The sequence below is a fragment of the Gordionus sp. m RMFG-2023 genome, chromosome 1 (genome assembly GCF_954871325.1).
Source record: "Gordionus sp. m RMFG-2023 chromosome 1, tfGorSpeb1-WG-v2, whole genome shotgun sequence".
NCBI classification, from domain to species: domain Eukaryota; kingdom Metazoa; phylum Nematomorpha; class Gordioida; order Chordodea; family Parachordodidae; genus Gordionus; species Gordionus sp. m RMFG-2023.
In genome coordinates, this window is record NC_088775.1 from 21,612,108 (window position 1) to 22,188,823 (window position 576,716).

At 27.4% G+C, this 576,716-nt stretch overlaps 12 protein-coding genes and 4 long non-coding RNA genes across 23 annotated transcripts in view; 11 read left to right on the top strand and 5 right to left on the bottom strand.

The window, feature by feature from the left end:
* Nucleotides 1–3,497: 3,497 nt before the first annotated feature.
* LOC135922988 (putative uncharacterized protein DDB_G0277255) lies at nucleotides 3,498–67,759 on the bottom strand. Of its 2 annotated transcripts, none has more exons than XM_065457562.1 (13): nucleotides 67,558–67,759; nucleotides 29,576–29,816; nucleotides 25,604–25,926; nucleotides 15,185–15,502; nucleotides 14,528–14,664; nucleotides 13,785–13,905; nucleotides 13,142–13,347; nucleotides 11,233–11,464; nucleotides 8,755–8,865; nucleotides 7,626–8,312; nucleotides 5,399–5,812; nucleotides 5,192–5,263; nucleotides 3,498–4,980 (listed from the first exon to the last, which is right to left on the bottom strand). In XM_065457562.1, the coding sequence occupies exons 1-13, from the start codon at nucleotides 67,655–67,657 to the stop codon at nucleotides 4,613–4,615; spliced, it is 3,330 nt and encodes a 1,109-aa protein (XP_065313634.1). In that variant the 5' UTR covers nucleotides 67,658–67,759; the 3' UTR covers nucleotides 3,498–4,612. The 2 variants fall into 2 exon arrangements, with proteins under 2 accessions (XP_065313634.1, XP_065313633.1); XM_065457561.1 differs by having other exon boundaries at nucleotides 14,528–14,667.
* A 42,061-nt stretch (nucleotides 67,760–109,820) lies between these two features.
* LOC135923045 (uncharacterized) lies at nucleotides 109,821–435,017 on the top strand. The gene is made up of 4 exons (XR_010571115.1): nucleotides 109,821–109,883; nucleotides 434,726–434,782; nucleotides 434,851–434,913; nucleotides 434,961–435,017. It is a non-coding gene; the product is annotated as an uncharacterized LOC135923045 (long non-coding RNA).
* Nucleotides 113,514–115,395, top strand: LOC135922312 (ATP-dependent DNA helicase pif1-like). The gene is given in 4 exon segments (XM_065456703.1): nucleotides 113,514–113,633; nucleotides 113,774–114,543; nucleotides 114,745–115,010; nucleotides 115,013–115,395. Coding segments are annotated over 4 exon segments (1,539 nt in total).
* On the top strand, nucleotides 115,629–116,554 carry LOC135924160 (uncharacterized). The gene is made up of 3 exons (XR_010571322.1): nucleotides 115,629–115,689; nucleotides 115,810–115,971; nucleotides 116,500–116,554. It is a non-coding gene; the product is annotated as an uncharacterized LOC135924160 (long non-coding RNA).
* LOC135922909 (GTP-binding protein Rheb-like) lies at nucleotides 121,275–162,848 on the top strand. 5 transcript variants are annotated; one of them, XM_065457431.1, is made up of 10 exons: nucleotides 121,275–121,412; nucleotides 121,557–121,628; nucleotides 121,679–121,746; nucleotides 152,618–152,700; nucleotides 153,332–153,388; nucleotides 157,676–157,759; nucleotides 157,917–157,964; nucleotides 160,427–160,508; nucleotides 160,802–160,883; nucleotides 161,172–161,267. In XM_065457431.1, exons 1-9 carry the CDS (start codon nucleotides 121,364–121,366, stop codon nucleotides 160,838–160,840), a joined length of 582 nt encoding a protein of 193 aa, XP_065313503.1. In that variant the 5' UTR covers nucleotides 121,275–121,363; the 3' UTR covers nucleotides 160,841–160,883; nucleotides 161,172–161,267. The 5 variants fall into 5 exon arrangements, with proteins under 5 accessions (XP_065313503.1, XP_065313500.1, XP_065313502.1 ...); XM_065457428.1 differs by lacking the exons at nucleotides 160,802–160,883; nucleotides 161,172–161,267 and adding an exon at nucleotides 162,516–162,834; XM_065457430.1 differs by having other exon boundaries at nucleotides 160,802–161,298.
* LOC135930987 (F-actin-capping protein subunit alpha-2-like) lies at nucleotides 178,160–189,974 on the top strand. The gene is made up of 9 exons (XM_065467821.1): nucleotides 178,160–178,283; nucleotides 178,327–178,390; nucleotides 178,436–178,487; nucleotides 178,529–178,589; nucleotides 178,631–178,941; nucleotides 180,543–180,627; nucleotides 180,749–180,820; nucleotides 188,281–188,343; nucleotides 189,480–189,974. Exons 1-9 carry the CDS (start codon nucleotides 178,254–178,256, stop codon nucleotides 189,624–189,626), a joined length of 885 nt encoding a protein of 294 aa, XP_065323893.1. The 5' UTR covers nucleotides 178,160–178,253; the 3' UTR covers nucleotides 189,627–189,974.
* On the top strand, nucleotides 258,244–277,063 carry LOC135931829 (DNA/RNA-binding protein KIN17-like). The gene is made up of 8 exons (XM_065469135.1): nucleotides 258,244–258,354; nucleotides 258,405–258,559; nucleotides 258,608–258,815; nucleotides 258,898–259,043; nucleotides 260,503–260,622; nucleotides 269,013–269,133; nucleotides 276,090–276,503; nucleotides 276,749–277,063. Exons 1-8 carry the CDS (start codon nucleotides 258,336–258,338, stop codon nucleotides 277,048–277,050), a joined length of 1,485 nt encoding a protein of 494 aa, XP_065325207.1. The 5' UTR covers nucleotides 258,244–258,335; the 3' UTR covers nucleotides 277,051–277,063.
* LOC135922149 (uncharacterized) lies at nucleotides 295,590–296,092 on the top strand. 2 transcript variants are annotated; one of them, XR_010570757.1, is made up of 5 exons: nucleotides 295,590–295,734; nucleotides 295,781–295,820; nucleotides 295,863–295,930; nucleotides 295,977–296,016; nucleotides 296,059–296,092. It is a non-coding gene; the product is annotated as an uncharacterized LOC135922149 (long non-coding RNA). The 2 variants fall into 2 exon arrangements; XR_010570756.1 differs by having other exon boundaries at nucleotides 295,863–296,016; nucleotides 296,059–296,081.
* LOC135922317 (uncharacterized) lies at nucleotides 330,858–332,653 on the bottom strand. Its single transcript, XM_065456706.1, has 2 exons — nucleotides 331,640–332,653; nucleotides 330,858–331,427 (listed from the first exon to the last, which is right to left on the bottom strand). The coding sequence occupies exons 1-2, from the start codon at nucleotides 332,651–332,653 to the stop codon at nucleotides 330,858–330,860; spliced, it is 1,584 nt and encodes a 527-aa protein (XP_065312778.1).
* A 9,215-nt stretch (nucleotides 435,018–444,232) lies between the features above and the next one.
* On the top strand, nucleotides 444,233–444,889 carry LOC135922895 (uncharacterized). Its single transcript, XM_065457411.1, has one exon. The coding sequence runs from the start codon at nucleotides 444,233–444,235 to the stop codon at nucleotides 444,887–444,889; it is 657 nt and encodes a 218-aa protein (XP_065313483.1).
* A 132-nt stretch (nucleotides 444,890–445,021) lies between these two features.
* LOC135931057 (uncharacterized) lies at nucleotides 445,022–445,364 on the top strand. Its single transcript, XR_010572922.1, has 3 exons — nucleotides 445,022–445,103; nucleotides 445,148–445,222; nucleotides 445,267–445,364. It is a non-coding gene; the product is annotated as an uncharacterized LOC135931057 (long non-coding RNA).
* Nucleotides 445,365–460,032: 14,668 nt separating this feature from the next.
* On the bottom strand, nucleotides 460,033–461,442 carry LOC135931385 (uncharacterized). Its single transcript, XM_065468449.1, has one exon. The coding sequence runs from the start codon at nucleotides 461,395–461,397 to the stop codon at nucleotides 460,060–460,062; it is 1,338 nt and encodes a 445-aa protein (XP_065324521.1). The 5' UTR covers nucleotides 461,398–461,442; the 3' UTR covers nucleotides 460,033–460,059.
* A 16,689-nt stretch (nucleotides 461,443–478,131) lies between these two features.
* On the top strand, nucleotides 478,132–493,074 carry LOC135922910 (putative uncharacterized protein DDB_G0282133). The gene is made up of 11 exons (XM_065457435.1): nucleotides 478,132–478,754; nucleotides 479,588–479,653; nucleotides 480,078–480,209; nucleotides 480,441–480,881; nucleotides 481,049–482,077; nucleotides 486,411–486,500; nucleotides 486,570–487,189; nucleotides 488,942–490,034; nucleotides 490,516–490,754; nucleotides 491,838–491,907; nucleotides 491,962–493,074. The coding sequence occupies exons 1-11, from the start codon at nucleotides 478,307–478,309 to the stop codon at nucleotides 492,450–492,452; spliced, it is 4,719 nt and encodes a 1,572-aa protein (XP_065313507.1). The 5' UTR covers nucleotides 478,132–478,306; the 3' UTR covers nucleotides 492,453–493,074.
* LOC135922536 (uncharacterized) lies at nucleotides 493,048–500,254 on the bottom strand. 2 transcript variants are annotated; one of them, XM_065456915.1, is made up of 7 exons: nucleotides 500,159–500,254; nucleotides 499,357–500,113; nucleotides 499,190–499,281; nucleotides 498,029–498,197; nucleotides 497,479–497,550; nucleotides 496,312–496,399; nucleotides 494,491–494,634 (listed from the first exon to the last, which is right to left on the bottom strand). In XM_065456915.1, exons 1-7 carry the CDS (start codon nucleotides 500,186–500,188, stop codon nucleotides 494,496–494,498), a joined length of 1,347 nt encoding a protein of 448 aa, XP_065312987.1. In that variant the 5' UTR covers nucleotides 500,189–500,254; the 3' UTR covers nucleotides 494,491–494,495. The 2 variants fall into 2 exon arrangements, with proteins under 2 accessions (XP_065312986.1, XP_065312987.1); XM_065456914.1 differs by lacking the exons at nucleotides 494,491–494,634; nucleotides 496,312–496,399 and adding an exon at nucleotides 493,048–493,961.
* Nucleotides 500,255–503,855: 3,601 nt separating this feature from the next.
* LOC135922917 (putative uncharacterized protein DDB_G0285557) lies at nucleotides 503,856–504,437 on the top strand. The gene has a single exon (XM_065457447.1). It carries the CDS (start codon nucleotides 503,856–503,858, stop codon nucleotides 504,435–504,437), a length of 582 nt encoding a protein of 193 aa, XP_065313519.1.
* Nucleotides 504,438–568,987: 64,550 nt separating this feature from the next.
* Nucleotides 568,988–576,716, bottom strand: part of LOC135931220 (epsin-2-like) — a 17,020-nt gene continuing 9,291 nt past the window's right edge. Inside the window, exons 5-6 of the mRNA XM_065468176.1 lie at nucleotides 572,166–572,270; nucleotides 568,988–569,263 (exon numbers count right to left, since the gene is read on the bottom strand). Coding sequence (XP_065324248.1) covers nucleotides 569,022–569,263; nucleotides 572,166–572,270 — 347 coding nt within the window. The 3' untranslated portion in view covers nucleotides 568,988–569,021. The remainder of the gene's footprint in view (nucleotides 569,264–572,165; nucleotides 572,271–576,716) is intronic.

Here is a 576,716-nt window from a genome sequence, read left to right on the forward strand (position 1 = left end):
TTATATATTTTCTTCAGCTTCTTAAGTGAATTGTAAATATTATGTTTATTATTTATGTATCACATATAATTAGCACTATATCATATTGTAACATTAATTAAAAATAATATTCTTTTTTATTTTAATTTATATCTTAAAAATATTTATTCTATTTATTAACCATGTATGAAATATTTTCAATGACAATTTTATCTCCATTATATGCGTTGATTTATTAAAATAAATTATTTTACTGGTTATTTTGGTAAGCAAAATTTTAGCTAATGTTTAAGACGATTTTAGACTTGTCCCATAATTTAATTCTGATTAAATATATATGGAATTTTAATAATTTAAAATATCGAATTTCAAATTAATTTTATATTAGCAAAAGGTAAAAAAAGAGGTTCCACGTAAATTCGGCCCGGCGTCAATTCGGTGTGGGGTCAATTCAGCGCGGCGACAATTGGGCGCAGCATCAATTCAGCGCAACGACAATTCAGCGCGTATCTAATACAGCAGCGATTTATTATAAATTTATTAGTATAAAAAAAGGATGATTAAATAGAACATTTTGAATGTTAGTCCGATTAATTACTTCTTTGTATTTTTTTTACAAAAATCACAATTTTATTTACCATATGTGTAATATGAATAAAAAATTTAATAGTATAAAAAGAAATTAACAACCAATATTTATGCCAATTTCTTTGGTGGATCTATTTACCATATTATAAGGTATGTAGATTAGTAGCCAATATTATGTAACCCTGGAGAATTCGCGCATAAAAGAATAAAAGAAATAAAGAAAAAGAAAGGTTTGGACCTCTATTTCTAATACATATTATTTTGGCTAAAATACATATCGACCGTTTTTAAAAATAAGCCCAAATCGGCCCGATGAATTAATGCGCAATTTTTTTTATTTATTTATATTATAGGTATTGAAATTATAAATACACTAATTGAAAATAAAATTATAAATTTCTAGTGTCAATAAATATGAGAAATTGACATTCCAATTATCATGGATAAAAACATATAAGTGGCTTATCATGACATTGACTTAAAAAATCAAAAAAAGAAACTAAAAAGATTTTGACCGACTAGATTCATTGAAAACAAGAGTCGGTGAAACTCTTTATTGAACTATATGATGTTGAATTTGCAGCACTGGAATTTTATATATCAAGCAAGGAAAAAGATTCAGCAGATGCTGAGAATCTTTTGCAGGCTATTATTAAGCCGCAATTTTTAATATCTATTCATTGTGTTTATTTTTTATTTAATTATAAATATGATTTTAGCAAAATGCTACAAATGATTTGGATTTAAGGGAGGTTATGAATAGAGCAAAGGATATTGTTGAAATATTAACAAATATTAGAGAGAATGTGGATAAAAATTTCATGAAATATATGAGAAAGTAAAGGAGATTGCTAATATGTTTGGGATTGAAATTTTTAAACCTAGAGTTGTTTCTAGACAATTCAATTGCTCAAATATTGATGCATCTACGATTGAGGATTTTTATAAAATAAACATTTTTATTCATCTTGATACATTTTATTTAAATTAAAGGAAAGATTTATTAGTCATATTTTTATTTTAAAAAGCCTTTTTTTCTTTTTCCGGTTGAGTCTAAACTGTTGATTACGCTTGAAACACGAGAGGATATTAGGAAAATCTCAATATCCTAGGCTCATATAAGTTACTTTGTGATGTCTGATTTTCGTAATCATGACAGAATAGAGTATTCTTTGAGACCAAAAAATGCTCTGCAGACCCTTTCCATGTGTAATTGCACTTTAGGTTCCCAATATCAAAACATTATTTTAGCTACATTACCAATTAGTACCTGCACTAATAAAGGGTCTTTTTCAATTTAAGGTTAAAAACCTATTTAAGAAATACTACCGGTGAAAAATCTTTGGATTTGCCCTATTAAATATTTATAAGATTATTCTAGATTAAAATTTGATTCTAAATGAATTAGCAAAATCTCAGAGAAAAGTAGACCTCTCTTTACAAATTCAAATGTTAAACGACCGATTTGGGTCATTTTTAAAAACTTAGCCAAAATAATATGTATACCTTATAATGTGATAAATTATCCACCAAAGAAATCGGTATAAATATTGGTTAATTTTTTTTGATATTATTAAATTTTTTATTAATAAAATGGAGATTTTTGTAAAAAAAAATACAAAGAAATAATTAATAGGAGTAACATTTTAAATGACTTCTATTTAATCATCCTTTTTTATACTAATAAATTTATAATAAATCACAGCTGTATTAGATACTCGTCGAATTTTCTGCACCAAATTGAAGAGATACCACAAAAAGGATTTAATTATTTTAATTTATAAATATAATTAAACTAAAAAAGTAACTCTCTAATCTCAATTTTTTCTGGCCCAAAATTTTAATGAGTGATTTAAATACATTTTAAGGCCCAAGCTCAACCCCACCTAAATTTTTAATTAAAAATTAACAGCATTTTTATGAAGATAAATGTAACAAAAAATATTAAATTGCTTTATCATTATTAGAGCCCGCAATGGCTGTCCGAAGCTCACCCAAGCTAGGCTCGGACATTGATGATATTTTTTCTCAGGGTGTAAGAGGCAGACCAACCCGAGGCTTGAAAATTAAATATCCTTATAAAGATCATTTTTTTTAATATTCCTTATTTTCTTTAATTTAATCTAAAAATAAAAGAAACTTAGAATCGTTGTAATCAATATATTTCTAAAAAACGAAATACATTATTGAATTGACGTATAAATAAAAAAATATATATAAATGACAAATGCAACAACCCACAAAATTCATTTAGTTTCATTAAAATGTCAATCAGTATCATGTCAATTTGATCTAACACATTTTACTTTTACATAATTTACATTTACCAAATTAACAATTTCCTGTGAGTCATTTGTATTGAATGACTAGTTAAATTACTTACATCATATTCTATGAGGTTAAATAAAATGTTACACTCGGGTTTGCCACTTTTTATGCAATTGATAATAGTCCATTTATGGGTTGTTAAATATATTTTTATGATGGCAATTTGCAAATATTTTTTATATATAAATTCAAATTTCAAAATTTTTAATCGAGCTCGGGTCAGGCTGGAACAAAAAATATGTGCTCGGGTCAGGCTCGGACACAAGATTATTTAAGCTCAGGCTCAGGTCAAGCCGCGAAATTTACAGATAAATTATAATTATTTTATTTTGATAAAACATTTACAATGTTATATTTTCAAAACTTTGTAGAGGCCTGCTAGGACCCTATTGCAATGTTCTAATGTAGGATCTCAGGTAAGTCATGATTTATTTAAGCTTACAAAAGTTACGCTCAACAGAGATTCCACGCATGGATAAAGTTTAAACTTAAATGTCTTTGAGTACTAAAGAAAGAAAACCAGCGCAAGATAAAAAATTATTTTATTTAATTTAGAAAAAGAATTAGTGTACATAGAAAGGGCTAACATGAAAAAGAGAAAACATATAAAAGGTACAATTTATAATAAATTAAAATGATTATGTTTAAGTATACTATAAATATATAATCAATTAATAAAATAAATATTATCAGCCTGTTTAAAAATTCTTATATTCGTAATATTATTTTGAAGAAGCTTATGTCAAAAAAAATATATGGTAGAAATGCGATATAAAAATTAATTTTTTAAGACATTTCTTATAGTATTTTAAATTAATTAATTAAATACAAATTATAATATATAAAAAGTCTTAGTTGTTAAAAATAATATATAGAAAAATCAGACCTATTTCAATTAAAGGTTCACAAATATATAGCAATAGTACATAATAGTATAAAAATCTTTTAATTAACTTTTACTTTTCGTTAGCTCTAAATGACCTTTATGTAACAATCCTAAGGTACAATAAATTAATCTTAGGACTGCTAAAAATCGAATATAACCAAAAGTAAGAGTAAAATTAATTTTAAAAATAGGAATATATTTTTTACACAAGGAAAGATAGATGCATATAAGAAAACTATATTAATTTTAAATTTGGCTTACAGATCAATAATTTTATTTTATATGAAATTTGTTTTTAAAATATCTATTATTATCATAAAATATGAGATAAAAAATATTTAAACAAAAAATTATTACAATGCTAAAACAATTGGCCTCTTATATTAAATAATCAAAAATGATGGATGACAATAATGTAAGATCTTTCAAAAATATTTTAAAAAAATTTTAGTACTAGGAATCATTGAGAATAGTGTAGTAGGAATCTTTCCATTCATTAAATAATTATATCAATCTATGAAATGAATAAATTTAAAAAAAATATTAATAATTCAAGTTGATAAACTTTGTTTCCAAAAGAAAAATGAAATTGTATTATGTTGTGATCTATGAAAATATAAGTAGAATTTTTTATAGGGGGAGAAAAAAAATACTAATTTAATAAAGCAAAGAAAAAATAAGCCACCCTTAACAGTTAAGGTTTTGTTTTTCAATTAAAAAATATTAATTACTCATATTATATAATATATGATATTGTAAATTCGCGATTTCTATGTTCATTTAAAAAATTATATATTTATCTTTCATTTGAAAGGGCAATAGGTGACGGGATTAAGCGTTAACAATCAATGATGAGCCACTAGTATTAATTTCTTTGCCTTTTTTCGAGTTTTCCTCAATATTAGGTTCTCCGGCAACATCGCAATCCTCGTGGTGTCCGTTGATATTAAATTCATTCTCGTGATGATAGCCGTTCAATATCACGCCCTGGTTATTATTATTAGTTATAGATATGGTTTCGTTAGACGTATTATTGGTGTTGCTCAAACTGACTCCTTGAATGGAAGAAACAAAATTTTTGCTCAGCGACTCCTTTCTGCAATGTTGATAAGTGGTGGAAGCTGTAAACGTATTAGAACCGTTTTGTGAATTATTATAATTATTTATATTCGGATTTTGGTGATAGAGGTTAGAGTCGGCTTTAATAAAGTATTTTTTTTATATGAAAAATATATCTAGATATTTAAAAAATAATTATCACTCATAGGCGTTATTTATTAGTATCTACACTATTATGATATAAGAAAAGCTAGGAGTTCCCTGCAAGCGATGACCATCAAGTTTGCCATATCGGTAAAAATAGAGTAATTAATTTTATTTGGCTTATTATATTATATATTATCTTTAAACTTTGATTGTATGGATTCATTCCGTAAAGTACCGCTCCTCTAACTATATCGGTAGCCATAGCATTGGAGTTTCCTATTTAAGATAATTAAATTTTTTATAATTTTACAGAAATTTAATGCATTCCAATGGAAAAGAGAATTGTTTTAAAAAATATTTTGGCAATTGAGAAATATAAATTATCTCAAATTTAAAATAATAATTCGTCACCTTCAAACAATAGCATCTTTACATCGCTCAGCCCGTAATTTTGATTTATGGGAGATTGGTATTGATTGGCTGAAAGTACCTTCTCACTCTCGGGTGTTATAGGTCTAGAAGATATCAAAACGACTGGAGGCGGACTTGTATGGCCTCCTGAACCCAGTCCTTTCTTGCTTATATTCCCTAAATTGGGAAGGTTAGGATGATTGGAATTGTTATTATTTTGAGAATTCAAGCTATGGGAATCGATGTAAGTTATGAAGTTCGCGTTATTGTTAATATTATTCGTCCTTTGGAAGATGTTAGTTTCGGAAGGTTGTTCTAATGTGTTAGATTTAGAGCTGGTGGCGGAATTGTCTTGGTTATCGCCTTTGGATTGCTGATTACTTTTGCCGGAATTGCCGCATTTGTCGTCCATGACTTTTGAAATCCCAAATAGTGTGTTTTAAAAAAAATGTAATTTTAACATCACATTAGGAATAATTAATTTATATATCATATGGTATCTAATTTTTCTTTACAGGGTAAGATGTTATTTTTGTATATTACTTACAAAAGAAATGATAATCCTTATTATTATATGACAAAACAATAGTATTCAATTATTATTTCTAGGGGTGTACCGATACCACTTTTTGGAGGCCGATCCGATATTAAATTGATATCGGCCGATTACCGATCCGATATCATCTAATTTTGTATCATGTAAAGATACCAATGGTTTTAATTTTAATATACTATTTATTAGAATAACATTTATAATTTATACAATATCTTATGTCATTTAAATATATTATAATGATGAGTTATAGTTTATATTCAATTCAATTGCAATTCTAAAAGTATATAAAATATTTTTATTGTTAAATCACTTTTATATAATAAGTAATAACATTAATCTATATACATAATAAGTAATAAACAAATGAAAGATCAAAATATATCAAAATGAACATTTAAATAATATACTATATTTTTGTAAAATTTTTAAAATAATTATGAAGTTTTTACATGTTTATGCATACATATAGAAATCAAATATAATTGACTACTATTGTTTTGTCATATAATATACAGACCTGCAGACCCAATTCTAAGCCGTAAAAAATTTTAAATACCCTGGGCTTGCCGAATATTTTAAATCGCCATTATTATTTATAAAAATTAAATTAAAAATTGTGTATCATAGAATTATATATCACATTAATTCACTTATCATATCTTCCAATTTTCATTTTTTAGATTCTTAAAAATTTTTTTTAATAAAATACCATTCAAATAATCATTATTTTAGGAGATATTCAATTAAATAATAAACTTTTTAAGGGAAAAATTTATTTAGATGAGCATTATTATGCCTCTGTTCGCTGTCCCAAATTCAAGCAATTGCATATGTTCACAGGGAGATAGTACAAAATGACTGATACTTATATAAATTACACGAGGAACAGGAAATAAGCGAATTACCATCGACCAGTCGAATAGAAATTGTGGTAATTTAAACTTACTCATTTTACGAAATGCCGTATAGGTATAATTTTATTATACACCGTAAATATAAAACCCGGCTGGGCCGTGCAAAGGTACCTCCGCAGGTCTCTGATAATATAAAAGATTCAATTTATTTTGTAAGTAATATACAAAAATATATTTTTCAAATTTTTTATTAAAAAAATAATATCTTACCCTGTAAACTTAATTAAATAATATTGGTCATATATCTGAAAAAGAACACTATGCAATTTTAAAAGTATAAAAGAGAACTAATTAGATGTGGTTTAAACATAATTCCCCTCCAGAGATCATAGTAACTGATTCAAAGAATAATCTCACAAAATGATAAGCTTATAATTTTATAACTTGTCAGAAGTACATTATTGGAAATTCCAAAATAAACTACCTATAATAATATAAATGAACATCGAAACTTGAATTAAAATAACATTTTCCATTCTATTTATAGATAAATGATGTTTTAAATAAATTTTTTGTAAAGTTTAACTCAGTCATAATGTTTGTCGTAGAGGGAATTGAATAGAAAGAATTCATAACATTAAAAAAAGGTAAAAAATTGTAAATGATAAGATATCTAAAACTAGAAAGGGATATATTTTACTGATATAAAAATTGAGCAATATTTTAGATTAAATCAAAATTTTAATTAACACTAAATAATATTCTGCATAAAATAACCCCTGTCTACCACAATTCATAATAAGTTTATATTTTTTACCCAAAGATTTGAAGTAATGAGGAAAGCATTTAGCCATACCACTCAATCCCAATATACCACCTCCTCCAGTGGGATTAACGGTATTTGCTTCATTGCTAGAAACTTTGCCGGGATTATCGGTGTTAGAGGGTTCCTTAGAAACTTCCTTTCCATCGTCCATATTTTTTTCGTTAGAATTAGTAGCCATATTATTTTGATTGTTCCTTTTGGTAGATAGATAATTATGATGATAATGCAAACTCCACTTTTTTTTGGCAACTTTGTTACCTCCAGCCCCCTTTTTATTGGAAGAAATTTCTCTCGAATCCTTGTTACTTCCGGCACCTTCCAAACTATTACTCTTAACTGTGGTGATATTTGGAGTCTGTTGATGATCATCTTTGACGAGTTCTGAAGAATCCTTATTTCCATCTAATTGTAAGGTATTGCTGTTAGAACCAGGGTTAGAATTGGAACTTTTCATTTCTTCCTTGTTGGTGGTCAACTTGGACGAAGTGTTACTATTATGCAAGAGCGATTGCCACCCTTTTCCGAAGAGCTTTACACGGCTCATGCTCATGCTGTGATGTAATTTATTTAAAGGTTTACTAATGGATTTATCGATCGTGTTAGATTTATCTGCTTCCATCGCGTCTCTATTAATTTGAGAAGTTTGTGAGAGATCAAAATTAGTGTCGAAAAGTTGATCTAATTGATTGTGTTTTTTTAATATAGATTTTAAATAATTTTTCAACTTGAATAAAAACTAACGTACCCATATATTTATAATAATGATACAATATACATTATCCTATTACATATTTAATTATGCCTTTTCTGATTGTAGAATATTTTGCTTAAATGTTATGTAATGACAATAACATAAACTTTAATAATAAAATTAATTAATTGTTACCACTTATTAAAATATTTAGATATGTAAATCTACGTCTAAATATATCTTTACAATAATATTTTGCAACACCTCTGATAGTTACAGTAGAGCTAAATATTATATGTATCCATATCTTTCTCTTTATACTATTTTTCTTCAAATATTATAATGATTCTTAGTCCAATAATTTCTAACTAAAACTTTCTTTCCTTTTTTTTTTAATTCTCTTATGCTCCCGGGAAAAAAATTAAAAACCATTTTCGTCCGTTTTCAGAGCTTGATTGGTGGAACCACTAGTATCTTTCAATAATTTAAGAGAACTTTCGACATCCCCATTAGTATTTTTTGCAAAATTTTTGAGTGACTCTATTTATTTAAAAAAAATTTATAAATGTTTCAAAAATGCTGAGGGAAAAATCGTGATTGATTGATAGTAATGAAATCAATAAGTTTAACTTTCTTTCGAGAGTGTATAAAAAGGATATTAAATAAATAGAAAAATGATATGCAAATGTGGAAGGGCCTTGCTGTGGATTTGGTAAAGTTGAAATTAGAAAAGATTTTAAAAAAAGATGAAGATAATTAAAGGTGACAGAAATGTTTGAGGCATCTGAAGATCTAGGGAACGATTGACTCATGTAACTTGATTATCCTTGCAGATATTGTACCTGATAACTGCCGAAAAGTGTGAAATACCGATATACAAAGTGCAGCATATTAGAAATTATACTGAAAAATATGTCTGAATATAATGTATTACATTATGAATTACTATATTCATTAATTTAATGATTATATATATATTAATAATATATATAGCTAATAAATGCTAGCTAGTAGCTACCTATCACTGTGATATATATAATCATTATCAATTGTTATTATTGCTTTCCGTAGTTGTGTCTGTGCGTATTATGTTATAAAAATGTATTATGGAATAAACAATAAATGTGTGAATTATAATGAATCAATTTATATTTATTTCAAAGAAAATAATAATTAATCCTCGAGATTATGGGTCATAGAGGGTAATTAAACTTTTGTATCAGGTAATGAATGTCTTCAAATATGATAGAGGAGAATTAAAGATCAAATGAAAAATATGCATGTCGGCTTTAAACCTGGGAAAGGTAGTATGGACATTATTTTTATAGTGAAGCAAATGCAAGAAATATATCAATGGGAAAGTTGCTATACTGTAAATTTATTGAGCTGGAGAAGACATTTTACCCAAGTACCGAGAGGTCACAAAGCGAGCCCTGAGAAAGTAGGGTGTGTATGAATGGCTTGTAACTGTCTTGGAGAATAGTTCGAATATATGATAATAAAGGTAGGGCTACATCAGTAATCTGTATAGTAATGAAGAGATGACAAAGATCTTTAATGGGATATGCCGAAAAACTGGTACTGATAGCGAAAAGTAAAACGGAATAATAAAATACATAGATAAGATTGCTAGAAAAACCATTAATTGTAACTTGCTCTTCTAAATGGGTTCACACAGTAGGAATATTGGTATATTAGGAAATCTGCAAAAGGCAGGTAATTGTAAAAAGTATAGAAAAAGGGTGCAAGATGATGTTAATAAGACTCGTTTTGATATCAGAAATGCAACAAAGTGCAGTAGCGGTGGTAACAAGAATAAAATATGCATATTAGAAATTTAGTATCTTCAATTTTAAAGGATAAAAATGTCCATCTAGCTTTGAAGGGAAAAATTTATACAAGCTGCCTGATAAAATTATATGAACTGGCGGAGATAGGAGTAATTAAGACAACACAAGCAATCAAATTAGAAAGAAAGGAGATGAAAATGGGTAGATGTATAAATGGGGTATATCTGAGAGAGTAAAACAAGAAAATAAATTAGAGAATAGATGAAGCTAGGTGATGCCGTGTGAATAAATAGGCTGGGATAACTTGGACATGTTGAATGGAATACGAAGAACGATTGAATAGAGCTGTTGGTTAAAAGTGAAGGTAACAAGACCCAGAGGGCGAGAATAAGCCGGGTAAAGGTGATAGATAATGACATGAAAATGCTAAGTTTGACCGACCTCGGAAAATGGAGAAAGAGAATCGGAAAAAATGCTTACCCGGGTAAACTTGGAAAAGGCAATAAAAGAAGAATAATAGGTGTTACTGTTATTTTTTTGTAAGAAAAATATATTAAAGTATAGTTTTACCATTATATAGGTGCTGATTTTTATACTTTTCAATAGTGGAGATATGCTAGGTCAAAGATTTGGTACAGGTCCAGATCTTTACCCTTTAGATCTGACCAATAACGTATTTATTTTATAAAAAAGAATAAACCAAAAAAAAATTTTACAATTTTTTAATCTGTGAAATTAATAAATAAAAAGTTTCAGCACAAAAAAATAAACTCTAGGTGAATAAAATTTGATTATACTGTCCAGTCGCTATCAATATTCTACCATTGAAGATATAATACTAATTTAATATATTTTTATTAAATCTTACTTTTAAAATACTAAAAATTAGAATTTAAGCATTTAGCTGAAATTAAGGCAAGTTAGGAAAAACCAAATATTTATTTAATAAAGGAATAAAATTAAGCACATATATATCCTTTCCGACCTATATTGACCATTCTTGTAATAAATTGACAAAAAATAAATATTTTTGGTTAATTTTTTAGAAATATTTACAGAGACTAGAAATTGTAACTTACCAATTAAAGCTTAAAACAATCTTTGTTTTTTTTTAAACTTTTAGTATCTGTTCTTTTGGTTAGTGCTCCGAAAAGAGAATAACTGGTGGTTGTATTAACATTAGCCGTATTATTCCCATTCATAATGATGGAATCCGCTTCGTTAAGATGAGCCCCGTTAACACTAGCAATCTGTGTCAAACTGACTTGTCCATTGTCTATCAAGTCTTGTGCCATATCCACTATAGTCTGGTGTAGTTCCCTAGGTATGATTTGCAAGATTTCTCTCATCTATATATTTTTTTTGTGTATGCGAATCGAAAAATATAAAACTTGATTAGCACCCTCCCTTTAAGCTCAAATTCTAACAATTTTTTAAACTATTTAAATATAATTTCTAAATATGATCAAATGATGTTGGGTGATTGAAAAGAAATGACTAAAAATGAACGAAAAAGAAGAGAGTAAAACAAATAATATAACAAAACAAAAATTTAAAAAGAAAGAAATTACCACATATTTCATTTAAGAAATTCTATATAATAAAAAAAATATGAGGCAGGTGTTTATCGCCTCAAATTTATTAAATATTTCATAAGTCTTATGAAATAGGGTAAATATTTGCGTTATAGAGATTAAAGAGGTATTTAATGAGTTCACTTCACATCGATAGATTTTGGAGAGAATTTTTACAATTCGCTTTGGGATATTTAGAGGGAGAAAAAATAAATATGTTTTAAATTTTTTATGTTTGTAAATTGATAAATGGAAATTTTTTGATCGATATTTGGGAACTTATTTTCTATTTCATAAATAGCAGTGTTTCCCATTTTAAAAACGAAAATTCTCATTCAAAAAAAGGTAAATCGTGTTATAATTTAAGTCTATTATTATCTTAATGGTCCTGAAATGTCATTTTAAAATTTTTATCTTTCTAATTCATTTTTTTCTTATTCTTTTTTGTTTTTTAAAAATAAATTCTTACTTTCAAGAAAATAATATGATAAACAATAAATAGAAATTTTCAAGATAAAAAAGTATGTTTAAAATTTAAAAAAATGGAAAATTGAAGGAAATTATTTTTTTTTAAAAAAAAAAATTAGGAAAAGGTGGCAGAAATAGATTAAAGATAATGACATAAAATTAGAGATATTAAAAAACCAAAAATGGCAAAAAAGGACATTTCGGGTTTATTATAATGGGCAACAAAAAAAGTAAATTTTTAAAAACGATAAAACGTTCCTTTTTTGAATATGAATATTTCTTTTATGATCGAAACTTTTCCTTTTTTCGCGATTATTCCTTCTTTGAATGGGAAAACCCTGTAATTAAACTAGGACTATGCCTATTAAATATCGGATCGGCACTGATATTTAGCCTTTTCCAAAAAATCGGATCTAGCCGATACCTGTAAAAACGATCCGATCTTTTTTTTGTTATTTTATGTTATGCATATTTATTTTACCTTATAATATTTTCTAAATATTTTTTTTAAACAATGCAAATGCACAAAACTCCCTAAATTTTTTTATTTTTAAAATAGATTTATGGTATTTTAATTTTTTTTTTTATAAAAATAGAAAGAAAAACCCAATGTTTTATTTATTTTTAATCTTCTTAAAGGATAACGCCAATTTTATTACTTATACCTTAATAAAAGAATTTTTTTAAATATGGTATCTCTTAATTATGAAAATATTTTACAAAAGACAAAGATAATTTTGCAAAATGCGTTATCTGCGTAATTCTAATTTCACGAGGAGGAATAATGAAAGATTCATTAATTCGATTTTTTGCATAAAAAATATTGATTTCTTAATTACATTTAGTTCAAAAGGGGGTGGTGAAAAATCAGTATAGATATCGGATCGGGTTTGAACCAATATCGGATCGGTGAAAAATATGTGGATCGACACAGCCCTAATTTAAACCCATAAAATATTTTATTTGTTTATATTAAAAACTTACATTATGATTAGAACAATGTATTTCTTTGCCCACAAAAGGTAAATAATGCTTGAGTGTCTTATCGAAGAATCCTTTCAACAGGCTAGCCATAAAAGAAGGGCATTGCAAAGTGGGCACTGTGTACCCTTTACTCTTGAATTCTTTATTGATAACATTGGCTATCTCCTTGAGCCATATGCCTCGGTTGCAGAGTAAAAATCGTTGGCCTAATATACACAATGAACATTAAAAAATCTAAAATATTTTTATTAAGATTAATACTTCTATTCTAATAATAATTGTCTATTTTTAAATTTTAATAAAAGATTTTCCTTATAATATTATCAAAAAGAAATTGAAATTTGAGCAGTAAATAAATATTAAACGCTCTATTATATAATTTTCGATAATTATTTGATACAATTTATTATTTTAAAATCCCTGCAGGCCTCTGATAGTTAAAAAATCTGAGAAATATTTAGAGTTGTAGATTTATGTTGTGAAGATTAATTATAAAATATAATAAACGTAGACTGCATTTAATAAGTGTGAGAATAATAAGTAGAATACATTTTTTAAGTTTGTTCAAAAAATATTACAATTGTTTAGAATATATATTTAGTAAATTTGAAAAAATATAATGGTATTATATAAAATGCATTACCAGAAGCTTGTGGAGTTATCATGCCTTTGTAATGAGCCAATGCAACGTCCCTGACATCAATAATCAGAAAATTTATCTTCGGTATGGCCGAAATATCTCTTCTCATTAGCTTTTTCATTAACTACGATGAGGAATATTTTTAAAAAATTTATTTTCTAAATTATAATCATTTTCTTTAAAATACTTTTTAAAACTTTACTTATTATTTGTATTTTAAAAAATTTTAAAATGGCAATCAAAAGAAAAAATATTTAAACAAACATAAGTGCTTACAAATTTAAACGTTTCCGTTTTAATACAGATAAAATATAAATGGTAATTGGTAAGCGTTTTTTTTTGCATTAAAAACCCAAAATGATATGTTTGTATTTTTTAATATTTTATATAAAACACAACCCTTGGCTCAATAACTCAATTTTCTAGCACTGTAATTATAGATTAATTTGTTAAAGTTAGATTTGTAGAAGGCATGGCTAAACTGAGTTAACTTGGCCCATGTCATTCATCTAGAATTGTAAAAACTCTACTGAGTAAATAATATGTAAAGAGATGGACAAAACAATCGTATTATGTAAAGTAATCTAAAATAATTCATAACGAAGGCATACCTTTTAAAAAATAGAGATTTCCATGACTGAAGAACCAGTTCAATGGCATTCAAATCCCATAGAGACTTTTAAATATAGGATTAGTTAACCAGGTAACGAAATTAATATAGTAGATGAGAGAAAATTTATATTAACCTCAAAACCGGCTCCGGTGTATGAATCTGTGACAGAGGGACCCAACACTACGACTGGGTTCATTACGACTAATTCGAATTTATAATCGTCCTCTTTTTTAGAATATATTGGTTTACCGTAAATTACATCCGTATTTTCTTCTTTTTTACAATTTATAAAAAAATATCAAATAAATTATTATTTCTATCTCTCTAATAATCTAACTGACGCCGAACGTAATATATTAATATCTGTGTAGTTTTTTTATTCATTTGGATCTAAAATGAGCATTTTCAAAAATACCTTGAATTTTATTATTTCAAAATCATATGCGAAAAGTAGTGTTATCAAACGGTTTGATTTTAGCAGATTTTTAAAGATGGCTAACTCAATATTTTAGCCAAAAAAAATATTGCCTAACTAGACCATTGTTCATTCTATGAACTAAATCTTCAGGCTTGCGTATTATTTTTCTGGATAAAAATATTGAGATAGCCGTTTTTAAAAATCGGCTCATAGCGAGCCGTTTAACAAACTAGTGAAAAGGATATTATTGACCTGACCTCTTTAAATTAAGAAAAATAAACAGTGTCCAACCCACTTCTTAATTTCTTTATTTTTAAAAATTAAGTAAATAATAAACTCTTGGAACACTAAATTAAAATAGCAATTTTATACCCGATAATCCTTCAACAATTTCCTCATCTTTTCCTTCTCTCCTTGGACTTTTTTTGCCTTCTAGCTCTTCATCTTTACGACAAACTTTAGCCGATTCGTTAAAAACAGCCTCTTGCCCATTACTCTCCCCGTTCGTTAACGCATCAACGTCGACTAATATCGCTTCCGAACTAGCGTTATTTAGGAAATTCCAAGCAACTCGCTCGCTCAGGGTCTTGATCTTGGGATAAATTTCCAAAGTATTATCGTCAGCACCCGAGCATTGGGTCCAATCACTTTCGGAGTACTCCTTTGAGCTATCAATGAGGGAGGGATTGCCTTTATATTTATATTAGAACTTTTCATACCTATATATTTCCTATAAATATCTCTAGATACACTCTTAAAATGTATCTAGATAAAGATATATCTTATATAAATGTATTTAGATAAGATACAATAGATATTTAGCATTAAATACATTTCTGTATATCTGTGTATATACTTTAACAATTCTGGATTATATATTTTTTAATTTTAAAATCCGTATTTACAATAAAATGGATAGTGTGGGGAGTGAGGAGCTTGTACAAAGAATATTTTCTATTATTGAGTCGTAATATCCATCAAAAAGGCTAGAAATAGTATGATTACGAATAAATCAAAGTTGTTTATCCTTCGATAAAAATATATTGAAATTTTGGTATATAACGAGTGGTAAGGGTGGGTAGAAAGAAAGAAGTGGCGTAAGCATGGGGGAGGGAATTGGAAGTCATGAAAAAAATTTTCTTAATTAAATTTACTAAATTGATAATAAATACTTGAAATTTAAAAAAAAATTATTTTTATATTTTTAATTTATTATAAATAATGATTGATCTACAGTATTTGATCATTTTTATATTTTTTAAAATAAATTATATGACGTTGTATTTGCAGCACTTGAATTTTATATATCAAGCAAAGAAAAAGCTCCAGCAGATGCTGAGAATCTTTTGCAGACTATTATTAAGTCACCATTTTTAATATAATTTAATGTGTTTCCTTTTTATTTAATAATACATATGATTTTAGCAAAATGCTACAAAAAATTGATTTGGATTTAAGGGAGGTTATGAATAGAGCAAATAATATTTTATTAATAAATATTAGAGAGAAATGTGAATGAAAGATTTCATGAAATATATGAGAAAGAAAGTAGTTTCTAGTAGAGGTGGGCGTGGGCCTAATGGTGGCAATAAAAAAAATTCACGCTTACCACTAAAAAATTTTCGACCCGACCCGCCCGCTCACGACAAGCAATATTTTGATTCACGCCCGAAAATTCACGGTGTTTTTAAATTTTTCAAAACTATTGCTATAATTTTACACTTTTTTGAATTCATTCTATTTATTTCTCTAATTTCATAATCCATATTAATAACAAAAAATAAATAATCTATAAATCGAAATTTATTTAGAAAAAGAAGAATGTCCATCTTTTTTTATTTCAATTGTGTACGCTTTTCCTATAATAAGAGATTGGATACAAAAAATAGCCTTTCACTAGAAGCCGAACTTGCAGCTGACATAATTTTACTCTATAATTTTCTCAAAAAAGGAAATGAATATTCCTGCTTCCAAAACTTCAAAATATTGTCTTGTTATTTATCTTATATGAATTTTTTAAGTTCATCCTCACAGCTTTCATCGCGGATGTTGCTGCTTCATCAGAATCATCTAGAAATTCTCTAAATTTTTTATTTAGAATATACTGTCTTTGAGTGTAGGATGAATTAGGAAAGTGATAGTTGGTATTGACAATTTAGATTACACGGTTTTTTATGAGTTTAGGATAAGTTAGAGTTATAAATGATAGTTGGCATTGACATATGCATAAAATTTAATTTTATATCATTTAACATTTTTAAGATTGTTTTATATATATCATTTTCTTATTTTATTAAAAATAAGTCTTTTGAAATTCGGATCTAGAATTAAGCCTACCTATGTAGTGGCTGCATAATAATCTTTTAAAAGAAATCTTGTTCTATATTTTAAGGTTTTGATTATTATTGTATCACTTTCAGAAGGTTAACAAAATTTTATTAATTTTTGTTTCCATAGACAAACTTCATTTATTGTGGGACGAGAATCTGCTCTCAGATTATCCGAGGATTCTTTAAATATTGATAAATATTTATCTAACTCGCGTATGATGCTGATATCATTTGTGGCTAATCTATTTAATTCTTGCTTGCTAAACAAGTACACCTGTATTTCAGAATATGATTTTAAGAAACTCTGTATCATGAGTTCCATCGTTTTCTCGCTATTACATCTTGCTTAAGGGTGTGGCTTAGTTTGTTATTAGCTGTAGATTGTTTGAAATATTGTACTATTTTTTTTACACCATTTATATTTAAGGCTATTTCAATTAAACAATTGTAATATAATACATAATATTATTTAGTCATTGGCGTACGCAGCGGAGTGGGGGGGGGGGCAATTCTTCCCCCCCCCCCAAAGGCAAAAAATGCAGATGCCGGCAGTGGCGTAGCCAGGATTTTATCATGGGGGGAGGGGTTTTAAAAAATTTTTGGGGGCTTCGCCCCCAAACCTTTTATTTTTTTGAACACTTAATTGCTTATATTTTGGGATTTGTTAAAATTGTTTTATATTTTCATATAACAAAATTTTAGGCTATTTTATTATATATTTTACATTCCTTTATTTAATCATATATATATTTTTATTAATTAAAATATTTTCAAAATGTTGATATTTTATATAATACAGATTTTAATATTAAAAATTATAATGTATAAAGACTCTATTTTAAAAAAAGTAATTTTTATAATTATATAAAATATGTGTAATTCTTATGCAAATAATGGTATTTAAAAAAATATGGTGATATTATCTTATAAATAATACTTTTTTTACAAAAAAAAGTTGATTATATATTAAAACTAATAAAATCTTATTGCTATTTTTTGATTTGAATTTAAAAAGAGAGATCTACTTTTCTCAGAGATTTTTCTAATTCATCTAGAATCAATTTTTTATCTAAAATAATCTCCTTGTTAATATTCAATAGGGCTAATCCATTTAAACGTTTTTCACCGGTTGTGTTTCTTAAATAGGTTTTTAACCTTTTTAAAGTTGAAAAAGACCTTTCATTAATGCAGGTACTAATTGGCAAGGTAGTTAAAATTAATAATGTTTTGATATTAGGCAAGGAATCTAAAATGCAAATGCACATGGAAAGGGCCTACAGAGCATTTTTGGTCTCAAAGAATACCCTATTCTGTCAAGATTTTTATACCAAAATTCGACACAAAGTAACTTATCATATGAACCTACTAAATCATCAGCATAAAACTCTGAGATTTTTTTAATATCCTCTCGTGTTTCAAGTGTAATCAACAATTTAGACTCAACCGGCAAAAGAAAATAAAATTATGACTAATAAATCTTTCTTTTAATTAAAATAAAAATGTATCAATAAGGGGAATAAAAATGTTTATTTTATAAAAATCCTCAATCGTAGATGCATCAATATTTGATCGATTGGATTGTCTAGAGACTACTCTAGGTTTAAAAATTTCAATTCCAAACATATTAGCAATCTCCTTTACTTTTTCATATATTTCATGAAATTTTTCATCCACATTCTCTATGATATTTGTTGATATTTCAACAATATCTTTGCTCTATTCATAATCTCCCTTAAATCCAAATCAATTTTTTGTAGCATTTTGCTAAAATCATATGTATAATTAAATAAAAAATAAACATATTGAATTGAAATTAAAAACTGTGGCTTAATAATAGCCTGCAAAAGATTTTTGGCATCTGCTAAATCTTTTTCCTTGCTTGATATATAAAATTCTAGTGCTGCAAAGACAACATCATATATTTCAATAAAGAGTTTCACCAACTCTTGTCTTTCGATGAATCTGGTCGGACAAAATCTTTAGTTTTTCTTTTATGTCAATATCATGATACGTTTTAATAAATAACTTCCTTTTTTTGGGTGGTGTGAAATAGCTGCAAACTAATAAATATAAAAATAATCAAATGTGTATATCTATTATTATTTATAATAAATTTAAAACATAAAAATCAAGCGTTTATTAAGAATTTATTAAATTAAAATTAAAAAAATAAAATGGGGGGGGGGGGTTGAACCCCCTCCCCCCCCCCCCCCTTCATGCCTACGCCACTGGATGCCGGATATATTTTTCAAAAATATTATTGTTTATATTAATTTATATTTGTTACACATTAAATATATATTTAATTACATTTATTATCACATTTACCTACTAAGTTATTTTATCAATTTTCGATTTCAAGTTTTCCGGCGTAATATTTACTTATTATTTTCAAATTTTTAGTGGCGTAATATTTATCTACCATTTTCAAATTTCTAGTCAAATAATTATTATTTCTGAAACTTCTTGTCCAACAGGGAAAAAAAAATTGCAACCTTGTCCAACGAGATAGAGTCTCTGCCATCAAGCATTAACAGCTTTTAAGGAGTTAGAAGAGTCAATTATTTGCTTACTGAAATATCACAATAGCCTGAAAGAAAGATTTCCTCAGAAGCAATAAAATTATTGGATTCAATGCTTATTCCAAATTTTATTTCTCATTAGAATGTATTATTTAATTATACAACTATTTTAAGTATTACTTTTCAAAAACATGACATTGACTTGATTAAGAAGATGAGAATAGTAAAGAGCATTTTCTCAGAACTCAAGGAATAGGGAGAGTTTCATATTTTATTGTTGAGTCAAAATCAGAGCTATACGTGTTTAATATTTGTCTCCTTCGACTTGTAGCAAGGCAAGCTCATAACATTAATATAAGATAAGTAGAAGAGTATATCTTAAATACAGATACATTTATAACCCAAATATATGAATTTTTAATTCATCATGCAGCACTTACTAATATGCAAATATTACTTCCACAAAAGCCTTCCCAACCTTTTTCAGATGGTGATAGAAAAAAAAATTTGTTAGATTTTTATTATGAAGATGTTAAAGTATCTTATGGTCTTACTAGCTGAATAACTATGTTTATAAGATTAACAATGGTTCATATAGTCCCAAAAAATGCTATGGATGCTCTGCATTATTTCAAACACATTTTAGATTAAATTCCCAATGTATTAAAAGGGTTTATAAACTCTTCCCATTAGTAAACTAATGCTTTTTTAAAAAAAATTTTTGGCCCGACTCGGCTTTTTTTTAAATAAAATTTTCAGGCCCGGCTTGGGTGTTTTTTTTTAAAATTTCGGGCCCAGCCCGGGTATATTTAAAAAAACTAAGATACTGTCTAGCCCGGGGGCGTGGCCTGCAGGTCTCTGAAAAACATACCAAGAAGTACAACATCTGAAAGTAGATTGAAAGGTTTGGATCTTTTGAATATTCATAGGCATTTGACGACAAGCAAGGATGAGATAATTGAAAAATTAGCTCAATCACAACGAAGTTTGGATTTTACATTGTAAATATATAACATATAAAATGCAATTATTCCTAAGAAACTTTTTGTGTAAAGGCTCAAAAAATTCAAATTTCTATTATGGGTCATTTAAGTGATTCTTTACATATAATTTTTTTATAATTCACATAAATTTAAAATTGTGTATTAGAAATAGTTATTAGTCCTTATAAATTTATGCTTGATATTTTTAAAAAACAATAATATTTCTTAAAAAATTTTATTATCCCCCCCCAGACAAAATTCCTGCTTACGGGCCTGTATTTAATATATGGCATATACATGCCAGCGTTTCGTCATCTTTGAATGCACTTATAAGATTTGTCCCGTTATCACTCACAACTAAACATTTATTTAAGCAATTTTCTACTTCTGTATATTCTCCTAAAATTGAATTGACTACACTTTTAATTTTGACGTTTTTTTCATCCATTGCCCTTAGGGCCAAAACAAATGTTTTTAATTTAAAATCCTTAATGATAATATGTCCTATAATGGTTAAAAAACTTAGATTTTTATAGTCACCCGTCCAAATATCAGTGATTATGGACAATGATCATGCTTTTAATCTTAAATTTTATTTCATGGTATATTTTTGGACCTATAGTATTCATGAAAGTTTTCCGGTTCACAACTTTTATATTTTGTTATCCATATGTAACACCAATATTTATCTCTTGGCCTAGCTTGTAAAACCCTTCACTTTCTGTTGCATTTAAAGATTGATATCTTTACAAATAAAATATAACTGACTTTTCTGTAAAATGTTTAAGCAAAATTTAGCATAAAGTCTCACGATAAAAAACACATAAACATAAAAAGAAAAGAAAACTAACGAAATGATACCGGATGTTGTTTATAAAATGAGGAAGATTTTTAGTTTTCATAAATTATTCTTTTTTAAAAAAGAACTAAATTAAATAAGAAAATATATAATATAATTATAAAATTGCAAATTTATATTTATAAAAAAACAATTTTAAAAATTAAAATTTCCGTGATTCACGGGAAATTTAAGTTCACGCCCGGGGAAAATTTTGGGAAGGCCCGTCACGTCCAGTCACGCCTTAGAATTTAAAATTAATTCACACTCACGCCGTGACCCACCGTGACACGATGGGTCACACGTAATTACACGGCCCGCGCCCACTTCTAGTTTCTAGACAATCCAACTGCTCAAATATTGACGCATCTACGATTGAGGATTTTTTTAAAATAAACATTTTTATTCCCATTGTATTGATTGATACATTTTTATTTCAATTAAAGGAAAGATTTATTCATATTTTATTTTAAAAAGATTTTATTTCTTTAAGATTTCTTCATATTTTATTTTAATTTTATTTTCTTTTGCCGGTTGAGTCTAAACTATTGATTACACTAGAAACACGAGAGGATATTAAGAAAATCTCAGAGTTTTACGCTGATGATTTAGTAGGCTCATATGATAAATTACTTTGTGATCAAAATTTGGTATAAATATCGAACAGAATAGAATATTCTTTGAGACCAAAAAATGCTGCAGACTCTTTTCATGTGTAATTGCACTTTAGATTCCCTTCCTAATATCAAAACATTATTAATTATTTTAGCTACCATAGCAATTAGTATCGGCACTAATGAAAGATCCTTTTCCACTTAAAAAGGTTAAAAACCTATTTAAGAAATACCACCGGTGAAAAACGTTTAAATGGATTAGCCCTATTAAATATTTATTAGGAGATTATTCTAGATAAAAATTTGATTATAGCTGAATTAGCAAAATCTCAGAGAAAAGTATCTTTATAAATTTAAATCAAAAAATTGAATATGATTATATTAGTTTAATATATAAAATTTATAATCAAAATTTTTAAATAATAAAAACAAATACATGATTAAATAAAGGAATGTTATTTATGCTAAAATATTTTTATATAATAAATAAAATCTATAATGAAATACTCTCTAAAATTTTGTTATATGCAAATAAAAAAAATTTTTAACATAGCCTAAGATATAATCAAGTGAGTGTTCATAAAAATGGGATGTTTGGCGGGAGGGGGCGGGTTTAATATTTTAAAAAAAAATTCGGGCCAGGTTGGGCCTTATAAATTTTTTTAAATATAAATTTATCAATTTTATGTTGAATTTTTTATGTAAGATAAAAATATTCGATTTTATTTATAGAAACTAGACATATAACATATATCTTTTATTTTGAGTAATTACAAAAATTAATTTATATATTTAAATAAATTTGGGCCGGGCTGCTAAAATTTTTTTAAAAAAAAATTGGGTTCGGGTTGGGCTGGCAAAGCTGTTTAAAAAAAATCAGGCCATGCTGGGCTTAAATAATTAGGTGTGATGCAGATCACTAATTTTTATCTGCTCATTCCGATTTTTATAAGTTTCGGATTTTTTTAAATAAATCATAATTTATACGTTTTAATTGACCAGGGTTGGGCAATATCGCAAATACTTGTATCTTGTATCTTTTTGTACATATTAAAAAAAGAACTTTGTATCTATATCTTAAATATTTTTTTAAAATGAGTATCTGTATCTTTAAATGTTTAATATGGAAAAGACACAGATACTTTATTTTTTCATTATTTTTTGATATATTTAAATGTTTACTTAATTTAAATATTAAACATTTTTTTAAAAAATTCCTACAATTATTAACATCCTAATGATATCTTCCTCAAATTTTTTTATGACAATATATTATTAATATAAATAAAATCAGACACCTGCAGAGGTACCATTTGCATGGCCAGGCCTGGATTTTTTTTTCAAAAATTTTTTTCGGCCCAGCCCAGATTTTTTCAATAAATTTTATTTATTTTTGAGCAGGTCTCTATAAATATATAATAGAAATGGATCTCAAAATGTTTATATTTCTTCTGCTCCAATTAACACCAATAATAGTTTAAAATATAATTCTGAGGAATATACCAAAGCAATAATTTCCTTAGCAATAACTATTGATAAACTACAAGACTAAAATAATTGTAATTATGGGGATTTGGTCCTAATTTTACTTGTTATATAAAAAGGTTTTTAATTAAATTTTTGAGGTATCTGTATCTTAATACTTTTCCCTAACTTTTTACAGAAATTTAATATCGAGTTTCCTCATTAACTAAACTTTTAGCAAAAATAAATTAAAAACTTACTTTCTTAAATCTTAGGAAAATCTAATAAAATTTCCTTACAACTGTTTACTACATCATCATACTAGCGAAATCTCTTTGCATGAAAATATCATAAAGCTATAAAAATTCTAATTCTTAATGACATCTAATACCAGTAGTAAACAAATAAAAGATTTACCTCACAAGGTGTTTAGTTTTATTATGTGATCTAAGAATTAAGATTGTTAAAAAAATATTTATAATCATGCTTGAAGAAATTTAAACTTTTTATTATAAAATCCTTAAATGGATAATATTGGTAACAAATTGAGGAGTGTTTTCGACACTCAAATTTATATGATATTATTTTAGATATTATTTTAATTAATTAATACTGTATGTGAAAAAATTGTTATAATAGTTAATAAAATAGCAATAAAAGATTTTAGAACGTGTTCTGGAACATTAAATAAACATATTTCTATAATGGCTTTATTATATTTTTTGAAAATATAATGGTTATTTTGGTTCAACATCCTGATCTACCAAAAAAGAGCTAGGCCCAAGTCCAAAAAATTGGCATTTTAACAATTGTTTAAATGATAAGAGAGCCATTTTATGGGAAGTCAACTAGGGTTATGATTAATGTCCCTCTTAAAAATAAATGAAGCCTGGCCTGATACTATTTATGGTCAAAAAGAATACACATAAAAGTCCAAAATCGCGTAAAGTGTGATTTCAATAGATCTCATTTTTCAAAAATATATATATGTAAACTTGTCTGATTTGGGCCTTTGATAATTGGGGTAACTCCCTAATTTGATTAATATTTTAAGTCATTGCAATTAACTATCATAAATGCCTTGATATATTGGACAACTGTCTAAGTTGGGTAAAAATCTTGGTCCCAACGGTAACCAAGTTAGACATGCACATGATATTTCCTATGAGTCCATTGTAATTATGATTATTGGTGGCGTTAGATTGGCCATAATACTCAAAGAAAATGAATTTTCTGTGGATATTTTTCTTTTAAATTCCCTTAACCAATTTCTGATCATCCTTATTTTAACCCCAAATTGAGGAGAATGTATGGCATAAAATAATAAATAACGATAAAAAATCCCGTAATAACAATAGGACTTATACTTACAATTTATAGCCTCAAGCAATTTTAACACTGTGTAAAATGAAATGCGATAAAGACATTTTTTAAAAAATAATAGTTAATATATCAATAATTAATTTTTTAAATAGTGTCCAAATAATAATCATGGTTAATTCTACAAGCTGTTTGCTTACATAGCCTTTCAACTTCGTATCGATTATGTGCTCAATATATTTTTTAAAAATATTTATTATAATATTGCAGGCTAATTTTTGAATATAACTTTAGATATTTTAATTTTAAAAAAATAATATATTAAAATAAAATTCACTTCGATTTTTCTGTTATACAGTTAAAGATAACGGTAATAATCATTCCTGATGAGTTACGGCAACTACAATAATTATCTTCTTAATTTTTTAAAAAATTCTATCATATAAATAAGAAAATGCTTTTTAAATATTCTCTAAACTAGAATTTTAGGGGATACAAAATGATATATAATTTGTGAAACTATCATTTTTACTATTTAAAAAAATGAAATAACGTTTTGCCCATTTTTCAACTCTTTATCTGATAACATTGAATGACATCAAGATTTAGGTGATAAATAACAATAATGCCAAGTTTAAAGAGGGCCATTCTAAAGTTTTTATGGAATGACCCATGAACCTAGATACAACCATGTAACGTTCTAATATATAAAAGACAAACCTATGATGGCGGAAAACGACGAAGTTAAAACTACTCTCTTAACCGTTTTTGAGTGTTTGCAAGCTTTTAATAAGTTTAGAATTCCGTTCACGGCTAAATCTATGATCCTTTGATCAGCGGAAATGGGACTAGGGACGGGTAATAATTCTTTATCCTTGTCATTCACCGTTAATTCTTTATTGATATCTTTCGCTACATTAATGTTATCGTCATCGATGTCGGGTTGTTTCGTACTCGCAAGCAATATATTGGAGTCCTTATCCATACTTTCTGCGAATATCGGACCAGCTAAATGAACGACGTATGTGCAGCCTTTCACTATACTAGTATATTTTAAGAGGTGAAATATGAAAATATAAATTTATGTGGAAGTTTATTCCAACTATATCGTATCTTTTATCCATCATAGCATTACTGATAGCAAAAAATAAAAAGTATTTTAAATAATTTCGAGTGTCGAGTTAAAATTTAGAGGATGATTGGTTCATAAATTTTAAAACAAAATTGTTTGCCTTTACAATTTTACTTTGATTGGTTATACTAGATAACCATAACAACTCCTTACCTTCCTTAAAATGGGTAATACTAGGATACTATATGTGGCATTTATTATTTTAGCCAAACTTTTTATAGCTCCTCCCATGGTAATCAGTTTCATTTATTTAATTCTATCTATGCTGAAATAATGAAAAAGATATTCCAATTTTGTCCTAAAATTTAATAACAGCTAAAAATTGAGCGAAAAAAAAATTTGGGTAAATTTATTCAAACAAAAAACATATGTTCATGAAATGGAAAACAAATAATTGTTATATTTTTTCTGTAGGTCTGTTATGAGATGAATACTTCCATATCCTTTTCTAAAATAATCATTTGTATTTTTAGGAAAAAATTCTTGGGTTCTTATGTAATGGCTCTGATTACGGCCCATATTTTATAAAAAACTTTAAAGTTTCACCTGAAACGATTGGTATAAAAAATTAGTTAACCTAGGTCTTTACAATATCAACCGACTTCGAATTAACATAAGATTAAGGAATTACCTAAAGACAAACCTACAGAAGTTTAACCCTTTGGCCTCAGGCTGAAATCATAAGTGGTATTCAAGCCCTCGTAAGACTACGGCTATTGAATTAATTACTACAAATTATGAAATTTTCATTTCAAATAAAAATTTTATTTAACCACATCAAAAAATGTCGACCATTTTGTAAATTAGTCATTATAAAATGAGCACCTTAAAATCTTTAGAATAAATAAGGTTAAATCATAAATTAATCGCAAGTATTCTCAAAATCTCAATCTAATAATTGTGATTGCCCTTTCTACCAACCATTAATTATTGGATAACTACAGTATCCTCTATCGTTAGTTTTTATAATAAAATAATGAAATATCTTATTGAAATTTTATTTGGTCATCCTTTTAGAATACACCCATACCCATAAGATGATTTTGTTTTGTTTTGATTTGATAAAATTATAATTTTTCAAAGTTACAATAATTTGATAATGTTATATTGATAAAATTTGGCACTCTATAAATATTGATATAAATGCTTATTATTTTTATAAAATGCCTTCTTGAGAATATGTTGACAAAAGAAGGTAAATTCACAAATGCAAAATACATATATTTATGAGTCATTATTTATGATATTCGCCTCATATTGTTATACAGTCTTGAATTTTAAAAATTTCCATTTTCAAACCCGATCCAGATTTTAAACCCATCCCATTTTATATTTCAAACCGGTCTGGGGGCCGGTTGTTCCCGATTAATATCAATTCCGCATTGATTCATTCCTTTAGATAATGACTTTATGGTAAATTCCCAATTATAATTACTTCCCATTTCTTAAGTGAAAAACATAAAAAATATTTTATATAAAACACAATAAATCAAATTGAAAGGAATTTCTATTTTGAAACAAGCTTCTTGTCTTAAACAATAAGAGGAATTGTTTGTTTCTCACGTTATAAAAAAAATTGTTTTAATACAGATATAAAATACAATTATAATGTAATAATGGAGTAAATTGTTAATAACTTTTGTTAAAAAGTATTGCAAAACCTTTACACAGTAATATTTTTGTAGTATTATAATCAAGCATTTGGTATTGCATTAGGAGTCCTGCAAGGGGTTGATTTTGGCCCATCCGCCAGCTTATTGTTTTAAACACCTATGGTTTTTTAAATTAAAAAAAAGGAACGCCTGTTTAAATATGTTGAAACCACCAGGCAACCTTATGTTTAAAAATTCTGGGGAATAGAGCCTGGCAAGTGCGTCCAAACCCGGGCTTAAATATTTGGTGTCATGATTAGACCAACTATAATTCGGGAGTAACTGAAAAGAAGTGGAACGGTGTAGCCTTAATTATAAAAAATGATTTACTGCATTTGGTTTAGGACTTCGAGGCTTTTAATAGCAGGATTTTTAGTATTAAACTTAAGTCATTGTAAACCACTGAATAACATTAACGTCTATGCACCGGCGAATTAACTGGAAAAGACAGAGCTTCACTCAGTCCTGCAAAATGATGTAAAGAAGTTTCCGAAGCGCAAAAATTTTATAATGGCTGCGCAAAATTCTAAAGTTGGTTTCCCCGATATTTGAAAACATGATTGTCTAGATACGGCGGAATCTAGTTCCTTACACTCGAGGAAAACTTCTCTTAAAATTATGTAATGATCTCGGGTATATAATAGTTTACTCCTTTGAATTTTCCAAATTTGGAGAGATCTTTACTCTCTGTCCTCAAAATAACTCTTGGTCCATTTTTTCCTTATCCTAAAAACACTTACGAACTGATGGACAATTTTAAAGTACTTCCTTAAATAAATTTTAGCTCGGATCATAAAATGGTCATGTGTATTTTAAATATTGATCTAAAGTTCTAGTACAAAAGGAAAAAGATGATAAAATATAATTTTGAGAAGATGGCCGCATTTCACTCGCTACCACATGATGGATTAACTAAAAACGGCTTAACGGTTGAGGAAGTCGCGAGCATCAAATATAGGTGTTACCCTGGATAGAAAAGGAAATACGATGGAGGATATGTTAAAAAAGATGACGGCATCTGGCTTTCAATATCGCTCATTTAGAAAGATATGGTCATCAAATCAAATATCGGCTTCGCTCTTACAGACTCAACTAGTCTGAAACCTTTTATGCTAAAGAAAACCTATTTTGAGAAAACTTCTTATCACGATATATAACTACCTAACGAATATAAGTTGATATTTACCAAGTTATAAATTTGCTTGAATTTGGTTATATTAATTTTATAATTCTATGGTAAAAACAACGTTACTAAATAATTGCTTTTTTCATTTATGCTTATTTTTTATCTGGCCTTTTATTTTTTTATTTACTGAGTGAGGACTTACTTTCTTTCTATTATAATATCCTTGTCTTATTTTATTGTTGATCATACCCTCATTATAGCAATATTTACATTCATTTATCCTAGATGAAATAACATTAAAATTGTCCCACGAGGAGGATCTTCTCTTCTCCTTTTCCTTATCTTCATTTTCTCTCCTTCCGAGGTTTTATGCATAATCACTAGATATAACATGGTTGGGCTAGTTCTACACTTTTTTATAGATTTCTGAGTACAAGATTTATTGATATCCTTGGTAAAAAAAACCAGCATAATTATGCCATGGATGGGACATGTGAAACTTATATTCACTCATTTTGGGCAGATTCTAGACTAACGTGATTAGATTAAGGTAAAGTAATTAGTCATTCATATTTCATAAAAAAATGAGTTCAATTTATATAAAAATTTAAAAAACACTTTGATAAATAAAATAAAATGAAGGGACAAATGATTGATGACTTTTCATTATTTGTAATTAATTTTTTATTTAAGAAATTTTTCGAGAGTGGCGCATTTGCGCTAACTGTGATATCCAATATTTTTAGATTCTAAATTTCAAAACTATTATTTAAAACACTCACTCTTTCCACAATTCGAAAGAATCGTTCGAATCAGCCTCCATGAAGTCCAAAGATATTTTTTTCCGAAACACTGGTGTTACATCGTCACCGTCAGAAAGTCCCAAATTTTTTTTCAATGCTTGGATTTTGGCTTCGTTTTCGGCATTTTTTCGGTATGTTGCTTTGATTCGGTAGCCTTTCTCGAGCAAAAGTTTAATGACGTGTCCCGCCGTATATCCCGTCGCTCCGGTCACTAGAACAACTTTAAGAAAAATGGATATTATTTTATTTAGTGTTATTTATAAAAAAAATTATTGCTAATTGAAAATATTCAGGGTTTTGCTTGCTTCCTTGCTATTAAAAATTAGGGACTTTGTGCATTCTTATCAAGAAAGGTCGTAAACCAATGTGCTTAAAGATGGTAGTAAATTTTTAAAAGTAATTTTTCAGAGTATAGATACAAAATCTCTTTTATAGAGTAATTAAAATAAATTTCTAAATTTGAAACTAATTGTCAAAATGAAATAGAAATGGCTTAAATATTTTCTTAATAATAATGACCAACCGTTCCTTATTATATCGATTCTTGACTTCTTTAGGTCGTTTAAAATACCTCTGAAATATAATATTATATTGATTAAAATGTAACCTCTAACTCCATAAAGTGACCACTTAATAGTGGTAAGGCTGATGAAAAAATGTTTACAAAAATAAGACAAAGATGCATTTTTTTAAATAAGCGAAAGCAAAATTTTTTTAGAAAAGTACATTTTAGAAAAAACAATAAAACAAAACAATATGAAAAAAATTCGATCTGATCTTTTTATTTCGGTCCGGACTGGCTTTTGACTTTCTATATTTGTAATTAGGCACAACTCAAACTAAGCGAAATGAACTTGATTTCGCATGTCAACGAAAACATAAGTTAAGCCGCCTAAAATTACTTTAAATTCATATATATATTGCCAATGGTCATTTCAAGTTTGAGCCAATTTTTATTTAATTTTATAAATATGTGTTCATTTTATATTGGAGCTAGTAGGATCATAACAAAAAAAATTTTTTATAATCTAATAGTAAAAATGCCGTTGTAAAAAAAATCATCCATAAATTAATCTATATTCTAATCGTTCATTTCCTTTTATCAAAGTGAGATTAAGGCTTATCAATATCGACTCTTTGAAAAATATTGAGTTTTAAAAAAAATTAAATTTGTGCAGCGAGGGTCAATCTTTTTTTAATAATCTAGTGTTTTTTAGGCACAAGAACTATATATTCATTTCTAAAACACAACATAACATAACTTATTTATATCCATTTCGTATGCTTTTTTCTTTCTTTTGGATATTGGGGCTCTTATATTTGACTTATATAGATCTTTCCTTCAATTATTTCAAATCCGAACCAAAAATTTATTTTAAATATGTTTTTTTTCTAATATAATAAAATAATTCCCATTTACAATTTCCGAAAATCAATCTTTGTATATTTATTGGGTAGAGAATCATAAACTCAATTAGAATGTTTTACTCATATTATTTTGCTAGAATTTTTTTAAATCCAAAATGGTGTAATGGATTTTTAAATTTTAAAGTATCTGTTTTTACTGTTTTATAAAATTATTAACAATTTAAACTGAAAATTAAATCTTAAAGGTATAGTATAGTTTCTTTATTACCTTAATTTTCTTTCTTTCCATTTCAGTTATTACATGAAGATGATGAAGAATGGAGAAAGCACATAATCACAAAAAAATATATAAAAATGAAGATACGAAAAAATTAAATGTATTTTTCTTTTTCCCAAAAAAAACTTAATGTAACAAAAATTAAAATGTGAAACGAATATTTCTAAGCAAAGTTGCTAAATTTAATTTAACTTTTATACTGTTTCAAAAAACAATCATAAATTATTTTTTTCAAAAATAAATAAAAATCTATGATTTCATAAGTGGTGTTATATCAGATTAACTATTTATTTAATAATCCTCTCAAAAAAATATCACTTATTTTGCCCGCCAACACTAACTGAATTTAAAAAATTTTCTAAATAAATTATCTAATAAAATAATTCTAAATTTTAAATAAACCTTAGAGAAAAATGCAGTTTCAAAAAATGTTTTATTTTAAAAAAAATATGAGTTCATCTTCAAAGATTTTTTGTGCATGAAAATTAGAAAATATTTACGTATAAAAAATATTTGGACATTTTTAGATATTATTTGATCATTTCTTTAAAATAAATAGAAGATTTTTTTCACTCTGGAAAAATTAAATGTTTTTGTTTTATCTTTGTTCTTTCCTTTAAATCATATAATACAAAACAAATATAATGTAGATTTTGAGTAAAAATGATAAAAAAATGGATCAACATTTTTTTTTAAATTTCCAGCTGATGTTGACAACCTCATCACATTATTTAAAAATTTTAATCGTTTAATGATGTTGCTTAATAGGTCAACTCATGGGATGTTCAACTGAGGGAGATTCCTTAATTGGAAGAAATATATTTAAAATTAAACAGTGTGAAGTAAAATGTAGGATTAAAGGAAAGAAAAATATGCCTTAGGGTTAATTGAAGGTTTGAGAGATGATTAGGGTTAAAATATATTAAAAATAGTTTGATTATAAAAATGAATAGAAATTTTAAATAAATCCGCTGCTTAACGGCAATTTCCTTGAATTGGACCCTAATCTGATTAGATGGCTGAAGGGCACTAAGATTTTGAAACTGTGTTTAAAAATTTGAAAAATGACACTGACTTAAAAAGGCCAAATATAAATGAAAATATTTTTTAAAAAAATAAATGGTGTTAAATGATATTAAGGAAAAAGAATAAGGATTATCTGATTCTTACATTTATATTACTTAATAATTTTATTTTGTTTTGCTAATAAATCCATTGGCATAATTGTTTTAAAATAACAATTTACATGGAAATGTCGTCGGCCATCGCACAGGGGTGAAACACCCTGATCAAATAACAAGTTTGCTATTTTATATGTTTCTATACCTCAAGAAGTGGCAATTTGGGGCTCAGGCCCCACCTATGAACCCCTGGAGAATTGTTTTTTTCTCTTTTTATCACACCGCAAAATATTTCGGGGGTAATTTTATTGCCATTATTTCATTTTTTTGATACCTTTTTTTAAATAATGTGACTTTACAAAGCAAGATTTCTTATTAAATATTTTTTTACCAATGTCAGGTGTGTTTTGATTCTGATGAGAGGAAAAAGATTAATTTTATATTTCCTCAATATGTTTTGACAATCCAGGATTTTGCCATGATGGGGGGGGGAGAACTATTAGGTGAATTTTTCCCCATAAATTTTGTTGAAGATCTTAAGTCCATTTATTGTAGGCCTTTGGCTATATTAGATTTTTATAAAAATAAGTTTAGGTTTTCACTTTTTCTTTGTTAAAATGCTTTTTTCTAAAAATTTTGAATTATAGTCTTTATTTTAAATGGTTAATAATTTTTACTAATTTTACTTTAAAATCCTTCCTTATAATGATATATTGTATACATTGTTTGGGGAGAGGGCGGTGGGGGTGTGAAAGGGGAAAAATTTTATTGGCTTAAAATGATATTTAAGAAAACAGGGCGATCCCCCCTCCTCCCATTGGCTACGCGTCTGAATAGGTCTATAAAACGAAATATTAAAATTATGAATAATTTATTTTATATCATAAGGAAAACGAAAAGATATCCTAAATGAAAGAATCAACATGGGCATTTTACAATATAGATATTTTTTATAATATAATGCATAGGTAGGTAGACATGTGCGCAGATGGAATCGGCGGCGTTTCGCCTTATATAGGCGATCAGCGCGCCCCGATTTTTAAGCTGCTGTTTAATTTGAAATAATTTCTTTGAAATAAAGTTTATTTTTCTAAAATATGATACATTTAAATAAAATAACATTTCCATAAAAATTAATTTTCATTTATAATATAATTTATAAACATTAATGATTTTAAATTATAAATATTAATAATATAATAGCAATAACATAATTATACGCCGGACCGCCGCTGATTAAAAAGTCGGTGGCGGCGCGCCAATATCTTTTTCACCGGAGGCGTGGCATGACTAAAATAACCCGGCGGTGGCGGTGGCTTTATAGGTAAAGAATTATTAATTAGAACTAGAAGTGGTAGAAGAAGTTTTATTTTTTAATGATAATGCCCATGCATAAAGTATAGCAAGTGCTCTTGTTCGAGGTCCAATAATTGTATTTGTTTAGTCGATTAGGTTGGTCGTTGAATGCCTTCCAACCTGAATTTCGGTCATGTCGATTAAGTTACGTAAATAAAAGAAAAGCAAAAAAAATATCATTTCATCAAAACAAGCTTTTCTAATATTATAAGTGGTGGTCATGTCAGGATCATACAATTCTAATCAAATATATAATATAGGGAGGGGGCGTGGTAGAGCAGAATTAGGCTATGTGGAGGTCGCCAAATTCTGGTTCATTAATTTTATCAGTTATATTTCCCTTCTAGCTAATTTTGAATTGGGTTTCCTTTGCAGCTTGTAAATTAAATCTTTTAAATGGTTGCCACCATTTTTGCACTGGGCCGCCAAATGTTTTAGCATATGCCCTATTTAAGGGTGCATCCAGGGCCCTCTAATATGGTATTGCTTCAATCTATTTTATAATTGAATCTTGTACGTAGTCATCAGTTGACTTCATTGGCCTGGAGTGGATCTAGAGGGATATGGGTTTATCTTTTAACATAGGATCGAATAGGCTCGATCACTCGTTTTTCTAAAAACAACTGTTCAATTTGATTATAAAAAATTAATGAAGTATTATTTAAATGTTAACAATATTATTCTTTTTAAATTTGGAATAGCCTATTCGCTTTACGTATATTATATTATTTTATTCTTTATAGACAATTTTTTACTAGGAATAACATAAAAGATTATGGTTTGTGAGCCATAATTACCATTGGTTATCTTTTATTTAATATCTATCATATGATTGGTTGAATTTTATTAATTATAAATAATTTTTTGTTGAATGACATTTTTATTATAGAAAATTATTTAGCCATTTTTCGTAAAAAAAATAAATAAAAAGAAAATGGACAGGATAAAATTTAAATAAAAGGAAGGAAAATTGGGTAAAAATCTTTATGAATTATAAGGATCTCGTGCAGATTTGTAATTTAGATATTTTTCCCATTTGTTTTTCTATCTTTTCCATTCGTTTTTCTTACTTAGATTGCATATTTTATGAATTGTAATTTTTTTTAACAGATGCTTCTTTCTAGAGGTGGGCGCAGGCCGTGAACTTAGGCGTGACCCAGCGTGTCACGGCGTGAGTGTGAATAAATTTTAAATTCCAAGGAGTGACTGGGCGTGACGGGCCTTCCCAAAATTTCCGCGGGCGTGATCGGGTGTGAACATAAATTTCCGTGAATCACGGAAATTTAATTTTTAAAATTGTTTTTTATAAATATATTTGCAATTTTATAATATTATATATTTTCTTATTTAATTTAGTTCTTTTTTAAAAAAGAATAATTTATGAAAACTAAAAATCTTCCTCATTTTATAAACAACATCCGGTATCATTTTGTTAGTTCTATTTTCTTTTTATGTTTAGGTGTTTTTTATCGCGAGACTTTATGCTAAATTTTGCTAAAACATTTTACAGAAAAGTCAGTTATATTTTATTTGTAAAGATCTTTAAATGCAACAGAAAGTGAAGGATTTTACAAGCTAGGCCAAAAGATAAATGTTGGTGTTACATATAAATAACAAAATATAAAAGTTGTGAACCGGAAAACTCTCATGAATACTATAGGTCCAAAAATATACCATGAAATAAAATTTAAGATTAAAAGCATGATCATTGTCCATAATCAGGTGACTATAAAAATCTAAGTTTTTTAACCATTATAAAACATATTATCATTATTAATTAAAAACATTTGTTTTGGCCACAAGGGCAATGGATGGAAAAAACGTCAAAATTAATAGTGTAGTCAATTTATTTTAGGAGAATATACAGAAGTAGAAAATTACTTAAATAAATGTTTAGTTGTGAGTGATAGAGCAAATCTTATAAGTGCATTCAAAGATGACGAAACGCTAGCATGTATATGCCATATACTAAATAATATTATGCATTATATTTTTAACAATTGTTTAACTGAAATAGCCTTAAATATAAATGGTGTAAAAAAATAGTACAATATTTCAAACACAGCTAATAGCAAACTAAGCCACACCCTTAAACAATATGTAATAGCGAGAATAACGAGATGGAACTCTGTATATATCATGATACAGAGTTTCTTAATATCATATTCTGAAATACAGGTGTACTTGTTTAGCAAGCAAGAATTAAATAGATTAGCCACAATTGATATCAGCATCATACGCGAGTTAGATAAATTTTTATCAATATTTAAAGAATGCTCGGATAATCTGAGAGCAGATTCTCGTTCCACAATATATAAAGTTTGTCTATGAAAACAAAAATTAATAAAATTTTGTTAACCTTCTCAACGTGATACAATAATAATAATAACCTTAAAATACAGAACAAGATTTCATTTAAAAGATTATTATGCAGCCACTATAGTAGGCTTAATTCTAGATCCGAATTTCAAAAGACTTAAGTTTTTAATAAAAAAAGAAAATGATATATATAAAACAATCTTAAAAAAATGATATAAAATTAGATGATATGCATAAGTCGATGCCAACTACCATTTATAACTTTTCTAACTTATCCTAAACTCATAAAAACCCGTATATTCTAAATGATCAATACCAACTATCACTTTCCTAATTCATCTTACACACATAAAAGACCGTATATTTCTAGATGATTCTGATGAAGAATCAACATTACCGATGAAAGCTGTGAGGATGAACTTAAAAGATTCATATAAGATAAATAACAAGACAATATTTTGAAGTTTTGGAAGCAGGAATATTCATTTCCTTTTTTGAGAAAATTATAGAGTAAAATTATGTCAGCTGCAAGTTCGGCTTCTAGTGAAAGGCTATTTTTTGTATCCAATCTCTTATTATAGGAAAAGCGTACACAATTGAAATAAAAAAAGATGGACATTCTTCTTTTTCCAAATAAATTTCGATTTATAGATTTTATTTATTTTTTGTTATTAATATGGATTATGAAATTAGAGAAATAAATAGAATGAATTCAAAAAAGTGTAAAATTATAGCAATAGTTTTGAAAAATTTAAAAACACCGTGAATTTTCGGGCGTGAATCAAAATATTGCTTGTCGTGAGCGAGCGGGTCGGGTCGAAAATTTTTTAGTGTTAAGCGTGAATGGGCGTGATATTTTTTATTACTACCGTGAGAGGGCGGGCCGTGAATGAAAAATTAGGCCCGCGCCCACCTCTATTTCTTTCTCAATGGTAACTTATATCATTACTTATAAACTTTATTTCTAATCACATATTATCTGAACATACAATTAAATACTTGACTTGATCTTTATTTAAATATTTATTTTTTAAATTTAAAATATAAAAATGTATAACAAAATATATATTCTATATATTTATAATAGGATATGCATGAATAATATCTTCTAAAACATTTTTAAAGGTATTCAATGGAATTATATTTTCTCTCTTCTTTAAATAAATATATGTTGCTATGTAATCTTCCATAAACTGGGATCTCCCAGATGTAACATATTTTGTTTTGAGGTCACGCCAAAGACGCTCTATGGACTGGGTATTTATGCTTCTATTAATCGGGTCCATAAAAATATAATATTTTCGAATAAATATTTTAAACATTTATTCTTACTATTAAAAAGATTATTAAAATTTAAAAACTATTTTAAAAAAATATGCGAAAAATTAACAACCAATGGTTTTCGATAATAAAAATATCAGTTAACAAAAAAAAATATTAAAAAATAAATAAAATTCAACTAATCATATGACAGATAAATAATTAAAAGATAGCCAATGGTAATTATGGCTCACATACCATAATCTTACCGGAATAACTATTAGGTGAGAATTCCCACCATCATTTTTATTTGAGGCAGTTAATCAGTCCACATTGTAAGCCCTTTGACGATATCATATTTTTTCCACATTGTAGGCCTTTGACTATGTCATATTTTTATAAAAATAATTTTGGGGTTTCCCTTTATTTTTCTAAAATTTTCAAAAAGTATTTTTAAAAATTATTAACTTTTACTTATTTTTCTTTACAATTCTTGTTTATAGTGTATTGTATGAATTGGGGGAGGAGGGGGGGGGGGGTGTATTGAGGGGGGGTTTTTATTAGCTTAATAATATTTAATAGACAGATCCGAAGGAGAGATTTCCAATTAACGCCCTCCTTGGCTTCGCCTATATCGGCCAACTTGATCGAATTGGTCTCTAAGGGCTGTATCGTTGAATCACTAATAATATATTTTTATAATATATAATTGTTTTAAATTGATAGAAGTATAAAATTTAGCTATATTAGTCATTTTTTCAAAAATATGGGGGGGGGGGATATTTGGTGATCAATATACTCATTTAAATATCAAGATAACAGGTTGTAGACTGATAACGGGCAGGGGCAATCTGGTCAGGGTAAGATTATCATTTATATTACAAATGATAGGTTAAAAATAAAAACAAGTGATGACAATAAACTTTTATCTTCAGTCAGTGTCAATTTTTTAAATTATAAAAATAATACAAGATAAGCATGTCGCGTTTCTTTAAAAATTTTCCGAAACAGCGTAAAGTAATTAGTTTTTATTTTAAGGTTATGCCAGATAACTTCTCCCCGTTTCAAACATTTATTTTTATGTTGTTTAAAATATGGCATAATTGTATAATGTATTATATATATTGTGATTGGTTGTAAATAGATTAAGATTTTTTTCAGTTTATATTATTTTAATGCTATTTCTATCGATAATATCCACTCCCATATTCCCTCTTTTTCAGCTAAGGTAATAGCTCTCGTGTAAGTAAGTATTCTGGCATCTTGAGAATTATTATTAATGATGGTCATGGAATTAGGAATTAAAAATCACTATCCAAATGCTTTTGAGCAATTTGGTGAAATTCATTATATACATTTCATACGAATATTATAGATCTAACTTTATTATTGACTTTAAAATCATTGTTATGATTATAAGATGAACCCTAAGGAATATTATCTTTGTCCATTTAAATCATAGGATAGGGAAAACGAAGTAAATGGATCAATACGTTTATAAGAGGACAATTGATTGGTTTTTAGTGTGAAAAAGAGGACTTGAGAGGATGTGTCAATGGGACATGATTTAAAAAAAGATTTGATAGATCGCGCTAAGTTATCTATTCGTGTTTACTTTTTAAAAATTATTTTTGTGTCAAAAATCTGTGAAACACAAGGGAAATTCCCGTGAAACTTGAAATTTTTCCCATAGTTTACCCAATTATCATAATGTGTTTTTTGATTTAATAATGACAATTTTTTCATTTTTCGCTAAAAAAAATACTTTTTGCTCGTGGTTTATAAATTACAATTGTGTTTTGTTTTTGTATGTATATGTTGATTCTCGATAATATAATAAGAGCTTAACTCAATTAATGCTAATCTGAAGGAAATTTTTTAATTAGCAGAAATATATTTAAAGTTAAAACTTGTACTGAGGTAAGGATAAGAAGTAGGATTAAAGGTTAGAGACATAAGGGATGGCACAGGATTGGTGGTTAATTAAAGGTTTGAGAGATATGAATTAGGTATAATTAATTCATTTTACAACAGACCTGACAAGTCATGTGATTATTGAAATTTTAATGAGGTAATGGCAAGATTTCCTTGATTTGAACCTTAATGTCGTAATTTTTGCTAGAAAATTTTACAATATAATACTGGCCTAAATTAATTATTATTCTATTATCTCATTTGCAATTTTGATATTTAAATTTTATAAAATACTTGTTTAAATTAACTACCTAGCCTAGAAAGTATATTTATTATTAATACAGATAAAATTTCTATATTAATATAAGAAATTTTAAGGAAAATTTTTAGTATAGAATATACTAAGCTGAATCAATTAATTATTTCCAAGTAAACAGTACATTGCAAGCAAAATATTTAATGTATATTGATAGTGTATCATCTGAAGAGCAAGGTAAACTAGATATTTAATTTGCAACAGCAGTCTTTATGTAAAATTGTCTACTTTCCTTAACTCTGTATATATGTAAATAGTTTTTTTAACAGCTATATTAACTTAGAAAGAGCCATTTTTATTATTGTTACACTGAAAAAGAAATTGTAAAAAGATGATTTTTTATTTATTCGTAAATTTGATGTTTAATTTATGTGTAAGAAATAAAATAAGAGAAAAAGAATATAGTTGAAATTATAGTATCGTCATCAGAGGCGATACTCTTAAATAGAAATAAAATATTTGATATTTTTAAATATTGAATTTAAGTAAAATTTTCATAATTATATCTGGTGAAGTCATATTACAATGTACCGTTGTTTATTTGACTTATGAAAAACTCAATATCAAAAAATTCGATTAACAACTTTTTAAACTTGATCGAAAAAGAAGAAATAAGCCTTTTTTATAAAAATAAAAACAAGTACAATATATTTCTAGAAAATTTTAAAAATTTATTTCATTCAAAAATTTTAAAACTTTCGAATTTTTTTTAAAAAAAATTGGACATTGCCTTTTAAATATTTTCTTGTAATTAAATTTAATTCATCAAAGAAATCTTTTTAAAGTAATACGAAAATTATTTTGTATTTTAAAAGAAACAAATAAATTCTTTAAGTTATAATATTTCGTGATGCAAAAAAAATCGAAACCCGAACCTAAGGTTGAATTTGGGGCGCCTAAAATCGTTGTTAGAAAGGTTAGCACACATCCCCAGGAAAAATAGATTGTTAGGGCAATTGTAAAAGAAAAATATAAATTTTGAAAATATTTTAATAACGGATTCTTAAAAAAACAAATATGATAAAGAAATGTCAAGGTAGGAAAATAATTTGATAACGAATTTTTTGTACAAAATAGCTTCAATCAATATCTGGCAATATTTAATATTTTTAATTAAAATTCATTATTCTAATATTTTTCTTTCAAATAATGTTATTTTCATAATTCTTTGTAAGACAATTCGGGAACGTGTTACCTTTTTGCTGGGTTACGATATGATAATGAATTACTTTTTCAAGTAATTATTGCAAAAACTAATTAAAATTAAATTTGAAAATTCCAATTTATAATTAAGCCAGGACTTATTGCATTTAAGAATCATAATTCAGCTGATTATAAGATATATATTTTAAGCTGAGGTCGAAGATATCACTTGCAAGCTAAACTAACTAGGCAACATTGACAATAAAAGTAAAAAATATGGATATTTTAGAACAATCTGGAGGCTTGGAAATGAAAAAGACCTCACAAATTATTTCTAAATTCAGAATTTAAGGTGCTATCTTTCTAATTTCACCTTTAAGACATAAATATTTGAATCTTTCAAACTCTCTGCACAATTTATTTGCAATGAGATTTCTTCCCTTTAGGCCAATGACGAAATTTAAAATCTAGTGAATATTTAGTGGTGGGGATGAGAAAGGGGTTGATAAATGTAAAATTAAATTTATAAAACTGAAAAAAAAAACAAATTAAAAATTATATAAGTTAAAAAATAAAATTAAAAAAATTGTGAAAGAGTTAAATAACCTCATATTGCTTGGTTACGTCTATGTGACCAAAAAATAATTTTGGGAGTTTTATAAATATTTTCTGAGACACTAAAAATATTAAATAAAGATCGATAAAATATCTTTAAAAAAAATAAATTGTGTTTTCAAATTCTAGACTATTTTTCTAGCTAATTTATATAGTGAAAGGAAAGATAAAATTAAATTAAGGAATCAATTTCTATAAAATAAAATATATAAAAAAAGAAAATCATGATTAAAAGGATTGATTGAATTGATAAAAAAATTTTACGGATCCGTGTTTATTTCTTAAAATTTTATTTGCATCAAGAGACGAGACGTGTGGGCTGGACCCGGACCCCATCCATATATCCGACCCGCCTAGAACCAGGCTGTAAAAGTATGATTTTATAAATACAGAGCCGAATATTAAAATAAATTTAAATTCTATCAATGGATAATTTAACATTCATTCACTGTTTATGTTTATTTTGATTTACCCCGGTGCCGAGAAGAGAATTCTAATTAAGGGTTGAGTCAAAAAAATCTTTCTCAATTAATACGCCAGGTAGGATCAAGGCGTGCTTATCTCACAAAAAAATGATCCTAAAGTGGAATCAAATGCATGAATTTAAGTTACAACAACTTTACTTTCCCACGAAATTTTATGAAAATTGGAGGTCGGCATAAAAATTTATTTTTGCCTCTGATAATTTTGGCATTCATTTCGATTTTAAACAACCAATAACATTTTGCAAAATTTATTTTTTTTTCAATCCATTTTTAGTTTTCCGAAGAAAACAGTCCATGCCTTACCTTATATTAATTTGATAATTGATTTCAATCACCTCTGCTCCCTTTCCCTCGATAATCTATAACCCATTAACTTATTCGTATAAAATAGAGCTATATAGTATTAATTGTTTTTTTAAACCTTTTCCTAATTATTAATTATTAGTTACAAGACTGACCTATTTTCTTACTAAAAAGCTTTTATATTGTTTATTTTTTGATTATAAATTTATTAAAATCAGGTAAGGGAAAGTGGGTAAATTGTGGGCTAATAATCTATCCACTTACCAAAAATATTGATGCAAACATAACAATAAATTTTTATCAAAAAAAGGGAAAATAGGAGAAATGTCATTAATAAATTAATTAACTGTGGAATGATTTACTAAATTTATCCGAACCCAAGCGGGAATGAGAATTTAGAAGATAAATCATCGTATAAATAAATATCTAAATTTAAATATTTTCTTATTGAAAGAAAATTATACGATTTTTCAAGAAAGACGTAAATTATTTTAAAAAAATCATTAGGAAAATAGAATATACAAATCTTGGTTGCATGCCATTTTGGTTTCCCATGCAAATAAAAAATGAATAAAACTGATTAAAGTTTCCATTAAAAAATGAGGTGCCACCATGATTAGTGTTGAGAATCATCAGTCCATGTTGTCATTGAATGAAAGTAACAAGTAACGGTAACGCGTTACATTTATACTATAATATATAATTAATTACGCAATTCTTTTCTTTCTTTTTTGATAATCTGTTCCCAATTTTTCTATCTATATTTATCTTATAACTTTTTATTGTGTTTATTGCCATGTCCTCATTTTATTTTAGGGTACCATGACAATTTAACTCCTTCCAACAAACAAGATTCATAGTATGTTCTAAATATCGTAATTAACAACATACACCTAAATAATGAATTTTAAGATATTACTGAATGAACCGCTCAAATTTGTTCATTTTTAAAAAATAGAATAAATAATTATTTCTAGTAAAAAGACATCTTTAGCTTATTTTGGAAAATTAAAGCTTTTTTAATAAAAAAAACTTGATAGTCTTCTATTGTTTAGACGGCGTTTAATTTGTTTTAAATTAAGATTTACTGTTTATAATATGGTTTTTGTTTTCCAGTGCATATTCAATGTTAATTTTTGATTAGTTCCTTTTTACTTAAAATTTCTGAAACATAGCATGCTTCAATCAAGGCTTGATAAGGATATTTTTATCGTTTTGTTTTTGATGTAAAATATTTTTTCTTTTTTTATGATTTATTTCTTTTCTTTACTTGTTTTCATTCTTAATTATTTATCTTGACATAAAATATCTGTAAAGTGAGTGATGATATTTATTATAAATTACCAAAAAATATCATTAAATTTAAAACCATTTACGTATACTAGTTCGATTCAATTTACTTTTACGCTAAACTCTAATTATGACTAGACATGTAGGCCGCCGGTAATTTTTGACCACGCCCCGCCACCAAAAAAGTGTCGGCGCTCAACGCGCCGCCGCCGATGTAAAAATTCAGCAGCTGAATTGTAATTAGAAGAAAAATAATATTAAATATTTTTTGAATTATTATAAAATGCGATTTTATTTTTTAAATTAATAAATATTATTTGCTATAAAAACATTTGATTTGTAACAATCCACATAATACATGTTCGCTCACTTTGGCAGGTCTGTGACCAACGTGCTAGATAAGATTAGGCTAGTAATTTTCAAAAAAGATATTGAAATATTATTATATATTTCTTTTAATTTTTGATGTTTCAAATATTTTGAATAAGACCATCAAATCAATTATTATATAAGGAGTAATACAATATTTTTTTAATGCAATCTACAACTCATATAAAATTTATTTTTTATCATAAATGATTTTTATTTTATTGCCATTATAACATATATAATAAATAAAGCAGAACTGAAACAATTATGGATGCAGCATTGCAATATCCTGTAACAAAAATAGAAAATCTCATTAAAAAAGTGAGAGAAATTATGGTTGCAGATTCAAAACAGCGGATTTTGAAAATATAAACGATATCGAAAATAGGAAATGTTTTGAATGGATATCATTTACATCGGAATTTAGATTTGGATGATAATGATCCTTTTTATGAAGATCGTTTAAGTTTCATGATGATAGTGCAAATCAATAATCATATGAGAAAAAACACAAAACCTTAAAATAAAATGTGTCTACACGTTGGCATAGTATTTTAATAATGCTGGAAAGTGTGAGTGGCAATAACAAAAATCCTCAAATTATTTAACTCCGATTGGGACTTGGTGCATGAACTTTTAAATTTTCTTAAACCCTTCAAAAAACTGTTGAATTTTTATCCGCCCAAGATTTACTATTAATTTATCCTTATTATTTCGTAGTGAATTAAAAATCATTTGATCGTAAAAGAATATGATAGTCCTCCCATAGTATCCCTTAAACAAAATATGCTTAGTAAATTTGATCATAGATTTCCAATAACCGATCTTTTTGTTTTATTTCTTTACTTAGGTGTAAGGAGCACTTTTGGATCCTCGTTTATAATCTATAAACATGGTAAATGAATATTTAAAGAAAAAAAATATTACTCCGGTGCAATTTTTATGTCAACATGCTACCACTCTGTTGCCTGAATTAACCTAATGTGAAATGAAAGTTGCTTCAGCTACCAATTCATCTATTCATAACAATAATCTGGAACAACACGGCTATTTAAATAGTCTAGAAAAAGATTGTTATCCATTATTTTCTCCTTATAATTTAGAAATAAAAGATTTCTTAGATTTTTGGAAGATAAGAGCATTGGATCTTCCTAAGCTTTCAATATTAGCTAGAAAAGTCCTGTGGGTTCCAGGTATGAGCACACTCGGCGAGCGTGTATTTTTCATAGCTGGACTCCCTCTAAACTCTAAAAGATCATTATTATGTCCTATAAATCTAAATAAAATAATATTTATACATGATATAATAACTTAATAAAATCATTAAATTATAGTTATAAACATAATAAAGCAAAAATTTTATTTAAAAAGTGTTTCCAATGAATTTATAATTTTAATTAAAAAATTTAAGTTAGAAAAATATTTGACGCGGCTGCATCGCCGCCAATTTTTCTGGCGGCGTCTAAATCGATTCGCCGCCCCCAGTCGTCGTTTTAAAAAAGAAACACCCCGCCGATAATGCCCGGCGCAGGTGTCTAATTATGACTATAAAATTCTTTTTATTAAATTAAATGTTAAGTTGTTATATGCCAAGATAATCTAGGGGTATCGTTGGGTAATGGCTAAATGTCGGCTAATTCGGCTCAATCTACAGGCGCGTGCCAGACATAATCTGTTAACATTAAGGTGTTTTAATTTATATTAGTTTCTTTCAAATTTGAGCTGCTATTTTTTTAAGAAAAACCCCGAGGCCAGTTCACGGAAAAATTGTTTGAAATTCAGTGTAGGTCCTACATTTTTATATATATACTGGAATACATTGCCGGTCAAAACATTGGCATATTTAAATAATATAAAAATCGGCAAGAAATGGGTGAGTTAGAATTGGCATATTTAAAGAATCATTGGCTTTTATAACCCGTCGAGAATTGGCATCTAACTAATTTCAAGCTTTTAATCGATTGCTTTCTATTCTTTCTAACTAATTATTTCTTATAATTTTTTTCTAAATATTGCAAATCATTGTTGCTGGAAAAAAGTATAATATATAAAAAAACAGCCCTCATCACAACAGAAATAAACAATATAATGGATTAATTAACATTACATATAATTTTATGTTAAATTTATGTATGTGTACTTTTCTATTATAGTGATATATTAAAATAAAATGTTCGAATAAGACACATAACAAGAATATAAAATGAATTTATTATTATTTTATCCCTATAAACAGAATTTTGGGACGCTGAGATTATTGATTTTTCGGGGGTGGCGGAGAAGGATGAAAAGTTATCAAGAATTTAAAGAAACAACATAAAGTATAAAAAGAAAATTTTTAAATGAAAATAAATTAATAAAAAACAAACTTGTTAAAAAGAAGATAAATTTATTTAATTTATAATAAGAATTTTTTGAAGTTTAATTAATTTTCATCGAATTTATATAATTATTATATCAGAGAACTGAAGGTCCAGGGCAAAATGGATCATTTTAAAATATCGGGATGGGATATACAGGTGGAGTTTAAAAAAGGAAACAATCGAATCTGGCCCGGGTTAAAAAATTCATCCTTTTACACTGTTTTTTGCAATATAGTATTATTTATGATAAACCCATATAATATTTAATTTTTGGATTATTTCATTTCATAACGTAACAAATTTTACTATAATATTTCATTTTTAATTTGAGAGTTAACCAAGGGCTAGAATTTATGAGCCATAAATTACCATTACCAAATGAGACCTCTAACATGGGTGGCGAGTTTAAATAAATATAAACAATCCTTAAATAGTTGCCAATCATAAAATACCTTAATCTAATACAATCCCATTTTAAGGAATTAGAAAGACATTTTAGATTTACAATATTAGAGCAGGCAGGAGAATATTTTTTCAATTAAAATATGCTCCAACCAAAGATATTAATAGAGGGATAGAAACCTTAAAAATGCTTCTGGCAGAAGATAAATTTTTATACGGGGTTCCCAGGGCAACATGCTATTTGAGGGGGAAGAAGTTATTAAGGTGCGCTTCTGGTGCTAAAAAATGAATATCTCAATTACTTGAAAAATTTGTCATTCATTAAATATAGTTATTATACTAATTTAATTGCAAGGCGGCCATGTCATTATGGTGATAAACAAAAAAATTTAAGAATATTTTAAAACTTTAAAAAAATAGGTTTAATCAACCTAAATTATTATTGTTAGGTAAGAATATTATTTAAAAATTTATAATATTACCTCTAAATTTAGTCACGTTTTCTGAAAAACTAAATTTTGTTTCTAAAATATAGTTTTTAATTAGTTTAAAAAAACTGGAAAAATAATAATGTATAGAAGGCATAGTGGATGAAGGAAAGGAATTATAATATACTGTAAAAAAAATATGAAATCTAATTTTTTTATTTTGTTAATACCTGTAATTTCGAAACATTAAAAATGATAATTATTTTGAAAGATAATTATCTTGTAAGGAATTATATTTTTTTAAATTTTATTTACAAACTGTTTTTCAACGTAAATTTAGTATTTCATAATTGTTATCAAAAAATGTATATTTTTATTTTTACCCTCAGGTGGAGAGGAGTCTAAGATATACTTGAATTAAATTTTGAAAGTCAAAATGTGAATTCATCTTTTAGTATCTTTAGATGTGAGTCGTCAATCATTTACTTTCTAAAGAAAGAAAATTCTCTTAATAAAAAGGTTAAAGATACAAAAAGTCTAATTTTGATTTAATGATTATTTCAAAGCTTATACTTTTAGTAGGCAATGTATTTTAACATAAAAATTTTCAGCAAATAACTTAGGACAGCTCTAATTCATATTGCTTATGAAAAGTAAATCAGTGTTGATAGTAATACTATAAAAAAAATTGAACGATCCTTTTTGCTAGGAGTTTTAATTAGAATTCTATAAGTGAGCAAAATAAATAGTCATATGACCTATTATCCGCGATTTTTTTTATCTTTAAAATATCTTTAACCCCCCCCCCCCCTCCATAAATAGCAAAAAAGATTTATTAAATAAATCCAATGTGGAATGGAAAAATGTTGAAGTTATTATTTAACTTATTGTTTCAAAAAAAACGGTTTGTAAATTATAATGTAATTGTAATAAGTGGTTTGGATACATCTTTTATAAGAGATAGGGGTTAATAATTCTTTAATTAACCCCCTATGCGAAAATTTAATTAATATTGCTTGTTATATTTTATAAAGAATGTACTATATTAATATTTAAAAATATATAAGTTATGCAGTCAAGCAAGCTACTATAATTTATCGAAATTTGTTTTATTTAATTACGAACATTGGATTGGCTCTAGCATTCGATAAATATCCATAATTTTTTTTAAAATAAAAAAACCCCATTTGCTTTATAATCAGAGACCTGCCCGGATCCTGGGATGTGAACCCGAATTAGAGTTCAGACAAATTGCTTGGTTTAACATTTTGAGAACACAGACCAAACAGGGACCAATATAAGAACAACCCATCGAACCCGGAGTATTATCAAACAATGGTAAATTCGAATCCCTTCCCAAATCGGTCCCGGTTAAGTTTCTTATCAACTGAATCCTAATTTGGGTCCACAGCCTTACCCGGATCAAAGCAGTAAAAAAACAAACCTGGGCCCACCCGATTTTAAAAGAATAATTTAAATTATATATCAATTAAAAAATGATATCAATAATGGAGCTTTTAATATTTATGAAAAAAATTTATAAAAGTTTAATACCGAGTTTGAAAATATTCTTTCATAAATAAATACGAGCCTATCATTTCACAACCTCATCAGGACTTTAATCTTTATTGGTCAAATGATTCCCAAAATTAATGCGTTAAAAAAACAAAAATATGCCTTCTTTAAAATAAAGCTAAGGCTATTATTATGATAAAACGAGGGGGTGAAATATAAAAATGTTCTACATTATAATATAATAATTAATATCGATCTTTTTCTTCATATATTATAAAAATATTTTATTTTAAATAGTTGTACTCTCCGTAGATTATAGCATCAATGTTTTATTGCCCTCGCCATTTTTTAAAAAAATGGGATAGGGATAGCGTTATAAAATCAATATTTTTTTATAAAAAAAATGTCTATTTATATATGGAACGAGGAAAGAGGGTTTCATTCTAATAAGAAAAAGGTGAAAAGTTATGATATTACTGGCTAGAGCTCGGACCAAAATAAAATTTTAAAATGGCCAGTTTAATCAACTAGGCAATACCTACTGTAAACAAAATATTTTTGGGCCCATGTAAACACTCGTTTTAAATAATAAAAAAATTGAATTAAATTTTTTAATGTTTTCGGCACAGGCAGAATTCAAACAAATAAAATATTTTTAAATTTCAAAATAGTAAGATTTTTTAAATATTTTATTTAAATTCAAAAGTCGTTTATTATTGTTTATAAATATATTTTGCTTTATATTTTCAATGGGTAAAATTGGATTTTCATTTTTTTTAAAAAAAATAGTCCTTAAAACCCAGACGGGCTGAAAATCTTAAAATTTTGTCAGCCATATTTTTAAAATATTTATTAAAATTATATTCATTAATCAGCTGGAAAATTATAAAATGAAGCGTTTAGCATTTATTCACTGCTAATATTTTCAAATATCCTTTTAAACAATTTGTAAAATTATTTAATAAAATTTTAATTTCGAGCAAGTAGGGCCAAAAAATAATAAAAATTAAGATTGGGCCTAAAAATTTCACAAAAAAAATTTAAGCTGGGCTTGAAAGTTTTAAATCGGGCTCTGACTAAAAAATTTATCTCTGTCTCTGATATATAATAGAAATGAATTTAGTATTATAATATCACTAACAAGTGGAAATAAGGATGTTATGATCAACTGATTGGTTTAATCAAATTAGAAGCTATCTTTCTAGAATATAAAAAGTTAATAGTTTTTAACACCCCCTCCCCCTTCTTGCTATGGGATGGTCTGGCTGATATTGTTAAGGTTCATCATGGAATGATGGATTTGAGAAAAAAAATAGCATTTCAACTTTTAATTTATTTGAATCATATGTGGAAGATTTTTATAATAAAAAGGGAATAGAGATAGATCGATAATTAAGTTTCTAGCGTAGGTAGACAATGGCGAGAGGAGGAAAGGAAACATTATATAATTAGGTAAAATTTTATATTTTCATAATTTTTTTAAGCGCACTTTTTATACAATCTAAGCGCTTGAAAGCAAAAAATAATCATTGATTATAATCGTTTACAATTTTACCGTAAATCAATCTTAGTTTCATATCAATTTTCTAATGATACTGCTAAATTATAAAAGTATCAAAGCTACTGCTAGAGACATCGAGTCTCGCATTTTAAAATACGAAAAAATTTCTTGAATCTTGATACTAATTTTAGAAATTTTCTTATTTTGCTTTATGTAGGTTGAATTAAACTTGTATACTATAAAACTTTGACAAGCTTATTGTTTAGGACTGCGTCTACGTGTCGGAATCATATCAAATTTTTGAAAATATAACCACTCATAGACACTAATAACGCACGAAACATTGACTTAGTTAGCTTTTAGAAACTACTTCAAATTGTTATCGCAACGTGGAAATTGATCGAAAAGGGTGTAATGTTAATAATTGGCTTAATTTTGCGCAGCACCCATGTGCAAATGAATACCCAGAATACGGTATATTCAATGTTCTTCCAACCGAACCTAAAAAAACTTCTCCAAGTGCCAAAAAAATCTTCTCAGGGTCGCAGCACGAGTCTGAAATCGATTAGAAAAAGGAGAATGGAAAAGCAAGAATAGAAGAAAATAATAATGTTTGAAAATAAATAAATATGATATATTGCTTCTCCTTTATGAATCTATTATAATATTTATATGTAATATAAAGTGAAGATTATACATAAACACAATAAGGAAGGAATTATGATGTATTGAAGCCATTTGTATGTTTTTTTTAATATTAGATTTGATAATGATAATGGTAAATTTTTCATAAATCATAAAAATAAGAATTATTATAGGATAAAAATAAAACTATCTTTGTTGTGTTTTGTGTAATGTAAAAGTAAAGAAAAAAATTGCAGAAAAATATAAATATTATTAATATCAAATATAGATAAATCATCATAATAACTTTTTTCTGATAATTTTGAAAAGGGAGGTGAGAGGGGGGGGGGGGGGGGGGGTAAGGAAGAAGAATTTTTTAGTTGTTTTCTTTAATTATAAAAATATATTTTCAAGTTTAAAAAGATATGAGACTTAAAGATTTTAAAAAAAGTGGGTTGATTTACTCATTCAAAAACTAGTGTACACATTTTATTTATTTTGTTTTCTACCCATAAATATAATCTTCATATAATTTTCATTTAATTTTTATTGCTTGTGGTTTTTTGCTTTTGGTAATGTAAATATTATATTATTTTTTTATAAAGCAGATAGATGATGAGAATGAGAAAGAAAATATGAATTTTTTTATTAAGATATTCGAAGAATGGAAATTATTAAAATTACAAAAATTTAACGTATGAAAGGATACTAGGAAATCCTACTAATAAAAATAAAATCCAACAAAAATAAAAGCAATTTTAAATTTTGATAATGTTAATATGAAAGACTTTTATCCATATAACAGATAATATATTTTAAAGTAAAAATTGATTTTGGAACCATATCATTAAAAGACGGCTAAATAATTTTTTAGGATAAAAAGTAAGAGAGAAAAATGAATAAAAGTCATAACAAAGAAAAAAGTAACATTATACCGACGTTACTTTGCCATTATTCAATCATTATTTTTATAAATATATATTCTTAAAGGGCTACTTTTTGAAACAATGTATATGTCTATTTATTTGTTATTTGATTCGAAGTATATGAATACCAATTAAGGAGGAGAGTGATAAATTCAGAAAGATTGGAAAGAAAGAGCTGACTCAAATAAGAGCAAACATGAAATAGCTCACAAAGAAAAGAAGCAGAAACTTTGATTTGAACGAATCGTCTTGAGGCGCAAAAATGGAAATAATTTTAACTATAAAAAATAAAGGAATATCTACTTAAGGAAGAGAAGCACTTTTAAACTAAGCCATAGCTATCAAATATTACTAAATATCTTAAAACGACTGATAATAAACTTAATGGGGATCAAAGTGAAACAATAGCACTAGAGTCAAAAATTTTGGAAAACCCATTAGGAAGACATCGCCATGTTTGCGAAATGATTGATAACGCATATTTGCAAAATTTATAATTCCTTTTTTTCGAGCCTAAAAAATTTTTAATTCAAAAAAGATATTCTAATAAACCATGTGCTAAACTATAATTCTTTGAATTAATTGCTTCAGAGGTATTCATTTCCTGAAGATAAAAGGTAAAATATTTTTATGCTCCCTTTTTGAAAAATTAGTAAATAACGATATCTAAATTTAATTAATTTTTTTATTTTTAGATTTTTTTATAGCCAGTATGAAATTCACTCATCTAAAAACAGCTTGCATTATTAGCCAAGATAAAGTTGCAGGTTTATATTTTATCTTCAAAAAAATGTCTAAAAATCGTTTTCAAGAATTTTAATGAAATTTATATCTGGTCAACAATTTCGATATTGATAAATTGGCAAATTATTATTAGATATTATTGGTCGAAATCTGCAACAATTTGAGATACTCAAAGATAATTTAAGTCTGAATGAACAAATAATCCTCTTAAGGAAACCAAGCCATAAACATCTATATGAGAAATTTGGTGTAAAATTTTGGGGTTTATCTTCATCTTGTGTACATCATTACTATTTATACCGAGAAGGATAACAAAAACTAGTCCTTTTTTGAAAATGTACTGAGAAAAATAATAGGTATTATTTCGTGTTCAAGAACATGGATAATATATTTTTTTTTACTTCTACAAATTTAGGCAGACTGCTAGGAGAAAAGGTATAGGTTGTACAGGAACATAAATGGAACCGAAAAATATATGTTGGATCAAAAACGTATAAAAAAATCCCAGACGATTTTATGAAGCATTCAATGATATTGAATGATAGTCGTCCAGTAGCAGTGATGAAGAAGCAGCAAGGAATACATTCGCTAAATAAAGTCAAGCAATGAAGCTCTAAACATAAGGTATATATTAGTATCGATCAACCAAATATGATTACATCATAACATTTGGGTGGGGGTGAGGGGGGGGGGGGGGTATATATTTAATTGCGCTGTAATAAATAGTGGTGGTGCATCATTTCTATCAGTTTATGTGTTGTAGTCACTTGGAAAATACATATTTCTTTGGAAGGAATTTCTCTAACCTTATATTCTGAATATTTTGTGTCTATGATTGGAAATGCACCTGAAAAACAATACCATTCTGGCCAATCAAGATGTATAATTAATTCAATTTGAGAAGTAGAGAAAAATCATGTTAATTACCCTATCCTCAAAGTGGTTGCAAATGGTGCAAAATAAATACGACATATAAATATGATGTTGATTCATACTTATAAAATGCTTAAAATTATTTCCTAAAAAAATGAACTCGTATGTTACGGAACATTTATAATTAATTTTTTTTTGAAGATGTCTCAAAGTTTTGTAGCATAGAACATCTCAAAAATACCCTTTGCTAGACTAAATAATCTCCCAACAGGAGAACTTGATGGGATATTTTATGAAGAGTAATTTTAATAGGGGGAACTATTTAAATTGTGAAATCTTAAATGAAAATGAATGATCTCAAAAAATTTGTTATATAACAACAATTTATGTCATTATTTATCATTCTTTCATTCTTACTAATATTCTCGTTTGGTTAGGTAATTTTTATTTTAAATTTAAAGATTATTAAATATGTAGTTCCTGATCTAGATTAGTCTCCATTAATCTAGTTCAACCACGTCCAATTTTCTTTAAAACGTAAATACAAGTTACGAAACTTCTTCTACAATCTATAAGCTTCCTTTCTTTTTCCTATAAAATATATAATCTATATATATTTATGATAAAGAATAAGATATCACCTTCCAAACTTTAAATAAATGAAAGTAAGAAGTCAAAGGATTTGCATAAATTTAATTTTTTTAAATATATCCTAATTTATTTATTCAAATTATAAATGAAATAAAATTAGTTATATTCATCATTTTAAAATAGTAAATAAAATTTTTAAAGATTAGCTAAATAAGTAACTATTTTTTTTACCCATAGCTACTCGGAAAAAATAGCGGCCTTATTTAACTACCTTTTTTATAAAAGAAGCGTCGCTGTTACCGATGATAAAAAATATTTGGTGATGTGGGCTTAGCGTTTATAGTAAATGCGTCATCTTCAAGCGTTGCGTTATTTAACACATCGTTATTACAGCTGATTAAGTTTTAAAAACTAATTTAAGATAAAGCTAAAATAGAGATAATTATTTTATATAAAATTTAAAAAAAAAATTATATCCTTTTTATAGAATTCGCTATTATTTTTATAATCGTATCGCGTATTTTTATCAACCCATCGCAACATGTTTTTCAAATTTTATTATATCGTTATCATAACGCTCCATTGTTTGAGTTATTTCAAAAAATATTAACGCTAGTGTCACTGTTAACGCTATAAAGAATCCGCTGTGATTTTGATATCGTTAAGTAACCAACGTTTGAACATAACGCGTTTACTAAAAATTAGATCTTATTATTATATTTAGACCTATCGATAATTATAATTCCATTTGTTAATTGATTAGAAATTTACTATAAGAATAAAAAATTGACGAGTAATAAATTTAAATTTCATACGAATCACGGCGTATAGAATTTTCCTATGGGGGGGGGCACTATTAGGCGAATTTTTCTTCATAAATTGTATTGGGCAGGGTTGCCATCTTCACTTGAAAACGTGAGTCTTTCTTTTATAATAATTAATGGGGGACTTGGCCCCCATACCCCCCAATTTGGGGGCCTTCGGCCCTCTTTTACCAGGGTTTCGACCGGAGTAATTGATGTAGCATACTCATCTAAGTTAATATGTTATATTTAATATAACAAGATTTTAAAGACAATGAAAATTTTTTATTGATTTACTAATAACAATTATGATATATAATTTTTTCATTTTTATAAATATAGCATATTAATTATTATATTTTATGTATGATTTTAAGGCAATAAAGATTTCTCATCGGCACTGTGGAGATAGGCTGAAAACTCTTTGCATGAATAGTTATATTTTGTTTAACCATAAGTACAGCTTCCAGACGTTCTTTTCGCCAAGCAGTAGTCATTAGACTGAATATTCTCTCTGATGAAGCATTTGAATGCGGAATAGAAAATAGAAAATTGCATATTTTCTCTATCAATGGTGAGTTTTTATTAGAATGAAAATCCATCCATTTTTCTTGGGTATTCATGTGATAGTTTTTTGATAATTTTTCTTCATAATAGGAATAAAATTGTGAATATTCCTCTAAGAGAATTTCTGTATCTATGTTTGGTATTTTATAATTAATAATAATTTTTTGTAATTGTTCAAATTATGGACATTATTTTAATGTCAAAGGGTTAAGATATTTCCATATATTATCTATAATATCATAACGTTTTTCTACATATTCTATAATATTTTTTATAAATATCTTTGATTCATTTTTGAAATTTATTACCTTTTCTACATCATTATTATGTTGTAAAATATTTTTAGAAATGCTCCCATAAAAATTTTGTTGAATTTTTAAATTTAATGAATTTTTTAGTTTTAGGATAAGATCATGTATATATATTGCTAATACATCTTCAGATTGCAATTGTAAATTTATGTTATTGATATTGACTAAAGTGCCAACGTTAAGGACAACACCTAAATATGCCTCTGCAAAATCGTCTCCAAAAATTATTTTCAAAATTGGTGGGGTTGCTGATAATGATAAAAAATATTCTTTAAGGGGTTGAAAACACTTAAGCATCCGCTTAATCGCTGGGATTAATGTAAGCCAGCGTGTTGGAACATGGCGAAGTAATTCTGACCATTCTAAATTGCACCATTCTACCAATTCTTTTAAAATTTTAACTCTTTTTGTCGAGTTGCTAAATTAATTATAGAATTTAATTACTATACTCTCAATATCATATTTAAGAAAAATTATGGCCTTTTTTAACAAATTGTGAAGAATGTGGCATATACAACCCATTGGTATAATATTATTACTATGGCTTTTCAATTCTGTCCAAATACTTTACAGATGCGTTATCTGCACAATAGGCCGTTACATTAGCAATATCAAGTTCAGCGAATTTTAAATTCTCTAGCAAGCATTTAGATATGTCTTTAGGGGTTTCAATGTCAGACGAAAAAATTTTAAGTAATTTAACATTTATTCCATTATTTTTGTTGAAGTATCTAAGTAATAAGGGAAATGTTTTTATATTATATTCTATGCATCCGTTAGTATTGAAAATGGACGATTGTTTTTTAGATTTTTTATAATATTTGCCCTTAATTTATTTCATTTAAAATTTTACGAGTTTTAATATAAGATATATAAAATCCATAAAAGAAATGTATAGTTATTTAAATTCATATTATAATTATACTTGATAAACTTTCTAAAAATTGAATCTCTGTTGTGGATAATTGATCAATGAATATAATTAGTTGGTTGGACTATTAACAAATACTACAATTTTTTTAAATATTTTAAAATAAAATTAATTTAAAATTTTATATTTGTTTTTAAAAATATTTTGAAAAAATTTAAAAATGTAAGAAAAAGTGTGAGACTAAGTGTGATTATTTTAATTTACTCATAAACGTGAGAAAAGCGTGAAGTGTGAGAAAACGTGGGTAATTAAAAAATTAGGTATAAAATCGTGAGAATCACGGCTAAATCGTGACATCTGGCAACCCTGATTGGAGGTCTCTTATGCTTTTTATTATATTTTTATAAAAATAATTTAGGCTTTTCACTTCTAAAATTCTTTTTATAAAAATTTTGAATTATGGTTGTTTTTATAAAGTTATTAACTTATACTAATTTTTTCTTTCAAATTCTTCTTTATAGTGATACACATTGTATACATTTTTTGAGGATAGGGGGGAGGTGAGGGAGGGGGGAAGACATTTTTATTAGCTTAAAATGATATTTATGAGAACAAGCAAATTTGTCACGAGGTCCAACTCCCATTGGTTACGCGTCTGCTACGAATAATTAGCAAATTTCCAAAAAAATATACATTTTTTTCAAATTATTCGTAATTTTAAAAATATATGGAGAGTAATTAATTTTTTTTTAATCAAGAACTGTTATGAAATATTTTATCTGAACTGGGATCTTAATTCTCGCTAGCAGAACTGGAAGTTCTCCCTTAAAATTTATTGGAATTTAAAAACAATTATAAAATTTCGCGGAAACAAATATTAAAACGAAAGATTTATTTAATACTGCTTATTTTTGTGGTTAGTTATGCCATTATTTTCAATAAATTATATATATTTTCAATAATTTAATAAATGTGGTGTGGTTGGTGTGGCTAATATCCCTCACTCACAAATCACAATAATAAATAAAACATTCTTCAAATAACTTTATAAATAATATCGCTATATTCTTATTTTTATAAATAATTATTAAAAAATTAATAAAAACCACATAATTTTTCCATTTATTTTTGCATAAACTCATCATTTTTATAAAAACGGTTCCTTTTATAATATTAAACTTCTTAAAAACTTTTGTTTATATTTGTTCTTAGTCAAATCTCATACACAATATTTGTTTCAATTAGCAAATTATTTTTTATGTACATTCTTTTTTTTCATTTTTATTCTCTTTAATTAATCTTTTGGTATATTTTATATTAAAATAATAATTGTAATTATTTTTAAAATCATAAATAAATTAAATTATAATTTTTGCTGAGTTCTTTATTCCAAGTTCTAACTTATTAATGCATAATATATTACATGAAAAAATTTAAAAAAAAAATTTTTTTAATGAATTCATTATAGAAGAAAATGATTTTTTTTATCAAATACTCAATAAATATAAACCTTATTCAAGTGGAGCTGGGAGAGGAGGGGAATAAAATGGAAGGAAGAAGAAATTAAAATTGCCACAAGGCAAATTTAATATATTGGCTTCTTCTCTTATAAGTTACAAGCAAATATGTAGAAAGAACTCTTACTTCATTCATTTTTTATTATGTATTAAGAAATATGGGTAATTCAATACCTTTTAAAAAACTATAAAAAATACTATATTAAATAAAAACTACATTTAATTTATAATAATTTATTAATTATTTTAAATGTGTTTGTTGTGTGTTTTCGTTTACTCAAATAAATTACCATTCAAAAATCACAAATAAAAAATAATGAATTTTTTATTAATTAAAATAAAAGTTTCGGTAACTCATTGAAACTCGGGGAAATTTTTAATAATATTTTTATTAAAAAATATGTGATCGCACAAATTTTAAATTTAATATTTTTCATGTTATAAAAAAAATGAAAATGGATATGATCATTACTCGGTCAATCACAACAGAAACTTTATAGACCCAAATGATATATCGACCCATAATCAACGTATTAAGGGTTCATGGAGGGATCTTAAGGCGAGCATCCCCATAATTGGAAAAAAATCTTCCTCTCATTTATATATATGTGAATATTTTATTTTCGTAATATTAAAAATATGTAAAATTTAAGTAAATTAATTAAATTTTTAAATGATATAAATTTATTTAGAAATATTTATGTTTTTCCTCAAAATTATATACATATTATGTTTATTCATATAAATTGCTTAATTATCTAGTATTTGATTTATTAGTCCTAACTTAGCATTTTTAAATAATATACTCTATTTTGGAAATTTTCACAATAAAAAAATGTGAAATTTTTGATTTTGAGTAATTAAACTATAAATTATTATTACATCAAAAAATTTCCACCAGAGGGGGGGGTCCTAATTGGCTGGAAATGTCGGTCTTAAAAATAAACTCTCGCCTAACTATTTTGAGACGTAATGCTAAAAGAGAAGTTTAAGAATGAAGTAAATTTATTTTATTATTAAAATTTATGGTATTTTTTATAAAAAATATAATATATTTAATGTAAAAAATTGTGAGAAGAAATCTCAATAGGCCAAAAAAGAAAGCGTGGAAGAATGTCTTATACATTCTTAAAATAAATTTACCAAAATATTTTTAAATGCTATCAATTAATTGGTAGGGGAAGAATATTGCAATGCTTAAATATATTGTATGATTGTAATTTTTTTAAGCAAATTTAATATTATTCCCTCCCCCCAAATGAGTCATATAGAGTGAGTTAAAAGTTAGAAGAACTGTAGCAAATGAAGGGACTATAAATATTTCCATCTCAAAAAAAAATATCAACTTTAAAAAATACAGTAAAACATGTTTAATTTGGGCACCGTTGGGACCAAGATTTATGCCCAACTTAAACAGTAAATTTATCAAGAAGGAATTTGATTAGGACTCAAATATTTGGTCTAATTGCCAAAATTAGACAAGTTTTACTCTGTTTTAAATAGAATACCGAATTTTTTTTTCGTATAATTTAGATAATCCCAGTATTATTTGTATAAAAATATAAGTATCATTAAATTATTTCTTTTGATCTGATAATGGTCATGATTTTTTTTTAAGGAAGATACCATGTAAAATTAAGGAATCTTTATATGCATACCTAAGAATATTTATGTCTCTATCTACTAAGTAATTTTTAAAAAAATTCGAAAAAATAATAGAAATTTTTAAATTAATTTTAAAAATAAGATAAACACAAGGGAAAAGGGTATCCTTAAAAATAAATACAGTTTAAACCCGGTTAGTGAATACAAAATAGTAGCAAATATTTAAAATTTGTTTGGCTCAAAATCTAAGCTAAAAGCAGGTTTTATGCTAAATTTTCTTCCTTCCTTTACCCCCTTTTCCCCAAAAATTGAATAAAATGGCATTATAAAGAAGTAGTTTTTTTAATATTTAAAGGTTAATAATTTTTTAAGATAAAATAATAACATTTTCAGAAAAAAAAGCATTCAAAAAAGATAAAAGCTTAAAATTAATTTTAAAAAATCGGTCTTAAAGCCCTCCAATAAAATTTAGGCAGGATAAAGTAACCCATATAATCTTCTCCCTCTTAGGCCATAATAAACATAGTACATATACCATATTGAAATTAAAGAGTGTTATAAAGATTGATACATCATAAGATATTATAAATCGTAATATGTAGACATAATAAAATAGATGATATAGAAGTCATAGAATACTTGGAAATTAGTTTATGTATATTATAATTTAACATGTGCATGAGAAATACAATTGGAAAAAGGTGTCACATGTTATCGATAAAAAATTACGATTATGTGAGAAGAATATTATGTATGTATTGCTAATTATTAGATTAGATTACACATCATTAACTATTATCGTTTATAAAGCAACATGGTTTCAAAAATATTATGTAAACTTTTTTTATGATTAAAAGATAATTTTTCATGTTGGAGCTTTTTTTAGAAGAAATTTGTTAATAAAATAACCCAAAAATAATATATTTCTTGTTCATTTACATATTTAATTTAGTTTTACATTTAGAAACATAGTTAGCGACGTGCTTAATTATTCTTAGTCGAAATAGATTATTCAAAATGGTTGAGCAATCCTAAGTTTCCCTTTTATGATTTTGGAATGGGTGATTCTGATTAGCTTAGATTTAATATTCTTACTTAATTAATAATATTTTTTTAATTTATTATTTTCTGGAATATGGTTAAAGTAAAAGTTATCTATTTTCGATAATCTGATGAATAATGTTCGTCAAATTTTGAGAAATTTTGCCATACCTGCGTTTTTAAAATACTTTATTAGATTAAAACCAATTTTATTGTCATATTTATAATTCACTGTGATGGCATTAATTATGGAGGATAAATAAAATCTGACTTTAAAAGATTTTACTGTTCAAGCTAAAGGTGGGCGCGGGCCTAATTTTTCATTCACGGCCCGCCCGCTCACGGTAGTAATAAAAAATATCACGCCAATTCACGCTTAACACTAAAAAATTTTCGACACGACCCGGCCTCTCATGACAAGCAATATTTTGATTCACGCCCGTCACGCCCGAAAATTCACGTTGTTTTTAAATTTTTCAAAACTATTGCTATAATTTTACACTTTTTTGAATTCATTCTATTTATTTCTCTAATTTCATAATCCATATTAATAACAAAAAATAAATACAATCTATAAATCGAAATTTATTTGGAAAAAGAAGAATGTCCATCTTTTTTTATTTAAATTGTGTACGCCTTTCCTCTAGTAAGAGATTGGCTACAGAAAATAACCTTTCACTAGAAACCGAACTTGCAGCTGATAATTTTACTCGATAATTTTCTCAAAAAAGGAAATGAATATTCCTGCTTCCAAAACTTCAAAATTTTGTCTTGTTATTTATCTTATATGAATCTTTTAAGTTCATCCTCACAGCTTTCATCGGTGATGTTGATTCTTCATCAGAATCATCTAGAAATATACGGTCTTTTATGAGTGTAGGATGAATTAGGAAATATACAGGTTTTTATGAGTTTAGGATAAGTTAGAAAAGTTATAAATGGTAGTTGGCATCGACTTATGCATATCATCTAATTTTACATTTTTTTAAGATTGTTTTATATATATCATTTTCTTTTTTTATTAAAAACTTAAGTCTTTTGAAATTCGGATCTAGAATTAAGCCTACTATAGTGGCTGCATAATAATCTTTTAAATGAAATCTTGTTCTGTATTTTAAGGTTATTATTATTATTGTATCACGTTCAGAAGGTTAACAAAATTTTATTAATTTTTGTTTCCATAGACAAACTTTATATATTGTGGGACGAGAATCTGCTCTCAGATTATCCGAGCATTCTTTAAATATTGATAAAAATTTATCTAACTCGCGTATGATGCTGATATCAATTGTGGCTAATCTATTTAATTCTTGCTTGCTAAACAAGTACACCTGTATTTCAGAATATGATTTTAAGAAACTCTGTATCATGATATATACAGAGTTCCATCTCGTTATTCTCGCTATTACATATTGTTTAAGGGTGTGGCTTAGTTTGCTATTAGCTGTGTTTGAAATATTGTACTATTTTTTTACACCATTTATATTTAAGGCTATTTCAGTTAAACAATTGTCAAAAATATAATGGATAATATTATTTAGTATATGGCATATACATGCTAGCGTTTCGTCATCTTTGAATGCACTTATAAGATTTGCTCCGTTATCACTCACAACTATACATTTATTTAAGTAATTTTCTACTTCTGTATATTCTCCTAAAATTAAATTGACTACACTATTAATTTTGAGTTTTTTCCATCCATTGCCCTTGTGGCCAAAACAAATGTTTTTAATTAATAATGATCATGTTTTATAATGGTTAAAAAACTTAGATTTTTATAGTCATCCGTCCAAATATCAGTGATTATGGATAATGATCATGCTTTTAATCTTAAATTTTATTTCATGGTATATTTTTGGACCTATAGTATTCATGAGAGTTTTCCGGTTCACAACTTTTATATTTCGTTATCCATATGTAACATCAACATTTATCTCTTGGCCTAGCTTGTAAAATCCTTCACTTTCTGTTGCATTTAAAGATTGAAGATCTTTACAAATAAAATATAACTGACTTTTCTGTAAAAAATTTAAGCAAAATTTAGCATAAAGTCTCGCGATAAAAAACACCTAAACATAAAAAGAAAATAGAACTAACAAAATGATACCGGATGTTGTTTATAAAATGCGGAAGATTTTTAGTTTTCATAAATTATTCTTTTTTAAAAAAGAACTAAATTAAATAAGAAAATATACAATATTTTTATAAAATTGCAAACTTATAATTATAAAATTGCAAATTTATATTTATAAAAAACAATTTTAAAAATTAAATTTCCGTGATTCACGGGAAATTTATGCCCGATCAGGCCCGCGGAAAATTTTGGGAAGGCCCGTCACGCCCAATCACGCCTTGGAATTTAAAATTTATTCTCACTCACGCTGGGTCACGCCTAAGTTCAGGGCCCGCGCCTTCAAGCTATTCATTATTAGTTGAACGTAAAAAAATGTTAAAATTAAACATTGTAATAATTATAATAACTTAAAATCTAAGAAAAAACCATGAAACTAATAAAATTAGATTTAGATCTGGAAGAATAAACCATAATTTAACTTTTTTATCTCTGAATTACAATGGAATTTGAAAATATTAAAATATAATAATAAAAATTTAACATGGAATTCGCATTCCCATATGGAAAAAAATTTTTCCACCCTAAAAAAAATCCCAAAAATAAAGTTTTTAGGAAAATAAGAAGCAATAAAATTTAAAAATTATAACAATAAATAAATTTTATGAATATTTTTCTACTAGAATTTTCAAGGATAGATTATATAAGATTTAAAAGGTGAACATGGCAGTTAATGTAGGTATAAATTCCAGATCCTTAGCTTCAAATTAAAAACAGGGTCTAATACCAAAATATACTTTGTTGAACATAGATCGCATTTTAAATGTTATGAAAAATCTCCATACATCTTAAAATATATTCCAAATTCATTAATTATAAAAAAAAAATCTCAACGATATATTTTTTATGACAAATATCGTTAATCCCAATTTAATTAAATTTATAAAGAATGAAAAAGTTGTCCTATTTTAAAAAAAGAGATATGGATGGTTCATTTTGGAATTTTAATTTAATTTCAAAAGTTTGAATTAAAAAAGTTTTAATAATATTGCGTTTATTGACATCGCGCTAAATCAAAAAATTGACTATTAGCGTGTCATCGTCCCGCTTAATGAATTTATCTTCCGCGGAAAAAACTGTCCCGAAAGATGTTTAACCTAAAATCACCAAAAATCATAAATTTTTATACGATGTCAATTTTAAAATTTTTTAATTTATTTTTATAACTAGTGTAATAATATTAGCTGGAAATTTTCATATTTTATCAAATTTCTGATATTTTATTTTCCGCTATTTTTTTTCAAAGTAAAAAATTAACACTGATTGAGAACTAAATATATTCAAAATATTCTATTAAATCAAAGTAAAAATCGAAGTAATTAATATTTTTGGCTAATGCGATAATTCCAATGTTAATTTCTGTAGAATTTAACGCATAATCAATGACAGAATCTAAATAAATTAACGAATTATTTCTGCCAGCAGCCTATAACTGCCGCTAAAAAAAGTGGATAAATAAATAACTATGAAGTGCTATATTCAAATAAAAGCTAAAAATTTTATTACAGATATGTATGTCTAAGAGATTGTTCCTACAAATTTCCTAGTTCTTTAAGACTTTTTCTCTTATATTAACCACCAATTTTAATATAAGATGAATTAGCCGAAGCATATCATGTATGGCATCTACTGTATGTCATTTAGATAAAATGATAATTAAAAAAAAACTTGAATTAAAGTAATGATAATCAACTTATTAACAGTAATGGAAGAAATTATGAGCAAATTCTTCGTTAAGTTTTCTCCTCTGACAGATAAATTCGAAGCGTATAAAAAAATATCCTGGGAATATTTTTCAGAAATGATAATTTATTTTATCAAAATAATTAGTGTTGACTTGTTTTTTAAAACGAATCGATTAAGATTTTATCTAAAGTAATATTATGTAAGATTGGGAATTTTGATCATAAATAGCAGAAAGGTTTGGACCGCTATTTTCCAAATCTCGAGTACATAATATTATTTTGGCTAAAATTTTAATCGGACCGTTTTAAAAAATAGACCCAAATTTAACAACTAATAAAATAAATGGACAAATTTTTCCAATTCTCTAAGCCTTAAACAATGATTTATAATACTATTTTATTGGCGATTTCTTCATTAAATGCATTTAAAAGTGTCTATAAATAGGAATCAGCTGTAGCTATTTTGTGGTTTCAAGTCGATTAAATGAAATTAATGTGCATTCATTTAATGACAAATAAAGATATTAGTTCAAGTGCAAACTACAAAATAAAGCTAGGGCTGATTCGCAGTGGCCCCTACACTTTCTTAGCGAATGAAGCAGAATACCCCCCTGAAAAGTACCCCCCTCGAAAAAATAATTATTATTTTATGACACCCATAAATTTCAAAAATAATTTTTATTCCATCAATTTTTAATATATAATATAAATAAAATGCAAAAAATATATACTTTATAAATATTATTTTTTAAATTAATATTAGATAAATTAGGGGAAGAGAAAGCGAAATATTTTATAATTTCATCAATATTTAATTGTTTAAATAAATTTTTTTCTATTGATAATATGGTTAAATTACTGAGAAATGAATCTTTCATGGCACTACGAAGTCTTGTTTTAATTAATTTAATTTTACTCATGACTCTTTCGGCAATACATGAGGTTGTAGGAATGGTTAATAAATATTTATATAAAATTGGTAAATTAGGGAAAGCATAAAAATTTAAAAGTAGACGATAAGGTAAAATAAATGAATAGTTTATCCAATCTGAATCGTAAGTCCCTGAATTATCATCATCATCAGAAGCTAAATAATGTATTGGTAAAAATATTTTAATAAAATAAATTTACAATTCTCAGAATCTGACAAATCTTTTGATTCTTGAACCTCTAGGTCATGAGTAATAATTACATTCCCCATTTTGGCCATTTTATAAATATTTCTAAACTTCAAAATTTCTTCGAAAATTTGATTTGAATTTAAATTGTAAAATTCACAGATATATTCGATATCTTCCTAAATAATTGATTTTTTTGCCACATTATTTGGCGTAAAAAATGATGTTTGATGTAAAAATTTCATCGAATCATCATTAAATCTTTCGTTAAACTGCAATAATTAAATCGAGTGCAGCATAAAACGCACCTATTTTAAAGCAAAAAAATTTCTATATTTAATGATGAAAGTATATATACCTCTCCTTTTTGGATTGTAATGTTTGAAGTCTAGAACTTTCAAAATCAAAAGGTAGATATCTCTCCTTCATAAAATCTTTTGCCTTTGAAAAAACATCCAAAAATTCAGTGTTATTATCTATTAGATTAAAAAATAATTAAGACAATAATTTATATTATACTTCTCAAATTAATCAAGCAATCTTTTGCCAATTGAATTTGATTTATTGTAAACACTATATCCTTCGAAATGGTTTGCAATTTTGTACAAGCCAAACTTGTTATCAACAATATTTTATTCAGTGTTAAGATAAAATCAAATTTTTTTATTCTAAAGACTATAGCACTAGCCATAGTGGAAGTGACAGGATCTTCAGAATCCTTTAAATTTGTTAAAGCTGCCCTCAAGGAATCATAAAGTAGAAAAAAATTTACAATAGCTTTATATGACGATAGCCAGCTTCTAAATAAAAAAAAATCAATGGTGTGCAGGCCTTGATTAGAGCAGAGGCGCCAAAGGCAGCTTGTGTTATTGTCATCGATTAAATTTAATCATAGTTCAATTATGCCAATCAATTAAAGAATTTCGAAATGTTCTAGGAATACTAGATGAGATTTATATCTATTTTAATGGTGTAAAAAGATATGAGGTACTCAAAAAATGTCAGTGTAATGATCTGAAAAAAAACGATTTCTACGCATCAAGAATACCACTCGGTAATAGTACCTTATTTATTTAGATTTAACTCATGTTTGAGGCGCCATCATAACTTTGCCCAACTAGAAATTCTAGGGGTAAATTCATCGAGTCAAGTTTGGATATTATATTATGCTTAATAGCGAGACCTGTGGTATTTCCCGTACAATATAGGTCAATCAGTATTTCAACAGGCTTTGGCGTCTCATTATTTTCAACATATATCAAAGCTATTGCTTCTGATTTCGAAACATCATATGTGCCTCAACTATGATTGAAAAGCACCTGTTAAATGTAATCTGGGGGGGGGGGGTCTTATTATTACATTTATAAACCAGAAATCACTTGAACGATGGATGTAGCAAAACAGTAAAAGAATTAAATAATAAAGAAAATTTTAAAAAAAATATATAAAAAATTTTTTTTAAAAAAAAAGAGTACCCCCAAACAAATTGAAGCAGTTGCTTCGGACCCCCCCCCCTCCGTTGTAGGGGCCACTGCTGATTCGAATGTAAATAGCACATATTCATTATTAGCCATAAATTAGAAAAACATTTTATAGCCATATTTTTAGCAAAAATTTAATCGTTTCTATTCAATTTATTTGAAATCGAATATTGTCAAATAAAAGCATGAATTACGTGAAGTCATAAAATTGAGTTCCAAAGAAATATTTACTTTCATTCATGAAATAAATCATCGAATAAATATATAAAAAATTGTATATCAATTTCTTTTTAAATTTTGACTTGTAAAAATATGACTAACTATTAATATGAAGATTGATAAATATGAATTTATTGTTCAAAATTTAATTAAAGTTTTTTAACAATTCAAGCTAACTGACTTGTATATTATATGTAAGGCATGAGTCCAAGAAGGGAATTGGGAACCCCTCCCGGAGAATATGCACATTATCCCAGAAATTGTTAAATAATAAGGACAAATAAAGTGCCTATCAGAATTAAACACTAAAAAGGGTACATAAAAATTTTTATTAAAAAATCATACTTATTCGATATTAAATCTATTTGATAATCGCTTGTTATTAAATTTTAAATAAAATAGTCTAGTTTAGTTAATTATTTCATATTTTGTTTGAATTTCTTTCCATATTTAAAATATTAATAAAAAATAAAATTGTTCGAAAATCAATATAATATTTTAATTACCTTGACTTTCTTCTGAATTCGCAGTGGTACGCGAAGATATTATATACGAATCATCCTTTCCTTCTTGTAATGCAACTTCTTTATCTTTTATAATCACCATTTACACAAAATAAAATTTTATCTTTTTTAAATAAAATCTTCTGCTATAAAACTAATTTTATATTTTATCTATATTTTTCAAATTTTTAGCTTTTTTTACAAACAAAACACAATAGACAAAATTTTTTATAATTAATTAAATTTTTTAATTAATTTTTTTTAATCAAAATATATAGAATCACAAAAAAACTAAAAAAAAATAACCGTTAATTATTTAAAAGTTTTTCACGAATAAAAGCAAAAAAATAATTTTAGTTTTATTGGTTTTATTATATTATATATTATTAATGTAAAATTATTTATTTATTTATGTTTTAATTATTTGTATTCGCATTCGAAATTAATAAACCATTACCAACAAAAATAAAATAACCAATACAATACTGATAAAGATTATGATGATTTCGCAAAATTATGTTTTTGTTATTTATTAACTTTTATATATTTCTTTGATATTATTAATAGTATTTATTATTCTAATTCACAAATAAGATCATTCCTTCTTTTATTTTTTTCATTCCTTATAAATTTTTTTGTCCCTTTTATATATTTTTGATTATGTATAAATATTAAAAATATACATATCATATCTTGAAATAAATCTTGTATTAATTAAAACAATTTCAATTTAGCACTCTCCCTTTTTTTAAATTTATTACTAAACAATAGATGAGTCAAAAAATAAAAATTATTAAGTTATTTATTTACAAATATTTATTTTAAAATATAAATAAAAGGGGAGACGGACATGTGATTAGTATTAAATTTTTTAAAAATTCTTTAAATTTATTGATAATTTTATAGTTAAATAAATTAATATAAAATAGTACCTCAATATAGTTGAGTATTGGTTCATTCGGTTCAATCTTCAGGCGCCTGCTGGAGAAAATCCATTAATATTATGGCGTTTTAATTTATATTAGTTTCTTCCAAATTTGAGCTGCTATCTTTTTAAGAAAATTTCCGAGATCAAAGTGATATTTTTCGACTAAAAACTTTGTTTAGCCGGCTATAAAATGGCTAAAAATATATTACTAATTACCCAACTATAACAGTCAAATCAATTTTTTGCTTAAGGCTTACAAGAGTATTCTTAATTAGCAGATACCAAGCTCCCTCCGAATCGTGAAAATCCTATTCGAATATTAAATCACAGTCTGGTTTAATTTTTGCTACTAAATTCTCCATATTTTGAACCCTTCTCTTGGTTGGATATGACGGGCTCTAAAGATTTATGGGCGTGCGTAAGCTGCTCACTAAATCTTCTGTTCTTTTGTTTAATCACAATATTACCTTTGTTTTGAACATGTTAAAATATAATAATATTTTGACAACTCACATCCTTTAATTTTATATGTAAAAAATAATTTCAAATAAAGTTGAAGAAAAAAAAAAATTAATTTGCCTACAATCTGTTTAATAATAAACATGCGATGAATCAAAAAAAAATATAATACTTATTAATTTTTAATTGATTATACAAACAGAATCACTGGCGTCAGCCTATACATTTAGATTAGAATAAGAAAAATAAATTTAAAGTTGAAACTTTCTATTCTCTAAAATATAAGTCTGAAAGCTAATTAGCTTGAGCATTCAAAATGAGAGCTATTTTATTAATTACAATTTTTTCTCCACTGATTAGTATATATATATATTACAAAGGTAAAAACTACAATTTTATATTCCCTTATCCGATTTCCATTTAAAAAAATCCCTAACTTTGTTAATACAATCCCTCTTCTCGTAATATTATTAAATCATCATACCTCGAATTCAGTCAAATAACTTAGTCAATCCCATACTTTTGTTCCGATATAATTTTATTTATAAGATTTATCAATAAATTGAAAGTCATTTATAGTAATTTTATATGTGTGATCTTCGTGAATTCAAAATTTAAATTGATCTTTATTTTTTTTAAATTTAAGAGAAAATTTATATTTATATCTAAAACCTGCTGATACATACCCATTTTAAGGCCAGCCCGAATTTTAAAATTTAATTTTTCTAAATAATTTTGGCTCTATTATATAAAAAGTTTCAAAGATAAATCTATAGTATATATTTCTAGAAATTTAATATAGACATTAATTGAAAATTAATCCTTGTCTATTCCTGTTATTTATAAATAGCATTTATGCCAAACGGTGACCTTTCAATGGTGTCGTTTTGTAAAATTCTATATAATATATATATATATGACAACAAGGGGGATTCTTAAATTACCAATTCGCCCCGTTTTTCCTAAAATATCCTCTGCCCATATTTTAATCAAATAAAGTTCATTCAGGAGTTCAAGAAAATGATTTTTTATTGAGGAACGTCTCATCCTATTCATTTCCATCTTCAAATATTAAAATATAAAATATACTATCTTTAGTTATTGTTATTTTTTTCTCATTTTATCAAAAGAGATACACGTCTAGCATATTTTATCGATAAAAATATATATCGGCTTTTATGTTATATTTACCATTTTTTAATTTATATATTTTTTAAATTTTAAATTTAGGAAAAAAATCTTATGTCTAGTTTTTTTTTAAAAAAAAAAAAGTTCATAAAGAAAAATAATGTAGGCCCGGCTCTGAACCAACAGTTGGAAAATTACTAGCTCATATCATATTATCAATTTATTCAATTTTCAAGTGTTGTTAAAAGTTACTTTTGAAACTTAATTAGTTATAGTTACTAGTTACATATTTTAGATGTAACTAGTTACAAGTTACCGTTATATTTGAAAAGTAAATCGTTACCTTATTAGTTAATAGTTACTTTATAAATCATTTATATAACACATCATTTTTTTATTTTATAATAAAAAATTACGATTTATAATTAATCAATGGTATTTAAAAGAAAATATAAATTTATTTATATAAAAATATAATTATGCTGTATCCGGAGAATAAAATATACTTACACCGAAATAAAATATCAGAATATCATACGGACTTAGAAAGTTTTTATTTGCCTTTTTAAAATTATACTATTTTAAAAATTTCTGTCTTAAGGACCCGCTTGTGTCTCTTCAAAAATATGCCTCCTTAGAGTGAGAAAACGTTCTACGGGAGCACGAGGCGTGAGGACAACATTGTATTTGATAAGAAATAATAATTTAATTTCTTTTTAATTATTTCAGATGATATTTTGTTCCATATAGGTAGGCATTTTTATGGCAATGTTATAAGCTTTCTTATACTTATATAAAAAGATCTTGTTGGCATCGTTGCTACTAAGTATAATGTAAGACAAGAACATCATCATTCCCTGGGAAAGGTAATCAAAGTAATTTTTATTAAGTTTAATTTTGATAATTCTATAAAATATTTAGCTAAAAAAAATCTTGTTACATGTACATCTAAATAAAATTTAGTACAATTATTTAAGATATAATATGTGAAAATAATTATGCAGAGATAAGTTCCCATAGATGGCTGTGGATGACAGATGCTGAAATATACCTTGGAAGGCATAGGGATAGTTTTGTTAAACGGCACGATTTAGGTCGACTTTTAAAAACGTCCCGATTATAAGATTTAAGCTAAAATAATATGATGTAAGACTCGAGATTTGACAAATAGAGATCCAAAACTTTTATACCATCGATGAGCAAAATCTTCAGGCTACTATTTTGTCTTAAATCTTAATCCGGCTTTTTTTAAAATTGACTTAAATTGAGCCGTTTAACAATACTACATAGGAAGCACTTAACGCTATTATTGCCAATACTACCAATCTTCTCTTTGTAAAATCCAAAATACTTTTTAAAGCTTGGATGTATATTAATATCTAAGTCTGTTGCTTTAATAATACTTTTAGAAAGAGATAAGACAATTTCTATTTCATTATTCAGAATCATTTGAATGTCATCCTCATTAAATAACGAGTCAGAGTCAGAATTGAAAATTTGTCTGATCTCGTAAATATTATTTTAAGCTAATAAAATTTCCCTCCTACATATTACACTCCAAATAAGTAAAAAAAAAATTAAATTACGTCTATAATTCAAAAATTTTTTAAAAGTGAAAAACCAAAATTATTTTATAAAAGTTTATTCTAGACCTACCAATAAAATTTATGTAAAAACCCACATAATAGTGTTTTCCCCCTAGCAAAATCTAGGCTACGGCTATGATTCCGTATCTGTCTGCTTCATTTATCAATGTTTACCGAATCAGATATTTAATAAATGTTTTAAATTAAAAGGTTCAATTTAAAATTTTTATTATAACATTTTAAAATAATAATTTATTATTTGAATATATTTATAATAATATATATGAATATTTTAAAAAGTAACTAGTATACACTTAGCAGTTACACTCCAAAATATATAAATAGTTACAGTTATTTTTTTTTTGCAAAATGCAACCAAAATTATTATAACAAAATTTTAATAATCCCGGTGATGACGTAAAATAATCAAAATTTAAATAATCCGGGAAAAACTCCTAGCTAAAAAAATTTTTTTAATACGATATGGCCTTAAAGTGGAAATCTTTTTTAAACCCCAGCCTTATATTTCTACATTCTCTGAAATAAAAAACTAAACCCTGGGAACAGTATCCTGGAGAGATGATATAAGCAAGACTCGTCATCTCCTTGGATATTTCCCTCTATTCTTAATACACATCCCCATGTAAGGAGCACTGTTTATTTTAAAAAAAGAGCTAAGATTAATTTCATAGGATTCCCAGATGCATTTTCTTTTTCCAATATTTTTTTCCATTGAATTATTTATTTATTGTAAATTTAAGCGAATATTGTCCTCTTGGGATCATTGACCTTAACCACGATACTGTGTTCAATCATACACCATTGAACGCTTTAACACATCTCGGATCTCCAGTAGGTAAAGACGAGTCCTTTATCAAGTTCTTTGCCGATATTCTACGAGAGATATCCCATGCGCGATACACTATCTCGTCTCCCAGGTCACCAAGCTTTCTTTTTATTAAAGAACTACCTTTTAATTCCAAGAATTTTATATACACTCCGAGCGTCATGGATCTTTCATAATGACGTCAACCTCGCTTCACACGAACTGGAGATTAAACGCCTAACAGATATACTCAATCTTAAATTTGGGGAATTATCATGGTTACAGGCTACCTTACCAACCAAATCCGGCGGCATTGGTATAAGGTTACCTTCCTACTTTCTGTTAGTGCATTCATATCCTCTCGCCTGTCCTGCGAGCCTATCATTCAAACACTAATAAAACATTCTGATTCCTTACTCCTACAGGCAATTGATCTATGGAAGTCCCTATCATTAGTCGATCCCCCATCGTCGGCATTACAGAAGGATTGGGATAAACCTCGTTGCCTATACAATTCCGATGGTAAGCGGCCCGATGGTTCGACTATGATCCCTTGGAAGAGGAGGGAATTCCTAACTTGGGATTTCTCATGCATCGATCCTCTTGCCCCTTCCAAGAGATGCCATACTAGATGCCGAGGCGAATAAACTACCTAAATATTCGCCATCTCTTCCCGTCAATTATACATTCCTACCATTAATCGCCACTACTCTAACGCCGTTCGGCTCTCATGCAGGGTTGCCATATCTCCCCCTATTAGTGGGAGACTCCCACAATTTTTTAGTTTACACGCAGACATCTCTCTCCCGCAAAACTACCGCAATTGGAAATCTCCCGCAAAAATCTACCGCAATTTTTTAATTTCTCCCGCAATGTTTTTAAAAAGTATTTTAACGTTTTTAATATATAAATAATAATTTTGAGAGACAGTAATTGATTATTTTTATATTTTTAAAATAAATTTTAAATATTTCGAAAAATATGTCTAATTTGTAAATTTCTTTTTATCCTGTTTTATTTTTATCCAATAATGAATCAACATCATTTCATTCATATAAGTCAGTATAGGGGAGTATATCGTATATCAACATCGATTGCAATACAAAAATATTCTCCAAAAATAATAAATAATACAGATGCAACTACAGCTGCGGAAATCGTATAAACCTATTTTATAGTTCAACATTCAAAGAGCTATATCATCACAATCTTTTCCCCATGATATTTAATGACTCCAATATAAGTGCAAACCTTACTTGGTTTTAGTACCTGAATCCTAGGGGTCAATTCTAGACGATTTGAAAGATGAGCATCCATATGCAATTCTAACAGATGTATCTAATAAAGGAAATATTAAAACATTTCCCTTGTTCCTTCGCTATTTCAACTAGAATAAAAACATTTCAATAAAACTGTTAAAATATTTTCCTCGGATAGTGAAAAATCCAACGATGTCTAACCACATAATGTAAATATAGCTGATTCAGGATTATCAATGAATTGTATGTCAGCTATCTGCGCTGATAATGCCTCTGTAAATTTTGGCAAAAACCAAAGTGTATTTACTTAATTGAGGTAGTAGATAATAAATTAATAACAATTGGCTGTATATGCCATATACAACATGATTCTTGCAAGAAGGCAATAAATGTATTATCTATGGATGTCGAAATAATTGTGATGAAATGTTTTAACGATTTAGTTCATCAACTAAAAGAGTTAATGAATTAAAAGAGTTGGTGGAGTGATCTGACTTGGAATGGTGTGAGATTTTGCGATATGTACCTATCAGATGGTTATCATTAATACTTGACATCAATAGTAAAATTTTACAAACCCTTAAAAAAATACTTTATAAATAAAGATTTTAAAAGCTGTCCTAAAATTTTGAAATATTTTTTGGATTATGAAATGGCAGAAGCATATTTGGGATTAGTTCCACATGTAGGAAATCTATTTCATGCAGTTAATATTCAATTGTAATCAGAATATTCTTTATTAATAAATATTCACAAAATCATGCTACAGCTCTGTTCATCTCTACAGTTAAAAATTGATAATAAATTTTGTAGCGCTATTGCTAAAAATATTATATTAAAATGTTCAAATAATACTCTAATTAATACATTTTGGAATGAAGCAGATATTTTTATTAAGACAATTTTAGATATTAACAATCAAAAATTTTAATAACTCTATTTACAAATGTATAAATATGACCTTGGAACAGAAACCATCAATTGATGGTTTTTGTAATTTAATAATTATTTTAAAAATACTGAAAAACATTGATGTCTTGTTTGAGGAGATTGTTTTTCTCTCTTTTTTTTTATGATTAGCCAGAATACTTAAAGTTAGATGGTCTAAAAGTATAGGAGAAATGGGTTGAATTTTTTCATAATAACAAAAAATCGTCATGCTTGGAAAAAATATGCGAGTGACTTCTCCTTACCTCATTCTAATGCCTCATCCGAGCGCATTTTTACCTGATGAGGACTGCCTGGAAAAAGGAGAGTTATCGGATTGCTTTAACAACATTAGAGGCCGAGCTAATGGTTAAACATATTTATAATATATCATGCCAGGAATTTTATAAATATCTCACTAACGATGGTAAACGTTTAGTTCCTTTATTCAAAACTCAAATAAAATATAATTAACATTATAACTATTTAATTTTCCATATTTATTTTATATTTTTAAAATCTTATTTATACATTCGCATAAAATAAATAAATTTTTTACAATGTAAATCAAAAATAGAGAGCATCAATCTCCTCAAACAAGATATCAATGTCTATTGATATTTTTAAAATATTTGAACATTTTAATATAGTTTTATCAATGGCGCCATAAAATTTATTATCAATTTTTAACTGTAAAGATGAACACATCTGCAGCATAATTTTGTGAATCTTTGTTAAGATTCTTCTGATTGCAACTGCACATTAACAGCATGTAGTAGATTTACTACATGTGAAATCAATCCAATATACACCTCTGCCATTCATTATTGAAAAAAATTTTCGAAATGTTAGGACAGCTATTATAATCTTTATTTAAGGAATATATTTTTAAAGGTTTATAAAATTTTAAGAATATATCGATGGCGGGTATTAGGAACGTCTCGCAACCAACATTGTGCTGACTCAATTCTGTAAATACACTCTGGTATTTCCCAAATTCACTAAAGCATTATCAGATCAGAAAGCTGACATGCAATTTATTGATAATCCCGAATCTGATATATTTACCATTATATGGTTAACTATGCCTTTATATTTTTCACTATTTAAGGGGAAAAAATTTAATCGTTTCCTTGAAACGTCCTTAATTTTGTTAAAATAGCAAAGGATCAAGGGAAATGTTTTATATTTCCCTTATTAGATGCATCTGTTAGAATTGCATATGTATACCCATCTTTCAAATCGTCAAGAATTGATCTCCTGAATTCAGGTTCTAAAACATTGATGATATATTTGCTCATTTTTGTTCTACAAGTAAAGTTTTCATTTAGCTTGGAGTCGTTAAATATTATGTGGAAAGATTCTACGCACATTGTAATGATAAGTAACTCTATGAATGTTGTACCACAAGATAAGTGATTACAATTGCCGCAACTGTAGTTGCATCTGTATTATTTCTTATTTTTTGAGAATATTTTTGTTTTGCAATGGATGTAGATACACTCTCCTGCACTGATTATAATAATGTGATTGAACAATAATAAATAAAATAATTATCATTGAAATGAGTACAATATTACCTTATTATGTATTTAAACGTGATACGTGATAATTAAGCGCCTATCCCTATAATGTATACACACACAAAGGAGATTTCCAATTACGGATGTTTTGCGGAACATTCGCATAAAATATATTTTTTACATGTAAAATTAAAATCGTTTGTTTTTTTATAAAATCTTATCTTGTTTACATTCTTTTATATTTAAAAAGGATCGTTGGTTATTTTATAAATTAATATATTTTAATAAATCAACATGTTATTTTATTTTGTAAAATAGTTACCGACTGTATTTATATAAACTAATTATAAAAAATAATAGGCGAATAATTAAGTCAATTCAAAATACCGACCGAAGGCCCGCAAAAAATTTTTTTTTAACAACTCTTATATTTCTACTACAATTTTCATATTTCTCTCGCAAAATATCAAATTTCTCCCGCTATTTGAAAATTTTTACCTGACAACCCTGCTCTCATGCCCTAAACTTCTTTAAAGAGCTGGGAAAACGGATCTCTGCTAGGACTGAGGATCCCAACGAGGGATTCTACCTACGCCAACGATTAGCCATAAACATAGTAAAATATAATTATCTCAGCTTTATATTTTCAATATCCGAAACCCTATAATTGAACATCTTATGCATAGTATAGACTTTGGCCATTTTGTTGACTATTATAATGTTAGCGCTAAAAGGGAACTTGAATCTCAATCAATAAAAAAATAGCAAGAATTAATGACTTTACATAATTGTGATTTACTAATATTATATTTTTTTACTATTATTATAACATACCTTGATATAAATTGTCGATATAACGAATTTATAATACTTTAATCATCTTGTAATTAATTAAAATATTCAGTAATTAATAAAATATATTATAAAAAAAGAAAGGCATATAACTATTTTTTTCTAATACAAAATTAATAAAGGTGATAAATATAAAATTATAATTAAAGAGATGAAAAGAAAAGGATTAAGATTAAAAAAAGATGCTTAAAGAAAAAAAACAATAGAGAGAAACTGGACAGGAAATAAAGTATAATGAGGCATGAAATATTCGATGGAAGAAATAAAATCCATGTAGTTAGAAAGAATAATCGTAATAACAAGTCTTTGTCGTATAAAAGGAGATTCCTTAGACCGATCAGTCTTTTCGCTAATCCGTCTGCCACCCTAATTCTTTAAAGGCCATTTCGCTTTGATGTTGAAAGTGGTAAGAGTGGAAAGAAGGATCGATGGAGCTGTATTTGGTTTCGAGTTTATGCAAGGAGCAAAGGAATCGACGTTGAGGTTGGATAGTGCATTTGGATGAATTCAGGTGAAGTTTCAACCCGTAATTTTACACCTTGACCAAGGAATTAAAATCATTCCATCCAGACGTTTCCTCTCAGTTTTGAATATGCCAGTTAGTTCAAATATATAGAGGTATTGGCTGCGGATTTAAGTGCACGTAACATTTGTATCCCTTGAGAAGCGACCTCGAGAAAAGTAGCAATCGAGGCTATGCATACCCTTGCAATCCTCTGGTTTCATATTGTTTACATTGGTAAGGTAGAATAATTTCGCAGTTTAACCATAATCCATAGCTCATCTGCGGAAAGCATAAATCGAGGTTGTTGGAAGGTATGGTTTCCAGAAACTTGTAACCAGATCCTTTATTCAAGTAGTGAAAAATTGAGAGATCTTCATTATGAAATTTTAGATAGGCGACATTGTTGTTAAAATAGTAAAATAAAATACTCAGATTTCCTTACAGCATAAAATATTTTGGACCTCATTCATACATATAAAATCTTAATATGCTAAACTGATGAATTTACAAATTTTATAGAAACACGTTGCTGCTGATTTGTTGATTCCTTAATGATCGGTCTGTTAACATATTATGTCGTATTATTTTATATTAAAAATAATAATATTTGAATTTCATATAATATCTCCTAAAACAAACCAGATAAAATTTATTTTACGCATTGTATGCAGGGTTGCCAGTTCTCACGATTTAGCCGTGATTCTCACGATTTCTTACCTAATTTTTTACTTACTCACGTTTTTCACACTTCACGCTTTTTTCACGTTTTTTGAGTAAATTAAAATAATCACGCTTAGTCTCACACTTTTTCTCACGTTTTTAAATTATTTAAAAATATTTAAATTTTTTAAAATATTTTTAAAAACAAACCATGGAGTAATGGAACTCCATTAGCATGGGATTATACTTGCATCGACCGATTTGCTCCCTCCTTTAATAACAACTCATTCGTGCGAGCTGAAAACTCTAACATTAATAAATTCCCTAACTTTTATGCAATCTCATACCAATCGTATCCTACACAACCGATTTTTTTGGCAAACATACCCTAACCTTCTTCAAATCTCTTGGTAAAAAAATCCGCGCCATCACTGGTGACCCACAGGAAGGCTTCTATCTCAGACAGCGCATATCTATTGATATATGCAGATCTAACTGCAATGCCATCCACGGCTCTCTTTCTTGACCTCCTCCCACCCAACATACAATTTACTATACTAATTATTTTTTTTTATTATTCAGTTTTTTATATATAGATTTCAATTTACCAATAGTTTACATGATATTTTTAATATATATTTTAAAATTACGTATATATGTTTTACTTTTAACGTTCAATGTATTATTTTAAAATTGTGATATAGTTTTATATAAATCTATGATATTCCTAAAATTTTAAATTAAATATTGTAGTATTTGTTAATGGTTCAACTAACCAATCATATATTTTTAAATTTATATTCATTTTTATTTCATTTTTCTAAAAGAATTTGATTCTCATCTTGTGCAAAAATTTTTGGAAGAAAGTGATAGTACTGTATTTGTATTTGTACTGGTATTTATTTTATTATATAATGTTTATTTTTAGGTTTGCTCACATTCTAATTAATGGTAAAATTAATATTATATCCCTCCGATAATCAAATTTTTTATTTAATCGGGCATGGGCTTTTTACCTCTCTTTTTATTTTCCCATGGGCGTTTAAGTAAGGGGCTTTGCCTCTTGCGCGCACAGGTAACTGAGGCCTCCCCAAAAAACGTGGATGGTCCTCTTATTTATTTAATTATTTCCCATTCTTTTATCCCAGTTAGATGGGCTCTTATGAGAGAACCAAGCGTTGCTCTGTTATATATATATCTTTGATATATATATGACATTTTAGGGCTAGTGCGCTTAATATCACTTATCACTTAAATTTTTTTTAAACATAGTTTATAATATTAAAATTAACATATCAAATTCATATTCATTTAATAATTACCTACCTATAAATTTTGGATAGTTTATCAAGTATAATATTAATTTAAATAATAACTATTATGGATTTTATATATCATATATTAAAACTAGTAAAATTTTAAATGAAATAAATTAATTATACATACACTCACAAATTATTAGTTTAATTTAATATAGATATTGCTAAATTATTTTATGAAAATGATCCTGAATCTAATTAATCAACTCTAACAAAATGTTTTAGATATTTCATAATTTGATTGTTAATTTAGCATCTAAGTTAAATTAAACTAATTATAATTTGTGAGAGCTTCCTGTATTTTGGATTTGCTATCCATTGTGTAACAAGTTCAAGAAATAGAAAATGAGGGTTTAAAAGAAAATAACAAATTATAAATTAATTTTACTTAATTATTTCATAAAAATGATCCTGAATTAATCAACTCTAGCAATTAATGTTTTTATATAATTCTTAATTTGAAGTAAAATTAATTTATAATATAGGTAATTTATATTCAGTAGGTCAGATTATTATTTTTAAAAAATGCTAACTTATAATTTGATTTATTCTCTATCTAAACCTCATTATCTAAAAATTTAATATAATATATATTTCTTGAACTTGTTACAGAATGGATTTGCAAATTCAAAATATTTAAGGAAACTCTCACATATTATAATTAGTTTAATTTAACTTAGATATTGCTAAATAAACAATCTGTAATAGAAACAATTAGCCTCAAAGGCAATTAAATATATGATGAATTTTAAATATATATATATTATTAATTGTGTATGACGATTAAGTGTTTGTTTTGTAAAAGATATATCGATTAATTGTTTGTTGTGTAAAAGAATATATACTGCGGTACAAAATATAAAAAATAGTTAAAATTACAATAAAATTTATCACTATAATGGCGCAGTCGTTTCAAATGGAGAAATATAATATAAAGGAGTGCAATATGGAAGTTTATTTATCAAAGATAGAATTCATATTTAAAATCGCAAAAATAGAAGATAAAAAATCATTTTTATTAGCGAATATTGGATTAGAGGTTTATTCTAAATTATTTAATTTGTGTTTGCCAAAGACATTAGAGGAAATATCATATGATGACATATTTAAACTTTTAAAAAATTATTATATGAAGAAGACAAATTTCATGTTAGAAAGATAATACTTTTTTAAAATGGAACAAGAAAAAGATGAAACCATCGTAGAGTATATTAATAAATTAAAGATAAAGGCAAAGACGTGTGAATTTAAAGATATGTATAATACAGTATTGCGGGACAAATTAGTGTCAGGAATTAATAATGGAAAAATATTAATGAAATTAATACACGCAGGACTTGACATGGGAAAGTGCAATACAAATCGCGACCGCAATGGAGACTATCTGCAGGGATGGAGATAAATAAAATCTCAAAAACTGTAACAAGGGAGCAGTATGACAAGTACAAACCAGTATCAAAAATTATTTGCTATTGTTGTGGATTAGGAGATCACATAAAACCTAAGTGCCCTAATTTGAATGCCATCTGCACCGCAATGGAGACTATCTGCAGGGATGGAGATAAATAAAATCTCAAAAACAGTAACAAGGGAGCAGTATGACAAGTACAAACCAGTATCAAAAATTATTTGCTATTGTTGTGGATTAGGAGATCACATAAAACCTAAGTGCCCTAATTTGAATGCCATCTGCCATAATTGTGGGATAAAAGGACATTTACAAAAAGTATGCAGAAGGAATCGTGGGAAGAAAGAATATATTCGAACGATAGATGTTCCAGAAGATGAGCGAGAAAGTTTTGAGGATTGGGAATTTCCAGAGGAGTCTCGAGAAAAATTTGAGGTGAAATTATTGATAGATAAAATTTATATTAAATTTTTAATTAACACAGGATCGGCAGTCTCCATTTTGAATATAGAAGACGTTTACCGTTTAAAAATACCAGTAACAAAAACGGATATTATTTTAAAATCTTATAATAATGTAATGATCAATATTAAAGGTAAATGTATATTACCCGTTAATTATATGAATAAAGTTATATATCATGAATTTATTATTGTAAACAATGGGATTAATTTGATAGGTAGAAACCTAATAAACAAATTAAAATTAATAAAAATAAATCAATGTAATATAGTTAATGAGGTTTGGGAGGATAATATTGTACATAAATTTTCCTTATTATTTACTAAAAAATTAGGTTTACTAAGAGGGTTTAAGGCCAGTTTAGCGGTAAAATCCAACCCTCAGTTTCAATATATGAAAAGTAGACCGATACCATTTGCGTGGAAGACAAAACTCGAAACGGAATTACAACGACTGGAATCCATGGGAGTTTTAGAAAGACTAAAATACTCGTATATCGCTTCTCCGATTGTGCCCGTATTGAAGAAAGATGGATCTTTACGAATTTGCGGTGATTTCAGACAAACAGTTAATGCAAATATTTTGATAGATAAATATCCTTTACCCAGAATTAATGAATTATTAGCCACACTAAGTAATGGGTGTAAATATACAGTATTAGATTTATCCGAAGCGTATTTTCAAATAGAGCTAGATGAGGAGGCAAAAAAGCTGTTAGTAATCAACACGCCTAGTGGATTGTATGGTTTCACACGACTTCCGTTTGGGGTAACCTCAGTGCCAGCGATTTTTCAACAAGCAATGGATTCATTATTAAAGGGATTACCTGGAGTAGCGGTATATTTGGACGATATAATAATTACGGGGGAATCAATTGAGAGTCATAAGAAAAATTTGATAAATGTATTAAAGACGTTAAAAATAAACGGTATGAAATTAAATCTAAAAAAATGTGATTTTTTAAAAGAAAAGATTGAATTCTTAGGTCATACCGTTAGCGAAGAGGGAATTACGACAACAAATAAGAATGTCAATGCAATTTTAGACGCACCATTACCAAAAAACGTCAAAGAATTACAAGCTTTTATCGGTATAATAAATTATTATCAAAAATTTATAAACAATTTCTCGACTATTGCCGCTCCATTATATAGGCTTTTAAGGAAAGATGTGCCATGGAAATGGACAAATAATGAAACAATTGTAATTAATAAATTTAAAAAATTAATATCAGAAGCACCAATTTTAACACATTATAATCCGGAAAAACCGATAATTCTAGCTGCTAATGCGTCTCAACATGGAATAGGATCAGTTATATCTCATATCATTAACAACGAGTAAAAACCGATTGGATACGCGTCTCGAACATTAAATGCTGCCGAACGAAATTACAGTCAGATAGAGCGTGAGGCTTTAGCAATTATATTTGGATTAATTAAATTTAAACAATATTTAATTGGCAGACATTTCATTATCATTACTGACCATAAACCCCTAATATCGTTACATCCACATAAAAGAATAACAGATATGCCATCAAGATTAGTAAGATGGTCATTACTACTAGCAAATTATGATTATGAATTGCAACTTCGAGGGACAAAAAAAAATAGTAATGCGGATATGCTTTCCCGGTTTCCAATTGACGGTAAACCATCTGCTTGGGAAGAGTTAGATATTAATTTAATAGTATCGGATGCTCCACAATTTATTTCAGCGTTAGATATAAAAGCACACACAAGAAATGACCCGGTATCAAAGGTTTCACGTTACCTTACAACTGGATGGCCAAAGATAATAGAGGAAAATCTAAAACCGTTTTTTCAGCGCCGAAATGAACTCACGATGGAGGCCGGGTGTATATTATGGGGATTAAGAACCATAATTCCAAAAAAATTACAAGTAAATATTTTGTCTTTTTTACATATGGGGCATCAGGGTTATACTAAAACAAAATTATTGGCATAAGAGAACGTTTGGTGGCCGAATATTAACGAAGATATCGAATTACACGGTAAGAATTGTGAATTATGTCAAACAAATAATCCTGGCAATAAAACGATCATAGGGAAATGGCCCTCCGCAAATAAACCATGGGGAAGAATTCATTTAAATTTTGCCGGACCAATTAACGGAGATATATATCTAGTAATAATAGATAGTTTTAGTAAATGGTCTGAAATACAAAAAATGACGACGAATAATTTTACTGAAGTAAGAAAATTGTTGTTAAGACTTTTTTCTATTTTCGGTTACCCCAATACGATTTTTACGGATAATGGCCCTCCATTTCAAAGTAGAGAATTTAGTTTATTTTGCAAAAAATTATCAATTAAAATGTATATAGTGCCCCATACCACCCTAGAACCAACGGAGAAGCGGAGCGATTAGTACAAACTTTTAAAAAAATTTAAAAAAAACATAATGATTATAATAAAATACAAGGTTTTTTGTTTAATTATCGAAATACGGCACAAATAACCACAAAACAATCACCAAGTTCAATTATGCTTAAATTTCAACCCATAGGACCTTTACAATTAATAAAACCAATTTATCCTCATTCATATATACCTCAGTTACCAGGTTTTTTTAATATAAATGGAAAAATATATGCAAAAGATTTTAAAAAAGATAATTGGATACCAGGTATCATCGTTAAAAGAACAGGACCAATGACGTTTTTAGTTGAAACTAAATTAGGGGTATGGAGAAGACATATTAATCAGTTAAAACATAGGTTCGACAACTCCGATTTAAAAAATCATTAATTTCTAGAGTTGATTAATTAGATTCAGGACAGGAACATTTTTATAAAATAATTAAATAAAATTTATATAATTTATATTCAGTAGGTCAGATTTAAATATTTAAAAAAATGCTAATTTATGATTTGATGTATTCTGTATCTTCTTAAAAACCTCATTATTTACAGAATGGTTTTTCAAATTCAAAATATTTCAGGAAGGTCATCCTCAACCTCAAGTTATAATTCTCAAGATGAAAAATTGAAATATAAACAAACCAAAAAGAGGAAAATATATAGGGTAGGTTATAATAAAAGTTGGGAACAAAAATATGAATGGATAAAGCAGCATTCAGGGTCGACTGTAAAATGTAGTATATGTGCATCATGCTTTTCAATAAGCCATAGTAGAGAGTATGATATAATCAAACATGAATTCTAACAAACATAAGCTGGCAAATGAAGAATCTAGAACCAATACTACTATATCATCATATGTAACCAAATATTCTAAGAATGAGACCTTGTGCGTTATTGCTGAAACAACATTCATATATCATTCCATAAAACATTCTCATAGCTATATGTCAGCTGATTGTTCAAGCAAGCTAATTTCCACACTTTTTCCTGACTCTAAAATTGCATCAATATTTTCATGTGGCAGAACAAAAGGCTCAAAAATAATAAAAAATATTTTGGCACCTGAAACAAAGGCAAATATTATAAAAGATTTAAAAAACAATCATCCATTTTCAATACTAACGGATGCATAGAATAAAGGTTATATAAAAACATTTCTCTTATTACTTAGATACTTCAACAAAAATAATGAAATAAATGTTAAATTATTTAAATTTTTTTCTTCTGACAGTAAAATCTCTAAGGACATATCTAGATGTTTGCTAGAAAATTTAAAAATCGCTGGACTTGATATTTCGAATGTAACGGCCTATTGTGCAGATAACGCATCTGTAAACTTTGGGAAAAATCAAAGTATTTGGACAGAATTGAAAAGTCATAATAATAATATTATACCAATAGGCTATATATGCCATATTCTTCACAATTCGTTCAAAAAGGCCGTAATTTTTCTCAAATATGATATTTATAGTAATAAAATGCTATAATGAATTTAGCAACACGACAAAAAGAGTTACAATTTTAAAAGAATTGGTAGAATGATTAGATTTAAAATGGTCAAATTACTTCGCCATGTTCCAACACGCTGGCTTACATTAATCCCAGCGATTGAGAGGATGCTTAAGTATTTTCAACCCCTTAAAGAATATTTTTTATCATTATCAGTAACCCCACCAATTTTGAAAATATTTTTTGAAGATGATTTTGCAGAGGCCTATTTAGGTGTTGTCCTTAACGTTGGCACTTTAGTTAATAACATAAATTTACAATTGCAATCTGAAGATGTATTAGCAATATATATACATGATCTTATCCTAAAATTAAAGAATTCATTAAATTTAAAAATTCGACAAAATTTTTATGGGAGCATTTCTAAAAATATTTTACAACATAATAATGATGTAAAGAAGGCAATAAATTTCAATAATGAATCAAAGATATTTATAAAAAATATTATAGATTATGTAGAAAAATGTTATGATATAATAGATAATATAGGGAAATATCTTAGCCCTATGACATTGGATAATGTCAGCATTTGAGCAATTACAAAAAATTATTATTAATTATAAAATACCAGATATAGATATAGATAGTCTCTTTGAGGAATATTCGCAATTTTATTCATATTATGAAGAAAAATTATCAAAAAACAATCATATGAATGCCCAAGAAGAATGGATGGAATTCCTCTCTAATAAAAATTCACCCTTGATAGAGAAAATATGCGATTTCCTATTTTCTATTCCGCATTCAAATGCTTCACCCGAGAGAATATTCAGTTTAATGAATACTGCTTGGAGAAAAGAACGCAATCGATTACATTTATCAACATTGGAAGAGGAAATTATGATGAAACAAGATTTTAATTATTCATGTAAAGAGTTCTCAGCCTATCTCCACAGTGCTGATGGGAAATCTTTATTACCACTTTTAAAATCATGCGATATTTATAACATGGAAAATTATATATTATAATAAGATTAGTAAATCAATAAAGAATTTGAATTTTCATTGTCTTAAAAATTTTTTAAATATAACATATTAACATAGATTAGTTTGTTATATCAACATTCCCGGCCGAAGGCCGGGCAAAAGTGGGCCGAAGGCCCGCAAATTGGGGGTATGGGGGGCGAAGCCCCCTATTTAAAGAAAAACTCACGTTTTCAAGTGAATAATAATCTGGCAACCCTGATTGTATGACAACATTGTAAATTTTACAATACAAATGTTTTTTTTAAATTAATTTTATTTATTTTATATTAATCTAAAAAATATATATCATAATTTTTAAACGACAAGCTCTGAATAGAAATATAATAATTTAATATTAGATTTCTTTGGGTCTCTTAGATAATATAAATAATATTGATATAAGTTTTGGCACTCATCAAATTTTGATTAATTTTTTTTAAAAATGAATGTTAGAAACCCGGGCCGGGTTTTAAAAAAAATACCCGAGTCAGGGCCCAATATTAAGCTGAATATTTATAAAAATTAAAAATAATTAAAATAAAATATATATCCAAATTGTGTGTCATAGAACAATATATCACATTTATTCACTTATCATATTTCTAGAAAATATTATTTAATTAAATTAAAAGCAACAAAGATACATTTAATATTCATAATATAATACAATTTAGGGAAAAAGTTTATTTTAGATAAGTATCCATTTATCTTTTTTTCTCTGTCCCAAATTCAGGCAATTACTTATGTTGCTAGGGAGAAAGTGCAAAATTACTAATACTTATATTAATAACTATTTTAAATAACAAGAAATATGGGAATTACTTATGACCAGTTGAATAGAAAGTGTTTTTGGCGATTTAAACTTACTCCTTTTACGTCAAATGGGGAGATAAGTTGAAGTTATTATATATGGTATATTCGCTAAAACGATCTGTAAAATACCGTAAAGATTTTTATTTTTGAAAAACCAAGACCGTAAAAAAAAATTTATTTACCTTGACAGAACTTTTTTTAAAGAAGCGAAAATTTTTTTCGTATCCGGGCCGTGCAAATTGTGTTTCTGCAGGTCCTTGCTATTTAATGATCGTACGAATATAAAAGTTATTATTCATTAAGAGATCTACAAATCACAGCCCGATCCGTACCCGGCCCAAGTCGGATGGGTCTATTTTTAAATAATTTTAGTTCAGGCTGGGTGTGGCCTAATATTTTTAAAAAAAAATTTAGGCCAGGTTTGGTTTAAATTTTAGAATATGATAACTTTACACTTTTGTCAAATAAATTGATAGTATTAATGATAAAATTTTTAAGATTGTTTTATTTTTTAAATCTAGAAATTATTTATAATCATTTATTTATATATATGAAATATTAAAATCCACAATCAATATTTTAATTATATATTTGTGTGTAGATGTGTTATTAGCTCAATAAATTATTTTCCAGATTTTTAGACGATGTATCTGTATCTAGATACATTTAAAAAGTATCTTAAAACTAAAATTTTTGATGTATTTTTATGAATTTCAAACTAATATTTTGATTTAGATTCACTATTTAAATTAATTGCAATATGTTAATTTCTTTATATTAAGAGAATCTAACTAAAACTAAGTCTTTCAAGAAAAAAACTTAAACAGGTTATTTATATGTTTCAATAACAAATACACAATACAGATTACAAATATCAAACACAATCATTTATAACCGGTTGTTAATAGATAGCAATAGAGGAGAAATATGAGAACCAGACATTGGAAAAAAAATTAGATTTAGATAGTAGAAATGTCATAAACAAAAAATTTAAACAAAATAGTTGGGGTCATGGTGGACTTTAGTAAAATTCTATCCGAACCGGGCTTGACCTTTTATAAATTTCTGGCTAGGTCAATTTTCCAAATTTTTTAGAAGTTTAACGGGTCTGGTGCAACTTGTGCCAAAGTTTCTAATGGGCTAAGGGCAAGGTTGGCTTTGCAGACCTCTAATGTCAATCTCAATTTATTTGCTGAAAGCATGTCATACAATATATTTTTATTAATTTATTAAACCGGAGATAGCAGAGGTCAAAATATTAGGCTCTGACCGGATTTGAAAAAATTTCCTTTTCCAAGCTATTGGCTTAGATTTTATAAAAATAATTATTTTATGGAGTCGCTGAAATTTTTAACATTTCTTTATTTTAATTGCTTTAGGTCGATTTTATGAATATTAAGGGAGATGACCAATTAAATAAATATTAAGCGTCCCATTATAAGGTTTTTCATTTTTTAAATGATTAATTAATATAATTTTTTTTTTAATCAGAATTTGTATTTTTTTTAGTTTTTGGGTCAGGCTTTGGCTCTGGTCGGCACGTTTCTCATGTTAACTATACCAATACATTAAAAGACGATCATATGCTAATTAAAACAAGTTTCGAAGAAAAACACTAGAATTATACTATCTAATTTGTCAATTTTCTAAAAGAAATTCAAATTTTGTACCGTTCAATGAGCTATTAAACGATTAGAAAATTCTGATTCAATTATCCGAAAGTCTGATAATAAAAGAGCCAGAACAGCTAGGTTTAGAGAAAATATCGCCCAAGTTGAAGAGCATTTTATATATCTCAAGATAGTCAATTTAATATACCAAATTGCAAGTAATATTTGCAAGACATGCACACATTCCTTATAGAAAGTTATTATGAAGTATAAAAGTATAAAATATTTCGAATGTTTGAAATATCCAACACTCATGAAAGGTTTTATAAAGAATTGAACGGTGTCAAGCCTTATACAGATAATGCACGCATAAAAATGTAAAACACAAGATCATTCATGATATAGGGCTGCAAGGTTTCACCCCATACCCGGGAGACTTGCACAATATCTTAAAATTTTTGAATTTCTCGCACATTAAAAATCTTAGAATTACATTGTTAAATGATAAATAATAATGTTAGAAAAAGTATTCTGTTTAATTTTTTTTATTTTTTAATTTAATTTTTTTTATATTGGAATATAATTTTTATTATGAATGTAACATGCGAATTATATTTTAAAATAAAATTAAAACAATGAGATAAAACTAAAAAAAAATCTATAAAAATAGCTGAGGACCGTAAAGCATTATCAAGAAACATGTCTAATTTGTTTTAGTAAGATAACAAATCTATGCATTATAAATGAATAAATTTTAAAGTTTATCCTCTTTGTCAGGAGGTGAATTGGTCAGTAAGTCAAAGGGGAAAAGTCCCTTGGGGCCTCGAGATTTTATAAATTTAGGGGCTTTAGGAAAGAATTTGGACACAGATTTCAATATCGTTTCCTTCAAATGATAATAGCATTCCAATTCCATCCCTAACTTTAAAAGAGAATCTTCATCTTTGTCAACATTTTTAATATCTACATCCATGAATTGAAATTTATTATCTAGCTTATCATACACAGAAGCAACGTTTCCAAAGACAAAGAACTAGTCAGATTTATTTTATTTAAATTTAAATGCAACAATTTCACAAAACTTGCTTTTTTAAAGAAAAACCAAATCCACCATGAAACTAAATACATCGCATTTGAATTACAGAGGGTTATTCAGATAAGGTAACACGAAACTGACTTTCAGCTGCCTTAATTAATAATGAAACTAAACTTATTTACTGCTCAATTTGTATAACTTTTCTTTATTATGAGAATGCATTTTTAAAAGGGTGGACCAATTGACAATAGCATACAAGATTATATTAATCATAAACTTATAGCGGCGAAAGCAAAACAAATTTCAAACAATACTCATGTATAAAAAAATATATTTGGAATTGGTAAGTTGTTAAGGGGTCAAATATTTATACAGAGGTTCTGATTGCAATGAAACCTTATCAAATTTTGTAGATAAATTTAAATCATGGAAATTTTTTAGAACGATACGTCGCTTATCTAATTTTGATACAATCCTGAATGATCATTTAAATAAGGTCATTCAAAGAAGCAAATTTTGGAAGAAAAAACTTAAACTCTTAGGGAAGCTACATCCTAGGGAAAAGGTCCTTTAATTACCATATTATCAAAGACCGTTGGCAAAGTATTTGATGCAATAATATACACGCTTAGAAAGCGAATTAATAAACAATTAGGAACTAAAGGATTTAGCTTATTTATAATGAATAAATAATAGAACTTTTTGCAGTAGTTTATTTGACTAATTCTTCCGGTTAAGGACTTTTAGAATTAGATTATTGTCTTTAGGCCTACAATTAAAAATATCATTGGAGAATCTTTTGGATGCAAAAACTACTTCAAAATCCAAAGTTTTATTAGAAAAGTTTTGCAAATTTAAAACCGAATTATAGATTACAAATATTTTTTTACAAATATTTTTGAAAATTGAGCCTCTATCAAATTTACAAGCAAGAAAATTAAACATCTTAACTGCCTGGAAAATGGTTAAATGTTTTTTAAACTTTATAAATTTTCTCTCCATACATATTAAACCTACAAATATAGCATTATCTATCTATAAATATTTGGCCGATTATGATACCCGATGGCATATGCATGGAAACTGAAATTACACAGTAGAAAATTAGTAAAAAGAAGATGTGTTTTGAAGGATGTTCAGATGAACATCCAAATGACTCATCAAATTTATAGAATTGAAGTGTCTCTATCATCTATCAGACAGGAACCAGTTTTACAGAATTATTTCGCAAAAATCAACATCTATTCTATAAGTTTTGATAAAATTAATAGGATAGGCAAAACTAAAGAGACTTTGAAAAGAATCTCTTCTTTAGCATAGGTAGATAGCAGAGTTGTTAAAAGATACTTTTTAAATGGATCTAGATACAGATACATCGTCTAAAATAATATCTAGATACCGATATTTTATTCAAAAATCTATCTAGACAACTCTGGTAGATAGTGATAAGCTGCGAGAAGAGCTAATTTAATTTTCTAGAATTTATAACAATCTACTTATTGGCATAAGGAATAGTACTGACGATTTGGTTTATAAGAGTGTTACTGAAGGTGCAAAGAAAGAATTTTTAAAAAAGAAAGTTGCAATGGAGGACCTAATACCAAATGCCATAATGCAAGCAATATTTCATATGTCTATATGAGGCGTAATGCCGAGTTAAAAATTTTACCCGTCCATCTATTATTTATAAAAAAAGTTTATATTATAAAATTTAATTTAGCCATTCTTTCAATTTTTAATCATCTAATAAAAAAAATAATTTAGATTATACCTCTACAAAATTTTTTATAATTTAGGAAATTACTATGTTAAGCATAAAAAAATATTCAATTTAATTTATGATTTATTTGATCAAATAAAATATTATGGAAAAAATAGAAATATAAAATTTTTATTATATGTAATTATAATGCAACAATAATAATGAATCGACATTTTCTGAATTTAAACACGTTCTTCTTTGTTTAAAAATCTTCCAGCAATGCTAAATCCTCGTTCTTAAGAAATACTAACTACAGGAATTGCCAATATTTTTTTGCAAATCTTGATACCTTTGGCAAATCATTTTCTTGTCGTTTTTACCAAAATAGGATATCCGTTTGAAGTATATCCTCTTCCTCAATTAAGATCTTTAAATAAAAGTGAAATCAATAATAATAAATTTTAAGAATTTTAATTAATTTTAATAAGCAACTTAAAATTTTGCCAAATTATAAATATCAAAACTGCTTACTTTAAGATTTAAATATTTTGTTATGTCATTGGGTAGGGTATTCTCCTCTGTAACAACCTCATCCTCCCAACTGTTGTGATTTAATTTTGGCGCGGTTGCCATTTATTTCAAACATTGCATTTAATAAGTTGGTAAGCGAATTTTATCATTTATTAATACCCTTTAATTGTATTCTCTTTGCTTTTAGGGATATGTGTAAAATCAGATTTTCATCTACGCCGATATATTCTTCTATGCAAATTAAATCCAATATGTTTTTTACTTCATTAATTTCTCTCGACGAAAACATCCACATTTGTCCGAAATTTGATTTTAAAAATCTTGAAACTTTATGGAGCCTAGATTTCAAATTTTTCAATTATAAAATTTATAGCTCTTTTCTTTATTAAGTCTATTTCTTTTTTTTTTCTCTCCATTATATCCATATTTATTTGATTATGCTCATGTAAAAGAAGATTATATCTAATTTTTCTTATAAATAAAGAAAAAATGTGCATAAAGCCCAAAATATAAATTTCATACAATATAAGAACGTTCTGTAGTGTAGGCCTGCAATCGCCCTCGAGAGCATTAGTTGTATCTTTATATGACCAGTACTTTTAAAACCTCCTTTCCCATAGATCCCATTTTTTAGTCATATCACGAGATGTAAAAACAATTCATACTAGGCCTATTCAAAAATAATTCGAATATTCGATTCGATTCAAATAATTCGAATCTAATCGAATAATTACGAATACGAATAATAAATTATTTGTTTTATCTGAATACGAATAATCTTTTATACGATTCGAATAAAACGAATTATACGTAATATTTAATAAATTGTTTATAAATCTAACATTTGTCATTTCTATTTGTTGACCTGCCAATCTGACAGGTGATGTGTTTGTGTTTATAAAAATTCTAGCACAAATTCAAAAATTTGAAAATTTAAATTTTTATTTGCCACATTTTTTAAATCTCACGAAAAGTTTATTTTTTGAATCTCATAATAAATTATATTAAAAATTACATAAACCAGAGGTATATAAAAATATATTACATCTCTACAATAATTATTGTTAGCTAGCCTAATTATTTTAGAGGAGAATGCTTCTGATGAAATTATACTTGATGTTGAAGATAAGAAAATTTCCTCACAAAAGAGAGCAATCATATGCGATCAATATCAAATCCTTAAAGACGGTGAAAAGGCTGCTTGCAATCATTGCAAGAGTATTATAAAATGTAAAGGCAAAACAACATCTCTCTTATTAATCATTATAATAGGTTTCATTCACACCTTAGTAAAAATAATAATAAAATTGACATTTTTTTAAAGTCTACACCAAATTCTTCAAAAAAAAAATTAATTTTAAGGATAATTTATTAAAATTATTGATAAATAATAATATACCTTTTAAAATTATTAATTCAAATGATTTTAAAAATTTTATAAGTGATCTTGATTGTTCTGTAAAATCAATATGCTCCAATACTCTTAAATTGCACATGTATAATATATTTGCAGAAAAAGAACAGTTGGTAAAGGAAAAATATATAAAAATAAAAGTCAGATTAATTTTTCATCTGACATTTGGACTAGCAACACAGGTTCCTTTTTTAGGGCTAACAGCCCATTTTATTGATGATAATTTTAAAATAAATAACATAATTTTGAATGTCAGTCCAATAAATGAAACACATTCAGGTGAAAATATATTTAAAGCCTTTGTTAAAATAATAAAATTTATAATTTAGAGAATAAAATTTTTTTATATAACTTTAGATAATGCAACTAATAATAAAACATTTATTGATACATTTTCTTTAAAATATCCATTAATAAAAATAGGGCACATCAGATGCTTTGCCCATGTAATTAATTTAATATCCAAAGAAATTTTAAAAATTTTAGATCCTTCAATTCTAAAACTAAGAAACATTATTAGAATGATTCGTATGTGGTGGAAGGCAAATGCATATCGGATCCCCATGCTCTCGAAAATGGCAAGGGATTATCTATCTATACAAGGAACATCAACTGCTTGTGAAAGGCTTTTCTCAGTTGGAACTAATTTATTGTCAAAAAACCGCATGTTATATAAGGAAGAAAATAAAAGAAAAACTCTTTGCCTTAAAAATTGGCTTAAATTATAAATTAAATTAATAATATACATTTTATTTTGTTTATAACTTGATTATATATTATTTATTATCAGATTATTGATTACATTTTATTATAATTTTTTCTGTTTAAAATCAAATTTGTAATAAAAAAATTTGTCAATATATTTGAGTATGATTTATTTTATTAAAAAAATTAATTCGAATTATTCGAAATATTCGAATCGAATACAAATAGTAGATTTTATTATTCGTACGAATTCAAATAGTAAATTATTCGATTCGTTTAACGAATCGAATATGAATAATGCACTATTCGATTCGAATTCGTTTTTGAATAGGTACTTCATACATTATAAAAATTTTGCAGCTGCCAAAATAATATTAATCTCGAGAGCATTTTTCAAAATAAAAGTTGGTTTGAATGCATTGCTAAGTATTGTGCTCAATATATGTGCTGAACAGTTTAGTCTATTAAATCAATATTTGAAAAAAATAAACGGATATAGTTTTCTAAATATGGGTGTTTTTTAATTAGATGTAAACAGAATCTCTCAAAAATTATTATAATATCTATCTAATAGATATTTTATAAAATTACTAAAAAATTTACCCTTCTAACGCCTTTTAATATTTGCTCCTTGATCAGTTACAAAGATGAGCTTGGAAATATTCTAGAGGAACACCAAGTTTTAAAAATTTTTTGAATAATTCTTTAAATATATTTTCTCCCGTCTTTTTTTCCTCTTGAAATTGTGAAATAAAAAGAATTTTTTTTTTCTAATATCCAATTATGTATAAAATGGATTGATAGCGGTTTTAATAAAATTTTCACACCATATATCAGTAATACATGAGCAAATGGAATTTTTTATCATTTCTCCAATTTTAGGAAATAATATTTCCTTATGATCCTTAGTAACTTTGGCTACGTGCCTGCTAACTGTTGTGGAGATGGAATAATTTTTTCTACATTCAATTTTCCATAGGTGGCCCCTAAGTCGGCAAATCTTTGTAAAGGATTTACAAATCCAGGTCTTTGAATGGCTTGAAATGGCCTAAAAAAATTGAGAATAATTTAATAAAAATTAATGCATCTAGCACAACATTCTAAAATTGGCAATTTGACCCGATTTTATCATTTTGTTTAATTGAGAATTGTTTTTTTTTTTAAATATCCGATTATTTTTTTTATTATATATCAAATTTTCATAATTTACTAATGACATTGATGCTGAAGGAAGAAGAATATACCACTTTTGTTATTATATTTATAGATGGATTCGCATTTATTGCAGCGAATCCAATCTAGCTTTTTGTCATTTTCATCGAAAATGCTAAATTGTTTTCATATTGAAGATTTGAATTTATTATTATCTGAATCGTTTTCTTTTAACTTGTAAAAATTATTTTTTTTTTAGATATATATTTTTTATTCATAATATAATTTAAAAATTAAATTAAATTAAAAAATATTTTTTGTTATAAATTATGTTATAAAAAATAAAATTTATGGACATTTTAATTTTTAATATCCAAAAAAATTCATATGACTTTTTTTTATTAATATTTACTTAAATGATTTTAAATAACAAAAATTTTAAATATTTTTAACCCGCCCGTTTTTTAAATTTTTTAACCTGCCCACCCATCACGCCCATAGTTTAAAATATTTTAACCAGCCCGCCTGCCCGTTCTTAAAAGTTTTTTAGAGGCCACTTGGATGGGCGGACGTGGGCTGGAGGGCCGACCCACTCAATGCAGACTAGTGCATATATCTGCATATAATCGCCTGAGAATTAGATTATTCTATATCCACTTTTTGTCTAAAATTACTTTTTTAAATAAATAATTTTTTTATAATTATGCTATTCTATTTACATAAAAAAAATTAAAATTAATATAAAATAAGTTAAATCATAGCAAATATAAGGTTAAATATCCTAATGAAAACAATAGAAACTTAATTTAGACCAGAGGTGGACTGGTTTTTAGAAATATCTCGCATTATATATGAGAATTGTGAGGTTATTGGTAGTATTTATATTTTCTAATAGAACTTTTAACTCAGAGGTATCCCCGCATGATTCAGTCGAAGCCTCTCTTTAATAATTATATTGGCCATTATAATTTATAAAGTAATAACAATAGATTCACTAAATAATTATCTACAGTCAGTAAGTACTAATAGAATGGATGCACAAAAATTGTATTAATTCCACAATTAATATATTAAAAAACAAATAAGTTATTATTTTAATTTGAAAGGAATTATGACTGATAAACTTATACCAATATTTAATCTCATCCTTCAAAAGTCATCAAGGGTACTTAAAACGCTTATAAATCTTTAGGATTTTTTGGCGATACCAATGTGCAATTTGATTGTAAAAAGGACTCCAATTGGAGTTTTTTGAAAAAGAATTATTATGAAAATATTGTATATCGTTTTTTAGAAGATTTACACAAGACGATTATAATCTTTTATGATGTTTTAAACATTATCCTCCCCCTTAACCCTGATTATTTTATTAGATAAAATGGCATAATTAGAATCATTATTAAACTTAAATATGAAAACTTTAGATCATGAATAGAAATAGCAAAAGGATTATTAATTATTAGTGATGTAACTAGTTACATTTTGGCTAAAAAATAACTGTAACTAGTTATATTTTTAAAATTGTAACTAGTTATAATTTTTGAAATGTAACTGCCAAAAGTAACTAGTTACTTTTAAAGATATATTCAAATAATAAATTTTATTATCATGTTGTGATAAATTAATTTTAAATTAAATTTATTTTTTAAATTAAATTTATTAATTTAAAATTTTGTGAAAACTGATTGTTATAAATTCCCGTTCAAATTTACCTTAATACCTCAAAGTGAATCCCAGACGAATGAATCATGCTTAAAACCAACATCACTTGATGTAGTTGGATTTTTTGACCTAAAGCGCCAAAATATTCTGGATAATGAACTTATAGAAAACTTTATCAAATCTAATAACAACACTTTTTCTTTATATAACGATTTTCCAAAGTTAAAATTACTCTTTATTAAATATAATGTTGTTCTAACATCAAGTGCTCCCGTAGAGCGCTTGTTCAGTCTAGGTAAGCTCATTTTTGGAGATAAACGAGCACGTCTCCTAGATAATAACTTTGAAATTAATTTGTTGTTAAAAGCAAATAAACATTTATTAGATTCTAATTTTTATGAAAAATAAATGTAATTTTTTTCAATGCAAATATATATTTTTATATTCGATGTAAATATTCAATTTTGCGATATTTTTTTATATAAATAAATTGTATATTATTTTAAATAACTGATTATACTTTGTTTATCCTAATTTTTTTTTATATTAAATAAATGCATTCAATAAATTAATAATGCGCATATGAATGATGTATAAAGTAAGTAACTAATTACTTTTGAAAATAACTGTAACTAATAACTAGTTACTTTTGTAAAAATGTAATTAGTAACTGTAACTAGTTATGTTTTTGCCAATGTAACTGGTAACTGTAACTAGTAACTGTAACTAGTTATGTTTCAAAAGTAACTTTTAACATCACTATCTGAGGGAGCAAAAGAACGGAGTTCATGTCCTCATATTAATTTAAAATTTGGTGGGCAAATGGTTGAAATGTTATTTGATACTGGGGCAAGTATTTCAATAATGTCTAGGGAAAATTTTTATAAATATTGGCCTAATGGTATTGTCGAGAGACAAAATATGTGTATAAAACAATTTGATGGATCTGAAATCAAAGTTTTGGGTAGAACTCAGTGGGATGTTATTTTCCATGATATTCCTGTAATTTTGGATTTATAGATAGTGAATAAAAATGTTGAAACAATTATGGGTTGGGATTGGATTAGCAAACTTGGACCTAGAAATAATTATTGGGATTTTTTATCATTGATAGTGAATTGGCTAGAGATAATGCCGAAAGAAAAATAATGGCTAATGAAGTCAGGGAAAAGCTTAAAGAAAGTAAAATGAATAAATTAATGAGTGAAGTAAAAGAATATATAGTTAATAATAATATTTGTGAATATCCTACAAAATCCATGATAGATTCAAATCAATATGAGATCAATAATGAAATTGATAATGATAAAAAAATTAATAATGAAATTAATGAATTAAATAGAGTTAAAAATGCTATACCTATTTTAGTGGAAAAATATTATATAATTTTTGAAGACACTTTGGGATGTCTAAATGATTATCAAGTGGATTTGAAATTAAAAGAGGGATTTTCACCTATTTTCTTAGCGTGTCGTAGAGTTCCTTTTGAGTGGAAAAGGGAAATCAACGAAGAATTAGATAAATGGGTTAATGATGGTATTATTATTCCTGTGGAATATAGTGAATGGGCTACACCATTAGTACCTGCCCAGTCCAACCCATAATAATTTTGAAAAAATTGTCCCAAGCCTAGAGATATTAAATTTATAATTAATGAATGAGAAATCTTTGATTTACCAATTAATCTATATATGCAAAAAAAACATGTGAATTAGTAATAAGGGAAACTGAGAAAGCCTGTGCAAACCACCTATTAGAGAATCATGACAAAATAAGGTCTGCCCTAATATTATTATAAGAAATAAAAAATATTACCTCGTATTATTGGAGATAACTCCTATTTAGTAAATAATGTATTACTTTGACAATTGTTTTTAATATGGTCTCCTACAGTTGCATAGAAAACTTAAGTTATAGGAACATCTGTTAAATTGAATTTCTATATAAAATATTAATAATTTGTAATATTTTGTAAATAGATATATTTAATGTATATTAACATAAGACTTAACATTAAAAATCCCAATCAATATTAATAATTTGTAATATTTTGTAAATAATGTATTACTTTTTCCAAGCATGCAAGATCTTAATAATTTAAAAAGATTTTCTTGAGCCCATCTCACAAGTAAATTGAATTTCTATAAAAAATATTAATAATTTGTAATATTTAGTAAATAATGTATTACTTTAACAATTGATTTTAATATGGTCCTACAGTTGCATAAAAAATTAAGTTATAGGATCATCTGTTTGTATAAAATAAATAAATAAAATCAACAAATAAAAAAAAATAAAAATAAGTACCGATGGCATGACGTAGCGATGACATGACGTCACGATGACGTAGTGAGGACATCGGAAAATTATAATATAGATTAGTAAAATTTAATATAATATTAACTGTATCAAATACGTCTATAAAAGTGGCATTTTATCTAATATTTTATAACCAACTGTGTATAATAGAGTATTATAAACTCTATGTCAATTTACTTACTTTTTATAAAATATTATTTGGACCTTAAAAATATTTTTAGGAATAGGTACGATAATTAAATTTAAAAATAATATACAGTTAATTAGTCATTTTAAACTTGACTAATTACTATAGGAATAATCGAGCGAAACCCACTAAACCTAGGTGAGGAACGCGTTTGAAGGAGAAAATAGCCTTTCTAACATCGCTTGTGGTATAAGTGGCAGTAATTAAAGGAGCTCCAGGGTAAGACAATGTTTCGTCCTTAAGATTATGTGAATGGTGTTTTAGGAGAGCTTGATATGCTTGATCGTAGGGAGCTAGCTTATTGTCAGAGGTTGCCAAGCGTATGGAGGAATTAACATTCAGGTTATCCAGTTTTTTAGATATTAGCCTAACCTGCAGGTCATTTTTGTTGTCATCACCCTTAAAGGATGTGGAAATTGATTAATGGAGGGGTAGATATTTTCATCCTTGCTCGGTCAGGAATTTTTTGCTGTCAGGATCAGGAACATGTAAGGTAGTAAAGGCAAATAACAGGGTGTCTAGCCAGTCTTTTACAGAAGAATAATTATTTATCAAGGAAGTCAAGTTTTTCGACAGGTGTCTTGCAACTTGAAGCCTTGCTCCCTTAGTTATGCATGAAATGACAAATGGTTTTGGTGTCACAAAAAATATTTCTACATCTGTGGAGTCGGCTGAATCAAATAGAAACATTTGCGCCATTGGAGGTAGCTGTTGAACTAGTAAGCACATCAGCCAATAATGATGACTATGGGTTGTTTAGTTGTGAGGGCAAGGGCAGGCCATTAAGAGTTTGAGGAATGGCTTGTGTTAAGATAAGTAGCGCAGATGAGATAGTAATAGCCCAATTTGGTTACTTTAAGTTTATAACACATTGGGCAGTTATTACATTAAAAGAAAGAATTACACTATAAAATTAATCCTAATATTTAAAAACTATGTGAAGATTATTTAAAATCATTTATTTATTAAAAGGATTGGCTTGACTACTATTTTTTACATAAAAAATTTAGGTTCATGTAATACTTTATTGCAATTAATTAAACCATTTATACAAATATTATTAATCATATATAATATTATAATATATCAATCATAAATATCCTCATACCAAAATACCCAGCAATCATTCTCGAACTTTCCTCCATCTCCAAAACCATATGATCCCGATAAATGATTCTCGAATATCTCTGTGTTAGGTAGCTAATCATTACATCTCTCACCCACCTCCTTTATCCAATCCAAAACATCCTCGTGCAGTCGCAAACCTTGGATGGTCCCAATGGCTTTAAATTTTGAACGGTCCTTGAGGATCCCGGTATCGCTTGGATGGTATAGGTCGCCATAACAAATTCCGCACACACAATTGGGAACATGAGTAACATGTGTAGAGGTCACATGGCGTTATACGTTGGACGGTCTTTGCATGAGGTTACTGTAACCACATCCATCCATTTACTCAATATCTTATTCCTTATTATTATTAACGAATCTAGGAAAATAATTCCCCGAAAAAAATCCCCATTTTTTAAGATATTAAAAATTACAAAATTAATAATATAGGAGAAATAATTCCTTATAAATATATCCACTAAAAATTTTGAGAAAATCAATTCAGGGGATTTTTTTTCTAAAAATTATTATTGGGGATTTTTTTTCGGGGAATTATTTTTCGCTTACCATTATTAACTGAGTAGTCATCATTACCTGTTATGTCGACGAGCCTCCGTTTGACTATTCACTTATAACTTGAATCTGCTCGGCAACTACCCCCAAGTATCTTCGATGGAGGACATTGAATCTAATTTTTATTCGAAAAGAGGGTAATGACTATGGTCGTTAATTCATAGCTCCCCTCATCCTCATATTCAACCTCTATAGTTTATAATTGATTAACCATAGTCCCATCATTATTTTTTAATTACGTCTAATTAGTCGGGGTCTTTTATCAGGAATCATTTCCATATGTTCAAATTAGCCAGGTTCTTTTATCAATATTTTTTTTCCCAATGTCCAAATTAGCCAGGTTTTTTTATCAGTAACCTTTTTCTAAATATCCAAATTTGCCAGGTTCTTTTATTAGTAACCTTTCCCCCGACGTTTAGATTATAAACCAATGTAAATGTCACTATATCATTAGTATCCATGTTTTAACAATGCTAGTAGATAGCCCGTCAAAAATGACGGAGAATGAGAATTTTATTCGTTTTTTTAAGAAAGATGTTACCTTTTATTTAAAAATCATATCCAATTTATATTATTTTTAAACCCCCCCTCCCCATTTTGGTCAAGTCCAACCAATGTCATTGAGTCCAACCCATTAGGACTAAGAGTGGAAACTATTTTTTGAGTCAAAATATATTTAAATGAGCTTACCCAATACCAAAATTCTTTGTAAATATATTACTGATTACATAAGACTAACATTTAACATTAAAAAATTTCAAGCCAGGTCCAAGCTCATAATATCCAAGCGTCCAAGACCTTATAATTTTTAAAAAAAATTATCAAGCCTAGCTAAACCCATAATAATTTTGAAAATTTTTTCCTAGCTCGGCCCATAATAATTTATAAAAGAAATTCCCAAGTCAGGGGCAAGCAAATATTAATCTTGAGGAATATTTTTCAAGCCCAGTCCAACCCATATTAATTTTCAAAATTTTTTCCCAAACCCGGAGATAGTTAAATTTCTAAATAATTTATCAACACATGAAGGGGAAATCTCGGATTTACAAATTAGTGGGTTAACTCCTTTTATCAAAAAATTTGATAAGGGCTATCTATATCTTTATGTTAAGTACAAAAAACTGCTATCTATTTAAATTGCAAAAATGCCATTCAATACTAACGAAACTTATATGCAATTTATTTATATATTTTTTAAGAAATTTGTTTTCCATATAAATTTAGGTGATTTTTTAAAAAAATGATGAGGATTAATTATTATTCTGTGTGTCTGGTAAAATTAAGAGTAAATCCTTTATGACATTTTAATTTTTGATGGAAAAAGCGACAAAATAAATCTAGCCAGTCGTCTGCAGAGGAAATAATTAATGTATAATATCATCCCATTTAGGGTTGTAGTTGAAAGTAATGAATAATGACGGATTACCAAAGCAGTGTACAACACCCATTGCGTATTGAGGCCTTGGGCTACTGGTAAAAGAAGAACGCAAAATGATATTTCTGCCAAAATGTCAGTTTTGGTATCCCCCCCTAAAATAGAATCATGAACGACATTGTCAACTCAACCATAAAACGGTCGTAAGTATTGTTATAAAGGCCATGACAAAACTACCGCATATTTTCCCATTAATAATGTTAATGAAATTGGTCATACTACACATTCACGTTTGAACATCCCTCTAAATATTCATGAAAGTTCCTCAGGGAATCGGATAAAGTATTATTTATATTAACTCCTAGTGAGGTGAATGATAGTGAAATTAAATGCTTATATTTGTTAAAATTAGGCAGAGGTGGCATAGGGATTGTGGTAATGGTGATAGAAATATCATTTGGAGGCAACTGAGTGTATAAAATAAACATATAGATATAAAACATAAGATAAAAAAAACAAAATAAACCTCCAGATGAGTTCATTTCAAGCGTAGTTCTTTATTATTTTATCTACCAGTAACTCTAAAATGGGTATGGCGTTTGTTTATTCGTCATTACTCTCTTTGCTTATCCTTAATAATCATCATGTTTTGTAGCAATGTGAGGGATTAAGGTTGGGTTACCCTAGAATAAAGAAATCAGGCAAAAATATATATAAACATTATTATTGAAATAAAATAAAGATTTTTCGGAATAGATATAAAATCATATAAAATATTATTTATAATAAAAATAATGTACTACGTATATTTTTTGAGCGTTATACAAAATAATCAGCAGGGATAATAGAGCAATGGTGGATCCGACAAAATAGTAAGCTTTTAAAAAATTAGGATCCTTAAAAATTGTTATATTAATTTAGTTAAATTTTAAAAATGTACTTTGTATAATTTTCAATTAGACAAAATATTCATCAGAGATAAAAGGGCATATTGTGCGGCCCGACAAAAGGATGCTTAAATAATATAAAATTGTTTAAATTATAAAATAATATCATACTAAGTAATGTTCATTCTTATTCGTATAAACCGGGATTAATCGAATATAACCTCATGATATACCACATTGGTTGTAGTTCTTGTTTTATCATTGGTTATAATCTTTAATTTATGAGGAGAACAAACTCGAGACATAGCCACATATAACTGTCCATGTAAAAAAACAGGGTTAATAGGGATAATAGAGCAATGGTGGATCAGACAAAATGGTAAGCTTTTAAAAAAGTAGGATCCTTAAAAATTATTATATTGATTTAGTTAATATTTAAAAATGTACTTTGTATAATTTACAATTAGACAAAATATTAATCAGAGATAAAAGGACATAATGAGCGGCCCGACAAAAGGATGCTTAAATAATATAAAATTGTTTAAATTATAAATAAATATCATACTAAGTAATGTTTATTCTTATTCGTATAAACCGGGATTAATCGGATATAACCTCATGATATACCACATTGGTTGTAGTTTTTGTTTTAATTGGTTATAATCTTTAATTTATGAGGAGAACAAACTCGAGACATAGCCACATATAGCTGTCCATGTGAAAAAAACAGGATGAGGTAAATAGATGCCAACTTTGTTCAACGTTTGTCCCTGAGCTTTATTAATTGTAATGACAAAAGCAGGTCTCACGGGAAATTGGCGGCGCTTAAAGGAAAATGGCAAGCCAGAATCTGTAGGAATTAAACTTATTCTAGGAATGAGAACTTTAGTACTGAGAAAACTTCCAGAAACTAATTCAGCCTCAATTATATTTGGTAGCAAAGTAGTTATAATCAATTTAGTCATATTATTCAAACCACAGAATTTAAGTTACGCATTAATATTATAGGTACCCCGACTTTGAGTAAAGGTTTGTGAGGTGGTAATCCTGATATACTTAATGAGTTTAAAAATCTAGTGGGATAAAACGTCGCTTCATCCTCGGTTATCGTTTTATCAGCACTTATGTATATAATTAAATCCCCCGGAATATTGTTAATCAATTTAATATTTATAGAATCGACATCTACGTTTTTAGGGGTCAGGATTGCATTTTGAGCAAATGATGTTTTAAAGGGCGTATTGTATTGTCTATATCGTAAACAAAATCAATAAGATCCTCGATATCATTAGAAGCTATACAACAATCTTCAGGAATTTTTATTTATATCCCTGGAGCCATCAAATGTTTCATAGCCTTCACCAACTCTTAAAAGAAATTTTGAGTATTTATTATTAATAAGATAATCATTTGCTTCCTGAAATTATAGAAGTCTCATATTAATACCTAGCCTTAATGGCACTATATGCGACCATAAATAGGATCGTTTTAAGGTTGAGTTAACAATGTCGCATCTTCCACCACGTTTAATAACAAGTAAAATCTGTCTAAAATCTCCGCCAAAAATAATAATTTTACCACCAAACGGTTTGTCTAATTTCATTATATTCTGAAATGACCTATCCACGGCCTCGAATATATGTTTATGAGTCATTGATATTTCGTCCCATAATATAATTACCGATTGTCTTATCAATTCAGCTATTTTGCTTTGGTAAGGAATATTACATGAGGAACTTTCATAAATACTTAAGGGGATGTTGAAACGTGAATGTGCAGTACGGTCATTATGAAGAAGAGTTGAAGCAATGCCAGAAGATGCAACAGCTATTGCAATTTTACCTTGAGATCTCAAGTTAAATAATATTGTATTTAATAGAAATGATTTTCCAGTACCACCAGGACCATCTATAAAAAATAAATTATGGGGTGGAGTGGAGGGCAAGGACATAATTTTGGTATAGATAATATTTTGATCCCGATTAAATAAATTGTAGTTAGCCAAATATTTTTTATACATATCATCAGTATGGTAGGAAATTTCCTCCCGAATAAGGTGACACCTGATATTAGCTGTTGCAGATGGAGATTAAGTGGATAATAAAGGGATAGGCATTCCCAAAAAATCCTTAAGAGATTTACCATTTTGAATCAAAATTTGATTGATGTGGCATAGCGCGAGATTTTTGTTGATAAGGTTATCCGGCTCTGATGATATTTTCTTGGCAAAATCTTCACAAAGATAAAATATAAAAGAAATCCAGAGGATCTCTCGACTCACAATGTAATAAAATAACAGAAAATAACTGGCGCAATTGATATGGCATCTTAAATGAAAGACCTTCCTCTAAACAATGGTTCCATTCCGCATCATCTGATAACAGACCACGTCGAATACATGCATCTTGTATTACTGACAATTCCATTAAAAAAGCATAGATCTTCAAAGCATGTTGGCCCAGCTACATAAATAAGTAATAGTCTTAAATAAAAAACCTCACCCTCTTTAGGAGAAACTGTGCGTATACGGCCAATAACCTTATCACCACCCCTTTGTCGTTTTATCTACTGTTTAGATAGAGGTTTCCACACATAATATCTTACAAAATCTGCATAAATATAATGTCTGGCATCTGTGTCAAGTTGATTAATTTTAAACCATTCGGTTAATTTTGTATCAGGATTTTTAGTTAAGATAATATTTATATCAGTATTTGATTGAAAAAGGATTATATGTTGATTGGATAGATGAAGGTCTAAACGATAGACTGCAGGAGAATGATCCTGCATTTCAAAATCCAAAGTACGCCATAGCGATTCTATGGCGGATATATATCGAGCATCAATGAACTGGGAAGTTTCATCAACATTATTAATGGAAACGGAAGCAGTAGTTCTGTCATGGCCTTTGTAACAATACTTATAAAGGTATTTTATGGACTGGATAGAAGAACAAATTTCTACATTTATATGTGCATTATATTTTTTTGATAAATGTTTATTATAAGGAATAATCCAACGGTTGTTAAATATAAATCCGTTTAATTTTTTTGGAAGGTAACGCCATAATTTCGTCGCTGATATAAAGGATAACCATACTTATCAATAGAAGAGGTATCCACAAATGATTTAGGATATTTTTTTGAGCATTTTCCATCAATCATGCAGGGACTATTAGGAAATGTTATACCACATGGCCCATGTGTATTAAAATTGCTAATAATTTGAAACAACTTAGGCTCAGTTATTTTGTTAGGAATCTCAGCACTAACTACCTCATCATAAGATCAGCCGTTGGTAGCCTATGAGATATATCTAGTATAAGGCACATATGACAATGAGGCAAACCTCTTTTCTGGAATTCTATGACATCTATATAAGCGATTACTCTGCCAAGAACATGATAATAGAGCAAATCCTTTTTTAGACATTTTAATTTTTGACGAAAAACGCGACAAACTCAATCTGGGCGGTCGTTTGGGTTCAGATGAGTAAATAATTCAAGCATTATTTCAATCCATTTAGGGTTGCAGGTGAAAGTAATGAATAATGATGGCTTACCAAAGCAGCGTACAATAGCCATTGCGTCCTGATAAAGCTGATGCATATGCCTTGGGCCACCGGTAAAAGAAGAAGGCAAAATTATTCTTCTGCCAAGATTGTCAGCATTAGTATCTCCCTCTAAAATAGCATCATGTATGCCTTGATAGAGTTCGGCGCGTAATTTGGATTGATTATTACGTATAAAATTTAATCGAAGCGTCTCCTGTTTGGCATAACTGTCGACGATAAATTGGTGAAAAAGACGTTTGGATCTTAAAATAACATTCTCTTCATCCTGCCTGACCATAAAGCGATAGGCATAGTACTCTCTGCAGGTAACATATTTATTAGTTGAGTTTCTATAATGAATGGGTTGGTGGTATCCAATATCGGCTCTGGGAAATAGAAGAACATATTGCAAGGGATCGTATGAGGAATGGAGCTCGTTAATACGTCTTAAAGGACCAGATAGGGCTATATGATCACTGCCATCACCAGGTAATAATACTGCTATTTCAGATGAGGTAGGTTTATTGCGATAACGTATGTCAAAACTTGGAGTAGTATTTAAGTTTAAGGATATGTTAGGAAGGCCTTAGCGATCATAGAAGATACTCTCAAAAATTGAGAAGCAAAGGGGTTGTAGGTGTGAACAATATCCTGCAATTCCATTAAAAGACAACGATCTAAAAACGGAACCTGGTTATGTCTGTTTTCTATCTCATTTATACTATCATGTATATATAATTGGGCAAATTTAGGTGTTTCCCCTAATGTTGGTAGGAGTGAACCAATGCGATGTTGAACCTGTCCATTAATTTGAAAGGTATAATTACCTGATCTCGAATCGGATAAATTATTATTTATATTAACTCCTAGTGAAGTGAATGGTGCGGAATTATATGCTCTTATGTTTGTTAAAAAGTGGGATGATAAACAATGATCCCCGGTAAATAAACGTAATAAATTTGGTGGTAATTGGGAAATTTTAAATAAAATTACCTTCCCATTTAAGCAACATGTAGAAAACTGAATATTTCTACATGAGCTTTTTGATAATTTTTCTCCATTCCACATTTAAGCATTGAAGAAGGCGCATATTTCTGTCATGTTTCCGATATCTAATATAGGTGAGTGGTGGTCATCAAATATATGTAGAAATATGCATGGTAGAGGTGCCATAAGGAATGCGGTACTGATCATAGAAATATCAGTTGAAGGTATCTGGGTGAATATAAAATAAACTTATATATATAAAACATTAAAAACCTGCAGGGGAGTTAATATCAGGCGTAGGTCCTAATTCTAAAACGGGTAAGGCGTTTGTTGAGTCGCCATTTTTTTCTTTGCTTATCTTTAATAGAAATATCATGTTTTGTAGCAATGTGAGGATCAAGGTTGGGTTAGCCTAAAAAAATAAGGAAATCAGGCAAAAATATAAAACATTATTATTGAAATAAAACGAACATTAAAATACTGTACTGAACCTGTAAAGGGGTCAATATATGCATATCTCTAGTAGTTGGGAGGCTATCATCAAAAAATAAAATTTGTCTAGTTGGGGACTTATCAAGACTATCATGTTTTTCTGAATATTTATTTTGTATTTGTTGATTATTAATGGTAGATATATCAATATTTAAACAATTATATTAAGGAAATAAAGCAGGATTTGTTATCTAAAATAAAAACAAATAAAAAATTTTAAAAAAATGAATGCGTTAAACTTGCAGAGGAGTCAAGATTAGGATCAACTCCCTAGAAATAGTGGGAATATCATCAGAAGCTAAAATGGATGTATTCTAAAAAATAAAAAAATATAAGAATATTTATGCTTTTTAGTATATCTATATTATAATTTTCCGATGTCCTCACTACGTCATCGTGACGTCATGTCATCGCTACGTCATGTCATCGCTACGTCATGTCATCGTTACGTCATGTCATCGGTACGTATTTATTTATTATTTGTTATATTTTATTAAACAGATGTTCATACCAAATTCTGAAATCAGAAGAAGTAATTTATTTGTTGATTTTTTATGAGACTATCATTTTCCTTGACTGAAATCGGAGTGCCAGATACCAATTTTTAGAGATTATCATTTTATTTGAATTCCTGAAATCAGAAGAAATAATTTATTTGTTCATTTTTTATGATCATATCTATTTTTAGCTTATGATGGATGATATTCCCACTAGAGGTTAACCTAATATTGACTTATTTTTTATTTATTCTTTTGTTTTTATTTTAGATCATGTTCATTGCATTTATATTCTTTATATTATTCTTTGTTTTTACTTACCCATATTTAATGTTTGTACAGGTGGTATATTGACTCCTCATCAAGTTCGATGCTTTTATTTTTTTTATTTATTCTTTTGTTTCTATTTTAGATAACAAGCCATGTCTTACCCATATTTAATGATTGTACAGGTGGTATATTGACTCCTCATCAAGTTCAATGCATTTAGTTTATTTATTTATTCTTTTGTTTCTATTTTAGATAACAAGCCATGTCCTAACCTCAGTTAATGATTGTATTCCCACTATTTCTAGAGAGGTTAACCTAATATTGACTCTATTTTTTATTTATTCTTTTGTTTTTATTTTAGATCATGTTCATTGCATTTATATTCTTTATATTATTCTTTGTTTTTATTTTAGATAACAAGCCATGTCTTACCCATATTTAATGATTGTACAGGTGGTATATTGATTCCTCATCAAGTTCAATGCATTTATTTTTTTTATTTATTCTTTTGTTTCTATTTTAGATAACAAGCCATGTCTTACCCTCATTTAAGGATTGTACAGGTGGTATATTGACTCCTCATCAAGTTCAATGCATTTATTTTTTTTATTTATTCTTTTGTTTTTGACTCCTCTTCAGGTTCATTGCAATTATATTCTTTATATTATTCTTTGTTTTTATTTTAGATAACAAGCCCTGTCTTACCCTCACTTAATGATTGTACAGGTGGTATATTGACTCCTCGTCAAGTTCAATGCATTTATTTTTTAAAATTATTCTTTTGTTTTTATTTTAGATAACAAGCCCTGTCTTACCCTCATTTAAGGATTGTACAGGTGGTATATTGACTCCTCATCAAATTCAATGCATTTATTTTTTTTATTTATTCTTTTGTTTCTATATATATATTTTTTTTACTCTTTTATATTATAGTATACATCTATTTTAGCTTCTGATAATGTCCCAACTATTTCTAGAGAGTTGAACCTAATATTGACTCCTCTTCAGGTTCATTGCATTTATATTCTTTATATTATTCTTTGTTTTTATTTTAGATAACAAGCCCTGTCTTACCCTCATTTAATGATTGTACAGGTGGTATATTCTCCTCATCAAGTTCAATGCATTTATTTTTTTTATTTATTCTTATATTCTTTATATTATTCTTTGTTTTTATTTTAGATAACAAGCCCTGTCTTACCCTCATTTAATGATTGTACAGGTGGTATATTGACTCCTCATCAAGTTTAATGCATTTATTTTTTTATTTATTTTTTTGTTTTTATTTTAGATAACAAGCCATGTCCTAACCTCAGTTATTGATTGTTCAGGTGGTGATTTATCCATCATTAATAAAAGAAAAAGATGGCAGATCAATCAAAAAAAGAAACGCACTAGGGATAGCGAGGTCCTACAAAATCTACTAACAACTCAAAATAAGGTTAGCCTTATATATATATTTTTTTATACTCTTTTATATTATAGAATACATCTATTTTAGCTTCTGATAATGTCCCCACTATTTCTAGGGAGTAGAACCTTATATTGACTCCTTTTCAGGTTCAATGCATTTATATTTTTTAATTATTCTTCTGTTTTTATTTTAGATAACAAACTCTTCTTTATTTCCTCCTTATAATTGTTTAAATAATGATATATCTACCATTAATAATCAACAAATACAAAATAAATGTTCAGAAAAACACGATAGTCTTGACAAGTCCCCAACTAGACAAATTTTATTTTTTGATGATAGCCTCCCATCTACTAGAGATATGCATATATTGACCCCTTTACAGGTTCAGTACAGTATTTTAATGTTCGTTTTATTTCAATAATAATGTTTTATATTTATGCCTGATTTCCTTATTTATTTTAGGTTAACCCAAACTTAATCCCTCACATAGCTACAAAACATGATATTTCTATTAAAGATAATCAAAGAAAAAAATGGCGACTCAACAAACGCCTTACCCGTTCTAGAATTACAGGTATGCAGGATAATAAGGACCTACGCCTGATATTAACTCCCTTGAAGGTTTTTAATGTTATATATGTATAGGTTTATTTTATAATCACCCAGATACCGTCAACTGATATTTCTATAACCACTAGCACATTCCCTATGGCACCTCTACCATGTATATTTCGACATATATTTGATGACCACCACTCACCTATATTAGATATCGGAAATATGACAGAAATATGCGCCTTCTGCAATGCTAAAATGTAGAATGGAGAAAAATTATCAAAAAGCTCATGTAGAAATATTCAGTTTTCTACATGTTGTTTGAATGGGTAGGTATTTTTATCTAAAATTTCCCAATTACCACCAAATTTATTACGTTTATTTACCGGGAATCATTGTTCATCATCCCACCTTTTAACAAACATAAGAGCTTATAATTCCGCACTGTCATTCACTTCACTAGGAGTTAATATAAATAATAATTTATCCAATTCGCGATCAGGTAATTATACCTTTCAAATTAATGAACAGGTTCATCATCGCATTGATTCACTCCTACCAACATTAGGGGAAACTCCTAAATTTGCCCATTTATATATACATGATAGTATAAATGAGATAGAAAACAGACATAACCAGGTTCCGTTTTTAGATCGTTGTCTTTTAATGGAATTGCAGGATATTGTTCACACCTACAACCCCTTTGCTTCTCAATTTTTGAGAGTATCTTCTATGATCGCTACTGGCGTTCCTAACATATCCTTAAACTTAAAATCTACTTCAAGTTTTGACGTACGTTCTCGCAATAAACCTACCTCATCTGAAATAGCAGTATTATTACCTGGTGATGGCAGTGATCATATAGCCCATAGAGATATTATCTTAAAAACTAAATCTGGTCTTTTAAGACATATTAATGAGCTCCATTCCTCATACGATCCCTTGCAATATGTTTTTCTATTTCCCAGAGGCGATATTGGATACCATCCATCCATTCATTATAGAAACTCAACTAATAAATATGTTACCTGCAGAGAGTACTATGCCTATCGCTTTATGGTCAGGCAGGATGATGAGAATGTTATTTTAAGATCCAAACGTATTTTTCACCAATTTATTGTCGACAGTTATGCCAAACAGGAAACGCTTCGATTAAATTTTATACGTAATAATCAATCCAAATTACGCGCGGAACTCTATCAAAGCATACATGATGCTATTTTAGAGGGAAATACTAATGCTGACAATCTTGGTAGAAGAATAATTTTGCCTTCTTCTTTTACCGGTGGCCCAAGGCATATGCATTAGCTTTATCAGGACGCAATGGCTATTGTACGCTGCTTTGGTAAACCATCATTATTCATTACTTTCACCTGCAACACTAAATGGGATGAAATAATGCGTGAATTATTTCCTCATCAGACCCCAAACGACCGCCCAGATTTAGTTTGTCGCGTTTTTCGTCAAAAATTAAAATGTCTAAAAGGATTTGCTCTATTATCATGTTCTTGGCAAAGTAATCGCTTATATAGATGTCATAGAATTCCAGAAAAGAGGTTTGCCTCATTGTCATATGTGCCTTATACTAGATAAATCTCATAGGCTACCAACGGCTGATACTTATGATGATGTAGTTTGTTCTGAAATTCCTAACAAAATAACTGAGCCTAAGCTGTTTCAAATTATTAGCAATTTTAATACACATGGGCCATGTGGTATAACATTTATGCTCAAAAAAATATCCTAAATCATTTGTGGATACCTCTTCTATCGATAAGTATGGTTATGCTTTATATAGGCGACGAAATGATGGCGTTACATCCAAAAAAAATTAAACGGATTTATATTTAACAACCGTTGGATTATTCCTTATAATAAACATTTATCAAAAAAATATAATGCACATATAAATGTAGAAATTTGTTCATCTGTCCAGTCCATAAAATACCTTTATAAGTATTGTTACAAAGGCCATGACAGAACTACTGCTTCCGTTTCCATTAATAATGTTGATGAAACTTCCCAGTTCATTGATGCTCGATATATATCCGCCATAGAATCGCTATGGCGTACTTTGGATTTGGAAATGCAGGATCATTCTCCTGCAGTCTATCGTTTAGACCTTCATCTACCCAATCAACATATAATCCTTTTTCAATCAAATACTGATATAAATAATATCTTAACTAAAAATCCTGGTACAAAATTAACCGAATGGTTTAAAATTAATCAACTTGACACAGATGCCAGACATTATATTTATGCAGATTTTGTAAGATATTATGTGTGGAAACCTCTATCTAAACAGTGGTTAAAACGAAAAGGGGTGGTAATAAAGTTATAGGCCGTATACGCACAGTTTCTCCTAAAGAGGGTGAGGTTTTTTATTTAAGACTATTACTTAATTATGTTACTGGGCCTAAATGCTTTGAAGATCTACGCTCTTTTAATGGAATTATCAGTAACACTTTTAAAGATGCATGTATTCGACGTGGTCTGTTATCAGATGATGCGGAATGGAACCATTGTTTAGAGGAAGGTCTTTCATTTAAGATGCCATATCAATTGCGCCAGTTATTTTCTGTTATTTTATTACATTGTGAGCCGAGAGATCCTCTAGGTCTTTGGAATTCTTTTAAATTTTATCTTTGTGAAGATTTTTAAAAGAAAATATCACCAGAGCTGGATAACCTTATCACCGAAAATCTCGCGCTATGCCACATCAATCAAATTTTGATTCAAAATGGTAAATCTCTTAAGGATTTTTTGGGAATGCCTATCCCTTTATTATCCACCCAATCTCCATCTGCTACAGCTAATATTAGGTGTCACCTTATTCGGGAGGAAATTTCCTACGATACTGATGATATGTATAAAAAATATTTGGCTAACTACAATTTATTTAATCGGGATCAAAATATTATCTATGCCAAAATTATGTCCTTGCCCTCCACTCCATCCCATAATTTATTTTTTATAGATGGTCCTGGTGGTACTGGAAAATCATTTCTATTAAATACAATATTATTTAACTTGAGAGCTCAAGGTAAAATTGCTATAGCTGTTGCATCATCTGGCATAGCTTCAACTCTTCTTCATAATGGCCGTACTGCACATTCACGTTTCAACATCCCCTTAAGTATTCATGAAAGTTCCTCATGTAATATTCCTTACCAAAGCCAAATAGCTGAATTGATAAGACAATCGGTAATTATAATATGGGACGAAATATCAATGACTCATAAACATATATTCGAAGCCGTGGATAGGTCATTTCAGAATATAATGAAATTAGACAAACCGTTTGGTGGTAAAATTATTATTTTTGGCGGAGATTTTAGACAGATTTTACTTGTTATTAAACGTGGTGGAAGATGCGACATTGTTAACTCAACCTTAAAACGATCCTATTTATGGTCGCATATAGTGCCATTAAGGCTAGGTATTAATATGAGACTTCTATAATTTCAGGAAGCAAATGATTATCTTATTAATAATAAATACTCAAAATTTCTTTTAAGAGTTGGTGAAGGCTATGAAACATTTGATGGCTCCAGGGATATAAATAAAAATTCCTGAAGATTGTTGTATAGCTTCTAATGATATCGAGGATCTTATTGATTTTGTTTACGATATAGACAATACAATACGCCCTTTAAAACATCATTTGCTCAAAATGCAATCCTGACCCCTAAAAACGTAGATGTCGATTCTATAAATATTAAATTGATTAACAAAATTCCGGGAGATTTAATTACATACATAAGTTCTGATAAAACGATAACCGAGGATGAAGCGACGTTTTATCCCACTGAATTTTTAAACTCTTTAACTATATCAGGATTACCACCTCACAAACATTTACTCAAAGTCGGGGTACCTATAATATTAATGCGTAACTTAAATTCTGTGGTTTGAATAATATGACTAAATTGATTATAACTTCTTTGCTACCAAATATAATTGAGGCGGAATTTGTTTCTGGTAGTTTTCTCAGTACTAAAGTTCTCATTCCTAGAATAAGTTTAATTCCTACAGATTCTGGCTTGCCATTTTCCTTTAAGCGCCGCCAATTTCCCGTGAGACCTGCTTTTGTCATGACAATTAATAAAGCTCAGGGACAAACGTTGAACAAAGTTGGCATCTATTTACCTCATCCTGTTTTTTCACATGGACAGCTATATGTGGCTATGTCTCGAGTTTGTTATCCTCATAAATTAAAGATTATAACCAATGATAAAACAAAGACTACTACCAATGTGGTATATCATGAGGTTATATCCGATTAATCCCGGTTTATACAAATAAGAATGAACATTACTTAGTATGATATTATTTTATAATTTAAACAATTTTATATTATTTAAGCATCCTTTTGTCAGGCCGCTCAATATGCCCTTTTATCTCTGATGAATATTTTGTCTAATTGAAAATTATATCAAAGTACATTTTTAAAATTTAACTAAATGAATATAACAATTTTTAAGGATCCTACTTTTTTAAAAGCTTACCATTTTGTCGGATCCACCATTGCTCTATTATCCCTGCTGATTATTTTGTATAACGCACAGAAAATATACATAGTACATTATTTTTATTATAAATAATATTATATATTATTTTATATCTATTCAAAAAAATCTTCATTTTATTTCAATAATAATGTTTATTTATATTTTTGCCTGATTTTTTTATTTGTCTAGGCTAACCCAACCTTATTCCCTCACATTGCTACAAAACATGATGATTCTATTATTAAAGATAAGCAAAGAAAATAATGACGAATAAACAAACGCCTTACCCGTTCTAGAGTTACTGGTAGACAAAATAATAAAGAACTACGCTTGAAATGAACTCATCTGGAGGTTTTTTTTTATCTTATGTTTTATATCTATGTTTATTTTATTTTCACCCAGTTCTCCAAATGATATTTCTATCACCACTATGACAATACCTATGCCACCTCCACCTATTTTTTAACAAAAATAAACATTTTTATTTATCACTAAATTTTATTATCTCATTCTTTTCTTTCTATCTCTATTATCTATTAACCACTATATCTCAAAACCTTATCACCTTTAATTTATATAATATAATATAATAATTTATACCTTCTTTTTCCCCCCTTTTTTAATCTAATTTTTTAATTACCTTACAATTAATTAACCTTTATCTTAATAACATTACATTTATCATGTTATTTTTTAACTTTTATAATATCATAATAGACTTGATAAGTCCCCCAAAAATTTTATTTGATGATAACCCTCCAACTTATTAGAAATATGCATCTAATATTGACCCTTCTACCGGTTTTACATTATTTTAATGTTTGTTTAATTTCAACAATAGTATATTTATATTTTTGCCTGATTTCTTTATTTGTCTAGGCTAACCCTAATCCCTCACATTGCTACCAAACATGAAGAATCTATTATTAAAGATAAGCAAAGGAAAAAATGGCGATTCAACAAACGCCTTACCCGTTCTAGAGTTACTGGTGGCCAAGATAATAAGGCACTGTGAACTCCTCTGGAGGTTTATTTTGTTTTTTATCTAATGTTTTATATCTATCTGTTTATTTTATATACCCAGTTGCCTCCAAATGATATTTCTATCACCACTAACACAATCCCTATGCCACCTCTGCCTAATTTTTAACAATATAAGCATTTAATTCCACTATCATTCACCTCATTAGGAGTTATTATAAATAATACTTTATCCGATTCCCTGAGGAACTTTCATGAATATTTAGAGAGATGTTCAAACGTGAATGTGTAGTGCAGCCAATTTCATTAACATTATTAATGGGAAAATATGCGATAGTTTTGTCATGGCCTTTATAAAAATACTTACGACCGTTTTATGGTTGAGTTGACAATGTCGTTCATGATTCTATTTTAGAGGGGTATACCAAAATTGACACTTTGGCAGAAATATCATTTCGCGTTCTTCTCCTCAGATTATATAAATTAAATATGATTTTTAAATAAAAGGTAACATCTTTCTTAAAAAACGAATAAAATTCTCATTCTCCGTCATTTTTGACGGGCTATCTACTAGTATATATATATATACACTAACTTTATTATGTGTTGTTAGTATATTTTGCTGGGATCAACAATCCCTATAGCTATTCTTTTGTTGATTGACCTGCCATCTTTTTCTTTCATTAATGACGGATAAATCACCATCTGTACAATCATTAAATGAGGTTAAGACGGTTTGTTTCTAAAATAAAAACAAAAGAATAATTTAAAAAATATAAATGCATTGAACCTGAAGAGGAGTCAATATAAGGTTCAACTCCCTAAAAATAGTGGGAATATCATCAGAAGCTAAAATAGATGTATTCTAAAATATAAAAAAATATAAGAACATTTATGCATTTATATATATATATATAAGGCTAACTTTATTTTGCGTTCTTAGTAGATTTTGTAGGGTCTCACGATCCCTAGTGCGTTTCCTTTTTTGATTGACCTGCCATCTTTTTCTTTTACTAATGACAGATAAATAACCACCTGTACAATCATTAAGTGAGGTTAAGACAGGGCTTGTTATCTAAAATAAAAACAAAAGAATAATTTTAAAAAATAAATGCATTGAACTTGACGAGGAGTCAATATACCACCTGTACAATCATTAAGTGAGGGTAAGACAGGGCTTGTTATCTAAAATAAAAACAAAGAATAATATAAAAAATATAAATGCAATGAACCTGAAGAGGAATCAATATTAGGTTCAACTCCCTAGAAATAGTGGGGACATTATCAGAAGCTAAAATAGATGTATTCTATAATATAAAAGAGTATAAAAAAATATATATAAGGCTAACTTTATTTTGCGTTCTTAGTAGATTTTGTAGGGCCTCGCTATCCCTAGTGCGTTTCTTTTTTTGATTGACCTGCCATCTTTTTCTTTTATTAATGATGGATAAATCACCACCTGTACAATCATTAAGTGAGGTTAGGACATGGCTTGTTATCTAAAATAAAAACTAAAGAATAAATAAAAAAAAATGCATTGAACCTGATGAGGAGTCAATATACCACCTGTACATTCATTAAATGAGGGTAAGACAGGGCTTATTATCTAAAATAAAAACAAAGAATAATATAAAAAATATAAATGCAATGAACCTGAAGAGGAGTCAATATTAGGTTCAACTCCCTAAAAATAGTGGGGACATTATCAGAAGCTAAAATAGATGTATTCTATAATATAAAAGAGTATAAAAAAATATATATAAGGCTAACTTTATTTTGCGTTCTTAGTAGATTTTGTAGGGCCTCGCTATCCCTAGTGCGTTTCTTTTTTTGATTGACTTGCCATCTTTTTCTTTTATTAATGATGGATAAATCACCTCCTGTACAATCATTAACTGAGGTTAGGACATGGCTTGTTGTCTAAAATAAAAACAAAAGAATAAATAAATAAAAATCCATTGAACCTGATGAGGAGTCAATATACCACCTGTACAATCATTAAGTGAGGGTAAGACAGGGCTTGTTATCTAAAATAAAAACAAAAGAATAAATAAAAAACATTAATGTATTAAACCTGAAGAAGAGTCAATATTAGGTTAACCTCTCTAGAAATAGTGGGAATATCATCCATCAGAAGCTAAAATAGAGGATTAGGGTTAGCCTAGACAAATAAAGAAATCAGGCAAAAATATAAATAAACTATTGTTGAAATTAAACAAAAATTAAAATAATGTAAAACCAGTAGATGGGTCAAAATTAGATGCATATTTCTAGTAGTTGGAGGGCTATCATCAAAAAAAATTTTTCGGGGACTTATCAAGCCTATTATGATATTCTAAAAGTTAAAAAATAACATGAATGTAATGTTATTAAGATAAAGGTTAATTAATTGTTAGGTAATTAAAAAAAAAGATTAAAAGGGGGAAAAAATAAGGTATAATTTATGATATTATAAAAATTAAAGTAAAGGAATTGATAAGGTATGGCTATCATCAGAAAATTTTTTTTGGGGACTTATCAAGCCTATTAGAAATCAGGCAAAAATATAAATAAACTATTGTTGAAATTAAACAAACATTAAAATAATGTAAAACCGGTAGATGGGTCAAAATTAGCATATTTCTAGTAGATGGAAGGCTATCATCATAAAAAAATTTTGGGATTAAGTTTAATTAATTGTCAGGTAATTAAAAAATAAGATTAAAAAAGGGGGGGGGGAAGAAGATATAAAAATAATAAAAATTAAATTATAATTGATAATGTTTGGCTATCATCAGGAAAAAATTTTTGGGGGACTTATCAAGCCTATTATGATATTCTAAAAGTTAAAAAATAATATGATGAATGTAATGTTATTAAGTATAAATAGGTTAGGATAAGAATATTTAAATATTTGAATATACTTGGTTATCTTCTTAATTATTGGTTATGAAAGAAAAATATGAGTATAAAAAGATTTCATTAATGTGTATTTTTGGAGGGCTTATCAAGCCTATTGATATTCTAAAAGTTAAAAATAATATGATGAATGTAATGTTATTAAGTATAAATAGGTTAGGATAAGAATATTTAAAATATACTTGGTTATCTTCTTAATTATTGGTTATGAAAGAAAAATATGAGTATAAAAAGATTTCTTTAATGTGTAATTGATAATATGAGATGAAAATTAATAAGGTAATCTAAAAAATAAAGAAAGGATTAAGTGAAATAAAAACATTCATATTTACAAATTTGAGGGAATATTGTTTTTCATCCATGTTAGGTATGTGTACACCATCAAATCCAATCATCTGTTTTAATTAAATAAATAAACAAATAAAAAAAATAAAAATAAATACGTACCGATGACATGACGTAACGATGACGTAGTGAGGATATCGGAAAATTATAATATAGATTATTTACCCAATTTTAGTAAAATTCTGATTTCCAAAATTTGTTTCATCATATTTATTGTTAATATCAGATTCCCAAATCTTCATCACATAGAATTATCATCCAAATTTCAAACAGTCTTAATACCCAAAATATTATACAATATATTCATTTAAAATTTTATCATATTTTCATGTTTAAAAATTGCATTGTGAATATACTTCATTCTTCAGAAATTTCATTATATTATTTAGATTTAATCATCGAACATTTTCATTTGTACCACATTAACTATTTCTGATTTTATTTATTTTCTTTTGCAAATTCATTTATCATTTTTTTGTCAGCAATTATAATAATTCATTCAATATCAGAACCATTACATAATCATAAATCTATCCTTACACAATATTCCATAATTTATTTATTGAATTCTAATTCACAATTTTATCCTTAAAAAATAGCTAATACATTCATATTGCTCAGCATAATAACACATATAAAAATAGTTCATACTTCATTAGTCGATTCATTAATATATTTCATTTGATCAGGTTAATTCCATATCGCCGCCAATATATAGCATATATATAACTTGGATTCATATAATTCTTACTTCAATCAAATAAACCATGTATACAAATAATATTAATCATATTTAAAATATATTATAATATCACAATCATAAGCATCTTCATTCCATAATGCCCAGCAATTATTTTCGAACTTTCTTCCATCTCCAAAACCATATGATCCCGATTGATGATTCTCGTATATCTTCTTGTTGGGTAACTAATCGTAAAAACTACCATCAAATAATGAAATAATATGTATAATAACTATGAACACAATGATATATAAATGAGAAGAATAATGCATTCAAACTCAAAGGCGAGGAATTCTTTAAAATGGATCAAGGATAAATTTTAAATAAAATCATATAATTCATGTAGAGTAAAGTTCTTAGACCCGCAAAGGGCCCCTTAACTATGAAGCCTCTTTTAGAAATGTTTCATTGGGGTTTTAACCACAAATTGTTTTTGGATAAATAAAACTCTTAATTTTTAGCGATTTTTGTTTTAGCAATATTTATTTTAGTGATTAAAGTCCCTCATAATTAAAATAAAATCTTTCTTTTTTGTATTAAATTTAAAAATAACGTACATTTGACTATACTAATAAAAATCTATTTTTTCCTAGTGATAATTTTGAATCTTCTTCACTATACATCTAGACGTTTCTCGTATAGTGGTAGGTCAACAGTTAGTAGCATCATTATCTTTGCCTTTTACACCCCTGAATCTTCTATCCTTGTAGAATCTATATAACATGCAAGCTATAAACAATACTCGATTTCACATTATGAATACGAGGATTAGAGATTATGCCTATTAAATGTAGAAAAATATGCATCCTAGGATTCAGATCTGTAGGTTAGTTATAAATAATTTAGCTTCTTATAATAAAAAATATGCACATTATACTGATAAATAGAGATTAAGCTTAGCCATTTAGATTCAACTCATATGTTTAAAATTATTAGATAATTTATATTTATTTTACAATATGAAATTAAGGCAAAACTTCACTTATACAACAATATCTTAATGGAAATTTTGCATTCAATTATGATCCAACAATTGAAAATAGTATAATATTTACAATTTTAAAGTTATAAAAAGATAATATATATCTTAAGCGTATACAAAAATTCTCAATATCAGAGGTCAGGAATATGAAGTGAATTTTATTGACACTGCAGGACAGGTAATTTTAATTATATATTTGGTAAAATAATATTTTTAAACTTATTTAATATGCTAAAAAAATCTTTTATTGAGATATGCGTTATATATTATTACACATTAGATAGGAAGTTTATTATGTTATATAAATATTGAGATCACACATGAAAAAAATATCTATATACATGCTCACCTATTAATAGATTCTGTTGATATAATTTCCCAGTTTATCAAGATATATAAATATTTAAACTTATCCATGTTATTTTTATAAAAAGTATTCATTTTCTATATCTTTTTCAGGGATATATGCAGTGGGGAGAGACAACCCCCTCTTTCCAAAGCTATGAATATTAATTTATCTTTCCCCCCCCCCCCTCAAAAAAATGATAATTATTTTATGACACCCATAAATTTCAAAGATAATTTTTATTGCATCAATTTTTAATATATAATATAAATAAAATGCAAAAAAAATATACTTTATAAATATTATTTTTAAATTAATAATTTAGATAAATTAGGGGAAGAGAAAGCAACTTTATAATTTCATCAATATTTAATTGTTTAAATAAATTTTTTTCCATTGATAATATGGTTAAATTATTGAGAAATGAATCTTTCATGGTACTAGTCCTGTTTTAATTTAATTTTACTCATGTCTCTTTCAGCAGTACATGAGGTTGTAGGAAGTGCAGCATAAAACACACCTATTTTAAAACTAAAAAAAATTTCTATATTTAATGATGAAAGTATATATACCTCTCCTTTTTGGATTGTAATGTTTGAAGTCTGGAACTTTCAAAATCAATAGGTAGATTTCTCTCTTTCATAAAATCTTGTGCCTTTGAAAAAACATCCAAAAATTCAGTGTTATTATCTATTAGATTAAAAAATAATTATGACAATAATTTATATTATACTTCTCAAATTAATCAAGCAATCTTTTGTTAATTAAATTTGATTTACTGCAAACCCTATATCCTTCGAAATGGTTTGCAATTTTGTACAAGCCAAACTTTTTATTAGCAATATTTTATCCAAAACACAAAGTGATAAGATAAAATCAAATTTTTCTATTCTAAAGACTATAGCACTAGCCATAATGAAAGTGGCAGGATCTTCAGAACCCTTTAAATTAGTTAAAGCTGCCCTCAAGGCATCATTAAGTAGAAAAAAATTACAATAGCTTTATATGACGTTAGCTAGCTTCTAAATGGAAAAACATTTTAAATCTAAATATATAAGGTACTATTACCAAGTGGTATTCTTGATGCGTAGAAATCGTTGCGATTTTTTCATATCATTACACTGACATTTTTTGAGTACCTCATATCTTTTTACACCATTAAAATAGATATAAATCTCATCTAGTATTCCTAGAACATTTCGAAGTTCTTTAATTAATTGGCTTAATTGAACAATGATTAAATTTAATTGATGACAATAACACCAAATAAAAGATGCCTTTGGCGCCTCTGCTCTAATCAAGGCCTGCACACTATTGATTCTTCCACTCAATTTTGAGGCACCAACATAACTTTGCCCAACTAGAAATTCAAGGGGTAAATTTATCGAGCCGAGTTTGGATATTATATTGTGCTTAATATCGAGACTTGTGGATTTCCCATACAATATATGCCGATCAGTCTTTCAACAGGCTTCGGCGTCTCACTATTTTCAACATATATTACTATCAAAGCTATTGCTTCTGATTTCGAAACATCATATGTGCCATCAACTATGATTGAAAAGCGCCTGTTAAATGTAATCTCATTTTGAATTTTTTTTATAACCATATTTTTCATGGTTTCAATGAGAATATTTATCTTATTATATGATAATAGATTTGAATATAATTTCGTTTTTAATCCCTTATTTTTTTTATCCCTTTTTCTTTCTTCATTTTGTTGTATATACATTTTTAGTACAGGTTCAGAATCTGCAATAAGCTTAATAAGGGCCATCATATTGTCTTCTTGTTGCCTGTTCCCCCAGAAGGCTTGGTTACGAGATATTAAATAATCTAAACATCTTATTATAATTCTTATGATAGAACGGTTATTAGCTACACATTCTTTCTGGGGTGTTATAAATTTTAATATCGAATTTTTATTGTGAGAAAGCCTTCCATAATCGGCCATCATATGTGCCTGTGAAGATTCATACAGAATAATATCACGATTAATATTCTGCCATTTATCTACACCTTTACATGTCCATTTTGAATTTGAGTGTGGACCTCAAGCAAAAAACTTTATTCATTTTAATACTATAATTAATCCAATTTCTAGCAATTTTGCTATTGTCAATATTAGTTTTTTCATAAAAGCTTTCATTAAAGGATCTGTTTCTATTATTATTATTATCTTGGGGAATAAATAATGTGTAGGTTGAAGATAATTCTAGATATTTATCAATTATAAATTTGTCAATCCTTCTTCCAACAATATTGATGGGATCATTTGATTCCTAAAAAAAGGGAGGGAGGGACGATAAGATATTTAAATTAAAATATGAATACTACCATCTATTCATATTATGCTTAAAAAATAAGTAGAAAAATTTCCGTCAATATACATTAAATTAAATATTAAGTGGGGGGGGGGGTCATAAACCAGAAATCACTTGATCATGATGGATGTAACAAAACAGTAAAAGAATTAAATAATAAAGAAAATTTAAAAAAAAGATTAAAAAAAAAATTTTTTTTTAAAAAAAAAGTACCCCCACTCAAATTTACTGAAGCGATTGCTTCGGACCCCCCCTTCCCCCCCCCCCCCACTGATTGCATATATTCCATTTTACACTTATTTATCACATTTACTACAGAAATGATTACATTATTAATTTATTCTTAAATGGCAGATTTTTGGCAGACCTCTTTTAATTTAAAAATTTCTGGAATTATTTAGATGAGAAATCCTTTTGTTTTAGCTAAATAGTTCTACTGGTTCCTGAGATAAAGTGGCTCATAGGTGCAAAAAAGAGTCACTTTGGAATCTGTAAAATTTTTGATTCTTATATCTCAAAAACTATTTATTAAAATAAATTATATTATATCATATTGTAGGTAAAAAATCTCTAAGGGTCTATCAAAAAATAAAATAATTTGTCGCCAATTTAAGTCCTTAATTTTGGTTTACCTATATTGTTTTACCTGTGTTTTTAAGTAATAAAGGGAGTTCAGGAAAAAATTTATGCCTTTTATTTAGACACCCTTTATAAATAATATACCATGTCAAAACCTTGGCGACGCTAACAACTTTTCAGAAATATACATTTTTACCAAAATTTGAAAGAAAATAGATGGCGTAATATGAAACTAAGGATTATGGTTGAAAAAATATTGTTTTTAAGGAAAATGAAAATATTGTTAGCAATCTCACTCTGCATAATATTCTTAATTTGCCCGTTCAGATTAATTTTAAAATTAAGCCCATCTGCATGCTTATTATTTTAGATCGTCTGTCTAACAATAATATTAAGGGTTTGGAAAGTGGAAAAACATTTATTCTAGGTGCAAATCAATTAGAATTTTATTCAATATCACTGATGGAAAATTAATGCTGATGAGTTTGTCTAAAATTACTATGAGATATTGGTGATTGTGCTCAATGCCCTGCATCTTCTAAATATTATATTCAAGTTATATCGAATTTATTTTCTACACGAATGAAGAGTATATTACATCACCCCTCTTACTACAGAACATACAAATTTTGTAACTATCACTTCATTAACCTCTAATTTTATAGAAACTCTTTCTGAAAAGCTAAATATTTTACTATTACACTCATTTTTAAATTTAATTTAAATTAAGGAGAATATGCTCATGCTGAAAATTATGCCCTTGTGGTCAAGATTAAGCACAGAGGTTTCACTGGAAGCGCTAGTTACCTTTCCTCCTTTTGTGATTTATTACAAGTCACTTAATAATATCTGAATTTCTCATTCATAATACAATTGCCGGTCATTCATTCCAAAAATATTTAGTTCGTTACTTAACAGATAAATTTCAATGCTGACCAAAAAAATTCATCTACTTTTCAGATAGAGTAGCAATACAATATATGAATCCTATTTGATCAATGTTGGCCACGATGAAGATGATCTAGGAATAAAAGTTGAGTGGTATTACATCAAATCGGTGTAGTAAAGTAAAACGTTTAGTGCCCAGGGCCAGTTTACATACACCTCTTTCAGAACAAATAACTTATCCTTTTGCCTATTCTAAGGAAAATATTATAGGTATAAGATTCCTAATTTATTAATATATTATAATTTTTTCTATTAAGGAATAGTTTTTTTTCCTATATTATATGGAAGACAAATATGAGAAAGAACAAATAATTTTAGGGGAGAGATCTAATAAAGCACGTACAATACCAGGAACGCAAAAAATTTATTCTTTTCATCCAATTTCTCAGGATAAAATTGAAGTTAAATTTTAGATTTGGGTCCACTCTATCGAATATTAAAAAATATCATAAAGACAAATAAGCTAAAATGGCGACTAATATGGCCCCTAAAGTTTGAAGTGAGAGAATTTAAAATATTAATATAATTTCTTTCAATCTTATTTTTAAACAATGCCAGTGCCACTTAGTTACAAATTTTTACCCATTAATTGTAAATAAATATATATATGCCAATAAAATATAAACAGGTTTGTAATAAATTTTGAATTTTGAATTTCATAATATCATGTTAATAAAAAATAATTTAACCAATCAGCCTAATTTTTTTAAGATCAACCATAGCTCATTTTTTTAAATTCTACTTGTTTTGTCCCAAACTTAAAATTTTATTAATTTTAGTAAAAAGGAAGCAAATCATATTTTTTGCCGGTTTTCTTAATTTGCAATTTTTAAATAAAAATTTTAAGTCATACAACTAATAATGATATTTACAATTTTTATCAGACCAATACCCAAAAATAAATCTTTAAGCTAAGTATTTTAAAAATTTATTAACTGACAAGATGGTGCTGATAATGTTTCTATTATTTTATAGACTGAATGGAGTATTGAGGGTCTATATTTATGGGCAAGTTGATCCACAAAAATTTAATTTTATAATAGAAAATAAAATATCATAATCATTCATATCAGATTTGGTCTGGGTAGGATATGACCCTTTTGATTGATAATAGAATGTGCACCTTTATTTACTATATAAATATAATAGTGTAATTAGAATAGCATAAAATATCTGCATGTCATATTTAATTATTAGATTTTAAAAAAATTGTGTACCTTTATACTTATATAAACAAAGTATTATCCTGGGTTGATTATTGAAAAATGGTATTTAGCTTGTAAATTCAATTAAAATAGGCCGTAAATGATAATCACCTTTTTTCACCTTTTCAGGCGACAAAAGGCATAAACAGAATCCTAATTCGGGACTACGGGGCGATAGGAAATTTTATTCAAGCTCAACATACTCGCAAATATTAAGTATAACATTTTACTTGAATATTAATGCGAATTTAATATATGAAAATTAAATGGCTATATAACATGTATCTAAGACAATCAATAGTGGATGGCCTATGCATGAATTCGAACCAAACCCGAACCCAGAGAAGTTTTTTGGGAAAAATCTGAACCCAAACCGAACCTGAACCCCGTTTATAAAATTTTCAAAACCCCGAACCGAACCCGGGAATTTTATTTGAACCCGGGTTCAGTGTATTGTTAAAATCATATATTAAAATATTTATATAATTGTAAATGCAATTATTAATAATTTAATTGAGATTTTATAATATTTTAAAATTTGCAATTAAGTGAAATGTTAATAAATTTTAAACAACTTAATTCATTTACGCCATTTTTAATTTTTTAAAAATTTATTCTCAAAGATTTCTATTGCAGTGTTAATAATTTTTAAACAATTAAATTCATTTACGCCTATTTCTAATTTTTAACTTATTCTCAAAGATTATTAATTAGAGGAAAATAAAAGTGTAAGTTATTATATTGGATATTATTAATTTAAGAATTACGTCTAAATAAAAATTTTTAAATTGTACATGACTGCTTTATAATTATATTTTGCCCATAAATAAAAGAAAAATTTTATTTTTATACCAAATTTATGTCTACTTTTTTAATTATGATAAAATAAATTTTTTTTCTTATCAATTCAAAAATTCTTAAACCCAAGCTGAACCGGAACCAAACCCAGGTTTAAAAATATTTCCCTGAACCGAACTCACCTATACCTTAAATCGAACCCGAAACGAACCCGGGCAAAAATTTTAGTGGGTTCGCATCCCTGGGCCTATGTTTAGAGAAAAAAATCGAAAAAGAGGTGTTAGTTTTTATTGACAAATTGTGAATACATAAATGACAAATTTTAGATGTGATCAGTCCTTTAACTATTACCGGACGAACATTCTTTTTAATTTATTTGCGTAAAATATATAATTATTTATATTAAACTAAATTTTGTTTTAAATATAATTTAAATCCTGGAATGAATTTGCTTATCTTTCTATATTTCTATAAAAAACGAATAATAAAAAAATTATACGAAAGATATAAATTAAAGAAATTTGATACTTTATCAAGTGTATAAAGGGCATTTACCGCCACTGCCCCTCGGTTTAATTGGTATATTTAATAGAAATTCGAAATATTTCGATATAAAAAGTGAAAATATCCTGTTATTGGTAAGTTAGCAACAAAATTTTAACCATAATACATAGTTTCTTAAAGCGCCATCTATTTTCCTTCTTAGTAAAACATATTTGTAAGAGCCGATAGCGTTGCCAATGTTTAGACATTTTATGTATATGTATAAAAGGTGTCTGAATAAAAGGCAAAAAATTTTTTCGAAAACAAAATAAAAACACAGGTAAAGCAATATAGGAGTTAAAGACTCAAATCCACACCAAATTTTTTTATTTTTTGATAGACCTTTAAAGATTTATTTTGCATACAATATGATATATTATATGAGATATATGCATTTTAAAAATTTTACAGATTCTAAAGGATGCTGAGCCCCTATATTTCGAGAACCAGGTGTGCCAGCGAGCCAAAATAAAAGACTTTCTCATTTTTTCATCTAATAATTTCAGAAACTTTAACAATTTTAAAAGGGGTTGGCCGAGTCGTGATCGATTTAACATGGAATGACCATTTAAATTTATATCGTTATCAAGTTTTCATTGACATTATATTTATCTACCATTTTAAAATTTGTCAACAAATCATTTAAAACTTTTCACTGCTATAGTAAAATATTTCAAAAAATATCTATATTACTAACTTATGAGAATATCTAAAATCATTATATAGGAACTTAAGAAAATTAGGAAATCATAGATAACAAATTTCATAAATTTTATGCCATTGTTAGAAGCAGAGCTCTATGAATTTAATATTTGCCTACCTCAACTTGCGGCAACGTAAACCCATTGTTATAAATCTCCTTACCCCCTCTTGGTTACTTTTATATCTCAAAATGAAAGGTTCTTGATTTCAGACAGCACTTACAAATCTACAAATACTATTATCACAGTTCAGATCTATTTCAAATCTTGATGTGAAAGAATTAAATATTTGGCAGATTTTATTTTAAGGATGCTAAAATTTCCTGTAATTCATTACTACTAGCTGAATGCAAAGTGGTAAAAAGGTTAAATATGATTGATAATGTTCCAAAAAAATTTATAGATACTATCTTACTCCTAAACTTTATTTATCTTACTCAGTTCCTAGTTACACTTATTCAACGACACAATAATTGATAATAATTTTTATTTTAATTTTTCGCCAGAATATCAAAATATTACAATTTTAAATTCGATAAAAATATCAAAATTTTTTTAATAATTATTTTCCTAAAAGTTCTCATAATTATTTTTTTTACATCATCTAAAAATCTATTTCCAAAATAATAATCATATCATTTTATTATAATTTTATTTAATACTATAGAAGAAAATTGCTATAAGAAAAAAATATTACACTCACAATAACATGAAGTTTTCCCATAAGGTTTCCGTTGTAACCACCAATGGAGCCGGTACCATTTCAGCCATTCTTTTGGTAGCGGAATTCGTCACGGGCTTTACCTGACATACCATCTCAGGACTATTATGTGAATCACCTGCGCGATATTTAGTAGGCGACTCCCATTCATTCCTTGCGAAATGTAGACTGTCTGTTCATACTTGGCCATAGACGGTCTAATGCTACTCTCCTACAAATTCATGGGTTAGCCGTTTTGTCATCGCACTTTGACTTTCGATTCCATTATCGTTGTTGTTTCCTAAGAGTAATTTACATTTCTTGGACGGCATCTTGCACTGATCCACCATATGATCCTCCGCATAACAGTTGAAACAACGTCTTCTCTTGGGAACGTGGGCTCCTTTTTCTGGTCTGTTCCTGGAATACCCACATCCATCTGCAAACCCATATATATCGGAATGAAGGTTACTTATTGATAGTGACAAAAGTTAATAAATTTTGATTTGGTATCCATAACCAGTTTTTTTCCGAATTTCACAAATCAGAATTTTACCTTTTTAAAGAAATATAATAATAACAAGCGATTTCTTTTTTTAGAAAAAAATCAACATCAATAAACTATTTATTTATTTACAAAAAAAAATGTGCTGTGTGAAAAATAAAAAAAACTTTTACCTTCCAACGGCAATATATATTTATTTTATAAAAATATGAGGTGGGATATACAATAACCCTGATTTACTTAATCGAAAATTATTTATTATTTTCCCTAAATAAAATTAGTTCACTTTATCTTTCATTCATTGGCATTGGTGCGTGTGTAAAGGAAAAATAAATGAATGGAACAACATCAATCCCCTTTTTTATTATCCCATTTCATTTTCCCAAAAGTTCGATTTCACATAGTGATATAATAGCAATACCTTTTGGTTTTAAAAAATTCCAAGACATTCTGGTCTTTCGATCCAAAAATAATTCAACAGGCGTAACTCCTTTACGATTCCTGGAATTATTATAATATAATTGGGCTATCCAAACATCATTTCTTTCTTGTTTGACCTTTTTAATCCAATTTTTCACTATGCCTACCATCCTCTCAGCTTGTCCATTAGATCTAGGATGATATAGTGGAACCAGCACATGCTTTATTTGTAAAGAACTATAGAAATGCCTAAAAATTTTCTTATGAAAGTCGGCCCCCCATCAGACACACTGATTTTTGGAATCCCAAATTTAGCCCACAATTTTTTTAATATTTCGATACCAGTCATGGTCGTTAACCCATGAACTTCTTCATATTCAATCCACTTTGAATATGAATCCAAAATTAAAAAATACATTTTTTTATCTAAATCCAAAAAATCAATGTGGACACGTTCCCACGGTTAACTTGACCTTGGCTACACATTCTTTATGGGACATGGATTCACAGGTATTACATGGAACACATTTATTTGTAATTTTTTCAATTTCTATATTAATACTCGGCCACCAAATATATTCACGGGTTCACAATTTCATCTCTGCCTAGATGACCGGCATGTAATAAATCTAAAATCTTATGCGCAACTTAAATGGTAATACAGCACGATTTCCACGCATTATACAATCGTCCACAATTGACAATTGTTTTTGTATATTTTTATACCAATCATGTCTGATTTTCCAATTTTTACACCCGTTAAACACATTTTTAACTGACTTATCCTTGTCTTTCAAGATATTATATCTTCCCAAGTGGTATCCTCCCTTTAACATAGATTATAAAGTATGAATCAAAGCATCTTCACTCTCTATAATTTTATTATTTATTACTTCATGAAATTGAATCGCATAGTGTTTGAGGATTGAACCTGTGGGATTCGTCACGTCACAACAATGACCATATTAGGAAACGAGATTAATAATAAATTTATAAATATTATTAAATATATAAACCAATATGTATATATAGATATATATATATATTCGTTAAATGAATTGGTTTGTGACTGCTAAATTTATATAAAAATTCATGCACAAATCAGGGTATAAACCTATGTGAGCATAGGGGGTCTTCAAATGAGGTTTATGTGACTATGAGGGTAACTTTATGTGACTAGTGGGTTTAAATTATTACTCCCAGTTATTGAATGACATTGGTTCTTATTTTTCGATAACATGATAGTTTATGATTGTCTTGTATCGTAGGTAAATGAATATACTTGGTAGTAAAAAAAAGAGGATAAAATTAATTTATTACATAGCAACTAGGGGTTGAATTGCGAAAAAGAATTTTTTTAACTTGATTCTAATGGTATTACAGTCAAGTAAAAACATTAATTATATCAATAATTTGGTTTGTGGAAAGTAATTAATAAAATTGTTAAATTCCGATAATTAACAGTTTGAACTTTTGGGAAAATGAAATGGGGTAATAAAAAGGGGATTGATGTTGTTCCATTCATTTTTTTTCCTTTACACACGTACCAATGCCATTGAATGCAAGATAAAGGGAACTAATTTTATTTAGGGAAAATAATAAATAATTTAGTTGATTAAGTAAATCAGGTTTATTGTATATCCACCTCATATTTTTATAAAATAAATGGTAACAGATTAAATCATGGGGAAATTTTCATATATTATTTTTTTTTTATTTATTTTTTTTTAATATTTTTTTTTTTATTTATTTTTTTTAAAATATATTTTTTTATTTATTATTTTTTTTAAATTTAAAAAAATCTTAAGTATATTCAAGAATTTAGAAAAAAAGAGTATATTTAAGAATTTAGAAAAAAAGAGTATATTTAAGAATTTAAAAAAAAGAGTATATTTAAGAATTTAGAAAAAAAAGTATATTTAAGAATTTAGAAAAACAGAGTATATTTAAGAATTTAATAAAAATAGGTATACCAAATAATTAATCAATTTATTTGAATAAACATAACATATATACAATGATAATATAGATATATATATTTTTAAGGAAAAACAAAAATAGTTCTATATAAATTTAACATGTGTGATTGATAAGAAACTCATGATCTTTTAAAAAAGCCATGGTCCTTGTATAAGAAATACACATATTGGTGTTGTTATCCATAAAGAGGTAAAATGTTAAATTTAAAAAACTTTGATATTATATCAAAAAATTTCCTTCAAAATCCACACGATATTTATTTATCAAAAAAAAAATCTAAAAATACGCCAATTGAAAGAAAAAGGTAACATTCAAAAATTTCTACCAAAATCCAGACAATCTAAAAAAAATAAATAAAAAATTTAAAAAAAAATAAATAAAAAAAAATAATAAAAAAAAAATAATATATGAAAATTTCCCCATGATTTAATCTGTTACCGCGAAAAAGAATTTTTTTAACTTTAATGGTATTACAGTCAAGTAAAAACATTAATTATATCAATAATTTGGTTTGTGGAAAGTAATTAATAAAATTGTTAATTCCGATAATTAACAGTTTGAACTTTTGGGAAAATGAAATGGGGTAATAAAAAGGATATTGATGTTGTTCCATTCATTTTTTTTCCTTTACACACGTACCAATGCCATTGAATGCAAGATAAAGGGAACTAATTTTATTTAGGGAAAATAATAAATAATTTAGTTGATTAAGTAAATCAGGTTTATTGTATATCCACCTCATATTTTTATAAAATAAATATATATTGCCGTCGGAAGGAAAAAGTTTTTTTTATTTTTCACACATCACATTTTTTTTTTGTAAATAAATAGATTATAGTGATGTTGATTTTTTTTTAAAAAAAGAAATCGCTTTTTATTATTATATTTCTTAAAAAGGTAAAATTTTGTTTTGTAAAATTCCTGAATTATAAAAAAAACTGGTTATGGATACCATATCAAAATTTATTGACTTTTGTCACTATTAATAAGTAACCTTCATTCCGATAAATATGGGTTTGCAGATGGATGTGGGTATTAGGAACAGACCAGAAAAAGGAGCTTACGTTTTCAAGAGAAGACGTTGTTTCAACTGTTATGCAGAGGATCATTTGGTGGGTCAGTGCATCCAAGAAATGCAAATTACCCTTAGGAAACAACAACGATAATGGAATCAAAAGTCAAAGTGCGATGACAAAACGGCTAACCCATGAATTTGTGGAGAGTAGCATTAGACCGTCTATGGCCAAGGATGAACAGACAACCTCCATTTTGCATGGAATGAATGGAAGTCGCCCACTTAATATCGCACAGGTGATGGCTCAGCATAATAGCCCTGAGATGGTATGTCAGGTAAAGCCCGTGACGAATTCCGCTACCAAAAGAACGGCTGAAATGGTACCGGCTCCAGTGGTGGTTATCACGGAGACCTTATAGGAAAACTTCATGTTATTGTGAATGTAATGTTTTTTATAGCAATTTTCTCCTATTTTAGTATGTAGTAAATTTATAACGTTTTTATATACCTTTTAATATTTTTTTTTTGTTTCTGGTGAATGCCTCTTGCTTATAATGGGGTGGCATGAAATATATGTAGACTACATATATCTTAAAAATTGCATAAAACTGGGACAATATCTTAAAAATGGCATAAAAATAGGCCAGATACTTTGTGCCATATATGAGCAAAATCGCTTGCTTAATATTTTTCTGGATAAAATATTTAATAAGCCACTTTGAAAAATTGGCCGCAATCGAGCCTTTTAACAACATCACTATTGAGAAGTACTACCTCTGAAAATAGATTGAATGGGTGGGCCCTTCTTAAAGTACATAGAGTTGGTTGACACATAATAGAATATTTTATTAAAATATAATTTAAATTTTTATATCAAATATTAAACGCTTTAAAAATTTAATTTTTTACAGTTATTTTTTTGAGATATTTATTTTATAGTGATTCATAAGCCAATTATATACATTTAATATTTTATCATTAATTTATATATTACAAACGTCAATAATTTATAGTCGCTAGTCCTATTTCTGAAACCTGCGATATTCTTAAATAACTTCTAGATTAATTCAAAATTAATTATCCCCCTCCCTCATAGTAAATTCCTCAGTGTGTTCCTGTTTTAGCTATATTATCTATCTATTATTAGATATTGATATTATTAAATTAAATAATATTTAATCATTATTTGTTTAAAAAGTCATTAAAACCACAGGTTTATTTCTTTACAATCAAAATACAAGGCCAATTTCATTTTAAGAACCAATATGGAAAAACACCCAAGAATTTAATATTTGATTTTCTTAAACACACTTTAATATGCATAAGTCAGACGCGTAGCCAGCTGGGTGCCTCCCGCCCATAGCAAAAATTTTTGTAAAAAAAATAAAAGGTTTTTGTGAATTGCAAAGTATTCTCAAAAGTAGGGCTGTGCCGACACATATTTTTCACCGATCCGATCCGATATTGGTTCAAACTTGATCCGATATTTATATTGATCCCCCCCCCCTGAACCAAATGTAATTTAGTAATCAATATTTTTTATGCAAAAATCGAAAATCGAATTATGCATTTAATTTAATTTTTTTATTTCTACAATAATTTAAAAAAAATTATATTATAATAGATAAAATAAATATATTTAATAATATATCCAGTTGGTATGAATTATAAAATTGTAATATTTAATATGTAAAATTATAATATATTAGATTTTTTAAAATAAAATATCCATAATTCAGATACTGTATTTAAAAAAATTCTTTATAAATAATAAAATTGGCGTTATTATTTTAAATTATTTGAAATAAATAAAACTTTGGGTGTTCCTTTCTATTTTTATAAAAAACTTTTAAAATACTATAAATCTATAATTATTTAGAAAATATTATAAATGTAAAATAAATAGGTTCCATTATACCTAAAACGAATTATTTGTTATTCGATATTCGATTCGTATTTTACGAATACGAATTCGAATCGAATAAGGAAAATATATTATTCGTCGAATAATTTTTTATCTATTATTCGATCGAATTATTCGAGATTATTCGACTAAAATAATTTATAGTATTAATATATATTGGAAAATAATCATATATAAATCATATATTATTACTAAGAATTATTTGAAATTATTTCAATTTAATAAAATCTCCTAGTGGAATAATGAAAATTGCGCCAAATTTTGAAACTCCATTTTAATTTATCTCATAATAGACCATTATTTAGAAATTTCTTTTATGATTGAGATGGACGAAGAAGGTAATTTATATAACACATAACATATACAATTATAATAAACTGTTAATCCCATCAAGAATGACGGGCAAACCTGATATTTCTCTTTCATTTGATGATGGAGAAATCATAAATTTGACTTTTTGCTTAAAGTTTTTACCACTTTATTTGTAAAATATTGCTAATGTGAGTTTTTCGTACTTATTTAAGTTACATAGCTTTTTGACAATTTATTATTTCCCCACATTAAAAAGAATATTACTTTGACTTATATATTATTTTAGTTTATGTTAATAACCACAAACTAGTGTTTGGGATTAAAGATCATCATTGAATCTCAGTAGGAATTTCTTATTGCCCAAATCAAATAATCTAAAACTTTCATTATTCTACTATGAATCAAAATTCACAAAAATTTATATTATCTTTATAAAATTATATTCTTGATTCTTTTCCCAATATAATTAAATTTTATAAACAGTGTTTGGAATTAAAACCTATAAATCCAAATCATTTTTGTAAAAAATATTTTATAAGTAAATGAAAAATTGGCTGTTGTCAGATTTATCTTCTACATTATAGATATGAATATTATATTGATTTTTCCACATTGTATATAAATATATTATATATGTATGCTTCTATTTTGTCTCACTAATAAAATTGTTTGTCTTTATCCTTAGTTAAATTTTACAAAATAAATTTTATAATAGATCTTTTTTAATTCATGGTAAATAAAATTTTCGAGTCGAATCGAATATTCGACGAATAGAATCGAATAATCATTTTATTATTCATACGAATACGAATAATAAATTATTCGATTCGTATTTTTGTAGGTATAGGTTCCATGTCAATTCAGCGAAACTTTTATCGCGAAACACTTTTTCGCGAATGAATTTTATAGCGAAACTTTTATCGTGAATCCACATTAGTGAATACTTTTCCGCGAAAACAATATCGCGAAACCTTTAAAGCGAATACATTAGAGAGAAATTTTTATCGCGAATCAATAATCGCGAAAATTTTAATTGTCAATATCGCGAAACATAAATCGCGAAGACAATATAGCTAAAACTATTTCGCGAAACATAACGCGCCCGATTATTATTTTCTTATTATTAAAATAATTTATTTTATTTATATTTAACGTTGATATTTTATTTATCAACAAATAAACATCATATTATATGATATATATTTTTTATTTATATTATTATATTATGAAATGCAAAATCGATTTCTTTTATAAAAAAATGATATGCTATTATTGTAATATTATTTTTGTTACAATTTATTAGTGATTTTACACGCTCAAAATTTTAAGCAAAAAATATTTTTTGAAGTTCAAAAAGTTTTAAACATATTTTGATAAAAATTTTAAATCTTTTTTGAGGAATTCTTTTTGTGAATTTTATTATAAATAAACAATCTTTTATAGATTTTGTTATTATTTTTGTAAAATTATCTATTTTTAAGTATAAGAGGTGGGTTTTCTAAATAATATTTTTTAAAAATATTTTTATTTAACTTATTTATGTATATGATCTTTTTAAGGAAAATAATTTAATCTGACAATTTTTATATTCGTTATTGAAGATGTTCCTTGGAAAAATGACAATTATCATAATCGGTATTTTAAATATATTAGATTATTTTACGGTAAAATATGTATTTTTAACATGTTAAATTAAAATTTTAATTAAGATGCACCATATAAAAGGGACAATTATCATAATCGTTGTTTTTAATTTTTTTTGACATAAATCAGTTAAAATAAGTATTGTTAACATGTATTAATAAAACTGTGAAGATGTACCCAAGATAAGTGACAATTTTCATAATCATTTTTAAAGTTTTTTGAATTTTTTTGACGCAAATGGGCAAAAAATAAATTGCTAACATGTTTAAATAAAACTTCAGTGAAGATGTACCCTAGATAATTGACAATTGCGTTAGGTTTAATTATAGGAAGAAATACGACTTACGTTAAGATAGAGAGTAAAGAGTTAGAAAATATTAAGAATATATTAAGAGAGGAAGATAAGAAGTAATATAAACAACTTCATACGAACGGATAATTACAGACAGATAATTTGCTATAGTTGTGGTCAGCCGGGCCACATGTCGCGCCAATGTGAGATAACGAAGAATCTAAGATGCGCGAGGTGTGGCAAGAATGGCCATGTGGCTATAAGTTGCAGAGTAAACAATTCAATTGTAAGGTTCAATAGTTGTACCCAAGAGGGACACACACAAGAAAATTGCAATAAATGACTAAGAGAGAGATATTTTAATGATAAATTTTGTAATGATAATAATTTTTCTAATGTTGATAATTTAATTCAGATAAGAATAAATATTTTAATTTTAATGATAAATTTTGTAATGATAATAATTTTTCTAATGTTGATAATTTTAATTCAGGTAAGAATAAATATTTTAATTTTAATCATAAATTTTGTAATGATAATAATTTTTCTAATGTTGATAATTTTAATTCAGGTAAGAATAAATATTTTAATTTTAAGGATAAATTTTGTAATAATAATTTTGCTAATGGTGATAATTTTAGTTCAACTAAGAATAAGTATTTTAATGTTAATGATAAATCCGGTGATGATAATGAGTGTTTTAATGTTGATAATTATAATTTGAATATTAATAATAGAAGTATAGGTAAAGAGAGAAATATAAAGATAGAAAGTAGGAATTTTGAAATATATAAAATAAAAGGTTCAACTGGTGTAGATGTACGAAAAATTAAATTAGAGGATTTTTTAATGAAAAATAAATGTCCGAGAGTCAAGATAAAGGCTGAAGAAGCAGAGATATGTTTTTTATTGGATACAGGAGCGGAGATTAGCCTAATGAGTGTAAAAGATTTTAATAAATATTTTCCAAAAGAAAGATTCATTGCAAAGAGAATAAAAGTTAGACAATTAGACGGTAGCATGGTTAAAATTCTAGGTTTTTATGTGATAAAATTGTTAGATATAAATAAGGAAGTAAAGTTATGGATTACGACACTAAAGATGGAGCCTATTTAAGGTTGGAATGACATTGAGAAGATAGGTCCTGAGTATAATTGGTGGTCTTTGTTTGAAAATGTCCGTGAGAAAAATAAAAAAAATAACGAATAAGATAATAAGAAGTGAGGATAAAGAGAAGACTGATTTACCTTGTGTAAGAGTTAAACAGGATATAGTTCTTGATGAACTCAAAAATCGAACACCAGAATTTTTAATTAGATATAGAAGTAACTTAGAAGAAAATAAAGAAATATGAGATATAAAGACAATAGAGGTAAATACAGTCGAAGATAAACAACAAGGAATTAATAAAATGGTAGAACTGAATGTTGTTGAGGACAATTTTAACAAAGAAATAAAGATTATTTTGAATAGATATAAGGAAGTCTTTAAAGAAGAATTAGGAACTCTTAAAGATTTTGAAGTAGATATACGATTAGAACAAGATTATCGACCTAAATATTGCAGCACAAGAAGATTGCCGTTTTTGTGGATAGAAGATATAAATAAGGAATTAGACAAATGGTTAAAAGAAGGAATTATAAAACCAATAGTGCATAGTGTATGGGCAACACCGTTAGTTCCCATAAGAAAACCAGATAACAGTTTAAGACTGTGTATAGACTATAGAGTATCAGTTAACCCGTGGGTAATAAATGAAAGATATCCATTACCTAGAATAGAACAATTGCTGGCTAATTTAAGAGGAGCAACAATTTTTTCAAAAATAGATTTTTCGAATGCTTACTTGCAAATAAAGGTAAGTGAGAGAACAAGTAAGATATTAACGATTACAACGCATAGAGGATTATTTGCTTTTTGTCGTTTACCATTTGGTTTGAAAGTATCAGCTCCAATATTTCAAAGAACTATGGCGGCATTATTTCAAGGAATAAAGGGAATAATGTATTATTTAGACGATGTTTTGATATCTGGTAGAACAGAAGAAGAACACAATGCTAGGTTAGTTAAAGTGTTAGATATTATATTAGAAAATGGTTTAAAAGCTAATATTAATTAAAGTGTTTTTGGAGTAAGAAAAATAAAGTATTTAGGACATATTATAAAGGGAGATGAAATTACTCCAATTGCAAAGAATATAGATAAGATAATGAATATGAGAGCCCCAAATAATAAAATTAAAGTACAGGCGTTTTTGGGAGCAACGAATTATTATCATCGGTTTGTTCAAAATTTTGCAGAAATCGCCTCACCGTTGTATGATTTATTAAAGAAAAATAAAAAGCTTGAATGGGGAGAAACACAGGAGAAAAGTTTTGAAACATTGAAGATAAAGATGGTAGAGAAACCGATTTTAAATTGTTTTAATGAGAAATTAGATATTATATTAGCGGTTGATGCATCTAATGAAGGTATAGGAGGAGTTTTATTACAGATGACCGATAAGGTTGAGAAACCGATTTTATTTTTATCGAGACGGTTTAGTAGCACTGAGAAAAATTACTCCACTATCGAGAGAGAGGCTCTGGCTGTGAAATTCGGGCTTAGAAGTGCAAAGAATATCTGATTGGAAGAAGGTTTATTTTATAAACGGATCATAAGCCGTTGGTAAATTTATTCAAGAAAGAAAATAAAGAACTTATGATGTCACCAAGACTACAGAGATGGTTAATTTTAGTTGGTAATTTCGATTTTGAGATAAGATTCAGAGCAGGTAAACAAAATTGTTTACCAGATATATTATCGAGATTGTTTAAAAAAGACAGTGCAAACAAGGATACAGTAATCAATAGTTTAGAATATATGGAAGATGAGGAAAAATTAAATAGTAAAGTTATAAGAGCTTTGAAGATAGATACAAGAGAAGAACCGATAACGTTTGAAAGAATAGAGGAAATATCCAAAAAAGATGAAGAATTAATAAGAATTAGAACTTGTTTGAAAGGAGAGGCAGAATGGAAAGGTGAAGACAAATCTTTTAAAAATATAAGGAATGAATTAAATATAGAAGACAATTGTTTATTGAGAGGATATCGATAGTGATACCGATTAAGTTAAGAAAAGATACATTAGCCGTATTACATTCAGGACATCAAGGCATAGAAAGGAAGAATAAAGCAAGAGAATATATTTGGTGGCCCAAGATGTATAGTGAAATTGAAGAATTAGCTAGAAGCTGCGAGACATGTAACATGTGGGATAATGTACCACCAAAGAATAAAGCAGAAAAATGGCTAGAAACGGACATTCCATGTAAAAGAATACATGTAGATTTTTTAGAATATGAAAAAAGAAGATATTTTATTATGGTAGATGCTGGATCGAAATGGATAGACTGTCAACAGGTTTCAGGTTTAACGACGAAGATAGCGTTGACTAAAATAAAATATTTTGCAGGTAAATACTATTAATGGAAACTTTACTTTCGGATGGAGGCCCAGTATTTAAAGGTAGAGTTTTTAATCTGTGATAGGTGGAATATTAAACATTTAGTATCGCCAACACATTACCCGAGAAGTAATGGGCAAGCCGAGAGAATGGTAGCTATTGTTAAAAGCTGGCTAAAAAAAGAAAAATATGGAGAGGGGAAATGGTGGCTGTTATTATTAGCATATAACAATACTAAAACGAGCAAAGGAAATTCACCATCAGAGATGTTTTTAGGTAGAAAAACAAGAACGGAATTAGATTTTTTGAAAGAAAGAATAAATCAAAAGGAGGATACATATGATGATAAATTTAAAGTTGGAAGTCTAGTATGGATTCTACTGTTTGAGGGTCCAGTTAAATGGGGGAAGGGTAAAGTAAGAATATAGGGGGAAAAAAGTAGAAGTAGAGATTGAAGGGCAAGAAGGCACTTTTACTAGACACCTAAAACAAGTAAGACTGAGAAGCTTAAGTAAAAGATATGGGAGACAATTAAAAGAAATAAATTGATGATAGACATTATTATGAGAATCATATTGATGATATACTTAATTATGAGAATCAATTGTTACAGAGATAAATTGAGGATAGACATAATTATGAGAATCATATTGATGATAGACAAAATGATGAGAATCATAATTTACCAGGGGATACAATTAAAAGAAATAAATTGATGATAGACATTATTATGAGAATCATTGATGATAGACATTATTATGAGAATCATATTGATGATATACTTAATTATGAGAATCAATTGTTAAAGAGATAAATTGAGGATAGACATATGAAAATCATATTGATGATAGACATAATGATGAGAATCATAATTTATCAGGGGATACAATTAAAAGAAGATAAATTGATGATAGACCTAATTTGAGAATTATATTGTTAGATGAAAGAAAATTGATGATAGACATAATTAGGAGAATCATAATTTCAAGAGATCAATGAGGAGAATAATCATTCTCGAGGAAATAAATTTAATGATAGACCTAATTATGAGGGTTTTAACGGTGAAGAAATTAATTATTAGAAGATTATGAAAGATATATATTTTTATAGTAATTTTATAGATGGCATCATATGTCAGAGTAGGAAATAAGATTATCAAGATGGAAATCAGAGAAGCAGAGGGAGCGGCCGAATCAAACAGATGGATCGAAGCGGCAAGGGCAGAAGCCCAACAAAGATACGGAGAGTTACTGCAGGAAATACCCAGAAAACAAAGGATAGAACGACGAATGGAGCCATATTGGGTTCGGAAGAATCGATTAGCATGTTGGGCGTGCGGAGGAATGCATAAATTAAGGTTTTGTCCGACGACAACAGCGTCCTCAATGAACGGTTCAGAGTTGGAGGTGCGAGAAGGTGGGGGACTAACGAAGGAAGCCTTGGAAAGCTAATCTTAAAGGGTGGAGGTGTTGTATTCAAATATATATGAGCTATTATTAATTTTGTTGTATTCAAATATATATAGATGAACTATTATTAATTTTGTTGTATTCAAATATATAGATATAACTATGATTAATTTGAATATGTAAAAAAAAGAAAAAGAAAACGATGTCTATTAATATTTATAATTTTTGATTATTGTTGAAAAAGATACTTGTAATTTTTCATTACTTATTTTTTTGATGAATTTTTATGATTTTATAATTTTGGAATATTAAAAAGATGAATAAAAATGAAAAGATTTTAAAATAAGAAAATCATTTTTAAAGTTAAAAAAAAAGGAAATTAGAATTAAACTGGTTACGGTCTCCGACAAGTGATTATAATTGAGTGTAACATTCGTAATATTACCGAATTTAGTAAATTTTATATATTAATTTATTTATCAATAGATTCCTTCATTGTATTCAGTCTCTCCCACTAGCCTCAGCAAAGAAATATCAATCCCATATTAAGGACTGGTACAGTTGATAAATAAAATAATATATAAAATTTACTAAATTCGGTAATCTTACGCATGTTACACTCAATTATAATCACTTGTCGGAGACCGTAACCAGCTTAATTCTAATTTCCTTTTTTTTAACATTAACGATTTTCTTATTTTAAAATCTTTTCATTTTTATTCATCTTTTTAATATTCCAAAATTATAAAATCATTAAAATTCATCAAAAAAATAAGTAATGAAAAATTACAAGTATCTTTTTCAACAATAATCAAAAATTATAAATATTCATAGACATCGTTTTCTTTTTTTTTTACATATTCAAATTAATCATAGTCATTGGTGTACGCAGCGGGGAGGGGCAGGGGAACAAATCTCTCCCCCCCCCCCTCCCAAAACCAAAATGCAGATGCCGGACATATTTTTCAAAAATATTATTTTTTATATTTTATTATAATTATTCATATCTATTTCTTTTTAAATTTTTATATTATTACCTTTTTCATTTACTAATTTACTTTATCAATTAATTTCATTTTCAAGTTTTCTTTGTGGCATAATATTTATCTATTATTTTTAAATTTCCCGGTATTATAATTTTCAAATTTCTAGTCATGGATATTAGACCTTTTTTTTAAAAACGCTGAAGGTGAAAATCATGCCAAAAAGCAAAAAAGTATAGTATGATAATTTAATAAACAAAAGCTGTGAACTGATGATTTCCTCAAAAGAATCAATTCAAAAGGGGGATATGATTCCCATTTCATCAATAATTGATAAAAATAGGGTTAAAATTGCAAAAGAAAATAGAGGCAAGATAAAACTAACTATTGAGGCTGTTTTATATTGTGGCTTGCAAGGCCTAGCACTTCGTGGCCACAAGGATTCAGGAAGCTTAAATTTTAATAATAATGATAACGAAGGTAATTTCCGTGGACTTTTAAAATTTAAAGCATTAGGAGATCCTGTATTAATACAGAGCCTCATTAGTACCAATAAAAATGCTACTTATCTCAGCCCTAGGATATAAAATGAGATAATTGATATTTGCAACAATATCATTTTAGAAAAATTGATTGTTGAAATCAATTCTGCCCCATGCTTCTCAATTTTGGCAGATGAGACCACGGACATTGCTGGCATTGAGCAGATGTCGTTGTGTGCGCGATATGTAGATAGATACTCATAAAAACATTATCAAGGAAAGTTTCTCCAATTTATTCCTGTTTCAAGCAAGACTGGGTCTGCTTTAGCTGATGTAATATTTGTGAATCTTAAAAAATTAAAAGTAATAATTTATCTTATTATATAATTATTTTAAAAAATATAGCTAAATATAAATATAATACGTGGGCAAGGGTATGATGGAGCACGTGCAATGAGTGGACAATTCAATGGGCTTCAGGCATTTATTTAAAAAAAAATGCCCAACGCTATATATGTCCACTGTGCTGCCCATTCACTCAACTTAGCAATATCGGATTCATGTTCTTTACCATTGATATCAAATTGCTTAGGTTTTTAATTATTAAATTAATTTTTTTTATTTATATCAGGTAAAATATCTAGCATCTATGAGATGTTTAGATACCCCAAGCGTCAAAATATTTTGAACAGAATTATATCTGAAACTCCTTGCCCAACAAGGAGAAAAAAATTGCAAAAAGCTTGTCCAACAAGATGGAGTCCAAGCAGTAACAGCTTTTATCGAGTTAGAAGAGCCGATTATTAATGCTCTTATAAAAATATCACAATGTCTGAAAAAGATATTTCTTCAGAAGCACACGCAAGTTACTGGATTCAATACTTATACCAAATTTTTTTTTCGCATAAGAATGTATTAATAAATTATTTAATTATACAACTATTTTATGTAATACTTTTCAAAAACCTGAAATTGATTTGATTGAGATGATGAGAATAGCAGAGACAATTTTATTAGAAATCAAAGAAATTAGAGCTAATGCTGATGAGGAATTTCATATTTTATATGTTAATGTTGAATCAAAAGCAGAGCTATACGAGTTCAATATTTGTCTCCCTCGAATTACAGTAAGGCAAACTTATCGTCCAAATATTAATATAGGGTCAATAGAAGAATATTATATAATAAATGTCCTTATACCTCTTTTGGATACATTTATAACCTAAGTAAATGAAAGGTTTTTAATTTATCAAGAAACACATATCAATCTGCAGATATTACTTCCGCAAAAGCCCTTTGAACCTTTTTCAGATGGTGATAGAAAAAAAAAATATTTGGAAGATTTTTATCGTGAAGACATTAATGTATCTCATGATGCTTTATTAGCTGAACGCCAACTATGGTATAAAAGATTATATGGTTGATATAGTCCCAAAAAATGCTATGATGCTTTGCATCATTTCAAACATCTTTTAGATTATTTTACCAATATATTGAAATTATTATATATATTAGCAACTCTTCCCATTAGTACTGCAACTAATGAGAGAACATTCTCTTCTTTAAGAAGATTAAAAACGTACCTAAGAAGTACAACTTCTGAAAGTAGGTTGAATGGTCTGGCCCTTTTGAATATTCATAGGCATTTGACGCCAAACATGGATAAGATAATTGGAAAATTAGCTCCCTCCCAACGAAGATTGGATTTTACATAATAAAAATATAATGTTTCTATAATATTTTTTGTGCTATCATTTTTTAATGTCTTATATATTTTTCTTTTACATAAAAAATATAATTATTCATATTTCCAACATTTAGATTTTTTATACTTTATAAATATATAAATTTTAAAAGCTCAAAAAAATTTAAATTTCTATTATATTTTATTTATTTTATAGTCATCATATCCTGGTTATATCCACTTAATATTTTATAATTCAGATTTATTTAAAGTATTTATATGCCGCCGGTTATATTCATTCGTTTAATATTTTTTAAAATCAAATTTATTTTTATATATCGGTTTATATATTTAATTTTTTATAATTCATATTAATTTAAATTTGTATATTAGAAATAGTTATTAGTCCTAATAAATGTATGCTTGATATTTTAAAATAATAATTTTATTTAAAAAAATTTTAATTATCCCCCCCCCCCCCCACATCAAATTCCTGCGTACGCTACTGATCATAGTTATATCTATATATTTGAATACAACAAAATTAATAATAGTTCATCTATATATATTTGAATACACAAAATTAATAATAGCTCATATATATATATTTGAGTACAACAGTCATAATCGTTATTTTTAAAGTTTTTTGAATTTTTTTGAAGCATATGGGCAAAAATAGAAATTGCTAACATGTTAAAATAAAATATCAATGAAGATGTACCATAGATAAGTGACAATTGTTATAATCATTGTTTTTAAAGTTTTTTTAAATTTTTTGATACAAAAGGGTAAAAATATAGATTGAAAAAATGTCAAATTAAAATTTCATGAAGATGTACCATATAAAAGTGACAATTGTCATAATCTTTATTTTTAAAAGTTTTCAATTTTTTTGAAGCAAATGGGTTAAAATATAAATTGCTAACATGTTAAAATAATATTTCAGTAAAGATGTACCCTAGATAAGTGACAATAGTCATCATCGTTATTTTTAAAGTTTTTGAATTGTTTGACGCAATTGGACAAAAATATATATTGTTAACATATAATAAAATTTCAGTCGAAACAAAAAAACAAATTATTTTCATTCTCATAAACGTTGCTCCTTTTATCCTGCTTAAAATTTGATTAAAATATGCAAAATGATTATTAAAGATAGTTGTAACCTATGTTAAATTCTAAACTTTTAAGACATAGATTCGCAATCTTATTCCTTTAATTAAATTTTAATTCTACATCATAAAAATGTATAACCTTGCATTCACAGTTAGCAAATATTTTTGTATACTCGTGGCAAAATAGTGCTGATTATGAATTCAGGGTAGGATTTTTATAGAAAGAACTTAAAAACCATGTGAATATTATTTATATGACATAATCAACATCCTATAAATTTAATGTTAAGATTTTATTATGGTTAAAATGGATTACATTCTATATTTTAACCGTTTACATCAAAGAACTTTAAAAATAACGTTTATAAAAATTGTCACTTTTCAATAGTATATTTTCATGAAATTTTAATTTAACATGTTTTGCGTCAAAAAAATTCAAAAAACTTTAAAAATAACGCTTATGACAATTGTCACTTATCTAGGGTACATTTTCACTGAAAATTTATTTTAACATGTTTGCAATATTTATTTTTGCCCATTTGCGTCTAAAAAATTCAAATAATTTTAAAAATAACGATCATGACAATTGTCACCTTTCTATGGTACATCTTCATGAAATTTTAATTTAACATGTTTATAATCTATATTTTTATCCATTTGCGTTAAAAAAATACAAAAAACTTTAAAAACACCATTCTCAACCCTACCCCCTCAGATTTTTCTAAATATTTTAAAATCTTCACGTTTTATTTAAATATGTTATCAATACTTATTTTGGCCCATTTACGTCAAAAAAAGTTTAAAAATAATGATTATAATAATTGTCACTTATCTAGGGTACATCTTCACTGAAGTTTTATTTAAACATGCTAGCAATATTTATTCTAACCCATTTTGGTCAAAAAAAATTCAAAAACTTTAAAAATAACGATTATGACAATTGTCACTTTTCAATGGTACATCTTCATGAAATTTTAATTTAGCATGTTTACAATTAATATTTTTACCCATTTACAACAAAAGAATTCAAAATAAACAACGATTATAACAATTGTAACTTATCTATGGTACATCTTCACTGAAATTTTAAGACATGTTAGCAACTTATTTTAGCCCATTTACGTCAAAAAAATTCAAAATATAAAATTGACAATTGTCACTTTTCTAAGGTATACCTTGATGAAATTTTAATTTAACATGTTTACAATCGATATTTTTACCCATTTACGTTAAAAAAATTTAAAAAAGCTTAAAAATAATGATTATGATAATATTCACTATCTAGGATACATCTTCACTGAAATTTTATTTAAACATACTAGCAAAACGCATTTTGATCAAAAAAATTCAATAAACTTTAAAAATAACGATTATGACAATTGTCAATTTTCAATGGTAAATCTTTATGAAATTTTAATTTACCATGTTTACAATCTATATTTTTACCCATTTGCAACAAAAAAATTCAAAAACTTTATAAACAACGATTATGACAATTGTAACTTATATCTATGGTACATCATTACTGAAATTTTATTTTAACATGTAACAACTTATATTTTTGCCCATTTACGTCAAGAAATTGTAAAAAAAACTCTAAAAATAATGATTATGACAATTGTCGCTTTTATATGGTACATCCTAATTGAAATTATAATTTAACATGTTAAAAATACATATTTTTGCCCATTAGCGTTAAAAAAATCTAATATGTTTAAAAATACCGATTATGATAATTGCCATATTTCCAAGGAACATCTTCATTGAATTTATAATTTAACATCTTTACAATATAAATGATATTTTTACCCTTTTGAGTCAATAAATTTCAAAAATCTTAATAAATAACGAACTGACAATTGTCACATTAAATTATTTTCCTTAAAAGGATCATATAAAATAATTAAATAAGTTGAATATAAATATTTAAAAAAAAAATTATTTAGAAAACCCACCTCTTTTAATATATTTAAGAAATAGATAATTTTACAAAAATGATAAAAAAAACTATAAAAGATTTCACTTAAAAATTGTACATTTATAATAAATTTCACAAAAGAATTCCTCAAAAAAAATATATTTACAAAGAAATTTAAAATTTTTATCAAAATATGTTCAAAAATCTTTTTAAACTTCAAGAAATATTTTTTACTTAAAATCTTGGGCGTTAAAATCACTAATAATTGTAACAAAAATAATATTACAATAGTAGCATATCATTTTTTTTATTAAAAAACATCAAATAATAAATATTATGTTTTCTTTTAAATAAATGCATTCGCAATATATTTATTGTTTCGCGGTAATGCGCTCGCGATAAAAACTTCGCGCAAACATATTCGCGATAAAATATTCGCTATAAAGTGTTCGCGTAAAATGTTTCGCTAAAATGTATTCGCTCTAATAAATTCGCGGTTAAGGTTTCGCGGAAATAAATTCGCGATAATGGCTTCGCGATAATGGCTTCGCGAAATTGTCTTCGTTATAAATGTTTCGCGGAGATAAATTCGCAGAATTGGTTTCGCGATTTTACCTTCGCTATAAAAACTTTTCGCGATAAACGACATTAAGTTTATCGAAAAAGTGTTTCGCGATAAAAGTTTCGCTGAATTGACCTGATACGAAATAAATATACATAACATAAAATAAAATAACAAAAATAGAAAAATAAAAATATCGGATCCTGCAGGCTCGGTCTATATAGGGAACTTACCTAAAATGTCGTTAAAAGGTTATAATAATATTTTAAATTTTAGCAAAAATTAAAATTAATTTAAATATTTCTTCCATGTGTATTAATATTTTATCACACAAAAATTTAAATAGATTTTCATACATTTTTTTAAAAATCTTAATTATTAATAGATAAAAATTTTATCCTAAAAAAATTCTATTTAATTTATCTACTAATAACTCTAATTAGGCAAAATTTCTAGAGTGTATAAAATGCTCAGAAATCCAAAGAGACAGAAGTTGCTGAATATAATTATTTCTTAGACTTCTTAAGCTACAAGAAAAGGTATTCGGCAAGATGGAGCCTTTGACATTAAGCGTTACCGCCTTTTTGGATCTAGAAGAATCTATTTTGATTGCCTTTTAAGAAATATCGGAATGACCTGAACCAGAAATTTATGAAGGTTACACAACAATTTTTGCAATATTTTTCAAAAAAATGATTTGGATTTGGTTGAGGTTATGATAAGCGAATATTATTATATTACAACTTATAAGAGCTGATATCCACCAATACTTTTACAATATTTGTGTGATTGTTGAGGCTAAGCGAAATTATATGATCTTGATCAAAAGCTTCTACTTGCATGTAGACAAACAATCGTTGCAGTATTAGCATGGACTCAATTGAGGATTACTATAGAATAACTGTTATTCCACTTATGGATACATTTTTAAATCAATTAGCCATTTGCGATTTATCAAATGGCTCTATCCAATTTACATATATTATTACCTATAAATCTGTCTGAGGATTAAATCTTGATATTGAAAATTAAATATTTCGCACAATTATATTCAACCTAATCTTCATTACGAAGAATTAAAACTTATCTTAGAATTGTGACATTAAAAAATTGATTTATACTAGCTCTGCTTAATATACATAGATATGTAATCCCCAATACAGAACAACCTATTGAAAAATTGGAGCAATCGCATAGAAGATGAAATCTCCATTCATGAATGATATTTTGATTAACTTTTTAAATTATCATATAATGTTTAATTCATAATTTATTGTGATTTATATTCCTATTTAGATCGCTGTAATATTTTTTACAATATTATATTCGCTCTTAAATATTTTGTATTTTCCTATATTTTATTATTTGTGTTCAAAATTGTCATTTTTTAAAATGATTTGCTATGATAAATTTAATATGATTATTAGTTCTGATAAATTTTTTATGTTCCAAGAAAATCTTTTTAATATTTAAAAAATTATCCCCCCCCCCACCCCTATAGAAAAACCCTGGCTACATGCCTGGCATAAGGGGGTTTCCATTGTATAAAAAGACTTTCATATAGGAGTATCTAAAATTCATCTTTTGAGAGAAGGCAACTCTGATATTTGGCAATATTTTTCTGGCTAATATATTGATGGAATAAATGATAACACAATATTTATTGCATCATAAATTGATGAAATATGGAACTCTTTCGTGTTGTTAAACTGCCCAGTTTGAGCCGATTTTTAAAAACGACTAACTTAGCCAGAAAAATATTGCCTAAGTCTCGAGATTTTGCTAAGAGATGTCCAAACCTTTGTGCCATCTATGAGTAAAATTCATTGCGTAATATTTTTCTGGATAAAATATCGAGTTAGCCATTTTTAAAAATCGGCTCAAAACAAGCCGTTAGCACTTTAAACTCTTTGTTATTGAATGAATGATACACATTGCATCATAAAAGAAATACATGCCAATTTTTAATATATAACTTTAATATAATTTAAAAAATAATGATATTGGCATTAGAGGTCTACAATAAGCGGGTTTATGGCCCATAAGCCCGCCCGCATATAAGTTTAAAATTACCCTCCCCATTAGGCTATAAATTTTTACCCATCCGCCTATTATATAATTTTTTACCCCATGCCGCTCATAAATTAAATAAGCTCATTCTTTCAATTTTTTAAAAATCTAATTAAATTTTCAGCGCTACACCCCTACAAAAAACTTTTATAATTTAGGAAATTGCTATATTAAGCTAGAAAAAATATTCAATTTAAATTACGGAGAAGGAATTTATTTGATTTAATAAAATATTTATCTAAAAAATTAAAATATAGAATTAATATTTATTGATATTATTTCTAATTATAATGCAAATAATAATGAATCCACATTTTCTGAATTCACGCACATTCCTTTTTGTTCTATAAGCCTTCCAGCATTGTTAATTCCTCGTTCAGAAGAAGCACTGGTTAATCTTGATAGCTTCGATCAATTTTTTTCTTGTCGTTTCCACCAAAGTAGGATATCCCTTTGAAGTATATTCTCTACTTAAGTGAGATATTTAAATATAAAGTGAAACCATTAATAATAAATAAAACAATTTAAATTAATTGTTTATAAAGGCTAAACTTAAATTAGTAGCTTAAAATTTTGTTAAATTATACAAAAACTCGCTACTTTAAGATTTAAATATTTTGTTATGTCATTAGGTAAGGAGCTCTCCTCTCTAACAGTCACACCTAGTGTTGTTAAACTACCTAACTTTAGTCAACTATAAAACAGTGTAGCCAATTTTTAACCAAAAATATTAGAATCAATCTTCAAGTTGAGACTCAACTTAGAAGCTTAATTCAATTTTTTTAGGCTACAAGCTTGACTAAGCCACAGTAGAGATGGTCAAAGTTAGGTAATTTAACAACACTAGTCACACATTCCCATCTGTTGTTTAATTTTGACGTGGATATTTTCATCCACGTTGATATTATATTCTTCCATGCAAATACATGTTTTCGATATCAACACATCCTCAGATATCGAATTGAAAATGTTGAAATTTCATGGAATTTTTCTTAACTCGCCCGACCGCAAGCTCGTTCTATAAAAAATTTAACCCGCCCGCACGCCCACTGAGATGAGCGGGTGTGGGCGGGCTTAAACCCCGCCCAATGCTGGCTTCTAATTAGCATTATATATAATTCTTGTTTTGATATTATATTTTAGGATGATACATCACTCTATGCACAATCATATTTCTTAGGTTCACATGGCTATATCATAGTTTATTCAATATCCAATTTGAAAAGGTATGTTATAGTTATTAATTTTTAATCATTAAAATTACTTACGTTTTTCATTATATAATAATTAAAGTTTTAAGTTCTAAAATGATTATTATACAAACTGAAATTTTATAATTATCAATTTTCTATTTGATAAAAAGTGGATTTAGAACCTGGACTAAAAAAGATTCTAGTTATTATTATTTTAAAAAAGTTGATCCGGGTTCATATTTTAAAAAAGGTTCCGGTTTTTAGTTAATTTTATTCCGAGAGTTTTGATTCAAGATGTAAACTTTATTAATCATCAATAAAAAATATTTAAAAAAAATACGAATTGAATATTTTTGAAAAATTATTCCATTGGCAAAATAAATATTTATGAAATATTTTTAAAAATAATAAAGTATTCTATTACTAGTTTAATTTAAAAAAAGAATAGATGGAGAAATAAAGTTTCCAAAGGATTGGCTACTTCTTAAAATAATTTTGTATTTACAAATAATTTTATTAGAATTTTAAATCGAATAATTCGAGTTCGCCATTGTTTTATGCCATGCTCACTTTAATTTATTTTGCATTTAGATGATAAAAAATATTTTATTTAGTATATTAATTATTTTTTACTCTTGATTTTATAAAAATAAATCCAAATTAGCTTTGAAGTTGCTTCTCATATATATGAGAGAATTCTACGCATGACAGGAAAGATACAGTATGAAATAATTAATTTATTTTTTTTTAATTTATCATAATCATAATAATAATACATATTGCCTAGTGTTGTTAAACGGCTCGATTTTTAAAATGGCTAACCCAATATTTTAGACATAAATATTACGCAAGCCTGCAGATTTTGCTCATAGATAAAAGAAAAGTTTGGACATCCATTAAAGAAATCCCGAGATTTGCATAAAAATATTGGGTTAGCCATTTAACAACACTTAATATTGGGTGACTAAACTTTTATGAATTATAAAATTGGCAAGATTTTGTAGTTTCATTTTTATTTATCCCTGCAACATCGTATCGGATCACCATTTTTAAATCCTTCCGGTTCTTTTGAAATAACTCATGTTCGGATTTTTTAAATATATATATAACGCATTTATTTTTTTAAAAATTAAAATTTATAAATCAAAAATTATCTTTGTCATTCTTAAAATATTTGAATTTAATTTTAAAAAAAAAGTAGTTATAAAACAAAACAAAATATCATTTTCAGAGGAATGAAATATTTTACTGGATAAAGATATACTAATAAATTTTAATATATTTTATATTGAATTAATTTTATATTCTATACATAATATAGTTAATAAATACCTTATAAGATCCATATGGCCCTGGCAAGGTCATTTAATTTTTTAGTACCAGGTAATAGTAAAAAAATTGGAACCGGTACATCTCAAATAATATTCAATTTTTTTAAAAAAAAGTTATATCTTTAAACAATCCGTACATTGGAAAATTACTTCTTATCATGGCGAAGAACTGGAATGAAAAGGAACATTAATATCTATCAGTTTGACACATCCATTGATGTTCATTAATTAAGAAAAATATATAAGATTAAAGAAGTGACTAAACTACACCAAGTCAATAGCTATACCACACCATGCTTTTTTGATTGGTCCAATTAAAATAAAATCAATACCATTTTTATTATTTAATGTTATTAATTTTTAAAATTAACTTACTTGATTACAAAAGTAGGTTTTATTCAATAAGGAAATTAGAGAAATGTTGATGATGCAAAAAAAATAATTTCTTCAATCTAGATAAAGCTAAGGCCTTAGTACTCAGAGTCCTTCATGGGCCTGATATGGACCTAATATTATATTTTCTAGTGGACTTGAAATTTTTTTTGATTATTTAAAACAATTGCATGCTTAAAAAAATATTGTAAACAAAATGGTTGTCTAAATACAATGAAATATTGATTTCATTGAATACAATAAATTGAATTTTTTGATATAAAATATTTAGAACTTATTACGGGCTTGAGAATTTTTTTAATATTAGATACGGGCCAGGCAAAATTTTTTTAAAGCAGGTCTGGGCCTGGCCTGATTAAAAAAATCATGCCTATGAAGGTTTCTTCTAGAACGGCCATGACATTACAATCGTTTGATTTTAATGTTAAAAAGTTAATACTCAAATATGTAAAAAATTTATTGGTTTTGTAACGCTAATAACAAAAATTTTTTGATATGTAATATTTTTTACCATTTCAGTTTCCATATTATGCATTTATAATTTTTCAAAAAGATAAAAAAAATTTTTTTTCAAATTTTAGTATATTGTTTCAATTAGATTTTCATAAGTTGCATAATGAGTGATCAATGACAAATGTAGGATTTTGCGTGGCTGATTTTTTAAATAATAATTCTAGTTATTGCTAATACTATACCCAGTATTCATAATTTTGAGATTTCATTGCCATAAATTTAAATAAGGAAATGTTTTCTTTTGATTTTCTTCTTAAAGTATATTTTATTTTAATTGTAGTTATTATATAGATATTCATTAATTTATTATTCAATCCTCCGTGCTATTAATACTATCCCATTTGTACATGTAAAAATATTTGTGAGATTCATATGCTACTATGGTTCTCCCCTAAATACCCTAGGAAGAAAACAAGTATTTTTTTTTATATGTAAACAATTGCGATTATAAAACATAGCTGCAAACTCATATTAACAATTTAAAAGTAATATAAATTGAGTAATAATAAAAGTTAATAATTACGGTTCTGAAACATAGCTGCAAACTTATATTAACAATTTAAAAGTAATATAAATTGAGTAATAATAAAAATAAAAGTTAATATAGAACACAATTGTTAAAAGTATGTAACACGCATCACTTCCAAAAAAAATTTAATATCGGGGGAAAATGGTAATGGGAATTAATTTTGAGAGACAATCATAAAAACTGGGGAAAGTAGGTGATAAAATATAATAACAAGAATTAATCATTTGTATTACGGGGTATATATGACACAAATGTTATAAAAAATTGAGAAGAAGATATTTGGGAGAAATAGTTAATAACAATAATTAGTATACAAACAAATCAAATAAATTGGGAGAGGAGTGAGGAGGGGTCAAATTAGCAATACAATATAGTTTTTTTTTCGTAATTATACCCTTAACTTACACATATATATGAAGAGTATAATTTACACTATAATTGTGCTAGTAGTTATCCATAATAGTTCTTTTTCGTAATTATATATAAATTACACTATATATGGTTAATGGGGAGAGGCCAACCTAAAAATAGAATATAGTTTTTTCTCGTAGTTATACCCTTGTCTTAGACATATATAAGAAAGGTATAACTTACACCATATTAGTTGGAATAATATAATAATAATAACCAATACTGGGTTTAATTTAATTATATAATACCACAGTCTAGTAATGTATTACTTTAAATACTAATCATTGTTATTTAAAATTAAATTAAATTTAAATGTTAAACAAAAAAAATAAATTTAAGAGCCTTAAAAAACTGTTTAGTTTGTAAAACAACAATGTGCTTACAAAATTTTTCGCAATTATGAGAAAACAAAAATGTGCTTACAAAATTTTTCGCAATTATGTGACTATAAAATTTTTAATATCGAGAAAAATGAATATTATTTTCACAACCGTTTCTTCATCTTCAGACCCATACCGAACGCGTAAAGGTTGTATCCAGTCTCTTGAAAACGTCTCTACAGGCACACATAGGTTGTATCCAGTCTCCGCACCAGCTTCCAATAAGCTGGTGCCCCCTCCACCATAAAGACAATCGGGAAAAATCTTGTCCTGAGAATGTACTCGCTAGTAGTCTGTCTTATGAGGAATTGCTTTGTAGAATAGATATTAGTACTAGGAATATCTCAATTTAAATATAAGAATTTAATTAATCAATTGAAATTTATATATAAAGCTCATGAGAAAATTACATTTGTATCAGTTAATTTTACATTTTTCGAATTTAGTTATTTTTATATAATAAAGAAACTTTTTTTAATTGATTAATTAAACTCTTATATTTAAATTGAGCTAAATTCCTACTACTAATATCCATTCTACAAAGCAATTCCTCATAAGACAGACTACTAGCGAGTACATTCTCAGGACAAGATTTTCCCCGATTGTCTTTATGGTGGAGGATAAGATCACCAGCTTATTGAAAGCTGGTGCGAAGACTGAATACAACCTATGAGCGTCTGAAGTTGAAAAGACGTTTTCAAGAGACTGGATACAACCTTTGCGTGTTTGGTATGGGTCTGAAGATGAAGAGACGGTTGTGAAAAGAATGATTCATTTTTCACGATATTAAAAAAATTTATAAGCACATTTTTGTTTTCTCCATAAGGACAAGCGGAGAAAAGTCTTGTCTAAAATAGAATATTAGACGTCGGTCTTGAGAGGAATTAGTAGGGTATTTGACTTCGGTATTGAGGGGAATTAGTAGGGATTTAGCTCAATTTAAATATAAGGATTTAATTTATCAAGCGAAGATTTCATTATTTTATTAATTAAGTATAAAAATAAAATCTATTACTATTGAAAAGTAATTTTCTCATGAGCTTTTTATATAATAAAAAATTTATCTTTTTTTATAAAATGTAAATCAATTACGGTTATAAAACATAGCTGCAAAATCATATTAACAATTTATAAGTAATATAAATTGAGTAATAATAAAAATAAAAGTTAATATAAAACACAATTCGTTACAAATATGTAACAACAATGAAATCTAAATTCCTTTATAAGGCAGGTTTAATTATAAAAAATAACTGTATTATACCAAAAATAAAATTAAACTATTTATTCTATATTCAAATTATTTCTTATTATCTCCGAAGTTGTGGTATAGCCTAGCGACTACACATCTAACTTGGTGTGGTATAGCCACGACCAAGATTAAATAAGACAAATATGCAAAATTAAATTTTATAAATATTTGTTACCCAAAATTTACAAATATAATGTAGAAACTTAAATCCAGACCTCGGAAGCAAAACCGCCAGTTTACCCCTTTCAAATAAACGTGATAAATTTACTTCTAATTTTGCTCAGTAACTTATTTATATAAATATCTAATTTTACACTTCCTTTTGATTTCTTTCCTTCATTTTTTAATCTTTGACAAAACATAACTAATATTTGTTTTATATTTAAATTACTAGCCTTTGAGAAAGGAATTAATTTTTTTTAATCACAATCAAAATTTAGCACGCCACTAGTATTAGTTGGAAATAAAATGGACCTCAACTCTCAAAGGTTAGGTATAATATAATATACATATGTTAAGGGTGAAAAAAATTTTTTATTTGCCAATATTTTTATTTAAACATGATTTATCTGACCTTCAATTTTATCAAGCTAGAATATAAGTCAGTGGAAATTCTTTATTGAATTTTTTAACCACCTAGCCTGTACTTACCTGACCCGTATATTTTGTACAAGGTGCCTAACCTGTAATATTTTTTATGATGGAAAACGACATCAATGTCTATTTGTCAACCTTAAAAACAAAAATATTTTACACAATATATCCGGATATTTTCTAATAAAGATCAGTATGCGCCGGAAAAAAACTTGGGCCGGAACGAACAAACTGTGCAGATTATTTTTATGGCCTGGTTTAAGTTTTGAAAATGTTTTTAAATTTGATAACTAGACATTAATATGTCGTTTTCCTTCGTAAAAAGATACTTATGGGCCAGTCAGATAACTGGTCTAATATTATCTTATTGGCTGGGTTAAGTAAAAATCATTATGACTGGGCTAGCCAAAACTCTTCAAAGTTCCATGGGCTGGTTCAAGCCAGGGTCACGCCAACCTCTGATTTCCATTATAATCTCATGTAGTCTTAGTTTTCCTCAAATAATCTGTTATAAAAAATTCATTTATTTCTAATCTCATATAATTGCAGAAAATATTTGTGACATGGCGAAATTTTCATTCTTATACTTATATCACAACTTTCAATCATTTTAAAACTCATCACTGGCGCATAATTATGTTTTAAGTAAGAAGGCCATCTAATGATAGAAATCTGATTGAGCTATAAGGGCCACGATTTACCCGATTACCTTTAATATAAATTTTTATAAAAATATAATTATATTATATCCATCGGTAACTAGGCCACTCAAATTTGAATGGTTGTGATTGGATAAGTTTTTTCCATGTTATGTGACTTTACACATTGATCTTAACAGGTTTTGTCAAAGTATCTATGTGATGTTTTATGAGTTAATATTTACTGTATGGTTGTGAATAGTGAAAATAAATAAATAATTTCTTTTGAAAAAAATGTGAATATCTTAATTTCATGAAAAAGTTTCTTGAAAAATATATTTATATTCATTTAAAAATAAATATTATTTTATGTTTTTATTATATATTTTCGGTGTAAATAAATATTCTCATTTTTTTAAAGGAAGTAAAATAAAGATTACTTTTGTATATTATATAAGTGCAATTATTTAAATTCCTTTTATCAAAATTTGTAAATCGCAAAATTTCTATCTATAAAAATATTATTAAAAATGATGAGTTATATAAATAATAATGTAACTTGCAATGTAATTAATTTCTTTTTTAGGATGTAATTATTACTGTAACGAGTTAACTTTTTAAGAATTTTGTAATGTTTTTAACACAATTGTGAGTGACTTACATGTTCTTGATTTTGAAAAGTTAGTGATCTCTACATTTAAATGGCAAAATTTTAAGCAACAGAATTATACCTTTTGCAAAAATTTCATGTTTGGTATATGAACTTCAAAGGAAACCTCATTAAATATTACACTGAGGAAGTTTCCAAATTTGACCCATAAAATTATATATTTTATCAGAAGAATTATTAAAAGTAATCACAAATCCTAAAAAAGCGCAACGACAACAATATAAAGCGACTGGAAAAAATATTTGGTAAATATAGTATTAGGTTCGATCCTTGTTATATAAGTATCATCACTCATCACATTTAATATTCGATTCAAACCTATTATATATTATTTTATATTGCTAATGTTTTTATTTGAAACCTTATAAATATTCTAAAATTTTGTCAAGTTTAATATTGAAATCGATATTGGGATAAATCGTGTTTTTAACTAAATAAAATTTCTTAGAATTATGAAATTTGATCAAGCTGGGCTCGGGCCTAATAATCAAAAAATGTGGGCTCAGACTATTCTAAAAATAGTATATAAATTCATATGATCTCGTCTTTTATTAAAATAAATCCCTTTTAGAATTAGAAGGAAGCTTTTAACTTTTAAAAATTTCGGGCTGACACGGATCAAAGAAATCGGGCTTGTATAAGCCAGGAAAAATTAAATTTGGAGCGGCTAAAAGCAGTTGCGTTAAAAATTAAACATTGGACCGGGTTGGTTAAAAATTTTTTAAAGCAACAAGTGGGCTGGTAAATTTGAAATATTGGTGTCCATATGCATATTTTATAAGCTGAAAAATTACCAATCAAAAGAAATTTAAACCTCTGGAAATTTTTAAAATTAAAATAGGGTGGATTTGCAGACTGCCGTCTATTTCATCATTATCCATGATGGGATTTTATTTATAATCAATATAAATGAAATTTATTCAAGTCCTAGGGTTTATTATTTTTTTAAATAAAATTAATAAATCTCAATCATTGATCATCCATAATTTTATATCTTTTCTTAGATTATACTCCAATATTTTTTTTGAAATTGTAATTTATATTAAAGAGTAATCAGTAGAGATATGGGGAAAACACTTGCAGATTCATGGGGTGCCGTATTTTTCGAATCATCCGCTCAACTTAACAAAGTAAATAATATAAATTTAGGGGAAAGTAAGAATGTATAAAAATGATAAAAACTCATCTAATATATTTAATTTTAGAAAGAGATATTCATTAATCATTCATCAGTGAGATTCTCCAGGCATGACCATCTTTAATTACAAAGTTGTTCTATATAATGTCCAGTTCAAGTTCACCTATTAATGACATATAATAATATATCCTGCTTTGAGTGCTTGAGCCATGTTATAGGTGGTTTCATTCCTTTTTTTATAATTCTCTTTAGTCGTTTTTACAGTTAATAAAAACTTATTTATAGGGATACCAATTTTTAGAGGCCGATCCGATATTAAATTGATATCGGCCGTTTACCGATCCGGTAGCATATCTAATTTTGCATTGTAAAGATACTAATGATTTTAATTTTTAATATACTTCTTATTAGTATAACATCTATAATTTAACTCTACCATAACTTATGTCATTTGAGTATATTATAATGATCAGTTATATTTTATATTCAATTTAATTGCAACTAAAAGTATATAAAATATTTTTATTGTTAAATCACTTTTATATAACATTAATTTATATACATAATAAGTAATAAACAAATAAATATATGATGAAATTTGAAATAAATAATTAAAATAATATTTAACATTAATATATCGAAGATTTATTTTTAGAAATACAAAATTTCAAATTTCTGCGACGATGGTAACTGTCAATATCACCAGCTTCACTAAAAAGAGATTATCGCCCACTTTTATAAACAGAATGCGCAAAAAAAATAATAATATGGCAGAATGTTTATTAATTAATTATTTTTATTAAAAAAATATACATAAAAATGGATTTCGATTTTATTTATAAAAATAAATGATTTTTACATATAACTTTTTTTAAAAATTTATAACATTTTATTTTGGTTAAAAACGCCATTTATCGGTTAAGAAAGTTTTATAATTTTGGCCGATAACCGATATTTTAAAATGGGTGAAATATCGGCCCGATCTGATCCATATTTATTTATAAATTTTAAAAGGTATCTTTGATGATCGTTTTATAGTTTATAAGTTTAAGAAAATATTTCTAAGATTATTCTACATTTCTTATTTTAAACCTTCATAGCACAGGTGAAAAAATGACACGAAGTCTAGGTGAGGTTCCCTCGAACCCCAGTTAGTATCCTCTATATTAGAATTAAATTTGCCGATAGCTTTCATATTTTAAACATATACTAAATAAACTCTAATTCACTGTTATATTAAGTTTTTATTCTTATTTTAAGATTTTGTCAAAAAATTGACAAATTATTTTAAAATATATATAAAAAAATTAAAAAAATTGATGATGTAGAATGTTTATCTAAGGTTTAAATATTAATATATTCTTCTCCGTTTAATCGCGATTTCCAGATTTACTCAGGTTAGCCAGTTTACCCTCTGATTTCTTCTCCATTTTATGATATAAATTGGTTATTTATGCTTAATATGATACACGGATGACAACATGAGGTCTATGTGTACCCCAAGCTCCAAAAAACTGTTATAGTTAATGAACTATCAAATCAAAATTAATTTTGCATATATATATATTTTTTACCTAAAAAATATTAAGCTACTAAAAGGTTCAGACAAAAATATCTTAAGAATTTTAGGTAACGTTTTTTAAATGACTGGTATTATAGCTTCAAGTTTCCATTTTAAAATGACTTATATAATATTCAAATTAAATAGTCCCACCTATTCTATGAAGGGTTAAATTAAACTCCTGATAAGGGTTAAATTAAACTTCTGATTTCCTTTACTTATCTTTTTCCAAAAGTAAAAACAGCTGACATAGTATAATATTAACTAAATGATTTTAAAATGGGAAATTTGAAATTTGTTTCTCTCACCCTCTTTCCTATTAATATTCTTTGCGGAGCCTCGTTTAACCTACAAAAAATTTGAGCAGTAATCATTTTAGATATTATAATTTAGTTGATATTTAGCAGTAATGATTAAAATGTAAAAAATAATATTTAGAATGTTTATCAAATCTTTGAAGCTATTATTTTGGAAATCGAGAAAGCAGACGGTAATTTCAAAGAAAAATCATCATGTATTATCACATGAAATTCAATGATATTTTATAAAAAATGTTTATTTGATTAGTATAATTTTTTTTACACATTTTATAATAAAAATGAGAGAGATTTTAATATCTTATGATTAGTAATAGTTTACGTTAATAATTTCGATACTATCTATATTGTAGAAGAATATCATATTTGCAATATATTATTGTATTATTAATGCACCCCTTTATTATATAAATTTGAATTTATGCTGTTTATTATTGGTTTTCTTTAATATACTTTATTTATGATTTTTTTTAAATATTGTAAATAAATTTTATATCTATATATCTTGGTACCTCCTTTCATGTTGTGGTGCAAATGTTAATAAATTTGGACTGATTATTCAACCACTTTCTTTTATTTAGATCATTTTACACTCAAACATTTTGGTTAATAATTTATTAAATATTTATCTATCAATTAAGTAGGGATTGATAGCTAATTATTAGCGCCGTCACTTTTTTCTATTAGCTATAGCAAAGATTTAATCTTTTTTTATTCCAATCAAACTATAATATAATATTATAAAACCTTATTCTTTAAAAACGGAGGTGATCCTAATAAACATGAAAAATTATATTTTAAAATGGTAATTTGTATATTTTTTTTTTTAAATTTTGACGTTGTCCAAGGGAAGAAAAAAATATAATTTATTAATTTCGAGTATATAATATTTCCTCGGCTATATCAATTCGGTTAGAATTTACATTTTTTAATATTTTTATATTAAAAGACAGGCATATAAAATTTTTTTTTAAAAAATAGCGCATGTATTGTATTTAAAACAAACAAATGTGTAAAAATTAAATCTAATTTAAAAAAATAATAACTATGAGATCGGTTTACTTGCATTGCAATATGGAACCATGAATAGCAATACATTAATTTGATGAATAGCCATCGTAATGGCTTGCTTGAAATACAGTAATAATATGATTTGTAAACATTTCCATATATGTTAAAAAACATTACAATATTAAAACAAAATCCATAATTAACGACGATCCATATTTATTCATAATTATATTTATCTATCCATTAAAAAAAATATAAAGATTATAAATAATAATTATCCAGCTTCATATATTCTTCATCCCCACTTGTTCTTCCCAGCTGACATCTTCTCCAATTAATCCAATATCTTCACTCCAAATCTCCAACAAAGGACTTTTTATTGACAATCAACCATATGATCATCTCAATTAATTCCCCTGTCAGAAAATAACTGACATTTGATGTATTATATTAAATTTATTCCTTCTTTTCTTCAACAGCTACAACACGCCCACCCTTCACCAGCCTAGCGTCCCTTTCTCTGTGGTGGTGTTGTATCGAATCACCCTTTGAATTTTATCGACCTTGAATTGTATCAAATCGCCCCTTTGAATTGCATCGAATCGCCCCTTTGAATTGTATCGGGACTAGTGTTGCGTAATCGGCTAATTTTAGCCGACTAAAAACGGCTTAGCCGAGATTTTAGGTGGAAAAATCGGCTAAGCCTAATTAGGTATAGCCTAAAAATCGGCTAAGCCTAATTAGGCTAAGCCTAAAAATCGGCTAAACCTAATTAGGCTAAGCCTAAAAATCGGCTAAACCAATTAGGCTAAGCCTAAAAATCGGCTAAGCTTAAAAATTGGCTAAAATAAATTATTCAAAATTCTGCATCAATGCTTAGCATTAATTATTATTTATTTATTTTAGTAAAATAATTTATTTTATTTATATTTAATGTAAATATTTTATTATTATTAACAAATAAACATGATATGATTTAATATTTTTTATTTATATTATTATATTTTGAAATGAAAATAAATTTATTTATTTGATGTTTTTTAATAAAAAAAAATAATATGCTGCTATATTGTAAAAATGTAATATTCTTTAAATATAATTTATTAGTGATTTTCACAATCTTCTTTGTAAATACATCTTTTATTGAGGAATTATATTGTAAATTTTATTAGATAAATAAACAATCTTTTAGGTGAAATCTTATATCATTTTTTTTAATTATCTATTTATTATTAAATGAGGTGGATTTTATGAAACTTTTTTGATGTTATTTTATATGATCTTTTTAAGGATAATATTTTAATGTGATAATTGTCATAATCGTTCTTTTATAAGTTTTTTGAATTTTTTTGAAGAAAGTATGTTAAAATAAGTATTAATAACATGTGTAAATACAAATTTAATGAAGATGTACCAATGAAAAGTGACAATTGTCATAATCGTTATTTTTCGGGTTTTTGAATTTTTTTGACGAAAATATGTTAAAATAAGAATTAATAACATGTGTATATATAAATTTAGTGAAGATGTACCAATGAAAAGTGACAATTGTCATAATAATGGTTAATTTTAAAGTTTTTTGAATTTTTTTGACGAAAATTTGTTAAAATAAGTATTAATAACATGTGTAAATATAAATTTAGTGAAGATGTACCATAAAAGTGACAATTGTCATAATCGTTATTTTTAAAGTTTTTCGAATTTTTTTGACGAAAATATGTTAAAATAAGAATTAATAACATGTGTAAATATAAATTTAGTGAAGATGTACCAATGAAAAGTGACAATTGTCATAATGGTTAATTTTAAAGTTTTTTGATTTTTTTTGACGAAAATTTGTTAAAATAAGTATTAATAACATGTGTAAATATAAATTTAGTGAAGATGTACCATAGAAAAGTGACAATTGTCATAATCGTTATTTTTAAAGTTTTTCGAATTTTTTTGACGAAAATATGTTAAAATAAGAATTAATAACATGTGTAAATATAAATTTAGTGAAGATGTACCAATGAAAAGTGACAATTGTCATAATGGTTAATTTTAAAGTTTTTTGAATTTTTTTGACGAAAATATGTCAAAATAAGTATTAATAACATGTGTAAATATAAATTTAGTGAAGATAGTGACATTTGTCATAATCGTTAATTTTAAAGTTTTTTGATTTTTTTTAAGAAAATATGTTAAAATAAGTATTAATAACATGTGTAAATATAAATTTAGTGAAGATGTACCAATGAAAAGTGACATTTGTCATAATTGTTATTTTTAAAGTTTTTTGAATTTTTTTGAAGAAAATATGTTAAAATAAATATTAAAAACATGTTTAAATAAAAATTTAGTGAAGATGTACCATAGAAAAGTGACAATTGTCATAATCGTTATCTTTAAAGTTTTTTGAATTTTTTTGACGAAAATATGTTAAAATAAGAATTAATAACATGTGTATATATAAATTTAGTGAAGATGTACCAATGAAAAGTGACAATTGTCATAATGGTTAATTTTAAAATTTTTTGAATTTTATTGACAAAGATATTTTAAAATAAGTATTGATAACATGTTTAAATAAAAATTTAGTGAAAATGTACTCCAGATAAGCGACAATTGTCATAATCGTTATTTTTAAAGTTTTTTGATTTTTTTTGACGAAAATAGTTAACTTGCATCGATATTGATTTTAAAATAGAAAAAAAAGTTTACCCAAATTTTAAACAAGATTGTCTGATGAAAATTGGTAAAAAAAATAATAATTTCTAACTTAGGATTAGATATTATGATATAAATTTTGCATATTAATTTCTGACCCGATGAACAAATGTAATAAAATGCCAATTTGCTCCTGTTTTTGGGGAAGAATCTATTATTACCATATGTGTTTCTATGGCATATACTCAGGCAATTTTAATTTTACAATCTATATTTTTACCCATTTACATCAAAGAAATTTTAAAAATAACGATTATGACAATTGTCACTTTTCTATAGTACATCTTCACTAAATTTTTATTTAAACATGTTATTATTTCGTCAACAAAAATCAAAAAATTTAAAAAATAATGATTATGACAATTGTCGCTTATCTAGAGTACATCTTCTCTAAATTTATATTTACACATGTTATTAATACATATTTTAACATATTTTCGTCAAAAAAACTTTAAAAATAACGATTATGACAATTGTCACTTTTCATTGTCTTCACTAAATTTATATTTACACATGTTATTAATACTTATTTTAACATATTTTCGTCAAAAAATTCAAAAAACTTTAAAAATAACCATTATGACAATGTCAATTTTCTATGGTACATCTTCACTAAATTTTATTTAAACATGTTATCAATACTTATTTTAACATATTTTCTTCAAAAAAATTCAAAAAACTTATAAAATTACGATTATGACAATTGTCACTTTTCTATGGTACATCTTCACTAAATTTATATTTACACATGTTATTAATACTTATTTTAACAAATTTTCTTCAAAAAAATTCCAAAAACTTATAAAATAACGATTATGATAATTGTCACTTTTCTATGGTACATCTTCACTAAATTTTTATTTAAACATGTTTTTACTACTTATTTTAACATATTTTTTTCAAAAAAATTCAAAAAACTTATAAAATAACGATTATGACAAATGTCACTTTTCATTGGTACATCTTCACTAAATTTATATTTACACATGTTATTAATACTTATTTTAACCTATTTTCTTCAAAAAAATTCAAAAAACGTATAAAATAACGATTATGACAATTGTCACTTTTCTATGGTACATCTTCACTAAATTTTTATTTAAACATGTTTTTAATACTTATTTTAACAAATTTTCTTCAAAAAAATTCAAAAAACGTATAAAATAACGATTATGACAATTGTCACTTTTCTATGGTACATCTTCACTAAATTTTTATTTAAACATGTTTTTAATACTTATTTTAACATATTTTCTTCAAAAAAATACAAAAAACTTTAAAAATAACTATTATGACAATTGTCAATTTTCTATGGTACATCTTCACTAAATTTTTATTTAAACATGTTATTAATACTTATTTTAACATATTGTCGTCAAAAAAAATCAAAAAACTTTAAAAATAGCGATTATGACAATTGTCACTTTTTTTTGGTACATCTTCACTAAATTTATATTTACACATGTTATTAATACTTATTTTAACCTATTTTCTTCAAAAAAATTCAAAAAACTTATAAAATAACGATTATGACAATTGTCACATTAAAATATTATCCTTAAAAAGATCATATAAAATCATCAAAAAAGTTTCATAAAATCCACCTCATTTAATAAAAAATAGATAAATTTTAAAAAAATGATAAAAAAATTATAAAAGATTTCACCTAAAAGATTGTTTATTTATCTAATAAAATTTACAATATAATTCCTCAATAAAAGATGTATTTATAAAGAAGATTGTGAAAATGACTAATAAATTATATTAAAAAGAATATTACAATTTTACAATATAGCAGCATATTATTTTTTTTATTAAAATAACATCAAATAAATAAATTTATTTTCATTTCAAAATATAATAATATAAATAAAAAATATTAAATCATATCATGTTTATTTGTTGATATTAATAAAATATTTACATTAAATATAAATAAAATAAATTATTTTACTAAAATAAATAAATAATAATTAATACTAAGCATCGATGCAGAATTTTGACTAATTTAATTTTAGCAGATTTATATAGGCTTAGCCGATTTTTAGGCTTAACCTAATTAGGCTTAGCCGATTTTTAGTTTTAGCCGATTTTTAGGCTTACCTAATTAGGCTTAGCCGATTTTTAGGCTTAGCCTAATTAGGCTTAGCCGATTTTTAGGCTTAGCCTTATTAGGCTTAGGCTAGTTTTTAGCCGATTACGCAACACGGGACGCCTTGAAGACGTTCAGGGAATTTGTCGAATCGTCTTCCCTTATGATGATTTATAATATAATATCGCCGATACCTTTCAGTATATTATCGCGAAAACACATATTATCAAAAATGACATGTACATTGGGGTATCTGCATTTATAATCTATGGAACATTAATATTGACAATGTAATATCAGCCAAACATAATAATTCATTCATTTTAAGACATTTGGGAAATATGAGCTATAATATACATTATTTGGGTATGATTCATGGTAATTAAGAAATAATGATTTTACATATAATAATGTAATGTGAACACATGGTCTATGTGTGAAATGCAATTTCAACACATGTAATTTTCCTTCTGTCATGTGAAAAAACAAAGCTACCTTTTTATAAATATCTCCTAAAATGAATAGAAAAATCCATCTTTAGGTATTAAAAATAATTGCGAAACTTTGCCAAACAAAGATTTTAAATAAAATTACAAAACATATATATAGAAATAAATTTAATATTTTATAGGGAGGAAAAATATATAATACGTAGAAAATACAATATTTCCCATCTAGAAATTACTCAGTATCCTAAGAAAAATATACCATTTCTACCTACCTCTGCCATCACAATGAGCACAAATTCACAAAAATGTAGAATGCAACGTAACAAAAATGAGAATATAATGGGCTATATTAATACACCTTCACAATATAAAATAATTTGAGTCTTTTCTTTAAAAAAAATGTTCATAAAATAAATAGTAAAATGTGATGTGCTATAAAATTATTACAAAGATAAAAAAATGTAATATGCATCAAAAATTTACAAAAAAAAAATTTACACAAAAAAAAACTTTCTCCAGTATGCAAACTAAACAATATTCTCACCTCAAGGCATACCCATCAACATGGCTGACCTTATCTGTAAAAATATTTTCCCTTCACATCATTGCATACCATAAAAATAATATAATAATTGCAAATAAAACTTTTTATAAAATTTTATAATTAAAAAAAAATATATATATATTAAATATAGAGATTTCATAATTTAAAAAAAAATATTACACATCATCTAATATATCATATAAATTCCTAACCAATTTATATATATATCAAATGCAGACACTAAATCAAAATAACTATCCACCTCTAACATTGGATATTATTCTGTCTTCATCATACTTCAATTCCTTTAAATTATCATTCATAATTAAATATATCATATGTGTAATCCACATTACACCCTATTTCATAAAAATGGTTAATTACTTCAAAATTAACAACAATAACTCACCCTCAATAGATCACTTAATAATATATCAACCTTAATTGAAACTGAATTACATATACAATATATTAACATTAATTAATAATAAATGATCCCACACATGTCCATCCCTTTAAAAACCCAAAATGCATAATTATATAATACACACTTTATTACAAAAGTCCATTTCTATATATATTTTCATAAATTTCAAATATTTAAATATTTAGCAATCCTTTCTGTCCTGCTGATTTTGAGGTCTTAGCTCCCTATGACGGAATACCTATAACACTATTCAATAAGTCTTAAGGCGTATAAAATAATAATTAAAATTGGATGTACAATATACATCTAGACATATAATATACCAAATATTACTGTCTTAAATTCCTGATCTTATTTTCATATTCCTGCCTAATACTCATTACATACTTTTTATCTTATGCCTTTTAAGTTAAATATTTAATATGAAATTACAGAAACCCTTAAACTCACCTTTTCCTGACCCCCTGTATCGTGGTTAGTACTACTGCGCTGCCAAAAATTTATCAGATAAAATATATATCAACAAAAATTTTGTTTTACCTTTAAAACCGCATTAACCCAGGTTCGAATCATGGTCACGGCACCAATAAAACAAATCCATAATTAACGACGATCCATATTTATTCATAATTATATTTATCTGCCCATTAAAAAAAATATAAAGATTATAAATAATAATTATCCAGCTTCATATATTCTTCATCCCCACAGGTCCATTCTTTGTTCTTCCCAGCTGACATCTTATCCAATTAATCCAATATCTTCACTCCAAATCTCCAACAAAGGACTTTTTATTGACAATCAACCATGTGATCATCTCGTTTTCTTCCCCTCCACCAGGAAAAACTAATTCCCTTGTCAGAAAATAACTGACATTTGATGTATTATATTAAATTTATTCCTTCTTTTCTTCAACAGCTACAACAATAATTATTTTACTCTTCGTGATTATTCTAAAAACTTGTTGAGAAAAACACTTCCTTTTTTAAAAATTTCAAAGATGTAAAAACATTATTATTTTTAAAATTTCTGATATTTTTTTTGCAACTTAAATTAAAACTTCTAATTTAATAATTCTTTTTTAAATTTGTACTATTTTAATTTTAAACATCTAATAATTTTTTTTATTTATAATTTTTTTCCGATTAGAAAAATATTCCTATTTTATTTAAAAGTTAAATTTTACTATCGCTAATATTTTGAATCTATCTCCAATTTCAGGCTTGTTAATTTAAAAATCGATTATTTACTAACTTTATATACATAAATGAAACTTCATATTCCCTCGAGGGGGGGGGGGGTTATCTGAAATAACAAATTGATACCAAAATTTACCTATCCTATCAAATTCCCTTAAATGTCTAACTGATATTACAAACTGATGTCAATATTCGAATATTCACGAGCAACTAAATTTTGATCCTATTTATTTGCGGAAAAAAATGGTTATTGAAGCGATGAAAAAAATGGAATTGGCTAAATCAGAGCAAACTAATTGTTGATCAGCTCATTGTAAACACAATTGCTCATGACTGAATTTATCCATTGGTTCAGTTTATTGTTTCAAACAGGAAGCTTTCCCTGAATATTACAACTACCATTTATCTGATTATATAATAAAACAACGAGGTCGGAAGAAAAAGACAACACAGGACTTCAATTGAATATAACTGAATTGTCTGGTAATAATAACGGCGATACCATCAAACATAATAGAACACCTATCGCCTCATCCATGGGTGAGCCAGTCGGCTATATCAAAATGATCAATGGGTTGGAGCCGGAAGGGTTGGAAAAGAACCCGATGAGAAACGCTCCAGATTTAATTTAAATTCGAAATTAACATTTTGACAAGATGAAAAATATTTCTTTTAAAAATTTATTCTTTCTGGAAGAGACGGTTTAAATATTATTTCGCACTATAGGTGTCACCCTTGGGAAAGGCCATCTGTTAAGTTACCTCCGTCTTATAAAATTTCTTAAGTTTCTTTGTAGTTATAAATTATAGATCGTTGTGAATTCGGGGGTGTAATTAAAACGAGATTCTATGGGGATTAAATTATTTTTTTTTACATTTGAGGCTAATTTATTTTATGTTTAATTTCCTATAAAAGGGACATCAATCATAATCTTATATTTTTAACTTTTTATAATTAATAATAATAATCATATATTTTTAAAATTGAATAAAATTCTAAAAATTTGTGGTAATATTTAGGTTGAAATAAAATAATTCTTTTTAGTATTATGCCAAATTAAAATTTGAAAGTCTTGATTATTTTTACACAGTGTAGTAGTAACTTAATTTAAATCATGATAACACAAACTCGTTCACAAGCAATTTTCGATTCCCATCTTACTCTATGTGTATCTGAAGCTCTCAATTTCATAAACATTATTAATTTTTATTGTTATTTTGTATAACAACCATTTTGTAATAATTTTATTCATTCTTATTTCGTTTAAGTTATGTAGGCATACATAATTTTAATAAATTGTGTAGAATTGTGTAGTTTGACCATTGTAGAAGATAAAAACATAGTTGAATGTAAATAAAAAAGGTAATAGATTGAAAATGAGTATGAAAATTGAAACATAATAACAAAATTTATGTTTCCTTTATTCATCTTCAATAAATATAAAATAATAAATTATAGAAAAATATACTAAATTAACATTATAAAAGATTATGAAAAAATTACAAAAAAATTAAAGTTATACAAATAAAAAGAATTTTAAAAAATTCTTCCCCCCCCCCCCCACCAAAAAATTTAGTATGTAATATTTATCTCTATATATGTCATATTGGGATATAGAATCATGTGGGATTCGGAATCCCAACATGGGGATTCGAGATCTTGAATCCCCACGTTTTATTAGGAATCTTTTTTTTAAAATAAATATTTAAAAAATATTCCGAATCCCCATGTAATGCAAATTTATAATTAATAGTTGCTTATTTGAAAAAATAATATAATTACTTTTTCTTCCCTTTTTTGCCGTCTGGCTGAAGGCCAAAATAAGAGATTTAAAAAGAGAATGTTTAAGAAAGTAAACAGTATAAAATTAAGGCATATAATGAATGAAAAGGGATAAGGTTAGACATTTTTGTTTTAGTAAATTTATATAAAATATCAAATATTTTCACATTGAATATATATTTTAAAAAAAATACTTTTTGCAACTATTCTTCATGCTATATGACATTTCTTTGAACATTTAAGGTTGTTATTGAAACACTCGCGCCTTTTATTCATGCAACCCATTTTGCAATTGCATAACAATGTTTTCCCATAGTTTTTAACATTCCGACAAGCTCCTAAATATTTTTAGCAGTTTAAATAAAAAAAAATAAATACATTTTATGTACATGAATTAATTTAAAGAGTATACATAGACCTGTGCGCCGACGAAACTATCGGCGGCCGGCGCAATTTCCAAAAATCTAATCGACGGCTGGCGGCGCGCCGATTTTTAGCCGCCGTCAATAAGATCGGCGCATTTATAAATTTTTATATCATAAATTTTTTTAAAAAAAACAAATAAATATACACTATTCTACGGATATCTCCGTATATTTTTTAATAGAAAACTTATATCCAAAATCGATTTCGTAATTTTATAATATCATTTATAAAAATTAATTTATTTAAATTTTCGGGACATAATGATGATCTCCTTTAATTTAACGTCAAACCAGCGGTAGAGAAAACTTTTTCACTAGGTGTGCTAGTCGCCGGAATGCAAAGAATAATTTTGTCGAGCCTGGAAAGATTGGGAAGTTCACTCTTCTTCTCTCTCCAAAAGTTTAGAACGTCCATATCTTGTGAATATCGTTTTCCAAGAAAACTGTGACATTCTTGTTCTAAGTCACTTAACTTGGATTCATAATTTATATTTGTTGAATGTTTATTTGCCAATTTTGCCAAATAACTGAATTTAATAATTTATCCTCATTAGCTATATTTACTACCTGATTATCACCATTCTCTATAAGCTTAAGATGTTTTATTATAAATTCTGAAGCTGAGCAATTTTACTCTATTTAATACTTTGATACAATTGTCAATTTTTAAAATCTTGGATCTAAAAGAGAAGCCAATACCTAGATAATTTTAAATAAAAAATAAAAGAATATACTTATATAATATTACTTGCCGATTACCAACCGGAAATCGTAACCCAAGATTTTTTAGTATATTTTCCTTAAGTGAAATAATTTCAGAACTATCACTAAATTTCACTTCTAAAAAGTAACGCCAAGTTTAAAGTAGGCCCTTGTATGTACTGAAAGAAATTCGACAGTTTCTTTAAATTTTGAAAGAAATGCTAATAGTTCTTCTACCAGATCAGATTCATAATTTGAGAAAGTGCTTCCCAATTCTTTTCAAAACATTAATTAAATGCTTTTTTAATCCTGATATGCTTTCTAGCATAATTATTAGGCTTGGGGCATTTAATTTTAAGGCTTTCATATATGTGGAATTATTGTTATTATTATCATTGTAATTGCCAATTTGAAAACGGGTACCCGGGTATGGATCAATGCTGTCAAGATCTAACATGTCTGATGTTAATTCTATTGTACTTAGACATTTTCTTTAATATTCCTCGAATTCAAATTCAACCTCTGCAGTTTTATATCTTAGAGCAGTAATAATTTCTCTAATTCTTTTGCAAAAAATTTCCAGACTATGGATTTTTTATTATCCAGAGTTAGGATACTAAAATTATTTATAGAATTATTAAATGTAGATACATCCATTTTAAAAATATGAAATTATGGTAACTTTTAGATTTTTGATTGATTGAATTCTATAATGAGTCAATATAATTATGATTTTAAAATAGTAGAAAATAAAAATTCATCAAAATCCTGATTGACATTAAAAAATTACAAGAGGGATGTTGACCAATTATCAGAATAAAAAGATATAAAACGTGAAAGAAATTTTTTTTTCTTAAACGGCGGCGTTTTTGACGTAACCAAAAAAGGTCGGCAGCCGGCCCAGGTCTAAGTATACATGGTTACTATAAAAATAGCTTAAATTACCTATTATTGATATATCTTTGTTGGGAACTTCAAAATCATTTAATTTTATAGTTTATATAGACTAGAGACAATAAATGGTGCCGAAATTCTTCTAGCTCACGTTCCTACCACTATTTCAATTTTTAATACTTTCCCTTCTAAATTTTTAGGAATAAAATAACTGTTATAAATCATCAATAAACTTAATTTTAATATGAATTAGTAATCGTAATGGGCGGAATTTCTTTTCATAGAATTTCTAAATTATTACTACATTTTGAAACGAAAATTTATTTTTATAAGAATCGTATGGGCGGAATTTTTTTTCATTGAATTTATAAATTATTACATTTTAAAATTTTTGCAAATTTATATAAATACAATTATTTTAATTTTAGTTTAAAATTTTTTTAATGCCTCAAATTTTTTTATCCAAAACAGATACAGAATATTAAAATCATATTAAAAGCACCCAAATACAAATCTATTCAATACAGAAGGAAATGTAGATTATATTTTTAACGATTAGGGAAAGAGCGTATATTAAATAAAAATATTTATATATTCACAAATAATCCGTCACTTTTTTTATTTTTTACCAATGAGGAAAATTATGTGAACGCTATATACATTAGAGGTCTGCATTAGGCGAGGTTTCGGCCCGCCCACGCCAAAAACAAACTAAAGAAAAATCATGATTAATTAAATGATCAATAACAATATTTTTTTTTTATTTTACCAATCGTTTTTTTTAAGTGAAGAACATCCTAGTTTTTCGACATCTTTATCTAATTGTTTCCACCATATATAATGATGTCCCGTATGCAATATATGTAAAACTCTTTTTTGAAGTGAGTACGGAATGATTAATCTGCCATTCCAAAATATACCGTCATCATTTTCTATTTCATCTATTCTTGTTCTAAAAGCTTGTAATTCTGGTTTGTACCATTTATTAATATTTTTGATTTTCTTAAAATTGGATCTTTTGCGGTTTCCTCTCTAAGTTCTTTTCTTGATAGAGTTAATGTGTCATAAGTAAGATTTCTTATATATTTCACTGTTTTATTTTCGCTTTTCTATCATCATTTTTCTCTATTGGGTTCGCGATAAAGCATCTGCAATTATATTATTAGCGCCATTCTTGTACAATATATCATAATCATATGCAAATAATTTATTAGCCGAACGTAATAATCTTTGGTTTGTTAATGAGCTTAAATCTCTGCTATTACCGGTTTGTGATTGTTCGTATTTTAAATTTTCGTCTATACAATCTAAGCCGTTTATTATTGCTTTTGCTTCTTTGTCTATTGTAGAATATCTTGTAAATTTCTTGAGGTGTAAGCTATTGGAAATTCGTTACCATTATCATATTTTTGTATGACTACAGCTCCAAATCGGGTACATCTTTTCTGAAGTTTTATTTAAATATATTATCAATACTTATTTTGGCCCATTTACGTCAAAAAAAGTTTATAAATAATGAATGATAATTGTCACTTATCTAGGGTACATCTTACTGAAATTTTATTTAAACAAGCTAGCAATATTTATTCTAACACATTTTGGTCAAAAAACTTTAAAAATAACGATTATGACAATTGTCACTTTTCAATGGTACATCTTCATGAAATTTTAATTTAGCATGTTTACAATATATTCTTTTACCCATTTACAACAATTCAAAATAAACAACGATTATGACAATTGTAACTTATCTATGGTACATTTTCACTGAAATTTTATTTAAACATGTTAGCAATACTTATTTTAGCCCATTTAGGTCAAAAAATTTAAATAAGTTATAAAATAACGATTATGACAATTGTCACTTTTCTATGGTACATCTTCATGAAATTTTAATTTAACATGTTTACAATCTATATTTTTACCCATTTAGGTTAAAAAAGTTTAAAAATAATGATTATGATAATTGCCACTTATCTAGGGTACATCTTCACTGAAGTTTTATTTAAACATACTAGCAATACTTATTTTAACGCATTTTGGTCAAAAAACTTTAAAAATATGTTAAAAATAAATGAAATTTTAAGTTAATAAAAATAAAAAGGATACAAGGTTATAAAATTTTGAATATAACTTATATTAAAAGTTTATAAATTACATTTACGTTCGTCTACAATTGTTATAAAATTATTCCTAAACTAGATATACTTTATATACAGGGTAAGTTAATATAATAAAAGCAAAAAATTAAAAAAATGTAACCATATGTTTTTTATTTTTGCTTAATACTCAAAAAAATAATGAGATCAAATATATAATATATAACAAAACAGATTTAAAAAATACATTAAAATATTTAAAAATTAGATATTTTAATTTTCGTTATTTCTTTATGTATTCCGATTTTCTATATTTCTTTAAAATATATTTCAATATAAATTATATTTTTATAAATTTACCTTAATTCAATGGTTTTTCTCGTTAACCAATCTCCAAATATTGATACATCTTATTATAATAACTTAAAAAGTCATAAGGAATAGTAAATTTATTAAGAATTTATGTTATATTATGAAAGATTTCGTTTGTTGTATTTGGTGGTGTATTGATTGACATATATTTGTTTTTTAATATCCAAAAGAAATTTTCTATTGGATTTAGTTGCGGCTTTTTTAACTATATTCAATATTTTTATACAATATATTTGGCTTATATTGACTGTGACCGGTGTGTTCCTCCTATCAGGTTCATTTCCTGCACGTTTTTTGAACCATCCTATTTTTAAAATATATTTTCCTATAGTTCCTTCATTTTTAGGAAATCCCGGTGGTAAATTTTCTATGATATCTTTAATAGTGAATGTATTGTTACCCAATAAAAGATCCATTATTTTTCTTTCTATATAGGTGTCTTTTTTTCTACCTCTCTTTCCAATTACATAATCTCTCAAAAGGTCTCCGATGATTTCGGGAAATGTTTAGCATCTTAGTTTATTAATAGACGATATAGACATATCTATATTAGCGATATCTTTTATTTCATTCGCTCTCTCTCTCAAATGCAGATAATAATTTTTTTGTTATATCTATTTTTTCCTTATCCCAGTTTTTATATTTCCTTCTTGGAATTACCGAGACACTGGATCGATAATAGAATCACCACTTAAAGAGAGAAAATTGCTAATATGTTAATTATTTGTAGGTGATATATTAGATATTGAATTAGATAAAACAGGATCAGGATTATATATAATGAATTTGTGTTACTGTTACTAGATAAAATTTGTCGTATATTAAATGAAAAAAATATTATACTGTATTTTATAAAAAAAAAAATAAGTAGTATAAAAATTGTAAATGCAAAAAAATTACATTAAATAAAATTTATAATATGTATTTTTGTAGTGTTTGTTTTGTAATATATTAATGGATCGTTTAAAAAATAAAGATACATATTTTTTTCATTCTTTTATTTTTATTGTTTTCGTTATAATAACTTACACTGTAATTAAATAAATTAATATTTCTAATATTGTAACAATATATTACATTCACTATTTATACATTTCGATATTATTAATTTCATTTAAGAGAATTCATTGGTAAGAATTCGAAATTTAATCCATATGGAACCAGCATTATCTGACACAGAAAAGGTACATTTATTTCCTCAATCTATTGATATCTATCTTAATATAGCTAAAAATAGCAACTGATTTTCTTTTACAATCTCCACCTGGCGAATTTAATGAAGTCTTTAACGGTTTTTTTATATAAAATACATTCAATTGTATAACTATTTTATTAGATGTTAGACTACTTTTAGATAATGACAATATATTAAAAGAAGGTGTTATGAAGTAAGATGAATAATTTATTTTGATATATAATATTAAAATAGGGTCATAGCAAAATATAACATGGAGCATTTTGTTCCATGTAAAATAGATGAAAAGAATACTGTAATATAAATTTATGTGCTTTATATTTAAAAAATTTTTAGTGTTTAATAACTCCATACTCAGATCAGGGCAATGGAAAATATATTGATCCAAAATCAAAAAAAATATTTTCATTTGATCATCTTAAGAGGCAAGCTAGTAGTTTTTCAGAATCAAAAGTTTGTCCCGATCAAGGAGATGAAAAGTGGAGAATTGCATTTGAAAAGGATTATGAAGTCTACACCAAAGATTTTTATCCTAATGCCTCAACCTCAGTTTATAGCTTACAACACAATAGTCCAGGAATGGATGGAAATGTTAGAGTTCTAGTATGTTGTCTGGAAGATCATAACTTCAATCCCAAAAATTACTGGTAATATTTGTTGCTTGCTTTTATAGTTGTAAGAAATAAACAATTTTTTATTTTGTAATAAATATTTTAAATCAATCTTCTTTTTTTATGGTAGTGAATAATTATATATTCAAAATTTTTTTCTTTCTTTCGTGATTTATAAAAGCTTTTTCTTATAGAAGGTTGAACATACAGTTTTTTGGTTTGTTGAACTGATCAATATATTTTAAGTATTACAATTAAACCATAAATATTTTTAAAATAAAATTAAAGCTTGTTATATTTAATCAATTATTATAAGTGAACTGTTGACAAATACTGATTTAAAAACTAAAAATATATTAAATTGCCCTGTATCATACCTTTTCTTTGGTCTGATTTAATCCAAGAATTAATTTAAAAAATTTTGTTTGACTGATCTGATCCAATATAAATAGGTAATCTGATTTTTTATTATTAGACTCTTGATTGGAAAAGTATGATGACTGATTTTATGATTATTTTAGAAAAAATTTCCACATGGATCTGAATCATAATAAATATCGATCTAGGTTTGGATAAAAATAATAATATTATTTCAGTTTGAACCTTTAAAAATGGCTCAGATGCTTACAAGTTTATTAGAATTTTGTAAAGAGAAACATACTTTTTTAAAAAAAATAAAAATAATATTGAGCCATATACAATTAAAAGCATTTCAAAATCTTGATTATCAAATTATCTCTATTAGAAGAAAAAATAAATTCTATAAACTTCTACATGCTGCATTGCAGCTGACTACCATATAGTATAAAAATGTTGCCAATACTTATCTACCAAAACTGATTACTAATCATCATTAAAAATTAGTAAATCAAGGTTTGAATCAGTTCACAGACATTTGAGGTTCAATCCATGTGTCATATTTTTTTAACAGTATAGGTTCAGTTTGAATTCCTAAATTTCCATAATAGGAAAATAAAATAATTGAAAAATTTTTTTTTTATGTATAATCCTTTCCAAAATAAATTTTAAATCTGGCTAAGTTCAAGAAAATGCCTTATAGAACCTACGAGAGTTTGGTCAAACATAGTCATTTGTGCAAGGCTCTGCTGAATATATTTCCAAAAAAATTTATTTTGCTATTAACCATTTTCATTGTTCCAAGATAAATAAGGGCTTTATTAGATTAAAAAAACATTTCTTTCCCAATTATCAAATCTCAAGTTCGTGCTATTTCTCTCAGTGCTGAAAATCTGGACCCTAAGCCCTTCAAGCCTGCGAGATTTTGCCAAACCCTCATCCAAGTCTTGAACTTCAGTGTCAAGTGTTGTATTTATTTCATCACTAAAATCATATTTTAGAGAATTTTTTACTGGAATCATTTTTATTGTATTGTGCTGCACATACATTAAAGTCAATCATATGATTATTTATAAACAAATTATGAAAGAACGATTTTGACACAGCAAGGCAAGTTAATTATAATAAAATTACATTTGAATAAATACATTTTATAAGAAATCTCATTTTGTTAAGGCCAGTCAATTCAAAAGATGTTTAGAATGGTGATGATCAAGGCTAATTATACTTAAAAAAATATATAAATGTTAACTTACTTTTTTTTCTCTTTTATGAATTAGGAATGGAAGATGGAGATCATGCTGGGTAGCTAATTTTCACAAAGATGGGAAGAGTGGGGAATTGAAAGGAGTTTTTAAAATTATAGTGAGTAAATTTTCCACATTTTTTAAATTTATATTATATATTCCTTCTTTTTACACAAAATCATTCCAGCAAAATTACAAAATGTTTTTAAATTTTATTTCATATTATATCTTTGTAAAAGGTACATTATTATGAAGATGGCAATGTTCAGTTATTAGCTAAGAAAGAAGTCAAAAAACCATTCAATATTACAGTATAAAATAAAAGCTATATACATTTTATCTATACCAAATATATTTTGCCTCTAATTCTATTCTATGATAAACTCAATTAACTGCCCCCCCCCCCATTATAAATTTTACTCCCACATTATTGCAGGGAATTTTTTTCTTTTTAAATTTCTTTTAAGGCATTTCATTTTTTAAATCATATCCAACCTTCTTAAGCTTGACCGATGTTATCCTTAAAATAATTTTTGATTGATTTTCAATTCAAATGATCAAACTTCTCGACTACAAATCACAAATAATAGCTTATATTATACCTATTAAAAATCAATCCTTGCCCACATTCCTTTTATCAATAAAAATGGTCACCGAAGCCGAGTTATGACTTCAGAAAAGTTTTCCTAAAAGAAAAATTATTAATGATTTTCTTTGGACAGTTTTATTATCTTTCCTAGTTTTTTTTTAAAAAAAAGTAGTTTTATTTTCCGGAACCATTTGACGATATCAAACTGATCATGATTGGGCCTATCCCATTTTAAATGTTAAAAATTTCTGGAATATAGATAGGTAAAAAAAATAAGAAAGCGTTTATTTTTAGCTCGCTAGCACATCTGGTTACCGAGAAAAGGTTTTCTCAAAGATGTGAAAATTAGCAACTTTCGAATCTGTAATATTTTGAAAATGCTTATATCTCAAAAATTATTTATAGTAAAGATAAATATAATATATCATATTGTAGGCAAAAAAAAATCTCTAAATATCTGTTGAAAGAGAAAAAAATTTGGCCCCAATTTGAGTCTTTTTACCTATATTACTTTACGCGTTTTTTTAAACAATGAGATTAGTTGGGTTTCGAAATTTTTTTTACCTTTTATTTGGGCACCGTCATGACAAGTCTATCACCAAAATATGCATTTTTACTAGAAATTGAAAATTTATCATAAAATAGGAGCTATACGAAAGTACGAATTATGGTAAAAATTTCCTTGCTAACTTACCAATAACAGGGCATTTTTATATTAAAATATTTCGAATTTCTATTACATGTATCAATTACTGAGGGGCTATGGGGACAAATGCCACATTTTATTGTATCTAATTTCCAATAGTAATTCTTTCTTATAATTATTTTATTATTCATTTTTATTAATGGTATAGAAAAATTTAGTTAGAGATATAAATAATTATATATTTAAGCTAATAAATTAAAAGGTTGAGTAGTTTTATCTCATCTTTATGTAAAATATATGTTCGTCTGGCAGCAGTTGAAAGACTGGCCACTTCTAAAATTTATGATTTATATATCCCCAATTTGTCTTATGAGGACAGATATATATAAGAATTTGAGGGTACCTGAGGACACAAAAAACTGACCAATGCCATTTCCAAACACGACGTTTTTTTCAAAGCAAGGAAACAGTTTAATAGATGTGTCCTTTACAAACACAACGTTTTTTTAATGCATACGTTTTGCGTTTTTTAAATATTAAACTAGTTTGATATTTTTTAACGATTATATGGCTTCTGATACGATCAAGTGAACAAGTTGTTTTTTTTTAGCTCATCCAGAATCCACTGTCGGCTAGGTTCATCTGCAAGGTTACTTTCCGAGGCAATCCAGGTTAGGTTTCGTGCTAGATGGACGTAATTTGCGAATCCTATTAATAGCATGATCTTGGTTAGGAGTGATTCACATACGGGTGATCTAGACCCACCTTTTTTGACGATTGTATAGGCTACCTGGCTATCGGTAACAATTGATGGTATATTTCCATATTTATTCATTCCGTATTTACAGCCAACCCAGATTGCTAGTAGTTCCTTTTGGTTGATGTGCATGGCTGAGTACTCTGGGATGCCTAAGGAGAGTTTTGCTTCATCAAATGTGAATGAGGCTTTGTCCTCCAGCCCTTCCGCTATGCCTAAATATGTATTCGAGGCGTCAACGTGGATGATGGTATTAATCGATTGGGAAGGTGAATGGGAAGGGTTTCATAAGTGCCGTGATGGCCACAACAGCTTTGGGGTACGCTCTGATGTAGTCGATGGGCGGCATACCCTCCGTGTCTAACATAGTATGGTAGTATGGTGTGAAAACCCTTGATAGGCCGGTTATCGAGTAGGTATAGTGGTTGAGGATGCCTAGCACCTCCAGCGCTCTATCTTTTTCGAAAGCCATGGCTTGTAAAGTATGTTTGTAGAGTATCAATTGGCAGAAACGGAGTCTCTTCCTGTTTTCTGGGTCTAATGTGGCCGTCTTGTTTTCGAAATCCATATCTATGCCTAAATATTTAATTTTTCTCGATGAGATCGTAATTGACTTTGTGACGTTTACGATTAGTCCCCATGCTGATGCCATATCTAGGAGGGCCATCGTATCTTCAAAGACTATTCATTCGCGTGAAATACGATTATGTCGTCAAGATAGACTGAGTAGTTGGCTCTCCTGACTGTTTTGCTGCATAGATCCAGAACGATATTTTGTATATGACGTATGGTGAGAAACCGGCACCCATCGGCAGTGTCTTCTAGTGGTATTTGTTGCTAGCGGTTGCAAAGCCGAAAAATCTACGTTTTTATAGCGCGAGTGGGATAGAATAAAACGCGGATTTCAAGTCGATCTTCGTCGCTTTCCTTTCACTAGCCAACATGGGTGCTATCATTGGAATGGTTTTGAGTCTGAACGGATATTTTATGAAATTTTTCGACAAGTTAGAAAAGTCGGATTACCCTGTTCCGTTCTGTTTGGGAATTAGGAACAGGGGTGAGCAGAATGTTGTATCCGTTTGCTCGATAACTCCAGCGTTGACTAATTGGTCGATAATTGGCTGATATCTGCCCGCCAGTCTTATGAATCTGTTACGAAAATATCATCCATGGTCCGTGATGTCTTGATTATCAAACTTTGGGCAAAAACCCCTTGAGGCGATTTTCTTCGTGAACGGCGATTGGAGAGGATGATGTTTGAGGATAAATGACGCTAGATCAAGCTAAGCTCCCAGATTCAGAGTTGTCCCGTCTGTAGTGTCTATTCCCATCAACCTGAGCAGTCTATAAAAGCGTCCCATGGTTGCACTGTCGACCGTCGGCGCTGATGGAGGCAAGTCTGTGCTAGAGTAAGGGGAGATCTATCCATAAATACGTTCGCTAAAATGATAAATTCTTCTTCGTGCTCGAACTGCTCGGTGATGGGTAGGTCAAACGAGATCTCTGCGTCGTCTTCATCAATGTCATCTCCCTCGGATGGCTCTTTCTCTGGCACCCCTCCTGGCGAATACTTCTGTCACCTAACATCTCGGATCCACTGTCGGATATGTTTTTTGTCCAGTGCCGAAATCCAGGTATTCGCCCAAGGTGCTAGAGCCTCTGAAATGCCGAGTTGTTGTGCTGATGACGGGAGGGTTAGGACGAAATCATTTACGGTTTGGCTTGGCGCCCCGTTTGATTCCGCTCCTGTTATTGACAGCAATGATTGTTGGCTCATCGTCGTCGGTGGTTCCGGGTTTTCCTTTTGTAGCTGTTCCCTGTTTGCGGCCACCTTCGTAAGCAGGGTTAACGCGAAAGGGCTGCGGTTCTGGGGGGGGGGGTCCTACAAATCTGCAGATGGAATTTTGGGATTCATATTTGATCTTGTCCCAACCCCAAGCTACCGAATTTGCATATATCTGGGCCTTGGATGCAATTGCTCTAAGGTAATCCAGAGAAGAGTTCATATTCATCTCTTTGACATAGCATTTGAGTGCTGGGAACTCGTAGACATCCCTTCCTTTGAGCTGGAAGTTGGGCATGGATTCCGCCAGACAAATAGCGTTCAGGAAGTGCTTAGCTGTTTTAATGAGCTTTGGCTTATCGGTTTCCGCTTGAATGTTTAGCGTTCGAATCTCCTCTTCCGTTAGGATGAATTCTGTCGAGTCTTTGGAAAGGTCTACAGGTAGTTCTTGGGGAATAAAGAATGATTTTATATCCTGGCTGGTAGATTGAATATTGCTTCCGAATGTGAAGGGGTTCTCTTGTGGGTTGTTTTTTGCTTCAGGCAGCGACGGAGATATTGATAATCCTAATATTTTGTTGTCATCTTTTTCTATTTGCGCCGTAAATATTGCTATTAACTCCGAGATTTGGTTGGTGGTGGCATCTAATTTAGAATTAATATTGGTAAACTCAAATAAAGTATTAAATTAAATAAGAATTTTTTTTTAAAAATTTTATACAAAATTATAGATTATAATTTAGAAGATAAAATAGTTTAATATTGCGTCATATCTTGTTGAGTTTTCTAAACACCTTTTTAAATTTTTGAATTAATTTAAGATTTATATAAATATATTAATTTATATTTCTGTTATTAAATTAGAAAAGGTATTCAATGAATTTAAAAGAAATTATGATATTATTATTAGATATTAATATTTAGCAAATCAGATATTACATTTATTTCAGAATATCTTAAAACAAAGAGTATGACGGGAGGGGATGCCAGAAAAATATTTTAATGACAAACCTTAGCCAATATGACAGATATGTTGTTATTGAATTTTTTTTTACAATTTGTATAAATTTATTGAAATTTTATAAAATTTACATATATTTATTGAATATTATAAACATTTATATATATATATATATACAAATAAAACCCTTGCAAATTATTTATTATACACAATTATTGTCATTTAATACAATTTTAATTCTTTATAAGTTATAGCAACATAAATAGATTTTCTATCTTTATCCTTTATTTTTTTTTAAATACCCTTTCGCGCCCAGCTAGATCATTTGTCATCAAACACTTAATTTTTATATTTAAAGAAACTAATGGTTGGTACTTAGAGCTATTTATTTATAAAACAATATTTATTATTTCGTATTTTATCATTAACCTGTCAAAATTATTACTTTATTATATCAAAATGTCAAAATCATTATTTTATTATATCAAAGTACACATGGGAAATATTCCGGGCGCGAAATTCAATATTGTAAAAAACTAATATTATATAAGATATTCATTGCCTACATTTTTTTTGTATCAATACATTTATTAATGTAAATTTTATAATAAAAATATATAAATTTATCTTAATAATCTTTATAAGAATTAAGTTTTACCTTTCTCTCAGATAACTCCCTCTAAATATTCAGTTTGTTTATTTGTATTGGCTATTTGAAATAATTTGGTCCTTTAAGTACTTTATATACCTTTTATATTTTAATAAGTAAATACTAGCTTTAAAGTAACATTGGTCCCTTATCTGGGGAAATTTTTTTGCACAAATTAATAAAATGTTTTATAATAAAAATCATTTGCTGTTTGGGAGTAAAAAAATTTGTAAAACGTGCCTCTGAAAACGCTTTGTTTGAAAATGGCCTAACACCACTTTTTAGAATTTTTATTCTAAAACCTAGGCCACCCACCATTGAATGTCATAGATACATGTTGTATATTCATTTTTCATATATTAAATTCGCATTAATATTCGAGTGAAATGTTATATTTAATATTTGCGATTCTGTTGAATTTGAATAAAATTTATGAACTCACCTTTTCTTATAATATCATCATCCTTCTTATAATTAAAGGATGATAGCATTTTAAAATTAGGAGAGAGGTGGCAATTTTATCTGGAAAATTGGATAAAAGTATGAAATTTTTGCGTTCCACATATTGTACACACTTTATTGAATTTGTCTTCTAAAATTATTTGGTCTTATATTTGTCCTAAAAGAAATCTATTCCATAATAATAAAAAAAATTCATATGCCTTATACCTTTAATATATTCCTTAGAATAAGCAAAAAACTTTATGAGACAAGTTTTTTGTTTTGAAATAGATCTTTGTAGACTAGCCCTGATCACTAAACGTTTGACTGTACCTCCGACTCCGGTCATTTGCCATGAGATGTGGCCCAGAAATGACATTCTGCTCCAATAATATCTTCGTGGTGACAAAGATTGATTAAATTTTTGCGATTCTTATATAATGATGCTACTCTATCTGAAGAGTAGAAGAATTTTTTGGGGTGGCTTTAAGATTTTTCTGTTAAGTAGAGGACTAAATATTCTGGTAATAAATGAATGAGAGATTCCAATATTATTACGTAATTTAAGTGATTTTTAAGTCTCGTAATAAATCACAAAAGAATGAATTGTAACTTGCATTTTATTCCAATGAAATCCTTGTACTTCATCTTGATCCATAAATGTATAATTTTCACCAAAATCTGCCTGAACGATATATTCTTCATTTAGATTGATTTTAATAGAATTCATGCCTTAAAAAGTTTTTGAGATGTAAGCAATTTAAAAATTTTATAGATGTGAAATCTTCATCACCTTCGGGAACCAGGTGTGCTAGCTAGCAATAATAAACGGATTTTCTGGTTTTTTTACCGACCTAAATGATTCAAGCAAAATGATAACAATTTTAAAAGGGGTCGGCCGGAGCCTTTTTGATCGATTTGACATTGAATGGTCCAGAAATCTAAATATCTAGTTTAAAATATCTTGTTATTGGTAAGTTAGCAACAAAAATTTAACCATAATTTATAATTTCATATAGCGCTCTATATTTTATGAAAACAAAAAATTCCTTTTGGTAAATGCATATTTCGAAAGATGGCATCTCCAAGGTTTTCACATAGTATATATATTTATAAAATGTGTCTAAATAAAATGCAAAAATTTTTTCCCTAAAACCAACTCCTATTTAAAAATAGAGGTAAAACAATATCGGTAAGCCGGAAACTAAAGACTCAAATTGGCGCAAATTTTTTTTCTTTCGATAGACCTTTGGAGATGATTTTTTTCTCACCTACAATATGTTAATTGTATTTATTTTTACTATAAATAGTTTTTGAGATATAAGCATTTTAAAAATTTTACAGATTCATTATTTTTGGCACCTTTGAAGCCTATATTTCGAATAACAGGTGTGATAACGAGCTAAAATAAACAGCTCCACTTTTATATCTACCTAAATAATTCCAGAAATTTTTAAAAAATTTTAAGAGGGTCGGCCTATTTTTTTTTATCGATTTAACATGGAACCCAGATAAGGCAATTGTCCCATTATATTCTCAGAAATCCTGAACTACACCTAAACCTTTCGTAACTTTTTTGAGTCTCTACATTTATGCTATTTTTTCAAATATACTTATATGTGATTTTAGAATTTTATTTTTAGCCATTAATAAGAAATATATGAAGATAATCACCTAAAAATTTTGATGCTTGATCTTATTGCCCATCATCAAGCATTGAAAGTTGTATATAATATATTATATTTAAAGTTTAGGTCTGAACGACTTAATTTCGTTATTTCATAGAAGCCTCTATTTTTGTTGATTTTTTAAAAAAAATTAATTGATTTGGGGCATCGACTTGAATGGTCGATTTAACGAGGAGATATGTTTCTTGAAATTTATATTAAAAGATATTGGAAATTCGATCGATTACTTAATTTTTTATATCCAATTTTTTTTAAAGGATCCAGAAGGAACCGCCAAGGATATCTTCAAAATCATATCACAAGAAGAACATTTTTATCAAGTTATATATGATTATTTTTTAAAAAATTAATTAAATTATCATTTGTTAGTTTGTTATTTTTTTTTTTAATAATGGAATATTTGCAAAATAAATTGCGAATTATATTATACATTCGCGAAGAAAGTAATCATTTAGATGTCTTTGATCTTATTCGAAGAATAGAATCAAAAAAAATAAATTGAATATAAATGCTATTCAAAGATTTTTAAGAATGCTCAAGCAAAATTTTTTATCAAATTTTACCTAAAATTCTTGTGCGTGAAATAACTTCGATGAAAGGACGTCCTTGCTGATAGCATTACTTATTTTTGGAGAAAAGCAATGTTATTCGTTATTTTTTTAAAAGTATAGAGTAACGCGTTTCTCTTTTGAATAATGATAATGCAAAACATTACTTGTTACTTTTAAAAAAAATTTAAATTATGGGATTTTTATTATATATTATATAACATATTTTTAGATTTTATAAATAATTTAGCCGAGTTTTTAATTCAGATCAACTACCTAACATTCGAACTACCTAACATTCGGTTATGTTAAGGTGCAAAGTTAAAGTTAACATAACAATTTGCTATTGCTAAGCAACAAACAATTTTATTTTAAATGCAATAAGATAAAAATAAAATTTTGATGAGGATCTTAAAGATTCTTCTGATAATTGAGCTAATAAGTTTTTCTTTAATATTTTTAATAAATTCTACCAATTAAAATTTATTAAATTTAGTACAATTCCCCATCCTCTGTGCCAGTTGAGCGGTTTTCAGCTCAACGAAAACTGTGTAGCACTAAACGAGCCCTCTTCTTTATTTACCAAAATTTTAAAAATCAATTGTTAAAAATAAAAAAATTATTACAAAACGAACTTATCTCATGTAAATATAATATGGTATTTTTGTTCAACTTAATTATTTAAGGGGAAAAAATTTATTTTACGTAATAGGTAATACTTTATTTCTTAGTAACGTGTAATCCGTTATCTTTACCAACGAATAACTGTAACGCATTACTTCTTTTGCAAAGTTATCCCAAAAGTAACCCGTTTGAAGTAATGCTTATAGCACTACCAAATATTTTTTGTAAGTCTTTTGAGATTTTTATGCAAAAAAAATTACATTTTTTCAATAATAATAATGCAGACATCTCTCAGCGACTGTTACCAAAATATGTCCGAGACGACTTTTAAGGCTCTGAGAAGGCAATTACCCATCACTCGTACCAAGATAGATTGGGAAAAAATAACGGCCTACAAATTGGCGTCCGAAATGAAAGGAGGAATTCGTTGATGCACACATTTAATACGTTCCTTTTTTCTATTATCATATTTTTTATTTATTATGCATAACTTCTAAGAAAATAATGATTTATAATCGATCCGCATAATTTTTGCACGATCATTGGCTATTTCGAATTTTTTTTATAGCAGATTTTGTATTCCAATAAAACACGACTCATTTTCTTACTGTACGAATAGGTAAGTTATTGTGCCATACCAATGATTACATATTTCATTATGCATACACTTAACTTTCTAGAATATTATAAAAAATCCATTCAATTCATCTTTGCAGAATTAAAATAGGTTGTTATTTATTGATTATCTTCCTTTTTCTAAAATTTGTTGTGATATTAGTATTAAAAGTACAAATCAATATATTTATTTAATTTAACTATTGTTCCTTTTTAGGAACTCAATTATGTTTTCCTTAAAACTAATTTTTTTTAAAGTTTAAATTATTATTTTGTTATTTTACATTCTTATAGATATTATATATAATAGTTTTAATAAATAAATTAAACAATAAAAAATATATTAAAAAAATAAATTAAAAGGTTATTTTTTCAATTTTACATACACATAATCATTTTTATAAAATTATACCAATATCAATATTACTTGATAAATAAAAAATGATTATAATATTTATAAAATTATAAATTTCATTTTGTAAATACCGGTTACAAAATACTCGTCTTCATAAATCTATAGACTGTCCCATGGTTATATTATTATTGTTACTACTACATCAGCAAAAATCCATGGTATTTAAGAATAATTATATTTTAGCTAAAAGAATAGAAAACTTAAAGGTTATTATATTCTGTATCTTAAAATTGTTTTAATTAAAATGATAGAAATTTAAAGATAAATCATGTTTTTAAAACTTAATTCATAATTTTTACTTTAAATTATATAAATTGATGCTATAATATAGAATTAAAAGGTTGAGTGCATATGTATGAAATAACTTTTTTCTAAAAAAAAGAATGCCGTTTTAATTTGAATTAAATAAATATTTTTTTATTACCATTAAATAAAGAATAAATTTTTTTTAAACATTTATTGGTATTTAATTTTTGATAATATAGCACTTTCGCTTGAGCTGCAAATAGATTACTCTAAAGGAGCCTTTTATATTAATTCCCTTATAAAATTACCATTAAATATATATTAGCTCTACCATAATCTTCCTTCCTGTTCTAATAGGTTAATTTAAGAAAAAAAATGTTTAAAATTATTGTTCAATTTCCATTTTGGAATAATATTTTTATCTTAATATTAGGATTATATATATAGCTTCAAATTTTTTTTAGAAAACGATATAGTTATTCACTACTAGAAAATTGAGATTAATAATGATAGTTGACAAAAAAAAATGCAGACCCTTTTTAAAAAAAACGGGATAGATGGTTCCCATTATCTTCGATTTTAGCTGGACCATCATTTTATATCGTAAATTAAAAGTATAACAAAATATCTAGAGATTATCAAACATATCTGAGTATAAATTGCCTTTTTTTTAACACGATATAATCGAATAATTTTGAAGATAATAGAAATGAAGATTTTATATTGATAAAGTTATGTTAATTCGCAAAGAATGAAGATAAGTTCTGATGTTTATATTAATCACCTATATTTTACCATAGTATACCAAAGTCATGGTCAATCAAATATGATTTTTATGCATGACAACTCCCTCTCATAGCGCCTTATCAAAACAAGAATTATTGTCTGCTAATTACCCAAGACATGTAAAATCTACTCAATAACTCCCTAAATCTCCTTATCCTATTATTATATCATGTGTTTAACGAATTATAGATATTTTGACTTGAAAGAAAAATATGACCCTTAATTTCACAAGAAAAAAAATGAAAATATTGTCAGTTATTATGTTAGCATCAAATCAAGATATATGTTGTATTCCATATTAAATCAACCAAAAAAAGTTGATTCTCAACCCGACCCCCTTCGATTTTTTTAAAAATTTGTATGTTGGTAGTATATAACACTAACTAATAAAAATGTAAAATTTTACTTTTCAAATCGCCTTACTTCATGAGATATGGCCATCTTTAGAAAGGTGGAAATTCCAAAAGTAATTAAGCTAAAGACATGATTTTAATTTTATTAAATAGCTCTTTATTATGATATAAAATTTATTTTGTTGAAAAAATGTTTATTACCAAAAACCGGAAATGGCTATCTTTTTTTTCTTTTAAATTTTTTTTACAGATAGACATTATACTTAATATTTGTACAAAATTCTAGATTGGGACGAGTACTGTGCCAAAAGTTATTACACTTTAAATATAAGTAGTATGGCTTAAATCCTATATTATACTAAATGTATAGTAATTTACGAAACAAAAGAAAATTTGTTTAGGATCGGGCCAGATATATTTTTTTATAAATCTTTTTGGCCGTGTTAGAAAAATTAGGCCTATGCAGATCACTAGCAGACTTTGTGTCATATTTAGCACATAAGTTTAGCTATTTTATTTTAGAAGGAAAATAATTGTAAAAATATTTATAACTTTATTTAGCTAATTAATGGAAAATTAATATTCTAATAAACATATTAATTAAATAATATCATACATTAAATAATCTAATGAATTAGAATAAAATTTGACTTTCATTTTTCCTTCCATTGGAATAGATATTTTTGTGTCCCGGGAATTCGTTTGGCCATTAAAAATCTATTTTCAAGATTGATTTCCATTCTTAAATGTTCTACGTTGCTAACTAATATATAATTAATTCCCGGGATATTGATTATCGCATAATTATATAACTCAATAGGAGTTATTATATGATTTTCATGAGGACGTTGCAGGCTTGCTCTAGCCGCCAACCTCTTAGTAATTCCCCATAAACTATCGCAAGGGGTTTTGCCATGTGCATTATAAAAAATCCATTCTGCCTAATGTTTATAAAGGTTTACAAAGTTTTTTTTGTTTTTATAATGAGTAACAGTTCCATCAGAAAAATAAAATATTATTGAAATCTTATCAAATCTTTCTTTCAAGAATAGAATTAATTTTATTTGAAATAAATGAAAGGAAAGTATTGTGTTTTAGACAATCTGATATAACCACGTATACCTGTTTGATGATATAGCTTTCGTGGTAATAAATCATAAATGGATGAAGTGTTGCCTGATTATTAGTCTAATGAAAACCTTGAGCGTGATCTTGAACTACAAAAGCGTAGTTCTCTGCAAAATCAGATATTATTAGATATTCCCCATCCTTTAAATTCGATTTTAATGACTTGTTCCGAAGAAATAAATGCATGAGGAATTAAAATGTTTAATATTTCAATCAAATACTCCACAAATTCGTTGGCGCACTTTGTTAAAGTTGTAGTACGGTCAGCTGCCAACCATTGTTTAAATGTTATATAATCTATGGCATTATTATCAAACAATAAGTGTATATTTTTTTAAGTTCCAAAGTGCCGGGACACATTTGTCATTTCCATAAGTAACAGCAATGCTGCCTGGATTGCATAGACTTTGTGCAATGTAATATTTATAATCTTTTAAGGGAGGAAATGGAAAGTTATGCTGGTTTGCAGTTAACTTATCTAATTTACCACCAATTATAATTAACTTAAAATTAATAGAAGGTAATGTGATAGGGATCGTAGAAGTAAAAGGTAAGATGGGATTTGTTGAATATTTTTTTTTCCTGCAAGAACTACAAATTTTTTGATTAATTGATAAGCTAGAATTCACTTGTATCATTCACTGTAAAACACCTCTAAGATCGTAACGTACTGAGAGATTTTATTTGAAATGTGTTGCAGCACTTTACAGGAATTATAGACATTTAAAATATAATTTTTTTAAATTAATAAATAAATTTAATTTCTTAGAAAAATGGCTATGTAAAATTAATCAATAAAAATGACGGCTGTTGCTGTTGGAATTAATTTTGAATATTTACTTTATGTCAAATATAATTGTTTTAATTAATTATAAGTAGATTAAAATAATCTTTAAAATGAAAATATACTTCTGACGATCACAATAATAATTAATTATCTGGCAATGAAAAATAAACTTCATCATTCACTCACAGAGTTGCCAGGTCTAAAAATCTCAAATTTAAGAAGAAATTTGGGACGAATATGATCTTTAGGTTGGGGTGAAGATATTATTGAGCTCACTTTTTATTATCATAGTTGTTACTTTATTACTTTTTACAAAATCTTATTATTTATTCCTTATAATGCCTCCAAATTAAGGCGTTTTGTGTTATATTTAAAATAATATAATACAATTGGTAAATGTTGTTTTGAGTTTTTTAACATTTAAAAAATGCAAAATAATAAGATTTTTAGGATTTTAGTTTTAATGCTATTATTCACATATATTGTCCACTTTTTTAAAAAATAATTACTCCATATTTGGTATAATATAGGATTTAAGCCATACTACTTATATTTAAAGTGTAATAACTATTGACCTAGTATTCTTCCCAATCTAGGAATTTGTACAAATATTAAGAAGTATAATGTCTATCTGTAAAAAAAATTTAAAAGAAAAAAAAGAGCAATTTTTATTTTATAGCCATTTCCGGTTTTTGGTGATAGACTTTTTTTTCAATAAAATAAATTTTATGTCATATTAAAGAGCTATTTAATAAAATTTAAATCGTGTCTTTAGCTTATTTACTTTTTGAGATATTTAAAATTAAATATAGTGTGTTTTGGAATTTCCGCGTTTCTAAAGATGGCCATATCTCATGAAGTAAGCTGAGTTGAAAATTAAAATTTTATATTTTTACTAGTTAGTTTATATACTACCATCATACAAATTTTAAAAAAAATCGAAGGGGGTCGGGTTGAATCTTCAGTTGATTTGATATGGAATACAACATATTTTTTTTCAGTTTAATAATTTATTCTTTATAGCATGTTTAGTTGTAATGTTATACAAATGTATTTTGATTTCTATAATTATAAAAAATATTTTGAGGTATGATTCTGTTTTACGTTATAATTTATGATTAAAGAATAATATTGAAAGTGACGAGAGCGTATGGCTTGTTTATAAGCTATATTATTGGCGATTTAATTATTAAATGACTTTAAAGTGTATATAGGAGTCAGCTGCAGAGTTGTTAAAGTATCTAGATACAAGATACAAAAATGTAGTATCTATATCTAGGCACACTCTTATAAAAATATCGGTATATAGATATTTTACAGTGTTGTGATGATTTAATGTAACATATTGACGATTTAATTTAAACACATACATATATAATTTTAATCTTTACAAATGTACAACAAAAGAAATAATAGATTATATATGCATGTGTTTATATTAAATCGTCAATATGTTACATTAAATCATTACAACACTGTATTAGATTATGTATCTATATTTAGATGCATTTTGATATAATTTTATTTTATGTTTTTTATCTTAAAAATAACAATACTTGAATTAAACTCATTTAATAGTATGACCTAGTTTATTTCATTATAAAAATAAACAAGAATTTTATTTTATTCAATGTACGACAACATAGTAAATTTTATATTGTAATTATTTATATTAATTTAAAACTATTTTTAGATCAATATTTCTACAAAATCTTTGAAAAGAAATTCAATGATTTAATATTAAATTTTGGGCACCCCTTAGATGATATACAGATTGTCGTTGTTTTTGCACAGTAACTCTTATTAGAGCACAAAATATGTAAACAACATTTTATATATTTTATTATTCAATTCGAACATCATATAAAAAATGCCAATATCCCTATTTTTATGCTTCTTTCGTACAAATTCTCATTCAAAACGTATAAATTTTTCATTAAAAATCAGCGGAATATCTCTAAAATATTAAATTTCTATTAGCTTAAAATAATTTTTTTCATCAATGGTATTGAAAAATATATCATAAAATAATCGAAATAATGAAATTTTCCATATATAACGCCAGCAATTCAGTATTTCGGTTTCAAATCGGTTATCGGTCAAATCACATATTTTTAAATATTTTATGGGATAATGATTTGCACGTATTTATAGATAAATTAACCAAAAATGAACATATTCCAAATAATATTACTCCAAATTTGGTTGATCGAATATTTAGTAAGTGGTCGGTTTTGAGCTCGCCATTCGGTCAAATCTTAATATTTTCAAAAAATTATTTAGGATAATGCTTAACATCTTATATTGTTCACTTATAAACCAAAAATGAAGAATTTCCCATGGAGAGCGCCAGCAACGCAGTGTTTCTGTTTCGAATCGGTTATCGGTCAAATCACGATATTTTTAAAATATTTTTTGGGATAATGATTTGCAATTTATAGATAAATTAACCAAAAATGAACATTTTCCAAATAAAATTATTATCAAATTTGGTCGATCGAATATTTAGTAAGTGGTCGGTTTTGAGCTCGCCATTCGGTCAAATCATAATATTTTCAAAAAATTAATTAAGATAATGCTTAACACGTTATTGTTCACGTATAAACCAAAAATGAAGAATTTTCCATGGATAACGCCAGAAATGCAGTATTTAGTCATTGGGCTGGTTTCGAAACGGTTATCTGTCAAATCACGATATTTTTAAAATATTTTTTGGGATAATGATTTACACGTATATATAGATAAATAAACCAAAAATGATCATTTTCCAAATAATATTAATACCAAATTTGGTCGATCGAATATTTAGTAAGTGGTAGGTTTTGAGCTCGACATTCGGTCAAATCATAATATTTTCAAAATATTTAACAATTGAGTCTTTAAATCTTCCATCAAGTTTATTCAGAAATCTGGGTATATATTTGCATATCATAATAATATTTTCAGTTTTCCATATCGTTTATAAATAGAACTGGTAGCTAATTTGAATGAATGTTGAGTTGGGTAAGGTGATTACAATTGGACCGTATACGCTATAATCATTTTTATTGGACAAATATGTTTTAAAAGAACACTATTGGCTAAATTTGATTGATGTTTTTTGAGGATTATTATAATAAATTAATTAAAATTTTTAAAACTATATAATTAGTTTTACAATATAAATTTTATTATTAAATGTATAAATATGTAATTTAACTATGCCAGAAAAAATTAACAATATATTTTTATTGTTTTTTAATATTTTACATAAAATTTTTAACGGGTTAGTTATTTTATGAAAATGATTAATGGTAAGATTAGAGAAATAAGAAAATATATAATTAATAAACAGTCTGCTTATCTTTTTAGAGTATTTGTTTCAATAGATTATAGAATTTTTGAATGATTATAAATCCATAATTGTAACAAAATATTTGATGGTGAATCTAGAAATAAAATTAATCAATGATTATGATAATTTAATTAGTTATTCTGTGAAAATTAATGTGATGTATCATTGCATCTAATCATTAATAGCTTATCATTAAAAACACAATTAAGTGGCTTCCACAACCCAAACGAGGGAATATCCAGTGCACTGAATTTACACCACTGGCAGTAAAATTTACCCTATTGTCAGGGTTCATTTAATTAAAATATGAATGGCATGCTATTTTGACTTCTCCCTTAACACTCAATCCTAATTGCTATGTATACTTAATAAATTAAGACTCTGGATTTTGACCCATAGCAATATTTTTGCTAATAATCTTCCGGTATGACTAAATACTGTCTTGCTAAAAAGCAATTAATCATAATTTGATGATAGAATATCTTTTAAAAAAAATTTTTAAAAAACATTTTTTTTATTTTACATATATCAATTTTTAATTAATAAAAAAATTGATATTAAATATCATATAATTTAAAATTCTATTTTTACTTAATATTATTGGAAAAAAAATATATTTACTAGCTTATTACAACTTAAATTTTATTTTTCAATTACAAAATTAAACAAATTAATATATATAAGAGGGCGTTAAATACATAAATATGAAAATATATTCTTAGGAAACCAGAATAAATATTGGATAGCGCTTTTTTTGTATTTGGGTGTAAATACATGTGAAAAACCTAAAATAAATTTAAAAAATAGAGGTTTGTTTGAGATTTAATTAATGAGTAGGTTTAGAATCGAAAAATAGTAGAAAGTTTGTAAGGAACATATTGCTAGCGTTATTGATCAAAATCTCTTCATTTTTGGTTTATACGTGTATATTTAGGTGTTAAACATTATCCTAAAAAATATTTTGAAAATATTATGATTTGACCGAATGCCGAAATTAAAACCGACCAATTACTAAATATTCGATCGACCAAATTTGGTGTTAATATTATTTGAAAAATAATCATTTTTGGTTGATTTATCTATAAATACGTGCAAATCATTATCCCAAAAAATATTTTAAAAATATCGTGATTTGACAGAAAACCGATTATAAACCGGCCTAATGACTAAATACTGTCTTGCTGGCGTTATACATGGAAAATTCTTTATTTTTGGTTTATATGTGAACGATAACGTGGTATGCATTATTCTAATTAATTTTTTGAAAATGTTAAGATTTGACCGAATTACGAGCTCAAAACCGACGGCTTACTAAATATTCGATCTAACAGATTGGGTAGTAATATTATTTGGGAAATGTTCATTTTTGGTTTATTTATCTATCTTGCAAATCATTATCCCAAAAAATATTTTAAAAATATCATGATTTGACCGATAACCGATTTCAAACCGAAATACTGACTAGCTGGCGTTATACATAGAAAATTCTTCATTTTTGGTTTATACGTGAACAATAACGTGTTAAGCATTATCCTAATTAATATTTTGAAAATATTATGATTTGACCGAATGGCGAGCGCAAAACCGACCACTTACTAAATATTCGATCTACCAAATTTGGTAGTAATATTATTTGGAAAATGTTCATTTTTGGTTTATTTATCTATAAATACGTGCAAATCATTATCCCAAAAAATATTTTAAAAATATCATAATTTGACCGATAACCGATTTCAAACCGAAATACTGCCTAGCTAGCGTTATACATAGAAAATTCTTCATTTTTGGTTTATACGTGAACAATAACGTGTTAAGCATTATCCTAATTAATATTTTGAAAATATTATGATTTGACCGAATGGCGAGCGCAAAACCGACCACTTACTAAATATTCGATCTACCAAATTTGGTAGTAATATTATTTGGAAAATGTTCATTTTTGGTTAATACGTGCAAATCATTATCCCAAAAAATATTTTAAAAATATCTTGATTTGACCGATAACCGATTTGAAACCAAAATACTGCCTTGCTTGCGTTATACATAGAAAATTCTTCATTTTTGATTTATACGTGAACAATAACGTGTTAAGCATTATCCTAATTAATTTTTTGAAAATATTATGATTTGACGGAATAGCTCAAAACCGACGACTTACTAAATATTCGATCTACCAAATTTGGTAGTAATATTATTTGGAAAATGTTCATTTCTAGTTTATTTATCTATAAATACGTGCAAATCATTATCCCAAAAAATATTTTAAAAATATCGTGATTTGACCGATAACCGATTTGAAACCGAAATACTCTCTTGCTAGCGTTATACATAGAAAATTCTTCATTTTTGGTTTATACGTGAACAATAACGTGTTAAGCATTCCTAAATAATATTTTGAAAATATTATTATTTGACCGAATGGCGAGCTCAAAACCAACCACTTTATAAATATTCGATCTACCAAATTTGGTAGTAATATTATTTGGTAGTAATATTATTTGGTAGTAATATTATTTGGAAAATGTTCATTTTTGGTTTAAATATCTATATATACGTTTAAATCATCATCCCAAAAAATATTTTAACAATATCGTGATTTGACCGATAACTGATTTGAAACCGAAATACTGTCTTGCTGACTTTATACATGGAAAATTCTTCATTTTTGGTTTATACATGAACAATAACGTGTTAAACATTATACTAACTAATTTTTTGAAAATATTAAGATTTGACCGAATAGCGAGCTCAAAACCGACCACTTACTAAATATTCGATCTACCAAATTTGGTAGTAATATTATTTGGAAAATGTTCATTTTTGGTTAATTTATCTATAAATACGTGCAAATCATTATCCAAAAAAATATTTTAAAAATATCGTGATTTGACCGATAACCGATTTGAAACCGAAATACTGCCTTGCTGGCGTTATACGTAGAAAATTCTTCATTTTTGGTTTATACATGAACAATAACGTGTTAAGCATTATCCTAATTAATTTTTTGAAAATATTAAGATTTGACCGAATGGCGAGCTCAAAACCGACCACTTACTAAATATTCGATCTACCAAATTTGGTAGTAATATTATATGGTAGTAATATTATTTGGAAAATGTTCATTTTTGGTTTATTTATCTATAAATACGTGCAAATCATTATCCCAAAAAATATTTTAAAAATATCGTGATTTGAGCGATAATCGATTTGAAACCGAAATACTGCTTTGCTGGCGTTAGAAATTGTTTATATGTGAACAATAACGTGTTAAGCATTATCATAATTAATTTTTTGAAAATATTATGATTTGACCGAATGGCGAGCTCAAAACCGACCACTTACTAAATATTCGATCTACCAAATTTAGTAGTAATATTATTTGGAAAATGTTCATTTTTGGGTTATTTATCTATAAATAGTTGCAAATCATTATCCCAAAAAATATTTTAAAAATATCATGATTTGACCGATAACCGATTTCAAACCGAAATACTGTGCTGGCGTTATACATAGAAAATTCTTCATTTTTGGTTTATACGTGAACAATAACGTGTTAAGCATTATAATTAATATTTTGAAAATATTATGATTTGACCGAATGGCGAGCTCAAAACTGACCACTTACTTAATATTCGATCTACCAAATTTGGTAGTAATATTATTTGTAAAATGTTCATTTTTGGTTAATACGTGCAAATCATTATCCCAAAAAATATTTTAAAAATATCGTGATTTGACCGATAACCGATTTGAAACCAAAATACTGCCTTGCTGGCGTTATACATAGAAAATTCTTCATTTTTGATTTATACGTGAACAATAACGTGTTAAGCATTATCCTAATTAATTTTTTGAAAATATTAAGATTTGACCGAATGACGAGCTCAAAACCGACCACTTACTAAATATTCGATCTACCAAATTTGGTAGTAATATTATTTGGAAAATGTTCATTTTGGGTGAATACGTGCAAATCATTATCCTAAAAAATATTTTAAAAATATCGTGATTTGACCGATAACCGATTTGAAACCGAAATACTGCCTTGCTGGCGTTATACGTAGAAAATTCTTCATTTTTGGTTTATACATGAACAATAACGTGTTATGCATTTTCCTATTTGAAAATATTATGATTTGACCAAATGGCGAGCTCAAAACCGACCACTTACTAAATTATCGATCTACCAAATTTAGTAGTAATATTATTTGAAAAATGTTCATTTTTGAGTTATTTATCTATAAATAGTTGCAAATCATTATCCCAAAAAATATTTTAAAAATATCATGATTTGACCGATAACCGATTTCAAACCGAAATACTGTGCTGGCGTTATACATAGAAAATTCTTCATTTTTGGTTTATACGTGAACAATAACGTGTTAAGCATTATAATTAATATTTTGAAAATATTATGATTTGACCGAATGGCGAGCTCAAAACCCACCACTTACTTAATATTCGATCTACCAAATTTGTTAGTAATATTATTTGTAAAATGTTCATTTTTGGTTAATACGTGCAAATCATTATCCCAGAAAATATTTTAAAAATATCGTGATTTGACCGATAACCGATTTGAAACCAAAATACTGCCTTGCTGGCGTTATACATAGAAAATTCTTCATTTTTGATTTATACGTGAACAATAACGTGTTAAGCATTATCCTAATTAATTTTTTGAAAATATTAAGATTTGACCGAATGACGAGCTCAAAACCGACCACTTACTAAATATTCGATCTACCAAATTTGTTAGTAATATTATTTGGAAAATGTTCATTTTTGGTGAATACGTGCAAATCATTATCCTAAAAAATATTTTAAAAATATCGTGATTTGATCGATAACCGATTTGAAACCGAAATACTGCCTTGCTGGCGTTATACATAGAAAATTCTTCATTTTTGGTTTATTCATGAACAATAACGTGTTAAGCATTATCCTAATTAATTTTATGAAAATATTATGATTTGACTGAATGCCGAGCTTAAAACCGACCACTTACTAAATATTCGATCTACCAAATTTGGTAGTAATATTATTTGGAAAATGTTCATTTTTGGTGAATACGTGCAAATCATTATCCTAAAAAATATTTTAAAAATATCGTGATTTGACCGATAACCAATTTGAAACCGAAATACTGCCTTGCTGGCGTTATACATAGAAAATTCTTCATTTTTGGTTTATACATGAACAATAACGTGTTAAGCATTATCCTAATTAATTTTTTGAAAATATTATGATTTGACTGAATGCCGAGCTTAAAACCGACCACTTACTAAATATTCGATCTACCAAATTTGGTAGTAATATTATTTGGAAAATGTTCATTTTTGGTGAATACGTGCAAATCATTATCCTAAAAAATATTTTAAAAATATCGTGATTTGACCGATAACCGATTTGAAACCGAAATACTGCCTTGCTGGCGTTATACATAGAAAATTCTTCATTTTTGGTTTATACATGAACAATAACGTGTTAAGCATTATCCTAATTAATTTTTTGAAAATATTATGATTTGACTGAATGCCGAGCTTGAAACCGACCACTTACTAAATATTCGATCTACCAAATTTGGTAGTAATATTATTTGGAAAATGTTCATTTTTGGTGAATACGTGCAAATCATTATCCTAAAAAATATTTTAAAAATATCGTGATTTGACCGATAACCGATTTGAAACCGAAATACTGCCTTGCTGGCGTTATACATAGAAAATTCTTCATTTTTGGTTTATTCATGAACAATAACGTGTTATGCATTATCCTAATTAATTTTTTGAAAATATTATGATTTGACTGAATGTCGAGCTTAAAACCGACCACTTACTAAATATTCGATCTACCAAATTTGGTATTAATATTATTTGGAAAATGTTCATTTCTGGTTTATTTATCTATAAATACGTGCAAATCATTATCCCAAAAAATATTTTAAAAATATCGTGATTTGACCGATAACCGATTTGAAAACGAAATACTCTCTTGCTGGCGTTATACATAGAAAATTCTTCATTTTTGGTTTATACGTGAACAATAACGTGTTAAGCATTATCCTAAATAATATTTTGAAAATATTATGATTTGACCGAATGCCGAGCTTAAAACCGACCACTTACTAAATATTCGATCTACCAAATTTAGTAGTAATATTATTTGGAAAATGTTCATTTTTGGGTTATTTATCTATTAATACGTGCAAATCATTATCCCAAAAAATGTTTTAAAAATATCGTGATTTGACCGATAACCGATTTGAAACCGAAATACTGCCTTGCTGGCGTTATACATAGAAAATTCTTCATTTTTGGTTTATTCATGAACAATAACGTGTTATGCATTATCCTAATTAATTTTTTGAAAATATTAAGATTTGACCGAATGGCGAGCTCAAAACCGACCACTTACTAAATATTCGATCTACCAAATTTAGTAGTAATATTATTTAGAAAATGTTCATTTTTGGGTTATTTATCTATAAATACGTGCAAATCATTATCCCAAAAAATATTTTAAAAATATCGTGATTTGACCGATATTTGATTTGAAACCGAAATACTCTCTTGCTAGCGCTATACATAGAAAATTCTTCATTTTTGGTTTATACGTGAACAATAACGTGTTAAGCATTATCCTAAATAATATTTTGAAAATATTATTATTTGACCGAATGGCGAGCTCAAAACCGACCACTTAGTAAATATTCGATCTACCAAATTTGGTAGTAATATTATTTGGAAAATGTTCATTTTTGGGTTATTTATCTATAAATACGTGCAAATCATTATCCCAAAAAATGTTTTAAAAATATCGTGATTTGACCGATAACCGATTTGAAACCGAAATACTGTCTTGCTGGCTTTATACATGGAAAATTCTTCATTTTTGGTTTATACATGAACAATACCGTGTTATGCATTATCCTAATTAATTTTTTGAAAATATTATGATTTGACCGAATGCCGAGCTTAAAACCGACCACTTACTAAATATTCGATCTACCAAATTTGGTAGTAATATTATATGGTAGTAATATTATTTGGAAAATGTTCATTTTTGGTTTATTTATCTATAAATACGTGCAAATCATTATCCCAAAAAATATTTTAAAAATATCGTAATTTGACCGATAATCGATTTGAAACCGAAATACTGTCTTGCTGGCTTTATACATGGAAAATTCTTCATTTTTGGTTTATACATGAACAATACCGTGTTATGCATTATCCTAATTAATTTTTTGAAAATATTATGATTTGACCGAATGCCGAGCTTAAAACCGACCACTTACTAAATATTCGATCTACCAAATTTGGTAGTAATATTATTTGGAAAATGTTCATTTCTGGTTTATTTATCTATAAATACGTGCAAATCATTATCCCAAAAAATATTTTAAAAATATCGTGATTTGACCGATATTTGATTTGAAACCGAAATACTCTCTTGCTAGCGTTATACATAGAAAATTCTTCATTTTTGGTTTATACGTGAACAATAACGTGTTAAGCATTATCCTAAATAATATTTTGAAAATATTATTATTTGACCGAATGGCGAGCTCAAAACCGACCACTTAGTAAAAATTCGATCTACTAAATTTGGTAGTAATATTATTTGGTAGTAATATTATTTGGTAGTAATATTATTTGGAAAATGTTCATTTTTGGTTTAAATATCTATATATACGTTTAAATCATCATCCCAAAAAATATTTTAACAATATCGTGATTTGACCGATAACCGATTTGAAACCGAAATACTGTCTTGCTGACTTTATACATGGAAAATTCTTCATTTTTTACATGAACAATAACGTGTTAAACATTATACTAACTAATTTTTTGAAAATATTAAGATTTGACCGAATAGCGAGCTCAAAACCGACCACTTACTAAATATTCGATCTACCAAATTTGGTAGTAATATTATTTGGAAAATGTTCATTTTTGGTTAATTTATCTATAAATACGTGCAAATCATTATCCAAAAAAATATTTTAAAAATATCGTGATTTGACCGATAACCGATTTGAAACCGAAATACTGCCTTGCTGGCGTTATACGTAGAAAATTCTTCATTTTTGGTTTATACATGAACAATAACGTGTTAAGCATTATCCTAATTAATTTTTTGAAAATATTAAGATTTGACCGAATGGCGAGCTCAAAACCGACCACTTACTAAATATTCGATCTACCAAATTTGGTAGTAATATTATATGGTAGTAATATTATTTGGAAAATGTTCATTTTTGGTTTATTTATCTATAAATACGTGCAAATCATTATCCCAAAAAATATTTTAAAAATATCGTGATTTGACCGATAATCGATTTGAAACCGAAATACTGCTTTGCTGGCGTTAGAAAATGTTTATATGTGAACAATAACGTGTTAAGCATTATCATAATTAATTTTTTGAAAATATTATGATTTGACCGAATGGCGAGCTCAAAACCGACCACTTACTAAATATTCGATCTACCAAATTTAGTAGTAATATTATTTGGAAAATGTTCATTTTTGGGTTATTTATCTATAAATACGTGCAAATCATTACCCCAAAAAATGTTTTAAAAATATCGTGATTTGACCGATAACCGATTTGAAACCGAAATACTGCTTTGCTGTCGTTATACATAGAAAATTCTTCATTTTTGGTTTATACATGAACAATAACGTGTTAAGCATTATCCTAATTAATTTTTTGAAAATATTATGATTTGACCGAATGGCGAGCTCAAAACCGACCACTTACTAAATATTCGATCTACCAAATTTGGTAGTAAAATTATTTGGTAGTAATATTATTTGGAAAATGTTCATTTTTGGTTAATTTATCTATAAATACGTGCAAATCATTATCCCAAAAAATATTTTAAAAATATCGTGATTTGACCGATAACCGATTTGAAACCGAAATACTGCCTTGCTGGCGTTATACGTAGAAAATTCTTCATTTTTGGTTTATACATGAACAATAACGTGTTAAGCATTATCCTAATTAATTTTTTGAAAATATTAAGATTTGACCGAATGGCGAGCTCAAAACCGATCACTTACTAAATATTCGATCTACCAAATTTGGTAGTAATATTATTTGGAAAATGTTCATTTTTGGTGAATACGTGCAAATCATTATCCTAAAAAATATTTAAAAAATATCGTGATTTGACCGATAACCGATTTGAAACCGAAATACTGCCTTGCTGGCGTTATACATAGAAAATTCTTCATTTTTGGTTTATACATGAACAATAACGTGTTAAGCATTATCCTAATTAATTTTTTGAAAATATTATGATTTGACTGAATGCCGAGTTTAAAACCGACCACTTACTAAATATTCGATCTACCAAATTTGGTAGTAATATTATTTGGAAAATGTTCATTTTTGGTGAATACGTGCAAATCATTATCCTAAAAAATATTTTAAAAATATCGTGATTTGACCGATAACCGATTTGAAACCGAAATACTGCCTTGCTGGCGTTATACATAGAAAATTAGTCATTTTTGGTTTATTCATGAACAATAACGTGTTATGCATTATCCTAATTAATTTTTTGAAAATATTATGATTTGACTGAATGTCGAGCTTAAAACCGACCACTTACTAAATATTCGATCTACCAAATTTGGTATTAATATTATTTGGAAAATGTTCATTTCTGGTTTATTTATCTATAAATACGTGCAAATCATTATCCCAAAAAATATTTTAAAAATATCGTGATTTGACCGATAACCGATTTGAAAACGAAATACTCTCTTGCTGGCGTTATACATAGAAAATTCTTCATTTTTGGTTTATACGTGAACAATAACGTGTTAAGCATTATCCTAAATAATATTTTGAAAATATTATGATTTGACCGAATGCCGAGCTTAAAACCGACCACTTACTAAATATTCGATCTACCAAATTTAGTAGTAATATTATTTGGAAAATGTTCATTTTTGGGTTATTTATCTATAAATACGTGCATATCATTATCCCAAAAAATGTTTTAAAAATATCGTGATTTGACCGATAACCGATTTGAAACCGAAATACTGCCTTGCTGGCGTTATACATAGAAAATTCTTCATTTTTGGTTTATTCATGAACAATAACGTGTTATGCATTATCCTAATTAATTTTTTAAAAATATTAAGATTTGACCGAATGGCGAGCTCAAAACCGACCACTTACTAAATATTCGATCTACCAAATTTAGTAGTAATATTATTTGGAAAATGTTCATTTTTGGTGAATACGTGCAAATCATTATCCAAAAAAATATTTTAAAAATATCGTGATTTGACCGATAACCGATTTGAAACCGAAATACTGCCTTGCTGGCGTTATACGTAGAAAATTCTTCATTTTTGGTTTATACATAAACAATAACGTGTTAAGCATTATCCTAATTAATTTTTTGAAAATATTAAGATTTGACCGAATGGCGAGCTCAAAACCGACCACTTAGTAAATATTCGATCTACCCAATTTGGTAGTAATATTATTTGGAAAATGTTCATTTTTGGGTTATTTATCTATAAATACGTGCAAATCATTATCCCAAAAAATGTTTTAAAAATATCGTGATTTGACCGATAACCGATTTGAAACCGAAATACTGTCTTGCTGGCTTTATACATGGAAAATTCTTCATTTTTGGTTTATACTTGAACAATACCGTGTTATGCATTATCCTAATTATTTTTTTGAAAATATTATGATTTGACCGAATGCCGAGCTTAAAACCGACCACTTACTAAATATTCGATCTACCAAATTTGGTAGTAATATTATATGGTAGTAATATTATTTGGAAAATGTTCATTTTTGGTTTATTTATCTATAAATACGTGCAAATCATTATCCCAAAAAATATTTTAAAAATATCGTGATTTGACCGATAATCGATTTGAAACCGAAATACTGTCTTGCTGGCTTTATACATGGAAAATTCTTCATTTTTGGTTTATACATGAACAATACCGTGTTATGCATTATTCTAATTAATTTTTTGAAAATATTATGATTTGACCGAATGCCGAGCTTAAAACCGACCACTTACTAAATATTCGATCTACCAAATTTGGTAGTAATATTATTTGGAAAATGTTCATTTCTGGTTTATTTATCTATAAATACGTGCAAATCATTATCCCAAAAAATATTTTAAAAATATCGTGATTTGACCGATATTTGATTTGAAACCGAAATACTCTCTTGCTAGCGTTATACATAGAAAATTCTTCATTTTTGGTTTATACGTGAACAATAACGTGTTAAGCATTATCCTAAATAATATTTTGAAAATATTATTATTTGACCGAATGGCGAGCTCAAAACCGACCACTTAGTAAATATTCGATCTACCAAATTTGGTAGTAATATTATTTGGTAGTAATATTATTTGGAAAATGTTCATTTTTGGTTTAAATATCTATATATACGTTTAAATCATCATCCCAAAAAATATTTTAACAATATCGTGATTTGACCGATAACCGATTTGAAACCGAAATACTGTCTTGCTGACTTTATACATGGAAAATTCTTCATTTTTTACATGAACAATAACGTGTTAAACATTATACTAACTAATTTTTTGAAAATATTAAGATTTGACCGAATAGCGAGCTCAAAACCGACCACTTACTAAATATTCGATCTACCAAATTTGGTAGTAATATTATTTGGAAAATGTTCATTTTTGGTTAATTTATCTATAAATACGTGCAAATCATTATCCAAAAAAATATTTTAAAAATATCGTGATTTGACCGATAACCGATTTGAAACCGAAATACTGCCTTGCTGGCGTTATACGTAGAAAATTCTTCATTTTTGGTTTATACATGAACAATAACGTGTTAAGCATTATCCTAATTAATTTTTTGAAAATATTAAGATTTGACCGAATGGCGAGCTCAAAACCGACCACTTACTAAATATTCGATCTACCAAATTTGGTAGTAATATTATATGGTAGTAATATTATTTGGAAAATGTTCATTTTTGTTTATTTATCTATAAATACGTGCAAATCATTATCCCAAAAAATATTTTAAAAATATCGTGATTTGACCGATAATCGATTTGAAACCGAAATACTGCTTTGCTGGCGTTAGAAAATGTTTATATGTGAACAATAACGTGTTAAGCATTATCATAATTAATTTTTTGAAAATATTATGATTTGACCGAATGGCGAGCTCAAAACCGACCACTTACTAAATATTCGATCTACCAAATTTAGTAGTAATATTATTTGGAAAATGTTCATTTTTGGGTTATTTATCTATAAATACGTGCAAATCATTACCCCAAAAAATGTTTTAAAAATATCGTGATTTGACCGATAACCGATTTGAAACCGAAATACTGCTTTGCTGTCGTTATACATAGAAAATTCTTCATTTTTGGTTTATACATGAACAATAACGTGTTAAGCATTATCCTAATTAATTTTTTGAAAATATTAAGATTTGACCGAATGGCGAGCTCAAAACCGACCACTTACTAAATATTCGGTCTACCAAATTTGGTAGTAATATTATTTGGAAAATGTTCATTTTTGGTGAATACGTGCAAATCATTATCCTAAAAAATATTTTAAAAATATCGTGATTTGACCGATAACCGATTTGAAACCGAAATACTCTCTTGCTAGCGTTATACATAGAAAATTCTTCATTTTTGGTTTATACGTGAACAATAACGTGTTAAGCATTATCCTAAATAATATTTTGAAAATATTATGATTTGACCGAATGGCGAGCTCAAAACCGACCACTTACTAAATATTCGATCTACCAAATTTGGTAGTAAAATTATTTGGTAGTAATATTATTTGGAAAATGTTCATTTTTGGTTAATTTATCTATAAATACGTGCAAATCATTATCCCAAAAAATATTTTAAAAATATCGTGATTTGACCGATAACCGATTTGAAACCGAAATACTGCCTTGCTGGCGTTATACGTAGAAAATTCTTCATTTTTGGTTTATACATGAACAATAACGTGTTAAGCATTATCCTAATTAATTTTTTGAAAATATTAAGATTTGACCGAATGGCGAGCTCAAAACCGATCACTTACTAAATATTCGATCTACCAAATTTGGTATTAATATTATTTGGAAAATGTTCATTTTTGGTGAATACGTGCAAATCATTATCCTAAAAAATATTTTAAAAATATCGTGATTTGACCGATAACCGATTTGAAACCAAAATACTGCCTTGCTGGCGTTATACATAGAAAATTCTTCATTTTTGGTTTATACATGAACAATAACGTGTTAAGCATTATCCTAATTAATTTTTTGAAAATATTAAGATTTGACCGAATGGCGAGCTCAAAACCGATCACTTACTAAATATTCGATCTACCAAATTTGGTAGTAATATTATTTGGAAAATGTTCATTTTTGGTGAATACGTGCAAATCATTATCCTAAAAAATATTTAAAAAATATCGTGATTTGACCGATAACCGATTTGAAACCGAAATACTGCCTTGCTGGCGTTATACATAGAAAATTCTTCATTTTTGGTTTATACATGAACAATAACGTGTTAAGCATTATCCTAATTAATTTTTTGAAAATATTATGATTTGACTGAATGCCGAGCTTAAAACCGACCACTTACTAAATATTCGATCTACCAAATTTGGTAGTAATATTATTTGGAAAATGTTCATTTTTGGTGAATACGTGCAAATCATTATCCTAAAAAATATTTTAAAAATATCGTGATTTGACCGATAACCGATTTGAAACCGAAATACTGCCTTGCTGGCGTTATACATAGAAAATTAGTCATTTTTGGTTTATTCATGAACAATAACGTGTTATGCATTATCCTAATTAATTTTTTGAAAATATTATGATTTGACTGAATGTCGAGCTTAAAACCGACCACTTACTAAATATTCGATCTACCAAATTTGGTATTAATATTATTTGGAAAATGTTCATTTCTGGTTTATTTATCTATAAATACGTGCAAATCATTATCCCAAAAAATATTTTAAAAATATCGTGATTTGACCGATAACCGATTTGAAAACGAAATACTCTCTTGCTGGCGTTATACATAGAAAATTCTTCATTTTTGGTTTATACGTGAACAATAACGTGTTAAGCATTATCCTAAATAATATTTTGAAAATATTATGATTTGACCGAATGCCGAGCTTAAAACCGACCACTTACTAAATATTCGATCTACCAAATTTAGTAGTAATATTATTTGGAAAATGTTCATTTTTGGGTTATTTATCTATAAATACGTGCATATCATTATCCCAAAAAATGTTTTAAAAATATCGTGATTTGACCGATAACCGATTTGAAACCGAAATACTGCCTTGCTGGCGTTATACATAGAAAATTCTTCATTTTTGGTTTATTCATGAACAATAACGTGTTATGCATTATCCTAATTAATTTTTTGAAAATATTAAGATTTGACCGAATGGCGAGCTCAAAACCGACCACTTACTAAATATTCGATCTACCAAATTTAGTAGTAATATTATTTGGAAAATGTTCATTTTTGGGTTATTTATCTATAAATACGTGCAAATCATTATCCCAAAAAATATTTTAAAAATATCGTGATTTGACCGATATTTGATTTGAAACCGAAATACTCTCTTGCTAGCGTTATACATAGAAAATTCTTCATTTTTGGTTTATACGTGAACAATAACGTGTTAAGCATTATCCTAAATAATTTTGAAAATATTATTATTTGACCGAATGGCGAGCTCAAAACCGACCACTTAGTAAATATTCGATCTACCAAATTTGGTAGTAATATTATTTGGAAAATGTTCATTTTTGGGTTATTTATCTATAAATACGTGCAAATCATTATCCCAAAAAATGTTTTAAAAATATCGTGATTTGACCGATAACCGATTTGAAACCGAAATACTGTCTTGCTGGCTTTATACATGGAAAATTCTTCATTTTTGGTTTATACATGAACAATACCGTGTTATGCATTATCCTAATTAATTTTTTGAAAATATTATGATTTGACCGAATGCCGAGCTTAAAACCGACCACTTACTAAATATTCGATCTACCAAATTTGGTAGTAATATTATTTGGAAAATGTTCATTTCTGGTTTATTTATCTATAAATACGTGCAAATCATTATCCTAAAAAATATTTTAAAAATATCGTGATTTGACCGATAACCGATTTGAAACCGAAATACTCTCTTGCTAGCGTTATACATAGAAAATTCTTCATTTTTGGTTTATACGTGAACAATAACGTGTTAAGCATTATCCTAAATAATATTTTGAAAATATTATGATTTGACCGAATGGCGAGCTCAAAACCGACCACTTACTAAATATTCGATCTACCAAATTTGGTAGTAATATTATATGGTAGTAATATTATTTGGAAAATGTTCATTTTTGGTTTATTTATCTATAAATACGTGCAAATCATTATCCCAAAAAATATTTTAAAAATATCGTGATTTGACCGATAATCGATTTGAAACCGAAATACTGTCTTGCTGGCTTTATACATGGAAAATTCTTCATTTTTGGTTTATACATGAACAATACCGTGTTATGCATTATTCTAATTAATTTTTTGAAAATATTATGATTTGACCGAATGCCGAGCTTAAAACCGACCACTTACTAAATATTCGATCTACCAAATTTGGTAGTAATATTATTTGGAAAATGTTCATTTCTGGTTTATTTATCTATAAATACGTGCAAATCATTATCCCAAAAAATATTTTAAAAATATCGTGATTTGACCGATATTTGATTTGAAACCGAAATACTCTCTTGCTAGCGTTATACATAGAAAATTCTTCATTTTTGGTTTATACGTGAACAATAACGTGTTAAGCATTATCCTAAATAATATTTTGAAAATATTATTATTTGACCGAATGGCGAGCTCAAAACCGACCACTTAGTAAATATTCGATCTACCAAATTTGGTAGTAATATTATTTGGTAGTAATATTATTTGGAAAATGTTCATTTTTGGTTTAAATATCTATATATACGTTTAAATCATCATCCCAAAAAATATTTTAACAATATCGTGATTTGACCGATAACCGATTTGAAACCGAAATACTGTCTTGCTGACTTTATACATGGAAAATTCTTCATTTTTTACATGAACAATAACGTGTTAAACATTATACTAACTAATTTTTTGAAAATATTAAGATTTGACCGAATAGCGAGCTCAAAACCGACCACTTACTAAATATTCGATCTACCAAATTTGGTAGTAATATTATTTGGAAAATGTTCATTTTTGGTTAATTTATCTATAAATACGTGCAAATCATTATCCAAAAAAATATTTTAAAAATATCGTGATTTGACCGATAACCGATTTGAAACCGAAATACTGCCTTGCTGGCGTTATACGTAGAAAATTCTTCATTTTTGGTTTATACATGAACAATAACGTGTTAAGCATTATCCTAATTAATTTTTTGAAAATATTAAGATTTGACCGAATGGCGAGCTCAAAACCGACCACTTACTAAATATTCGATCTACCAAATTTGGTAGTAATATTATATGGTAGTAATATTATTTGGAAAATGTTCATTTTTGTTTATTTATCTATAAATACGTGCAAATCATTATCCCAAAAAATATTTTAAAAATATCGTGATTTGACCGATAATCGATTTGAAACCGAAATACTGCTTTGCTGGCGTTAGAAAATGTTTATATGTGAACAATAACGTGTTAAGCATTATCATAATTAATTTTTTGAAAATATTATGATTTGACCGAATGGCGAGCTCAAAACCGACCACTTACTAAATATTCGATCTACCAAATTTAGTAGTAATATTATTTGGAAAATGTTCATTTTTGGGTTATTTATCTATAAATACGTGCAAATCATTACCCCAAAAAATGTTTTAAAAATATCGTGATTTGACCGATAACCGATTTGAAACCGAAATACTGCTTTGCTGTCGTTATACATAGAAAATTCTTCATTTTTGGTTTATACATGAACAATAACGTGTTAAGCATTATCCTAATTAATTTTTTGAAAATATTAAGATTTGACCGAATGGCGAGCTCAAAACCGACCACTTACTAAATATTCGGTCTACCAAATTTGGTAGTAATATTATTTGGAAAATGTTCATTTTTGGTGAATACGTGCAAATCATTATCCTAAAAAATATTTTAAAAATATCGTGATTTGACCGATAACCGATTTGAAACCGAAATACTCTCTTGCTAGCGTTATACATAGAAAATTCTTCATTTTTGGTTTATACGTGAACAATAACGTGTTAAGCATTATCCTAAATAATATTTTGAAAATATTATGATTTGACCGAATGGCGAGCTCAAAACCGACCACTTACTAAATATTCGATCTACCAAATTTGGTAGTAAAATTATTTGGTAGTAATATTATTTGGAAAATGTTCATTTTTGGTTAATTTATCTATAAATACGTGCAAATCATTATCCCAAAAAATATTTTAAAAATATCGTGATTTGACCGATAACCGATTTGAAACCGAAATACTGCCTTGCTGGCGTTATACGTAGAAAATTCTTCATTTTTGGTTTATACATGAACAATAACGTGTTAAGCATTATCCTAATTAATTTTTTGAAAATATTAAGATTTGACCGAATGGCGAGCTCAAAACCGATCACTTACTAAATATTCGATCTACCAAATTTGGTATTAATATTATTTGGAAAATGTTCATTTTTGGTGAATACGTGCAAATCATTATCCTAAAAAATATTTTAAAAATATCGTGATTTGACCGATAACCGATTTGAAACCAAAATACTGCCTTGCTGGCGTTATACATAGAAAATTCTTCATTTTTGGTTTATACATGAACAATAACGTGTTAAGCATTATCCTAATTAATTTTTTGAAAATATTAAGATTTGACCGAATGGCGAGCTCAAAACCGATCACTTACTAAATATTCGATCTACCAAATTTGGTAGTAATATTATTTGGAAAATGTTCATTTTTGGTGAATACGTGCAAATCATTATCCTAAAAAATATTTAAAAAATATCGTGATTTGACCGATAACCGATTTGAAACCGAAATACTGCCTTGCTGGCGTTATACATAGAAAATTCTTCATTTTTGGTTTATACATGAACAATAACGTGTTAAGCATTATCCTAATTAATTTTTTGAAAATATTATGATTTGACTGAATGCCGAGCTTAAAACCGACCACTTACTAAATATTCGATCTACCAAATTTGGTAGTAATATTATTTGGAAAATGTTCATTTTTGGTGAATACGTGCAAATCATTATCCTAAAAAATATTTTAAAAATATCGTGATTTGACCGATAACCGATTTGAAACCGAAATACTGCCTTGCTGGCGTTATACATAGAAAATTAGTCATTTTTGGTTTATTCATGAACAATAACGTGTTATGCATTATCCTAATTAATTTTTTGAAAATATTATGATTTGACTGAATGTCGAGCTTAAAACCGACCACTTACTAAATATTCGATCTACCAAATTTGGTATTAATATTATTTGGAAAATGTTCATTTCTGGTTTATTTATCTATAAATACGTGCAAATCATTATCCCAAAAAATATTTTAAAAATATCGTGATTTGACCGATAACCGATTTGAAAACGAAATACTCTCTTGCTGGCGTTATACATAGAAAATTCTTCATTTTTGGTTTATACGTGAACAATAACGTGTTAAGCATTATCCTAAATAATATTTTGAAAATATTATGATTTGACCGAATGCCGAGCTTAAAACCGACCACTTACTAAATATTCGATCTACCAAATTTAGTAGTAATATTATTTGGAAAATGTTCATTTTTGGGTTATTTATCTATAAATACGTGCATATCATTATCCCAAAAAATGTTTTAAAAATATCGTGATTTGACCGATAACCGATTTGAAACCGAAATACTGCCTTGCTGGCGTTATACATAGAAAATTCTTCATTTTTGGTTTATTCATGAACAATAACGTGTTATGCATTATCCTAATTAATTTTTTGAAAATATTAAGATTTGACCGAATGGCGAGCTCAAAACCGACCACTTACTAAATATTCGATCTACCAAATTTGGTAGTAATATTATTTGGAAAATGTTCATTTTTGGTGAATACGTGCAAATCATTATCCTAAAAAATATTTTAAAAATATCGTGATTTGACCGATAACCGATTTGAAACCGAAATACTGCCTTGCTGGCGTTATACATAGAAAATTAGTCATTTTTGGTTTATTCATGAACAATAACGTGTTATGCATTATCCTAATTAATTTTTTGAAAATATTATGATTTGACTGAATGTCGAGCTTAAAACCGACCACTTACTAAATATTCGATCTACCAAATTTGGTATTAATATTATTTGGAAAATGTTCATTTCTGGTTTATTTATCTATAAATACGTGCAAATCATTATCCCAAAAAATATTTTAAAAATATCGTGATTTGACCGATAACCGATTTGAAAACGAAATACTCTCTTGCTGGCGTTATACATAGAAAATTCTTCATTTTTGGTTTATACGTGAACAATAACGTGTTAAGCATTATCCTAAATAATATTTTGAAAATATTATGATTTGACCGAATGCCGAGCTTAAAACCTACCACTTACTAAATATTCGATCTACCAAATTTAGTAGTAATATTATTTGGAAAATGTTCATTTTTGGGTTATTTATCTATAAATACGTGCATATCATTATCCCAAAAAATGTTTTAAAAATATCGTGATTTGACCGATAACCGATTTGAAACCGAAATACTGCCTTGCTGGCGTTATACATAGAAAATTCTTCATTTTTGGTTTATTCATGAACAATAACGTGTTATGCATTATCCTAATTAATTTTTTGAAAATATTAAGATTTGACCGAATGGCGAGCTCAAAACCGACCACTTACTAAATATTCGATCTACCAAATTTAGTAGTAATATTATTTGGAAAATGTTCATTTTTGGGTTATTTATCTATAAATACGTGCAAATCATTATCCCAAAAAATATTTTAAAAATATCGTGATTTGACCGATATTTGATTTGAAACCGAAATACTCTCTTGCTCATTATACATAGAAAATTCTTCATTTTTGGTTTATACATGAACAATAACGTGTTAAGCATTATCCTAATTAATTTTTTGAAAATATTAAGATTTGACCGAATGGCGAGCTCAAAACCGACCACTTACTAAATATTCGATCTACCAAATTTGGTAGTAATATTATTTGGAAAATGTTCATTTTTGGTGAATACGTGCAAATCATTATCCTAAAAAATATTTTAAAAATATCGTGATTTGACCGATAACCGATTTGAAACCGAAATACTCTCTTGCTAGCGTTATACATAGAAAATTCTTCATTTTTGGTTTATACGTGAACAATAACGTGTTAAGCATTATCCTAAATAATATTTTGAAAATATTATGATTTGACCGAATGGCGAGCTCAAAACCGACCACTTACTAAATATTCGATCTACCAAATTTGGTAGTAATATTATTTGGTAGTAATATTATTTGGAAAATGTTCATTTTTGGTTAATTTATCTATAAATACGTGCAAATCATTATCCCAAAAAATATTTTAAAAATATCGTGATTTGACCGATAACCGATTTGAAACCGAAATACTGCCTTGCTGGCGTTATACGTAGAAAATTCTTCATTTTTGGTTTATACATGAACAATAACGTGTTAAGCATTATCCTAATTAATTTTTTGAAAATATTAAGATTTGACCGAATGGCGAGCTCAAAACCGATCACTTACTAAATATTCGATCTACCAAATTTGGTATTAATATTATTTGGAAAATGTTCATTTTTGGTGAATACGTGCAAATCATTATCCTAAAAAATATTTTAAAAATATCGTGATTTGACCGATAACCGATTTGAAACCAAAATACTGCCTTGCTGGCGTTATACATAGAAAATTCTTCATTTTTGGTTTATACATGAACAATAACGTGTTAAGCATTATCCTAATTAATTTTTTGAAAATATTAAGATTTGACCGAATGGCGAGCTCAAAACCGATCACTTACTAAATATTCGATCTACCAAATTTGGTAGTAATATTATATGGTAGTAATATTATTTGGAAAATGTTCATTTTTGGTTTATTTATCTATAAATACGTGCAAATCATTATCCCAAAAAATATTTTAAAAATATCGTGATTTGACCGATAATCGATTTGAAACCGAAATACTGCTTTGCTGGCGTTAGAAAATGTTTATATGTGAACAATAACGTGTTAAGCATTATCATAATTAATTTTTTGAAAATATTATGATTTGACCGAATGGCGAGCTCAAAACCGACCACTTACTAAATATTCGATCTACCAAATTTAGTAGTAATATTATTTGGAAAATGTTCATTTTTGGGTTATTTATCTATAAATACGTGCAAATCATTATAACAAAAAATGTTTTAAAAATATCGTGATTTGACCGATAACCGATTTGAAACCGAAATACTGCCTTGCTGGCGTTATACGTAGAAAATTCTTCATTTTTGGTTTATACATGAACAATAACGTGTTAAGCATTATCCTAATTAATTTTTTGAAAATATTAAGATTTGACCGAATGGCGAGCTCAAAACCGATCACTTACTAAATATTCGATCTACCAAATTTGGTATTAATATTATTTGGAAAATGTTCATTGAATACGTGCAAATCATTATCCTAAAAAATATTTTAAAAATATCGTGATTTGACCGATAACCGATTTGAAACCAAAATACTGCCTTGCTGGCGTTATTCATAGAAAATTCTTCATTTTTGGTTTATACATGAACAATAACGTGTTAAGCATTATCCTAATTAATTTTTTGAAAATATTAAGATTTGACCGAATGGCGAGCTCAAAACCGATCACTTACTAAATATTCGATCTACCAAATTTGGTATTAATATTATTTGGAAAATGTTCATTTTTGGTGAATACGTGCAAATCATTATCCAAAAAAATATTTTAAAAATATCGTGATTTGACCGATAACCGATTTGAAACCGAATAACTGCCTTGCTGGCGTTATACGTAGAAAATTCTTCATTTTTGGTTTATACATGAACAATAACGTGTTAAGCATTATCCTAATTAATTTTTTGAAAATATTAAGATTTGACCGAATGGCGAGCTCAAAACAGACCACTTACTAAATATTCGATCTACCAAATTTGGTAGTAATATTATATGGTAGTAATATTATTTGGAAAATGTTCATTTTTGGTTTATTTATCTATAAATACGTGCAAATCATTATCCCAAAAAATATTTTAAAAATATCGTGATTTGACCGATAATCGATTTGAAACCGAAATACTGCTTTGCTGGCGTTAGAAAATGTTTATATGTGAACAATAACGTGTTAAGCATTATCATAATTAATTTTTTGAAAATATTATGATTTGACCGAATGGCGAGCTCAAAACCGACCACTTACTAAATATTCGATCTACCAAATTTAGTAGTAATATTATTTGGAAAATGTTCATTTTTGGGTTATTTATCTATAAATACGTGCAAATCATTATCCCAAAAAATGTTTTAAAAATATCGTGATTTGACCGATAACCGATTTGAAACCGAAATACTGCTTTGCTGTCGTTATACATAGAAAATTCTTCATTTTTGGTTTATACATGAACAATAACGTGTTAAGCATTATCCTAATTAATTTTTTGAAAATATTAAGATTTGACCGAATGGCGAGCTCAAAACCGACCACTTACTAAATATTCGATCTACCAAATTTGGTAGTAATATTATTTGGAAAATGTTCATTTTTGGTGAATACGTGCAAATCATTATCCTAAAAAATATTTTAAAAATATCGTGATTTGACCGATAACCGATTTGAAACCGAAATACTCTCTTGCTAGCGTTATACATAGAAAATTCTTCATTTTTGGTTTATACGTGAACAATAACGTGTTAAGCATTATCCTAAATAATATTTTGAAAATATTATGATTTGACCGAATGGCGAGCTCAAAACCGACCACTTACTAAATATTCGATCTACCAAATTTGGTAGTAATATTATTTGGTAGTAATATTATTTGGTAGTAATATTATTTGGTAGTAATATTATTTGGAAAATGTTCATTTTTGGTTAATTTATCTATAAATACGTGCAAATCATTATCCCAAAAAATATTAAAAAATATCGTGATTTGACCGATAACCGATTTGAAACCGAAATACTGCCTTGCTGGCGTTATACGTAGAAAATTCTTCATTTTTGGTTTATACATGAACAATAACGTGTTAAGCATTATCCTAATTAATTTTTTGAAAATATTAAGATTTGACCGAATGGCGAGCTCAAAACCGATCACTTACTAAATATTCGATCTACCAAATTTGGTATTAATATTATTTGGAAAATGTTCATTTTTGGTGAATACGTGCAAATCATTATCCTAAAAAATATTTTAAAAATATCGTGATTTGACCGATAACCGATTTGAAACCAAAATACTGCCTTGCTGGCGTTATACATAGAAAATTCTTCATTTTTGGTTTATACATGAACAATAACGTGTTAAGCATTATCCTAATTAATTTTTTGAAAATATTAAGATTTGACCGAATGGCGAGCTCAAAACCGATCACTTACTAAATATTCGATCTACCAAATTTGGTAGTAATATTATATGGTAGTAATATTATTTGGAAAATGTTCATTTTTGGTTTATTTATCTATAAATACGTGCAAATCATTATCCCAAAAAATATTTTAAAAATATCGTGATTTGACCGATAATCGATTTGAAACCGAAATACTGCTTTGCTGGCGTTAGAAAATGTTTATATGTGAACAATAACGTGTTAAGCATTATCATAATTAATTTTTTGAAAATATTATGATTTGACCGAATGGCGAGCTCAAAACCGACCACTTACTAAATATTCGATCTACCAAATTTAGTAGTAATATTATTTGGAAAATGTTCATTTTTGGGTTATTTATCTATAAATACGTGCAAATCATTATCCCAAAAAATGTTTTAAAAATATCGTGATTTGACCGATAACCGATTTGAAACCGAAATACTGCCTTGCTGGCGTTATACGTAGAAAATTCTTCATTTTTGGTTTATACATGAACAATAACGTGTTAAGCATTATCCTAATTAATTTTTTGAAAATATTAAGATTTGACCGAATGGCGAGCTCAAAACCGATCACTTACTAAATATTCGATCTACCAAATTTGGTATTAATATTATTTGGAAAATGTTCATTGAATACGTGCAAATCATTATCCTAAAAAATATTTTAAAAATATCGTGATTTGACCGATAACCGATTTGAAACCAAAATACTGCCTTGCTGGCGTTATACATAGAAAATTCTTCATTTTTGGTTTACACATGAACAATAACGTGTTAAGCATTATCCTAATTAATTTTTTGAAAATATTAAGATTTGACCGAATGGCGAGCTCAAAACCGATCACTTACTAAATATTTGATCTACCAAATTTGGTATTAATATTATTTGGAAAATGTTCATTTTTGGTGAATACGTGCAAATCATTATCCTAAAAAATATTTTAAAAATATCGTGATTTGACCGAAAACCGATTTGAAACCAAAATACTGCCTTGCTGGCGTTATACATAGAAAATTCTTCATTTTTGGTTTATACATGAACAATAACGTGTTAAGCATTATCCTAATTAATTTTTTGAAAATATTAATATTTGACCGAATGGCGAGCTAAAAACCGATCACTTACTAAATATTCGATCTATCAAATTTGGTATTAATATTATTTGGAAAATGTTCATTTTTGGTGAATACGTGCAAATCATTATCCTAAAAAATATTTTAAAAATATCGTGATTTGACCGATAACCGATTTGAAACCAAAAAACTGCCTTGCTGGCGTTATACATAGAAAATTCTTCATTTTTGGTTTATACATGAACAATAACGTGTTAAGCATTATCCTAATTATTTTTTTGAAAATATTAAGATTTGACCGAATGGCGAGCTCAAAACCGATCACTTACTAAATATTCGATCTACCAAATTTGGTATTAATATTATTTGGAAAATGTTCATTGAATACGTGCAAATCATTATCCTAAAAAATATTTTAAAAATATCGTGATTTGACCGATAACCGATTTGAAACCAAAATACTGCCTTGCTGGCGTTATACATAGAAAATTCTTCATTTTTGGTTTACACATGAACAATAACGTGTTAAGCATTATCCTAATTAATTTTTTGAAAATATTAAGATTTGACCGAATGGCGAGCTCAAAACCGATCACTTACTAAATATTCGATCTACCAAATTTGGTATTAATATTATTTGGAAAATGTTCATTTTTGGTGAATACGTGCAAATCATTATCCTAAAAAATATTTTAATATCGTGATTTGACCGAAAACCGATTTGAAACCAAAATACTGCCTTGCTGGCGTTATACATAGAAAATTCTTCATTTTTGGTTTATACATGAACAATAACGTGTTAAGCATTATCCTAATTAATTTTTTGAAAATATTAAGATTTGACCGAATGGCGAGCTCAAAACCGATCACTTACTAAATATTCGATCTATCAAATTTGGTATTAATATTATTTGGAAAATGTTCATTTTTGGTGAATACGTGCAAATCATTATCCTAAAAAATATTTTAAAAATATCGTGATTTGACCGATAACCGATTTGAAACCAAAAAACTGCCTTGCTGGCGTTATACATAGAAAATTCTTCATTTTTGGTTTATACATGAACAATAACGTGTTAAGCATTATCCTAATTATTTTTTTGAAAATATTAAGATTTGACCGAATGGCGAGCTCAAAACCGATCACTTACTAAATATTCGATCTACCAAATTTGGTATTAATATTATTTGGAAAATGTTCATTTTTGGTGAATACGTGCAAATCATTATCCTAAAAAATATTTTAAAAATATCGTAATTTGACCGAAAACCGATTTGAAACCGAAATACTGCCTTGTTGGCGTTATACATAGAAAATTCTTCATTTTTGGTTTATACATGAACAATAACGTGTTAAGCATTATCCTAATTAATTTTTTGAAAATGTTAAGATTTGACCGAATGGCGAGCTCAAAACCGACCACTTACTAAATATTCGATCTACCAAATTTGGTAGTAATATTATTTGGTAGTAATATTATTTGGAAAATGTTCATTTTTGGTTAATTTATCTATAAATACGTGCAAATCATTATCCCAAAAAATATTAAAAAATATCGTGATTTGACCGATAACCGATTTGAAACCGAAATACTGCCTTGCTGGCGTTATACGTAGAAAATTCTTCATTTTTGGTTTATACATGAACAATAACGTGTTAAGCATTATCCTAATTAATTTTTTGAAAATATTAAGATTTGACCGAATGGCGAGCTCAAAACCGATCACTTACTAAATATTCGATCTACCAAATTTGGTATTAATATTATTTGGAAAATGTTCATTTTTGGTGAATACGTGCAAATCATTATCCTAAAAAATATTTTAAAAATATCGTGATTTGACCGATAACCGATTTGAAACCGAAATACTGCCTTGCTGGCGTTATACGTAGAAAATTCTTCATTTTTGGTTTATACATGAACAATAACGTGTTAAGCATTATCCTAATTAATTTTTTGAAAATATTAAGATTTGACCGAATGGCGAGCTCAAAACCGATCACTTACTAAATATTCGATCTACCAAATTTGGTATTAATATTATTTGGAAAATGTTCATTTTTGGTGAATACGTGCAAATCATTATCCTAAAAAATATTTTAAAAATATCGTGATTTGACCGATAACCGATTTGAAACCAAAATACTGCCTTGCTGGCGTTATACATAGAAAATTCTTCATTTTTGGTTTATACATGAACAATAACGTGTTAAGCATTATCCTAATTAATTTTTTGAAAATATTAAGATTTGACCGAATGGCGAGCTCAAAACCGATCACTTACTAAATATTCGATCTACCAAATTTGGTAGTAATATTATATGGTAGTAATATTATATGGTAGTAATATTATTTGGAAAATGTTCATTTTTGGTTTATTTATCTATAAATACATGCAAATCATTATCCCAAAAAATATTTTAAAAATATCGTGATTTGACCGATAATCGATTTGAAACCGAAATACTGCTTTGCTGGCGTTAGAAAATGTTTATATGTGAACAATAACGTGTTAAGCATTATCATAATTAATTTTTTGAAAATATTATGATTTGACCGAATGGCGAGCTCAAAACCGACCACTTACTAAATATTCGATCTACCAAATTTAGTAGTAATATTATTTGGAAAATGTTCATTTTTGGGTTATTTATCTATAAATACGTGCAAATCATTATCCCAAAAAATGTTTTAAAAATATCGTGATTTGACCGATAACCGATTTGAAACCGAAATACTGCCTTGCTGGCGTTATACATAGAAAATTCTTCATTTTTGGTTTATACATGAACAATAACGTGTTAAGCATTATCCTAATTAATTTTTTGAAAATATTAAGATTTGACCGAATGGCGAGCTCAAAACCGATCACTTACTAAATATTCGATCTACCAAATTTGGTATTAATATTATTTGGAAAATGTTCATTGAATACGTGCAAATCATTATCCTAAAAAATATTTTAAAAATATCGTGATTTGACCGATAACCGATTTGAAACCAAAATACTGCCTTGCTGGCGTTATACATAGAAAATTCTTCATTTTTGGTTTACACATGAACAATAACGTGTTAAGCATTATCCTAATTAATTTTTTGAAAATATTAAGATTTGACCGAATGGCGAGCTCAAAACCGATCACTTACTAAATATTCGATCTACCAAATTTGGTATTAATATTATTTGGAAAATGTTCATTTTTGGTGAATACGTGCAAATCATTATCCTAAAAAATATTTTAAAAATATCGTGATTTGACCGAAAACCGATTTGAAACCAAAATACTGCCTTGCTGGCGTTATACATAGAAAATTCTTCATTTTTGGTTTATACATGAACAATAACGTGTTAAGCATTATCCTAATTAATTTTTTGAAAATATTAAGATTTGACCGAATGGCGAGCTCAAAACCGATCACTTACTAAATATTCGATCTATCAAATTTGGTATTAATATTATTTGGAAAATGTTCATTTTTGGTGAATACGTGTAAATCATTATCCTAAAAAATATTTTAAAAATATCGTGATTTGACCGATAACCGATTTGAAACCAAAATACTGCCTTGCTGGCGTTATACATAGAAAATTCTTCATTTTTGGTTTATACATGAACAATAACGTGTTAAGCATTATCCTAATTAATTTTTTGAAAATGTTAAGATTTGACCGAATGGCGAGCTCAAAACCGACCACTTACTAAATATTCGATCTACCAAATTTGGTATTAATATTATTTGGAAAATGTTCATTTTTGGTGAATACGTGCAAATCATTATCCTAAAAAATATTTTAAAAATATCGTGATTTGACCGATAACCGATTTGAAACCAAAAAACTGCCTTGCTGGCGTTATACATAGAAAATTCTTCATTTTTGGTTTATACATGAACAATAACGTGTTAAGCATTATCCTAATTATTTTTTTGAAAATATTAAGATTTGACCGAATGGCGAGCTCAAAACCGATCACTTACTAAATATTCGATCTACCAAATTTGGTATTAATATTATTTGGAAAATGTTCATTTTTGGTGAATACGTGCAAATCATTATCCTAAAAAATATTTTAAAAATATCGTAATTTGACCGAAAACCGATTTGAAACCGAAATACTGCCTTGTTGGCGTTATACATAGAAAATTCTTCATTTTTGGTTTATACATGAACAATAACGTGTTAAGCATTATCCTAATTAATTTTTTGAAAATGTTAAGATTTGACCGAATGGCGAGCTCAAAACCGACCACTTACTAAATATTCGATCTACCAAATTTGGTATTAATATTATTTGGAAAATGTTCATTTCTGGTTTATTTATCTATAAATACGTGCAAATCATTATCCCAAAAAATATTTTAAAAATATCGTGATTTGACCGATAACCGATTTGAAACCGAAATACTGCCTTGCTGGCGTTATACATAGAAAATTCTTCATTTTTGGTTTATACATGAACAATAACGTGTTATGCATTATCCTAATTAATTTTTTGAAAATATTATGATTTGACTGAATGCCGAGCTTAAAACCGACCACTTACTAAATATTCGATCTACCAAATTTGGTATTAATATTATTTGGAAAATGTTCATTTCTGGTTTATTTATCTATAAATACGTGCAAATCATTATCCCAAAAAATATTTTAAAAATATCGTGATTTGACCGATAACCGATTTGAAAACGAAATACTCTCTTGCTGGCGTTATACATAGAAAATTCTTCATTTTTGGTTTATACGTGAACAATAACGTGTTAAGCATTATCCTAATTATTTTTTTCAAAATATTATGATTTGACCGAATGCGAGCTCAAAACCGACCACTTACTAAATATTCGATCTACCAAATTTGGTAGTAATATTATTTGGAAATTGTTCATTTTTGGTTAATTTATCTATAAATACGTGCAAATCATTATCCCAAAAAATATTTTAAAAATATCTTATTTGACCGATAATCGATTTGAAACCGAAATACTGCTTTGCTGGCGTTAGAAAAATCTTCATTTATTGTTTATATGTGAACAATAACGTGTTAAGCATTATCCTAATTATTTTTTTCAAAATATTATGATTTGACCGAATGACGAGCTCAAAACCGACCACTTACTAAATATTCGATCTACCAAATTTGGTAGTAATATTATTTGGAAAATGTTCATTTTTGGTTAATTTATCTATAAATTAGTGCAAATCATTATCCCAAAAAATATTTTAAAAATATCGTGATTTGACCGATAACCGATTTGAAACCGTACTGCTTTGCTAGCGTTATCCATAGAAAATTCTTTATCTTAATAAATATTTTATTTTTTATATATTATATAATATCATATTAATCCAAAAAATTAAATATAATTTTATTAAATTAATGTCGATAAAAGACATTTGTTACAATAATTATACCAAAAACAAAAGCGAAAAATAAATATAATTAAACGAGGATCAGATATCCCTAGTATTTTCATCTATATATATCATCATTTCCTCATATATTTTAAAAAATATTTAACAAAATAGAAATTATGAATAATCAATTAAATTATGCGATGTAAAAAAAAATATTTTAAAAAAATTTGGTATTTGTGATGATATGAATAAAAATTAAAAAAAATTAATATTTGTATGCGATGTCAATAAAAAAAAATTGGTATTTGTGACGATTTGAATGAATAAAAGTTACAAAAATATATTTAAAAAATTTGGTATTTGTGATGATATGAATAAAAATTAAAAATAATTAATATTTGTATGCGATATCAATAAAAAAATTTTTAAAAAATTTGGTATTTGTGACGATATGAATGAATAAAAGTTACAAAAAATTAATATTTAAAAAATTTGGTATTTGTGACGATATGAATAAAAATTTAAAATAAAATTAATATTTGCATGCGATGTGAATAAATTTTTTTTAAAAAACTATGATTAGGATGAAGCATTGTTTCGATACAAAAATCTATTGTAAAATTAAAAAATTGATTTGATATATATGAAAAAGAGTACGACGTTTAGGGCCTTATTATTTTTCAATTTTAATTTTTTTTATTGATACTGTTCTATTTTTTTTTATTCTAATTTTTTGACATAATTTTTTAGAATTTTTAGGCTTTAAAAGTATTAATTCCCCGCATGATGACATGACATTTTCTCTTTCCTGTTTTTTACTTCCTTTTATTAAATTTTCTACCTCTTTTTTTTTATCTTCCTCACTAAATTTCTCCAAAATTGATAAATCTATCTGAAATGACTTATACCCCTCAGCCAAATAATATTCTCCTTTTCCTATCAAAGCTCTTTCGAGATCTTTTTCTTGTATTTGTACTTTATTATATATTATATCAATTAAATTAATTAAATTTCTTGATTGCCAATTTGTATAACTTTTAAATACATGATTCATGGACTCACAATTGTTGTTAGTCCATAAATCACTTATAATTTTATTTTTTATTGGGATAAACACATGATTGTACAAATTCTTTTCTAAATAAATGTTAATATATTCTATAAAAAAATAGTAGTGATTATTTTCGCAAAATTTTCGTAAATTAAAGTTTATCAAAAAAAATCTCATCAGAATTGGAAAATATCAAGCCATTGTTACCAAAAATTAAAAATATTTTTTTATTTCTTATTACTTCGGGAACCCCCTCTTTATCTCTCAAAAATATTTTCTTATATATGTCTTGTGCATAAAAATTGCACATAATTCAGAAAATTTTGTTTTATGGAGGTATGTAGAGCTTTTTCATCATCTGTCCCAAAAATTATATTGTTTTTATTAATTAGATTTTTTTAAAATTCCCTCTAAATCTGAAAAGAAATTATTATAATAAGTTTGATAATCTGCATTCCCATGCAAATAAACTGGGCCGAGAAAAATTGGATAGTCATTAGTAGACCCAAGTTTGTATGCTTAAAAACTGAAGCCGTAACATATAAATCACTGAGATTCAGTCTTGTTAACGCTCCTTTTTAAAAGTAGTACTCCCGCTCCCGCTCCTACCTTCTCAAAAGGAGCGAACTCCCGCTCCCGCTACTACATATTAAAAGGAGCGCTCCCTCTCCAACTAATGGAGTGCCGCTCCATAACCGCTCCTTTGATTTTCATTTTTTTAGAAGGTACACGAAACAAAATCATATTTTTTTATCAAAACGTTTTATTTATATTATATGATATATCAAAATATTTATAATCTTTTATTAGCTTTTAAAAGTAATAAATTTTCTAAATTAGAATCTAACAAACACCCACGCTTCTCCCCTAAGACCTGTTTTGCAATACTAAATAGGCGTTCCACAGGAGCACTAGAGGGAAGCGGGGTATTGTATTTTATATAAATATTTTTTAATTCATGGAAATGTTCAAAAATAGTAATTTTGCTATCATTATTTAAAAAATATCTATCCAATATATTATTTTCATGGTAATCGATTTCATGGAATCCAAAGAAATCTTCAAAATCATTACAAGGTTCCCGTGAACTAGTTGTAGCTATTTTTCCGTCGGGTATTTGTTTCCTTAAAAAATTAATTAATCTGGCTTTTAGTTCCATATTTTTTGGATCTTTTATCCATTCCCAATTTATATATCTATAAAATGAATATTAATATGACTTACAAGAATTTTCAAAAAATTTTCAATATAAAAAGGAAAAACTGATGTTTAATGTTTCAAATGATTAGATGAAAAATCAATATAAAACTCGGCTCAACATTTAATAATGAATAAATTTAAATAAAATAAAATTTTATTTTCATTAAATTTTAATTAACAAATATTATTAATATTTAAAAAATAATATAATTTATACATTAAATTTAAAGGAGCGGAGGAGCGGCTCCTTCGCTCCAGCCCTAAAAGGAGCTGCTCCCGCTCCCGCTCCTCATTTTTAAAAAGGAGGGGCCCTCCAGCTTTTTTTGAAAAAATGTAGCGCCGCTCCTTAACAAGACTGCTGAGATTAAATGTACGATCGAAACCAAGGATTGATGGATTATTTTCTGCACACATATATTTTATATTTTTTATCATTAAGGGTGTATAAAGAATAATAGAAGTAATTTTATTTTTTTTATGTATTACACTTTGTACAAAAGGGTGCTTTTCAATATTATAAATTATATTTAATATATTATCAGAAAAATTATATGAACAAACTATTTTATTTTTTCGATTGATATTATATTTTACATTTCGGAGCTGCTTAATATTATGAGGACTCGTTTTAAAATCATTATTTATAATTAAATTTTTATATAATTTAGGAATTTTTTCAGTGTTAATACTTTTCTCAATTTCCCTTAAAATAGTTGGATGGGTACGTATATACTCTTTTTCATATTTATCTTCATTTATAACATTTACTGGATAAAAACCTAGATATTCAACTAAATACACGTTTTTTAAATTAAGTTTAGAGGTAAATTTATTTAAAATACTAATTTTTCTTTTATAGTTTTATAACTTTTATCTGGTGATTTAATTATTATGTCATATATAGGTTTATTATTCCTCCTAGTATACTTGCAAAGGCAATTATTTTTAAAAACATATGGGCCTAATATATTATTTTTATCTAAGAAATAAATATATTTTTTTAAACTGGATTTGACACTACTCCAAGCACCACAATCATCAACATATGCATTGCGATATCCAATATTTTTTATATTATTAGTATTATTAATTATATAATATTTATTATTTTTGATACCTATTGGTATAGAATTTAAAATATTTTTAGGATCTAGTAAAAGCTGTATTACCTGTGTAGTCTCGATAAATGAATTTTTTAAGATGATATCACTACTATCGCATGGTAAAAATTTTTTATTTTGTGAAGAGTTTGATGATAAAATGTTTTTTATTGAAAAATTAGTGAATTTTTGATTATTAGGGGAAAATTTTATATTATTCAAATTTGATTTTATAGGTGTAAATTCATGCGATTCCTTAAAAGATTTATTATCATAATTACTGCTTATATCATTTATTGGGGAAGAGAATATATAATTTAAATTTGATTTTATAGTTATAAATTTAGGCGATTCATTAATAGATTTTTTATCATAATTACCATTGATATCATTAATTGGGGAAGAGTTTATATAATTTAAATTCGATCTTTTAACATTATCCGTAATAGTTATAAAATCATGGGATTCATTAATAGATATAGTATCAAATGAACTATCAATATTAATTATTTTATCATGTGGGTTGAAATTAGGCTTTTGTAAATAAATAAAAAGATTTATAGAAATATTTAAAATATCATCGGGTATACTACAAGATGTCCACATTATGTAAATTTTATCAGACCATCTGCTAACATCCCGACCATAAATATCAAGGGTATAAGAACTTGGGCTTAATAAATTAAATGATAAAGGGGGACAAAAAGATTTAATAGGCGTATTTAAAGCACCACTTAAAACAAAAATAATAATCATACCTTACCAATCCCCTATTTTAAGTATGTTATTTAAAGTATGATTATAAGAATAAAATAAAATACGTTCTCTCATGGAAACTGGTACAATATAATTAACATTTTGTAAATCATAAAAGTCTCTATTGAGTATGACCTCGATTGCGGCTATAATACGTAAATAAATGTGGTACGTTTCTTTACAGAAAATTGCTAATGACACAGCACGATATAGGCAATTTCTATCACCAATCGTTTTCCTTGGTGAAAATCTTAATAATATAGTTTGTTTATAAAAAAATATTCATTATTTTTTAAACAATTATAAATGATTCAAATAAAAGTTTAATATAGTTCATATTATCTAATCAATATTCATATAAAAGCAGATTTTCCTTTTAAACGGCCTGGCCGAATTTTTTAAAAAAAATACCAACCCGGGTAGAATTTTTATTTTACAAAATTTTTTGGTACGGCCATTGTCTTTTTTATATTTTTAAAAATCAAAATATGGCCTTCTAAATATACCCGGGGCCAAGGTTAAAAGTCTCTGATTGTTTTTGTAATATATATATATATTTATATTTAATTCAATAATATTGTTGGTTAAATTCTCTCTAATATATGCTTAGTAATTACATCATACCCGACTAATCCATTTGAAGAATGATACATCATAGGCACAATATCTTCACTTTTTATCTCTTTAAGAATTTCGAGAGCAACCTCAGGAGATGGCTTCTCTATTAATCTAATATAAAAAAAATTTAATATTTATAATTTTACAAAACTTACCGATTCATATAGGGCAGGAAATAGGGCATTTTATCACAAAAAGAATATTTATAATTATATAATAATAATAAATTTTAACGGAAAATATTTAATATTATTTATTTATTTGTTTATTATTTTTTATGCACATTAATTTTTATTTTTTTAGGAATATGCCAAATTATTTTTTAAAAAATTATTTTTTTAAAAAATTATTTTTTTTAAAAATTATAATTTTGTATAAATTTTTAATTTTTATGAAAAAAAAAATTACAGGAACCCGAGAATTTTCAATGGTGGTGAGGGGAGGGATGATTTTTATAGAAATTATTATTTTTGGAGATTAAAAATTTATTATAATTAAGATTATCTGAGCTCGGTATTCGGTCATATCTTAATATTTTCAAAAAATAATTTAGGATAATGCTTAACACCTTATTGTTAACTTATAAACCAAAAATGAAGAATTCTACATGGAGAGCGCCAGCAACGCAGTATTTCGGTTTCAAATTAACCAAAAATGAACATTTTTCAAATAATTTTACTACCAAATTTGGTATATCGAATATTTAGTAAGTGGTCGGTTTTGAGCTCGCCATTCGGTCAAATCATAATATTTTCAAAAAATTAATTAGGATAATGTCACGTTATTTTTCACGTATAAACCAAAAATGAAGAATTTTCCATGTATAACGCCAGCAAGACAGTATTTAGTCATTGGGCCGGTTTCAAATCGGTTTTCTGTAAAATCACGATATTTTTAAAATATTTTTTGGGATAATGATTTGCACGTATTTATAGATAAATTAACCAAAAATTAACATTTTCCAAATAATATAATTTGGTAGATCGAATATTTAGTAAGTGGTCGGTTTTGAGCTCGCCATTCGGTCAAATCATAATATTTTCAAAACATAATTAGGATAATGCTTAACACGTTATTGTTCACGTATAAACCAAAAATGAAGAATTTTCCATGTATAACGCCAGCAAGGCAGTATTTCGGTTTCAAATCGGTTATCGGTCAAATCACGATATTTTTGAAATATTTTTTGGGATAATGATTTGCACGTATATACAGATATTTAAACCAAAAATGAACATTTTCCAAATAAAATTACTACCAAATTTGGTAGATCGAATATTTAGTAAGTCGTCGGTTTTGAGCTCGCCATTCGGTCAAATCTTAATATTTTCAAAAAATTAATTAGGATAATGCTTAACACGTTATTGTTCACTTATAAATGAAAATGAAGAATTTTCTATGTATAACGCCAGCAAGGCAGTATTTTGGTTTCAAATCGGTTATCGGTCAAATCACGATATTTTTAAAATATTTTTTGGGATAATGATTTGCACGTATTTACAGATAAATTAACCAAAAATGAACATTTTAAATAATATTACTAACAAATTTGGTAGATCGAATATTTAGTAAGTTGTCGGTTTTGAGCTCGCCATTCGGTCAAATCATAATATTTTCAAAATATTAATTAGGATAATGCTTAACACGTTATCGTTCACAAATAACCAAAAATAAAGAATTTTCCATGTATAACGCCAGCAAGACAGTATTTAGTCATTAGGCCGGTTTCAAATAGGTTTTCTGTCAAATCACGATGTTTTTAAAATATTTTTTGGGATAATGATTTGCACGTATTTATAGATAAATAAACCAAAAATGATTATTTTCCAAATAATATTAACACCAAATTTTGTCGATCGAATATTTAGTAATTGGTCAGTTTTAAGCTCGGCATTCGGTCAAATCATAATATTTTCAAAATATTTTTTAGGAGAATGTTTAACACCTAAATATACACGTATAAACCAAAAATGAAGAGATTTTGATCAATAACGCCAGCAATATGTTCCTTACAAACTTTCTACTATTTTTCGATTCTAAACCTACTCATTAATTAAATCTCAAAGAAACCTCTATTTTTTAAATTTATTTTAGGTTTTTCACATGTACTTACACCCAAATACAAAAAAAGCGCTATCCAATATTTATTCTGGTTTCCTAAGAATATATTTTCATATTTATGTATTTAACGCCCTCTTATGGATATAAATTTGTTAAATTTTGTAATTGAAAAATAAAATTTAAGTTGTAATAAGCTAGTAAATATATTTTTTTTCCAATAATATTAAGTAAAAATAGAATTTTAAATTATTTGATATTTAATATCAATTTTTTAATTAATTAAAAATTGATTTATGTAAAATAAAAAAAATGTTTTTAAAAATTTTTTTAAAAGATAATATATCATCTAATTATGATTGATTATGATTAATTGCTTTTTAGCAAGACAGTTTAGCAAGACAGTATTTAGTCAAATCTTCTAAATAACCAATTCCAATTGGATGAATATCACCACATAGTTTTTGCGACACTATCAAGTTTACCCCATATTTGATTCAAATCTATGGTAGGAGGTCATTGTTAAAAAGAGTATTTATAAGGTCTTAAAGGCATTTAAATGTTCTTTTGAGATAAGTGTAGGTTTTTTATACCATGATATATTTTTAAAAAATCATTTTTATTTTTATTCTAAAACTGGAGATAGAATAAATACCAAATTTTATTTTTTTATTTTAAGAAATATTATTCTATCCTCCAAACAACTTCTCTTTATGTCCAAAAATTTTATAGAATAACAATTACTATTTATTTTAAAAATTTTAATATATTTTAATGATATGAATAAAATTATGGTAATATTATTTTTCTTTAAATAATAATAAAAAATATTCTTTTTGTTTTTTGAACCAGTAATATCAGGATCTTTATATAAAACCATACAATCAGTTAAAAACTCTTAATTCCATTACATAATACTTGAAACATTTTAAAGAATCATGCTTGGGTGAATTGATTATTTTTTGTTAATGAATAATATATTTTTATCAATAAGAAAAAATAGGGAGATAAAATAATCTAATACTAGCTATAATTTATTTATAAGTTAAAATTCTAATATTCTTTCATGTAAATAGATTAATATATTCTTAAATAATCAATCATTCAAAAAAAATTATTTTTGACAAAAATGGAGATAGAATAACCTCTAACTCACGTGACAAAATATTTTAATGATTGAAAATGGTTTAACATTTCAATCAGAGATATTCATGTGGAGGCTTGCAGCCCATGGGGTGCCAGGTATAATATATTTACTAACGTGCCTGGGCCAGGAAAGGGTTTTTGATAAAAAGCCTAAATATTTTTCATTAAAATTTAGCCTATTAAACTGCTACTAACTTAAAAATATATAGCATTTTTTTTCTTCTTATAATAATAAATTTCATAATTGCAAACAAAGTGATTGCCTAAATACACTTAAATATTATTTATTTTATTTAAAATAATAAATTAAATTTTTGAATATGGGTTTGGGCAAAATTTTTGAAAATTATGATGGGCTTGGGTTTGAATGTTTTATTAAATATGGACTGGGCCTGCAAATTATTTTTACTACTGACCTGGGCTGGAGTGATGAATAAATTAAGGTCCGTGAACGTCTCTAATTACAATAACTGAATTATTTTATTTTCCATCTGACTTTATTTGAACTTAAAGGAATAATCAAACCACAGATATGCCTTATTTAAATCATTTGCAAAAAAATTCTGATAATTGCTGGATTCAAGAAATTGTTGTACACAAGGAAATAAAGAAAGCCATTGTGAAGTGTATATATGGAGGAAATATTAATCCATTTTTATTTTAGCATAAATAACAAAAAAAAAATAATGCCTGTTGTGACCTTTACTTGTACATATATTTTAGGAATTTTTAAGAACCCGTTATCAAAAATATAAGTTACTAGCTGATAGCCTGTCAAGAATGACGAGGAATCAGATTTTCTTCTTTATTCAATGATCAATGAATAATAAATTTTTCCTTTATTTGATGATGAATAAATCAGAAGTTTTCCTATCTTATGAGATGTGATTCAGAAATTTCTATTTATTTAGATGAGGAGTTATTCTAAAATTTTTCATTATTTTTTATAAATTATGTTTATGAAGTATTTGGTTAGTATTTTAATTTATGTGCACAATTAAAAAATCTTTTTAATTTATTTGTATTTGTAATTTATAATAATATATTCTTGCTAGATGAGTTTTATGTAAAAATAGGGAAATTTATTATTCATCCATCATTAAATAAATAAGAAAAATCTGATTCCACGTCATTCTTGACGGGCTATCAGCTAGTTTTTTATAATTTTTAAATAAAATAAAAATCATTCTAATTTGGTAAATATAACGAGAAAGTAAAGGTGATCGCTAATGTGTTTGGGATTAAAAATTTTAAACCTATAATAGTTTCTAGATAGTCCAATCGCTTAAATATTGATGCATCTACGATTGAGGATTTTTTAAAAAAAATATTTTTATTCCCCTTATTGATATTTTTATTTCAATTAAAGGAAAGATTTATTAGTCACAATTTTATTTTAAACAGCTTTTATTTTCTTTTGCCGGTTGAGTCTGAATACACTTGAAACGCGAGAGGATATTAAGAAAATCTCAGAGTTTTATTCTGATGAATTATCAGGATCGTATGATAAATTACTTTGTGATGTCGAATTTTGGTATAAAAATTTTGACAGAATAGAGTACTCTTGAGACTAAAATATGCTTTGCAGGCCCTTTCCATGTATAATTGCACTTTAGATTCCCTGCCTAATATCAAAACATTGCTTTTTATCTTAGCTACCTTACCGATTAGCCCCTGCACTAATGAAAGGTCTTTTTCAACTTTAAAAAGGTTAAAAACCTATTTAAGAAATAGCACCGGTGAAAGCTGTTTAAATGGATTCGCAATATTAAATATTTATAAGGAGATTATTCTAGATAAAAATTTGATTCAAGATGAATTAGCCAAATCTCAGAGATCTCTGTATAAATTCAAATCAATAATTTCTATATGATTATAATATGTTCTTATCTTAGTCTTAAAATTTTTATATTCAAAACGTAATTATAATGAATTTTTAGTAGTGTTGTTAAACGGCTCGTTTTAAGCCGATGTTTAAAAACGGCTAACTCAATATTTCATCCAGAAAAATATATGCAAGCCTGAAGATTTTGCTCATAGAAGGAACGAAGATCTAGACATATATAAACGAAATCTCGAGGCTTAGGCAAAATTTTTCTGGCTAAAATATTATCGGCTCAAAATAAGCCGTTTAACAACACTAATTAGTCCTAATATATATATTATACTATTTTTAATAAAAATATTAAAATTGCAATAAGAATTAGTGATCTGCATCGGGCCTAATTTTTCAAGCCTGGCCCATCCCAAATTTTTTTTAAAAAGTTTTGTCGGCCCTGCCCGAATTTATTTAAATACAAATTCATTTTTATAGTTACTCAAAATAAAAGATATATGTTACATGGCGTCTAGTTTTTATAAATAAAATCAAATATTTTTATTTTACATGAAAAATTTAACATAAAATTGATATATTTAAATATTTTTAAAAAAATTTCCAAGGCCCGACCCAACCCGAACCCGATTTTCCTACATTTGCAGATCTCTAATAAGAATTATTTATGTTTTGTTAATATACTCAGTATTGATTATAATTGTTAAATTAGATTTTTTTAAATACCGTACAAGAATTACTCATATTTTATTGTAATTTTATTTATTTAAATATAGTTATTAACAATAAATTTTTAATATAATCTCTATAAAATTTCTACATTTTGAAATTTATTTTATTGTATATTATCATTAAAATAAATACATATTTAAATAAAGGGGTGTTATTTATACTAAAGTAATATAATAAATATCTATAATGAAATTCTCTGCAAAATTTTGTTATATACAAAATTTTTTTTAACATGGAATAAGATATATTGAATGATCATAAAAAAATGAGAGGTTTTTGGGGGGGGGGCGATTTTTTTCTTCTTTCTATACCGAATGGATTGAATTAATTTACAATTGACTTAAAATTGATAAAATTTTCAGAATAATGCTTTCAGTCGATTATTTATCATAAATTTGGCCAAAATTTGTTATTAATACTTTTTAAAATGCTTAGACACTATTAAAGAACAAAATATTTGGAAATTTTTAAAATGAGGTTTGGGGGCGAACCCCCCCCCCCCAAAAAAAAAAAATTTTTTTTAACCCCCCCCCCTTCTTCCATGGTCAATCCTGGCTATGCCACTGTATTAAAATAACATAACAATATATAAATTTTTCTCATGATTAAATATTAATTGTTAAGTTATAAATTAATTTTTTAAGATTATTTTAATTAATATACTTTTATGCAATACCATTGCTGCACAAAATTATTTCAACCAAATAAATTTATTTCGAATTTTATGAATAAACTAGTTGATAACCCATCAAGAATGACGGGAATAAAAAAATCATGAACTATTACAGGAAATTTTTTTTTATTAAATAAAGGAGAACATTCAGTGAATTTTCTAAAATTTGGAGGTAAATTCCATTAAATAAGGAGATCGTAAGTATTTTTTTTTTCCATTATCTATATATAAATAGCTGGTAGTAATTGAGGTATCGTTAATAGCCTGGATAACCTGATCAAAAGCATGTCGCTGTAAAACATTTAGATTGGCTAACATTTCAATTGCGACATCTGCTTCTATTATTGGGTCATATAAATTAGATTGAGTGATAGGGTCAGGAGATGGAAGATTAAAACCCAGGACAATCTACACAGGTTAGAAGTATGGAGGATATTCCTATGGTAGCAAAGGGTTAGACATTTTTTTGTTGTCCTCTAAGATAGTGTAGTAGAGTATTATAAAGATATGTCGTCTTATCTGATCCACCAGGAGCATCTATATAGAAAAATCTGGTAGTAATTGAGGTATCGGCAATAGCCTGGATAACCTGATCAAACGCATGTCGCTGTAAAACATTAACAGGATTCCTTACATAAATATTTTATGAAAAATATACGTTCACCACCTCAAATTATGGTAGTAAAAATTTTTTTTATCTCAACCACAATATGGGAAATTTGCAAATAGTTTAAAATACCTATTTATCAATATCTTCACATGCCAGAAAATTAACCTTCCTCACTAATCTTAAGTACTTATTATAAATTAGATTTAACAAAAAAATTAAAAAAATTTTTTTTTTAAAGGTGCTAATGTTATTTATTTTTAAATTAAAAATATATATAGAAATAAAATTAATATTAAAATTAACATATCAATAATAAAAATCCTTTTATACTCAGCCTTGACAGCCTGGGTATCTTTAGCTCCACCTGAAGCTGTCTTACCCGCAACCTTAACACACCAATTTATTTTCGAACCTTTAATTAAAAAAAATTTTTTAATAATCTCATCAAACCCCCCTTTGGAGTATATTCAACTATTACAGAATGCTGACTGTACTAGTGGTTATGAATGGTTGGAAGTATTACCAAGTCGTAACCTAGGTAACCTCTTATCAGATGAACAATTAAGAGTTGCCATAGGCCATCGACTTGGATGTAACATTGTTCAACCACATACATGCATCAAATGTAAAATATTAGTTGACTCCAAAGGGAGACATGATCTAAATTGTATATATAGTCAAGGCAGGCATGCAAGGCATGCAGCAATTAATTTAGCTATTAGCCGTTCTCTTACCAGGGCCCAAATACCAAACATCCTGTAGCCTATAAACTTATTATTAGATGATGGCTTAAGACCAGATGGCTTAACTTCCGTGATTTGGTCTTTAGGCAAATCCTTAATTTGGGACTTCACATGCGTATCTTCTTTCCCAAAAGATTTAAATTCTAATCCGGTTGATATAGCCGAGAAAAAAAAACAATGAAATATTCCAAATTCACAAATTATATTTTTACACCGATCGTTATCTCTTCCCTTGGACATATGCCAAGCGGAACTTTAAAGTTCTTAAAAAATATAGGGGATAAGACAAGGGCCCTTACATCAGAACCAAAAGAATTCTATTTTTTAAAACAAAACCTACAAATCACTATTTTAAAATATAATTACTCATGTTTTTTGGGAACTTGTAGTCCCACCTCCGTTTTTATATAATATTGTTTTATTTTTATTATTAATAATAAATTTAAATTATATTTAGCCAATTGAAAAATAAACATTTATCTCATATTACCACCCCAAAATATGCCAGTATAAAAATTTTATCTCAATAACAATATTTAAACTCTGGAAATGACATACAATACCAATTTATCAATATCTACCCTACATTTTTAAATATTCTATAATTTGATTTATTCTGTATCTTCCACCATCGCAAAATATGGCAGAAATTTTTTTTAAGTACTTATTATAATTTAGATTTAACAAATAAATTTAAATTATATTTAGCCAATTGAAAAATAAACAATTATCTCATATTACCACCCAAAATATGCCAGTATAAAAATTTTATCTCAACTACAATATTTGAACTCTAGAAATGACATACAATACCAATTTATCAATATCTACCTACATTTTTAAATATTCTGTATCTTAAGAATTTCAAATAAATAAATAAAGTTTGCTTAGTTGATAAAGTAAATAATTAAACATCTGTTTAATTACTGTCTCCTATATTTTGGGGCCTTTGGCAGATATACTATTATGTCCTATTGTAATCATTTCGTTATTAATATCAACATGTGAAATGCAAATTGAGTATGGGTCAGTTGAGACTTTAAAATTATTTTCTGATAACCAGAGGTAAGCTCAAACATGATTTAAATCTTGTGCCAACTTGGTGGTGATTTATTCTGTAATAATATCTATAAAAATTAAACATCTTTTTAATTACTGTCTCCTATATTTTGGGGTCTTTGGCAGATGTACTATTATGTCCTGTTGTAATCATTTCGTTACGATTTTTTTAATTAAAATAAAAATGGTTGATTTTAAAATTAAATAATATAAATAACTATAAACCAATAAAGTAAGAGCTTAATAAGCCAATAAAAATAAAATTGCATAATAATAATATATATATTAAAGATTATATAACAAATTTTAATATAGAAGATGGCTGAGTGGGAAGAACGTTTGCCTTTAAAACGTTAAGTCATGGCGAATCCCGTGATGTACAAAAAATTTTCTTAAAATTTAACATTAGAGAGGGGATATAGTCTCCATCGATTTATTTAACATTAAGAAGATAGGAAAGTTGATAGGAAAAATAAAAATTAACATTAAGATGATAGGAAAGTTGATAAGAAAAATAAAAATTAACATTAGAATATACGGAAACGTTCATTTCTTGATTACGGTGATTACATATATAGATTATAAGTTTAATGTGAAAATTATTTTTTTTATAAATGTTCATTTTGAATTTATTCGAACGAACGATAAAAATAAGAGTAATGACATTTTATTAATTAATTTTTTATATGATGTTCGAATTGAATGAGAACAAAATATAAAAACGTTATTTACGTTTTTGTGCTCTTAGGAGTTTCTGTACGAAAACAAAGAAACCCTGTAAAATTGATATAAGTTTTAGGTCATTCCATGACAAATCAACTACAATTCAGCCGACACATTTCAATTTTTTAAAATTTGTTAATCAGTGAAAGATGAATGTAATGTAATTAAAAAATACACAAAAATTTAGCCTCCTTACATGTATAATTTAAGAGATATTATAATTCAAAGTGCAAAAATAACGCATTTTTACCATTATTGACTTTCATTCAACTAAACATATCTTAAAAACTACATAATTATAAATAACAAGGTTAATATCAAAATTACGTTCATATATTATACTTTTAAACAGGGTTGCCAAGTCGGTCAATTGACCGGTCAAATTCAGTCAATCTGACCAGGTCAAATACGGTCAAATACTCTAAAATGTTATTGGTGAATAACTATATTTATTTAATAAACTAATATGTATTTAAAGCATATTTATCAATCTAATTTGATTACAAATTATTTTAAAATATATTTGTATATTCAAGGCATCGATATAATTATAATTTTATATAAAAATATAAAATTTTCTTATTAAAATATTAGAATTTCAATTTGAAATATAAAAAAAAAAGAAGAATTTTTCTCATTATTAATTTGATTGGATCTAAATATAAAAATAAATATAAAAATTTTACTTAAGCATGGTTTGAGAAAATTACTAATTGCCAAATTATATTACATTATGTACAATTATCCAAACAAGATGGGTATCATAAATAAAGTGTAATGAGCAAATATAAATAAGCAAGAAAGCACTGAAAGCAGCTATTGAAGAAGATGGATATTTGTCCGTGAGAAATTATCAATAACATATTAAATGATATTTTGGACAAAAAATTAAAAATTTTAAACTATTCATAAACATTTAACTATCTAATTGACCTTGGCTTACGTAAAAAGCTAGATGCATAATTTAGAAAACACATAATACAATCATGTTCATGATTTTGTAATTTACCAACCTAAAGAAAAAATATTAAAGATAAGTTTGAAGAAAACAATCCCATGTGCCTCACTGCACTGATGCTTACTTATTGGATTCCCAATATAAGGGGAGTATCTTACCTTAGTTTGATGAAGCATATGATATAATACAAAAATTAGTCGTTTCTTAGAGAGATGATCATCAAAATATTTTGAGTGAAATCATAAATTTCAGAAATAAAAGCGGAGTATTGCCAAATTATGTGGAAACCAGTAACCTACATAAAAAACAATCAGATTTCGGGCTCAAGTTGTTGGAATGGGCTTTGTTCACATTGAATTTAAAAGAAGTGTTTAAGAAATTCGATTGAAGATCTCGACAATCAGAAAATTGGTAGGAGTATATCATAACATAAGATTGATTAAAAAATGTTAAAATGATGAATATAAATTAGAACAAGGCTCTGCCATAAAGAGCGAAACATTCATTATAGAATTTAGAAAATAATTTAATTTAATATACATACATTTTTTACTATTGTATATAAGATTGTCTTAAAAAACATTTATTTGAATTTAACCATATTTGACCGTATTTGACCATATTTGACCGGTCAAATGCACAACCCTGCATAAATAAAAAAAGATTGAAAATTTCCAGCCATTTTATTCAACATATAAGATATATAAACGATTTTTTGGAAATAATATCACCTTCAATTTTTATAAAAAATTTCGCAGACATTATTAAACTCCTTTATATTTATTTTAAAAATATCTGTCTGGAGGCCAGCTTCATCCTTAAAATCGATAAAAATTATTATAAAAGTGTAGAAATATTTCCCCAAAAGGAGGCGCCTTTGTATAAAATTACACATTTAGTTTTTAACAAATTTATATAATTTAAAGGATTACTTATCTTGTAGGTGAAAATAACAATCAACGAGGACATCAATCAATAAGGAAATTTAATTTATTGCATCATTTATACCTTTTATAAGTTGCCCATTTAACATATTTAAAGAATATTAATAAAATATGTATATACAAGTTTAGTTTAATATAAGAATCAAAATCATGCATGCTCAAAGGCGGGAAAAATTAAAAGTTTTGCAACTGGAAAATTTTAATTGCTTATATCTCAAAAGCTATTTAAGGTAAAAATAAAATAAATGCATTATTTTGTAGGTAAAAAAAACTCGAAAGATCTATCGGAATAAAAAAATGGCATCAATATGAGTCTATAACCTCCAGTTTACATTTACTATATACTAGTGAAAACCCAGGCGACGCTTTCGGCTCCTCCGGAATATGCATTTTTTTTTACCTAAAATTAAAATTTCATTTGTATAAAATAGATGGCGCTATATAAATTATGGAGTGTTGTAATATTCAAATGAGTTAAAAAATGAATAAAAAGGATTTATTATTCAGATTAAATAAAGTTCAAGATTATTTAAGTTTGTTGTTTAAACACTATGTAAATGAATAGTAAAGAAAAGTATATATAATCCAGGTTTTTTTACCTGAAAAAAATAATTTATTATGAATTTGCGAACATAATTTTTAATATTTTAATCTTTTAATTTTAATTTATATTAATTTTATTTTTCTTTTATTTTGATTATATTTTCACTTTATATTTAAGTATTAATAAAGATTTAGTATCATATTTTAGTTCAATTAACTCTTCTTTATTTGACTTGGAGTATGGTTAAAATTTTGTTGTTAATTTAATAACAGGTTTTTTTCGTACTATTTTGAATTATCGATCTAAAAAAGCCCATTTTCGGCTGACCCCATTTAAAATTATAAAATATTGTTGGAATTATTTAAATAGGTAAATTAGAAAGCCGTTTACTTTAATTCGCGAGCACAGCTGGATCCCGTACAGAGCTCAAAAGGTAAAAATGAAGATTTCGCACTTGTAAAATTTTGGAAATGTTTATATCTCAAAAACTAGTTAAGGCATGTGTTAAAATGAAGGATAATAAAGATAAAATCGAAGCAGAATTTTATTCAAATTCAGCAGAATAATAAATATTAAACATAACGTTTCACTTGAATATTAATGCGAATCTAATATATAAAAAAATAAATATATAACATGTATCTATGACAATCAATGATTGATGGTCTTTTAATAAAAAAATTTACAAAAGGGAGGTGTTAATTTATTTTTTTACATCCTCAAATTCGTAATCTAAAATTATATTACTAAATTTGAAATAAATATACTTGATCCTGATCTTAATTATGATATAATTTTATTAATATTTCAGATATACTACTAGTGATTTTATTTTTATGATATTATGTCATTATATTTCTTTATTTTTCAATACATTTTTATTTCCATACAGTTACTTATTACTTATAGTTTAAAATTATCATATTATACTATTTAACTTGTATTAGTAATAATAATTTGGCTTCAATGATTTTGTATATTTTTTAGTAAGCTAAATCTTTTTGAAGAGGCAAGGCAAAAATTTTGAAGGAGTAGGGAATAATATATTTTATGGGGATGTAGAAGCAGCTGCCTTTTCTCTATCGGTTCTTTACAATTGTTTTTAATAATTTTCATCAATTTGATCAATAAAAAACAAAATAGAAATTTTAAAAAATGCTTATTGACTTGGGTAATTTTTATATAAAAAATTTTCGCAAACGATATATATACAAAAAATCAGGCAGAGTAAAAAATAATACCTGTATATTCTAAGGTCAATTATATTCATTAAATTTCCATCCACTTTCCATGATGTACTTACAATTTCTTATTTTTAGCAGATCTGTTATTCGTAATGGCTGCTCAGTAGTTCTAAATCTTTTATATTTTACCGAATGTAGTGAGCCTGGTATCTAATGAATTCATAGGTTTCTAAAATATTAAAAAACACATAAAAATAGTCGCCATTTTGAAAATTGCCTTTATTTTATTAAATCTATGTTTATAATGATCTTGACTTTAAATATTTCATGTATTTATTAAATTTTTTTTATTTAAATGGCCTATAATATGATTTGTAAGATATAACATTTTTCAAAAAGATATAATATAAGAATAATTTACTATTGTTTTAATATTCATATATAATGTAGAAAAGTAATTATATATATTAAAAAAATTTTATAATAGTATATAAGAAAATAAAGTAACAAAAGAATTTCCGCAAGATAAAGCATTTAAAAAATAAATTTGTATATTTTTTATATAACAACAATGGTGGTTTAATATACAAAATATATATTTTTAAATAAAAAATAAAATAAATTTAAAATTCATAATAAAAATTTTCGATTTTTTTAGAAGAATAAATAAATTGTTAAATTATACAATAAAATAAAATTAAAAATAATCCTATTTTAATCTATGATATATATAAAAGCCTTGTCACACTGTCACAGTCACAGTGTCACAATTTATAATTGTACCTGTATCAAAATATATTTTCTTATAATCAAGATCATCATGAAGAATGGATCCACATCATGAGAAGATGCAAACTTATTCAAAACTCTGTGGATAACAATTTACCAAGGAGTGCTTTGTGGCTTCCATTGTAAATAAAAAAACCTTTAAGGAAGAATCCATTCGCACAATTTAATAAATATTTGCATTTTATATTATTACTAGCTGATTTCCCACAAAATGACATACAATTAGTTTTCTCCTTAATTTGATGATGGATAAATTAAAATAAGCCTATATGAGGTGTGAATCAGAAATTTACCTTAATTTGATGAGAGTTAATTCCAAAATTTTTATTATTCTTATAATATGTTAATGAAGTGTGTAATATATACTTATTGCATTCAATATGAACAAATATTTACATGTTTGAATATACCTTTTTTTAAAATTCTTTTTCTTCCTATAATTCTTAGAAAAAGTTTAATTCCAACTGATTCTAGACTGCTACTTTCTTTCAAGCACCGTTAATTTCCCGTTAAAAGTTTGATCAAAAATAAAAAAGGTGTTATTAAAAAAGTAAAAGATCCAATAAAAAGGGTAAATTCCAATTTAAAATGGAAAATCATTACTTTTTTAAATATTTAAAAACAAATTATATTCTCTAGGATCCTACATTATAGAAAGCTTGCCAATATGGTTCACCAAACAATATTTATCTTAATTTACATATATATTTATTATTTTGCATATAGAAAATATTTGAACAATTTTTTTCTCATGGTTTCTTCTCAATAAAATTAGCTTATGAAAATATACTCATTTATATTGTGGCAATACATAAATTAATAATATTTTTTTAATATCTATTCTTAAACCCATACCCATATTCTATTTAAACTCTGATATCTACTGATTTGTGATCCTTCGCCATTTGTTATTCATGGGAATTTCTGATTTCATGCCATTTATAATTCCCAGACTGCACTTCCTCCAGCCTAAAGCCTGGCTATGATAATTAATTAGGAATTTAACTATCTCCGGGCTTTGGAAAATCTTTCACAAATTATTATGGGCCTGGCTTAAAAAATTTTTTAAAAATTATTATGGGTTGAACCAGGTTTGAGAAATTTCAAAATTAAATATTTTCAAAATTATTAAGGTCTTGGACGCTTGGAAATTTTTTATTATATAATATGAGACAGACATTGGCTAAAGAAATTTTTCCCAGGTCTGGGCCGGGCCTGATCAAATAAAGGACCATGAGGATCCTTGATTAATGCATCATGATTTTTTAAAATTTTATTCTAGTTCTGAACTATCAAAATTATTATGGTCTTGACCCGGGTTTGGATAAAGTTTTCAAAATTATTGTGGGCTTGGACCTGGCTTGGGATTTTATAATATTACATATTAGCCATAGGAATCAATAATATTTTAACAAAGAATTGATTTGAGTTGAAGGCTAATTTAAATATATTTTCGATCAATAAATTGTATTCACTCTTATTATTAATGGGTTGGCCTTGACCTGAAGGGGAAAGGTAAAAAGTATAAAAATTATGGGTTTTTAATAAAAGGTAACATCTTTCGTAAAAGAACGAAGAAAATTCTCATTTCCCCGTTATTTTTGACGGGCTATCTACTAGTTCATATAAATTTTCAATTTCTAAAATAAAATCTATTAATTTATAAACTTCTAACTTTTATTTCACCTAATTCTATTTTTTATAATTTAAATTAATGCTTTACATTATCTAAATTTTTTTTTTCAAAACATATGAAATTTAAATTTCTCCTTTTTCCTCTCTTCCCATTTTCCTTTCCAATTTTTCTCTATTTTTTTATTTTAATTTCAGGGCGTCACTAACCTTTACAATCTCAGAGGGGGCTCAAAAACCTCCCCCCCCCCACATACCCCTGCCGGCCTTCGGCCCGCATTTGCCCGGTCTTTGGCCGGGTTTTATATTAATATATAATAAATTTTAAAGATTCGCTAAGTTGTAACAATTATTCTAAATTTCATATTTTGTCATTTATCATATTATGCTTACAAAATAAACTAGCATATAAATAATTAAAACAATACAAGACATTTCTAAATATAATTTTTTTTAATACAAATATTTATTACAGTATAAAATATTTTCGCTGATATAAAAAAATTTGCGTCTAAAGAATTACAAGTGATAAAAGAGGTTAATTAATTCCATTTTACACAATGTTTTATAAAAACTAATAAGGAAAAATTTATAGACCTAACCAAATTAACAATTCTCGAAGAAGAGATTAAACTATATGATGGTTATAGAGCTTCCTTTTAGATGTCATGATATAAGCTAGATAAGTAATTGAGATAATTATTGTGAGATATTATATTTCTAAAAGATTATCTTCCATTTTAATCAAATATAAACGACTACACAGTTAACCATTATTGCATATCTAAAATATGCTATCAGCAGCTAAAGTAATAATCTTAAATTAAATAGCCACACAAATAATAGATGCTGGTTAATTTACATTCATAGCCATGAAACCAGTGGCGTCGCTAAGGGGAACGCAGTGACTCGAGCCCCCTGAAAAATTTGAATAGCCCCCTGAAGCAAAATTTTTTTTTAATGACTTCTTAATATCCCCTTGAACTAAAAATAAATTTTTTTTCTGATTGCTGACTGAATGATTTATTTAAAATTCTATTGAGTAATATATAGATTTAATTTTATAATTTAAAAATTAATAAGTCTATCTAAATTATTCTTAAATGAATACTATTTTAATTATTAGATTAGATTAATACTTATAAATTATATTTTCATTATGTCAGCTTGCAATCAAATTCTGTGTTAATAATAGGATATTAATATCACTCACTAAATATTAATTTAGCATTAACAGTTGAAGCTTTATTGACTTTTATTTATTATTTAAATTATTATATGAAAAGAATCATGATAAACGTGCCAGTATGTAAAAATGTATTTTTTTATTATTAACTTTATTATATATATTTCTTTTTCTTTTCTTAAGGTATATATACATTTTTTACAAATCAAAATTAGAATACAATATTAAAAAAACGAAAAACAAAAAGTAAAATATTATAAAATATAAAAAGTAAGGTTACGAAATATAAAAAGTAAAGTTATAAAATTAGATTATAAAAAGTAATAATAAGATTAAAAATTAGAATATAATAACGTAACATTCGCCCTCTTCTGAAAGCCTTCCCATAAATTCATCTGAGAAGTCATAAAGAGTTTGTTGTCGAAGTAGTTTATCGTTTTAGTAATCAAGTTGTTTCACAAATCATAATATCGTTGCTTGTCCCAATCGTTGGTTTGTTTAAATCGATTTTGCACGTTGGTTTGTTTAAATCGCAAGCTTGATATCCTTATCGTAAGTTGTCTCCATTAATCATAGCTTGCTTGGTAGTACTCAGTTGTTATTATTATCATTTTTCAAAATTGTTATTATCATCAGTAAGTTGCGAATAATAAGAAATAATAGTTCATCATATTGGATATAAGAATAAACGACGAATGATAAATCAACAAGATTGTTATATAATATTTTCAGCGTTTTAATTTTTTTGCGTTTTATTATAAGCGTTTTAATATTTAATTTACTTTATGCATTTTAATATTTATTTTATATTTTAAGTTATATAGTCTTTTAAATAAACAGGTTTTTGTTTAATTCGCACAGGTCTAGAAATAGGTGTTATATCGTTATTTTCAGTAATTTTTATATTTGTCCACACTTCCGTCCTTAAAAGAATCCTTAGAGTCATAGTTAATAATTGTGTTAAAACAGTTTCTAATTCTTATTTGATCTAAATGTCTCCTCAAAATACCTTTCTCTGTCTTAATTTGGAACATCATATCACTTTCTTTATGTGTGATCATGCCTTTGCACCATTTATCATCACCTTGTACTTTATACCAAACAAAATCTCCTACATTAAAAGTTCTATTACGTGGTAAAGTCACGTTTATCTTATTCTCCTTCTCCTCCAACGGTTTTAATAAGTCCCATTTAATTCTAATATCTCGATTAAACATTATCTGAGAAGGTGTAACACCTGTAGTATCATTACGCGTATTTCTGTAATTAAATAAAAATTTGCCAAGCGCGATGTCTAGGTCAATTTTAATATTCCTTTTCATATGTGTTTTGAACGTTCTCACCATGCGTTCTACCTGGCCATTGGACTGCTGGTGATAAGCAGACGTGAGCACATGTTTAATACCAAAATTGTTGCAAAATTTTTCAAAATCATTACTCGTAAAGTTAGTGCCGTTATCAGTAACTATAGTTTCAGGTATTCCATATAGCGAAATAGTTTTAAAGATTTCTTTTAAAGTAACATCAGTCGTAATATTTTTAACAGGAATAATAATTGGAAATTTGATGTAGGCATCGACTATTATCAACCAATTTTTTGTGAAAAACGGACCCGCATAATCTATGTGTATCCTTTCAAACGGTTTGGTTGCCGAAATCCATGGTTTTTGTATCTTTATAGGATTATCATGATATATATTACAATCGTCACAACACTTCACTTCCATTACTATATCATTATTTATACCAGGCCACCACATGTAATCTTTGGCTAAGGATTTTATTTTTCCTGCTCCCAAGTGACCTTCATGTAATGACTGTATTATATTTTTTCTCATAGAAGACGGAATTATGATTCTGTTGCTTTTGTAAAGACAATCCTTAATTATACTTAATTCCAATTCAATGTTTTTATAAATATTATTCATTATAGGCCTGTTGTTATTAATATCATTTATGACTTGTTTTAATTCAATATCTTTCAAAGTTTCATCTCGAATTTGATTAAAATTAATAAATAAATCCCCATATTCATTTATTTTGGTGATATTTTTAATAGTTTTATCATGACATTCTTGTGGTAATCTCGAGAGACAATCAGGAACAAGGTTATATTTACCGGCTTTATACTTTATATTAAAATCATATCCTCCTAATGTAATATTCCACTTCTGGAGTCTTAAGGACATGGTGCTATTATCCTTAAGACCCTTGGTAAAGATGTGAACTAGAGGCTTATGGTCAGTAATAATTGTAAATTTGCCGATTAAATATTCCCGGAACCTCTTTATGGCGAACATAATGGCGAGAGCCTCACGCTCAATATTGGTACAGTTCATTTCGGATTTCAATAAAGTTCTCGACGCGAAAGCTATAGGTTTTTCTTTACCGTCTTTTTCAATATGAAATAGTACAGCTCCTAAACCACATTTCGATGTGACAGTGGCTATCCCTATAGGTAATTCAGGGTTAAAATATGTCAAAGCAGGTGGAAGACTAATCAACTTTTTAAGATCATTAAAACTTTTAGAGTGTTCAAGGTTCCAAGCCCATTTTTCTTTGTTGACAATCTTATATAGATGATCGGCAATTTCTGCAAAATTGTTCAAAAATTTTCTATATTAGCCAGCCATTCCCAGAAATGTTGATAATTCAGCAGCTGATTTTGGTTCTGGCATATTAATTATTGCTTCAATTTTGTCGTGATTAGCATGAACCCCCTTAGCGTCAATATCATGACCCAGGAACCTCACTTTGTTTTTAAAGAACACACTTTTATCAAAATTCGGTATTAGCCCAAACGATGATATTCTATCAAACACTTTTTTTATGTTGTTAAGGTGGGCTTCATTGTTTTTTCCAGTTATAAGTAAATCATCAATATAAAATATGACATCATCCATGTCACCAAAGATTTGATCCATAATCTGTTGAAAAATTGCAGATGAGGTCTTAAGCCCAAAAGGAAGTCTAGTAAATTGGTAATATCTCTTGTGCGTAGATATGGTTAAAATATTTCTGCAACTTTTATCAATTGGTATCTGTAAGAAAGCATTTTTAAAGTCAATCTTCATAAATTTCTTTCCTTCTGAAAGTTTAGCTATTAGATCATTGATTCATGGTAGAGGGTATCTGAAATCTTCTAGAGCTGGGTTTACAGTGTCCTTAAAATCAGCACAAAGCCTAATGCTCCCATCATCTTTGTAGACAGCGGTAACAGGACTTGCCCAACGGACATCATTCACCGGCTCAATAATTTTGTCATGTATCCATTTCTTAAGTTCATTGCTAACAAGATCAATTTTTGAATAAGAAATGCGTCTCGACGGTATAATTTAAGGTTGGGCATCTCTTCTTAAATGTAACTTGACACTTGCTTTGTTGATTGGCCCATTAGTCAATTTAGATTCACACTCTTTAATTAATTTTTTTATTTCATCTTCGTAATTAGTGTCAACATTAGTTATAAATTTATTTAAAATATTTTTGAAAGCATTGATCCATGTACGTCCCAACAAGGCATTTTTACTTGATTCGACGACTACCGTTTGTAAACATTTTGAGATACCTTCATAAGTCACTTTGACTTGAGTAGTGCCGATGATCTTGATTCAATTTCCGTCATATGCGGTGAGTTGTAACTCGGATTTCTTAAGATCTCTAATACCAAGTTTTTTAGCCAGACCATGAGGTATAATAGTGTGTTTAGAGCCCGTATCCACTTGCATACATGTAACAATATCGTTCACTTTTAAGGTTGTCATAAATGCGTTATCTTTATCATTAAGCATGTCACCAGATAAGTTGTTAACATTGAAATTATTATCATCTTTGTTCTTTGTAGAGTCAACTTTCTCTTCAATAATTTCTTCAATATTCATATTATAATCATTGTTGTATTGTATTTGCTTTCTATTATTGTTGTCGCTACCACTATAATTATTTGAGTTATTGTTATATTGTATTTGTTTTCTCTGATTATTGTCATTACCTCTATAATTATTTGAATTGTTGTAATAGGATCGGTAATTGTTACGATTTCCGCCACTGTATTGGGTCTGTTTTCTTTGATTGTTATCGTACCATGTATTATTTCTACCATAATTAGATTGATTATTATTGTTATAGCGATAGTTGTTGTAGTTATAGTTATTATAATTATCGTGGTATATCTCGAATTATTATTACCGTAATTGTATCTAAAATTATTATTGTAATTCTTCTATTTCTATTATCGAAATTATTTCTAAAATTATTTCTAAAATTATTATCAGGTCTAAAATAATTATTGTTGTCGTTTCTATTTTTATTGTAAAAGTTTTTATCTTTATCAGACTTTTTATCATTATTTATATAACTTATATCATTATCATCTGACTTAATGATAATACAGTCCAGTTTCACAACTAATTCGACCATCTGGTTTAATGTTAAGTCGATATTTTAAGAGAACTTATATTTTATCTTATCATTTAAGGTAGATGTACGTAATTTTTCTTTTAATCTACTGTCGTCCAAAAAATTACATTTTTTATGAAGTTTCGATACTCTAATGTACCACAGCATAAAACTCTCTGATGAGTTTTGTTGAAGCAGATTAAACTTATTAATTAAAATGTTTTTATCTTGCACAGGTAAAAGGTAAGTTAACTTTTTAATCACAATTTTAAGATCTAAAATGTCGGTATCAGAACAAATTGATTTAATATTGTCAAAAACTTCGTCTGATAAATTATTAAGCAAAGTATTTATTTTAATAGAGTCCGATAATGTACTGGTCGAAAAATAATTTAATATTCTATCTAAATAAATTTCAGTAAGTGGTCCCACTAACTTAGGAATCTTATGTATAAACTCTTGTTTTATTTCCATTTTTTATTGGTAAGACATATATGTAAGAAATTATAACATTTAATATTTTAGCAATTTATATTTTGATGAATATGCAAATTAATTCGATGAATTCATTATCATTATATATATAATGCTTCCCATTCAACAATTCAAGCAACCAATCATATCTCTTAAGTTAGTGAATTCAAACAGAACATCTTCCGTTCCACTTATTCTAGAATAATTTACATCACAGTTGTAGGTTAAGTCAAACAAAATGTCATAAATTGAAATATCATGGGGAATATTAATTAATTTGAAAGCGAACATGATATAAAAAAAAATCACAAAGATTTTACCTTATAAATTCTCCCTTTATATAGAACTAATAATAATTTTTTTTATTAATCATTTATACCAAAAAAAAATTTATTTTTTAAAAAAAATTTTAATTTCCATAAGGTGAGTTTCTTATACCTATTATGGAGCACCATGAAAAGAATCATGATAAACATGCCAGTATGTAAAAATGTATTTTTTTATTATTAACTTTATTATATATATTTCTTCTTTTTTTTCTTAAGGTATATATATACATTTTTTTTACAAATCAAAATTAGAATACAATATTAAAAAAACGAAAAACAAAAAGTAAAATATTATAAAATATAAAAAGTAAGGTTACGAAATATAAAAAGTAAAGTTATAAAATAGGATTATAAAAAGTAATAATAAGATTAAAAATTAGAATATAATAACGTAATATTATATAACCCTAATAAATAAATATTAATTGAAAATTAACAAATTTAATATTCTAATTAGCCGAGTTCAAAATCACTAATCAACTATATTATTGATATTTAAATTTAATTATCATGCCTCTTCTTAAAATTATTTTTAAGGTCCAAATCCAAATAAGTATAAGAGATTTATTTATAAAAAGTAAGTAAACATATAGTTTATAATCTTCTATTAGATATAATTGATTACAAAAGATTAAGTTAAATACCACTTTTACAGACGTATTTGACAGTTTATAATATATTACAGTTAATATTTTAATAAATTTTACTAATAAATGCTTTTGATAATATAAGTAATAAATTGCTTAAAAATATTTAACACGATCTATATATTTAGAAATTTTTTATATATTTTACCTCTTATTATTTATCTCAGAATGGGTGTAATAAATTAGATAAATTTTCTTCTCTTCTTTATGTGTTTTTAGGAAAGTTATTTTTTTCTTATTTGAAAAACAGTTTTGAGTTCAATTTAATACTAGTATATTTTTGATATTACTACAAACTATTACTATTTTCAGATATAATATACTAGCTAGAGGTGGTGCGACAATAATATATAAAATCTTAATTAATTTCTTTTATCATATTATAAAACTCTGGTTCTTATTTTATAGTTACAAAATGTTTCATTTCTAATATGGCATCCCTGCCTTGTAAAGTAAGGCTTCAATACATTTGCATAATTTCTTCTAAAGATTTTTAGTGTTTTTGTTTTATCAATTTATCTAGCATAATAAATTCTGATATAAGTTAATAAAGTGAGTGTCATGGCTATGACTGCAAATTAACCAGCATTTATTATTTGTGTGGCTATGTAATTTAAGATTATCATTACAGCTGCTGAGAGGAGATGATTGCATATTTTATAAGCAATAATGATCTGTGTAGTTGTTTATATACCATTAAAAATGTAAGATAATCTTTTAGAAATTTAATATCTTACAATTTTTTTCTCAATTACTTCTCTAGCTTCCATCATGTCATTTAAGAGGAAGCTTATACCACATATAGTTTTATTATTTAGATTGGTCTTTTATATTCTCTACTCCAAGAATTGTTGATTTGGTTAGGCCCATAAATTTTTCCTTATTAGTCCATTCTATAAAACATTGTCTAAAAATGGTAACAGAGTGTTATATTAGTTTTCTTGACCATTTGTCAATGTAAGTTGCTAATTTTATAATAAGTAGTTTTTAAAAACCATTATCAATTGAGGCATATGTTGAATTAATTAAACTTTTTTATCTCTTGAAATTCTTTAGAAGTAAAATTTATATCAGCAATCGAAATTTATACTGTAATAAATAGATTATGTATTAAAAAATAATATTTTTAGAAATGTCTTATATTGTTTTAATTATTTATATGCTAGTTTATTTGGTATGTATAATATTATAAATGAAAAAATATGAAATTCAGAATAATTATTCAGAGTTAGCAAATTTTAGTATAATATATTATAAAAGCGGGCCGAAGGCCGACAAACCATAAATTTTTTTTAGTTGAGCCCCCTGAGATTGCAAAGGCTAGCGACGCCTCTGCATGACACCCACGATGTTAACTCATATCATAATTTATTATGTTAGATAAATTGATAAAATAAAAACACTAAAAATAATTAGAAGAAATTTTGCAAATATATTGAATCCTGAGTTATTTAGGTTAATGATGCTTGGTACCTTAAGGTACCATCTATCAAATTTGAATTTTGTTCATTTTTCATTTGGATAGGCACTACCAAATATATTTATAATATATATTTGAAAATCGAGATTTTTGGAAAGCCTCTATGGCCTAGTAGGCAAGAGCTTGGTTTACATATCCCATGGTCCCGGGTTCGAATCCAGGGAATGATCATGTTTTTTTTCTTATTCTAACTTGGTGGTTTCATCCTTGGGGGGATAATATATAGGAGGCCGGACTCGACCACGTGATTCCGTATTAATATATTAAATAATAATGATCTTATTACATTTTAATAAATTTTGGTCAGTATTTAGCAAATTAGGTTGGTATTTAGAATATGTCCATACATTCACTTGGTAGTAAGCATCATTAACCAGTTATTTACATAGCAAGGATGCCATATTAGAAATGAAACATTTTGTAACTTTAAAATAAGAGCCAGAGTGTTGGTATATTATATCTTAAAATAATAGTAGTTTGTAAAAATATCAAAAATATATTTGTATTAAAAATTTAACTCAAAACTGTTTTTTGAAAAAGAAAAAAATAGCTTTCATAACGTAAAAAAACAAAAGAAAAGATATCAAATTTATTACATAGAATGAATAATGAAGTGTTTAATTTTTAAAATTATTTTTAACTAAATAGATGGCGTTAAATACTTGAAAGCATATTGTTACTATATTTATTATCAAAGGCATTTATTAGTAAAATTTATTATAATATTAGCCGTAATATATTATTACCGAAAATTCGTCTATAAAAGTGACATTTTATATAATATTTTATAAATAACCATATATAATAGAGGATTATACACTTTATGTGTACTTACTTACTTTATTATACTTATTTGGACATTGAAAATATTAGGAATAGGTATGATATAAAATTTAAAAATAAATATACAGTTGATTAGTCATTTTGAACTTTGCTAATTATAATATTAAATTTATTAGTTTTCAATTAATAAATGATTATATTTTTTTAATTAGGGTTATAAAATAATTTAAATAATAAAAGTCAGTCTGTTAATGCTAAATTAATATTTAGTGAGTGATATTGATATCTATTTTTAATACAAAATTTGATTGCTAGCTGACATAGTGAAAATTTAATTTATATGTATTAATTTAATCTAATATATAAAATAGTATTCATTTAATAAATATTTAGATAGTCTTATTAATTTTTAAATAATAAAATTAAACCTATATTTTACTTAATAGAATTATAAAAGAAATCGTTCAGATATCAATCAATAAATTTATTTTTAAAGGGGATATTAAGGAGCCATTTAAAAAAAAATCTGCTTCAGGGGGATATTCAAATTTTTCAGAGGGGCTAGAGCCCCTGGGCGCCGCCCCCCCCCCCTAGTGTCGCCACTGTTTAATTTTATACATTACAAACAATTAATTTAATTTGTTTTCTAAATACCCTTCATTTTTAATTTTTATTATGGCTCTTGATCGTATATTTTTATTTATTCTCTATTTGTCTTATGCTGCAACCAGGTTTCTTTCCCTAGAAGAGAAGGGCGCCCATATCTTATATGTTTATCAAACAATATTCTTTAATTCTTATCAATATCAGATTCCCAATAAATATGTCACATGATTCAATTTTTAGCAATAAAAATTAATAGTAACATATTATCTTCTCGAAAATTTACTGAAAAAACATCTATATCTGCCAATTACAAATCAACAATAATTAATTAAATAAATAATTGTTAATATATTCCATTTACCGTAAAGTTATTACTTTACGGACTGTTTTTTATTTTAGCTTAATATTTACCTTACGGACTGATTTTATTATTCCTTTTATTTTACATTATATTAAATTATTAGTTTCTTATATTGGTCTATTAACTGATTGTTATTATTATTTATATTAACCGATTAAATAAATTGTTATATTGAATTTTATAACATATATATAGGTGTGAAATTTGTTAGATTCAGTAGTTAAAAAATTTTTAATAAAATATTCTTATAACTTTTTTATTTATTATCTTACTCCCTGCCTACCTTAACAATAATAAAATTTTCTTGATAAAAATAAAATATCAATAATTACTAGTAATCCTAAAATTAAACAAATCTACAGATATTTCATTTAAACGAAAGATATTTTTCAAATATTTTAGCATATCTTAGAAAAAGCTATTCCTCTAACTAACCCATTACGTTCATATCTTGACCATAAAATTTTGCTTAACACTCCTAAGATAAAATATCTGTAATAATATATATATAATGAATTTAAATTGTAAATAATTATAAATACCTGAATTAAAATCAATATTTTATTTCTTGTTTTTAAGGAGATGAACGCGATAGGCAGCATGTTAAGGTTTTCGATATTCAGCAAGGTTACCAACGCTTTTTTACAAGTTCAAATATTTTTTGAAACCTATTTCACCTATCTTTTTTATTTGTTATATTAATTGATATGGGCAAAGAAAAGCATGGTATGTTATATAATTTATTCTGCTAACTTAATATAAAACTTACTTTTTAGGGTTTTTTAGTCCTAAATCAATTTCTAACAGGATAAAGTCGAAGGGATTGCAGAAATTGAGATGGTATTGTCAAATGTGTGAAAAACAATGCAGGGATGAAAATGGGTTTAAATGTCATACATTATCCGAAAGTCATCAAAGACAGCTACTATTAGTATACATTTGATAATCTAATAGTTTATAAATGAAATTTCTTTTAAAGGTTGCTGAAAATCCCAATAAATATATTAGTACATTTAGTCAAGAGTTTAAGGATAGCTTTGTTTATCTATTAAAACGAAGATTTGGTACCAAAAGGGTTAAAGCAAATGCTGTTTATCAGGAATTTATTAGTGACAGATTTCATTTGCACATGAATGCAACTCAATGGACAACACTTACTGGTTTTATTAAATATCTTGGAAAACATGGTATATTAAGTTGTTCTATTATTTAATTGCTTGTATAAATTTTACAAAACAAATTTAAGAATTAATAAAATATTTTTCAAAGGTTATTGTAAAGTAGATGAAACAGAAAAAGGATGGTTTATTACATATATTGATAGAGATCCTGAAACTTTGAAAAGATTGGATCAATTAAAAAAGAAAGAAAAAATGGAAGTTGATGATACTGAAATTAATATTAAAATGATTCAGGTATCTTTTAGGATATTATAAATAATATAAAATATTCATAAATATAACAAAAAATTTTTAAAAGGGGAGTGGGAACTAGATTAAAATTTTCCTTTAATTTTATAGAACTTAAGGTCCACACATAGTAAGCCTTTGGCCTCTGTTTTATTTTAAAAAATAAATAATTTTGGGTTTTCATTTTTTTATTAAAAAATATTTTATACAAATTTTAAATTATTTTTAACTTTTACTTATCTCTCTTTTTAATTTGAGGATGGGGAGAGCAGGGAAAATTTTGTTAACTTAAGATAATATTTGTAAAAACAGTAAAGAGGGAACCCCTCCTCATCCACTTGCTTTTAAAAATAACTCATTGTTTAATACATTAGATATAATAATTAGATTTTTCATATTTGATTCAGAAATTCTGTGCAAATCAAATAATTTATTAGTCCTATATATATTCTTTTTCTCCATTTAAGTTAAGCTAATTTCCACCATGTTTTCCCTTCTCCATTTTTTTTTCATTTTGGGTTTTGCAGTTGGCATCTTCCTCTTAACATCTGTTATCACTTTTATCTAGATCATCTTAGGTCTTCCTCATGACCTTGATCCCCTTACTTTCATCAACATGCATCTCTTAATCATTTTTGTTTTTGGGTCATTCTATGGCAAATTGATTACAAATTGGCCAGAACCTTTTTATTTTTATAAAAATTTATATAAGGTTCATAAATTTTGGCCTCCTAGTTTTTATACTATAGTAGATATCTAAGGTTGAAGCATGAAAACTTATCTTTTTTTTTGTGGGTGTCTGTACTCATTAAAAATTATATTTATAATAAATCTAGTATCAAAGTAAAGCCAATACTTTTTATTTTAAAAAGTAAATGTAAAAAATTATTTATAAAATTTTCTATAACTTCCCATAATTTAATTAAAAATCCTCATAAAGAAAATTGTATATTTTAGATTTTTAGTAAATATTAGATAAACAATACTATTGCCATTCTATATGAGTAAAATAAATTTAAAGTGGAGCCTTTACGACTTCTAAACAAATTGATAAAAACTAGTAAAAAGATGAAAAATATTTTTTATACTATGGATGATGTTTTATTTTAATTAACTTAATATTATAAAAAGTTAGCTCATATATAAACATCCATATTTTTTTTACTTTGACCTTGAACAAATTATGCAAAACGATATGTCTTTGAGGAGCTAATAAAAATTTTCAAGAAAAAAAATACAAAAATTATATTAACCTATAATAAATTAAGAAAAAAAGATAATTTTTTTCCTATTGGCAAAAAAAGTGGCATCGTTTCATCTTTGATACACTCATCTTCTTACTGATATTTTACCAAATTTTTGAGAAATATATTCATGTATACATTATAAGAATTATTCAGGAAATAATATAAATGTTTAATAATGTGTCTTTTATACAAATTTATTTATATTTTTTTTTTCATAGAAACAAATAGAATTAGATAAAAGTAGAGGACAAAACAGTGTAAAGTCCTTTGGTGATTTGGAACAGAATCCATCTACTAGCAGTAAAGATGATGAAGGCAAACAAGAGATTGAGTATCAAGTGAGTTTAGAAGAATTTGTGTAATTTTATGACAAATCGATCAGTTACCATTTTAAAAATGGATGAAACTTGGTATTAAGGTTAAATAGATTGTATATTTTATATAAATTTAAATTTTATTGCCCTAGCTGAAATATATCCCTACTTATGGGCCTTCAACGTTTGATGAGAGCCTTTTCCTCTTTTAACGAATCTCAAAATAATAAATTTTTTGGTCTAAAGTAACAAATTATATATCATTTGTAGCCCTTAATCCTTAAGAAAATGCAAAAATTATTTTAAAAATTCTTTGTCATATTACTGGTAAAACACAAAAATATTTTTGTAAAGTACCCCATTTAAAACGACGAAATGAAATATATTTATTATAACCAATATTTTAAATATTTAGGTAAAAATATTAATGAAGAATATAAGAATTTATATTTTATTTTGTTTTTATATTTTTGGGAATAAAAAAATTAAGAGGGCGCTATAAAATTAATTATATATATCAGAGACCTGCAGGCCCGGCCCGAACAGGGCCGAGCCGTATTTTAAATTTTTTAAATATACCCGGGTCGGGCCTAAAAAATTTTTTTTTAAATATATCCGGGCCGGGCCTAAGATTGTTAAACCTGGGCCGGGCCTTAATATTTTTTATAAAAATTTTTACATTATGAGTTAATGGTTATAAGATTATATTATATTATAGTTATGATTAATATAATATTGGGTGATGGTTAACACTACCTAACACCCACAGATCGATCTAATTATTAATTTCCTGCAAATTTATTCAAAGTATTAATATATTTTTTTATAATTCATATCTAAATTTTTATAACATATTTTACCAAAACAATCAAATAAAGAAATATCTTAAATAACAATATTCAAGTATTATTAATATTATTTTTTATAATTCATATAAATTTTTAGTATATATTTTACCAAAACAATCATATAAAGGAATATCACTTCTTGAAGTTTGTAATACCTTTCAAAGCGAAAAAGGAGAAATAAAATTGATTTTACTTAATATAAAGCATTTTTTAATTGAAAAATTTGTTTTACACAAGTATCATTTTATTTCTCTTTTTCTCTGTCCCAAATTCAAGCAAATACGTATGTAGTCAGAGACAGATCGCAAGATGACGGAAAACTATATAAAAGATTATATTAAATTACAAGAGGCTCAGGAAGTAAATGAAATACCATCGACCAGTCAAATTACGACTGTTGTTAAACAAACTGAATCGTTTTATGACAATTGGGGCGATGGTAATTCTGGTAATATGTCAATACTTGATGATGAATATTATAATTACATAAATAAAAAAATAGATGAAACATTTAAGGTGGATAATTTGTTAGAGTGGTGGGCGGCTCCTCAAAGCGAATTTCCAATTTTAGCAAAATTGGCAATTCCTGCTTCAAGTGCAAGCTGTGAGCGGATTCCACTACGAGAATTCTTGAAGAAAGAAGAAGTAATCTTCAACCTGAAAAGTTAAATATGCTTCTCTTTCTTCATGATAATTTGTGAATTTTTAATATCTTTCTTGAGTATAGGGTTTCGTCAATCATGCTGGTTTTTTACTTTGCAAACTGTCAAATATTTATTGCATTTATTATATTTACCTTGAGACATGAAAGTTTTTAATCCAACATTTTTCATTATTTTTTTTTACAATATTATATAATACAATTATCTTCTTTTGTTAAAAATTTATATTATAAAATAAATTATATTAATATTGTGCAATTAGATTATATTTTCAAAATACTATTTATTATACATGCATTTTTTTAAATAGCGATTTATTTTTATTTTATAAATTAAATAGTAAATTAAATACAATATATTATATTCTCAAAATATTTTCCATTTTTATAAATTAAATATTAGTTTTATTTTTTTTAAATGCAATATAAAATATAGTATATACTCAAAATATTATTACCATTTTTATGAATATTAGTTTATTTTTATAAATGCAATATAAAATATAGTATATGCTCAAAGTATTCATTTTTATAAATAACAGTTTTATAATTTTTATAAATGCAATATAATATTCTCAAAATATTAGCTTTTTACATGTATTTTTTAAATAATAAGCGATAATACTCGCTGAAAAATATGGTAAAATACCTCATAGGTGAATTTTTGTATATACCAGGTCGAATATAATTTTAAAAATTCCGAGCCGGTCCTGAATTTTTAAATCGGGGCCGGGCCGTAAAAATTTTTTTTAGAAATATCCGGGCCGGGCCTAGAAAATTTAAAACTGGGCCGGGCCGTGCAAATGGTACCTTATCAGGTCTCTGATATATATTAAGGTAAAAAAACACATTTTTAATTTTTTTTAGTGTATACAATAATTTTATAGACATATTAATTTTTATTTATAATATAAAATGCATATTTTTATTTTTAAAATATATTATAATTATCTTTAAAAATAACGCCCTCTATAATTGATTTATTTCTAAAATTATAAAATAAAATCTAAATTCTTATTTTCTTTATTAATTTTTTTACTTAATATTTAAATATATTGGTAATAGCCATATATAATGAGTTTCATCGTTTCAAACACACTTTATAATTGATTTTTTTATTCCTAAAATTATAAAAAACTAAATATAATTTAAAATCTTATTTTTCCATTAATATTTTTACTTAAATATTTAAGTATATTGATAATAAACATATTTACCGAGTTTCATCTTTCCATATTAGGCCCTTCTCAAAATATTTTTTTGTTTTACCGGAAATACCACCACACTGCAGATATTTTTAAAATATTTTTTGCATTTTTTGAAGGAGAATTTTGAGGGCTAAAAAATCATATATGATTTGTTACTTCAGGCCAAAAATATTTTGAGTAATTTGGTATTCGTTAAAAGGCACTAATCGAACTTTGAAGGTATAACTCGAGATATATTTGAGCTAAAGCTTTAAAATTTTGATTTATATAAAATATACAATCTATTTAACCTTTATGCCAAGTTTCTTAAAAATGAGTATCAAAAATCACATTATTTTGGTCGATTTGTCATGGAATTACCCATTTATAAATTAATTTTAAAAATATATGTATTCATATTAAATCAGCTAAAATCGATTCTTAATGCGATCCTATTCTATTTTAAAAAATTTAATATGATAGTCACTAAAAAAATATAAAATTTTAATTTCTAACTAGGCTTATCTTCTGAGATATGGGCATTTTTAAAATAGCAAAAATTTCAAAATAAACTCCATTTAATTTTAATCTTAATTATTTAAATTTTATTATATAGCTCTATAACAGCCCCTTAATAGGACACAAAAATTTTTATAGTGAAAATCAGTTTATTATTAAATTAAAAAATAGCTGTGAAAAGAAAAATTATATATATTTTTCTTTCAATTTTTTTAAAGATAGACATTATGTTCTATTATATTTGTACAATCCTAGACTGGTATAAGCACTGGGCCAAGAGTTATCGCACTTTAAATAGTGGTCATTTGGCTAAAATCTTACATAAATATCAAAATATATAGTAATTTTATGATATTATGTCAACAATTTGCTAGTTGGATGAAATTTTGTAGTTTATTTTCCATTACTGGCAAATTAATATTCTGATTGTCAGAAACATATTTCCATTGTTACGGTTATTTTGAAAATTTCGGTTCGTTACTTACTACAAAAAATCATCTCATATTTTCAAAATGAATCAATCAAAATTTAATCTTTTAATATAAATACAAAATTAAATAGCAAAATTATTATAGTTGACATAATTATATCTTGCAAAAATTGTAATTCCAGCAGAAAGTGCAAAAGTGATTTATTTTGTGTAATATTAAAAAATTATTTACACATTTTAAAGAAAACCACAATAATATAAAAGTTAGTTTTAGAAAGTTTGCATTCCTAAGATCAAGAAACAACATTTTAGCAGGCGGGCCTGGAATACATGCAATGTTGCAGCTGCACCTTTCTTCAAAATTTTAAAATGATTATAGTGCAAAATATCCACATTCTCTTATAAAAGAGCATAATATTGCATAAAGTCTGCGATCTAGCCAGGGCTTGTTATTTATAGAAATGACAAATTTGTTTTGGCACTTCGAAACTTAAAGAGAGACTTAAGTTGTTTATCAATGCCATAGATTACATCACATATAATGGCTTGCGAGATCGTACCATGCTCGAAACGCTAACAAAATATACCCTTGATTTTGTAGAATATTTAATTTAATAATTTATTTCTTCGCAACAATTTTAATTCCTTAACTCATAAAAATTTAATTAAAATGATGAGAAATTTTTAATAATATCAAGCTCTACAGAGAACTAAGTTTTTATAGTTCAAGGTCATGCTCAAAGTTTTCCAGTCTGGAAAAAAAAGATTTGATAAGATTTTAATTTTTTTTTATTTCTTCTTAATATAAAAACAAAAAAATACTTTAATTACTTGATAATGATTTTGTGATCAAGGCAGAATAAATCTTTTTCGCAACTACACATGCCAAAACTTCTTACCTTAAGTTTTGGATGCATTTTATTAAGAAGTTAGCAGCTGGAGCAAATCTGCAACGCCCTTATGAAAATCATATATTAACAACTATGGACTTATGTAATTATGCAAAATTCCAGGGATTATTTATATTCGGGAGCAATGTTGAATATTTAAGCATGCAAACACATTTCGAAAATATATTTTTAACAGCAAATTCACGGAAAAAAAGTTTCATGCTTTTATTTTCTTGGAACAAAAAATGATAGTCAAGGTTTATTCAAATTCAATTTTTTTTATTGAAATGTTATGTATAATTTTCATCTTATAATTAAAAAAATATATATTTTTGTAATCTTTTTAATATTGGATTTAAAAATAAAGATTTAAAAAAATATATCAATTAAACAATATTTATTATAATGTTAACATTTTTATTCCTAATATTTTATTTTTATATTTAGGTGCACATAATAAAATTAAATTTAAACAAAAAATTTTCATTTTACTTATTAAAAAAAATTTGGACGTTGAAGGGTTAAAGATATTTTGGAATTTTTACGTTTTTAAAGTAATCATATCTCAGGAAGTAAGCCGAGATGGAAATTAAAATTTTATATTTTTATTAGTTAGTTACTACTAGTGTTGTTAAAGTTACTTTTGAAATATAACTAGTTACTAGTTACATTGGCAAAAATATAACTAGTTACATTTTTATGTAACTAGTTATTTTTCAAAATAACTAGTTGCATTATAAGTTACTTTATACATCATTCATAACGCATTTAATTACTGAACAAATTTATTTAATATAAAAAAATTATGATATACAAATTATAATCATTTGTTTAAAAAAAATATACAATATATTTATATAAAAAAATAAGTAAAAATAATCGGAAAATAGAATATTTACATTTACATCCTATATATTTGCATTGAAAAAAAAAATTTATTTTTCATAAAAATTTGAGTTTAATAAATGTTTATTTGCTTTTAACAACAATTGGATTTCAAAATTTTTATCTAGGAGACGCGCTCGTTTCTCTTTAAAGATGAGCTTTCCTAGACTGAATAAACGCTCTACAGGAGCACTTGATGTAATAACAACATTATATTTAATGAGTATTTTTAAATTAGGAAAATCGTCATATAAAGATAACGTGCTGTTATTGGATTTAATAAAATTTTCAATAAATTCATCATTATCAATAATATATTGACGTTTTAAATCAAATCCAACATCTAATGATGTTTATTGTGAACATGAGCCATTTGTGTTAGACTCACCGCGAGGTATTAAAGTAGTTTTAAATAATGGATGAAGAATTGCAGCGATTAAGTTATTATTATAAAGATCATGAAACCTATATCATTGTATTATTAATTTATAAATAATTATTTAATTTACCTTTTTTTAATACTAGCTATTAAAGCATCTTTTAAAGGTTGACAATATTTTAATTTTTCAACACTTTCCAGACAGATAAGTATCTGTGTTATTGTTGGGTTATAATAACCTAGATATGTATATTTTTCGCCTTCTAATATATCAATAGCTTTGGCTACTGGTTGCATAATCTAATTTTTTTTAATTGTAAATTATTTATAAGACATTAATTTAAATTTACATTACAATATTCTTTAATAAAATCACGATCTTGTGATGTAAATCTACACTAATTCATCACATAATAAATCAAAATCCAAAGGCATTTTATTTATAAGTGATAATATTTTAGATTAAGATGTATAAAAAGAACCTCATCTTGTTACAATGGGATATGGCAGCTGAGAATGTATTCTCTTTTTAATTAACTCAGCTGATGGTCCAGATTTGTTTTGTTTATTCCACAAACGTTGACATTTAGATATAGCAACCTTATACACTTTCCTATAATCCTCATTGTTTAAAAGTATTTTATTGGCATCTTGTGTTGCCACTAAGTTTAATGTGTGATAGGAACATCTTCGATGACTGGGAAGGTAGTCGAAGTCATTTATATTATAATTGGTTAGCCCAGAGAAAGACAATATATCTTCTATTGAAATGTATTCAATATCTGAATCATTATCTTCCTCCATTAAAGAAGATGGGCAGCTAAATATTCTAAGAAAAATAAAATATAAAGTAAATTAGTTAGGCATACCGAAATGCATTTGAAAAATTGGTAGCATTATCTGTTATTGTACAGATATTTTTATTTTGAATGTGGTATTACTTAAAAATAGCAGTTAATGCTTTGTTGATGACGTCATATGTATGCCTACCTTGTAGTCTTTGGCAGGCTAAAATAGCTGAACGCCTCTCCAATTTAGCGATATCAATCCAATGTACTGTTACACCATTATAGGAGCTATTATTTATATAACATAAGATAACCAAATGTATCATGTGCTTTAGTAAAAAATAAATATAATATTTACCGATTAAATGCTGTCCAACAGCTGTTGTACAAATAAAATTGGGCTCTAATAATTTTTCTATCAAAATATCCTTCATTTTTACAAAATAATTAGATATTCCTAAAGTTAAAGTTTGTCTGCATATAATCTTCATATTAGGTTGCAGAGTGTTTATTAGCTCAATAAAATCTTCATCATCACCGGTTGAATAAGGATGATTTCCATTTATTATATATTTAATTATTTGTGAATCAAATTTATCTTGGCTGATAACTTTAGTATTTGTTCCACCAAAGTTAATTTGAGTTTGTTTTAATTTTGATGTGGGTGAATTTTTCTTATTAATTATGGTTTGTTTAATATTTATAGATTGGTTATGGTGCTTTCTCTATAGATTTATATGTTAATATATATAAATATTTAATTAATATTAAATCTTATAAAGTTAATTCAATTAATGATTCTATATAATATTAAGTAAAGCAAAATCATGTTACATATTAAAATTTATAACTATTTAAGACAAGTTTAAACTTACAGAGATATGCTTCCATAGATTAGCTGTGGATGACTTAGATGATGAAATATATTTTTTATTTGGAAGACAAACGAGACATTTCACAATAATATTAGTTGTATCCTTTTCCTTGTGGAATTCAAAATATTTTTTAAAACTTGGCCAAGTAAGGTCCATTTTTCTTGCAATTCTTGTAGAAGGAGAATATATAATTTATACATCATCCTGAACCATTACAATATCATCCTCATCAAATGATAAATCAGACTCAGAATTCATATTGTATTCTGTTTCTATATAAGAAATAAAAAATAACACTACTTATTTAAGAATTTATTAGGCAAAAATGAATATAGTAAAATTAAAAAAAAATACATTACTTAATAAATTTCAGAGTATAAATATTGCCAGAAACTTTAAAGAAAATAATATGAATATTTTGTAAAGAAATATAATATTAAAAAATAGTTTATTTATTTCTAATTCCAAACTGTCACATTTACACAATTTAAAAAAAAATAATTTAATTTTAAAATTAATTTATCGCATAATATTAAAAATAAAAATAAAATGAATTATTTGAATATATTATTTAGATTTATATATATATTTTTAAAAGTAACTAGTTACTTTTACCAGTTACATTGGTAAAAATATAACTAGTTACAGTTAATAGTTACAATTTTTAAAATATATTGTAACTAGTTACCTTAACAACACTAGTTACTACCATCATACAAGTTTTAAAAAAATCGAAGGGGGTCGGGTTAAATTTACAGTTGATTTGCTATGGAATTAAACACATACAAGAAAGGAAAGATTCGGCTAAGGAACTGAGAACGAATCAAAAAAAATAATTCAAGGACAAGAAAGGAAAGTATAAAAAATATAAAATGAAGAGTAAAAATGATAATATTTTCTTTTTCTTAATTAAATATTCTAATTATATATATCCCTAAAAAATCATTAAAAGGTAAACAATGGCACTGATATAAATGTAAATTCACCAGATGACACGACTAAACTAGGTTTACTGCTCAGGGAAGTAGAACCTCAGACAGAAGAAGAAAGGATAAAAATTTCTTTCAAAAAATGTATTTTTTTTTCACTAATTACATTATTCGAATTGTTTAAAGCAATTTGGGTCTTAGTCAATATTGCCCAAATTACTACTTGAATCATTTTTTTATTTTTAAATATTAAAAATGAAAAGCATTTTCCAAAAACTAAAAAATGAATTTTTTAAAAATTAGTCTTTTAAGTCCTCGCCCTACCCACCAATGCTTATAATCATTCTACTCATAAGCTATATGAATCAAAATTTTGTGATTCAATTTAGCGGATTTATTAGCATTTAAATTTTTTTCCCCAACAATTATTAACAACATTTTGAACTTAGAACCCTTGAAACCGGATAAAATCTAAAACCCAGAACTTCTTGTTTATTTTTTTTTTGGAAGCAAAAATTTTAGGATTATCTTGTAAATTTTAATTTATAATAATGAAGATTAACATTAATATAACGTTTGTTGTTCAATGTTATTAATAACAAAAAATAACTTTTTTAAAAAAAATCAGAATTAGGAGAAAATTATTAGACTAGTGTTGGACATTGTTGCTCTTATAGAGGATAAAACCATATTTTCGCCTAAAATCGGAAATGGCATAAAAATCATACTGAACTATTGCTCAATCTAATACTAGATTTTAAAAACGGGATTTTTAATTCCCATGCTACTTCTCGAGCATTAATTTGTTAAACTTCATCCTCAAATATTTTAAAGAAAAAGTTAGATTTGAAATTTTTCACGATTCGGCCCACCCCTCGATAAAAATTCGTATACATACTAAGGTTAATATAATCTATATTTGGGCAAAATTTTAGTCTCCTAGCTTTTATACTTTTACAGATATCTATGGCCAATGCATGAAATAGTACTTTTTTTGTAATGTCTGTAATCATATTAATGATTGATTATAAATTGCACAATTATTTATAATAAATCTGGTATCAAAATAAAGCCGAAACTTTTTATTAGAAAATAAAAATTATTTTTTAAATTTTCTAGACCTCTTATTCCCAGATTTAAAATCCTCTTAAAGGAAAATGGGCATCTCAGATTTTTATATAATTTAAATAAACATTACTATTACCATTTTATATTAGTGTGATTGGAGCCTACGACTTGTTAGGAAAATCGATTAAAGCTAGTAAAAAATGAAAAATATTTTTTTATCTTATAAATAGCTTTTTATTTTAATTAACGTAATATTCATAATAATGTTTCTATATGATTACTTCTATAAAATAACTAATCTACGACGTTCCTATCGAACAGAAGAATTATCTTCATATTATATTATATACCACATTTTATTATGTATTTAAATTATAAAAATTTTATTAAAAGAAATTTGACACGATACTCCCATTTTTTTATTTTTCTGACAGGTCCGCAGCCTAGTAAAAAATTGAAAAACATCACTCGAAAGATTTTGGCATTCCGGCAGAATGACATTCAGTCATATTCATGAAAGATGTGCATGTGTCAGTATTGGATGCAGAGTGAAAAGACTATCATTGAGAGCCAGTTTACAGAAATTCCTTGCTGATCAAGTAACTAGAGGTTGGCGGCCGTGGAATTACGCGTGACACGATGGGTTACGGCGTGAGTGTGAATAAATTTTAAATTAGTAGGCGTGACAGGTCTTCCCAAAATTTTGTGAACATAAATTTCCCGTGAATCACGGAAATTTTAATTTTTAAAATTGTTTTGTATGAATATAAATTTGCAATCTTAAATTATAAATTATATTTCTTAATTTAATTCTTTTTGAAAAAGGAATAATTTTGAAAATAAAAAAAATTATGCATTTTATAAACAATATTTTTTTTCCCCATCTTATAAAATTTTAATTGATTGAAAAATAATATAAGGTCTTTAGCATTGGAAATTTGGTAATAAATTTAATTTCAATATGTTTTATTTTCATTTATCTTTATTATATACTTATCATTTGCACTCAAATTATAACCAATCAAAATTTTAACTTATTGTTTAAATTTTCTTATACTTACCTATAAATCTAAAAGATAATTTATGCAATTGCCTTATGCATGCTATTTAAAATATAATGAATATAACTGCATTCAAAGATGATGAACGAATGCCTTCATGTCATATATTAAATAACACATTTTGAAAATTACTTACCTGAAATACTTTAATTAGGTGTAAAAAAGATAGGCACTATTTTAAGCAATTTGCAGCAAACAGCAAGCTAAAATTTTTCATTAAGATATAATAAAGATAGAACTATGTATATATCATGATACAAAGTTACTTAAAATCATATGAAGAAATATAAGTTTGCCTACTTAACAAACAAGTAAATAGATTAGCGGCCATTATATCACACGCCAGTTAGATAATTTTTTTAATCATTATTCAAAGATTGCTCAGGTTCTGAGGGCAGATTCTCATCCCACTATAAATAAAGTTTATTGGAAACAAAAATTAATGAAATTTTACCAAACCTCACAAGGTGATGTAATCAAAACCCTAAAGAACAGGACACATCTCTTTTAAAGGAAAGATTTATTATGCAGCCACGACATAAGATAGGCTTAATTTTAAATTTAAATTACAAACGTCTTAAGTTTTTAACAAACGATGAAAATGCAGATACATATAAAACAACTTAAAAATGCTGAACGATTTAAAATTCAACGATATGCAAAGCAATCTATTATTTTAACTTTTCTAATTCATCCTGAAAAACTGTATATTCTAAATGAAACATTTCGAGATTTTTAGATGATTCTGAGAAAGCCTCAACATTTATCGATGAAAGTTGTGAGGATGAATCTTAAAGATTTATCACTCATAAAACAAATTACAATGACAATATTTTTAGTTTTAGAGGAAAAATAATTTCCTTTTTTGAGAAGATTAGTTAAGTTCGGCTTCTATTGAAAGGTTATTTTTTAAAGCCGATCACTTATTAGTGGAAAGACGAGCACGATTGAAATAAAAAACATGGACATTCATCTTTTTCTAAATAAAAATTGATTTATAAATTGTAATTATTTTGTGTTATTAATATTGAATTAGAGAAATAAAAACTGATAGAAAAAATTCAAAAAACGTAAAAGTATAGCAATAACGTTTTGAAAAATTTTAAAACACTGTGAATTTTTGGTCGTGATGATGGACGTGATCAAAATATTGTCTTTCATGAGCTGGCGGATCTGGTCGAATTTTTTTTAGTAGTATGCGTGAAAGGGCATGAAATTTTTTTATTGCCACCGTGACCGGGCCGGTTGTTGATAAAAATTTAGGTTCGCGCCTACCTCTACAAATAACATCACCAATCGATTTGTATAAATATGAAAAATATAATATAAACGGTATCGATGAATTTGTGGCACACGGCGAGTATGATGCAAAGGAAGTTATTTTTGAACAGCGATTTTCGAAGGCAAAATCAATTCAAGGAACGTAAAAATTATTTGCAGTGATCCCTTTGGAATTGGAACATTATCATAAATGTATTCGAGTGCGAATAAACTACAATAGAAAATTTTGTGTATGGGAATGAAAGCATTACATTCGGAATATATCGGGCTATGTGACATGCATGATTATATTAATACTTTATAATATAAATATTATTATAAAAACCTACTTTAAATACATAATAAAAATATGGTATATATTTTTTAAAAATATTTTTTCTGATAGATAAGAACTTCGTAGATAAGTTATTATATACAAATAATCATATAGAAACATTATTAAGAATATTAGATTTTTAAAAAAACGCCATTTATAGTATAAAAATATTTTTTTCATTTTTTTACTAGTTTTATCGATTTTGCATATGAAGTATTAAAGGCCCCACTATTTTTTTCATTCACTCGTAAAGAATGGTAAATAATTTTATATAAATTGGAGGTGTTCATTTTCTTATTTAGGATTTTATTTTATTCTGGCAATAAGAGATTAGAAAATTAAAAATGATTTTTTTGGTTTTATACTTTTATTTTCTAAAAATTAAAATATAGGCTTTATTTTGATACTAGATTTATTATTAGGCAAAATCAATTATTAATTTAATAATTGCAGACACTCGCAAAAAGATAATTTTTTATGCTTTGACCTTAGATAACTCCAAAGGTATGAAGCTAGATGGCTAAAATATTGCCAGTATAGATTATACGAGCCATAGTTAATATAAAAATTGAAGGGGGTCAGCCAAAAATCATATTTTTTTGAATGAATGCAATGACCCATTTCAAAAAATATTTAATAATGGATCATGTGAAATTTTTGAATCCCGGACCTGATCTAAATATCTTGGACATAAAGATACCTAGGAAAAAATTGCGTAGAAAAGGGGATTTTTTTAAAGAAATTTTTCATTTGTTCTATACGAAAAATTAAATATTTGCAGTGATAAATATGATAATATTGTTAGAAATCTTAGTTTTATATATGTTTAATTTGCTAAACAATGACAAAATTTTATTAAACCCTACTTTAAAATATTAACCTTAACCCCACATTCATAATGGCTAGCTATCATCTCTAACTCTTAACTAACTGTTGCTGCCTAGACTCAGAAAAATGGATCCCGCCTAGGAATTAAACCAGAATTTCAAAAATTATTTTATTAAGCTTTTACATAAGAAATATATATGCAGACAATTGTAAAAATCACTACATAAATTAAATCTTATATTTTTTTAGAAGATTTTACTAATTATTAAATTGTTTTAAAATCAAGTTCCTCACAAGCATAAATTAAATATTCTCCGATTTAAAGTTCGACGAATTTTTTTAAGGCATCCATTAATAAATAATAAAATATTTCCTTCAAATCCTTTAAAATGTCTCTCATAATCGCATGACCTATGATATTCAGCACTTTTAAGGCTTTTATTCTTCTACATTTTATGTTTTTGACTATTTTAAATCTGGAAGGAGAATAGGAAATAAGCTTGCAATGCAATCTATAGATTAATAAATGAATGAATTTCTCTTTGTATATTGAAGTATTATCATCACTTATATTTAGAATTATGTATTTGACCCGTCATGTTTTTTTAAGTCCATTAACTTTATTTTGTATATAATAGTAAAATGAATCTATAATATTAATTTTATATTTTTAAATTCATTATTCAATAACTAATGTGTAGCTCTCCATGGCAGATTCTGATTCATATTCAATATTATAATTTTCTTTAATATTTTTTAATCAATTTTAATTTTGTCAAGATCTTCAATCGATTTCTGTTTTAGTAAGTATATTTATTTAAATAGACCAATTCTCTCTCAAGAAGAAGTCGAGCTAGGAATTGTTAATAAAATGACACTTCTCTAAATGGGTATGGTGGACAAAGTTCATTCTACTAACTTGAGGCCGAAATCTGATTGTTTCTTATAAAAGTTGCTGCTTCCCACATAATTTGCTATTAAACATGCCTTTACTTCTGAAATTTATGATATCACGATATCAACTTGTAAATTGCCTAGTTATTGTATTGTATCACATAATTCATTGATTTCACTACTAGTGAATTGCGCCCCTAGATATTAGGGACTCAATAATTAATCAGAATTGTGGTCACATGTATTTATATCGTTTTTTTCTTTTTTCAAACGTATTTGTATTTTTCAGATTTTTTAGAGTCTTTGACCGTATTTGACTCATCCGGTCAATTGACTGAATTTAACCGACTTGACAACTCTGCGTAAATTATTGTTTTTAAAGTATAGATTGATATTTTTTATGATTTCTTATTTTTTTAATGATTTCTTATTTTTTTAGTTTATATATGTTTGTTTTGAATGTTTTTTAGCATCATAGGCGCCTCCCTGACTGATATTAAATTTTATATTGTATATTATACAAAATGCATTTGAACTATTTTGTTTATATTCTCTAATCCAAGAATGATGGGTTTCTAGGTATTGCGTTTAAAGTTATTGGATGTTGTACTTTTCCTTTTAAATGAATGGAATAAAAATAGAATCGAAAATAAATATTACACTAAGAGAAAATTTAATTTAACTATTCAAAAATCATTAACTGTATTAAACTTCTTATATCATTTTATATAAATTGGATTTTAAAAATTTTAAAAACTTTATTTCTCATTCAAATAAGATTCCTTTTCAGAATTAGAAGACTTAACAAGAATGTGATTTATTATATTTCGTTTTAAAATTATAAGATATTAAATATTGTGTTCCTTCTTTTTTAAAAATGAAAAGGAGAATAACATTACCATAAACAAGATGCCCTTTTAAATGTATGATTGAGAATTAAAATATAAATCATAGTATACGTTTCTGGTTAGATTAATTATTTCAAGGATTTTATGTTTTATAATAAATCTTGAAAAAGCCCATTTATTTCATGAAAAAATTGGAGAAAGTATAAATTAATAGATAGCGTATTTTAGCGTAAATAAGAATAAAAAATCGGGAGTTTGTCTTCCAACTGGGAATCGAATGTCCTGCCGTTTATTTTATATCGCTTAAAACATAATAATTTTTGGTTTCCACTTATTTTTTTATAAAAATTTTGAATTATATTCATTATTTTAAAAATTTTTATTTTCTAATTTTTCTTTCAAGTTCATTTTATAGTGATATAATTTATACATTTTTGAGGGGGGGGGGGGTGTATGGGGGGAGGGTTAATTTTTATAAACTTAATGTTATTCGAAAACATGCAAATCTGCTATAACCCCCTCCTAAGCCTAATATTTTTTAGTGAAGATTGGCACCTATACGTGAAAAAATTAATAATCATTAAAAAGCTTTGTTTTTTTATAAGTATTTAATAAAATTGGGGTATATTTATCCGCATCCTTATTCCAGGACATTTCTACTTAAAATATTCAGTGTTGGTTCATATGGTTTCATTTCATAATAAATGTTGGTTAAAAGAATATTTTTCTTTTTACCTAATCTGGTCAACTTGGTTATATAAGTCCCTTCAAGTCTTGCTATTATACAAAATTATTTTATTATAGCTGTCAACTCTACAAAATCATCGAATAATATCACAACTATCGATTCCCATGTAAGTACGTCCATCATAAATAAAAACATATGCCCATTATTCAAAAAGAGTACGGAAATTAAAAAAAAGGGGCAAAAGTCGCTAAATAGCGATTCTCAAGCCCGCTTCCCCAAACTTTATAAACCGGATCCCACCAATACGAGATGTCGTAATTTTGTATCTGTATTTGATTGGCTGATAGCAGGATGTATCGTTAAAGCGACGACCAATGGGGAGGCTAGGAAAATTTTGGTTAAATCGGCTGATTATAAATATATTGAAAAAGATGGAGTCAGATTTTATGTTACAAATATCAAAATTGCAGACCCAAAAAAGGGGAAAGAAATGGAAGAACAAATTGAATTAAGGGAAAGTTTAAATGGAGGTAATTCAATAATAAATTATATTATGATATAACAATTTGCACATATGTTAATTAAATAGTGGGCGAATGGCATATAAGATATGTTTAAGATATAGATGAATATTAACAGTATCAAAGTTTATTTATTATAAAATTTTTATTTAAAGGAATTAGGAATCTAACTTTCTTATTTTTAAATCATAATTTTTATATGTTATATCTAGTATTTATTAAAATAATTCTTTTTATTATATTTTGGAAACCAGATAAGTTTCCCCAGTCAACAACTATAGTAACCGTCATCCCAAATATAGGTAGAAAAATTATGGTGCTAAAAGGTCCTTATCGCGGTCAAATAGGCATAATGAATGGCATAGATGAAGCAAGTTTTTCTGTAATCATTGAAATAATATCAAATTCCAGTAGAAAAAGAAGACATTCTTCATACCGTGAAAATGACGAGAATATTGTCGCTAAATATTCGAGCAATAAAAATAACTTAATTCAGCTCAAAATGGCTTACGAAGATATATGCAAAATAGATGAGGACTTTATTAATAACTTTTAGCGTGTTTAAGGAAAAAGAGAGAGTATAATATTTGAAAAATGAAAGTTATATGAATTTGTTGTTTTCAGGATATTTATTTTATTATATATTATATGATTATTGTAATGTTATTGTTGTGGCCAATTATTTTAATTTATTGAGTCTTGCTGATGATAATATATACTCAAAAATTTGGATTAAAACATGATTGCCGTTTATATATAAAAATTAAGTTAGTTATTTAAGTAAAGCAATTAAGTTATCTATAAAAGAATAATAGATGATATTTAAGTTTCAATGTTGGGGATTATATGCGTTTTACCTTTTGGGTAGTAACTATGTAGTAATAAATAAATTTCGTTTTGGATAAGAATATTATAAATATTTTATGGCTCTTCTTTTTGTCGGTAACTATTATCTTTAAACCCTAAAAGGACGTGAGCGACGTACTGGGTATAGTTTAGCTTCATGGGAAATTAATATATTTTTTTAGATATTATAAAATTAAAACTTAAATATTTTTTCTTTCTTTAGCATAATTGTAAACTAGTATTTTATCATTTTAATAACATAAATGATGAGCCAAATTTTCAATAAAATATCAAAAGCAAAACAAATTAATGCAGCCTGCAATCAACTCTTAATAATCCATAATTTACTAAATATTCCTATTTATTTAACCCTTTTTATATAACAGATGCACCACAAAATCCTAGCATTTGATAGTCATAACATAATGGCGCAAAATATGTACAGTTTTTTTCATGCTTTCATTTTTAATTATTTGGACGTTATTATTTTTAAGTTTTTCTAAAATATCACTTGATTTTTATTAGATTTTTGTACATAATTCAAAAACAAGATAAAATTTCAAAAAATACATTTATTCTATTCATTTTCAAAGTACTTAAATTTTATGTCTTTGAAAGAAAATAGATATTTTAAATATCCAGATTAGGTCTAGCCTTATAAGCATTTTTTGTTATCATTTTTGAAAATGACCCTTTTTAGCTAATAATTTTTTTAAAATAGCTTCTTTTTTAAGCTCGCATTTTATAAATTTTAAAGAGGCTTGACCCACTGTGCCCCTCCATAGTGATACTACTGGGCTAGAGACATATTTTTTCAAAAAAGATGATATAAAGTTTAATTTATGAAAATGATAAAATTGTATAAGATCAACACGACCTGCTGATTGACTTGTTAATAATTTTAAGCATTTTCCATCGGGCTTATTAAAAACTGGGTATAAGAAGGTTGGGCAAATTATCAAAAAAATGTATTCGAATATAAATACAAATACACTTCAGGAAAGAGTTTTTTAACTAAAAAAGTATTTTAATACTTATGAATACATATTGCACAAATAAATACTTTTGCAAAAAGTAAACAAAAAAATTCAAATAATCACATGATAAGGTTTTAAATTAAATACCATTTGAATCTGCCTATTAATCAAATCAAAACTGAATAATCTTTCTACCCGAACAGAACGGGCAAAGTAGAAATATATTTTAAAAATTTCTTTAAATTATTTATCGTTGCTATATATCTTTGACCTCATCATTTAAATAATTTAGTATTTCTAGCTACATTGTTGAAGTATTAACATTGTATAGAATTTTTCAAAACTTTTACAATATAAGGGATAGAATATTCGCGTGGTATTACCTGATTTTCTTTTTGAGTTAAGAGAGGTGAAATAAAAAAGCAGATGGCAAATATTTTTTCCCTCGATACTTACATATCTATTTTTAAAATGAGGGTGTGAGAAAGTTGCAAATAAGGTTTATACCTTACATCTAAAATTGTTGTTAGGATGTGAACGTTATTTGTATATCTTATGTACATAATGCATTTTAAAAAAACTCAGCGAAACTTGAATCTATATCTTCTAGTTAGACATGTGCGCTGATAGTATTATCGGCGGCGGCGTTTCTTTTTTAAAATGATAGGCTGGCGGCGGCGAATCGATTTAGACTCTGCCACAAAAATCGGTGGCGGCGTAGCGGCGTCAAATATTTTTTAATTAAAATTATAAATTCATTGGAACACTTTTAAAATAAAATTTATGCTTTATTAAGGTCCGTGAAATTGGCAGAACGACTTGCGGTGCAATTGACAAAAATTATGCCATTATTTAGAGTCTTAATTGCACCTAATTGCACTTCTATCCGAACATCAGCAGAATGAACCGTTCGTGAGTTATGAGCAAAATAAGGAAAGTGTGAAATTTTGATGCTGGCAGAACGACTTGAGGTGCAATTAACAAAAGTTACGCCATTATTTAGAGTCTTAATTGCACCTAATTGCACTTCTATCCGGACATCAGCAGAATGAACCGTTCGTGAGTTATGAGCAAAATAAGAAAGTGTTGGCATTTTGCCAAAACCGAAAATAAAAGAGATTCTTTTTTGAAACTTAACAATAATGTAGTATATGATTTGCTCTTCAATATTCTCAAACCCGGATATCCGTATGTATAACCGTAACCGAGCTATACCTATTTAAAAAACGTGAAGTTGGCAGAACGACTTGAGGTGCAATTAAAAAAAATTATGCCATTATTTAGAGCCTTAATTGCACCTAATTGCACTTCTATCTGGACATCAACAGAATGAACCGTTCGTGAGTTATGAGCAAAATAAGAAAGTGTTGGCACTTTTCCAAAACCGAAAATAAATTAGATTACCTTTTGAAACTTGGCAATTAATTAGTTTACAATTTGTGCTTTAATATTCTAAATACGGGATATCCGTATCATTAACCGCAAGCGAATAATATTTATTTATCTGAGGAAAATGAAGTATGCGGAATTATTTATAAAAAGTGAGGTGCAATTAGAGATACTTATGCCAATGTGTAGCCCTTTAATAGAACATTAAGAATCTATAAACGGCTTATCAGCAGAATTAACGGCTAGTGAGTTATGAGCAAAATAAGAAAGTGTTGGCACTTTGCCAAAACCGAAAATAATTAAGAATAACTTTCGAAACTTGGCAATTATTTAGTATTCAATTTGTGCTTTAATATTCTTAAAACGGGATATCCGTATCATTAACCGTAACCGAGTTATATTTATTTATTTGAGAAGCGGAAATGAGCGGAACTCTTAGTAAATGTGAGGTGCAATTAGCGATTCTTATGCCAGTGTGTAGCCCTTTAATTGAACATTAAGAATCTTTAAACGGCATATCAGCAGAATTAACGGCTAGTGAGTTATGAGCAAAATAAGAAAGTGTTGGCACTTTGCCAAAACCGAAAATAAATTAGATTACCTTTTGAAACTTGGCAATTAATTAGTTTACAATTTGTGTTTTAATATTCTAAATACGGGATATCCGTTCATTAACCGCAAGCGAATAATATTTATTTATCTGAGGAAAATGAAGTAGGCAGAATTATTTATAAAAAGTGAGGTGCAATTAGAGATACTTATGCCAATGTGTAGCCCTTTAATAGAACATTAAGAATCTATAAACGGCTTATCAGCAGAATTAACGGCTAGTGAGTTATGAGCAAAATAAGAAAGTGTTGGCACTTTGCCAAAACCGAAAATAATTAAGAATAACTTTCGAAACTTGGCAATTATTTAGTATTCAATTTGTGCTTTAATATTCTTAAAACGGGATATCCGTATCATTAACCGTAACCGAGTTATATTTATTTATTTGAGAAGCGGAAATGAGCGGAACTCTTAGTAAATGTGAGGTGCAATTAGCGATTCTTATGCCAGTGTGTAGCCCTTTAATTGAACATTAAGAATCTTTAAATATCAGCAGAATTAACGGCTAGTGAGTTATGAGCAAAATAAGAAAGTGTTGGCACTTTGCCAAAACCGAAAATAAATTAGATTACCTTTTGAAACTTGGCAATTAATTAGTTTACAATTTGTGCTTTAATATTCTAAATACGGGATATCCGTATCATTAACCGCAAGCGAATAATATTTATTTATCTGAGGAAAATGAAGTAAGCGGAATTATTTATAAAATGTGAGGTGCTATTAGAGATACTTATGCCAATGTGTAGCCCTTTAATTGAACATTAAGAATCTTTAAACGGCATATCAGCAGAATTAACGGCTAGTGAGATATGAGCAAAATAAGAAAGTGTTGGCACTTTGCCAAAACCGAAAATAAATTAGATTACCTTTTGAAACTTGGCAATTAATTAGTTTACAATTTGTGCTTTAATATTCTAAATACGGGATATCCGTATCATTAACCGCAAGCGAATAATATTTATTTATCTGAGGAAAATGAAGTAGGCGGAATTATTTATAAAAAGTGAGGTGCAATTAGAGATACTTATGCCAATGTGTAGCCCTTTAATAGAACATTAAGAATCTATAAACGGCTTATCCGCAGAATTAACGGCTAGTGAGTTATGAGCAAAATAAGAAAGTGTTGGCACTTTGCCAAAACCGAAAATAAATTAGATTACCTTTTGAAACTTGGCAATTAATTAGTTTACAATTTGTGCTTTAATATTCTAAATACGGGATATCCGTATCATTAACCGCAAGCGAATAATATTTATTTATCTGTGGAAAATGAAGTAGGCGGAATTATTTATAAAAAGTGAGGTGCAATTAGAGATACTTATGCCAATGTGTAGCCCTTTAATAGAACATTAAGAATATATAAACGGCTTATCAGCAGAATTAACGGCTAGTGAGTTATGAGCAAAATAAGAAAGTGTTGGCACTTTTCCAAAACCGAAAATAATTAAGAATAACTTTCGAAACTTGGCAATTATTTAGTATTCAATTTGTGCTTTAATATTCTTAAAACGGGATACCCGTATCATTAACCGTAACCGAGTTATATTTATTTATTTGAGAAGCGGAAATGAGCGGAACTCTTAGTAAATGTGAGGTGCGATTAGCGATTCTTATGCCAGTGTGTAGCCCTTTAATTGAACATTAAGAATCTTTAAACGGCATATCAGCAGAATTAACGGCTAGTGAGTTATGAGCAAAATAAGAAAGTGTTGGCACTTTTCCAAAACCGAAAATAATTAAGAATAACTTTCGAAACTTGGCAATTATTTAGTATTCAATTTGTGCTTTAATATTCTTAAAACGGGATATCCGTATCATTAACCGTAACCGAGTTATATTTATTTATTTGAGAAGCGGAAATGAGCGGAACTCTTAGTAAATGTGAGGTGCAATTAGCGATTCTTATGCCAGTGTGTAGCCCTTTAATTGAACATTAAGAATCTTTAAACGGCATATCAGCAGAATTAACGGCTAGTGAGTTATGAGCAAAATAAGAAAGTGTTGGCACTTTGCCAAAACCGAAAATAAATTAGATTACCTTTTGAAACTTGGCAATTAATTAGTTTACAATTTGTGCTTTAATATTCTAAAAACGGGATATCCGTATCATTAACCGCAAGCGAATAATATTTATTTATCTGAGGAAAATAAAGTAGGCGGAATTATTTATAAAAAGTGAGGTGCAATTAGAGATACTTATGCCAATGTGTAGCCCTTTAATTGAACATTAAGAATCTTTAAACGGCATATCAGCAGAATTAACGGCTAGTGAGATATGAGCAAAATAAGAAAGTGTTGGCACTTTGCCAAAACCGAAAATAAATTAGATTACCTTTTGAAACTTGGCAATTAATTAGTTTACAATTTGTGCTTTAATATTCTAAATACGGGATATCCGTATCATTAACCGCAAGCGAATAATATTTATTTATCTGAGGAAAATGAAGTAGGCGTAATTATTTATAAAAAGTGAGGTGCAATTAGAGATACTTATGCCAATGTGTAGCCCTTTAATAGAACATTAAGAATCTATAAACGGCTTATCAGCAGAATTAACGGCTAGTGAGTTATGAGCAAAATAAGAAAGTGTTGGCACTTTGCCAAAACCGAAAATAATTAAGAATAACTTTCGAAACTTGGCAATTATTTAGTATTCAATTTGTGCTTTAATATTCTCAAAACGGGATATCCGTATCACTAATAGTAACCGAGTTATATTTATTTATTTGAGAAGCGGAAATAAGCGGAATTCTTTGTAAATGTGAGGTGCAATTAGCGATTCTTATACCAGTGTGTAGCCCTTTAATTGAACATTAAGAATCTTTGAACGGCATATCAGCAGAATTAACGGCTAGTGAGTTATGAGCAAAATAAGAAAGTGTTGGCACTTTGCCAAAACCGAAAATAATTAAGAATAACTTTCGAAACTTGGCAACTATTTAGTATTCAATTTGTGCTTTAATACTCTCAAAACGGGATATCCGTATCATTAACCGCAAGCGAATAATATATATTTATCTGTGGAAAATGAAGTAGGCGGAATTATTTATAAAAAGTGAGGTGCAATTAGAGATACTTATGCCAATGTGTAGCCCTTTAATTGAACATTAAGAATCTTTAAACGGCATATCAGCAGAATTAACGGCTAGTGAGTTTTTCTTATTAGGTTGTTAATTTTTATATTTCGTTCTTCCGATTAGCACCTTTCTATAGAAAAATAAGAATGGCATTTACATTTGTTGTAATATGTACTTGATATTTAATTTGCATAAAGAGTTTTTTTGGATTTATTATTATAACGCGTGATAAAAATGTTATATTAGAATAATGAAATTATGAATATTATTTATAAAGAAGATTGAAAAGAGTATAAAAACTCCAAATTTTACCATTCGATGATCTTTTATAATTATTAACTTTTTTGTATTTTATTTTTATTTTTATTAATTTTTTTATTATTTTTACTTTTATAATTTTATTAATTTGATAATGTTATAATTTGGAATAAATGATTAAATTATGATTTTACGAACTTAATTTTTTTTAATCTTTAATTTTAATTTATATTAATTTATTTTGATTATGTTTTTATCTTATTATTTAATAAAGATTTAGTATCATTTTAGTTCTAACCTTTCTTTATTTGACAACGATTTTAATCTCCCAATTCTTAATTATTCTCAAAATGTTACAACATTTATTAAATAATTTTATTTTTTAAGTTTTTTCCGATTATTATGTATAAAATTAAAATAAGGTTTATAAAAATCAGGGACCCGGATTGAACGAACCTTTATAAATATCTGAACCGTAACCGAACCTATATATTTATTTTTTGAAGGAGTAAAAAGAACTTTTATAAAAAAAAGTTAAACCGGTTCAGTTTTTATATTTTAAAAATGTAAATAATTTAAATATCCAGAATTATTTTGCTCTTATAGTAATGGCGTTTCCCGTATCTTAAAAATTAGTTATTATGAATCATATAAATTTTTTTAGAAAAAAATTGAGAAAACATCAGAAAAATAAAGATTTAAAATGTTAAAATAAAAATGGGTAGAAAAAATATAAATTGAAAAAAAAATTTAGTTTTTTCCGGGGGTTTTTTTTCTATGGGGTTTTTTTATTCTGGGATTTTTTTTCCCGGGGTTTTTTTCAGGGAGGTTTTTTTTATATATAAATTTTAGATGCATTAAAAAAAAAATTTATTTAAGAAATGTAAAAAATTAATAAATATTTTTTTACATATTTATGAAAAATTTAAAAAATTAGTAAATGTTCTTTTACTATAAGTTATAATGTGTTATAGTCTATATTTTTTTTATTTTTAATTAAATTTCCAACACATTTCTTTTCAACTATTAATCTTATTAATTAATTACTTTCAATTTGTATTAAATTAAAATATAATTTTATTATATTTATTTACCCCTTTTTATAACACTCGTTTCACTGTATACCAAAACACATAATCAACATGTTTCATTAAATCATAACTATAACACTGTAAAATGTAAGACTTTTTGAAGTGATCTTAGTTTTGTTGTTGTTTATTTTATTTTAAATTTACCGTATGATATAATTAGATCTTTCCAACAAAATCATTTTAAAATACCCCCCCCCCCTCCATCTTATAATGATTTTTAAACACATGTGGTGAATTCAGTCAGTATTAAAATCTTTTAAAAATTTTTTATAATTAAAATATAAACTTTCAATGATATAATTAGATCTTTCCAACAAAATCATTTTAAAATACCCCCCCCCCCTCCATTTTATAATGATTTTTAAGCACATGTGGTGAATTCAGTCAGTATTAAAATTATTTTAAAATTTTTTTATAATTAAAATATAAATTTTCAACGTTCTACCAACTTCACGGAGCTGACTTTCAAGTAATAATATAATATATATATTATATTTATTATTTAGGTTATAATGGCACCAGGTAAACAACCTGCCGTGCCATTAAAATTAATAAAAGCCTTATTCCAGAAATACAAAGAAGAAATATACATTGGACTCCATTGTTCGTCAGCTGAAATTTGGAAGACCCTTAGCAATGAACTAGAGAATTTGATGAGTCCAAAATCACTATACATTTATGCTAAGCAAAATAGAAATAACTCATTAGATGATTTATATATCCAGAAAGAGGTAAATATATCATTATTTATATCTATATCTTTTGGAAAAAGTCATTGTGACTTCACTTTTTTTACTTTCATTTTAATTCACTGCATATAACGAAGATGCCTGAAATTTAAACATTAAATTTATTATTCATAATATATTTAATAATTTCTCGTCTTAAATATCTAAATCTAGGTATTTTTTAATAAATTGGAATAATTTCTTACTATGTCCCTCCCTCAGTTATTATAAATTTTAGTGAAAAATATATTAAATAGATTTTGCAAAAGTAGGCCGGATATCGAGCTAGAACCAATACGTTTGGCGAATCATTATTTTTAAATTTTATTTTTTGTAAAAGTGAAAATTTTGTTCAACAAGCCCCGGGGTTTACCTAACCTCAAAAAAATATTATTGACATTATATGAAACTTAAGACCATCTTATCGCACATCAGAAAATTTTAAAGTTATATACAGGGATGTGAACCCTCCTGCTAAAAAAATGGGTTCTTGGGATTGAGTTTAGTTAAAAATCTCATTGCATGTTTATTTTATAATTTTTAACATATAAATTTAAAATAAATAAAATGAAAGTTTATATCTTTTTTTAAAAAAGTTTAAGCCCGAACCCTTGTTTGGGTTCAACAGAATATTGGGGTTAAGGAGGTTTCGGATTATCGTTCCTGGTTATATATATTTTAATATTTCATTATGAAGTACTTTGCGATCGGGTCATGATATTTTATTAATAAAAATTCCAAAATTATTTTTAAACATAAAAAAGATTAATCAAGATTTTCAAAATTATTTTACAGGAAAAAAATAAAGTATATCCAAACTATAAAAAATTCGTCCCTTTTATAGGGAAAATAAAAGGCGCAATTATAAATTAAAATTAAATTGGCGCAAAGTGAAAAAAAGAACGTTTTTGTGGAATCGAGTTGTGTTAGTTTTATCGTACATAATTGGGGATAAAACCTACTCCCCTAAACTTCCCGAAACTCAAAATATACCTTGGGATGCAGGGTGGTCTCCCGGACCCAACGGTCTAACTCATATTTTCGGATCACCTTACTGAGGACTCCTAAAGTAAGAAATCCAGTAAAGTGAGAGAAAACACAAAAGCCATATGTGTTAATCTCACTGTGTTTAACTTAAAACAAAAATTACCAAAAAAGAAAAACATTTTTTAACTTTCATTTTATGGTACACAAAGGAGATGGATAAAAAAAACTTTAATTAATTTTAACATAAACAAAAGAAGGGGATAAAAAACTTTTACATCTTACACATAATAAAAGAGGGGGATAAAAAAACTTTAATTAATTTTAACATAAACAAAAGAAGGGGATAAAAAACTTTTACATCTTACACATAATAAAAGAGGGGGATAAAAAAAACTTTTTTATCTTTAACATAATAAAAGAGGGGGTTTAAAGAAAACCTTTTTTTTTATCTTTAACACTCCTCCCCCCCTAAATAGGCCACGGGGAGGGGGGATGATCCCGGTCTCGACTTAGCTTAAAAATTTTAGAATTATTACGAGTTCCGAAAACCGTCCCAACAAAAAAAACACAACCAATTCCCACAATAAACAAAAATACGTAACTGAAATACTAAGAGTGACTAATAGAACGCCCTAAAAAGTATAAATGAATTATCATTATAAAACTAATTAACCCTCCTCCCCCCCCCTAAATAGGCAACGGGGAAAGAGGAATGATATATATTGACTGGAAAAAAAAATAAAAAAAATATTTATAGTTTATAAATTGAATATTCAGGGGATAGTTTATATTTGTAAAGAGGGGAAAAAAAAATATTGGTAATTAATTATTTGATTTATCGGGAAATCGTCTTTTTCGGATTTGCTTATCATAGAAGCTCTGTAATTCAAGTTTCGTTTTTCTTTGACATAACTCATTGCTAATGGTATTTTGCAGTGGTTGGCTTGCTTGGCTAGGTTGGATACATTTTGGTTGGTCTTCTGGTTTTACACGTACGTTAATGGGAATTGGAAGTTCTCTTAGTATATCGTCGTTAATATAGGGGATCTTTGAGATTAGTTTTGTAGTGTTCTTTTTTGTGAATATGTTTGATATAATTGAGGGAAAAATTTCTATTACATCCCTGCCTATAATAGGGTTGTAATCATTTTTGGTGATTACTATTGTTATGTTTGCCGATTGTTGGTTATGTATTATTTCGGTATTTATTGTGCCTACTATAGGAACCGGATGTCCTGAATACGAATTTAATTTTATGGTAGGTTTAGTTACATGAAGGTTTTTAAACTGGGCGTTATATAAATTCTCTCCTATGATGGTAATGTGAACCCGTATCAACCTCCATTATTATTGGAATTTTATTAATCTTTACGGAAGCTCGATAGGCTTCGGGTATGGTGTTTTCAATAATATTGTCGACGAGCAGGGATGTGGTGTTTGGAGGGGGGTCTTTTGTAGGGATAATTTCTATAGTTAAAGAATTTATCGAATGCTGATTTGAAGGATAGCTTTCAAGCTGTTCTATTGCATTTACCACATTGTTCGTTATCGCTTTCTTCGTTTCGGGTTGTAGGGCGGGTCTCAAACAGTTTCGCTCTAAGTGACCTATTCGTCCACAATTGTAGCATTTGGGGGTTTGATATTGTTGCCGGTTATATGGAGGCCATTGAGAGGAATTGTTCGTGGGATATTGGTATTGTGGGGTTTGGTGATACGGGGACACATAAGATGAATTGTTGGAGTGATTTGGGTATTGTTGTTGTTGGTTTGAGTCCAATGCGATGAATTTTGGGTTGAATAATTGTCTCTATGGGTAGGTTGAGCGTTTGACTTGAATGTTAGGTGTGTATGAGTATCCTGACTTGGGGGAATATCATAATTTCCTCCGTCTGATGTTGACCAGGATTCGATAAGCTCCTCGGTTTTTGCTATTTCCACATATTCTTGGAACTGAGTAGGGGGTAGCGATAGTAACTTGCGTTTTATTACTGTTGAATAAACGCCAGACATAAATTGAGTAGCCATAAATAAATCGTGGCTCTCCTTTAAATCGCAATTGTGGGCGATTTCGACCAGGGCTTCCGCGTACTGGGTTATTGATTCGTGGAGATGTTGAATTCGATTCCTTAGTCGGTAGCGGGCTTGATTGGGCGGTTCGGCGAATTTGTCGATTGATTGATTAATTTTTAGAAACCCTTGGGTCTCTACTGCCTCTGGATAGAACGTATTTTTTAATTTGGCAAATAATGTTGGTCCGCAATAAGTTAGAAATAGTATACCTTTCTCTATATCATCGGATATATTCGTTGTTTGCAAACGAAACCGGTGTAAATAATTACACAAGGGTTCCGAAGCCGAATATTCGTTGATGTTGAGCGGTCTGAGCCCCCAGGGCGCCAATGAAGTACTTTGCCATCGGGTCATGATATTTTATTAATAAAAATTCCAAAATTATTTTTAAACATAAAAAAGATTAATCAAGATTTTCAAAATTATTTTACAGGAAAAAAATAAAGTATATCCAAACTATAAAAAATTCGTCCCTTTTATAGGGAAAATAAAAGGCACAATTATAAATTAAAATTAAATTGGCGCAAAGTGAAAAAAAGAACGTTTTTGTGGAATCGAGTTGTGTTAGTTTTATCGTACATAATTGGGGATAAAACCTACCCCCCTAAACTTCCCGAAACTCAAAATATACCTTGGGATGCAGGGTGGTCTCCCGGACCCAACGGTCTAACTCATATCTTCGGATCACCTTACTGAGGACTCCTAAAGTAAGAAATCCAGTAAAGTGAGAGAAAACACAAAAGCCATATGTGTTAATCTCACTGTGTTTAACTTAAAACAAAAATTACCAAAAAAGAAAAACATTTTTTAACTTTCATTTTATGGTACACAAAGGAGATGGATAAAAAAAACTTTAATTAATTTTAACATAAACAAAAGAAGGGGATAAAAAACTTTTACATCTTACACATAATAAAAGAGGGGGATAAAAAAAACTTTAATTAATTTTAACATAAACAAAAGAAGGGGATAAAAAACTTTTACATCTTACACATAATAAAAGAGGGGGATAAAAAAAACTTTTTTATCTTTAACATAATAAAAGAGGGGGTTTAAAGAAAACCTTTTTTTTTATCTTTAACACATTAGAATATATAAATTATATTAACTAGCGCTAGTAAATTCAGGGCTATGTGGGATTATTCTTTATATTTTTATATAACATAAAACAAGTATTTAGGAAAAAATGATTAAAAAATTTTTAAATTTATTTAACTTCTGTTATATTTTGTTAAATCTTTTTTATATAGATAGTATATTTAAGTCAATTTTATATGAAAATATTTAATGACACATGTTGACGATAAAATTAAAAAATATTTTGTTTGTAAAAATAATTAAAATAACATTTATTTTAAAGCCCCTGGTTTGGGGCAAGTTGGTTCAAAAATTATTTTCACTAAAATAAGAGTATTTTTTTTATTTAATATAATGTCAATTTTATTTTTTTTAAACTATTCATATTTTAAAACCATCTAGTTTTGGAGTGTTAAAACATTTTGATTTACCTAAAAATCATAAAAAAATTTAAATACTGAGGGGTATAAAATATTTTTCACTTTATATTTTACTACATGATTTATATTTTTTGTAAAATGACACGTCTATTATAATATCGGAACTAGAGATCTGCAAGGTCTAATTCTATTTAAAATAATCAGGTTTGGGCCGGGTCTAATATTTTTAAAAATATCTTGGAATTTTTTTAAAACACATCTTAATTTATCAATTTTATATTGATTTAATGAAAATATTTGATTTTATTTATTGAAACAAAACAACATATAACATATGTCTTTTATTTTGAGTAATTATAAAAACTAATATGTATATTTAAATAAATCCTAGCCGGGTCGGTAAATTTTTTTAAAAAAATTTCGGGTTCGCCGGCTAAACTAAAAAAATTGCCGCCCGATGAAGATCACTAATCTGAACACAAAAACATCGTAATATTTTAATAATGATATTTAAATTTATTTTATTATCCATAGGATAAATTCTCAAGTTTATCTTCCTCTGGTAATGATATTGAAGATGAGGGGAAAAAAAAGAAGGATATATTTGAGATTTCATTGACAAGTGAAGATTGGAATCTCATATATCCAAATCCCGATCAACCTAGCAGGTTAAAAAGGGGATGGACCCACATTTTCGAAAGGAATATTTCGAATCAAATAAAAATACCCTGTTTATGGGTTTTTAAAAATCATTATGTATCGTTTAATTCTATATATTTGTTAAAAATTAAAGCTTTTTGTAAACAGTGTTCAGCAGTGTTATTGATTAAAAAATTAAATACTTTAAATAATATATATATAAAATTTATATGTGAAATATTTAATTTTAAATTAAAACAGCATGATAGTAATTATAAAAGACCGCTTAGTGGGACAAAAAGGGAAGAAGTGGCTAAAGAATTATAAACTGATTTAGCTTTAAACTGGCGTGTGAAAAAAGCAAATGAAACAATGAAATATGGTGAATTAGAACCCAGAACTTTATATTCCTTGGATGTCCTACGTAAATGCAAACAATCCATTTCTAATAAATATAACATTAAATCGGATAGTGTAATCAATCAGTTATTATATCTAAAATATACTCAACCATATTTACCCAGTATAATCAATATATCCTGTGACAAATTTTTTATGCACTACTGGTTACCAGAACAAATGATAACTTTTAATAAATATTGCCAAGATACTAACGTATCCATACTACAAATAGATGCTACAGGGACCTTAGTAAAAAAAATTAAGTCGACCTTATGATCAAACATCTGGTCATATTTTTCTATACATAGGAGTAATCGATTTAAAAGTAAAATCTGGGCAAATACCTGTAGTTCAGATGTTATCAGAAGCCCATGATATTAACCACATTTCACACTGGCTGAATGTATGGGTGCATAGAGGTGCTAAAATACCTAAAATTGTTGTAACTGATCATTCATTAGCTTTATTGGGGGCTGTTGCCAGATCGCTAGCAAATTTTATTGATCTTAAGTCATATATTGAATATTCATTTAATATAATATTAGGTCAAAAATTGCTGACCCCTAGGATATTTATTAGAATAGATTATGCTCATTGTATCAAACTAATAAGTAGATGGCCTAGTTTATATAAAAAACCTCGTTTATTTAGAGAATTTTATATACGTTCCGTTGCAATGCTAATAAAACCGCTTCCTTTAAAGAGGCGGAAATATTAATAGAATCCATCCTCATTGTATGTAATAGTGAATTTTGTGGGATCGAAACTTGTCCTGACATTACGCTGAATGCTAAAAAATATCTAAAAAATATAATCTCTGGAATAGAAGATATAGACATTAATATATTAGATGAACTCGAGGAGGAAATATCCATTGACTTAAATGTATCTAGTAATATAAATTACTGGATAGAAAGTATTAAAAATAAAGCCATATCTAAATGTATCATACCATATAAAGATGAAAATTATTTCTATAACCCAGAAATAACTATAAACTTATGTAATTTTTTAAAGACCTATCCTTTATGGTCTAGTATTATGCAACCACATTATAATTATGGACAAGTTACATCTTCTACATCAAATGTTGAAAGTTATTTTAATAATTTGAAAAATAGAACATTTAAATCCGTAATGTTACCTATTACTATTGATAAATTTTTCTGTAAACATTTTGATGAAGAGGATTGCTTACTATAGCTGAAGCGTCCCGAATCTCTAATATAATTAAGGAAAAGGATACTGTAGAAATTATTATACCACAAGAAACAGACAATTCACAAATTTCTAAATTTAGTAGTTTAAATGAGGGAGAAGTGTCTGATGATGAATATCAATTAATTGAAAATTGGAAAGGTTTAGTAGATCAACCATCTATAAAAAAGAAACGTACTTCATATTATGGAGCACATTGCCCTGAAATATTACATGTAATTGAAGGGACCAAGATTAAATTAGGTATGTTGAAAAATGGGAATCTTACCACAATAAAGAGACCTTTAAAACTTGGATCTAATAGATATATAATCAGTATGCCCTATTGATAGTTTATCACAAGCAGTAGCAGTAGCCTACTGCGATAGCAAATTATATAAAGCTTTTTTTGACAATTTAGAAAATAGTATATTTAAAGAGTTTATAGAATATTTTGTTTCGCATGGGGCCAATATTAATACATATAAGATAAGGTGTGATTTATTATTAAAATTATTCGATAAAACTAAGATTAGTAATGGTATCTATAGATTGTCTTGCGAATCAACAATATATTATATTATAGAAAAATGCTATAAAGATATATATAGTGTAACCGATATTTTTAAATGTAATAATAAAGAATGTTTACGACCGGAAAATTTCTTAGAAATAATATGTTTACCAATAAATTTAAATATAATAAATAATACAGGTTTTGAAAGTTTGGATATTGCAATCCAAGATGCTTTACCTCTTTTAACATACTGTAAATCCTGTAAAATGCCGGACCCTTTATCTTTAGTCCATAAGTACCAATTTCATGAACATGTTATAAATGACACTACAGGCTGTCAAAGTTCTAAATTAAATAATTTCCCTAGATTTATAAATTTAGGAGATACATTATATTTTTTAAGAGCTCTTATAGTATTTATACCTCCTGCTGTTTCTTCAGGGATTGGTCATTATATATGTTATTCCAAGCGGTTAGATGGAACATGGGAAATATATAATGATCTCTCAAAATTAATTATATATAAAAATAATGATTGCCAAGATGATGTTATATGTCATGCTATTTTATATACCATATGAATCATTCATAACATATCATCCATTGTTGGCATTCATTACTAATATATTTATCATGTTAAATTTAACCTTCTGGAATAACATATTTAATGACCTATTTGTGAAGAAGCAGGAGATATAAAAAATTAAACAACTAGATATCCCGTTAATTTATTTAATTTTGAACTTCCACCACACCTACTATTTTTATTTATAACTTATGTATTAGGGATATGGGATACAGCATTTTAAGTAATCTACACAATGTTATCTGAGATTATGCATCTTGAATTAAATATTCAATCTTTATAAACATCACATTGGTAGGAATATGATTTATAAGAAATTCTCCAGTCGTTACATTTAAAAAATCGGTACAGTATAAGTATGTTTATAATATAATTCTATAATATTGTTGATTCATAAGACAATATAAATAAATCATTACTCCTTAGGTTTATCAAACAATTTTAGTATTAAATCACAATTTTGCGAAAAATAATATTCTATCTTTGAATATATTATTTCCTAAATTATCAAAAAACATTTTATATGATTTGCTACAGCAGGCAATTGCTTCTGCTTGTTATTAACTATTAATAGGACATGTATTGATGATTATATCTATGATTTGTGGTAAGATTTATATTTTAAACAAATTAATTTAATCTTGGTACCTTTAATTAAACGTAATATTTAAGAGCAATGCACTTAGGTTTTTTATGGATTAATTATCTGCCAACCCTTCCCATTTTTTATTAATACAAATTCATCGACACCTTTATCCTGAATAAAATTTCATTGCTATATTTAAAAATTTGTAATATTTCTATTTCTTGTGGTACATATTTTTTCTATCTCCTTAATTATATAAGAGATGCGAGATGTCTCTGCGACAGTAAAAATCTCTAATATTTAATCTAACGGTTAATTTTATCAATTGTCATGCATAAGCAACAATTACGAATTTAAATCATCTAATTTTAAAATTAATTTAATAACTTCCAGCATTAGATGGCTGTAGTTTGTTCATAATAATAATGTGAATGCATTATCTGAATCAAGGACAGATCTTTAAAAAATTACATAAAATACGAGGTTATAGAAATATATTTCTTCTTTTCATATGAACATTTAAATATAGCTTTATTTTTAATACTTACTATTCAGCAATGAAGATTGCTAGATATATCTTATAATCAATTATTCTTTCATCATCATGTTCATTTAATATATTAAAGTCTCCAGAGATTACAATTTTAAAATATTTATTAGCATTCAGTCAGGACAAATCTTAATATAACAAAATTCATTATTCAATAAGGAAAGATTCTATTAACATTCTTAAGTTTAGCAACGTAAAATTCTCTAATTAAATATTACTTTTTATATAAATAGGGTAATATATTTATTAATTTGATACATCGAGATTTTTATCTAATAAAAATCCTAGGAGTATGTTGTCATAATATTATATTTTATAAATATACACTATATGACTTTAGATCAATAAAATTTTCTGGAGGTCTAGAGACAATCTCCAATAAAGTTAAGGGATCATCAGTTCAATTTTTTGTAATTTACCTCCAAAATGTACCCTTTCATGCAGCTTTTTGGAAGTATGGTTATTATCCTGGCTTTTCATAATACTTGCACTATGGCACATGCCTTGATTTTTATTTTAAATCTATTATATATATGTATATGAAAATATTCCTAGATGTTTAATAATATGGTCAATTTATTTTTACTAAGGTATATGAAATCTATTTGTATGAGCAATATTTATTTAAAGTTATCATCTGTTTTTGTAACCAATAATATATAAATAGTTTATCATAGGAAAAATTGATTATAATGGGTAAATATAGTTTGTGTATATTTTAGATATAATAATTGGTATAATTGTAATCCCATTTAATGATAGTTTTGCCTGCGTATTCATATGACTTCTAAGGAATATAGATTACTGGTTTCGAATTCAATATTTCATGGTTTGATTTGTTTAACACATCAGTTTCGAACTAAATCTGACTTAGCACTTAGTTCATTTTTATCTCAATAAGCGGTCTATTATAACGATAATTATGCAACATTTTAAAACAATAATTCACACATAAATTATATATATATAGTATAAATTTTTTTAATCCTTAACACCTCTGAACTGAACACTGTTTACAAAAAAGCAAAAAAAAAAGCAAAAAAAAAAAGCAAAAAAAAAAGTAAAATAAAAAGCAAAAAAAAAAGCAAAAAAAAAAAAGCAAAAAAAAAGCAAAGAAAAAAAGCAAAAAAAAAATAAACAAAAAAGATAAAAAAATTATAAAAAATACGAAAATAAAACCACTAAATCGCCAAATTTAAAATCGCCAAAACATCATTCACACCTTGCAGATTCGCCCTCAGATAGGGTCAAGGCCTGTTTGCTGACAACTGAGGGTAAATAAATTATTCATAATAAATCATTTTATTTTAAATTTTCAAGCTGCAACAATACCAAATCTAACTTCCTATTCTATTATAATGTAATTAAATAATTTTTTGGAAGCAATTTAATTTTTTTATAGCCGATCCCATTTACACCATGCAGATTCGCCCTCAGATAGGGTCAAGGCCTGTTTGCTGACAACTGAGGGTAAATAAATTATTCATAATAAATCATTTTATTTTAAATTTTCAAGCTGCAACAATACCAAATCTAACTTCCTATTCTATTATAATGTAATTAAATAATTTTTTGGAAGCAATTTAATTTTTTTTTAGCCGATCTCTCATTTACACCTAGCACATTTGCCCTCAGAACATATTAAAAAATGGATAAAACAAAAAAGAAAAAAACACAAAAAGAAAAAAAATGATAAAAAAAACAAATGAAAATAGAAAAAATGATAGAAATAAATGATAAATCAAAAAAAGAAAAATATGAAAAAAGGAAAAAGAAAAATATGAAAAAAGGAAAAAAAAAAATATAGAAATAAACAAAAAAAGAAAAAAATTAATAAGAAAATACAAAAAAATACATTATGATAAATGGAAAACAAAACTGAAAATGAAAACGTAAGCTTCCTAGATGATTTTAAACACGGAATGAGAATTTAAGAACCAAGTATTATATAGTTAAAATAATTTATAATCTTTATAGATAGCTTTCTAAGGGATATTACACAATATCTGTACATCGAATTGAATAACTGAGAACCAAGTATTATATAGTTAAAATAATTTATAATCTTTATAGATAGCTTTCTCAGGGATATTACACAATATCTGTAAATCGAATTGAATAACCAGGGATATTACACAATATCTGTACATCGAATTGAATAACTGAGAACCAAGTATTATATAGTTAAAATAATTTATAATCTTTATAGATAGCTTTCTCAGGGATATTACACAATATCTGTAAATCGAATTGAATAACCAGGGATATTACACAATATCTGTACATCGAATTGAATAACTGAGAACCAAGTATTATATAGTTAAAATAATTTATAATCTTTATAGATAGCTTTCTAAGGGATATTACACAATATCTGTAAATCGAATTGAATAACCAGGGATATTACACAATATCTGTACATCGAATTGAATAACTGAGAACCAAGTATTATATAGTTAAAATAATTTATAATCTTTATAGATAGCTTTCTCAGGGATATTACACAATATCTGTAAATCGAATTGAATAACCAGGGATATTACACAATATCTGTACATCGAATTGAATAACTGAGAACCAAGTATTATATAGTTAAAATAATTTATAATCTTTATAGATAGCTTTCTCAGGGATATTACACAATATCTGTAAATCGAATTGAATAACCAATATTACACAATTTCTGTACATCGAATTGAATAACTGAGAACCAAGTATTATATAGTTAAAATAATTTATAATCTTTATAGATAGCTTTCTAAGGGATATTACACAATATCCCTAAATCGAATTGAATAACCAGGGATATTAGACAATATCTGTACATCGAATTGAATAACTGAGAACCAAGTATTATATAGTTAAAATAATTTATAATCTTTATAGATAGCTTTCTCAGGGATATTACACAATATCTGTACATCGAATTGAATAACTGAGAATCAAGTAATATATAGTTAAAATAATTTATAATCTTTATAGATAGCTTTCTCAGGGATATTACACAATATCTGTAAATCGAATTGAATAACCAGGGATATTACACAATATCTGTACATCGAATTGAATAACTGAGAACCAAGTATTATATAGTTAAAATAATTTATAATCTTTATAGATAGCCTTCTCAGGGATATTAGATAACGTTATGATCTTTTCCCTGATCTCGGGCCTGCCCGTACCTACAACAACAACATGGCGATTGGATGAAGTTTGAATCAATTCCACAGATTTCCTATGAAATACCCAAGTGTACTTAAACCGAAAGGACCCAACAGCAATTACTAATTAATACGCTACATCCCCGCGCTTATAATAAATATATATATAGCAAATATAATAAATTACCTATGTTTTTTACTTTTCTGAATAATGATTTCATTATGAAAGGTTGGATATTTTTACTGTTTCAGGAAATCGCAAAATGTAAATATGATCACACTTATAATTCATCAGGTATACATGAACAAACCCTAATGTTATTTATTTTGAGCTCTTAAAACGAAATAGTCTATAGAAAAACCTATTTCTCAAAACCAATTGAAACGCGAATGAATATATATCCCAAAAGTATTTAAATAAGATGTTTAGAAACTCTATATTGAAAATTATCCCAAAGCAATTCCCCCATTTATATCAATTAGGGGGTCATCATTGATAGGCTCCTGAAAAAAATATAGGCCTTCCTGCCCCATATTCATGATATAATTTGAACCCCATTTATACAAAAACCTCAAGATCTCAAATATTCCCAACTGAAAATAGTAGAATATTTATTTTTGGTAACGCTAAAATTGATGTCATCCGCTTCAACAATATGTATGGACGGAAATTTCTGTATAGTTCCTAGATTATATGTTCAGCTCTATACATTGTAAATAATGTATGAAAATGTAATGATCCCAGTTATACAAGGGAGATATATATTCAACTTTTTCTCAATGTCAAAAATTTTGGTGCTTCCGGCAATAGGACGCGACTGCTATATCTGTTCTTAGATTTTATTTCCAAATATAGTGAAAGGTTAATTTTTTAAATATTTTAATCTAAAGTATTCAAGATGCTTCTATTGAAACTCACAATCTATTCCTCACGTGGGTAAGTGTAACTGCATTATTCGCTCATACTATATGGAAAAGGTATAAAAACTTGAAATATTTATAATCATTAATATTTTTCAATATTTAATTTAGGTATCATGTAGATGGCCTAACACTAATAACTAACTAGTTCGAGGGATTCAATCATGTGCTTAAACCTAAAACACTTTAGTGAAATTCAAACGCTATATATCTCATACAAATTCATATAAATAATATATAATCTTAGATAGCCTGGGTGATATTTAGTAATAGCGTAACTTAAACGCTTAAATTTACATAAATTGTAATTAAAACGACATCATGTCTGACTAAATAAATATATATACCGCAATTATAACAAATTATTCTTTATTATTGTGATTAATATAATCTACATTGTTCGCATTATGTAAATATATATTATATCTTACCTATGAAATTTTTGGCGATTTAAATAATAAAGCGACTAGTACAAAAGTCATAAAGGCCAATGTACCCATTTAAATTTTATATTACTGGTATCAGAGATAAATAATAAAATATGTGTGTCGCTGCCTAGATTGTCAAATTATAAAAATTTAATAGTTAATCACAAAATAATGGCAAAAGATGTATGTCGTTATTCTTGATTTTGTCTTAGTGGTGACGCCATTTTTTATTTAGCTATTAATATTTTAATTTAGGCTGCTAAACTGTATTTCTAACGGAGGACAGATGAATAATAGAAATTTTAACTATTCATTTCAAAATTTGAGGTTTAACTCGGTTACTATTAGTTATACGGATATCCCGTTTTGAGAATATTAAAGCACAAATTGAATACTAAATAATTGCCAAGTTTCGAAAGTTATTCATAATTATTTTCGGTTTTGGCAAAGTGCCAACACTTTCTTATTTTGCTCATAATTCACTAGCCGTTAATTCTGCTGATATGCCGTTTAAAGATTCTTAATGTTCAATTAAAGGGCTACACACTGGCATAAGAATCGCTAATTGCACCTCACATTTACTAAGAGTTCCGCTCATTTCCGCTTCTCAAATAAATAAATATAACTCGGTTACTATTAGTGATACGGATATCCCGTTTTGAGAATATTAAAGCACAAATTGAATATTAAATAATTGCCAAGTTTCGAAAGTTATTCATAATTATTTTCGGTGGCAAAGTGCCAACACTTTCTTATTTTGCTCATAACTCACTAGCCGTTAATTCTGCTGATATGCCGTTTAAAGATTATTAATGTTCAATTAAAGGGCTACACACTGGCATAAGAATCGCTAATTGCACCTCACATTTACAAAGAATTCCGCTTATTTCCGCTTCTCAAATAAATAAATATAACTCGGTTACTATTAGTGATACGGATATCCCGTTTTGAGAATATTAAAGCACAAATTGAATACTAATTAATTGCCAAGTTTCAAAAGGTAATCTAATTTATTTTCGGTTTTGGCAAAGTGCCAACACTTTCTTATTTTGCTCATAACTCACTAGCCGTTAATTCTGCTGATATGCCGTTTAAAGATTCTTAATGTTCAATTAAAGGGCTACACACTGGCATAAGAATCGCTAATTGCACCTCACATTTACAAAGAATTCCGCTTATTTCCGCTTCTCAAATAAATAAATATAACTCGGTTACTATTAGTGATACGGATATCCCGTTTTAAGAATATTAAAGCACAAATTGAATACTAAATAATTGCCAAGTTTCGAAAGTTATTCTTAATTTTTTTCGGTTTTGGCAAAGTGCCAACATTTTCTTATTTTGCTCATAACTCACTAGACGTTTATTCTGCTGATATGCCGTTTAAAGATTCTTAATGTTCAATTAAAGGGCTACACACTGGCATAAGAATCGCTAATTGCACCTCACATTTACTAAGAGTTCCGCTCATTTCCGCTTCTCAAATAAATAAATATAACTCGGTTACGGTTAATGATACGGATATCCCGTTTTAAGAATATTAAAGCACAAATTGAATACTAAATAATTGCCAAGTTTCGAAAGTTATTCTTAATTATTTTCGGTTTTGGCAAAGTGCCAACACTTTCTTATTTTGCTCATAACTCACTAGCCGTTAATTCTGCTGATAAGCCGTTTATAGATTAATGTTCTATTAAAGGGCTACACATTGGCATAAGTATCTCTAATTGCACCTCACTTTTTATAAATAATTCCGCCTACTTCATTTTCCTCAGATAAATAAATATTATTCGCTTGCGGTTAATGATACGGATATTCCGTTTTTAGAATATTAAAGCACAAATTGTAAACTAATTAATTGCCAAGTTTCAAAAGGTAATCTAATTTATTTTCGGTTTTGGCAAAGTGCCAACACTTTCTTATTTTGCTCATAACTCACTAGCCGTTAATTCTGCTGATATGCTGTTTAAAGATTCTTAATGTTCAATTAAAGGGCTACACACTGGCATAAGAATCGCTAATTGCACCTCACATTTACTAAGAGTTCCGCTCATTTCCGCTTCTCAAATAAATAAATATAACTCGGTTACGGTTAATGATACGGATATCCCGTTTTAAGAATATTAAAGCACAAATTGAATACTAAATAATTGCCAAGTTTCGAAAGTTATTCTTAATTATTTTCGGTTTTGGCAAAGTGCCAACACTTTCTTATTTTGCTCATAACTCACTAGCCGTTAATTCTGCTGATAAGCCGTTTATAGATTCTTAATGTTCTATTAAAGGGCTACACATTGGCATAAGTATCTCTAATTGCACCTCACTTTTTATAAATAATTCCGCCTACTTCATTTTCCTCAGATAAATAAATATTATTCGCTTGCGGTTAATGATACGGATATCCCGTTTTTAGAATATTAAAGCACAAATTGTAAACTAATTAATTGCCAAGTTTCAAAAGGTAATCTAATTTATTTTCGGTTTTGGCAAAGTGCCAACACTTTCTTATTTTGCTCATAACTCACGAACGGTTTATTCTGCTGATGTCCGGATAGAAGTGCAATTAGGTGCAATTAAGGCTCTAAATAATGGCATAATTTTTTTTAATTGCACCTCAAGTCGTTCTGCCAACTTCACGTTTTTTAAATAGGTATAGCTCGGTTACGGTTATACATACGGATATCCGGGTTTGAGAATATTGAAGAGCAAATCATATACTACATTATTGTTAAGTTTCAAAAAAGGATCTCTTTTATTTTCGGTTTTGGCAAAATGCCAACACTTTCTTATTTTGCTCATAACTCACGAACGGTTCATTCTGCTGATGTCCGGATAGAAGTGCAATTAGGTGCAATTAAGACTCTAAATAATGGCGTAACCTTTGTTAATTGCACCTCAAGTCGTTCTGCCAGCATCAAAATTTCACACTTTCCTTATTTTGCTCATAACTCACGAACGGTTCATTCTGCTGATGTCCGGATAGAAGTGCAATTAGGTGCAATTAAGACTCTAAATAATGGCATAATGTTTGTCAATTGCACCTCAAGTTGTTCTGCCAACTTCACGGTGCTGCTTTATTATCTTTATAACTATAATTTAATGATTTTATTAAGTTATAATTATCGTGTATAAATATTATTTTATTTAGATTTATAGGACATAATAATGATCTTTTAGAGTTCAGAGTGAGCCCAGCTATGGAAAATACACGTTCGCCGAGTGTGCTCATAGCTGGAACGTACAGAACCTTTCTAGCTAATATTGAAAGTTTAGGAAAATCCAATGCTCTTATATTCCAGAAACCTAAGACATCTTTTATTTCTAAATTATAAGGCGAAAATAATGAATGACTCTTTTTCTAGACTAGTATAGTTTTGTTCCAGATTATTGTTATGAAAAGATAAATGTTTCGTAGCCAATGACTTAGATAATCGAATTCTGAAGCAACTTCCGTCGTTTCACATTCGATTAATTAGTCCGTGTAAGGCAACAGAGAGGTAGCGTGTTGACAGAAAAACGGAGTATTATTTTTTTCCTTTAAATACTCATTTACTATGTTTATAGATTGAAAACGAGGAACCAAAAGTGCTCTTAACACCTAAGGAAAAATAAAATAAATAGATAATATTAAAAAAAGAATTTATCTATTTTAAAATACTTACTGAAGATCGGTTATTGAAAATTTTATGATCAAATTTATTAGGCATATTTTGTTTAAGGGATGTTATGGGAGGAATATCATATTCTTTTACGATCAAATGATTTTTAATTCACTACGAAATAATAAGAATAAATTTATGGTAAATCATTTTTGGGTGGATAAAAATTCAACAGAATTTTTTGAAGGATTTAAGAAATTTCAAAAGTTTATGCACCAAGTCCCAGTCGGAGTTAAATAATTTGAGATCCGGTTTCTTCATTCTATTTAATAGAATAAGGGTTTTAGTTATTGCCACTCACATTCCCAGCATTATTAAAATACTATGCCAATGTGTAGGCACATTTAATTTTAAGGTTTTATATTTTTTTTCAGATATTTTGATTTGCACTATCATTATCAAACCCCAAACGATCTTCATAAAAAGGATCATTATCCAAATTTAAAATATCCGATGTAAATGATGTCGATTCTAAACATTTCCTATTTTCGATATCGTTTATATTTTCAAAACCCACTGTTTTGAATCTTGAAGCAACTATAATCTCTCACTTTTTTAATGAAGATTTTCTATTTTATTAACTTTTTTTTTATTCCATCGACTTCACTAGATTATGTAATCCATGTCTCAAATATAAATGATGTTCATATTCTCCTAGACGAACATTTTTCTTTGCATTGGGTCCTGCATCCATAGCCATTTAAATTTCTTAAACCCTAAATCAAATTTATCTATCTCGGAAAAAATAGTTTCAGCGGTATGTTTTTGAGTGACATGATGCGTCGCCAATGTATAAAACAATATTAAAATTATTATCTATTTCGTGAAATGTAAAGGTAATAAAATTTCACCGTCTATATTTTTCCGTCTATATATCAAAAGTTATTGCACAAAATTTTGGATCTAAATTAATTTGTTCACATGTATACTTTCATTGATAAATACATCATCTAATCCACTCCACCTAAGTGTTGTTCTATCTGGTAAATCTTTTGTATCTGAAGCAATGCCATATTTATAGATAATAAAAAGTTATAAAAACATTATGCCTTAAAAACTTGTAATATGGGATGAGATCTGTTTTATTTAAATATTCTATTATAAAATAATTAGATATTTTAACAGTTAAAATAAAAATTAAGAATGCCCTATAAAAAATTATAATGATTTTACAAATAACCTTTAGAAAATCTTGCATTCCAGTATTATTTATAGAAGAGAATGGCATTATATCCTTGCAACACATGAGAAGATAATTCCTTACCAGAATCCATTTTTTTAAAAATCTTTTATAGGGTCAGTTGCATCTTTTACTGGGTTTGAAAAATAATTTTAAATTTTGTTTAGATATTTCTTCTTTACATGAAGTCATGTTTGACAAGTAGATGTGCTGATATTTTTTGGAAAAGATTGGATAACTAATTAGAAAATTCACAAATATTTTATAAATTTACTCTGAAAATAAATAATTATTTTCATCCTCACCATCTTTATCAAGTGCTATTTGCAGGTATATATTACAAAAGACTTTATCTGTAGCAACACTGGTTCTCTTATTATTTGGATCAGTTTTTAATATAACGTGTAAAATATAATATTTCAATACCTTTTCTGAATTAATAGCCTAATCTTATCTAGGTCGTTGGTCACAGACCTGGCCAAAGTGAGTGAAATGTATCAAAATAATTTATTGTGTACTATTAATTAAATATTATCAGATATATATATATGTTTTTCTATTTTTATAAATTGTAAATAAATTGTATCTTTAAGCAAATATAAAAAATCAATTTATTTAAATACATTACAGTTCTCCCCACTATAAATTGAATTCATCATAATAACGTAATGGGAGTTTCGAAACTCTTTTTTCTAGAGTTGTATTTCCATTATGTTCTGCAATGTCCAAATCCTCAGTCATTGTCATGGGTGTTTCTTCAGCTTGTACATGAGCTTCCCTCAGTTGGTCGGCATGCTTGTTTTTTACAATACCCTCAGACTCGACATCATACAGTATCGCACTTTTCCGTTGAACCACTGTTCCTTCATGCCATCCCGCAGTCCTTTAAATTTTTATCCAAACCTTTTGCTTCTCTTTAAATTCACGGAGCCCAACGTTCCTATCACTATATTTTTTTTGTTTCCATAACACGTTTTCAGTCCTTTCCCTCGTAGATAATTTCCATTGATCTAACGTCGTCCTGAGCGGCCTTCTAAACATCATTTCGGCAGGGGATTTACCGGTAGTTGCGTTTGGAGGATTTCGGTGTGTAATTAAAACATTCGCTAAATTTAACTGGTCCGAGTCCCACTTCTCCCTCCAGCTTAACGCGTCTTTATCGTACGTATATAACGCTCAGCCAAACCATTCGATTTGGGGCTATAAGGGGCCGATCTAAAATGTTTTATGTTATTTTTAAAAACAAACGTTTTGAATTCAGATCCAGTAAACTGAGTACCGTTATCTGAGACAATGTAACGAGGTAAACCAAATCTAGCGAAATAATTACGCAGATTATTTATTACACTCGTCGAATATGTGTTAAAATTGCAACTTCAACCCATTTGGTGAAAGCGTCTACGCAAATTAACCAGTACTTTCCAGACACGGAGCCTGTCAAATCAATGTGTATTCTTTCCCAAGGTCGGGTAGGAATATTCCAATTGTATAATGGTACTTCTCTGGCTCCCGGTCTTCCTTCCTGACAACTTTTACAGTTTTTTACGAATTCTTCAATATCTCGATCAAGATTTGTCCAGAAGATGTAGTATCTGCATAAGGATTTCATCCCCAATATCCCCGGATGTCCTCGTTGGATAACATTCAATCATTTTTTAGGTTATCAAGAATGATGATTCTATCATTATAAAATAATAGCCCTTCTTCGAAAGAAATATTATCTTTAATTAAGATGAATTTTTTTAAACTTTCCGAATAATTATTTATATTATCAATATGCCAATGATTTTTTATTAATTTAATGATCTCTTTTAGATTTATATCATTTATTGCTTCACTTATAACTTTACTTCGAGTGAACGATAAATCTTCTATTAAATTGATCTTTACTTCTCTAATTTCATTTCAATTTTTTTAAAACTATATTAATTTTTTCTCTCTCTAACCCCAAACGGGACAGAGCGTCGGCTACCTTAAAAAGAAATAACGAAACTATAATTGATTTTTTTCAATTAAATTAAAAAGGATTTGCGCTTTATGTAATTTTAAATAGCCGGTTGATGAACTCTTAAGAGCTATTTTCATCTTAGGTGTAGGGTTACCTGAGCTCGACAAAGAACTTCGGTCAAAATTTGCCGAAGGAAATATTACTTTTGAAGATACTGTGCTAGCTATCGCGCTGTCTTCATTGGAGAAGGAAACCCTGACAGAAGTTAATAAAATAATTAAACATAAGCCTATGCAAGGTTCCAAAAATACTTATTTTAGGAATAATTATAACAACGTAAACAAATTCAATAATAATAATAATTATAATGCTAACATTCAACCATAATTTTTATAAACCAAGTTTTAAACCTAATTTCAGTCAAAAAAAAATAATATGCTTTAGGTGCGGAAAAGCAAACTACATAGTGAAAGAGTGTAGAACGCATGCTATACAAATGATTTTACCACGGACACCTTGCCTGTCATGCTAATAAAGCTACAATCGATGCGAAGATAAATGGGATGTAGCTTACTATGGAATTCACTGGGGCAGAGCGTAGTGTGATAAATGAGGTTACCTGGAGTCGCATAGGCAAACCAACATTATCCCCTGCTTATAAACTAGTAGGATATAACCATATCATAATCGAAATATTGGGTAAATGTTTAGTGGAAGTCGAAGTAAAAAATATTTCAAAATTTTTATCTATTTGGGTAGTTAAGGGTAAGAATTCCCTCATTTTTGGAATGCCCTTTCTTAAAGAATTTGATATAAAACTTCCTGAAGAAGTTCGTATTAATAATATAAATATGAAAGATTCCAGTTTAAATACTATTGTTTCGAAATTTCCGCAAGTTTTCAAAAAAAAATTCGGACAAGTAAAATTACAGGAAGCCGTCATCAAGATACAACCAAATACAGTGCCAATTGCGTTGCCATCTAGAAGAATTCCATTTCCGTTGCGTCGAACCGTTGAAGCTGAGTTGGACAGACTTTTAAATGAAGGCGTTATCGAGAAGGTGGATCTAACAAAGGCTCCAATTACTTGAGCTACGCCAACGGTAAATAATTTAAAGAAATCCGGTGCCGTGAGGATATGCGGAGATTTTCGACAATCAACAAATATTTAGCGATAGATAACGATTTACTAACAACTTTCTTCGACCTGACAAATAGGATCGCGGGTGGTAAAATATTTTCAACGATAGATTTAAGAGATGCATTTTTACAATTCGGAATTAGTCCAGAATGTAGAGACCTTTTAGTAATTTCGACTCATGTCAGTTATTACCGATACCAAAGAATTCCTTTTGGGTTGACTAGCACTCTGATAATATTTCAACGCTTTATGCAAAACCTATTAAAGGGAATTCCTATGGTTAGTGTATTTTTTATAATTATTGCAGGCGAGAATAATTTTGATCATATAGTTAATCTAGAAGAAGTATTAAGAAAATTTGATAAGGCTGGAGTAACAACGACGACCGATAAAATTGAGAAAAGTCAGTTACTTATTTAGGTCATGTTATTGATGAATTTGGAATTCACCCGACCGAAGATAGGATTAATGCTATAAAAAATTGTAAAACACCGTCTAAAAATACACTAACCATAGGAATTCCCTTTAATAGGTTTTGCATAAAGCGTTGAAATATTATCGGAGTGCTAGTCAACCTAAATGGAATTCTTTGGTATCGGTAATAACCGAGGTAATAACCGACATGAGTCGAAATTACTAAAAGGTCTCTACATTCTGGACTAACTCCCAATTGTAAAAATGCATCTCTTAAATCTATCGTTGAAAATATTTTACCACCCGCGATCCTATTTGTCAGGTCGACGAAAGTTGGTAGTAAATCGTGTTATATTTGAATGTTTATATATATTTTAAAAGGTTACGCTATTTGAATTATATATTTCTTACATTTTATATTATCTTGTGGAGGTCAATGTAATTGCATATTAGTAGTAGTTAAATGACATAATTATAAAAGCCTATATATAGGAAACAATTTTATAATAAAGAATCTATTGTTTTGAGTTTGACTATAAAAAAGGGCGATGAAATAAAAAAAAAATCTAAGTCGCGCGGTTTTCGGTCTTCGGTCAAGTTTAATAATATATAGAATTATAAAAAAATTTTCTGTTTATAAAAAAAATAAATATATATTTAGAAATTATGGATAAAATTATTCTCCAGGACTTCAAAAAGGAAGATTGTTCTATCGAGTTGATTAAATCAAATATATACTAAATGTGAAAAATATTCCTCAAACTGACGCCACTTTAAGAAAATTATTTATAGCTTATGGATGAATAAACATTATAACTGATATCAAAAAATTACTCTATTATAGGAATATAGAGGAGGTAGGATGGATTGACATATATAAAATAGCAAAACAACTATATAAAAATGAAAGAACTATTTTGGCATCAAGAATTGATTTCATTAGATTAAGTCGCGGGGCTACTGAATCCGTTATGAGCTATTTAAAAAATATAAAGGAGCTAGCCCGAAGATGCGAATTTGAAGACAATGTAGAACTGAGAATTCGAGATCAATTAATCGCCGGACTAAAGATGTCACAACTGGATAAAGAACTATGATTAAGATATCCAGATACTAAAGACGAAGACCAACCGTTAAGCTTAAACAAAGTAGTAGAATTGGCTTTAGCGATGGAACGAGCCGACATAGAAATAAATAATACTGCTAAAATGGTATATAAAATCAAAGAGCCGAATAAACATGATAATGATAATCGGATAAATCAACATGATAAAAATAATCGGCAGTATAATAATAATGATAATGATAAACGGCACTATCAAAAGGATAATAAAGCATATGTAAAAAGAGAACTAGTGCCCGGGTATAATAACTACCATACAAATAATAATAGTAATTGGAGAAAACCATGCTATTTCTCTAATCGGTTTCATGCTATTAGAAATTGTCCGGCCTACGGAAAATTGTGCAGCAAATGTAGGAAACCAAACCACTTCGCCTGTAAAGCTAAAGAAAAGATTTTGCCGGACCACTAGACGGATTTTATTGGCTGGTAGGAATCGATGCATATTCAAAATGGATTGAGATCGTTAGAATCAAAGATACCACAAGTAAAAATTTAATAAATAGATTAGAAAAATGGCTTACACGATATGGTGTTCCACGTCAAATTGTCACAGACAATGGTCCACAATTCATTTCAAATGAATTTTACAAATGGTGCAAAAATAAGAATATACAACACATAAAAACTACACCATACCATCTGAGAAGTAACGGATTAGTTGAAAGATGCATACAAACTATAAAAAATCGGTACTTTGCTAATAGAGAACAACCAAATGATGAGAAAAAATGCCTTAATGAAGTATGCAAAATTCTCGTATAACGTAGAAGAAAAAGATAAAACAGTACGAAAACACGCAGATCAACTACGAATAAGGGAAGAACCAGACGAAACCAAATCAATAATACCAATTGAACCAAGTCAAAAAGGAAGGCAACCGCGTTCAACAAAAAGATTAGTAGATGAACTTGAACGGTAATAAAAAGATTGATAGACGATCTTAACTTGGTGGGAAAGAAGATATGTTATATTTGAATGTTTATATATATTTTAAAAGGTTACGCTATTTGAATTATATATTTCTTACATTTTATATTATCTTATGGAGGTCAATGTAATTGCATATTAGTAGTAGTTAAATGACATAATTATAAAAGACTATATAGGAAACAATTTTATAATAAAGAATCTATTGTTTTGACTATAAAAAATGAACCTGTATTATATGGATTGTTATAAATCAAATGTTTTATAGCATATAATATTTATTAATTTTAAAAAATAAAATCGCATTTTTTAATAATTCAAAATATTTAATATTTTTTTTCTTTTAATTACAATTTATAAATAATATATAAAATGTTATTTTAATAATAATAAATATGTATCACGCCGCCACGCCACCGAATTTTTACATCGGCTGCAGCGTGTTGAGCGCCGATATTTTTTTGGCGTCAACGTAGTCAAAAATTACCTGCGGCGGCGTAATTGGTGCGGCGCACATGTCTACTTCTAGTTTTATATTATTATGTTGTTCTAAAATATTTATTTAGTTCAGTGGTGTATTGCTTAAAAATTTTGGAAAGGTGGGGGGGGGGGGGGGTGGTACGATTTTTTACAATTATTAAAATATGATAGATATATATATATAATCAAATTTTTTTCTTACATAAGTTCTTTATATATGTAATATTTTAAAAATAATATCACAAAATTAAAAAAAATTCAATAAATTTTTAATTTCTTTGTTTTCTTTGGGCTGTATTTTTTTTTGAAAAGATTTTATTCCCCTCTCTATTTTATTCCTTTTTATATTTTGATATATGGATCTTAAATCCACTCCGATATCGAGGGACCATTAATAATTATGAACATTAAGTTTGTCAAATTATTTACTCTTAAACTTATGATCAAATTCGTAAAAACCCCTAGTTTTAACAAGTGGGATGTAGAACTTTTTATTTTTCGCTTGGGAGACTATGTAAATGTTGATTAAAGAAAAAGTAATGGAGAAATTATGATGCGAAAAATGATTATTTTTGTTAACTAAAATTTTAATTTTTACTTTTTAATTTTTTCGCTTTTATTTTTCTTATATTAATTTTATTTTTCTTTTATTTTGATTATGCTTGTCACTTTGCATTTGATTATAGTTATTTATTTAATAAAGATTAATAATCAGATTTATATGTATTAATTTAATCTAATAATTTTTTTTTAGTCTCCCTTAATTTTTATTCAATATAGTTTTTTCACATCAAATATAAAATAAAATAAAACATTATTATATAAAAACGGAGGTGGGACTACAAGTTCCCAAAAAACATGCGTAATTATATTTTAAAATTGTGATTTGAAGGTTTTGTTTTAAAAAATAAAATTCTTTAGGTTCTGATGTAAGGGCTCTTGTCTTATCCCCTATATTTTTTAAAAACTTTAAAGTTCCGCTTGGCATATGTCCAAGGGAAGAGATAACAATTGGTGTAAAATTATAATTTGTGAATTTGGAATATTTCATTGTTTTTTTTCTCGGCTATATCAACCGGATTAGAATTTAAATTTTTTGGGAAAGAAGATACGCATGTGAAGTCCCAAATTAAGGATTTCCCTAAAGACCAAGGCACGGAAGTTAAGCCATCTGGTCTTAAGCCATCATCTAACGATAAATTTGTAGGCTCCAGGATGTTTGGTATTCGGGCCCTGGTAAGAGAACGGCTAATAGCTAAATTAATTGCTGCATGCCTGCCTTGACTATATATACAATTTAGACCATGTCTCCCTTTGGAGTCAACTAATATTTAACATTTGATGCATGTATGTGGTTGAACAATGTTACATCCAAGTCGATGGCCTATGGCAACTCTTAATTGTTCATGTGATAAGAGGTTACCTAGGTTACGACTTGGTAATGCTTCCAACCATTCATAACCACTAGTACAGTCAGCATTCTGTAATAGTTGAATATACTCCAAAGGGGGTTTGATGAGATTATTTTTAAAAAATTTTTAATTAAAATTTCGAAAATAGATTGGTGTGTTAAGATCGTGGGTAAGACAGCTTCAGGTGGAGCTAAAGATACCCAGGTTGTCAAGGCTGAGTTTAAAACGTTTTCTTTAGGAGAGATAAAAGAAGATACCATGGCGTTATTCATCAAACGCGATGCCAAAAATGAGGAAAGAGATATAAGATTTAAAGCATATAAATCTAAACCACCCATTTTCGAGGGTAATTGTGAGAAACCCCAATTAAAATCTTCCAATTTGATATTTAAAATATTTTCTAATAAACTTCTAAAAAATTCATGAACACGATTAATAATTTCATTATTTAAAAAAAAAGGAAGAAGATCTAAAAATTTGTACAATCTTTGGTAAAAATAAATATTTTTTTAAAAGAAAAAAGCTCTGGTGTGAAGGAATTTCGTTTAAAATAGTTTCAAGTCCTGATAAGCCTTCGAAAAATTTTTCCACGAACACCTCACAGTTGGAAAAACTGCTTAAAGGTGAACCTAGAAGATTAATTTCACTTTTTTTGATGATTTTAAACCCTTGGACTTTGAGAGTATTTGAATTTAAAAAGCTTATTTCCTATTTAGCATTATTTAGAGTAAGGCCTATGTTTAGAGAATTCTTCTCTATATATTCTATCACTGCAAGAATATTTTTAGAAGGTCCGCAAATGGTACCATCATCTAGATACCATATGTTTAAATCTAAATTAAAAGAGGATTTTAGACAATGAACTAGGTTATGTATACCTAAACTAAAGATCAGAGGGCCCAAAGGGTCTCCTTGTTGAATACCTTCGTCAGAAGGAATTGTATATTCCCCGAATTTGAGAGGGGTTCTACTGCCATAAGACTGTTCAATAAATCTTGCATAAACTGGGAATTTTTCATAAAAAATGTTCAAAAATGTTTTTCTGGATAAAGAATTAAAAGCATTTTTAAAATCAAGCTTACAGACTACGGCGTCTGGAGGAGGATCTTCGATATATATGCTAAGAGAGTGAGCGGCTATTTCGCATCCCCCTTTAGTACCAAAGCCTAGTTGATATGTTTGGAACATTTTTGAAGCATCAGGTGTGATGCGCTCAACGATTATCATAGCTAAAAGTCTCCTAAAAAAAAGACCCTATTGCAATTGGCCGAACTCCACCATCAGGCTTAGAAAAAGCAATTAATCTTGCGCCAAAAAGAATTTGGTGAATTTGACTAGGTAAATCATTGTTCAATATATTTTCACTAAGTATTATCAATGAATTTACAAATGAATCTTGATAAGGATTTTTAGGGTTAATTAAAAATTGGAAATAAGAGGGGCGAAAACCGTCAATTCCCCCTGCAGAGTTTTTATTAAAAGATAAAACTGTTTTAATTAATTCTTCCTTACCTATTTCGATTAAATTAGATTTTATAGGGATGGGAAGATCTTCAGGAAAAGCCTGAGGGTGTAATTCTTTTAATAAAGTAAAAGTATGTTCATCAAATGGAGCCAATTTATCATTAGATGAAACTAATTTAAGAGCTCCACATACGTCCTCTTGGTCTATTTTTTTTTATATAATTTTACATTTATGGGCAAAATCAGATGTAGCCCTTACATCAGGAACGTAATTTTCCATTTCTAAATCATAAAAATGGTCTATTTAATATTTTATACTTTCATGCAAAATAGTTTTTTTATTTTTATCTGTAGGTTTAATTAAGACTTTAAAAGGAAAGGTTAAAAGATTCTCCCAAGCTTTAAGGGAATTTAAATTTAAATTAACTTCCATAATAAGTGTTGTTAAAAAATTAGAAATTAAAGACCTTGATTTAAGGGGTAGGTGGATTAAGGTTGGTGGCTTTTCCCACTTTAAAAAATTATCATAAAAATCAGGATAAAAATTTTGAATTACAATGGGGGTTGATTCAATTTTGTTGTACAAAATTTCATTTGAATGGGGTTTACCAGAGTTTATACATGGTATTGACCTGGGCCCAGTGGCCCCTACAACGGGAGGGGAAGGGGGGTCCGAATCAACTGCTTCAGTAAATTTGAGTGGGGGTACTTTTTTTTTTTTAAAAAAAATTTTTTATTTTAAAATTTTGAGTGGGGGGTACTTTTTTTAAAAAAATTTTTATTTTAATATTTAAAATTTTTTTTTATTGTTTTGCTATATCCATCCATAACCAATTGATTTCTGGTTTATGTATGTAATAATAAGACCCCCCCCCCCCCCCCCACTTATTTATTAATTTAATATGTATTGATGGAAATTTTAGGTCGATGTTTAGTAAATTAGGTTGTTATCCGAGATTTCTTGTCATAAATTATTTTTCCAATTTAAAAATATGCCTAAAAATATTAACCAAAAATAATAAAATGTGTTAGAAAAAAATATAATATCTGACTCTTTTAATGATCATGAAATTTAATAGTGATATTATTGTGCATGAACACAGACACATATGATGGCCGATTATGGAAAACTTTCACATAACAAAAATTCCATATTACAATTTATAATACCCCAGAAAGAATGTGTGGATAATAACCGTTCTATCATAAGAATATTAATAAGATGTCTAGGTTATTTAATATCTCGTAACCAAGCCTTCTCGGGAACAGGCTACATTAAAGCAATATGACGGGCCTTATTAAACTCATTGCAGATTCTGAACCTGTACTGGGAGAAAAACAATAAGGGATTAAAAACGAAATCATATGCAAATCTATTAACATATAATAACATAAATATTCTCATTAAACCATGAAAAATATGATTATAAAAAAAATTCAAAATGAGATTGAATTTAACAGGTGCTTTTCAATCATAGTTGATGGCACATATGATGTTTCGAAATCAGAAGCAATAGCTTTGACTAAGATATGTTGAAAATAGTGAGACGCCGAAGCTGTTGAAAGACTGATTGACATATATTGTACGTGAAATACCACAGGTCTCGATATTAAGCATAATATAATGTCCAAACTTGGCTCGATGAATTTACCCCTTGAATTCCTAGTTGGGCAAAGTTATGATGGCGCTTCAAACATGAGTGGAAGAATCTATGGTGTGCAGGCCTTGATTAGAGCAGAGGCGCCAATGGCAGCTTTTATTTGGTGTTATTGTCATTGATTAAATTTAATCATTGTTCAATTATGCCAATCAATTAAAGAACTTCAAATGTTCTAGGAATACTAGATGAGATTTATATCTATTTTAATGGTGTAAAAAGATATGAGGTACTCAAAAAATTTCAGTGTAATGATCTGAAAAAATCGCAACGATTTCTACGCATCAAGAATACCACTCGGTAATAGTACCTTATTTATTTATATTTAAAATGTTTTTTATTTAGAAGCTGACTATCGTCATATAAAGCTATTGTAAATTTTTTTCTACTTTATGATGCCTTGAGGGCAGCTTTAACAAATTTAAAGGATTCTGAAGATCCTGCCACTTCAACTATGAATAGTGCTATAGTCTTTAGAATAGAAAAATTTGATTTTATCTTATCACTTAGTGTTTTGGATAAAATATTGTTGATAACAAGTTTGGCTTATACAAAATTGCAAACCATTTCGAAGGATATAGGGTTTGCAATAAATCAAATTCAATTGGCAAAAGATTGCTTGATTAATTTGAGAAGTATAATATAAATTATTGTCTTAATTATTTTTTAATCTAATAGATAATTACACTGAATTTTTGGATGTTTTTTCAAAGGCACAAGATTTTATGAAGAAGAGAAATCTACCTTTTGATTTAGTTCTAAACTTCAAATACAATCCAAAAAGGAGAGGAGGTATATATACTTTCATCATTAAATATAGAAATTTTTTTTAGCTTTAAAATAGGTGTGTTTTATGCTACACTCGATTTAATTATTATGCAGTTTAACGAAAGATTTAATGATGATTCGATGAAATTTTTACAAACATCATTTTTTACGCCAAGTAATGTGGCAGAAAAATTAATTATTAAAGAAGATATCGAGGATATCTGTGAATTTTACAATTTAAATTCAAGTCAAATTTTCGAAGAAATGTTGAAGTTTAGAAATATTTATAAGATGGCCAAAATAGGGAATGTAATTATTACTCATAACCTAGAGGTTCAAGAATCTAAAGATTTGTCAGATTCTGATAATTGTAAATTTATTTAATTAAAATATTTTTACCAATACATTATATAGCTTCTTCTGATGACGATGATAAATCAGGGACTTACGATTCAGATTGGAAAAACTATTCATTTATTTTACATTGTTGTCTACTTTAAAATTTTTCTGCTTTCCCTAATTTAAATTTATTAACCATTCCTACAACCTCATGTACTGCCGAAAGAGTCATGAGTAAAATTAAATTAATTAAAACAAGACTTCGTAGTACCATGAAAGATTCATTTCTCAATAATTTAACCATATTATCAATGGAAAAAAATTTATTTAAATAATTAAATATTGATGAAATTATAAATTCTTTCGCTTTCTCTTTCCCTAATTTATCTAAATTACTAATTTAAAAATAATATTTATAAAGTATATATTTTTTACATTTTATTTATATATATTAAAAATTGATGCAAAAAAATTATTTTTGAAATTTATGGGTGTCATAAAATAATTATAATTTTTTCAAGGGGGGGGAGTTACTTTTCAGGGGGGTATTCTGCTTCATTCGCTCAGAAAGTGTAGGGGCCACTGCCTAGGCCCATGTTTATAAAAACAAATAGCTTGGGTCAAGGTTATATTTCTATGGCAGGCATTACAAATGCTTGACATACCCATTTTAGAAGAATAAAAAAAAAGTAGAAGAGGGTAGGAGGTATGTATGAATGAATGACTTTTCAAAAATGTTATTTTTTAAAAAAAAAAATAAATAAATAAATAAAAGTTATAAAATTAAATTGAAAATTTAAATTTTGTTGTATTAAGAATAATTGAGTAATGTTTAAATAAAAATTTATATTTTAAAAAATATAATACAAACTAACTTAAAATCTATAATTTTGAAAAATATATATTAAAATTTGAGGTTTAGATGATTGTGGAATTTTGGAATGTTTAAAAATATTTTTAAAAATAAATATAATGATCAAGTAGATAAATTAACTTAAATCTATATATGATTGAGATAAGTATTTTCATCATTGATTGAATCAAAGACATCTTGGTGGTATGTTAGTGTTGAGCAAGCCACAATAATGTTCTTGTATTATTGATTGTTGTGTAGGAATATCATTGATTGAATCAAAGAAATCTTGGTGGTAAGTTGAGCAAGCCACAATAATGTTCCTGTATTATGATTGTTGTGCAGCAATATCTATTTAAAACTATATTTGATTGAGATAAGTAAATTCATCATTGATTGAATCAAAGAAATTTTGGTGGTAAGTTACTGTTGAGCAAGTCACTATAATGTTATAGTATTAATGATTGTTGTGCAGCAATATATAAGATGGCGTGTAAGCATAGGCGTAGCCAGGATTTTCATAAGGGGGGGGGGGGGAATTAAAAAATTATTGGGGGCTTCGCCCCAGACCCCCTTTTGGGCGGGCCTTCGGCCGGGTTACTTTAGTCTATATATAGTCATAAATATTTTTACAAATTTTAATATAAGTATGGAACAAATATGAAATATATTTTTATTAGTTTATATGAAATATATTTTTATTAGTTTATATGAAATATATTTTTATTAGTTTATATGAAATATATTTTTATTAGTTTATATGAAATATATTTTTATTAGTTTATATGAAATATATTTTTATTAGTTTATATGAAATATATTTTTATTAGTTTATATGAAATATATTTTTATTAGTTTATATAAAATAAAAATATAATAAATAACTTGTATTGTATATGCCTTAATATAAAAGCATGGTAATAAATTATTCCAAACAATTATAAGTAATTTATTTATAAAAAGTAAGTAGACATATAGTTGATTTTACTCTATTATATAGAATTAGTTATAAAATACTAGGTAAAATTCCACTTTTAGAGACATATTTGACAGTTAGAGAATATATTAGTTAATAATTTAACAAATTTTACTAATCAATGCTCTTGATATTAAATATGCAACAATTTGCATTCAATTATTTAACGCCATCTATTTATTTTAAAAAATGACATTTAAATTTAATTTTCATATTATTCATCCCACAATGTCTTTAAAAGATATTTTCTGATGTCCTTATCAATATTTTATAGTTATCTGTAAAATAGATTAATCGCTATATAGGTAAAAATTACTTGATTGTCATTTGATAATTAGATATACTGTAAATCTACGACATATAATATTCCCCTGTTTGTATTGTGCTTTAATATTTTTTTAATTTATGATTTAATTTTATCAATAGTTTTAAAATTATATTTAACTTTTATTAAGATTAATAAATTAAAATTACTCACTTTATAAAAAATTATATTTGATATATTATATTATTTATTAATTTTATGGATCTATTATTAATAATTATAATACAATTCACTTCTGTCTTAAGACTTATCTTTGACTTATATTCCATTTATTAAAAAACATTTTTGGTTCATTTTATATATTTATAAATTTATTTTCCCAAAAATCTATAAATTATGATGAATAGTTTTATAAAAAAATATCAACTTTTACATTCTTTCTTTTAAATTATTATTTAAGATATATGCATACATATTTGAGGGTCAGGGAGTGGAAAGAGGACTACGGGGGATATTTTTTATTAGATATTTACAAAAAGTGATAAATTTCTGAAAGGGGGGGAATTTCCCCTTGCCCCCCCCCTGGCTACGCCTATGCGTGTAAGGGTTAGGTTATTATGTTTAAGGTCAAAGGGATCGCCAGATATTGGGTAGGATTAAAATACTAAAATACCAATGTCATTTAACAAGGTAGGAAGGAATTTTGGTTGAGATATGCTGATTGTTGTGTTAAAATTTCAGGTCGGAATTTAAGAATCAAAATTTTGAGTAATTGGTTATATTTTAAAATTATGTAGGTATGATAATAAATGAATGATTCATATTGTTAATATAATTGTTTTGATTTCATATATAGCTATAGGAAGGATCCTAAAAATACTAGATTATAATCTTATAAACAGCTGAATTTTAGTAAATATATATTTTTTTTATTTTTTTAGGTGCCAACTTTTCTCAATAAGCAAAAACTCTCAATTGTGACAGTTTCTTTATAAGCCACGTCATTTTTTGACATTAATTTATTCCAATATAGACTTCACAAGCATCAACCTGTCCTATTTATTTATCAATTGAAATAAAGAAATAATTAAATTTTATTTATTTTTATTTTATTTTATTCTTTTAAACTTTATTATTTATTCATAATCATTAAATTACAGAGGATTAAAAAATATATATTAAAATGGATATATTAAAAATTAAATATAAAAAAAATAAATATATAATATATATATAATCTATGAAGACATTAAAAAGGACTATAAAAAAATATATATATTTAAAAAAAGGGGGGGGGGGTATATATCATCCAAGAGAAGAGTGAATACTTAAAAAATTAGACCGGCAAATTTCCAGGGAAATCTACTGGCGAAGGTAATATCCTTCATTGGGGTCCCCTTAGATCTGTCTCATTTTTTTCCTATGATTTTAATGAAATTGAGGGCCTCGTTTCCAAACATGCCTAGGGTATTGGTAACGATAGGAATGAACATAGTGTTGGCGAGGCCAGCGTATTTATTTTTTTTAAGGATTTCTGCCTTTTCGATAGCAGAAAATGAGAGGTTAGACTTGGCTGTAAAATCAATGCAAGTGTAATCCCATGTTAGCGGAAGACCATTAGACCAGGGTATGAGAGAAATACCATCCGGGCGTATGGCGTATTCGTTTGAAAGACCCACTGGTTCGAGGGTAGATGGGATATTAACTTTTTTGAGGGCGGCTAGTAAAATGTTATTGATAGATTTATGACAAGGGTTAGCGTTAGTGTGTTTCTTCGGCAATGTGTTATTTTTTCAAATTGTTTTTTGAGCGCGTTTTTTTAAATTTTAAATCTTGATTTACCGGAAATGTATTCCAGCATGTTTAGAATACCTATCTTATGAATTGTTGATGATTTTACCGATATCTTTTGAGTCATCTTTAATTTATATGAAAATGGATAAATTAAAATAAATTATATTAAGTTCAAAAGTTTATAACAATATTATTTGAAATTCATAGGATAATTTCCGGTAAAATCAGATTTTAAAATTCAAAAATACGCGCTCAAAAAATGATTTAAAGTTAAAATAACACATTGCCGACAAAAACACATTGACGCTAACAATAATAATTCGAATGTTAGATAAAATTATTTAAAAAATTTGACTATAATAAAACGAATTATTATTCGTATCGGTAGCTTTACTAGGGAAGGGGGGGGGGTGGAGCGCACAGGGACTCAGCTCCCTGAGGATAAAGTATCCACGCAATTATGGAGTTTTAAAGATTTTCTTAGGAATATCTTAATAGATATATTGTCAAAGCCCTGGAATCGTTTCATATTTATTTAATTTGAATTAGTGCTGTAAGCGTTACTACAAAAAAGAAACGCGTTACCGTTACGCCTTACTTCTGAAAAGGGAACGTGTTACCGTTACTCATTACCTTTTTAAAAAAGGAACGCGTGTTACTGACTATTCTAAAAGGTAACGGGTTACTCGTTACTTAAAAAATTAAATATTATATACAAAAAAATATTTATTTTTTTCCTTCAATATATAATATTAATAAAACTATACAAAAAGAATATATAATAAGATAAGATCTTTTTATAAAAAAAATTTTCATATATATATAATTAAAATATAAATAAAATTATACAATAATAATTATATATAAGATAACATCTTTTTCAACAATTTTTTATTTAGCATGATTTTCAAAATTTTGATCAGAAAAACAAAAGCGCTTAGTGTTAAACACATGTTTAATAGGCACAGTATTTAATAAATAAAAACATTTAAAAATTCTCTTTATTTTGAAAAAAGCTTAATAGATCATCTTCCCAGGATTTTCATTCATTTCTTCATCAAAAAAATTTTATATTTATCAGTAAATATTCTGGTATGTGTATTGGATTAAAAAAATAATCTGATCTTTCTTTATCAAGATCTTCAAACTGGAAATAAGTTCTAGCATGCTTCCTTTGTTGCCCTCTAATTTTATCCAGGGCCAATCCAATTTAAATAGTGGGTGAATTATTGCGGATAGTATATATTCATCTTTATAGATGTGTTTGAATCAATTGAAAATAAAAGATAATCAAAATATAAATTATAGGCAATATTTGAAAATACCTTTTATCTATGCCTTCCAGAATTAAATTAATAAGCTGCTTACAAAATTTGAAATTATTTAAAGCGATTTTTTAAGTTTTAATATTATAATATCGTGGTAGTTAGATATCACAAATGCATCTTTTCTTCGCTCTATATTGAATGATCGATAGCAATCGATTGCATAACCTATAAAATCATATATATACATACCATATTTCTTAATTAACACTAACCATACAGTATTCATCCATGAACGACTTGTCTTTATTTAAAAATCTCTGTAATTCAGATTTATCACAAAATTTGTCAAATTTTTGGCAATTCTCCTTAATAGATTTATCACAAAATTCGTCAAATTTTTGGCAATTCTCCTTAATACTATCTATTAATTTAATGGATTTATAAAAAGAGTTCCATCTTGTTATAACCGGTTTAATCAGATATCTTCTCTTGTTTTCCTTAAAAATAGTTGCACATGCTCATGTTTATTCCACAATAGCTTACACTTAGAAAATGTAATTTTTAAAATGGACATCGTTACCTGTCTTTTCAATGTCTACACTTGCAATGAAATTTAAAGTGTGTGCTGAACAGGAATGATGCCTAGGTAAGTATAGAATACTATCATTAGTATGTTGATTTTTAAATAGATCAAGTAATTGCAGAGGAACTATTTCATCATCCGATTCTTCTCCTTGTTCATATACTCTAATAAATTTTTTAATAAATATATTATAGTTATTTTACAATCTTTTATATAATTTCTAGCATTGTCGGTAATGCATTTGGTCACTTTATTTTGTATCTTATATGTAGTAAAATTTTCAAAGATTATTTTTGCTAGATAATCAAATGTGTGTTTTTGGTATAGCCTTTTACAAGCTAATCAGGCTGAAACCCTCTCAAGAGTGTCTGGGTGTAAGTGTATCGTCATCCCTAAATAAGAACTTTTTAAAAGACAATATTATCAATTTATAAAATATATATTTTATATACCGATGTTAAGCTGACCAAGAATCCACAGTTGTACAGATAATTTTTGGGATACAAAATAAATCCACTAATTTCTATGCTATGGTGTCATATGCTTTGTTAATTTTTATTACGAGGTTAGGCCTAGACATCACATTTTTAGATGTCTGCAATTTTTTGATAGAATTAATAAATGCAGTGCTTTCTACAATTTGGTTGTAATTCTTCAATTACAAAATTAAAAACTAATTCATCAATAGCTGATTGTGCTATTTTTATCTTTGATGTAGATGGATTCTACATCTCAATGAGTGTGAGTTGATACGCTTTAATTTTTATTAATTACTATTCAAATGATTAATCTCTTTCATTTTTGAGGAATGTAAAGTATGATTTTTTAATTAAAATGTTATTAATTCCTGAATTTTTTATTAAAAATAACTTCGCTTTTTCAATAATTGATAAATCTTTTAAAAATTTAATTGCATTTTCACTAAGCTTATTGTCAGAAAAAATATTAAAAATTGAAATTATGATTAAAGAAAATTATTCAATTTCTTATCTATTTCAGAATTCAGAATTATTATTTAAAATGGAATCAGGAAAAATATAGGTTCAGTTCTCTAAAACAACATTGCTACATAGTAATATATATTTATTTAAAAATACATATTTATTAAAACAAAGTTTTTTAAAATCACTATTTTATTCTTTAAATTTATTAGCAATTTGAAGTTAAACCAATAGCAATACTAAAATAAGAAATTAAGATATTGTTTAAACCCAATATAATATTTTGAACCAATCCAATATTTTGAACCAATACCAATATTTTGTTAATCAAGCTTTTCAATATATTATGAAAGAATACTTCTTTTGATGTTTATTTTATAATACCCATGATTTAATATTCTATTATTATAGTAATGTTTAAAATAATAATATATTAATTCATCTTTTTACCTCATGCTTTTAGTTTGATTTGAACTGCTGAACATTGAGGTTGAAATATTTGCGTTGGGACATCATTTATATTACAAAGAATAGACTTTGTACCCATAATTTTCTTTATTGGTGTAAAATAAGTTTCAAATTGGGGTCAGGGAAGGGTTAATTATCGTCAACTGAAGAAATAAGTACTATGGACATAATAATCTTAACATAAATTATGAAATAGAATAATAATATTATTATTAACATTTACTTTGAATTTTGATTGAATATTAATTAGATTAACATTCAAAACAACGAGAATTTAAAATAAAAATGAAGGAATGGTGGTTGATATTTAAAAACTAGGCTTTAATTATTTGTATTAAAAAATAAATAAAATTAATTTTATAGTACAATTAAATATGTTTTTCCTTAAAGAGTAACGTTTTACTCAAAAAAAGAAACCTGTTACCGTTACTCGTTACTCATAGAAGAAGGCAACGAATGACGTTCCTCTTCCTCAAAAAGTAACGAAGTCAGTAACGGTTGCTTTTTGACGTTACTTTACAGCACTAATTTTTATTTGCTTCTCGCCAAATCGCGAATCTAGATTCTTGAGCCAATTTTATTTTTGAATTAAAAATATACAAGAAAGAATTTCCAAAATGAAATAATTTTATTAAAATTTATTCAGTTTTAGCTATCTATTAGACGAGACTATATAATTTCTAGAGAAATTATAACTTGATCTATTTTTAATTTTACTAATTTTGAATTTTTAATTTCTGAATCAAGCCACATCTGTAAATATTCACCTAATTGATATTTAAATCTAATGATTTATTTTTTTAAATATCAGTTAATCAATAAAAAACTTAATGAGATTGCAAAAAGTTAGAATAAAATAAGAAGAACAAATAAAAATTTAAGAAGAATTGAAAAAATTACTTTCCTTTTATGAATGATTTTTTTTGACTGACACCTTTCCTTTTGGGACTTCCTTTTTTGATTGACACTTTTCCTTTTTTGATTGGGCCTTTTTCTTTTTGTTTGACATTTTTCTTTTTTTGATCGAACCTTATCCTTTTTTGATCGGATTTTTTCCTTTTTTGATCGGACTTTTTCCTTTTTTGTTAGGGCTTTTCCTTTTTTGGATGGGAAACTAGAGGTCTGAATTGGGGGGGGGGTTTAGATCATAAGCCCGCCTACCCAATGGTTTAAAAAAATTTTAACTCGCCCGCCCAGCCCGCCCATAGTTTTCAAAAAAATATACCCGCCCGCCCATTAGTCTAAAACTCATTACCCGCTCGCCCACTAAAATTTTTAACCCGCCCACCCATTATTAATAAAAAAATTTAACCCAAGACCACTTATATAATTTAATTATGGCCATTCTTTCAATTTTTTAAGCATCTAATTAAAAAAAAATCAGCATTATACTTCTACAAAAATTTTAAAATTTAGGAAATTATTATATTAAGCATAAAAAAATATTTATTTAAATTATGGATAATTAAATTTGATCAAATAAAATATGAAAAAAATATAAATATAAATTGATATTATATGTAGTTATAATGCAAAAAATAATAATGAATCGGCATTTTCTGGATTCAAACACGTTCTTCTTTGTTCTAAAAACCTTCCAGCAATGCTAAATCCTCGTTCAGAATTGCAGGAATTGCCAATATTTTCTTGCTAATCTTGATAGCTTTGGAAAATCTCTTTCTTGTCTTCGTTTCCACCAAAGTAGTTTTAAATAAAAAAAAAAGTTTGTTTATTTTAAGAAAAAAGCTTTTATGATACCAAAAAAGTACATTTTAATTTTAATATTCAAAAAGAACAATTTTTTATTAATATTCACTTAAATGGTTATAAATTTTTTAAGCCGCCAGCCCATTGTTTAAATCTCTTAATCCGCCCACCCACCCGCCCATAATTTAAAAAATTTTTAAACCGCCCGCCTACCCGCTCTTAAATTTTTTTTGCCTACCCAGTTAGATGGGCGGGCGTGGGCGAGCAGGCCGAAACCCATCCAATGCAGCCCTCTATAGGAAACCCTGTAAGACATTTTACCAAAATATTTTTAAATATGGCAACAATTATTTGGTAGGGAAAGAATGGCAATGCTTAAATTAATTCTCTGTAATTTTTATGAGAATGTCTAAATTTAATATTTTCCCCTCCTTCAAAATGAACCATAGAATGATTTAATGATGGATTGGAGCAGACTATTAAATGCCCATTCCTCTCAAAAATTTCAATTTTAAAAATAAAATAAAATAAGTATAATTTGAGCACTGTTAGGACCAAAATTTTTGCCTAACTTATACAATTGCTAAATTTAACAAGACTTACTTTCTAATATTAGTTAATAGGAATTTAATTGGGACTCAAAATTTTGGTCAAATTAAGGAGTTGTCCGAATTATCACAGCCTAAATTAAACAAGTTTTACTGTAAAAAATATAAGGTCTGCAATGGCGGGTTTTAGACAACAATCCTGCACACTCGTTGTTTAAAATTTTTTAACCCGCCCGTTCGCCTACATTTGGTTTTGAAGAAATTTTGAACCCGCCCGCCCATTCTTTTTAAATTTTTTACCAGCACGCCCTTATATTATTTAAAATATTTTTTAACTCATGCTCCCCCTTTTCTTTCAATTTTTTTAGACATCTAATAAGAAATCATGCCACGATACTGTTAAACAGATCTCTTCATACATTGCTGAACAATTTAGTTTAAAAATAAAAGGAAAATATTGGTATGTTTTATTTAGCAAAGAAGTTTAGAATCACTCAAAAATTAAGGTAAGTCTTATAAAATTTACCCTTCAAATGCCATTCATTTATTAATTTAATAATCAATATTAATTAGAAATAACATGTAAACTAATGATAACATATTTAGAAATAAAATTTAAAATTCATATAGAAATTATTTTAAAAAAAATGAAGAGGTTAAAAATAGTGTTCTTATTCTAGTGACTGTCATGAATCTTTAAATTATTTAAAATTGTAACGTATTAATCAAAAGATTATTGTTTTATAGTTGGCTAATTAGTTTGATTAGGGATTTAGTTTCTTTCGAAAGAGCAGTTCGTTGATACCACAATAGGGTATAAATATATTGTTGTCGACTAGATTTGAATATTTTTGGGATTTCCATTTTTCCGCCTATACCTAATGGATCGTAATTATTATTTAATGGGACGAAAATTTCTTTACATTGAAAGTCCCAATAAATGTTTCCCTATATTCCAAGGAACCTATGCTCTCAGGCCGTTAGTTATTAATAATGGAAGTATCTCTTGGTTCGAGATGTTAAGAGACATCAACTTTGAATAATGAATCTTGAATTTTTTCATTAATTCTTTCGTGCCTTACATTATTTGTATCTGTTCACGAGACAATAGAGGATGTCAGCTTTAGAATCAACCACTAACCTACATCTTTTACAGTTTTAGGGTAGAAATATATCTCTGCCAAGAGCATATCTAAATTCCCTTTGATCTGTCATAAACAATATAAAAAAAATATTGCATTTATATAAAATTGTATTGCCAAATATGAAATATAATTTACAAGAAATTTTTATAATTGATTAACGATAAAAAAGGTTTCACTTTAAACAGATTTATAATGTACATTTATGTCGATATATGCAAAAATAATATATATAATATATTTTAAAAAACATTGTACAATTATAGGTGTATATAAAAATAATCAGATGGGCAAAGTATCTAGATACAAAAAGGTGGTATCTGTATCTATATACACTTTATAAAAATAACGATATCTGATATAGATTCTATTTCAAATTATCTGTATTTATTTTTAGATAATTTTGAGATAAATTTGGATATAATTTTATTTTACGTTTTTTATATTAAAAACTATAAATAAATTCATTTAATAATATGTTAAGAATTTTTTAAAAAATATATAATAATTTTTAGATCAATATTTCTATACAATCTTTGAAAAAAAATAATTTAATATTATATTTTTTGGTCACCTCTCAGATGATATAAATTTTGACACTCATCAAGTTTTGAATAATTTTGTAAAAATGAGTGTCGAGATTTTAATATATTTAATGATTATACCAATATAAAGATGTTATTCATCAGTGGCGTATCCAAGATTTTCTTATGGGTGGGGGGATTTTTTTTTGGGGGGGGGGGGGCTTTGCCTTCTAACCCCTTTTACCTGGCCTTCGGCCGGGTCTTATGTTTTAGCTATTCTATTAAATTATTCATAATTTAATAATAATTATATTTCTATTTTTATCTATTATTTACTAATTCTTGCTTATGGATATTACAAGCCTATTTTTTATTATTTCAAGTTAGGTATACTATATTTAATAAAGTTTTTTTAAATGTAAAGTTGAAATAAAGTGTAATGTCATTTTTTTTATAAAATTTGCTTTAAAAACTAGCCTCAGCTTAAATTCTCATACAATATAAGTAGAATATAATTTTTTTATTGAAAATACTAATAGTAGTGTGTATAAAATATTGACTAGAAAATAATTAAATTAACAAGTTTTTTTTAACTTCTTATCAAATACAATATTATTCAAAATATTTTAATTATAATGTGATTTTTAATTTTCGTGGGAATGTTGCCAATTCATCAAGAATTTCGTTTGTCGTTGGAACCAAATCTCTGTGGATATTTAACAGAGCTAACCCATTTAGCTGAGATTCAGTACTTCGTAAGTATGTTTTCAACCTTCTCAAGTTGGAAAAAGTCCTTTCATTCGTACATGTTGTAATAGGCAAACATGCAAGAATATAAAACAACTTCATAATATTAGGAAATTGAGCCATGGTTTCTTTACACCGATTGAGCGCATAGTAAATATTTATACTACAATTCGAATTCACTGATTAAATTTATTTCAGTATCAATCTCATAGGAATAAAATTTTGCTAAATATTTAATTTTACCAATAGTGGCATTAGAAAACGAAGAAGGATCTTTGGGTAATAAAACTTGAAGATTGCTAAAGACTTGTTTTTTATCTAAAAACCGTACTTTTATTTGCGATAAAAAAGTATCTAAGAATGGGATGAAAATGGATATTTTATAATCTTCAGTTGAGCCAATATTTATTTTACATCTCAATAATGGCCTAGGTGCTAGACGAGGTTTAATTAGTGTTATATCATAAAATTTGGCCTTCGATTCAACGTCTAGATAAATATTATGAAAATATTTATCTACATTCATTCTTATTGTATCTACCTGTTCATATATATTTTCCGCCAAATCAATAACCTGAACCAAATCTAAACTTGGTTTTCGCAAATTTCTACAAAGCTAAAAATAATTTATTGATGCAACTATCAGCAATGATAAACTCTGATTGATCAATTGAATTTAATAATGATATCGCTTCTGACGACACATTACTTTTTTTCATGCTCAGCCTTATTTAACTTTTGTATTTCTATTTCTTCTGTTTTACAAAATGGAAGTAAAAATGAAAAATATTTAAAAAATTATAGATATTTATTAATAATTAAAATATTATTAAAAATACTTATTAATTCTAACTCACTAATAATTTGAATTTAATAAAATAAATATATATAATAGCAATAAAATCCTAAATTAAGCATTATGTACACCTCACATAAGTATTTAAAAAATTGTATCTGTACCTAGAACCATTTGAAAAGTATCTTTTAAAAACTCTGAAAATTATATTACCAAAAGGTAAAAAGAAAATATTTTAATTTATATGGGTAGGCACTCGCTGAAAATAACCCATTCGCCCATTAAAAATTATTTTTAAACAGCTCACCCGCCTACCCTTTGTCTCACAATTCTAATAGGTGTGTATTCGTTTGGTTCTAATCGGATTTTAATTATTTAAACCCATCCGATATTATTATCCTAACTGAATATTTTAATTTGAATCGAAACTCGTGATGATTCGAATTCCTATTATATTAAAGTGAACCTCGCTTCTTTATTAAATCAATTTCAAAATATATAATAAACTACTATCATCAATATAACTTTTTATCGTTCGATATATCTGCCTATAACTTTGCTACCTTTATTAGCATAAAAACGTTTATAAAATTGATTTGTAGTATTTTGGAATTACGATGAAAATGATAACGATTACTATAGATGATTTTTTAGTATGACAGAAATAATTCTAATTATGGCGCGTTTCTATACTTCAAACAATGAAAAGATAAAGTATCAATTCCATATTGAAAGTATCACTTCAATGGTATAAGCTCACTAGGACATGCCCCGCCTAAATTATTTCATTTTCAGGAAGCATTCTCTTATGAAAGTTTTTATTAGTAACCTAGATTATTTTTTCAAATTTATAGCGTCCATTTGCATTACATTGGAAAAAGGATAGGGGTTCGATAAATTTGGAAAGAGAGTAAAATGAAAGATATAAAACTTAGCCAACCATATTTGCAGTTGGGGTAAAAAGGCTAACAGCAATCTTTTGTTCTTAACAGATTAATGTATTGATCAAAAGATGTATATTCAAATACATACTTATTACCATATATTTATTTTAGTCTCACATTCACAAGATATTGAACAAAAATAATTTTTGGCCCGTTTTTCACTACAGGGTTTTGCAGATTTAATTTAAAATATTTTCATATAATAATTTTTTGCAGGTCAAATAATTTTATTTTTAAATAAATTAATAAATATGAAAATGTTTTGAATTATCTCTGCATAACACTGTATTTGGGTATTTTTTAGTGAGGTAAAAGTATTCTTACAAATTTAATGAAAATTATATGACATATTTTCTCTTAATTAAAATTAGTTCCTAGTTCTCGCATCTAAAAAATCTAAAGCAATTTTGTTTAAGCCTCCCCCCCCCCAAGCTATATACGTCAATAAGATAATTAACAAATAAAACAGATTTAAATTACAAAATTATTCACAATTTTTCTATAGATTGATTGCAATTAAATAGACGAAAAATTATGGATGACAATAATCCCAGTGTTAATACAGGGAAAATAGCTAGCCAGAATAACATATATGAAACATGAAGATATATTGTTTAAAATTTAACCTCCAATTTCATAAAGTGGCCAGTAGGATTGAAAGGAAAATTCAAAAAAATAAAACAAAGGTGAAATTTAAAAAAGGCAAGAGCAAGAAGTAGTGTACTGTTTAAAAGAACCAAAAACAAAAAATAATAGTATTTTTTTAAAAAAAAACAGTAAAAAGTAAAATAAAAAATAGGAAAATAAATATTAAAAAATAACATTATTAAAATTAGAGTTATTTCTTTAATTTTTTTTAAACTATATTAAATTAAAAATATCCTAAAACAAGAGCAAAACAAAAAATTAAGGTCAAGACGAAATATTCAAAAGTTTCTGTTTTTTTGGTGACTAATTTGGAAGTTATGCGAGACTTTATCGATTTTCGGTCAAGCTTTTATTCTAATATCGGTCTTCGATCCGGTTTTTATTACGAATATTAAACAACAACCCAATTCTCCAACTCATATCAATTAAATATATTTAAACTAATATATTTTTATTTTGAAATTGAGTGTTATTCATTTTACTTTCTTAACTGATTTCAATGTATACATATATCATAATTGTAATATCATTTAGAATACACTTAAGGTCCGAGACACATTTTAACATATCAAATATAAGAGACTCATTAATTTAATTGAATTTAATTGATTTTATAAAATTTATTAAAATTGTTAAAGAAAAGATTGTGTTAAAAATGTAAAAAAGTATCATTTTATTACATTATATTAATTTAATAATATCTATGAATCAACAGACTTATGTATGGGTTGGATAAAAAGAGGGGAGGGGGTGATTTTTAAATATATATTTTATAATTATTATAGAATTTTAAATTCAAATTTTGTCAAATTTGAAAAGACATTTTGAAGAAAATCGATTTTGGGCAGTTTTTTTTATTGCTCAAAAAAGTTTGTAAGTTTACCTAAGACCTAAAAATATGTGACTTAACTTATTCAAGAATTTTTATTTTTAAATAAACAAATATTTTTCATAACGAATAAAAGATATTACATAAATCACGGAGTAATATAATATATAAAGGTCGAGTTTATGTAACAGCTATATAGTATAACATTCTACAGTTCTTATTTTATTTTAACAAGTAGATGGAGTCAATAAATTACACTAATTGTTTTTGTAGAGAAACATCATTAGCATCTATGCACAAATGAGTATTTATTATTTGAATTGATAATCATAATTAGATCAACAAGAACATTTACAGGATTCGATTATAGGGTATTGAACGAATATCCAAGAACAATAACTTTTGGACTCCCAATTTTGGCAATACCATCTTAGTATGGTTAAATTGATGGTAGTACTAGGCCTGCAAATCATTCCTGGAGGAATGGAACACGATCGCACTTTGTCATTACCGCCATCTGCTCTTTCGTTATTAGCCATAATGAATTTAGCACCATCAGACAGCTTTAAGTCTATTACGTTATTATGGTTAGTATCCTCGCCATTTCGATCTACATTGTTATCGCTGTTATAATTAATATAATCATTCTCTTGATTATTAACAGAGGTGTGTAAATGATGAATAGAGTTAGTTGGAAATATATGGGGACTTTCATTACCAGAGCCATAACATTGCCCCTCTAGAACCCAATTAGGCCAAAATCGTTTGCCAATATTTTTCCATCTATAAAGCACAGGACAAGATGTGTAAGCCTTGAGGTATTTGAATAATTTGCGTTTGATGCGCCTGGATACTCTAAGCCTTATCTTTCGTCTCATACCAGCCATTTTGAAGTTCATGTTCATGATCTTTTTTTTAAATCGATTGATCAATTTTTTTTTTCAATAGAAATTAGGAAAAATTGTATTCTTTTAGTGATAACGTATGACTTAAATGAAAATGAAAGCGTAAAAATTTTCAGCACTGCCACAAAGTATTTTAAGATAAAATCGTCAAAATAGTAATTTAATAAAAATAAAACAATTAACACATAGAAGTACAAAACAAAAATATATCTTACCTTATACATGGTTATTCTATTCCCACTTGGTAAACCCCTACTATTTTGTCTAAACCCAAAATAAATAGTTCCATTGGGGTGGGATATCGAATCTTGCGGCCTAAACGCGCTCATGTATCTATGATCATATCTCCTTCCCAAGAGAGCTTTTAGTTTTCTCGGGTTCAAATCGGTCGGTCTAGGGTCGTATTTGGGATCTGGGTTCTCTTGAAGATCCGATATAGGAAGTAAATATTCGCTAGAAGACGGACGAACTATCAATTTCAAATCGGGTTCATTAACACGTTGATTTTGGTTATCAAGATTCTTGTTGTGATCATAGGCCTCGGGATTGAGTTGTAATTTATCGTTTTGAAGCAAAGTGTTCAGGGGGGGGAGAACAAATTTTTGAAAATGCTGATTATTATTCATCATATTGCGACTGCCCCTTAAGAATAGATGGTCATTGAGGACTTGAGGGTCATCGCCTAACATCACATTTGCTAAATCGGTCTCTGGATTATAGGAATCTTTTTCATTATGATTGCCTTTTTGACGTGATAAGTTCCAGTTTATGAATTTTATATTGATGGATGATTGAGCAGGTTCATCTTTTAGGAATTGATTTGTTAGATTGTATGAAGACAAAGTAAAGGGTTTTATAAAATAATGTTTTTTGATATTTGAATAATTATATCGATTTTTTAATAATGGAACATTATTAATTTTAAATTTATTACAATTTTTGACCTCTAAAAGCTTTTTATTGTAACTATGCTCCATTGTTGTATTCGAAACATATTTATCTCCATTTTCTTTTTTTGATTCGTATCTCCAAGAATTTATATTCAGTATATCTTCATAGTCTTGGGCTTCTACATTTGTTAAGGAATTTTGACCCTCGGTTAAACCCTGCGTTCGTTTTATTTGAGTAAAAGAATGTGCTGAACAATAACTGAATAGTACGTTCGAGAAGAAGGTAAAAATAAACAATACAAGCAATACTTTCGGAAGGCTTTTTTCTTTAAAACCCATACTTATCATTATTTCCTTAAATTTTTTTCTGTTATTTATTACGTTCGGAATATTATTTTAAAAAAATTTTTAGGGAAAAAAAATTTAGACACCAAAATTGAATATTATAAACATTTTTGATATTTTCTTTTTATCATTTATCGGATTTCTGATTATATTTTAAAAAAAAATACTCTCTATATATTTGGATCATTTCCATTTTTAGACCAAAGGGCGGAATGAAGGATCAAAAAAAAATGTTACATTTTTGGGATTAATTTTTAAAAAAAATTGTATAAATTGGAAACCTATCAATTTTGAATTTATTTTAAAATAATTTTTAAGGTTACAAACATTACAATAATAATATATACTTAATTTTTTAAATTAATTGATTTCCACTTAAGCCTGGTCACGTATTTTGTGATTGCTTGTTAATTAAATTTTAAAAAATTATATAAATAAAATTAATTTTCAAAACGTTGGATGTAAAAATGTATTTTTTTATATTGTGAATGAAAGTCTTTTTTATATTATTATTACAAACAAAAAATCTTTTATTACTTAGTAACCATCCCACATATTACTAGTTAGTTTCCGATATATTATAAAATACAGTATAGTTATATTTATATTTTTTATCAATTTATATAACACAAACTTGCCCATAATAATAATATAAAAAAATCTTTTGTATCGTAAAAAATAAGGTATAAAATATAGGTTTTTTTTAAAAAAAAATAATTTAAAATGATATATAAATATATGTAATCATAATAGTTTTTAAAATTTTTTTTAGTTTTTTATAAAATCTTTAAAATTAAATCGATAAGTTATTTATACTTTTTATACATTTTTTTTAGAGAAATAAAAAAAAATTTCTATTATATCGTCCTTCCTCCTGACCCTCTTTTCATTTCTCCTTTGAATTAAAAATATATAAAATAAATATTATGTATATATCAATTACATGATAATTATATATCAAAAATTAATGATGTATGTTGCTGTTAACAAATACACACATGCTAAAAATATAGACGACAGACAGTTAGTCTAATATTACGCAATTGAATAAATAATGACAATTTTATTTATTTATTGTTCTTTGATAAAAAATATTGTCAAAAAAATTTGTTAACAAGTTATACTTTATTTATAAATTTCAAGAAAATTATGACAATTATGTCCTTTAGTAACTAGTACAATTATATGTGCTTTTATGATAAAATAGAAAGTTTTGGATGGATAAGGAATTGTTTTATAAATCAAAGAGATTTTGTATGACTAATAGGTGATTTTTTTTCGTTTAGCAATAATATTGTAAAGTTTATCTAATAAAGCAATATATTTTACTAATGTACAGAAAATGTATCAATTATTATGGATCAAGAATATAACCTACGCTAATTGATATTAATTAATATTGAATTTTTATAAATACTTGAAATGTTTATAACTAGTTAGTCATATTGGCAGACTAAGATGAATTGAGAAATATATTTTTCTCTCAAAGTAATAATGGATGCAAAATTATACCTAAGTAATGTTGGCTCAATCTATGGGCACGCTGAAAATTCACTAAGACGCATGTTAATATTTTTTACCTTCTTTAAAGTTGTGCTATGATATTTTTTTTAACCCATGGCTGAGGTTATGGGTTTCGACAAATAGAGTTTATTTGCTAAGGGGGCGGATTACCATGTTTTGATTGATCTCTTTTTCTTTCTAGCAGTCTCAAATATTGACATTTTCTTGTGGCCTCGTGAGCAAAATGCCTTATTTGCTCTTGAACACTTTACCAAGGATTCAGGTGAGATAGTCCAATCTTATGTAGGATATATTTAGACACCTACAAGCCCTTCTGATAGCCCGATTTAAAAATTCCGGAAGCCTCACTGAATTTTTTTAAAATTAATTTTAAGAAAATATTAATTAATAACCAGTTGGAAGATCATATTAATTAACCATTTAACATTCATTTGTTTCTACAATCTTCAATTTTTTCCCTTTAAACAATTTACAAAATAAAGCTAAAATTATTTAAAATAAATTTTTTAAATCCGTTAGTATAGGGCCAAATAAAAAACAAGAGCTGTATTGAAAATGAGAATTTCTTGGGATTACAAATTCGACTTCCGGTCTTTTATATTTTATATATGACAGAGTTAAGGGTTTGTTTGCTATTATTTATTTGTATGTGATTTATTTTAAAATTTTTTTATTATATTCTCGTAAGCATAACCTTATGTTATTTGGCATAAGATGGTAAAAATTTATCCCCGTTTATAGCTAGCCCAGCTATATGTACGAAATATAAGTCAGAACACAGGCTGGGTGGTATTTTAATTTTTTTAAATATGCCCGGACCGGGCCTAAAAATTATTCTCAAATACACGGGGCCTAAAAATTTTTTTGAAAAAATACCTAAAGCCGAATATTTTAAATCGTCATTATTAGTTATAAAAATTAAGAATAAATGTAATATATTTTTAAAAAATCCGGACCGAGCCGATAAATTTTTTAAAAAAAATCCCTGCCGGATCCTGCAAATGGTCCCTCTGCAAGTCTCTGATCTGATATAAATAATACCAGGCGAGTAATCAATGAGGGAGAAAGGGGAAAATTTACTCTCCCATCCCAAATTTTCTGTTCTCGTAAATATCACTGTAAGCTAATAAAAAATTACCCCTCCACACCCCCCTCTCCGCATAAAATGTATATAATATAACATTGATAAGGAAGAATTTGAAGAAAAATTAGTAAAAAAAAAAACTTTTTAAAACAACGACTACACAAAATGTTTACAAAAAGGATTTTAATTCTAAAAAAGGGAGAACCCAAAATTATTTTTATAAAAAATGACCAAAGCCTACAATACGTGTACCTGAAGATCTCCAATGAAATTCTTAGGAAATAAATCCATCTAATAGTGTTCCACTCCTCTTGGAAAAATCCTGGATATGCCTATGAATAATATATTTTTAAATAAACATTAAATTCCTTTATCTTTCCATGCTGAGAAATCATCTTGAATTCAAAAAAAATGACTGATTGTTAGCAAACAAAATTGGGACGAACTTACCTAAAATATTTTTTCGGACCGAATTAAAACTATTAGGGGCCGAACAAATAATTTTACAGGAATTTGAGTTAGCCATTACCCCCCCCCCCCCTTCCCCTCCAACTATTTTTAAAGAATTATTATCTAAAAATATTTATTTTATTATAGTCGGTAAATCTGATTTTTTTTAAATGATCTTAAAGGTAAATTTGTTCTGGTTAATGAGAAATTGATATTAAATAAAAAAAATAATTAAAAAAATACGTGTTATGTATGTTTTTTATATAAAAAATATAATTATTATGTTACAAATAAAGGTAAAGTTCTTTTTAGGGATTATATTATTATTAAAATTACAAATTTAAACAATCAACCATAGAAATTGTTTCATGTTTTATTGATGTAAAGAGCGAGGGTGATATTTTAATTTTAAAAGTAAGTAGGTATAGTTATAATAATCAATGTTAATCATAAAGTCTTAATTATTTGTAAATTTTATAAAGAGAACAAAAACATTAGATTGAATTTAAAATTGGGAAAATCAGGTGCATGAAATTATCCTGTATTTTTTTAAAAATTGTTTCTAAAGCTAATTTTTTACAAAACAGTTTTAAGTAGTGTTCCTTAAATCGGGGTTAAAGGTGTTTTTAAATTCAAAATTTAATATTTATAAGCTGTCCAAAATAGGACTTCTAAACTTTTTTTAAATCGGGTATGCCACAAGTCTACTTGACTACCTTTTCATGCCACGATAATATAAAAGTATCAAAGCTACAACCACATCAAGTCTAGTTTTTGTTAAACGATCCCATTTTGGTCGATTTTTAAAAACGACCCGATTAATAATTTGGCCAAAATAATAATATGTAAGACTAGAGATCTGGCAATTTTGGATCCAAACCTTTGTGTCATCTATGAACAAAATCTTCAAGTCTAATTCTATTATTTTAGCTAAAATCGTAATCGGGCCGTTTAACAATGCTAATCAAGTCTCATATTTTACAAGATGATATGATTTTTTATAATGATGATAATAGTAAAACTTATTTTAGATATTTATTTATTTAATTTTTTCAAATTGCTTTTGTACTTCTCGAATCTTCGTTCTACCTTGTTTAATGAGATTTAAATTACATCTATATTTATTAAACAAACTGAAAATGAAAATGAAAATAACATCTATTACGATCATAGAATCATAATCAAAAATGTCTTGAATCGGGGAAAAAGAAAAAGTAGAAATACTCACTAATTATTGACATAAATTTCCGAGATAATGTTTCCAAATGTTTGGCTAACTTTACGTCTAAAACACGATATCATAGTTAGTTTTTGGTTAACAATTCGGTTCTTTTTAATGGCTGGCGAAATTGATTATAGAATTAATAAAACACATTAACGCAAACCAGTTAGTAGAACTTATATTCTCCGTTCTGGCATGATACTTATTTTGACATTTTTATAATATACTAGTATATCCCTACTCATTACTGTTTAACAATGCATATATACACCACCTTTTTATGATATTTTTTTATGTCCCTATGAAGCCCTCAAAAATTCAAAATATTCTAAGTCAACTCATGAGCTAGTATGAAATTATTTTGATGAAAACTAGTCTGTATATTTTTTTATATATATCAATATTTCTCAATCAGTTATGAATTTTTAAATAATTAAAATTTTGATAGGTAATCACATGCATCCTACCATCTAGCAGTATAAATTATTTAAAAAATTTAAACAAATCAAATTTAGCCTATTATTTATATTATACCTAAAACCAGTACCGTCATTGCGGGGGGGGGGGGGGGGTTAAAATGCCCTAAAAATTTTGGAATTTTTTTTATACCCCAAAAAGGTCATTTTGAAGATGTTAGCTAAAAAAAAGGATCTTTGCTCAACTTTTTAAGAGGAACCAATTGAAGAATGAGATGTAGTTAAGATTCTACCAAACCTCTCTGCAATTAGTGAAGAAGATTTCGACAAAAATGATTCAACACATGAAGGAGTGTTGCCTTCAGATACAGCTGGTGAATTAGAGATTCATAATTAATTTGATGACGATATTCCATAATCATCTTCTACAAGTAGATATTTTGTAATTTCTCACAGTTTAAAATGAAGAAAACAGATGGATATATTCTACAAATCCTTTCAACGGGGAAGAGGAAGATATAATAAAACTTGAAAACGATTTGCATGGTAAAAGTCCATTAGATATATTTTCTTTAATTTTCGACGAAGACTTATATTCCCTAATTGTATGTAAAACATATAAATAGGCCTAATATATATATAACCATCTCAGATATTAAGAGATTTATTGGAATTCTATTATTTACAGGATATCATTCGCTCCCACAAGAGAAAATGTATTGATATAATGATAGTGATATTTCTATTCCAGACCCAATTACAATTTCAAGATTATATAGTATTCATTTGGCAGACAATAAATTTATATAGTTAGGTCTTATATTAATACTAGCTAATAACCCGTCAAGAATGACGGAGTTGAGGGGTAATTGGTTTGTGTATATGGTACTAAATATACTTTATTAATATATTTTATAAAAATATTAAAATTAAGGAGAAAAAGAGGTAAATCTGTGAATCACACCTCATAAGTTTAACAAATGGCTCACTTTAATAAATGGCTTATTATTATCCCTGAACCCTATTGTTACTACTGAAACAAATTTCTATATTATATTTACTTTCTTTTTCCTTTATTTTATTTTATTGATTTCAGCCAAGAATAATTTCCAAAAATTTGAAAAAGAAAAAAACATAACATATATTTTACAATAAAAATTATATTTATATATTAAAATTACGCGATATCATTTTCCATAATAAATAATAAATTAAAATAAATATTCCAATAAACAAAATAACAAACTATTTTTCCTTTACAATAAATTAAATGAAAATAAATATTCCGATAAATAAAATAACAAACTTCTTCCTTTTATAATAAATTAACAGAGAAGAAAAATATAAAGAGAAAGCAATTAACGTATAAACCAACCGATTTATTTCCAATATTAATTCCCCATTTCTCCGACATGCCCCCACTGCTCAAATCCCAAACGGAATGACGCTGTTAGTTTCCCCTCGGATCTTCCTCGTCCGGACACCACTCTCCAGCATCTTCTTCCGGCTCTCCTCCCTCCTCCTCCAACCACCTTCCCACCTCCGTTTCACTGATCATAATATCGAGCCACTCCTCTAATTCGCCCGTAAATTCACCTCCTACTCTCAACTCCACTTCCCACTCCCGCAACGCCTCCATGTCCCTAACTTGTTGCTGATTCCCGCTAATTATTGCCTCGCTCGGATCTCTGTCGCCCTCATCCTCAGGTAACGGTGGTCCCTCCGGCAACGCTCGTATCTCACTTAACCAAGGTATCCCCAGGAACGAAGGCACTTCTGGTACCGTTGGTATCTCACGCAACGTGGGCATTCCCGGCGACAGTGACCTCCCCGGTAACGTTGGCGCTCTATCTATCTCCCCCCCTCCTGCTACCCACTATCTCCGCTACTAGCCGATCCGGCCGATCCGTTCCCCCTATCCTACGAATTACCCCCACCTGTGCGCCTTCCCGGTCTGGTACCTCCCGATTTCGCGGACATTGATATCGTAGATGCCCCACCTCCATACACCGATAGCACCGCCTTCCCTCCATTCTCGATCGTCCGGGCATTCTTCTGGCGATTTCCGATCTTCCCTCCATTCTCGATCGTCCGGGCATTCTTCTGGCGATTTCCGATCATCCCCGGGGCCTTCGGTGCCGCATGATCACCTCTATTTCCAATTCTCCCATACACCAAACGCGGTTCCATTCCATTTGCGGCACCTTCTAATGCATAATATACCACATTGCCATTAGACCTCTTTCAAATATTCTACCTTATCTTACCTTCGAATATTCTTATTCCCCAACCTACGTAAGAAACCTTTTCCGTCTTCTCAATAATTATAATATACCATACTGACATTAAACCCCTTTCAAATATTTTACCTTATTTTATCCTTGAATATTATTATTCACTAATTTACGTAAGAACTTTTCCGTCTTTCCAAGAATTTTATTTTTTTTATAACTAAATTTTTTATTAACGTGGGTCGTAAAAAAATTTTCCCTTTCACGATGAATGTTCCAAATCGGGTTGCACACTCCGCTTATTAATTATCTTTACTTCAATTTCGGCATCTTCCCTCTCTCTTGCCAATGACTGTCAACTTAAATGCAATATCACCCCAACCTTTCTTTCAATATTATTATCATAAACTTAAACAATTTCCTCTTTTTTTTTATTTTTATTTTATTTTTCGCACATTTGTCTATTTTTTTATCAAACTAATAAAAATTTTCCTTTTTTTCTTTACATTTCAATTAACACTAACCATATTCCTTTCCCTTAAGTTAAATTATTTTAAATTATTCCGTATCAGATCTTTTTATTGACTCACGAATAACACGATACTTTCTTTATATATTACTATACATTTCATTTCGCGAGAATTACTAAAACATATTTTATTTCGTAAGAAATATTGTCATAATTTATTTCGTAAGAACTGATACTATTGAGCCCTATTTTATTTCACAAGATTCGATCCCTTCCATCACTGCCTACTCTTTAAACTATGACCCTGAACCGAGGCCCCAAAACGCCCAGTAACCACGCACCAAATGGGAAATTTTTATTCCGGGTTTTCACCTATGTTCTCTTTATTCCGGGTTTTCACCTATGTTCTCCCATTGCCTATTTCTCCCGTTCTCGATCTAAGCCTCCCGGGCTCGGGTCCCTTTCTCATCTGGTCTTGATGCCGGACTCCCTCTCTCCCATCTTCGAACCGAACTCTACTCAATTTCCGACCTATATTTTCAACTACCACTCCTAACTCCCATTTTCAGCTTCCTCCAAAAATCCTGGCCCAAACCGTTTGTCCCTCCACAAATTCTGACAACTCATTCCCATCGATTTTCCCCTCGACATCGGGTTTCCGCCTCAAAAGGTCCAGTAAAATCCGAGTTCTTCTTCCTAAGAATTTCTCCGACGGCGACTGTTCCTTCCCTTTCCGACTATTATTGTAATAGGCTACCTCTATCCAAATCTCCCCTCCTCCATATTTCGATTTCCGCAACCAACTCTTTACCACCGCCACCATCCGTTCCGCCTGACCATTACTACTAGGATGGTACGGCGGAGCTAAAATATGCTTCACCCCGGTTTCCGCGCAAAATTTTTCGAACTGTCTACTCACAAAAGCTGGCCCTCCATCCGATACAATCGCTCGCGCTACCCCAAACCGGGCCCACAAATTCTTCAATGTCTTTACTACTATTTGGGTTGTTAACCCTCTTACTGCCTCATATTCCACCCATTTCGAATAAGCGTCCACCACGAGTACATAAATCCCACATTCGAAGTCGAAGAAGTCGATGTGGATCCGTTCCCATGGCTGTGTAGCTTTTGGCCATACACTTTTCTTGTCTCTACGAGGCATCGGAGCCCACAAATTACACATCTCACAACCTTTGGTTATATCCTCGATTTTTTTATTCATTCCAGGCCACCATACATACTCCCGGCCCCACTGTTTCATTTTTTCAACGCCTTGGTGTCCGGCATGAATCATCTTCAATACCGCATCCCTCAATTTGAATGGTACTATACCCCGATTTCCCCGGACCATGCATTCATCTACTATCGCTAATTCCTTTTCTATGTATTTATAGGGTCTATCTCCGTCTCGCCAAGATTTGAGCTCCTTTATGCATGCCTTGATTCTGGTCAATTCACGGTCTTTCAAGGTGGCCCCTTTCAACTCCTCCCACGTTACCTGCCCTCCTTTGGCTATTTTGACCATTGTTCTAATTAATCCTTGCTCCTTCGATTCCTCTCTCTCTTTCGACTCTTCTTCATCTCCTTCTTCGCCTGCCCCACATCTCGACAGAATATCGGGTAAGTAATTTTCTCTTCCCCGCCGATACTTCAATTGTACGTCAAAGCTTCCTACCAGCAAAAGCCATCGTTGGAGTCTTGGCGACAACATGAGCTCCTTGTTGTCCTTCCTAAACAGATGCACCAAGGGTTTGTGGTCGGTATAAATGACAAATCTACGTCCAATCAGATACTCCCTACATTTGATCAATCCGAAAATTACCGCCAACGCCTCTTTCTCGATCACTGAATACCTCGTTTCCGCAGCCCTAAATATCCTCGAGAAGAATAAAACCGGTCTTTCTATTTCATCCACCCAATGCAATAACGCACCACCTACCCCCTTGATCGACGCGTCTACAGCCAGTCTCACCTCCAGGTCATTGTTGAAGCACATGAGAATGGGTTCCCTTCCAATTCTAGATTTCAATTCCTCAAATGCAATATCTTGCTCCTCTTTCCAGTCAAATTTTTCTCCCTTTTTTAGCAAAGTATACAATGGCGCAGCGATTTGAGCGAATCCCTCGACAAACCGGTGATAGTAATTTACCATTCCCAAAAAAGCCTGGACTTCTAATTTATTACTAGGCCTCAACATACTCAGAATTCCGGTCATATTTTTGTCCAATGGTCGCACCTCCCTTCCCGTAATTTTATGCCCCAAATATACGATCTCCTTCACCCCTAACACACTTTTTTCGGCACTTGCTCTCAAACCTTTCTCTTGAATCCTCCTGAACACCTCTTCCAATCTCTGTTCGTGTTGCTCAGGAGTTCTACTCATCACCAGTACATCATCCATGTAATAGAATACCCCTTCCATTCCTTGAAAAACGGCCGCAATAGTGCGCTGAAAGATAGGAGCTGATACACTCAATCCAAACGGCAATCTACAAAATGCAAATAACCCCTTTGGGGTCGTAATAGTCAATAATTTCCTTACCTCAGGCCTCACCCGTAACTGTAAGTATGCATTGGAAAAATCCACTTTCGAAAAATATATACTCCCCTTTAAATTGGCCAATATTTCTTCAATTCTGGGTAACGGATACTTGACCTCTACTACCCAGGGATTTAGCGTTACTCGGAAGTCTGCACATAATCGGAGTCGGCCATTAGCCTTCTTCACCGGCACCAACGGAGTCGCCCATTCGCTATATTCCACCGCACATACGATGCCCTTTTGTACCCATTGCTCCAATTCCACTTCAACTTCCTTTCTCCATTCAAACGGTACCCGCCGCAACGCGCAAAATTTTGGTACACATCCCTCCTTTAACTTGATATCCACTTCATAATCCCTTAGACAGCCCAACTCTTCATCAAAAATTTCTTGATACATCTCCACCAATCTCCGTACTCCGTCTTGCACCCGGATCAATTCATCTTCTAATTCCTCACTGCTAAACTTTCGATCATTCTTCTGATTCTCCCTTTCCATCACCTCCTGCGACTCGATTTCCTCGTCTCTTGTTTTCCCATATATTATTGCTCGATCGACAGTATCCTGAATATCGGTCCACTCCCATTTCTTCTCTTCTTCCCTCTCACGACCATTATAAACCGACCTTCCTAATTTTTCCCTATAGCCCCTCTCCGATTCCCTATGACTCTCCTCCTCCATTTTTTTCCTATGATTATCCGCACCTATTTCCCCCCTAAAATGACAATTATCTTCCCCCATTTCCCCCTTATAATTATCATTATTCTCCCCCATATCCCCCTTAGAATTATAATTACTCACCCCTACGTTCCCCTTGGAATTATAATTATGTGCCCCTATTTCCTCCTTAGAATTATACTTATTCGCCCCTATTTCCCCCTGGGAATTATCATTATTCGCCCCTATTCCTCTCATATAATTATTTCTTCCTCCTCTTCCCCTCCCATTTTCCCCAAAATCCCTACTCACATTATCTCTCCTTACCTCCTCCTCTCGGACTCCAGCAGCCCTGCTTCGAATGTCTCTCCTCATCTCCCCTCTTTGCTCCTCAACTCCAACTCTTTCCCGATTAAACATACTCTCTATTCCCGGCAATATTCCCAAATTTTCATCGACCTCCCTCTCATAATATATATCCTCACTAGTCATGGGCACAAATATTCCCCACCATGAAAATACTCCCCAAAAACTATACCATGGACCAATTCGCGTGATCCAGTCCCATCCCAGCACCGCTTCTACCCTCCTATTAATGATCCATAAATCTAATATCTCCATCTCCCCTTCCCTCATCACCTCTATTTCAACTCTTCCCATTACTGCCACTTGTGACCCATCGAACTGCCGTATTCTCAAACCCTCATTTGTTATCATTTCATCTGGCCAAATACTCTTATATCTAGCATAACTCATCACTGAAATAGCTGCCCCCGTATCAAAAAGCATAGGTACCATACTCCCATTGAAATCTATCATTACCCTTGGACACGGATCATGTATTATCTCCTCTTGCATCATATTTACCTCCCCTAATACATTTATTTTCCTCCGCGAACACACCTTCCTTGCCCCTAACACTCGACCCGCCTTGACCTGAATCGCTATTTCTTTACTATCATATAGTCAGCAATTACCACAATCTCTCGCTACATGTCCCTGTTCTTGACATTTAAAACATTCCGCTGTGTGCTCTCCAACGCCCTGTAGCTTAGATACCCCCAACCCCTCCACTCTGGCTCTTTCAATAGTTCGCACAGTTGAAGTACTTTGTCCCGTTCCCCTTTGTGGAAATTCCCCTCGGGTATTATAACTTCCCGTATTACATTCTTCCTTATTATGCCCAAATCTTCCACAGCTGGCACATCGCAATTTCTCTTGCTTACCCGGACAATAAGGGGCTATATGACCAAATTTTCCGCATTCGAAACACTTCGCTTCCCGACAATCCCGGACCATATGTCCTTGTCTTCCGCAATTATAACAATTCATTCTCCCCCTAACTCTGGAATCAAAATTGGGTCTCATTTCTCCTCTTCTCCCCTGAGAACTTTCCCTAGGTCTGCTATATGTTCCTAATCTCTGATCAGAATATGAATCCCTCCTATCAGGCCTACAGGTCAATTTATCTACATCGCTATCTGTCCACCCATTAATTAACTCTTGTACCGGCAACCACGTTACCTTTCCAATAACATCTTCCTCACCATTATGTCCCTCTATTGTCAAAGTTTGCCCTTTTATCCTTACGCTGCGACTTCTCCTAACTCTCCTTCCCCAAACTAAACTACAAACCCATATCACTAATATAACTAATGCACCTACAATATTATATTGAATCTCCCAACATTTCATAAATTTAAAAGTTTTCATCTTATCTTATAAAAAGTTAACTAAGACTTTTAATATAAAAATTTTCACTATTTGCAAAGTTAAAAGATAGAATATTATTAATACGGTAAATAATCCAAAGATGCACATATACATCCAATCTTCTCCTATTTATTTCTTCTAACGCTCCCGGGACTTTTTTTTTTACAAGTCAACCCTGGTTTTCCTTCTTTTAAAATCTTTTACCCCGCACTGGTTTTCCCTTCTTTTTTTTAACCCTTTACCCCTTTTTTTTTCTTACCCTTTTACCCCTTACTGGTTTTCCTCTTTTTTTTTACAACCTTTTACCCCGCACTGGTATTCCCTTTTTTTTTCTCTAACCCTTTACCCCGCACTGGTATTCCCCTTTTTTTTTCTCTAACCCTTTACCCCGCACTGGTATTCCCTTTTTTCTCTAACCCTTTACCCCGCACTGGTATTCCCTTTTTTTTCTAACCCTTTACCCCGCACTGGTATTCCCTTTTTTTTCCCTAACCCTTTACCCCGCACTGGTTTTCCTCTTTTTTTTTTTACAACCTTTTACCCCGCACTGGTATTCCCTTTTTTTTCTAACCCTTTACCCCGCACTGGTATTCCCTTTTTTTTTCTCTAACCCTTTACCCCGCACTGGTATTCCCCTTTTTTTTTCTCTAACCCTTTACCCCGCACTGGTATTCCCTTTTTTCTCTAACCCTTTACCCCGCACTGGTATTCCCTTTTTTTTTCTAACCCTTTACCCCGCACTGGTTTTCCTCTTTTTTTTTTCTCTAACCCTTTACCCCGCACTGGTATTCCCTTTTTTTTAAACCCTTTTTCCCAAACAAAGTCGGGGTCACCACTTTAACAAATGGCTCACTTTAATAAATGGCTTATTATTATCCCTGAACCCTATTGTTACTACTGAAACAAATTTCTATATTATATTTACTTTCTTTTTCCTTTATTTTATTTTATTGATTTCAGCCAAAAATAATTTCCAAAAATTTGAAAAAGAAAAAAACATAACATATATTTTACAATAAAAATTATATTTATATATTAAAATTACGCGATATCATTTTCCATAATAAATAATAAATTAAAATAAATATTCCAATAAACAAAATAACAAACTATTTTTCCTTTACAATAAATTAAATGAAAATAAATATTCCGATAAATAAAATAACAAACTTCTTCCTTTTATAATAAATTAACAGAGAAGAAAAATATAAAGAGAAAGCAATTAACGTATAAACCAACCGATTTATTTCCAATATCAATTCCCCATTTCTCCGACAATAAGATATTCTTAATTTAAAGTATGATGACCCATCTTTCTTGATGGGCAAAATGGAAAATATACTAAGAGTAGCAAAGCTCCCGTTAGTCAGCATTGCTGAGTCCCCGTCAAAAATGACGGTGAATGAGAATTTTCTCCTTACTCTTATGATAGTTGATACTTGTTATTTGTAAATAATATCAAATTTTTATTCTTTATAACCCCCTCCCTTCCTTCAGGCCAGGTCCAATCCAATAAAACTAAATGTAAATGCTATGTTTTGAGTCAAAATATATATAAAACTTTTACTTGAGTCATTTTGAGCCGATTTTTTAAAACGGCTAACTCAATTTTAGCCTGAAAAATATTGCCTAAGCCTCTAGATTTCAATAATATACGTCTAGGTCTTTGTTCCATCTATGAGCATAATCTTCAGGCTTGCATAATATTTTTCTGGATAAAATATTGAGTTAGCCGTTTTTAAAAATCGGCCTAAAACGAGCCGTTTAACAACACTAATTGATACCCATATCAATATTATTTGTTAAAAAAATATTACTGATCACCTATTCCTAATATTTATATTGAAAAAATTCCCAAGCAAGGCCCAAGGCTATAATAATTTTGATAATATTTCCACAACCCCAACCAAAGATCAATGAGCCTTGGATTTTTGATCAGGTATACCCCAGGCATACAAAAAAAAATAAGTTTTAGGTCAATGTCTGATCCATAGTTAATAATAAAAAATTCCCAAGCGTTCACGTTAATAATAATTTGAAAAATTTTCCCCAAACCCAGCCCAATATAATTTATAAAAATATTTTCCAAGCAACCCGACCCATTATAATTTTAAAAATTTTTTCTCAAACCTGGCTAACCGATAATAATTTTGAAATTTTTTTCCCAATCCTGGAGCTTCCAATAAAAAAAATAAATATCGATATAATTTAATTACTTTATTAAAATATAGTTTCATATATAAGAAGAATTGTATTACAAAATTTAAGATAGAAGAGGGCTGAGTTGGAAAGAAAGTTTGCCTATGGAACGTTAGGTCTGGGGATCGAATCTCTCTGATGTATAAAAAAAATTTCTTTTTTTTAAAAAAATAATTTAACATTGAAGGTATATAGTCTCCTTCGATTTATTAACATTAAGATGATAGGAAAGTTGATAGAAAAATTAAAATTAACATTAAGATTATAGGAAAGGTGATAGAAAAATAAAAATAACATTAAGATTATATGAAAACGTTCATTTCTTGATTATGGAGATTATGGAGATTATATATTAGATATTGAATAATAAATATCAAAATTAGGAATTTTCAAACATTATTTATCAATAGATGAACAGATGATACCATATCGAGGAAGGCATTCAAGCAAAATGTTCATAAAAGGAAAAACAATTAGATTCGGATACAAATCATGGATATTGGCTTCTTCCGAAGGTTATGTATTTCCATTTGATATTTATCAAGGTGTTAAAAATAAGAGTCCGAGATTATTTTCTGTAATTTTATTTTCATTTTCAACATATCATAAGTATGTAAAAATTATATCACTATAACAAAGTCATTCAACAATAAAATACATCGTAAAAAATCAATATCAAAAATCGAATATTACATCATAATTATGTTTGTATCACTAAATACCATCCCATTTTAGAAAAATATTTACTATATATATATCTTTTTTCTTAATCGATAATATAAATAATAAAATAAATTACACAAAACGAAAATAAAATGTACTTTGTTTAAGATTAAATTTAACTTAATTGATAAATAATAAAAAAATGTAAATTGTAACGATAAAATAAAACGATAATATAAACTGATTTTTTTAAGCTAAGAAACAAAATCTTTTTTTGTTATTGCTGTTAGGTAGTGTTATTAAACGGCTCGATTTGAGCAGATTTTTAAAAACGGCTAATTCAATATTTTATCCAAAAGAAAATAACGTAAGCCTGAAGATTTTGCCTTTAGATGGTACAAAGGTTTGGACATCTATTAGCAAAATCACAAAGCTTTGGCAATATTTTTTCTGGCTAAAATCTTGAGTTAGCCGTTAATATCGGCTCAAATCGAGCCATTTAACAACACTAACTTTAGGTATATAAATATCTTTGAAACAAAACGAAAACTTAAAATCAATATATCTAACATTCCACCCTCTAAAGAAACCCCTCCTAGGTTCTCCTTGGAGATAAAACGTTCTAAATTATACTTGATTTTGTACGCAAGTTTGTTCAAATCGTTGCATAACGGTTTGCCTGTTTTCCATTTTGTTCACCGTTAACGTTATGTCATCAGCTTGATCATATCACGTTCTGTTTCGAATTGTCATTATCAACTCCTTTAATAAGCTGCATACTCAGTTGTTATTATCTCATAGATTATCATTATGACTTGTGGTTATTATTATAGTAATTTCTACATTATGTATAGTAATAATATTGAATTGAACGAACACTAAATTAAATGAATCTGATAAGAATGTTGGTATATTTAAAATTATTGAATATTGAATTCCTCAGGATGATATTAATCCATAATTTGAATAAGGATTTCATAAAGATATATATGTATTCGTTTTATGTTTTAATTTGTAAATAACTTTAATATAGAAATATTTAAATATATTGATCCAAGAAGAAGAACGGAGAGTAAAGTTTCTCCCTCCTTAAAAATTCAAGAAATTTTAAATTTGAATCCTTTCATCTTTAATTGAAATAAGATTTTATAGTTCTTACCATTACTTTTTTCTTCATAAATATTCATAAAATATTATTTGGATTCTATTATTTTCAAAATTTTATATGTGAGAATTTCATCCACTTTATTTACATTATGTTTTATCTTAGGTATACTTATTAGTGATCTGCATCGGGCCTAAATTTTCAAGCCCGGCCCGGCCCGTAATTTTTTTAAAAACGTTTTGCCGGCCCGGCCCGAACCCGATTTTTTTTAAAAAAGTTTACCGACCCGACCCGGCCCGAATTATAGAAATTAATTTTTTTAATTACTCAAAATAAAAGACATATGTTATATGTCGTTTAATTTCGATAAATAAAATCAAATATTTTTATTTTACATAAAAAATTCAATATAAAATTGATAAATTTAGATATATTTAAAAAATATTCTAAGGTCCGGCCCGACCCGGCCCGAATTTTTTTAAAAAATATTAGGCCCGGCCCGACCCGAACCCAATTATTTTAAATAGAATAGGCCCGAGCCCGTTCGGGCCGGGCCGGACTCGGGGGTTAGGCCGGGCCTAACTTTGCAGATTTCTAATACTTATATTATTATCACGGTTTTCTTTAGTTACTAGAATTTCTTTAAATAATATACTATCATCATGAATTTCACTCATTATATACGTGTTAATTTTATGTATGCTAATTTTTATTAATAAGATGTCAATTTTTATAGTCATTATTATTTAAGAATTCATCATGTGAGGTGTATTTATATTATTAAAACTGTTTTCTTTAGTTACTAGAATTTATTTAAATAATATACTATCATCGCATGAATTTCACTCATTATACGTGTTAATTTTATGTAGACTAATTTTTTTATTTATAAGATTTATGTCATTATAATAATCTTTTAAAAATTCATCATGTATCTTATAGGTTTATTTAAATTATTATCACTGTTTTCTCTGGTTAATAAAATCTTTAAATAATATATGATCATCATGAATTTCACTCATTATATACTTACTAATTTTTTTATTTATAAGATCTATGCCCTTATTATTGTCATCATTATGATGATAATCTTCCTGCTAGTGTTGTTAATTTGCTTGGTCGTAAAACTCACGACCCAATTTTGTGCTCAGGCCTGCTATGAGCACAAAACCGGGGTCCAGACTCGGGGTTCAGACCCAGGAGCAAATAAAAAATATATACCAAAAATATAGAAACAGCAATTTAAAGTTAAAAAATCTTAAGCGAGACCACTAGGCAGGGATGTGAACCCGAACCCGGACCCTTTTTAAAAGTATAAGGTCGAAGGGTTCTAGGTGTCCTAAAAATTTTTAATAATCAAAATATTTTTTTAATAAATAACATTTTTTAAATTTATTTGATATCTTTCATTTATGAATTATAATTAAAAATATATATATATATAAAATCTAATGATATATAAAAAAGAAATATAGTACATACTCGGAAAATATATATATATATATTAAAACATAACTGTTTAATTATAACGAAAAAATATTTTTTTTTGTGGTTAAAATCTAAATATAGTTGCGATGCAAAATATATATAAAATTAACAATGACTATATTTGATAAACTAGGAGGGAAATGGGAGTGTTTCGAAGAAACATTTGTAGTTCCCCTTTAGATTTCAAATTGGACTTTTTGTTTAAGAGATAGGGACTCGTTTTTGACCCCTGTCCTTAACGAAATTCTTCTACCCAATTGATTTAAGAACTTTAGGGATTGGGGACCGGGGTTTCCAAGGACGCTAAAAATTAGGGGAATAAATATAAAAGAGTTAGGGAGGAATCTATATTTATTAAACTTATTGGTTTCTTGTAGTTCCAAGGGGTCGGTATTTCCGTTAGCCGGAAAGGAGGTAACACAAGAGACGTCCCAGACAAGTCTTTTGCCGCCGTGCCAAGACGTTAAAGCGTCAGGGCGCTTACCGTCAGCATTTAGGAGACCCAATGGCTCCAAGCTATTGGGGAAACCGGCCGAAATCAAGGCTTTGCCGATTAACCTATTAAGGTTGTCGTGCCTCAGGAAACGGCCACTGACTTTGAGGCACGAGAAACAATGTCTAGAGAAAGGATCAACCTGTTTGTGACAGGCGGCACAGGTGTCCACAGAAGGGATAAGGCAACCAAGCCTATGGCCAATGGCAGTTTGAAACTCATCGTCTGTGAGTAACGTTTCCTTTTTACCACTCGGAATCGCGTCTAGCCATTCATGGCCGTTAGAGTTTTTTTTTGCGTTTTTGAGCAGTTGAAGGTTAGTTAGCTCAGGATACATACAAAGTTTTTCAAACGAGCATTGAAGCATAGGGACCAGGAAGCTCTTTAGATGGCAGGAAATTGGCTGCTCGGAGCCTTGGGTGATTAGAGTAAGCCACTCTTGTTTAGTTGAAGATAGAAGGGGATCGTCCAACTCGATAAGCGAGGAAATAGAATCGGCGAAGGATATTCGAGATGAAAGAAAACACGCAATTTCCATAAGGCAGGGGGGTAACAATCCCAGTCCACCCTGGTAAGCGGGCATAGAGGCGAGGGACCAATTGAAATCGGAAAAATTTAAGCCTAAAAGGGATTCGATAAAATGTTTAAATTTTAATTCGAAGACCTTAAGGAGAGTATTGTACTGGAAAACGGGGGAAGATTTAAATAAATGTAAGAATTTAGGTAGAAAAAGACATTTTTTGGTGAGAAAGAAGAACTGATGTTTGGGGAGATGAGGAAGATTCTTGAGTGAATTGGAAAGGGAATGGATCAAATCCTCAAAAGTTTTTTGACAAAAGGAGATTGAAAAACCAATAGGGGAACCTAAAAGACAGAGTTCCTCATGCGGAATGATTGTAAAATCTAAGGGAGGAATAAAATCCTTATTGTTGAGGGAGGAAATTTCACACTTTTTCCTATTTAGGGAAAGACCAATTTTCGAAGCTTCCATTTCAACGTACTCTATGGCCGACATAACATTGGATAAAGAACCGCCAAAAGAGCCATCGTCGAGACACCATAAATTAAGGTCTAATTAGAAATTAAATTTTTGATCAAATCATGAATCCCTATAGTAAAGAGCAGGGGGCCTAGAGGATCACCTTGCTGTATCCCCTCTTCGGAGGAGATGGAAAATTCCCCAAATTTGAGTAACGAAGGGAATCCATAACAGGAATTAAGGAAATTCCCATATTTTGGGAAATGGTGTAAAAAAGATGGTAAGAATGCCCTCCTATGGATGGTGTTGTAGGCATTTCTGAAGTCTAACTTGCAGAAAACCTTATCGGCCTCAGTATTTATAAAAATACGCGCAACATGTGAGGCCACTTCACACCCACCTCTCACTCCAAATCCTAACTGTGAAGGAAATAAGAAGGAACTAGCCTTAGGCCGAATCCTATTTACGATAGCCTTGGCGACTAAGCGACGAAAGAATGACCCTATGGCTATGGGTCTAACGCCGCCATCCGGTTTGGTCAAGGAGACAAGACGGGCGCCAAAAATAATAGGACGAATGCAAAGGGGAACTTCGCGTACGAGGATATTATTGCACAGTTCGGTTAATGCTTTCAACAAAGGGTCAATGAAGCCACTATCAGGGCATTGAATTAACTCCACAAAGAAACCAGGTCTGAAGCCGTCCAACCCCCCTGTTGTCCCTTTTTTAAAGGACTTTAAACACTTAAGTACTTCGTCACAGGTAAAGGGAATAGGGGAGGAGGCATGCGGGTGGATGTTAAAAGGGGACGCTCGTGGATGTTTTTCAAGAAGTTGTTTAAATATGGTAACGTTGATAGGAGAAATAGAGTCATCGGAAGACAATATTCGGGCCGCACCGCTAATATCTCCAAGATCTAATTTTTCGGAGATCAATTTGTGACGGAAGGAGTTGGGGTTTAAAGCGTACGAAGGAGAAAATTCATCGATAATTGTATTTTCAAAATTGGAAACTTTTTCCTTAATTAAGGCAGATAAGTTATTTATTTTATTTTTGGGTTTAACTAGGACTCGAAAACAAAAACTAACCAGGTCTAACCATAAGGGTAGTGAGGAGAAATCCGAATTCAAATTATTTATAAGTGACATGAGGAACCTAGAGATAGACTCTCGGGCGGCTATAGGGATCCTAGAAAGAACTGGGGGCTTATGCGAATTAAGGAATAAATCAACAGAGCTTGAGGAACATGGTGGAATGGGGTCATACGAGTGAGGAGCGTTAATTAAAGGATCTGGGCCGTAAGAGAGGGGAAATTTTCCAGATTGTGGCACGCGGGTGAACCATGTTTCCTAAACACGCCATTTAAATTAAGCGAAACTATTTTTAAGCATACTTGACAACAAGAGTTAACCATGAGATGGCTTTGAAAGGGAGAAAACACAAAAAAAAAATATATATTAACGGATATAATTTTGATTGGAAGAAAAAAAAAAAGATGAAATGGGGGAAAAAAAAATCAAAATTGGGAAGAGAGGAATACCTGATCTATCCTTTCAGAAGTATTATCGAGATTAGAGGGGTTGGTAAATTTGAAAAAAAATAATAATAAATAAACAATAATATTTATAAAATAAGACTAGGTACAAAAAGTATAAAAAGTATTATTATGAACAAAAAAAAAGGGGGGGGGGGGGGTATAAACAAGAAAAAAGGGGGAAAGAAAAAATCAAAAATTGAAAGAAAAAAGAAAGATTATGAACAATCGAAATTAGGAGGGTTGGTAAATTTAAAATAATAATAAATTAGATGCATTGGCAAATAAAAAAAAAATAATCGAAAATACTGGTAAACCAAGAAATTCAAAAAAAAAAATTAAACTTTGTCGGGGAAATCTTTAGGGTGTGGTGATGTAAAAAGAATTCAAACTTAAGGAAATTTTTCTACGGCCGCAAAATAGGGAAATCTTAAGGTTGTCTTAACTATTCGTTACACAAAAGAAGTTAAGCGCTTCTACTATTTGAAAAAGAAAGTTTTGATAGGACAAGCCTCCCTCGATAGTGCTTTCATCGAATGTTGATATGTAGTTGGAAGAGCGATAATTGATTATTTCGAATATGTTGGCATAATATTATATCATCTTTGAAGAGTGTAGATTATTATATTTTAGAAATCGACATTTTAATTGGACAAGATGTCTTTTTTTTGGGAGAATTGAAAAGGGACGATATTTTCCGTGAATGGAGAGAACATTATCTACGACCTTATATAAGAAATTGTTGGAGAAAATCATAGTAGGAGAATAGTCAATTTCGATAACTATGACCGGGCATTAGTAGAGGCTCAGGGAATAAGAAAATCCAGAAAATATAAAAACCGGAAGAGGAGATATGCTCAAAAATAAATAAAATATTGTTTTTTTTATTGCTCGAAAATTGTGCTTTCCGCGAATGTTGATAAGTAGTTGGAAGAGCGATAATTGATTATTTCGAATATGTTGGTATATTATATAATCTTCGAAGAGTGTAGATTATTATATTTTAGAAATCGACATTTTAATTGGACAAGATGTCTTCTTTTTTTTGGGAGAATTGAAAAGGGACGATAATTTCCGTGAATGGAGAGGACATTATCTACGACCTTATATAAGAAATTGTTGGAGAAAATCATCGTAGGAAAGAATAGTCAATTTCGATAACTATGATCGGGCATTAGTAGAGGCTCAGGTAATAAGAAAATCCAGAAAATATAAAAACCGGAAGAGGAGATATGCTCAAAAATAAATAAAATATTGTTTTATTAAATATTTTTTCTTAAAATTTACAAATATTTTTAGTTTTTTTAAAAATGTAAATCTTCATGTATAATAATTTTTTATTTTTTTTTATTTAAGATTTTTTGAAAAAAATTTTATAATAAAATAAAAAACCAAAAAAAAAAAATATAATAAATGAAATAACATAAATAATATAAATTTTTTAAAATTTTATAAACTTTTTTTTGTGGAATCATTTATTTTATATTCGCGTTTTTCTTCAATTTTCTTCCTGGACTTCCATTTTATTTAGAGATTGGTATCATAAATTATTTTCTAATGTAGGTAATAATATTTTATTATATAATACGTTGTTTATTTTGAAAGTGAATTATTTTGTAGTGCATGTAATAATATTTTAATTTAAATTATAATGCACACACGTTGGTCCTCAAATTGTATGATGCTAGAACGATTATTAAGTTAGAAAAATTTCTGTGATGATTTTATTATAGGAGCATGTGAAGTCATTTTGTCGGAAGATGATTGGTGCCAAATAAGTTCCTTTAAAAATAACAATATTAAGATCACAATTAGTGTTGCGTAATCGGCTAAAAACTACGCCTAAGCCTAATAAGGCTAAGCCTAAAAATCGGCTAAGCCTAAAAAGGCTAAAATAAATTAGTCAAAAATTCTGCATCGATGCTTAGCATTAATTATTATTTATTTATCTTAGTAAAACAATTTATTTTATTTATCTTTAATGTAAATATTTTATTATTATCAACAAATAAACATGATATGATTTAATATTTTTTATTTATATTGTTATATTTTGAAATGAAAATAAATTTATTTATTTGATGTTTTTTTAATAAAAAAAATAATATGGTAATATTATTTTTAATATAATTTATTAGTGATTTTCACAATCTTCTTTGTAAATATATCTTTTATTGAGGAATTATATTGTAAATTTTATTGGATAAAAAAACAATCTTTTAGGTGAAATCTTTTATAATTTTTTTTTATCAATTTTGTAAAATTATCTATTTTTTTATCAAATGAGGTGTTTTTTTTATAATTTTTTAAAAATATTTATATTAAACTTTTTTGATGTTATTTTATATGATCTTTTTAAGGATAATATTTTAATGTGACAATTGTCATAATCGTTATTTTTAAAGTTTTTTGATTTTTTTTGACGAAAATAGATTAAAATAAGTATTGATAACATGCTTAAATAAGATTTAGTGAAAATGTACTATAGATAAGTGACAATTGTCATAATCGTTATTTTTAAAGTTTTTTGATTTTTTTTGACGAAAATAGATTAAAATAAGTATTGATAACATGTTTAAATAAAAATTTAGTGAAGATGTACCATAGAAAAGTGACAATTGTCATAATCGTTATTTTCAAAGTTTTTCGAATTTTTTTGACGAAAATATGTTAAAATAAGTATTGATAACACGTTTAAATAAAATTTAGTGAAGATGTACCATAGATAAGTGACAATTGTCATAATCGTTATTTTTAAAGTTTTTTGAATTATTTTGACAAAAATATGTTAAAATAAGTATTGATAACATATATAAAAATTTAGTGAATATGTACTCTAGATAAGCGACAAGTGTCATAATCGTTATTTTTAAGTTTTTGGAAGCAAATGGGTTAAAATTGGTGCTATAATTTATATAATAGGTTAAGAAATTAAAATACAAATATTTATTTTTTTTTAAGCTAAAGATAATTTGATTGATAAATAATCAATTATTAACTCGATATTTTTTTTCTATTTTTTCATAAAATTTGATGTAAATATTAATAAATTTTTTTTATTAAATATTTTTAAAGGTGATTTTTATTCATATTAAGTGTTGTTTATGAATTTTTAAATGTGGGTTTTGTAAATAATTAATTTATGAGATAGCAATAGAGGTGTTATTTGCATGACCCTAATTTTTATATTATAAAAATTTTGTCCCGGCTCCTTTTTAGGGCTGGTCAGGATTTTTAGTCCGTACTTTATATATTCAGGGCCGGCCCGTCCTGGATTTTTTTAATGTTGTTTTATGTTAAATATGTAATCAATACTTATTTTAGCCTATTTAGGTAAAAAAACTTTAAAAACTACGATTATGACAATTGTCACTTTTCTACGGTAGATCTTCACCAAATTTTATTTAAACATGTTTTAATTACTTATTTTAACATATTTTCGTCAAAAAAATTCAAAAAACTTTAAAAACTACGATTATGACAATTGTCATTTTTCTACGGTACATCTTCACCTAATTTTATTATGTTATCAATACTTATTTTAAAATTTCGTCAAAAAAATTCAAAAAACTTTAAGTAACGATTATGACAATTGTCATTTTCCTACGGTATATCTTCACTAAATTTTATTTAAACATGTTATCAATACTTATTTTAGCTAATTTACGTAAAAAATTCAAAAAACTTTAAAAACTACTATGACAATTGTCACTTATCTATGGTACATCTTTACTAAATTTTATTTAAACATGTTATCAATACTTATTTTAACATATTTTTGTCAAAAAAATTCAAAAAACTTTAAAAATAACGATTATGACAATTGTCACTTATCTATGGTACATCTTCACTAAATTTTATTTAAACGTGTTATCAATACTTATTTTAACATATTTTCGTCAAAAAAATTCGAAAAACTTTGAAAATAACGATTATGACAATTGTCACTTTTCTATGGTAACATCTTCACTAAATTTTTATTTAAACATGTTATCAATACTTATTTTAATCTATTTGTCAAAAAAAATCAAAAAACTTTAAAAATAACGATTATGACAATTGTCACATTAAAATATTATCCTTAAAAAGATCATATAAAATAACATCAAAAAAGTTTAATATAAATATTTTTAAAAAATTATAAAAAAAACACCTCATTTGATAAAAAAATAGATAATTTTACAAAATTGATAAAAAAAAATTATAAAAGATTTCACCTAAAAGATTGTTTTTTTATCCAATAAAATTTACAATATAATTCCTCAATAAAAGATATATTTACAAAGAAGATTGTGAAAATCACTAATAAATTATATTAAAAATAATATTAACATCAAATAAATAAATTTATTTTCATTTCAAAATATAACAATATAAATAAAAAATATTAAATCATATCATGTTTATTTGTTGATAATAATAAAATATTTACATTAAATATAAATAAAATAAATTGTTTTACTAAAATAAATAAATAATAATTAATGCTAAGCATCGATGCAGAATTTTTGACTAATTTATTTTAGCCAATTTTAAGGCTTAGCCGATTTTTAGGCTTAGCCTAATTAGGCTAAGCCGATTTATTCACCTAAAATCTCGACTAAGCCGTTTTATAGTCGGTTAAAATTAGCCGATTACGCAACACTAATCACAATCAGAACAATTATGTTTATTTAATTTTATGGCATATGGATTAGATGCCGATTAGATTAAGAAAAATTTACAGTCCTTTTATTAGAAAACATGAAAATTCGAGAGCAACAATATTTGCAAAATAGTGTCGTATACGCTTCTATATATTTACTGTTGACATTACAAATAACCAAAATATTTATTTTGAAGTTAATCATAAATTTTGTATAACGCCGACATTAAAAGCTTAAAATTTGTTAAGTACTGGGAGATACAGTATATTATTTTTGGAGCATTGGTACTATTAATATGGATGTAGAAGTCGCAGTGTCAGAATAAAAGGACAAACTTTGACGATAGAAGGACATAATGGGGAGGAAGATGTGATGGAAAAGTAACGTGGTTACCAGTTCAAGAGTTAATTCAAGGATGGACGGAAAGTGATGTAAATAAATTAGTCCATAGACCAGAGAGGCGAGAGTCCTACTATAGTCAAAGGTTGGGAATGCAGAGAGAACCAAGAGAGAATTCACAGGGAAGAAAATGGAAATGAGACGGGGTTTTGAGTCTCGCGGAAGAGGGAATATGAATTTAAATTATTATAATTGTGGAAGACAAGGACACATGATCCGGGATTGTCGGAAAACTAAATATTTTGAATGTGAAAAATTTGGACATATAGCCCCATATTGTCTGAGTAAACGAGGAAAGTTGCGATGTGCGGGTTGCGGAAGATTTGGTCACAATAAAGAGGAATACAATATTGGAAATTCTGACACCAAAGGGGGGTGGGATTTACCATAGAGAGGAATGAGTCAAAATACATCAAATGTGCGGAATATTGAGACTGAGAAAAGTGAAATAATCATTGTATCTAATGTAAAAGAAATCGAAGAGCAAAATGTGGAGTGCGCTTTAGATGCCGAAAAGGGAGCGGGAATTGGTGACTATATGATAGCGAACGGGTCCAGGCGAGGAGATTAATGGAGACAGGCAAAGTGTATTCTCAGGAAAAAATAAAATTAATGGGATGTGTAAATATGATACAAGAAGGTATAGTACTGGACCCTTGTCCTAGAATAATGATAAATTTTAATGAGAATATGGTACCATTGTTATTTGACACGGGTGCGGCTGTTTCGGTAATTGGATATGATAAATATCGGAGTATTTGGCCCGTTGAGATGATTGAAAATGAAGGATTGAGAATACGGCAACTCAATGGATCCAAGTATTGGTAATGGGGAGAGTTAAAATAGAAGCAATAGTGGGAGAAAGAGTGGAGATATTAGATTTGTGGATTATTAATCGAGAGTTGAAGAGATTATGGGTGAGATTGGATCACCCGAATAGGTCCATGGTATATTTTTGGAGAGTATTTGCAGGTGGGGTGTGTTTGTACCAATAGACGAGATCTGTATGGAGACATAGCGGGAGAAGACGTAGAATTACCAGAAATCGAGACAGCGTTTAATAGGAATAGGGAGGGAAGAGAGCGAGGCAGCTCAGAGAGAAAGATGCGAGTGAGAGGGGGGGGGGTCTTAGGAGATAAAGAAATGAGCGACCTAAATTCTAGGTAAGGAATTGGGAGAAATTATATGGGAGAAATCGGGAAAAATCATTCTAGGAGGGAAATGGGGGGGGGGGGGGGGGGTAATTCTAGAGGGTAAACATGGGTGAATAATTCTAAGATAGAAATAGAGGTGAATAACTCTAGGAGAGAAATAGGGGCGAATAATTTTAGAGGGGAAATAGGGGTGAATAATTTTAGGAGAGAAATCGGGGAGAATAATTTTAAAGGGGAAATAGGGGCGAATAATTCTAAGGGAGAAATTGGGGAGAGGGTGGGGGTTACTAGGAGAGAAATGGGGGAAAATTTTTTTAGGTGGGAAATAAAGGAAATAACTCTAGGAGAGAAATAGGGGTGAATACTTTTAGGGAAGGAGAATAGGGGTTAGTGTTGTTAATCGGCTTAGCCGAGTCGGCTCGAACAGAGCTCAACCAAATTTTGGGTCGTTTTTTTCGACTCCAACTCAAAGTATTGGTCGTTTTTTACGACTTCGACCCGAGTTCAAGCCGAAAAAAACGACTTCGACCCAAAATATGGGTCGTTTTTTTCTACTCCGACCCAAGTTCAAGCCGAAAAAAACGACCTCGACCCAAAATATGGGTCGTTTTTTACGACTCCGACTCAAAATTTGGGTTGTATTTTTCGACTCAAACTTGAAATTTGGGTCGTATTTTTCGACTCAAACTTGAAGTTTGGGTCGTATTTTTCGACTCAAACTTGAAGTTTGGGTCGTATTTTTCGACTCAAACTTGAAGTTTAGATCGCATTTTTCGACTCCAACTCAAAGTTTGGGTCGTTTTTCTGACTCAGACTCAAACATCGGGTCGTTTCATTCAATCAGACCCAAAATATGGATCTATTTTTTAAAGACGACTTAAAGTTAGGGTTGCTTTTTTTCACCCCTAACCCAATATCTAGATCATTTTTTTCGACCAAAAGTCAAATAACATTTAGTATATATTAATATTATAGGCGGGAAAGTTACTTAAAGCTTCTTTAAATTATAATGCTCTGATTAACTATTCATCATAGTTATATTTTAAAATTTTTAAGTGAAGATGTACCATAGAAAAGTGCCATTTGTCATGATGGTTATTTTTTAACTTTTTTAAATGAAATAGATAAAAATATATATTGTAGACATGTTAAATCAAAATTTCAGTGATGATGTACCATAGATAAGTGGTAATTGTCATAATCGCTATTTTTGAACTTTTTTGAGTTTTTTTAAAGCAAATTGCTAAAAATATATATTCTAAACATGTTAAATTAAAAATTCAGTGAGGATGTATCATAGATAGGTGACAATTGTCATAATCGCTATTTTTGAACTTTTCCAAATTTTTTTAAAGGAAATATCTAAAAATATATATTCTAAACATGTTAAATTAAAAATTCATTGGGGATGTATCATAGATAGGTGACAATTGTCATAATCGCTATTTTTGAACTTTTTCAAATTTTTTTAAAGGAAATAGCTAAAAATATATATTCTAAACATGTTAAATTAAAAATTCAGTGAGGATGTATCATAGATAGGTGACAATTGTCATAATCGCTATTTTTTAACTTTTTTGAGTTTTTTTAAAGCAAATTGCTAAAAATATATATTCTAAACATGTTAAATTAAAAATTCATGAAGATGTACCATAAAAAAGTGACAATTGTCATAATCGTTATCTTATAACTTTTTTAAGTTTTTTTGACATAATTGGGCTAAAATAAATATTACTAACATGTTAAAATAAAACTTCAGTGAAGATGTATCATAGATAGGTGACAATTGTCATAATCGTTATTTTTGAACTATTTTCAATTTTTTGAAAGCAAATAGCTAAAAATATATATTCTAAACATGTTAAATTAAAAATTCAGTGAGGATGTATCATATATAGGTGACAATTGTCATAATCGCTATTTTTGAACTTTTTCAAATTTTTTTAAAGGAAATATCTAAAAATATATATTCTAAACATGTTAAATTTAAAATTCAGTGAGGATGTATCATAGATAGGTGACAATTGTCATAATCGCTATTTTTGAACTTTTTCGAATTTTTTTAAAGGAAATATCTAAAAATATATATTCTAAACATGTTAAATTAAAAATTCAGTGATCTATGGTACATCATCACTGAAATTTTGATTTAACATGTCTATAATATATATTTCTATCTATTTCATTTAAAAAAGTTCATAAATAACCATCATGACAAATGGCACTTTTCTATGGTACATCTTCATTTAAAAATTTAAAAATATAACTATGATGAATAGTTAATCAGAGCATTATAATTTAAAGAAGCTTTAAGTTACTTTCCCGCCTATAATATTAATATATACTAAATGTTATTTGACTTTTGGTCGAAAAAAATAGTTCAAAAATAGCGATTATGACAATTGTCACCTATCTATGATACATCCTCACTGAATTTTTAATTTAACATGTTTAGAATATATATTTTTAGCTATTTCCTTTAAAAAAATTTGAAAAAGTTTAAAAATAGTGATTATGACAATTTTCACCTATCTATCATACATCCTCACTGAATTTTTAATTTAACATGTTTAGAATATTTTATTTTTAGATATTTCCTTTAAAAAAAATTGAAAAAGTTCAAAAATAGGGATTATGACAATTGTCACCTATCTATGATACATCCTCACTTAATTTTTAATTTAACATGTTTAGAATATATATTTTTAGCTATTTGCTTTAAAAAAATTGAAAATAGTTCAAAAATAACGATTATGACAATTGTCACCTATCTATGATACATCCTCACTGAATTTTTAATTTAACTTGTTTAGAATATATATTTTTAGCTATTTCCTTTAAAAAAATTTGAAAAAGTTCAAAAATAGTGATTATGACAATTGTCACCTATCTATCATACATCCTCACTGAATTTTTAATTTAACATATTTAGAATATTTTATTTTTAGATATTTCCTTTAAAAAAAATTGAAAAAGTTCAAAAATAGGGATTATGACAATTGTCACCTATCTATGATACATCCTCACTTAATTTTTAATTTAACATGTTTAGAATATATATTTTTAGCTATTTGCTTTAAAAAAATTGAAAATAGTTCAAAAATAACGATTATGACAATTGTCACCTATCTATGATACATCCTCACTGAATTTTTAATTTAACATGTTTAGAATATATATTTTTAGCTATTTCCTTTAAAAAAATTTGAAAAAGTTTAAAAATAGTGATTATGACAATTGTCACCTATCTATCATACATCCTCACTGAATTTTTAATTTAACATATTTAGAATATTTTATTTTTAGATATTTCCTTTAAAAAAAATTGAAAAAGTTCAAAAATAGGGATTATGACAATTGTCACCTATCTATGATACATCCTCACTTAATTTTTAATTTAACATGTTTAGAATATATATTTTTAGCTATTTGCTTTAAAAAAATTGAAAATAGTTCAAAAATAACGATTATGACAATTGTCACCTATCTATGATACATCCTCACTGAATTTTTAATTTAACTTGTTTAGAATATATATTTTTAGCTATTTCCTTTAAAAAAATTTGAAAAAGTTCAAAAATAGCGATTATGACAATTGTCACCTATCTATGATACATCCTCACTGAATTTTTAATTTAACATGTTTAGAATATATATTTTTAGATATTTCCTTTAAAAAAATTTGAAAAAGTTCAAAAATAGCGATTATGACAATTGTCACCTATCTATGATACATCCTCACTGAATTTTTAATTTAACATGTTTAGAATATATATTTTTAGATATATCCTTTAAAAAAATTTGAAAAAGTTCAATAGCGATTATGACAATTGTCACCTATCTATGATACATCCTCACTGAATTTTTGATTTAACATGTTTAGAATATATATTTTTAGCAATTTGCTTTAAAAAAACTCAAAAAAGTTCAAAAATAGCGATTATGACAATTACCACTTATCTATGGTACATCATCACTGAAATTTTGATTTAACATGCCTACAATATATATTTTTTATCTATTTCATTTAAAAAAGTTCAAAAATAACCATCATGACAAATGGCACTTTTCTATGGTACATCTTCACTTAAAAATTTTAAAATATAACTATGATGAATAGTTAATCAAGCATTATAATTTAAAGAAGCTTTAAGTAACTTTCCCGCCTATAATATTAATATATACTAAATGTTATTTGACTTTTGGTCGAAAAAAATGATCTATATATTGGGTTAGGGGTGAAAAAAAGCAACCCTAACTTTAAGTCGTCTTTAAAAAATAGATCCATATTTTGGGTCTGATTGAATGAAACGACCCGATGTTTGAGTCTGAGTCAGAAAAACGACCCAAACTTTGAGTTGGAGTCGAAAAATACGATCTAAACTTCAAGTTTGAGTCGAAAAATACGACCCAAACTTCAAGTTTGAGTCGAAAAATACGACCCAAATTTCAAGTTTGAGTCGAAAAATACAACCCAAATTTTGAGTCGGAGTCGTAAAAAACGACCCATATTTTGGGTCGAGGTCGTTTTTTTCGGCTTGGACTTGGGTCGGAGTCGAAAAAAACGACCCAAATTTTGGGTTGAAGTCGTTTTTTTCGGCTTGAACTCGGGTCGAAGTAGAAAAAAACGACCCAAACATTGAGTCGGAGTCGAATAAAACGACCCGAGCTTTGGGTCGGGGTCGCGACTCGCGGCGTTTTAACAACACTAATAGGGGTGAATAATTCTAAAAGAGAAATAGGGGGGAATAATTCTAGGTGGATCGGGGGAACTATTAGGAGAGAAGTAGGGGAAACCTTTAGGGAAGAATACTATGAAGATTCCTTAAATGAAATATAGTTTCCCGAGGAATGGACGGTCTGGACCGAGGACATGGAACGAAAAGGTTGAGGAAAAGCACGTAATACGAGGAGTGGAGAAGGAAATTAAGAAAACGGATCGGCATAACGAAACAGAATGGTGAAATGAAGAGAGGGAAATAAGAATGATCAAAGTGCAAGTAGGAATTAGTGGATAATTATCGAGATTTTTGATGAAGGTTTGAGGTGTCTAAGAGATTATGAAGTAGATGTTAAAATGAAGGAGGGCTGTGTGTCAAATTTTGTGGATTACGACGAGTACCGTTCGAATGGCGAAGAGAAGAAATAGAATTGGATCAATGGGTAAGGAAAGGAATTGTGTGCCCTGTAGAATATAGCGAGTAGGCAACACCCTTGGTGCTGGCGAATAAGGCCAACGGAAAAATCGGTTTGGGCGCAGATTTCTGAGTCAAACTAAACACGTGGGTTGTAGGAGTGAAATATCCCTTGCAACGAATTGAAGAGATATTGGCCAGTTTAGAGGGTAGTGAATATTTTTCAAAGGTGGATTTTTCAAATGCCTATTTACAGTCCGGGTGAAACCAGGAGTGTAAAAACTATTGACTATTACTAAGCGGAAGGGGTTATATGCATTTTGTAGATTGCCTTTTGGACTTAGTGTTTCGGTACCAATTTTTCAACGAACGATAGCAGCCGTTTTTCAAGGCCTAGAAGTAGTGTTGTTAATTAGTCGAGTTCTTTCTAAAAACTTTAGCGACTAAATTAGTCGATTAGTCGACTAAAACGACTAATTAGTCGACTAAAACGACTAATTTAGTTGACTAAAACAACTAATATAGTCGACTAAAAAGAGTAATATAGTCGACTAAAACAACTAATTTAGTCGACTAAAACGACTAATTTAGTCGGCATATAGGTAAAAATATATATTGTAAACATATTAAGTTAAAATTTATGTGAAGATTTACCATAGAAAAGTGACAATTGTCATAATCGTTATTTTTGAACTTTTTTGAATTTTTTCAAAGCAAATAGGTAAAAGATGTTAATATAAAATTTCAGTGAAGATTTACCATAGGTAAGTGACAATTTTAATAATCGTTATTTTTTAACTTTTTTGAATTTTTTTAAAGTAAATAGGTAAAAATATATATTGTCAAGATGTTAAAATAAAATTTCAGTGAAGATGTACCATAGAAAAGTGACAATTGTCATAATCGTTATTTTTTAACTTTTTGGAACTTTTTTAAAGTAAATAGGTAAAAATATATATTGTAAAGATGTTAAAACAAAATTTCAGTCATGATGTACCATAGAAAATTGACAATTGTCATAATCGTTATTTTTGAACTTTTTTGAATTTTTTCAAAGCAAATAGGTAAAAGATGTTAATAATATAAAATTTAATTGAAGATTTACCATAGATAAGTGACAATTGTTATAATCGTTATTTTTTAACTTTTTTGAATTTTTTTAAAGTAAATAGGTAAAAATATATATTGTCAAGATGTTAAAATAAAATTTCAGTGAAGATGTACCATAGAAAAGTTACAATTGTCATAATCATTATTTTTTAACTTTTTTAAATTTTTTTAAAGTAAATAGGTAAAAATATATATTGTAAAGATGTTAAAATAAAATTTCAGTGAAGATGTGCCATAGAAAAGTGACAATTGTCATAATCGTTATTTTTGAACTTTTGTGATTTTTTCAAAGCAAATAGGTGAAAATATATAATGTAAACATGTTAAGTTAAAATTTTAGTGAAGATACCACAAAAAAGTCACAATTGTCATAATCGTTATTTTTGAACTTTTTTGAATTTTTTTAAAGTAAATAGGTAAGAATATATATTGTAAAGATGTTAAAATAAAATTTCAGTGAAGATGTACCATAGAAAAGTGACAATTGTCATAATCGTTATTTTTTTAACTTTTTTGAATTTTTTAAAGTAAATAGGTAAAAATATATATTGTAAAAATGTTAAAATAAATTTCAGTGAAGATGTACCATAGAAGAGTGACAATTGTCATATTCGTTATTTTTTAATCTTTTTGAATTTTTTTAAAACAAATAGGTAAAAATATGTATTGTAGAGATGTTAAAATAAAGTTTCAGTGAAGAAGTACCATAGAAAAATGACAATTGTCATAATATATTTTTTTTCAACTTTTTTGTTGAAACGAGCTGACTTTATCCTACGCCCGTTATTATTAACTGCCATAATTGACGTGTATGGTTTCGCTAGTGTTGTTAATCGGCTTAGCCGAGTCGGCTCGAACAGAGCTGACTCAAATTTTGGGTCGTTTTTTTCGACCTCGACCCAAAATATGGGACGTTTTTATCGACCTCGACATGAGTCCAAGCCGAAAAAAACGATTTCGACCCAAAATATTGGTCGTTTTTTTCGACTCAGACTTGAAGCTTGGTTGTTTTTTTCGACTCAGACTTGAAGTTTATTTTTTTAAGGTCAATGTGTAAAAATATATTTTGTAAACATGTTAAATTTAAATTTCAGTGAAGATGTACCATAGGAAAGTGACAATTGTCATAATCGTCATTTTTAAACTTTTTTGAATTTTTTTAGACAAATGGGTAAAAATATATTTTGTAAACATGTTAAATTTAAACTTCAGTGAAGATGTACCATAGGAAAGTGAAAATTGTCATAATCGTCATTTTTGAACTTATTTGAATTTTTTTAAGGCAAATGGGTAAAAATATATTTGGTAAACATATTAGATTAAAATTTCATTGAAGATGTACCTTGAAAGTGACAATTGTCATTATCGTCATTTTTTGAACTTTTCTGAATTTTTTTTAGACAAATGGGTAAAAATATATTTTGTAAACATGTTAAATTTAAATTTCAGTGAAGATGTACCATAGGAAAGTGACAATTGTCATAATCGTCATTATTGAACTTTTTTCAATTTTTTTAAGGCAAATGGGTAAAAATATATTTTGTAAACATGTTAAATTAAAATTTCATTGAAGATGTATTTTGAAAGTGACAATTGTCATAATCGTCATTTTTGAACTTTTTTGAATTTTTTTTAGACAAATGGGTAAAAATAATAAGATTTTTACTATTTGATTAAATAGAGTTTAAAAATAATTATGTATCACTATTCTATGGCTTTTATTGAAATTTTAATTAACTAGTTTATTTATATTTTAACCATTTTCTTCAAAATATTCCAAATAAACTATCAACATGGCTATTTTAATTTTTTCAAGGTTTTTCATCACTGAAAAATTGATTTAACATGTTTACAAAATATATTTTTACCCATTTGCCTTAAAAAAATTGAAAAAAGTTTAAAAATGACGATAATGACAATTGTCACTTTCCTATTATACATCTTCACTGAAATTTAAATTTAACATGTTTACAAAATATATTTTTACCCATTTGTCTAAAAAAAGTTCAAAAATGACGATTATGACAATTGTCACTTTCCTATGGTACATCTTCAATGAAATTTTAATTTAACATGTTTACAAAATATATTTTTACCCATTTGCCTTAAAAAAAATTCAAAAAAGTTCAAAAATAACGATTATAACAATTGTCACTTTCCTATGGTATCTTCATTTAAATTTAAATTTAACATGTTTACAAAATATATTTTTACCCATTTGCCAGAAAAAAGTTCAAAAATGACGATTATGACAATTGCCACTTTCCTATGGTACATCTTCAATGAAATTTTAATTTAACATGTTTACAAAATATATTTTTACCCATTTGCCTTAAAAAAAATTCAAAAAAGTTCAAAAATAACGATTATAACAATTGTCACTTTCCTATGGTATCTTCACTTAAATTTAAATTTAACATGTTTACAAAATATATTTTTACCCATTTGCCAGAAAAAATTGAAAAAAGTTCAAAAATGACGATTATGACAATTGTCACTTTCCTATGGTATCTTCACTTTAAATTTAACATATTTACAAAATATATTTTTGCCCATTTGTCTAAAAAAAATTCAAAAAAGTTCAAAAATGACGATTATAACAATTCTTTCCTATGGTACATCTTCACTGAAATTTAAATTTAACATGTTTACAAAATATATTTTTACCCATTTTTCTAAAAAAAAGTTCAAAAATGACGATTATGATAATTGTCACTTTCCTATGGTACATCTTTACTGAAATTTTAATTTAACATGTTTGCAAAATATATTTTTACATATTTCCCTTAAAAAATAAACTTCAAGTCTGAGTAGAAAAAAACGACCCATATTTTGGGTCGAGGTCGTTTTTTCCGCTTGAATTCAGGTCGAGGTCGAAGAAAACGACTTGGGTCGGGGTCGCTACTCGTGGCGTTTTAACAACACTAGGTTTCGCTAACCTCGTTAGCTCTAAATTAAAATCATGATTGAAATAATATCTAGATTTCATAAATACTCATAAAACTTATTCAATTCATAGAAGAGTTTATAAACTTTTCAATAAAATTTAAAATATATAAATTATTATATATTTTAATAAAAATTAAAATTCTGTCATGTAAAAATCTTTTGAAAATTTCACAAAATTTTATTTCTAAATAAAAATTTTAGCAATCATTTATTAATGAAAACTATTACTATTTTATAATTATGTAATTTAACTTCTAATATTTTGCAATTATATTGACTTCAATATAATTGCTATAAGAAGGTTATAATATTGTATAACAAAATATTCAAAAATAGCTTTAAATTAGTGATCTGCATAGGGCCTAATTTTTCAGGCCCGTTCGAAAATTTTTTAAAAAAGTTTACGACGGATCGAAATTTTTTTTAGAAAAATTTACCGGCCGGCTCGAATTAATTTAAATACAGAAATTGATTTATATAATTTCTCTAATTAAACTATATTTATTATATGGTATCTAGTTTCTATAAATAAAAAATATTTATATTTTACATAAAAAATTAATCATAAAATTGATAAATTTATATCAAAAAATTTCTAAAACCCACCCGACCCGGCCCGAATTTTCTTAAAATATATTCGGACCCACCCAGCCCAAATCCAGTTTTTTTTAAAAACCCGACAGGACTTTGCAAATGGTATCTCTAAAGGTCCCTGATTTAAATATGATTTAAAATTTTACAATTACAATACTATTCTTAAAATTAATCTTTTTATTATATCAGTATATTATAAAAATTAATATCTTTTCTTAAATTAAAATTAAAATACCCCCTCCCCCCCCCCGTCTTGGTAAAAAAAAATTATTTAAAAAACAATGAATATCCAAAAAATAAAATTATTCCCCTCCCCTTTGGTGTCAGCTAGACGATAATTATAAGAATAAAAATATTTTAAGTTATTTATTTTTTTTATCTTGGAAAAAAATTATTATTAAAAATATAAACAATTAAATTAATATTAAAAAAATAACAAAATAAATAAAATATAATATTATCCCGAAACTTTTTATAAACACTTTTTTCATATGATCATTTTTAACTTATTTCTTCATTGTTTATTTTATTTTCTATCAAATTTACAATTCTTATATTAAAGTTTCGAAAATGACTTGTGAAATCTTTATTTAATGTAAATTTTATTTACATAATAAAAGATCAAAAAATATTTATTTTTCTATTTGTATTGCACATAATATAACGAAAAAATATATCTATATTATATAATAATTTAGTGTAATAATTTATTAAATTAATTGTTCAAAGGAATAGATCGGATTCCCTCTTCCATATATCGTATCGTATGTGTATAGAAGGCTGTGAAATTGAAATTAGTGAAATTAAGTTATAGGCTAGTAATAGCCTCAATTATATGAATTCTGTTATTGGGTTTGGGATATATAGAACTATATTGATTTTTCAAAATGCCAAAAAAATTCTCAATGGGTTTAATTGAGGGGAATAGGGTGGAAGATATACTATATTTTGATAGTTTTCTGTTATTATATGAGCTCGGTAAATGGGCGCTTTATCTATTATTATTAGCGAATTCAACGATAAAATGTATGATAATTTATCCAGGTAAGTTTTGAATTTTATTGATGCAAATGCTCCGTCTATAATAATGTATTTTTTGAAACCATTAATTTCTATGGTGCATAAACCCGATAGGTTTTTCCCCTTTAAGGAGGGAGTTTGACGGATGGCTTCTTAACCAGAGGTGCCCATCCATAGTGGGAAATGACGTGGGAATTGAAGCCTATTTCATCTAAATAGAATATATTTTGAAATGGCACGTTCATCATATTTAGGCAATATTCTTTACGAATATTTATAACATCTGGGGAATTTCGTCTATTGGGTTCTTTTCCAACCCTTTTCCTGCTCCATCCCATTGATTTAAGGGATCTAGATATTCGCGAATCACTCATTTTGAGATGAGGTGGTAAATTTTCCACTATATCTTTTATCGTCAATCCATTATTATTTTCTAGTAGCTGTATAATTTTAGATTTTAATTCTGAATCATCCTTTTTGTATTTTCCTCTTTGATGGATTATGTAATCGGCCAAGGGGGCACAATAGTATTCGGGGAATGGTACATCTTCACTGAAATTTTATCTTAAAATATATAATTTTTACCTATTTACTTTAGAAAAATTCAAAAAAGTTAAAAAATAACGATTATGACAATTGTCACTTTTCTATGGTACATCTTCACTGAAATTTTAATTTATCTTGTTTACAATATATATTTTTAGCTATTTATTTGTAAAAAATTCAAAAAAGTTCAAAAATAAATATTATGACAATTGTCACTTTTCTATGGTACATCTTCACTGAAATTTTAATTTAACTTGTTTACAATATATATTTTTACCTATTTATAAAAAAATTCTAAAAAATTAAAAAATAACGATTATGACAATTGTCACTTTTCTATAGTTACCTATTTACTTTAAAAAAATTTAAAAAATAACGATTATGACAATTGTCACTTTTCTATAGTACATCTTCACTCAAATTTTATTTTAACATCTTTACAATATATATTTTTAACTATTTACTTTAATAAAATTCAAAAAAGTTAAAAAATAACGATTATGACAATTGTCACTTTTCTATGGTACATCTTCATTGAAATTTTATTTTAACATCTTTACAATATATATTTTTACCTATTTACTTTTAAAAAAGTTAAAAAATAACGAAAATTCAAAAAAGTTAAAAAATAACTATTATGGCAATACTCACTTTTCTATGGTAAATCTTCACTGATATTTTATTTTAACATCTTTACAATATATATTTTTAACTATTTACTTTAAAAAAATTCAAAAAAGTTAAAAAAATAACGATTATGACAATTGTCTCTTTTCTATGGTACATCTTAACTGAAATTTTATTTTAACATCTTTACAATATATATTTTTACCTATTTACTTTAAAAAAGTTCAAAAATAACGATTATGACAATTGTCACTTTTCTATGGTACATCTTCACTGAAATTTTATTTTAACATCTTTTCAATATATATTTTAACCTATTTACTTTAAAAAAATTCCAAAAAGTTAAAAAAATAACGATTATGACAATTGTCACTTTTCTATGGTACATCTTCACTGAAATATTTTAACATCTTTACAATATATATTTTTACCTATTTGCTTTGAAAAAATTCAAAAAAGTTCAAAAATAACGATTATGACAATTGTCAATTTTCTATGGTACATCTTCACTGAAATTTTATTTTAACATCTTTACAATATATATTTTAACCTATTTTTAAAAAAGTTTAAAAAAAGTTAAAAAATAGCTGTTAAAGTTATGAAAAAAAAGAGTTTTTTTAATTTATTATTTGAGAGATGAATATAAAAATTATCCTTAATGAACTTGAATGTACGGAGAATATGATTGTTTATTTTAAATTTTGCATATAATATTTTTTTTTGAATATTAATTTTTGTTATTAACATATAAAAACCCGTTATTCTTAACGAACTTGAATGTACGGAGAATACTACTGTTTATTTTAATTTTGCATATAAAATTTTTTTTGAATATTAATTTTTTTCATTAACATATAAAAACCCGTATTTTGTGAATTGATAATTTATTCATTATATTTAATTTTTTTGTTACATAATTTGGATTAACAAGATTGGATTAATAAAATTGGAGTAATAAAATTGAATCATTAAAGGTATTATTATATTTATATTGAATATATTTATCTTACTAATTATACCAAAAACATTGAAATTCAACACTGGTCCGAAGAGTAAAAATACTCAGGGACCACAAATTTTCAGTCTAATAAATAGACTATACAATTAGATTTAGAAGAAATAAATTGTGATTAGAAGTCAATTCTTTGTATATATCAGCGTATTTAAGGTAAAAAATAATAAATATAATATATACATATATACATATATATATTATTATACATATATATTTTCTGTTCTTTTATTTTTAATGCCGTTTTATGCTTTGATTTTAATCATAATATTAATTACATTGTTGTATAATTTTGGCCGCAGCGTTAAGTTATTTGTGATTAAAATTATTTTGAATTCTTTGTAATGTATATAAGTCAAATTATTTTAAGGAATTTATTGTTTGAAAATATAATGGTAATAATATTTTCGGTAATAGTTGTAGCATTTTTATTAGGTTTAATTTTAGGTAGAAATACATCGTACATAAAAATAGAAAATAAAGAATTAGATAAGATAAAAAATATATTAAATGAGAAAAATAAGGAGAGAAACATAAACATTTCTAGAAGTACAGAGATTTTCAGACGAATTAGTTGCCATAGTGTGGTCAGTAAGGCCATATGTCGCGTGATTGTGATTTAACAAAGGATTTGAAATGCGCGAGATGTGGCAAGAATGGCCATGTAGCTATAAGATGCAGAGTAAACAATTTGATTTTAAGGTGCAATATTTGTGGCCAGGATGGACACACTCAAGAGAAATGTAACAAATGACTAAGAAAGAAATATTTTAATAATGAATTTTATAATAATAATAATTTTTTTAATGTTGATAATTTGTTAGCAAATAGGAATAAATATTTTAATTTTAATAATAAATTTGGTAATAATGGTTTTTCTAATTTTAGTTCAGGTAAGAATAAGCATTTTAATTTTAATGATAGATTTGATAATTATAATAATTTGTTTAATGTTAATAATTGTAGTAAAAATAAGTATTTTAATTTTAATAATGATAATTTGGATAATGTTGATAGTGCAAGTAAGATTAATTATTGTAATAAGAACGATAAATTTTGTGATAATAAAAAGTGTTTTAACATCGATAATTATAATTCAAGCGATATTAATAGAAGTGACATATAAATAAAAAGTAGAGATTTTGAAATATATAGAATTAAAAATACAACTTGTGTAGATGTACGAAAAATGAAATTAGAGAATTTTTTGAAGAATAGATGCCCGATATGGATGAAGCAGAAATTTGTTTTTTATTAGATACAGGAGCAGAAATTAGTTTGATAAGTATTAAGGATTTTATGAGATTTTGGTCAGAGAAAGAATTTGTTACAAAAAAGATAAGAGCCAAACAATTGGATGGTAGCGTGGTGAAAATTTTAGGGTATTATAGGGTAAGGTTACCAGGAGTTAATAAAAGTATAAATTTGTGGATAACTACGTAGAAAATTGAACCAATTTTAGGTTGGTTCAATTTAAGAACGTTAGGTCCAATTTATAATTGGTGGAATTTTTTCGAAACTATCCCTGTAGGTAATGATGAAAATAGTGAAATAATAAGGAGTGATTTTGAGAAAATTAAGTTACCTAGTATAGAAGTAGAAATCGAACACCAGAGTTTTTGATTAAATATAGAGATAAAGAGAATAAGATTTCAAGAGATATAAAGTCTTTAGAGGTAACACCCGTTGAAATCAACAAACAGATAATTAAGAAGACAGTAGAACTGGAAGAGATTATCGAAAATAAATACAGCCATGAAATAAGTATGATTGTAGATCAGTACTTGGAGGTTTTTAAAGAAGAGTTAAGGGCACTAAAAGATGTTGAAGTAAATATAAAATTATTAGAAAATTACCAGCCTAAATTTTGTGGAGTAAGGAGATTGCCCTTTTCTTGGTTAAAAGAAGTCGATAAAGAATTAAATAAATGGTTAGAAGAAGGCATAATACGACCTATAGCGCATAGTGAGTGGGCGACACCGTTAGTCCCCATTAGAAAAGCAGATAATAGTTTAAGATTATGCATAGATTATAGAGTTTCGTTAAATCCATGGATTAGCACAGTTAGTTATCCATTACCGAGGATAGAACAATTATTAGCAAATCTAGGAGCAACAATTTTTTTGAAGATTGATTTTTCTAACGATTATTTACAGATTAAAGTGAACGAGAACACGAGTAAGATGTTGACAATTACGAAGCATAGAGGATTATTTGCACTTTGTCGCTTACCATTTGGTTTGAAAGTTTCGGATGCGATATTTCAGAGAACAATGACTTCTTTATTTCAAGGGTTAATGGGAATTATGTATTATTTAGATGATGTTTTAATATCAGGTAGAACCGAAGAAGAACATAATTCTAGATTAGTTAAGGTGTTAGATATAATATTAGAGAATGGTTTAGCGAATATGAAGAAAAGCGTTTTCGGAGTAAGAGAAATAAAGTACTTAGGACACTTTATAAAAGGAAACGTAATTACTCCGATTGCCAAAATTTAGACTAGATAGTAAACATGAGGGCGCCAAATAATAAGTCTGAATTACAGTCATTTTTAGGAGCTACAAATTATTACCATCGTTTTATTCAAGATTTTGCTGAAATTGCTACACCATTATATAATCTATTAAAGAAAAATAAAAGGTTCGAGTGGGGAGCAGCACAGGAAGAAAGTTTTAAAAAATTGAAGATAAAGTTGTTAGAGAAACCTATGTTGATGTGCTTTAATGAGGAATTAGATATTGTTTTAGCAGTGGACGCATCTAATGAAGGTATAGGAGGAGCTTTATCACAAGTAGTTGAAAATGTAAGACCGATTTTATTTGTGTCAAGACAGTTTAATAAGGCTGAAAGAAATTATTCAACTATAAAAAGGGAAGCCTTAGCAGTCAAGTTTGGTTTAACCAAATGTAGAGAGTATTTGTTAGGCCGGAGATTTTTGTTATATACAGATCACAAACCGCTGGTAGCTTTTTAAAAGAGATAATAAGGAGTTGATGATGTCACCAAGGTTACAGAAATGGCTGATGTTGTTAGGGAATTTTGATTTCGAAATAAGATTCAGAGCGGGTAAACAAAATTGTTTACCAGATATATTACCGAGATTATGTGATAAGGACTTAGAAGACAAGGAAATAGAGCCAATAATAAATAGTTTAGAATATAGTGAAGAAGAGGAACTAAATAGTAATGTGATAAGAGCTTTAAAGATGGACACAAGAGAAAGGCCGATAACTTTAGAGCTAGTAGACATGATTTCCCAGCAGGATGAAAAATTAATGAGAATTAGAGCCTGTTTGAAGGGAGATAAAGAATGGGAAGATAGAGACCAGGCCTTTAAAAACAACAGTAGAGGTGAATTGAATATAGAAGACAATTGTTTAATGAGAGGATATCGTTTAGTGATACCAAGTCGGTTAAGGAAAGACATGTTAGCAGCCGTACATACAGGACATCAGAGCATAGAAAGAATGAAGAATAAGGCGAGGGAATACATTTGGTGGCCCAGAATGAATAATGAAATTGAAGAATTAGCTAAGAGTTGTGAAACATGTAGTAAGTGTGCGAATGTACCTGCAAAAGTTAGGGGAGACAAATGGCCAGAAACAGATGTACCCTGTGAAAGAATACACGTAGATTTTTTAGAATATGAAAGGAAGAAATATTTTATAATGGTGCAGGTTCGAAATGGATAGATTGTCAACAGGTATCTGGTCTGACGAAGAATGTATCATTGAATAGGGTAAAAGACTTCGTAATGGATTAATGAAGACCTTAGTATCAGATGGTGGTCCAGTATTTATAGGCAGAGATTTTGACAAATTTTGTGATAGATGGAAGATTGAGCATTTATTAGCACCACCACATTACCCGAGAAGTAATGGACAAGCGGAGAGAATGGTAGCTCTAGTTAAGAGTTGGTTAAAAAAGGAAAAATATGGAGAAGGAAAATGGTGGTTATTACTATCAGCGTACAACAATACCAAGAGAAGCAAAGGATACTCACCAGCAGTGATATTTTTAGGTAGAAAAACTAGAACTGAATTAGATTTTCTGAAAGAAAGAATAGAACAGAAAGAGGTTATAATTAATGACAGATTTAAGATCAGAAGCCTAGTTTGGATACTACTTTTGATGGCCCAGTTAAATGTGGGAAAGGTATAGTGAAGAAGAATATAGGAAGAAAGAAGGTGGAGGTAGAAATTGAAGGAAGAGTAGGATTAGTTTGGAGACATATTAAACAATTAAGATCTAGGTGTCTAGGTTAGGAATAAATGGCGGTGTGAATCGATTAATTTGCTTTGATGTTGAGAATGCTGATAGACATAATTGATTTGTTTTTTAACAAGTCTGCGAGAATTATGAGAATCATGATGTTGGGAATGCTGATAGACATAATTGATTTGTTTTTTAACAAGTCTGCGAGAATTATGAGAATCATGATGTTGAGAATGCTGATAGACATAATTGATTTGTTTTTTAACAAGTCTATGAGAGTTATGATAATCATAATGTTGACGTATGAAGTACACAATTAGTGGAATAGGTCGGCTGAAGGGATGAACAATTTGATATTACATCTGACATAAGGTAAGAGAGAATGAGAGAGGTATAAGTTAGTACGAGAATAATTATGAGTATTTAGAATTAGGAAGTAGGTGAATTATATGAGATAAATAAATGATAATATATAGTATATTTTTAGCTTAAGTCCGTTATAGATGGCTTCGTACGTTCGAGTGGGCAACTTTATTTTGAAGATAGAAATTAGAATGGTTGATGGATCAGCCGAATCTAGAAGATGGGTAGACGCCGCCAGAGAAGAGGCACAGATCAGGTATGGAGATATGACGGTAGATAGACCCGCAGGCTGGTCATACAATCGTAGAAGAGAACGGGATTGGGGATCTCGAAGAAGAATGTCGTGCTGGTATTGTGGGGGAGATCATAATTTACGGAGGTGTCCCACGATTAGCACAGACAATAACATATTAGTAGTACAGGAGGAAGAACCGATGGGAGGACAAGGTAGCAGTATATGAGTGGTAGAAAAGTCGAAGTGAAAAGGTGTTAAAGTTATGAAAAAAAGGAGTTTTTTTTATTATATTATTTGAATATTAAAATGAGAGATGAATATAAAAATTATCCTTAACGAACTTGAATGTACGGAGAATATGATTGTTTATTTTAAATTTTGCATAAAAATTTTTTTTTAAATATTAATTTTTGTTATTAACATATAAAAACCCGTTATTCTTAACGAACTTTAATGTACGGAGAATACTATTGTTTATTTTAATTTTGCATATAAAATTTTTTTTGAATATTAATTTTTTTCATTAACATATAAAAACCCGTATTTTGTGAATCGATAATTCATTCATTATATTTAATTTTTTTTGTTACATAATTTGGATTAATAAAATTGGAGTAATAAATTGAATCATTAAAGGTATTATTATATTTATATTGAATATATTTATCTTGCTAATTATACCAAAAACCCCGAAATTCAACAATAGCGATTATGACAATTGTCATCTTCTATGGTACATCTTAACTGAAATTTTATTTTTACATCTTTACAAACATATATTTTTACCTAAAAAATTTAAAAAAACTTTAAAAATAACGATTACGACTTAATTTAGTCGACTTAATTTGTTTTTTTAGTCGACTTAATTAGTTCTTTTAGTCGACTAAATTAGTCGTTTTTGCGACTATATTAGTCGTTTTAGTCGACTATATTGATCGTTTTAGTCGACTATATTAGTCGTTTTAGTCGACTAATAGACTAATTTAGTTGCTAAAGTTTTTAGTCGAATTTTTTGACTAAAACTATTAGTTAGTCGACTAAATTTAGTCGATTAACAACACTACCTAGAAGAGATCTTTTATTATATGAATGATGTATTGGTGACGGGAAATACCCTTAACAATATGAAAAGAGGTTGGAGGAGGTGATTAGAAGAATTTAGGGTTGCAGGCAAGCACTGAGAAAAGTGTGTTAGGAGTGACGGAAGTCGTATATTTGGGGCATAAAATCACTGGAAACTGTTAGGCCATTGGACAAAAATATGACTGGGATTACGAATATGCTGAGATCAAATAATAACGTAGAGATGCAGGCCTTTCTTAGAATGGTAAATTATTATAACCGATTTATGGAGGGTTTCGCGCAAATAGCAGCGTCGTTGAATAAATAAGAAAGGAGAAAAATTTTATTGAAGGAATGAACAGGAGGAGGCCTTTGAGGCGTTAAAATCTAGGATCGAAAGAGAAGCAGTTCTAGTGTGGTTTAATTATGATATGGAAGTAGTGTTAAAGGTGTAGGATTATCACATTGTGTAGACGGCCTGGAGAGACCTATTTTGTTTTTCTCAAGAATTTTTAGATAGGAGGAAACCAGATATTCGGTTATCGAGCAAGAAGCGTTGGCCGTTTTTGGATTAATAAAATGCCGAGTGAACTTAATAGAGCGTAGATTTATAGTATATACGGATCACAAACCGCTGGTGCATCTTTTAGGAAGGATAATGTTATAGTTGTAGCTTAGATTACAAAGATGGTTATTATTGGTGGGCAGTTTTGACTTACAATTAAAGTATCGGAAGGGAAGAGAAAATTATTTACCGGATATTCTTTCTAGATTTGGGGCTGGAGAGAATTTCGAGGAAAATGAGGCAAAGGATGTGGATGAAGAGGATGAGCATGGATTGATTAGGAAGATGGTAAGAATATCTAAAGGAGGATTAGTACGTGGGAACTGTTGTACTAAGAAGAGTTATATGTTTCTTTTTATTATTAGTTGTACGCCGTTAAGGTAGTTTTTTTTTTAATTGTAACATTGATGGTGTTTATGTATTTTTTGTTGCGATATTATTATTTTTTTATATATTACTATATTAATTTTTTCGCGTAAGAATTATTAAAAAAAGAATTATTTTTATCATTAACTTTTTTGTATAAAATATTAATTTTTTTTGTATTATGAAAATAAAAAGAAGTCCTTTAGGAAAAACTAGAAGCTAAGTTATAAAAAGTAATAAAGAAAAAGTTACAAAGAACAAGTTACAAAGAACAAGTTACAAAAGGAACAACTCAAAAATGCCACATTAAAAGATCGCGAATTAACACGCATCAAAGCATGCATAAAGGGGGGGGGGGGGATATGGCGAGACGGAGACAACACTTTTATATATATAGAAAAAGAATTGGCCATAGTGGATGAATGTGTTGTACGAAGGTATAGAGGTGTAGTACCGTTTAAATTAAGATATGCAGTGTTGACAATGATTCATGCGGGGGATCAAGTAGTGGGGAAGATAAAACAATAGGGTAGAGAATATGTGTGGTGGCCAGAGATGAATAGAGATATCGAGAATACCAGCAGGAGTTATTTGATGTGCAATATGTGGGCCACGATGCCCCATAAAGACAAGAAAAGTGTTTGGCCAAAGGGACCCAGCCATGTAAGCTGATACAAATAGACTTTTTCAACTTTTAAAATAAGATATATTTACTCGCTGTGGAGGTTGGAGTACGAAGAAGTAAAAGGGGGTTAACGACTCAAGTGGTAGTGAAAACGTTGAAAAATCGATGGGCCAGGAGTAGCTCGTACGATACTATCCAATGGAGGTCCAGCTATTATCAGTGTACAGGTTTCCATGTTTTGCATGGAAACTTGGGGTAAAACATATTTTAGCACCGCCATTTCATCCGAGCTCAAATGGTCCCACGGAGAGGATGGTGTCGGTTGTTAAGAAAATCGAAGTATGGGGAAGGTGAAATTCGGATAGCGGTAGTTGTTAAACGGCTCGTTTTGAGCCGATTTTTAAAAACGACTAACTCAAAATTTTAGCCAGAAAAATAATGCCCTAAACCCAGAGATTTCAATAATACATGTATAGACCTTTGCTCCTTCAATGAGCAAAATCTTCAGGCTTGCGTAATATTTTTCTGGATGATGTATTGAGTTAGCCGTTTTTAAAAATCGGCTCAAAACGAGCCATTTAACAACACTAGCGGTAGCGTATTACATCAACAGTCAAAAACGAGAAGAACAATATCCGGCAGAGAAGTTTTTTAGGGAGGAGAACCCGGATATTATTGGATTTATTATAGCAGAAACCGAAACAAGGTGGAAGAGGAGATAAGTGATACGTCTGAATTCGTAGTGGGACAGACCATGGGGGTACAAGAAAATGGGAATCTGGGGTGATTATGGAAAACAATGGGCACAAATTAAATCAAGTAAAATTCACAGACGGATGAGAGGGAATTCGGCATCGAGATCAATTGAAAAAGGGCGTGGAACCTGGGAGATTACGATCGGGAGTATGAATGGAGGAAGTATTTGATCGGAAATTCGTGGTGTAAAAATATTAATATAGTGCTTAATATATCTCATGAAAATCTGAGAGGGCAATTAGAGCAAAGATTGGATATGGATATGGTTTGACTCAGCACCTTTGCGATTGATAATAATAATGAAAAGTGGCAATCACCGGCAAACAAAAGGAGGATACTCAAAGTGCTAATACCTTTTAAATTTGTGAAAACAGCATAAAATGACAATAATTATGCCGGAAATGAGGTTGAAGTGCAACGTTTGGTTTTCGATTAGTGGGGGCGTGTTTTAATATATTTTTTTGAATTTTGCGTATTCATCGTCATATAACTTTCAGTTTTGCGTAATCATTGTAATATTTTTTTGGTTATTTTGTCAAGTCATCATTATCAAAATTAATAGATTTTGTTTTTATGATTAGAAATATTATTAATAAATTTATATTTATTTGTCAAAATGTGTAAGATATAAAAAGCCTTAAATAAAAGGTAAAATCATTCTTAACTTATATTTTTTCAAAGTATTAAATTAATTATATTTTGTTTTTTCGCTTATTATCATTCAATATTTAATGAATATAGAATTATTATAATCAAATAATCCTTAACACGTATGAAATAAATAAAATTATTACTGTCTTGCGTATTTTTGAGTTTTCGCGTTTCGTTGTGTTTTTGGGTTTTCATTTTTGTGTGTCTCGTGTTTTTAATAAATATATATTGATTTTTTTAAGTTAAAAAAGAAAATCTTTTTTTTTGTTATTGCCTTTAGGTATAAAATAAATATCTTTGAAATAAAACGAAAATTTAAAATCAATATATCTAACACAAGGAAAAGGCAATAATAAATATGAATATGGATTAGGCGAAAATGTATTCATAAAATTATTAAAGACAAAAACCAAATTATCATAAAATATATTTTGATGATTTTTTTTAACCTTATTTAAACTTTGTCATACTTAAAACAAATGGGATATTTTACAATTGGAACTGTGAGGGATAATAGAATAGAGCATTGCCCAGTTGAATCTATAAAAGCTGTGGCAAAAAATAAAGGATATTATGATTATAGATTTGAAAAATCAAACAAATTATTAATAGTTCGTTAAAATGATAATTCGGTGGTGATTGTTGCATCCACATGCCAAACCATCTCTTTGATTTCTAATGTTTCAAGGTATTCTAAGAAAATATCTTCTAAAATAAAAATTCCCTAGTCAAATATGATCACTGCTTGTAACAAACACATGGGTGGTGATCTATGTGATAATCTCATATCTAACATATAGAATAAAAATAAGAGGGAAAAAATGGTGGTGGACAATATTCACCAATTTTATTGATGTACCTTTTTTAAATTCGTGGCAAATGTGCGTGAATCGAGATGACGACAAGAAGAGTTTACTTCATTAGGCGAGTAGTTACTACCTACCTCCTTCGAACACCAGTAAAGATTGAAAAAAGTTACCATTACATAGTGAAAACCCTACCGATTCATCTGGACATTATTTATCCAAAATTATAAATGGAAAAAGACGTAGATGCAGATATTGCCATATATATGTGCCAAATATGTCAAATGACACTTTATATTAAATGATTCAAAGATTTTCATAATATATAAACATTTTCTCTTTTTTATTATAAATTACAAATAAAGAATAAAGATTTCTGTTGTTTTTTGATCTCATAGTATTATACATAATTTTTATCTTTTTTATCTTAATGGTTAACGGTGCAGATATGCAGCAGGCTAGATTTTCTATTTAGGATTATTTTTTTTGGCTGATTTTTTTTAGAATCCTATTTGGGCATTAATCAATATAATTTTAAAAAATTGAGCATTTTTATGTTTCCAAAAGCTTGGCTCAGTTTATGCTTAGAACTAACGTCATAGTTTACATTTTGTTTACAACTCAGTTTCTTTTCTCGGTTCCCATATTTGAGTGAGGAATTGAGAGTTCTCGTCAGGCATTAAATATTAGTGCACGCCAGATATATAGTTTTTTATATTTCCCATTTTAGCACGATATCTATTTTGGTAATTAACGAATTAAATTATTAGACAATTATGATCTGAACATTGATAAAATTTACGAATAAATTTATTTAGTCACTTTATAATCTTAAGGTTGGCCAAAATCTTGTTGCTAATTATTTTTTCCTTTATACTGGCTGTCGCAGATGTTAAATTAAAGACGGAGAAAAATGTTTCTTCTTTAAAAAAAAAAGAATGTCAATCAAGATATATATTTTTGATTATTTTTAATTTTGATAAAAAAAATGATTATTCTGTATTTTCATGGTGATTTTATTTTTATTGGATTTTATGGAAAGTGCAAGAAAATATTTTTAAATAAAAGCAATTATTAGTGATATTATTTGTCATATTTTTGGGGACGATTTTTTTATTATAAACTTGTGGAAGACTTTTTTATTGGTTACCGTAACCACCAGGATTTAGGGTTATAGCGTATTATAAAAAAAAATTTTTGAAGGCAATTCAAAGTGACACAGTTCACATTGGCAAAAAAATTTTCCAATTTGGATGTAAAGGTAAAAGAATTTTTTTTATATACACAACACAATTTGTATTGATAAATAGTTTTGAATTAGATGTAAAATAATTTAAAATTTTGTAGGATAAAATTTGTAGATTAATTCGGTTGGATAAAGTAAAAGCAAATTTTTTTTTAAATATTTTGAAATTATTTATTTTAACACGCCAATTTTAAAGTAATATAAATAATGAGATGGGCTTTATGCTTAATTTTGATATTGAGCTAGCTTATTTGATAAGATTTCCTGGTATCAGGATATTAGTTATCAAATGTTTATAAAATTGTTGATAAATTTAATGTAAATAATTCGTTTGTGACAATATTATTATTGGTCCTAATATATGGGTTATTTATTATAATAAAATTTTTACTTGATTTGAAAAAAAATACTGTGGTGTCAGATTTATCTCGTAATATTCAAGAATGTGTGGAGAGATCAGTTATGGTTAGAGGTCTGCAAAGTAATTTTTCGCAGCCCGAGCCCGACCCGAGCCCGAGAACACATTTTTTAGTCCGACCCGAGCCCGAATAAAATTTTACAATTTGAGTTTGAATATTATGATAACCAAAAAAAAATTATGTGTATTTATTCATCATAACCTTAAATAAAAGTTTATTTGACGGCCATAATCTAGTCAAGTATTAAGTTGCATTTTATTTAATTTATAAAAAATATTATAAAAAAGTTAAAATACAATCGAATCTAAAAATTATAAATAATTTAACCATATTTTCATATATTTGTTATCAGCACATCGACCCTTTTTCATATATGCGTTTAATTTTGGAAATAATTTATTGCGTGTACCATCAACAGTGTCTATTAAATTTCTAGAAATTGTCGTGAGATTTGGAATAATGCTTTTAACATCAATATTTATATATATTGAGCCAATTTTGGCAAAATCTTGGCAACAATCAACAAAGCCTTTCCCATGAATTGCATCAAATGATCTCAAATCACGTCCACAAATCATGATCTTTTTTTTAATTTTGGCACAACTTTTGAGTTTTATGGGATCAGTACCAAAAAGGCTATCAATTGTTAATTTAATCTTTTTACTCTCTATTGTAAATACGCATTTATGCCTTTTTAGTTGATTTAAGCCTAAAATAATTTCATAATATCATATATTTTATGTATGTTGTTATAGAATTATAAGTGGCAAAATTGCAATTTACATAATTAAGTTTTTCTTTGTTTTCATCATCTATAAATGAAAACGTTTTCCAGACCGCAGATTTTCCATTGACATTTTCCCTTACTTAATATTCATTGCTCTTAATCTTTTCACCAATTTTTTTTAATTTGGCATCCATTGAAATAATTTTTTTAAGATGAGAATATGAGGCTATTTAATTAAATAGATATTAGTAAAATATATTTTATTTAACTTGATAGAATATGATGAAAGTAAAGCAGTGGCGTAGCCAGGATCACTATAGTTGCTAAAATGAAAGTAACGAAATACAAAAATTCTTTCAGAAAGAAATAGCGAAATACCAAAAATCCATATATATTTTTTTTTTACCTTTATCCTATTTTAAGTATTAATTATAGATCTTTTACCTCTTCATCTTTTAAATATTAATTATAGATCTTTTCTTCCTTTCTTCTTTAATTATTAATTAATGAATCCTTTCTTCTCAAATATTTCTTTATTCATAAATTTCCATAAAAATAATAAGTGATAGTATATACATAAATTTCTCTTTTTTTAAAACAAAAATAAACATCTTTTTCCTTTGTTACCACTGTATTTTTCTTTTTCCACAAAGATAAACAAAATACATGGCTAACAACAGGTTCGTAAATATATATATAAATTAATTATAATCCTTTAAAATATAATAAATTTTTATCATACTAATACAACACGTCCACCCTATTAAGGCTTAGTGTATATAATATCCTTTAATCTTCCTCTTCTAATAATGCCATTTCTTCCATATAACTCAGGATATATCCAATCTCCAATTCATCTTTCATTCCACCCAATAATTCCCTTTCTTCCTTCTTCTGTAGCCATATATCTTTCTCTTGAATCATAACAGGTAATGTTTTCTTCTCCGATTCTATATTCACCTTACTGAAATCTCCTCGACATTTATTTTTGACATCTAAAGGATACTTGTCAAATTGAAACTCTTTAGAAGCTACTACTGTTTTAATCCTTTGTATTCTTTTCCTTCGATTCCTAAATCTTTTCCCTTGACACTGAATTTTTAAATGTCCCCACTTTCTACAACGAAAACATTGTTCCATCCGCTTTATATCAAATCGATTCGACAAAATACATTCTTCTTCTTTTTCATCCGCCATCAGTTTCTCCCACGTTATGCTTGTGTTTCCATTCATTTGTTGCCTCCATTTATCCTCCCACTTTATCGACAATGGATAATAATTAATTGGTAATATCACATTTTTCATGATATGTGTCTTAAAATGAATGTATGATACATTTGCCATCAAATCTTTAAAAAATGCAAAAATAAATATATATCTTTTCCCCCTCCCAGCTCTATGTATAAATTATTCTACTCTAATTTTTGTTTGATCATAGTGACGAATACCCTCCATCCCATTTTCAAATTTTATACGATTTAATTTTTTTCCTAAATTTTCTATTACTATCCCTCTTTCCCATAATTTATCCTTATTATTATAACATCTAGCCCATACCATTTGACGCATATGATATAATGTACTATTGATTTTCTGTGATAAAACCTCTATATCACATCTTGGTTTTATAAGATCCAATAATACTTTCGTCCTTCCCCAAAAATCTTTCAGTTGGAGTAAAACCTCCACAGTTTTTGGAATTATTATAATATAATTGTGCAATCCACACTTTAATTTTTTTCATATTTGGCTTTCTTTAACCAATTTTGAACAATGGCCACCATCCTTTCAGCTTGTCCATTAGAACTAGGATGATATGGTGGTGCCAAAATATGTTAAGTTTGTGTGTTAGCACAAAATTGTTTAAAATTTTCGCTAATGAAAGCTGGACCGCCATCAGAAACATCCCGAATTTTGCCCATAAATTTTGTAATTTTTTAATTACAATATTAGTAGTTAAACCATGTACTTCCTCATGTTCAATCCATTTTAAATATGAGTCTACTACTAAAAAATATGATCTTTTATTTAAATCAAAAAAATCGACGTGTATTCGTTCCCACGGTCGACTTGTTTTTGGCCAAATATTACCTACTTCTTTATGTGTTGGAAAAAGTATTGCAAGGCACACATTTTTTTGTAATATATTCAATTTCCTCATTCATACCCGACCACCATATATATTCCCTAGCCCATTGTTTCATTATTTCAATGCCTTGATGACCGGCATGTAAAATTATAAACAACTTATTTCTTAATTTTCTAGGAATTACTGCTCGATTTATTCTAATAACACAATCATCCACTATAGATAATTTTGTTTGTATCCTTTTATAATTATTAAGATTGTTCTTCCACTTTATAGTCCCTATTAAACATAATCTTACCTGTCTTAATTCCTTATCCCTTATACTATGTTTCCTGAGTTCATCCCACGTAGTAAAACCCCCCTTTAATATGTGAGATAAATTACGGATTATTGTTTCATCTTCTTGCGAAGATTCTATATTATTTATTTTAAAACTTTCAGTATTCGATCCCAATCTGAATAAAATATCAGGTAGATGATTTTCCCTACCTCTTCAATATTTAAGCTCTAAATTGAAACTACCTACCAATAATAACCACCTTTGCAGTCTAGGTGATAACATTAATTATTTGTTATTTTTCTTAAACAAATGAATTAACGGCTTATGGTCGGTATAGACTGTAAATTTTTTACCAATTAAATATCCCTACATTTAGTTACAAAAACTACTGATAGTGCCTCTTGCTCAATCACTGAATATCGGGTTTCTGCATCATGCACACCTTTATTAGATGCACCCACCGCCAATATTATGGGTAAATCATTATTAAAACAACTTAAAATTGGCTCTTCACCAATCTTTTGTTTCAATAATTCAAAGGCCATTTGTTGAGATTCCTTTCATTCAAAATGAATACCCTTCCTTAATAAATGATACAATGGAGCAGCTATACTAGCAAATTCTCCTATTAACCTATGGTAATAATTTACCATACCCAGAAATGATTGAACTTCGGACTATTTTTGGGTTGTTGTAAATTAGCTATATTTTTTGAATTTTTATCTAGAGGTTTTACTTCCAACCCCTTTATGGTATGACCCTTGATAAACTATTTCAGTTACTCCTAAGACACTTTTCTCTCGACTGGCCCTTAAACCCTTCTCAAAAATTCTCTTAAAAACCTCTTATAACCTCTGATTATGTTGTTCTGGTGTTACACCTGTAATCAATACATCATTCATATAATAGAAAACCCCTTCTAAACTTTGAAAAACGGATGCCATTGTGCGCTGAAATATTGGAGCTGATACGCTAAGACCAAAAGGCAATCGACAAAACGCAAATAAACCCTTAGATGTGGTAATTGTAAATATACGTATATCTTCCCTAAGAGGTAATTGTAAATATGCTGTGGAAAAATCAATTTTAGAGAAATATTTACTTACCTTTAAATTAGCTAAAATCTCCTCAATTCGAGGTAATGGATATTTAAACTCCACTACCCACGGATTGAGAGTGACCCGAAAGTAGGCGCAAAGCCTCAACTTTCCATTCGATTTTCTGATCGGAACCAAAGATGTGGCCCATATTTATACCTTTTTCCTTTTTTAAGTATTAATTATAGATCTTTTACCTCTTCACCTTTTAAATATTAATTATAGATCTTTTCTTCCTTTCTTCTTTAATTATTAATTAATGATCCTTTCTTCTCAAATATTTCTTTATTCATAAATTTCCATAAAAATAATATGTGACAGTATATATGTTAGCGTCAATGTGTTATTTTCGGCAATGTACACATTGCCTGATTTTTTTTAGGCAATGTGTTACGGTGGTAGGCAGTGTAATAGAAACAATTAGCCTCAAAGGCAATTAAATATATGATGAATTTAAAATATATATATTATTAATTGTGTACTACGATTAATTGTTTGTTTTGTAAAATATATATATACTGCGGTACAAAAGGTAAAAAGATGTTAAATTTATAATAAAAATTGGCATCACAATGGCACAGTCGTTTCAAATGGAGAAATATAATATAAAGGAGTGCAATATGGAAGTTTATTTATCAAAAATGGAATTCATATTTAAAATCGCAAAAATAGAAGACAAAAAATCATTTTTATTAGCGAATATTGGATTAGAGGTTTATTCTAAATTATTTAATTTGTGTTTGCCAAAGACATTAGAGGAAATATCATATGATGACATAATTAAACTTTTAAAAAATATTATATGAAGAAGACAAACTTCATGTTAGAAAGATATTATTTCTTTAAAATGGAACAAGAAAAAGGAGTATATTAATAAATTAAAGATAAAGGCAAAGACGTGTGAATTTAAAGATATGTGTAATACAGTATTGCGGGACAAATTAGTGTCAGGAATTAATAATGGAAAAATATTAATGAAATTAATTAACACGCAGGACTTGACATGGGAAAGTGCAATACAAATCGCGACCGCAATGGAGACTACAGAAATGATGTCGTATGAAAAATTATCTGCAGGGAAGGAGATAAATAAAATCTCAAAAACAGTAACAAGAGAGCAGTATGACAAGTACAAACCAGTATCAAAAATTATATGCTATTGCTGTGGATTAGGAGATCACATAAAACATAAGTGCCCTAATTTGAATGCCATCTGCCATAATTGTGGGATAAAAGGACATTTACAAAAGGTATGCAGAAGGAATCGTGGGAAGAAAGAATATATTCGAACGATAGATGTTCCAGAAAATGAGCGAGAAAGTTTTGAGGATTGGGAATTTCCAGAGGAGTCTCGAGAAAATATTGAGGTGAAATTATTGATAGATAAAATTTATATTAAATTTTTAATTGACACAGAATCGGCAGTCTCCATTTTGAATATAGAAGACGTTTACCGTTTAAAAATACCAGTAACAAAAACGGATATTATTTTAAAATCTTATAATAATGTAATGATCAATATTAAAGGTAAATGTATATTACCCGTTAATTATATGAATAAAGTTATATATCATGAATTTATTATTGTAAACAATGGGATTAACTTGATAGGTAGAAACCTAATAAACAAATTAAAATTAATAAAAATAAATCAATGTAATATAGTTAATGAGGTTTGGGAGGATAATATTGTACATAAATTTTCCTTATTATTCACTAAAAAGTTAGGTTAGGCCAGTTTAGCGGTAAAGTCCAACCCACAGTTTCAATGTATGAAAAGTAGACCGATACCATTTGCGTGGAAGGCAAAACTCGAAACGGAATTACAACGAATGGAATCCATGGGAGTTTTAGAAAGACTAAAATACTCGAATATCGCTTCTCCGATTGTGCCCGTATTGAAGAAAGATGGATCTTTACGAATTTGCGGTGATTTCAGACAAACAGTTAATGCAAATATTTTGATAGATAAATATCCTTTACCCAGAATTAATGAATTATTAGCCACACTAAGTATTGGGTGTAAATATACAGTATTAGATTTATCCGAAGCGTATTTTCAAATAGAGCTAGATGAGGAGGCAAAAAAGCTGTTAGTAATCAACACGCCTAGTGAATTGTATCGTTTCACACGACTTCCGTTTGGGTAGCCTCAGCGCCAGCGATTTTTCAACAAGCAATGGATTCATTATTAAAGGGATTACCTGGAGTAGCGGTATATTTGGACGATATAATAATTACGGGGGAATCAATTGAGAGTCATAAGAAAAATTTGATAAATGTATTAAAGACGTTAGAAATAAACGGTATGAAATTATATCTAAAAAAATGTGATTTTTTTAAAGAAAAGATTGAATTCTTAGGTCATACCGTTAGCGAAGAGGGAATTACGACAACAAATAAGAATGTCAATGCAATTTTAGACGCACCATTACCAAAAAACGTCAAAGAATTACAAGCTTTTATCGGTATAATAAATTATTATCAAAAATTTATAAACAATTTCTCGACTATTGCCGCTCCATTATATAGGCTTTTAAGGAAAGATGTGCCATGGAAATGGACAAATAATGAAACAATTGTAATTAATAAATTTAAAAAATTAATATCAGAAGCACCAATTTTAACACATTATAATCCGGAAAAACCGATAATTCTAGCTGCTAATGCGTCTCAACATGGAATAGGATCAGTTATATCTCATATCATTAACAACGAGTAAAAACCGATTGGATACGCGTCTCGAACATTAAATGCTGCCGAACGAAATTACAGTCAGATAGAGCGTGAGGCTTTAGCAATTATATTTGGATTAATTAAATTTAAACAATATTTAATTGGCAGACATTTCATTATCATTACTGACCATAAACCCCTAATATCGTTACTTAATCCACATAAAAGAATAACAGATATGTCATCAAGATTAGTAAGATGGTCATTACTACTAGCAAATTATGATTATGAATTGCAACTTCGAGGGACAAACTAGAATAGTAATGCGGATATGCTTTCCCGGTTTCCAATTGACGGTAAACCATCGGCTTGGGAAGAGTTAGAAATTAATTTAATAGTATCGGATGCTCCACAATTTATTTCAGCGTTAGATATAAAAGCACACACAAGAAATGACCCGGTATTATCAAAGGTTTCACGTTATCTTACAACTAGATGGCCAAAGATAATAGAGGAAAATCTAAAACCGTTTTTTCAGCGCCGAAATGAACTCACGATGGAGGCCGGGTGTATATTATGGGGATTAAGAACCATAATTCCAAAAAAATTACAAGTAAATATTTTGTCTTTTTTACATATGGGGCATCAGGGTTATACTAAAACAAAATTATTGGCACAAGAGAACGTTTGGTGGCCGAATATTAACGAAGATATCGAATTACACGGTAAGAATTGTGAATTATGTCAAACAAATAATCCTGGCAATAAAACGATCATAGGGAAATGGCCCTCCGCAAATAAGCCATGGGGAAGAATTCATTTAAATTTTGCCGGATCAATTAACGGAGATATATATCTAGTAATAATAGATAGTTTTAGTAAATGGCCTGAAATACAAAAAATGATGACGAATAATTTTACTGAAGTAAGAAAATTGTTGTTAAGACTTTTTGCTATTTTCGGTTACCCCAATACGATTGTTACGGATAATGGCCCCCATTTCAAAGTAGAGAATTTAGTTTATTTTGCAAACAATTATCAATTAAAAATGTATATAGTGCCCCATACCACCATAGAACCAACGGAGAAGCGGAGCGGTTAGTACAAACTTTTAAAAAAATTTAAAAAAAACATGATTATAATAAAATACAAGATTTTTTGTTTAATTATCGAAATACGCCACAAATAACCACAAAACAATCACCAAGTTCAATTATGCTTAAATTTCAACCCATAGGACCTTTACAATTATTGTCTTATATTGGGTCCATGTCTTTGGTCACCAATTCGTGTATAGGATCTATGTCTTTTGCTATCGAATTTTGTATATGATCATTTTCATTCATTTGTGGTGTAGTTTGCATCGTTTCTTCTTCTCTTCCCTCCTCTCTATTGTTTAAATCGGAGTTCTCAAACCTATGTTTTAACTAATTAATATGTCTTCTCCATACCCCTAATTTAGTTTCAACTAAAAACGTCATTGGTCCTGTTCTTTTAACGATGATACCTGGTATCCAATTATTTTTTTTAAAATCTTTTGCCTATATTTTTTCATATATATTAAAAAAACCTGGTAACTGAGGTATAAATGGATGAGGATAAATTGGTTTTATTAAACAAAGACACCATCATAAATAATAAGATGAAAATCGACAGTAATGAGCAAACGGTGGTAGAGAACGAAAGTACAAGCAGCCGTTATCCAAAACGGATAAGAAAACAATTTATACCGTTTATCGAGAGCCCAAAAAAGGAGAGAATAGATGTAATAGAAACAATTAGCCTCAAAAACAATTAAATATATGATGAATTTAAAATATATATATTATTAATTGTGTACGACGATTAATTGTTTGTTTTGTAAAATATATATATATACTGCGGTACAAAAGGTAAAAAGATGTTAAATTTATAATAAAAATTGGTTTCATCACAGGCAGGGTGAATTAGTTATTTAGGCAATGTATTTTATTTTATAAATTAATAAATTTATTATTTATTTGAGAGATAAATTTATTATTTAATTGATATTAATTTAATATTTATTTAGGAATTTATTATTTTTATAATTTAAAGATTTTATTAAATATATTTTTAAGTATTATTTTTAAGATTGTCAATGTTTTTTATATATTTTTTTGAGATTTATATAAATATTTTGGGTAGGTCTATAAGTCGAAAGGCTGCATGATACGAAAGGCTAAAAAATAATATTGAAAATAAAAATAACAAAGAAAATGATTAGTGTGTAATTTGATTGATTTATTGCTTTTTTTACGAGAAAAATATTTTAATAACATTACATTATAATATATTTAAAAAATGGAAATTTTAAGATCTTTTCAATTTTTTTATTAATTCTTTGAAATAAATTACGGTTTTAATTTTATTTAATTTTATTAATTTTGAATTTATATTTTTAATTAAATTATATTTATTTATTTAAAAAAAATGGAATATAATATATTAAAAAAATGGAAATTTTAAGATCTTTTCAATTTTTTTATTAATTCTTTGAAATAAATTGCGGTTTTATTTTTATTTAATTTTTATTTTTAATTAAATTATATTTGGTTATTTTAAAAAAATGGATTATAATATTTCAATTTTTTTATTAATTCTTTGAAATAAATTGCGATTATAATTTTATTTAATTTCATTAATTTTTAATTTATATTTTTAATTAAATTATATTTGGTTATTTTAAAATAATGGAATTTTTAAAATTATATGTATATTCTATTAAAGTTTTTTTTCAAAACTAAATTGATAATAAGTATAACTATATTGTGAGTACTGGATTAGGGAAAAGGCTAACATCTTATATGCAATTTTGAATATTTTTATATCATTGAACTCAGAATTAAATTTCCTATCTAAATATGCTTTGATGTATTTTTTTACGTTATCGGTTCAAAAAATAAATTTTAATTTTTTTTTGTGGTAAAAACGTTGGAAGGGAAAAGGCTAACATCTTATATGCAATTTTTAATATTTTTATATCATTCTACTCAGAATTAAATTTACTATCCAATTATGCTTAGATGTATTTTTTTACGTTTCCGGTTAAGCATAATTGGATAGGAAATTTAATTCTGAGTAGAATGATATAAAATTATTCAAAATTGCATATAAGATGTTAGCCTTTTCCCTTCCAACGTTTTTATTACAAACAAATTTTTAAAATTTATTTTTTGAACCGATAACTTAAAAAATCATATCAAAGCATGTTTAGATAGGATATTTAATTCTGAGTTCAATGATATAAAAATTTATAAAATTAAACTTAAGATGTTAGTTTTTTTCCTTAAAACGTTTTCGCGACAAAAATGTTATTTTTTGAACCGGAAACGTAAAAGAATACATTTAAGCATAATTGGATAGGAAATTTAATTCTGAGTAGAATGATATAAAAATTTATAAAATTAAACTTAAGATGTTAGCCTTTTCCCTTTGAACGTTTTCGCGACAAAAATGTTATTTTTTGAACCGGAAACGTAAAAAAATACATCTAAGCATAATTGGATAGGAAATTTAATTCTGAGTAGAATGATATAAAAATATTCAAAATTGCATATAAGATGTTAGCCTTTTCCCTTCCAACGTTTTAACAACAAAAAAATTATTAAAATTTATTTTTTGAACCGATAACGTAAAAAAATACATCAAAGCATATTTAGATAGGAAATTTAATTCTGAGTTCAATGATATAAAAATTTATGAAATTTAACTTAAGATGTTAGCCTTTTCCCTTCGAACGTTTTCGCGACAAAAATGTTATTTTTTGAACCGGAAACGTAAAAAAATACATCTAAGCATAATTGGATAGGAAATTTAATTCTGAGTAGAATGATATAAAAATATTCAAAATTGGATATAAGATGTTAGCCTTTTCCCTTCCAACGTTTTTACCACAAAAAAATTATTAAAATTTATTTTTTGAACCGATAACTTAAAAAAATACATCAAAGCATATTTAGATAGAAAATTCAATTCTGAGTTCAATGATATAAAAATTTATAAAATTAAACTTAAGATGTAAGCCTTTTCCCTTCGAACGTTTTCGCGACAAAAATGTTATTTTTTGAACCGGAAACGTAAAAAAATACATCTAAGCATAATTGGATAGGAAATTTAATTCTGAGTAGAATGATATAAAAATATTTAAAATTGCATATAAGATGTTAGCCTTTTCCCTTCCAACGTTTTTACCAAAAAAAAATTATTAAAATTTATTTTTTGAACCGATAACGTAAAAAATTACATCAAAGCATATTTAGATAGGAAATTTAATTCTGAGTTCAATGATATAAAAATTTAAAAATTTAACTTAAGATGTTAGCCTTTTCCCTTCGAACGTTTTCGCGACAAAAATGTTATTTTTTGAACCGGAAACGTAAAAAAATACATCTAAGCATAATTGGATAGGAAATTTAATTCTGAGTAGAATGATATAAAAATATTTAAAATTGCATATAAGATGTTAGCCTTTTCCCTTCCAACGTTTTTACCACAAAATAATTATTAAAATTTATTTTTTGAACCGATAACTTAAAAAAATACATCAAAGCATATTTAGATAGGAAATTCAATTCTGAGTTCAATGATATAAAAATTTATAAAATTAAACTTAAGATGTAAGCCTTTTCCCTTCGAACGTTTTCGCGACAAAAATGTTATTTTTTGAACAGGAAACGTAAAAAAATACATCTAAGTATAATTGGATAGGAAATTTAATTCTGAGTAGAATGATATAAAAATATTCAAAATTGCATATAAGATGTTAGCCTTTTCCCTTCCAACGTTTTTACCACAAAAAAATTATTAAAATTTATTTTTTGAACCGATAACGTAAAAAATTATATCAAAGCATATTTAGATAGGAAATTTAATTCTGAGTTCAATGATATAAAAATTTATAAAATTTAACTTAAGATGTTAGCCTTTTCCCTTCGAACGTTTTCGCGACAAAAATGTTATTTTTTGAACCGGAAACGTAAAAAAATACATCTAAGCATAATTGGATAGGAAATTTAATTCTGAGTAGAATGATATAAAAATATTCAAAATTGCATATAAGATGTTAGCCTTTTCCCTTCCAACGTTTTTACCACAAAAAAATTATTAAAATATATTTTTTGAACCGATAACGTAAAAAATTATATCAAAGCATATTTAGATAGGAAATTTAATTCTGAGTTCAATGATATAAAAATTTAAAAATTTAACTTAAGATGTTAGCCTTTTCCCTTCGAACGTTTTCGCGACAAAAATGTTATTTTTTGAACCGGAAACGTAAAAAAATACATCTAAGTATAATTGGATAGGAAATTTAATTCTGAGTAGAATGATATAAAAATATTCAAAATTGCAAATAAGATGTTAGCCTTTTCCCTAATCCAGTACTGACAATATCGTTATACTTACTATCAATTTAGTTTTGAAAAAAAACTTAAATAGAATATACATATAATTTTAAAGATTCCATTATTTTAAAATAACCAAATATAATTTAATTAAAAATATAAATTAAAAATTAATGAAATTAAATAAAATTATAATCGCAATTTATTTTAAAAAATTAATAAAAAAATTGAAATATTATAATCCATTTTTTTAAAATAACCAAATATAATTTAATTAAAAATAAAAATTAAATAAAAATAAAACCGCAATTTATTTCAAAGAATTAATAAAAAAATTGAAAAGATCTTAAAATTTCCATTTTTTAATATATTATATTACATTTTTTTAAAATAAATAAATATAATTTAATTTAAAAATATAAATTAAAAATTAATAAAATTAAATAAAATTAAAACCGCAATTTATTTCAAAGAATGAATAAAAAAATTGAAAAGATCTTAAAATTTCCATTTTTTTAATATATTATATTCCATTTTTTTAAAATAAATAAATATAATTTAATTAAAAATATAAATTAAAAATTAATAAAATTAAATAAAATTAAAACCGCAATTTATTTCAAAGAATGAATAAAAAAATTGAAAAGATCTTAAAATTTCCATTTTTTTAATATATTATAATGTAATAATATTATTATAATATTTTTCTCGTAAAAAAAGCAATAAATCAATCAAATTACACATTAATCATTTTCTTTGTTATTTTTATTTTCAATATTATTTTTTAGCCTTTCGTATCATGCAGCCTTTCGACTTTTAGACCTTGCGTATTTAAATAATTTTTTTTAATTTGTTATATTATTATTTTTAATATTTTTGATTGATAATTGTTTTAAAAATAAATTTTTTAAATGATTTTTTATATATTAATTTTTTAGGTACTTTATATCTGATACATCTTTGATCGTAAATATTTTAATATTTTAATTTATTATGTACTTTTTTTCTGATACATCTTTTGATCGTAAATATTTTTGAATATATATATTTTTTTAAGGATTTTTAAAATTGTACTTTTTTTCTGTTTAGATAAAATTATGTTTTGTAAACAAGTTATATTAAAATTTCAGTTAAGATGTACCATAGAAAAGTGACAATTGTCATAATCGTTATTTTTGAACTTTTTTGAGTTTTTTTAAAGTAAATAGGTAAAAATATATATTGTAAACAAGTTGAATTAAAATTTCAGTGAAGATGTACCATTGAAAAATGACAATTGTCGTAATTTTTATTTTTGAACTTTTTTGAATTTTTTACAAATAAATAGCTAAAAATATATATTGTATGTAAACAAGATAATTTAAAATTTCAGTGAAGATGTACCATAGAAAAGTGACAATTGTCATAATCGTTATTTTTGAACTTTTTTGAATTTTTTTAAAGTAAATAGGTAAAATATATATATTGTAAACAAGTTAAATTAAAATTTCAGTGAAGATGCACCATAGAAAAGTGACAATTGTCATAATCTTTATTTTTGAACTTTTTTGAATTTTTTACAAATAAATAGCTAAAAATGTATATTGTAAACAAGATAAATTAAAATTTCAGTGAAGATGTACCATAGAAAAGTGACAATTGTCATATTCGTTATTTTTGAACTTTTTTGAATTTTTTTAAAGTAAATAGGTAAAAATATATATTGTAAACAAGTTAAATTAAAATTTCAGTGAAGATGTACCATAGAAAAGTGACAATTGTCATAATCGTTATTTTTGAACTTTTTTGAATTTTATTAAAATAAATAACTAAAAATATATATTGTAAACAAGTTAAATTAAAATTTCAGTGAAGATGTACCATAGAAAAGTGACAATTGTCATAATCGTTATTTTTGAACTTTTTTGAGTTTTTTTAAAGTAAATAGGTAAAAATATGTTTTGTAAACATGCTAAATTAATATTTCAGTGAAAGTGTACTATAGAAAAGTGGCAATTGTCCATAATCGTTATTTTTGAACTTTTTTGAGTTTTTTTTATAGTAAATAGGTAAAAATATATATTGTAAACAAGTTAAATTAAAATTTCAGTGAAGATGTATAATAATTAAAAGCGAATTAAGGAATTTTGTTTATAACTATATGACAATTGTCACTTTTCTATGTTTAATTTAAGTTGTTTACAATATATATTTTTACCTATTACTTTAAAAAAGTTCAAAAATAACGATTATGATAATTATCACTTTTCTATGATACATCTTCACTGAAATTTTAATTTAACTTGTTTACAATATATATTTTTAGCTATTTATTTGAAAAAAATTCAAAAAAGTTTAAAAATAACGATTATGACAATTGTCACTTTTCTATGGTTCATCTTCCCTGAAATTTTAATTTAACTTGTTTACAATATATATTTTTACCTATTTACTTTAAAAAAATTCAAAAAAGTTCAAAAATAACGATTATGACAATTGTCACTTTTCTATGGTACATCTTCACTGAAATTTTAATTTATCTTGTTTACAATATATATTTTTAGCTATTTATTTGTAAAAAATTCAAAAAAGTTCAAAAATAAAGATTATGACAATTGTCACTTTTCTATGGTACATCTTTACTGAAATTTTAATTTTATATCTTTACAATATATATTTTTACCTATTTAATTTAAAAAAATTCAAAAATAACGATAAGAAATTTTTATATAACATGTTAATATTTTACCTAAAAAATTAGCAATCAAAAGAGAGAAAAAGATACGTAAAAAATAATCTTAAAAATAATATTAAAAATTAGTGATCAAAAGATATATCAGAAAAAAGTATGTAAAAAATAATCTTAAAAAATATTTAAAAATAATATTAAAAATTAGCGATCAAAAGATATGTCAGAAAAAAATACGTAAAGAATAATCTTAAAAAATATTTAAAAATAATATTAAAAATTAGCGATCAAAAGATATATCAGAAAAAAATACGTAAAAAATAATCTTGAAAAATATTTAAAAATAATATTAAAAATTAGCGATCAAAAGATATATCAGAAAAAAATACGTAAAAAATAATAATAAAAATTAGCGATCAAAAGATATATCAGGAAAAAATACGTAAAATATAATATTAAAAAATATTAAAAATTAGTGATCAAAAATTATTTTATAAAAATATTATATTTATATTATCTAAAAAAAATTATAAATTATAATAATCTTAAAAAATTATTAATAATATAATATTACAAAAATAATACATTGCCTAAAAAAACCAGGCAATTTACACATTGCCTAAATAACTAATTCACCCTGCCTACCACCGTAACACATTGCCTAAAAAAATCAGGCAATGTGTACTTTGCCAAAAATAACACATTGACGCTAACTTACATAAATTTCTCTTTTTTTAAAACAAAAATAAACATCTTTTTCCTTTGTTACCACTGTATTTTTCTTTTTCCACAAAAATAAACAAAATACATGGTTAACAACAGGTTCGTAAATATATATATAAATTAATTATAATCCTTTAAAATATAATGAATTTTTATCATACTAATACAACAGTTGCCAGCATAAATGAAAAAAATATTAGTAACAATATGCGACTGAAAGCATTATTCTGAAAATTTTATCAATGTATAGTCATAAATTAATTCAATCCATTCGGTGTATAAAGAAGAAATAAAATCGCCCCCCAAACCTAGTCAATATATTTTATTCTATGTTAAAAATAATTATTTTAATTAAATTTTTGCATATAACAAAATTTTGCAGAGAATTTTATTATAGATTCTATTTATTATTAAAATACTTTAGTATAAATAACACCCCCTTTATTTAACTATGTATTTATTTTAACGATAATATACAATAAAATAAATTTCAAAATGTAGAAATTTTTTTCAGATTATATTAAAAATTTATTCTATATAACATTTAAAAAAAAAAAAATTACAATAAAATATGAGTAATTCTTATACGGTATTTATAAAACTAATTTAACAATTATAATTAATACAAATGAGTATAATAATAAAATATAAATAATTCTTATTAGAGATCTGCAATAGTAGGAAAATCGGGTTCTGGGTGAGGCCTTATATTTTTTTAAAAAAATCTGGCCGGGTTGGGTCAGGCCATGATAATTTTTTTAAATATATCAATTTATATTACATTTTTTATGTAAAATAAAAATATTTTATTTTAGACGCCATATAACATATATCTTTTATTTTGAGTAATTATAAAAATGAATTTCTATATTTAAATAAATTCGGGCCAGGCCGATAAAACTTTATAAAAAACATTTCGGGTTCGGGCCGGCAAAACTTTTTAAAAATAATTTCGGGCCAGGCCGGGCTTGAAAAATTAGGCCAGATGTAGATAACTAATTCTTATTGCAAATGCAATATTTTTATTAAAAATAGTATAATATATAAATATTATGACTAAGAATTCATTATAATTACGTTTTATAAAATTTTTATGACTAAGAACATATTATAATAATATATCAATTTTATTATTTTAATTAATAAATAGAGGTCTACTTTTCTCTGAGATTTGACTAATTCATCTAGAATCAAATTTTTATCTAGAATATTATCCTTATGATATTTAATATTGCGAATCCATTTAAACGGCTTTCACCGGTGCTATTTCTTAAATAGGTTTTTATTTTCAAAGTTGAAAAAGACCTTTCATTAGTGCAGGTGGCAAGAAAATAAAAGCTGTTTAAAATAAAATTGTGACTAATAAATCTTTCCTTTAATTAAAATAAAAATGTAAATAAGGGGAGTAAAAATATTTATTTTATAAATCCTCAGATACATCAATATTTAAGCGATTGGACTATCTATAAACTATTATAGGTTTAAAATTTTTAATCTCAAACATATTAGCGATTTCCTTTACTTACTAATTATATTTACCAAATTAAATGATTTTTCTTTTACTTAAAAATTATAAAAAATTAATTAAAAAGATCTAATTTAATTATGCCAGAAAAAATTTACAATATATTTTTATTGTTATTTAATATTTTACATATAATTTTTAATATCTATTTTTAAACCATGTTATCATTTAAAATTGAAAATTCTTATTTGTTTTTTTAAACATATTTCATTTTGATATCGTATATAAATTTATTTATAAATTGAAACCGTTTAATTATTCGCAATAGAAAAAAAATTTTTTAAAAAAAATTAAAAAAAATTTTTTTTTCGGAGGTTATGCTCTACGCCACTGAAGTAAAGTATATAATAATATCGCTAACTATGCAATGCAATGTACTAAAATGTAATCACATAAAATAGTTTGGGATATGGTTATTATACAAATTATAAAATAATAATTAAAAATGATATGTTATTCTGATTGATATTTTATGAATAAAATGTAATAAATAAAATATGATATGGTTTTATAATTGTCATTATGAATTATAATAATAATTTAGGATATTTATATAAATATTTTTTTCGACTCGGGTCGGGTTGGGTTTCGGGTCGGACAGTTCTTACAACCCGACCCGAGCCCGAACCAGAAAAATATTTTAAAATGTCCAAACCCGACCTGAGCCCGAGACTCGGGTTGGCTCGGGTCGGGCTACGGACAGCTCGTGCAGTTCTGTTGTGGTCCTCCAGGAATTAAAAGAAATAAAAGAATCAATAAAAGATATATATAGTTATATAATAATAAAAGATATATATAGTTATATATTTAAATTGATTAATATGAGTAATCAAGGTGATAAAATTGTTATAATCGAAAAAGTTTATTTCCAAAGGATAAAACTGTTTCTGAAATGGTTTGTAATCGTTGTGGTTACAAAGGCCATAATTCTAAAACATGTATTGTAAAAGAACAGAATTTTCGAATGGGTTTCCCATTACAAAAATCTCGTTTAGAAAATTCCAACGTGAGGAAAGTTTCAGGCCTCAATGTAAATAAATTTGATGACTGCAATCAAATCAGGATGGGTCTCGTTTATGTTTTAAGTGTAAGGGACATATAGCTATAAATTGTGATTTACACTGACTATATGATATCAAATGTAATCATATAGCAGTTAAAACACAGCGAAACAAAAATTTTAAGAAAGTATATTATATTGGTAAAATGAGATATGATTCTCATAATTTGAAGGATTTTAATAGAAATGTTTTTTATCATAATGAAATTAAAACGGGTGGTTATAGTTATAATCTGAATAAAAAGGATTATAATGATTTTAAATGGGAAAAATATCCTATGGATATTAGAAAATATTCAAAATAAAAAGGATGTTAATAATTTTTTATGTGGGAAAAATATCCTAGTGATATTATAAAAAAAATATAGCAATATTATTAAAAAGCCTCTAAATTCCGAGTTGAATTTATGCCAAAATTTAGATTCTAATGAAATTGATATTTCAGATGGAATAAATAGTAATCAGCGCATTAAAACCTGTGAAATTTTAATGACAAAAATAGGTCAACTATGTCAATGTCCTAGGGTTAAATTGAGAATTGACTGTAGGTACCTTGATATGCTGTTCGACACGAGCGAGCATTTCAATAATGTCTCGAGAAAAATTTTATATTGAGCTAATGGCATTATTATGAAAGAAAACATGTGTTTAAAACAGTTTGATGGTTCTGAAATTGAAGTTTTGGGTAAAATACAATGGGATGCTGTTTTCAATAATACTACCATAAGTTTTGGATAATAGAAAAAAATGTGGAAACTAAGTTTTTTTTATTAAATTTCAATTATTTTTATTTTTGAATTTTACTCCTTTATTTTCAATTTAAACAATTTCTTCTTATCAGAAACTATCTTCAAATTGTTCTTTATATAAAAATTTCTATTTCGCCTTCCATTTTCAACATACAATCTCCATATCATATTCTTAAAAACTTTTTTAACATCAAGATATTTAATTACCTTGCCTCCTTTATAATATTTGTTTTACGTTTCTTAATTTTAAAATTTTTTATTAATTTAATAATTTTTATTATTAAATTTATTATATAGATTGTCTCTTTCATGATAATAATTATTATTATGATTATTTTTATAATTTTGATAAAATTTTTGTTAGGATAATTTTCTTTTATTTCCAGATTTATAATTTCATAAACATTTTAATATAAACAATGCCTCCTCATAACTTGAACTTTCATCTCTCGGTACCATTGCATCCATAGCCAAAAATAAATCATCTGGTAAATTATGTATTAAGCTTAAAGTATTTTTACTATCATAATATATTAAATAATCTTCTAATTTATCCATGGATTTTATTTTATTATTATGGTCCCATACTGGTTTATTCATATTTTAGAGATTTTATTGTTAAAAATTTTAATTATTTTTCACTTTTTCATTTTAATCATCTCTTACGTGTTTTAGAATTAAATAAACATAATTCCAGAATCCTCTTTTATCTAGCTTGACCATGTTCCAGTATCTAAAATTTGCTCTTAAAATTTATCTAAAAAAATCTCCAAAGTAGCATTGCTGCCACCATGTTATTTCACGGAAAGCAACAAATAAATTTGATTTCAAATAATTTTATTAATCTCTTTTTTACAATTTTTCAATACTATATAATATATATTATTATTTTTATAAATATTTACATATATACAATTTAAGATTTGTTTTAAGGTTACTTTACGAAAGGAACAATTTAAGTTAATTTAAAGTTTTTACATATATAAAAAGAAAAGTACGATAACTTTTAAAGGTCATACAAAATATATTTAACAAAAAGAAAAGTAGAAAAGGTCGAACGAAATATATTTAACAGATACCATAAAGACACATGTGTTGTTTGATTTAAATTTACAACAAAATAAATTATCGTTGGGCATTATAAAGGATTATTAGACATTATTATTTTGATTATTGTAAAAGCCATCATAAATACGGATTTTTTAATCAAAATTATACGAGTTTATGAAACCCTTGTAAAACAAATAATATTAATAATTTAATATAAGCACATTTATTATTACCCACATTTCATATGTCAAATTGTAATTTAAAAGTGTAATTAAGCAGGTTAAAAGTCGATAAAATTCAAGGTACGATTCGATAAATTACAAAAGAAATGATCAATGCCCTTATATTACGATAATTAGATGGTATCTGGGCTTATGAAGGGTGGGCGTGTCGCAGATGTTAAATTAAAGACGGTGAAAAATGTTTTTTATTTAAAAAAAGAAGAATGTCAATCAAGATATATATTTTTGATTATTTTTATTTCGATAAAAATGATTATTCTGTATTTTCATTATGTGATTTTATTTTTATTGGATTTTATGGAAAGTGCAAGAAAATATTTTTAAATAAAAGCAATTATTAGTGATATAATTTGCCATATTCTTGGGAAGATTTTTTTATTATAAACTTATGGAAGACTTTTTTTACTGACCACTATATTAGTTAAAGTAAGACACTAAAAAAACCTAAAACATTGCCATATTTTAGAATTAGGACTTGTTTAGCCAACGGTAATGGAGATTATATAAAGACTATCGATAAAGCAATAATGAAAAATAGGCTTTGGGGGCAAAGCCCCCCCATTAAAAAATCCTGGCTAAGCCATTGCGAGCGATTAAATAGGTACTCTACTAATTTGGTCTACCCATCATAGACGTAGCCAGGGGTGGGGGGGGGGGGTGGCAAAGGGAAATCCCCCCTACAGAAATTTATTACTTTTTGTGAATATCATTTTAAGCTAATAAAAAATATATCCCTTAGTCCTCCCCCCACTCTCTGACTCCCAAAAATGTATGCATATATCTTAAACAATAGAAAGAATGTAAAAGTTGATATTTTTTTATAAATCTATTCATCATAATTTATACATTTTTGGAAAAAAGCATTTATATATAAAAAAATGAACCAAAAATGTTTTTAAGAAATGGAATATAAGCCAAAGATAAGTCTTAAGACAAAAGGGATATGAATTATAATTATTAATAATAGATCCATAAAATTACTAAATAATATAATATATCAAATATAATTTTTTATAAAGTGAGTAATTTTAATTTATTTTTCTTAATAATAGTAAAATATAATTATAAAACTATTGATAAAATTAAATAAAAAAATTAAAGTACAATGCAAACAGTAGAATATTATATGTCGTAGATTTATAGTATATCTAATTTTATTAATTATCATATGACAATCAAGTAGTTTTTACCAATATAGCGAATTAAATATTTTACAGAAAATTATAAAATATTGATAAGGACATCAGAAAATATCTTTTAAAGACATTATGGAACAAATAATATAAAAATTAATTTTTAATATTATTTTTTATTTAAAATAAATAGATGGCGTTAAATAATTGAATGCAAATTAGAGCATTGATTAGTAATTGTTAAAATATTAACTGTAATATATTCTCTAACTGTCAAATATGTCTTTAAAAGTGGAATTTTACCTAGTATTTTGTAATTAATTCTATATAATAGAAGAATATAACTATATGTTTACTTACTTTTTATAAATAAATTTCTTATACTTGTTTGGAATAAATTATTACCATGCTTTTATATTAATGTATATACAAGTAATTTATTCTATTTTATATAAACTAACAAAAATACATATCATTTTGTTCCAGGTTTTTTGTAAAATTAACCTCCTATCTTGTAAAAATATTTTATAACTATATATAGACTAAGGTAACCCGGCCGAAGGCCTGCCCAAAATTAACTCTGGGGGCGAAGCCCCCAGTAATTTTTTAATCCCCCCCCCTTAGAAAAATCTTGGCTACTCCTATGCTACCCGTAAACGACTAAATATGCTCATTAGTCGACTAAGTCGACCTATTTAGTCTACTAAGTCGGCGTATTTAGTCTAATACCTTAGTCGTCTGAGTCCATCCAATTAGTCAACTAAGACCTTATATTATTTTATGCTCCAGGAGAAAAAATTTTATAAAAATATTACCTTTTTAACCCTATATAAATCGAACGGTGAAAGGAGATATATGAACTTTGGGTTTATTTAAAATTTAGAATTGGTTCTGCTATTTATTTATTTTAACTATAAAATTTAAATTTTTTTGCAATTTTCTTTAGAACGGGATTAAGAAAATTTGGAATTGAAAGGTGTTCTGAGCATAGTTATTAGGTTACTATTATTCTTTACTTTATGAAGAAAGTAAAATTTTATAATTACTTTGTTTTGAGCAGGTTAAAGGTTCTTAATATTCAAGTTCTAAAAATGTTTTTATACCGTAATAACCCTTTGTAAAAATAATAAATATTTTTAGGCCCTAATCGGATTTATTTTAAAAAATAATTACGGCCCAACCCTTATTAATGGAGCTTACTTTTTTATGGCCTGCAAATCTGGTTTATATAAATATATATATATAATATTCAGGGGCATTTTTAGCTAGGTGGTCTGGGTGCTAAGGTATCCTCTTTTTTTAAATCAGCACCTTTTTTTGAATTAGCACTAGATTTTTAAATAATTATCATCTATTTAAGCAAATGCATTAATATTTTATATAAAAAGCTTTCTGTCAAAATTTTAGGACTTATTTTAAATAAATATTATTTCTTGTAATATTAAATCCTTTATTTATTATAATTTCCTTCATTTCGCTATAAGCAAAAACAAAATGGTGAAAAATCAAAATATTATGAAAAAAAATGGTATAATTTATAGTTATTATTAGTGTTGTAAAATAACGTCGATGAAATTAACGTTTAATAACAACTTTAAATTATTGAGAAAATTATTTTCTTGAGTAATGATAACACAAAACGTTACTCGTTGCTTTAAATAATTTCTTAAAAAATATAAAATTTTTTAAAGTTTTATAAATAGTTTAAACCGAGTTTTTAATTTAGACCAACTCCCAAAGTTCTTCATTTTTATTTTATTTATTCCATTTGTGTAATTGAATATACAGTAAAGATTTTTAATCTATATTTAATCAATTAAGGTATGTTAATTTATATTATCTAATATTATAATTCATTTTACAAAAAATTTATGTCGATTACTTATTTGAGATGAAGATTATTTAACTCTGCCATGGTCCCAGTATAAAATATTTTTTACACAAATAAAGAAAATTAAGGGTAGAACCTCGATATCCAACAGCTCAAATCTATAAAACATATTTTTCACATTATACTTCAAAAAAATATATTCATGTTAATTATTATCGAAATTTAAATATTAAGCAACTATTCTATCCTGATATTCATAAGGTCTTTTGTTCCTAGGACGGATGCCTGTTCACCATTCTATAGGTCTAAAGGCTATCATAATAATACCTATTTTCAAAACATATACAAATATTTAAACTATTAATAATCCGGCAATATTTAATGATCCTTATATGCTCTCAAATTTTAGGAGTAAGCTTGAAAAAATAACCTTTAAAACCATGTTTTACTTTTTATCACTTATTTTAATTTTCTAAATTTAAAAAATAGAACCCTTTTACACCCATACTTTACTGTTTATCTTGTCTTTTAATTTGCTCAATACCTATCTATCTTTATATTTAAAAATAACATAAATATAAATTTTTTTAAAAATAAAATCAGTTTCTGGAATTTCACCATTTTTATCCCATTTTTCTTTTATACCATTTAAAATTTGTGTACAATGCGATGTTAAAATAAAATACCCCGATTTTAGTTCGTCTCCTTTGCAGTAGGACAACATGCATATTTCCCAGAGACCTGCAGAGGTACCATTTCCACGCATTGGCCTGCCCCAGATTTAAAAAAAAAAATTCGGCCCGACTCGACCTGGGTTTTATATTTTCAGGCTTGACCTGGCCAGATTATTTTTAAAAAATAATTTCACAACCCGGCCGGGATTTTTTTAAAAATATATTATATTTGTTTTTAATTTTTTTAGTAAATAATGATGCCTTAAAATATTTGATTTTAAACAAGACCCGGCCATATTTTAATAAAAATTTTAGGCCCCGGGTATTTAAAAAAAATCTTTTAGACCCGGGTATATAAAAAAAATCTTTTAAGCCCGGGTATATTTAAAAAAAATAAAATACGGCCCGTGTACACGGGCCTGACATAGCCGGACTTAGAACTGGGTCTGCAGGTCTCAGATACAGAAACCTACAGAGGTTTCTTTTCACACCCGGTGCGGATTATTTCAGAAATCTTGATAATAAACAAATATTTAGATAACGTCATTTTTATTCCACTTATCACCAATACTCTTGGTGTTTTTGGTGAGAAATTTCTTAAATTTATCTCATAGGTAGAAAATTAAGTCAAATAAATGGCAATAATAATAAAACCTTCTACTTCAAACTAGCCATTACGATGGCTCATAGGCGTATCCAGAATTTTTCTATAGGGGAGAGGGCACTATTGGATGAATATTTTCCAGATTAATTTTATTGGAGATGCTTAGGTTCATTTTAGGCTTTTAACTATATTAGATTTTTCTAAAAATAATTTTGTTTTCACTTTTTTTAAAAAATTAAAATTCTTTTTATAAAAAATTGTGAATTATAGTTGTTATTTTAAAAAGTTATTAACTTTTACTAAATTTTCTTTAAAATACTTCCTTATAATTATATATTATATACATTTTTTGGGGGAGAGGGGGATGAGGGGTGTTTAAGGGAAAAATTATTATTAGCTTAAAATGATATTTACGAGAACATGCGAACTTGCGATGGGGAGATTTCCCCCTTTCTCTCTCCCCTATTAGTTACACGCCCGTTGCTCTCTTTTTCTCCAAATATCTAATTAGCGATACCTGACCACCAGTAACAAAATCAACATTTAAACCATTAACTTTCGCTACAAGATTAGCTCGGTTGTTTCTTCTCATGGTTCCTAAGTTATTAATCGAATCGTCAGATCCAGGTGCCTCCGTTACATAAATAAAAAATCTTCCTTTATAATATCTGGCATAATGATCTATCTTGTTGCACTTAAAACACGTATGATAAAAATAGGACATTTAGCTCTTCCGTCATGTATACTGTCACAACGTTTGCATCTATTTTACCCTTTTTATTATATATAATTTTCATTTTCTCGAAACTAATATTATAGTAATATATTTGTGTAAAGTTATCATAATTATTTAATTTCTTACTAGAATCACTAATGCTGCTTTTATTATAACCTTTAGAAAATTTGCATCTAACTTACCACTCATTTCTTTATCTGTTTGATCTGATGCAAGCAAAGATTCAGAATAAATTCGACGTAGATGTTTTCCCTTTTTTGCCTACACCTACACCCTCTGGATATTGTGTCCGAAGATCCCTCTCAAGGTTAGGTAAATCCATGTTCGACATAAATTGATCTCCCAATCTAGTGTCAACGATGCCAATATCTTTACCATAGTTACATTTGACCCTCAATGAAGTCAGTTTATTAACGAATTTTATCAAGGGCTCTCCTCCCGTTCTTTTAAGTCGATTAAAATACAAACGGTGGCAAAAACATTTTGTAGAATTTTATAGATTTTCTAGCATATTCTTTTTATTTCCAATTGGAATTCGTCAAGGATCTATGAAAGAGTTTGTTTTTCAATATTTACTAAATTACGATTACCAAAATATGATAAAAGCAAATTTTTAATTCCTTCTCTATCGGAATAATTTTTTTAATCAGAATAAATATTCCCAATATTTAAAAATAACGAATGATATCAGAATTTATCACATATTTATCTAATTTTATATGTTTAAAATCATTCTTAACTCGATTTTCGATATCCCCAAGAATATTGTTCAAAACGTCACCAATATAATATAGTAAAATAATATTTTTATTTTATATTTAAAAACTATCAATTTACATATTAATAAAAATAGAATATATTATTCTAAATAATAATATACATATTTCATATATTATAATCTGTAATCCGACGGTGCCAATAGTTTTTCTTAACAAGAAATTGGATTATTAATAAGGCAATTTGATATTAATAGTAAAATATATTATCGTTTGGTTTAGATATTTGTAAGTTTCTTTGCATTCTATTAAATCCTATTCTATATCAAATGTGCTCGGTTATATATCATATATTTCTACAATTTCATTTACATGTATCTCTATCGCCTATATTAAATCCTTAATGCATTTCTCAAAATGCAAGGAAGAAGCATACATTTTCGGATTAAATTTATAAACATTAGTTATAAAAATTATACTTTACACATGCGGTAAAATGAATCAATATTTTACGTGATACGTGATAGAGCGCATACGCCCTCTCATTGTTGTAGATAAAAAAGAGCTACACTAGGTATTTCTCATTTTCATCTAATTGGATTTATATAAAATTTAGGGAGAAAAAATGAGAAGCCCTTAACACGTTTGTGGGCAACCGTACGTACTTGTAAGCACAATAGTCTGAGGACTATTGTTTAAACGTCTGTGGGCTGGTTCAGATAGGAAGGACCATAAAAAACAGCCCACACCTAAACCTAGCCCTATTGTATTTAAAGTAAAGGTGACAGGGGAAAGGCTTTCTAGAAATTAACATTTAAAGAGTCTGTGTACAAAAATATGATAAATAAATAAGAAATGAAACCTGTATTCTTGTTGGAGGTATTTGAGTAGTTGAAGGGGGAGGGAGTAGAGTGGCAAAAGAATGTATATTATTTCAGATAATTAAACTTAACCTTAAGGAGTTTATTTATAGATTTTTTATTGTTATTTAGTTTGATGAATTGTTTCCAATTTAAGTTTAGGTCTGCCACATCTTTTAGAATTCGGTGGAACCAGAGTGTTTTATATTTACTGTATGATTTCCCTTTGCAGGTGAAGAGCCATGTTGGAGCATCATGAGCTAAGTTGGAGTTGGGATGTCTCAGTATATGGGCTAGGAATTGAATGTGTCTTTAGAAGAATGTAAATGGCGGTGTGCTTTGATTTCTCCCATAATTTATCATTAGATATTACTCTGGGGTAGAAAACCCCATTTATAATTTTTAGGCATATGTTAATAAATGTTTGACATCTCCTATTATCAGCTTTAGTGATTTCTGCATAACCATATAGCAAGATTGGGATTACAGTAGAATTGAAGATCCGTAATCTTGTAAGGACCGGTATCTCTCTAGTCTTCCATAGCTTGAAGTATCTGTAGAAGGCTAGCTTTTTGTATTCTTAGCTTCAGGTCTTCTTTACAATTTCCTCTATTATCCAGAGTGATTCCAAGATATTTTAATTGTGTGACAACCTTATTCACTTCCGACCCAATCACAATATTCTCTATGGGAGGAGTGTGTCTGGCCAAGAAGATCATGGTCTTCTCGAAATTTCCAGCTGAACTTCTAGACTTATAGATTTCAGTAAGAGGATGAGGTTGTTAGTTTCTTCTAGGTCTTTAGTAATGATTACTACATCATCCACAAAAGATATGTCCTATTTTTCAGATGGTATCTATTATCCGGGAAGGAGTTAGGTTCCTGCAGATTTGCGGCGTCTAGGGTATCTTTTAGGATTTTATTTATTACTATATTGAAAAGGATAGGGGAGAGAACGCAACCCAGTTTGCTCCTTTCTTTATCATAAAGGTGGAGAAGATTTGTTGTTTATTCTGCATGAGGTGAACAAATTATTGTAGTGATTCCTTAATATTTTGATTATGTTGTTTTCAATTCCAACTTCTAATAATATTTGTCAGAGAACATTATGAATAACGTTATCAATGATCTTTTGAAATCAATATAAATGAAGAGAAAAGGTAGTTTGTATCTGTCACATTTTTGTATTATAGTATATGACATGTATGAAGAACTACATACCAAAGAAGGGAAAAATAAAATATACAGATTAGCCAAACAGCGAGAAAAGAACTCTAGGGTTATAAACGGAGCTCCGAAAGTAATCAAAAATAAAGATGGGAAATTAGTAATTATTTAAATCGTCTTAATTCTACTATATTGAAATGGTTTCTTACTATTATCCTTTTTTGTTTTATATATATAAATATATTTTGTTTTTTTCTATTTTTACTTACGGTAGGTTTTTTATTTCCTTTTATTATTTCTTTCACGCAACATACATCAATTAAAATTTACAAAATAAAACATATCATAATAATTTTATTTCTTTTGCTTCCATTATATATTTACTTTCTACCCCCTCATCGTTATTCATCACAAAACGAAAATAAAAATAACAATAATAATAATAATAAACAATTTTTTCCTTTTCGATAAAAAAACCATAATAATAATAATTCTTTCCTTTTCGATAAAAAAAACAATAATAATAATAATTAATATAACTTTCATAATGTTCCTCAATAATGTTCCTCGTTATTTCTTTCATAATGTTCCTCGATAATGTTCCTCGCTAATGTTCCTCGATATTGTTCCTCGACACGCCCCCTTTCAACAGACTCGATCCTCCAACTACTCCTCCCAGAGGCTACCCCACTCCGACTCCTCCACCACGATATCCAGCCATTCTCCCAGCTCCTCTACATCATCCAACCCCGCCACCAGGTCTTGCCATTCTTCAGTTACTTCTACTCCTGTACTATCTCCTACCTGTTCTGATTCCGCGGTCCTATATTCCCCCGTCATGCCATTCAGTCCCTCACTCTCATCCGTAAGATCAATCACCGGCCATATCCTTGGTTCCTCGCTAGCTGCCGGCTCGATCCGCTTCCCTCCTTCTGATCTCCTTGTTCCTCTGACTTCGGCGACCGGTCTAGATTCGTCGCTCGTTTCCCGGACTTCGGCGCCCTGTCCGTATTCCTCGCTCGTTCCTTGCTCCTGCTCCGCGCTTTGCCCCAAAACGACTGCTATCTGCCGCGTAGGCACTTTCTCTACCGTTGGGCGCACCGTCCGCCATTCTCTATTTCCCCCCGTCCTCTGCCAATTCCAAGGGCAGCTATATTGAATATGCCCTCGCTCTTGACACCAATAGCACCGTCTATCGTCCCTCATTCGTCTCATTATACTGCGCCCGCTTCTCCATCTATTCCCTCTACTCCCTCGCCCTGTCCCTCGGGATCGCATCCTGAATACTATTTCATAGTTCCCGTAAATCGAGCTTCTGGACAAACTCAGAGCGTGATTAGGATTCATTTGATTATTCACCTAAACATATTCTATATTATATACTTTTCTAAAACACATACTCCTTACGGAATTCCCCAAGTCAAAGTAATCACTAATTTTATTTTATTTACACACAAAAAAAATTTCTTCTAAAAAAAATTTTCCCCCTCCCCTATTTCTTTTCTTTTGGCCCACTGCCTCCTAAGCCTATGCTTTGCACGCCGAGTAATTAATTATCTTTTCATCAAATAATTTGGGACGGTGCCCCTTTCCCATCTCTAACATCTCCAAATCTCCTTTCCAATAATATGCTTCCCAACAACATATCGTTCCAACTCTTTTGACATTTTACTTATCACAAGACAAAAATTAATTACATCTGTTACCAAAAAAATTTTTACATCATTATATATATTTTTTTTTTATTTTCATCATCTGCGATTTAATTGGGAAATGGCATATAGTCAAATACAGTTAATCTAAAGTACAAATTGAAAATAAATCGTTGGGATACTATGGGAATATAAGAATAGCAAATGATACATTTGTAATTTGATATAACAATAGGGAAGTATAAGAATAGCAAATGATACATTTGTAATTTGATATAACAATAGGGAAGTATAAGAATAGCAAATGATACATTTGTAACTTGATATAGACAACAAAATTACCGGTAACACCCTGCCCCCTTTTATTACTTTTCTTTTTTTATAAACTCCTCTCTATCTTCCCACACGCTGCCTTCCCCTATTCCCACCTTCCCAACCTACATCCTTTGATCCGACCTAAGCCTTCCGGGGTCCATTCCTCTCTTTAATTGATCTCTGTGCCTCATGCCTTCTCTCCCATCTGAGAACCGTATCCTATGCAATTTGTTCCCCACGTTTTCTACGACCACACCGGATTGCCATTTCTGGTTACCCCCAAAAATTCTTGCCCAAACCTTTTGTCCCACCCCGAATTTATACACGTTATCCCCCGAATCCATCTCTGGGGGTATCTCTTGTTTCAACAAATCTAATTGAATGCGAGTTCTACGGCCCAAAAATTTTTCCGCCGACGACAACTCCTTCCCTTTTCGACTATTATTATAATAGGCTACGGCCATCCATAGTTCCCCCCCCCCGCCATATTTCGACTTTCTTAACCAACTTTTAACCAGAGCTACCATTCTTTCCGCCTGTCCGTTTGAGCTTGGATGATACGGAGGTGCTAAGACATGTTTTACCCCGGTTTCCGTGCAAAATTTTTCAAATTGTCTACTCACAAAAGCGGGACCGCCGTCGGACACGATTGTCCTTGCTACTCCAAAACGAGCCCATAAATTCTTTAAGGTCTTTATTACAATTTGCGTAGTTAGCCCCCTTACTGCCTCGTACTCTACCCATTTGGAGTATGCATCTACCACAATTAAATAGATTTGCCCCTCGAAGTCAAAGAAGTCGATGTGGATACGTTCCCACGGCTGTGTATTCTTGGGCCATACACTTTTCTTGTCTCTGTGAGGCATACTCGCCCAGAGGTTACATATTTCACAGCTTCGGCTTATGTCCTCAATCTCTTTGTTCATTCCTGGCCACCATACATATTCTCGGCCCCATTGCTTCATTTTCTCAACTCCCTGATGCCCTGCATGAATCATTGCCAAGACCGAATCTCTCAATTTAAATGGTACTATACCCCTACTTCCCCGTACCACACAGTCATCGATGTATTTAAAAACTTTATCTCCTTCGCTCCAAGGTTTTCGCACCTTTATACATGCCTTAATTCGAGTCAATTCACGATCCTTTAGAGTTGCCCTTTTAAGTTCTGCCCAAGTTATCGGTCCTCCCTTGGCTATTTTGACCATTGCTCGAATTAGTCCTTGCTCCTTTCCCTCCTCTATATCCTCTTGAGCCATTTCATATCCTTCTTCTCCAGCTCCACACCTAGAAAGAATATCTAAAACAGTTTTCCTTTCCCCGTCGATATTTCAATTGTACATCAAAACTTCCCACAAGTAAGAGCCATCTCTGTAACCGGGGCGACAGCATCAGTTCTTTATTATCCTTTTTGAACAGGTGTACTAGCGGCTTGTGGTCTGTATATATCACGAACCGACGCCCAATCAAATACTCACGGCATTTCGTCAGTCCAAATATAACAGCCAATGCCTCCTTTTCAATCACAGAATACCTTGTTTCTGCGGCTCTGAATATTCTCGAGAAAAACAAAACCGGTTTTTCCATCCCATCTATATAATGTAGTAACACGCCCCCTACTCCTTTAATCGATGCATCTACCGCCAACACCACCTCCAACTCGTTGTTAAAACACATAAGAATGGGCTCCCTTCCAATTCTAGCTATCAATTCTGCAAATGTATTCTCTTGTTCTTCCTTCCAATCAAATTTTTCACCCTTCTTTAGCAAGGTATATAATGGCGCAGCTATTTGAGCGAATCCTTCTACGAATCGGTGGTAGTAATTTACCATTCCCAAAAAAGCCTGAACCTCAATTTTATTATCGGCCTCAACATATTCTCGATTCCCGTCATATTTTTATCCAACGGTCTAACCTCTTTTCTCGTTATTTTATGTCCCAAATATACGACTTCCGTTACTCCTAAAACGCTTTTTTCGGCACTGGCCCGCAAACCCTTCTCTTTAATTCTTCGGAACACCTCCTTCAATCTTTGCTCATGCTGTTCCGGAGTTCGGCCTATTACCAATACGTCATCCATATAATAGAATACGCCTTCCATCCCTTGAAAAACCGCAGCCATAGTCCTCTGAAATATCAAAGCAGATACACTTAATCCAAACGGTAACCTACAAAACGCAAATAACCCCTTGGGAGTAGTAATAGTTAACAATTTTCTTACTTCTGCTTTTACCCGCAATTGCAAGTACGCGTTGGAAAAATCAACTTTTGAAAAATATATACTTCCCTTCAAATTCGCTAAAATTTCTTCAATTCTCGGTAAGGGATATTTAACTTCTACGACCCAGGGATTTAGAGTCACTCGAAAATCAGCGCACAAGCGTAGTTGACCATTAGCTTTTTTCACAGGCACTAACGGCGTTGCCCATTCACTATATTCGACAGCACATATGATGCCCTACTGTACCCATTTATCCAATTCCATTTCGACATCCTTCCTCCATTCAAACGGTACTCGCCTCAAAGCACAAAACTTTGGTACACATCCCTCTTTTAATTTGATATCTACTTCGTAATCTTTTAAACAGCCCAACTCTTCGTCAAAAATTTCTTGATAATCATCCTCTAATTTTCTTACTCCCTCCCGCATCCTGATTACTTCCAACTCTCCTTCCCGATTCCCACATGCCGTGTTTTGGCTCGGATTCTACTTTGGCATTTCTTTTTTTATTCTAACTTCCTGATTATCCTGCAACTTCCCTTTCCCTTCCTTTGCTCCTCGGTTGTCTCTTGGATCCTCCCCTCCCTGTGTCTGTCATTTTCCTTACTCGCATACCCATAACTTCCCACCTCATTCTCCCTCGTAATTCCTCTTTCCCCCTCCCTTACAATTATTTGTTTCCTCCCCTACTTCCCCCTTGGAATAATACGCCTCTATTTCTCCCTTAGAATTATCCCCCTTGGAATAATGCGCCTCTATTTTTCCCTTAGACTTATTCCCCTTAGAATTATACGCCCCTATTTCCCCCTTGTAATTATTCCCTATTTCCCCCTTATAATTATTCCCTATTTTCCCCTTATGATTATGCGCCCTTATTTCCCCCTTAAACTTATTTGCCCCAATCCCTCTTATAAAATTATTCCTTTCCATTTCCCTTTCCCAATCTCCGCTTACCCCTCCACTATGATTATCTCTTCTGATTACCTCATTCCTAAACCTTACTCCCCTACCTCCGTCCCTAATTTCTCCCCTCATTTCCTCAACTCCTTCCCGCTCCCAATTGAACATGTTCTCAATTCCAGGCAATACTTCTACGTCCTCATATGTCCTCCTCCCATCTGTATCATCACTCACCATCGGCACGAATACTCCCCACCATGCAAATACCCCCCAAAAACTATACCATGGACCAATCCGGGTGATCCAATCCCACCCCAATACCGCTTCTACTCTCCTATTAATAATCCATAAGTCTAAAACCTCTATCCCTCCTTCCGTCATTGCTTCTATTTCCACTCTTCCCATTACTGCTATTTGCGACCCATCGAATTGTCGTATTCTCAAGCCTTCATTTGCTATCATTCCATCGGGCCAAATACTCCTATATCTCGTATAACTCATTACTGAAATAGCTGCTCCCGTGTCAAATAGCATAGGTACCCTATTTCCATTGAAGTCTATTATTACCCTAGGACAAGGATCATGTATTACCTCGTCTTGTATCATCCTTACATTCCCAATTATATTTCTTTGTCTTCGTGAATACATTTTGTTTGTTTCCAATACCCCCCTCTCTTGGCCCCGTGTATCTTTTTTTTTACCATCATATAGTCACAAATTAGCACAATCCCTTGCCACATGTCCCCTTTCTCGACATCGGAAACATTCCACGGTTTGATCTTCAACTCCCTCCGGAAATACTCCTCTTCTCCCAACTCTAGCATCCTCAATGGTTCGCACAGCTGAAGTATTAGGTCCCATTACTCTCTGGGGAAAACCTCCTCGAGTATTATAATTTCCCGTGTTACATTCTTCCTTCTTGTGACCAAATCTTCCGCAACCCGCGCATCGTAATTTCTCTTGTTTTCCTGGACAATAAGGGGCTATATGACCAAATCTACCACATTCGAAACACTTTGCCTCCCTACAATCTCTGACCATATGTCCTTGTCTTCCACAATTATAACAATTCATTCTTCCCCTCACTCTCGAATCAAAACTGGGTCTTATTTCCCCTCTACGTCCCTGAGAATCCTCTCTAGGTCCCCTATAAGGTCCCAACCTTTTATCACTATATACCTCCCTCCCATCAGGCCTACTTATTAATTTATCCGCTTCACTCTCTGTCCATCCATTAATTAATTCTTGAACCGGCAACCATGTTACCTTTCCCATAACATCCTCCTCTCCATTATGCCCCTCTATTGTTAATGTCTGGCCCTTTATTCTCACGCTACGACTCTTTTTGACTCTTCTACCCCAAATCAAACTACACATCCAAATCCCTAATATGAGTAGTGCTCCCACAATATTATATTGTAATTCCCAATATTTCATAAATTTAAAAGTTTTCATTTTCTCTCTACAAAAAGTTAACTAACACTTTTAATATAAAGAGTTTAACAATTTGCAACGTTAATAAATAAAATACTATGAGAATTGTAAACAAACCAAAGATGCAGCTATACATATATCTTGTATGCCGTACAAAAATTTATTAATCCGGTTTTTCCTTTTTTTTTAAAACCCTTTCTTTTTTTTTTATAACTTCCGGTTTTCCTTCTTTTTTAAAACCTTTACAATGTTTCCTTATTATTATAAATTCCGGTTTTCCTTTTTTCTTTTAAACTGTTCACTATGTTTCCTTATTCTTATAATTTCAGGCTTCCTTCTTTTTTTTAAACCGTTTGCTATGTTTCCTTATTCTTATAATTTCAGGTTTCCTTTTTTTTTTAAACCGTTTGCTATGTTTCCTTATTCTTATAATTTCAGGTTTCCTTCTTTTTTAAACCGTTTATTATGTTTCCTTATTCTTATAACTTCAGGTTTCCTTCTTTTTTAAACCGTTTATTATGTTTCCTTATTCTTATAACTTCAGGTTTCCTTCTTTTTTAAACCGTTTATTATGTTTCCTTATTCTTATAACTTCAGGTTTCCTTCTTTTTTAAACCTTTTACTATTTTCTTATTTAAAATAAACTTTTTCCCGCAAAATGTCGGGGTCACCACTATTTAAATCGTCTTAATTCTCCTATATTGAAATGGTTTCTTACTATTATCCTTTTTTGTTTTATATATATAAATATATTTTGTTTTTTTCTATTTTTACTTACGGTAGGTTTTTTATTTCCTTTTATTATTTCTTTCACGCAACATACATCAATTAAAATTTACAAAATAAAACATATCATAATAATTTTATTTCTTTTGCTTCCATTATATATTCACTTTCTACCCCCTCATCGTTATTCATCACAAAACGAAAATAAAAATAACAATAATAATAATAATAATAATTCTTTCCTTTTCGATAAAAAAAACAATAATAATAATAATTAATATAACTTTCATAATGTTCCTCAATAATGTTCCTCGTTATTTCTTTCATAATGTTCCTCGATAATGTTCCTCGCTAATGTTCCTCGCTAATGTTCCTCGCTAATGTTCCTCGATATTGTTCCTCGACAGTAATAAAGGAAAAAGAAATAATGAATAGATGGAAAGAATATTTTTAGGAGCTTCTCAACTTTAATCCCCACATACTACATCTAGACGAACACTCCTCATGTCAAAACCTCTTACAACCTATAACAAAACAAGAAATAATCACATGCCTCAAGCATATGAAAAACAACAAAGCTAGGGGTCCAGACGATATTCCAATAGAAAGCCTTAAAGCACTAGGAGATGATGGAATACATCTCCTCACAAATCTGTACAATAAAATACTTGGAAATGAAGAGGTTCCCCAAAAATGGAGGCAGAGCTATCTAGTTCCTATCTTCAAAAATAAAGGGGATCCACACAATTGTCAAAATTACAGGGGCATAAAACTAATGTCACATTGTCTAAAACTATACGAAAAAATAATAGAAAAAAGATTAAGAGACATAATCGAAATAGGAGAGACTCAGTTTGGCTTTATGCCTGGATGATCAACAACTGATGCTATCAACGCAATTAGGCAAATGAGTGAAAAATACAGGGAAAAGAACAGCTACACATGGTCTTTCTCGATTTAGAAAAGGCCTTCGATAGAATCCTAAGAAAGCTTATCTGGTGGGCGCTACGCCACAAAAAGGTTCCCGAAAAATATATAAGAATAATACAGGATATGTATATGGGTCATACAACAATGATCCGTAGCACAACAGGTACTTCAGCAGGCTTCACAATAGCCAAAGGAGTTCATCAAGGGTCGGCTCTCAGCCCACTTTTCTTCATTACAGTAATAAATGTATTAGCACAGTCTATACCTCAAACAGTCCCGTGGAATATGATATTTGCAGATGATATTGTGATACTTGCCGAATCCAATGATGGAATGAAAGAAAGATTAGTGAGTTGGATAAATATCCTAGAAAAACACGGATTAAAAGTAAATAGAGAAAAGACGGAGTATATGGTGATAGGAGGAGATGAAACAGAGAGTATTGATATAAATGAATGGCAGATATCGGCAATTGAAAACTGCAAATATTTGGGCTCCACTATACAAACAAATGGCACAATAGAAAAAGAGATAAAGAGTAAGATTATTCAGGGGTGGTTAAAGTGTAGATCTTTATGGAGTGCTATTTGACAAAAGAATCCCACACAAATTAAAGGGAAAAATTTACACTTCCATAGTACAACCAACTATTCTATATAGTTCGGAAACATGGCCAACCAAAGAATCACAAACTATGGAGATGAGAATGCTGAGGATGATTGCTGGGGTAACAAGAAAGGATAAAGTGCGCAGTACAAGAATACTAAGTAGTTTAAAGGTAGTGCCCATTAAGACTAATTTAATGGTAAACAGACTTAGGTGGTATGAGCACACAATGAGAAGGCCTATGAACTACATAGGAAATAAGGTTGAGAGTTTGGAAGTGATGGGCAAACATAAAAGAGGAAGACCAAAACTTCAATGGGGCCATAAAGTTAGAGCCAATATAAAGAAGTATAAATTAGATAAAAGAGATTGTATGAATAACATAAAGTGGAGAGAGATGTTGAAGGAGCTTACCACCAGAAAAGGTGAAAGCTAAAGAGAAAAAAAAATTTAAGGGATAGGAATGGTTCCATGATATTTTTACCTAGACGGTAGGCACGGATATATTTTACAAAGAGATTTTGCGATGTTTGCAGAATACGGGTCTTGAGTAGAACCATGAAAATCTTGGACGCCGTTGAAGTAAGTGCAATAGCCCTGTAATCCCGAAAATTAATAGAGTTCGAGATCTTTGGGAAGTTACAAAGAGTGGATAAATTCCTAGGAGTCGTCCCTGAAGACCATATTTTGTTGAAAATAATAAGAAGGCCTGGTATGGCATCTGATGTTGCTTTTAGTTGTTCTCCTGTGATATCATCCGGACCAGGGGCTTTGTGATTCTTTAGTTTCTTCAAAGCAGCGGATATCTCGGTCAATGTAAATTGGGAGGTAGTATGTTGTTCATATATCCTCATAGGTTTTCTGGATTCAACGATATTCATATAATAATTTGTTCAAAGTGCCATTTGGTCTTCCTGGTCAAAAATAACTTTGTTGTTTTCTAAACGAATTGAAAGTAGTTTTCTGAAAGTTTTCGATTTGCAGAAATACTTGAGTTTACTATAATCATCAAAAAGTCTATTGCTTCTCATGTCTACATCTATCTCATAAGCTTTCCTCGCCGTGAAAGTTCTTCTGTCACTTCTTAAAGATCCTTGGATGATTTTCCAGAGTTCCCTGTCAAAGTAGTTCCTTGAGCGAAGCTCCTCAATTTTCAGTAAAATGGTCATAGATATTCATTTATTCCTTCTCAGAGAATTATTATTTATCAGAACCTTGCTCGCTTCATGGATGTCTCCCTTAAACAGCATCCAGCATTCTTCAACTGTTTTGGATTGAGATATATATACAAACTTTGCGACCTTTTCACGTAGTTTATGATCAAACAAGTCTCTAATTTCAGATATTAGTAGGTTTCTGACATTTTATGTTCTGGACATATTTGTTGGTTGATTGGGAGTGTAATTAGATCAAACAGGGGATTTCTTACCAAGATTTTGGCTTTAATCATTCTGTAGTCGGATAGGTTTATATTCATCATAGCCATCACATCTTTGAACCAACCATGAACATTTGATATGATAAAATCTATCTGCGATCTGCAGCTTCCTCTATTAAAGGTGAAAGTATTCGTCTCTCTATGAGAGAAAAAGGTATTTTCCATTTTGAGATTTTTACTACTGCATAATTCAAGTATTTTCCTGCATTCATCTCCATTTGGTTGAGCGAGAGCTGCATAACCAATTATGTCTCTCCTTTTATAATTTCCTCTAAACCAATACTGGTGTTGTCGCCCATCAAAATTATATTATATCTACTGTAAGCAGTGGCGTCGCTAGGGGGAAGCGCAGGGGCTCGAGCCCCCTGAAAAATTTGAATAGCCTCCTGAAGCAAAAAATTTTTTTTTAATGGCTCCTTAATATCCCCTTGAACTAAAAATAATTTTTTTGATTGCCCACTGAATGATTTCTTTTATAATTCCATTAAGTAATATATATATAATTATTATTATTTAGAAATTAATAAGACTATTTAAATTTTTATTAAATGAATATTATTTTAATTATTAAGATTAGATTTTTACATATAAATTATCTTTTCACTATGTCAGCTTGGAATCAAATTCTGTTTTAAAAACATAATATCAATAACTAACTAAATATTAATTTAGCTTTAACAGTTGAAGTTTAATTGACTTTTATTATTTAAATTATTATTTACCAATGACATAATGTCATTGTATTTGACCCTAATTAAATAAATATAATCATATATTATTTGAAAATTAATAAATTTAATATTGTAATTAGCCGAGTTCAAAATGACTAATCAACTGTATATTTATTTTGAAATTTTATTATCATACCTTAAGAATATTTTCAAGGTCCAAATAAGTATACTAGATATCTTTATAAAAAGTAAGTTAACATATAGTTTATAATCCTCTACTATAAACAGTTGTTTATAAAATATTAGATAGAAAGCCACTTTTATAGACGTATTTGACAGTTATATAATATATTACAGCTAATATTATAATGAATTTTACTAATAAATGCTTATGATAATAAATATAGTAACAATTTGCTTTCAAGTATTTAACGCCATCTATTTTGTAATAAATAATTTTTAAAATTAAAGATTTTATTATTCATCCTGCAATAGATGTAATAAATTTGATATCTTTTCTTCTCTTTTTTTACGTGTTTTTAGGAAAGCTATTTTTTTCATTTTCGAAAAACAGTCTTGAGTTAAATTTTAATACAAGTATATTTTTGATATATTACAAACTACTATTATTTTAAGATATAATATACCAAGGTGGTGCGACAATATATAAAATCTTAATCTTTATTTTATAGTTAGAAAATGTTTCATTTTTAATATGGCATTGCCGTGCAAATATCTCCAGGCTTCAATATATTTGCATAATTATTTCTTCCAAAGATTTTTAGTGTTTTTATTTTATCAATTTATCCAACATAATAAATTATGATATTAGTTTACATCGTGAACAATGTCATTGGTTGAGGTATTATTATATGTCATTGGATGTTGTTTGATACCATTTTAATGAATTCGGTACGAAACAGCGAAAATCAGAATAGCGAAAAATAAAAAAATGTTCCCATTATGTATAACTCCACTAAAAAGTCATAAAATAATATTATATCTATTTATATTTAGTATATTATTAAATATGTTAATTTTTTCCAAATAAATTAAGTTATTATCATGGTATTTATATATTGTCAATTTATAAATACTAATTTTTTGTATATGACATTAATAATGTATGGCCATTATATAAACTCTATCTTCTTTAAATATTATCAATAAAATACTAATATATAATGTTTAATATTAATTTTTTGTATATGACATTAATAATGTATGGTCATTACATAAACTGTATCTTTAAATATTATCAATAAAATACTAATATTTTGTATATTTATTGTATTTTTAATTAATATAATGTTTAATATTAATTTTTTAAAATATATTATAAAAATGATTTATACAAAATAACTTATAGACCAATAAATATGTTATTAATTTTTTCACAATTGTTATTGCCTTGCCTAATATAATATGAATCCTTTTTAAATCCTAAATATGGTATTTATATATTTTCAATTTATAAATACTGATTATTTGTAAATTTATGGGATTAATAATGTATGGCCATTACATAAACTCTATCTTTAAATATTATCAATAAAATACTAATATTTTGTATATTTATTGCAATTTTAAGTGGCTTGCTCAACACTAACAAACCACCAAGATGTCTTTGATTCAATCAATGATGAAAATACTTATCTCAATCATATATAGATTTAAGTTAATTTATCTACTTGATCATTATATTTATTTTTAAAAATATTTTTAAACATTCCAAAATTCCACAATCATCTAAACCTCAAATTTTATTATATATTTTTCAAAAATATAGATTTTAAGTTAGTTTGTGTTATATTTTTTAGAATATAAATTTTTATTTAAACATTACTCAATTATTCTTAATACAACAAAATTTAAATTTTCAATTTAATTTTATAACTTTTATTTATTTATTTTTTTTAAAAAAATAACATTTTTGAAAAGTCATTCATTTATACATACCCCCTACCCTCTTCTCCTTTTTTTTTTTTATTCTTCTAAATTGGGTATGTCAAGCATTTGTAAAGCCTGCCATAGAAATATCACCTTGACCCAAGCTATTTGTTTTTATAAACATGGGCCCAGGTCAAAACCATGAATAAACAATGGTAAACCCCATTTAAATGAAATTTTGTACAACAAAATTGAATCAACCACCATTGTAATTCAAAATTTTTATCCTGATTTTTATGATAATTTTTTAAAGTGGGAAAAGCCACCAACCTTAATCCACCTACCCCTTAAATCAAGGTCTTTAATTTCTAATTTTTTAACAACACTTATTATGGAAGTTAATTGAAATTTAAATTCCCTTAAAGCTTGGGAGAATCTTTTAACCTTTCCTTTTAAAGTCTTAATTAAACCTACAGATAAAAATAAAAAAACTATTTTGCATGAAAGTATAAAATATAAAATAGACCATTTTTATGATTTAGAAATGGAAAATTACGTTCCTGGCGTAAGGGCTACATCTGATTTTTCCCATAAGTGTAAAATTATATCAAAAAAAATAGACCAAGGGGACGTATGTGGAGCTCTTAAATTAGCTTCATCTAATGATAAATTGGCTCCATTTGATGGACATACTTTTACTTTATTAAAAGAATTGCATCCTCAGGCTTTTCCTGAAGATCTTCCCATCCCTATAAAATCTAATTTAATCGAAATAGGTAAGGAAGAATTAATACAGTTTTATCTTTTAATAAAAACTCTGCAGGGGGAATTGACGGTTTTCGCCCCTCTTATTTCCAATTTTTAATTAACCCTAAAAATCCTTATCAAGATTCATTTGTAAATTTATTCATAATACTTATTGAAAATATATTGAACAATTATTTACCTAGTCAAATTCACCAAATTCTTTTTGGCGCAAGATTAATTGCTTTATCTAAGCCTGATGGTGGAGTTAGGCCAATTGCAATAGGGTCTTTTTCTAGGAGACTTTTAGCTAAGATAATTGTTGAGCGCATCAAACCTGATGCTTCAAAAATGTTCCAAACATATCAACTAGGCTTTGGTACTAAAAGGGGATGCGAAATAGCCGCTCACTCTCTTCGTATATATATCGAAGATCCTCCTCCAGACGCTGTCTGTAAGCTTGATTTTAAAAATGCTTTTAATTCTTTATCCAGAAAAACATTTTTGAACATTTTTTATGAAAAATTCCCAGTTTATGCAAGATTTATTGAACAGTCTTATGGCTGTAGAACCCCTCTCAAATTCGGGGAATATACAATTCCTTCTGACGAAAGTATCCAACAAGGAGACCCTTTGGGCCCTCTGATCTTTAGTTTAGGTATACATAACCTAGTTCATTGTCTAAAATCCTCTTTTAATTTAGATTTAAACATATGGTATCTAGATGATGGTACCATTTGCAGACCTTCTAAAAATATTCTTGCAGCGATAGAATATATAGAGAAGAATTCTCTAAACATAGGCCTTACTCTAAATAAAGCTAAATCGGAAATATGCTTTTAAATTCAAATACTCTCAAAGTCCAAGGGTTTAAAATCATCAAAAAAAGGGAAATTAATCTTCTAGGTTCACCTTTAAGCAGTTTTTCCAACTGTGAGGTGTTCGTGGAAAAATTTTTCGAAGGCTTATCAAGACTTGAAACTATTTTAAACAAAATTCCTTCACACCTGAGCTTTTTTCTTTAAAAAAATATTTATTTTTACCAAAGATTGTACATATTTTTAGATCTTCTTCCTTTTTTCTAAATAATGAAATTATTAATCGTGTTCATGAATTTTTTAGAAGTTTATTAGAAAATATTTTAAATATTAAATTGGAAGATTTTAATTGGGGTTTTTCACAATTACCCTCGAAAATGGGTGGTTTAGATTTATATCCTTTAAATCTTATATCTCTTTCCTCATTTTTGGCATCGCGTTTGATGAATAACGCCATGATATCTTCTTTTATCTCTCCTAAAGATAACCTTTTAAACTCAGCCTTGACAGCCTGGATATCTTTAGCTCCACCTGAAGCTGTCTTACCCACGATCTTAACACACCAATCTATTTTCTAACCTTTAATTAAATATTTTTTAAAATAATCTCATCAAACCCCCCTTTGGAGTATATTCAACTATTACAGAATGCTGACTGTACTAGTGGTTATGAATGGTTGGAAGCATTACCAAGTCGTAACCTCTTATCAGATGAACAATTAAGAGTTGCCAGAGGCCATCGACTTGGATGTAACATTGTTCAACCACATACATGCATCAAATGTAAAATATTAGTTGACTCCAAAGGGAGACATGGTCTAAATTGTATATATAGTCAAGGCAGGCATGCAAGGAATGCAGCAATTAATTTAGCTATTAGCCGTTCTCTTACCAGGGCCCGATTGCCAAACATCCTGGAGCCTACAAATTTATCGTTAGATGATGGCTTAAGACCAGATGGCTTAACTTCCGTGCCTTGGTCTTTAGGGAAATCCTTAATTTGGGACTTCACATGCGTATCTTCTTTCCCAAAAAATTTAAATTCTAATCCGGTTGATGCGGAGAAAAAAAAACAATAAAATATTCCAAATTCACAAATTATATTTTTACACCGATTGTTATCTCTTCTCTTGGACATATGCCAAGCGGAACTTTAAAGTTTTTAAAAAATATAGGGGATAAGACAAGAGCCCTTACATCAGAACCTAAAGAATTTTATTTTTCAAAACAAAACCTTCAAATCACAATTTTAAAATATAATTACGCATGTTTTTGGGGAACTTGTAGTCCCACCTCCGTTTTTATATAATATTGTTTTATTTTATTTTATATTTGATGTGAGAAAAATTAAATATAATATTTAATATTAATTTTTTAAAATATATCATAAAAATGATTTATATAAAATACCAATAAATATGTTATTAATTTTTTCACAATTGTTATTGCCTTGCCTAATATAATATGAATCATTTTTAAATCCTAAATATGGTATTTATATATTTTCAATTTATAAATACTGATTTTTTGTAAATTTAATTTAAAAGCATGGCAAACAATATATCTTTCTTTCTTATAAAAATTTATTCATAGTAAATAAAGGGTTTTTTTTAAAATTATTTATATTTTAAAAACTTTTACATTCAATTTTAAGTATACACTGCATAGACAGATTGATCATTTATATTTGCACTGAATAATATAAATAACACAATCATAATACAATATGCATTCATAAAATATTAACAGTGTATCTACTATCTATTGGAAAATGACAATCATCTAAAATAGATTTATTAATTATGTTTATTCAAAGGGTTGAAAAAAAGGAATATTATATTCATATAATAATAATCTTCAATAGCTGCTTTTCCTGCTGATTTATTATCATTTGTAAGCTAAATTATTTGCCACTAAGAAATTTAATTTAATATAATAAAAAAATAAATCTATACCTTCAGCAGAATTAAGCATGACCTCTGTATCTTCTTTTTGCATTTTAGGTTGGCTGAATTAAATTTTGGCCTAAAATCATCTAAATTTCTAAAATCAATTGCTAAAAAATTTATACTTTCATGAGTATCTCTTATGAGAAAGTTGCTTGTAAACTGAATTGAATTTGTTCCTAAATTATTAAATTTATTTACTGTATCGCATTAAATTATTAATATTTCATTAAAACTAATTGTATAATTTTCTCATATCAAAAATTTTCGCCATATTGGGAACATTTTTGGGAACATTTTAAAAATGTTCCCTGATTTTCGCTGTTTCGGTCTTCGCTATATCGTGCCCAGGCCCGTTTTAATTTCCATTACAATGATTATAAATAAAAATATTTTTAAACTATTACTTTTCCCGCACTTTGATGAACCAATCACAGAATTGGACGAAACTTTACGATGAAGTGTCCATACGATCATAGGCACGGAAATGATGGCACTCACGATGACTGCAAATTAACCAGCATCTATTATTTGTATGGCTATGTAATTTAATATTATTACTACAGCTGCTGAGAGCATATGATTGCATATTTTAGATAAGCAATAATGATTAACTATGTACGTGCGTTTATATATCATTAAAAATGGAAGATAATCTTTTAGAAATTTTCACATCACAATAATTTTATCGATTACTTATCTAGCTTCCATCATGTCACCTAAGAGGAAGCTCTAACCACCATATAATTTTATGACTAGGATTGGTCGTTTATATTCTCTTCTTCTAAAATTGTCGATTTGGTTGAGCCTATAAATTTTAATTTATTAGTCCATTCTATAAACTAAAATGGTTACAGAGAGTTATATTAGTTTCATTACCTTTTGTCAATGTAAGTTGTTAAGAATTATATTACCTTATTGTTGTAGCTGTTGAAAAAAAGAAGATATAAATTTAATATAATATATCAAATGTCAGTTATTTTCTGACAGGGGAATTAGTGTTTCCTTCTAGATGAGAGTGAAACGAAATTAACACATGAGTTTTTTTGGTAAAGAACAATAATAGTTTCTTTGTGAGCTGTTTGGAGTGAAGAAGACATTATATTGGATGAAGACGGGATTGATCGGGAAGATTTAGCAATTTAATGATTATCGTTTATGATACTTAGATATTTTTTTAGATATATGTATGAATAAATTGGATTTAGATATTTGTATGAATAAATTGGATTTAGATATTTGTATGAATAAATTGGATTTAGATATTTGTATGAATAAATTGGATTTTTAGACTATATGGGAACTTGTACTATTTCTAGTTGGATTGTTTTAGATTGATAAGTTATATTTTTAGAGGGAAGGATTGAGAGTAAGAGGCATTCTTTTATACTCATGTGGTTCTTGAAACCATTATCAATTGAGGCATATGTATGAATTAATTAACCTTTTTTATCACAATTCTTTAAACGCAAAATTTTTTTATATCAGTAATCAAAAATATTTTATATTGTAATAAATAGATTTTGTATTAAAAAGTAATAATTTTAAATATGTCTTGTATGTATTGTTTTAATTATTTATATGCTAGTTTATTTTTTTATGCTTAATATAATAAATGACAAAATATGAAATTCAGAATAATTGTTAAGAGTTAACAAATTTTTAAAAGTATAATATATTGATATAAAGCCTGGACTAAGGCCCGCAAATTAGGGGATATGGGCTTCGACTCTCATTAAAAATTTTTAGTTAAGCCCCCTAAGATTGTAAATGCTAGCGACGCCCCAGCCTGTAAGGCATTAATTATATTTTCCAGATCATCCAAAAAGGGTAATCTGTCTCTCCTATATGGGGGTGCGTATATATTTACTAGAATAGTTGGTCTAAAATTTGTGTTAACATATAATAAACCACATCTTTCAGAAATTGGTACAAATTTAACTATATAGCTTTTTTTTGTTAATCAGAAAGCCAACACCGGACTACTAAGTATTACCAGAGCAGTATAAGATGAAGTGGTTGGGTATTTTCCTGACTATGGGTTTCCTGTAAAGCAATAAAGCCATTTTCTCATGTCATAAGTTTCACTAAAATAGCAAGTTTATCACGTAGACCGTTTATATTCAAAGAAGATATAAGTAATTGACTTTTAAGTTTATGCATGGCTCTACTAAATTGTATTGACTTGAGTTTAAGGAGATTCCATAGGAGGTTTATTTAATTATACTTAGTGATTTAAAAGTTCTTTGCATAATTAATAATTTAAGAGGGATGATATCATTCAGCCTGATCCGACTAGTCAAGAGGGAGAAAATTTTACTTATCAGTTTCGTCAATTCTAAGGTAATAAATATAACCATTAAAGTGAAACTAGTTATCAAATATGAGAATAACTATTTGTATCAGTCGTGAAAAAGAGAAGAAACTAATCACAGAGAATATTTTATAGGGGACAAAATTGTTAAGGAACAGATAAGATAGCTATACTTTAATCTTAGAGAACATTGGATCACATAGAGAAGCACCAATAAAGAAAAAAATAAAGTCAAACTAATAATAATTAAAAAAAACAATAGATTCTGAGAAGATAGAGACCTTTTAGAAAAATTTAAGAGGACCAAACAGGGGAAGAAAAATACGAAAGGAATTACATTAAAGGAAAGCATAAGTAATAATATATTAACCTCTATTTCGATGTATTGGCTAGGATCCGAGTAAGTAAACAACGATAGAAAATAATTTTACAATAAAATTTAAGAATTAAAATTTTAGCGGAAAATATGAGAAAAAGTATTAAATTTTAATAATATTATTTCCGTTTAATAAAAGGTATTATTCATTAGAAAATAAATAAATAAAACATGGAAGACATTCATTAGAAAATAAATAAATAAAACATGAAAGGCTTTCATGTTCTTAATTTCTTCCAAAACAATTAATTTTCCACTTATTGTATTATTTAAATTGTTTACAAATTTACATGTTTATTTTAAAAGAAAAATCCAAACGAGAATCTAGAAAGAAAATAATAATAAATAAAAAAATAAAGGAAAGGAAAGGAAAGGAAAGGAAAGGAAAGGAAATAATATCAATTCATAATAAAAGGAGGAAATAATTTTTCAAAATGGTAGCAAAAAATATTATCAAAATGGTAGCAAAAATAAAATGAAGAAAATAATGTAAATTTAGTAAAAAATGGAGGGCATAATTTAAATTAGTAAAAGGTAGCAAAAAATAAAGTGAGGGAAATAATGTAATATTTTAATAACAAAATAGAGGAAATAACTTAAATTAGTAACAAAAGCATCTTAGTAAAAGGGGGATTTAGAAAAATGCAGTATTTTAAAGAGGGTGAGAGGGTGAAAGGGAGAAGAGAGAAGATAAATTCAGGTTAAAGGTTCAATGCCTAAACGAAAATGACTAGAAATAATCAAATGCACGGTAAACTAATCCTAAATATATATCTTCAGACAAATCTAGTCTCAAAAATCTAATGTAAATAAGATAATTTCTAGTAAAAAGGCTTAATGCATAAGCATAAAATGCTAATGATATTAATGATTGTTGATTAGTCTTATATTTTAAATTTGAATATTTATTTATTTTTAAAATATATTAACGTTATATCATTTGAATATCTTATATTATTTAAATTGATTGTTTAATATATTCAATTAACTTTGTTTGATATTTTTTGTATAAATAGATTGTGATAGAAAAAAGAAGTTAGTTAAAATTTAAATTTATATTACTAAAACAAATTTGCTTAACTCTACTTAAAATGGTGCCCCGGTTACGGTGGTACGTTTCTTCGTTTTTTTTTTAAAAAAAAAAAATATATAATAAAAGTTTAAAAATTAAAATTATATCCTTACCTTGAAAATAAAATAATCAAAGAATTTATCCGTTTTTTTTGTCGATTTCTTTTGTAAAAATAAAAAGTAAAGGAATTACTTATCAAATTCGTCGTTCGATATTGGAGATGATAAAAGGACATATAAAATTTTTTTGACTTTTCTTTTCGATAGTCAAAATTTTATCCAAATTTACAAAATTATAATAGGTAAAAAAAAAAAGAGAAAATAAAATATATATATATATATAAATAAAAAGAGTAATATGATAAAAATAGTTTTTTCATCGGAATCTTTGCATTTCTACGTTATGATGTTTTGTTTTAAAGCTTATAATACCTCAGTGCATAATTATCGATAAAATGTTGAAGGAAATGGGAGGATGTAATGAATTCTCTTATGTCCGAAATAATAGAATGAATGAAATTTTCTTTTATTTTAAGTCCTTACGAAAAATGATTGATACCTATATGTCTCTAAATGGGAAGCCCTATGTTTTTGATGAAAATAATTTCATTTTTATATCTTGTGCAATTACGGAATATTAAAATTTAAATATTAAAACTTAAATATCTTTACGCTTTACATATTTGATGTACTACATTTATTGGACATAGAAAAATTTTTATTAGCTATTGTCCCTATATTACGTTATTTTGTAATTTTTCTCGCAATTATAAAAAAAAAGTAAAAATTTTTTTTACGCGCTTAGCAGATCACAGTTTATAGGTTATTAATAAAATTTTCTAACGATATTAAAGTAATATGAAATTCTTTGTGACGAATCAAGTTTAGATATTTATAGATAATTCAAATTAAAACTTAGTGGACTAAATCCTCTTTACGAATTAGAATTAAATTTTTCACAGACAAATTATATTGAAACTTAGTGGATTAAATCCTCTTTACGAATTTGAATTAGAATTTATATAGATAAACTATTGAAACTTAGTGGACCACATTCTCTTGATTAAAATTAAAATTTTTTAGACAACTTAAATTTGATTTTAATGGACTACAATGTTTTGCTTTTACGATTTTAAAAATTGAAAGTTTACTTTATTTAAATAAAATTTTATAATGAACGAAAAATTAACTCTTACACACACTCAATATGTTCCTAAATTTCCCAAGTTATCAGGAAAATTATCTGAGACTTATCTTAACTTAATTGAAACATACTTTGAGGGACATATTGAGTCAGACTCATCTAAAGTTAGGACACTATTATGTAGCTTACCAATTGAGATTGTAGACCAAGTTACGTCGATATGTTCTAAAGCACAGTTAAAAGACTTTAATATTGTTTTTGGTAAATTGAAACTAATAATTCCAAGTGAGGACATGAATGTTAATATAAAAAACTTTAACTTAGCGGTACAGGGTGCCGATGAGTCCTTCCATACTTTTTATTTTAGGATTTCAAAACTTCATAAAAAATGCGATTTTGATAACGATACGAGAATGATTGAGAAATTAATAACTTGTTCTTTAAATGATAATATCAGAAGGAAGTTAAATAAACATAAGCACGAAGGCTTAGATAAGATGATGAAATTAGGAGTTGAGTTAGATGGCAGCAATATTAAGCCGGAGATTAGCGATACAAATTATCTATATTATAATTTTCCGATGTCCTCACTACGTCATTGTGACGTCATGTCATCGCTACGTCATGTCATCGCTACGTCATGTCATCGCTACGTCATGTCATCGCTACGTCATGTCATTATTACGTCATGTCATTGTGACGTCATGTCATCGCTACGTCATGTCATCATTACGTCATGTCATCGGTACGTATTTATTTATTTATTTTTTATTTGTTGATTTTTTTATAAACAGATGTTCATACCAAATTCTGAAATCAGAAGAAGTAATTTATTTGTTGATTTTTTATGAGACTATCATTTTCCTTGACTGAAATCGGAGTGCCAGATACCAATTTTTAGAGATTATCATTTTATTTGAATTCCTGAAATCAGAAGAAGTAATATATTATAATTTTCCGATGTCCTCACTACGTCATTGTGACGTCATGTCATCGCTACGTCATGTCATCATTACGTCATGTCATCGGTACGTATTTATTTATTTATTTTTTATTTGTTGATTTTTTTATAAACAGATGTTCATACCAAATTCTGAAATCAGAAGAAGTAATTTATTTGTTGATTTTTTATGAGAGTATCATTTTCCTTGACTGAAATCGGAGTGCCAGATACCAATTTTTAGAGATTATCATTTTATTTGAATTCCTGAAATCAGAAGAAGTAATTTATTTGTTCATTTTTTATGATCATATCTATTTTTAGCTTATGATGGATGATATTCCCACTATTTCTAAAGAGGTTAACCTAATATTGATTCTATTTTTTATTTATTCTTTTGTTTTTATTTTAGATCATGTTCATTGCATTTATATTCTTTATATTATTCTTTGTTTTTATTTTAGATAACAAGCCCTGTCTTACCCATATTTAATTATTGTACAGGTGGTATATTGACTCCTCATCAAGTTCAATGCATTTATTTTTTAAATTTATTCTTTTGTTTCTATTTTAGATAACAAGCCATGTCTTACCCATATTTAATGATTGTACAGGTGGTATATTGACTCCACATCAAGTTCAATGCATTTATTTTTTTTATTTATTCTTTTGTTTCTATTTTAGATAACAAGCCATGTCCTAACCTCAGTTAATGATTGTATTCCCACTATTTCTAGAGAGGTTAACCTAATATTGACTCTATTTTTTATTTATTCTTTTGTTTTTATTATTCTTTGTTTTTATTTTAGATAACAAGCCCTGTCTTACCCATATTTAATGATTGTACAGGTGGTATATTGACTCCTCATCATGTTCAATGCATTTATTTTTTTTATTTATTCTTTTGTTTCTATTTTAGATAACAAGCCATGTCCTAACCTCAGTTAATGATTGTATTCCCACTATTTCTAGAGAGGTTAACCTAATATTGACTCTATTTTTTATTTATTCTTTTGTTTTTATTTTAGATCATGTTCATTGCATTTATATTCTTTATATTATTCTTTGTTTTTATTTTAGATAACAAGCCCTGTCTTACCCATATTTAATGATTGTACAGGTGGTATATTGACTCATCAAGTTCTATGCATTTATTTTTTTTATTTATTCTTTTGTTTCTATTTTAGATAACAAGCCATGTCCTAACCTCAATTAATGATTGTACAGGTGGTGTTTTATCTTTCATTAATAAAAGAAAAAGATGGCAGATCAATCAAAAAAAGAAACGCACTAGGGATAGCGAGGCCCTACAAAATCTACTAACAACTCAAAATAAAGTTAGCATTATATATATATATTTTTTTATACTCTTTTATATTATAGAATACATCTATTTTAGCTTCTGATAATGGCCCAACTATTTCTAGGGAGTTGAACCTAATATTGACTCCTCTTCAGGTTCATTGCATTTATATTCTTTATATTATTCTTTGTTTTTATTTTGAAAACAAGCCCTGTCTTACCCATATTTAATGATTGTACAGGTGGTATATTGACTCCTAATCAAGTTCAATGCATTTATTTTTTTTATTTATTCTTTTGTTTTTATATTCTTTATATTATTCTTTGTTTTTATTTTAGATAACAAGCCCTGTCTTACCCATATTTAATGATTGTACAGGTGGTATATTGACTCCTCATCAAGTTCATAGCATTTATTTTTTTTTTATTCTTTTGTTTCTATTTTAGATAACAATCCATGTCCTAACCTCAGTTAATGATTGTATTCCCACTATTTCTAGAGAGGTTAACCTAATATTGACTCTATTTTTTATTTATTCTTTTGTTTTTATTCTAGATCATGTTCATTGCATTTATATTCTTTATATTATTCTTTGTTTTTATTTTAGATAACAAGCCCTGTCTTACCCATATTTAATGATTGTACAGGTGATATATTGACTCCTCATCAAGTTCAATGCATTTATTTTTTTTATTTATTCTTTTGTTTCTATTTTAGATAACAAGCCATGTCCTTACCTCAGTTAATGATTGTACAGGTGGTGATTTATCCTTCATTAATAAAAGAAAAAGATGGCAGATCAATCAAAAAAAGAAACGCACTAGAGATAGCGAGGCCCTACTAAATCTACTAACAACTCAAAATAAAGTTAGCCTTATATATATATTTTTTTATACTCTTTTATATTATAGAATACATCTATTTTAGCTTCTGATAATGTCCCCACTATATCTAGGGAGTTGAACCTATTATTGACTCCTCTTCAGATTCATTGCATTTATATTCTTTATATTATTCTTTGTTTTTATTTTAGATAACAAGCCCTGTCTTACCCTCATTTAAGGATTGTACAGGTGGTATATTGACTCCTCATCAAGTTCAATGCATTTATTTTTTTTTATTTATTCTTTTGTTTCTATATATATTTTTTTTTACTCTTTTATATTATAGAATACATCTATTTTAGCTTCTGATAATGTCCCAACTATTTCTAGGGAGTTGAACCTAATATTGACTCCTCTTCAGGTTCATTGCATTTATATTCTTTATATTATTCTTTGTTTTTATTTTAGATAACAAGCCCTGTCTTACCCTCATTTAATGATTGTTCAGGTGGTATATTGACTCCTCATCAAGTTCAATGCATTTATTTTTTTTATTTATTCTTTTGTTTTTGACTCCTCTTCAGGTTCATTGCATTTATATTCTTTATATTATTCTTTGTTTTTATTTTAGATAACAAGCCCTGTCTTACCCTCATTTAATGATTGTACAGGTGGTATATAGACTCCTCATCAAGTTCAATGCATTTATTTTTTTTATTTATTCTTTTGTTTCTATTTTAGATAACAAGCCATGTCCTAACCCCAGTTAATGATTGTACAGGTGGTGATTTATCCGTCATTAATAAAAGAAAAAGATGGCTGATCAATCAAAAAAAGAAACGCACTAGGGATAGCGAGGCCCTACAAAATCTACTAACAACTCAAAATAAAGTTAGCCTTATATATATATTTTTTTATACTCTTTTATATTATAGAATACATCTATTTTAGCTTCTGATAATGTCCCCACTATTTCTAGGGAGTTGAATCTAATACTGACTCCTCTTCAGGTTCATTGCATTTATATTCTTAATATTATTCTTTGTTTTTATTTTAGATAACAAGCCCTGTCTTACCCTCATTTAATGATTGTACAGGTGGTATATTGACTCCTCATCAAGTTCAATGAATTTATTTTTTTATTTATTCTTTTGTTTTTATTTTAGATAACAAGCCATGTCCTAACCTCAGTTATTGATTGTACAGGTGGTGATTTATCCATCATTAATGAAAGAAAAAGATGGCAGATCAATCAAAAAAAGAAACGCACTAGGGATAGCGAAGCCCTACAAAATCTACTAACAACTCAAAATAAAGTTAGCCTTATATATATTTTTTTTATACTCTTTTATATTATAGAATACATCTATTTTAGCTTCTGATAATGTCCCCACTTAGGGAGTTGAACCTTATATTGACTCCTTTTCAGGTTCAATGCATTTATATTTTTTAATTATTCTTCTGTTTTTATTTTAGATAACAAACCCTTCTTTATTTCCTCCTTATAATTGTTTAAATAATGATATATCTACCATTAATAATCAACAAATAAAAAATAAATGTTCAGAAAACACAATAGTCTTGGCAAGTCCCCAACTAGACAAATTTTATTTTTTGATGATAGCCTCCCAACTACTAGAGATATGCATATATTGACCCCTTTACAGGTTCAGTACAGTATTTTAATGTTCGTTTTATTTCAATAATAATGTATTATATTTATGCCTGATTTCCTAATTTATTTTAGGTTAACCCAAACTTAATCCCTCACTTAGCTACAAAACATGATATTTCTATTAAAGATAAGCAAAGAAAAAAATGGCGACTCAACAAACGCCTTACCCGTTCTAGAATTACAGGTATGCAGGATAATAAGGACCTACGCCTGATATTAACTCCCTTGCAGATTTTTAATGTTTTATATATATCGGTTTATTTTATAATCACCCAGATACCGTCAACTGATATTTTTATGGTTAATGATGCTTACTACCAAGTGAATGTATGGAAATATTCTAAATACCAACATAATTTGCTAAATACCGACCAAAATTTATTAAAATGTAATAAGACTTATTATTTAATATTTTAATATGGAATCACGTGGTCGAGTCCGGCCTCCTATATATCATACCCCCAAGGATGAAACCACCATGTTAGAATAAGAAAAAAAACATAATTATTATCGGGATTCGAACCCGTGACCATGGGATGAGTAAGCGAAGCTCTAACCGACTAGGCCATAGATGCTTTCCAAAAATTACGATTTTTCAAATATATATTATAAATATATTTGGTAGTGCCTATTCAAATGAAAATAAACAAAATTCAAATTTGATAGATGGTACCTTAAGGTACCAAGCATCATTAACCTATTTTTATAACCACTACCACATTCCCTATGGCACCTCTACCATGTATATTTCGACATATATTTGATGACCACCACTCACCTATATTAGATATCGGAAATATGACAGAAATATGCGCCTTCTGCAATGCTAAAATGTGGAATGGAGAAAAATTATCAAAAAGCTCATGTAGAAATATTCAGTTTTCTACATGTTGTTTGAATGGGAAGGTATTTTTATCTAAAATTTTCCAATTACCACCAAATTATTACGTTTATTTACCGGGAATCATTGTTCATCATCCCACTTTTTAACAAACATAAGAGCTTATAATTCCGCACTGTCATTCACTTCACTAGGAGTTAATATAAATAATAATTTATCCAATTCGCGATCAGGTAATTATACCTTTCAAATTAATGGACAGGTTCATCATCGCATTCACTCCTACCAACATTAGGGGAAACTCCTAAATTTGCCCAATTATATATACATGATAGTATAAATGAGATAGAAAACAGACATAACCAGGTTCCGTTTTTAGATCGTTGTCTTTTAATGGAATTGCAGGATATTGTTCACACCTACAACCCCTTTGCTTCTCAATTTTTGAGAGTATCTTCTATGATCGCTACTGGCGTTCCTAACATATCCTTAAACTTAAAATCTACTCCAAGTTTTGACGTACGTTATCGCAATAAACATACCTCATCTGAAATAGCAGTATTATTACCTGGTGATGGCAGTGATCATATAGCCCATAGAGATATTATCTTAAAAACTCTATCTGGTCCTTTAAGACGTATTAATGAGCTCCATTCCTCATACGATCCCTTGCAATATGTTCTTCTATTTCCCAGAGGCGATATTGGATACCACCCACCCATTCATTATAGAAACTCAACTAATAAATATGTTACCTGCAGAGAGTACTATGCCTATCGCTTTATGGTCAGGCAGGATGAAGAGAATGTTATTTTAAGATCCAAACGTCTTTTTCACCAATTTATCGTCGACAGTTATGCCAAACAGGAAACGCTTCGATTAAATTTTATACGTAATAATCAATCCAAATTACGCGCCGAACTCTATCAAGGCATACATGATGCTATTTTAGAGGGAGATACTAATGCTGACAATCTTGGCAGAAGAATAATTTTGCCTTCTTCTTTTACCGGTGGCCCAAGGCATATGCATCAGCTTTATCAGGACGCAATGGCTATTGTACGCTGCTTTGGTAAGCCATCATTATTCATTACTTTCACCTGCAACCCTAAATGGATTGAAATAATGCTTGAATTATTTACTCATCAGACCCCAAACGACCGCCCAGATTGAGTTTGTCGCGTTTTTCGTCAAAAATTAAAATGTCTAAAAAAGGATTTGCTCTATTATCATGTTCTTGGCAAAGTAATCGCTTATATAGATGTCATAGAATTCCAGAAAAGAGGTTTGCCTTATTGTCATATGTGCCTTATACTAGATAAATCTCATAGGCTACCAACGGCTGATGCTTATGATGATGTAGTTTGTTCTGAAATTCCTAACAAAATAACTGAGCCTAAGCTGTTTCAAATTATTAGCAATTTTAATACACATGGGCCATGTGGTATAACATTTCCTAATAGTCCCTGCATGATTGATGGAAAATGCTCAAAAAAATATCCTAAATCATTTGTGGATACCTCTTCTATTGATAAGTATGGTTATCCTTTATATAGGCGACGAAATGATGGCATTACCTTCCAAAAAAAATTAAACGGATTTATATTTAACAACCGTTGGATTATTCCTTATAATAAACATTTATCAAAAAAATATAATGCACATATAAATGTAGAAATTTGTTCATCTGTCCAGTCCATAAAATACCTTTATAAGTATTGTTACAAAGGCCATGACAGAACTACTGCTTCCGTTTCCATTAATAATGTTGATGAAACTACCCAGTTCATTGATGCTCGATATATATCCGCCATAGAATCGCTATGGCGTACTTTGGATTTTGAAATGCAGGATCATTCTCCTGCAGTCTATCGTTTAGACCTTCATCTACCCAATCAACATATAATCCTTTTCAATCAAATACTGATATAAATAATATCTTAACTAAAAATCCTGGTACAAAATTAACCGAATGGTTTAAAATTAATCAACTTGACACAGATGCCAGACATTATATTTATGCAGATTTTGTAAGATATTATGTGTGGAAACCTCTATCTAAACAGTGGTTAAAACGAAAAAGGGGTGGTAATAAAGTTATAGGCCGTATACGCACAGTTTCTCCTAAAGAGGGTGAGGTTTTTTATTTAAGACTAAAAGTTTAATGGAAGGCAACAAATAAGTTTTTAAATATTTTATCACATAATACTTTATTACTAAATTTTATATTTTTTAACATGTATTTATATCAATTCACAATCAATTAACCTAAAAATGTTAATGCTAAAAATGGTTAATTTAATAATAATAACCAATTAATGTATGAATGTATATAAAAAACAAATTTAATGATTCTAAATATTGTCCATCTCTAACATTCCACCCTCCAAAGAAATCCAGCCTAGGTCTCTTTGAGTGCCGAAAAATCGTCCCGATGTTCTTGATTTTTTACTATTATTATCGTTTCATATGTCACTCTGCTTTTATCTTTTAGCGTTGTCTTGCTTTTGTCACGTTTTATCGTTGGCTTGTTTTCACCTCGTTGGTTTGTTATTAACGTTTCGTCTCTTTGCTTATTTATTTTTGTTCACCTTCCATTATTATCATTTTTTTTTATTATTATTTTTCAAATCATTATCATTATTATTAGTTAATCAAGAATAATTAGGAATCATAAGAATAGATCCAATTGAATATAAGAATCGATCCAATTGAATATAATCATCATTTAGAAAATAATATTGAATTTGTAAGAATGTATAAAGAATCGCGTTTTAATGTTTTTTTTTTATTTGTGTCGCGTTTTATACAATTTTTTATATTATTTATTTTGCGTTTTATATCGTTTTTTTTTATTTATAATGTTTTATATCATTTTTTATTTATTTATATATTTTTTGTTTATTTTTATTTTACATTAAGTTTTATATAGTTTTTTTTATATTTATTTATTTTTTTTGTTTATTTTTATATGTCAAAAAATAATTTTCCATTGATAAAGTCAAAATTAAAGATTTAAATGAGAGATATTATTAATCATATCTTTTTTTATAACTTCTCCCTCCTTAAAACTTTAAGAGATTTTTAAATTTAAATCCTTTCATCTTAAGTATAAATAAGATTTCAGTTCCTACAATTACTTTTTTTACTATAAATCGTGGATTCTATTTTATTTAAAGTTTTCCATATAGAGATTTCATCTATTTCATTTGTGTTACTTGTTATATTTGTATCATCAGAGTTTTCTTTATTTAAAATTTCATAGTTATTAAAGTCATTATACTGAAAATTTTCATTAGTTGACATTTCATTGTCTTTATAATCATCACAATAATTATTTTCACATTTTGAATTTATTATAAGAGTTTCCTTAATATTAATGTTTTCTCTAATATTAGTATCATCGACTTTTATAGACATTTCATTGTCTTTATAATCATCACAATAATTATTTTCACATTTTGAATTTATTATAAGAGTTTCTTTAATTTTAATGTTTTCTCTAATATTAGTATCATCGACTTTTATAGACATTTCATTGTCTTTATAATCATCACAATAATTATTTTCACATTTTGAATTTATTATAAGAGTTTCTTTAATTTTAATGTTTTCTCTAATATTGTATCATCAACTTTTATATTTGCTCTTACTTTATAGTTACATAATAATTTCAATATTGTAATAGCTTCCTCAAAAGTTGAATCTCTGTCTCTTGGTTCAAATGCCTTCATCTTTACATATAGATGATCAGGCAGTTTATAAATTAATATTCTGCTGCTATTTCTAACTTCATTAATTAAAAAAAAATTTCTACTTCGTCAATATAATTACTTATATTGTCTTCACTTCAAATAGGATAATTCATATTAATTAAATTTTAATTTATTTCAAAAAAAAATTTTAAGTTCATCAAACATGTACTTTATTTTATAATTATTTTTATTTGTGCTTATAATTATATCATCTTTTTTTCTTTTTTATTTCAAATGGTTTCATTGCTAATTTTATTTTAAATGGTTTCATTGCTAATTTGTAATTTCTTACATGATATCCAATAGAATTTATAATCTTTCAGAATTCTTTGATATTTAACTTGATATTTATTTCATTTAGAGTAATCCAATGTCCATTTCCACCATTCCAGTGTCCATTGATACTTTTTCCGCTGCAGTTGATTGATCCATTTGATCTAATTTATATTTTATTTTTTGAAAATAAATTAATTTAATTTAAAATCGTAGATCCCTCCGCTGCCACCATAAAAGTTTAATGGAAGGCAACAAATAAGTTTTTAAATATTTTATCACATAATACTTTATTACTAAATTTTATATTTTTCTAACATGTATTTATATCAATTCACAATCAATTAACCTAAAAATATTAATGCTAAAAATGGTTAATTTAATAATAATAACAAATTAATGTATGAATGTATATAAAAAACAAATTTAATGATTCTAAATATTGTCCATCTCTAACAAAGACTATTACTTAATTATGTTACTGGGACTACACGCTTTGAAGATCTATGCTCTTTTAATGGAATTATCAGTAACACTTTTAAAGATGCATGTATTCGACGTGGTCTGTTATCAGATGATGCGGAATGGAACCATTGTTTAGAGAAAGGTCTTTCATTTAAGATGCCATATCAATTGCGCCAGTTATTTTCTGTTATTTTATTACATTGTGAGCCGAGAAATCCTCTAGGTCTATGGAATTCTTTTAAATTTTATCTATGTAAAGATTTTTCCAAGAAAATATCACCAGAGCCGGATAACCTTATCACCGAAAATCTCGCGCTATGCCACATCAATCAAATTTTGATTTAAAATGGTAAATCTCTTAAGGATTTTTTGGGAATGCCTATCCCTTTATTATCCACCCAATCTCCATCTGCTACAGCTAATATTAGGTGTCACCTTATTCGGGAGGAAATTTCCTACGATACTGATGATATGTATAAAAAATATTTGGCTAACTACAATTAATTTAATCGGGATCAAAATATTATCTATGCCAAAATTATGTCCTTGCGCTCCACTCCACTCCATCCCATAATTTATTTTTTATAGATGGTCCTGGTGGTACTGGAAAATCATTTCTATTAAATACAATATTATTTAACTTGAGAGCTCAAGGTAAAATTGCTATAGCTGTTGCATCTTCTGGCATAGCTTCAACTCTTCTTCATAATGGCCGTACTGCACATTCACGTTTCAACATCCCCTTAAGTATTCCTAAAAGTTCCTCATGTAATATTCCTTACCAAAGCCAAAATAGCTGAATTGATAAGACAATCGGTAATTATAATATGGGACGAAATATCAATGACTCATAAACATATATTCGAGGCCGTGGATAGGTCATTTCAGGATATAATGAAATTAGACAAACCGTTTGGTGGTAAAATTATTATTTTTGGCGGAGATTTTAGACAGATTTTACCTGTTATTAAACGTGGTGGAAGATGCGACATTACTCAACCTTAAAACGATCCTATTTATGGTCACATGTAGTGCCATTAAGGTTATGTATTAATATGAGACTTCTACAATTTCAGGAAGCAAATGATTATCTTATTAATAATAAATACTCAAAATTTCTTTTAAGAGTTGGTGAAGGCTGTGAAACATTCGATGGCTCCAGGGATAAAATAAAAATTCCTCAAGATTGTTGTATAGCTTCCAATGATATCGAGGATCTTATTGCTTTTGTTTACGATATAGACAAAGACAATTCATCATTTAACCGAACATCATTTGCTCAAAATGCAATCCTGACCCCTAAAAACGTAGATGTCGATTCTATAAATATTAAATTGATTAACAAAATTCCGGGAGATTTAATTACATACATAAGTGCTGATAAAACGATAACCGAGGATGAAGCGACGTTTTATCCCACTGAATTTTTAAACTCTTTAAGTATATCAGGATTACCACCTCACAAACTTTTACTCAAAGTCGGGGTACCTATAATATTAATGCATAACTTAAATTCTGCTTCTGGTTTGAATAATGGGACTAAATTGATTATAACTTCTTTGCTACCAAATATAATTGAGGCGGAATTTGTTTCTGGTAGTTTTCTCAGTACTAAAGTTCTCATTCCTATAATAAATTTAATTCCTACAGATTCTGGCTTGCCATTTTCCTTTAAGCGCCGCCAATTTCCCGTGAGACCTGCTGACAATTAATAAAGCTCAGGGACAAACGTTGAACAAAGTTGGCATCTATTTACCTCATCCTGTTTTTTCACATGGACAGCTATATGTGGCTATATCTCGAGTTTGTTCTCCACATAAATTAAATTATAACCAATGATAAAACAAAGACTACTACCAATGTGGTATATCATGAGGTTATATCCGATTAATCCCGGTTTATACGAATAAGAATGAACATTACTTAGTATGATATTATTTTATAATTTAAACAATTTTATATTATTTAAGCATCCTTTTGTCAGGCCGCTCAATATGCCCTTTTATCTCTGATGAATATTTTGTCTAATTGAAAATTATATCAAAGTACATTTTTAAAATTTAACTAAATGAATATAACAATTTTTAAGGATCCTACTTTTTTAAAAGCTTACCATTTTGTCGGATCCACCATTGCTCTATTATCCCTGCTGATTATTTTGTATAACGCACAAAAAATATACATAGCACATTATTTTTATTATAAATAATATTATATATTATTTTATATCTATTCCAAAAAATCTTCATTTTATTTCAATAATAATGTTTATTTATATTTTTGCCTGATTTCTTTATTTGTCTAGGCTAACCCAACCTTATTCCCTCACATTGCTACAAAACATGATTATTCTATTATTAAAGATAAGCAAAGAAAATAATGACGAATAAACAAACGCCTTACCCGTTCTAGAGTTACTGGTAGACAAAATAATAAATAACTACGCTTGAAATGAACTCATCTGGAGGTTTTTTTTTATCTTATGTTTTATATCTATGTTTATTTTATTTTCACCCAGTTCTCCAAATGATATTTCTATCACCACTATCACAATCCCTATGCCACCTCCACCTATTTTTTAACAAAAATAAACATTTTTATTTATCACTAAATTTTATTATCTCATTCTTTTCTTTCTATCTCTATTATCTATTAACCACTATATCTCAAAACCTTATCACCTTTAATTTATATAATATAATATAATAATTTATACCTTCTTTTTCCCCCCTTTTTTAATCTAATTTTTTAATTACCTTACAATTAATTAACCTTTATCTTAATAACATTACATTTATCATGTTATTTTTTAACTTTTATAATATCATAATAGACTTGATAAGTCCCCCAAAAATTTTATTTGATGATAGCCCTCCAACTTATTAGAAATATGCATCTAATATTGACCCTTCTACCGGTTTTACATTATTTTAATGTTTGTTTAATTTCAACAATAGTATATTTATATTTTTGCCTGATTCCTTTATTTGTCTAGGCTAACCCTAATCCCTCACATTGCTACCAAACATGATGAATCTATTATTAAAGATAAGCAAAGGAAAAAATGGCGATTCAACAAACGCCTTACCCGTTCTAGAGTTACTGGTGGCCAAGATAATAAGGCACTGTGAACTCCTCTGGAGGTTTATTTTGTTTTTTATCTAATGTTTTATATCTATATGTTTATTTTATACACCCAGTTGCCTCCAAATGATATTTCTATCACCACTACCACAATCCCTATGCCACCTCTGCCTAATTTTTAACAAATATAAGCATTTAATTCCACTATCATTCACCTCATTAGGAGTTATTATAAATAATACTTTATCCGATTCCCTGAGGAACTTTCATGAATATTTAGAGAGATGTTCAAACGTGAATGTGTAGTGCAGCCAATTTCATTAAAATTATTAATGGGAAACTATGCGGTAGTTTTGTCATGGCCTTTATAACAATACTTACGACCGTTTTATGGTTGAGTTGACAATGTCGTTCATGATTCTATTTTAGAGGGGTATACCAAAATTGACACTTTGGCAGAAATATCCTTTCGCGTTCTTCTCCTCAGCTTTATCAGGATGCAATGGGTGTTGTACACTGCTTTGGTAATCCGTCATTATTCATTACTTTCACCTATAACCCTAAATGGGATGATATTATACATTAATTTTTTCTTCTGCAGACGACTGCCCAGATTTATTTTGTCGCTTTTTCCATCAAAAATTAAAATGTCATAAAGGATTTGCTCTTATTTTTACCAGACACACAGAGTAATAATTAATCCTCAGCATTTTTTAAAAAAAATACCTAAATTTATATGGCAAGAAAAACAAATTTCTTAAAAAATATATAAATAAATTGCATATAAGTTTCATAAGTATTGAATGGCATTTTTGTAATTTAAATAGATAGCATTTTTTTGTACTTAACAAAAGATATAGATAGCCCTTATCAAATTTTTTGATAAAAGGAGTTAACCCGATTAATTGGTAAATCCGAGATTTCCCCTTCATGTGTTGATAAATTATTTAGAAATTTAACTATCTCCGGGTTTGGGAAATAGTTTTGAAACTTAATATGTGATGGACTGGGCTTGAAAAATATTCCTCAAGATTAATTTTTGCTTGCACCTAACTTGGGAATATCTTATACAAATTATTATGGGCCGGGCTAGGAAAAAATTTTCAAAATTATTATGAGTTAAGCTAGATTTGAGAAATTTTTTTATAAATTATAAGGTCTTGAACGCGTGGAAATTTTTTTCAAATATTATGAGCTTGGACCTGGCTTGAAATTTTTTAATGTTAAATGTTAGTCTTATGTAACCAGTAATATATTTACAAAGAATTTTGGTATTGGGTACAAGCTCATTTAAATATATTTTGACTCAAATAATAGTTTCCACTCTTAGTCCTAATGGGTTGGACTCAATGACATTGCTTGGACTTGACCTAAATGGGGAGGGGGGGATTTAAAAATTATATAAATTGGATATGATTTTTAAATAAAAGGTAACATCTTTCTTAAAAAAACGAATAAAATTCTCATTCTCCGTCACTTTTGACGGGCTATCTACTAGTATAGATAAAAACAAAAATTTTATAAAAAATGATTCTAAAACTTTTAATAGTAAGGGGAATCATAATAATTTTAGGCCAAGTGATATAAATAGCAGAAACTACCAAAACAGTAATTTCCGAAATAACGAGGGTCACTCTAGAAATTTTAGTAATAATCAATCTTCAAACAACTACAATTCAAACAATTTTGGTAGGAACAACACTCGGCAAGATTACAATAACAATTCAAACAATTATGGTAGAGATACTTGGCAAAACAATAATTATAATGGGAGAAACAATTCCTGGTCTTACAACAATCAAAGAAATCAGAGTCAATATAATAATCGATATGGTTATCAATATCAATCCTACAATAACAACAATAATGGAGAAAATAATACGTGGAAAAATTTTAATCAAAATATTAATCAAAGAAAACAATTACAATATAATGACATGAATCAAAGTAGCATCAATTGTAACATGAAGATTGAAGAGATTGTTGAAGAAAAAAATGACCCTACACAAAATAATAATGGTAGTGATTTTAATGTCAACAATTTAACTGAGTTTAAACTTAATGATAATGCGTTCATGACTACTTTAAAAGTAAATGATGCTACTGTTACTATGCAGGTTGATACGGGATCCAAGTTTACGATTATACCTCATGATATGGCTAAACAAATAGGTATTAAAGATCTTAAAAAGTCCACTTCTACAACTCACAGCTTATGATGGAAACTTAATTAAAATTATTGGCGTCACTCAAGTTAAAGTAACCTACGAAGGTATCACCAAACACTTGCAAGCCGTGGTCGTTAAATCTAATAAAAATGCGTTATTGGGACGTATGTGGATTAATGCCTTTAGTAATATTTTAAACAAATTTATAGCAAACATTGATACCAACTATGAAGATGAAATAAAGAAATTAATAAAAGATTGCGAATCTAAACTGACTAAAAAACCGATCAACAAAGGGAATGTCAAGATATATCTACGTAATGACGCCAAACCGAAAATCATACCACCTAGACGGTTACCTTATTCAAAGATAGACGCTGTTACTAGAGAACTTACGAGATGGATAGGAGATGGAGTCATTGAGCCGGTAACAGATGTCCGATGGGCAAGTCCGATAACCGCTGTCTACAAGGATAATGGGAGCGTTAGGGTTTGCGCCGACTTCAAAGACACTGTCAACCCAGCCCTTGAGGACTTCAGATACCCACTTCCAAGAATAAACATCTTATCGCTAAGCTCAAGGAAGAAGAAGTTCACCAAGATAGATTTCAAGGATGCGTTCCTACAAATTCCCATCGACGAAACCTGCAGAGACATATTAACTATATCTACACACAGGGGGTACTACCGGTTTACCAGACTTCCTTTTGGGTTAAAAACTTCATCTGCGATTTTTCAACAAATTATGGATCAAATTTTCAGTGACATGAAAGATGTCGTATTTTATATTGATGATCTACTAATAACGGGAAGTAGTGACGAAGTTCATTTCAACAACATAAAGAAAGTTTTTGAAAGAATACTATTTCATGGCTTAGTGCCTAATTTTGCAAAAAGCTTATTTTTCAAAAAAAAGTCTAAGGTTTTTAGGACACGACATCGACGCCAATGGGATCCACGCCAACCATGACAAGATCGAGGCGATCGTTAAAATGCCGGAACCAAAATCAGCCGCGGAATTGTCAACGTTTCTAGGCATGGCCGGTTACTACAAAAAATTTTTGAACAACTTCGCTGAAATAGCTGATCCTTTATACAAGATTGTCAACAAAGAAAAATGGGAGTGGAATTTAGAACACTCCAAAAGTTTTGATGATCTAAAGACATTGATTAGTCTTCCTCCAGCTACGTACTTTAATCCTGAATTACCCATCGGAATTGCGACTGATGCATCTAAAAGAGGTTTAGGAGCTGTTTTGTTTCACACCGAAAAAGATGGCAAAGAAAAGCCAATAGCTTTTGCCTCGAGAACGTTAGCAAAGTCCGAGATAAATTATACCAACATTGAGCCTGAAGCTCTGGCCATTATGTTTGCTATCAAGAGATTTCAAGAATACTTGATAGGGACTAAGTTCACTATTGTAACGGATCACAAGCCGCTAATCCATATTTTCACCAAAGGGCTCAAAGATAATAGCACCATGTCATTAAGGTTACAGAAGTGGAGTATAATTTTGGGGGGTTACGACTTTAACATCAGATATAAAGCTGGTAAATACAATGTTGTTCCCGATTGCCTCTCAAGACTACCACAAGTAATTGATGATGACGTTATTGATGATATCGCAATTATAAATGACTTTGGCGATATACCTCTGAGTTTTGACCAAATACGCGATCAAACTTCTAAAGATTCTGAACTATCTCAAGTTATGAATGACATAAGAAATAATGTGCCTATCCAAAATAAAATTTATGAAAATATTGAATACGAACTAAGTATCATTAAAGATTGTCTGTACAAAAGCGACAAAATAATAATTCCATCAAGTCTGAGAAAGAACATACTGAAGGCGTTACACGTAGGTCATTTGGGAGCAGAAAATTAAATCCTTAGCCAAAGATCGTATGTGGTGGTCTGGTATGGTCAACGACATTGATTTGGAAGTCAAAAGTTGCGATGATTGTAATATTTATCATGACAATCCAAAGAAAATGCAAAATCCATGGGTAGCAGCAACTAAACCATTTGAAAGGATACACATAGATTATGCGGGTCCATTTTTTACAAAGAATTGGTTGATAATCGTTGATGCTTACAGTAAATTTCCGGTTATAGTTCCGGTAAAGAATATTACGACTGAATTCACTTTAAAAGAAATTTATAAAATTATTTCACTATTTGGTATAACTGAAACCATTGTTACAGATAATGGTACCAATTTCACGAGCAAAGATTTTGAAAAATTTTGCAGCAATTATGGTATAAAACATGTGCTAACGTCGGCCTACCATGAGCAATCTAATGGACAAGCCGAACGCATGGTGAGAACATTTAAAGCTCACATGAAAAGAAATATAAAGATTGACTTAGAAACTGCACTGGACAGATTTTTGTTCAACTATAGAAACACGCCGAATGACACTAGGGGAATTACACCGTCCAAGAGAATGTTTAACCGCGACATTAGAATAAAGTGGGATTTATTAAAACCTTTGGAGGATAAAGTTGATGAAGTCAACAAATCGTTACCACGAAATCGAACTTTTAATATAGGAGACTATGTTTGGTATAAGAAACAGGGTGATGATACGTGGTGCAAAGGCAGCATCAAGCTTAAAGAGAGTAACACCATGTTCCAAGTTTATACTGATAAAGGGATAGTAAGAAGGCATCTTGATCAGTTAAGGAAAAGAGAATGTTACAACAGTTTAAAATATTATGAAATTGACCCTAAGAATTCCTAAGGGGGGAAGTGTGGACACGAAGAATGAGATTAAGATACCAATTACTAGACCAATAAGAATTAAAATTAAACCTGATTACTTAAAAGATTACGTGCTTAAAATATAAAACGCTAAAAATATAAAAAACGCTAAAAATATAAAACGCTATGTTAACTTAAAAACCTAAAAAAATAATATAATAATCATTATGATTTATCATCCCTTATTACATTTCTTATTATTCCGAAATTTTATTCCAAATTTCGTGCATACTATTCATATATTCGATTTGATCAATTATTCCAAATTATATATTTTATTATTCCGAAATTCAAAATCTTATTCATATATTCGATTTGATCAATTATTCCATATTTTATTCCGATTTATTCCAAATATTTATATTTTGATATTCGATTGGATTAATTATTCATTAATTATTTATGAAATATGGTAATAACAATTTTGAGAAATTTGATAATAATAATGACTGAGTTTAACAAGCAAGCTATGTGACAGATTCACCATTCCTAAGGACAACTTACGATAAGGATATCAAGCTTATGATTTTATCAAACCTACGCGATTGATTCAAGCCTTCGAAAACGTATGGACTCACGCAACTCTAATAAACGATTTTATCAAACCTACGTGATAGAATCAAGCCTACAAGAACATTTGAGACTTATGCGCTAACCAAAAAGAAACCGAGTACAATCGAAACGGGAAAAACTTCTAGGACAACAAGCTCTCGATGACTGCTGAGAAGAAGCTTTGTTCTTTGTAGAAGAGGGGGAATGTTGATTAGTCTTATATTTTAAATTTGAATATTTATTTATTTTTAAAATATATTAACGTTATATCATTTGAATATCTTATATTATTTAAATTGATTGTTTAATATATTCAATTAACTTGTTTGATATTTTTTGTATAAATAGATTGTGATAGAAAAAAGAAGTTAGTTAATAAAATTTAAATTTATATTACTAAAACAAATTTGCTTAACCTTACTTAAAAATGATCTTATGTAAATTAAATTTCTTTCACATAGATTTCCATTTAAAGCATAAATATGAAAATATATACATGAAAATAAGTACATGATAACCTGGAATACATCAAAATAAATACTTGATAACCTGAATCTTGTTTATCTAAGATCATTAAAAGTCTACTACTAACCATAAGTTATACTATTATATAAATTCCTATACACAAGTTTACATCTAAATTTAAATTCTTTTACATCTATTTTACCTTTTTCAACCTTGCCAGAATCAATTTTCCTGTTAAAATTTTTTGTTTTAGAATTTAAAATGGGTTAGCTCATTTGTTGAAATTAGTAAAATAACCCAAATCAAATTTTTTATAAACAATATGGGGGTTATTTTTGCAGGCAAAGTACATTTCTTCAGCGTAAGTACTGAAGTCCCATTTAAAAAAGGTTCAGCATAAGCTGTTGAGAAAAATTTCAAGGAATTTGCAAAAGCAATAACATGGGTTTTGTATCTGGTAAATCCCTTCGCTCCATATATAATAGTATTCAATAAAAATAGTGATGTTCGTATGATACAATCCATGCTAAAAAAATTTAAAAAAACCATTCAGCAACATATCTCATTTACAATCTATTCGATTTTATATGACTTTATGAATCACTTTTTTAAATTTGGTTATATTATCTAATGAAATCCTTTAATCATCAATATTTTTAAAACATAATCTTAAATTTAGGAGGCACCTATCCCATTTAGCACATGATATAACAACCTACACTAATATTTTTTTCGATTTCAAGTATTTTATATTATTGCCTTATTTATTGCTAAATTTTTAATAGCAACGGATACATCTTTATTTTTTATTAATCTTGTTTTAATTATAATTACATTTAAGTTAAGTATTGTATACATATTTTGATTATATTTAGCTTTTTATAAGTGACAAATATTATATCTAACCTCTAACATAACTTGAAGGGATTGGGGCTTGTGTGCTGGGTAAATTTTGAAATGTCTTCACAATTTTTTTTTTTTGAAAATACAAATCTTGAATAATAGATTTTAAGCCTCATGTCCAGTGATGCCCTTGTATCTAACTAAATATTAATCTATATAATCAATCTTATTACAGATTTATCTAACTAAAATAATTTTTATAACCGTTTTTTGGAATTTATAAGGGTAATTGGTTTTATAATATAAAATGTTAATTCAATTTTGAAAATAATCTTATACACTTTCTTTAATATTTTGATCTTACCAGTAGCCTTCATAATTTAATTATATAATGTATAAAAAATTATTTGGAAGGAGTTGTATTCCAAGTTAAGACTATACAGGGCCATACATAGCCTAGATCCTGCTTAGGGGAGGGGGCATATAAGGTATGGTATTTACTACCCATAAATTATTAGGCACACTCACCTTTTCAACTTTTACTACATCATATATATGGGGGGGGGGGTGTAAATATAAATTCCATTACATTCCAATATTATTTTTATCCTCAAATTTTATTTGTCTAAATTAACACAAATTTTTATATAATTCGTCTCAATAATGACACAAATTGTGTCATTTATACTTTTAATGTTTTATGCATTTTGATTATAATATTATTTCTATAATTATATGTTGAAGTGATGGAATCAAATCACAAGTAGTGAATTGGCATAAAATGATATCCTGAATTCCTCACAGTAGATAGGTTACATTTTTATTGCAGGGGGAAATTTTATTGTATACTTATGGTGACTGTGATTCCACTCCTCCTTTTGCAGTCTTTAGCCAGTTCCATATATGGTCATTATTGAATTTTTATTATTTTAAGTATTTTTTTTAAAAAAACTTTAATGATAATTGAAGTAATCATTTATTTGAAGAGAATTTTGAATTTGATAAAGAAATACTTAATAAAAATAGTGAGAAGGAAATATAAAGACAATCAAATTATGTAGACCCTTATTAGCCTAGCAATAACTTCTTACATATCAAGTAGTCGCTTGTCAAAGCAAATAACCTATGCCCATCATTCTAAAGAAGACCATTCCTTAATTGAGGCCATAAATAATTGCAAAACTCAGATCATTGTTGATTCTCATCCCCCCACAACCCATAGACAGAAGGACTGGGATGTTCTGGTAGTTGCTTGCTGTATTGAAACTCACTTATTATCTAGCATGCAATTAACTGACCACACTGTATTCTCTTCCCTGCTCAATGGTACTGTGCATGAGTTTCTCACCATTCCTTCTGTCAATCTTCAACTTGACACGAATGGAAGACATAGTTTACATTGTCGCTCCTGCAATGGTCGATTCATCAGACACAGGCAATGTAATTCAATTATCCAACATGCCTTGAAATCAGCACAAATCTCATCGATACTAGAACCCCTCGGTCTTTTCAGATCTGATGGTAAACAACCTGATGGGATCACTTAAATTCTGTGGAGGAGAGGCCAATTATTGGTATGGGACTACATGTATTGACCCCCTTGCCCCATCTAACCAAGCCCTCAACATCATTGACCAGAAGGAACAGTTTAACACCTCAAAATACACAGGAATTACTTATGAGTTATGACCATTGTTTCATTCCAATCATTTCAACCACACTTGCCACCTTTGGCAAACTTGCCTTAGCTTTTTTTCAAAAATTTAGTATCTCAAAGCAAACACTCAGAAGAACCTCAAGAAGGGTTTTTTCTTCGACAAAGGCTTGCCATGGCAATCCTTAAAGCCAATTACATCCTTCAATGGTAGTCTACTAGCCAAAGAGTTCCTATACCCTTGCTACTTCTTATTTTTTTCCTCACTTTATACCATCCCTAGTCTTCATTGTTATTTGTAAAAATTTTCATACATATTCCTTTTGTCTCATCTTAATATAAACTTTATTTATATGTTGATATATTTATTATCTGTTATTAAATTAAAAGGAATAAAAAGTTTGGAAAAATATTCTTAAAACTTTAGGAAATACCATTTGATAAATTTTGCCTGAAATGCTTCCTCATACCACTCTTCCCTTCATCCACAAAAATGTATATTATATATCACTATAAACAATAATTTGAAAGAAAAATAAGTACAAGTGAATAATTTTTTTAAATTATGACTATAAATAATTCAAAATTTTTAGTAAAAATGATTTTATAAAAAAGTGAAGACCATAATTATTATTTAAAAATGTAACATAGCCAAAGCCTGAAATAGACGAACTTAAAGACCTCCAATAATAATTTGAGAAAAAAAATAACTTATAAGTGCACCCCCCCCCCCCCCTTCCTCCATCAAATTCCTCTCTACATTTATGGTGGGAAGCCTGGTAAGATTTGGCTTTAATATTTATCAGAGACCTGCAGAGATACCATTTGTACGGCCTGGCCCGGCCCAGATTAAAAAGTTTTCGGCCCGGCCCTGATTTTTTTTCCAAAAATTTTTTACGGCCCGGTCCGGGTTTAAAAATTTTAGGCTCGGCCTGAATATTTAAAAAAAAATTCTTTAGGCCCGGCTCGGAATTTTTAAAAATTATATTCGACCTGGTATATTCAAAAAATTTATTATTTCGTATTTTATCATATTTTTCGGCGAGTATTATCATTTAATAAGCAAGTATATTAGCTAATATTGTTAAACGGCTCGTTTTGAGCGATTTTTAAAAACGGCTAACTCAATATTTTCGCCAAAAAAATATTGACTAAGCCTCGAAAATTCGATACTATATGTCTAGACATTTGCTCCTTCTATGAGCAAAATTTTCAGGCTTGCATAATATTTTTCTGGATAAAACACTGAGTTAGCCGATTTTAAAAATCGGCTCAAAACGAGCCGTTTAACAACACTAAATATTTTTTTTTTATTCTAAACAGATATTTAGTATATTACGAATTGATACTATAAAAAATTTGTGTAAATAAAATTTTGAGAATATACTATGTATTTATAAAAAAAATAAAAATGATATTTTTAATAAAAAATATAACATATATTATATATTATATAATAATGTATTTAATCCTTTGCGTATTTATTCCATGGCAGGAAAACTATAATTTTATCATGTAATAGATACTATGAGTGTTAGCTAGTGTTAACTTTCACCAAACATTATATTAATCATAACTATATATAATCATTATAACCATATCTAATTGACGAATATAATAATTCATGTTGTATAAATTTTTCAAAAAAATATGGCCCGGCCCGGGTATTTTAAAAAAAAATTTCAGGCCCGGCCTGCAGGTATCTGATATTTATTAAACTACCATCTTACTTAAATTGAGTTTTTGAAAATAATGGTGATAAGGGAAAATAATACATCATCATTATTAGAAATTTATTTTAAAATATTTTATCTTATTTTTAAAGAGGGAAGGGGGTAAGAAATAATGGTTTGCTACTTCAATTTAAGCCTTTTCATTTAAAATATGAGTAACATACCGTATTATTTTAATTATTTTTCTCCTGGCTTCATTTTTTGTTTGAGATGTATTGTTTACTGACTTATCCCATACATTCTTATAGCTTTATTCCTCCTACATTCATTAGTAATCACTCTTGACCTATTAAATTATATAGACAAGAAAATATGTTGAATTAGATCGTTGGGTAGAGCAGGGCATTGTGTGTTCGGCGGAATGTGGGCGACTCTCAGGTTCCTGTGGTAAAGGCCAGAAAGTTACGATTACGTTTACTTGGGAATAACGTTAAAATCCATATGTTGTCCAGGTTAAAATAATAACATTAATGCTAACCTAGACTGGCGACTCATGCATTAAAATACATTTTAAAAAATGTAGATACATTTAAAAAAATGTAGATACATTAAAATCCTCCTTAGTTAGAGGAATGTGAAAGGCATTTATATGAAAAGTTTTTCAAAAGCGTCTACTTCAATCAATTTTTTCTACAACTGTCTTTATTATATGCACACTTTTAATATATGAATCATCAGTCTATATTAGTATTAATGTCATTGGGTTAAGTACCCGTTGCCAAACATTGAAAAAATACGCTTGAAAGATAGTAAGTATTTATCAAAGTTGGTTTTTCGAACGCATACCCGCAGTTGAAAGTTAAAAGAGAGATGTGAGGCTTATTAAGGATTACCACCTCTAAGAGATTATTCGCATTTTGTAGGCTACCATTTGGCTTAAATGTGTCGGCATCAATGTTTCAGAGATTAATCAAGATTTGTTTAGGAGTATTATAACGTAAAATATTTGATTATCACCAATATATTTTGCAGTATTTTTATTGTTTATCCTCAAATTCCCTCTGTCCTTCATCACAGGTACCAGAGGTGTCGCCTACTCCACCGGGCACACAATGCCCTGTTCTACCCAATGATCTAATTTAATCAATACCTCTCTCCCTTACTCAAAGAATATCTACATAATCTTTCAAGCACCCGGTTATCTATCAAAAATCTATATAAACATTTACCAACCTAGCCACTACCACCCGCGTCTCACTAAAATTTCCACTATGGCTTTATGAGAGAAAGAAAAAAACGAAAGAAATAAAGACGCTTTGAATCCTAAAAAGAGTTATATTATGGCTGACAATTACTTTTTTTTAGAAAGATCGCCACCCATTCCTTTACTAATTTTCATTATTCTATTGATCTATTAATCAATAAAACAAATATAATGAATTTCTAATTAGACAAAGCAATTCCCCCCTCCCAAGCTTAATCTTGCTCGATGTAAGGGGTTTACTCAAAAAATAAAGCCGGCTTGTTTTACTACGGTTTCCAAATTATTACAACTACTGGGCTAGATCTCCTTTCTATTTTATCTATCACTTTTTCAAAATAAAATAAAATCAAGATTTATAGAAAATAAATATAACCTTTGATCATTTTTAAAAAAAATGATTATAGAATTAATATATTCGTAACATATGTTTTGATTTTAAAAATTAAAATAATAAAATAAATCAAATGTAAAATTGAATCTCTTGTGTTGTATAGTTGTAATATTTTGTGACATCGTCCATCCGTGATCCAATTCAGTTATACATTATTCTTAGATGGGTAGGTCAGTGCCATCGCCCACCTTATAATTATAAAAGCGATAACAGAAGAAAGAACCAAAGGGAGGAAGAGAAAAAGAGAAAGAAAAGATGGATTTTTTTTTATTATTTTTGAGTGTTGAGAGATTTGTAAATTGATACATATTTTTTCCCAATTAACAACAAACAGCCAAAAGTCTGAGAATTTTGATATCTCTCCCCTACACCCCCCCCCCCCCCCTTATATTTCTCTTCTCTAAGCAGTATCTCATTTTAAACAATAATTTAAAAGAAACTACCAATTATTTAGTTAAGATTTATGTGAAACACCTCACTCAATTGTACCCCCCTCCCCCCCCCATATAATCCGGCTACGCATGGATGTTGCATCTTGCCTAAAATCTTTATTATTTTTAACAACTTAAATTTTTTTTTAGTTATTATTGTGATAGCTGGTATTCTGTTAAGTTGTGATGCTACTAAGATTATTATTTAAGCTCAACTATATAATGTATGGGCACTATATTTTATTCTACTTGGTTATGAAAGAAAACTGATAATGATGATGAACTTTATTTTAACTGTCGTTTTGTCAATTTTGTTTTTTTTGGAAATGTATTGTTATTTTATGAAAATATATTGTTATTTTATGAAAATATATTGTTATTTTACTTACAATCACCTTAAAATAAAATTTTATATTTTTGAATGTTATCTCAGCATGCTTTATGCATAAATATAAAATAATAAAATTAAAATTCCAATGTTTCAGGAATCCTAGAGTCATTGCCTAAATCCTATTTAAATTTATGTTTCCTTTTTTTTCTCCTTCTACTTGAAGGAAAAGGTCAATATATTGTAAAGTGCCTTATGATCTCCTAGCCCATTAAAAAATAATTTCGGTTCGGGCTGGGTCGGGCCTAATATTTTTTTTAAATTTCGGGCCGGGCCTGGTCGGATACAAAGTTTTAAATGTAATATTACATTTTGTCAAATAAATTATTATATTTTAAAATTCTTGCAAGAAACAAGGCGCTATTTTTTTTATTTATAGGATATTTTTTTACAATAAAAAAAATTAAAATTTTCTACATTTAAATAAATTCGGGCCGGGCAGGACAATTTTTTTAAAAAAAATTTCGGGCCGGGCTTGAAAAACTGGGCCCGATGCAGATCACAACCTTACACTGTTTTTGTTTAAATGATAATTAATTTTTTTCCCCACATATCACGGTTTTTATTGAGAGAAAGTGATAATGATTATATTCGAATGATCTTAGTCTAGGTTCGCCCACGGACAAATTGGTTCTCTCACCCTTGCCACACGAAAGTTTTTTTTTCAGTTCTGACTGGACTTGAAAATTTGATAGCGGATTTCCTAATTACTAATTTTTCTTACCTTCTAATTTAATTTGGGCATAATATAAATTATCTATTAATTCAAATCAAAGATTAACACTAAACGATTAATAGCTATATTTAACCATAATAATCATATCATATCAAGCACGTAACGATTCCTAAATTGTCATCATATTTAATTTCATACCCCTCAGCTGTTGATAACATTATTTTCCGATTTTTTATTATATATAAATATTGTTTATTATAATTATTTACATCATGTCATAATATATAAGCAATAAATTCTAGTAGCTATGATATATTATTAAATGTTAATTAACTTTCGGATCTATGGTCATCTTAATACCAAATATATGTGATAAATAAAGTTAAATAAAAGTGCTAAGTACATCATATTGGCGGAAACGTTATGAACAATATTCCTGGTGATACTGAAGGCAGATAAAGAAATGATAAGAAAGTTAGATTCAAAAGTCTCTTCTTCTTCTCCGTTTTATGGCGATTTCCAGGTTTACCCGGGTAGGCCAGTTTTCCCTCTGATTTTTCTTTTCCATTTTTGACGGTCCTGAGCATCAATACTTGTAAGATTCAAGCTTCTCATATCCGCCGCTATCACATTTGTCCACGTCATCTTGGGTCTTCCTCTAGGTCTTGATCCTCCTACTTCCATCATTGTGCATCTCTTTACCCAGTCATCTCTTGTCATACGTTCCACATGCCCAAACCATCTTAGTCTATTTCGTCGCATTACCATACCAATCATTTCTATACCTAATCTTGCTCGCAATTCCTTGCTAGTTTTTCTCTCTCTCAGAGATACCCCACACATCCATCTAACCATCCTCATCTCTGTTCTTTCTAATTTGGCTTCGTGAATTGCTTTCATTGCCCATGTTTCACCGCCATAAACTAAACAACTCCTCACGCAGCTTACGTAAACTTTCCCCTTTAACTTCAGAGAAACTTTTTTATTTGTAAGAATAGATGACATCTCTCTGAACTTCTTCCAAGCTTGTCTGATCCTTGCAACAACAGCAGAATCTACACCACCATCTGCGTTTAGCATATCACCTAAATAACAAAACTTATCCACTTTTTCTAGGGTTAACCCATTGCCAATATCCAGACCACCATTTTTTAGGTTATCATTATTATGTATCCCTTTCATGCATGTTTTACAAATAAAGGTCATTCTTTCTAACATCAAACTGCCTTTTTTCCCACTACATCTTTTATGTACCCATTTCTGGCATCTGGTGCATTGGATAGAATTTCTAGCAACTCCTTTCCCACATACACCACAAGGCCACTTACCTGATTCTTCTATCTTTAGATTTTCCCCACCAATCATCACCTTTGTTTTTGATGCATTCATTTTCAGGCCCTTTGCTTCCATAGTCATCTTCCATTTACTAACTTTATCCCTCAATTCTCCCTCACTGTTTGCCATTAATACAAGGTCATCTGCATATAATATCTCCCAGGGAAGTCCTTCACGCATTTCTCTAGCCACCACATCCATTACTAAGATAAATAATAATGGACTCAGCACGGATCCTTGATGAAGTCCTACCTTCACCTCAAAGCTGTCACTATCACCATGATCCGTCCGTACTGATGTTTGTGCTCCAACATACATTGCCATCACTGCGGTAACTAACCATTCCTCCACACCGGATTTTCTCAAGGCCCATCTTGTAATCTCACGCGGCACCCTATCAAATGCTTTCTCCAAATCAACAAACGCATAATAGAGTTTCTTTTCCTTCGCAAGATACTTCTCCTGAATTTGTCTCACCACAAAAATTGCATCTGTCGTGCCTTTTCCCGATGTAAAACCAAACTGCATTTCATCAATTTTGATTTGTTCCCTTATCCGCTTTTCTAACACTCTCTCAAAAACTTTCATTGCATGATAGAAATAATGAATTTTACATCAAGGTATTACAATATTAATTGTTTTGAGAAAAAGAAAATTACATATAATAAAAAGGGGGAAAATAGTTGTCTACGTTGTGATAGAATACATGACACTTGAATTGTAATGATAGATGTCCTAATTCTAAGGAGATTTGTTTTAAGTGCAACAAGATAGGTTATTATGCCAGATTTTATAAAATCAGATCTTTAAATTATGTTTTGAGAAGAAACAATTTAGAACTAGTAGCGAAAGTTAGTGGTTTAAATGTTGATTTTGATTTCGATACTGGTGCTCATGTATGGTTATCAGAAACAATATTTGAGGAAAATTAGGGCAACCGGTAAACCGACCGATCCAATCACAATTTATGAAATATCCACTGATATAAAAGGAGAGACTAAAGTTTATATACAAATCGGAGAAAGGTCAAAGATCATTGATAATAACCAATTCGAACGAGGAGATTTTTATTTTGGATTGCCTTTGATATTAGCTTTCAACTTGGAAATGCTGCGCCAAGTTTATATGAAATTTGTAGAAAATATATTTGTGAATAGAGAATTGGAATTAAAAATAAAGGAGTTAATTAACAAATATAAACAGGTACCATAAATCGGGATGTATTCAAGATTTTGCAGTGAAGATTCATTTGTAGGATTCTGCTGGCTTTTGCCGCAAGGTGAGTATCGTTTCCTCATCCTCAAATGATTGAACTTGTATTAAATCGATTAGTGTCTGCCGGAATACTGGAACCGGTCGATCTTACTAAAACTAAATCAATGACTACCCTCACAGTAAATGTACACAAATCTATTGGGGAAATTAGAATATGGGCGGATTTTAAGTCACTCTTAATCCTTTCATTTTATACAATTATGATTCCAATGGATTATCTTCTCGAAAAAATTCAGGGTGGGATTAAATATACCCTTATTGATTTAAAAGATGCATATTTGCAAATGGAAATAGAGAAAAATCACAAGATTATTTAAATAATACAAAACACAACGGATACTTCTTTCAATATCAAAGATGCCATTTGGGTTTTCTTGCTTATGCACCAATTATTTTTCAGATTATGGATAATTTGTTGAAAGATTGTTTATGACTGGAGTTTATATTGGTGATATCATTGTGTCAGGTAAAAATGAAGAAGAGCTTCTCATCAATTTATAATTTTTTACATATCAACAAAAAATAAGATATAAAATTGATTTTTTTGTTGTTGTATTCCACATAACCATCCAAAAACACGTTTTTCAACACCCCATTCGATTTTTTTTAAAAATAATTTTTTTAATTTTTAACTCGACTTACTTCCTAAGATATGGCCATCTTTAAAAACGCAGAAATTCCAAAATACGCTCTTTCAAAATATTAGGCTAAAACCATGATTTATAGCATAAAATTTAATATAGTGAAGGTTAACATACAATTACAAAAATTCGGTAATGGTAATAAAAAGAAAAATGATATTTTTTCTTTTGACATTATACTGCCTTATATTTATACAAATTTTGTAACTTAGCATACTGGTCAAAGAGTGATTGCACTTTAAATATTGGTTGTATTGTATGGCAAAAACTTATATAAATAAAAAATATAATAATTTTTATGATTTATGTCAACAACAATTAGCTATAGGTGAAACTTATAGTTTATTTTTGCTGACAAATTAATTCGCTTTATGATTATCAGAAACCTTCTTCTATTGTTACAACTATTTTGAAAATCTTGGTTCGTTGCTATAAAAAATCTCATATTTGAATGAATAACCTCAAATTTAATCTTTTTATGAATGCAAAATTATTTAATTATTTGATATTAATTCCACAATAGATCGTATCATATTTAAACAATAGTTGGCAATAGAAGTACCACGCTCGAAACGCCAACAAGTCTACAGGCCATTTTATACAAGATTTAATTTATTTCCTCACTCATTTATTTCTTCGCAACAACCTATATTTCTTAACCCATTAAGATAGGGAAATTTTTAATAATATCGAACTTTATAGAGAGATACGCTTTTGTAGTTTAAGATCACGCTCAAGGTTTCTTTTCTGGAAAAAAAGATTTGATAAGATTTCAAGAATTTTTTATATCTGATGGAGCTGTTACTTACTATAGAAGCATGAATCATGGCAAAACTCCTTGCGATAGTTTAGGGGGAATTATACTAAGATGTTAGTGGAGGCAAGCTGCAATGTTCTTATAAAAATCATATGATGATTATGGATTTATATAATTATGCTAGAAATAATATCTCGGGGATTAATTACATATTCTTGAGCAACGTTGATATTTAAGCACGGAAACACATTTCGAGTATATATTTTTAACAACAAAATAAATTCTCGGAACGTTTCTATTCCTGTGGAACAAAAAATCAATTTATATATAAATAATTTGCTAAATAAAATTATAAATATTTTTATAATTATTTTCTTTTATTAGATAAAATAGCTAAACCTAGGTATTAAATATATGCCCACTATGCAAAAATGTAAAAATTTTAAACTTTATATTTATTTTAACATGAATTTGGAAAATTGCTACATATTTTAAAATAAATGATATTTATGTACAATTTTACCCATGCGAGCAATATTTTAAGTTCGTTAATTCTTAGCCCATTACTCGTCCCAGTCTAGGATTTCATACAAATATAAGGTAGTATAATGTCTATCTAGAAAAAAATTATATTTTTCTTTTTATGGCCATTTCCAGTTCTTGATAATAAGCTAGCTTTCAATAAATTTTATGTCATATTAAATAGCTATTATCGAGCTATATAATAAAATTTAAATTAGGATTTAGTTATATTAAATTCTCAGATATTTAAAGACATTTATTATTTCGAACAGAATAAAAACTGAAACAATTACGATTTTTTTACTTAATTCACAGAATTAAAAAATACTTAGGCCGTGTCTTAGGTCGACTTAATTTGGATACCAGGCTAAAAAGCTTTTGAGCTAGGACCTATTTTTGTTTGTTTTAAGTATTCGGTGGCATTGTTATTTTTCCTATTTTATTCTCGTTTTTTTTTAAAAAAAATTTCTTAAGTCGACCAAGGACGTGGCCTTAATGCTATTTATATTGAATTTCACAAATATCTTTCTTAAGATCAAAGATTTTGCAAAGTAAAAATTTTATTAGAATTTTTTTTATTGAATTTCTCAGAAGAAATACTAAATTGCTCAGAAATTTTTGCCATTAAAGTATCGTATTTTTAAATTAAAGTTAATTGTCAAGTGAATTTAAATTTTATTAATCTATACTCTGGTACAGTGGCGTAGCTACGGAGGTGGTTTTCGGGTTTGGACCCCTCCCAGAGCAAAATTTATTTTCTAGATTATACGTTCAAAAGACTTACAAGTAGGGGTGGGACCAATACCAATATAATATTGGTTTACAATACCAATACCAATATAAACCAATATATAATTAAATATTGGTATTGTTTTTACAACCAATACCAATACCAATTACCTAAATATATTGGTTTTGAAATATTGTTTAAATACAATTTTAACCAATACTACCAATATTAAAAATTTAAAATAGATAAATACATAAAATTATTTGGTTTTATTGTGGATAATTATATCGTGGATAATTATATCGTGGTATATTTTTTTACTTTCATTCATAAACATATTACATCTGTTATTTCTTCCAAATATTCCTGTGATATCAATATTGGTGTTATTTATAATTATAGTTTATTTTTATTATGGAAGTAAGTTTTCTATATGATATCTATCAATTTTATCTATTAATTCATTTAGGATATTATAATGAATGAAAACCAAATCGAGTTAATAAATATAGATAATGATGTTGATACTAATAATAATAGCGATAATGAACAAGAAGAATCAACGATATCTAATAAAAGACGAAATACAGCAAAAATCTGGGAATTTTATACTAGTTGTGATAACAAAAAAAAGGCTATTTGTAATAAATGTAAAAAAGAATTATCTATTCCCAATTTTGGAACCTCAGGATTATGGACACATCTTAAATCCATCCACCCAACTTTATAATAAATAATGGCAGTAAAAAAATTAACACCATAAAATCATTTTTAATTAATAATGTAAATAATAAAGCTAATTTAAATAATTTAATTATGGACTTTTTTATTCAAAATAATTTAGCCTTTTCAATGGTTGAAAATGAGTCATTTAAAAATTTAATAAGCTTTTGCAACCCCTCATTAACATTAATTTCTAGAAAAACACTTAAAAAAGAAATTATGAAACATTATCATAGTTCTTTTATCAATTTAAAATCTGTACTTTCTAAAATTACTTCTAAATTTTCTTTAACAATGGACATTTGGTCCTCTCCAAATAAAATACCCTTTATGGGCATAACCATTCATTATATTGATAATGATTTTAAATTAATTAATCATTTATTAGATTTTATTCCTTTTAAATCAGCACATAATGCTATTAATATTTATAATATTTTTAATTCTGTATTAAAAGTAAAATTTGAAATTGATTTTTTTTGTATTACATTAGATAATGCTAGTAATAATTTAGCATTTTTAAAAATTTTAAAACTAAAAGACAATTTTGATAATGTGTGCAAATGTTTTTGCCATATTATCCATTTATCTGTCATGGCTGCATTGGAACCTCTAAATCCAACTTTAAAAAAAATAAGAAATTTTTTAAAAATTTTTAAACTTTCTATATCTAAATTTAATAAACTTGAAAAAACATATCTTGAAAAAAATCCAAATTTAAAATTTCCTCACCCTATTTTGGATATACCAACACGTTGGAATTCAACGTACCAAATGCTCGAAAGGGCTATATTGCTCAAACCTTATCTCACAATATATACCAATCATCAACAAAATACTAATGAAGAATATTATATTAGTGTCTTAGCTTGGAATAATATTGAAATATACCGAGAATTTTTAGAACCATTTAATTTTGCTACAGAGATGGCCTCATGTGCTAATACTCCATCAGTTTCAACAATCATTCCTTTATATTCCAGTATTTTTGAGCACGTTGAGAGTTATGATAATAATCCTAATGCTATTTTAAAGACAGCTTCATTAGGCTGCCTTGACAAAACTTAATAAATACTATAATTTTAATAAACACCTATATATTATTTCAACAATGATTGACCCAAACTATCAAGTCACCTATTAAAGCATAATAGTATAGAAACTCTTATTGGATGTCTAACCAATGAATATAATATTTATAAAACAAATAATTACAATTCAACTGAACCTACAAATGAAACACAAAATAACAAAAAATTATCCTTTTTTGACAAAATATATCAGGTTAAACCTAGTCACAACACTAATAACTTAGAAATAAGCAAATATGTGGATGAAGCCACAATTTATAATGATACAAATCCATTAGACTGGTGGAAATTAAATAAAAATAGATATCCAATATTATCAAAAATTGCCAGAGATTATCTTGCAATTCCAGCTTCTTCATCTAGTTCTGAAAGGGCTTTTTCAGAAGAAAGGTATCTTATAACAGATCAACGTTGTTCACTAGATGAGCATACTATCCAAGCTTGCATGTGCTTAAAAAGTTGGATGCGCATGAAGGATTCTTCTTAAATACATAAATTTTTTTCTTTATATTACAATCTTTTGCACTATATTTTATATAAATAGACAATTATGTTACATTTTTAGTGTATTCATTTTGCTATATTCTTTGTGCTAAATAAAAAGTTTCAAAATATACGTTTATTATTTGATTGGTTTGTTGATTTCAAAAATATATTAGTTTAAAAAAAGAATTTGGATTTAGTAAAATTTTGGGAGTTGGTTCTTAGCCTTGTTTTTATGGTAATGCTTCATGATTTTTTTTTCCATGTTTATTTAAAACTAGAAATTAAGAGTTTTATAATCAATATTTCTATTCTTTTAATTAGTAATTTGAATTTAAACCAATACCAATATAAACCAATATATACCAATATAAACCAATACCAATAGCAATACCAATACAAGAAATAGAAAATATTGTTTAAACCAATACCAATATTTTAGACCCAATACCAATACCAAAACAATATTTTGTTTATATTGGGTTTTTAATATTGGTTCCCAGCCCTACTTACAAGTGACTTTTTATCAAATAAATACCATTAATATTTATATTTTTCTGGTTTTGATGTTTATGGAAGGATATTATATTACTATTGAAATTATTCTGGATAGTATTATTATAAAGTCATTGAGAATAATCTATTAAATTATAATAACATATTATTGATGCATTTAAATAATATATTTATTATATATTATAGAAGATATGGTTATGATTTGTAAGATAAACCCGGCTGAAGGCCGGTCAAAAGGGGGCCTGGAAGCGGGCAGGTACAATTTTTTATCATAATATCTTGACATGAGTATCAAATGAAAGCTAATAAAGAGATTTATTGATTACATTGATGCTCACCTTTCTACGTCGTTTAGGGGTGGGTTAAAAAGTGTCTAACATAATATTTTGAAAAGTATCAACTTATTATATGGATAAACTGGTATTAAGGATGAGATGTATTGGAACTGGCAAGGATTACGAAAATGGGTGGGAGGGGGGGGGGGGTAACAGCATTAATGAAATTAGAGGGTATGAAAGTCTGTGGGAACTGGAAGGGCTAATTTTTTGATAGTTTATATATTATACAAATCCTTAAAATCAATAATATTTAAGAATGATATTTTTGAGAAATTAAGTTGAGCATATATTTTTCTGTGAGATTCATTTTTAATCTTGAGCATTTCAATTTTATAACTGAACAATTAATATTTTTTCTGGGCAATTAAGTTTTTTTATCTGAGCATTAAGAAATAATTCTGAACGTTTAAAATTTATTTTGAGCGTTTAGGGATTTTTTTCTGAGCATTTTAGTTTTAATTCTCAGCGATTAAATAGGAGCCTTGTTTATAATCAATTGGAGCGTATTTTGGGTTTAAAAGATGGCCATATCTTAGGAAGTATACCGAGTTAAAAATTAAAAAAATTTTTAGATATTTTTATTAGTTGTAATATATTAAAGGTCTGCAATGAGCGGGTTTAGCCCGCTTATATTTAGGGTGGGCGTGGTCAGGTTTTATAAAATATTTTAACCATGGGCGGGCGGGTTAAATAATATTTTTAATTTTTCAGGCAGAATGAGGAGAACAGATTTCAATTTAAAATAATAGTTTTATTTCATAATATTGCATATTATATCTGTTTAATTGAAAATACATTAAAATAATTTTTAAATATTTGACGGGCGGGCGGGTTAAACAAAATTTATGATAAATGGACAAAGCAGGTCGGTAAATTTTTTAAAAAAATTGTAAATGGGAGGTCAGGCTAAAAAAAGATTTAAAACAACGAGTGGGCGGGCTTTTTGGCTAAAACCCTCCCATTGCAGACCTCTAGTGAATATATACTATCATACAAAATTATTGAATATCAAAGGATGTCAAATTGAACCTTTAACTGATTTGATATGGGATTCATCATAACCAATAAAAAACATAATAAAATCTAGAAACGAGGATATATTATTAAACAATAATTTACTTTCTGATCTAATGGTCATCTTAATCCCAAATGTTTCACAAATGATTAATTATCATATCACGTTATAAGAGGATGAAAGAGAATATTTATTATATTAAATATTAGTTTTAAATTCAAACTAAAACTAATCAGGATAAGTTTTCATTAAATTTTCAAAATGATTTGAGCAGAATTAAAATTTTAAATTCTAGTTAGTAGGTTTTTAAGACATTATGCAATACTATTACCAACGTAAGACAAAATCTCTGTATCTTTTTTATGAAACCTATATTTTTTGCACGTAGGGATGGATATATATTGTGGTATTGGGATATGGAATCCATGATGGGTTTTCATAATTTTAATTTAAAATTTTTTAAGGAATGCGATTTTTAAAGTCTGATTTAACCATCCAGGATATGTAGAGTAAACCTACCTTATAAATCTTAAACAATTTTCTCCATAGACATTTGTCTGGTCAAATCAGATTTTTAATTTTTTAAAATTGCCCTCAGTAAATAATTTAAAATCGAGAGATTCCGAATTCCTGTGGATTCGATATTCATATTTATTTTATTTTTTCTAAGACTCAAAAAAAGCTTTATTTATTGCTGGAACATTTAATGATGTTAAATAAAATTTTATAACCCAACTTGCTTATTAATCAAAATCATATTAAATTTAATTTAGGTCAACAAAAGTATTATGAAATTATTTTATAAATCCAAATTTGCCGTACGCGACAAAACAATGAACGAGATAAGAAAAAATAATAATGGCCTTTTAACCTTTCCTCGCAATTATATATTTTTTTTTTCAAAATTATTTTGAGTCCCCTCCTCATCATTTTTTATTTCTTTTTACAAAAGTCATAATTAAATTATATATTTGTTCCTTCTATCTTTTTTTACCTCTAGAAAATCGTTGAATAATTGTGTATTTAAATAAAACAATTTTTATGATACTCCTTCATTGGCTTGTCATTGGCATAACGAATTCAACTCGGATAGGATTCTTTCCCTTTTTATTAATTTTTTTCATTCCTTTTTTCGTTATATTTTAAGGAATTATTTTATCTTTTTAAGATATGTATATTTCATCGATCTGAATCTCAACCTATATTTCCTGATATTAATAAAAATTAATCCATATAAAATCAAGAAATAGAAAGTGCTAAACATACTAATTATATTATAAAATAACTGATGTAATTTAGCAATTGATATTCACTTCACACTTTGATTATTTGGAAAATTAATATTCCTTTTTTAAAATAAACCTTTTAAACTCGGGCTTCATTTCAAGATTACAAAGCTTTCGAAGTTTATATCTTACTAGTAGATAGCCCGTCAACGGGTAATGAGAATTTTCTCCTTACCTTTATGATAGTCGTTACCAGTTTTTTGAAAATAATATCCAATTTTTATTCTTTTTAACCCCTTCCTATCTTCAGGCCAGGTCCAATCCATTTGCACCACCTCCAAAAAAAAATTAAAGTCTTGAAAACACAACATGGTACAAAAAATGGGGAAGGAAAGAACTCGTTTGGCATGCGGGAGGTAACTCTTATAATGTTAACTGAGTGATAGGGTTAATATTTAATATTTAATGTTACAATAATGGTTTTATTATTAAAATAATACCCAATACTTACATTAAGATTAACAAGGAATTATATAAAAAATAATATATATATGGGGATAGTAGGAACTACAATTGGGAAGGGGGAATTATTGTCATTATTTCCTAATGTTGGAATATAATAAACAATTACAATTGGAAAGGGGAATTATTGTCATTATTTCCTTTTTTTGGAATATAATAAACAATAACATTTGGGAGGGGAATTATTGTCATTTTTTCCTTATTTTGGAATAAAATAAACAATTTGGGAAGGGGGAATTATTGTCGTTATTAACTTTTTTTTGGAATATAATAAACAATTACATTTGGGAGGGGAATTATTGTCATTATTTCCTTATTTTGGAATATAATAAACAATTACAATTGGGAAGGGGGAATTATTGTCATTATTTCCTTATTTTGGAATATAATAAACAATTACAATTGGGAAGGGGGAATTATTGTCATTATTAACAATGTAACTTATTAATCATAATTATAATAACTAGGAAAAATGAAATATGTATGATGCTTTAATATTTGTAACCAACAATATAAAAGTAAAAAAAATATAATGCAATATATTCCTATTGATAATTTCTAATGTGATCAATATGAACAAAGAGAAACTTATCATCTACCTGAATTTCCCAAATGACGTTACTAATTCTCCCAACGACAATCCCCACACGCCATTCTTGATTGGAGCCCACTTTAATAAAGACAGAGTTGCCTAATGTTAATTCTCTGAAATTTATTCTTTTTACATTGGGTCCATTATCACAGTCATCGTCTTTTAAAAAAACTCCATTTCCATCTTAACTCCCTTCCGAATAATCTAAAAGCAGGTGATGACTTAGTAACCGCATGTTTCGTGTTGCGATAATTTAACAACACATCTTACAAAATGTCATCCCAGCCTCCTAATTTATATATCATATTTTTTGCTGATCGTACAGCTCTTTCAACCATACCTTTTGACGCAGGATGGTATGCAGGAGTATATATATGTAGAATTCCCTTTTCTTTTAAAAAGTTATTAAAATCAACAGACCTAAAAGCTGGTCCATTATCTGATACCAATTCTACTGGATACCCAAATCTGGAAAAAAAAAGATTATTTAATACCATAATGGTGATAGTCGCATTAATGTTTTTCACCTTAATAATCTCTAACCAGCGAGAGTACCCATCAATAATTACTAATCCATAAAAATTTTAATAGGTCCAAAAAAATCAATATAAACTCGGTACCAGGGTTTGTTAGGTTGTACCCAATAATTTTGTTTAACTTTTGGGAGTTTAGACGCATTGATCATGCACATATTACATCTAAAAATCATTTCTTTAATATCTTTATCGACTCCTGGCCACCAAAAACTCCACCATATTGAACAAGATAGTCAAAATATATTTAAAGCTTTTACTTGATAACCTATATCAATATTATTTATTAAAATATTACTGACCTATGCCATAATAATTTTTAAAAAATTTTCCCAAGCCCAACCAAAGATAATGATAGTTGAGAACTGGAATAAAATATTTAAAAAACCATAATGAATTTAAAAATACAATCAAAATCAGATTATCATGGGCCTTGATATTTGTTTTAGGTCAATGTCTGACCCATAGTTAATAATAAAAAAAATTCCTAAGAGTCCAAGCTGATTTTCAAGACCAGCCCGACCCATAATAATTTTAAAAAATTTTTCTCAAACCTGGCCAACCCATAATATTTTTGAAATTTTTTTCCTAAGCCTGGAGATAGACAAATCTCTAAAAACCATATCTATTTTTTATTCTTTTTAATCCCGCTCATCCTACTTCAGACCAAGGCCAACCCATTAAGACTAAGAGTGAATACTATTTTTTGAGTAAAAATATATTTAAATTAGGGCTGTGCCGATATTTAATATCGGATTGGAACCGATATTTAGCGTTTTCCAAAATAACGGATCAGGCCGATACTTGTAAAAACCGATCCGATCTTTTTACTTTTCTTTTTTTTGTTATTTTTGTATATTTATTTTACATTATAATTTTTTTTTAAACAATGCAAATGCACAACACACCCTTTAAATTTTATTTATTTTTTTAAATAGATTTATAGTATTTTAAAAGTTTTATAAAAATAGAAAGGAACACCCAAAGTTTTATAAATCTTTTTAAATAATAACGCCAATTTTATTATTTATACTTTAAATAAAAGAATTTTTTTTAAATATGGTATCTGAATTACAATTATGGAAATATTTTACAAAAGGCAAAGATAATTTTGCAAAATGCGTTATCTGCGGAATTCTAATTTCGCGGGGAGGAATAATGAAAAATTTATTTAATACTACCAATATCCTTAAACTTTTTTAAAATTATTGTGGAAATAAAAAATTAAATTAAATGCATAATTCGATTTTTTGCCTAAAAAATATTGATTTCTTAATTACATTTGTTCAAAGGGGGGGGGGTGGTGGTGGTAAAAAATCAATTTAATTATCGGATAAGTTTTGAACCAATATCGGATCGGTGAAAAGGATGTGGATCGGCACAACCCTAATTTAAATTAGCTTTTACCTGAGACCCATATACATATTCTGTGTTAATTATTACACATATGCCTAATATCTAATATTAAAAAAAATCCCAAGTCAGGTTCATGCACATCATAATGTTGGGAAAATTTTCTCAAGCCCGCCAAAGACCATTATAACTTTGGTAGTTGAGAACTGAAATAAAATATATAAAAGTCATAATTAATTTTAAAATAAAATCAGAATATGAAGTTGCATGGGCCTTGGTTTTTTGATCAGGCCAGGCCATGTCTGCAAAAAAAAATTTTCAGGCCAATATCTAGCCCATTTTTAAAATTAACAATCATCTCTATTTAAAATTTTATCCAATATGATTTCTATCACAAATTTAAATTTTGTTATTTCCCCTTAATTTTAACGGGTTACATTGCAATAATTTTACCTCTTTTTCTCCTAAATTTTAATTTTATAAAATATATTAATAAAGTATATCTAGTACCATATACACAAACTAACTAATTATCCCTCACCCCTGTCATTCTTTACCGGTTATTAGCTAGTATGGTAATAAACAGCAAAATTTTAAAAATTCAGCTATTTATATATAATTAATATTTTAAATGTAATTATATTTCAAGTTGGTGCATTCTTAAATCGTGTACTTTTATAACGGGAGGTTTGTGGTTCGATACTGGTAGATGGAAAAAAATTAAACATTACACTATATAGTTCCTTAAATTTTAATAACGTAAGATGATACGAAAACGATCATATTTTGATTATCTAGATTTTCAGGCCCTAGCTAGAAATTTTGTTTAGATCACTGGTAGGAGGTGTTTTTTAAATTTCATGTTTCGATCATATTATTTCTGTTATCTTTTTCTCATCATCTAATAATACTAGACTCATCATCTAATAATACTAGATTTATCATTTTTAAAATGGGATTCGTGATCGTGAATAAGCAGAGTATGAAGTAGGGTAGATATTTTACACATGCTGCAATACTTTCCTTTCCTTAAAACAGATTTTTCAAATTTAAAAAATGCACTCAATAAATGATTTAAAGTTGCAAAAATATACACTGCAGGAGTATATGATAAATAATAAAAAAAATTACCTAAAATATGCATCAACATTTTTTTTTGCCTCCAGATCGGTTTTTATAAAATGTTGTGGTTATTTTCTTTAAAAATTCAATATTGTCAGTGTCACTGGTCTGATACATACTTATGTTAATATCGGTGTGCCTTAGTATTGGTTGGTTAAGTTTTTCCAGCCCGACATGCTGTCACTTAAAATTACTTTCCTCCAAGTGTCCTTGATGCACGAGATAAATATGAGTTTACGACCCATAGGTACCAATTCAAATCTACTATAATATATGAGTTTTTACTAATAAAGCCCTGCATCCGACCTATTTTTGCCCCCACCCATCCGAAAATAGTTCAATTTTTGTACGATTCCAAATTTTTATTCATAAATAAGTCCCCATCCGATTTATTTTTTATTTGACTGATGAAAGGGAACATTTCAACTAAATCGGAAGACTTGTAAGCGCTGAATAATAAACAATTTAATCTTAAAAATTATACATTGTATTCCATATTCAACTGAAGATTCAACCGACTCTCTTCGATTTTTTTAAAAAATTTGTATGATGGTAGAATATACACTAACTAGTAAAAATATTAAATTTTAAAATTTAGCCGAGATTCGGTTCGAAATAAATTTTAAAATCAAGGTCCGAATACTATCGAGTCTGATAAAATGTCTCTGGCCAATCCCCAATCCAACACTCTTTTATTATCCATTTTTTTTCTTCATTTCCTTATTTATCCCAAAAGTATACGATAAACATTTCCAATCTAAACACATTAACACTAAATTTATATATATTATAATAATACATTTTATATCGATTAAATTAAATTTATAAAAAATTTATTAATTTTTAAAAAATTTTAAACAATAAAAGAAAATTAAAACACCACATGTTTAAATATTGTCTTGCTTTATTACGTCTCTTCATCATTTTAATCTTATTTATTCTCATTCGTCAAAAAAAGATTATTATATTTTTTAGAAAAGGATTTGAATTCAATTTAAATTGTTGGGCTTTTTTAAACAAACTTAATATCAAGTAAAGAAAGTGCTAAAAGGGGCTAATTTATTTTAAAAAGTGTAAATTTTCCTAAACTATTTAAATGTAATTTATGGGAGTCTTTGTCCTCAATACTTGCCTTAGGGAACTCTGTCCCGCCATTGCCAGGCCCTCGCTGGGTTTATGTTCAAATTTATATCTTCTATTATTAAATACATGTATTCGCTAATCATTAATATCTAACACAAATGTCGAATCATCCTATTATAATGGCATCAAATTAATTCTGGTCACGCACTTATAACCAATAAAAAATTTGAATCCTAAGATAGAAAAATATTTTCACTAATTTCGTTTTGACTCCTAATTTTGCATCCCCCCCCCCGATTTAAATGGGACTAATTTCAAAAATAAACATAAAATAATTGGAAAAAAGCCCAACTTTTTGTATACATAAAAATTACAGCGCAAAAATGAATGTTTATTGAATATAAATTCTATGTATTAGGTTTTGTTCATTTTGATCTGTAGGATCATCTAGTAATATTTATCATAAATATAAAATGTTTTGATTTTTCTTGTTTTTCCTTAAGGCATAAGGAAATTATAATAATAAAATGATTTAATGACACAAGAATATAATATCTATTTAAAATAAGTACTATATTCGTAAGAAAGTTATTTATAAAATTTTAATATATTTGCTTAAATAAGTGCGTATTCTATTTTCAAAATTTGCTAATTTTAAAAGCTACCTGCCCCTAGATATAATAATTTATGAAATAACGAAAATGATAATTATTAGCTAAAAAGAATCGTTTATTCAGCGTCCATGTATCATAGACACAAAATAAATAAGGAATTTTATAGAATTGATATAAAACCTTTAAAAATTAATTTTTTTTATTATAAATATAATCAACCATCTAATAGAAAACGATTTTCAAAATATAACAATATCCATTTCTAAAAATGATTTTCTATAATGGATAATATTGTTAAGGACGTTTCTTTTACTTTTCCAAATTTGAGCAGTTTTGTATGCTTAATAAAAAAATAAATAAAACAAGTTAGTTATAATTATCAGTAGTTTGTTTACAAATGGAAAAATTATCAGACCTGGCTCGGTGGAAATTTAGTTTTTGCCCTTCCCGCCTCGGTTTTAATTTCTCACTAAGATAGGCCAGCCCGGCCTGGTTCGACTTTATTTTTTATTAAAGTTGTTCGGCCCGGCTCAACGGTTTTTAAAATCCGTAGGGGTTTTTTTTAAAAAAATTTGGGCCAGGCTAAAAAAAAATTCTTTTTAAAAATCTGGGCCAGGTAATTGATGCTAGAGATCTACTAACCAGAAATATTTATAGTTGAGCACCAAAATATTATAATATTGGGAAGTGGTTAAATTATTACTATCAAATATCAGAATTCAATAAATACATTACAAAATATGTCCTATTTCTGTCAATAATAACTTGACCTTGTTTTGAGATTATATTTAAATTTAAAAAATCTAAAATTATAAGCCAATAAAAAACGTCATTTTAATAAAATAAGGCTTTTAAATAATTAATATTCTCTAATCTTAAACAGGTATCTACTTTTTACCCGGCCCGGCTCTAAAAGAAAATTTTTAGACATTACCCAACCCCCGGTATTGCAGACCACTGATAATAATCTTATAAAATTTTTAAATCTGAATTACAAATATTATTATATTTTATAATAAATAATATTTTAAATAATCGTAAAAGTAGCGAAGGCTATTTTTTGGAAAGTAGCTTTACGGAAGCGCGTTACTTTGGAAAATATCGATTAACAACATACTTTTATATATCATATAGTATATTATTTTGGTGTCTAATATGGGACTAAATTCAGACTTTTATAAAAAAAATGCATAAATTTTTAATGTCACGAATTTAAAGTTTTTCGAACTCATTTATTGTTCCATCTCTACTTTATAATTTTTTTACAGACTATCTATTTAAATTATTGGCTTGATGCATTTTATAATGTAAAACCAATTTTTGATTTTGAAATTTTATTCGATTTTGGGTCCACCTACGAAAACGGTGAAACAGATTTTATCAGCAAACTATCACCTCGGCCCGATTTTTTTTAAAAAAATATGTCCTATCCGACTCGATAGTGAACGAAATTTTTTATTTGTTCCGAAAAATCCGACCCAAAATAAAAATTATTTGTCCGCTCTGCCCGGCCCGAATTTATTTAAATATAGAAGAATTTAATTTTTTGGCAGATCTCTAATCTCTATAATATTTAAAAACAAAAATTTAGGATATTTAGTAAAAATTAAAACGATAAAACCAATATTAATAATAAAATCTATAATACAGTAAGTAGTATAAATATCCAACTAGTAAAATTAATAGAGAAATATTTTTTTAACGAATTATGTTATATTTTTTATATACAATTTCTTTTAAACAGAATTTCTTTTATCAAGTTCCTAAATCCTTCCTAACTTTAAATTGATGCCAATACAATCAATTCGGCTTTTTAAATACAATCGATCGGTCTTATATTGAGCTTTTATTTATTTTGAGATTGAAAAGGAAAAAAACGTGCTTTAAATTGCGGCAATATTAAAATAATTAAATGAATTGCAAACTTATTTATGATTTTTTTATCTTTATTTGACCCAACAATAATCTCCTATCTGAACAATATTATTTAAGATTTATTATTTGAGAATCAACGCAGCGTCAAAATCAAATTCGAACGTACTATTTATTAATCAACTATTCTATTCTATATAATTAAATTACTCGATTAAAAAACATTGCATCTTCCTCTTATACAACTCTTAATATTATGATTACTTTTTAAAATTCATTCAGAATTTTCCTAGTGAATCAAACTAAAATACAATAATTTTTAAAAAAATTTATTTGTTCTATCATCTATTCATGAACAACTTTCTAACAAAGGAACTAATATTTCCTTCATAAAAATGTCACCAAACCGCGAATTCCTAACATATCTTTATGGAAATAGAGGAAGTATTTAACGGTCTAAACTTCAAATATTATTTTGTTCCCAGTGGGAGTTCTAATCAGAGCGACAGTTACCAAAATTTGACTAGCTCCGTCGAAAATAATTGCCTGAATAGCAGTAACGAAAATTTACAGAACACTAGTTTAATAGGCCTGAACCAAAATTTTGCAGATCGTAATAGTTTTATCGATACTCATAATAGTAGTGCCTTGGATATTGGTGGATCGGAAAATTGGAAATCCCACCGAGAGGATAACCATATCAGTGATGGGGCAAATCATTCCAATGGCAATGATAATCGACTGATTAAAAGAGCAGTATTAGTGGATCGTAACAAAATGTATTATAAGGATAAAAATGGCGTTAATTCTGGAAATTCTGCTGCTCATACCATCGAGAAAAAATCGTTGAAAGCTTCCATGCAAGAAAACAAGAATTGTAAGTTTAAAAAATATAGTTAATTTGATATATATAAATAATGTGATTGATATTGCTTCTAACCCATATTAATTTATAATCTCATTATTTCATATTACCAACTCATTTAAACAAGTTGTAAAAATGCATACCTTAATGAATTAGACCTATTCCAAAATTTTAAAATTTTATCAGGATTACGAACACTAATAACATTTAAATTGAATACCAATATCGCATTCTATTTGATTATTTTTGGGAGACTTCTTTGAATTAATTATTAATAAAATGTCCATTAAATTTTTAATGATTTATTATATTAGTGTGTCGAAAATCTCGATTTTGTCATTTTTAAAATAAGAGTTAAATCATTTTATAAAAAATAATACTTAAACCTCGAGATTTGATCAGAAAGGCTAAACCTCCTTGCCATCTATGTGCGAATGCGAAGGTTTATATTATATTTTTTGGCTAAAATATTTTTTAAGCAAATAAGAACGCCAAGGATCTATTAATATTATTTTCAATATCACTTTAGAAATTTTCTAAGAGATATAAGCAAGATTCCCAATTTTTAGCTTCCTTTTTTATAAATATTTTTTTATGTATACTCCACTCCCATAATTCTTATAATTATAAATATAATGCATTTTTATATATACAATTAATATCTGTTATTTTTTATTCGATATATTACTAATCTTTTTAAATTAAAATCGTTTTTAATTATAAATTGAATTGTTAACTTTTCTTTTTTAAAAAAATATATGGATAAATTTTAAATTTATTAATAAATAAACTTTCTAAAATCAATTTTACTTTTTACGACATTGTTTATGATAAAAAAATTCTAGCTTTGAAGAATAAACTGATGATGAGGCGTCCAATGACGTTGCTGATCGAACAAGGCATTATACCTCGTAATTATAATTTTACCTAATAAATAAACTATGAAGTTTCATTTAATTTTTTTAAAACAATATTTCTTAATTCTCAATTCTTCTTAGTGAGATAGATTGAAACTTTATGGCCGGTACGCCAAGCTTGTACTTGGTTTTGGTCTAAAACCAGACCTTTGGCCCTAGAACTATTAATAATCTTTAAATGCTTTTCGATTATTATTAATATATTTTTCCAACGTAAAGTAAATAAATAAATAAATAGAAATTCTTAGATTTGTAAAAAAAAATTATAGTAAAAATAAAAGTACAATGCACCATCTCGACCATCACAACTAATTAGAAAAATTGAAACCCTTACTTAAAATTTTATTTGCTTACGACTAAATTTCCTAATGAATATTTTAAAATTATAATTATATATATATAAATTATAAATTATAAGCTCTTCAAACACCCGTTAGCATTTACGAAAGGAAACAAAAGTTGGAAAGAGCGAAAACGGGCGACTTTCTCAACCACAAAATACAAAGGCGTCCTGAACGAGCTGAATTGATTCAGCAGCACATTTTAGAAGGTTTTTTATTTTAAATGTTAACACATCATTATAATGATTTGAATTTTATTTTCGCAAAAATCAGGATACTTTGATCCGTTACATTTTGGATTCAATTGATAGACGTCAGTTTTATGTAAAAATAAGAATACCTACAAATATCCATAAAATATAATTTTTGGAAAATTTATGCATTACTCCCTTCCTCAATAATAGGGAATTTATTTATTTTAATTCCCCATAACATATTAGACACTGTGGTGGACCCCCATGTTGCCGAAAAACAAAAAACGCTCAAAAGAGCTCGCCTCATTGATAATCTAAATGATAGGCTATCCCGTAGACCCGGACCTATAGACTTGGTCATGGCTAATTATCTCATTCTTCCCTCCAATGCTAATGATAAAAATCATGATGATGAGAGAGAACTTAAAAACGATCCATATGATCACTCTAATTTTACTGATTGTGATTACGAATCACAGCACAATTTTGACCAAAATTTCTTAGATCGTCATGTTACCGAAACAACCATGAACGATTTTGGGAGCATGTCCTACGATGATTTTGGGATAGATGCATGTAACAAAGGTGAACAAAATCATCTCAATCAAAGTTGTAAGAATAATATAACGAACGACAGTAAAAGGCTGTGTATCAATGATAAAGGAGGCGAAGATGATGCCAGTTTGGGTAAAAATAAATTGAATTTTTTTTATAAAATTTTACCAAAAAAGCTACTATTAAAATTGTGTTCAAAAAACTCTTAATTGGTTTATTTAACTTAACTATATATAATTAAATAATATATTATTCTGATAAGAATTATATTAATATAATAGTAAAATTTTTACTACCAGAAAACTTTGCCTCAACTGAAAGTAGCAATTTCATCATTAATCAACCCTATCCAAAGAATAATAGTATCCAACGTGCTACTTCTCCTTCTAACAACGTTAACCAAAAGGCGGTTTTCAAATTCAAGGCTTCTGACTCCGATTCATCCGTACCTTACCCTCCCCCTTTACCTTTGCAATCCATTTCTAAAAAGATTAATATCAAACAAGCAAACAATTTTAAAAACCAATCCTTATCCAAAAATAATATTACTCATTCACCCAGTTGCATCTTGAGTGATCTTTTTAATCGTACTAACGTTAATACCACCATATTAAATAGTGGATCCAAACCTAAACCCACCTATACCTCGTCCAACAACAATAACGTCATAAACAAGCTAAAAACTATAAAATTTCACGAATACAAAGGACCTCCTTGCACGTCTCCCGGACCTTCTTTAAACTGTAATAGTTTTAATTCCTCGAGTCTTTCCTCTATTCATCCTACAAACAAGGATTCTAATATCGTGACTAACGATTCTTATAACGTTACCTTCAACGGCAGTTGCAACATTATATCGACCTCTATGCCCATCTTACCCCCATGTTCCAATGCTTACGATTTATTGCTTCGGCAGCAAAAATTATTTTTGCAGCTCCAACTGGAATGCCAGCAACAATTAGGTTTAATTAACCACAGTTTGGGCCAAACTAACAACGATAATAAAACTGTTACAAATGACAATAATTCTCATTCTGACAACAAAAAGCCGCAAACTCCCAAGTCTACACAAACTCATGATAATGACAAGGTTAATAAGGCCAAAACACCGATACAAAATTATTATGCCAATAACACGAATAAACAAGCCTCTTCCATTTTTGTTTCCTTATCTAATACCGGGCAAAATTTTAAGAGTGATGGTACTCACACTGGTAATAATAAATCTCAATACACTTCTGCCTATCATAACAATCAATTTCGTCAAAATCAGACTAATTTTAATAAAGAAACCTTGGCGATTCAGTTAGATAACAGTGAGCTTATAAGTAATATTTAATTAATTCTAATTTTGAAAAAGCATAATTATTATTAGGAGTGGAAATTTGTTTTTTTTAAGCAGCGAGATAGGATATGAATACATTAAGATACTGATGAATGCTTTTTCAAAAAGCCAAATATGATACAAGATAGATACAGATACTTAATAAAAAATAGAAGAGGGTATCTAGATACAGATACTTCAAAAAGATACTATAAAAGATAATGTGAAACCTTATATTTTTGAACATAGTGTTAAAAAATTAAGACATAATGCTAAAAAACACTTTATTTATATTCATTTCACTTAATATAATAGTAGTGTATAATGTACTATATTACAATTACGATTTATGAAAATTTTTTATTATAAACGTTATAAAAATTAATAGGACAATGTGATTCGTATAAAGAAAATACCTAAACTATAAAAAAATTTAATAAATCATTATTTTTTAATATAATTAATTTCTTAAATAAGTTATCTGACAATCTATGCCTATTGACAGGGTTTGCAAAGATAAATAGCTGATCAACTAGGGCTGACAAGGGCGAAATAGTTTATTCTTTATCTTTAAAAATAAATTCAAGTTGCTGGTATTGAGACAATTGTCTTTAATATAATTTAATATTTCCAGTTTAATTTTATTACTCTCATTATCTTTAGAAGATATATTATTAAAGCAAAGGCTGGTCAAATGCATTAACCTTGTCCTTAAAAATATTGCTTCATCTCCATCTAATTGTAAAATGAGGATTTAAAATGGTGGCTAATAATCCATCTTATATTCATAATTAAAAATATTATCTAATCCTTTATTCAACCCAATTTCAATGCCTTTAACGAGTGATAGTCAAAGGTGTGAGTTGGTTTGAAGTAAATCATGTATACATCTTTTAATAACATATAAAATTGAGACCAAATCCCCACACTAATTATTTAGCCCCTTAGTTTACCAATATCTTAAGGGATTCATTACTTTAATATATTTCTCAGAATTACATTTTAAGCTATGATTGGTATTGTATTGAACTATTGAAGCAGAAGAAAACTATAAACATTTATTAATATGTATTTATATTAATGCTGTAAACGTTACTTTAAGTCAAGCGCGTTACTAATTATTCAGAAAGTAACGCGTTACTCGTTATTTGAAAAATTAAATATTATATACAAAAATTTCCTATATATAATATAAATAAAATTATACAAAAATAATATATTATAAGATATGATATATTTATAATAATTTTTTATCTATTTTTAACAACTGATTTTCAAAACTTTGATCAGATAAATAAGAGAGTGTCAACACATCTTTCGCCATACTGACCACACGTTCAACTGGCGCAGAGGATGGGAAAGTTGTATTATATTTAATAAATAATAATTTTAATTGAGGGAATTTATTAAAAATAAGAATATTCCTTATTTTGGAAAAAGCTATAGATCATCTTCAATAGAATCTTCATCAGGAGTGAATTATTGCTGATAGTATATATTCATCTTTATAGATGTGTTTGAACTATTGAAAATAAATATAATCAAAATATAAATTGTAAACAACATTTTAACTGTTTACCTTTTCTATGGCTTGTAGGTTAATAAGTTGTTTACAAAACTTGAAACTATTAAAGCAATTTTTTTAAGTTTTAATTATAATAGTTATTGGGAGTGAATTATCCCAAATGCTTTAAAATCGATAAAGCCGTAGCAACAGGTTTCATAACATCTAAAATCATAATTAGAGATGTAAAGGTAGGGAAATTTCACGAATTTTCCCTTAATATAAATATAATGTTTTATTGCAAAAATTATGATTTATATTTTATAATATTTTATTTCCAAAATTATGATTTATAATTTAATTTATTATATCATAAATTTTAAAATAATTTTTATTTTCCTCGTGAGTCTTTAATTGAATGCATGGATATGCCGCACGTGCTTGAATCTGCTTATTAAAGATTTATGCCAAATAGGTTTTATTTGAAAAGGTCATCAAAAAAAAACTAAAAAAATAATTAAATATATAAAATTTAATGATATTTTAGCAACTTTTAAAGAAAGGCAAATATTGAAAGGATATGAATTTTCCTTAAAAATTTCTAGTCCGACAAGATGTAGAGGTCTTGTTATAGTTGCAAAGTGTTGTGGAAAATAATAAAGTTTTGCAAGAAATTGCAATTTCAGTTTATTTATAGATAAACAAAGACGTATTATATTGGACAAAGAAGGCTACTGGATAAATTAGAGTCTGTACTGACTTTTTTTAAATTTATTTATAACAAAATTATAATTGTAGAATCGGATACAGCGGTATTATCTGACGTACTAGAAATATTTTGGGATATAAAAGATGAACTCAATTCATCAACTTTTATTTTTAATGAAAATGATTTGAAAAGTGTTAAGATGCATATTAATAAACTAAAGAAATTTTGTTGTCGAGAATATCATTATGCAACAAATCTTCTGGATCCTAGATATTATGGTGGAAAATTAACAGACCGCGAATTAACAGTAGCTTTAAATTTAATAAATATTATTTCAGGCCAAATTAAATGTGATATTGAAAAAAATTATGAGTAATTTAGCAGAATATCGTTCAAAACAAGGTTTCTATAAAGGTCTAGCATGTGGGAGAGCTCAATCCATACTAAACCACTCATATGGTGTAAAGGGTTGGTTGGGTACAAATCAACCCCTTTGTCATGTGGCAATAAGATGTCTTTCGATCACCCTCAAGTGCCTCATCAGAAAGAGTCTGGTCAGCATTTGGAAAAATTCATTCAAAAAAGAGAAATAGAATAAAGAATCTAAAAATTAATATCAATCAAGCTTAACATGCATTTAAAGGGTCACACAAATACATCATATTCGGGTTATCATCAAAAGAGTTCCGATTTCTATTTATCAATATAAATTGATAATGATGATATTTCAATTACATCCCATTAAGATGTTGATGCCATTTCATTAGCATCCATGAATTTTAAATGTAATTTATAATATATGCTTATTGTAATTAATAAAGTTATCCAAAAAAATGAAATGTTTACAGTGTATTTTTGTCTTTATTTTTTAATTATTCTTATTTCCCTTAGTTCCCCAAATTTAATAAAGTTATTTAATAAAAAAAAATAGTTTATTTTGTGGTTATTTTTTAATTTTCCCTTTTTTCCCCAATTTTCCCGGGGAAATTTCTCCTGAACCAATTTTCCCGGGAAATTTACATCTCTAATCATAATATATACATATCTTATTTTTTAATTAAAACTGACCATACAAAATATATACGAACGATTTGTCATTATCCAAAATCTCTGTAATTCGGATTTATCACAAGATTCGTCAAATTGGTTCATCTCCTTAATAAGACTTTAATTTCACGGAGTTATAAAAAGAGTTTTCCCCTTTTTCCCTTAAAAATGGCTGCTTGAGTTTCGAGACGGTCCTTGTTTATTCTACAGAGGAAATATTTGAGCTGGGACACAATTTTACAAACTTTAGACCTTGTACCCTTAATTTTTTTATTGGCGTAAAAAATGTTTCATATTGTGGTAGATTAAATCACCTTTATCTGAAGAAATATGTAAATACATAATATTCTTTATAACATAAATTATAATATTAGAGAATAAGGAATATGAATTAACATATCGGATTGATTCAATATTAATTAGATTAACAATCTGACTGAAAATTTAACATAAATGAAGGAATTTGATGGTTGATCTGCAAATTATTTATAAAATTTAAAAAATTGACAAAAATTATTTTATAATACAAATAAAATATTTTGAAAAAATTTAAATCAAAAAAAGAAACGCGTTACCGTTACTCGTTACCTCTAGAAGAAGGTAACGAATGGCGTTCCTTTTCTTCAAAAAATTTTATGAAGTTACTTTACAGCACTAATTTATATTATATGTTAAGTATTATTAATAATATATTACCATAAAAAATTTGAACATTGAACAAAATATTATTTGAAAAAATATCAGATAATTATTAGTGGGAAATTTAAAAAAGGAAATGTTTAATATTATTAAACTCGGTTTTAGATTAAATAAACATTTAAATATATCAAAAAAAATAATGACAAATTAAAAATATGCGTATTTTTTTACATATTAAATAGTTAAACATAACAATACTCATTTTTAAAAAGTATTTAAGATACCAAAATGCACAAAAAGATACAAGACACAAATGTATCTTGTAGTTATGATATAAATATTTGCGATACTGCCCAACTCTAATTAATGTAAACTAAATTTAAGAAAATGTTTCATATTATTTCCTTTCTAACTAAAATTAAAAATGTATTATCTTAGATCATCGTGATGATTCAGATAGAATGACAAAGAATGATAATGCTACTAATCAGTCGAATGGTGTATACAAAAACCCCCTTTTCAATATAAGTATGTCTAATCATACTATCGCTCTGAATAACATTAATCATGCGGTTTTTAAATTTAACGACTTGATAGATAACATTCTCGCTTCGTCTTCTTCAAACAACAATCATTCGAATGAGTCATCAAGCCTAAGCATTACATTGAAACATATAGATGATCCGATATATGTATCTAATGGAAACCGTCTTACCCCAAATCATCTGTTAAGAGTCAAAGAGAGGGAAAACATAGAGGATATCGCCAATCGTAACGACATTGTTAGTTCTAATAGCAATGAACTGATAAAGCAACTCATATTTTACAATCAAAGACTGTCGCAATCTTTGCTAAATCGAAGCGCTATAAATAAACAAGCTTTTATTTTGAATACTATCCAAACTAATCAATTCATGAAAACTAACCAAATTAGCCAACAATCCCCTAACATTGCTCCGACAAAGGTAGGTGGTTCTAAGAACATGGATGCATTGAAAAATTCTGTAAACGGTAAAAATGAGAAAACATCGGTGATAGAACCTACTAACCTTATTTCCACCACAATGTCTTTTCCCGATAAAAATTGCACCGATGATAGCGGTTATGTTAATTTTGATTACATTGGTTGTAATACTAATTTAAATAAAAATATCGCTGGCGCTAAAAAAATAGTGAATAACAATTTGGGACGAAAGTGTCCATTGGAGATCTTGACGGTAACTATAGAATTATTTCATATATTGTTATGTCTTAACTTTTCATTACTTTTTCTATTTTTTTAAAATTGTATAAAGTATATTAACAACAAACATACACCTTTTCTTAATATACAAATAAATAAGCATATTGTAATTTATTTTCAAATAGTATTAATCAAAATATTAGGCTTGTGCCGATCCACAAATTTTTCCCTTATCCTATCCAATATTTCTAAATATTACTAAAAAAGTCTATCCGATGCCGATCTGATATTTATATTGATTTTTATTTGTAATCTATCTGAACCAATGTAATGAAAATATCTATAATTCCTATTTAAAAATAGAATTTTCGCTAATGATTGAGTGTATATTTTTATATCCTCCAAAAGTTAATAAGCTCATTTAAAATATTTACAGTGTTTATGGGTGAATGTAGTATTGTTAAGCAGCTTCATTTAGCCGCTAAATTATTACCTAAACCTCGAAATTTTGCCAATAGAAGTCCCAACCTTTCTGCTATCTATGGGCAAAATTAATAAGCTAGAGTAATTTACTAATGGTTAAAATCTTGAATCATTTTTTGAGAATCGTTGAAATTTTAAAATCCTTTTCTTCAAATAATATAACAAAAAATAGTGTAAATTTTTTAACTGTTCTTTTAAACATTACAACAAATATATTGTAATTTAGTTCCTTTATTAATTTCTTATTATGAAATTACTTATAAAATATATATAATCTTAAAATAATCAAAAACAATATAAATATCGGGTCGGTTTTTAAAAAATATCAACCCTATCCGATTGAATATTTAATATCGGCACAGCTCTACAAAACATTAATTCAAAATTTTAAAGGTAACCTATTAAAATTTTACAAAAAAATCAGATTTGTTAGGACCTGCCTGAATTTTTATGTATAAATCCGGTCAAGATATTTTAAACGGGCCGGGCTTTGCATATCTCTATTACCAACTCACCTCACCCATTGTTTAAATTTTTTAATGGTATATTGTAGAGATATACCGATACCACTTTTTGGAGGCCTGTCCGATATTAAATTGATATCTGCCGATTACCGATCTCACGATATCATATGTGACTTTATATTTGTAAACATCATCTATCTCCTTTTTAATAGTATAACATCTATAATTTAACTATACCATATAAGTCATTTAATATTATAATGATCAGTTATAGTTTATATTCATGAATCTATAAGTATATAAAATATTTTTATTGTTAAATCACATATTTATTTAATAACATTAATCTATTTACATATTAAGTAATAAACAAATGAAATTTGAAATTTTCTTTAAATTAAGACGCCATTTTATCCGATCGGAAAATTTTATAATATTGGCCGATAACCAATATTTTAAAAAAGATGAAATATCGGCCCGATCCGATAAAAAATATAGGTACATCCATGGAATATTGACTCGCGCGGGCATAGAAACCCGTCCTTACAGATCTCTATTTATTTGAGTCTTACTTTTTTTAATCTGCTCTCATTTACAAAGCAGTCCATATAAGATTATCTCCAAATTTTGTCTAAATGAAAAAGTCTATTTTAAAAAAGCGATTAAAAGTTAAAAAAAATAATAAAATGTTTTGCAAAGAACATGTTAAATACTTATGAATAAATTCGCGAATAATTTTGAATATTTACGAATATGATCGAGAAAAAATTATTAGAAAGATAATATAGTTTTCTTGTTCTAACTAATTATTTTAAATTACCCTTATTTAAAAAAATTAGGTTCCTGAATTGAGAAGTGAATTGAAGAAACGAAAGTTGCCTGTATCGGGGCCTAAGCCATATCTGTTAGAAAGGTTAAAATCTTTCGTATCCGAAATAATCGCTAATAAAAATTACCCGAAATTGGTAGCCTTTTTAAACGATAAAGTTTGTCACGATAATGATCACATAGGGAAAGATAAATTGCCTAACCTGCCCTCGGGCCATATCCTTACATCCCTCCCTAGCGAATCTCAAAATCAGGGTCCAGCTATATACGATTTTCTATACCTTGGTGATGAGGATAATGAAATTAATAATAAATCTAATTTAGAAGCATCTAAATCTTCTATTCCTTCCAAACCTTTTTATGCGGTCTATGCTGAAACTAAGGATACCCTATCTCAAAAACAGTATAATAATTTAAAATATGAAAAAAAGACCATGAATATAAACGATTTTTTTACTGATATCGGAATAATGTTGTCATCACCTAATACACCATCATTTGATTCTCTTGGCTATTTGGCTGGCAATAATCACAAGCTAAAAAATAATTTGAAACAGTTTTTTCCCAAGGAATTCATGACAAAGACTCAAAAGGCGGCATATCACTGCCAATCATTCGACAATAGGATCAGTTCACTAAATCACAATAATAACCCTTTTAACGGGTTCTTCCCTACCGAATCACATTCTGACGACCAGAGCGTTTTAAATAATAGTAATAATTTTATAACACCCTCATTAAATTTTGCCCACGGTACAAGTCACAATATTATTTCGAATTCGGCTCAGCCGAAATACAATACGGACCTAATAAATTGCATTTCCCCTAATTCGTTCGTCCTGGATGATATCTCGTTTCAAAACAAGAATAATTCTTTCGAAGCAAAAAGTTTTGATATCCGAAGCTCGACTAACGGGCTGCCTTTAAACATAATGATAAAGTTGCAGAGAGAAAAAATAGCCGAATTGCAAAGGCAGCTTAGACGTTCTCAAATAGAACTAGAAAATCAATTAGCTATAGCTTCTTCCAGTCCTAAAGTGTTACCAGTTGGTAGTAAAGACGATATCAAAATAAAGGATCCTTTAAAACTAAAATCATACAAAAGTAAAATTATTACTATTTCCTAGAGCCCTATATAAACAATCCAAAATGACCAACTCGTGTAGGTCTGAGTTGGAAGCCATTCTCTCGGTCCCGTACCTCTATTTTAAAATTTATTTCTGACCCGACTCTGACTTGGCAAAATTATTAAGTTTCCCTTTTGATTTTATAAATATTCTTATTTTTATTTTCTTTCGGCGCTTAAAATTATTCCGTTTTCGTTGAAGTGTACTTTTTCTATAGTCCAATAAAAAAATTATATTCTAAAGGTTCTTTTGGGCAAAAATTTTCTTTGGATCGATCGAACTGATAAAATAGATTTGATGCTAGGGTTCTACTATAACTATTATTTATTTAAGAACTTTAGTTATGGTATGATTATAGTTAATTATTTTGGATTATAAAATTGATTTTATATTTTTAAAAAAATATATTTGCAATTTAATTTCAAAATTGGATGATTTAAAAAAAATTTTTTTTTTAGCATTAGAACAAATTTCTTATGTCGATTCCCCATCTTTATCTTATATCGAAGAAAATATTGTTAATATCATAGATGAAAATACGAATTATATCAATAAATTGATCAATAATCACCGGTCAAATCATGATTACACGAATAACATTGACCAAAACTTTTATCACCAAAGAAATAATCTCATGTATTTGAATGACTCCAAGCAAACGCATTTATCGTCAAATATTACAAAATATGACCAAAATGTAAGATATTAGATCATTAAACCTTTTATTACTGAACTTAATATATGATATAGGTTTTGAGGTATAAGTGGTCATTTTTATTTAAAAAAAATATAATAATTACATGCGTTTACATTATATTTTTCCATGTCTTATTTTGCATAGTATTTTAGTGTTCCATATTCTTAAAACTATTAAGAATTACAAATATCTAGTCATGTGATTTTTAAAATGCAGCTATTTCACTAAATTGTTCTATTTTTTTAAAGCTACTTTTTATAATGCAATTTTTGAATATGGAACATATTCATCTTAATTGATTTTGTTCTATGTCCATTTTTTTCAAAGGTATAAAAATAAGTTTTCCGAGAACACTATTTTAAGGCAAGCTATAATGAGTTGCTTAAATGTCATTCTAAGCATTATCAACAGATAAAAAATATTCCGCGTAATTATTTGTTGAAAATAAATCATGTAAATTTTAAAAACGCTCTTCTCAACAATTGAAAAAAATGGTTATAGAATACTATAATCTTCAGCCGACGAAATAATAAATAAATATACCCAAAATTTGTTATTGTGACTTAATATAAATTAGTAATTAATTTGAATTAAGAAATGACTTTAAACTGAAATTGAATTTAATCGTAATAATAATTGAATTAAAACATGTATTTGAAATTAGTCTTTATTGTAATTAATGGCTTCCTCTATAACCATAATTCATGTTAATATTTAATACAAATCATAAAAACAGTCTATTCAAATGATAATTTATGATTCAAACATAATTAAAACTAAATACGTTAAAATAATTTATAAGTATATATTTTATAAGGATTGACCTTTCAGATATAACGGTATTTTATTAGGAATTCATTCTTTAATTGTATTGTAAATTGCTACCAACAAGTTAGGTTTTTGCGATGCGAGATTTAAATAGATATGGGTGAAGGCATAATTTAGAGAGTGGAATCTTATAATTAAATTACCATTTCTATTTTGTATGCGTCATTTTGAATTTACAATTACGACTTCTATCCGAGAAGTTAACTAAATTTTAATTCAGCATATATTGTATACATTTATTGCTATATTTTTTAGAATGATTCCAATATTCATGACTCTACTCTAACATATCAACAATTAACTTTAACAACACAAGGACAGCATGGTATGAATTTTATTTAAAATAACATAATTTAGTGTTTATTTATATAATTTATAGACTACCGTTCTAGTGTCAATCAAATGGATCTTAACGACATTCAAAGTGACATATCAACTTTATGCAATAACTGTTCTTATGATTCTAATTACAGTTCTGAATTAAACATATATTCCAACAATAATACAAATAACGACACCCTATCACGTGAGCATTACTTTTATAATGACCAACCTATTGAAGGGCCCATATTTCTTAATGCAAACCAATACACTCCGCCTGAATATAAAAATGATCAATCAACCATAAATCTTAATATCAAGTACGAAGACAAAGCCACTTTTGGTGAATGTAACAATGATCCAATAACTAATGACCTACCCGTCATCAATTACTCTTATAATAATAATTATTATAAATCGTCGTGTAATATCAATAATTCTGACTTATTAGATCTCTTTCCTCCTATGGAGGACTTGGAAATGATGTCACGTGCTTTGTCACCGCTAGATATAAATTCACTCTTCCTAGTAGGGGGACAAATTGAATAGGTTTTAGCTTATTTGTAAGATGATGCAAAATAGGAATAGTTGAACAAATTGTATATATACTAAAGAATATCACCAAGAACAATCTTATTCAACAGCTGGGCGATCGTGCTTTTACAGCTTACAAAACCAAAATTTTAACGTAAATTGTCCCGACTTTTATATTTTATTATCATTTCTCTATTTCTTATAATGAATTTCGGATGTTAGAAATATCTTCCAATTTTTTTTCTTGGCACTTTGCATTCTTTTTTTTGTGACAATACACTTCGTCATTTTTATAAATTTTTTTTTGTGAACCTTAGACAAGATATCATGCTTAAAATACCTATTCGTTATTTATTAAAAAAATATTTTTTTTGAATAGTTTACCAACTTACTATTTAATTTTGAATTTAAGTAAGAATATAAAGAAAATTGAATTATCATCTACACAATTTAAAAAAACATCGCCAACAATAAATAAGCTTTGAAATTTTATTAAACTTCAGAAATATATTTTTTTTCTTCTCATTTTTATATATTCGTATTAATTTAAAAATTTTAAATATAAATTGACGATATTGAAAATCTTCTATAATTGGTTCTCTGTAAAAAAAATTTAATTTATTTTATATATACCCCTCCCCCCTCAATATTTTTATATAAAATGTATATTATTTCTAATTCTGATGTGAATATTAGTTTTACACAATTTTTTTGTTTGAATTTAAATATTATATCTGATTTTTGAAATAAACTACAAAAAGAAATTGACGTTTTATTTTTTAAAATAATTTTACAAAATATTATTTTATTAGTAAATTGAAAATATAATATAAAAGGAGTGACAATAATAATATGGATTTGCTATTGAGTTCATATTTTTAGCTAGCTATAGTTCAGCTCATATAGATGCATTTTTATCATCAATTTTAATATATTTGTTAAAAAATACCAATTTTATATAAAAAAAACATCTTATCTGTTAGAAATAATTGGATAATTTTCAAGTTTCCATATTAACTTCATAAATAATCTTCTTAACTTCGAGATCTTTTTTGACTTTACATTTGTTATCATTAGAGTTAGCAGCTTGATTTAAATCGTTTGGTCGACTTAACTGATCTATTTCTTTGTTTATTATCACGTCTATATCATCGGCATCTAAGTTTTGCTCCCTACTTCCTCCTAACCCGTTCATATTTGGAATACCCTTATTTGGGTTTTTACCACCTTTTTTGAAATTTTTTCTTTTAGGACTAAAATTATTGTTATAGTTATTGCGATTAAAACGATTTTTAGGAGACTGGTAGTATAAAAATTTGTTGTCCTGCCTTATCTCCACGGGTAACGGTGGTAATTTTCTAATACCTTTATTTTTTTTCGTATTTTGAGGTTTAGACACAATTTTTTCCGAATCTCTTTTAACGTTTAAATCATTGCTGGATCCCGAAATAATGTTTTCATTTATATCATCATTCATGATTGCGGGAGAAATAGGAATAGGATGTGTAGGAGGAGCGACAGTATCTAGTTAATTATATTATATTGTATACAATTTTGTTTATTTTTAAAGAAAAAATATCCTTCAAAGAGATTTTAATGTTATACTCGTCAGAATATTTAATTTTCTAAAAAATAGGTGAAATATCCTACCCTGACAAAATAATTATAAACGATTTAATTATTTTACAATATCCTTTACTAATTTTCAAAAATTTTGTGTTAAAGGGTATAAAATTATACTTTTTATTGATAGTGGGATAATTTAATGATAAAAAAAAGGAAATTTTCTATCCTCAATTGTGCCTATGGTAATTAGTAGGGATGTACCGATATTTTTATCGGATCGGACCGATATTTCATCTATTTTAAAATATCGGTTATCGTCCAATATTTAAAATGTTCCGATCCGATAAATGGCGTTTTTAACCAAAATAAAATGTTATAAATTTTTTTAAAAAGTTATATTAAAAAACCATTTACCATTTATTTTTATAAATAAAATCGAAATCCATTTTTATGTTTATTTAATAATTAATTAATAAACATTCTGCCATATAGTTATTTTTTTGAGCATTGTTTATAAAAGTGTGCGATAATCTCTTCCGAATCTGTTTTTAGTGAAGCTGGTGATATTGACTTCCATCGCCGCAGGCTGACCTTTGATAAATTGGAAATTTTGGTATTTCTAAAAAGAAATCTTCGATATATTAATTTTAAATATTTATTTCAAATTTTATAATATATTTTATTACTTATATAAATAGATTAATGTTAATAAAAATATCTTATACACTTTTAGAATTGCAATTGAATTGAATATAAACTATAACTGATCATTATAATATATTTAAATGACATATGTTTTATAGATAATAAAAAGCATATTAAAAATTAAAACCATTGATTAGATATGATATCGATTTAATATAGGGAATATTGGATCGGATCGGCCTCCAAAAAGTGGTATCGGTACACCTCTAGTTATTAGGTGACATTCAAAGAAATATCTCATTAGGATCCTGAAATAATTTATTAAATAAATAAGTCCCCTGTTGATGGTTGCCGATTAATGTTATAATTTGGGGCAGTAATAATATTGTAGCCACTGGATTTAGAAAATTGAGGGTAATCATGGTTTTTCAATAACTACTAATATCTTTAAATGACTGATGTACTATCTCATATAGGTAATATTATAATCAATAATAAAAACCTTCCTTACAGAAAAGCGAATTTCATTTTTGAAGATGGAAATTCTGTTATAATTGTCACGCCTTAGTCAGTAATAATTTTAATGGCGATGTATAGATCTTAATTTTTATCGTAGGCCGCCCGTCTCAAAATCTTAATTTAAAAAATGAGGTATTTTTTAATAAAAAGATAAAAACATTATTTTTTGTTATTTTTTAAATTTATTTATATTTTTCCAGCCTGATCCCCAGAACGATTTTTTTAGACCCGAGTCGTCCAGCTTCAGGCTGACTTGCAAGACTCTAGTCAAGAGTAGGGAAGTAAATTTCCTTTAAAAAGTTATTTTGCAGTCCAATATTGATTTTTTTCCATGTTTTTAAAAATATATAAACTATTAATATATTATTTAAACAAGTAACATAATTTCAATTGTTTAATTATTCTCATTTGAAGATCCATATCTTTAAATTCTGGCCATTTGTCACTTGTCTCGCAACACCTAAATCTAGATATCCAGAAAATCAGTCTATAACATCTAATCTTTTATCAACCTCATTGTCTTAAAAATTAAATCCGCAATAACTTGGATCAAGTATATGAGCAGGGTAATATGTGTCCCGGCAGCAAAGTATTTTTCGTTTTATTTTTTTTTAAATTGTTCGATCTCTCTATAAGAGGTCTCCCTGATGTTTAAGGAACGTCATATAGATTCGAATTGCTCTTCCACCACCTCTATTTAGAAATGACGATAAAATTGTATAAGCTGAGATCATTTAAAAAGCTTCCTTATCAAGAAGATTATATCTCTATAAAAATATGGAGTATTGCCGTAATTTTTTTTATTTTTTCGCAACTATTAATTATCAAAACTATACTGCCCAACGAGTTGAGTGGGCTAGGCATCCTTAAGATAACAATCCTAGTTATATCTTTAAGTAGTTGTTTTTCCTTAAATGTGTAAAAGAATGTTGAATTTTACATTAGTTATAATACTTTGGGTTTTTGCTAGTAAAATTTAAATTGGCAATATATTATAAGCTAGATCCTTTAAAAGCAAATTAAGTCCATCAGATGTAGACCCAATGTGATAATTGGATATTTAATTCTCACAAGTATCTAGGCTTTCTTAATTATTTATCATAATGTAAATTTTTGTATTCTATTTCTTAAATTGTTTTATTACTTTAATAAATTCACTAGATAAACATATTCTCCCGTATGCATATTGATCCGTGTTTCAATTAATTTGTAGAAAAAGGAACTTGGGATTACTATAATAAAATTTATAATACACTCCATTAGTGTTATTAAACTCTCGATTTGAGCCTCTTTTTAAAAAACGGCTAATTCAATATTTTATCCAGAAAAATATTACGCAAGCCTGGGGTTTTGCTCATAGATGACGGAAAGGTTTGAATATTTATAACTAAATCAAGAGACTTAGGTAATATTTTCCTGGCCAAAATATTGGGTTAGCATTTTTAAAAATGGGCTCAAATTAAACTGTTTAAGAACACTACATTCCACTCATTAATAAATGTCAAATTTTCAGGGCTGTGAACCCTCTTTCTAAAAAAAGGGATTCAGGTTTGGGTTTTGATTCAGTGAAATATCTCTTAACCAGGTTCGGGTTCATGGTTCAGAAAAATAAAGACATATAAAATCTAGTAAAAATAACATAAACTACAGTTTTTATAAACTTTATTTTACTATATTTAGGCCTTGCCATAAAATAATATATCATTATAACTAGAATATAAGCAAATTATCATGATATCTTACAAAATCGAGATGCAAATTTAAAATATTGATTTTTTATGCTTAATTGCAATTAATAAAGCTATATTACCTTGTGATTATATTATTTTCTTTGATCTTATTTTAATTTAATAATCCAACACAAAAATAAATATTCCTAAAATATATATTATCTATTATTTAAAACCAAAATATGCTGGTAAAATTTTTACATAAAATGGAATACTCTAAAATATAAAGGATTTCACGCAAAATAATTTTCACCAAAAAATATTTTTATATTGAAAATAAAGAAAAAAAAGTTATATGTTTTAAATAATTTGCATGTTTTTATATCTTAAATAAAAATTAATATTTTTAAAAAAGTTTCGAATTAAATGACGAATTTAATCATCTGGCTCATATTCCGATTCTTGAAATGTCTTCATGCCATATTATGACAATAATATATAGATCTGATTAAAACTTTTTATATTTGAATTGAAGTGAACCATACAAGCTTAGAGATGGAAAAGATTTAAAATACGAAACATAAGAAAAGAGTTAAACAACCAAGAAATATAATGTTTTTTAAAATAATTATTAAAATTACTTTTAATCTCCAAATCAATATGATCTACAGAGTTACCTTTTGAGTCCGAGGGTTCATTGGAGTTCATCTTATCTTAATTTATTTTTTAAATATAGAAAATACCCATATTCAAGTATATTCTTTCTGAAAAAGCTAAATTGTATTTTTGATGAATTTTATATATTTTTTAATTTGAATAGATTCAAATAAATTTATCGTAAAGTATATATATATATATATTTATTTCAATTACTCTGAATAACAAAAATCCATTGTAGAAATATAATTTTAATTATTTTGAAAGAAATAATAACATAATAATATTTAGAATCCTTAAAAACCGTCAGGATTTTTTTTCATTATTAAGAACAAGAAGGTCAACCGGTCCTTAGACATCGTAGTGGAGATAAAATACGCTAATTCTATTTGGTTTCTAAACTCTATCGGAATGTGACCATTTTAGAAAAGATTTCGGATCGCGGAGAGGTCAAAACCTGTCCAGTTAGCCTTCAAATGTTCCGAAATAAATTCCAAATCTTTTAATATAAAATTATTTCCTTTTCTAAAAAACCTAATTGTTTTTCGGTATCCAAAATGATGTCCTTTTTATCTTTGGCGATATTTATTTTGGGTTGATTCTCGTTACCAAAGATTAGGGCTTTAAGAGACTGGTCTACCGTTAAATCGGTCTTAACCATCACTATAAAAACACCCCCAAATGTTCTTTTACGCTTTCCATCCTTAAAAATTATTTTTTTTATAAAGATTTAAAAAATAATAATTTTGAAATTTCTAAATAAATGACAGCGACCTCCAGAGGTAACATTTGCACGGCCCGTTGAGGTTTTATATTTTCAGGTTCTGCGACCCGGATTTTTTAAAAAAATATATAGAAAAATAATTAATTCCTTTTTTTTGATTTTAAAATGAGTTAAGAGCTTCAAAATTTCCCCAAACCACTAATTTAAATTTAAAAAAAACTAAGTGTTTAATTAATTATTAAAATTTATCGCATTTTAAAAGGTCTATTATTTTTCAGTTTTATGTTAAAAAAATCCGTTTTTATTAATGTATCAGATCTCCGAGTCTTCCCTCTTTGGAGTTAGGTTAAATTTTTTTATATGATAACGTATTTATTTTAGAGAATTAGTAGGATATGATTATTATTAATTCTAAATAGAAAAAATTACAATTAATTTAGCATTTTCTGAATTTCCTTAAAGAGTTCATAATTAAATATTTATTTTTTAATTAGAGCATTTTTAATAGTGGGTGCATATAGTCAAAAAAAGAAGTGTTATTTCAATATCCCTCTAAGTTAACAAATTTTTTTAAATTAATTAACATTCTATGAATCCTTTTAAAAAGCTAAACATGATTCTGCCTTCATTTTTAACAGCGCATAATTATCAAGGATACCTAGAAGTGCATAATTTAGTAATAAAAAGTGTTTTTTTTAAATATTTTATTAATTTACCTAATGCTTATATAATAGGGGATGTGCAGTTTTCAGTGTGTAGTTTTGTCACACCCTTACTGACTTACTGGGGTGTAGAACTAAATGTCCTTTCATATATAAACTAAAAAAACCCTAATTGCAGGTCCTAGAAATATAAAAAAATGCAAAATAAAATATTTAATTACTTATAAATAAACTACATTTTATCTTAATTCTAAATTTAAGAGTGCTAATTAATATTTAATTATTAGAGAGTTTAAAATATTTAATTACTAATGTATAGAGTCCTCCCATTTTTTGAATGGCATCTGTTTCACATAGTATTTGACAAGTTTTGAGGGCACCTAAATTATTCACTATTTTTTCTATAAAAAACATAACACTTAATCACAAATAAACATATAATATTTATAATTATATAATTTTTTAAATATTTTAACCTATTAAGTCTATATTCGATTCTTCTAAATATTTGGATATAATAGTCACTGCAGTTTTGGAATCTGTGTCATGGGAAAAACCAATATTCTTGTAAAATCTTTCATATCCAGATTTAATTGAGTAGGCATTTAATCTATATACAACATGTTTTCTTCTCTGTCCAAGTGTTTGATCACCAAATTTTTTAATAATTTCTTCATAGTTTTCAATACCTTTGTTATATTTATTGTGCTTATAATGGTTCTTTTTTTCATTAATATTGCATTTTAAATTGGTATCTATGGTATCACCTTTGCTAATATTATCATTTATATTTGCTCTAAAAATATTATTTTTGCAGTTAAATTTTATTTTATCATTATAATCATCTTTATTACTATAATTATGATTTAATTTTTTTATTTTATTTCTATTTTTATATGCATTATTTATAATTGGCATAATATCTGGAGAAGTATAATAACATTCTGGCCCCAAATTTTTACTACGTTTAATGCCATTAACAAATGCTACAGTGTCCATTTGGCTTATTAGATTTTGGTCCATGATAACATCAGACCAAATGTTATTTATTTTTAGATTTGTATTTTTACTAAAGCCAATATCCTTTATTTTTTTTAAATCTTTAATAGTTTTTCTTCTAAAATCAACTGAATGGTTAGATAATTCATCATATTCTAGAAAAAGTAAAGTAGGATCGTCATTGTCACTTGATATACATTCTCCATCACTTTCTAGAATAGTTCTGCTATTGGACTAAATAAATAATTGTTTAAATATTATTATGCAATCAATTATTACTGTATCACAAAATGAACCATTTACATTCATCTTTAGAAATTATTAAAATTCGAATTCGGGATAGATATTAATTAATTCTTACTTAATTGATTTTGATTTATCAAAGATAGTTGCTAAACCCTGACCAGACCAAAAACATATGCTATTTTTTTAAATAAATGCAAATTTAGAATAATTTTAAAGACCGTGAACTATATTTCCGTTTTACCTGTGAACTTTAATAAAAAGAAGTAAGGAATTATTTCAAAAAATTGTGGCCGATTACTTGTATGAATGATGGAAAAGTTGATTATTATATTGCAAACAAAATAATGGGGATTATGTGTCTTCAAGTTACAATATTATTATACAATATTTGCTTTCAAATCTCACAATTTGTCTCAAGCCAATAAATGATGTCAGGTTATTTATGAAAATACTCATTTTTGATATCCCATGTATGGAGCTTTTGATAAGGGAATAAAACCAAATTCTTTTTAGCAGTTATAGTGCCTAAAACTAAATAATGATTGTTAGACTTGAAATTTACATATGATAGGATATGTTTTATTCAAAGACCGGCCTTGGTATGCGAGCCGTATTTTTTTAATTAGACCCACCGTGCTGGGCCAAAAAATAATTTTTTTATAAATACCTGGGCCAGGCCTAATAATAATTTTTTTAATATCCTAGCGTAGCTGAATATTTACGATCGTTATTATTATCTATAAAAATTAAAAACAAATAAAATTTATTAAAAATTGTTTCAGTAGACGTTTAAATAGCAAGTTGTCTTCTTATGCCTACAGGTAACTTTGGCTTGCCTAAAAACGTGAATGATCTTTTTGAATATAAATTCCTTAAATTCTTGATACCTTATCTGATGGGATGTCGCGAGAACCTAGCGTTACTCTGTTGTACATATACTTGTGTATGTATAACATAATAGGACTAGGCGCTTAATTATCATGTGTCACGTAAAATAATATTCAAAATATTTCTTTAACTAATCATTTTTTTAGATGATATTCAATTAAATTAAAAGCAACAATGATACACTCAATATTTAAAATATGATATACTTTTTAAGGGGATATTTTAGATAGTCTCTTTTCTCTGTCCCAGATTCAGGCAATTACGTATGTTCGTTGCAAGGGAGAGTGCAAAATGATTGATAGTTATATAAAAGTCTATATTAAAGTATAAGGGAGAGGGAAATTACCATAGACCAGTCGATTTAAAAGTGGTGATTCAAACTCACTTCTTTTACAACAAATGGGGAGATAAGAAATTTGAAAAGTTATTATGATTCGTGATATGCCTAATAATATTCTTTAGTTTTAATTAATCATTATTATTGCATTTTTGTAGTTTGGACTTATCTTGGATTTAATTTTTGGCTCAGTAGCGTCACTAGGAAGAGGCCTGCAGGGGCTCGAGCCCACTGAAAAATTTGAATAGCCCCCTGAAGCAAAATTTTTTTTTAATGGCTTTTTAATATCCCTTGAACTAAAAATAAATTGTTATGAAAGCCCCCTTAATGATTTCTTTTAGGAATCTATTAGGTAATATATAGATTTAATTTTATTATTTAAATATATCTAAATTTTTATTAAATAAAAACTATTTTAATTATTAGATTAGATTAATATATATAAATTATATTTTCACTATGTCAGCTTGCAATCAAATTCTGTGTTAAAAATAGAATATCAATATCACTCACGAAATATTAATTTAGCATTAACAGTTGAAACTTAATTGACTTTTATTATTTAAATTATTATATAACCCTAATTAAATAAATTATAATTATTTATTAATTTTAAATTAACAAATTTTATAAATTACTCGAGTTCAAAATACTAATCAACTATATTGTTTATTTTTAAATTTAATTATCATGCCTCTTCCTAAAAATATTTTCAAGGTATAAATAAGTATAGGAGATTACTTTATAAAAAAGTAGACATATAATTTAATATCCCCTATTATATATAATTAGTTATAAAATATTAGGTAAAATGCCACTTTTACATACATATTTGACAGTTATAAAATATATTAAAGTTAATATTTTAATAAATTTTATTAATAGATACTTTTGATAATAAATATTAGAGTTGTACATTTGCTCAAAATAAAAAGATCTTCAATCTTTGAAGATCGTAAAATTTGAAGATCTTTTAAAAAAATTTTGAGCAGCGGATCTTTGAAGATCTTTTATTTAAAATATTTTAGATCAAAGATCTTCAAAGATGTTATGTATTCAAATTTGGACAATTCAATTTATATTAGTACTGTTATTACTATCCAATTTATTCAAATTATATTTTTATTTTAGTTACAAATTTATTTTAAGTTAACCTTTTTAATATTATAGTCTAATTTTAATTTGTAAAAAATGTTATATATACCTTACGAAAAGAGAAAGATATTAGTTAATAAAATATATTTTTTATACTCTCCTTAAAATTTGTTTTTCTCTTCATGGTGCCTCGTTGGCAAAAAAAACTCGCCACCACGTAAATTTTTTTTAGAAATTTTTATTTTTAAAAAAAATTTTTTTCTCTTCGAAATGTAAATATGAATAATAAAAAAATTATAAAACGAAACAAATAAATTCTATATAAAGAAGGAAAATAAAGGTAAAAATCATTTTAAAGTTATTTCCATTATGTTTCATTCAAACTCATTAATATTCCCTGGGAAATTTCTATTTATGATATACTGTTTGAATTAACTTATAATTGCGATGTACATTACTCAAGGATACTTGGTAGTAATGACGTCATGTTTGAATTTGTGAGCCTTAAAGAAATGGTCAACTATTTTGAACTACTTAATGGGAAGTCTTACGTATATAATGACTCGGAGTTTATTCAACTCCATTGTATTTTTGTTAAAATATGAAGTGTTATAATTTCTAAATATGTATACGATTTATTAATAAAATATGGATATAAAACCAGAATTAATATATAAAATTCCAAAATTGGTTGGACCACTTACTGAGATTTACTTAGACAGAATATTAAGTTATTTTTCGACCAGCACATTATCGGACTCTATTAAAATAAATACTTTGCTTAATAATTTATCAGACGAGGTCTTTGACAATATTAAATCAATTTGCTCCGATACCGACATATTAGATCTTAAAATAGTGACTAAAACGTTAACTTACCTTTTACCTGTACAAGATAAAAACATTTTAATAAACAAATTTAACTTATTACAGCAGAACTCGAGTGAGAATTTCATGCAATGGTACATAAGAGTATCGAAACTACATAAAAATGTAATTTTTCGGACGAAAGTAGATTAAAAGAAAAATTACGTACGTCTACCTTAAATGACAAAATAAAATATAAATTTTGTAAAAATATTAATTTAACCTTAAATGAAATGGTAGAGCTAGGAATTAAATTAGATAGTATCAATCATAAATCAGATGTTGATAATATAAGTTATATGAATAACGATAAAAAGTCTGATAAAGATAAAAACTTTAACAGTAGAAATAGAAATGACAATAATAATTATTTTAGACCTGATAATAATTTTAGAAATAATTATGATAATAGAAATAGAGATAGGAATTACAACAATAATTTTAGATAAAGGAATTACGGTAATAATAATTCGAGATACCACGATAATTATAACAACTATAACTACAATAACTATCGCTACAACAAAAATAATCAATCTAATTATGGGAAATAATACATGGCATGATAATAATCAAGGAAAACAGATCCAATACGGTGACGGAAACCGTAACATTTACCAATCTTATAACAACAATTCAAATAATTATAGAGGTAGTGACAATAATCCGAGAAAGCAAATACAATATAACAACAACTCATATAATTATAGAGGTAGGGACAACAATAATAGAAAGCAAATACAATACAACAACAATGATTATAATATGAATATTGAAGAAATTATTGAAGAGAAAGTCGACTCTACAAAGAACATAGATGATAACGATTTCAATGTTAACAACTTATCTGGGGACATGCTCAATGACAAAGATAATGCATTTATGACTACTTTAAAAGTGAACGATATATGCAAGTCGACACAATTGACTAATGGGCCAATCAACAAAGCAAGTGTTAAGTTACATTTAAGAAGTGATGCCCAACCTAAAATTATACCGCCTAGACGTATACCTTATTCAAAAATTGATCTTGTTAGCAATGAACTTAAAAAATGGATACATGATAAAATTATTGAGCCGGTGAATGATGTCCGATGGGCAAGTCCTATTACTCTACAAAGATGATGGGACCATTAAGCTTTGTGCTGATTTTAAGGACACTTTAAACCTAGCTCTAGAAGATTTCAGATACCCTCTTCCACGAATCAATGATCTAATAGCTAAACTTTCAGAAAGAAAGAAATTTACGAAGATTGACTTTAAAAATGCTTTCTTACAGATCCCAATTGATAAAAGTTGCAGAAATATTTTAACCATACAAGGGATATTACCAATTTACTAGACTTCTCTTTGGGCTTAAGACCTCATCTGCAATTTTTCAACAGATAATGGATCAAATCTTCGGTGACATGGATGACGTCATATTTTATATTGATGATTTACTTATAACTGGAAAAAACGATAAAGCCCACCTTAACAACATAAAAAAAGTGTTTGATAGAATATCATCGTTTGGGCTAATACCTAACTTCAATAAAAGTGTGTTCTTTAAAAACAAAGTGATGTTCCTGGGTCATGATATTGACGCCAAAGGGATTCATGCTAATCATGACAAAATTGAAGCAATAATTAATATGCCAGAACCAAAATCAGCTGCTGAATTATCAACATTTCTGGGAACGGCTGGCTACTATAGATAATTTTTGAACAATTTTGCAGAAATAGCCGATCCTCTTTATAAGATTGTCAACAAAGAAAAATGGGCTTGGAACCTAGAACACTCTAAAAGTTTTAATGATCTTAAGAAGTTGATTAGTCTTCCACCTGCTTTGACATATTTTAACCCTGAATTACCTATAGGAATAGCCACTGACGCATCGAAATGTGGTTTAGGAGCTGTATTATTTCATACTGAAAAAGATGGTAAAGAAAAACCTATAGCTTTCGCGTCAAGAACTCATTAAAATCCGAAATGAACTATACCAATATTGAGCGTGAGGCTCTCGCTATTATGTTCGCTATAAGGAGGTTCCAGGAATACTTAATTGGCACTAAATTTACAATTATTACTGACCATAAACCTCTAGTTCACATCTTTACCAAGGGTCTTAAAAATAATAGCACTATGTCCTTAAGACTCCAGAAGTGGAATATTACATTAGGAGGATATGATTTTAATATAAAGTATAAAGCCGGTAAATATAATGTTGTTCCTGATTGTCTCTCGAGATTACCACAAGAATGTCATGATGAAGCTGTTGAAAATATCACTATAATAAATGAATATGGGGATTTACCTATTAATTTTAATCAAATTCCTGATGAAACTTTGAAAGATATTGAATTAAAACAAGTCATAAATTATATTAAGAACAACAGGCCTATAATGTATAATATTTATAAAAACATTGATTTGGAATTAAGTATAATTAAGGATTGTCTTTACAAAAGCAATAGAATCATAATTCCGTCTTCTATGAGAAAAAATATACTACAGTCATTACATGAAGGTCACTTGGGAGCAGGAAAAATCAAATCCTTAGCCAAAGATTACATGTGGTGGCCTGGTATAAACAATGACATAGTAATGGAAGAGAAAAGTTGTGACGATTGTAACATATATCATGATAATCCTATAAAGATACAAAAACCATTGGTTTCGGCAACCAAACCGTTTGAAAGGATACACATAGATTATGCGGGTCCGTTTTTAAAAAAAAATTGGTTGATAATAGTCGATGCCTACAGCAAGTTTCCAATTATTATTCCTGTAAAAAATATTACGACTGGTTACTTTAAAAGAATTTTTTAAAACTATTTCGCTATGTGGAATACCTGAAACTATAGTTACTGATAACGGCACTAACTTTACGAGTAACGATTTTGAAAAATTTTGCCACAATTATAGTATCAAACATGTGCTCACATCTGCTTATCACCAGCAATCCCATGGCCAGGTAGAACGCATAGTGAGAACGTTCAAAACACATATGAAAAGGAATATTAAAATTGACCTAGATATCGCACTTGGCAAGTTTTTATTTAATTACAGAAATACGCGTAATGATACTACAGGAGTTACTCCATCTCAAAGAAGGTTTAATCGAGATATTAGAATTAAATGGGACTTATTAAAACCGTTGGAGGGGATGGAGAATAAAATAAACGTTACTTTACCACGAAATAGAACCTTTAACGTAGAAGATTTTGTTTGGTACAATGTACAAGGTGATGATAAATGGTGCAAAGGTATGATCACACATAAAGAAAGTGACATGATGTTCCAAATTAAGACAGAAAAAAGTATTTTGAGGAGACATCTAGATAAATAAGAATTAGAAACTGTTTTAACACACTTATTAATTATGACTCTAAGGATTCTTTTAAGGAGGTAAGTGTGACAAAAATATAAAAATTACTGATAATAACGATATACCACCTATTTCTAGACCTGTGCGAATTAAACAAAAACCTGTTTATTTAAAAGACTACATAACTTAAAATATAAAATAAATATTAAAATGCATAAAGTAAATTAAATATTAAAACGCTTACACTAAAACGCAAAGAATCAAAACGCTGAAAATATTATATAACAATCTTATTGATTTATCATTCTTCGTTTATTCTTATATCCAATTTGATGAATTATTATTTCTCATTATTCGTAACTTACTGATGATAATAACAATTTTGAAAAATGATAATAATAACAACTGAGTATGACAAGCAAGCTATATGACAAAGTCACGATTATAAGGACAACTTACGATAAGGATATCAAGCTTACGATTTAAACAAACCAACGTGCAAATCGATTTAAACAAACCAACGATTGGGACAAGCCAAATGATGACTTGTGAAACAACTTGATGAACTAACTAACTACGATAACATATTTAAACTTATGTGAAGGTTTTTTAGAAGAATCTGAATGTTATGTATTCAAATTTGGACAATTCAATTTATATTTGTACTGTTATTACAATCCAATTTATTCAAATTATATTTTTATTTTAGTTACAATTTTATTTTATATGTTAACCTTTTTAATATTAAAGTCTAATTTTAATTTGTAAAAAATGTTATATACACCTTACGAAAAGAGAAAGATATTAGTTAATAAAATATATTTTTTAAACTCTCCTTAAAAATTGTTTTTCTCTTCAAAAGATCTTCATATTTTATAACGTTATAGTAAATTATTATTTTTTTGATATTATTTTTTGAAGTAAATGGGTTAGTAAGCATGTTAAATTAAAATAAAAATTCAATAAAGATGTACCGACAATTTTCATAATCGTTATTATTGAACTTTTTTGAATTTTTTTAAGGCAAATGGGTAGAAATAGATATTGTTAATATGTTAAATTAAAATTTCAGTGAAGATGTATTACAGGAAAGTGACAATTGTCATAATCGTTATTTTTGAACTTTTTTGATTTTTTTTTATATATAACATAGAAAACTGACAATTGTCATATGTAATATTTTTAAACTTTTTTAAAATTTAAACAAGGACAGTGGCCCCTACAACGGGGGGGGGGGTCCGAAGCAACTGCTTCAGTAAATTGAGTGGGGGTACTTTTTTTAAAAAAAATTTTTATTTTAAAATTTTTAGTGGGGGTACTTTTTTTTTAAAAAAAATTTTATTTTAATGTTTAAAAATTTTTTTTTTATTGTTTTGCTACATCCATCCATAACCAATTGATTTCTGGTTTATGTATGCAATATTAAGACCCCCTCCCCCCCCCCCACTTATTTATTAATTTAATATGTTTTGACGGAAATTTTAGATCGATGTGTAGTAAATTAAGTTGTTATACGAGATTTCTTGTCATAAATTATTTTTCCAATTTCAAAATATGCCTAAAAATATTAACCAAAAATAATAAAATGTGTTAGAAACAAATATAATATCTGACTCTTTTAATGATCATGAAATTTAATAGTGATATTATTGTGCATGAATACAGACACATATGATGGCCGATTATGGAAAGCTTTCACACAACAAAAATTCCATATTACAATTTATAATACCCCAGAAAGAATGTGTGGATAATACCGTTCTATCATAAGATTATTAATAAGATGTCTAGGTTATTTAATATCTGGTAACCAAGCCTTCTGGGGAACAGGCTTCAAGAAGGCAATATGACGGGCCTTATTAAACTCATTGCAGATTCTGAACCTGTACTGGGAGAAAAACAATAAGGGATTAAAAACGAAATCATATGCAAATCTATTAACATATAATAACATAAATATTCTCATTAAACCATGAAAAATATGGTTATAAAAAAATTCAAAATGAGAACAGGTGCTTTTCAATCATAGTTGATGGCACATATAGTGTTTCGAAATCAGAAGCAATAGCTTTGACTAAGATATGTTGAAAATAGTGAGACACCGAAGCTGTTGAAAGACTGATTGACATATATTGTACGTGAAATACCACAGGTCTCGATATTAAGCATAATATAATGTCCAAACTTGGCTCGATAAATTTACCCCTTGAATTCCTAGTTGGGCAAAGTTATGATGGCGCCTCAAACATGAATGGAAGAATCTATGGTGTGCAGGCCTTGATTAGAGCAGAGGCGCCAAAGGCAGCTTTTATTTGGTGTTATTGTCATTGATTAAATTTAATCATTGTTCAATTATGCCAATCAATTAAAGAACTTCAAATGTTCTAGGAATACTAGATGAGATTTATATCTATTTTAATGGTGTAAAAAGATATGAGGTACTCAAAAAATTTCAGTGTAATGATCTGAAAAAATCGCAACGATTTCTACGCATCAAGAATACCACTCGGTAATATTACATTATTTATTTATATTTAAAATGTTTTTTATTTAGAAGCTGGCTATCGTCATATAAAGCTATTGTAAATTTTTTTCTACTTTATGATGCCTTGAGGGCAGCTTTAACAAATTTAAAGGATTCTGAAGATCCTGCCACTTCAACTATGGATAGTGCTATAGTCTTTAGAATAGAAAAATTTGATTTTATCTTATCACTTAGTGTTTTGGATAAAATATTGTTGATAACAAGTTTGGCTTGTACAAAATTGCAAACCATTTCGAAGGATATAGGGTTTGCAATAAATCAAATTCAATTGGCAAAAGATTGCTTGATTAATTTGAGAAGTATAATATAAATTATTGTCTTAATTATTTTTTAATCTAATAGATAATTACACTGAATTTTTGGATGTTTTTTCAAAGGCACAAGATTTTATGAAGAAGAGAAATCTACCTTTTGATTTTAAAAGTTCTAAACTTCAAATACAATCCAAAAAGGAGAGGAGGTATATATACTTTCATCATTAAATATAGAAATTTTTTTTAGCTTTAAAATAGGTGTGTTTTATGCTACACTCGATTTAATTATTATGCAGTTTAACGAAAGATTTAATGATGATTCGATGAAATTTTTACAAACATCATTTTTTACGCCAAGTAATGTGGCAGAAAAATCAATTATTAAAGAAGATATCGAGGATATCTGTGAATTTTACAATTTAAATTCAAGTCAAATTTTCGAAGAAATGTTGAAGTTTAGAAATATTTATAAGATGGCCAAAATAGGGAATGTAATTATTACTCATAACCTAGAGGTTCAAGAATCTAAAGATTTGTCAGATTCTGATAATTGTAAATTTATTTAATTAAAATATTTTTACCAATACATTATATAGCTTCTTCTGATGACGATGATAAATCAGGGACTTACGATTCAGATTGAAAAAACTATTCATTTATTTTACATTGTCGTCTACTTTAAAATTTTTCTGCTTTCCCTAATTTAAGAATTTTATATAAATATTTATTACATTCCTACAACCTCATGTACTGCCGAAAGAGTCATGAGTAAAATTAAATTAATTAAAACAAGACTTCGTAGTACCATGAAAGATTCATTTCTCAATAATTTAACCATATTATCAATGGGAAAAAATTTATTTAAACAATTAAATATTGATGAAATTATAAATTCTTTCGCTTTCTCTTTCCCTAATTTATCTAAATTACTAATTTAAAAATAATATTATAAAGTATATATTTTTTGCATTTTATTTATATATATTAAATTGATTATTTTTGAAATTTATAGGTGTCATAAAATAATTATCATTTTTTCGAGGGGGGGGGGGGGTACTTTTCAAGGGGGTACTTTTCATGGGGGTATTCTGCTTCATTCGCTCAGAAAGTGTAGGGGCCACTGAACAAGGATAAAATAAAGATATTTTGAAAATTATTTATTATTTCAAAATTATTGAAAAAATATAAAGGTTAACCAGGTTTGTTGTTAGAAAGGTCCTACCCCATCTAATTTTAAAAAATAACCGTCTACAATCTAATTTTTTTTTAATAAAAAATATTAGCTCAGCATGTTTCTTAAATCTTTGATGGCTTTAGATTATAAAATATTAAAAAGTGGTGCCTTCTAACTTCTATAATTTGAGCGTTATTTAAGTAAAGTCGTGCTTTTACAATGTACGACATTAAACAGCAAGCCTTTGCAAGCTCTAAGGCATAGCTGAAATATATACTACGAGTCCAGATTTTTTAAATATATTTATGGATTGTCAAATTCTTGGTTTTGACGAAATAATAAACCTGACCTAACTTATTCAATTGGGTAGATCTAGTTTTTTTTATTATGAAAATATTTTATATTTTTTTTATATTACTCTATTAATTCGAGTCGCGAAAGGCAGTTTTAATTATGAATATTTATTGTAAACCTATCAAATAGTTCAATATTAACATCGAAATATTTCTCCTTTTAAAATTCAACCCATACTTTTTGACCCTTCACTACAAAGGTGGAAAAAAATCCCTTAACTACAAAGGTGGGGTCTATTTTATCCCAAACTTTGATTAGCTATATCTCAGAACATATTAAAATTTGAGATCTACAATTTTGAATATATATTAAAATATTATTGGAAATAATAAATACAAAATCTTAGACTAATAGTTACTTCTAAAAAAAATTATGTTGCTGAAATAAAAAAAATTTTCTAGTTTTATCACCAAAAAAAATTTAAAAATGCAAATTTTATTATTAAATCAATGTTGAATTTAGATTTATCAATCATCAAATATCATGTAAATTTTTGTAATAACATTCACGAAAAAATGTATGCATATGATCTTTACAAATAAATTTTGAACAATTTAAACAAATAAATGTTGTTTTTACGTCCTTCACTCTTGGACAATCATAACATCTTCCCTTTTTAATTGATGGAATATGTTTTTCATCAGTTATATTGAGAACATCCCCAATGTTGTTACGTAATAATCTACATATACTAGGGTAGATCTGCTGATCATATATGGAGTTATCAGTTCCATTGCTAATAATTTTATAAATTTTTATATTCGATAAATTATTAGCTTTATAAACTATCAGTACATTTATTATTGATATATTTACTATAGTATAAAAAAATGGTCAATGGCCATCTATTGGATTTCCTGGATATATAATATATGGAGGATAGTTGATCAACTGTATCAACTCCAGTTTTTGTTAAATTATAAAAAGTTATAATTTCTTGATGCATCAATTTTGTTATCATAATGTAGTGTATAGAAAGCAACACTATATTCTTATACTTTTTTGGTATGTATGAAACTACAGTTCTATTTTATCTAAATGCAAATAAACTAAATTTATATCTCTAATCATCACCTGACTAACAATCTACATAAAATGTTATAAATATTAAATAGACAATACTTCTAGAACTTAATCATATTAAATTTTCCATCTGCATCTTTTATAGTATTTAGCTCCACAAGAAAAAAAAATAGTATTAAATTTAAAAATTTCGGGTTACAATACAACATTGAAAAATTTAAAAAAAAAAAATTTTTTTCAATTATATATATTAGTTTGTAATATACAATAATATTAATTAATAAATAAAAATTTGGAAAAAAAAATTTGAAAAAAAAAAATTTCGTAAGTACTAAGGTGGGACCTATACTACCCCAAGCTCAACAAATTGCAAATATTTTAAAAAATATCAAATCAATTATCTTGAAATTTGATAGATATGTTCCTTATAACAAAATATTAAACTACTATAAAAACCAGGTCAAATTATCTTCAGGATTTTTAATTACCAAGATTATAAAGCTGTGGGGTATTATTTAGCCCACCTTTGTAGTGAAGGGTTAAAAAAATAATGTCTTCTAACTTCTATAACTTGAGCGCTATTTAATATAAAGTAAAAGTCATACTTTTACTATACAACGACATAAAATAGCAAGTCTTTACGAGCAATAAGGCATAGGTCAAATTTAGGTTGCGAGTCCAAATTTTTTAAAAAGAAATAATAAACCAAACCTAACTTATTAATATGTCGATCCAGTTTTTTTTATTCTTCTGAAACCATCAATTCGAGTCGCGAAAGACAGTTTTAATTATGTCCATACTTTTTGAATTTATCATATTACATAAACTTTTACACAAGCGTCAAAAACTTATTTTTATCTCTCCTAGGCCTACAAAAAAACGAATCGAATAATTGCGCTATTCGTATTCGTACGAATAATAAAATCATTATTCGTTTCGATTCGTCGAATATTCGATTCGAAAATATTTCTAAAGCTTATAAAATATTTTGCAAAAAAAATTTTACAGATGTTTAAAGATGACACTTTTAAGGATTCTCTAAACAAATAGTCATTACAATATAAAAATTTATAGAAAATAAACGAAATTAAACCCAATGATTTCATATAACTTAACCAAACAAATTGACCAAAATATCCGATTTTTAGAATTAGAATTGCTTAAAAAAAATATTTAAACTATTTCTTCAATCTAATATTCAAATTTTATTAAAATTTTCTAAAAATGTACAATAATCTCATTTTATAAAAATAGAAAATAATACACAAAAATATAAAATTATAGTAAATCCGAATTTGATAATATCCAATTTTTTAAGCATAAAGTCTTTCTAATAGTTTCCTCCTTCAAAGACATTCTATTTTTTATTATCATATTTGTTCCTATTGAGAACAACCGCTCACATGAAGCCGAAGATCCCTGAATTGACAATATATCAGTTGCCATTTTCGACAACACAGGAAAACGATCCCCATGCAATCTCCACCATTCTAAGATACGAATCGAATCGAATCGAATATCAAATAACAAATAATTCGTTTTAGGCCTAATCTCTCCTTTTAAAATTCATCACTTTCATATTATTATTATTACATGTGTTAGTAAAGTCAGTATGATGGAGGATTTCTTAACATGTGTTAGTGAAATAAGGGATTTCTTTAAAATTTTAAGATTATATAAAATTCTCTCTTTTTTATTCGTTATTTAGAGTCAGACAAAATATAACATTAAAATATATACTTTTTTTAAAATATATAATTCTTTTTATTAATAAAAACTTCTAACGTATCCTCGCCTTCTATTTTTTTTCCTTAAAAAAATTTTAAATACCCCTTTTATTATAAATCATAATTTTCTTTTTCATTTTATTTCTTCTTTCAGATTCAGATATATTAAGTTTTTTCTTTATTAAATAAAAAAAAATTTTTTCAATTAAATTTAATTAATATTATGAAAAAATATTCTCTAATATCTAACTTCTTTTTTTTTGATAGACACTATTTTTGCAATATGCAGCTCATGCCATAAAAAGCTCAAATCAATTCCATGTGATATTTTAAATATATTTTATTTTTGTTATTGGTTTTTTACAGTGTTGTTAAAATAGCGCGCTACAAGTAGCCGCTACTTTTTTCAGTAGCGGTAGCTATAGCGCGCTACTTCGCTACTTTCAATTTTACATAATAAATACATCTAAAAATTATTAAAATATATTTTTTATAAAATCTAAAATTATAATCCTTTTATTTAATTTAATTTTGAAATTTAAATTTATATTTAAAAATATACATTTTTGTTATATATTAGATATAAACAGTTGTTAAATAGCAATCTGTATTTAATTTATATTTTGCGCATTCATTAAATTATATATTTTTGAAATTCCGTTATTGGTATATCCTTGCTTTTATCTTATTTTATATTTCATTTTACATTTTATATTAAGCATTATAAATCTTGTTATGTGTGAGATTGTTGAAGATATTGAAATTTCTTTGGAAAATGAGCAAAATATAGATGATCCTTTCCCAAAATTTAAGAAATACTTTAACCTTGAAGAAAAAATTAATGCTGGATATCGGTTTCGGTGCAAGATGTGCCGCAAAATTATCTCTTCAAATCATACGAGCAGCTTTAATTTGAAAAAACATTTAAAGGTAATATATTAAACAAATTTAATATCAATGTGTAGGCTAATCTTTAATTTTTAAAATAAATTAAAATAAAAAACCAATCATTTTTTTTATATATTCATAAATTTTATCTAAATTATTTAAAACATTTTAAAATAGTTATTTCAATCATTTTTATGTACTTATCTCCTACATAATTTTTATTCTAAGTATTTTATAATTTTAGACTGTGCACACTTCAAATTATAAAGAGATTGAAAAATATCTCAAAAGTTTTGGGGTAATGGAAGAAGATAAACCCACTTCCAAATCAAATTTAATACAAACAAAATTAACCAATTTGGATTCATCAACACCTGGTGTATCCCAAAAATTGGCTGACAAAGTCATTATGAACTTTATAATAGATACAGTTCATTATCCTATAAAGATGATAAACACTTTTTCTCCACGGACCAAGATATTTTGCCGGCAGACATTGATGGCAAGAATTTTGGAGAGCTTTAAGGAAATGAAAGAATCTTTGATATTAAATCTATCAGATGTCTCCTACGTCTGTACAACGGCAGATTGCTGGACTCACAATAGAAGGTAAAAATGTTTATTTTCTGATTTATAATATGTCATATTTTTAGAGCTTATTTAGGAGTAACTGCACATTGCATTGATCCTAAAAATCTTAAACGAAAATCTGTAGCGTTAGCTCTAAAGAGAATAATTGGCTGTCAGACTTATGACATTCTAGCCAATATTATTGAAGAAATCCATAGGTCTTACAAAATTCAAAACAAGGTTTGTAAGATGATTACGGATAATGGGTCTAATTTCCTGAAGGCCTTCAGGTTTTAAATTTATTATAATTTTTTTATATGATATAAATATTATAGAATATTTGGGGAAGATAATAATAATAACAATACTAGTAATATTCCTGACAAAAATATTGAAGATGGAGAACAAGAAGAGGATGATGAAATGGAGTTTGAGATAATTGATGTTCATGACATCCTTGGTTTTAAATTATTTTATATTTAATTTTTCACCAATATAAAATAAAATTTATAATATTTAGGATCTTCAATAAAGTCTTCTATGTTACCTAGCCATCATCATTGTTCCTGCCACAACCTAAATTTAGTTGCGACAGTGGATACTGAAGAAGCATTATTAAATAAGGATTTTGAAAGAGTATCAAGATCTACATTTTCTAAATGCCAAGCTCTTTGGAATAAACAAAATAAGTCATCAAAGACGTCTGATATTTTCAAAAAAAATTAGGACGTTATTTATTGACACCAAACACTACAAGATGGAATAGTGTTTACAATGCTATGAAACTTTTAGCATTGTTTCTAGATGAGAAAAAAATGGAAATGAATTATATATTGGATCAAATGGGATTACAGTATTTAAATGTGGAGGAGCATACTTTTATTAAAGAATATACTGAAGTATTTTTAATTAACCTCTAGATGCTTTTTTTAAATCTAAAAATAATAATTTAAATATTTTCATATAAAAAGTTGTTTATTAAATTTAATACTGCGTTGCCCTCAAGTGCTAGTGCTGAACGATTATTTAGTATGGCAATCTGATCGTCGCTCTAGACTTGGGGATGACAGTACCGAAATGATATTATTATTAAAGTGCAATAATAAATAAATTATATATATATGTAACAAATTATAGTCATGTTTTTATATCAATATTTTATTTGTGGAAATAAAGTTACGTAAAAAAAATATATTTTAAAAAAAAATCAAAGTAGCGTAAAAAGTAGCTAATAGCGCGCTACTCATTTGAAAACGATAGCGGTAGCGATAGCGCGCTACTTTTTTTATAAAATAGTGGTAGCGATAGCGCGCTACTTTTAAAAGTAGCGTTTAACAACACTGGTTTTACAACAACTTTATATTTTCGTGATTTAAATTTTGCTTCACAATTAGGTATGTTATCTAAATTTTTTAAGCTATTTCTTTTTAAGAGACTTTGGCCTATTTAAAATTGAATTAAAGGATAATTAAAAAGAATCTTATAATTTTTTTTCTAATTTTAAAGTCATTCAACATGCTACAAAACCTATATGTAACAAATGATTTATTCCGGAATTAAAATCAGTTCGATACCGATTATATATACTTTTATAACACCCACCAATTGTTTTCTTTTTATATTAGGCCTACCTAGTTTAAAAATGACTCAATAACCTACTAATTATATATGTGCATTTTACAGCGAATCTTAAAAGACATATTTTCTGTCAACATCCTAATATTGCAGCTAATTTAAAGTCAGATGAAGTTAACAATTGTGATATATCAACAGCAAATTCGCAGTCAATCGAGAAGACATCTCAAACAATTAAAATCGTCATGAGCAAATCGTAAGTATTTTTTATTACATACATTATTAAACAATAAAACGGCTATTGTTACTTGCCACTAGGGCTGGGAACCAATATTAAAAACCCAATATAAACAAAATATTGTATTGGTATTGGTATTGGGTCTAAAATATTGGTATTGGTTTAAACAATATTTTCTATTTCTTGTATTGGTATTGCTATTGGTATTGGTTTATATTGGTATATATTGGTTTATATTGGTATTGGTTTAAATTCAAAATACTAATTAAAAGAATAGAAATAGTGATTATAAAACTCTTAATTTCTAGTTTTAAATAAACATGGAAAAAAAAATCATGAAGCATTACCATAAAAACAAGGCTAAGAACCAATTCCCAAAATTTTACTAAATCCAAATTCTTTTTTTAAACTAATATATTTTTGAAATCAACAAACCAATCAAATAATAAACGTATATTTTGAAACTTTTTATTTAGCACAAAGAATATAGCAAAATGAATACACTAAAAATGTAACATAATTGTCTATTTATATAAAATATAGTGCAAAAGATTGTAATATAAAGAAAAAAATTTATGTATTTAAGAAGAATCCATCATGCGCATCCAACTTTTTAAGCACATGCAAGCTTGGATAGTATGCTCATCTAGTGAACAACGTTGATCTGTTATAAGATACCTTTCTTCTGAAAAAGCCCTTTCAGAGCTAGATGAAGAAGCTGGAATTGCAAGATAATCTCTGGCAATTTTTGATAATATTGGATATCTATTTTTATTTAATTTCCACCAGTCTAATGGATTTGTATCATTATAAATTGTGGCTTCATCCACATATTTGCTTATTTCTAAGTTATTATTATTGTTGTGACTAGGTTTAACCTGATATATTTTGTCAAAAAAGGATAATTTTTTGTTATTTTGTGTTTCATTTGTAGGTTCAGTTGAATTGTAATTATTTGTTTTATAAATATTATATTCATTGGTTAGACATCCAATAAGAGTTTCTATACTATTATGCTTTAATAAGTGACTTGATAGTTTGGGTCAATCATTGTTGAAATAATATATAGGTGTTTATTAAAATTATAGTATTTATTAAGTTTTGTCAAGGCAGCTAATGAAGCTGTCTTTAAAATAGCATTAGAATTATTATCATAACTCTCAACGTGCTCAAAAATACTGGAATATAAAGGAATTATTGTTGAAACTGATGGAGTATTAGCACATGAGGCCATCTCTGTAGCAAAATTAAATGGTTCTAAAAATTCTCGGTATATTTCAATATTATTCCAAGCTAAGGCACTAATATAATATTCTTCATTAGTATTTTGTTGATGATTGGTATATATTGTGAGATAAGGTTTGAGCAATATAGCCCTTTCGAGCATTTGGTACGTTGAATTCCAACGTGTTGGTATATCCAAAATAGGGTGAGGAAATTTTAAATTTGGATTTTTTTTAAGATATGTTTTTTCAAGTTTATTAAATTTAGATATAGAAAGTTTAAAAATTTTTAAAAAATTTCTTATTTTTTTTAAAGTTGGATTTAGAGGTTCCAATGCAGCCATGACAGATAAATGGATAATATGGCAAAAATATTTGCACACATTATCAAAATTGTCTTTTAGTTTTAAAATTTTTAAAAATGCTAAATTATTACTAGCATTATCTAATGTAATACAAAAAAAATCAATTTCAAATTTTACTTTTAATACAGAATTAAAAATATTAAAAATATTATAAATATTAATAGCATTATGTGCTGATTTAAAAGGAATAAAATCTAATAAATGATTAATTAATTTAAAATCATTATCAATATAATGAATGGTTATGCCCATAAAGGGTATTTTATTTGGAGAGGACCAAATGTCCATTGTTAAAGAAAATTTAGAAGTAATTTTAGAAAGTATAGATTTTAAATTGATAAAAGAACTATGATAATGTTTCATAATTTTTTTTTAAGTGTTTTTCTAGAATTTAATGTTAATGAGGGGTTGCAAAAGCTTATTAAATTTTTAAATGACTCATTTTCAACCATTGAAAAGGCTAAATTATTTTGAATAAAAAAGTCCATAATTAAATTATTTAAATTAGCTTTATTATTTAAATTATTAATTAAAAATGATTTTATGGTGTTAATTTTTTTACTGCCATTATTTATTTGTTCACATTTCTTATATAAAGTTGGGTGGATGGATTTAAGATGTGTCCATAATCCTGAGGTTCCAAAATTGGGAATTTGGAAGAAATAACAGATGTAATATGTTTATGAATGAAAGTAAAAAAATATACCACGATATAATTATCCACGATAAAACCAAATAATTTTATGTATTTATCTATTTTTAATTTTGCAAAGAATATGGATGGAGACGATATGGTGCGAGGTTCGAGTCAGTAAAAATATATTTTATTAACTCATTTCTTTTTCTTTTCTTAAGGTATTTATACATTTTCTAACATATAAATTAGAATATAAAACGAAATACAAAAAAGTAAAATAATATATAAAAAAGTAAGGTTACGCCGTTTATAAAATAAAATTAGATTATAACAAAAATAATAAAAGTTCAAATGCAAAAAACAAAAAATAAGATAAAGGAATAACGCAACATTCTCCCTCTTCTGATAATTTCATCGGAGAAGTCATAGAGAGTTTGTTGTTCAAGTGGTTTATAATTTTGGTAATCAAGTTGTATCACATTTCTCAAATTTCATAATTAATCCAGTCGAATATTGGAATTTGGAATAAATCGGAATATATAATTTGGAATAGTTGATCAAATCAAATATATGAATAATATGCACGAATAAAATTTTGAATTTTGGAACAATAAAATATATAATAAGGAATGATAATTTATGGAATAAGGAATAAAATTTTAATCCAGAATAAGGAATGATAAATTATAATAATTATTATATTATTTTTAAGTTAATCATAGCGTTTTATATTTTTAGCGTTTTATATTTTTTGCGTTTTACATTTTTTAGCATTTCATATTTTATAAGCGTTTAATTTTTCGTGTTTTAGTGTTTAATTAATTTTTGTTTATTTTCTATCTCCCAGGTTAAAATATGCAAATAATATATTATTCACATTTCCCTCTCTTTAAATAAAATTTTAAATTTCACACCCTAATTTTAATTCAAAAAAAAAATTCTTCATAAGATAGTTTTGAAAATTCACCACATAATTTAAATATATTTTTCTAAAATGAATGTTTTTTTACATAACTTTTTGTCTTCAAAGCTTTTAATTTCAAAAACTTTTTATCATATTAAGTATTACTTATGAAGGTTATTTGAATCAATCATGTGATTTAAAAATTACATTTTAACATATTTAAAATTAAGTTTTATCTTCTTGTTTAGGATTTTTAATATTTTTATATATTTAAGAATTCATCTTTAGGTTTTGTTAATTAACAACAATTCGTCATTATTCAAGAAATCAAAAAAAATATCAATATTATCCATTATGATTTTACATTTTAGTAATTTTAAAAATTTATAACATGCCTTTATCCTGGCATAAAATTTTAATTTTTAATAACTTTTCTTCTTACGTGGATTAGAATAATAAGTAATCATGGTCTCACAATATAGAATTCATAACCTATCGATCAGTTCTTCCTAGGTTGTCACATTAGGTTAGGTGCTGGCTATTATATTCCAGTCCAACATCCAGAGCCGGGACACCATAAAGAAAGAAGCTTTTTGCATGAAAGAACGTACTAAGGTTTGATTCTTGGTCATCTCAGTAGTTTAGGTAGTCACAATAGATAAGGTAGTCATAACATCACAATAGATAAGGTAGTCATAATAGGTAGTCATCTCCATAGGTTAAGCACAAGGTAGAGTCATAATAGGTAGTCATCTCCATAGGTTAAGCAATCAACACAATAGGTAGTCATATAAATAGAGTCATCACAATGGATTAAGCAATCGTCACAATAGGTAGTCATATAAATAGAGTCATCTCAATGGATTAAGCAATCGTCATAGATTAGATGGTCATCTCAGCAGATTAGGTAGTCATCTTTTTCTAGTCCACCACCCAAAGGGCACCATGCAAAGAATTAGATTCTTAACGATATTGCGCGAGGTTCGAGTCAGTAAAAATATATTTTATTAACTCATTTCTTTTTCTTTTCTTAAGGTATTTATACATTTTCTAACATATAAATTAGAATATAAAACGAAATACAAAAAAGTAAAATAATATATAAAAAAGTAAGGTTACGCCGTTTATAAAATAAAATTAGATTATAACAAAAATAATAAAAGTTCAAATGCAAAAAACAAAAAATAAGATAAAGGAAATGGAGATGACTACCTATTATGACTACCTTATCTATTGTGATGTTATGACTACCTTATCTATTGTGACTACCTAAACTACTGAGATGAGAATCAAACCTTAGTACGTTCTTTCATGCAAAAAGCTTCTTTCTTTATGGTGTCCCGGCTCTGGATGTTGGACTGGAATATAATAGCCAGCACCTAACCTAATGTGACAACCTAGGAAGAACTGATATGGAAGTTGAACGATAGGTTATGAATTCTATTTTGTGAGACCAATGATGGTTACTTATTATTCTAATCCACGTAAGAAGTATTATAAATTAAAATTTTATGCCAGGATAAAGGCATGTTATAAATTTTTAAAATTACTAAAATGTAAAATCATAATGGATAATATTGATATTTTTTGATTTCTTGAATGATGACCAATTGTTGTAAATTAACATAAACCTAAAGATGAATTCTTAAATATAATTAAAAATATTAAAAATCCTAAACAAGAAGATAAAACTTAATTTTAAATATGTTAAAATGTAATTTTTAAATCACATGATTGATTCAAATAACCCTTATAAGTAATACTTAATATGATAAAAAGTTTTTGAAATTAAAAGCTTTGAAGACAAAAAGTTATGTAAAAAAACATTCATTTTAGAAAAATATATTTAAATTATGTGGTGAATTTTCAAAACATCTTATGAAGAATTTTTTTTTTTGAATTAAAATTAGGGTGTGAAATTTAAAATTTTATTTAAAGAGAGGGAAATGTGAATAATATATTATTTGCATATTTTAACCTGGGACATAGAAAATAAACAAAAATTAATTAAACACTAAAACACGATAAACGCTTATAAAATATAAAACGCTAAAAATATAAAACGCATAAAACGCTAAAAGTATAAAACGCTATGATTAACTTAAAAATAATATAATAATTATTATGATTTATCGTTCCTTATTCTGGATTAAAATTTTATTCCTTATTCCATAAATTATCATTCCTTATTATATATTTTATTGTTCCAAAATTCAAAATTTTATTCGTGCATATTATTCATATATTTGATTTGATCAACTATTCCAAATTATATATTCCGATTTATTCCAAATTCCAATATTCGACTGGATTAATTATGAAATTTGAGAAATGTGATACAACTTGATTACCAAAATTATAAACCACTTGAACAACAAACTCTCTATGACTTCTCCGATGAAATTATCAGAAGAGGGAGAATGTTGCGTTATTCCTTTATCTTATTTTTTGTTTTGTGCATTTGAACTTTTATTATTTTTGTTATAATCTAATTTTATTTTATAAACGGCGTAACCTTACTTTTTTATATATTATTTTACTTTTTTATATTTCGTTATATATAAAAAAGTAAGGTTACGCCGTTTATAAAATAAAATTAGATTATAACAAAAATAATAAAAGTTCAAATGCACAAAACAAAAAATAAGATAAAGGAATAACGCAACAAATTTTTAATATTGGTATTGGTATTGGTTAAAATTGTATTTAAACAATATTTCAAAACCAATATTTTTAGGTAATTGGTATTGGTATTGGTTGTAAAAACAATACCAATATTTAATTATATATTGGTCTGTATTGGTATTGGTATTGTAAACCAATATTATATTGGTATTGGTCCCACCCCTACTTGCCACTCTGGTTGCATTTAAAAAAGTTTTAAAAAATAAAATTTTCATTTTTTAAAGAACGCATGTTGTTTTTTATTTCACCATTACAATATTTATTTATTTTTAAAAAATCATTTTTTATTTATATAAATAAATTTTTGATAATGTTTTTTTTCATAAATTATTAATTAATACTCTTTTTTTTATACCAATGGTGGAAATCAATCTTAAATAAATATATATATCTTTGATAAATATTTTTTTTTACATATTAAATTTTCCTTTTTTAGGATCAATATGGTATTAGACCCTGCTTTAATAGAAGACCCTTTAGAAATTTATGATAAATTTTCATCATATATATTTAATTTAGTAACACTAAAAATAAAGATAGCTACTGCACAAGATTTCCATATGGCGACCTTAAAAACAACTCAAAACTTAGATGAATATATTATATCCGAATTATTTTTTTATACTAGACTCTTCATAAATATTTTTATCATTCTATAAATTCTAATTACTATAATTTTTACTAATTAGTTAAATTTCAAAATATTTTATTTAGAATGTTAGAATTAATTTAGAACTAGACTTCTAGAATTTTTGATTAATTTTTAAATTTAATTTTCATCATTGCACATTAAAAATAAAAATCAGCTCAAGAATTCCATATAAATGACCTAAAAAACAACTAAAAAAGATTATATGCTAATTCTTTTTATACTTTATGCATTACAATAAACTCCATAAATTTAGTCTCTTTATAAGCGAATATTTTTATTAAGCTATAAATTCTAATGAATATATTTACTAATCAGTTTAATTTTGCAAAATATTTTGTTTAGAATCAATATGATATTTGGCCTTGTTAGAAATAACTTAGAATTAGACCTTCTAGAATTTCTGATTAATTTATATATCTAATTTTCATTATAAATCAGCTCAAAAATTCCATAAAAATTACCTAAAAAAACAACTAAAAACTTAGGCAAAAAGATTATATCCTAATTCTTTTTATAATTACAATAAACTGGATAAATTTAGACTCTTTAGTGGATGTTTTTTTTCCATAACATTTATATTTTTAAATGATTACACTATTTATATTTATTAATATAATAAAAATAGATAAAATTATAATTATTTTGAAAATAATTTGTAAAATGACAAGGTTTTAGGTAATTGTAATAGAGCCTCTATGGGTAGTTCTAGTCCTCGGATGTAGATTTTGTTGGTTTGTGATCCTGCATTAAGGAAATTTCTTTGTTTAAAGCTTTTTTTTTGTTAATTGTAAAGTTTTAACAAATTCTAAGGAATTTGAACATGAAGGTAAACTATTAATATTTTCCTTGTTTTCCAATATATTTATCCTTTTTTGGTTTTCAGGTATTATAAATTACAAACCTTTTCACATCTTTCCCTTAATTCCTTAAAGCATAACATCATCAGATCAATTGGTAGATCCTTAATAAAGTTGGCAATATTATTTTGAAAATAATCTTGGATCAACTTATATATTTCCTTATCTGTTAATTTGCATTCATTTTTAAATAATTTTTTAAAAATAAATAAAATAATTAATAATTTATGAAATAAAACATTATCAAATATTTATTTATTTAAATAAAAAATAATTTTAAAATAAATAAAATAATTTTAAAATAAATAAAATAATTTTAAAATAAATAAAATATTTTAATGTTGAAATAAAAAACAACATGCGTTCTTTAAAATGAAAAATTTACTTTTTTTAAACTTTTTTAAATGCAACCATAGTGGCAATTGGCAAGTAACAATAGCCAAAAATTTGTGTAAATAATATTTTGAGAATATACTATATTAACTGTATTTATAAAAAAAAATAAAACTGATATTTTAATGAATAAAAAATATAACATATATTATATAATAATGTATTTAATCCTCTGCGTATTTATTCCATGGCAGGAAAACTATAATTATATTATGTAATAGATATTATGAGTTTTAGCTAGTGTTAACTTTCACCAAACATTATATTAATCATAACTATATATAATCATTATAACCATATCTAATTGACGAATATAAAATTCATGTTGTATAAATTTTTAAAAAAATACGGCCCGGCCCTGGTACCCGAGCCGGGTCTGCAGGTCTCTGATATAAATATTAAAATTATATGCTTATATGAAATAAAATAAAATAAATTTTGCATTAAATTATTTTTATTTATTAAAAAAAGTGTTAAATAAAAGTGTATCAAAATGTATTTAAAATGGATTTCTAAACAGATACAGATACTTCTTAATTAATATCTAGATACAGATATCTCATTTTTATATCTAGATATTTTAACAACTCTGGTAAATCATACATTTTAATTTTTTCAAATATTGATCAGATTTCATTTATTTTTAAGACTACTATTACGTTCAGATAAAAAAAACATCTGATTGATTACAAAATAAAATTAAAAGGTAATTTTGAATCTTTGATATGAAAGTTGAATTTTGCAGTAGTTAATAATTATTAATCTTAAATCTAAATAATTTAAAAAAAATTTTTTTACATCGGTTGTGGGATTAATTGCCATTAACAACTTGCCAATCAATTTAGTTAAATATGAATCATTCAAGCTATTACTAGATCCAATAGTCCAATCGTTGAATATGACTTTAAACAAACACATCGTAAATGATAAAATAAAATATGCGGCATCAGAAATAAGATGCCTGATAATGCAACAAGTAAAAAATAAGCTTATTTCTTTGAGATAGATACAGCCACAAGATTTCAAAAATCAGTGTTGGAGGTTAATGCCCAATTTATTATAGATGATAAGATTGAAATTCGAACTTTAAGCATGTTAGAAATTGTAACGACGCACACGGCGTCTAATTTAAAGGAAGAAATAGAAAATTTATTAAAAAAGTATAATATATATTTGAGCCAAATATACAGTATCACCGTTGACAATAGTGCCAATATGATTAAAACCGTTGAAATGATAGCTGAAGAAAAGCTAATCATTCATATCGATCTTTCTGAAGATGCATTCTCAGAATATTTGATACAAATGAGCGATAATGAGTCCTCACAGGAATATAACGACTATTCGCAACCAAATAACGATTCTAATAATATAGAGATCGCCCAGGAAAATAACAGTGATATATCAAATATACATGATAATGATTCCTCTGGGGAGTACATAATAAATAATCAAAATCAAGATGATAACATACATTTTCAGCATGATAATCAAGAACAAATAAATGATGATATGGAAAATTTATTAAATGATCTAAGAAAATCATTTGGGCTGATTTGTTTGCGATGTTGTGCCCATACTATTCAATTAAAAAGTTGAAAAACAAGATTACGCGCATATTTGAATTATTCAATACAAAACCGGACAGACCTGAGTCTTCCAGAGAGTATCTCAATAGACTGAAAGGGTATGGTTCGGGGCTCAATCCTGAATTTTTGTCGGTGCAATTTATGTTGAATTGTCGTAATGAAAAGCTAAAAACAAGGTTGATAGAAGAAAATACTACAGAGCTTAATATTATAGAGGACATTGTTGTCAAATTTCAATCGTTGGAGATTAATAATAATAAAACATATGTAGAGAAAGATTTTTGGAGAAGAGAGGATAGAGCCGATTGGCAAGGCTCGTCTTGGAAAGAGAACAAGCAGGATTTTAAGGCCAACACCAACAACAACTACAACAATAACAACAATTTCAAAAAACAAGAAATGATACAAATGCCATATAATTTGAGGCCAAGGAATAAAATAAATATTATTAATGATTATGATTAATATGCAACTTAATAATCTAAATTTTTCTTTTTTGATAGATACAGATTCTCCGGTGACATCCTTGCCCATTAAAGATTTTGAAAAATTGGAGAATTATGAAGAATTTGAGTTGGAAAATTGTTCTAAAAAATTATTCTCTTGTGAGGATTCTCCTATCACATTCGTTGGTCAGGTCTCGAATATTAAGGTTAAATATTTGAATACAATTAAATATTTAAATTTGTATGTATTGGATGGGGAGGGACCACCGCTATGTGGTCAAGACTGGATTAAAGAATTTGACATAATCAAATTCAACGTTGATGTAAACACTATTAATAAGAATGAGATGATAGGGTAAATTTTTTAACTTTTAACAATCCTTTCAAAGATAATGATAAATTTTATAAAAAAAATTATGTCATTCAATCGTTATTTACTAAAAAAGGTAGTTTAAAGAGAGTTGTGACATCAACAAACTAATTAAGAAATTTGATTGTGTTTTTAATGATAGAATTGGAAAAGTCAAAAATTTGGAAATAGACATTTTACTAAAAATGACTTTAAGCCAAAATTTGTGAAGGCCAGGAGAGTGCCCTTCGAGTTAGAAGAAGAATTAGAAAACACTATAGAGCAATGGCGCCAGCAGGGAGTAATTAAGCCTGTCAGATTTTCACAATGGGCCACTCCATTAGTGTTAGTTAAAAAAAGATAATACTTTGAGAGTTTGTGCTGACTTTAGAGTTACTGTAAACCCACAATTAGAAAGGTTCGAATATCCGCTTCCAAAGATTAATGACATAATTGCTAAAGTAAGTAATGGAAAGTTTTTTTCAAAAATAGATTTCTCATCGGCGTATCAGCAGATTCCTGTATCTAAAGAAACTTCCAAATTTCTGACCGTCTCCACCCACAAGGGTATTTTTAAATTTAATAGACTACCTTTTGGGCTTACAGTATCAACTGTTTATTTCCAGAAGACTATGGACGAAATATTTGCTGATATTAAGGGGGTCATTTATTATTTAGATGATTTGTTAATTTTTGGTAAGGATAAGTTAGACCATTTTTATAAATTGAAAAGAGTGGTTGAAAGAATGTTGGAATTTGGGCTGATTGGAAATATAAGAAAAAGTGAGTTTTACAAAGAGAGTATAAAATATTTAGGTTATTTAATAAGTGACAAAGGCATACTGCCAATCAAAGAAAAAATTGATCCTATAAGTGCAATGACCGAACCTAAGAATAAGGATGAATTACATTCTTGGTTGAGTCTTATGAATTATTATTCTAGATTTATAAGAGATTTTTCTAAATTAGTAGCTAATTTATATGATTTACTTAAAAGGGGTAATAAATTTTGTTGGGGAATCAATGAAAGAACTAGTTTTTACGAAATTAGGGGTGCAGTCTTATTTCAGGTAGAAGAAGATGGTTTAGAAAGGCCAATTGAGTTTATGTCTAAGGCATGGGCTGGAACTGAAAAAAGATATTTAATTATTGAAAAAGAAGGATTGTCTGTTGTTTTGGCTGTAAAAAAGTGGAAAGAATATGTAGTAGGTAGGAGATTTAAAATTTTTCGGACCATAAACCACTGGTGAATTTGTTTGGAATAGATCCTGTTAAGCTTTACAATATGTCTCCAAGATTACAGAAATGGGCTTTTTGTTTAGCCGGTTTTGATTTTGACATTAATTATAGGAGGGGTAAGGATCAAATCATTCCTGTTGGATTATCAAGGTTAATTAAGGAAGATATTATTCGTTTTGTTAATGTTAATAATGATATGAAGGATGTAAGAATAATTAACAATTTAGAATTGATTAAAGGAGAAACCTTTTTAGATTTAGAATTAATCCAAGTTAAAAAAAATTGTGTTGGAAAAAGGTGAAAATGATATGCTGATTAAAGATTACAATGCATTCGGTAAGTTGTTGAATATTAAGAATGATTGTATTTTTAAGGGCGAACAAGTTATTATTCCTCAAAGGTTAAGAAAAAAGTTTCTTAGTGTGTTACATGAGGGACATATTGGGTTGTATAGGATGTTAGATACTATGGAAAGGTATTTTTGGTGGCCAGGAGTCAATAAAGATATTAAAGAAATGATTTTTAGATGTAATATGTGCATGATCAATGCGCCTAACCCAAAATTTAAACAAAATTATTGGGTACAACCTAACAAACCCTGGTACCGAGTCTATATTGATTTTTTTGGACCTATTAAAAAATTTTATGGATTAGTAATTATTGATGGGTACTCTCGCTGGTTAGAGATACATTAATGCGACTACCACCATTATGGTATTAAATAATCTTTTTTCCAGATTTGGGTATCCAGTAGAATTGGTATCAGATAATGGACCAGCTTTTAGGTCTGTTGATTTTAATAACTTTTTAAAAGAAAAGGGAATTCTACATATATATACTCCTGCAGACCATCCTGCGTCAAATGGTATGGCTGAAAGAGCTGTACGATTAGCAAAAAATATGATATATAAATTAGGAGGCTGGGATGACATTTTGGATGATGTGTTGTTAAATTATCGCAACCCGAAACATGCGGTTACTAAGTCATCACCTGTTTTTAGATTATTCGGAAGGGAGTTAAGATGGAAATGGAGTTTTTTAAAAGACGATGACTGTGATAATAGACCCAATGTAAAAAGAATAAATTTCAGAGAATTAACATTAGGCAACTCTGTCTTTATTAAAGTGGGCTCCAATCAAGAATGGCGTGTGGGGATTGTCGTTGGGAGAATTAGTAACGTCATTTGGGAAATTCAGGTAGATGATAAGTTTCTCTTTGTTCATTTCGATCACATTAGAAATTATCAATAGGAATATATTGCATTATATTTTTTTTACTTTTATATTGTTGGTTACAAATATTAAAGCATCATACATATTCCATTTTTCCTAGTTATTATAATTATGATTAATAAGTTACATTGTTAATAATGACAATAATTCCCCCTTCCCAATTGTAATTGTTTATTATATTCCAAAATAAAAAAATAATGACAATAATTCCCCCTTCCCAATTGTAATTGTTTATTATATTCCAAAATAAGGAAATAATGACAATAATTCCCCTCCCAAATGTAATTGTTTATTATATTCCAAAAAAAAGTTAATAATGACAATAATTCCCCCTTCCCAATTGTAATTGTTTATTTTATTCCAAAATAAGGAAATAATGACAATAATTCCCCTCGCAAATGTAATTGTTTATTATATTCCAAAAAAAGGAAATAATGACAATAATTCCCCTTTCCAATTGTAATTGTTTATTATATTCCAATATTAGGAAATAATGACAATAATTCCCCCTTCCCAATTGTATTTCCTACTATCCCCATATATATATTATTTTTTATATAATTCCTTGTTAATCTAAATATAAGTATTGGGTATCATTTTAATAATGAAAACATTATTGTAACATTAAATATTAACCCTATCACTCATTTAACATTATAAGAATTACCTCCCGCATGCGAAACGAGTTCTTTCCTTCCCCATTTTTTGTACCTGTGTTTTCAAGACTTAAATTTTTTATATATATTTTTTTTGGAAGTGGTGCAATTTATCATTTGGTTTTTATTATATTTATATAAAATTTTTATTTGCATATTATATCATGTATTATTTAAATAAATAAAATCATTTTAAATACTAATTAAAAAATGACGAATAATTGAAGCACAAAATAAAATTGTTACCCAAACTCTTGAAGTACTGAAAAAAATCAAAATTAGTTTTACTTTACACACAAATACTTGTTTTAATTACTGAAATTTTCAAAATGACTGAGGTCTTCATAGTCCCACCTTTCCTTTGATGAAAGATAAATTTGTTTTTTTAAATCATGTTTTTGAGAATTTTATATAAATATAAGTGCTAAACTGCAAGATTTTCAAAAAGGGCTAAATTTAATAAAGAAAAATACTACATATATTTGAAAGAAAAAAATTTAACTTTGGTTCGGGGAATTATTTTAACTATTATTATTATCTAAACCTCGACATTTCGCTGATAAATGTCCAAACCTTTGTGCCATCTATGACCACAATCTTAAGGCTTACATAAAAATTAAGGTTTAACATGCCGAAATAATCTATTTGCTAAGAGTGGTTTTATTTGTAGAATAAACTTTTAGAAGAAAATTAGTACTATTTTTAAAAATAAATAAATAAATACCAAAAATTAAGGATTTTGTTTTGTGCAATTTTTATATATGATGCAATGCATATATAAAAGATTGTAAGTACTTTAAATATATAATGTAATTATTTTTTTGAAAGGAAAAAAAAGTTAAATAAAACGAAAAGTAAATAATATTTTTTTGTTTTTTTCTTTCAACAAGGCAGGGAGGGAGGAAGGGGTGGTAGAAAAGAAATAATATATAAATAAATAAAATAAATTTCAAAATCGTCTGTGCATTTCAAATAAAATAAAAGGCGAAGGATGAAGTTTTTCTTTTTATTATAAAAAGAATTATATATTTAAAATTTTTTTATATAATTAATGGCCATAGTCTTAAAATTTTTAAGAAATCCCCAATCATTATTACCTTTATTCTATGCATCCGTTAGTAGTGTTATTAAACGGCTCGTTTGGAGCCGATTTTTAAAAACGGCTAACTCAATATATTGTCCAGAAAAATATTACGCAAGCCTGAAGATTTTGCTCATAGAAGGAACAAAGGTTTAGACATATAAAAATCTCAAAGCTTAAGCAATATTTTTCTGGCTAAAATATTGAGTTAGCCGTTCTGAAAAATCGGCTAAAGACGAGCCGTTTAACAACACTATCCGTTAGTATTGAAAATGGATGATTATATTTTAGATCTTTTATAATATTTGCCCTTAATATATTTCATTTAAAATTTTACAAGTTTCAATTATAATATTTTTAACAGGAATAATAATTGGAAATTTGCTATATTCATCGACTATTATCAACCAATTTTTTGTGAAAAACGGACTCGCATAATCTATGTGTATCCTTTCAAACGGTTGGTTGCCGAAATCCATGGTTTTTGTATCTTTATAGTATTATCATGATATATGTTACAATCGTAACAACTTTTCACTTACATTACTATATCATTATTTATACCAGGCCATCACATGTAATCTTTGGCTAAGGATTTGATTTTTCCTGCTCCCAAGTGACCTTCATGTAATGACTGTAGTATAGTTTTTTTCATAGAAGACGGAATTATAATTCTGTTGATTTTGTAAAGACAATCCTTAATTATACTTAATTCCAATTCAATGTTTTTATAAATATTATTCATTATAGGCCTGTTGTTATTAATATCATTTATAACTTGTTTTAATTCAATACCTTTCAAAGTTTTATCTCGAATTTGATTAAAATTAATAGGTAAATCCCCATATTCATTTATTATAGTGATACTTTCAATAGTTTTATCATGACATTCTTGTGATAATCTCGAAAGACAATCAGGAACAACATTATATTTACCGGCTTTATACTTTATATCAAAATCATATCCTCCTAATGTAATATTCCACTTCTGGAGTCTTAAGGACATGGTGCTATTATCCTTAAGACCCTTGGTAAAGATGTGAACTAGAGGTTTATGGTCAGTAATAATTGTAAATTTAGTGCCAATTAAGTATTCCTGGAACCTCCTTATAGCGAACATAATAGCGAGAGCCTCACGCTCAATATTGGTATAGTTCATTTCGGATTTTAATAAAGTTCTTGACGCGAAAGCTATAGGTTTTTCTTTACCATCTTTTTCAGTATGAAATAGTACAGCTCCTAAACCACATTTCGATGCGCCAGTGGCTATCCCTATAGGTAATTCAGGGTTAAAATATGTCAAAGCAGGTGGAAGACTAATCAACTTCTTAAGATCATTAAAACTTTTAGAGTGTTCAAGGTTCCAAGCCCATTTTTCTTTGTTGACAATCTTATATAGAGGATCGGCAATTTCTGCAAAATTGTTCAGAAATTTTCTATAGTAGCCAGCCATTCCCAGAAATGTTGATAATTCAGCAGCTGATTTTGGTTCTGGCATATTAATTATTGCTTCAATTTTGTCGTGATTAGCATGAATCCCCTTAGCGTCAATATCATGACCCAAGAACCTCACTTTGTTTTTAAAGAACACACTTTTATTGAAGTTAGGTATTAGCCCAAACGATGATAATCTGAAAAGAATCATGAATATGTGCTATTAAACAAAAACGTATTTTTATATTATTAACTTTATTATCACTATCTTTTCCATTTTACACTTCGTTTATATATATATTTTACAAATCAAAATCAGAATACGATATTAAAAAAACGAAAAAATAAAAAGTAAAATATTACAAAATATAAAAAATATGGTTACGCAATAAAATTATAAAATTAGATTACAAAAAATAATAATAAGATTAAAAAATTAGAATAACGCAACACTATCAAACACTTTTTTTATGTTGTTAAGGTGGGCTTCATCGTTTTTTCCAGTTATAAGTAAATCATCAATATAAAATATGACGTCATCCATATCACCGAAAATTTGATCCATGATCTGTTGAAAAATTGCAGATGAGGTCTTAAGCCCAAAAGGAAGTCTAGTAAATTGGTAATTTGTGCGTAGATATGGTTAAAATATTTCTGCAACTTTTATCAATTGGTATCTGTAAGAAAGAATTTTTAAAGTCAATCTTCGTAAATTTCTTTCCTTCTGAAAGTTTAGCAATTAGATCATTGATTCGCGGTAGAGGGTATCTGAAATCTTCTAGAGCTGGGTTTACAGTGTCCTTAAAATCAGCACAAAGCCTGCTCCCATTATCTTTGTAGACAGCGGTAACAGGACTTGCCCATCGGACATCATTCACCGGCTCAATTATTTTATCATGTATCCATTTCTTAAGTTCATTGCTAGATCAATTTTTGAATAAGGAATACGTCTAGGCGGTATAATTTTAGGTTGGGCATCTCTTCTTAAAGGCAACTTGACACTTGCTTTATTTATTGGCCCATTAGTCAACTTGGATTCACACTCTATAATCAATTTTTTTATTTCATCTTCGTAATTAGTGTCAACATTTGCTATAAATTTATTTAAAATATTTTTGAAAGCATTGATCCATGTACGTCCCAACAAGGCATTTTTACTTGATTCGACGACTACCGCTTGTAAACATTTTGAAATACCATCATAAGTCACTTTAACTTGAGTAGTGCCGATGATTTTGATTAAATTCCCGTCATAAGCGATGAGTTGTAGCTCGGATTTCTTAAGATCTCTAATACCAAGTTTTTTAGCCAAACCATGAGGTATAATAGTGTGTTTGGAACCAGTATCAACTTGCATACATGTAACAATATCGTTCACTTTTAAAGTAGTCATAAATGCGTTGTCTTTGTCATTGAGCATATCACCAGATAAATTGTTGACATAAAAATCGTTATCATCTTTGTTCTTTGTAGAATCAACTTTCTCTTCAGTAATTTCTTCAATATTCATGTTATAATCATTGTTGTATTGTATTTGCTTTCTATTATTGTTGTCGCCACCTCTATAATTATTTGAGTTGTTGTTATATTGTACTTGTTTTCTCTGATTATAGTCATTGCCTCTATAATTATTTGAATTGTTGTAATAAGATTCGTAATTGTTACGATTTCCATCACCGTATTGGATCTGTTTTCTTTGATTATTATCATACCATGTATTATTTCTACCATAATTAGATTAATTATTATTGTTATAGCGATAGTTGTTGTAGTTATAATTGTTATAATTATCGTGGTATCTCGAACTATTATTACCATAATTGTATCTAAAATTATTATTGTAATTCCCATTCCCATTTCTATTTCTATTATCATAATTATTTCTAAAATTATTATCATTTCTAAAATTATTATTAGGTCTAAAATAATTATTCTTGTTGTTTCTATTTTTATTGTAAAAATATTTATCTTTATCGGACTTTTTTTCATTATTTATATAACTTATATTATTATCCTCAGACTTAATATTACTAGAGTCCAGTTTCACCCCTAATTCAACCATCTGGTTTAATGTTAAGTCAAAGTTTTTAGAGAATTTATATTTTATCTTATCATTTAAAGTAGAAGTACGTAATTTTTCTTTTAATCTACTGTCGTCCAAAAAATTACATTTTTTATGAAGTTTCGATACTCTACAGCATAAAACTCTCTGATGAGTTTTGTTGAAGCAGATTAAACTTATTAATTAAAGTATTTAAATCTTGCGCTGGTAAAAGGTAAGTTAATTTTTTAATCACAATTTTAAGATCTAGAATGTCGGTATCAGAACAAATTGATTTAATATTGTCAAAAACCTCGTCTGATAAATTATTAAGCAAAGTATTTATTTTAATAGAGTCCGATAATGTACTGGTCGAAAAATAATTTAATATTCTATCTAAATAAATTTCGATAAGTGGTCCTACTAACTTAGGAATCTTATGTATACACTCTTGTTTAATTTCCATGTTTTATTAATAAGAGATATAAGTAAACAATTATAACATTTATTATTTTGGAAATTCATATTTTGGTAAATATACAAATTAATTCTATAAAATCATTGTCACTATAAATATAATGCTTCCCGTTCAATAATTCGAAGCAACTAATCATGTCTCTTAAATTGATGAATTCAAACAAAACGTCCTCCGTTCCACTTATTCTGGAATAATTAACGTCACAATTGTAGGTTAAGTCAAATAAAATATCGTAAATTGAAATTATATGCGGAATATTAATCAACTAAAATGAAAACATACTTGGAATCTTGTGTGTAAATTCGTTTATTTTCTCCATTATATAGGAAAAATTTTTTTTTATTTAATCAAATTTACCAAAAATTTTTTTATTTTTTAAAGAAAAAAATTTAATTTCCATAAGGTGAGTCTCTTATACCTTTTATGGAGCACCATGAAAAGAATCATGAATATGTGCTATTAAACAAAAACGTATTTTTATATTATTAACTTTATTATCACTATCTTTTCCATTTTACACTTCGTTTATATATATATTTTACAAATCAAAATTAGAATACGATATTAAAAAAACGAAAAAATAAAAAGTAAAAAGTAAAATATTACAAAATATTACAAAATATAAAAATAAGGTTACGCAATAAAGTTATAAAATTAGATTACAAAAAATAATAATAAGATTAAAAAATTAGAATAACGCAACACTATCAAACACTTTTTTTATGTTGTTAAGATGGGCTTCATCGTTTTTTCCAGTTATAAGTAAATCATCAATATAAAATATGACGTCATAAATGTCACCGAAGATTTGATCTATTATCTGTTGAAAAATTGCAGATGAGGTCATAAGCTCAAAGGGAAGTCTAGTAAATTGGTAATATCCCTTATATGGTTAAAATATTTCTGCAACTTTTATCAATTGGGATCTGTAAGAAAGCATTTTTAAAGTCAATCTTCGTAAATTTCTTTCTTTCTGAAAGTTTAGCTATTAGATCATTGATTCGTGGAAGAGGGTATCTGAAATCTACTAGAGCTGGGTTTACAGTGTCCTTAAAGTCAGTACAAAGCCTAATGCTCCCATCATCTTTGTAGACAGCGATAACAGGACTTGCCCAACGGACATCATTCACCGGCTCAATTATTTTATCTTGTATCCATTTTTTAAGTTCATTGCTAACAAGAACAATCTTTGAATAAGGAATACGTCTAGGCGGTATAATTTTAGGTTGGGCATCACTTCTTAAATGTAACTTGACACTTGCTTTGTGGATTGGTCCATTAGTCCATTTAGATTCACACTCTTTAATTAATTTTTTTATTTCATCTTCGTAATTAGTGACAACATTAGCTACAAATTTATTTAAAATATTTTTGAAAGCATTGATCCACGTACGTCCCAACAAGGCATTTTTACTTGATTCGACGACTACCGCTTGTAAACATTTTGAGATACCTTCATAAGTCACTTTGACTTGAGTAGTGCCGATGATCTTGATTAAATTTCCGTCATAAGCGGTGAGTTGTAACTCGGATTTCTTAAGATCCCTAATACCAAGTTTTTTAGCCAGACCATGAGGCATAATAGTATGTTTAGAGCCCTTATCCACTTGCATACATATAACAATATCGTTCACTTTTAAGGTTGTCATAAATGCGCTATCTTTGTCATTAAGCATGTCACCAGATAAGTTGTTAACATTGAAATTATTATCAACTTTGTTCTTTGTAGAGTCAACTTTCTCTTCAATAATTTCTTCAATATTCATTTTATAATCATTGTTGTATTGTATTTGCTTTCTATTATTGTTGTCGCTACCGCTATAATTATTTGAGTTATTGTAAAATTGTATTTGTTCTCTATTATTGTCACTACCTCTATAATTACTTGAATTGTTGTAATAGGATTGGTAATTGTTACGATTTCCATCACCGTATTGGATCTGTTTTCTTTGATTATTATCATACCATGTATTATTTCTACCATAATTAGATTGATTATTATTGTTATAGCGATAGATGTTGTAGTTATAATTGTTATAATTATCGTGGTATCTCGAATTATTATTACCATACTTGTATCTAAAATTATTATTGTAATTCCTATTTCTATTTCTATTATCATAATTATTTCTAAAATTATTATCAGGTCTTAAATAATTATTGTTTTATTTTTATTGCAAAATTTTTATCTTTATCAGACTTTTTATCATTATTTATATAACTTATATTATTATCATCTGACTTAACGCTAATACAGTCCAGTTTCACCCCTAATTCGACCATCTGGTTTAATGTTAAGTCAATATTTTCAGAGATTTTATATTTTATCATATCATTTAAGGTAGATGTACGTAATTTTTCTTTTAATCTACTGTCGTCCAAAAAATTACATTTTTTATGCAGTTTCGATACTCTTATGTACCACAGCATAAAACTCTCTGACGAGTTCTGCTGCAGCAGATTAAATTTATTAATTAAAATGTTTTTATCTTGCACAGGTAAAAGGTAAGTTAACTTTTTAATCACAATTTTAAGTTCTAGAATGTCGGTATCAGAACAGATTGATTTAATATTGTCAAAAACCTCGTCTGATAAATTATTAAGCAAAGTATTTATTTTAATAGAGTCCGATGATGTGCTGGTCAAAAAATAATTTAATATTCTGTCTCAGTAAGTGGTCCCACTAACTTAGGAATCTTATGTATAAACTCTGGTTTTATTAAGATATTTTATTAGTAAGACATATATATATGAAATTATAACATTCTATGTTTTAACAATTTATATTTTTATAAACATGCAATTTAATTCAATAAATTTTGATTCATTATATACGTAATGCTTGCCATTTAACAACTCAAAGCAATTAATCATGTCTTTTAAGTTAACAAATTCAAATAGAACATCTTCAGTTCCCCTTATTCTAGAGTAATTCAAATCACAGTTATAGGTTAAATTAAACAAAATATCGTAAATCGAAATTTCATGAGGAATGTTGATTAATTTAAAAGCAAACATGATATATAAAAAAATATCACAATGATTTTACCTTTTATTTTCTTCTTTATATAGAAATAATAAATTTTTTTTATTAATCATATTTACCAAAAAAAATTTTATATTTTTAAAAAAAATTTCCATAAGGCGAGTTTTTTATGCCTATTATGGAGCACCATGAAGAGAATCATGATAAACGTGCAAGTATGTAAAAATATATTTTAATATTATTAACTATATTATCTCTTTTCTTTTTCTTTTTCTTTTCTTGTATATATATATTTTCTAAAAATATAAATTAGAATATATATAAAAACAAAAAATAAGGTTACGAAAAATAAAAAGTAATATAAGTTGAATTACAAAAATAAAAAGTTAAATTTGAATTCACAACATTTTTAAAATTAGATGGGGTAGGACCTTTCCAACAACAAACCTGGTTAACAATATTATTTTCCAATAATTTTAAAATAATAAATAATTTTCAAAATATCTTTATTTTAGCCTTGTTTAAATTTTAAAAAAGTTTAAAAATATTACATATGACAATTGTCAGTTTTCTAAGATATATATAAAAAAAAATCAAAAAAGTTAAAAATAACGATTATGACAATTGTCACTTTCCTGTAGTACATCTTCACTGAAATTTTAATTTAACATGTTAACAGTATCTATTTTTATCCATTTGCCTTAAAAAAATTCAAAAAAGTTTAAAAATAACGATTATAACAATTGCCACTTTCCTGTAGTGTTGTTAATCGGCTTAGCCGAGTCGGCTCGAACGCAGCTCACCCAAATTTTGGGTCGTTTTTTTCGACTCTAACTCAAAGTTTTGGTCGTTTTTTACGACTTCGACCCGAGTTCAAGCCGAAAAAAACGACTTCGACCCAAAATATGGGTCGTTTTTTTCGACTCCGACCCAAGTCCAAGCCGAAAAAAACGACCTCGACCCAAAATATGGGTCGTTTTTTACGACTCCGACTCAAAATTTGGGTTGTATTTTTCGACTCAAACTTGAAATTTGGGTCGTATTTTTCGACTCAAACTTGAAGTTTGGGTCGTATTTTTCGATTCAAACTTGAAGTTTGGGTCGTATTTTTTGACTCATACTTGAAGTTTTGATCGTATTTTTTGACTCAAACTTGAAGTTTAGATCGTATTTTTCGACTCCAACTCAAAGTTTGGGTCGTTTTTCTGACTCAGTCTCAAACATCGGGTCGTTTTATTCAATCCGACCCAAAATATGGATCTTTTTTTTTAAAGATGACTTAAAGTTAGGGTTGCTTTTTTTCACCCTTAACTCAATATCTAGATCATTTTTTTTGACCAAAAGTCAAATAACATTTAGTATATATTAATATTATAGGCGGGAAAGTTACTTAAAGCTTCTTTAAATTATAATGCTCTGGATTAACTATTCATCATAGTTATTTTTTAAAATTTTTAAGTGAAGATGCACCATAGAAAAGAGCCATTTGTTATGATGGTTATTTTTGAACTTTTTTAAATGAAATAGATGAAAATATATATTGTAGACATGTTAAATCAAAATTTCAGTGAAGATGTACCATAGATAAGTGACAATTGTCATAATCGCCATTTTTGAACTTTTTTGAGTTTTTTTAAAGCAAATTGCTAAAAATATATATTCTAAACATGTTGAATTAAAAATTCAGTGAGGATGTATCATAGATAGGTGACAATTGTCATAATCGTTATTTTTAAACTTTTTTCAAATTTTTAAAGCAAATAGCTAAAAATATATATTCTAAACATGTTAAATTTAAAATTTGTGAGGATGTATCATAGATAGGTGACAATTGTCATAATCGCTATTTTTGAACTTTTTCAAATTTTTTTAAAGGAAATAGCTAAAAATATATATTCTAAACATGTTAAATTAAAAATTCAGTTAGGATGTATCATAGATAGGTGACAATTGTCATAATCGTTATTTTTGAACTTTTTTCAATTTTTTTAAAGGAAATAGCTAAAAATATATATTCTAAACATGTTAAATTAAAAATTCAGTGAGGATGTATCATATATAGGTGACAATTGTCATAATAGCTATTTTTGAACTTTTTCAAATTTTTTTAAAGGAAATATCTAAAAATATATATTCTAAACATGTTAAATTAAAAATTCAGTGAGGATGTATCATATATAGGTGACAATTGTCATAATCGCTATTTTTGAACTTTTTCAAATTTTTTTAAAGGAAATATCTAAAAATATATATTCTAAACATGTTAAATTAAAAATTCAGTGAAGATATATCATAGATAGGTGACAATTGTCATAATCGCTATTTTTGAACTTTTTCAAATTTTTTTAAAGGAAATATCTGAAAATATATATACTAAACATGTTAAATTAAAAATTCAGTGATGATGTATCATAGATAGGTGACAATTGTCATAATCGCTATTTTTGAACTTTTTCAAATTTCTTTAAAGGAAATAGCTAAAATTATATATTCTAAACATGAAATTAAAAATTCAGTGAGGATGTATCATAGATAGGTGACAATTGTCATAATCGTTATTTTTGAACTTTTTTCAATTTTTTTAAAGGAAATAGCTAAAAATATATATTCTAAACATGTTAAATTAAAAATTCAGAGAGGATGTATCATATATAGGTGACAATTGTCATAATCGCTATTTTTGAACTTTTTCAAATTTTTTTAAAGGAAATAGCTAAAAATATATATTCTAAACATGTTAAATTAAAAATTTAAGAGGATGTATCATAGATAGGTGACAATTTTCATAATCGCTATTTTTAACATTTTTTAAAGAAAATAGCTAAAAATATATATTCCAAACATGTTAAATTAAAAATTCAGTGAGGATGTATCATAGATAGGTGACAATTGTCATTATCGTTATTTTTAAACTTTTTCCAATTTTTTAAAGCAAATAACTAAAGATATATATCCTAAACATGTTAAATTAAAATATCAGTGAGGATGTATCATAGATAAGGGACAAAAAATGTTATTATATATACGAGTAGCAACGTACATAATAATTTTTAAGTGATAAAAAGAGATGCTAATATATTTCTTGTAATTTTAATTTATAAAAAAATTCTTAAATATGTTATTGTCATAGACTGGGTCAGAAAATCAACTATCACATAAACTCATCTATGTTTTATTCATATTATATTTTTAAGTTTAAGGATATTAAAATATTTGCTCTTTGAAGTTTCTAGTTAGGATAAAATTTACTTGGCACATCTTACAATGATATTTATACCTTGTTTTTTTTTTCGAGAATAAATTTTATGCGATATCTCATGAAGGAAATTACATACCATTGTACAGAGAAATAACTTTGTATATATTATCTACACCAATATCTTTTATATCAATCTCTATCGATGACATTTTAAATTATATTGGAAACTAGATTGTGTAGATTTCTAAATATTAATTTAAAGGATTAAGATTTTAGAATTAATTATAAATATATCTTAATAATTTTTATATTGCATTTATTATTTAAAATCTCTTGTTTTAAGCCTATTTAGCAAGAAAAATATTGACTAATCCTGAAATTACGATAATAGATATCTATACCTTTATATAATCTATGAGAAAAATTGCTCTCATAATATTCTTCTTAATAAAATAGTGAATAATTAACGCCTGAAAAAAAGTATAGCGCTTTATAACATGGTTCAAAGTTAATCCCAGTATCAATTTTAATGTGTAATTTTTCTCAAGTGTTCAAAATTCTAAATCTTAATATCAAAAACTATTTTAGTTATCAATTTAAAGTCAAATAATATTAAAACACTAATATTCTCCAGTATTCATAAAAAACAACAGCCTGAAACAAGAATACTAAGCTCAAAACATCTTAAATATTTGATACATTTATAGTTTAAATATTTTTATTTAAATTATATATATTTATTAATGTACAAAAAATTTAATTTAACAATATATATAGATATAAAAATTATGTATAAAATTTATTATTCATGATATTGATATCCCATGAATTTAAACATAAACACTGTTTAAGTGTTTCGGAGGCCATGCGATTTCTTTTCTTTGTTACGGTGTCCACCCCTCTTGAGAAGACACGCTCGCTCTCAACGGATGTACTTTGCTGCGACAAAAAATCTTTAGCCATCATGAAAAGGTACGGAAAACGCTCAGAATTACAGCTCCACCAATCCAACACTGTAGTCGTTGCTGAGACTACTGGATCAGCTAGGTATTCAGCGATCTCGTTCACCATTGGAACTAACGAGGCTTTCCTAAAAATATAAAATAAATTATTAAAATTAAATATATCAACTTTGAGAAAATTTAAAATAGTTATAGAATATTAAATATATACCTTCTCAGGCTATTTAAGATAGTTATTGACATCATTTCACAATTATCGTCTTTTTCTGATATTTCTGGCGATATATTACACCGGTATTTACCATATAAAGCAATCAATTTTTCATAATAACATTCTTTGTTCATCCATAAAGGTATGAATGTTTTCTTGATACGTGGATCAAGAAAACTACACACATATATTTCGAAATTGTCCATAATATTGATATATTTTTGGCATTTAGCCAACATAGATCTAGACGATTCTACTATAACATTATTATTACTGGTTTCAATACTTGTTACCAGTAATATTTGAATCGTATCTAAATATAGTGCATACATCCCTATTGTAGATGTATTCGTGCTTATCTCGCACGTTATTTTATAAAAAGGATATAAAAAATCCTCTATATCTTTTAACATTCTACTCTCATCTGTATTAATGTAAAAATTTTCATTGATACATCTTTTCCCCATTTTAACAATAGTTATCATAAATTAAACATAAAAAAATTAAATATTAATATTAATACCTTATTAATTTTACTAAGCATGAGATACTTTGAATTCCACCTAGTTGACACATCTAATGGAATTTTGCAATTACAAATATCAACAAAATCCTGCATCAAGGAAGGACTTTTATGAATTTTTTTCACCAAAATCTCAACTTTTTCTAAATCTGTTGAGATTGTTGGCAGTCCTTCTTGTACAATCAAATTAATAATGTGGGCAAGACATCTAATTGTGTTAAAATTTTGGTTATATGTCTCACGAATTAAAGGAATTATGAGCTTTCCCGCCGAAAGCATGTTCGATCCATTATCATGGGTAATGGATGATATTTTATCTATTATTTTGTACTCTGTCATTATTGATAATAATAATTCTTTAATATCTTCACCCGTGTGAGGGTGGGTAAATTCCGTAATTGATAATAAGGCATTAGTTATATTCAATTTATCATTTATATAATGGACCGTTATGGCGATAACTTATTAAATTATTGCTGGTCCATATGTCTGTTGTTATTGCCATCTTATTTTTATAATTATGGAAGGAATTCATAATATTTGTTTTAGCCTCGTTATATATATTGTTTAAATATTTCATAGCAGTTTGCCTGCCCCAAACTTTGGAGGTTTTGTTTAAATATGTAAAGATGTCTTTAAAATTTTTACTATCATACGTTCTAAATGAAATATTTTCATTGATGATATATTTGAGTATTAATTTATTTAAATGAAAATTATCGTCTGTTGTAAGTTTTCTTGCCCCTATAATAATCAGGCAAAGGTGGCGAATCATTGATTACTTCAGGATGTTTGGTTAGAAGATGTTTGCGCAAATTGGCCAAAATAAATTATATATATTATTAATAAATTATATATATTATATATGTCGTATTGGGATATGGTATCATGTGAGATTCGGAATCCCAACGTTGGGATTCAAGATCTTGAATCCCCACGTTTTATTCGGGATCTTTTTGTTTAAATATTTTTATAAAAATATTTAAAAAATATTCCGAATCCCCATGAATAAAAAATAAAATAATATAATTACTTTTTCTTCTCTTTTTTACGGCTGGCACCACATAATTAAAAGGCCAAAATAAGGGATTTAAAAAGGGAATTTAAAAAAAAGTAAATAGTATAAAATTAAGGCATATAATGAATGAAAAGGGATGAGGTTAAGACATTTTTGTTTTAGAAAATATTAAAAAATATATTTATAAAAAATCCGAATTATTGCAACAATTATTCAATGCAATATGGCATTTCATTGAACATTTAAGCAGGGATCCAAACATTTATAACGGTTCAGTATATAAAAAATTATAATGGTTTATTTTTCTGGATGTAATATTGAGTTAGCCGTTCTAAAAAATCAAATATGAATAAGGAAAAATACTATGTATCTTTAGGTTGAGACAAATAAGGTCAGACTCATTTAGAGATTGTTAAAACTTAATTATTTATAACAACGAACAAATTTTAAGTTGAGATTATTTTTTTTTTTAAAAAAGCTAAGGACCAATATATATTTTTATTTAGTTTTTATATTTTTTTTTTACATATTTTTATATAGTTTTAATATTTTAGTGTTTTATCATATTTTTTTAAATTATAACAATATCAATATTATCAAAATAAAATTTTAAAAAATAAAACAAATAACAATGGCAATATTTTGAAGTTTTGGAAGCAGGAAAATTTATTTCCTTTTTTGAGAAAATTAGAGAGTAAAATTTTGTCAGCCCAGGCAAATTCGGCTTCTAGTGAAAGGTTATTTTTCTGTAGCCAATCGCCTATTAGAGGAAAGGCGTACACAATTGAAATAAATAAAATAGACATTCTTCTTTTTCTAAGTAAAAATTTGGATTTATAATATGTATTTATTTTTTGTTATTATGGATTATGGAATTAAAGAAATAAATAGAATAAATTCAATAAAGTGTAAAAAATTATAGCATTAAAGTTTTGAAAAATTTAAAAACACCGTGAATTTTCGGGCGTGAAACAAAATATTGCCTTCGAGTATTTAATGATTTAAAGCATAAAAGTAATACAATATTATCTCTAAAAAATAAAATTTTCTGGTGAAAATATAATTTAATTGTTTTTTTTAAAAAAAGATTCCGAATCCCCTTAAATATTTTTTAAAAAAAAATTTATTTTTGTTATAAATATCTGAACCAGGCGGTTCCAGCAACACAAATTTCTGTAGAAAGGGCTTTTTGTGTTATCGTCACTACGAACAAAAAGGAATCTATTTATACTTGAAAATATATAGCTTATATGTTCAAATAAATATTTAAAAATGAGTTATTTTGAATCTTATATATTTTTTTTATATATAATTCATAAATGCTTATAATAAAAATAAATTAAAAGATGGTGTTGCTTCAATAAAAAAAAATTTCTAACCGTAATGAACCTTTATAATTAGCTGAACCGAACGGAACCTTTATATAAATTCCTTCTCAAGCACCGTAACCCAAAACGTAACCATTATAATTTTTTATATACTGAACCGTAACCAAACTGAACCGTTATAAATAACGGTTCGGGTCCCTGCTTAAATGTTGCAATAATTCGGATTTTTTGTAAATATATTTTTTAAAACAAAAAAGTCTTAACCTCATCCCTTTTCATTCATTATATTTCTTAATTTTATACTATTTACTTTTTTTAAAAATTCTCTTATTAAATCCCTTATTTTGGTTTTTTAATTATATGGTGCCAGCCGCAAAAAAGAGAAGAAAAAGTAATTATATTTTATTTTTATTCATGGGGAAAAATATTTAAAAAAAAGATCCCGAATAAAAACGTGGGGATTCCGAATCCCACATGATTCCCCAATACGACATATATATTATTAAATAAATCAAAAGAAACTATATTCTAAACCCTGCCTCCTTTCGATTATTCAAACATTTGAATGTTGATGCATAATGCACTAACTAATAAAAATTTTAATACTGATATATTACCTATCATTAATGTTAAGCCCGATTTGATCGATTTTTAAAAAGACCTGAATAATATTATGTAATCATGGAGATTTTGCTCATAGATGACAGATAGGTTTTTATTTTACCAATCTCGAGGCTTACTTATTATTTTGCTAAAATCCTAATTTGGCCATTTTTAAGAAATCGAAAGGGGTCGGCCGAAAAGTGATTGATTTGACAATGACCCTACAAAGAAGTATTAAATAATACTAAGAATTAATACCTATTTTGTTGTTAATAAGCTAAGTTACAATCAGAAATTAATAAATAAAATATATCAGGGGGTTAGATCGTATTTTAATTTTTTTATATATACCGCCGGGCTGGGCCTAAAATTATTTATAAAAAAATATCCGAACCGGGCCGGTCATATATATCAAATTAAATATTTAAAATCGCTTTTATTAGCTAAAAAATCTATTATAAATATAATATATTTTAAAAAAATCCGGGCCGGGCTAGCCGTATATTGTAAATTAAATATTTGTAATACCTATTATTAGCTATAAAAATCTATTATAAATAGAACTGTATTTATATTGATATAAAATTTATAAAATATAATTTAAAAATATCCTAAATAAAAAAATATATGTATATTATTTTAAAAATAAAATAAATTAACCAATCACAAAAGAACAATAATATATCAAAAAAAAATAACATAAAAAACATTTAAAAAAATAACAAAAAAATTTAATATAAAAGTCCGAGTCAAAAAAACGACCCAAACTCTGGGTCGGGGTCGCGACGTTTGAACAACATAATAATGAGCCCCTCCAAAAAAATAGTAACCTAACTTAATATTCTAAATAATTAATATTAAGTATAAATTATTACCTTTTTTGAAAAATATAGCCAGGTTTATATATTGAATATATTTTCTATATTTTAATTAGGTTTAAAATAATAAAAAATTAGAGTAAAAAATAAAAAGATAGGTAAATTTAGCACTTAAATAAGATAAAATAGGCCATTATGAAGTAATAATTAAATCTTTATAAGCAAATATCGCAAAATTGACAGAGCTGTACCGTCATAAAAATTAAAATTTTTTTAATTTATTTTTTTATATATTGAAAATAAATAAGTTATTATCCACTTTTAGCTTAAAAATATTTAAAAACTGGAGGAAAGCAAAACAATTCTAGACCAACATTAAAATCCTAAAAACCCCGAAATATTTTATGTTTTTTTAAATATTAAAAAACATTACTGCCATAAGGAATAATTTCTTTTTAAATTTGAAAATTTAATTTAATGTAACTATATAAAAACAAAAATTTATTAAACTTGTAGCGGTAGTGGAACGATATATTTTTTCGCAATGATTGCATTTTTTGTGATATTTGGACTATAATTATAATTTGATTTAATATTGAAACTACTATTAATCGCAGAAGAATTTAAATCCTGTTCTATTAGTGAATCCGAAAAAGGCTCCATCTAAAATTATAAATATATTAAAATAAAGGTTATAATTGCATAAAATCGAAATAATATCATAAAGGTTTATGGTTATTGATTTACTTGATTTTCTCTAGTTGACCTTGCTGGTGTAGAATTAGAACTTTGAGACATCACACTAAGAAAAGTTTTATATAAAAATAATATTTAAGAAATGATTTAAATTGGACAACTTTTATTAATAAAATTTATGTTAATAATATTAAATTATAATTTAAAAAAAAAATAATGAATAAATAAAAAAATTTAGATTTATACCCCTAAAAATAATTAAAAAAAATTTGGAAAGTTAAAAAAAATGATTATTAATCATATCCCTATCCCTAACAATGAAGAAAAGAAAAAATCTCAACAAATTTGAAATAAAATATCTTTTATAATTTTAGAATTTAAATAGTCACTTCACTTCCATATGGAATTTTTAAACTAATAAAACAATAAATTTTTTATATAAGTATTTGCGATTCCGGATGCATTTTTTCAATTAAAATATGAATTTTTTTAAATATAATTTAATAATTTAGGCGAGCCATATTTTTCATAAATGTAGTGTTAAGTCGAGTTTTTTTAAGTCGTACTGTAATTCTGAGCGTTTTCCGTACCTTTGCATGATGGCTAAAGATTTTTTGTCGCAGCAAAGTACATCCGTTGAGAGCGAGCGTGTCTTCTCAAGAGGGGTGGACACCGTAACAAAGAAAAGAAATCGCATGGCCTCCGAAACACTTAAACAGTGTTTATGTTTAAATTCATGGGATATCAATATCATGAATAATAAATTTTATACATAATTTTTATATCTATATATATTGTTAAATTAAATTTTTTGTACATTAATAAATATATATAATTTAAATAAAAATATTTAAACTATAAATGTATCAAATATTTAAGATGTTTTGAGCTTAGTATTCTTGTTTCAGGCTGTTGTTTTTTATGAATACTGGAGAATATTAGTGTTTTAATATTATTTGACTTTAAATTGATAACTAAAATAGTTTTTGATATTAAGATTTAGAATTTTGAACACTTGAGAAAAATTACACATTAAAATTGATACTGGGATTAACTTTGAACCATGTTATAAAGCGCTATACTTTTTTTCAGGCGTTAATTATTCACTATTTTATTAAGAAGAAAATTATGAGAGCAATTTTTCTCATAGATTATAAAAAGGTATAGATATCTATTATCGTAATTTCAGGATTAGTCAATATTTTTCTTGCTAAATAGGCTTAAAACGAGAGATTTTAAATAATAAATGCAATATAAAAATTATTAAGATATATTTATAATTAATTCTAAAATCTTAATCCTTTAAATTAATATTTAGAAATCTACACAATCTAGTTTCCAATATAATTTAAAATGTCATCGATAGAGATTGATATAAAAGATATTGGTGCAGATAATATATACAAAGTTATTTCTCTGTACAATGGTATGTAATTTCCTTCATGACATGAGATATCGCATAAAATTTATTCTCGAAAAAAAAACAAGGTATAAATATCATTGTATGATGTGCCAAGTAACTTTTATCCTAACTAGTAACTTCAAAGATTTAAGAATTTTATTATAAATTAAAATTACAAGAAATATATTAGCATCTCATTTTATCACTTAAAAATATTATGTACCTTACTACTCGTATATATAATAACCATTTTTTGTCCCTTATCTATGATACATCCTCACTGATGTTTTAATTTAACATGTTTAGGATATATATTTTTAGCTATTTCTAAAATAATTGTTAAAAGTTCAAAAATAACGATTATGACAATTGTCACCTATCTATGATACATCCTCACTGAATTTTTAATTTAACATGTTTAGAATATATATTTTTAGCTATTTCCTTTAAAAAAATTTGAAAAAGTTCAAAAATAACGATTATGACAATTGTCACCTATATATGATACATCCTCACTGAATTTTTAATTTAACATGTTTAGAATATATATTTTTAGCTATTTCCTTTAAAAAAATTCGAAAAAGTTCAAAAATAGCGATTATGATAATTGTCACCTATATATGATACATCATCACTGAATTTTTAATTTAACATGTTTAGAATATATATTTTTAGATATTTCCTTTAAAAAAATTAGAAAAAGTTCAAAAATAGCGATTATGACAATTGTCACCTATATATGATACATCCTCACTGAATTTTTAATTTAACATGTTTAGAATATATATTTTTAACTATTTCCTTTAAAAAAATTTGAAAAAGTTCAAAAATAGCGATTATGACAATTGTCACCTATATATGATACATCCTCACTGAATTTTTAATTTAACATGTTTAGAATATATATTTTTAGCTATTTCCTTTAAAAAAATTGAAAAAAGTTCAAAAATAACGATTATGACAATTGTCACCGATCTATGATACATCCTCACTGAATTTTTAATTTAACATGTTTAGAATATATATTTTTAGCTATTTCCTTTAAAAAAATTTGAAAAAGTTCAAAAATAGCGATTATGACAATTGTCACCTATCTATGATACATCCTCACAAATTTTAAATTTAACATGTTTAGAATATATATTTTTAGCTATTTGCTTTAAAAATTTGAAAAAAGTTCAAAAATAACGATTATGACAATTGTCACCTATCTATGATACATCCTCACTGAATTTTTAATTTAACATGTTTAGAATATATATTTTTAGCAATTTGCTTTAAAAAAACTCAAAAAAGTTCAAAAATGGCGATTATGACAATTGTCACTTATCTATGGTACATCTTCACTGAAATTTTGATTTAACATGTCTACAATATATATTTTCATCTATTTCATTTAAAAAAGTTCAAAAATAACCATCATAACAAATGGCTCTTTTCTATGGTGCATCTTCACTTAAAAATTTTAAAAAATAACTATGATGAATAGTTAATCCAGAGCATTATAATTTAAAGAAGCTTTAAGTAACTTTCCCGCCTATAATATTAATATATACTAAATGTTATTTGACTTTTGGTCAAAAAAAATGATCTAGATATTGAGTTAAGGGTGAAATAAAGCAACCCTAACTTTAAGTCATCTTTAAAAAAAAAGATCCATATTTTGGGTCGGATTGAATAAAACGACACGATGTTTGAGTCTGAGTCAGAAAAACGACCCAAACTTTGAGTTGGAGTCGAAAAATACGATCTAAACTTCAAGTTTGAGTCAAAAAATACGATCTAAACTTCAAGTTTGAGTCAAAAAATACGACCCAAACTTCAAGTTTGAGTCGAAAAATATGACCCAAACTTCAAGTTTGAGTCGAAAAATACGACCCAAATTTCAAGTTTAAGTCGAAAAATACAACCCAAATTTTGAGTCGTGTCACAACGACAAGTTGTCATTGTGCATCAAAACCTAAATATAAAAATAGAAAACAAATATATATATATAAAAAGGAAATTAATAATAATTAGGAATCACGAAATCATAAAATCAACTTTAATTCTTTATTCAAAATTATAATAGTAAAAATCATAAAAAAATAAAATAAAATTAAATAAAATAAAATTAAAAAAATTAATAATTTAAAAAAAACAAAGATTGTTTATCTCGTAAAAATTTGCCTTTTTATACTCTTTTATAACTATTCAAATATAATCTTTTTATCACGCGTTATAACAATAAATCCACAAAAATTCTTTATGCAAATTACATAAAGTACAACAAAATCCAAAAGAAATCTTTATGCAAATTCTAACATTCACAACACCTCCCTACTTAAATTAGACCCAACATTCTGCGAATGATCAATCTTCTTTCGATCTCGACTTATTCTTCTTAATTTTTGCTGTCTTCTAAGTTCTAACCGAAGGCTTTGTCGCTTGAAATTTTTGAACTCTATCTGTGCTTGTCACCCTGGGAAATGATCAGCTTTTTATCTCTGTAGGCCACTGACGAACTTGATAAACGCTTGTTTTCCACGATCCACTCTTGATGAACGATTATCGATGCCATCCAGTTTCATCGTAGCTTGCTTGTTTTCTATCATTCTCTTGTAATCCACGATTAGCTTTTTATCTCGATAAACGATTGGTCTGCGATAAACGATGGTTTTCACGAATTCTTGTTCCTATGATTGTCGATTTCCGTATCTTAGACTCAAGTCTCGATAATAATTGGCTGTTATTGATCCGCGATTAACTATTGTAGCATAACGTCTTAACCCTCTTTTCTATCAATTTGCTTGTTTTCCCCCTTTCTCTTGTAATTGATTGGTTGTATCTATCTTTCAGACTTTCGGGTCTTCTACGACAGTTTGCCCTTGCTGAGATATCGGGTAATCACAATCTACTTCTACCTGAAATAATCTATTTACATATCTACATTTATCTCCTCTAAACTAATTCTGCCTTTAATAAATGGCGTAAATTATACTAAATCTTAAATTTTATAATACGTAGCAAAATATAATAAATTATATAAATATATCACCTTCTATCACCCCTTTCCCCTTAATGAAGCCTAGACCCATATTTCCATTGAAAAATATACTTGTACTCATCCTTTAGCTATAGTTTTTTTTTTTAAAAAAAAACTGCTGAAATATATAAATCTCTTTTCATACATACGTTGTTGAGAAATCAATGACATCTAATCATATAAGTTTTCATACTTACGTTTATGAACAACCTCTTAACTCTAATCACTATGGTTTTCACCCCACGTCTTTGAAGAACTTATGAAATCTAATCATTATAACTTTTCGCACAACCGTTGTTGAAAACTGATATGTATATTTCTAAAGCATGTTTTTCTTTCTGTTATTATTAGAATAATGTTGCATAATTGTCTCAAATCTTATTTATGATTCAAAAAAATAAAAATCCGATCTCAAATTGAGCTCGATTGCGGCATAAATTTTCTAATGACGAAAAGCCGATTCTCTCTATGAAGATTTTTTGGTTAATCTACAACCTAATATACTAATTCACATTAATCCTTGAGGCTGTTTTATCTCTCGCAGCCCTTAAAATAAGTTAAACGTAAATCTTCAATAAGAATTTAATCAACTATTTCCTAACAATAAAGTTATATTCTAATCTTATTCACCGAATTTTTTAATTATTATATCTCAGCAACCTATTAGTTAAATATTAACTTTCGCAATTTATGTTTCTATTTCTTTGTCAAAGTTATTTCTAGTGATCACTTGATAATAATTCTAAAATCTAAAATATCATAGTCTTTATTAGTTTCAAAACCTTTGTCTTTAATTTTAGATTTTATATTCCTACATAAACATAATCTTAACCACATAATTTTTCCCTTTCATCTTTATTTACATATTTTTCTTACGTTCTTCTGGAATTTTTTTTTTTTGTATTAGAATACAGTTTGACACATCTCCTTGTTGCCGGTCACAGACTGAAGGTTATTAAGGGCCGGTCTCCTCCGCTCTTCGGCACCACTGTCACAACGACAAGTTTTGTCATTGTGCATCAAAACGAAATCATAAAATCAACTTTAATTCTTTATTCAAAATTATAATAGTAACAATCGTAATAAAATAAAATAAAATAAAATATAATTAAAAAAATTAATAATTTTAAAAAAAAACAAAGATTGTTTATCTCGTAAAAATTTGCCTTTTTATACTCTTTTATAACTATTCAAATATAATCTTTTTATCACGCGTTATAACAATAAATCCACAAAAATTCTTTATGCAAATTACATAAAGTACAACAAAATCCAAAAGAAATCTTTATGCAAATTCTAACATTCACAACAAGTCGGAGTCGAAAAATACGACCCAAATTTCAAGTTTGAGTCGAAAAATACAACCCAAATTTTTAGTCGGAGTCGTAAAAAACGACCCATATTTTGGGTCGAGGTCGTTTTTTTCGGCTTGGACTTGGGCCGGAGTCGAAAAAAACGACCCATTTTTTGGGTCGAAGTCGAAAAAAACGACCCAAACTTTGAGTCGGAGTCGAATAAAACGACCCGAGCTTTGGGTCGGGGTCGCGACTCGCGGCGTTTTAACAACACTACTTTCCTGTAGTACATCTTCACTGAAATTTTAATCTAACATGTTAACAATATCTATTTTTACCCATTTGCCTTAAAAAAAATTAAAAAAGTTCAAAAATAACGATTATAACAATTGTCACTTTTCTATGGTACATCTTCATTGAAATTTTGTTTTTACATCTTAATAATAAAAATTATAACCTATTTACGACACAATAAATCAAATAAGTTTAAAATAACGATTATTACAATTGTCACTTTTTTGTGTTACTTACATTACATCTTTATTGAAATTTTAATATAAATTTTTTTTTTACCCATATATGTCAAAAAAAGTTTTAAAAAAAATAACGATTATGAAAATTGTCGGTACATCTTTATTGAATTTTTATTTTAATTTAACATGCTTATACTAACCCATTTACTTTAAAAATAATATCAAAAAAATAATAATTTACTATAACATTATAAAATATGAAGATCTTTGAAGATCGTTGCTCACAATATTTTAAAAATAAAAGATCTTCAAATTTTACGATCTTCACTCGATCTTTGAAGATCGTTGCTCAAAATTTTTTAAAAATAAAAGATCTTCAAATTTTCAGATCTTCAAAGATCTATGAGCGAGATCTCGCTCAAAAATCTTCAATGAAGATCTTTGCAATATAATAACAATTTGCATTCAATTTTTAAAGCCATCTATTTAAAAATAATATTATAAATTAAACATCTTATTATTCATCCCACGATGGATGTACTTTTCTTCCCTTTTTTACATGTTTTTAGGAAAATCTATTTTTTTTTTCTTATTTGAAAAATCGAGTTAAATTTTTAATACAAGTATATTTTTGATGTTATTACAATATACCAACTCGAGGTGACACATTAATGCATAAAATCTTAATTGTTTTCATCATATCATTCTGGTTAAAATATTTCATTTCTAATATGTCATCCTTGCCGTGTAAATAACATAAGGCTTCAATATATTTACATAATGTGTTCTAAAGATTTTTAGTGTTTTTGATTTATCAATTTATCTAACAAAATTCTGATATGAGTTAACATCGTGAGTGTCATGGCTATGGCTGCAAATTAACCATCATCTATTATTTGTGTGGCAATGTAAGTTAAGATTATCACTACAGCTGCTGAGTGCATATGATTGCTTATTTTAGATAAACAATAATAATCATATGTGTAGTCGTTTATATATCATTAAAAATGGAAGATAATCTTTTAGAAATTTAATCTCACAATAATTTTCTCTATTACTTATCTAGCTTCCATCATATCATCTAAGAGGAAAACCATATAGTTTGATTTCGATTGGTCATTTATAATCTCTTCTTCAAGAATTGATGATTTGGTAAAGCCAATAAATTTTTTCTTATTATTCCCATAGGCGTAGCCGAGGGGGGGAGTCAAGGGGAAATCCCCCCTCTATCAGAAATTTATCACTTTTTGATAATATCATATTAAGCTAATAAAAAATATCCCCCTTTGTCCTCCCCTCCCTCCCTGACCCTCAAAATGTATGCATATATCTTAAACAAAAATTTGAAAGAAAGAATGTAAAAGTGGATATTTTTTTATAAAACTATTCATCATAATTTATATATTTTTGGAAAAAAGCATTTATATATATAAAAAGTGAACCAATAATGTTTTTTAAGAAATGGAATATAAGACAAAGATAAGTCTTAAGACAAAAGTGAAATGTATTATAATTATTAATAATAGATCCATAAAATTACTAAATAATATAATATATCAAATATAATTATTTATAAAGTGAGTAATTTTAATTAAATTTAATAAAAAAAATTAAAGCACAAAACAAACAGTGGAATATTATATGTCATAGATTTACAGTATATTTAATTTTATCAATTATCATATGATATTCAAGTAATTTTTACCAATATAGCGAATTATATATTTTACAGAAAACTATAAAATATTGATGACATCAGAAAATATTTTTTAAAGACATTGTGGGATGAATAATATCAAGATTAATTTTTAATATTATTTTTTATTTCAAATAAATAGATGGCGTTAAATAATTGAATGCAAATTGTTGCTATATTTATTATCAAGAGCATTAGTAAAATTTGTTAAAATATTAACTGTAATATATTCTCTAACTATCAAATATGTCTGTAAAAGTATAATAGAGGAATATCAAATATATGATTACTTACTTTTTATAAATAAATTTCTTATACTTGTTTGGAATAAATTATTACCATGCGTTTATATTAATATATATACAAATAATTTATTATATTTTATATAAACTAATAAAAATATATTTCATATTTGTTCCAGGCTTATTTTTTTTTTATTAAAATTAACCTCCTATCTTGTAAAAATATTTTATGACTAAATATAGACTAATGTAACCCGGCCAAAGGCCCGCCCAAAATGGGGTCTGGAGTCGAAGCCCCCAGTAATTTTTTAATTACCCCCCCCCCCTCCCCTTAGGAAAATCCTGGTTACGCCTATGATTATTCCATTCTATAAAACATTGTCTAAAATAGTAATAGAGTTATATTAGTTAAATGATCTTTTGTCAATATAAGTTGCTAAGAATTGTATTATATTATGTAGTTTAAAACCATTATCAATTGAGGCATATGTATGAATTAATTAACCTTTTATATCACTTGTAATTCTTTAGACGCAAAATTTTTTTATATCAGCTAACGAAAATATTTTATACTCTAAGCTAACGAAAATATTTTATACTCTAATATTATTTTTAACAATGTCTTGCATTGTTTTAATTGTTTATATGCTAGTTATGCATAATATAATAAGTGACAAAATATGAAATTCAGAATAGTTGTTCAGAGTTAGCAATAATATATCCGGCCGAAGTCCGGACCGCAAATTAGGGGGTATGGGGGCTTTGCCCCCCATAAATTTTTTTTAGTAGCCCCCTGAGATTGTAAAAGCTAGCGACGCTTCTGCTTTGGCTGTATGAATTTAACAAGGAAAATAAGATTAACAAATATTTATGTTTTTGGTCTAATGGTCCATGATTTTATTAAACGCAGCGATTTCTATTTCTTACGTTTTTATTTCTAACTCAATATCTTTTGTATTAAATAAAACAGATCAGATCACAATTACGCATTTGAAATTTACCTTTGCTTAATTATGTAGGTTAGAATCCCATAATAGTTAATTATTTTAAGTTTGGAATATTTTAAATAACATCATACTAAATTAGGAAAAGGATGAAATTCTTAATTATTATTTCTATTTGCTTTATAACATGTTAATTTATTTACGAAAATCCATTTTCACTTATATTAAAGAAAAAATTATCATAATTTATACACTTTAATATATTACTATTATTAATATGTTCATTTAAACATAAATTTTATGTAAATCCTTTTCACTGTTATTTATGTTTTATAATATTTTATTTATAAATACAATTTTTCTTAAATATAATTACTGCTCTTTATTTCATAATAACTGTTAAAGTTATGAAAAAAAAAGAGTTTTTTTTATTTTATTATTTGAATATTAAAATGAGAGATGAATAAAAAAATTATCCTTAACGAACATGAATGTACGGAGAATATGATTGTTTATTTTAAATTTTGCATATAAAATTTTTTTTTGAATATTAATTTTTGTTATTAACATATAAAAACCCGTTATCCTTAACGAACTTGAATGTACGGAGAATACTTTTGTTTATTTTAATTTTGCATATAAAATTTTTGGAATATTAATTTTTTTTTATTAACATATAAAAACCCGTATTTTGTGAATCGAAAGATCATTATTATTTTTTTTTAAGTAGTTTGGATTAATAAAATTGGAGTAATAAAATTGGATTAATAAAATTGGAGTAATAAAATTAGATTAATAAAATTGGAGTAATAAAATTGAACCACTAAATATTTATATATTAATATTTATCTTACTAATCATACCAAAAACATCGAAATTCAACACTGGTCCGAAGAGTAAACATACTCAGGGAACGTAGATATTCAGTCTAATAAATAGACTATACAATTAAATTTAGAAGAAATAAATTGTGATTAGAAGTCAATTTTTTGTATATATCAGCGTATTTAAGGTTAAAAAAAAGAAGAAATAATATATATATATATTTTCTGTTTTTTTATTTGTAATGTTGGAAAATATAATGGTAATAATATTTTCGGTAATAGTTGTAGCATTTTTATTAGGTTTAATTTTAGGTAGAAATACATCGTACATAAAAATAGAAAATAAAGAATTAGATAAGATAAAAAATATATTAAATGAGGAAAATAAGGAGAGAAACATAAACATTTCTAGAAGTACAGAGATTTTCAGACGAATTAGTTGCCATAGTGTGGTCAGTCAGGCCATATGTCGCGTGATTGTGATTTAACAAAGGATTTGAAATGCGCGAGATGTGGCAAGAATGGCCATGTAGCTATAAGATGCAGAGTAAACAATTTGATTTTAAGGTGCAATATTTGTGGCCAGGATGGACACACTCAAGAGAAATGTAACAAATGACTAAGAAAGAAATATTTTAATAATGAATTTTATAATAATAATAATTTTTTTAATGTTGATAATTTGGTAGCAAATAGGAATAAATATTTTAATTTTAATAATAAATTTGGTAATAATGGTTTTTCTAATTTTAGTTCAGGTAAGAATAAGCATTTTAATTTTAATGATAGATTTGATAATTATAATAATTTTTTTAATTTTAATAATTGTAGTAAAAATAAGTATTTTAATTTTAATAATGATAGTTTGGATAATGTTGATAGTGCAAGTAAGATTAATTATTGTAATAAGAACGATAAATTTTGTGATAGTAAAAAGTGTTTTAACATCGATAATTATAATTCAAGCGATATTAATAGAAGTGATATAAAAATAAAAAGTAGAGATTTTGAAATATATAGAATTAAAAATGCAACTTGTGTAGATGTACGAAAAATGGAATTAGAGAATTTTTTAATGAAGAATAGATGCCCGAGAGTAAAGATAAATATGGATGAAGCAGAAATTAGTTTGATAAGTATTAAGGATTTTATGAAATTTTGGCCAGAGAAAGAATTTGTTACAAAAAAGATAAGAGCCAAACAATTGGATGGTAGCGTGGTGAAAATTTTAGGGTATTATAGGGTAAGGTTACCAGGAGTTAATATAAGTATAAATTTGTGGATAACTACGTTGAAAATTGAACCAATTTTAGGTTGGTTCAATTTAAGAACGTTAGGTCCAATTTATTGGTGGAATTTTTTCGAAACTATCCCTGTAGGTAATGATGAAAATAGTGAAATAATAAGGAGTGATTTTGAGAAAATTAAGTTACCTAGTATAGAAGATAAACAAGAATTAGTTCTCGATAAACTTAGAAATCGAACTACAGAATTTGTTGATAACAGTGAAATAATAAGGAGTGATTTCGATAGATTTAAGTTACCTATGATAGAGAATAAACAAGAATTAGTTCTCGATAAACTTAGAAATCGAACACCAGAGTTTTTGATTAAATATAGAGATAAGAGAATAACATTTCAAGAGATATAAAGTCTTTAGAGGTAACACCCGTTGAAATCAACAAACAGATAATTAAGAAGACAGTAGAACTGGAAGAGATTATCGAAAATAAATACAGCCATGAAATAAGTATGATTGTAGATCAGTACTTGGAGGTTTTTAAAGAAGAGTGACACTAAAAGATGTTGAAGTAAATATAAAATTATTAGAAAATTACCAGCCTAAATTTTGTGGAGTAAGGAGATTGCCCTTTTCTTGGTTAAAAGAAGTCGATAAAGAATTAAATAAATGGTTAAAAGAAGGCATAATACGACCTATAGCGCATAGTGAGTGGGCGACACCGTTAGTCCCCATTAGAAAAGCAGATAATAGTTTAAGATTATGCATAGATTATAGAGTTTCGTTAAATCCATGGATTAGCACAGTTAGTTATCCATTACCGAGGATAGAACAATTATTAGCAAATCTAGGAGCAACAATTTTTTTGAAGATTGATTTTTCTAACGCTTATTTACAGATTAAAGTGAACGAGAACACGAGTAAGATGTTGACAATTATGAAGCATAGAGGATTATTTGCACTTTGTCGCTTACCATTTGGTTTGAAAGTTTCGGATGCGATAATTCAGAGAACAATGACTTCTTTATTTCAAGGGTTAATGGGAATTATGTATTATTTAGATGATGTTTTAATATCAGGTAGAACCGAAGAACATAATTCTAGATTAGTTATGGTGTTAGATATAATATTAGAGAATGGTTTAGCGAATATGAAGAAAAGCGTTTTGGGAGTAAGAGAAATAAAGTACTTAGGACACTTTATAAAAGTAAACGTAATTACTTCGATTGCCAAAAATTTAGACAAGATAGTAAACATGAGAGCGCCAAATAATAAGTCTGAATTACAGTCATTTTTAGGAGCTACAAATTATTACCATCGTTTTATTCAAGATTTAGCTGAAATTGCTACACCATTATATAGTCTATTAAAGAAAAATAAAAGGTTCGAGTGGGGAGCAGCACAGGAAGAAAGTTTTAAAAAATTGAAGATAAAGTTGTTAGAGAAACCTATGTTGATGTGCTTTAATGAGGAATTAGATATGTTTTAGCAGTGGACGCATCTAATGAAGGTATAGAAGGAGCTTTATCACAAGTAGTTGATAATGTAGAAAGACCGATTTTATTTGTGTCAAGACAGTTTAATAAGGCTGAAAGAAATTATTCAACTATAGAAAGGGAAGCCTTAGCAGTCAAGTTTGGTTTAACCAAATGTAGAGAGTATTTGTTAGGCCGGAGATTTTTGTTATATACAGATCACAAACCGCTGGTAGGGCTTTTTAAAAGAGATAATAAGGAGTTGATGATGTCACCAAGGTTACAGAAATGGCTGATGTTGTTAGGGAATTTTGATTTCGAAATAAGATTCAGAGCGGGTAAACAAAATTGTTTACCAGATATATTATCGAGATTATGTGATAAGGACTTAGAAGACAAGGAAATAGAGCCAATAATAAATAGTTTAGAATATAGTGAAGAAGAGGAACTAAATAGTAATGTGATAAGAGCTTTAAAGATAGACACAAGAGAAAGGCAGATAACTTTAGAGCTAGTAGACATGATTTCCCAGCAGGATGAAGAATTAATGAGAATTAGAGCCTGTTTGAAGGGAGATAAAGAATGGGAAGATAGAGACCAGGCCTTTAAAAACAGTAGAGGTGAATTGAATATAGAAGACAATTGTTTAATGAGAGGATATCGTTTAGTGATACCAAGTCGGTTAAGGAAAGACATGTTAGCAGCCGTACATACAGGACATCAGGGCATAGAAAAAATGAAGAATAAGGCGAGGGAATACATTTAGTGGCCCAGAATGAATAATGAAATTGAAGAATTAGCTAAGAGTTGTGAAACATGTAATAAGTGTGCGAATGTACCTGCAAAAGTTAGGGGAGACAAATGGCCAGAACCCTGTGAAAGAATACACGTAGATTTTTTAGAATATGAAAGGAAGAAATATTTTATAATGGTAGATGCAGGTTCGAAATGGATAGATTGCCAACAGGTATCTGGTCTGACGACGAAAATAGCATTGAATAGGGTAAAAGACTTCGTAAGTAAATATGGATTAATGAAGACCTTAGTATCAGATGGTGGTCCAGCATTTATAGGCAGAGATTTTGACAAATTTTGTGATAGAAGGAAGATTGAGCATTTATTAGCACCACCACATTACCCGAGAAGTAATGGACAAGCGGAGAATGGTAGCTCTAGTTAAGAGTTGGTTAAAAAAGGAAAAATATGGAGAAGGAAAATGGTGGTTATTACTATTAGCGTACAACAATACCAAGAGAAGCAAAGGAACTCACCAGCAGAGATATTTTTAGGTAGAAAAACTAGAACTGAATTAGATTTTCTGAAAGAAAGAAAGAATAGAACAAAAAGAAGTTATAATTAATGACAGATATAAGATCGGAAGCCTAGTTTGGATACTACTTTTTGATGGCCCAGTGGGGGAAAGGTATAGTGAAGAAGAATATAGGAAAGAAGGTGGAGGTAGAAATTGAAGGAAGAGTATGATTAGTTTCGAGGCATATTAAACAATTAAGACCTAGGTGTCTAGGTTAGGAATAAATGGCGGTGTGAATCAATTAATTTGCTTTGATGTTGAGAATGCTGATAGACATAATTGATTTGTTTTTTAACAAATCTGCGAGTTATGAGAATCATGATGTTGAGAATGCTGATAGACATAATTGATTGGTTTTTTAACAAGTCTGCGAGAGTTATGAGAATCATGATGTTGAGAATGCTGATAGACATAATTGATTTGTTTTTTAACAAGTCTGCGAGAGTTATGAGAATCATGATGTCGAGAATGCTGATAGACATAATTGAGTGGTTTTTGTAACAAGTCTGCGAGAATTATGAGAATCATGATGTTGGGAATGCCGATAGACATAATTGATTTGTTTTTTAACAAGTCTGCGAGAGTTATGAGAATCATGATGTTGAGAATGCTGATAGACATAATTGATTTGTTTTTTAACAAGTCTGCGAGAGTTATGAGGATCATGATGTCGAGAATGCTGATAGACATAGTTGATTTGTTTTTTAACAAGTCTGCGAGAGTTATGAGAATCATGATGTTGGGAATGCTGATAGACATAATTGATTTGTTTTTTTAACAAATCTGTGAGAGTTATGATAATCATAATGTTGACGTATGATGTACACAATTAGTGGAATAGGTCGGCTGAAGGGATGAACAATTTGATATTACATCTGACATAAGATAAGAGAGAATGAGAGAGGTATAAGTTAGTACGAGAATAATTATAGTATTTAGAATTAGGAAGTAGGTGAATTATATGAGATAAATAAATGATAATATATAGTATATTTTTAGCTTAAGTCCGTTATAGATGGCTTTGTACGGGCAACTTTATTATTAAGATAGAAATTAGGATGGTTGATGGATCGGCAGAATCTAGAAGATGGGTAGACGCAGCCAGAGAAGAGGCGCAGACCAGGTATGGAGATATAACGGTAGACAGACCCGTAGGCTGGTCATACAATCGTGGAAGAGAACGGGATTGGGGATCTCGAAGAATGTCGTGCTGGTATTGTAGGGGAGATCATATTTTACGGAGGTGTCCCACGATTAGCGCAGACAATAACATATTAGTGTCGTAAATGATACATTTTGTAGTGTAATGTCAATCATTTTATATATATATATTTGTTTATTTTTGTATATAGTTAAAAAAATGTCAGTCATTTTTTTTATATATTAGAGATCGATATATATTGTAGATTTTTTTGATAAAGAATTACTTCTTTTTTTTTAATTTTTATAAAACTTGATCAATTATTTGACTTATGATGATTAATATTTTTATTAATAAAGATATATGACTAAAGTCCTTTAGAACGTTTCCTAGAATTCTTAATTTAGCTTTCTAATTTGAGTTTCCTTTCCGTGTTTCTTGTATTTTATAATTCTTAATTTAGCTCTCTAATTTGGTAGTTTCCTTTCTGTGTTTATTCTTATTTTAGAATTTCGTCTTATATATTTTTTCATATAGTTAACTTTAAACATTTTTGACAATTAGCAGTACAGGAGGAAGAACCGATGGGAGGACAAGGTAGCAGTTTATGAGTGGTAGAATCAAGTCAAGTAAAAAGGTGTTAAAGTTATGAAAAAAAAGAGTTTTTTTATTTTATTATTTGAATATTAAAATAAGAGATGAATATAAAAATTATCCTTAACGAACTTGAATGTACGGAGAATATGATTGTTTATTTTAAATTTTGCATATAAAATTTTTTTTTGAATATTAATTTTTGTTATTAACATATAAAAACCCGTTATCCTTAACGAACTTGAATGTACGGAGAATACTATTGTTTATTTTAATTTTGCATATAAAATTTTTTTGAATATTAATTTTTTTTTATTAACATATAAAAACCCGTATTTTGTGAATCGAAAGATCATTATTATTATTTTTACATAGTTTGGAGTAATAAAATTGAATCACTAAAGGTATTATTTATATATTATATATTAATAATTATCTTGCTAATCATACCAAAAACATCGAAATTCAACAACAACTTTAATATAATCCTTATAAACTTTAACTAAGATGTAAGGTTAAATTTAATTTCACCAAGCCAACACTAAATTAAAACATGTTTAAATAGGGTAAGGGCATTTTTAACTATCTTTTCCACTCTTTATAGGCGTTTAAGAATAAATAGTTTCTTGCGCGCACAAGTAGCTGCAGCTTGCCTCAAAAATTGATGATGATTCTTCTCACTTTAAAGTGATCCCCATATTCAGCGCCTACATGAGCGGGAGGGGTTGGAGTTGGCATTCTGAGAGGTGTGGGGGGATAGACTATGGGTAGGATAAATTTAATAGAGGGTTATCTATTAAATTTTTAGAATAGGGCAAAATGTATTAGCGTAAAAATATAATTTTTATTACAAACCCATTATAATAAAACGATATTGCTAAACATCAATCAAATTTATATATGGCACACATTTATAGACATAATCAAAATAAAACTATTTCTCAATCATTTTTGCTATCCTTTTAAATGTAATTTAAAATGGTTAAAAATTCTATCAGTAAATTTATATTAGTGTCAAATAAAATATTATAATAATGCATTCATTATAAATGAGATAATTTTTAACTGAATTCATGTTATAAAAAATAACTCTCTTACATACACAATATTTTGATAGTTGGCATTAAACAGTAATCATTAAGTTCTTTTTTAAGTTATGAAGGGAGTACAAGTATCATTAAAAAGGTGTAATTAATAATGTGGTAATATAGCCGCCGTAGGCGGCTGGAATTTTAGGTTTTTGAGAGGGGTTTACATTCAGCAAATATCCTGTCATGTAGACGTTGCCCATATTTCTCTTTTATCCAGTTTGATGAACGTGAAAGAATCAAGTGTAGATATGTTGTTTTTAACACAAAAGGGTAAAGCGCTTAAAAAATAAAGAGAAACCCAAAAACAGCCATTGATTATATTTTAATACATATCAGAGCTCTGCACGGCTTGGTCAATTTTAAACAAAGAACTATGCAAATTTGTGGCAAGACACAAAAAGTTAGATTATTCAATATTTTCATTAAATTTGAACTAAAATAAAAATATTGATTTCTCTTATTTTAACTTCAGTAATAATAAAAAATAAAAATTTTAACATTAATCGTATTATTAAATAAACAAAGGCTAATAAAAACGGTACTGCTTTAAAAATAAAATGCAAAGGTTTTTAAAAATTTTAATTTATTTAATTGGAGCTTACTTCACAAGTGAGAAGGGACTTTCAACCCATTGAAATATTCTATAAATATATAAAAAAAATTTATATCCCTACAAATTTTATGAATCCCTGTAAGCTTCTGCTTTATTTAAAGTATGGAATGAGATTAGCCACAATCAAGTCGTGGTGATAATTACTCCATTTTTAGCAGGTTTTGAGTTGACTCTAAAAAGGCAAAACCGAATGCAAATGAAATAAAGCATAGGCTACTAGGAGAGAAACATAAATAACCCTATTAACGAAATAAATTTTTTTTAGATGGGTTGTTTTGCAATGAAACTGTAGATAATTATAAAGCCAGTAAAAATATTGATATTAACTTTAAACAATAAAAAATTTATGTTTGTCCATAGATTTTTTTATTAAATTAAATCTCATATTAGACTACTCCTCCATATTATTTGTGCATATTTTTAATCTTTAGTGATGTGGAAAAAAGTGCCCATAATTTTTTTGTTATGGTGGAAAGTTTTATTTTTATCTATATAAATTAAATATTTTAAAAAAATAAGTAGTAGGATACAGGGTTGCCATGTTTCCCCATCAGCGGGAGACTCCCTAAATTTTTTAGTTTACACGCAGATATATCTCTACCGCAAAACTACCGCAATTGGAAATCTCCAGCAAAAATCTACCGCGATTTTTTAATTTCTGCCACAATTTTTTTAAAAAAGTATTTGACCGTTTTTAATATGTATATAATAATTTTGAGACATTAATTGATTATTTTTATATTTTTAAAATAAATTTTAAATATTTATTCGAAAAACATGTCTAGTTTGTAAATTTCTTTCTATCCAATAATAAATCAACATTATTTCATTCATATTAGTCAGTTCATGGGAGTATATCAACATCGATTGCAATACAAAAATATTCTTAAAATGAAACTATATTTGCGGAAATCGTGTACATCTATTATGTAGTTCAACATTCACAGAGCTCTATATATCATTACAATGTGGGTCGAATCTTTTTCTCATGATATTTAACGAATCCAATATAAGTGCAAATCTTACTTGTGGCAATAAAAATGAGCAAGGCTATCTATCACAAGTGTTTTGGTACCTGAATCCTAGAGGTCAATTCTAGACGATTTGAAAGATGGGCATCCATATGCAATTCTAACAAATGCATCTAATAAGAAAAATATTAAAACATTTCCTTCGATCCTTCGCAATTTCAACAAGAATAAGAACATTTCAATAAAACTGTTAAAAAATTTTCCTCAGATATTGAAAAATCTAACGATGTAGCTAGCCACATAATGGTAAATATAGCTGATTCAGGGTTATCAATGATTTCCATGCCAGCTTTCTGCGCTGATAATGCCTCTGTAAATTTTGGCAAAACCTAAAGTTACCGAATTGAGGCAGCACAAATGAATTAATACCAATTGGCTGTATATGCCATATATACTACATAATTCTTGCAAGAAGGCAATGAATGTACTATCTGTGGATGTCGAAATAATATAATTGTGATGAAATGTTTTAACGAATTTAGTTCAACTAAAAGAGTTAATGAATTAAAAGAGGTGGTGAAGTGGTCTGACTTGGAATGGTGTGAGTTGTTGCGATATATACCTATCAGGTGATTGTCATTAATACCTGCCTTCGATAGAATTTTAAAATTTTACAAACCCTTAAAAAAAATACTTTTTAAATAAAGATTTTAAAGACTGTCCAAAAATTTTTCGAGTATGAAATGGCAGAAGCATATTTGGGATTCGTTTCACGTGTAGGAAATCTACTTCATGCAGTTAATATTCAGTTGCAATCAGAATATTCTTTATTAAAAATGATTCACAAAATCATGCTACAGCTCTGTTCAAGTTAAAAATTGAAAATAAATTTTATGACGCTATTGCTAAAAATATATTAAAATGTTCAAATAATACTCTAATTAATACATTTTTAAATGAAGCAGATATTTTTATTAAGACAATTTTTGAATATTTACAATCAAAATTTGATTTTAATAACTCTATTTACAATTGTATAAATATTATGACTTTGGAACAGAAACCATCAATTGATGGTTTTTATAATTTAATAAATATATTAAAAATACCGAAAGACATTGATGACTTGTTTGAAGAGATTGTAATTCTATCTATTTTTTATGATTCGCCAAAACTTCTGCTTACCTCATTCTAATGCCTCATCCGAGCACAATTTTAGCCTGAAGAGGACTGCCTGGAAATAGGAGAGAAATCGGATTTAACAACATTAGAGAACGAGCTAATGGTTAAAAAATGTAAATAACGACGGTAAACATTTAGTTCTTATTTAAATCTCAAATAAAATATAATTAAGTTTTAGCAATGGCGCCATAAAATTTATTGTCAATTTTTAACTGTAAAGATGGACACATCTATAGCATAATTTTGTGAATCTTTGTTAAGATTCTTCTGATTGCAACTGCACATTCTACATGTGAAATCATTCCTAAATATACCTCCGCCATTCATTATTGAAAAAAATTTTCAAAATGTTAGGACTATTTAAGAAATATTTTTTAAAGGTTTATAAAATTTTAAAATTCTATCGATGGCGGGTATTAGGAACATATCGCAACCAACACTGTGCTGACTCACTTCTGTAAATACACTGATTTTACCAAATTCACTGAGGCATTATCAGATCAGAAAGCTGACATGCAATTTATTGATCATCTCGAATCTGATATATTTACCATTATATGGTTAGCTATGTCTTTGAATTTTTCACTATTTGAGGTGAAAAAAATTAATAGTTTTATTGAAACGACATTAATTTTGTTGAAATAGAGGAAGATCAAGGGAAATATTTCCCTTAATAGATGCATCTGTTAGAATTGCATAAATATGCCCATCTTTCAAATCGTCAAAAATTGACCTCCTGGATTTAGGTCTTAAAACATTAATGATAGCCTTGCTCATTTTTGTTCTATAAGTATAATTCTCATTTATATTAGAGTCGTTATTATGGGAAAAAGATTCTGCCAACATTGTGATGATAAGTATCTCTGTGAATGTTGTACTACAAGATAAGTACAATTGACGCAACTGTAGTTGCATCTGTATTATATCTTATTTTGGAGTACCTTATTATGTATTTAAACGTGATTCCTGATAATTAAGCGCCTATCCCTATAATGTTATACACACACACGGTAGATTTCCAATTGCGGTCGTTTTGAGGGACATTCGCATAAAATATATTTTTAATTGTAAAATTAAAATCGTTTTTTTATATTTAAAAAAGATCGTTGGTTTTTTTTATAAATTAATATATTTTAATAAATCAAGATGTTATTGTATTTTGAAAAATAGTTACCGACTTTGTATTTATATAAACTAATTATAAAAAATAATAGGCGGATAATTAAGTCAATTCAAAATCCCGGCCGAAGGCCGCCCGCAAAAAATTTTTTTTAGCAATTTTTATATTTTACCGCAATTTTTATGTTTCTCCCGCATAATACCAAATTTCTCCCGCAATTTGAAAATTTTGACCTGGCAACCCTCTATGGATACCCTTTCCCCCAGCTATATCAGGAGACGTAGCAATTTTTAAAAAAAGATTAAATAGAGGGGAGCGTTGAATTGATTACACCTCCATCTTATTAAATATTATTTAATTATCAAGATTAATAATTTTATAGTTTAAAAAATATATAATTTTATCTTTTTTTAAATTTTAGCACTAGTAAATTTAAAAATAACGTCATATATGATTAACTCCTGTTTCAAATACAAATATTATATAACTTGTGTGGTAAAATGAAATGATTAAAAATATTTTTAATTTTAATATTTTGGCGGTTACAGATAAAGTGGCTCGTGCTAGTAGCAGAAATATGATTTTAAAATGGTAGTTTCAAAAATACATCTGGCCCCTCAAAAGGATATTTAAACCTGAAAAATAAAAATTTAGCATTGTGATTGTGAAAAACTATTCAAATCAAAATAAATGGTGCTATGAATTTATTCATGATTTATGCAATAAATAAATAATTTAAATTTACATAATTGCTAAAAATACCAAAGCTAAATATATGAAAAATAAATTGATAAATTGTGACATTTAAAGGAAAGGATTATTAGCATTGGTGTTTTTAATATGTGATACTTCATATTGAGATGAATTTATAAAACTATTAGAAGAGGTATTCATATTTGGAGTTTGAAGCTGAGAGGCAACATTGTTTATTTTATCGAAATTAATAAAATCTGATTTTCCAGGATTCGATCTAGTAGCTAGGCTATTAAGATTTAATCTGTTTGTAGAGTTCGGTGGGATGGCAAAGGGGTTTAGTTTGTTCTCGGCTTAATATTAAAAAATGTAATAATTTAAATTGATTAAGTATCACTCATAATTTAGTATAATATACAGAGACCTGCAGAGGCACCATTTGCACGGCCCGGCCCGGTTTTAAATTTTTTAGGGCCCGGCCAGGATATTTTTTAAAAAAAATTTTTACGGCCCGGCTCGGAATTTTTTAAAATTATATTCGACCTGGTATATACAAAAATTCACCTATGAGGTATTTTACCATATTTTTCAGCGAGTATTATCGCTTATTATTTAAAAAATGCATGTAAAAAGCTAATATTTTGAGAATATTATATTGAATTTATAAAAATTATAAAACTGTTATTTATAAAAATGGATATTTTGAGCATATACTATATTTTATATTGCATTTATAAAAATAACACTAATATTCATAAAAATGGTAATAATATTTTGAGCATATACTATATTTTATATTGCATTTAAAAAAAATAAAATATTTAATTTATAAAAATGGAAAATATTTTGAGAATATAATATATTGTATTTAATTTACTATTTAATTTATAAAATAAAAATAAATCGCTATTTAAAAAAATGCATGTATAATAAATAGTATTTTGAAAATATAATCTAATTGCACAATATTAATTTAATTTATTTTATAATATAAATTTTTAACAAAAGAAGATAATTGTATTATATAATATTGTAAAAAAAAATGAAAAATGTTGGATTAAAACTTTCATGACTCAAGGTAAATATAATAAATGCAATAAATATTTGACAGTTTGCAAAGTAAAAAACCAGCATGATTGACGAAACCCTATACTCAAGAAAGATATTAAAAATTCACAAATTATCATGAAGAAAGAGAAGCATATCTACCTTTTCAGGTTGAAGATTACTTCTTCTTTCTTCAAGAATTCTCCCAGTAGTGGAAAAATTCGGCTCACAGCTTGCACTTGAAGCAGGAATTGCCAATACCCGTTTTGCCAATTTTGCTAAAAAATTCGCTTTGATGAGCCGCCCATCCACCTTAAATGTTTCATCTATTTTTTTATTTATGTAATTATAATATTTATCATCGGGTATTGACATATTACCAGAATTACCATCGCCCCATTTGTAATAAAACGATTCAGTTTGTTTAACAACAGTCGTAATTTGACTGGTCGGTGGTATTTCATTTACTTCCTGAGCCCTGAGCCTCTTGTAATTTAATATTATCTTTTATATAGTTTTCCATCATCTTGCGATCTGTCCCTGACAACATACGTAATTGCTTGAATTTGGGACAGAGAAAAAGAGAAATAAAATGATACTTGTGTAAAACAAATTTTTCAATTAAAAAATGCTTTATATTAAGTAAAATCAATTTTATTTCTCCTTTTTCGCTTTGAAAGGTATTACAAACTTCAAGAAGTGATATTCCTTTATTTGATTGTTTTGGTAAAATATATTCTAAAAATTTAGATATGAATTATAAAAAAATATATTAATAATACTTGAATATTGGGGCTTATTTAAGATATTCCTTTATTTGATTGTTTTGGTAAAATATGTTGTAAAAATTTAGATATGAATTATAAAAAAATATATTAATACTTTGAATAAATTTGCAGGAAATTAATAATTAGATCGATCTGTGGGTGTTAGGTAGTGTTAACCATCACCCAATATTATATTAATAAAAATATAATATAATATTATAACCATTAACTCATAATGTAAAAATTTTTATAAAAAATATTAAGGCCCGGATATATTTAAAAAAATTTTTTTAGGCCCGGCCCGAATATGTTAAAAAAAATTTTTTTAGGCCCGTCCCGGGTATATTTAAAAAATTTAAAATACGGCCGGGCTTAGGGCCGGGCCTGTAGGTCTCTGATTATATAAATTAAAACGGTATTATTTGATGTTAAAGAAAAGGACTGCAATGGGGGTTTTTTGGGTTGGCTAAAAAATTTTTAACCATTGGGCGGGTTAAAAAAATATTTTAAAAACAGGCGCGTGAATTTGAAATTTTTAGGGCGAAATGAGCAGAATACTTTTTTTTATTAAAAATAACTTTTTATTTCATAATATTGCATATTTTATCAGTTTAAAGGAAAATAGTAGAATAAAATAAAGAGCCAAACCAACCAATAAAATAATTATTAAAGGGCGGGTAAGCTAAACAACTTTTTTTGATAAATGGGAAGACGTTCGCAAAACCCCGCACATTGAAGACCTCTAGTTTAAGGTACATATATATCTATAATCTTAGGATTTTTAAAATGCATATCGATGTTTGGACAGCCAAAATAAAACAAAAATTGTTAAATTCCTATTTTTATTAAAAAAATTATATCCCCAGCTTACATTTTAATCTAAGAAAAATTTTATCCAAGTTTCAAAAAAATTAAAGAAAAGAGCTCTTATATTCTAACATTCAAAAAAATTAAGACATAAATTGTACTTGAATTTAATTAATAGGTTTTGTATTTTAAAACTTACTAAATTATAGATACAAATTGTTATTAATTAGCGAGTTGAAAAAATAAAACGTCCACAAGAAAAAATAAGCACAAATGAATCCTATATAATTATCGCACATTCCTCCTCCCAAAAGACCATCCCCATTTGGAACTTCCCTACGCTGGACTAAGTCCACTCCGTAAGCTGTAAAACTTGCAAGTAAGTTTCTATCGGTCGAAGCCCGCGCCCCCCCCCACAACCTAAATAATTTTTCAATACAGACCAAAGATCATCCTTCCTTTTTCTTCCGGCCAAAGGCTTTACAGGAAAGGGCTATTTACTTCATAAAAATAAATCAATTGTTTTCTCATTCGTTCGACCCTTAATTACTCACCATAAAAGAGATGTATAAGGCAAAATTATGAATGATTATTTGAAAAGGCAGTTATATATTTAAAATCATAATTTAATAACCTGCGGAACTTGATGAAAATAAATTATCTAAATTGATAAGATCTGATGTGGATTTTGGGGTTTTGTTAGGGGCAAAGTTGTCTTTTGCAATCATACTGTGATAAGCTAAATTTTAATTATAAAAACATACAAAATATAAATTAATTTAATATTGAGTTTTATTTTAAAATCTAGGTGTATTTTTATTACACTAATTAATGATGTGACATTATTAGGAAGGAGTTAAAACTGCGAATAATTAAAAAAATATTTTAATATTAAAATCGCGAAAAATATAAATAAGCGCAGGGTAAAAATGATATTAATTGAATATAAATCGTAAAAATTAAGTCAAAAGTTAATAAAAAATACTACTGGTTATAAATGATTATAAATATTATTGTTCTAAAATTTTTATAAAATAAATTTTCAGTTTAAATTCTCATTGTGCTTTTTAATTATACTTTAATAAATTAATTATAGTTGGGAATAAAATCTCAATATACACTGTATTTATATTTAATAAAACTAGGCCAATGGATATTGATTGCGTAGCCATTTACCTTTAGTAACTTTTCATTCAACCTTTTCAACACTTAATTTAGAACCCTAATTTTTTAGTTATCCCTTTAAAATCCCGTGAAGATCTCGGATAGTCATGATCCCTTTAAAAATTACGACATATATAAGAAATCAATTTCACAATATTAAAAAAAAAATTCTTTACATGAACAATTATAAATTTTTTAAGGTATATTTTCATTTAAACATTTAATTTTGTAATTTATGAACTATTTAAATCCTGGCTAGATGATTTTCTATTTTCGAATTTTTATTGCCCAACCCTTAAGATTAGTTTCGTTATGTATTCTATATTGTATGTTTTATTTGATGTATTTAAATTAGCAGCAATCAGTTTGGTATTTTCAAATTTTGTAGGCAAAAGAATTAAAGGGTTTTTTATAACATTTATCAGAAGGTAAACTAGAGATATCCAATATTGGTACAATAATTTAAACGCTATTAAGTCTTTAAATCGTCTTCGAAATTCCATTTAGGAAGCATTTTAAAAATTTGTTAATGATATCGTTTTAATATATTGGTTTCTTCAAAATTTGAGCTGCTATCTTTTTAGGAAAAAATCCGAGACCAAAGTGATAGTTTTCTGCTAAAAATTTAGTTTCGTTGATTTTTTAGCCGGATAAAGATTGGCTTAAACGACTAGAAATATAGTAATTACCCAACTATATATACATCAGCTGTTCTGTGGCTTAAGATCGTATCGCTCTCTACTGTGAATTCCTTAGGCATAAAAAATCGATCTTTTAATTTTAACATCTAGATTTTGGAAGATATCATAATTCTCTTATAAAATTTTAAAATACAAATGGAATATTATTTTTTAAATTGCATTATATTATCCTAATTATTATGAAATTATTTTTATGATAAATTCTAGGGATATACCGATATTTTTATCGGATCGGGCGGATATTTCATATTTGTTAAAATATCGGTTATTAGCAATATTGTAAATTTTCCGATCCGATAAAATAATGGCTTATTAATTTTTAAAAAATTTTGTTACTTATTATGTGAATAAATTTATATTATTATATAAATAAGTGATTTATCAATAAAAATATTTTATATATTTTTAGATTCATGAATATAAACTATACTGACCATTGTAATAATTTAAATGACTTATGTTATGGCATAGTTAAATTATAGATGTTATACTATTAAAAAGTATACGAGATGAGTAGATGTATGTAGTGATGCAAAATCGCTCTATTTGCGCTGATTTTTAAATGACTAACTCAATATTTTCGCCAAAAAATATTGCCTAAATCTCGAGATTTCACTAATAGATGTCCAAACCTTTGTGTCAGCTAAGAGCAAGATCTTCAGACTTGCGTAATATTTTACTGGATAAAAGTCTGAGTTATCCGTTTTTAAAAATCCACTCAAATAAAACGATTTTCCAACACTAGATGTATACATTAACAATTAAAACGATTAATTGTTTACAGATAAAAAAAAATAAGAAATGATATCGGATCAAATCGGGTCGGCCACCAAAAAGTGTTATCGGTACACCCCTAGTAAATTTTAAATATAGTAAAATAAAATTTTAAAAAGATTTTTCTATTATTTTTACTAAATTTTATAAGTTTTTAATTTTATAGACTGCAAACCCTGAACCCGAATCGGGTTCAGAGATATTTCACTGAACTAGAATCCTTTTTTAGAAGAAGGGTACAGCCCTAAATTTAACAAACTAATTATTTTTTAAGAATATTAAATAATTTCTTGCTAAATTGAGATTAGAATTATACAATTATACATTAATATCAAAAATTGAAACATTTGTATTTCTTTATTTTAAGTATTTTGATCAAATTTAGTAAATAGAATTTTATTTAAAATATTAATTTAAATCATTGATTTTTTTAAATTGGGGTAATTTAAACCGATTTTTATTGGCCAACCCTACAGCATAGATATATTTTCTAAATCAAACATCCTCGAAAATTTCATTTCTTTCACTGAAAACAACAAAAGAAATAAATATTTCCAAATAATGTCCACTTCGATCTCGTGGTCACTACCACTTTAGAAAATTTGACTTGAAGTCCTCGCCTATTTAAAATTAATAGGAAAAAAATCCAAGTGCTATATCAAGATTCAAAGAATATTTATATCTGCACAAGAATACTGGCTTAGTAATTTGCAGATCACGCTATGATTCTGTGCAGTTATTATCAAAAAAATTTTTTTTAGTTTAAATATATATCTCAGTATTCTTTTTACAATGGTATTATGTTATATTATAAATAATTTATGTATTAATTTATTTTTTAAAAAAATTAAAAACAAAAATAAAATTTTAACAACACCCAAAAAAATCAAACAATTTTTGAATTAAAAAATAGGGATCAATTTAAACAATAATTTACAAATTTTCTTAAAAAGGGCAGACAGGCATTTACAAAAGTAATTAAATATAGTAACAGAAATTTTAAAAAAGTCACATCAAGATCCTTCTAGCTAGAATCTAAAAACCAACTTTAACATATCCTCTTTTAAAGCCTCCACCTTTGTAAAAAATGAATCTTATTAATTGTTCAGTTTGTTTCAAATGTAAAAAAGGTTTGACCAAAAAAGGAAATATTTCTATTTTATAAATTATTTAATTATGAATCAATAAAAAATAAAAGCAATTATAATTATACTCAATTAGTGATGGTGATAAGGATTTTTGAATAATTTAAACAAAAAAATAATTTATATCTTTTTTTGTTTTATTAAAAAACGCCTCTAAGTTTAAATAAGGATACTGAGCTTCCCTTCTTAGCAAATAAGTTTAGACCATGATTGGAATAAATTCTATGGAAAAATGAGTATATTCTTAAATATTTATATATATTAGAAATGGAGCAAAAATGTCAGGAACTATATTTGGCATTTAGTTGGGATATTTAGGCGCAGAGCATAAAAACTGCTAATCAAAATTATTGACAAATAATTTTCTTAAATTGTTTTCCCTAGATTTGATTCAATTATTTATTACCAGTTTTACCTAAAATCGATAGCTGATATGCCGTATCAGGTCAATTCAGCGAAACTTTTATCGCGAAACACTTTTTCTCGAAACTTCTATCGCGAATGTCGTTTATCGCAAAGAGTTTTTATAGCGAAGGTAAAATCGCGAAACCAATTCTGCTAATTTATCTCCGCGAAACATTTATAGCGAAGACAATTTAGCGAAGCCATTGTCGCAAATTTATTTCTGCAAAACTTAACCGCGAATTTATTTGAGCGAAACATTTTATGCAAACACTTTACAGCGAATTTTTATTCGCGAATATGTTTGAGCAAAATCATTATAGCGAGCGCATTACCGCGAAACAATAAATATATTGCGAATGCATTTATTTAAAAGAAAACAACATGTTATTTATTATTTGATGTTTTTTAATAAAAAAAGATATGCTACTATTGTAATATTATTTTTGTTACAGTTTATTAGTGATTTTCATGCCCAAGATTTTAAGTAAAAAATATTTCTTGAAGTTCAAAAAGATTCTTGAACATATTATGATAAAAATTTTAAATCTTCTTTATAAATATATCTTTTTTGAGGAATTCTTTTGTGAAATTTATTATAAATAAATATACAATTTTTAGGTGAAATCTTTTAGTTTTTTTTATCATTTTTGTAAAATTATCTATTTCTTAAGAATATTAAAAGAGGTGGGTTTGCTAAATAATTTTTTTTTAATATTTATATTTAACTTATTTAAGTTATTTTATGATCTTTTTAAGGATAATATTTTAATGTGACAATTGTCATATTCGTTATTTTTAAGATTTTTGAAATTTTTTGAGTAAAAATATTATTTATATTGTAAAGATGTTAAATTATAAATTCAATGAAGATGTTCCTTGGAAATATGGCAATTATCATAATCGGTATTTTTAAACATATTAGATTTTTTTAACGCTAATGGGCAAAAATATGTATTTTTAACATGTTAAACTATAATTTCAATTAGGATGTACCAT

What these genes read in the sequence shown, in the direction of transcription:
- LOC135922988 (XM_065457561.1), bottom strand. Translation starts at nt 67,657, where the DNA reads ATGGTGATTATAAAAGATAAAGAAGTTGCATTACAAGAAGGAAAGGAT. An exon ending in GAATTCAGAAGAAAGTCAAG is followed by an intron (nt 29,817 to 67,557) that starts GTAATTAAAATA and finishes TTTTTCTTAAAG; the next exon opens with TTGTTCTAGTGACCGGAGCG. An exon ending in TCTTTCGAATTGTGGAAAGA is followed by an intron (nt 25,927 to 29,575) that starts GTGAGTGTTTTA and finishes AAAATATACTAG; the next exon opens with TATAGTGAAAGGCTGCACAT.
- LOC135922909 (XM_065457428.1), top strand. Translation starts at nt 121,364, where the DNA reads ATGCCTATTAAATGTAGAAAAATATGCATCCTAGGATTCAGATCTGTA. An exon ending in TGATCCAACAATTGAAAATA is followed by an intron (nt 121,629 to 121,678) that starts GTATAATATTTA and finishes ATATATCTTAAG; the next exon opens with CGTATACAAAAATTCTCAAT. An exon ending in CATCCGCTCAACTTAACAAA is followed by an intron (nt 160,509 to 162,515) that starts GTAAATAATATA and finishes AATAATATTTAG; the next exon opens with AATGTTTATCAAATCTTTGA.
- LOC135930987 (XM_065467821.1), top strand. Translation starts at nt 178,254, where the DNA reads ATGGAACCAGCATTATCTGACACAGAAAAG. An exon ending in AAATAGATGAAAAGAATACT is followed by an intron (nt 178,590 to 178,630) that starts GTAATATAAATT and finishes AAAAATTTTTAG; the next exon opens with TGTTTAATAACTCCATACTC. An exon ending in AAGGAGTTTTTAAAATTATA is followed by an intron (nt 180,628 to 180,748) that starts GTGAGTAAATTT and finishes TCTTTGTAAAAG; the next exon opens with GTACATTATTATGAAGATGG.
- LOC135931829 (XM_065469135.1), top strand. An exon ending in AACAAGAGATTGAGTATCAA is followed by an intron (nt 260,623 to 269,012) that starts GTGAGTTTAGAA and finishes AATCATTAAAAG; the next exon opens with GTAAACAATGGCACTGATAT. An exon ending in AAGGGAAAGTTTAAATGGAG is followed by an intron (nt 276,504 to 276,748) that starts GTAATTCAATAA and finishes TTTGGAAACCAG; the next exon opens with ATAAGTTTCCCCAGTCAACA.
- LOC135922317 (XM_065456706.1), bottom strand. Translation starts at nt 332,653, where the DNA reads ATGGGTTTTAAAGAAAAAAGCCTTCCGAAAGTATTGCTTGTATTGTTT. An exon ending in ATAGAATAACCATGTATAAG is followed by an intron (nt 331,428 to 331,639) that starts GTAAGATATATT and finishes TTTAAAAAAAAG; the next exon opens with ATCATGAACATGAACTTCAA.
- LOC135922895 (XM_065457411.1), top strand. Translation starts at nt 444,233, where the DNA reads ATGAGACTTCTACAATTTCAGGAAGCAAATGATTATCTTATTAATAAT.
- LOC135931385 (XM_065468449.1), bottom strand. Translation starts at nt 461,397, where the DNA reads ATGCAGTTTGGTTTTACATCGGGAAAAGGCACGACAGATGCAATTTTT.
- LOC135922910 (XM_065457435.1), top strand. Translation starts at nt 478,307, where the DNA reads ATGGAAATAGAGGAAGTATTTAACGGTCTAAACTTCAAATATTATTTT. An exon ending in GTCCATTGGAGATCTTGACG is followed by an intron (nt 487,190 to 488,941) that starts GTAACTATAGAA and finishes TAAAAAAATTAG; the next exon opens with GTTCCTGAATTGAGAAGTGA. An exon ending in AACAACACAAGGACAGCATG is followed by an intron (nt 491,908 to 491,961) that starts GTATGAATTTTA and finishes TATAATTTATAG; the next exon opens with ACTACCGTTCTAGTGTCAAT.
- LOC135922536 (XM_065456914.1), bottom strand. Translation starts at nt 500,188, where the DNA reads ATGAATGTAAATGGTTCATTTTGTGATACA. An exon ending in TGGGAGGACTCTATACATTA is followed by an intron (nt 498,198 to 499,189) that starts GTAATTAAATAT and finishes ATAATTTTTAAG; the next exon opens with GATGGAAAGCGTAAAAGAAC. An exon ending in TATTGATTTGGAGATTAAAA is followed by an intron (nt 493,962 to 497,478) that starts GTAATTTTAATA and finishes ATAATTAACTAG; the next exon opens with ATACTGTCGCTCCTCCTACA.
- LOC135922917 (XM_065457447.1), top strand. Translation starts at nt 503,856, where the DNA reads ATGGGAAATAATACATGGCATGATAATAATCAAGGAAAACAGATCCAA.